The sequence below is a fragment of the Kogia breviceps genome, chromosome 4 (genome assembly GCF_026419965.1).
Source record: "Kogia breviceps isolate mKogBre1 chromosome 4, mKogBre1 haplotype 1, whole genome shotgun sequence".
Classification (NCBI taxonomy): domain Eukaryota; kingdom Metazoa; phylum Chordata; class Mammalia; order Artiodactyla; family Physeteridae; genus Kogia; species Kogia breviceps.
In genome coordinates this window covers 148577320-149154035 of record NC_081313.1, presented here as the reverse complement: position 1 = coordinate 149154035, position 576716 = coordinate 148577320, and the positions used below count along the sequence as shown (strand labels likewise).

Below are 576716 nucleotides of genomic sequence, written 5' to 3'. Positions count from 1 at the left end.
TGTGGGATCTTCCTGGACCGGGGCACGAACCCGTGTCCCCTGCATCGGCAGGCGGATTCTCAACCACTGCGCCACCAGGGAAGCCCTAAAATTGCATTCTTTGAGATGATCCACCCTGCAAAAAAAAACCCCCAATCCCCAAAGCAACTCTCCCTCCAAATCAAATTCGGTCTCCTTTGAAGAAATAGTTCCCAAAGTCAGTGTTTGAAATTTGTTCTGACTCCAGAGAGCTTCTTCACAGCTTTCTCTTTTCCTGTTCTCTCTGTAAACCAGTGGACCTCTAGTTTAGTCTGTATCTCCAATGAATACATTATTTACTTCCCAGCTACCTTTCACCACAACCTTCACTGTTTTTAGAACACCCTTAGGTTTAAACATTTCTCACTCTGTTGCAAATGAAATCAGTTCCTTTGGGAAGATATTTGGAGCTCTCTGTTCTGTGGTTTGCTTCTTTCTCTGTTCTCCGGTATGATTCTCCCCCCAGGAAAAATCTCTGAGCAGTGACTCTGGTGCTGGAGGTGGGAACAATGTCAGGCTTGTCTCTGAGTGACACGCTTGCATTAGGAGCTGAGTGCTCATGGGAGTGGTGGGCAACAGTCTCAGAACTTTTCTTGCCTCTCTTGGCATGGAAACTTGTTCCATGAGCTGGTTAAGGGGTGATCAGGGCCCCAGTATTGGAGTATTCTCAAGGTAGAGCATCCATCCCAGGAGTGTTGGTTGTGAAGAAGAAGGGAACCCCTACCTTTCAGCCACACTCCCCTGGAACTTATCCTTAGCAAGAAGAGGCCAAGGGCAGGATGAGAAATGTTGACTTCTGCCTCTCCCAAGAGGACAGTCCTCTGACTGGGAGGAAGGGTGAGAAGGAGCTCTGTGTTCTTGGCTGTAACAGTATGGAGTAAAGTTTCCATCTCACTGAGCTGGGAGAGGGGATGAGCATGGATTTTGGTTCAAATAATGTTTCAACTCTTTTTACTGAATTTTAGTAGATTTTCTTGAATAACTTTTAAAATTTACTCTATGCCCTTAGGACCATGTGCAGAGACTTACATTGAAAATGTAGTAATTTTCAGTAGTTGACTGGTCTGCAGAGCTTTTCACACTGTTGTGCTAGAAGTGGAACTCTCACCCGGGTGCCACTTTAATTTGTTCTCAGAAGTACCCAGAGCCTGCTGGAGCCAGGGCATGCTGATGATATGTGAGTTCAGAATTAAACCACCATTTCCTGTTGTGGTTATTTATGTGGGAAAGGATGGTGTAGGGAGAGTCTTGCGTGACAGGTGACTCACACCCATGTGCATTGTCTCCTCCCTCCCTCCCTTAGAGGGTGGGCAGGGACCAAACCTCCTTCATTCATTTCTGTCCAGATAATCCAGTCTGAGTCCTAGATCATCTTTCAGTTTGAGATCATCTCCCCTCACAGCACACAGACAGGGACAGCCCTTAACACTCTCCTCAGAGACTTCCATCTCCTGTTCAGCTCTCTCTCTCTCTCTAAACAGCTTTTGTGACAGAAATGCGTCAGGGCTGTTTGGTGTGGTAGAGAAAGAATGTGTCCAAGGTCAGAAGGTGGAGGTGTAAGCTCCTTCCCCTTCCAAGTGTGTGGCCCCGGACACCAAATAAGGTCACACAATACCCTCAATGTCCATTCATGTCACCACAAATGGCAGGATTTCCTTATTTTTAATGGCTGAATAGTATTCCTATATATATAATATATTATATATCTCATTTTCCTTTCTTAAATGAAGTGTTTTATTGAAGTGTAGTTGATGTACAATATTATGTTAGGTTCAGCTGTACAACATAGTGATTCAACAATCAAATACAGTATGGAATGATCACCACAAGTATAATAACCATGTGTCACCATGCAAAATTATTACAGTATTATCAAATATATTCCTCATGTTGTACATTACATAACTATGACTTATTTATTTTATAACTGGAATTTTTTTTTTTTTTTTTTTTTTTTTTGGTGATACGCGGGCCTCTCACTGTTGTGGCCTCTCCCGTTGCGGAGCACAGGCTCCGGACGCGCAGGCTCAGCGGCCATGGCTCACGGGCCCAGCCGCTCGGCGGCATGTGGGATCTTCCCGGACCGGGGCACGAACCCGTGTCCCCTGCATCGGCAGGCGGATTCTCAACCACTGCGCCACCAGGGAAGCCCTATAACTGGAAATTTTTATCTCTCAATCCCCTTCACCTATTTTGCCCAACCCCTACCCCCTTCCCCTCTGGTAACCACCAGTTTTCTCTTTATCTATAAGTCTGTTTCTGTTTTGTTTTGTTTGTTTCATTTTAAGTGAGATCATATGGTATTTGCTTTTCTTTTTCTTACTTATTTCACTTAGCATACCCTGTAGGTCCAACCATGTTGTTACAAATGGCAATATTTCATTTTTTTAGTGACTGAGTAGTATCCCATTGTATATATATGTACCGCATCTTCTTTATCCATTCATCTGTTGATGGACATTTAAGTTGCTTTCATATCTTGGCTATTATAAATAATGCTACTATGAACATTGAGGTGTATGTGTCTTTTCAAATTAGTGTCTTAGTTTTCTTTGAGTAAATACCCAGAAGTAGAATTGCTGGATGGTATCATAGTTCTATTTTTAATTTTTTGAGGAACTTCCATACTGTTTTTCATGGTGGCTGTACCAGTTTACATTCCCACCAACAATGCATTAGGGTTCCCCTTTCTCCAAATCCTCATCAATACTTGTTATTTGTCGTCTTTTTGATGAGAGCCATTCTGACAGGTGTGAGGTGATATCTCAATGTGGTTTTGATTTGCATTTACCTGATAATGAGTGATATGGATCATCTTGTCACGTATGTTGGCCATCTGTATGTTTTCTTTGGAGAAATGTCTATTTAGTTAATCTGCCCATTTTTTTTTTTCTTGGCCATGCTGCACAGTTTACAGGATGTCAGTTCCCCAACCAGGGATTGAACCTGGACCACAGCAGTGAAAGTCCAGAATCCTAACCACTAGCCTCTGCCCATATTTTAATTGAGTTATTTGTTTTTTGATATTAAGTTGCATACCACATTTTCTTTATCCATTCATCCATCCATGGACACTTAGGTAGTTTTCATGTCTTGTGATTGTGAATAACGCTGCAGTGAATATGGGGGTGCACATATCTCTTTGACACACTGATTTCATTTCCTTCAGCTATATACCCAGAAGTGGAATTGCTGGATCATATGGTGGTTATCTTTTTAATTTTTTGAGGAACCTCCATTCTGTTTTTCAGAGTGTCTCTACCAATTTATATTTCCAGATAGAGCACTTTCATACAGGAATGAGTGTGTCTCTGGGGGAGCAGTGCTTGCTGCTTGAATGGGCACCGGAAAGGACAGAACTGGAGAGATCTGGAGAGGGGGACTGGAGCACAGAGAGTGGGGAAACCCGGGGGTTATGTACATGTTATGTGTTGAATTGAGTCCTCCAAGAACGATATATTGAAGTCCTAACCCTTTACACCTTAGAATGTGCTCTCATTTGGAAATGGGGTCATTGCTGATGTTACTAGTTTAGTTAAGATGAGATCATACTTGAATAGGGTGGACCCCAATCCAGTATGACTAGTGTCCTTATAAGAAGAAGAGAGAGACATACACAGGAAGAACTCTATGTGAAGATGAAGACAAAGATTGGAGTGATGTATCTACAAACCAAGGATTGCTGCAGCCACCAGATGCCAAGACAGACATAGGACAGACTCTTTCTCAGAGCCTCAAGAAGGAACCAACCCTGTTGATACTATGGTTTCAGACTTCTAGTCTCCACAACTTGAGAGAATACATTTTTGTTGTTTAGGCCACCAAGTTGTTGGAACTTTGTTATGGCAGCCTTAGGAAACTAAGACAGTTACCTTCATAGTTTGAACCCAAGATGCCTTCCTGCTTCTTGCCTTCATACACCCACCACCCAGTCCAAACTTGTCCATTCATAGTCCCCACATAGACCTTTTAGTTTTGACATCTAGACTTACTCCACCATCTGGAAAACTTCCACATCTCCAACCTAACTCTCTTTCAAGTCCAGTTCAAGTCACCTACCTCACTTCAGCTCCTTGCATGTTTATGATGAGAGCCAGAAAACACTTTCTCGCCCTGTGAATTAGTCAGTGGGGAAAAGTGCTTTGAAGCCAGTAGTGAGAAACAGCAGGGGTGACATTTTCTCTTTTACTCATCTCCTCTCATGTCCTCACAACAGCTGGATCCAGAGTCTCGGCTTCTGTTGAGGAAGAGTCTCAGGGAAGCAGACTGATATGGGGCCCAGACTCCAGCCCAGACCTGCACTGTAAACTTGGTCCTCTAGGTTCTCCTTGCAGGACTGCTGCAAGTGTCACAAGATAAGGCACTATGCCCTGCACATCAGGCCCTGCAGCCCTGCTCCTTCCCACCAGATGCTCTGCCGTACATCCTTACTTTGACTCGCCCACTTCTCAGATGAACAGATGTGGGCCATGGGATGAAACCTCACTCCTAGCCCCCAAGCTGTAGCTTTTGATAAATTCCGTCTCTACCTCTTGAAAAAAAAAACTGGGACTCAGGGATGGGATCTTCATGGTTGGTCCAGTGGTTTCTTCACACATGACAACTGCCTCTTTATTTTCCCTCTAGGTCCCTGGAAGTAGGACTTCCACAGACCAAGGGCCCATGGCCCCATCTGAATCTCACTTATTCCAAGCCTCAGACTCAGACCAGTCCTGCACATCTGTGTTCCTGGCTTATGAGCTCCATGGGAAATGATGGGGGAGAGCACTGTGGCAGCAGCTGAAACTAAACCTTATTCAGATCTAGTCTTGCAGGTGCTGTTCTAGCTCCTTTGAACTCAGGTGCTCTGGCTCCAGAGTCCAGGTAAGAAAACTGTAAACTTTTATATTTTCCTTATGCCCAGGATCTTACAAAGGGCATAATAGATATTGGTGGTCCACCAGGATCCCAAAGATGAGGGGGAGCTGCATAGTTGGTCACCCTTCTCTAGGGTGGATACGGCCTATGCTCAGCCTGACTCTATCACCTCTGGGCCCTTACCTGGCTCCTTGAACTATGACCCAAGTCATTTTTCACCCATTTTACATGTTCAGGAAGAGCGGGATTTTGATGAGTTGGACAGCTGCCAGGTATATAAATGGGTACCATAAGGAGAGATTGAGTATGTTTGTGGAGCCCTTATTTCCTCCTCCACCTTCACATGACACAGATCTGTCCTTGAAAGAAATGCAAACACCATCTGGCTCTTGTCAGCAAGGGGCAGAGGCCTTGGATACTCTAAGACCCTGTTCTCCTGGAGACAAGCTGCCAGGGGTTGTGCAAGTGGTGGGTGGTCCCAGGTCAGGACTGGACAACTTGACACCATCACATCTCTTTGATAGGTGTCTACCCACATGTTATCAGGGATAGATAGAAATAAAACCCCTGCCTGAGATGATAGTCAGTGATTAAGAAACTTATTTTCCCCTACCCTGGCTTTCCTCCTCCCTGTCTTTCTCTTTATGTTGAGAAAATTGGATGCGACACCCTGTCTCAAAAGACTCTCTTCTGAAGAAAATCCTTTCTCAACAGTCTGGAGGATCAGTCCTTTCCAACATGCCCACGCTGATGAATGCACTTATTCAGTTGTATGTATTTGCCCTTGCTTTTCAGCTATTTCCATTCCTGGTCTCTATCCTGCATCTTGAGATTTTAGAGGGTAGAAACAGTATCTTCTACTTTTGTTCAGGTCAGATGTTATGGCACGGAATCTTCATGGTCTTTAGACAGCAATGTGGATAGCAAGTTTGAGATGACAGTGTGTCATCCTGTGTATCAGCCAGGAGAGGTTAGGTACTGCTGGTGTAACAAGCAACCCCAAGATGCCGGAAGCTACAACATCAAAGATGTATTCCTTGCTCACTCTATCTGAGTCAGTTGCGTTTCCTCTCCATGTCATTTTAACCTGGGACCCAGGCTGATGAAGAAGATCATATTTAAAGAATTGCTGGTTGTCATGATGGAGAAAAAAGAGAGCATGGTGATTAACACCACTGGACTGTGCAATTAAAAATGGTTAAGAAGGTAAATTTTGTTATGTGTATTTTACTACTACAGAATATGAGAGAGAGAGAGAGAGAGAATGGAAAACTATTACACACTAGCAAGTCATATGACCTGCCATCAATGAGACAGGGGAGTATAATCTACCCCAGGGAGGGTCCGTGAACCTCTGGAAATATTAGTACATTCTCCCAGACCCTACTTGGATGCAAGAGCAAGCTTTTGGCTATCTATTCCTCTCAGAATTGGGGAAGGGGGGGCAGCTGCAAGGTAGAGTGAGGCTTCTCTGGCTCTCCTGATGTTGATGGCAATTAGTGGTGGGGACGATGGGCATTAGAGGGAATCAGAAGACCTAAATAGCTCTCTTTCAGCATCAGCCAAGTTTTGTATCTTCTCTGAGCCTCAGATTCCTCATCTGAAAAAGAGGAGATTGGACTAGACGAGCGCTAAGTCTGTGTTGGCTGCAGCTGATTGCAACTATGTGAAGAGCCAAGATCTGTCAGGGGAATGATTCATGGTTTGCCCTGATGTAGCAGAGTATAGTGTGAAATAGCAGGAACTCTTCTCCAGGCCCTCACCAGCACATGACCCTAAAGTCTCCACCTGTTTTCATATCTTGGCTTACTTTTCCCCCAGCTTGCCACTAATTCCCTCTTCTTTATTCTCTGCTTCCTCAAAATCTGTTTGTATCCCTCCTTAGAGAAATTCTACTCTCCCATGGCAGGGAGAGTGTCTCACAGTTTTCTGGTTCACGCACTCATGTCTTATCTTCCCAACTGTCTATAACCTTCTTGAAGTTTACATCTAAGTTTTGTACTATTTTTCTTGAGCTCCTTCTACCCTGCTTCTTCTTCTTCTACCCACGTCCTACCATATCTTTCACAGAGCTGGACTCAATTACAGTTTTTAAAGCACCAACTATGGTTTGCATACATTACCTCATTTTGTTCTCATAACATTACCCTAAGGAAGATATTATTTCCCTCATGATAACATCCGACTCATAGCTCTTTTGTCAATCCAGTGAAACGTAAACTATTTAGTGCCATGTTTGGTATGTAGTGAATGATCAATAAGTAGCAGCTACTGCTATTATTGTTACTACACTGATGAAAACATTGAGGTTTGGAAAGGCCAAATCATGAGCTCCTATTGCACAGTTATGGACTGAGTTTGAATTCAGATTCTTTTGATTCCAAATCCAGTGACTTTATTTCTGTTCTAGCCCTCCTGGGTATATGTTGGATCGACCTTCCCCACTCTGTGCAAGGTAGTATGACCATGAATCCTTGCTTTGGTAAGAGGTGACATTTGTCACACTCTGCTGCCCCCGTGAAGCATGGACATTCAGTTCTCAGAATCAAAGGAGAAAGCATTAGTGATGGGCTCACTGTAGGGCTCAAGTAACATGAACACTGATGTCTGTGTGTTTATTGTTTCAGGAAGCTTTTCCATCTCCTCATCAATGGCAGTCTCTCCTGTCATTATCATCACGGGGCACACATCAAACCATTCACAGCTCTGGTTCTCCACAGTTTACAAAGCACTTTGTCAGCCATGTACTGTCTCTTCGCTCTGCCCAAGCCTCCTGCAAAGCGTGTGCTTCTCCCTGCACAGTGCCGCTGGGTGCTGCTGCCTGGCCAGGTGAGGGGGTGTGCCTCAGGCTATGATCAGGGAGTGAGAACAGGCCCCTGCCTCTGCCTCTCAGGGCCTGGGCCACACACTGTGTCCCTCTGTATCCACCTCATGGCATACTGCTGTGTGCTGGCCTGGATCAGTCTCTCCTGGAGGCGGGAGATGGGAGCCCCTCTCTCTTAGAAACTTCCAAGCCGGAAGTCCATAGTGACAGGTGAGGCTTCACATGTGCAAGTCCCTGGGGCTGCGGGGAACTCAGCTGCTCTGATTCACAGTGGTGTGAATGCAGATCTCAAGTTGCTCCCAAGAGCAGTTTTGGTGGGAAGAGAGAGGTTAGAGAGCTTCCATGGATGGGTACCCATGTGGGTGCAGCCAGCAGGAAGGGTTGTATTTGGGTGCCGACTATGGGGAGCATAAACTGGAGGCCCTAGAGACAGGTTGTTTGACTCCACGATGATACCCCTTCTGGCTGAGCCTTCTCTTACAGATGGGTGCCTGGAATTTTCTTCCCCTGTTAGATTGTAGCTTGTGCTCACTTTGGACACAGCTGTCCTCACCTTAATCTTCCAGGCTGGAAGCCCTGGCAGGCTACATGGGTACCCACTTCCCAGTGTGAGTAACTGGCCAGCATGGGGATTATTGCTCCTCAACTAAGTCTGAGCTCATGTCAGAAATGTGGGGCCGAAGGGGAGGTGGAGGGAGTGGGACTGAAGGTGAAGAGGGCACCACAGAGTGGGTGTGGAAACCAAGAAGGGGACAGATATGTGCTGGTCCCCTTTGGTGCTGGAGAGGAGCTCTTTGATCTTCTTCCCTCATAAAGAGGTAAACCTCAACTGAAATTAAAACTGTGGGCTGGTGAGCTAGCTTGGGACTGTGTATGTCCCAGTTAAGAGGTCAGACACATTAGTAGGAGATGGAACAATTTAAGGTGACTCTGGTTTCTGGAGTGGCTGACTGGCTGGATTACAGTACCACTGCCTACAGTGGGAGAGGGAATAGGAGAATAAACAGGTTTGAGAAGCCAAGTTGAGCTTAGCTGGAGTGGTGTTGCATTTCGGTTCCCCATCAATATCCTGGTTGAGATGGAGACACCAGAATGGCACTCTGGAGAGGGAGAGTTCTGGACCTGAGGAAAAGGTGACCTTGAGTCCTCTTCAGTGGGCGGGGTGGGGGGCGGTTCTTCAGTTATTATTTATTAAAGTTTGCTTTGGACACACCTCAAAGCTCATTGGAAACCTGTAGAAAACACCATGTTTGAGAGGGGGTCCCCTGGGGGAAGGCTTAGTTTTTTTTGGCCTAATGTGTGTGTTTGTGTGATGTTAATTTTTTTCTAGCTTATGGATGTCAAACCCAGCTGAGAGCAACTTTTCCCTAAAGAACAGTTGGGAGGACTGACACTCCTCCCACCCCTCACCACTGTGACTGAGGAAGCTGTGTTTCAACCAGGGCTCTATAATCTGATTGCAGGCTGTTGCCAGGAGCTCTCTGGAGATGGTCTTCTGTATACTGAGGCCCATGAGTTTCACAGTAACTCCATCATAAATGTACAGGGAAATGCTATTAATGATTAACCTGCTCCTTTACCTGCCCTTGGCTTTTACTGTAAGCAGATGCCACCCATATGGAAATGGTGGGGGGAGGGGATGGGGGGGCCTGATGTGCTTCGTGAGATCTCCAGAGTGGCCTGAAATCTATGCGAAGGGTGGATAAAACATGTGTTGGGACCACTGTAGAATGTTCTGGGGATCCAAGCTGTGTCTGCCAGGAGCATGCAGGAGCAGGACGGGTGATGGGGGCAGCTGTGGTCTTGGGGTTGGTTTGGAGTCAGTAGCCTTGTTGCTGAGTCCTACCTCTGCCCTTCACAGCTGCAGCGAGCTCTGGAGGCCCCAAGCTGCTGCACATGGAGCAGACGGGACATGATATCTTGGATTTGATACCCCCACCCAGCTGCCTTGCTCTTTGAACTCAGATGGAACCCCAGGAAGAATACACCGTTGAGAAGTTGCTGAGTGGGAATTAGGGTTAGGGGCAAAGAGGAGAGGCAGCACTTGGGACCTGTGCACCTCTCCCCACTTGCTCTACCTAGAGAGAGAAACAAACAAAAATCCAGTGTTCCACCCTCCTACCTACCCCACCCCAAGTAAGGATCGATCCTGGTTCCGAGGCTCTCTCCTCTACCCGGTCACATTGGCCATTGCCTGGGTGTGGGGCTAAGTACAGATAAGCCTTCCATTCATCCTTTCCCATCAGAACTCTGGAAGCTCGCTTCCTCCTCCCAGCCTGTCTCTTTCCAAGAAGGAAAAATTAAAGTTGTGCATCACACCTCACACCTCCTAGAGTTCATCAGTGGAGAGGATAATTGTGTTTTGTTTTGTTTTGTTTTGTTTTGCTTTGTTTTTTTTAGAGCTGTAACAGAACTTCATTCATTGGATCCTGGGCCAGACAGACCCCTCAGGGAGCTGCATGCCTCTCGGCCCTGGCCCCTTCTGTATTTGGACCCTAGTGAAATGTGCACAGTCTGCCCTCCCCGATGCCAGGGAGAGACGAACAGAATGCCGTTTCATTCTGCGATGTGGAGAGTGAAAGGGATAGGAGTAGAAATCTGGCTATCTCCCCTGTGGTTCCCAGTGGTGCTGGGGTGTCAGAGGACACATGGTCCCAAAGCCGGGTGCAAACAGACCCACACCTGGGGGTTAATTCTTATCCCAGCTGTTGGGTCAGGTTAGAAGGGAGCCTCATAAGATCATGACTGGTAGAAGTAGCTCTAAGGGCACCTGAGAGAACCTACCCCCAAAGCCTGCCCCAGAGCACAGGGGCTCCAGCTGAAAGCAAATGCTCAAGATCATTCCAAGGCCCTTGAGTTGCAAAAACACCCAAATGACACTGATGTGTGTGGCTGCAGAAGCGGGGGAAGAAGTGGGAAGGGAGCAGGGAAAGAACCTGCAAATCCCCAACAGAACAATCAGAGGCGGAGAGGGGGAGCCCCAGACGCGGGCATCTGGGTGGGCCCTGGCAAGCTGGAGGGGATCTCACAGAGAACAGTCTCAGGGCCTCGCAGAGTGACACACTCACCACCCTTGGCATCACAGGGACCCACTGGGTAAGGATAAGCTGTAAACCTGCCCCCAGCCAAGCCACAGTCTTCCAGTTTCCCATCTCCACGTCCTGGACGTATGGCTTCGAGGCTCGGCAGGACGGCCATAGGGGCAGGAGGGGCTTCAGGCTGGGACCCAGAGATCAGGTGTGAATGCTGTCCTAGCGCAGGTGGCTGCGTGGAGCGTGGAGAGGTGGGCAGGCGGGGAGGGAGTCTTCAGAGATAGACATTGAGGGTCTGCAGGATGCCCCGGCGGCACAGTGGGCAGTTGCGGTGGTAGACAGGGTGGCGCATCAGGCTCTCAGTGCAGGCCTGGCAGAGGCACAGGTGCCGACAAGGCAGAGGCACCACTGTCTTGCTCTGGTCCTGGCAGATGACGCACTTCTTCTGCTCCTCTTGCTCCTTCAGTAATTTCCATGGGTCTTGCCCAGCTACAGGCTCCTCCACATTGAGCCTCTCCTGCCCCGGGCAGCTGTCACTCTGGCCACCTCTGTATTGCCTGAGGCCCGACACATGCTATTTAATACCCATGTCACTAATCTTATGCTAACAATTAGCCTTTTTTTAAACATAGCAAGAAATCAACAATCATCTAAATATCTGTACTTGGGTTTAACAAATTACATTTCCCCAAATGCATTAACTGTAAAATGAACAAAACACTTCCATATGTTGAATTAGTCACAGCCTGATGTGTCAGCTGCCTGTGAAATACTTTAATCCTTTTCGTGCACTGAGGAGGTACGCGCAGCTTTATAGGATTACAAAGTCCACCATTGTGGGGACACCAGCACTGCTTCTAACTGCTCTAATGCCGGGAATTGATGAATAATTGTTTACCTTTTCTTCCTTTTTGTCCTACTCTTTCTTAGGGTTTGCCTAAGAAAGGAATATCACTATTCTTACTCCTCCCCATCATGCTGTAATCTTACCAGAACTTTAAAGCAGAAATGGTATCCTTCCAGCCACGTCCTTGGTCTGGGTAACTGAGCAGGCAGCTCTCACTGAGTCCTGCTGACATATGTATGTAGTTCCAGGTGATTCAAAACTACCTCTCCTGAAGTGATCTCCATTAAACATGTCAGTAAGACTTTAAAGTCCACACTGTTCTCATAAATTTTTGTTTTGTCTTGTTTTGTTTTTACAATGTGGTCTTTCCCCAGTTGTGTTCTCTTGGTGTTGACTTGGCCAGCGCTGTGTATCTAAGAGCCTGATCAAGATCAATGTGGCATGGAGACTTGACCTGCTAGCAGAGCTAAACACCATGGACTCCTCCTCAGTGTTCTGTTATAATCAGTGGGCCCTGGAGGATCCAATTTCCAGGATGTGTGGGAGTCAAAGATAAAGAAACCTGGACTAGCTAAAGTGGTAAAGACAGATTTTAATGAGTAATATACAATTTCTGTAGGGAAAAGAGTCCAGCATGAATTGAACTCAACTTTGATTTGTACAGGGGTGACAGGAAGTTTTAAAGAGAGAATGAGGGACTAGGGAAGGGGAATTGAGGGGTTCAGGGGCTTGAGCACAAACAGGGAAGTGAAAAATTACAAAAATAGTGAAGAGGGGAGAAGCCCATCTGCGTTAGCTAACTGGTACTTATAGAAGTTAGGCTCCTACCTTCCCACACAGGCTGGGAAACAGGTGTTGGCTGGAACAGTCAATACTTCTGGCAGCCTTGAGTTTTCTCAGTAGAGATTTTTAAGTTGAGGTCATCCTAGGGTTGTGACCTTGAGCCATTAGAAACTATGTTGGGGTTTTGTGCAAGTCTATATAGGCCAGGGTGAGGTCCAGTGGAGAAGAGGAGGCTGGCTAGAATTTGGTCAGGGAGAGGATCTTTGTTAGGGCATTGAATCTAGGTGAATGAGCTTTCCTTTAGGAACTTGGCTCCTTCTTCCCTGTGGAACACACTCTTGAACCCCCTCCTCCTGGTTCATTGTTTTATCTGCTTCTATTTGGTACATTTAGAGTTAGATCCTAATCTTTTCCCCTCCTCCTGCTTACACAGAAAAAGACATGTGCAGATTTTCCTCAACTTACAAGGGGTAAGTTCCAATAAACCCACTGTAGGCTGAAAATGTCATAAGTAGAACATGCATTTAATACATCTGACCTACCAAACATCATAGCTTAGCCCAACCTACCTTAAAAGTTCTCAGAACACTGGGACTTCCCTGATGGTCCAGTGGTTAGGAATCCACCTTCCAGTGCAGGGAACGCGGGTTTGATCCCTGGTGGGGGAACGAAGTTCCCACATGCTGCGGGGCAACTAAGCCTATGTGCCACAACCACTGAGCCCATGCCACAACTAGAGAGAAGCCCACGTGCTGCAAGGAAGAGTCCGTGCACTGCAAAGAAAGATCCCACATGCCACAACAAAGATACCACATGCTTCAACTAAGACCTGATGCAGCCAAATAAATAAATATTTTTAAAAAGAAGATGCGATATATATATATATATATATATATAATGGCGTACTACTCAGCCATAAAAAAAGAATAAAATTTTTTAAAAAGTTTTCAGAATACTAATATTAGCTTAAAGTTGGGTAAAATCAAAGAACACAAGATCTATTTTATAACATGTTGAATATCTCTTGTAATTTATTAAACATAGCACTGACAGTGAAAAACAGAATGGTTGTATGGGTACAGAATGGTTCTAAGTGTATTGGTTGTTTACTTTCATGACTGCATGGCTGACTGGGGTCTGTGGCTCACTGCCACTGCCCAGCATCATGAGAGAGTATAGTACCACATATTGCTAGCTCAGGAAAAGATCAAAATTAAAAATTCAAAGTATGGTTTCTACTGAATGCGTACTGCTTTTGCACCATTGTGACGTCAAAAAACCATGAGTCAAACCATTGTAAGTCTGTACTTAGCAGAAGAAGCAAAAACCCATTTCCCATGAACACTTCCTGTATCGGCTTTCTGTGGCTGCTGTAACAAATTACCATTCAGCTGTGGCTCAAAACAATGTAAATTTATTCCTCACAGTTCTGGAGGCCAGCAGTCTGAAATCAGTTTCACTGGACTGGAATCCAAGTGTTGGTAGGGTCACACCCCCTCCAGAGGCTCTGGGAGAGAATCCATCTCTTGCCTCCTCTTCTGGCTTCTCCTGATGCCTCTTCCGGCATCCCTCGGCTTGAGGCTGCATCCCTCCAATCTCTGCCTTCATGATCACATCACCTTCTCCTCTTCTCTGTGCCAAATCTCTTCCTGCCTGTATCTTATAAGGACACTTGTGATGGCAATTAGGGTCCACCCACATAACCCAGGATCCCAATGCAGGATCCTTAACTTGATCACATTTGCAAAGTCTTTGCTATCTAAGGTAACATTCTAAGGTTCCAGGGATTAGGAACTAATATCTTTGGGGCCTGTTATCCAGGCTATTACCCTTCTCTACTTGGTAAACTGGAAAGAAATGAAACATATTACCTTCCACTGGCTGAACTTTTTTCTTTGAGGGTCACTGTGAACTCATGGTCTTTCAGAGTCTTGCTTATGTATTAATATTTGCTGCTCAGATGGTCACATCATGGCCAGTGGGCCCTTGTAGGTTGGCTCCTTGGTCCTTCGTATGTGACACTGACATTTGTGAGAAAATTTCTGCTTTCTGGACGACAGAAGTAATCCCAGGGCTGTTAACTTTCCTTTCTGACACACAGAATGGCTACCTTCATGGACTCTTGCTTCCTCTGGGTCAAGCCAGCATTAGATTCAAATGCCTGGGCACTGGTGAAGGGGGTATGAATCAGGGGTGTGCGAAGCACTGCTGCTGGGGCCAAGGGGCCACTTTCAGGAGTGTCAAAGATGGAAAAGATGCAATTTTTTAAGGTTCTGCCTTCCCACTGGTTTTTCTACTGTCACATGCAATGTCACTAACACCTTACTTTTCTCGTTGCGTGAGGTCTCATCAACACTGCAGCCTTCTCTGAGCCGATGTCAGCAGTGGTCCTTGGCAGGGGCCCCTACAGAATGGCTCTTTGGCCCCTAGCCTTCTCCATTATGATAAGGCACCCCTCTTCCTGGAAAGAAAGTGAGAGCACTTCAGCAGACTTGCTCTTCCCTGACTGTAGGCTCCCAATTCTCTGTCTCTGGCCCTAGTTAGCAGAATAAGGAAATCTTGCCACTGACATATCCCCCTTTTATGTTATCATAAGGAGCAGCTTCTTCTTCACCAATGCAGCCTCTCTATTCAGTGCGCAAGGATTGAAAGGTAGCAGATGGTCCTAAGGTGTCCTGGTAAGCTGTGAATCACAGAGAGGGGAGACTACCATGACGTGAGGGTGCAGACAGCCTGGTGACGTCTGTGTGACAAGGTCCAGCTCTGCTGACTCCTCGCTTGGGAGCCTGCTCACACTGGTTGCAGACACTGCCCTCCTTGGGTGCTGTGTGGCTGGGCAGCCTATTCAGATCTGAAGGTCTCAGTCCAGGTTATAGTATAGACTATGGTTTCTTAACTACTGGCTCTGACCTGTTACTGGGTGATAAAGTCAATACAGTGGGTCTTGACGAGCTTTGACAAATAGTAATTATTGTCACTGTACAAACATGTAAACATCCCTCACTGTCAAGCTCTGTCTGAAGTGCTCTACATGTATTTCCTCATTTAATCTTCATGTCCACCCTATGAGTAGGGCTATGGTTATTTCCAGTTTTCACAAGGGGAAACTAAGGCACAGAGCCCTTAAGTCACAGAGTTAATACCTGGCAGAACTGGGATATTTATTTATTTATATTGAAATATATTTGACATATAATATTTTATAAATTTAAGAGTTACAACATTTTCATTCTATACATTGATATGATTTCTATTGTAAGGACAATTAGCACCTCTATCACATTACATAATTATCCTTTCTTTTAAGTAGTTGGAATAATTGAGTCCTGGTCTCTTAGCAAGTTTGATGATTATAATACAATATTGTTGTCTATATTCACTGTATTGCACATTGTATCTCTAGGGCTTATTTACTACTTGCAACATTTGTCCTGTCTCTTCACCCCCCAACACCCTGGTAACTACCATTTTATTCTCTGTTTTTACAAGTTAGGTTTTTAAAATTTTTACATATAAGTGATATCATACAGTATTTGTCTTTCTCTGTCTGACTTATCTCACTTAGCATAATGTGCTCAAGGTCCATCCATGTTGTTTTTGCAAATGACAGGATGTCCTCCTTTCTCATGGCTGAATAATACTCCATTATGTATATATAATATGTATATAATATCCATTATATATATAATATTTCATTACATGTTTTTTATATATATATATGTATAAAACATCTCCTTTATCCATTCATCTATTGATAGGCATTTAGGTTGTTTCCATATCTTAGCTTTTGTGAATAATGCTGCAATAAACATGGGAGTGTACATATATATTTGATATCCTGTTTTCATTTATTTTGGGTATACATCCAGAAGTGGAATCCTGGGTCACATATGATATATCTATTTTTAATTTTTTGAAGACCCTTCATATTGTTTTCCATAGTGGTTAAACTAATTTACATTCCCACTAACAGTTTATAAGGGTTCCCTTTTCTCCATGTCCTTGACAACGTATCTCTTGTCTTCTTGATGATAGCCATTCTAATAAGTGTTAGGCGGTATCTCATTGTGGTTTTGATTTGCATTTCCCTGATGCTTGGTGATGTTGAGCATATTTTCATGTGCCTGTGGCAATTTGGATGTCTTTTTAGGAAAAATGTCTATTTAGTTCTTCTGTCTATTTTTTAACTGGATTTTTTGGATTTTGAGTTGTATGAGTTCTTTATATATTTTGGATATTAACCCCTTATCCAATATATGGTTTGCAAAATTTTTCTCCAATTCTGTAGGTTATCTTTTTATTTTGTTAATGGTTTTTGTTTGCTTTTTGCTTTGCAAAAGCTCTTAAGTTTTATGTAGTCCCAATTGCTGATTTTTGCTTTTTTGTGTGTGTTTTTGGTGTCATATCCTAAAAAATCATTTCCAAAACCACTGTCCAGGAGTAGTTTTTCTTTCCCTACCTTTTCTTCTTGGAGTTTTATAGTATCAGGTTTTATGTTTAAGTTTGTAATTCATTTTGAGTTAATTTTTGTGAGTAATTTTGTAGGGTCCAATTTTATTGCTCTGCACGTGTTTATCCAGTTTTCCCAGCATTTGTTAAAGAGGCTATCCTCTCCCTATTGGATGCTTTTAGATTCCTTGTTGAGTGTTAGTTGACTGTATAAACAGGAGTTTAATTCTGGGCCCTCTATTCTGTTCCATTGGTCTATGTGTCTATTTTTGTGCCAGTACCATACTGTTTTTGTTACTGTGGCTCTGTAGTATAGTTTGAAATCAGAAAGTGTAATACCTTTGGCTTTCTTCTTTTTTCTCGGGATTGTTTTTGATATTTGGAGTTTTTTGTGGTTCCATATAAATTTTAGGACTGTTTTTTCTATTTCTGTGAGAAATGTCATTGGTTTTTTGATGGAGATTGCATTGAATCTATAGATGGATTTGGGTAGTATGGACATTTTAACAATATTAATTCTTCTGATCTATGAACACAGGATGTCTTTCCATTTGTTTGCATCTTCTTTGATTTCTTTCAGCAAGTCTTGTGGTTCTCATGTACAGATATTTCACTTCCTTGGTTAAACTTATTTTGAAGTATTTTATTGTTTTTATATTATTGTGAACAGAATAGTTTTCTTTATTTCTTTTTCAGCTATTTGATCCTTAGTGTATAGAAATGCAAATGATTTCTGTTTGTCAATTCTGTATCCTTCAACTTCAGAAGTAGAATTTGAACCCAATTGGGCTGTCCCTAGAGTCTGTGATCATAATTGCTATACTTTCTGTCCCTCAGTATAGAAAAAACAAAACAAAGCAAAGCAAAACAAAACAAAAGAGGAAATAGAATAGAGAATATTAGATTGCTTGTACTAAGGATTAAGTATTATTTTATGAAACTTATTCCAGTTGTGTTATCACTGAACTGAAGTTGAGTCTGCTCACCTAACATGGAGCAAAGCCAATCTACTGACATCAGGTTGTGGTGAAGGAAAGTACAGGGTGCCAAGCAAGGAGAATGGGTAGCTCATGCTCAAAAGACCCAAACTCTTCAATGGCTTTTAGGAAAGAGTTTTTTTTTTTTTTTTTTAACATCTTTATTGGAGTATAACTGTTTCACAATAGTGTGTTGGTTTCTCCTTTACAACAAACTGAATCAGTTATACATATATATATGTTCCCATATCTCTTCCCTCTTGCATCTCCCTCCCTCCTACCCTCCCTATCCCACCCCTCTAGGTGCACACAAACCACCTAGCTAATCTCCCTGTGCTATGCGGCTTCTTCCCACTAGCTATCTATTTTACATTTGGTAGTGTATATATGTCCATGCCACTCTCCCACTTTGTCACAGCTTCCCCTTCCCCTCCCCATATCCTCAAGTCCATGCTCGAGTAGGTCTGTGTCTTTATTCCCGTCTTACCCCTAGGTACTTCATGACCATTTTTTTTCTTAGATTCCATATATATGTGTTCGCATATGGTATTTGTTTTTCTCTTTCTGACTAACTTCACTCTGTATGACAGACTCTACGTCCATCCATCTCACTACAAATAACTCAGTTTCATTTCGTTTTATGGCTGAGGAATATTCCATTGTATATATGTGCCACATCTTCTTTATCCATTCCTCTGTTGATGGACACTTAGGTTGCTTCCATGTCCTGGCTATTGTAAATAGAGCTGCAATGAACATTTTGGTACATGACTCTTTTTGAATTATGGTTTTTTCAGGGTTTCTATCCAGTAGTGGGACTGCTGGGTCGTATGGTAATTCTATTTGTAGTTTTTTAAGGAACCTCCATACTGTTCTCCATAGTGGTTCTGTCAATTTACATTCCCACCAACAGGGCAAGAGTGTTCCCTTTTCTCCACACCCTCTCCAGCATTTATTGTTTCTAGATTTTTTGATGATGGCCATTCTGACTGGTGTGAGATGCTATCTCATTGTAGCTTTGATTTGCATTTCTCTAATGATTAATGATGTTGAGCATTCTTTCATGTGTTTGTTGGCAATCTGTATATCATCTTTGGAGAAATGTCTATTTAGGTCTCCTGCCCATTTTTGGATTGGGTTGCTTATTTTTCTGGTATTGAGCTGCATGAGCTGCTTGTAAATTTTGGAGATTAATCTGTTCTCAGTTGCTTCATTTGCAAATATTTTCTCCCATTCTGAGGGTTGTCTTTTGGCTTTTTTTTTATGGTTTCCTTTGCTGTGCAAAAGGTTTTAAGTTTCATTAGGTCCCATTTGTTTATTTTTGTTTTTATTTCCATTTCTCTAGGAGGTGGGTCAAAAAGGATCTTGCTGTGATTTATGTCATAGAGCGTTCTGCCTATGTTTTCCTCTAAGAGATTTACAGTGTCTGGCCTTATATTTAGGTCTTTAATCCATTTTGAGTTTATTTTTGTATATGGTGTTAGGAAGTGTTCTAATTTCATACTTCTACATGTACCTGTCCAGTTTACCCAGCACCACTTATTGAAGAGGCTGTCTTTTCGCCACTGTATATCCTTGCCTCCTTTATCAAAGATAAGGTGACCATATGTGTGTGGGTTTATCTCTGGGCTTTCTATCCTGTTCCATTGATCTATATCTCTGTTTTTGTGCCAGTACCATACTGCCTTGATTACTGTAGCTTTGTAGTTTAGTCTGAAGTCAGGGAGCCTGATTCCTCTGGCTCCATTTTTCATTCTCAAGATTGCTTTTGCTTTGGGTTTTTTTGTATTTCCATACAAATTGTGAAATTTTTTGTTCTAGTTCTGTGAAAACTGCCAGTGGTAGTTTGATAGGGATTGCATTGAATCTGTAGATTCCCTTGGGTAGTAGAGTCATTTTCACAATGTTGATAATTCAAATCCAAGAACATGGTATATCTCTCCATCTATTTGTATCATCTTTAATTTCTTTCATCAGTGTCTTATAATTTTCTGCACACATTCTTTTGTCTCCTTAGGTAGGTTTATTCCTAAGTATTTTATTCTTTTTGTTGCAGTGGTAAATGGGAGTGTTTCCTTAATTTCCCTTTCAGATATTTTATCATCAGTGTGTAGGAATGCAAGATATTTCTGTGCATTAATTTTTTATCCTGCTACCGTACCAAATTAATTGATAGCTCTAGTAGTTTTATAGTAGCATTTTTAGGATTCTCTATGTATAGTATGTCATCTGCAAACAGTGACAGTTTAACTTCTTCTTTTCTGATTTGGATTCCTTTTATTTCTTTTCTTCTCTGATTGCTGTGGCTAAATTATCCAAAACTATGCTGAATAAGAGTGGTGAGAGTGGGCAACCTTGTCTTGATCCTGATCTTAGTGGAAATGGTTTCAGTTTTTCACCATTGAGGATGATGTTTCCTGTGGATTTATCATATCTGGCCTTTATTATGTTGAGGAAAGTTCCCTGTATGCCTACTTTCTGGAGGGTTTTTATCATAAATGGGTGTTGAATTTTGTTGAAAGCTTTCTCTGCATCTATTGAGATGATCATATGGTTTTTCTCCTTCAATTTTTTTTTTTTTTTTTTTTTTTCGGTACGTGGGCCTCTCACTGTTGTAGCCTCTCCCATTGCAGAGCACAGGCTCCATGGCCATGGCTCACGAGCTCAGCCGCTCCACGGTACGTGGGACCTTCCCGGACCAGGGCACGAACCCATTTCCCCTGCATCGGCAGGTGGACTTTGAACCACTGCGCCACCAGGGAAGCCCTTCAATTTTTTAATATGGTGTATCACGTTGGTTGATTGGTGTATATTGAAGAATCCTTGCATTCCTGGAATAAACCCCACTTGATCATGGTGTATGATCCTTTTAATGTGCTGTTGGATTCTGTTTGCTAGTATTTTGCTGAGGATTTTTGCATCTATGTTCATCAGTGATATTGGCCTGTAGTTTTCTTTCTTTGTGACATCGTTGTCTGGATTTGGTATCAGAGTGATGGTGGCTTCATAGAATGAGTTTGGGACTGTTCCTCCCTCTGCTATATTTTGGAATAGTTTGAGAAGGATAGGTGTTAGCTCTTCTCTAAATGTTTGATAGAATTCGCCTGTGAAGCCATTTGGTCCTGGGCTTTTGTTTGTTGGAAGATTTTTTATCACAGTTTCAATTTCAGTGCTTGTGATTGGTCTGTTTACATTTTCTATTTTTTCCTGGTTCTGGCTCAGAAGGTTTTGCTTTTCTAAGAATTTATCCATTTTTTCCAAGTTGTCCATTTTATGGGCATATAGTTGCTTGCAGTAGTGTCTCATGACTCTTTGTATTTCTGCAGTGTCAGTTGTTACTTCTCCTTTCTCATTTCTAATTGTATTGAATTCTCTTAGCTTTTGCATGTCTGTAAAAGTTTTTATTTCTCTTTCGAGAATGAATGGAGATCCTTGCTGGGTAAAGTAATTTTGGTTGTAGGTTTTCCCTTTCATCAGTTTAAATATGTCCTGCCACACCCTTCTGGCTTGCAGAGTTTCTGTGAAAGATCAGCTGTTAACCTCATGGGGATTATCTTGTATATTATTTGTTGCCCTTCCCTTGCAGCTTTAATATTTTTTTCTTTTTATTTAATTGTTGATAATTTGATTAATATGTATCTTGGAGTGTTTCTCCTTGGATTTATCCTGTATGGGGTTCTCTGAGCTTCCTGGACTTGATTGATTATTTCCTTTCCCATATTAGGGAAGTTTTCAACTATAACCTCTTCAAATATTTTCTCAGTCCCTTTCTTTTTCTCTTCTTTCTCTGAGACCCTTATAATTCAAATGTTGGTGCATTTAATGTTGTCCCAGAGGTCTCTGAGGCTGTCCTCATTTCTTTTCATTCTTTTTTCTTTATTCTCTTCTGCAGTCGTTTTTTTCCACTATTTTGTCTTCCAGGTCACTTATTCTTCCTTCTGCTTCAGTTACTCTCCTATTGTTTCCTTGTAGAGAATTTTTTATTTCATTTACTGTGTTGTTCATCATTGTTTGTTTGCCCTTTAGTTCTTCTAGGTCCTTGTTAAACGTTTCTTATACTTTCTCCTTTCTATTTCCAAGATTTTGGATCATCTTTACTATTATTACTCTGAGTTCATTTTCAGGTAGCCTGCCTGTTTCCTCTTCATTTGTTTGGTCTGGTTGGTTTTTACCTTGCTCCTTCATCTGCCGTGTGTTTCTCTGTCTTCTCATTTTGCTTCACTCACTGTGTTTGGGGTCTCTTTTTTGCAGTCTGCAGGTTTGTAGTTCCCATTGTTTTTGTTGCCTGCCCCCAGTGGCTAAGATTTGTTCAGTGGTTTGTGTAGGCTTCTGGGTGGAGGGGACTGGTGCCTGTGTTCTGGTGGATGAAGCTGGATCTTGCCTTTCTGGTGGGCAAAACCACATCCAGTGGTGTGTTTTGGGGTGTCTCTGATCTTATGATTTTAGACAGTGTCTCTGCTAATGGTTGGGTTGTGTTCCTGTGTTCCTGTCTTGCTAGTTGTTTGGCTTCTTCATGTATGCTTTAGGTACACATCTGTTCATAACTATTATATCTTCCTGATGGATTGATACTTTTATCATTATAAAAGTCCCCGTATATCTCCAGCAATATCTTTTCATTTTAAATCCTTTTTGTCCAATATTAGTAGAGCCACACTCCAACTTATGGTTGCTATTTGCATTATATATATATATATATATATGTATATACAATTTCAGAGATTTTTTACATGGTTATATATTTAATAATGCTCATCAGTTATGCTTATTTCGTTGGGGAGGGGATCCACAGGGCTTCTAATGTTGACATGACTGAAGTGGAACCCAGTTTTTAAAATGTGCGTTTTCTTTTGTCAAGGATTTTGTCTTTATTTTTCCCTTATGAACTTTTCAAATACATTTTAACTTATGAGATAGTTTTAAAAGGCTTTGTGTGATGGGTTTGCACATGCTCTGCACTAAGGTCAGTTTGCCCAATCTCAAGAACCATATTTGTACTCAGAAAATAGATTCAAATTCTGGGGACTGAAGCCTCAGAGCAGTTGGTTCTGTTAAAATAATACAATTGACACTAGACTGAATTCTGGACTTATCAGTGTCTTTCCTGAGGCACATATGGGGGAAAGACTTTGACCAAAATCACACAGCCTATGAAAAGCAGAAATAGAAACCAGCCTTATATTCCATACTTCCTTATTGCCACCAGCGTCAGTATAGGCCTTTCACTCTGTCACCCTTTAAAAACTCATTTTTTATTTCTGAAATAGCATGGTATTCCCTATAGGAGTATACCATTTGAATGAGTCACAAAGGCATGGAAACTTGTCCCTGTACCAATAAGCATATAGATGCAGACTTGTAAGCAAGATGCAGGAAATAGCCTTATGTGTTGTCTGTCTTCAGCTGCCCTTGTACTTGTTTTTTCTTCCTTTAAGCTTGCCAGTTCTTCTTAGCTCTTCACCATTCTAGCTTCTGACTTTAGGACAAACTGAATAAAAGAATGAATTGTCTGCCCACCCCCCCCCCCCCGGTTTCCCAAGCAAATATTTGAAGCTGCCATAGATTTTCTAGATTTTATGTTGAAAAGTAACAAACAAAAACAGCACTACCATCTGTCATCAGAGTGATGAGAAATGGTTGTCACACCTCTCTGAAGCAGGGCAGTCTTGCCCACTGGTGGAGGTACCTTCAGTGACAGGTTGTTGGGTGCTGTAGACCGATACATCCAGAAGGAGCCTGAGTCAACTCACTTCTGTCTTGGGTCTCACAGAGGAAGCAGAAGGAGGGAAGGAAGGTCCTGGATGATTCTTCTTTCTTCTGGGTCTACCTCTTCTCACTCCTCCCTGATTTATCTCCCTTTGTTTCCTATGAAGCCTCCAGTATTATCTCTGCTTTCCCTCCTTCCCACTCCCCAGGGAAACTCAACTCCACTGCATCCCTAGAGACACAGAATCCCATCCCTTGTTCCCTTCTGGAATCTGACCAATGCCATCACCTTGGGCTCTGGCCAGCTGCTAATGGAGACTGTCCTTTGCCCGGGGTTGCTGGTTCTGAAGAGAGGAAGAATGAGCTATGGAGTGGGGTAGGGGGTTAGCTGAGATCAGTTCAGACTCTTCAACAATGGGAAAAATGCAGGTTACCTCACTCATTGCCTAGAAAGCACAGATGAGTCTTAATTTTCTTCTCAAGACAATGTAATTCAGTCCTATATTAAGAAAGTATAGTCTCCCAGTCAGCATGACTTTGACTCTGCTCCAAATGGACACAATAACCTTGACATGGAGGATGGAGAGAAGATGGCGGAAGAGTAAGACGCGGAGATCACCTTCCTCCTCACAGATACATCAGAAATACATCTACACGTGGAACTTCTCCTATAGAACACCCACCAAACGCTGGCAGAAGACCTCAGACCTCCCAAAAGGCAAGAAGCTCCCCACGTACCTGGATAGGGCAAAAGAAAAAAGAACAAACAGAGACAAAAGAATAGGGACGGGACCTGCACCAGTGGGAGGGAGCCGTGAAGGAGGAAAGGTTCCCACACACTAGTAGCCCCTTTGCGGGCGGAGACTGCGGGTGGCGGAGGGGGAAGCTCCGGAGCCGTGGAGGAGAGCGCAGCACAGGGTGCGGAGGGCAAAGCGGGGAGATTCCCGCACAGAGGAACGATGCCGACCGGCACTCACCAGCCCGAGAGGCTTGTCTGCTCACCCGCCGGGACGGGCGGGGGCCTGGGAGCTGAGCCTCGGGCTTCGGTCGGAAGCCAGGAGAGGACTGGGGTTAGCGGCGTGAACATAGCCTGAAGCGGTTAGTGCACCACGGCTGGCCAGGAGGGAGTCTGGGAGAAGTCTGGAGCTGCCAAAGAGGCAAGAGACCTTTTCTTCCCTCTTTGTTTCCTGGTGCGCAAGGAGAGGGGATTAAGTGTCCCGCGTAAAGGACCTCCAGAAACTGGTGCGAGCCGCGGCTGTCAGCGCAGACCCCAGAGACGGGCAAGAGACGCTAAGGCTGTTGCTGCCTCCACAAAGAAGCCTGTGTGCGAGTACAGGTCACTCTCTACACCTTCCCTTCTGGGAGCCTGTGCAGCCCGCCCCTGCCAGGGTCCCGGGATCCAGGGACAACTTCCCCAGGAGAATGCACGGCACGCCTCAGGCTGATGCAACGTCACGCTGGCCTCTGCCGCCGCGGGCTCACCCTGCACTCCATGCCCCTCCCTCCCCCCGGCCTGAGCCAGAGCCCCCGAATCAGCTGCTCCTTTAACCCCGTCCTGTCTGAGCGAAGAGCAGACGCCCTCGGACGACCTCCACGCAGAGGCGGGGCCAAGTCCAAAGCTGAAGTCCAGGAGCTGTGCGAACAAAGAGGAGAGGGGGAGGTCTCTCCCAACAGCCTCAGAAGCAGCGGATTAAAGCTCCATAATCAACTTGAAGTGCCCTGCATCTGTGGAAAACCTGAATAGACAACGAATCATCCCAAGTTGAGGAGGTGGACTTTGGGAGCAAGATATATACTTTTTTTCCCCTTTTCTCTTTTTGTGAGTGTGTATGTGTGTGCTTCTGTGTGAGATTTTGTCTGTATAGCTTTGCTTTCACCATTTGTCCTAGGGTTCTGATGGTCCCTTTTTTTTTTAATTTTTAAAATTTTTCTTCTTAATAATTATTTTTTATTTTAATAACTTTATTTTGTCTTCTTCCTTCCTTCCTTCCTTCTTTCCTTCCTTCTTTCCTTCCTTCCTTCCTTCCTTTCCTTTCTATTTTTTCTCCCTTTTATTCTGAGCCGTGTGGATTAAACGCTATTGGTGCTCCACCAGGCATCAGGGCTGTGTCTCTGAGGTGGGAGAACTGACTTCAGGACACTGGTCCACAAGAGACCTCCCAGCTCCACGTAATATCAAATGGCAAAAATCTCCCAGAGATCTCCATCTCAACACCAAGACCCAGCTTCACTCAATGACCATCGAGCTATAGTGCTGGACACCCTATGCCAAACAACTAGCAACACAGGACCACAGCCCCATCCATTAACAGAGAGGCTGCCTAAAATCATAATAAGTCTACAGACACTACAAAACAACCACCAGAGGTGGACCTGTCCACCAGAAAGACAAGACCCAGCCTCACCCACCAGAACAGAGGTACTAGTCCCCCCAACAAGGAAACCTACTCAACCCACTAAACCAACCTTAGCCACTGGGGACAGCCACCAAAAACAACGGGAACTACGAACCTGCAGCCTGCAAAAAGGAGACCCCAAACACAGTAATATAAGCAAAATGAAAAGACAGAAAAACAAACAGCAGATGAAGGAGCAAGGTAAAAACCCAGCAGACCTAACAAATGAAGAGGAAATAGGCAGTCTACCTGAAAAAGAATTCAGAATAATGATAGTAAAGATGATCCAAAATCTTGGAAATAGAATAGACAAAATGCAAGAAACATTTAACAGGACCTAGAAGAACCAAAGAGGAAGCAAGAAATGATGAACAACACAATAAATGAAGTTAAAAATACTCTAGATGGGATCAATAGCAGAATAACTGAGGCAGAAGAACGGATAAGTGACCTGGAAGATAAAATAGTGGAAATAACTACTGCAGAGCAGACTAAAGAAAAAAGAATGAAAAGAACTGAGGACGGTCTCAGAGACCTCTGGGATAACATTAAAGGCACCAACATTCGAATTATAGGGGCCCCAGAAGAAGAAGAGAAAAAGAAAGGGACTGAGAAAATATTTGAAGAGATTATAGTTGAAAACTTCCATAATATGGGAAAAGAAATAGTTAATCAAGTCCAGAAAGCACACAGAGTCCCGTACAGGATAAATCCAAGGAGAAACATGCCAAGACACATATTAATCAAACTATCAAAAATTAAATACAAAGAAAACATATTAAAAGCAGCAAGGGAAAAACAAGATACAACACACAAGAGAACCCCCATAATGTTCACATCTGATCTTTCAGCAGAAACTCTGCAAGCCAGAAGGGAATGGCAGGACATATTTAAAGTGATGAAGGAGAAAAAGCTACAACCAAGATTACTCTACCCAGCAAGGAGCTCATTCAGATTTGATGGAGAAATTAAAACCTTTACAGGCAAGCAAAAGCTGAGAGAGTTCAGCAGCAGCAAACCAGCTTTACAACAAATGCTAAAGGAACTTCTCTAGGCAAGGAACACAAGAGAAGGAAAAGACCTACAAGAACAAACTCGAAACAATTAAGTAAATGGTAATAGGAACATACATATCGATAATTACCTTAAATGTAAACGGATTAAATGCTCCTACCAAAAGACACAGACTGGCTGAATGGATACAAAAAGAAGACCCATATATATGTTGTCTACAAGAGACCCACTTCAGACCTTGGGACACATACAGACTGAAAATGAGAGGATGGAAAAAGATATTCCATGTAAATAGAAATCAGAAGAAAGCTAGAGTAGCAAGTCTCATATCAGACAAAATGAACTTTAAAATAAAGACTATTACAAGAGACAAAGAAGGACACTACATAAGGATCAAGGGATTGATCCAAGAAGATATAACAATTGTAAATATTTATGCAGCCAACATAGGAGCACCTCAATACATAAAGCAAATATTAACAGCTATAAAAGGGGAAATCGACAGTAACACAATCACAGTAAGGGATTTTAATACCCCACTTTCACCAATGGATAGATCATCCAAAATGAAAATAAATAAGGAAACACAAGTTTTAAATGATACATTAAACAAGATGGACTTAATTGATATTTATAGGACATTCCATCCAAAAACAACAGAATACACTTTCTTCTGAAGTGCTCATGGAACATTCTCCAGGATAGATCTTATCTTAGGTCACAAATCTAGCCTTGGTAAATTTAAGAAAATTGAAATCATATCAAGTATCTTTTCCAACCACAATGCTATGAGACTAGATATCAATTACAGGAAAAGATCTGTAAAAAATACAAACACATGGAGGCTAAACAATACACTACTTAATAACGAAGTGATCACTGAAGAAATCAAAGAGGAAATCAAAAAATACTTAGAAACAAATGAAAATGGAGATAGGATGACACAAAACCTATGGGATGCAGCAAAAGCAGTTCTAACAGGGAAGTTTATAGCAATACAATCCTACCTTAAGAAACAGGAAACATCTCGAATAAACAAGCTAACCTTGCACCTAAAGCAATTAGAGAAAGAAGAACCAAAACACCTTCAAAGTCAGCAGAAGGAAAGAAATCATAAAGATCAGATCAGAAATAAATGAAAAAGAAATGAAGGAAATGATAGCAAAGATCAATAAAACTAAAATCTGGTTCTTTGAGAAGATAAACAAAATTGATAAACCATTAGCCAGACTCATCAAGAAAAAAGGGAGAGGACTCAAATCAATAGAATTAGAAATGAAAAAGGAGACATAACAACAGACACTGCAGAAATACAAAAGATAATTAGAGATTACTACAAGCAACTGTATGCCAATAAAATGGACAATCTGGAAGAAATGGACAAATTCTTAGAAATGCACAAGCTGCCGAGACTGAACCAGGAAGAAATAGAAAATATGAACAGACCAACCACAAGCACTGCAATTGAAACTGCCAAACAAAAGCCTAGGACCAGATGGCCTCACAGGTGAATTCTATCAAACATTTAGAGAAGAGCTAACACCTATCCTTCTCAAACTCTTCCAAAAGATAGCAGAGGGAGGAACACTCCCAAACTCATTCTATGAGGCCACCATTACCCTGATACCAAAACCAGACAAAGATGTCACAAAGAAAGAAAAGTACAGGCCAATATCACTGATGAACATAGATGCAAAAATCCTCAACAAAATACTAGCAAACAGAATCCAACAGCACATTAAAAGGATCATACACCATGATCAAGTGGAGTTTATTCCAGAAATGCAAGGATTCTTCAATATGTGCAAATCAATCAACGTGATACACCATATCAACAAACTGAATTAGAAAAACCATATGCTCATCTCAATAGATGCAGAGAAAGCTTTCAACAAAATTCAACACCCATTTATTTAAAAAAACCTTGCAGAAATTAGGCATACAGGGAACTTTCCTCAACATAATAAAGGCCAGATATGACAAACCCACAGCCAACATCATCCTCAATGGTGAAAAACTGAAACCATTTCCACTAAGATCAGGATCAAGACAAGGTTGCCCACTCTCACCACTCTTACTCAACATAGTTTTGGAAGTTCTAGCCACAGCAATCAGAGAAGAAAAAGACATAGAAGGAATCCAAATCAGAAAAGAAGTAAAGCTGTCACTGTTTGCAGATGACATAATACTATACATAGGGAATCCTAAGGAAGCTACCAGAAAACTACTAGAGCTAATCAATGAATTTGGTAAAGTTGCAGGATACAAAATTAATGCACAGAAATCTCTGGATTTCTTATACACTAATGATGAGAAATCTGAGAGTGAAATTAAGAAAACACTCCCATTTACCAATGCAACAAAAATAATAAAATATCTAGGAATAAACCGACCTAAGGAGACAAAAGACCTGTATGCAGAAAATTATAAGACACTGATGAAAGAAATTAAAGATGAAACAAATAGATGGAGAGATATACCATGTTCTTGGATTGGAAGAATCAACATTGTGAAAATGACTCTACTACCCAAAGCAATCTCTAGATACAGTGCAATCCCTATCAAACTACCACTGGCATTTTTCACAGAACTAGAACAGAAAATTTCACAATTTGTATGGAAATACAAAAGACCCTGAATAGCCAAAGCAGACTTGAGAATGAAAAATGGAGCTGGAGGAATCAGGCTTCCTGACTTCAGGCTATACTACAAAGCTACAGTAATCAAGGCAGTATGGTACTGGCACAAAAACAGAAATATAGATCAATGGAACAGGATAGAAAGCCCAGAGATAAACCCACACACATATGGTCACCTTATCTTTGATAAAGGAGGCAAGGATATACAGTGGCGAAAAGACAGCCTCTTCAATAAGTGGTGCTGGGTAAACTGGACAGGTACATGTAAAAGTATGAAATTAGAACACTTCCTAACACCATATACAAAAATAAACTCAAAATGGATTAAAGACCTAAATATAAGGCCAGACACTGTAAATCTCTTAGAGGAAAACATAGGCAGAACGCTCTATGACATAAATCACAGCAAGATCCTTTTTGACCCACCTCCTAGAGAAATGGAAATAAAAACAAAAATAAACAAATGGGACCTAATGAAACTTAAAACCTTTTGCACAGCAAAGGAAACCATAAAAAAAAAAGCCAAAAGACAACCCTCGGAAAGGGAGAAAATATTTGCAAATGAAGCAACTGACAACGGATTAATCTCCAAAATTTACAAGCAGCTCATGCAGCTCAATATCAAAAAAACGAACAACCCAATCCAAAAATGGGCAGAAGACCTAAATAGACATTTCTCCAAAGATGATATACAGATTGCCAACAAACACATGAAAGAATGCTCAACATCATTAATCATTAGAGAAATGCAAATCAAAGCTACAATGAGATAGCATCTCACACCAGTCAGAATGGCCATCATCAAAAAATCTAGAAACAATAAATGCTGGAGAGGGTGTGGAGAAAAGGGAACACTCTTGCCCTGTTGGTGGGAATGTAAATTGACAGAGCCACTATGGAGAACAGTATGGAGGTTCCTTAAAAAAACTACAAATAGAACTACCATACGACCCCGCAATCCCACTACTGGGTAGAAACCCTGAAAAAACCATAATTCAAAAAGAGTCATGTACCAAAATGTTCATTGCAGCTCTATTTACAATAGCCAGGACATGGAAGCAACCTAAGTGTCCATCAACAGAGGAATGGATAAAGAAGATGTGGCACATATATACAATGGAATATTCCTCAGCCATAAAACGAAATGAAACTGAGTTATTTGTAGTGAAGTGGATAGACCTGGAGTCTGTCATACAGAGTGAAGTAAGTCAGAAGGAGAAAAACAAATACCGTATGCTAACACATATATATGGAATCTAAGAAAAAAAGATGTCATGAAAAGACTTCGGGTAGGATGGGAATCAAACACAGACCTACTAGAGCGTGGACTTGAGGATATGGGGAGGGGGAAGGGTAAGCTGTGACGAAGTGGGAGAGTGGCATGGACATATATACACTACCAAACGTAGGATGGATAGCTAGTGGGAAGCTGCCGCATGGCACAGGGAGATCAGCTCGGTGGTTTGTGTGCACCTAGAGGGGTGGGATAGGGAGGGTAGGAGGGAGGGAGACGCAAGAGGGAAGAGATATGGGAACATATATATATGTATAACTGATTCACTTTGTTGTAAACCAGAAACTAACACACCATTGTAAAGAAATTATACTCCAATAAAGATGTAAAAACATATAAAAATAAAAAGTAACCTTGACATTGTCTGTAAGGGATATGTCTTGTTTCTGAGCCTGTGCTCACCTACCACATTCGTTAGGAATGATGAAACCAGTGACAACTTTATTGTTTCCCATTCTATTTCATTAATGAAGGGCAGTGAGTCACCATCCATTTGCTCCCAGGTATTACTAATTTTATCCTTTTATATAAGGAAATTGTGACTCATGGATAAAAGTTAACACCTGACTAGTAAATTTCAAAACTAGGTTTTGAAGTCTCATTTTCTGTCAAAAAGTCTGGTGCTCTTTGCACTTCCTCGAAGCTGTTTGTGAGAAGAACCAACATAAAATGTTGAAATGAGCTCAGAAAGGTGTGGATGTAACCTTGTGATTCTTCAATACACTGGTGTGCCTCTTTGCCAGTTCCTTCAGCAAGGCATGTTCTTCACTGAGGAACCTTTATTGCTTATGTTTTTTGTTCTATTCTGGGAGACATCGACCTCCCTCTTCTCTTGCCTGTTTCCTTCTCACCTTTTGGAGAGGTCTTCCCGCCTCAACCCTATTCTTTCCTAACTCAGTTACCATTTTGTTTCCATAACAAATCTTCAATTTGCAATTATCTTTATTTGCCTGTTTACTTAAAAAAATGTTTCCTTGTTAGTTTGTAGTTGTTATTAGCTTAAAATTTTAGGGATGGCGAGGAACTCTTATGTCTCATTAACTTTGTAACCACACTACCCAGTGTCTGGCATAGAGTAAATGCCCAAACACATATTTGTTGAATAAATGAGGACATTTAAGGTTCAATTGTCAGAGAAAGGATGGGGGGAAGGCAGCTGCCATTCTTTGTGTGTCAGCCACCATGTGAATGAGCAACCATGAACATCTCTGTCCCTTCGTTTTGATGGAGATACTGAGAATCCTAAACAGGTTACACAGCTAATGACTGGTGTAGACAGGTGTCAAACCAGGTCCATCTGTTGTTTTTTTGTCCTTTCTCACCAACCCAGTGGAAGTTCACATTAGTAGATCAGGCAGACAAACTGGTTTTATAATGTCGGATGCAATAATTCTTAAAATATATTTAGAGCCTGGAGTTTTTTGAGAGATGGTCATATTGAAAATGTCCTGAGATGATTACTGATTTGGTCCTAGACATTGATTTGTTGCCTGCCACAAAGAAAGCCCAGGAAAACTGTCAGTGACTGAGTTGATGGTAAACATAGCAAAATTTCCTTGGACCAAATTTATAATAGTGTATGCCCCGTGCAAAGAGCGCCATGTGTTTCCACTTAAACTTTATGAAAAGTTGGATATTGTGGATGCTCCTTTTCTCTCAGGTGAGGAAACTGAGACTCAGAGAACATGCAACTAATGGTACAGGCTCAATCGATTTGTAGGTGGCAGCAGCGTGCTCTGAGTTCGGGCCCCACCTTAACCCCTGCCCTATGTGACCTGGTGTGTCCCCCTAGGCTGTGGTGTCACTGGTGCAAACTCTAGGAGCAGTGACTGTAATGGGAGTAATCATTTTTTGGAGACCCTACAACATGATGGATGTATACGAAGTGTCTGTCCAAGTGATCTCTAACTCTCAGAATTACTCTTAAGGAGTGAATGGCAATGCTTTTCCCATTTGACAAAAGGGGAACTCAAGACTCAGAGGCTTACCATCTTACACAGAGCATGGACTATTCGGGAGCATGCACTATCTCTCAGGTCATGCACACTTCTCCTGCACGGTGCCTACCGTTAGGGACAGTAATTTCATTATTTTTAGCCTGTTCTCACGTTTCCAAGGTGGAGGAACAAGCCAGTCACTGAAAGCTCCCAGAAGCAAACATAGATGGAGAGCAGATGAAGCAGGGGTGGAGGTTCTCGACTGAACCCTTTGCTTAGCTCTCGGCTTGGACACCTGTTGGAGTTCCTGCTCTGGCCATCCTGCCTTGATCCTGCACACCTCTGCATGTTTATTCCAAAACAGAGTGGACTCCTCTAAGAACTCACCTCAAAGCTTTGTCTGCTAATGATCGAGATTTCCCACTGTGGTTCTGGTTCACACCCTAGGATAACTCTCCAGGATCCAAGTGAGTCCCAGATTGCCCCACAGAGCGGTCATAAGGACAGCCAGCCTTGTCCTCTTCTAAGGGGATAATGGAGCCAGGGTGACGGAGGTGTCCCCACTGTCCTTAGTTTAAGAGCAAAAGTTGGGATGTGTGTTGAGACCCTGTTTCTATTGGGTCCCTGGACTTCTTGGCTAGTCAGGAGGGTTTCCTTTAGCAGGGTGTTTTCTTATAATACCTTGTGACTGATCCCAGCCCTTGGACCCTGATAGCCCCACAGTGATGACAGAGAGATGACCCTGGAACAGGGAGGAGGAGAGCTGGGTAGATGTTCCCAAGTCTATGGGCAGAGGCTGGTCCCACATAAGCTGTGTTGGAATAGAAAGATTGTTGGCCCTGGTAACCGAAGACCTGGAAGAGAGGCCTCTCTGTGGCTCAGTCTCCTCATCTGTCAAAGGGATAATGATACTCATCTTGCCCAGGGCTTTGGGAGGGGCAGACCCAGGCCTGCTGTGAGTGGTCATGCACAGCCCAGCTCAGGGATTGCCATGCTTCTCCATGTTCAAATGCCCCCATGGCATTACTGTTAGATGACACTGGAGAAAACACAATGGAACAAGGTAAGGATTCCAGGAGGAAATCATCAGCAGGTGTTTCTTCAGTCTGGGGTTCTCTTTTTACAGATGGGGAGCTCTGGACCAGCAAGCCAGGTTAGTAAGTAACTTATGGGACATGAGGAGCAAAGTCTGTATTCAGACCCAGACCTTCCTGGGTATCTGGTGCCTTCCGAAAAGAATTAACATTGATCAGATTGATTTTCCTGTCTGTCCTTGGCTAGACACTGGAGCACACCCTCCCCGCCCTGCCGGCCGCCACCCCCCCCCCCCCCCCCCCCCCCCGCTACACACCCAGGGCTGTTATCTCAAAGGCAGCATATGTGGGCTCTTCAACTCCTCTATCCTCAGATCCTCTCCCATCCACATCCCATTGGCTGCTCCTGCTTCCACTTCCCCCACTGGGCCCTGCCAGCTGGCTATGGTGAAGACTGAATAGGATTCTGTTAGGGAGAGAACTACCTTTGTTTTGGAAATTGCTGTTGTAGTCAGACTGATGAGAGAAGAGGAAGAAAGGAGAAAACAAGAGATGACCAGAGGCTCTGCTTATAGAAATGACCCAAATTTTGCCTTCCCCATGAGACCAATGCAGACCTCTCTATTTTAAATGGAATCATGTGCCCCCTTTTCTCCCAGCATGGTTGATCCCTCACCTTTGCTCTTCTCTGTCTCTCAGTCACCACATTCTAATCTACCCTGTAATTTGCTTATTTATCACTTCATTTATGTCATGTCTCCCCCTCTAGACTACACTCCAGGAAGGCAAAGTCTCTGTCGCTTTGCTCAAATACCTCCCACATGCCTGGAGTGGGCCTGATGCATGGTGGGTCCCCCAAAAATATTGAATAAATGCATGAGTTTGGGGAAAGAGGGAGAGCTGAGCCACAGACCAGCACAGAGAGAGCAGCAATGAACGAGGAGTATTTTCAAGAGCAGGGACTCTAAGGTTTAACGGTAGGCTGGAGGTGTTGGTGTGATGCGTACCCCCAACCCCTGAATCCTCAGTTCCCCACCCATCCCGTGTGTGTGTGACAGTGTGTATGAGTGTGTGCATGTGCCTGCGTGTGTGTGAGTGAGTGTGAATATCTGAAGTGGCAGGAACGGCAGGAGGGAAGGGAACTCAAATCCACATTCAAAGCCAGGAGCACCCACAGCACAATGTGAGGGCGGGGCTGGGAGAATCCTGGGCTGACCTGAGCTCTCTCACCAACAGTGGCTGCCCAGACAGCACTGCCAGACAAACTGCCTGGGGTGTGGGAAGCTGCAGCAGCTGTACCTGTAGGCCCCTCACTGAGGTGCACAGGGCATCCTGCAGGCAGGGGCTTTGTGGTGCCTCTACCCTGTAAGGTTACACAGTGAGTTTATCTTCGTCTTGTCTGCAGGACCCTGAGACTTAGTGAAGTCCAAACACTTTCCCAAGGGGACCTGAGACCCCTCCCCGAACCACACAAACCCCATGTAACCTGATTCTGAGTTCTGACTCTGTCCCAGCTGTGTAACCTTGGGGCAAATCTGTTATGTTTCTCTTACGTGTAAATGGGCTAATCAAGGTGAGAGTTTTACCAGGTTGGCATAAGGGGTTGCTTGTGACACATTAACCGGTCATAGAACCCATCTGGTGGGTGACAGCCAACATGAGGCAGTGCCAGGGACACACCTTACTCCCTTGCACATTTTGCCAAAGGCGGGTCTTGACCAAAGTTTCTCCCAGTTCCTGGAGGCTTCAGAGAGTTGACCAATGTCACAGCTGCCTAGGGTTAAGCCACTTATATCCCTATGGTTGAGCAGGGCCCAGTCTGGCCCAGAAGCCCCTCCCTGTAGGCAGCTGTGCTTTCTGACTATGCAACCACCTGCTATATAAGGGCCCTCACACACCTTCTCCAACCTTCTGCCGGGATCCACCTTCTTCAGGGCAATCTCTGGGCCAGACAGAGAAGGTAAGGGACTGGGGCTGGGCTGGGAGACAGGACCCAGCCTGGGAGAAGCTGAAAGCAAGGGAAGGGCATTCATTGCTGGCTGGGGTCCAGAGCATTCTCCTGGCATTCTCTTGCTCCTCCAGCAGTGCCCGGGAAGGGGAAGGCTGGAGTGGAGAGATGCTGGGTTTTGCTCTGTGTGTGTGTGTGTGTGTGTGTGTGTGTGTGTGTGTGTGTGGTGCTGTGTCCTTCTCACAGCGTCTGTGAGCTCTTGCTCCTCTGTGTAAGATGAGAACAATTGAGGTAAGGCCCTCTCAGACAGCTGAAAATATCCAACAATAGGATGAATAGGAAGGACTTTGCAAAGGGGTGTACAGATGCACTTGGTCTCATTTTTCCTATGGGCCCCTGCCCTGACCCCCAGCTCACTGGCTCCTCTCTCCTGCAGAGGTTGTGCACAGGGCCCTGGGTCCCACCACCTCCAAGATCTGCCTCTCTGCTACATGTCCCTAGGTAGAGTCCTGACCTCTCTGGGCCTCCATTATTTCCCTGTGAAAATGAGGCTAATCATCAGGTCTGTACCACAGGGCTGAGGTGATTTGTGCACTTAATTGGTGTGACTGCTGTGGACTCTTTACCTTCATTTCTTGCCCTCCCATCTCCTCTTCCTTTATACCTACAAGGCTTGAGGGGCCCTTCCCAGGAGGCCCAACCCCTGAACCTCTCTCTCTACTGGTGTTCTGGGCCTGGAGTGGTGACTGGGCATTGCAGGATGCAGGGTGCAATGCACAGAACATCTGTCACAAGCTTCAAACCAAACATACTTTATTTTTCTCCTAGGATCTCTAAATATTGGGGCCATTAGATAATTGATGGGCTGTCTGTCTCCCTCCATTGGGGCAAGTTTCTCTTTCTTTTCACCGACTCTTAATCAGTTAACTAGAGGATCATAGTGTTTGTTTGTGTGTGTGTGTATGTATGTGTGTGTGTGGTGTGGTGTGTATGTGGGGGAACATGTGTATGTGGTGTGGTGATGTGAGATGCGGGCGGTGGCCTGCAACGCCGCAGTGAAAGTCGGTTGCTCCTTAGTAAGTGGCAGCTATTATGGTACAACTCGGCTTTGGACCTGGAAGGACCCTGAATGGAGTCCCACTTTTTGCCTTACAAGCTGGGTGAGCTTGGGCAGCTTCCATTATCCCTCCGTCTGCAGTTTTCTCAGCTGTGGAGTGGGCAAAAATCTTTGCAGCCTCACTGTGCCCTGGGACTTGTTCCATACTTGCACTGACCAATACAGTAGCCACCAGGCACATGTGGCCACTGAGCACTGGAACATGGCTGGTGACTGAGAAACAGTATCTTTCCTTGTTATTCCTTCAATGAATCCAAAGGTAAGTAGCCACATGTAGCTCCTGGTTACTATTCATAGTAGAAATGAGCTCATGATGAATAAGGGTTCAGTGCAGAGCCAGACATTTCCCTTCCATGCTGCTTTGATACACGGGCAAATTAAAATTCTAGGAGCTCTGATTCAGGATCTTTTTTAAAAAAATTGAAGTACAGTTGATTTACAATGCTGTGCCACTCTCTGCTGTATAGCAAAGTGACTCAGTTATACACACACTTTTAAAAAAAATATTCTTTTCACTTCATCCCAGCTGGCATGGACTTATACACACTACCAAATGTAAAACAGATAGCTAGTGGGAAGAAGACGCATAGCCCAGGGAGATCAGCTCGGTGCTTTGTGACCACCTAGAGGGGTGGGATAGGGAGGGTGGGAGGGAGACACAAGAGGGAGGGGATATGGGGATATATGTATATGTATAGCTGATTCACTTTGTTATAAAGCAGAAACTAACACAACATTGTAAAGCAATTATACTCCAATGAAGATGTTAAAAAAATATTCTTTTCCATTATGGTTTATCACAGGATATTGAATATACTTCCCTGCGCTATACAGTAGGACCTTGTTGTCTATCCATCCTATATATAATAGTTTACATCTGCTAACCCCAAACTCCCAGGATCTTAATAAATACAGCTAAACCTTAGCTATTTGATGACTTTCATGTGCAGAGATTGAAGACAGGCCAGTCAGAAGTGTGCTGGGGCTTCTGATTGAGCTCTGTAGGTTGAGTGTGTCCAGGTCTGGGGCTTTGGGAGTCAAGTGTGCTGGAGGCAGTGCGGATAGAGGCCTGAGCCAAATCCAGCTCTAACCCCTCCCAGGAGTGCAACCTCAACTTTGAGTGCTTTACTTAACCTCTCTGGGGATGGATTTCCCCTTTGAAATGAGGGTGATGCTAATAATAGTACCTGCCTGCTGGGTGGAGGAATTACATGAATTAATGCACATAAGTGTTTGGAACAAGAGTAAGTGCTCAATACGTGCCTGCTTGTTGGAGTGGCGGCGGCAGAGACAGAGCTCCTAAGTGCATCATGTGAATGTGGCAAGATACCACCTACAGGATGAACATTATGCTCTGGGACATGAGAGCCCAGCTTTCTTCTTGGACTCCCATCCTCAGTGGGGTTGGCAGTCATCTTTCTACCCCATTTTGTACCCATAGTGGCTCTGTAGGAAATACCCTGGACTGTGTTTTGTACCTGTGTGTGGATGCCTTTGCAGGCATCTAGGATTGGGAAAACCCAGACTTCTGTGTATAAGGACAGGGTGGAATCTGCATCTTGGCTCGGTGCTCCCAGCTGAGGATGCTGATTTCTTCTGTCACAAGGATGGGCTGGGTCTGTTGAAGTTTGATTGCAACCCTAGGGGCTATCACTCCCCAGCAGCCTTCGGATTCCCCAGACCGCCTTCTTTGTGTCTCTTCTGGCTTAAGGCTCTGCGGCCCCAGTCTTCGTCCTCAAGAGCCATATGTCCAACACCATGAAGGGCTTCCTCTTCGCTGGTATCATTGTCATGCTCACGGTTGCAGCTGTAGGTGAGGGAAACCACATGGCCCCCTGTCGGGATGAAGACCCCTTTTTCCACCTCCCCATGGTCTTCTCACTCTTGGTGCCCTGGGATCCCCTCATGTGACCTCTCATGTCAAGGTGTGGGCAGTGGAGGCTATGAGACCTCTCTGGGCACACTGCCCCCTGTGGTACCACTCAGTGCTGTGGGTCAAGGTTGGATCTTCCCACTGGGGAATGGTGGACAGTGGGGATAAACTGAATGGGGGTGGCTCCACCTCACAGCTTAAAGTTTGGGGGACCCCAGAGGGAAGGGATGCCATCTTGGCTATTCTTTTACCCTGAGGTGAGTACAGTGCTTTGGCCAGAGCACACGCTATATAAATGTCTCCCGAATGTTGACGATGCCGAACATCTTGTCTTCCCAGAATCCTTGAGTTGTGTGCAGTGTAATTCGTTGACAGACTCCTGTGTTGACAGAAATGCCACTGAGTGTCCCACAAATGCCAGTATCAGCTGTACCACTTTCTTGGTGAACTTTTCTCTAGGTGAGCCTGGGGGATGCTCATTATTCCCATTTCTGGAACTTGCACAGGGCAGGTGGCTGGAGGGGTTGGCCAGGAAAGCAAGGCTAAGGCTGGGCTGTGCAAGGAGAGAGGGAGTCATGAAGGCACCTCTCAGGAGAAGCAGCATGCAGGAGTCAGTAACAGTGGTAGAGCCCAGCAAGCAGACAAGCTCTGTGGCTCCTTGGAATTGCTGCCCCTGACTCAAACTTCATGCTAGACCTGTCTTAGTGAACGTGAGAAGCAGGGGCAGCTCTTAGCTAAATTACAAAGCAGGCAATTTTTTCTAGGTGTTTTCATGTTTCCATTTTCTTCCCCGCTTTCCCTCTTCTCAGTGTTCCTTCCTGTTCCAGGTCCAACACATTTTCACTCAGACTTCCTTCCAGGGTGTTCTGCTGGCATGATTGTTACCTCTCTCTCAGAGCATGTTGACTTACTTTAAACTTTTTATTATGAACTTTTCAAACATACACAAAAGCAGGAAGAAGACTATAATGAACTGGTGAAACCACCATCCTGTGTCAACAATGAACATTTTGCTATTTTTTCCCCATAATATTTTAGTTTTAAAATTTTTATAGAAATAGAGTTGATTTACAATGTTGTGTTAGTTTCAGGTGTACAGCAAAGTGATTCACGCACACACACACACACACACACACACACACACATATGAATTGTTTTCCATTTTAGGAAAATGGATTCTTTTCCATTATAGGTTATTACAAGATATTGAGTATGTTCCCTGTGCTATACAGTAGGTTCTTGTTGGTTATTTATTTTATATACAGTAGTGTGTATATTTTAATCCCAAACTCCTAATTTACCCTCTCCCCATAATATTTTAAAGCAAACCTAGAGAGCATGTTATTTCCCCTATAAACACTTCACTATTCATCTCTGATAAGAACTTTTTCCTCCTTTTTATATAACTACAATACAATTATCACACCTAAGAAAATTAGCTATAATTTTAAAATTTCTTGTAATACCCGGGCCACCTTAAAAATGTTCCAAGGGTTTCAAAGACGTATTAATAGCGGATGCATTGGAATTTGGATCCAAACAAAATCCTCACATTGCATTTTGCTATTAGGTCTATTGTGTCTAATTTGTTTAATAATAACGAATATCACTTTCTTTGCTCAATCCCATTGATTTGTTGGAGAAATGGGGCCATTTATCCTGTAGCTGTCTTATATTCTGGCTTTGATTGCTTCTTTGTGATGTCATTTCATTTGTTCCCCTACTCCTGGTAGTTCCTGTAAACTGCACTCATGCTGTTCAGTAGAACTTTCTTTAGTGATGTTAGTTAATGTCTATGTCAGTGCTGTCCTATATAGTAGCCACATGTAGCTACTGGTCACTTGAAATATGGTTAGTGTGACTGAGGACTGATTTGTAGGTGGCCACATAGAGCTAGGCCTGCCATATTGGATAGCTCTGGTCTAGAAGCTTGATTAACTTCAGGTTCAACAGCGTGTTGCACATAGACCAATCACATGTACTTGGCTATATTTAGAGATGCTAAGACTGTTTAGTGGGCTCTGGGTGTGTCAGACTGAACCACCCACTTCTAAGCTCCCCATCAGCCTTTCACCTGGAATTTAAGCTGCATCTCTGATAATGTCCTGCTAAACAAAGGAACTACCTCACGGAGAAGGATTTTTCTCTTTGCAGGAAACCCTCTCCAGGGTCCCCCAAACTGCATTGAGCTGAGGGTGTGTTTTCTGCCCTTGCCTAAAGCAGTTGCTCTTCAGGACCTTTACCCTCCCTGAACACTCTGTACCCAGGACTGACAGTCTGTGTTTGCCTTTGTGTAGGAGAAAACATCACATTGTACGAGTATAAGGCCTGTTCTGTGTATAATTGCAGCGAGGACATGGTTGAGACCTTCACAGTCCACATATCTGCTAATGAAAGCTTTCATTTTGCAAGCCAGTGTTGCCAAGGAAAGGCGTGCAATGACATCAATGACACCAAAGGTGGGTGCTTGCCACATCCTTCCTCTGTCCTCCCAGCTCCGTCCCTTCCTTCACCACCTATGGTTCTCACTCTTGGGTGGACATCTTAAGTCTAGGCACTTCAGTGCATACTTGGGTAAATTTAACAACTGACATGCAACAACTACTTGAGAAACAAATGAGGAAAACCAGCGCTACTACCATGCTTTCCCCTTTCGCAGTAAGGACAGAAATCACAGCACTCTGAGATGTGTGGGAGGGTACTAGATGCTCATTAGTAGCTTTCAAATTGTGTGGCCTCAGGACCTCTTTCAAGACTCTAAGTCTTAAAAATTATTGAGGACTCCAAATAAAGTTTGTTTCTGTGGACTATATCTATCAATATTTACTATATTAAAAATAAGGCTAAGAAATTTTAAAAATTAGTTCACTAAAAAATAATAAAACTCAATACATGTTACCATTAATAACATTTTCTTTTACATAGAAATAACTATTTTCCAAAACAAAAAATATTTAGTGGGAAGAATAGCATTGCTCCATGTTTTCTCAAAGCTCCTTAATTTCTGGTTTAATAGAATACAGCTGGGTTCTCAGATTTGCTTGTTCTCTTAGTCTGTTGCAATCTCACATGTCATGTAGCCTCTGGAAAACTCCATTGTATTTTCATGAGAGAAAGAGAGTAAAAGAAGCAAAGAACATCTTAGTATTATCATGAAAATGATTTTGACCTAGTGAACTCCCTGAAAGGGTCTCAGGGATCCCCAGGAGTCCCTGGACCACCATTTGAGAACTGTTGGCTTAGATCAAAGCCTTCTTTTTGAAGAGGAGAAAACGTGGCCATAGTCATAGAGCATGGTTTATTAATAGCAGAGCTGAGTCTCGATATAATTTTTTTTAATCCAAGTCACAATGTTAAATAATGGCCTGTGTTCATTTATTCAGAGCTAGATTTAGTCATAGTCACACACCTGTTGGCTAATGTTCAGAATAGCTGGCTACTGTTGACATTAGCTATAGGTAGGTTTTAGCTCAAAATCTTACCTTTCCCTTTCTCATCCTAACACTCTCACTGACCACAGTTCTTGAAGACTGGATGGTCTGTAAGGGCAGGTCTGTGAGGTTGTGTGCTGTAAATATTTTGGTGGGACATGGGATGGGATGACTGGTATTTTTATGGCAGGATCTGAGATTCCTGAGCATGCAGAGAGACCCTGAGAGGTCTCTCTGGCTAGCGTCTTTGTCTGCCTTTCCCCTTCCACCCAAGGCAGTACCGTGATATTTGTGATAACACTGTTCTGAGTTAATGACTCTTACTCTACCCAGATCCCCCACAGGAAGAGGTGTCCAGCAACACAGACTGCCTTGCATGTTATGGATCTAATGAAACTTCCTGTAATGAGACAATCTGGAAATGTTATAAAGAAGAAAGATGTGTCCATCTAATCGTAGAATTTAAGAATGGTATGTCATTTCCTTTTTATGGGACTTGAGTTTAAAACATGTCATGCCTTGGATCATAAATTTTGGATTAACAAAAAAAGGCCTGGAGGAGGTTAGTAGGAAGATGCAATAAGGTCAGGATGCCTTTGTGATAGTGAGGCTAATGTAGCTTTGAGCTGGTTGCTATTTCTACCACCTCAGTCCAGAGTTCATTTCTCCTGGGCTGTCGTTCTCTTGAGCCCTGTTCTCTTATGGCTTGTAATCAAGCCAGTCTCGTTTAAGGGCATCATGTCACTCCTGGCATTTATTTCTTTACCAGGGTGACTGTTCTGTAGGTATGGGTAGGTCTGACTTTTATTTCCTTTTATATGTACACTTCCCTTCTCTGCATGTCACTGAGAGGTACTGGCTTATGACAGCTTGAGTCACCTGGAAGGAAGAGTCAAACAGGGCTTTAATACCCAACCAATTGAAAAAAGAACAACAACATCAAAATAAAAAAATTCTATTTAACATTTTAGCCATGATCTATTCCCCTGTGGTGATGGTAAACAACCAATACAGCACTTCATACTTTAAAAAAAGTCATTGTAAACTTGAAAATGAACCATACTGATGATCTCTCTCAAAAAAAAATCCAACCAACTGTTCTTTTCGACAAAAGTAATTTGATATTAACCATTATGAGATACAAATTAACCATCATACAAGATAAAACCAATAAATATTATTCCTTAAATAGCCAGGCAAATATTACAGCTGAATATTTAAATAATACATTTATTAATTAGGATAAGTTAATTACTGTTAAAGGGCAACCTCCAAGTCCTATGGCTCAATGCAACATATGTTTATTTCTTGCTCATGGTGCAGTTCATTGCAGAGTCCAGGGCCCTGGGTTCCTTCCATCTTGAGGCTCTGGCCCCTACCCACTCAGGACTTGGCAGTTCTCTTCTGTATCCTTTACGTCTCTCGCCACCAGGTGGGGGAAGAGAAGGAGTGGAGAAAGCAGGAAGGTTTTTACAGGCAACTCCTAGAAGTGAGTACAACACTCCCTTCCACTTTCTGTTGGCTGGAACCCAGACCTAGCGGTGGCCCAGCAGGAAAAAAAATGAAGCTAAAATGAACAGCCAGTCAGTCTCTGCCACAATATGACTTAGATTAATGAGTTTAAGAGCACTAACATCCAGGTACAATTTGATTTCAACTTTTGTTAAATGGCAATTATAGTATCAGAAATCGATACTTAATTGCTTAATTGCTTAATTGCTTAATTGCAATTGCAGATTTCTTAGTGGGGCCAAGCATCACACTTCTGAACTTCTTTTTACTTTTAAAAATATAGACTTTATTTTTTAGAGCAGTTTTAGATTCACAGGAAAATTGAGAGGAAGATATAAAGATTTTTCCTATACCCCTTTCCCTTACACATATATAGTTTCCCACTATCAACATCACCCACCAAAAAGTACATTTGTTACCATCCATGAGCCTACACTGACACATTGTTATCAACCAGAGTCCATTAGGGGTCACTGTTTGTGATGTACCTTCTATGGGTTTCGACAAAAGTATAATGACATGTATCTACTGTTATAATATCATACACAGTATTGTAGTTTCACTGACCTAAAAATCCTCTGTACTCTGTCTATTCATCCCTAACCACTGGCAACCTCTGATTTTTTTACTCTTTCTATAGTTTTGCCTTTATCAGAATGTCTATAGTTGGAATGATATCGTTTGTAGCCTTTTCAGAGTGACTTATTTCACATAGTAATAGACATTTAAGGATCTTGATGTTTACACAGCTCTGATGTTTAATTCCAAAGGTGTGTCTGAGGGCAACAATGGCATTGAAGGACATGTTCTTTCTGCTCACCCTATTCCCAGGTGTCTGCAAATTCCCAGGCTTTGACTTAATCTGAAAGCCAGACAGATCAAAGCCATCATAATTGTAGGATTTTGTTTTTGCCCAAGCTGTATGGCACAGGGAGATCTGCTTGGTGCTTTGTGACCACCTAGAGGGGTGGGATAGGGAGGGTGGGAGGGAGGGAGATGCAAGAGGGAAGAGATATGGGAACATATGTATATGTATAGCTGATTCACTTTGTTACACAGCAGAAACTAACACACCGTTGTAGAGCAACTATACTCCAATACAGATGTTAAAAAAATACTGTAGCCATGTGCCAGGCAACACATCTTCCTAACACACTCTAATTCAACCTCCAGCACTGATATTTGCTCTAAAGCAGCAATGAATTGCTTTCTTTACTGGGATGTGGCAGTTTCCCCCTCCTTCTCAGAGCACGTATGGAGTCAGTCTTGAACTCAAATTGCAGCCCTGCCTCTAACAAGTAGCCAGTCACCTCCTCCAGCCCCTTCCTCCCCTGTGAGCTGCCCCTCCTCCAGGGCTGTTTGACTTGCAGCCTACAGAGCAATACTGGCACATAGTAAGTACTCAGTAAAAGGTAGCTGCAATCACAGTCACATCTTCTTTGCAAATTCCCTAGTCTTTTCCTAGGACCTGCACCTTAAAACAGGGTCAAACACATCACAACACAGATTTAGAGTTAAGACACAGGGGTCTCTCTGCATCCCCTCTGGCTGTTTTTCCCTCTTCTCAGGGAAAACTCAGGCAGAGAGAATTCAGGTCCAGAGAGGAGTGGGGATGGAAAGCAGAACCTAGAGGAGGGGATGTCAGGAGCAGGTCTGAAGTGCTGACTCCCTCCTGGATTGAGAGCAGAGGACTACGGAGGGTCTGAGCCTGTCCCTGGATTTCACCACCTGTCAGCTACTCAGGAAAACACTGAAGAGTTCAGTCCCAGGTCCAGCTCTACCCCTAACCTATGAGCTCAGGTTCACATCCACCTCCAGGAGCCTCAGTTTTCCTCCAGGACTGGTTGAGAGAGGGTATCTAGGCCCTCACCTCCACAGCCACTCTGCCATCACCATTTGGTGTTCTTGATCCTGGGCTCCTTCTTCCAAGCTCCTGTGTCAGGAACAGACCTGTTTCAGCTCTTGCAGGTCACTGGGGAGGAAGGACGAAGGGGCTGTGAAGTCCTTACTGTCTCTTTTGTATTCACAGAGATGAAGCTCGTGCTGCTGAAAGGCTGCTCCAATGCCAACAACTCCACCTGTGAGTTCCTGGTTACTGAAAATTGGACGGTTGGAGGAGTCACTTTCCTAAAGTTTGAGTGTGGAGACAGCTCCGATGCCTCCTCAACACCCACTCCCGCTACCCTGAGCACCACCCCTGACACTGGCTCTAAAGTCTTCTTCACACCCTTGACCCTTGCCAGCCTTCTCCTGCTGGGCTTCCTGCTCTGAGATCTGCACCCTCAAACCCTCCCCTCCCCTGTTTAACTGCTCAGTGAGTAGCAGTAGCAGTCACAGCCTTCCAAGTAATGCCCTGTGATAGCCACATTATTCTTTATTATTAAAGCGTTGGTTCACTCAATGACCAAATCTCTCCTGATATGTTCTGGGCTGGGCTTCCTTCAAGCCACTGTCCAGCACCACTTCCCAGTTACTTGCCTTTGAAATCCTTGCACCTTTGTGTGTGGGCTCTCAGGACCTCCCTGATCCCTGTCTAATTTGCTTCTGAGAAGCAGAGCCTTCCACCTTGCTGGCATCTTTTGCTTACAGCCCTGCCCTTCTGGGGATCAACATGCCACTGTCCCCATCCTCACACTCATGGGGGGCCCCAGCCATAATGCCCTGTGTTGACCCCAGCACTGATATCTGGCTCTTCAGCAATCGTACTGGCTGTAGTCTCAGGCCCACAGTGACATTGTCTAGGACACTGTCACCGCAAGAGCCAAAAGGGGTGCACAGGGGTTGCTGAAATTTGTCAGATTCCCCTGCTTAACCTCCCAGGCAGGGGCATAATGCTGTCAGTGCCCTGCTGACCAGGTGTCTCTTAGCCTTGTGCAGAATGGAACATGGCTACAGAGGCCCAGCCCCTCCTCTCAGAGAACTACTATCAAAGGCAGGGTCCTCAACTCCATAGCAGATACCCAGGGAGCAAGAAAACCATTCAATCCAATATGCACAGAAGCCCAGTTTTAGTAAATAAGGGGGGCCTTGAGCTGGACTCGGAAGAATGGGGTTTTCTGTAACAAAAACTTTGAAAGGTGTGACCCAGTGTGGGTCTTTATTGTCCAGGCTTGCTGCTGATGATTAAGACCAAAGCCACCAGAAAGGCCATCTGATGGTAGCTCATCACCACGTTCATTGTCATTTATTTATTTAAGTTTTTTATTTTGAAATAAATTTAGATTTCTCAAAGTGTTTCAAAAATAGTTCAGAGAGTTCTAGTACCCCCTTCACCCACCTTCCTCTTACATTCATATCTTACATAACCACACTGCAATTACTAAAACCAGGAAGTTAGCATTGAAACCATACTGCTAACTAACAGACCTCATTTGACTTTTGCCAGCTTTCACTAATGTCCTTTCTCTGGTCCAGGATCCAATTCTCTGAATTTAGTTGTTATGTCTCCTCAGTCTCCCACACTCTGTGACAGTTCTGGAGTCTATTTTATTGACCAGTTATTTTTCAGAAATTAGAGCATGTCTGAAGTTTTCTTATGATAAGATTGAGGCTATGTCTTTTTGGCAAGAATACCACAGAAATGATGTGTCTTGTAGCCTTGCATGAAGAGGAACATGGGTACAGATCCCCAGTGCATCTTATCAGGAGTTACATGATGTCGATATATCATATCAATTGGTGATGTTAATATTGATTGCTTGTTTAAGGTCATATCTGTCAGGTTTCTCCACTGTAAAGTTACTGTTTTTCTCCTTTGCAATTAATAATAAGTTAAGTTGTGCTGCTGTAACAAATAGATCTTACTAAAAAAAAAAACTTCGGGTTTTAATACAAGGAAAGTTGATTTCTCAGTTATTTAAACCCATATAGATGTTCCTGAAGGGGCAGCTATCCTGGGCAGCACCCCTCTGAGAGTGAGGAAGGGGTCAGACTCCTTCTATTCCATGGTTCTCCCATCCTCTGGGATTCTTTGGCTCTTAGTTAAACGTTCTGCATCCAGCTGGCTGACATGCAGAGAGTCTAGAAGACCATGCAGCATGCCCCAGGGACCAGGACTCAATTACATGGCCTGGGAGGAAGTAGTTTATCCGCATGCACCTTGCAGGATCAAGGTGCCAGGATCAGAGCCAGTATGGCTTGGTGGTAAGGGCCATGGCCTCTAGAGCCAGAGGCATACCTTCAAATTCCAGGCCTGGAACCTTGGGCAACAGATGTCATCTCTCTATGCCTCAGTTTCCCACTACTACTAGAGAGATACTGATAAGGTCTGATGCCTGTGGTTATAAAAGCTGCCAACATAGTTCCCCTTGTCAAGGAGTAAATACTAGTCTATGCAAATGACCCCAGTTTGAAAGCAGCTCTCCCCATCCTCTAGGGAGAAGGTGGACTACCAGAAAGAGTGATGTGGAAGGTGCAGCCCTGGCCCACTTCTCTCAGACCATGCTGGCCTCATTGAGGTTATAGCTGCTTCTGTGTCTCAGGATTCCCTCTCCCTTTTCATCCCCTCCCCAGATCTCCATGGCTGCTGCCACCATGACTGCATAGGCCACAGCACAGCTTGCTTACATCTTCACGTGGCTGCTGACTCCAGGCAGCCAAGGGCACCACCAGAGCTGACCTGCTCTTAGAACCTCCTGGAAGTTCCCCTGCTCAGGTTCGATGAGAAGAAGTGGTACTTTTGGGGAATTGCAAAGAGTCACACAGGAATGGAAATCAGGGCTGAGGACTGGGAATGCAGCTGGAAGGTGAGCAGGGCTAGATCCCAGGAGGTTCCACACATTGGAAAGACTTGGGCTTTAGACTGAGGGCTGAAGAGGGCCACGGCAGAGGTAAGCACAGAAGTAGGAGTAGGATTGGTTTTCCGTTCTGGGAGGTTCCAGACTGTAGGGTACAGGTAGAAAGATAGCAGAAAGACAGTACAGGGAGGGAGGTTAAATGGAGAAGTAGTAGGGACATGCCCAGAGCAAATGCTCTGTCCGGCTGCTGTAATTGAGAGTAATTCACACCATTCTATGCACTTCTATTTGCACTGTTGGCTCCTGCCTCCTCACCCAGAGTAGGGACCAGGGCAAAGCACCACTCCTGTTCAATGTCTACATTCCTTTCCTTGGCTGTCCACACTTAACTCTGGATTCCTGTCTTCTGGGCAGGGTCTAGGACTTCCCACCCAGATAAAGCACCTTGCTGCCAATTCTTCCTTAGTCCCAGCCTGGGCTCCAGCCTAAGCCCTGTGTCTGAGGAGGTCCACAGAATTCTATACTCACATTGTGCAGTTGGACAAATCATGAATCACTGATTTTCACAGCTCTTTACAGTTGGTAGAGCTCTTTTGTCCAGGTTATTTTATTTTCTTTAGAATTAGCTTCATTCATATATTGTGTGATTTACATACAGTAAAATGTATGTGTACCAACTAGTGAGTTTTGACAAATGTGCCCATGTAACCACTCCTCCAGTCAAGATATAGAAACCCTCTCCCCTCAGACCCCCAAGGTCTCCCACTCTCCTTGGAATCCACTCTACTCCAGCCCCAGGTTCCCACCTGCATCTCCACTGTCCCAAACTGGAAGTGACAGGTAGCTTTTCTGCTCATATTCCATTGAGCTGAGCTGCTATTTGGCACCACCTGGACACAAGGCTATGGCCAACATAGGCCCTGGGGAGGTCAGTTCTTCCCAGCAACATCTCCCAGTCAGAAACAGTCAGGGGACTGTTTCCATCAGGTTCCAAGCCCTTCCATTCTGCCCTCCTCCCCACACCAAACTCACTTCCTGGGCCAGGAAGACAGAAGGAGGGTGTGGGGTTCTCTTTTTTGTGGACTGGATATAGCACCTGTCGACTGAAAGAAAATGCACAACCTAAAAGCTGAGAATTATGTTTTATTGGGCAGACTTACTGAGGACTTAAGCCTGGGATACAGCCTCTCAGATCTCTCTGAGGGACTGTTCCAAAGAGACAAGGGATGTCACCTACAAATTGGCACTTGCCATCTACCTTTACAAGGATCAAATTATGAGCTGCTGCAGCTGCTGACCTTCAACATCCCCTGAAAGGAGTTCAGGGTGGAGATCAGGAATGAGGCCCTCTGTACTCTGGAAAAACTGGCAGAACAAGTCTTCAGATAGTTAGATATTTTCAAGAGACGATTTTATGAGCCCAATTCTTGCATCTCCTCATAACCAGAAAAGCACTAAAATCCTTCATAGTGACGTCTGCTCCTTGTGACTAGCAATAACTTTCATGGGACTAGCAGAAAGATTCTGCAAAAAATATGTGCTTGATTGCACGTACTTCCCCTTCACCAAAATCACATATATATTGACCTTCCCCCCACCTCTTGGGAGCAGCCTCTCAGAGCTATCTGAAATGCTGTCTCCTGGGCTATAGTCCTCATTTTGGGCCCAATAAAACTTAACTCACAACTCTCACATTGTGCATTTTTTTCAGTCAACAGGGAAGAGCCAAGATATATTGGAGTTTTTGCTGAAATAAAACTGTGTAGTGGGACATCAAAAGATTGCTGCTAATCACAAAAAACAGACATCTCAAGTTAATGATTTTGCTGCTTTTCTATGTATGGGAAGATGCAACAGTCTGGGCTCACTGAAATTATCCCTTTGATAGACACCTTAACTATCTAGGACCAGAACCCTGTTTTTCTCCTTCCTGAATTCCCCTCAAGATACACTATGGCAGGCTGAGGTGGTGGGGATGGGGAGAAGGGTGGGTGCAGTGGCTGATGGCTTTATGGTCACAACATACTTTGTTAACTGAAGTGACAGGCAATATTCTTTGTTCACACACCTCTCAGTTGAACTACGATCTGAACTAAATCTTCAAATAATTATTGATCTGAACTATGAACTGAAACAAAGCTAAAACCACTAATCACTATGAGTCTTTTCAATATCTGTTTTTAACTGGATGAGTGAATATGCCCCAGGGGACTTGAGAAGAATGCTGGTCTTGATATATTCTGCAGGGGCTTTAAGCATCCAAATGTGACTGTAGATGTGAGCATGGGAGTGAGGAAGGTTGAGAGAAGGGAGGACCCAAGCAAGATGGGCAGTGGACTCAGGACATGGTTGCTCTTATGCTGGGGAGACCAGCTACTTGGGTCAAGTAATTCCAGGGGTTCTGGTGTCCCCAAAAGTGCTCCCATCAGGGGTGGAGTCAAGATAGTGGCAGGGGAGGATGTGGAGTTCCCATCTCCCCACACCTAGGACACCTGCTGGACACTGGTGAGGGACCACCACACCCAAGGAGATGGTAGTAACCCCCGAGCAACTGGGTAGGATGAGTGGGGAGTGAGGAAGGAGAAGAAGTGGAGGCTGGACAGGACAAGCAAGCGCCCCTAAGGGGTGGCTGAGAGGGGGGAGGCGTTCCCATGTCTGGACAGGCCCTCAGGGACTTGGAGGATCATAGGGGAGTGCACCTAGCATCTCCCCTGCCCAATCAGGCCCCAGAAAGCCTGCAGGGCTCCTGGGCCAGGTCCTCCGCCCTCAGAGGCCCCTTCCAGGATGCACTGGTCCTAGGGGCATAGGAGAGAGGCGGGGGAAGAAGAGGAGAGGTGGGGGGGGCTCTCTGGGATTGGAGGATCAGGGGAGGTGCAGAGGATGTTTCCCCCACCCACTCAGGCCCAAGGAAGCCTGCTGTGCTCCTGGGCCTGGTCCTCTGCCCTCCGAGGCCCCCTCAGCTGTGGGGATCCTAAGGGTGTAGGAGAGAGGGAAGAGGGGGGAAGAGGAGGAGAGGTGGGCAGCAGGGACCATCTGGGGTCAGGGTATCAGGGAGGTGCCTTGGGCATTTCCCACACCCACTTGGCCCTGTGAAGCCTGCTGGGCTCCTGGACCTGGTCCTCTCCCCTCCAAGGCCAGAGGCACACCTGGTTCCCTCTGGCTGCATTGAGCTTAAGCCCCACCCCTCACCCCCTCAGGGTCTTTTCTGGCCCTGTGGTTCCTAAGCATAGGCCTCATCCACCAGCTAAACCCTACCCCTACTTAGGCCCCGCCTCCCCACCCCCCACAGCCAAGGCCTTTTTTCCTGCTTTTTTCTTCTTTTTCTTTTCTTTTTTTTTTTTTACTATTGTGGTTCTGTTTTACCTTCAAGTTGTTGTTTCATCTATATATATACTTTTTTATTCTTTCTAACATACATGTTTGCTTTCTAATTTAATTTTATTTCTTACTTTTGTTATTGTTCTGCTCCTTTTCTTTTTTCTTTTTTTTTGCTGCCCCATGCACCTTGTGGTATCTTGGCTTACAAGTCTGGGGTTGGGCCAGAGCTCCTGCAGTGGGAGCTCTGAGTCTGAACCACTGGACTAACTGAGAACCTCAGAGCCCAGGGAATATTCATTGGAGTGAGGTCTCCTGAGGTCCTCATCTTGGCACCAAGACCCAGCTCTACCCAACAGCCTACAAACTCCAGTGCTGGAAACCTCAGGCCAAACAACCAGCAAGACAGGGACACAATCCCACCCACCAAAAAAAAAAAAAAAAAAGAAATGACAAAAATTATGTCACAGATGAAGGAGCAAGGTAAAAACCTACAAGACCAAATAAATGAAGAGGAAATAGGCAACCTACCTGAAGAAGAATTCAGAGTAATGATGGTAAAGATGATCCATAATCTCAGAAATAGAATGGAGGCACAGCTTGAGAAATACAAGAAAAGTTTAACTAAGATCTAGAAGAACTAACAAACAGAGATGAACAACACAATAACTGAAATGAAAAATACACTAGAAGGAATCAATAACAGAATAACTGAGTCAGAAGAAAGAATACGTGAGCTGGATGACAGAATGGTGGAAATAACTGCCAAGGAGCAGAATAAAAAGAAAAGAATGAAAAGAATTGAAGACAATCACAGAGACCTCTGGGACAATACTAAACGCACCAACATTTGAATTATAGTGGTCCCAAAAGAAGAAGAGAAAAAGAAAGGGTCTGAGAAAATATTTGAAGAGATTATAGTGGAAAACTTCCCTAACATAGGAAAGGAAATAGTCACGCAATTCCAGAAAGTGCAGAGAATCCCATTCAGGATAAATCCTAGGAAAAACACAGCAAGACACATATTAATCAAACTAACAAAAATTAAATACAAAGAAAAAATATTAAAAGCAGCAAGGGAAAAGCAAAATATAACATACAAAGGAATCCTCATGAGGTTTTGAGCTGATTTTTCAGCAGAAACTCTGCAAGTCAGAAGGGAGTAGCAGGATATACTTAAAGTGATGAAAGAGAAAAATCTACAACCAAGATTATTATACCCAGCAAGGATCTCATTCAGATTTGATGGAGAAATCAAAAGCTTTTCAGACAAGCAAAAACTAAGAGAATTCAGCACCACCAAGCCAGATTTACAATAAATGCTAAAGGAACTTCTCTAGGTACAAAATGCAAGAGAGAAAAAGACCCACAAAAACAAACCCAAGCAATTAAGAAAAAGGTAATAGGAACATACATATCAATAATAACCTTGAATGTAAATGGATTAAATGCTCCAAGCAAGAGACACAGACTGGCTGAATGGATACAAAAACAAGACCCATATATATGCTGTCTACAAGAGACCCACTTCAGACCTAGAGACACATACAGACTGAAAATAAAGGGATGGAAAAAGATATTCCATGCAAATGGAAATCAGAAGAAAGCTGGAGTAGCAATACTCGTATCCAATAAAATCGACTTTAAAATAAAGACTGTTACAAGAGATAAGGAAGGACACTACATAATGATCAATGGATCAATCCAAGAAGAAGCTATAACAATTGTAAATATTTATGCACCCAACGTAGGAGCACCTCAACACATAAGGCAAATGCTAACAGGCATAAAAGGGGAAATCGACAGTAACACAATAACAGTAGGGGATTTTAACACCCCACTTATACAAATGGTCAGATCATCCAAACAGAAAATAAATAAGGAAACACAAGCTTTAAATGACATAATAGACCAGGTTGATTTAATTTATATTTATAAGACATTCCACCTGAAAGTGGCAGAATACACTTTCTTCTCAAGTGCACATGGAACATTCTCCAGGATAGATCACATCTTGGGTCACAAATAAGGTCTTGGAAAATTTAACAAAATTGAAATCCTATCAAGCGTCATTTCTGACCACAACATTATGAGATTGGAAATCAATTACAGGAAAAAAAAACTTAAAAACACAAATACATAGAGGCTAAACCGTGCACTACTAAATAACCAAGAGATCACCAAAGAAATCAACAAATAAATTTAAAAACACACAGAAACTAATGACAATGAAAAGAAGATGACCCAAAACCTAGGGGGTGCAGTGAAAGCAGTTCTAAGAGGGAAGTTTAGTTCAATCTCACCTCAAAAAACAAGAAAAAACTTAAATAATTAATCTAACCTTACAACTAAAGCAACTAGAACGAGAAGAACAAAGAAAACCCAAAATGAGTATAAGGAAAGAAATCATAAAGATCAGAGCAGAAATAAATGAAATAGAAATGAAGAAAACAATAGCAAAAATCAGTAAAACTAAAAGTTGGTTCTTTGAGAAGATAAACAAAATTGATAAACCTTTAGCCAGACTCATCAAGAATAAAAGAGAGAGGACACAGATCAATAAAATTAGAAATGAAAAAGGAGATGAGACAACTGACACCGCAGAAATACAAAGGATTATAAGAGCCTACTACATACAACTATATGCCAATAAAGTGGACAAATTCTTGAAAAGGTACAATTTTCCAAGATGGAACCAGGAAGAATTAGAAAAAATAAAAAGGCTTATCACAAGTAATGCAACAGAAACTGTAATTAAAAATCATCCAACAAACAAAAGTTCAGGACAAGATGGCTTCACAGGCGAATTCTATCAAACGTTTAGAGAATAATTAACACCTATCCTTCCCAAACTCTTCCAAAAAATTGCAGAGGGAGGAACACTGCCAAATTCATTCTATGAAGTCACCATCACCCAGATACCAAATCAGACAAAGACATCACACACAAAAAAGAAAATTACAGGCTAATATAGCTGATGAACATAGATGCAAAAATCCTCAGCAAAATACTAGCAAACAGAATCCAACAACACATTTAAAGGATCATACACCATGATCAAGTGAGATTTATCCCAGGAATGTAAGGATTCTTTAATATATGCAAATCAATCGATGTGATACACCATAGTAAAAAATTAAGGACAAAAAAATATGATCATCTCAATAGATGCAGAAAAAGCTTTTGACAAAATTCAACACCCATTTATGAAAAAAACTCTCCAGAAAATGGGCATAGAGGGAACCTACCTCGACATAATAAAGAACATATATGACAAACCCACAACAAACATCATACTCAATGGTGAAAAACTGAAAGCATTTCCTCTAAGATCAGGAATGAGACAAGGATGTCCACTCTCACCACTATTATTCAACATAGTTTTGGAATTCCAGCCATGGCAATCAGAGAAGAAAAAGAAATAAAAGGAATTCAAATTGGAAAAGAAGTAAAACTGTCACTGTTTGCAGATGACATGATACTATACATAGAGATTCCTTAAAATGTCACCAGAAAACTACTAGAGCTAATCAAAGAATTTGGTAAAGTTGCAGGATACAAAATTAATGCACAGAAATCTCTTGCATTCCTATACACTAATGATGAAAAATCTGAAGAGAAATTATGGAAACACTCCCATTTACCATTGCAAAAAAAAGAATAAAATACCTAGGACTAAACCTACTTTAGTAGGCAAAAGACTTGTACTCATACAACTATAAAACACTGATGAAAGAAATCAAAGGTGACATAAACAGATGGAGAACTATACCATGTTCTTGGATTGGAAGAATCAATATTGTTAAAATGACTATACTACCCAAAGCAATCTACAGATTCAATGCAATCCCTATCAAACTACCAATGGCAGTTTTCACACAACTAGAACAAAAACTTTTACAGTTTGTATGGAAACACAAAAGACCCCGAATAGCCAAAGCAATCTTGAGAAAGGAAAACTGAGCTGGAGGAATCAGGCTACCTGACTTCAAAGTATCCTACAAAGCTACAGCAATCAAGACTGTATGGTATTGGCACAAAAACAGAAATACAGATCACTGGTATAGGGTGGAAAGCCCGGAGATAAACCCACATACATATGGTCACATAATTTATGACAAAGGAGTCAAGAACATACAATGGAGAAAAGACAGCCTCTTCAATAAGTGGTGCTGGGAAAACTGGACAGCTACATGTAAAAGGATGAAATTAGAACATTCTCTAACACGATACACAAAAATAAACTCAAAATGGATTAAAGAGCTAAATGTAAGATCAGAAACTATAAAACTCTTAGAGGAAAACATAGGAAAAAACACTCTTTGACATGAACCCCCATAAATTATTTTTTGACCCACCTCCTAGAGTAATGAAAATAAAAACAAAAATAAACAAATGGGACCTAATGAAACTTAAAAGCTTTTGCACAGCAAAGGAAACTATAAACAAGATGAGAAGACAACTCTCAGAATGGAAGAAAATATTTGCAAATGAAGCAACAGACAAAGGATTAATCTCCTAATTATACAAACAGCTCATGGAGCTCAATAAAAAAAAAATCCAATTAAAAAATGGGCAGGGTCTTCCCTGGTGGTGCAGTGGTTGAGAGTCTGCCTGCTAATGCAGTGGACACAGGTTTGGATGCTGGTCTGGGAAGATCCCACATGCCGCAGAGCACCTCGGCCCGTGAGCCACAATTACTGAGCCTGTGTGTCTGCAGTCTGTGCTCTGCAACAAGAGAGGCCGCGATAGTGAGAGGCCCGTGCACCGCGATGAAGAGTGACCCCCACTTGCCACAACTAGAGAAAGCCCTCACACAGAAATGAAGACCCAACACAACCATAATAAATAAATAAATAAATATTTTTAAATAAATAAATAAATAAATAAATAAAATTAAAAATGGGCAGAAGACCTAAATAGACATTTCACCAAAGAAGACATACAGATGGCTAAGAGGCACATGAAAATATACTCAACATTACTAATTATTAGATAAATGTAAATCAAAACTACAATGAGGTATCACCTCACACTGGTCAGAATGGCCATAATCAAAAAATCTACAAACAATAAATGCTGGAGAAGGTATGGAGAAAAGGGAACCCTTCTGCACTGTTGGTGGGAATGTAAATTGATACAGCCACTATGGAGAACAGTATGGAGGTTCTTTAAGAAGGTAAAAATAGAACTACTATATGAATTCAGCTATCCCACTACTGGGCATATGCCCTGCGAAAACCATAATTCAAAAGGACACAGGTACCCTAATGTTCATTGCAGCACTATTTACAATAACCTGATCATGGAAACAACCTAAATGTCCATCCAACAATAGATGAATGGGTAAAGAAGGTGTGGTACATATATACAATGGAATATTACTCAGCCATAAAAAGGAACGAAATTGGGTCATTTGTAGAGATGTGTATGGACCTAGAGTCTGTAATACAGAGTGAAGTAAGCCAGAAAGAGGAAAACAAATATCATATATTAACACATATATGTGGAATCCAGAAAAATGGTACAGATAAACTTATTTGTAGGGCAGGAATAGAGACATAGATGTAGAGAACAGACATGTGGACACAGAGGGGGAAGGGGAGAGTGGGACAAATTGGGAGATTCATTTTAACATAAATACACTACCATGTGTAAAATAGATAGGTAGTAGAAACCTGCTATGTATCACAGGGAGCTCAGCTCGGTGCTCTGTGACAACTAGATGGGTGGGATCAGGGGTTGGGAGGGACGTCCAAGAGGGATGGGATATAGGTATACATATAGCAGATTCACTTCATTGTACAGCAGAAACTAACACAATATTGTAAAGGAATTTTGCTCCAGTAAAAAAAAAAAAAATGTTCAAAAAAAAAGTGCTCCCATCAGCCAAGTTACCAAGAGAAGTAAAGTCATGCACAGCATCCCAGGAAAGGGAATAGTGACCATTTGGATCTCTGATGCCAGGGTCTCACAGTGAATCATTCCCAGAAGTGGTTTTTCATTATTATTTTTTATTGAAATATAGTTGAGGTACAATATTATGTAAGTTACAGGTGTACAATGTAGTGATTCACAATTCCAAAAGGATGAGGTGGGGAGGCTTCCTTGAACATCAACCCTGAAGCTGGAGGTAGGTCCCTGACCCTGGCTTCAGAGGTGGAAGTCATATGCAGATTAATAGTGGTGGCAGGGCTTGGCTGACACAGAGAAAGCAGGGTCCCCTGCTGCCCATATTTCCCCAGGGACTGTCACAGTCTCAAATTCCAGCCACTCTCTTGGTGCTAAGAGCCACCTATTTCCCATGAACTAATTGTAATTACCATCACTTTACACCTTATTGGAGATGCTACCTAGATGTGGAGATTGTGAGGAAGTTGAACCAGATGGTAGGTGAGAAAACGAGCAAGAGTCTGTGACAGAGGTAGATATGAAGACTAAATCAGGGGATCGACGGTCCCTGGGACACATCAATAAGCCCAGGCCCCACTTCTGTGTGATTTGGCATCAACTCAATATCAGAAACCACAAGGAAGGTAACAGTGGTGATGATACGGAAGTCAAAGCTCCCTCTGAGCAGCTGGCTTTGTGTCACACTTTATTTTCAGGACGTAGGGTATTATTATAACCCTGTTGTCCAGCTGAGCAGACTGAGGCTTGCAAAGGCCAGATGCCTTACACACAGCTATCTACATAGGTCCTGGGATCGGATCAAGTTCTCCCTGACCATGAAAATTGAAAATCAAGGAAGAGCCAAGTTGAGCTGTTACTGCTTTCTTACTGACTGGGTGTGGGTGGCTGGGTTCCTGAGCAAGTCGACTTTCCTGGCTTCAGGATCCCTCAGATTCCTTCCCATCTGTGTCGTTTTAGAACGTTATATCCATGGTGAGGACTTGGGTTCAGTCATCATCCTCTTCAGGCTTCAAGGCAGGTGTGAAGGGGCAACACAGAACTTGGAAGAACTTGAGGTCTCAAGTGAGCACACTGGCCTGGGAGCCTGGACAAGGCCAAGCTTCTTCCTCAACTGAGGGGCCGGCTTGAGACCCAGTGCCCCTGCCCTGGGGCACTCAGTCCTGGTGTCAGCTAAGAGCATACTCCCAGCTGTCTTTCTTCCTGCCTTCAGCTCTTCGTTTCATTTTTGGTCTTTTTTCTTGGAGTTCACTGTGAAATTTGTGTCCCCCCAGCCCATCTCACTTGCTTCCACTTTTTCTTCCCCTCTGAACTGGACACAGGACAGAACTAAAGTTTAACTTTTTCATTTCTTCTACTGAATAGTTTCTATGGTTTCTCTGTAAATTATTTACTGTTTTATCTGGATGGATTAAGCTTTTATTTGTTTGTTTGCTTGTTTATTATTTATTTTCCTCCTGAGGGTCAGAGACCTTCTTGGCAAAAGGATTCCCTGTCCCCCCACCCAAACACCACCCCTTTTGAGACCCAAGCACACCCGGGAGCATGGAAATGGTTCAGGATGAGCTACAGAGGCTTTGTGCTCTGCTTGAGGGCCCAGGGTGCTCTTCCAGAAGAAGCCTGTCTGCACTTTGGAGGGGGCACAGTCTCCTCCAGTGAAGGACCTCCTTGGGGACTGAGGCCTCTCTTGGACCTGTCTTTTGTCCACGGCACCCCGTCTGGTCATCTTGGCTTAGTAGACACCAACCAGTTAAGAGCCGCCCACACAGAGCAGCCTATTATAAATTACTTTTCTGCAACTTTGATTTTCTCACCTCACAATATATCCTAGAAATCGCTCTGCACTTGTTCATGGGGTCTCCCCATCCTGTTTTAGGGATGCTCAGGATTCCAGAGTGTGTCTTTTTAACCTCTTCATGCTGTATGGGCATTTAGGTTGTTCCAATATTTTGAAATCACAATGTTTCAATGAATACCTTTGTGCATATGTATTTTTATATTGTTAGAGGTACATCTTCAGGGTAGATTCCTGGAAGTGAGTCAAAGAAACGTAACTGCGTATAATAGTTTTGTTAGGTTTACTGAATTCTGCTCTTGAAGAGCTGTGTTATTCTGCATTCTCACCAGCAGTTTATGAGGGGATATGTTTCACCACGGCCTCGCCAAAGAATGTGTCTTACATTTTAATGTTCACTAGTCTACAGGTGAGAAATGGTATCTCAGTGGTGTTTTAATTTGCATTTCTCTAATTATAGAGTTTGAATATTTTTTCAAATGTTTAAAGACCACTAAGATTTTATATAGATCTCACATATTTTGTCTGTTCATGTCCTTTATCTACTTTTCTAGGAAATTTTGTTTCTTTGTCTTTAAATTGTTTTTTTCATTTTGATTTAATAGGTGTAGAAATAAATTTTATAATCATATCAGGAGTATGTCTTTCACCTCTAAGTTTACAAAAGTACAGTAAATATTTTATCTCATTCAATCTTCATAAGATGATTGTGATATACAGTTAATAAAAATTCTACATTATTGTGGATTTGTGAGGATTAAATGAAAAAAGCACAATTGGTCACTAATCTGCACAACTTAACAAGCTACTAAACATTAAATAAATGCCAGTAATGGTCAATTTAATTATTATAATATTAATATTTCTAATAATCTTTTAGCAAAAGGTAAACTTTGGGAAATTAGAATATTTGTGTTTTTAACATCCCATATTATGTGACTAATTTGTTTCTATTTTTTTAAATACTGTGTTTTCCTAATCAGTTAAATGAGAACTATGGTTCTCTTTCTATAACTAATGTAGGAATAGATATATGGATAAAATCCTATAGTCAAGAACACTGCATTAACACATTTTAAAAAATTAGACATTGTAGCTAGTGCTATTAAGTACATTCACAATGTTGTGCAACCGTCACCACTATCTAATTCCAGAATACCTTCATCATCCCAGAAAGAAAGCCCACACTCATTAAGCAGTCATTGCTCATTCTCCTCCTTCCCTAGCCACTGGCAACCACAAATCTACTTTCTGTCTCTATGGAGTTGCCTATTCTGGATATTTCATATAAATGGAATCATTTACTATGTGGTCTTTTGTATCTGATTTCTTTCACTTAACATAGTGTTTTCAAGATCCATCTATGTCATAGCATGTACCTGTGCGTCATTCTTTTTTATGGCTGAATAATATTCTGTTGTCTGGTTATAACATATTTTGTCTAGCCATTCCTCTGTTAATAGACATTTGAGTTTTTGCCACCTTTTGTAACTGAGCAGGACCCTAAGAGGCTTTTCTGAGACAGACTACCACCCACCCCCGCCAAATCCTCTGCCTTCCTCTTGTTTGTAGAAAAGCTGTAGTCTCCCAGGCCTCCCCTGAGTCACCAAAGCCTGGCTCAAGAATTAAAGATTGGGGCTTCCCTGGTGGCGCAGTGGTTGAGAGTCCGCCTGCCGATGCAGGGGACACGGGTTCGTGCCCCAGTCTGGGAAGATCTCACATGCCGCGGAGCGGCTGGGCCCGTGAGCCATGGCCACTGAGCCTGTGCGTCCGGAGTCTGTGCTCCGCAATGGGAGAAGCCACAACAGTGAGAGGCTCGCGTACCACACACACACAAAAAAAAAGAATTAAAGATTGAACGGATGTGAATATGTAGTGACAAAAATAGCTGTTGGGCCAGGAGAATTGGTGACAATTTAAACAGTATATCAGCCATATGGGAGTCACAGAATCTTTAGTTTCTCCGTGAAGTACATATATAACAGTATTTGATGCACTTTCCTGACTTGTTTTTCAGATACTACAGCCCCTACCAAATGGAAGAAGTTAATTGCATGATGCCCATGAACACATAGCCCCCAGACTGCCTGGAGCCTGAGAATAGATAATGTTAATCCCTGTGACACCACCCTGTTACCCCACCATCAGCCAATCAGAGAATTGTGCATAAGCTGATCACACACCCTGAGACTCCCCTCCCTCACCTTGCCTTTAAAAATGCTTCCCTGGGGGCTTCCCTGGTGGCACAGTGGTTGGGAGTCTGCCTGCCAATGCAGGGGACACGTGTTTGAGTCCTGGTCCGGGAAGATCCCACATGCCGTGGAGCAACTAAACCTGTGCACCACAACTGCTGAGCCTGTGCTCTAGAGCCTGTGAGCCACAACTACAGAAGACTGCAACTACTGAAGCCCATGCTCTACAGCAAGAGAAGTCACTGCAGTGAGAAGCCTCAACTCTGTAATGAAGAGTGGCCCCCAATTGCCACAGCTGGGGAGGGCTCTCACACAGCAGTTAGGACCCAGTGTAGCCAAAAAAAAAAAAAACCTTCCCTGAAACCCACTGGGGAGTTCAGGTCTTTTGAGAATCAGCTGTGTGGACTACTTGTTTGGTGCCTTACAATTAATGCTGCACTTTCCTTCACCATAACCCGGTGTCAGTAGATTGGCTTAACTGTGCATGGATGAGTGGACCCAAGTTTGGTTCAGTAACACTTATGACTATCATGGCAGTGTTATTATGCACATATCAGGCACAAGTTCAAACCCCTGTTTTTAATTCTTTATGGTATATACCCACAAGGGGAATTTCTGGGTCATATGGTAATTCTATTTTTAACTTATTGAGGAACAACCAAACTGTTTTCCACAGTGACTGCACCATTTTACATTCCCACTTGAAACATGATGTTTCAACATTCTTGCCAATACTATTTTTTTTAAATTATGGTCATTCTAAGTACTAGGTATGTAGTAGTATCTCCCTGTTGTTTTGATTTGCATTTACCTAATGATTAGTGATGTTGAACATTTTTTCATGTGCTTGTTGGTTATTTATATATCTTCTTCAGAGAAATGTCTATTCAAGTCCTTTGCTCATTTTTAAATTGTGTTGTATTTTTGTTGTTCAGTTGTAAAAGTTCTTTATTTATTCTAGCTATTAGATCCTTAACCAGATATGTGATTTACAAATATTTTCTGCCATTCTGTGGGTTGTCTTTTCACTCTCTTGATACTGTCCATTGATGCACAAAAGTGTTTAACTTTGATAAAGTCCAATTCATCACCTTTTCCTTTTGTTGTTAGTGCCTTTTTGTCATATTTAAGAAACCATTGCCAAGGTCATGAAAATTTACCCCTATGTTTTCGTCTAAGAGTTTAATAGTTTTATCTCTTATATTTAGGTTTCTGATATATTTTGAGTTAATTTGTGTATAAGGTGTGAGGTAGGCGTCCAACTTCATTCTTTTGTTTGGGTTATACAGTGATCCCAGAACCATTTGTTGAAGAGACTATTCTTTCCTCATTAAATAGCCATGTCAAAAACCAAGTGACTATAGTTTATGGGCATATTTCTGGACTCTCAATTCTAATCCATTGATCTATATGTCTATCCTTATGCCACTACCATATTGTTTTGATGTGTAGTAAGTGGCAATAAGTAATAGCTTTGTAGAAAGTTTTGAAATTAGATAGTGTGTGAGCCTCCAACTTTTTTTTTTCCAAGACTTCTTTGGCTATTTGACTCTCTTACTACTTCAGATGAATTTTAGTATTGGATTTTCCATTTTTGAAAAAAAAGGCTGTTGGGATTTTGATAAGAATTGCACTGAATGTGTATATCACTTTGGGTCTTAGTGCTATCTTATATTGTTTTCCAGTTCATGAACATGGAATGTATTTCCATTTATTAGGCCTTCTTTAATTTCTTTCAGTGATATTTTGTAGTTTTCAGTGTGCAAGTCTTATTCCTCCTTGCCTAATTTATTCCTAGGTTTTTTGTTTTTTGTTTTTTGGTGTTTGTTTTTGCGGTACACATGCCTCTCACTGTCACGGCCTCTTCCGTTGCAGAGCACAGGCTCCAGATGTGCAGGCCCAGCAGCCATGGCTCACGGGGCCAGCTGCTCCGCGGCATGCGGGATCCTCCCAGACCGGGCCACATACCCACATCCCCTGCATCAGCCTGCAGACTCTCAACTACTGTGCCACCAGGGAAACCCTATTCGTAGGTTTTTAAAATAATTAATTAATATTGAAAAATAGTTGAGTTATAATATTATATTAGTTTCATGTGTACAATATAGTGATTCAAAATTTTTATAGATTATACTCTATTTAAAATTTTTGTAAAATATTGCTTATATTCCCTATGCTTGACAATATATATCCTTGTTGTTTATTTATTTTATACATAGTAGTTTGTACCTTTTAGTCCTCTATCCTTTTCATGCCCCTTTCATCCTCCTTCTCCCCACTAGTAACACTAGTTTGTTCTCTATATCTGTGGGTCTGTTTCTGTTTAGTTATATTCACTAGTTTGTTTTATTCTTTAGATTCCACATATAAGTGATAACATATGGTATTTGTCTTTCTCTGTCTGATTTATTTCACTAAGCATAATACCCTCCAGGTCCATCCATGTTGCAAATGGCAGAATTTCATTCTTTTTTATGGCTGAGTAGTATTTCACTGTTTATCCATTCATCTGTTGATGGATACTTAGGTTGCTTCCATATCTTGGCAATTGTAAATAATGCTGCTATGAACATTGGGATGCATGTATCTTCTCGAATTAATGTTTTTCTTTCCTTTGGATATACACCAAGTGATAGAATTGCTAGATCATATGGTAGTTCTATTCTTAGTTTTTTGAGAAATCTCCATACAGTTTTGCATAGTGGCTGCACCAATTTACATTCCCACAGTGAACTAGGGTTCCCTTTTCTCCACAGCCTTGCCAACATTTGTTATTTGTAGACTTTTTGATGATAGCCATTCTGACAGGTTTGAGGTGATACCTCAATGATGTTTTGATTTGCATTTCTCTGATGATTAGCAATGTTGAGCATTTTTTATGTGTCTATCGCCCATTTGTATGTATTCTATGGAAAAATGTCTATTCAAGTCTTCTGCCCATTTTTTTTTTTTTTTTTTTTTTTTTGCGGTATGCGGGCCTCTCACTGTTGTGGCCTCTCCCATTGCGGAGCACAGGCTCCGGACGCGCAGGCCTAGCGGCCATGGCTCACGGGCTTAGCTGCTCCACGGCATGTGGGATCTTCCCGGACCAGGGCACGAACCCGTGTCTCCTGCATCGGCAGGCGGATTCTCAACCACTGCGCCACCAGGGAAGCCCTGCCCATTTTTTATTTGGGCTTTTTTTGATATTGAGCTCTGTGAACTCTCTATATTTTGGATATTAACTCCTTATCGATCATATCATTTGCAAATATTTTCTCCTATGTGGTAGGTTTTCTTTTTGTTTTGTTGATAGTTACTTTTGCTGTGCAAATATTTTAAGTTTAATTCAGTCTCATTTGTTTTACTTTTGCTATTGTTTCTTTGCCTTAAGAGACAGATCTAAGAAAATATTTGTACAATTTATGTCAAAGAGTGTTCTGCCTATGTGTTCTTCTAGAGTTTTATAGTTTCTGGTCTTACACTTAGGCCTTTAATCCATTTTGAGTTTATTTTTTGTATATGGTATAAGAAAATGTTCTAATTTCATTCTTTGTCATGTAGCTGTCCAGTTTTCCCAGCACCACTTATTGAAGAGACTGTCTTTTCTCCATTGTATATTCTTGCCTCCTTTGTCATAGATTAACTGACCATAAGTGTGTGAATTAATTTTGGGGCTCTCTATTCTTTTCCATTGATCTATGTATCTGTTTTTGTGCCAGTATCATACTGTTTGATTACTGTAGCTTTGTAATATAGTCTGAAGTCAAGGAGTATTATATCTCCAGATCAGTTTTTCTTTCTCAAGATTGCCTTGGCTATTCATAGGTTTTTAAAACTTTTTAATGCTGTTGTAAATGGAATTGTTCTCTTAATCTCTTTTCTTTTCTTTTAGATTGCTTTCTGCTAGTGTGTAGAAATACAATTGATTTTTGTATGTTGATCTTGTATCCTGCAAATTTGCTGAATTCATTTATCAACTCTAATATTTTCTTTTAGTTTACAGTTCCTTTGAAATTTTGACATTCTCTGCCTTCAAGTTATGCTGATGGCATGGTTTTGTGTAGATTTAATTTTTTCTTTTTTTGTGTTGATTCAGGAAGATATACTAGGAGACACCTAGGTAGGTGGCCTCACTGTCTTTAGTTATACAGAAGTCTGTATTATTTTTTTAAATCAACATTATTAAATTATACTTTGCATACAGTGAAATGAGATACACAGTTCAGTGAATTTTGACACGTGTTTATAATTGTGTGATGACCACCACAATCAAGAAGTGAAATATATCCAGCACCCCAGAGGGGATCTTGATGTTCTTTCAGTCAATCATCAACCCACACAACCCTGATTTGCTTTTTGACACTATGGATTAGATTGGAGGTCTCAACCTCACACTATTGATATTTGACGCTAGATGAATCTCTGTGGTAGGGAGCTGTCTGGTTGTCTAGTGTCTTTTAGAATATTTAGCTGTATCCCTGACCTCTTCCCACTAGAAGCCAGTAGCACCCCCAGTTGTAATAACCCATAATATCTCTAGACAGTGTCACATATCTCCTGGGGGGCCAGTTGTCCCAATTGAAAACAACTGGATTAGATAGATTGGCTTGGTTTTGGTCTTTATATAAATGACATCATACATTGTGTACTGTTTTGTGTCTGGCTTCTTTTCTCAGTATAATGTTTTTGAGATTCATCCATGTTACTACATGTATCAGAGGTTCATTCATTTCATTATACAGGGGCACACAATCATTTGTTTATGGTATATTATTTTTGACTTTTGATCAGTAGCCAACACACTTGGATTTTGGGGTGTTCTGCTCCAGATTTCCCTCGAACAACATTATTGGACATGATAATTTTATGATCAAGTGTCTGCTTATGTGAGCATTTTGTTTCCCTCCAGGCAACCCTGCATTTCCATACTTACTGAGCCATCGATCTTGTTAACTTGTTGCTGCCTTTGGCACACACTCAGGGGTGTGGTCTTATTGTCCATGACACACAGTAATTTATCTTATCACATACAATCAGCGAAAGTCAGTCAGACATATGGCTGCAGTCTGAACTCTTTGCTTTGCTCTCCTTCTTGGTAGGGAGGCCAGGGACAAGACCCTAACTCTGCCTCCCTTCTCATTTGTGAGGGGCTCCCCATCCCTTGCTATTGTGGATGGACAAATAGGGAAAGGAGTGGGGTCTGTCCTTCCCACTTCTCCTCCAGCAAAATATGTATCTTTTCTGCTACCCACACTTCAGAGCATTCAAGGGATTTGGGGCTGATCAAGGAAAAAGGTGACCATGGGGAAGCAGTAACACATAAAATGTTTTATTGACAGTGGATGAATAGGGCCACATGCAAGGGGAAATTTCTCCCAGTATGAGGTTGTCCAAAGGCTTATGGCATGGGGGCCCCTATCCAGAAGGGAAGGAAGAAAAAAGAACTCCTGGGGGGAAGGGGAGCAGAGGAGGGACTTATGTGTTTAGGTGATGTCACTTAGCAACATGATGGAGAGTCTCTAGGTCAGAGGACTCTGAAGGGCCTTAGTAGCTTGGGGTCTTATAACTGCAAGACCTTATCTAAATGATGTTGGATGAAGTTTCAAGGAGGTACACAAAGGCAGTCTCTGAATGTCTAAAACTTTGCTTGTTTGGGCTATTTTTAAAATAATTAGAAATTTGAATTTCATGGTCATGGGCTTTTAAGCTATGGGTAGCAGCCTGCTGTGAAGAAATAAACAATCTAGGGGCTGATACACAGAGGCCATCTTTGGCTCATTTATATAACACACACCAAACCCTAAAGTGCTCCTTACTGGGTGCATTTGCCCTCCACTGTCTTCAGGGATTTGTTCAGTGAGACACAAAAAGATGTAGTCATCACCTTCTGCTGAGATGCCTTGGACACTTTTGTTTCCTTTGTATCCTTTGGACACTTGGTGAAAGCTGAGGTAGACAGAGGCCAAGAAAGGAGATGGGACCCAATGATGGAGAGGAAGTTCCCAGATTCTTGGTTTTAGAGACCAGTAAAAAGAACTTTGAGGAAGAGCTGTAGGGAAAAATAAAGAGTGAGAATGTGGTGCCAGATCTCCAAGACTACCCACCTAGATTCTCCATGTGGCTCTCTACCTGAGAGCTCAGCAAGCCCATTCCACAAATAGTCAGGGCCAGCTGGAAGTGCTGGGAACTTCATATTGAGACCAGCCTCCATTACTGTGGGATGAGAGCTGGTAGAGAAGTACCCCTCAGTGGGCCTAAGTCTCAGGTGGGCTTTGTTGAGTAGTAGCTGGCTCAGTAACCCACACTTTACCATGACTTTCCCTTCCCTGTGTTACTCCTGCCTTCTCCCACTGGTGTTTCCCAATGAATGCATATCAGGGTCTGCTTGTGCCATCTGTTAGAAACTCTATCATGTACTAGCTTCATAGCCTTGTAACTTCTCTAGACTCATTTATAGAATGTGAGTCACAGTAGAACCCATCTAATAGTGTTAATGTGAGGATTAAAGAAGTTAATACATGGAAGTGTTTGGAACAGTGGTTGGCATGTAACAGATGCTCAATAAATGTTAACTGTGAGAATTATTATTAATTTACCAACTTTTTGTTTCACCAAGTTAGGGCATTAAAAAACAATGACCTTTCCATTTGCCATCACCACCTATCCTCTCACATGCCTTTCCTCCTGCAATCCGTTCTGCATAGACACCCAGATCCTTCTAAAGCCTCTGGTCATCAGGGACACTCCCTTGCTCAAAACATCCCAGAGATTCAAAATAAAATCCACAGCTCCTTCCTTGGCCCATGTGGCCCTCCACTGCTGCCCACGAGTCTCTCTTAGATCACACCTTGCCTCACCCCACTCTGCCCCAGTCTTCCTGACAGCTCCAGAACACACCACGCTTGCTTCCTCCTCAGACCCTCTATACTCACAGTGCTTCTGCCAGAACATTCTTCCCCACGTGTCTGCAGGGCTCACCTCTCCATTTCTGTAGGTTGGCTCTAATGTCCCTTTCAGAGAGGCAGGGACAGAAAGGGGATTGTCCAGGGGACCCCCTCCCCCCACTTCCCTCACTCAGTTTCCTTCCCCTGCACTGGTCAACCTCCAGTGTATCAGGCATGCATTTGGTTCTGTGTTCATAGCCTGAGCTCCACTATCCCTGGGGTATGTCTGGCCCATAACAGGTAGGAGGAATGAATATTGAATGAATGGACACCTAGAGAAAAGATAGCACATTTTACTTCTCAAACTCACAGAATAAACCATGGACTTGAAACAGAGTTTGTTATTTATCCCAGGAGTGGTGCCAGTGGGTACCGGAGAACCCTGCTATTGTCACTGCCCATGGGAGAGTCTGGTGGAAGCCAAGCTTCCAGGGAGGGGGAAGGGTAAGCTGGAACGAAGTGAGAGAGTGGCATGTCTCTAGGTATTTGTTGATTTCCTCTTTGATTTCTTCAGTGATCTCTTGGTTATTTAGTAGTGTATTGTTTAGCCTCCATGTGTTTGTATTTTTTACTGTAATTGATATCTAGAGTCATAACATTGTTTTGGGGAAAGATACCTGATATGATTTCAATTTTCTTAAATTTACCAAGGCTTAATTTGTCACCCAAAATATGATCTACCCTGGCGAATGTTCCATGAGCACTTGAGAAGAAAGTGTATTCTGTTGTTTTTGGATGGAATGTCCTATAAATATCAATTAAATCTGTCTTGTTTAATGTGTCATTTAAAGCCTGTGTTTCCTTATTTATTTTCATTTTAGTTGATCTGTCCATTGGTGAAAGCGGGGTGTTAAAGTCCCCTACTCTTATTATGTTACTGTCGACTTCCCCTTTTATGACTGTTAGCATTTGCCTTATGTATTGAGGTGCTCCTATTTTGGGTGCATAAAGATTTACAATTGTTATATCTTTTTCTTGGATTGATCCCTTGATCATTATGTAGTATCCTTATTTGACTCTTGTAATAGTCTTTATTTTAAAGTCCATTTTGTCTGTTATGAGAATTGCTACTCCAGCTTTCTTTTAATTTCCATTTGTACAGAATATCTTTTTCCATCCCCTCACTTTCAGTCTGTATGTGTCCCTAGGTGTGATATGGGTCTCTTGTAGACAGCATATATACATATCTTGTTTTTGTATCCATTCAGCCAGTCTATGTCTTTTGGTTGGAGCATTTAATCCATTTACTTTTAAGGTAACTATAGATATGTATGTTCCTATTACCATTTTCTTAATTGTTTTGAATTTGTTATTATAGGTCTTTTCCTTCCCTTGTGTTTCCTGCCTAGAAAAGTTCCTTTAGCGTTTTTTGTAAGGCTGGTTTGGTGATGCTGAATTCTCCTAACTTTTGATTGTCTGTAAACATTTTAATTTCTCCGTCCTTTCTGAATGAGATCCTTACTGGGTAGAGTAATCTTGGTTGTAGGTTTTTCCCTTTCATCACTTTAAATATGTCCTGCCACTCCCTTCTGCCTTGCAGAATTTCTGCTGAAAGATTAGCAGTTAACCTTATGGGGATTCCCTTGTATGTTATTTGTTGCTTTTCCCTTGCTGCTTTCAATATTTTTTCTTTGTATTTAATGTTTGATAGTTTAATTAATATGTGTCTTGGTGTGTTTCTCCTTGGATTTATCCTGTATGGGACTCTCTGTCCTTCCTGGACTTGACTGACTATTTCCTTTCACATATTAAGGAAGTTTTCAACTATAACCTCTTCAAATATATTCTCAGTCCTTTCTCTTTCTCTTCTTCTTCTGGGACCCCTATAATTTTAATGTTGGTGTGTTTAATATTGTCCTGGAGGTCTCTGAAACTGTTCTCGATTTTTTTCTTTCTTTTTTCTATGTTCTGCATTGTGGGAATTATATCCAGTATTTTATCTTCCAGGTCACTTATCCATTCTTCTGCCTCAGTAATTCTGCTATTGATTCCTTCTAGAGAATTTTAAATTTCATTTATTTTGTTCTTCATCACTGTTTCTTTGCTCTTTAGTTCTTCTAGGTCCTTTTTAAGCATTTCTTGTACTTTCTCCATTCTATTTCCAAGATTTTGGATCATCTTTACTATCATTACTCTTTACCTTGCTCCTTCATCTGCTGTGTATTTCTCTGTGTTCTCATTTTGCTTAACTTACTGTGTTTGGGGTGTCCTTTTCACAGGCTAAAGTTTCATAATTCCTATTATTTTTGTTGTTGACCCCTAGTGGGTAAGGTTGTTTTGGTGTGTTCTGTAGGCTTCCTGGTTGAGGTGATTGGTGCCTGTGTTCTGGTGGCTGAGACTGGATCTTGTCTTTCTAGTGGGCTGGACAGTGTCTGGTGTTGTGTTTTGCAGTGTCTGTGAACTTATTATGATTTTAGCCAGCCTCTCTGCTAATGGGTGGGTTGTGTTCCTGTCTTGCAAGTTGTTTGGCATAGCGTGTCCAGCACTGGAGCTTGATAGTCGTTGATTGGAGCTGGGTCTTAGCATTGAGACAGAGATGTCTGGCAGAGCTCTCACTGATTGATATTACATGGGGTCGGGAGATCTCTGGTGGTCCAATGTCCTGAACTCGACTCTCCCACCTCAGAGGCTCAAGCCTGACACCAGGCTGGAGCACCAAGCCCCTGTCAGCCACACGGCTGGATGCAGTCAGTGGCAGCAGAAGTGGTTTCATGAGCATGGCAACGGCTCCTGTGCAGGGATGGCAGTGGCAGCAGTGGCCCATTGTATGCCTTTTGATTGAATAATTTATTCCATATACATTTAAAGTAATTATTGATAGGCCAGGACCTACTAATTCCATATAATTTGTTTCCCAGCTAATTTGTAATTCCTTTCTTTCTCTCTTATTTTGTAAATTAATGATTTTTAGAGTAGTGTGCTTTTATTCTCTTTTATTTATCTTTTGTGTATCTAATGCAGGTTTTTGCTTTGTACTTACCATGAGGCTTTCATAAAACATTTTATTGATATACAGTCTTTTTTATGCTGATAACAACTTAACTTCAATTGCATACAAAACTCTATCCTTTTATTCCTCACCCCAACAATTATGTTTGATGTCACAATATATGCAATTTTACATTGTGTATCAATTAACAGATTATTATAGTTGTAACTAAAAAAGTACTTTTTGCTTTAACCTTTATCCTATAGTTAAGTGGTTAACAAACCACCATATTACAGTATTAAAGTATTATGCATTTGACCATATAATTACTTTTACCAGTGTGCTTTATGTTTTCATCTTACTTACTAGGTTCCTTTTATTTCAACTTGAAGGATTTTCAGAATTTTTAAAAGGCTGGTTTAGTTGTTATGAACTCCCTCGTATTTTGTTTGTTTCTGAAAGTATCTCATCTTCATTTCTGAAAGACAACTTTTCTGGACAAAGTATTCTTGATTGGCAGTTTTTTCTTTTAGCACTTTAAATATATCATCTTATTCTTTCCTAATCTGCAAGTTTCTGGTGAGGAATCTGCTGGTAGCCTCATGGGGGTTTTCTTGTATGTGAGGAAATTTGTTTTTCCTGCTGCTTTGAAAATGCACTTTTTATCTTTGACTTTAGACAATTTTAAAATAATGTGTCATGTAGGAGATTATTTGGGGTTGAAATTTAGTGGTGGGGGTCTATGAGTTTCATGAACTTTGATGTCCAAATCTGTTCCTAGATTTGAGAACTTTTCAGCCATTATTGCTTTCAATAAACTTTATGTTCCTTTCTCCCTGTCTTCTCCTTCTGACACTCCAATACGCATAGGTTTCTTAGTTTAGTGATATCTCATTTTTCACTATACTTTCTTCACTCTTTTTCATTCTTTTTTTCTTTGGTCTTCTCTGAATGGATAATTTTAAATAACCTGTATTCTTCCTCATAGATTCTTTTCTCTTCTTAGTCCAATCTTTTGCTGATGTTTTCTATTGCAGATTTTATTTCATCTTTGTATTCTTCAGTTCCTGAATTACTATTTAGTTCTTTTTAATAATTCCTATCTCTCTGTTAAAGTTCTTATTTTGTTTGTGTATAATTTTCTTGATTTCATTCACTTGTCTTTCTGTGTTTTCCTGTAGATCACTTAAGTTCCTTAAAACAACTATTTTGAGTCCTTTATTGGGAAAATTACAGACCAAATCATGGATCTCCATTTCTTTCTTTTTGAATTTTTCTTGCTCCAACTCTGTGCTAGAATTTCTCTGCTGGACTCCCAGACTTCCACAAAGGCACTCTTGTCTGTGGGTATTTGTCAAAATTAGTGTTCTTTGAGAGAAGACAGTAGAAAACTTTTATTCTGCCATGGTAATGATGCCACTTCTCCTAAATTTGGGTTTGGTTTTAGAGAACATAGTGAGCCTTTTGGCTCAGAAATGCCTTAGCCGTTCTCACTGCTCACAATAGACTAAGGCTGGGTGATCAAATAAGTAAAGCCAGCACTATTTCAATGATCTCCTTTGCCATATTTTGTGTCTTGAGTCTTAAACAATAGAAATTTATTTTTGCACAATTCTGGAGGCTAGAAGTGTGAGATCAAATTCCTGATTGCAGGGTTGGTTTCTCCTGAGGCCCCTCTCCTTGGCTTGTAGATGGCCATCTTCTCCCTGTGTCTTCATATGGTGGTCCCTCTATGTGTGTCCGTGTGCTAATCTCCTCTTCTTATAAGGACATCAGTCTTGTTGGATTAGGGCCCACTTTAATGACTTCATTTTAACTTAATTATCTCTTTCAAGGCACTATCTCCAAATACAGTCACATTTTGAAGTAATGGGTATTAAGTCTTCAACATATTAATTTTTATGGGACACAACACAGCCTATAACAACTAATAACATACAATTTCCATGCTCCTATTAGTCTAGCCTCATGTTTGAAAATTTGGCCTATGAGCTGCTGAATACACTTTGTCTGTATACAACAATCAGGAAGGTTTAGAAGACTTGAAAGTTCAGAAAGTTCAAAGATTGAGGACACCAATTGGTAAAACTTCAGGTCAGAAACTGCAATTTTGAAAGAGTGCTTTGTGTTGGATTGGGAGACCACTGCTTGAGGAGAAGTTGTAGAGTGGTTGCCCATTATTTGATATTTGGAAGTATTGCAACAAATAAGTGTAGAGTCTGTGATCACTTGCTCAGACATATTTTTGGAGCCAGCAGATGGTCCACATTTTGTAGATATCAGAAGGGTGGGCTGATTCTGCATAACCTGTTCATCTTCTTCATGTCTTTAGCTGAAATATAGACTTTATGTTTAATACGGGACATTGTCTCATTAGTATTTGGGGGACTGGCAGCTATGTAAATAGTTGGCTGATTTCTAGTAAAGTCTGGCTGTCAACAAAAGAGGAAGTGCTGCAGGTTCAAAGCCCAGACAAATGCCATTTCAAATAATTCTTTTTTTTAAATTTTAAATTTATTTATTTTTTAATACAACAGGTCAAAGAATTATTTATTTTCAATTATTATTTTCAACTTGAACCTTCACAAAGGTTCAAGTTGAATTTCAATCTGTTTGGTTTTTTTTGTTTGTTTTTTGTTTTTTGTTTTTGCAGTATGCGGGCCTCTCACTGTCGTGGCCTCTCCCATTGTGGAGCACAGGCTCCGGACGCACAGGCTCAGCAGCCATAGCCCACGGGCCCAGCTGTTCCACAGCATGTGGGATCTTCCCAGACCAGGGCATGAACCCGTGTCCCCTGCATCAGCAGGCGGCCTCTCAACCACTGTGCCACCAGGGAAGCTCTCAATCTATTTTTTGAAGGTTCTGTTGAAATATTCTGAATATTATATTGACTAATGCATAGATGATTGTGACCTACCAGATGAATGAACTCTTTGTGGTTGTAGACTAAATGGTGAGCTGATGGACACAGATGAGAATTCTGGTGGCCTTGCTGACATGGCTGCTGGATTGTTGGGTTAGATGCAGGACAAAATGTCCACACCTCAGGCTGGAAAGGTAGACAGACTTGTTGAGGGTGCATGCAGTTAAACTGAGACACCAGCCAGAATGCAGCTGGTTCTATACAGTTGTGTTAATAAAATCAAATTTCCCTCCATACTATTATCACAGATGGAAGGATAACATCTACGTGCAAATATGTTGGAGCATTATGGTCAGCTGGGATATTTGGGGCTGAAGTTACTATAATGGGATTGAATCAGGGAGTTTGTTGAGGAAGGCTAGATTCTTTAACTGCCTGAGTAAAATCTAAGATAAGGTACCAAATTTGAAGCACCAGGTAGACTGAACATTCTAAAAACCTTAATGCCTTGGGGAACTTGAGCTGCTGCTGTCTGTGGTTCCTGCTAAAATCATTCACTATGGGACTGCCCACCTTGAAGTTGCCTATCAATGATGCTGCATATTCAAATCCTACTTCCTTTTTTCATTTCCTTCTTGTCCATGGTGGTCAGCATTCTGAGATTACATGTCTAGGTTGAGAAAAGTCATGTGATTGTGTAGACCATACATTTCAAAGCCAACTGTGACATATGGGTCTCCTCTACAAACAGGCTAGTTACTTTCCCAAGGGGAAGCCTGGATATTGTCATCCATAACATGCTCTTGGCTACTATAGCCACAGATGCTTCAGAACATTTTGCTCTAGGACCTATAAGACCCAAAGATCAACTTGGTGGCTTTCTGAACCATTTGGATATTGTCTGATTGGACCTAATTGCACAGTGGGTAATTCTAGGCCTCGATGGAAATAGTACTTATCTTTTCAGTCAGGCATTTTCCTCTTTACCAGTCACCTTGCTGGTACTGTGGTCAAGAATAATAGTTGGGCAAGGCTGGTCTTCCTGATGCCTCTTTCCCTCCCTCTGCTTCCACACCCCATCCCATTCTCTTTCATATGTATATATGTTAACATCTCATTTTACATCTCATTATTCCTATTGATTTTCTCTCATCTCATGAAGTTTTCCTGTTTCATAAGGTCTGTTTTCCCTGACTTCCTCAAGCCCTACCTTCCAATTCATCTTCTGACTGTGTATGAGTGTGTGAATGTGAGTGTGCATGAGTGCATGTGAGAGTATGTATTGCCTCTGCTTTCTTATATCTCTATAGAGAGAAGTCTTTCCATGCAGTACCTGAGTTCCTCTGGGTTCTGTGAGGAATAAGGTGGCACCTGCCCTTTTAGATTTTCTAGACTCTGATGAAAGGAGAGGGGAGATTTTAGATTTGTGTGTTTGCTTTGCCAGACAAAAGACCCATCTGTCAGGGGGGTAGGAGTGTGTTTACTAAGGGAATTCAGGCTGGAGGTGGTCATTGGGTAGAGCTGAACAGCTGGAGCTGAACAGTTCTGTGTTTATGACTCTCTCAGGGTAGAAGGAGACCTGGGCCACTTCTATAGTGGATGCAGCCTGGGTTCTACTTACAAAGTCAGGACCTTTAGGGAAAACCTTATTGTAAAAAGGTAACTGCAATCCCTTTCAGGAATTCAGGAAGTTGATTGTATTTTATATTTCTTTCAGAGAAATATCAATGTTTATTAAAGGAAGAAAAGGCTAAATTCAAGAAATGTGGCCCTAATGACATTTGAAAAGTTGAAATCTATCATCACATCATAGTACATGTTTCCCACATGTTTCAAGAATTAGATAGGAAGCATCAACTAATAGAAAATTGGTGTTCTTAGATCAAGAATAACAGGAGCAATCATTCACCAATATTACTGAGCAGTAACCAGGCATTAGCATCAAAGATGCTGAGAAAACAAAAGTGAACAAAGCAGATGGAAATCCCATCCCATGGAGCTTGCAGAAAGGAAGCTATTTGACTTGTCTATGTAACAATTAAAGGCATTGTATGCACAGTAAAGGAAACCGTCAATAAAACAGAAAGAAAACCCACAGAATGGGAGAAAATATTTGCAAATGAAGTGGCTGACAAGGGATTAATCTCCAAAATATACAAATAGCTCATGCATCTCAATATTAAAAAAACAAACAACCCAATCAAAAAATGGGCAGAAGATCTAAACAGACATTTCTTCAAAGAAGACATACAGATGGCCAAGAGGCACATGAAAAGCTGCTCACTCATTATTAGAGAAATGCAAATCAAAACTACGATGAGGTATCATCTCACACTGGTTAAAATGGCCATTATCAAAAAATCTACAAACAATAAATGCCGGAGAAGGTGTGGAGAAAAGGGAACCCTCTTACACTTTTGGTGGGACTGTAAATTGGTACAGCCACTATGGAGAACAGTATGGAGTTTCCTTAAAAAACTAAAAATAGAACTGCCATATGATCCAGCAATCCCACTCCTGGGCATATATCCAGAGAAAACCATAATTTGAAAGGACATATGCACCCCCAATGTTCACTGCAGCACTATTTACAATAGCCAGGACATGGAAGCAACCTAAGTGTCCATCAATGGAGGAATGGATAAAGAAGATGTGGTACATTTATAACATGGAATATTACTCAGCCATTAAAAAGAATGAAATAAAGCCATTTGCATCAACATGGTTGGACCTAGATATTGTCATACTGAGTGAAGTAAGTCAGACAGAGAAAGACAAATATCATATGATACTGTTTATATGTAAAATCTAAAAAAATGGTACAAAGGAACCTATTTACACAACAGAAATTGAGTCACAGATGTAGAAAACAAACTTATGGTTACCAAGGGGGAAAGGGGGTGGTTAAATTGGGATATTGGAATTGACATATACACACTACTGAATATAAAAGATAACTAATTAGAACCTACTGCATAGCACAGAGAACTCTATTCGGTGCTCTGTAATAACCTGTATGGGAATGGAGTCTAGAAGAGTGTGGATATATGTATATGTATGGCTCATTCACTTTGCTGTACAGCAGGAACTAACATAACATTGTAAATCAATTATATTGCAATAGAAAAATTAATTTAAAAAAGAAACTTCTTTTGGACTTCTAGCCTTCAGAACTGTAAGATAATTAATATGTATTGCTTTAAACAAAAAAACAAACAAAAAAAGTTATTGTAATAGGAAAATATTCTCCTAAATGTATTGTTTAACAATAGACTTTGAACCACATAACAGTAATATGATAAAGATCAATATCTTTATGAATTTTATACATATATATGTTTTATGTAGACTGTCATAAACTTTTAGCAAAAATGTCAAGGTGTTAATATATAAATGATCAAAGAGCTTGAAGAAATGTGAGACCTCACAGAACTTTCTTACTGCCTTGACCTGAATATTACTTGTTGATATCTGGCTTTTAGTATCTGAAGAGAACAGGCCATTGTTCAGAACCTACAGGTGAAGCCTCATATGCCTGGGTCATAAAAGGAGAGAGGTGAGAACAGCAGACAGGGGAGGATAGTGGAGACGGGGCCTTCCACAGACCACTGTTTCCAGGATGTCTCAGCTGGGTTTGGCTTTGCTTTCTGTGCTCTCTCAGCTCCTGCATCTGGCTCTAAGGGACCTGCACCCATGAGTGTCCCCATCCCAACCACTTTTCCCAGATGAGGAAGCCACAGGTTTAAAACCCGGATAGTGAATATGCCACTATCCCCACCTGTGTCAGCTCTGGTCTTCCCCGGAGGTCACCTGAGCCCAGTGCTACCTGTGGCTCATCCTGGCCTCCAGACATCCTTGGGCTTGTGGGCAGTAGACAGCAGTTCTCTCTGGGTGCCCTCCTGCTTCCTTCTTGGGGAGGGCTTTGTCAGGCCTCATGGGCCCCATGCAAGACCCACTGCTCCTCCTACCATGCTACCGAGTCCAAACTCATCCTGCTCACTGCATGACAGGTCAATAAATCAGGAGATGAGCTGTGCTGGGTCAAGGAATAATGGCTTTATTCAGAAAGCCAGCAGATCGAGAAGATGGCAGACTAATGTCCTAGAGAACCACCCCAGTTAGAATTCAGGCTTCTTTTATGCTAAAAAGGGGAAGGCAGAGTGTGGGGCGGTTGGCTGTTGCAAACTTCTTGGTGCAGGAATCCTTTGTTCTTGCAGCTGTCCACATAGGTTTTGTCACAATGTTCTTGTAAACCTTTAGCAAGACAAATGTTATTCTCTGTTCTGCAACTTTTTATCTCTATATGAATGGAAAAGTGTTATACTCTTAAAGGTCAAAGCCTTAAGAATAAGCTACCCTGTATATTTTAGGCTATAGGCAACATTCTTTTTTTTTCTTTTAATTAACTAATTTATTTTTGGCTGCGCTGGGTCTTTGTTGTTGTGGTGAGCGGGGGCTACTCTGTGTTGCAGTGTGCGGGCCTCTCATTGTGGTGGCTTCTCTGTTACAGAGCATAGGCTTGTTCTTTCCTGTTACAACCAGGCTTACCCATTCCTGGGCAGTGCCTGGGCTGGGGGAGCATCCTCATCTCCAGGGAACCTCTTCACCTGCTTCCCTCTCCTTCTTCTCTCTTACCCTCCCTCTTTGAAGATAAGGTCTGTGCCCATTCATGTTGCTTAGCATTTCAGACACAAAATAGGTGCTCAATAAAACGATAACATTAGCTGCTCAGTGAAACAGGCACCGTTTGCTCTAAATGCTGTATATATGTTAATTCATGTAAGCTTCACAACCGCCCCATGAGATAATTTCCATATTATCTTTATTTTATAATTGAGGAACTGGAGGCATAGAGAGGTTGAGTCACTAGACTAGGGTCACACAGCAGAACCAGGATGTAAACCCAGATTGCCTGACTCTGAGGTCCTTAGACCAGGAAGCAGGATGGTCTCTGATCTAGATTCTACTGTGGACTCAGGGAGTGGTGAGGGATAAGCAAGATTCACACTTGGGCCTCCCATTCTCATTCCACTCAGCACCAGCCTCATGGCCAGCAGATAGAGACAGGGCTTCTAAGGGCAAATCTCTTGGCACCAAAAGCAACAAAAGTGACAAAGCACCCTGGGTGAATCTAGAAAGCATAAAGTCAAACAGGTCCCAGGTGGTAGCCCTGGAACTCCATCCATCTATCCCCTACTGCTTGGTTGGGTTCTCTGCCATGTTGAAACTCTGATCTTTTGGCAGGTTCCAGCTGCCTCACACAGCTGGCCTCCTCTCTGGGCTCTTAACATGTTCACTTCAGCATTTTCCTCATCAAAGGATCAGATGATACCTTGGAGATCCCCCGAGACTGGAGAAAGAGAAGAAGCCAGAGAATAAAGAATGAGAGCAAGGGCAGTAATGGGAAGAAGGGCAGGCTGGTGAGGAGACATCTGAGGGCTGAGACTGTGTTTACATCTCACTTGACTATGACAATGGCTTCTCATGCATGGAGTGATGGGTCAAACCTGGCTGCCATTTGCCCTGAGGCTCAAGCTCTGGGGGCAGTGGCCATTTGTCTTTCATCACTGTGACCACACCACCCCCACGCTGCCTGACTGCACACGGTGGTCAGCAAGGGGCTTAGGGCTGGGTCCATGGGTAATTCCTCAGAGGGTCACACACTGGAGCTAAGACACCACACAGCAAGACAATACCAAGAAAAAACAAGGTGAGTTGACATCCAGTGTCCCAAGCCTCTGGTCACACCGAGCATCCTTGAGCAATTGCAGATCTAGAAACCAGGAAGGTGGACAGGATGTATGCTTCCTGCTGAACCTGTCCCTCCTCCCAGAACAATGCCCACTCACTCTGCCTGCACCTTGTGTTGTCAGAAGCCCCTTTCCTCCTTAGCTTCTGTCTCTACCTGCCCTGGGCATTTCTATCTCAAATCTTGAAGGCTTAACCAGGGTCTGGGTGCTAAGCCCCTCACTGAACCCAAAGGGTAGAATCCAGCCCAAGTGAAAATAGAGGGTCAACTCCTCTTGGTCAATCACTGACTGGGCTGGTCTCCATGCTCTGCTCCTCCCTCGACCTCTCCTCCAGCCCTCCTTCAGGGTCTAGGTTTTATTTGGAATGGGATGTAGTCACTGCCCCTGTTCCCTTCCTTAGCGCTCAGCCTTGTGGGGAATCCAGGCTTCCACTACAAACTCCGAATGAGCATCAGCCCTTGTCGGTCTCAGCTCTGACGTCCTGACAAGTCAGGTGCCTCTTGGGATGGACCACAGCACTCCCCCTGTCCCTCTGACTCAGACCACTGAGGACTTGTGGCTCGGGTGCCCGGTTCCTCTGACCAGAAGAAATCTCTCAAGATAAGAAAGACTTTATCCCAGGAAGGGGTTTCTTGGGGTTCACTGTGGGCCAGGGTCTCCCCTCCAGCTTGAGGCTCCCACAGCATGTCTGGATAAAGGGGTTGCCACCTTCTCTTCACTGGCCTTGTAAGAGAGGCCGCCCTGTGGCCATGCATCCAACTGGTCTGGTTTGGAGACTTTGACCCCTGGAGCAGTCTAGGGACCTAGTCAGGAAGCAAATGCTCCATAAGAAATGCTGACTGATCTGTGAGAGTAAAGAGAACAAACAAGGAGATACTAGTTGATGCTGGTGTCAACAGCTGTTCTCAGTAGAGTGGACTCATGTCACCCTCACACCAAACTAACCTAAGAAGTAGAGTTCGGTCTTATCCCCACTTTCCAGAGGGGGAAACTGAGGGCCAAAGAGGTGGGTGAGTGGCTCCCACATGTGTATGCTTAGCCCAGCACATGGCAGGGAGAAAAGGGAGTGGGTCCCTCTCAGAACTGTGCCCAGGAGCTGAGCTGATGGGAGGGGGTAATTTCACATGACATGGTTTTTATCTGGGACATGGTACATAACATCATTTCTGGTAACAAGAATGAGCACAGCTGACTTGAGAGAGTGGGCTCTCTGCAAGGAGGTTGGTGGGATGATTCTGAAACCAAGGGTGAGTGGGGGCCACAACTCAAAGATAGTGAACACCTGGACACTCCCATGCTTTAGGAGTTCCCCCCAGGAATGGTGTGCCCTATGGCACCCTCCCACAGTAACCACAGCCCTGAAGGGTTTGCTGAGAACCCACCCTGAGAAGCAGGACATTGGCACAGAGTCAGGTGGTCCCAGGCCTTGCTCTGTCCTCCTGGAGTTGAGAGATGGGGCCAAGGTTCTCCATCGGTGATGACAAAACTAGCTCATTTCACCCAACCATCTCTGCTTTCCTAAGCCTGGCCGGTGCTTCAAGTTCCAGGCCTCACTGTGAGCCAGGCCGATTGCGTGGCCAGCATCATTGAATGACAGCAGGTAGTTGGATTTAACTGGTGAACTTCTAATCCCAGACCACACTATAAGTTTGGTCTCCCAGCCTCACACTTTCTCTGCCAGAAATCATCCTTGTCTCCAGCACCTCAGTTGGTCAGGAATTCATAAGCAAGTAGCATTAGGAGAAAGGGAAAAGTTTGATGGGAAGAGGAAAGAAGAGAATCATAAAATGTACAGCTTTGAGCCACACCTTCTTCTTGGGCATTGGGGCAGAGCTCTGCTTTGGGAGGCAGACGGTACTTTTGCTATTTCCAGAAGTGAGGTGGCAACCGTCCATGACAGGGGGCCCAGGCAGCCTGGTGGAAGCTACGGACCCCTTCTCATGAAAACAATTAAACCACATAGGATTATTATTGTTATTATTTAACATCTTTGTTGGAGTATAATTGCTTTGCAATGGTGTGTTAGTTTCTGCTGTATAACAAAGTGAATCCACTATACATATACCTACATCCCCATGTCTCCTCCCTCTTGTGTCTGCCTCCCACCCTCCCTATCCCACCGCTCTAGGTGGTCACAAACCACCGAGCTGATCTCCCTGTGCCATGCGGCTGCTTCCCACTAGCTATCTATTTTACATTTGGTAGTGTATATAAGTCCATGCCACTCTCTCACTTCGTCCCAACTTCCCTTTCCCCTTCCCCATGTCCTCAAGTTCATACTCTACGTCTGTGTCTTTATTCCTGTCCTGCCCCTAGGTTCTTCATAACCTTTTTTATTTTTATTTTTTACATTCCATATATAACCACATAGGATTATAATTACAGTTGACCCTTGAACAACATAGGGGTTAGGGTGCTGCCTCTCCGTGCAAAAATTTGCCGACAATTTATTAGTTGGTCATCTCTATATGCGATTCCTCCCTATCCTTAGTACTTCCGTAACCACTCTTCCACATCCATGGATTCAATCAACTGCTGATCACGTAGCAAGTACTATTGAAAAAAAATCCTCACATAGGTAGACCTGTGCGGTTCAAACTCCTGCTGTTCAAGGGTCAACTGTACATTGAAATACAATTATATAACTCTACTAATGTATGGAATAGTAGCCAATATGCTTCTTTATTAATGTTTCAGACACCAGGCTCCAGCAGGGGACTGAAAAGGACATAATCTGGAAGTAGTTGATGAAGGCAAAAAATACTTTATGTCTGCAGATGTCATGTGATAGGAAAACCTCAGAAATTTCTAAGGGTGGGTGGTTTTGCTGTGGTTTGTGGACTCCATTTATGGAAGGAAAGGCTAAATTTCAGTTAGAGGATAGTGAAACTAGATGCAATCCTTCTTCCTATCCAAGCATGGGAAGACCCTGTGTTGTACCTCACAGCTCCAGAGTCTAAGACTTTGAGGGTTTCTGGGCATCTGGTCAACCAGAATGAGGTCAGAGGTCATTCTCAAAACAGGTTTCACATATATTTTTCTGTCTCTAAGACTATTTAGGTCAGCTTATGATAATTATGGAAGTCGAGACCTGGAATTCAAAGTGTGAAATAGGTTTTGTCATTTCCTGAAAACCTGCCTTCAGGAAGGAAAAGGTGGAGGAGCCCCAACTGCTCCTTGGTCCTTACACTGTGATGTTTCAGACTTTTTCTCTGGCCCCTGGGAGGACGAGTCTGAAGGTAAGTGGGGCTTGTGGCTCATGATTTCCACAAGACATGGAAGCTGAATTTCCTTCCTAAGTTGGCAAAATTCAAATGGGCTTTTGGAAAGGAGCACTGATAACACAAGTTTAGAAAGAATATCAGGATTCATCTAGCAAATCCTGGCTCTGTCATTTTTTTAGAGAACCTATGTGTCTTGAGGGATGGTAGGTAACAGATGCAGCGGGAACTGGCTCTTTGGGGGAAGGTGACTTTGGAATTGAGAAATCGGGGTCCTTGGCTAAGGGGCTATTTGTCTCAGAGTACGACAGGCTCAGACCTTAGAGTGGTTTCTGCTTCTTGGTCAAATAATCCTATTTCAGTTATGGAGTGAGCTCCAGCACCTTCCATATCCATCCAAGAAAGAAATCCCTCATGTGAATTCTTCTTAAGGAAGGAAGGCCCTTCTCCTGTGGGCCTCTTGATGACAGAGATAGCATCCTTTTCACCTTTACCTCCCCGCAAAGAGGCATATTTGGCATAAAGCGAGGACTTGACAAATTCTCACTTGTGAAACAAATGGATGAATACATGGGCAACCCTGTATAGTGCTTGGGTTGTCTGACAAGAGACCTGGACCCCATAGCCCTGACCCTTGTGCTCTCACTTGGGCCTTCTGCAGTGCCACCATGCCTCTATCTTCAACCCCGAAGAGCCTCCTCACCACCTGTGTCCTCATCACCTTGGTTTTCAGCTCTGTCGGTAAGAATAAACAAATGACCCCTTTCTCTCAAAGACTGGAAGGGTAAGGTGGCAACACAGGAGAGGAATGCCCGCTTAGGAGAGACCAGGTTCAGCTCCAAGTGCAGTGATGAACACTTCAGAGATGGAGACCCTCATTAGCATCCCAGGCCATGGGTAGCTGAGAGCGCCTGAGCCTGTGTAGAGGGTGGAGGGTTAGTATGAGTGAGACCTTATGTGGCCCTGGGGAGGAACCGTAGACTGAGTGGAGGAAGGCAAGCATCCAGTCCCACAGGGAACAGGTTTCATGGCACTTTCACTCTCAGGAATGTTTGGCTATTGGAAACATCAACTATGATTCTTGACAGGTTTCATTCCTGAATTACTTTCTGAACAATTTTAATTTCTTTTTCATAGAGAGTTACCAATGTGTAAACTGCTCTATGTATACATGTAGTACTGACCCACAGACAACTTGTGAAACGTCTCAAAGCTGCTTCAGCCTCAAGCAAGAATTGAAGATATCAGGTATGCTGTGCCAGGCCCCTGCCCATGCTGCTAGGCGTGTGGGACAGACAAGGAAGGTGTTTAGAGTGAGGGAGGTTGCTGTGTTCCCCAGCTTGATGGAGCTTCTCACTTCCCTGTGTTACAGAGTTCAAACATACTGCTTGCCACATGACGGGCTGATAAATCGGGAGACTAGGTGTTGGGCAAGGAATGGTGATTTTATTTGGAAAGCCAGCAGAAGATGGGGACTAGTGTTCCCCCAAACCATCTTACCCAAGTTAGAATTCAGGCTTCTTTTATACTAAAAGGGGGGGGGTAGTTGGTAGCTGCAAACTTCTTGGTGCCAGCCAGACTCTGGAGGGGATATGATGATCCTTTGTTCCTGCAGCTGTCCATGTACGTCTCATGACATGCTCCTGTAAACCTCCAACAAGACAAATGTTATTTTTTGTTCTGCAACTTTTTATCTCTAGGTGAATGGAAAAGTGTTTATACCTTTAAAGGTCAAGCCTGGGAGGCCTTGAGAATGGGCTATCATATATATTTCAGGCTATAGGCGACATTCTTTTACAAAAGGTGCAGAACCAGCATGACCGAACACAGGAAACAGAGCACAAAGGTTAGAGCTAAAGGAATAGATCCAATATGGAGTCAGGTTTGTTTTTCTTTGCTACTCCTGTGCATCTTCTATTTTACCTTGCTTCCTTATGTCTTGCCCTACCAGGATGGGGCTGGAAGTGTGGGGTGGGTGTGAGGTGTCAGGGAGGGAGGCTCCAGGAAAAAGGATAGGCCATCCTGGTTCATCATGAAACTCACTGGTATATGACACTCCCATTCTAACAAATGCTAATGTTACCATGTGCAAGTTCATGTGCCTGACACACAGTGAGGTCACAAAACCTGAAATGTCAGAGTTTGGGGCAGAGGAAAGTTTATTGCAGGGCTATGCAAGAGGGATGGTGGCTTGTGCTCAAAACACTTTGAACTCTAAGAAGGTTTCAGCGAAACATTTTTAAAGGCCCAGTGAGGGAGGGGTATCCATGAGGTATGTGATCAGCTCCTGTACAATTCTCTGATTGGTTGATGTTGGGGTAACAGGGTGGTTAATGTTACCCATCCTTAGGCGCCAGAATGTCTGGGGGCTCATGATCATCAAGTAATTAATTTCTTCCACTTGGTGATGGGTTTTAGTATCTGAAAAACTCGGGAAATATGTATGAGATACTATTATCTGGACATTTCCAAGAGGAGCTACAGCAGAGGATACGGGGGAGAGGTTTGTCCCAGGAAGGCCCCACAGGGTCCTGTTCGGTTACACTAATAAATCATCCCTCCATGTTTCGTTCCATGGACCAATGCAGAAAGACTCTTCTGAAGAAGTGAAAAGACTAAACACAAAGTGATTGGAGGCACAGAATTCTTTAATACTTGCTGTCCATTTGGGCATCACTGTCTCTATGGTTCAGAGGGGACATTCCCTCTGGGATTGGTTCTTTGCAGGGCAGCTCTTACAATCTTTTGAGAGAGGCTGTTCTTCAAGTTCGTGTGTCCCACTGGTCTTCTCAGTGTCACTGGGGGATAATCAAACATTTGGGTACAAGCGCCAGTGCTGCCAAGATGAGCTGTGTAACCAAGGGGAATTACAAGGTGAGTGCCAACACATCTCTACCCTCTCTCCCTTCCCAACCCTGTTCCTAATTCATTGCCTTAAGTCTCTGCCTTCCAAGTACCTTCCTGTGACATGTCTCTCTGCTTCTGAGCTGCCCAGTGATTTTGCTCACTGATTGCCTTTCCTCCCTGTGAAGGGATGGATACAAGCCCTTCTGCACAGGAGACTGAATGGCAGTTAGGTGGCTGGAACTGGTCTTGGGGATTTACTCTAAGTGTGATTCGAGGTTAAATTATTTACTTTCCCATTCCAGCTGAAAAGTTGTCTTTCCTCATCTGTTTAATTCCTCACTCCCTTAACAGTACTTTTTAGACCATAGCTTATCTTCTCTCCATTATCTGAGCACTTTTCTCCAGCCAAGGCAGAGAAGAACAGATAACATCAAACTACTAGAAGATCCTTTTGGCTACATCTTCCCACTTAATACCTACCTCCTCTGCACCCTCCATGCCATCCTAGTTGTAAATAATTTTGATTTTGGCGGGGAGGAATCCTTGAATAACCATGACTCAAGGAGAGGGGCTAATGTTTTCAGTTCTTTTTAAAACTTATTCTTTAAGATGAAAATTTTCTCTTCATTCAGTGCCTCAGAAATCCCCAAACCCCAATGGCATTAAATGTCCTGCATGCGTCAATGTGAATGACCTTTCCTGTGAACCAGTTTTACTCACCTGTACTGGTGCAGAGACAAAATGTGTCAGCATTATTGCCCAAGGTACGGATATTTTGCCAGGTGTTTTGGTGTTCATCTTCTTCAATGTTATATTGTATTAACTATCTATTGCCGTGTAACAAATTACTCCAAAACTTGGCAGCCTAAAACAAAACAATCATTTGAAAAAGGAAAAGAAGAAAGAAAAGGAAGGGGATGTGGAGGAGGAGGAAGGAGGAAAAGGAGGAAGAAGGAGAGAGGGGGGGCAAAGGTGGGTTTTTAAATAATCTAATCTCAGAAGTGACATTATCATCACTTCTGCTGTATCTTGTTGGTTGCACAGACTAACCCTGATACAACAATGGAGGAAACTACACAAGGGCGTGAATACCAGGAAATGGAAAACATTAGGGGCCATCCTAGAGGCTCAATACCATAGACAGCAAGGGCTGGTACAGGGGCAAGTGCTGGTTATCCCTTCAGGCTTTGGAGGAAGCCATCTATCAGGACAGGAGAGGAGAGGATAACACAACTGCTTCCCATAGCAGAGTCTGAGACTTGGGAACATGTCCTATCACAACCTCCTGGAATTGGACCTTGACTCTTTGGCAATGAAGAGGGTGACACTTCAGTTCTGGCTTTTCAACATCACTACCATTATTGCTATTACCAAACAACCATAATCAAACACTTAATTTTTACATGGTGTCATTCTGAAATCTGTAGAGGGATTTGTAATTTTCCTGAGTAGGATAAAAGTAAATCTTTGTGATAAAGAGCAAATGTACCATTCAGATAAGAATTGGGAGAATAACCATAGTATTGGACTGTACAGCTAGAAGGGGCGCCATCAGTTCTTTTCTGATCAACTTGTAAAAGGTTTCATGAAATTAGTGGTATTTTAGGAGATGATTAAATGATGGGAGAGAGAATGTGGTGGGAATGGAGGCAAGTTATGCCTTCCTTTTTTTGAGAAGATTTTGAACGAGGACCTAGGGCTATCAGATGAATTGGAGATGAGTGAGGAAAATGGAATGTCACAAAGGACACAAGGTAGGGCTGGGGCTTTGATAATGGGGCAGTCTCTCTACTCCAACTTGCCATGGAAAGTATAGACATGCAATGAGGTTCCACAATGCTAGCATCCCATTAAATTCATAGCCCTGGGGAGAAGGAATCTGATCCCAAGGGGGATCTGTATTTCTTCCCTTTGGTTTCCTCAAGGAGGCAAAGGTAAGGAAGAAAACAGGCACCACAGGGACATTTTAGCTGAATACATGAGTTCTGACCTCCAGCCTTTTTCCCTAGATCCACCATCTCTCCCCTAGTCAGGACACAGGGGCTCCAGTCTTAGCCATGTGTCTAAGACTGCAGGGGTCCTTCGGGGTCCTTCTTAAACTGGGAAGATGTTGGGGTCAGAGGGAAACAAGTCTTTGTCCCTGAACAGAGCTAGAGCTGTGGTTGTTGCTTCTCTCACAGAGGAAAGAAATCACAGATTCCAGGGCACTCTGACCACCCTTTTCTTCCTCAAGGAATGCAGATAGAATAGGATGTAGGTGAGGAGGTGATAAAGATGAGAGAAGACTAACTCCTGGATCTTTCTCTTGGCAGTTGGTCCTGTTCTTGCAAATCTTGCCATGGGTTGTGCTACTGTAACTGCCTGCAACTTGAAGAATACAAGTTTATGGAACAACATAAAACTCTATACATATTGTATAGAAAGCAATGGGAGACCCCAGGGGACGTCCATCACCTCATCAATCCTGACCGGTCTCTTTCTACTCAAAGTTTTGCTTTGATTTTTCAGGCCTTGCCAAGCCATTTTCCTACAAACCTGAAAAAGTTGGAGTCCTTGGACGGCTCCCCTCCCCAACATTCCCCAAACATTGCAGAATTAAAGGGTTGATACTTAAGTGTGTGGGTAATTACTTGTACTTTAGGGAAAAAAAAATCCTATTCATTCTTCTAAGGGGTTCTTTCTTCACCCAAAGTAGCACATTTCAGAGGAGGTATGAGATGACATCTATAAGAATCACTGTGATCTGACCTATGTCACTCAGTCCAAACCTTCACACACACCCAGAACACACCTCTTTCCTGACAGTCTCAATTTTTACTCCTAATCCTTAACTCCCCATTGCCCCCAACCAATGCTTTTCTTTTTAATTAATTATTTTATTTTATTTATTTATTTTTGGCTGTGTAGGGGCTTTGTTGCTAAGCGTGGGCTTTCTCTAGTTGTGGTGCACAGGCTTCTCATTGTGGTGGCTTCTCTTGTTGCAGAGCATGGGATCTAGGCACACGGGCTTCAGTAGTTGTGGCACACAGGCTCAGTAGTTGTGATTCGCAGGCTCAGTAGTTGTGGCGCACAGGCTTAGTTGCTCCGCGGCACATGGGATCTTCCCAGACCAGGGCTCGAACCCGTGTCCCCTGCATTGGCAGGCGGATTCTTTTTTTTTTCAATGGTTTTTATTTTATTTTTTTAATGATTATTTTTAACATCTTTATTGGAGTATAATTGCTTTACAATGGTGTGTTAGTTTCTGCTTTATAACAAAGTGAATCAGCTATACATATACATATATCCCCATATCCCCTCCCTCTTGTGTCTCCCTCCCATCCTCCCTATCCCACCCCTCTAGGTGGTCACAAAGCCCGGAGCTGATCGCCCTGTGCTATGCGGCTGCTTCCCACTAGCTATTTATTTTACGTTTGGTAGTGTATATATGTCCATGCCACGCTCTCATTTCATCCCAGCTTCCCCTTCCCCCTCCCCATGTCCTCAAGTCCATTCTCTATGTCTGCGTCTTTATTCCTATCCTGCCCCTAGGTTCTGCAGAACCTTTTTTTTTTTTTTTTTTTTTAATAAACTTATCTTAAGGTCAATTGTGCTTAACATCATAATCAGAGAAGTGCTGTTTGGTCACATTCACAGGTTCCGGGAATAAGGTCTGAAATCCTGGAGGCCATTTAAAAAATTCTTTGTGGCTACCAGAAATTCTGGCTTCTGGCATAATGGAATGGAGAGGTTGACAAATCCTCTCACCAAAAAGCTTCTATGAGAGCTGGATGGCGTAAAGCACGTACATACACACACACACCCCCACACACATTTCCACGCCCTGTAATTCAATCAAAAGCACATGACAAATTGATAAGTGTCTACTGGTGAAAACTCCTGAACTCTGGATAAGAATGCTGAGTCTGGGTGGTTTTTGGTTTTGTTTTTTTAATTGAAGTATAGTTGATTTACAGTGTTTCAGGTGTACAGCAAAGGGATTCAGTTATGCATATATATATATACATATTCTTTTTCAGATTCTTTTCCATTATGCATTATTATAAAATATTGAATATAGTTCCCTGTGCTGTAGAGTAGGTCCTTGTTGTTTGTCTATTTTATATATAGTATGTGTATCTGTTAATCTCAAGTTCCTAGTTTATCCCACCGCCCTCCCCCCCCTTTCCCCCTTTGGTAACCATAAGTTTGTTTTCTATGTCTGTGAAGACTGGGTCTTTGTAGCTGGGGTTGTTGCCATCCTCTCCTGTGTGCTGCTCTCCCTACCCCCAAGAAAACATTAAGTTTTACTGCCTCTGCCAGGGGAGGCTCACTTGATTTGGCGTGTAGTCAGGGTAAGTGTGATCTTGGTGGCAAAGAAACAGGGAGCTTCTGGAGCTGTTTGGGGCAAACAGTGGACTGGCAGGTGAACTGGCAGATTTAACACAGAGATCTGGGAGGTGAGATAGTCACAGGGGGCCTGAAAATTTCTCCACACATCTTGGGTTCACTGGAGGCTGTGTGCTTACACGGCAGGCACCAGAGGAATTCCAGGCCACCCTGAAACACATGGCTGATGGTGTCTGCACATGTGAAAGTCAATGCTGGGACTGATTTGAAAATAGCCTGAAGTTTGGGTGTTCTCCCTGTCCACACTCAGATCCACTGGTGGAGAGTGGAAACCTTACCTGCTCAAGGTGTTGGATACAACCTCTGTCCAATCGATGGCTGAACACTAAGCTAAGTAGACACAGGGGTGATCCCTAGGGAATCAAGCTTAAAAATAAAAACAAAATGAACAGAGCTTCCCTGGTGGCGCAGTGGTTGAGAATCCGCCTGCCGATGCAGGAGACACGGGTTCGTGCCCTGGTCCGGGAAGATCCCACATGCCGTGGAGCAACTAAGCCCATGAGCCATGGCCGCTAGGCCTGCGCGTCCGGAGCCTGTGCTCCGCAACGGGAGAGGCCACAACAGTGAGAGGCCCGCATACCGCAAAAAAAAAAAAAAAAAATGAACAGAGATATCAGTGAACACACACTACTAGAAGATGGACTTCATATTATATTTAGTCCAGCTCTTGAGACCTGGATAGAATGCACAGAGCAGATATTTGAAGACTTGAGAAATAAATAATAGCAGGTGGTGTGGGAAAGAAGACCAGAATTTAAGCTAACACTGAACTGATGATGAGTTTACCATTTTCTTCCTCTGGTATCTACTGTCATTGGGCACCAGGATACAGTAAAAATGGCACCAGGAGAAGCTCTTTAGTTCAGGCTCAAAGAACAGGTGGGGACTCCTAGCGCTCAGAGAATGTAGAAATTCCCCCTTCGTTTGTTCTTTTGTGCACCCAAGGAACACCACTGTGACAATGCAGTGGGCCCAGTGAGATCCTGCAGAAGCCAAAACCTTGGGGAAGGGAATCTGTTTTTTTCAATCTCCAGCCCTTCTGGGAGGGGAGAGGGGCTGGAAATGGACTTAATTATTAATGACCAATTATGCCTATGTAATAAAGCCTCCATAACAATCCTAATCAAAGGGGTTTGGAGAACTTCCTGGTTGGAAACATGTGGAGGTGCTGGAGAGGGCATGGAAGTGCCACATGCCTTCCCACATACCTTATCCTATGCATCTCTTCTATCTGGCTGTTTCTAACTTATATCCTTTTTTTTTTTTTTTTTTTTTGTCTTGGGACTATCTTTTTATCTATATTTTTTAGACATGGGAAAGACATAAAAGATTTGGGGAAAGCTCATTTTAAATATCTAGGATTCTGCATTTAAATCACTTTGGAAATCTCTACATTTTTGCTTCACTTTAATAGTTATTGATTCACCAGTTTAATAGTTGCCTACTTCAAAATTGTAATGATCTATAGCACAGGGACAACTTGGACTTTTGATTGGCTTGTGATATGAGAGGCAGTCTTGAGGTACTGAGCCCTTTAACCTGTGGGACCTGACAGTAAGTCCAGGTAGATAGTGTCAAAAATGACTTGAATTATAGGACACCTAGTTGGTGTCTTCAAAGAATGGGAGAATTGCTTAGTGTGGGGAAAAAAAATCACATATTTTACATCAAAACATTCAGTGAGTAGGGAGAAAACAGGAAAGTTTTCCCTTTCAACTGTATACGTGTGTTTCACTGAAATCAGATAAGGCAGCACCAAGTGTCAAGTTTTAGCTTTTCACAGCTATGCAAGGGAGTGAGTTCCAATGTTTCCGTCATTCCAGGAAAAGAGACTAAAATGGAGCAGCCAGTGAGGGAGGGGGAAAATGAGAGAAGTGGGGCGTCAGAGTAGCTGAAAGAGCCAAGTATTTCAAGCCATGGAGAGGAGTTATCAAGATAGTGTTTGTGTCCATGCCAATTCCAAGAGATCCCAGGCCTCACAAACCAGGCTAAGCTACATTAAGAGGAGGATAAAATAGTTTTGTGAAGGAAAATGATGCGAAGAATTGGGAGTGGCCTCAGAAATCTTTTCAGTGTAGCCTTGGGGAAAGAAGAGATTGAAAGATTAAAAGGTCCATATTCTCCAATGCTCAAAACGTAAACTTTGAAATCTTCATACCCTGTGAGCAAGGTCAGAGTGGCTAATATGTCCTCCTTGGAAGTTAAACATAATGCACAAATCATAACCCATTCTTTCAGATACAGCAAAGAAGGAGTAGGAGGGAAGAAGAGAGAATATTACATTCTTCATTTTACACACTGTGCTTCTCCTCTTCTAAGCCCCATGACAGAATTTAAACTTCTTGTTTAAATTCCTTTATCCAGATAGACTGTAAAATAGATTGTAATATCCACAAGGGGTCCATAGACCATGTATTTTGGCATATAGCAGGCATTTCATAAATATATGTTAAACTAAATTGAGCCTTCCTCTTTTCCCAAAACAAGAAGAGAGATAAATCTTCCTATGAGGTTAAGGGAAATAAGAATATAGATGGATATGACCATATAAATGGGGTATTGAAAGCAGATGAATTTACATTTTGAGTTAGAGTCAAGATCAGCTGTTGAGTATGAGAGGGAATTCCCCAGATGATGGGTCACAGAAAGATGGAATGCCTTGGAGAGCCCAGGGAATAAAGGACTAATGAAAGAGCTACCTATTGACTTTTATTTTGAACGTATGTGGGACTGAATATGTCAGAAATACTAGTTTCATTAGGAAGTTTCTGGGAGAGGCATCAGGTGAAAGCTTACTCTTGCCTCTATCATGTGTTACTTTGTCACAATCATTGATTTTCCCTTGCCCACAGAAACCAGTCATAACAGCCTGGTCACTGGTGTCAACAACTTAGTACTAGAGTCCTGATGAAAACAGGCAAATACAGGGCAATGTATGAGCTCCTTGACTCTCTTCTCCTCCAACATCACAGAGATAGTAGAGTATATCTAGGGAGGTGGACTTCTTCCAGTGCTGTTGCTTCCTAAGGGGTTTAAAGGTAAACCTGGACCAGAAGAGTTGCTGGTGAGTCAACCAGAACAATCAACAGTGACTTGTGTGGTGCTTTGGGGTTTATTGGCTCCCCTCTGACCTGTCTTTGAACTTGTGGAGAGTGACAAAGACTAGATCCAGTCTTTGGTCCTTTCCTCCTGCACGGTACCAGACAAAGCAGCTCATACTCCTGGGGTAACATAAGTACACAGGTTAAAAGAAAGAGACACCTGATAACTAAGAGAGAGACAACAAAGTGGACAGCATATACCATTTGACAATAATGACCAGAATAGATCATCAATCTCAGTATCTATCAAAAAAAAATGTAAGGCAAAAATATAAGGAACAAAGAAGGACACTGCACACTAGCATCATAAAACTATTAATTCAGTCTCACAATATATCAAGCAATAATAGATGGAACTGCAGGAGGAAATGAATACACTGACAAGTCTTTTTTTTTTTTTTGGCTGCACCACACGGCATGTGGGATCTTAGTTCCCCAACCAGGGATCAAACCCAGGAGCCCTAACCACTGGACCACCAGGGAATTCCCAGAATACACTGACAACTCTTGTTGAAGATTTTAATCTTAGAAACAGATGGGTCAAGCATGAAAAAATAAGCAGACATATCCAAGACATGAACAGTTAATAATCATGAACTATCAGGCATCAACAGAATATATATAATCAACAAATAGAGGGTGATCTATATTATTCAGGCTATATTTCCCACTAAAATTAAAAGTTAACAAAGCTAGATTTTTTTAATTCCCATGTATGGAAATAGATAACATATTATTAAATCCATGTAAGGGAATCACGAAAAAAAAAAAAGCTCTGCTACCAACTCAAAAAGTTTGAGAGAGATTGATAAACACTAAAAAAAAAAGGAAGGAAATAAAACCTATAAAGGCAGAAATCAGATAGACAACAAAAAATATAGTAAATAAGTAAAACTAAGGTCTTGTTCTTTGAAAAGGTTAACACTTTAAAATTTTGATTAGCAAGACTGATCAAGGAATAAAAGATGTGATGCAAATAAGCAATACACAGAATGTAAAATGGGAAATAACTATAGAAAGGTAAACCAGAGATTAAAATATGAGGGTATTATGAGTAAAATAGGTTAACAAATTTCATATCTTACACGAAGTTAATAAATTCCTAAGGAAACTATAAAATGCCAAAATTGGTTCAAGAAAAGATTTAAAATCAAAATGGTAACTAACCACAGACTTTCACTTCAAAAATTCCAACCCCATAGGGCTTTATGGGTGAATCCAAGCAAATTTCCAAAGAAGAGTTCATTGTAATCGTATTCAAGTTGTTTCAGAAAAGAGAAAAAGAACAAAACCTGTCCACCAAATTTGATAAGGCTATCGTAATCCTGATCCCAAAATCAGATAAGGCAGAAAGAAAAGAAAATTATAGGCTCATTTCACTTGTGCATAGCTGCAGAAGTCCTCAGACAAATAGTAGTTAACGGAATACAACAGTCCATTAAACCTGATAAATCATGATCACCTTTGTTTTGCCAAGGAATGTAAAGATTGTTTGACATCAGAAAAACACTATAAATGTATTTCATGGCACTAATATAAAATAGGAGAAAAATATAATATTTTAATTGTGCAGAAAAATATTTGATAATGTTTAGCATCTATTTATGATTACAAAATCTTCACAATCTTGGAATAAATGGAAACTTCCTTAACTCAGTAAAAACTTATACAATGAATGCTATATAATTAATGGGGAAACTTTAAATCAAGAACAAGATAAAGTTCCCTACTAACATTGGGATTGTTTAACACTGTATGAAGTTCCAAGCAAATGACTTAAAGAAAGAAAAATGAGAGGTTTACATGTTAAAGGAATACATAAAACTCATTGTTTTCAAATGTGCTCATTTACTAAGAAAAACCTGTCAGAATCAACCAAGAAACTGTTAGAACTAATAAGAGTATTCTACCAGGTTTGCAGACCCTAGGTAAATTTACAAAAATCATTTTTTACATACCAGTAATTACCAGTGGAAGCTATAATGGAAAATGTACAATAGCAATAAAACATCTTATATTTAACTTAACCATTTAATAATTTTTATTATGGAAAAATGGAATATGTACAAAATGGATTGAATTGTATAAAGAACTCCCATGTATCTATCAATCATCCAGCTTTAGCAGTTATCAACATATGAAAAATCTTGTTTTATCAATACCTCCACCCGTTGACATTATTTTGAAACAAATCCAATATTATACAATTTAATTTGTAAATATTTCTATTTATATCTCTAAAAAGACTTAGAAAAAAGACAACCACAATACCATTATCATATGTAAAAAATTAACAATTCCTTAATATTAAATATCCAGTCAGGTTTCATATTTCTCAACTGTCTTATAAAAGTGCTTTTACTTCATGAAAGTTTGTATGAGTCAGGATTCACATCAGGTGTACACAATGAAATTGGTTGATACAGTGCTTAAATTTCTTTTAATCTATAGGTTCCTCTCTATCTCTTTCTATTTTTTTCCCCACAACTGTGTTTGTTGAGAAAAGAGTTTTTGTCATAGATGTTCCCACAGCTCAATGATGTTGTTTAATGTTCCTCTAAATTCATGATTTGATCAAATTCAGGCTTTTTTCCTTCAATTTTGGAAGCCTCCTTCATTGGTACTATTATGTTGTTCCATCTAGAGGGACACAATATGTGGTTGCCTCTCTTTGGTACTGTAAGCTGCCACTTAAAATCATTGCCTAAATCCATTAACTCATTAGGTGTACATTTTATCACTTCTTCTTCATTTACTAGCTAGAATCCCTCATGAAGTGAAAGTTCCCTCCATTAGCTCCTTGAGTGGTTACCTAGAGGTAAACTTCATATAGGAAATACAGGTAAATGCCGGATTCCTTTTCTTCATTTTATTTCTTAATTTTCAAATTAATGAGTCAGTTCTTTAGTTTTGTTCAAATATCTTTATGAACTCATCAGCTAACTGATACCACCCCTCCATGTTATCTGCATGCCCATTTTCTGCCTTCTCCAAGCAGACCCCACATACGCAGTCACCTCCCCTGACTTGGATCTAGATCTTGAACTTAAAATTTGAACCTGATTCTCAAATCCACTTGAGAGACAAGGGATTTCATGACTTTCTCTTCCTCAAACCCAATGGAATGAAAATAAAATGAGAAATGAACTGGAGGATCCCCTAGTCCTGCCATGTGGTCAGGGCTTGGATGGGACCCCAAAATGTAGAGAGACAAAGGAGCAGGGAGGGAGCTCGGCTTCCTGGAGACTTGGGACCTGTCATCCCTCTCCACTCTCCTCTCACCAACATTCTTGCTGCTTGAGGGTCATAAGCATCAGGGAAAACCTGTAGATAAAGAATCAATGGGGTGGAATCCTTCCATCAGCATTCTCTGGCTGCGTGAGCAGAATCCTGTTATTTAATGTTCCTGGACCTCAATTGCCTCCTTGTGAGGTTGCAGCTGATGCTTACTTTAGCACTCACTTTTTGGATAAGCTGAATATATGATTTATATTGGGTCTCTTAAACCTGTGTATCCACAGATCTTAAAAATGGTATGAATGAACTTATCTACAAAACAGAAATAGAGTTACAGATGTAGAAAACAAACTTATGGTTACCAGGGGGTAAAGTGGTTGAAGGATAAATTGGGAGATTGGGATTGACATATACATTCTTCTATATATAAAATAGATAATAAGGACCTCCTGTATAGCACAGGGAACTCTACTCAATACTCTGTAATGACCTATATGGGAAAATAATCTAAAAAAGAATTGATATATATATATACACATATATATCGGACACACTTTGCTGTACACCTGAAACTAACACAACATTGTAAATCAACTATACTCCAATAAAAATTTTTTAAAAACCTGTGTCTCCACATTTCCTGGGTCAAATTTATAAACATTATTTTACTTTTGTGTAGGTCCAAATTTCACAAATCTTTCCCTTGAACAACTTTTATTGTCATTTACACACATGTAACCTTATTAATTTACTTTTTTAACAATGACTAAAATAAGGCACAATAACTAGTACTGCAGGTCCTTGCATAATATTGCTTTCCCATGGAGAAGATAGGCTTGCTGAGAGCTCAGTTGGCTGATGGATTACTAGAGGAGCCCCATTACCTTGCCCCTGGGTAGAGTAGAACATTTGTGGCTGAGGGTGGGATTGGTTCAGAATCACTACTTGTATATCAACTCACAAGCAGAGGGACACAGCCAGGACCCACTGACATGGGCAATCCATCCACACATCAGTCACCAACAGGTGTGGGCACAGGTGCATCTTCCTGGGACTGTAGCACCACCATCCCTTGACCAGGGGCCCTTCCCCAGGGCAATCTCTTCTGTCCAGTAAGCCCCTGTATGGAGATTTGGTGTGAACATCAAGGACTGTATGAGCAAGGTTTCCCCTGAGGATTCTATTGCTGTTGTCCATGGGAAAGACCCTTAATGTCAGAATTATGTTAATTCCAGAGTAAAGAAAACCTAGCTAATTCCACAGTTTTATAGAAGCTGGGGTTCAGCACTTTCTTTTTACCTGGGGCTCTTTGTGAAGTTAGAGAATTCAAGAATCAGCGGTGTACATCTGTAGAGATGAGACAGCTTATTTTGCAGGTGGGGTACAGGGCCTAGAACCCTTTAGAATCACTGTTCTAGTTGAGAGCAAGCACGTCATCTCCAAATTATCCAATCTTACTCTAGTTTAGGTACAGCTGAAGAGATTTGGCAGATGTAATCAGTGAATCAAAAGGATAATGGGGCTTCCCTGGTGGCACAGTTGTTGAGAGTCCGTCTGCTGATGCAGGGGACACGGGTTCGTGCCCCGGTCCGGGAAGATCCCACTCGCCGCGGAGTGGCTGGGCCCGTGAGCCATAGCCACTGAGACTACGCGTCCAGAGCCTGTGCTCCGCAACGGGAGAGGTCACAGCAGTGAGAGGCCCGTGTACAGAAAAAAAATAAAAATAAACTTTTTAAAAAAAGGATAATGTACTGGATTAACCTGACTCAATCACTTGTAAGATTTAAGTCCCCTCCCTACCCCCCCCCCCCCAACCTTTCAGGGGAAGATACAAGGACTCAAAGAAAACATAGGATGTGCTCAAGATCACAGAGCAAGTTGGGAGTGCTGAGGCTCAGTACTTTCATTGAAAACCAGAGCCTTGATACCCAGTCCCCACTGTGGGTGGTGGCCAGTTCCTGGGCATTGGGGCCAGTTTCTGCCCTTAGGAGCTCCAGGTCCTGAGATTGTAACTGAGCAGGACCCTATGGGTCCTTCCCAGGACAGAAACGCCCCCATGTTCTCCACCTGCCTCTTATTATCCGTAGAAAAACTTTATCCTCCTAGGCCTTCCTCAAGTTCCAAAGAATAAATTTAATCAGAAGTGAGAGAATGCAGAAAGGAAAACAGTCAATAAAACAAAATAATGGTTTAGCTATAAAAAAAAGTCAAGGACCTTTAGTTCCACCTCAAGGGCTATAGATAATTTCTAAGCCATGTCCTTTATGCTGTTTTGCAGATGCTGAAACCCGCACCAGGTGGAAGAATTTACCTGCAATATATATATATATATATTTAGGTGACATGGAAAGAATCAAGGACGACTCTGGAGCCACTACACACTGTGTTTGAGCTGATTTAAGATGGCACCACTCACTGTATATGCCTCTCCCCTGTCTTGTCATAATCTAAACTCCATAAATCTAAATCATTGGGTAGATTTGTGGATGATTCTTAGATAGTTTTGAAGATTCAAAATTAATTCTGATAAAAATTCTGAGTAAGGTCCATAGTAGCCTAGACTACATCTGAGATTCTGAGGGTAAAAATTTCTAAGCATTGTGTTGCCAGCCTTGTTGGTGACAATCTCAGCACCTTCCTTCTCTCCCATCCTCAGCTGTCCCATCTATAAATCTCCCTCACATTCTCCCTCTGCGTCCCTACTTCAGCATAAACAATTCTCTTCGAAAAACGTTCTCTTATAAAAAGAAAAGCTCTGTTCTCCCCCTCTCCTCCTCTCCCTAAACCCTTCTTTCAAATTAAGTCCTTCATAAAGTGTCCCACATGCATCTCTAGAATTTGTGACCACCCTCACCAGCTGAGGCCTGGGCTCTTCCCCTAACCCTCCACTGAAACCACCCTCTATATGACACACATAGTCCTTGAGCCAAACCCAAAGGGCTTCCCTGACCCTTAGCTCTAACTCATGGAAGGGAGGGTGGTTCATTTGTAGGAAAGTCACAAACTCTCACTTTGCCTTTGAGGACACTGGGGCCTAGAGATCCTTGGAATCAATAATGGAGTTAATCCAGTACTAATCTCTAGTTAATCGTATCCCAGTTATCCAATCAAACGTATTGTAGGTGCTGCATTAAAGGGACTTTTGCAGTTGTAATAAAAGTACTAAATTAGTTTATCTTCAGTTAATCCAAAGACAGTATACTAGGTGTGTCTGATTCAATCACACCCAAGGTATTTAATAGCTGCTAGACCTCCCAAGAGCTTCAGAGACTGCCCGAAGCAGAGAGGAGCAGATACATTTCAGGAGACCACCTAATCTCCTGAATTCCATCAAGGCAGAGAAAGTGCCGGCTCTCTTCAGCTCCTGGATTAGGCCCTGAGGCTGCAGAGAATAACTCAGAATAAAAATGGAGGTAAGTTGGAGGAAACCTGACTCCTGTGTGTTTGTGAGAATATGGCTGGGTTATTTGTCTTTCATTTTATTTCATAAGTACTTTTGCAGCCATTAAAAGGTACACCCACAACCTTCTCTGTTCTTTGCAAATATTCACTCATTTAATCCTCATAGAAAGCCTGATGGAAGGCATTATGACTACACTCATCTCACAGAGAAGGCACCAAGACACTGCATGGCAACTACCCTGAACAGGGACCCACAGTTGTAACTTCAAAGCTAGGAATGAGAAGCCGGCACTGTGGTTCCTGGGTTCATGACCTTCACAGATGTTCTGAGCTGCCACTCCCGTGCTTGATTGGATGTTTCTCACAAATTTATGGTTTTAATGGGATTATGTGTCTACTTTGATATTTCATCTTGATAGAGTATTTCTCATCTCTAGAAGTTCCATTTAGGCTGTTTATACCTTCCTATTACTCCCTATGCTACTGCTTCCTCTCTATGCTTGATCACAAGGAGTCCATTTTTAGTGGCTGCTTTAAAGTCCTTCTCTACTAATTCTGCCATCTGTGTCACTTCTGAGTCTATGGATCAAGTTTCTGCCAGTGACGAATTGTATTTCTGTTTTGTTGCATTCCAGGTAATTCTAAGTGGGAGATCCACATGTGCATTTTGGAGTGCTAGATATTCTGTGTTCCTTGAACTAATGTTGGACTTTGTCCTGGTGCAGAGAAGGTACTTCAAAACTGTTTGAGCCTTTTGAGGATTGCTTTGAATCTTTGTTAGTTGGGACCAGAACAGGCTTCTGTCTGGATAATTTGGCCGCACTACTGAGGCAATACCTTTTCTGAGCAGTCTATGTATGAAAACCTCGGATTAGGGTTCTTGTTTTCACTCTGGCTGCTGGGGACAAAGCTTCTTCTTGGTCTGAGTGACCCCAGCTATTTCCCAACCTGCTCTTTTCCAGTGGCTCTTACACAGTCCAGGCTGTTCCTGCCCACACAGGGCTCATATGTCCTTAGACAGGGGACCTCCCTGTAATCTTTAGAGTTCCCTTCATCTCTCTGTCCCTGTCTGTCTGTCTCCTGTGCAGCTTCCTTGTCCTGTACTTGCCATGGTGATACAGGATATCCAGCAGCATTCACTCCTCCAAGATCTCAGCCTGGACTCCCAGGTCCTGTTTGGATCCCTCTCCTTGCTCTAAAGTCTGGACACCCTGAGGCACTCTGTGTGGCCCTTGTGGATTCCCTTCACTTGTTTTTTTTTTCTTTCAAACCACTGTCCTATGTTCCTGTTGTCCTGTGTCTGAAAACCTTTGGTTCAATAGTTCCTCTGGCTTTCTCCTGGTTCAATGCCAGGGTGCATAAAGAAAGCACTCTGCTTTGTTTTGAAATAACTCATTTGTTAATCGTTTGCAACTAATATTCTCTGTTACTGCAGAATGTTTTCTAGATCTTTTCTTAAGATTTTTACTTTCATTGCTGTGATTGGATAATTATTTAAGCAAGCACAAGTAAGTTGTTAAGAGATTACCTACTGTGTCAATAGTCATTTTTAATTTTATTTTTCATTAGAAAGTGACATTTCAGGCTGAAATTACTAGACACCTCCAGGAAGTAGAGAAGGTAAAAGAAACCCAGGGAGAAGAACTGCCCTCAGGTAAGATGTTCTCAGTCATGTTTAATTAGAGAAAACTTTCTATCTCACCTCCTTCAGTTTCTCAGTCTGAACTGCCCATTTCAGGCCCCAGGGAGGACAGGGCTTCCTCAGAGTCCTGGGACCTCTCTGTCCCTGCCCCCAGCCCTGGTGACCGGAGGCATTGAAAGGCCCCATTGGAGGGTGGGAAGTGAAACCCTCTTCAGGAGAGCCCTCCCAGGAAGTAAATGAACCATCAAAGCCCTGTCAATATTCTCTGAAATTAACTTATGCAACTGGAATAACATCAGGCTCTCAGATGCTTCCTGACCTGTTCCAGTGACTGTGGCTTGGGCATTAGGGCTCAGATTGACGATGAATCCCTCAACATTTCATGTTAGATTTTGTCACCTCCCATTAACTGGACAGAGTCACGTTTGGACCCATCAGTGCAGAGGGAGGGTCTCTGAGAAACCCTCAAGTGTGCATGTGAGATATGCCAGAGCATATCTACATCCCTCTCTCCTTTCCAGACCAGTGTGTTAAACCTTGGAGCAACCATGAGATTAGGAGTTTCCTACAAGAATGGGAACTCCTTGAAAGTGAAGAGTTAAAGAAGAATTATCACATAGCATCAAGAATAATTGCCAGGAATCTCAAGCAAAGGGGCATAAATAAGAGCAGGAGAAAATGTCTCCAGATGCTAATAAACATGCGGGACTTATATTGGACCGTCCATGAAGCCAACCAGAGACCAAGGAGTGAACCCTTGCCATGTCCTTATGGAGAAGACCTTCACAGGATCCTAGAACACAGAAGGGAGAACAAGGACTTCTCAGGTTTGTCTCTTATATTCATCTTCATGGTTATTTAGTAAGTGGCATCAGCTGGCACAGACGTCGCACTGTCTCCTGAGAAGGGCAGCATGGTGGGACTGGTCCCTGCCCACAGGTTACCCCTGCACACAGCACAAAAGACTTGATGTTCTGAGCATCCACCTGCTCCTCTCTCCTATTTCTCCTCTGTCACCAAAACAATGAGGGACTTTACTCATGGCCTGGTTTAGAATAGACATGGCCCCCTGGCCCAGACTAAGAAATAGGCATAGATTCAGGAGGAGGGTAGGTGATGTCCTCATGATGTCATCTCTCTATGTTCTCCCTGTGCAGAAGTGGCTGATGTCCCACCACCTGAGTACCAGCTCCCTGCATGTGCCATCCCTGATTGCTTTGAGGAGCTGCTGTGGGCTCCCCTACATATGATCTACATAGAGGATCCTCAGGTACCCAGATGGGAGCCCTGGAACATGAACCTTCCACAGTCAAGTCCATGCCTGTTTCCTGCATTTATCCCCCTACACCCTGGCCCCCAGCAACAGTGGTCAACTCTCTCTGACACTGAGTCAAGATGGAGAACTTACAGCTGGAACCTGAATCCGTTTGATTCGAAGGACAGACAATGGACTAGCACAATTCTATACACTCATGACTTCTTTTTTTCCTAGCCCAATGTAATGAGGGAAAAAAATGTGAAAATAAATGACTGTGACCCTCATCCCTTTCTGCCTTGTGCTGGATGCTTGGATGGGACCCAGGATTATAGAGAGTCCAAGGGGCAGGGGAGCGCTCACTTTCCAGGTGACTTGGGACCTGTTAACCTTTCTCTCTACTCTCTCCATCCTGCTTCCTGCATGGAGGATCCTTTAACATCAGGGACAACTTAGACATTCAGAGATAGTTGTGCTCAATCCTGCCTTCATCATTTCCTAACTGTGTGATAACAGAACTTGTTTAATGCTTCTGAGCCTAAAATTCTTCCTGTTAAAATGGAACCTGGTGTTTCTTATGTCAGAAGATAGTTTTAGGATATAAACACACAAATGACAAAATCACTTGATGTTCCTTTTTTTTTAAATAAAGGAAACTTTTTATTTTGAGATCACTGTAGTTTCACATGTTGTTGTGACAGATAATACAGAGAGGTCTCAGAGAGATCCCTTGTATCCTTTACTCAGGTTTCCCTCATGGTAACATCTCAGAAAACCAAAGTACAATAACATAACTGGTATATTGACCAGATTCAGCCAAAATACTGAATCACCACAAGATTCCTCATTTTGCCCTTTTATGGTCACACACACGACCCTCCCACACTCACTCCTTAATTAACTCCTGGCAACCACTAAGATGTACTCCATTTCTATCTATCTATCTATCTATCTATCTATCATCTATATATCATTTCAAGAATTTATATAAGTGGAATCATAGAATATGTAACCTTTGGGGATTGGCTTTTTTCACTCATGATAATCTCAGGATTCATTGAGATTTCTATTGCTGAGTAGTGTTCCACTAGATGGATGGATATTGTACCACAGTTTAACCATTCACCCATTGAAGGTCATCTGGATTGTTTCTAGTTTGGAGTTATTGTAAGTAAAGCTGTTTGAAACATGCAGGTAAGGATTTTGCAACCACAAGTCTGTGTGGGATAAATGGAGTGCAACATCGATATGTATGCTAATCACATGCTTAATTTTTTTAAAGAAACTGACCATATAGTTTTCAGATAACCGTATCATTACATGCTCCCACCAACAATGTATGAATGATTTTGTTTGTTTCCTCACCATTATGTGGTGTCACAATTTATATTTTAGCAGTTCTGACAGTTCTTTAGTGAGTGGCATCAGCAGACCCAGCCCATCATAGTGTACTCTGAGCAGAGCTTAGAATGAAGGGTTTGGCCTCTGCCCATAGGTTTCCCTGCATGTCATCCCAAAGTGGTGATATCTCATTGTGGTCTCAATTTGCAGTCCCTATTGACTAACGACACTGAACATCATTTCATGTACTTATTTGTCATCTGTATATCCTCTTCAGTGATAGGTCTCTTCATGTTTTGGGTCCATTTTCTAATTGGATTGTTTTCACTCTTATGAATTGAGAGTTATTTATTCTAGTCTACTACGAGATGTGCCTTGTGCAAATATTTTCTCCTTTGTGACTTTTGTTTTTTTCCTCTGTGAAAGCTCATATGGAGAAGATGAAAAGTTTTAAATTTTGATTAGGTCAAATTTATCAATTTTCTAATGAGTGATGCTTTTGGTGTCAAACATAAGAACATTTTTCCTAGACCAAGTATTTTCTCCTATATTTTTCAAAAAGTTTTACAGTTTTATATTTAAGTCCATGATACATTTGAGTTAAATTTTCATTAAGGTGTGAGGTTAGGTCAAGTTCACTTTTGTGTGTGTTGCTATAGATGTCAGTTCCTCCAGCACCATTTTTGAAGAGATTGTCATTTCTCTTTCACTTTTGTCAAAAATTAGGTGGGCATATTTATGTGAGTCTATTAAAGGGTTCTCTACATTGTTCCATTGATATACATGTCTATCACTTTGTCAATACCACACAGCCTTGATTACTTAGCTATATAATGAGTTATGAAATCCTGTAAATTGATGCTTTCCACTTTAATCTTTGATTTTCAAATATTGAACCAGTCTTACATCCCTGAAATACACCACTTGTTCATCATACAATTCTTTTTACATATCGCTGATTTTAATTTAACAATATTTTGTTAGTGATTTCTGCATTAATATTCAAGAGGGATGCTATTTTGGAGTTTTCTTTTGTTGTACTGTCTTTGTCTGGTTTGAGGATCAAGGTATACTAGTTATATAAAATGAATTGGCAAGTGTTCCCTCCTGTTTTATTTTCTAGAAGATATTGTGTAGAACTGATGTTAAGTCTTTAAATGCTTGATGGAACTCTTCAATGAAACCATCTGAGCCTGGAGATTGATTGATTTCTTTCATCTTTTGAAATGTTAAAATAGTTTTTTCAGTTTCTTTAATAGTATAGGGGTATTTAAATGATCTATTTCATATTAGGTGATTTGTGGTAGTCTGTGTATTTTTTAGGAATTGGTCTATTTCCTCTAAGTTGTCAAGTTTTATGTGTATACAATCATTCACAGTGTTCCATTGTTTCCTTTTTGCTATCTACAGGACCCGTAGTCATGTCTGTTCTTTCATTCCTGCTATTGATAATTTGTCTTGTCCCTTTTTCTTAGTCTTGCTCAAGGTTTGTCTACTTGATCATTTCAAAGAATCAGTTATCTGTTTCATTGACTTTTCTCTATTCTGTTTACAATTTTATTTCTTCTCCTATTATTATTCCCTTCCTTCTGCTTCCTTTGTGTTTAGTTTGCTATTCTTATTCTAGATTCTTCACATGCTAGATTAGATTATTATTTAAAGACTTTTCCTTTTTTCTAATAAATGAACTTCATACCATAAATTTTATTTTCACCACTGCTTTCACTGTGTCCCATGAATTTTAATATGTTGTATTTTTTATTTCAATTTTTAAAAAATTTCTCTTTAGACTTGTTTTTTGACCCATGGGTTATTTAGAAATGTGTTATTGAGTTTCTAAGAGCTGGAGATATTTATGTTGTCATTGTGTTATTTGATTCTATTAAGACCAGAGAACATACTCCATATGATTCAATTTTTAAAATTTGTTGAGGCTTGTTTTATGGCCCAGGAGAGGGTCTCTCTTGCTATATGTTCTGTGGGCACTTGAAAAAAAAGTATATCCTGATGCTGAATGAAGTATTTTATAAATGTTGATAAAGATCCTATTGTTTGATAAGGTTGTTGAGTTCTATTTCCTTGCAGATTTTCTGCCTAGTTATTCTGAGTTCTAATTATTAAGAGGGATGTCAAAGTGTTCATCTGCATTTGTGATTTGTCTATTTCTCCTTTCAGTTTCTACAAGTGTTTTGCTTCCTACATTTTACAGTTCTGTGCCTTGGTATATACACATTTAGGATTGCTATGCCTTCTTGTTGGATTAACGTTTTTATTTTATATAATTTCCCTGTGTCTCAAAATATTTTCTTGTTCTTAAGTCTACCTTATCTGATACTAGTTTCTCCACTCTTGCTTTCTTGGATTAACATTTGCATCTTTTTCCACCCTTGTACTTTCAATCTACCTATATTATTACATTTGAAGTGAGTTTCTAGTAGACAGCATATATATGGATCATGTTTTTAAATCCACTCTGTCAAACTATCTTTAATTGGTTTGTTTAGACCATTTACATTTAATGGAATTATTGTTAGGACTAAAGCCTGCCATCTTAGTTTTCATGTGTTTGTTCTCTCTATTTTTGTTTCTGTTTTCTTTTTACTACTTTCCTGTGGGCTACTTGAACACATTTTTAGAATGTCATTTCCATTTATTTATAGTTTTTGAGTGTATTTCTCTCTTTATCTTTTTAGTTGTACTAGTATTATGTAATATACACAACTTTTCATAGTCTACTGGAGTCACTTTACTTGTTTGAGTGAGGTTTAAAACTTCTCATTTTTGTCCATTTACCCTCTCCTACTTGTAATATAATTATCTTAAAATGTTTTCTTTACATATATTAGGATCATGTCAGACAGTGTTATAATGTTCACTTCAATCATAATTTTAGAAAACTCAAACCAGAAGAAAGCCTATTGTATTTATCCTCATTTCATTCTCATGAAAGTAAATGTACAGGTTCTCATTATGTCTTTGTTGGCATAAGTGGGAGTGCAGACATGGTTTTTTTTCTGTATTTGGAGGACTGGAACAGTCATTGTATAAAAGTTTTTCTATCTGGAAATCCTGCTCGTCCTTAGTCTTTTGACTAAAATAAAAAGACTTTGTTGGGGATTTTCTTTGGTGTTCATCCATTAGTATTTCTGGGTTGCCAACTTCTTTAGCTCCAACACTGGGATATATGAGGCAAAAAGAAAACCCATAGGGAAGACAATTGTAGCTGTATGACAGGAGGAGTCTTAGGAGAGTCTGGTGTCATTGAAAACAAAGTTTATAATAGCATAGTAGCAGTACAAGTGGGGAAGGTGCACTAGGAGAATTGTCCTACTCAGTTGATTCTTTCTGAATGTTGTGTGTGTTTCTGTATGCAAACAGATATCCATACATCCACACATATTTACATAAATGATAGATATGTCATAAATTCATATTACTATTTCCATATCAAATTCAGAGCTACAAGGTATCTATATCATGCCTGCATCTCTTTTTTTTCCTCTAGTGGCTCTATTCCTGGAATTCATAGGGTCCAGAATGCTTTAATGCCTTCAATTATTTCTGTGGACGCTGACTTCACTTACCATTGGACTCAGCAAAGCTCCTCTCAATTCCACCTCTTCCCAAATTGTTCTGTGACTTTCCAGTGACCACCTTGTGGCTGTTTTGGGGTCACTTCTTCCCTTTTCTAAAGTTCCCCAGACAATCCATTGTTTCCCTCTAGTTTCTTCTTCATAGGCCGTGATACAATGCAGGTATTGTGACTGTTAGTGATATGTCCTCATCTACTTGTAGTCTGGGGCTTGTGTGTTGCCTTGTCATCTAGTTTTATTGTAAATGGTGGCCATGCCTGGTAGGTTTTACTTTCTGGTTGCTCTGGCTCTTTTTATGTGACCCTGCTGCCATCTTCCCTGGATCCTCCTCTATATAGTGTTCATTTACATTAATATTATCATCAGCTTCTTTTGTATGTTGGAGGACCATTTTTCCTTGTCATCTTTCTGATCAAATCTTTGCCCATTTTTCTATTAGGTTGTTAGCTTTTTTTCTTCTTAACTTTAAAAAATACTCCAATATTTGGAAGATCAGCCATTTTTGAAAAATGAATTGAAAATATTTTTTCTCAGTCTATTTCTTGACTTTTGACTTTACTTATGGGTAGTTTTTGCTATTCCTAAATAAATTATCTTTATGCAGTTGAGATTATCAGTGTTTCTGTCTGAGCTTTTAAAGTATTTCACTATTCTTTTTTTTTTCTTTTTTTGCGGTACGTGGGCCTTTCACCGCTGCGGCCTCTCCCGTTGCGGAGCACAGGTTCCGGACGCACAGGCTCAGTGACCATGGCTCATGGGCCCAGCCGCTCCGCGGCACGTGGGATCCTCCCGGACCCGGCCACGAACCCGCGTCCCCCACATCGGCAGGCGACTCCCAACCACTGCGCCACCAGGGAAGCCCCACTATTTATTTTAAACAAGAACGACCACAACACCTGTCACACCTAACAGAAATTGAGAGTATGTCCTTCTTTTGTTCAAATATCAAGTCAATGATCAAATTTTCCTCTGTCTCATAAACAGGTTTCATTTTGTTTTTACATCTTGCCTGTGTGAACCAGAATCCAAAGAATGTTCATATGCTGTAGTTGACATATCCCTTAACCTTCTTTTAACCTATAGGATTCCCTTCAGTAATGGACACAGAAATATTAATACATATTATTATTATTATTTATATTATATTATTATATATATTAAATTTATATAATAATAATTATTAATATTATTATTAAATAATCACAGTTATGATTAAATTAGTAGGAAAAGGTCAGAGTGGGATAGACTGAAGAATATGTTTAGAATAAACTCACTATTGAAAAATGTGAGTAGGAGAGCTGTGACCAAAAATGTCAGTACCATTTTCAATTGTTATAGAGGCCATCGACCAACTTACATATACTGCATACCAGCTGTGAATGAGCCACTGAACCCAGAATGATGAGAAGACAAAAGACATCTAAGCCCTGATTCCTGCTAAGACCCTAAAAATCCAGTGGGGTAAATGACATTAAACATTGAACAGTTCTACAGTACTTCAAGAATTAAACATTTTAAGACCAGGTTAAAAATGTTTAAAATTAAACATTTTAAACATGAATGTCCATAGATCACTGGACCATCTGTCATTTTAGATCATACTTTAGTTTTTTCTGGATGTAGACACTATAAGTTCTTTGGAAACAAGAAAATCTAGCCTAAATTCTAATCAGGTAGTCATACCACCTGAGCAAAATAAGTGGTCCATTCAATTGGCCTGCATACTACAGTAACTTCTATTCAATAAGTGCTCTTGGAACAACCTCCCCATGACTTGCACTGGTTAGGTGATGAGAATCCCACCAAGTAATTTTGTAGATATCAACAAACTAATTCTAAAGTGTATGAGGAGTGACAACAACTTTATGGCAGTGTAACACATTCATCCTTTTTGTTCCCCCTAATAAACAAGTAATTCGACATCTGTCTGCAAAGGAACATGCTCCTTTGGGAATTATGGAATCCAGCACCATATGCCAAGGAACCCAGAAAGAGTCTTGCCCACCTGTGCATCCAATAATTGGCAGACAGAACTGAGTACAAGCTGCAGAACCAGTGGAGTCAGAAAACACCTCAACCACTCTCATTCACAGTTGGGAAAAATTTGGAGAATGTTGACTTGGGAAGATACCTATGGATGAGTGAGGCTTTGTGGAAGTCCAGCCTTACTGAAGGGATATTCTAGCACAATATGGAGCAAAACATGTATAAGTATATTATACATTTGTATGTGTATATATACATATACATAAATATATATATATTTGAATGCAATATTTATATATATATTTGAATGCAATGGAGAGGGTAAAAATGAGCTTTGCCAGTAAAAGGGAGAACTTACTATAAGCCAGGCAATCTTCTATGCTTTTTACATTTATTTACTCACCAACTCTAAATAGAATGATTTGAAGTTGGCACTCTTATTATCCCTGACTTACAGAAAAGGACACTGAGGCAGATGTATGTTAAGTAAGTCATCATATTCTAGGAGTAGAACTAATTTTGAAACCCAGGAAATAGGGCTTAGAGTCTTTGCCCTTCACTGCTGATACTGCCTCTAATTCCAATGACAGGAAAAATAAATCACAACCCAACTACTGATTCTTCTCAAGACACAAGTTCTTAAGCTCCTGCTAAAACCTTAAAGGCCCCAAATAGACTCCATGAATAACCATTTCATAGTATTTATATGCAGAATACTTATCTACTCTTTATCTCAAAGACACACTTCACTGATTTGATCATTCTTGAAGTAATTTTAAAGTATCTGAGTAGATAAGTAATGTATGAGATGATAAAATATTACTAAAGCAATATGCACATAAAGTTAATCTCTCCCCCCACCCTCTCTCTCCCTCTGTCTCTGTCTGTCTGTCTGCCTGTGTGTCTCTCTCTTTCAGATAGGCCTGGTACAAAAGAATTTTTTTTTCTTCCAAAATACTATATACTGCTTGAGGGGAAAAAAATCATAAAATTTTACAACGGATAATACAACCTGGATGCAATAATTCACATATATGTTCAGAAACCTCTATTAAATTGCAATTCCAAGAACATATCACATTCAAAGCAAATTATGTTTGAGGACACAAACCACAAGTCTTACAGGCAGTTACAGTGGAGTAGATTGAAAACATCTTGGGCTACAGTCCCAATCTCCCCTGTCACAATCCCTTAGCCAACAAGATACATCATAAGATCTTAGAAAGCTCACTAACGTTTGCATAGTTTTCTTATCTAAAATGATAATAGTCAAACTACTTTACAGATATGTTTTAAAATTTTATTAATATGAAAGAAAGTTGGTAAATATAAAAGTTTATATGTATGTTGCATAAAACTTATATGACATACAAATGGAATGGGAAAATAAGCCCATGAGACTAGGCAGGAAAATTCTGAAGGAAAAAAAAAAGTCTAATGAGGAGAAATTATCCTTAACATATATCCAAACATACACTAAAAATATAATAACTAAAACATGACCATTGACAAGGCATTTGGGGTTGGGGAGTGTGGATCCCTAAATTACTCCATTCACCAAAACTAATTACAAATCAAATACTTAAAAACATTAAAAAATACAGCCACTATAAGAAAGCATGATCATTGTTCAACACACCTTTCTCTCTCTTTCTCTCTCTTTTTTCCTCATCATCTTGGATTTAGGTAGATCTCGCTAGGCAAGTTGCAATTTTTGAAAGCTATGATGCAAAATATAAATAAATTTGATTCCATATTGTTTTTCAAATCTATACTATAGAAAGATGACTAACAAAGTCTAAAGAATAATGTCAGTACTAGAGAAATTCAACATGAAAATTGAAAGGCTACCTTGTTTAATATTTTTTCAAAAATGGCAAGAAAAGGTGTAACAAAATAAAAGAAGGTAATGCTGAAGAGCAGTTCACAGAAAAACAATTATTTACAACAATGTGACTTAAAAACATCAGAATTGTTCTCACTGATGATTGAGTATATAAAATTAAAATGTAAAGATAAAGATATTTGCTTTTTTAGATATGTAAGTATTTAAAGGTATGATATATACAGATCTTGGAAAAGTGTGGGGAAATGAGCCCATTAATTTTTCATAGGAATTTAAATTGGTATCGTATCTTCGACAGGATCTTTGAAAAGATAACTAATTGCAAATAACATATATTTTGAAATTCTTCATGTTATTTTAACAAAAGAAACATCTATCTTCCATAAAATTACATGTTTAAGTTATGTGTTTAAATTACATGGTTTTTTTTGACCCATTAATTCTGCATATTGAACTATTTCCTGCATTTATTATTGTACAACATGTAATATAAATCCTCCATAATCTTCATTATAGCATTGATTGAAATGGATAATACTCAGAAACAATATATATGTTCAAAGATATTGAAATGATTTTATAAACGATTTCATAAATATGCCTTATGAGCTGGAAACAAACAGTGACTAAATGAAAATAGTATATGTTACGTGGCTTCACTTGGAAAATTTTCCCAAAATCTTATTAATTTCAAACAAGGAGAAGGCAAAATATAATATATAGTGAGATTTTATGTAGTGTGATAAAAACGTGATAACCCATGTTTTTGGTCACAGAATCTCTCTCTATATGAATACTTATATTAAAATAGAAACAATATCTAGAAGTATATAGACTGAACTGTCAAAAAGACTCATTTCTAGAGCATGAGATGGAGTTTAAGGGAGACTTTAATGTTTACCTATCCTTTGTTTGTAAAATAGTAATCAATAATCATGAGTCATTAAGAAATTAGAAAAGAATACATATACATGTATGCATATAAGATAATATTTAGGAAATTTCCCTATGAAGGATTTTCTGTCTTTAAAAAAAATCTTTTATATCTTTTTAATTTTGTTATTCCTTCTTTACAAAAATCATTGCCTCATCCCCCTTAAGATTTTTTTTGCAGGGGGGGTAATTATCAAACTGAAAGGGAGAAAAGTAGGAAGAAAGACAGGAAGTTAGGAAGGAAAAAAAGACTGAAAGGAATTTTCAGTCTCCATAATAACACCAGTGTTTTAAAACAAACTGCTGCACAATTTCACAGTCTTAAAACTGTAAATCCCATGAAATACGAGAAAATTGAGAATGAGGAGCTGAAAATGAGCCAAATGCAGTGAAAGGGCGTGAGTCTGGTTTTCAAAAGAACTGGAGTTCCAATCTCCTGACTCGTTTTCACAACTTTGATGTGGAGGTGAGAACGGCTTCTTCATGGGGAAGGTTTGAGACAATTGAAAGAAAACGTTCTTGCTAATAACTCACAGCTTGCCAGGTTTTAACCAAGGTGTTGCCCCTTTTCTCCTCTTGGAACAAGACTGGAGCACTTGTCTTAACCACTGGGGATCTGGGACAGAATGCCCTCAAGCCATGCTTCTAGTACACACCTCTATCCATGGAAGAAACCTGTCTCTCAGATGGGATACAGTGTACCTTCACTTTCTAAACGGCTCTGCGAAGGGACAAATAGCTTCTCCCCTTAAATTAAAACTTTGGAAGGAATATAATCAGTTTTCTTTCCTCTGTTTGAGGTCCTTCTCAGCATACTGTTCCAGTATTAACAGTCTCCCCACCCTTTCCACTTCTCCACCTGCAGTTTACACTTCATAAGTACCTTCTATAGCCCCTGTGAAAATCTTCATGTTTAATTTAATTGGGTACTTGTTCTTGCACACAATGAATTTTACTGTATGTCATGTGGATCTGTCATCACTCTCTTGGTGAGGGGAGAGATCAGGCAATAACCATTCTTTCATCTTATACACATGGGCACAGCTTGGAAGCTCAAAGAATGAACAATTAGGGACTTCCCTGGTGGTCCAGTGGTAAAGAATCTGCCTGCAATGCAGGGGACATAGGTTCGATCCCTGGTTGGGGAACTGGGATCCCACATGCCACAGGGCAGCTAGGCCTGCACACCACAACTACCGAGCTCGTGCACCTCAACTAGAGCCCGCATGCCACAAACTGCAGAGCCCACGCGCCCTGGAGCCTGCGTGCCACAACTAGAGAGAAGCCTGCACGCTGCAACTAAAGAGAAACCCATGCACCACAATGAAGAGCTCGTGCGCCCCAACAAAAGATCCTGCATGCCTCAACGAAGATCCCGCGTGCCACAACTAAGACCTGACACAGCCAAAAATAAATTAATTAAATAAATAATAAATAAATCTTTTTTAAAAAAGAATGAACAATTAATTGCTTAATGTGGTAGTACAAGTCTTCTCAGCCTTGGGGAAACACTTCCTCTTCATTGCTCAAAGTTAGAAAAACTGAAAGGCGGTAACAAGTGCTAAACTGGAGAGATCTGAGCTCTCCCCACACACGTGGGCAATGACTCATGGAAAGGTCAGAAAATGAATCCAATGACTGACAACTCACAGTTTTTCAGATATGATTTTGCATGAGTTGGAGACAGCAGAGCAGATCACCTGCATGAAGACTATTGATTTGTAAAACATTTAATTTGTGTATTTAGGAAAGTGTGTGCTAACAGTGTACCAAAAGGTAAACTTTATTTTCCCTGTAGACACTGGTCAAGGTGTGAGCACTGTTGCCCCCAAATGCACCATTCCACCTCAGGAATGCCCACACTCAAACAACAAATCAAAGAAATTATTTTGCATTGGTAAATTTATTGCCCTCTTGTGATTAAAATATGAGTTTTATGTATGTATTTGTCTATAAATTTGTGTCTTGGTATATCAGTCATATCCATAAACTTTCCAAGAGCAAGGAGGATGTTTCTCATTTTCTATTTCTTTGATGCATTTCCTATTTTTTTTAAACTTAACAAAGCAACAAAGAAGTGCAGACTTATGAGTAGAGCTCCCTTTTTGGAGGTTCTGAGACCCAGTTTCCAACATGGGGGATGGGGAGGGTCCCCACACCAACAAACCATGGACAGCAGCAGTGTGTCTAAGAGTACAACTCAATTCTGACACTAACTACCCAGAGGAAGTATCAGATTCCAACGTTTAAGTGTTCAGTCCTATAAGATTTCCTCAACCCCCTAACCACTTCAGAAGCCAGTTGCAAGCCCAAGCTGTCACCTGTGCTTCTGACCAATTGGCTACAGACTGGAGGTTCCATCAATCTCCTACTTGGACTTCAGATTCCAGCCACAAGTCCAGGTTGTTACCTGTGCTTCTGAGCAACTGGCTATAAATTAGAAGTTCCCATGACCCCCTCCTCAGGTTAGATTAATTTGTTAGAGTGACCCATAGAACATGGAAAAACATTTTACTTACTAGACCACCAGTAATTTTTTTTTTCGGTACGCGGGCCTCTCCCGTTGCGGAGCACAGGCTCCGGACGTGCAGGCTCAGCGGCCATGGTTCACGGGCCCAGCCGCTCCGCGGCATGTGGGATCTTCCCGGACCAGGGCACAAACCTGTGTCCCCTGCATCGGCAGGTGGACTCTCAACCACTGCGCCACCAGGGAAGTCCCCACCAGTATATTTTAAAAGGATATAACTCAGGAACAGCCAGGTGAAAGATGTGCATAGGGCAAGGCATGTTGGAAGGGCATTCTCCCTGTATCTCTATGTGTTCACTGATCCGGAAGCTCTCCCAGTCCTGTCCTTTTGGGGTTTTATGGAGGCTTCATTCATAGATATGATTGATTGATTACATCATTGTCTATTGGCTATTGATTCAACCTCTATCCCCTCTCCCCTCCCCAGAGGTCTAGAGGTGACACTGAAAATTCCAACCCTCTAATCACATGGTTGTCCATCGGCAACAGTCCCCATCCTTAGGTGCTTTCCAAACTCACCTTGTTAATATAACAAAAGACATCTTTATCACTCTCAACACTTAGGAAATTCAAAGGGTTTGGGAGCTGTGAGCCAGGAACTCTGTATGAAGACCAACATATGTGAGAAATATATGTTTGGTCATCTGAATGACCAAACATATATTTCTTACACGTCGCAATATCACAGCTCCTAAATCCAGAAATCTACTCACCATGGCATACTTGTATGCCACCAGCTATCATTAAAAATCAAATGTCAAAATGTGTGGATCTAATGAGAGGATTTCCGTGGGATTGTGTGATCTCTTCTTCCCTCCTGTGTGCACACAGGTGGTCCAGCCAGGTGCAATTCCAGATGCAGGAGGAAATGAAGGCACTTCTCCTGGTCTTGGCCCATTCCTCTATAAATGAAAGGCACCATGATATTTGTGCAGAGGAGCATATGGCAATGACAGTAAAATGCAGCTCTCCTGAGGAAAGACTGAGAGAGACCCTGATGGTGGTCTGGGTTTCTCAACAGCCCCAAGCTCTGGTGAAACTTCTAAACCCACAGGGTCATTGGCACATACACTGAGGTGTGCTGTAGGTATACATCACAGCAAACTCTATAATCTCCCATAGGGTCCAGACAGAAAATGAGACCCATGAAAATTTGTCCCTTGATATGGAAAGAATTTATTACTTCATGTAAGTAAAATCAAGGATTCAATCCATTTTTGTTCTATAAACATAAATACTGATGGATCATTTGCTTCCTTCCTCTGTTCCCAAGAATTATTATGTAACTAAAAAACAACTGAGGTATAATCAGTCCCATCGCACTTGGAAAGAATCACTTTTTTTTCCCCTTAGACCTACTGAAAATGGGGCAGAAGTATTCAGACATTGTTTTATCAAGAATTTTATGTAGGGGCTTCCCTGGTGGCGCAGTGGTTGAGAGTCTGCCTGCCGATGCAGGGGACACGGGTTCGTGCCCCGGTCCGGGAAGATCCCGCATGCTGCGGAGCGGCTGGGCCCGTGAGCCATGGCCGCTGGGCCTGCGCGTCCGGAGCCTGCGCTCCGCAATGGGAGAGGCCACAACAGTGAGAGGCCCGCGTACCACACACACACACAAAAAAGAATTTTATGTATGAAAAAGAAAGAATCCATTGTCCTAGATAGTTGAAAAATTGTTTAGGTGCATTGATCAACTGAAAGTTTATTACTAATTTAAGAAACTGACAGGGAGAACAATTTTGCTTTATTTAGTTATTTATTTAGTTATTTAGGATTTATACTTTAGTTTCAAAACCTAACTAGGGGGAAATTGAGCAAGTATCATGAACTCCTAATTTATTAGACTGTGTATATATGACTGTGTTTTTAATGCTCTTACAGAGGCATGTCAAGGCTGAAACAGAAAACTAATAATAATAGATAAATGAATACAAATTGAGTCCCTGCAATCAGCCATGCAATATCAGAGAAAATCAGGCTAGCTTGAATCAATTGGCTAAGAGATTTATCAAAATAATTATTGGGTTCTTTGGAATACACACAGTTACAGAGTCAAGGAGTAAAGGAGTAAAAATTTACCATATAGGTAAATGTTTAGAACTTGTAGATTTGTAGAATATGTTTTTTTATACAGACATATATACATGTATGTGTTTATATGTCGACCACCTCCATCCTTCCCTGTTATAATAAAAGAGTAAATCCACAGAAGACCCCAGAAGCACACAGAAAACATGCATGGAGGGGTTGGTTCTTGGAGAGCAGACAGATTTAATAAATCCCAGTGTTCCCAGTTTCTCTGCCCTTTGGGACAATAAGTGTCAAATCACCGCTGTAAATTAGCTCAGTTCCTTCTGCTTGCTGATGAAGCTATTTTACTTCCTGTTCCCAGCCAGCCCCACATATCACCCTCCTCCTAGTTCCCTTCCTTCAGGGCCTTTCCATCATGCTAGGATAACTAGTTTAGTTAGTTAATACGCTTGACAAATCAGTCACATGATTGGGTGGTGGGGAAAATAATCAAATTAGTTATTTGAATAAGTCAGCCAGTCTTTTGGTAAACTATAAACATAGCTCTGGAGAGTTACAGCTTCGGAGAAACTAATGTTTGAGAATGACTTTTTAATCATTCTTTATGATTTTAGTCATTCTTTATAATGATTTGTGCTGGAAAAAAGTCCAGCTGTAACAGAGGAATGCCTGGCAGAAGGGGAGCAATGGTGGGGAGAGCAGACCAAAGACATCCTGTAGGGAGAGGAGGTAGCTCTACCTTGCAGTTAAGATGAAGAGGGGTTCATAAAGTATGAAAGAGTCAATTTCTATAAAATTTTTATTCCATAGTTTTATATAACGTTCCCCACATTCTTAGTGAGTATGAGAATTTGTGTATGGAGTGCATACAAGGCAATGTATGAGTCAAAGGTGTCATATTGTCACAGGGAATCAAAGCTACAGGAGGCTCAGTGGAACCATGCCTGGGCACAACAATTCATCATGTCACGAGAATCATTACCTCTATTCAGTTTCCTCTATTCAAATTTAGCCTTCTATTCAAATTTCCTCTACACTTAAGCATTGATTTTACTCATTTAGAACTTGACATTAAGCTTTATGTCAGTGGTTGTCTAGTGATAAATTAATAATAATAATACCACTATATTACATTTCACAAAATATTTTCAGACCCAGAATTTAATTCTGTCCACCAAAAGTTAATCATTTATTTATTCAACAAATATGCATTGATTGATAACCACGTACAAACCAGTTCTTGAGGTGTTTGAGATATGTCAGATATATCAATACCAATAGACAATGATCCCTCCCCTCAGGATGCTCACATTCTATCCAGAAAAGGCAAAAGCAAAAATAAATAAATAAATAAATAAAAATAAACCCAATAAATAGGATAACAATAAAATATATTAGAAGCTGATAAGTACTATATTGAAGAAAAGAGCCTCCATTGGGCCCGGTGAAGGGGAGTGGGAGGGTAAGCTCTGGGTGGGTTCTGGGGTAGGTCAGGTTGTATGGTTCTCACTGAGAAGCTGGATTTGAGCAGGCTTAAAGAAAGAAAGGGAATGAATTAAAGAGGCATCTGGGAAAAGGAAATTGCAGGTAGAAGGCACAGCTGGGAGAAAGACCCAACAGTAGGAAGTGCCTGGTGGTATAAACCCAGCCAGGAGGCCAGAATAGATGGAGAAGAATAAAAGGGGAAGTAAGGGGAGGGAGTCAGAATCAGAGTAGGAACTTGTGCTCAGATCTTCTAGGGTCTGAGGGTTTGTTGTAAAGATTTTGGCTATAGCTATAAGTTGAATGGAAGGTAACTGCAATGGTACTACAATCTTGGGTGCTAAAAGGATCAGCCTGGCTGCCGCATTGAGAAAGGACAGAAGGGGCCGAGGTAAAGCCAGGATTATTATTAGGAAACTAATGTAATAACCCAGAGGGAGAGAATGGATGTTAAGATGATGGTTATAGTAGCAGAGTGGTTAGGTTAGCTCTGGCCGAACTCTAGATATATGCTGAAGGTAGAGCCAACAGGGCTTACTGATGGGCTAGATATGAGAAAGTAAAATCAAGAAAGGAGTTAGCCAGATTGTTGGCCTGAGTAACTGAAAAAATGGAGTCTTTATCCACTGGAAAAATTCTGTGTATTGTGTATGAGTGTGTGTGTGTGTGTGTGTGTGTGTGTGTGTGTGTGTGTGTGTGTGTGTATGGAATTGGGAAGGGAAGGAGTAGGGATTATAATAGGAGATGCACAAAGCTTTGTGAAACTTGGAATGCAAGGGATGAAGAAAGATTTAAGTTGGTTTAGTAACTAACATACATCATGGTAAGATGCACATTGAGATAATAGGATTAAAGGGTGGCAGTGGAGACTAGGATGCCAGCTTTCTTGGTACGGAGGAGGCATTCTTGGGATTCCCTTTTCACCCCTTGAAGAGGGTAGCAGGCCTGAGGCCATGAGGCTTCCTTGTCCTGGTGAATGGGTGGAGCCCCCAGGGGTGACATGATCTTAGATCAGTGACCCTGTCCCTCTTGAGCCCTATGGGGAAGGGGCTCTATTGCTCTGAGTGTATGTTCTCTGTCATTACTCCTGTCATAATTGCTGGGCTTATAGTGACATGAACACTCAGGTGTTACAATAAGTTGCCATGCCTCATTTAAGTCCTGATGATGGGGTAGCATGAACTGAGACCCACTACATGAGCCAGTTTCTACTTAGTTCATGAATAGAAAAGGCCTAGAGAATTCATGGTACATAAAATATCAACAAGAGGTATGTAAGGGTACATTATTATTACCTCTGTTTCCAAAAGAGACAAAGAGGGGAATTGTTTGTTCATGATCAAACATACATGTATCAAATATGAATATACAGAAATCTTTGTTTAATACAAGTCCTCTTCAATAAAATATGTAGAGCCATCTGGAAATACAGTTTGATAAAATTTTGCTATTTCTAAAATTATTATACTCCATAATGTTCCTCCAAATGTAAAAAGTCTGAAAAGAAATATATTTTAAAAGCATAGAAGGAAAACTATATTAGTAATGTTATTGCAAAGTATGTGAAAGATTTTAGTCAAAGAAATCTCTCTAGATGAGAAAAGCTCCTTAAAAGTAAAGGTAGAGGGCTTCCCTGGTGGCGCAGTGGTTGAGAATTTGCCTGCCAATGCAGGGGACACGGGTTCGAGCCCTGGTATGGGAAGATCCCATATGCCGCGGAGCAACTAGGCCCTTAAGCCACAACCACTGAACCTGCGCGTCTGGAGCCTGTGCTCCGCAACAAGAGAGGCTGCGACAGTGAGAGGCCTGCGCACCACGATGAAGAGTGGCCCCCACTCGCCACAACTAGAGAAAGCCCTCGCACGGAAACGAAGACCCAACACAGCCAAAAATAAATAAATAAATTAATTTTTAAAAAAGAGTTAAAGTAGAGGATTAAAGTCTTGGTGGATTATTATCAGGATAAGGTTATCTAAATTTTCTATTAATTAATAATTATTTAGCATTTAAGCATTTTAGCATTTGATTAGCAATTATTTTTAGACAGATATAGAGAAAGATGGTAGCAGAGTTAGCTTTCAATAATTTTTAAGAATTTTGTTGGAAATGTACAGAATATACTTTTAAAATAAGTCAATTATTATTATCATTTAATCATTCTGGTCATTTTTACATTGTATTTAAGTAGTAAAGTTGAATTTAAACCAATCATATAAATCACAACCTTACTTATTTCCCAAAACGTTGGGAGGTCAATATCTTTGTTCCATGTACAGGAATCATAATAAGTAGCTGATACTGAGAGAGAGAGGTTGCTTGTTTGAAGTCTTACAACTAGTAAATGACTAGGTCAAAGAACTAGTTGAATTAGAATTCTGAGAAATTTCTACTCTAAAAATGTATCGATGTTGTACACTTGAAAGTAACACAATATTGTAAATCAACTATGCTTCAATTTTTAAAAATGTATCCAAAGATAAAGGAAAAAGTTGTAAGGGATAAGGCATGGGGCTCAGTGATATTAGAATCAGAGGAATGAATTTCATCATTCTCAAAAATTGACCCCTGAGTGAAGAGGATTTAAAGAGTAATTGAATAGTCACAGGAATCATGAATATATAAAAGAATGGTTCTAAATATATTACTCTAGAAGGAAATGGAAGGTTAAACAATAAGAGGTATAAAGCAAGAAAAGAAGTAAGAAGCAATAAAGAGCAAAAGTGAGAGAGACAGAGACAGAAAGATGCAGAGGTAGAGAGACAGAGAAAGAGGAGAGAATAAGAGAAGGAAAATAAGGAGGATGAAAAAGAATTACGGAGCTGATGCTAGAACAATATTGGACTATTCTGAACCAATTTAAGAATTGCCATTTCGAATTCTTAATATCTGGAAGATTGGAATGAAGAGATATTAAAAGGAATGAGACATTAAAATAAATGCATAGATATCTTTGCTTAATACGAGGTCCATTCATTTGAAGAAAACACATCAAGAAAGTATGTGGAGCCATTTGGGAAAAGAGTGGTAAAACTGCTCCATTTCTAAAATTACTATTCTATACAATCTTTGTCCAAACACAAATGTTTTATATTTTCTCTTTTGCCCCTATGGGAAAATGTCCATTGTGACAAGGAATGAAGTGCTGACCTAAATGGGGACATCTGTTGAGCCTTCACATATGTATACCCTCCATTCTACTCCAGGAAACTTTGCTAGGCTTGGGGTGTATCTTAGCAACAGAATTTTAGGAAGGATTGTCTCTAATGTTAGAAGCAGAGTGAAAATGACCTCTGGATGCTCAATTTTCTAACTTAACTCCACTTCTGTCATAGGTGGTAAGATAAGAGGAGTTGTGTCACAAATGAAAAAATAAGGTCGAAGAAAACCAGAGAAAAGGTGATTGAACGTGTAAATATAAGACCCATTTGTGATGTTGTAAAAGGAGATTTCACCTGCTTCATAGTCCAAGAAAATCCCAATGCAGCGAGGCCGTTCCAGGTGGAGGAGAGGAACTGATGGAGAGGCAAGGACCATGTACTCACTCCCTTTCAGTAGCCACATGGCCCAGACCCCGTTCTCAGGAGATGGCGTGGTTTCCCCCTTTCTTGACACTGAGTCTTGACAGACACCTAACCCCCATTCTGCTCTTTCTCCCACCATGACTTCCCAGTAATGCCTCCCTGATGAGAAGTTCTGCAAACCCAGGATACAAGGCCATGTGTCAAATCGCTCAGGGTTGTTGGGGACATTCCTCCATAGTTCTCCATCCTGCACACTGCGCAGGTCAGCAGTCAAGAGGAGGCTAGGATGTGCTGTGGTGGGATCCAGTTTTATGTCAACTGCAGAAAGAATTTTGTGGAACATGTAAAAGAACAGAAAAGACTGGTGAAAACTTAGGAAGCCATGATATTGAGAACTGTCACGCCATTCCTCATTCTCCCTCTAATAACTTCTGGAGATAACAAAATATGTATTTCACCTTGCAGGTCAATGAGTATATGCTTTATTGCTTTTGAGTGTATTCCACTGCTATGTCTGCATAATCCAGGACTCATTACTGCCCCAATTCAAACATAACCATTGATTATAAGACAAACCATGTGCATAACGATTTAGATTCCTTTTATCTCTATCCAGAGCACTTTGGAAGATCTTTGGTGCTCTTTGGAAGATCTGCATTTAAAATAAAATTTACAACTCCCTTGGGATTTTTTTCTCCTCAAAGCCTATAGGAAAAATTCATTGGTATAAAACCCACCACTTTCAAAGCTATGTTACTATGGTAGGAAGAATTCTAAGATGAGCCTCATGACCTTCAGACCCTGGTGGTACTCTCATGATTCTGTTATATTATGTGACAAGAGGGAGATTATCTGAGTGGGTCTAATAAAATCACCTTTTAAAATCAGAGAGGTGTCTTTGGCTATAAGGCTGCCACCAGAAGTGAAAATCAGAGAGATTTGGATTTGATGTGTCATTGCTGCCTTTGAAGATGGAGTGGGCCACAGCTGAGGAGAAGGGTGAGTGACCTCCAACTGATAACCAGCAAGGAGATAGACATCTCAGTCCCACAACTGCAAGGAACTTCTTTACGTCAAAAACTGAATAAGCTTGCAAGTGGACTCTTCCCTGGACCTTTTAGAGAAGCCCAGCCCGGACAACACCTTGAGTTTTGATCTTATGAAACCTCAAGCAGAGATGCCAGCTGATCCCATGTGGTTATTTGATCTGAAGTACTGTGAGCCAATAAAGGGATGTGGTTTGGGGTAGCTAAATTTGTGGTAATTTGCTATACAGCAATAGAAAACTACTACTGATACTGTGAAGTCCCAGTGAAATTGATATGAAATTTTATTTGTACATATAATTAATAAATACATCTACAAATGAAATGACCTCAGTGAAGAAGGGAGGATGTAAAATATTCAGTGTCTTTTTTTTTGGTAAATATTCAAAAATAGTAAATTTCATTAATCATATTTTAAGTTTTAATATACTAATAACAAATACTCATATGCTGACTGTTATTCTTATTTGTCTCTAAACCACTTCTAGCTATCTTTTATTGATACTCAAACCTGAATGGGTCACATAAGTAGTACATCATCTATACTATCCCATGGAACCACCCTCAGGGGTGCCACTATCATCCTCATATTGTAGATGAGGAGACTCAGAGTCCAAGAAATTATGTGATTTTCCCAAATTATATGATTTTCCTGTCATAAATAATGGGAATTGAAAAGTGGGTCTCCGTGGAATTGTTAGGCCTATTTAACAGATGTTATGTCATCATGCATCATTCCCACTCCAGCACACTTATTTGCTCTATTTATAAGAAAATAAATCTGTGAAATAGTTGTTAATACATCTATCTCCAGTTCCTCTCCCTACCTCTTCTTTCTTAAACTCAGTTGCTCACCAAGATAGAATAATATCTTAAGCAAACTATTCCTTCTTCTCAGTGCCCCAAGCATTGATAAATGATCAGTCTTTAAAGTTCACCTTAAATGACTTTCCTGTAGCACTCAACACTGTTGAGAATCCTTTTGTCCTGGGAAACTTCACTTCTCTTTCCCAAAGACACCAGTCATCATGCTTTCCCTCCCTCTCCACTGGCCTCCCCCTTCTTGGTCTCCTTTGCTGTTTTCTCCTCTTCTCCTCCATCACTGCTATTCAAGAAGCCAATGGTCTCAGGACTGGGACCTCTTGCCTCTTTCTCAGATCACTTCTGATGTGTTCTGGGGCTGGCAGGCACATTGCATTAATTAAATTCCATTCATATGCTTACTAGTTCCAAATATATATATCTAGCCTAGACTTTTCTCCTGGAACTCCATATTTGTAAACTCATCTGTGTACCTAACATCAACATTTGGATATTTAACATTCATCACAGCATTGATGTGTCTAAAACCCATTTCCCTTTTTCTGCCTCGCCTGCAGTTTTAGCTGTCAATGTAAACAGCAATTTCATTACCCAATTCTGGAGATTTAAACCTTGGAATCATTCACGACTTTTTTCCTTCTCTGACACCTCATATCTCATCCAACAGCAGATCTTGCCAACTTTGCCTTAAAAATACCAAGATTCTGTCCATTTCTCTGCACCTCCAATACTACTACCCTTGTCCAATGGACAATCGTCTCTGATTGAATTATTACAAAGGATCCTAACTGGCTTTCCCACATCAAGACTTTCCCCTCTGTAATTTATTCTCAATAAAGCACACAGAGTGATCACCACAAAACATTAATCCAATCATCCTATTCCTCCATTTACAACTTTTAACTGATGTTCTTTTTCACTTGGAGGTAAAGTATTGCTCACAGTGGCCTGCCTGTTGGGTCCTGTGCTACTTGGACTTTTCTTGGCCTCCCCAGCTCTCCTCTCACTCACTCCACCACAGCCGCACAGAACTCCTCATAGCTCCTGGAATGCATCTTCCATACTTCCATCTCAGGCCTTGGCACTCATTTCTGATTCCTGGAATGCTTTCCTCCAGATCAGATATTTGCTGAGTTATCCCGTACTCAGTGACGTCTTCCTTGATGATCAAATTCCAAATTAGATGCCCTAACCCCAGAACTTCTGGCCACTCTTAATTTATTCTTTTTTTCAATATTCTGTATCATCTTCTAACATTCTGTGTATTTTGCATAATTTAAGCAAATATATGCAACATGAAGCTGTAGATTTGTAAGTTGATATTACTGTTCAATTTTATATTCTAATGTCTAGAAGAGTAGCTGTCATAAAATATACAATATTTGTGGAATTGATTAGTTAATTCAGTAAAAATAAGTGGGAATATGGAGACACTGATTATGAGAGTGTAGTAACTTGCAACATTTCATGCAGTTAGTACATATTACTTTGCCCATCAGAACATTGATTAAATCATTGAACAGTACTGATAAGATAGGTTTTCTCATCATGGGACAAAGTGGTTTCCCTGTAAGTAATAAAGCCACTATTTAACCACTGTCTGCTTTCATTACTTGGTATAAATTGAATATAAAAAAGAAATTAAAAGTATTGAACCGTTACTGTTTTAAAAAACAACATAATAGGACCAAACAAACTAATTATAACACCACAGAGCCTACACAGAGAGTACTTAAATATAATTGACTGAATATTTTTTGCTTTATTAACTATCTAATTTAAGAAATTCATCAAATTGCCAGATAATAAAATAATCCAAACCTTATATTATTTGATACACTGCAATGCTTTCATATATTGATGATTTTTTTGTTTTCAAATATGTTTCATTCTGTCCTCCAAACAATACAATTTTTTATAAACAAGGAAATGGAGATTGATTAGAACTAATGTTACTTATATCACAGCTAATATCATTTTCAAGCCCCATTCTAACCAAATGTAGCTTATAGGGGTGTCAGTGACTCTGATATTCTTTCAGACTATTCACAAGTATTCCAACATTCTTTTTTTTTTTTTTTATTCTGAACACGGTGCTCTCTCCCTTCCTCCCTTATAGTTTGGCATAAACGTGTGACTCACTTCTATCAATAAAATCTTCAGGAAAGCGATGTGTGCCACTTCAGAGGACTGCATGATTCATCATAATCTTGCCCTTTTCCATGGCTACCAGCAACAAGAAAGAGGTGGGGCTCTGTCTGCACGGGTTCCCAGAGTGAGATTATATGACATTAAAGCCTCCACAATCTAGTAATCAACCTAAAACATGATCTTGAAATAAAACCTTTGTGATTTTAGCCACTAAACTTTGGGTTCTGTTTATTACTATAGTCTAACTGGTACAGTAACAAATTGCAACAAGAGCCAAATTCCAGGTGTCATAGTTCCTCAAGCTCTAAAATGCAGCCTACCTTGGAACTTTCTCAACATTTCCCTCATCCCAGGGATGCGACACATTGTCTTCAGCTCCATGGGGATGGTCTCCGGATCCAGCCGTGTGACACTCTTACTTCTGAGAAGAACGCAGAACCCACAGTTCTCAGTAGGGTTATCCACCAACCTCCCCAGTCTCTCCCAACCCATTCTTTGATTCAGAAAGTAAACATACCGGCTCAAGACTCCTCCCGCACCCTGAAAGTGAAAGAGAAACACAAGTAGGTGTGATTTAGACCTCTGAACTGCTTTTGACAGACTGGGGACACACCATGAACATCTCTTTAGGGATTATTGGAAATCATTAACTATTAAGGTAAAACTATAAGAGACATGACTCTCTCTTAATAAAAGCTAATTTTGACAGGGCATAAAAACAGGGAAATGATTAGCTTTACTTTTCATCGGAATGACAGGCCTTGTTTTTGGCCGTTGCAGGTGAAATATAGCTTACTGGTACTGAGATAGAAAGGGAAAAGAGGATATAAAAATGAAACTAAATTATTTGAGAATATATTCTCCTTAAGATTTATATTATAAGACATTTTAACATTTCTTCAGTGCTAATAAATGATAACTTTATATACATTGTGTTTTGAGAAATGGTAAGATGAGACAATGAATATTATCGAAAATGCCAGAGTTCTTGTGTTTATTTACTGTCTGAAATTTAGAAAATTTATTCCTTTCTGACAGTTTGCTCACTAGGAAGTGGGCATAGCAATACTAATAAAAATAATAATAACAATAACACAAGGTTTCTTTTTGTTTTTTGCGCAGGCTCAGTAGTGTGGCTCACGGGCCCAGCCACTCCGCGGGATCCTCCCGGACCGGGGCACGAACTCGTGTCCTCTGCATTGGCAGGTGGACTCTCAACCACTTGCGCCACCAGGGAAGCCCACAAGTTTTACTGATATATAGATATATTGAAGACAAAATGGGACAAATTAAATAAAAATGTTTTGTAAATGCATTCATTTAATGACCCCCCCACTCTGTAACCAGTGCTATTTATCACAGTACTTGTATGAGGATAGGAATTACTTAGTTCAGAAATCCCTAAATGAGGCACTGGGGATGAGATACAATGAAGCGTGCACAGAAAATTTCTATTGCAATGAGTTCTATCATGATAGCCTGCATCCAGCAACAACGATGACTTTCTCAATTCACTTGGGATTTAATGCCTTCAAGGAGGATTAAAAGGAAATATTTCCTTTTCCCTGTTATTTGTCTCTTTGCTCTATAATCTCAAATATATCGTGAGCAAGCTGCATGGAGCCCAGGTAATCTCTCCCTACCACACCTGGAATAGTCATGAAATATGGGCTAGAAAATTAGCATTTGTCTTAAAAGTTAACATGTAAATTTCAAGGTGGACAATTTAAAATATTACTCATACTTTTGGCTATTGACATTTAAATGGGTTAACAAGACTTCTTTGGATTGGTCATCACTGAAATACAGCAATATCATCATTGACCGATTTTGAGGTTATAGATTGTCCTTTTTCTGTTTAATCATATGTAAATAATTAAATTGATTTTAGTTTTAAAAATATTTAAGTTTTGTCTTTAGTATGAACTATTTTATATTATTCTCTAGGGTTCCTTCAGATTCGGATGCTAGGATTAAGAATCAAGATGCTTTCCAAGTAAATTCTAGGGTGCCCTTTTCCTAAAGATCATAAATGCTTAAGCTGTTTGTCTCTGAAAGCTGCTATCTGTCCCCTTGTTCTCAGGTCAGCCCATCCCTCCCCTCCCAGGCACCCAGTCCCACCTCCAGCAGACCCAGGGCTGGGCGCTGGCACCTCTCCTCCAGCTCCTCTGCCAGACCCTTCAAGGCCCTGCTCTGCTGAACCAGACGGTTCTTGCTCTCCCGCAGTCTCTGCAGGGTGGCTCGCTCCTCCTCCTCCAGTCTTCTAAGCTGCACTTGCTCCTCCAGGGCTAGTAAGCCACGATACTTTTCAAACTCCAACCTGACGCGTTGCCTCTGCGTTTCCACTTTCTCCTAGAGTGACACAGTGCATCAAATGATCAGCAGTTGGGGCAGAGCATTTGGCTTCCACCTTCACGGATGGGATGACGAAGCTGGAGAAGGCAATGTCTGGAGTGATCTCATCTTCATAACTCTATGAACGGACCCACTGCATTTTAACAACATGCAGAAGCCAGAGACTACTCATGAGAAGTGGCCTGCTAGAGTTTTCAAACTTAGAGTTTGAGAAATACTGTTGGATTTGGGATCCCATTTCCATGGACTTGAGGACAAGGCACTTTCATATTCAAGTTTCAGTAACCATATATAAAATGGGAGAAAAGAAGTGTCTGGGAATTAGAATTAAATATCAAACTGTTGGGCACAGTGACTGACATAGAGTAGTTGCTCAATAGAAGTTAAAGTTTACTATTAGTCACTGGAATGAGAACTGTGTGGAAATGACTGAATTATGAAGAGAGATTAGAGAGACCTGGATTTGTAAATGTGAATAAGAAAACGTTTAGAGATTAGAAAATATTCCTCAATAATGTGGTAATCATGAAACTATAAGGCTAACATTCTCTGCAGAGCCAAGAAAGAAATAAGCTATTCTCAGGCCACTTATTGCAAAGGTTCAGGGAATTCATCTTGATTTCTACCCAAATCTCACCTCTATAATTGTTTAATAGACCTAAGGAACACATTTTGATACAGCATTAATATATCTAAATTTTATTCTCTGGAGACTGGTATGTGGAAAAGTAGCTTTAAACTAAGAATAAGAGGCAAATTGCCGTCCCATAGTCTCTTCACATTTTGAATTCTCTGGTCCATTATTAAACATTATACCATTTTGGTTCAATTTAAGAACACAAGCTAGTGCCTTTAAAAGAATTCTAATAACGGTTTTCCTCAAATTTCATAAGACTCAACTCTTTCCTCCAATTTCCTATTTCTACCTCCTTCTGCCACCTTCTAAACAACTAGATTCATATAATTCTGATCTCTTTAAAGTCAACCAACTGTGAATTCCATATTCTGATCTGAAAGGTACAACTCATTGAATTTCTCCCCCATTCTCCACGTTGGAGGTTGTGCTATTGAGGAGTGGTGCTAATAACTCAGTCATTGAAAAAAAGTGGAATTATATTTGGATCATGAGAGATGACATGGTCCAGAAGGGTTTTAGTTGCAATTCACTGTTCTCTCATATCATCCTTTTGAGTACTACAATTATATCTACAGATACAGAAAGGCTAACTCTAAATTCACAGAATTTAGAGTTTATTTTATTAAGCCCATGCTTTGCTTTTGGCTCATATAGATACATTCACAAAGGTAAAAATCATGCTAGTTTATTTGGCCTAGGACAAGGATCTTAGAATCATCTCTACTTTAGAACAATCAGTGGAGGGTTCAAAAAATGAAGGAACCCATATCTCAGATATGGAATTTCTGATTTTGTCAGGTCAGGATTAAAAACAATTGACTTGGATTGTTAGCATAAAAAGAATAAAAAGTATCAATAAACATCACTATCAATGAACTTTACATATAATATACATAACTATGGGAAAAGATAAGACTTATCACAGAAGTAAAGTATAGCAAAAATAATCTTTATGAAAATATTGTCAGAAAACAGAGCACAAGACAAAATTTTTGAGAAAAGAAGAAAAAAGAATTATAAAAATAAAAGGGTTCCTTGGAGAAGGACAGAGAAGATAAATATTCTATAAAATAGATTCTATATATATTATAATACATATTATATAAATAAAAACACCTATGTAATTTCTATATACAGCTTCTCAATATTGACCCTATTGACATTAGATCAGGTGATTCTTTGCTGTGATTTTTTGGGGTGAGAGGTGACTGTCCTGTGCATTATAGGGTGTCTAGCAGCATTTCTGGCCTCTACACATGAGATGCTAGTAGAGCACCCACCCTCTCCCAGTTGTGACAACCAAAAACATCTACAGATATTACAAAATATCTCTTGGAAGGCAACACTGCGCCAGGTTCAGAATCACTCTGTGTATGTTTGTGTGTGCATATGTGTGTATGTATAAATAGGTAAGAGAAAAAAAGAGCTCATGAGGGGCTTCCCTGGTGGTGTAGTGGTTAAGAATCCACCTGCCAATGCAGGAGACATGGGTTTGAGCCCTGGTCCGGGAAGATCTCACATGCCGTGGAGCAACTAAGCCCATGCACCGCAACTACTGAGCCTGTGCTCTAGAGTCCACGAGTCACAACTACTGAGCCCGTGTGCCACAACTACGGAGGCCTGCATGCCTAGAGCCCATGCTCCACAACAAGAGAAGCCACCTCAATAAGAAGCCCGCACACTGCAACAAAGAGTAGCCCCCACTCGCCACAACTAGAGTAAGCCTGTGCACAGCAACGAAGACCCAATGCAGCCATAAATAAATAAATCAATAAGAGAGCTGATGAGGTATAAAAAAGAGAAAAAATATTTATGGATGAATGAAAAAGACTGAAAATTCAGACTGTCTTTCTATATGTAAGATGATGACAATTCACCTGTATTTCATATATATAAGTGATGTGAAATATTTATTATTTCATTCATTTAACAAATATATATTTTTTAAACTAGTACTGACAGTACAAAACTCTGTTCTAGGTGATGCAGTGAGTTAAGATGAGCAAAATCAAGTGAGTGAGTAAGATCAAGATCAGTAAAGTTTATTTACAACTTGGATTGGGGTAATATTAACAGAGATAAAAAGAACACAACTGTACAATATAATTTGAGGGGATGAGGTGATCCAGGGTGAAACTGAGATTTTTTTCTTGAGTACCCATGTAGATGGAACAAAAGTGCTGGAGTGCTGGTGGCAGAATGATTTAGTGACCCAAATTTGGATCCTTCAAATAGGCTAGCCTCCTGAACCCCAATATTCTCTCACCTTCCAAATAACAGTTTTCTTTCCCACACTGGCCTCCTGAGTCAAGGCTTCCTCCATCTCTTTCCTCACATGTTCCTGGGCCATCTGGAGCTTTACCTGTTTGAGAAGATACGCTGCAGCCGTTACAGATACCCTCATTCAGTACTTAATATTGACTGGGTATGGGGGGAAATACGAAGATCAGCTAAAACAGGCCCTAGAAAACATATAAAAATGTTCAACCTCATTAATAACAGTTAAACATAAATATGTTTTTAAATGTTGATGCCAGATGGAATCACAGGCGTATCTAAAAGTGTGTTCAATGTATTTTAAATAGTAAAACTGTAATTAACCAAAGTGTTAAAAATATGGGGGTAAGAAAATTTTATTTTCACAGGATGGAATTAAAATAAGGCATTGGGGCTTCCCTGGCGGCGCAGTGGTTGAGAATCTGCCTGCCGATGCAGGGGACACGGGTTCGTCCCCCAGTTCGGGAAGATCCCACATGCCGCGGAGCGGCTGGGCCAGTGAGCCCGTGAGCCGTGGCCGCTGAGCCTGCGCGTCCGGAGCCTGTGCGCCGCAACGGGAGAGGCCACAACAGTGAGAGGCCCGCGTACCGCAAAAAAAATAAAAAATAAAAAATAATAAATAAATAAATAAAATAAGGCATTGCAGAATATTTAATGACAAGAAATACAAGTATAAAGAAAATTAAAATAAGTATACTTCATGCAACTTTGCACCAAGTTTGAAAAATAAAAATGCTTATGATGAATATATAAAAACTAGGCAGAAACCAATGAAAATATATTCAATAAACAAAATCTCATATACTAATTCTTGGTTGAAAAGTGATGCTATTCCTTATATCTATATATTTCAACTGCTTATAGTTATTTATTACTTTATAATCAGAAGTGTATTTATTATATTTGGCAGAAGAAAACTTGTAAGTTAATATTTACTAAATGAAAAAGAAATACAGAATGTCATAAATCTTACAAGGGGTAGAAAAATAATTTAATGAAAAGTAAATCTCTTTCAACCCTAGGACCCCTGCTAGAGGTAAACACATGTATTTTATTTACAGAGAACACACACAAAGATAGACACATACACACATTTTGAAACTCTTATCAAAGTCATTCAATAAGTCTCAGAAAAACAAAAACAAAACCAAAAACTAGCAAACAAAAAACGAAATTCTTCCCAAAGTCATTGAACAAGTCCTACACATCAATGTTGTTCTTTTTAAAAGATAATATTCTAAGGGAGAGCACATAAAATAGCAGTAGAATCCATGTAGGAATTTAAAAAGATGAAGAAACTAGCAATTTTTTTAGGGCTTGGAAGGAATAGAATACTTCAACACTTATGGACAAAAGAAATTGTAAGCAAAAGCAAGGAGGTAAAAACCTGTGGCATGTTTAGGGACAACAGTGATTAGGCTAGTTTTCCTGGATCGAATGATTGGTTTAGACAAGAGCTATAGTAAGAAAACTTAGGGCCTTAGAATGTCTTGATTGATAGGCTAAGGAGTTTAGAAAATATTTATTTGGTATTTAGTTGAAGAGCTTCTGAAATAGAGAAAAATTCCTTAGAAATATGACATTATCCATGCAATATATAGTACCTTATGGATTAAAAGAAAAAAAGGCAGGAATATATTTCAAAAGTCTAGCTAGAAAGTAGCTAGAGACTGAATTTTGCAGAAGACCACCAAAATCAAGAAGAAACACTAAGAAAGATATTTCTTGGTAGGTCCAGAGGGAAGTTGAGGGAAAAAAATCACAAACCTTGATTTAGAACAATCAAAGTTAAAATAATAATAATTATTATTATTACTAATTATTTTATTATTATAAATTATAATACATAATATAAATATGTAAATTATACATTATTAATAATAATTTGTTAATTTAATTAATAATTATTATTATTTTAGAAAGTTGATATTTGCACTTTATTTCATTGTGATAGTACTTCAGGTAAAGGTCGGTAAATTAAAGATGACTTTAACCCCCTTTGTGCTAGCAGCCTTTCCAGATAATGAGAATTTAAATGTGTTCAGAATATGTCCAAACATTTTTGATGAGCACTATCAGGGAGAATCTTATTCATAGGGTTTCACAGATGCCACTTTTGTGGGCCAGGTACTCCAATACGAGTCACCTTTTCATTGAGGATGTTCCCATCATAAGTCCACAATCTGTGTTGACTAGAGAAGGGCCTGTGTGCTTAGCTACTGGATTTCTACTTCAGAGTAACATGCATTGGCAGGCTTTAAAGGTGATTAGAGCCCTGTCCCCATCCAGACACTATTCTTAGCAAATGTTCAAACATGAAGGTTGCTTTATGCACCCCAATGTTCACTGCAGCACTTTTACAATAGCTAAGACATGGAAATAACGTAAATGTCCATTGACAGATGGATGGATAAAGAAGATGCGGTACACATATACAATGGGATATTAGCCATAAAAAAGAATGAAACAATGCCATTTACAGCAACATGGATGGGCCTAGAGATGATCATACTAAGTGAAGTAAGTCAGACGGAGAAAGACAAATATCATATGATATCACTTATATGTGGAATCTAAAAAAATGATACAAACGAACGTATTTACAAAACAGAAATAGGCTCAGACTTCAAAACAAATTTATGGTTATCAAAGTGGAAAAGTGGGGGGGGAGGGATACATTAGGAGTTTGAGATTAACACATACACACTACTACATATAAAACAGATAATCAACAAGGACCTGCTGCATAGCACAGGGAACACTACTCAGTATTCTATAATAACCTATATTGGAGAATAATCTGAAAAAGAATCGATATATGTATATATATAACTGAATCACTTTGCTGTACACCTGCAACTAACACAACATTGTGAATAAATCATACTCCAATATAAAATATTTTTTTTTAAATGAAGGTTGTTTTGGTGACAATATTAATTAACATAGAGATAAATACTATGCAGAAGCAAGACATTATACAAATGATAGTTATTAGGAAGTGTTTCCAATAACTATGTGCACCTGTAACTAATAGCCCATTGGACAACACAGCCCTCTACACCAGAGCTCTAGCTGTGGAACCCAGATTATCAACATCAGGAAAATTAAGACCAGCATGCAATTAAATGTCCAGGGAGAAATTCATGGGAGAGGAGGGCAACCTAAAATAATGGTATGTCTGAGCTCCTGAACAGGGGTCCCAAAAGGTGGGGTGTACGCGGAGCAAAGGCATGGAGACCTCAAGGTGAATGTGAGCCAGGAGGGTGGTTGGTGCAGAGGGCACAGGTCATTCAGATCAGGTGGTAGCCTTTGGCTCTGTCCCTAGCAAGGCACTCTTCACACCTCTGACTCAGTGGGCTCCTCTGTTACAGATCAGCATTTCCAGACCCAGGAATCGTGGCCCTCCACGTGCCGTGGTAACACCTCTCACCTGGTAGCTCCTGGCGGCCTCCTGCAGCGGTGTTGTGTGGTGGCTCCTGTGCTCTGGGGTGGTGTCACAGACCCAGCACAGAGCCTCCTGGTCTTCCTCACAGAAGCGGCTCAGCTCCTCGCCGTGCCTCACACACAGGCGCGCCCCCGAGGGCCCCGCGCCGAGCCCCAGCTGCCGCACGCTGTCCACCAGGCTGGCCAGCTGCCTGTTGGGACGGAAGCTCTCCAGCCTGAAGGGACCCCGGCACTGCGGACAGGCATAGAGGCCGCTCTGTGCACTGTCGGACTTCTCGCAGAACTCGGAGATGCATCTGAGGCAGAAGCTGTGGCCGCAGTCCACGCTGACCGGTTTCTGCAGGAAATCCAGGCACACTGGGCACCTGGCCTCCTCGCACAGCCGCTCCCCGGGCCCCCCAGAGGCCATAGCCGGCCGGGCCTCGCCTGGCCCTGCTGATAGCAGAGCTGCCTTCCCCAGCTGCCTGCGCTATCTCCCCTGGTGGTCTGGCACAGAAGGGAGGAACCCCACAGCCTCATGAGAAGCAGACCCAAGATGGGTTTTATCCGCTGGCTACAGTCCAAATGAGCTACTCCCAGGGAAAAGTTGTAACTCAGGCACCCTCAACCACAAGGATAAAATTAACATTCTAGTTAACCTAGGCTCCTAGGAAACTGATCATTTCTAACGGAATCCCTCATAAGTATACCTTATTGGAACCCGAATTCTCATGTTTTCACTGTCAGTAAATTTGGAGAACTGCTTAGCTCCTTCCTTCCATTATTTTCTAAACTACCCCATGACCTTCTTATCCTTATACAGCATAATGATTTCTTAAAGTTTTGGGGTTTTTTTCCAAACTTTATTTTTTCTACCTCCTGTTAATTAGCCCATGATAAAAAATTTAGGTAGATGGGTTGATAGGGAGATCCAAAAAAAAAATGTGTGTATAATAATGATGGGTCTATAGCCCAACAACAATGCAAAGCATTTAAATAAATACCTGGCCCAGTTCAGAGAGTCCTATAATGACTGCACACATGTTGTGATTGTTGCAAAGCATATCTCGGAGGTGGCAAAGCTGTAGGTTAAGGCATTGGTTAGAAGAAATAATTCAAACATATGTGGCACCTGTGAGGTGGTGAAGGCTGAGAAAGATATAGGAGAAGAGAGATGATTTGACAGAAAGGATGTGATCCCTACTTGGGATGAATATGGTGAGGTCATTAGGTCAGCCAGAAAGTAGACAAATGTGGAAAGTGTCTGTCATCTGAACCAAATGTAATTTTCATTTTGTTGAGTTTGAAGCAATGATGGGCATGCCTGTAACAAATCCTTCAATCCTTCAATATGTGTTCCTCAGCACAAACTGCAAGTCTCGGACACAAGGGTCAGCAAAAGACAAATGACCCAGCTCTCACGGGAACCTTTAGATGCATCAGGAGAACTCATACAACTAGAAACTAACACCTGGGAGAAAGGACACTCACCAGTGCTGCAAGAATACAGCAGGGCTTTGAACTAGCCTGTGGGGTTGGAGTTTGGCCCTTGGGAGTCTCTAAGTTAATAACTGAAGGGTGACTACAGGCTGAGCATAGGAAGGGGACTCTGTCAAGCAGAACAGTCAGAGGGCACAGGGTACACAAGATGAACTGCTGCTGGAGGGAGCAGGATGCGCCCCAGGACATGAGGCAGCCAGGCAGCCTGGTATGTGTGCAAGGGGAGGATGAGTGGCAGTAGATAAGGTCCCAGTGAGAGGCAGGGACAGATGACTCAGGTCCTTGCAGCTCCTGTGTGGTTTGTGGGCCCTTATTCTAAGGCCCAGGGCTTGGCCTGGAGCTTTGGTGGAGGGCAGGGTCTAAAGGGTTTTGAAGTTGTCTACCTAAAGGTTAGGTGGATAATTAAAACAGAGAGATTCTTTGAGAACAAGAAGAGACAGTTATGAGCAGAACATCGAAGATGTGAATTTAGAAAAGAAAGGAAAAGGGCAAAAGTCTCAACAATAGAAAAGCAGACCCTGGTCCCAGGCTGAAGACTGTGCCACTTGCTAGATAAGGGGCTTTAGACAAGTTTCTGTACCGAACTTCCTTTAAAATATGAGGACATTGTTAGTGCCACTCCTGCAGGGCTGTTCAGAGGATTGAATAAACTAATAGATGTCACACATTTGATACAGGTTCTGGCATGTAGTAAGTATTTATATTTAATTAAAGAAGAGAAGAAATAGCAAAATAAATCGATAATTAGAATGTAAGCAGGAGACTTTTATTTTTTCCTATTTTCTTCAATATTATATCCCTAGTAACTTGAAGAGTAACTGACACATAAGACACCCAATGAATACTGGTTGAATAAATGAGTGTGGGAATGAATGAACAGAATCAGTACAGTTTATCCTAGAAGCTAATGGAGGGTAAAATTTCAGTGACTATATTATGTCAAATGTGAGATCCATATTTTTCTACATTTTACATGTATGATTTTGACTTATATTGCTGTGACTCTCGAAGATGCTAGAACACATTTTTATGTTATTTGGAGACATAATAAAGCAACATATTGCTCAAATGTATGGAGGAATTAATAGCTCAGCTCACTTGAATGCAGATTTCCTAGTGCCTAAAAGGCTAAGGGAAGGTCACTGGATGTGGGGGTCAAAGTGGTTTTCAGGAGGGTGAGATGAAGTGGGTGAGTTGACATTAGATGGCACTTCTTCCCTGACTGGTTCTAGGGTCACTGAATTTAAGCTCGGCTTTGTCTCTAGCATTGGGAGGCTAGGAATGACCTCTGTACCATTGTTCTTAAAAAAACAAATTTTCCTTACAGTGCATTTGTGCAGGTAAGTAGTGGACTGGATTATAAGTAGATGTCAATGTATTTACAAATGTTATGTGAAATGCCTTCCCAAGTACTTTCTTGTTTAAGAGGATTGGTCTAAATTAAATTTGTGTTTTCTCATGATCATTCTTCTGAGGTGAATGAAACACATCTTAATCACATTTTGGTGCACCCACTCTTGGATCCTTACCCTGACTCCTTTCTCCGATTCATTTGCAGATTGCATAGTTCTAAATCTTTTAGTCAATATCCTCACCCCTCGCCATCATCCTTCTCTAATACTCCACTTCATGTGTGTTCTGCCTTCTCTGACAATACAGGGTTCTCCTCCTCTGACCATTCCTCCCTGCTCACCTTTCCTAACCACTTTGACATGGTGGCTTTGGGCTCCTGAACCATCTCTCCAGGACATTCTTATTTTCTTTCCTAGCCCGAGTCTTTTTCAACAAGGTTCTCAGATCTTTTGACCACACCTTTGCCTCAGCTTCGGGAATTTATCGTCTCCTAGCCCCAAGCTCAGCCTACTCTGTAATGAAAACAAACAAAAAAACCAGCCAGCACAAACCTCAAAAGCAACTGACACAGCACTTTCCTTCCTGCTTGTGGTTTTTAAAAGGATCCCTATTGGTTGTTTATTTTTTTCTCAGTTTTTCCTCTTTTTTATTGTTTTTTAATTGAAGTATGGTTGGTTTACAGTGCTGTGTTAGTTTCTGGTGTACAGCAAAGTGATTCAGTTATACATACATATGTGTGTCTATATATGTATATGTATATACATATGTATTCTTTTTTATATTATTTTGCATTATGGTTTATTACAGGATATTGAATATAGTTCCCTGTGCTATACAGTAAGACATTGTTTATCTATTTTATATATAGTAGTTTGTATCTGCCAACCCCAAACTCCGAATTTTTTCCATCTTTCCCCTTGGATAACAATAAGTTTATCTATGTCTGTGAGTCTATTTCTGTTCATTTGTATCATTTTTTATTTTTATTTTTTTGTGGTATACGGGCCTCTCACTGTTGTGGCCTCTCCCGTTGCGGAGCACAGGCTCTGGACGCGCAGGCTCAGCAGCCATGGCTCACGGGCCCAGCCACTCCGTGGCATGTGGGATCCTCCCGGACCGGGGCACGAACCCGTGTCTCCTGCATCGGCAGGCGGACTCTCAATCACTGCGCCACCAGGGAAGCCCTGTATCATATTTTAGATTCTACGTATAAGTGATATCATATGGTATTTGTTTTTCTCTGTCTGACTTACTTAGCCTGATAATTTCTAGGTCCATCCATGTTGCTATAAATGGCATTATTTCATTCTTTTTTATGGCTGAGTAGTATTCCATTATCTGTTGGTTTTCATTTCAGCAGTTGTATCCTGCATTTTTATTGTTCCTTTTCCCCTAAGTCTATATTGATAATTCACTGAGCTTAAGGTTGTCTAGCTTAAGGTTGCATCTAGAACACAATATAATATCTTAAAGCATTAGGCTTTAGAATTTAATGTTCTGGTAATTCCTGAATTTTAACAAATCTCTCTATTGTCAAATAACACATCTAAATTGACTGGTGAATTAGTAAAACTAATATCTTAAATAAAAAACATTTAAAGGATGATAATGCTTGCCTTTGATTAAATGAAACTACTCTAATATTCAGATGTATGTGAAAAATAACTAGTAGATCAATTATTCTAAAGATATAGACCTCTCTGTGTATGCATGTATAAAAATGTAAAATATTTTCTTATTAAAAAGTAGGCTGCTAGATATGTGGCATCATCACCATTTTCATCATCATTATGCAAAGTGAGCAGGTACAGGAAAGTTTCATCATAATCACTACTTAAAGCTTGACTTCAAATACCTTTATGATCTTCTATCAGTATCAAATATTCTAGGCCACTGAACTTGATAAGATTCAGTTATGGCAGAATGTCATATGTCTTCTTGTCAGGGTCCGTACTTTTCCTTGACTTTTTACTGGTGACAGCGATTGCAGGAAAAAGACAGCCTCACTGGCATGGAAGAGGGCAGAGATAAACATGTAGAGTAAGTTTATCAACAAAAGTTTAGAATGAAAGTTCTTCCCCACAAGTGCCATTTGCACTAGTGTTTTATTTCACAGAATTTCTGATATCAGCTATAACATTTCTTCTAGTAGAAACTTGTGGCACCTGATCTGATGGGGGAAACTGACACATTTTTCAGAATTCAAGAAAAGTACTACTTCTCTTACGTAGAGAATTTGCAAGCTTCATCAAGGCAACTTCCACCTAACCTCACATGATTTTGCACCAGCCGTGAGTTCCTGGTATTTATTATCCCCCTAAATAAACACCAACGTCCTCCTCGGTAAATACATTCTGTGAATGGAAACGTTCTCTTTCTGCTTTCCATCTGCCTTCATTCTTGTCCATGTTTTCCTGTATTCCCTTATTCCCCCTTCCTCCCTTCCATGCTTTCTCCTTCACTCCTTTCCTTCTTAATTTTCTCTCAAGTCTCCCAGCATCCCTTACATGTCTCTTGATCCTCTCTTCTAAGAAACATGCATCATGAAATATTATATAAGAAATGAAGATAATATCATATATACCTGATAATAATAGAGTACCTGGACAAAGTAAACCTATTGATTAATGAAGGTATCAGATCATGAGAAATTGGAAAATAAGGAAAAACTGAAGTCAGTTTCCCTGGGAAGCAGCCCCTGATATGGAGATTTGCCTTCAGGTGTTTATTGGGGAGTGCTCTAAGATTAATCCCTGTGGAGGGGTAAATGAAGGTGAATTGGGCAAAGGGGGAAGCTAAGCTACAACACTGAAAATTTAACCAATCCAATAGTCAGGTCTGGATCTGGGATGGCTCTTCAGAGGGATCCCAAACTGAGGCTTGAAGAATGGACATTTTGCCCTCCAACGACCAGCTGTTGGGAACCAACTGTTCTCAAGTAGGGGCAAAAACTTGTTCCCTCATGTAAAGCATTCTTTTCGGTCAAAGAAAATTCCTGGAGAACAGGCATCAGCTGAGACCTGTCAGTTACCAGCATTTCCAGCAGCTGGAGGAATGGATGCTTCAGTTCTGGGAACCTAGGTGTGGATAGGCACTATAGCATCCACTGAAGCAAGAAAAAAATAAAAGTAAAAGGAAAACAAAGCAAACAAACAAAAAAACCCCAACCAAACAAAAACTTTCACTGTTAACACCATAAAAAATGAAACCACACAATTCTAGTGGCTAGAATTAATGAAAAAATTAAAAGAAAAATTAATTAATTAAAAATTAAAAGAAAAATTATAACTGTATATTTGTATAGCTTTTGGTTCCATTCTATGGAGTCTACTAAAAATATCCAGTGCTAAGTATCTGTTACTCTTGAATGAACTCTCAAGACATTCCTGAGAATATTGGCCACCATTTTCAGATGCTCAATTGCATCACTTATTTTCTTTGATTCAATATGATCAATGTGACTTTAATCTGGGGAAAACCTATATTAGATTCTGAAAGAGTTAAGGAACACATCATAGGTAGCCTCTAGAATCTCAGAATATAGTAGAAGTTGTTAGATTCACAAGACGTATTCACAAAGCAAAATGATGATTGGAATAGTGGGAGGTTGATCCACAGCACTGCGTAATCAGTAGAGAAGGTGCTTAAACAACAGAACAGATAACACTTCAGTTGAATCAAGTTGATAGCTTGATTTAGTATCTAGTGAAATAGCAAGGCACTTAATGTAGCAAAAATATTATTGAGGATATTATATAGTATAGAGGATGATACAGCTTAATAAGTTAACTTGAACGTGAGCAATGTAAATTATTTTTAATGGATTGCACAAGCCACTATGTGTTTATAAACAGACAAATTCAATTTAGAATCTAATGGGCTACAAAAAATAATCTGATCCTCTAAATAGCCTTTGCTTTGGGTGACCCCATAGTGAGGATCAGGATTAAAACACTAGCATATATTTGTTATTAATTTGGGAAGAGAAGGCATGTGGTCAAATAGATGTTAAGCAATTGAATGGCTCTTCCTGAACACCTATGGAGAACTCCTATGGCTTGACCATGTCTGTTCTTGCCACTCTTTGCTCAGATTCTGATTGGGAAATCTTGTGTCAAAAATTTTTCAAAAAATTGTGAAAAATCTTACCTACTTTCAGATCAGATCAGATCTTTCAATTTATTAGGAACTTAGGAACTCTTTTAATATCTTCAAAAATGATAAGACTTCTATATTCTCCATATTTTGTGGATCTCATTCGTGCTCTATGACCAACAGGATAAACATCAATCAGCTCTTTAAAAAATGTGATAACTGCTCTATTTAGGCTACATTTATGACAGATTCAAATCAGTGATGGGGTGAACCATAATTGTCACATGCAGTTTGGATCTATAAAGCTACCCATTCTATTTTGTTTAACGGCTAAATAATTACAAGGACATCTTCAAAAATTTGAAGTAGTTTTACTTATAATAATATTGGCAATGGGATTGTGAAGCTATTCTATTTTAGTATAGTCAAACAAGGAATTACATTAAGAGTTGTAGGAAGGAAGATTTTTGTAATAAGAAGAAAAAAGAAACAAGCACACATGATCAAAGAAGGTAGAAAGAAATCCTATCTTAAATTCCAACTGGAAATATTAATGAGAATGTATAATAACTGTTATCTTCAAAAACACATATTTCCTAGTTTCATTAACTGAAAAGCTTAAAAGCAAAGACAATCTAGTAGCAGTAGGGGAGAAAAAAATAAACATACACACGCACATACACACACATAACAGTGCAGATTAAAATCTCAAAATTCCATCTAATCCTTCATAAAAAATAAACAAAAGAAATTTGCACAAACACAAAAAATGGCCAATTCCATGTCTGAGGAAGGGAAGTGCAGAACGAGCCTGGGATGTCTTGTTATATAGCTGGTAAGGAGCTGTCAAAGGCAATGGAATTGAGGCAGGAGGTAGATGCCCCCCCCCGCCCAGGGTAAGCAATTGGAGATTCATTCCCTGTGGACTAATACTCTGAGATGAGAATAGCAGGACAACTGAGAGAGGAGGCTGGGCCCTGCCCAGATAGAAGATAAGAGACGACATATTTCTTATTCTCGAAGTCAAGGAAACCTTCCCCAAAAGAAAGCTCCTTGGAGGTCAAAAAGGGAGGGGACGCCCCCCCCATAGTAAGTGATGCCAACTACCCATAGGCCTCTTTGGTGGAATCCATCTGGGCTGAGAGATGCACACACACAGAGAAGGATCCTGAGCTATACCAAATACGGACTCTGAACCAAGCAAATCAAACTTATTGGCCAAAGGAAACCTGGAAGAAATGCCCCATATAAGTGATTTAAACCACCATGAGGGTGAAACTCTCTCTCTGAGTCTGCCCATGTGTCTATCCACACATACTCTACTCTTTTTTTTCCTCCTAATACACACTTTACTTGTTTCACTACTTTCTGTCTTTGTGGGAATTCTTTCCTGCAAAGACAAAGGACCAGGGCCTTGTCACTGACCACTGGTCTAGTGGCTAGGATTTGGTGCTCTTACTGCTGAGACAAGACCTCAGTCTCTGGTCGGGAACTGAAACCCTGCTTCAAGCCGCTGCAGTCTGAGGCCACCTGAGATCAGAATCATGTTTAAAAAATATATAAATACTACTGGAAAAATACTGGACAATTTGAGCATCAAAATAAATATTGAAATAACTAAATATATTAGATGTCCATAAATTCATAATGATACTAAAAATGTGAGGTAGAAAAAAGATATCTTACTGGATGTTCCTTTGATATAAGCTCATTAGTCAGAAAATTTATTATTAAAGGAAATACTAGAAATATAGAGTAAATATAGAACTAAAAGGTCAAAATCTAGAAAACTGAACTATTAGGGTATTAAGTAACAGCCAATTTTTTATATATTGCATTTACAAATAGAGACATAATTTGTGATTTGATAACAGAATTTATAGTGGATTGAGAAAGGAGGATTCCACATTACTGAGAACTTAGATGAGGAAATGGGGGCAGACAGCAGATAGTGTATGCAAAGTTTTCTTGCAGCTTGTGAGGGGGATTGCAAAGCTATCCAGAGGATTCAAAAAAATGTCACACAACGGAATATTGCCTTGTTTTGTTCTGTGATGTTTTTCAATTAAGTTTAGAAAGCTTAAGTGTGTTGAAATGCTGATGGGACAGAGCCAGTAGAGAACACGATACTAGAATAAAGAAATAAAGTTGATGTGGCAGCAAAGCCCCTGAGGAGGCAGAAGGAAACTTGTCCAAGAATACCCATGGAAAAAGTAGTGACCCCTTTTATGAAGGCAGGATGTAATACAAGGTACAGACACAGAAACACATGTAATTTGAAAGAACGTAAATGAGAAGAAATCCCTACCTCTTGTACTTCTGTTCATTCTTTTCCCTGTGAAACAGGAGATAAAAATCAATCTTAGGGAGTGCTTCCCTGGTGGCGTAGTGGTTGAGAGCCCGCCTGCCGATGCAGGGGACACGGGTTTGTGCCCCAGTCCAGGAAGATCCCACATGCCGCAGAGTGGCTGGGCCCGTGAGCCATGGCCGCTGGGCCTGAGCGTCCGGAGCCTGTGCTCCACAATGGGAGAGGCCACAGCAGTGAGAGGCCTACATACCACAAAATAAAAAAAAAATCAATCAGGGAATAAACAGACAATGACGGGGGGACTGTTTGTGGACAGTGGTGAAAACCTAGAACTTCTGTTAGGGGGATGTTTTAGAGGTAACAGGAGCATAAAGATTACAGGGCACACTGAGAGCCCAACCGGAGTAGGAGATCATATATGGGAGTAGCAACAGTCTTTTCTACTGTGTGATTTTTTTCCTGTGTTGCTTACCCAGGTAGAGGAGTCAAGAAGACTATGACTCAAGTGCAATCCAGAGCAACATCATACGTTAGGCAGACAGCTGATTTCTGTCTATGAAATCTATAATACATATGGTGAGAGGTCACATATGAATAAAATCTGGGAGTGGACAGGTCTGAGTGTGTTTGTTGAGTGAGTAGAAGCTGCCAAATGAGACAAGAGTGAGGATGGGTGACTTTGTATCTGCCTTCAGATACTGACACATACATTTGGTGTGAGTCCAATAGCTTCAGTAGCTCTACCTACATTTCTTGTATCTCTGTCAGACTTGGGGGCACAAAAAGTTTTTCTTCAATTCCTCTTCAAAATGAAGGAAAGGAAATTTTCTCATTTTTGTGGGAAACGAGTATGAAAATTGAAAGAAATTAACTATATTGGGCACTGCAGTATTTGCATTTTTTAATCACAGTAAGAGACACTTCTGATGATATTTGACTCCCCAGAGGGCACCAGGAAACGTAACAATGATGAGAAGATACATATCTTCATGTGTGTCTCACCTATATGTATACACACAGATTTCTGCATACAAACATGTGCCATGGTGATATATCTTGAAGAACAGGAGGAGGCAGTCTTGGAAGAGATTTAGATAGAGAAGTTTTGCTCTTTAGGTAGAGAGAGTTGTCATACATGGTAGTAACAAAAACTACCAGCATTTATGGAACATTGAGGTACTCAGTGTTTGATAAGAGTAGAAAATCTGGAGTGACAAAAAGCCCTTTAAAATTGCCTTGCAAGTAACAAACCACTATTATACGTAAGTATAAATAATTTAAAGATAAAGACATTTCTTTGGCTAGCAGGAGGATCATCTCTCAGTTACCTTCAGCTCCAATCAAACAAATCAAGATAACAAGCCATCCTTAATTATTTCTTCAAGACTGTGATGAAAATTGCAAAGTCTAGGAAATTGTCCTTCAAAGAGCTGTGTATCCTGTAGAACATTTAAATTTTTGGACAGATGCTTCCTGGACATTTTTGTCTTTTCTATGTGCATCTTATCTCTCATGGTTTTATTCCACAAGGCTTATTGTATTTGTATCTATAATACCTTTTAAACTCATCTCTTCTCAATTCTCCTTGTCCAGGACACTAAGCCTTTCATTATTTCTACTGGACTGTTGTTATATTTTGCTCAGTCAGATAGAATGAGTGCAGCTATGTATAAAAAAGAGCATCCAAATAAAGATGGGTAAAATATAAAAAAGTATTTAATACCTTCATTCGGGGAAGTTTTCATGGTATGTTAATTTAGAGTCTCAAAATTGAACCTTCATAGTTGGCATTTCTGGGATTTTTTTTGCTTTCTTTCATATTGGCACATATCTTGGCATCACCTCAAATATTGTACTGTATGTTCATGGACAGAAAGTCTCAATATTGCCAAAATGTAGTTCCCAATTTGCTCTATAGAGTCAATGTAATCCCAATAAAAATTCCAGCAAGTAATTTTGTGGATATCAATAACTATTTTTTAAAGACTATATAGAGAAGCAAAAGACAGAGAGTAGTCAACACAATATTGAAGAAGAACACTGTTAGGGGACTGACACTACCAAACTTCAAGTCTTATTGTAAAACTACAGTAATCAAGACAGTGTGGTATTGGTGAAAGAGTAGGTAAATTGGTCAGTGGGATAGAATGGAGAGCACAGAAAGAAACTCATATAAATAAAACCAGCTGATCTTTGACAAAGGAGCAAAGACAATACAATGGAGCAAAGATAGTCTTTTCAACAACTAATACTGGAACAACTGGACATCAACATGAAAATAAAATGAATCTAGACACAAGCCTTCAAAAATTAAATCATAATGAGTCAAAGCCGTAAATTTGAAAGCAAAATCATAAAACTTTTAGAAGTTAACATAAGAGAAAATAGGATACCTTGGACAAACCAATGACTGTCTAGATACAATACCTAAGAAATGATACTGAAAGAAATAATTGATGAACTTCATTAAAATTAAAATTTCTGCTCTGCAAAAGACACTTTCAAGATAATTAGAAGACAAGCTGAAGCCTGAGGAAAAATATTTGCAAAAAACATACCTGAAAAAGGATTATAATGCAAAATATAAAAGGAATCTTAAAACACAACAATAAGAGACTGAACAACTTGATTTAAAATGGACAAAAGTCCTGAACAGACACTTCACTGGAGAAGATACACAGATGTCAAATAAGCATATGAGAAGATGCTTCACATTATATATCATTAGAACACTGCAACTTAAAAGAGCAATAAGATACCACTACATGCCTATTAAAATGGCCAAAATTCCAAACATCAACAACCTCAAGTGCTGATGAGGATATGAACTAATAGGAATTCTCATTTACTGTTGGTGAGAATGCAAAGATGGTACAGCCACTTTGGAAGACAGCTTGGCAGTTTCTTATAAAACTAAAGATACCCTTACTATACAATACAGCAATCACTTTCCTTGGTACTTACCCAAAGGAGTTGAAAAATTAAGTCCTGCACACATGTTTATACCAGCTTTAGTCATAAGTACCAAAACTGGGAAGCAACCAAGATATTCTTCAGTAGGTGAAGGGATAAACAAACTGGGATGCATCCAGACAATGGAATATTGTTCAGTGCTAAAAGGAAAAGAATACTATTAAGAAAAGAGATGGCCCTGCGAACATGGCACTGCGAGTGGCGCGGAGCGTGCGGGCTGCGGTCTGCAGCCTGTGAGCCATCTCTGCGCCCAATGTGCCCTGCTCGCCGCAGTCCTGGGGACTGCGGGCGGGCGCCGTCCGGGCGCTGCGCACCGGCCCCGCTCTGCTGTCGGGTCGTAAATTCACAGACAAACATGAATGGGTAACAACAGAAAATGGTGTTGGAACAGCGGGAATCAGCAATTTTGCACAGGAAGCTTTGGGAGATGTTGTTTACTGTAGTCTGCCTGAAGTTGGGACAAAATTGAACAAACAAGAGGAATTTGGTGCTTTGGAAAGTGTGAAAGCTGCTAGTGAACTCTATTCTCCTCTATCAGGAGAAGTAACTGAAATTAATGAAGCTCTAGCAGAAAATCCAGGACTTGTCAACAAATCTTGTTATGAAGATGGCTGGCTGATCAAGATGACACTCAGTAACCCTTCAGAACTAGATGAACTAATGAGTGAAGAAGCATATGAGAAATACATAAAATCTATTGAGGAGTGAAAATAGAACCCCTAAATAAACTAGTTTGAAACAACTTAATCTAGTATAGTTGTCTTAAATTAGTGGTGGATAGATTTTTTAAAAGCAACTTTTAGCAAAAGAAACTACTTGCAACAATGTTGCCTGAAGAAAATACCCCTTAACTTTCTAATGATTTCATATAAACACTATGCATCTTTTTCACAACACCTTGTGATTTTTAGGCTAGTCTCCAGAATTCTCAGAATTCCTGAAATTATCTGTGGTAAAACTAGTTATAAAAATTATGTAATTCAAGGATAACATTGTTATCTTAATAATATTGTAACTTGCTTACAGCCATCCCTGGATTTGGGCAAAATACTCAATGAACTTGCCACTGGAAATAAATGACAGTGGAGAAAAGTTTATTAGTTGTATGGTGTCCAGTGAAGAACATTACTATTTTAATTTTGCAATATACTGTGTTTGCTGGTGCTATTTTTATACAGTGAAGCAACAGCCTTGCAGGAAAATAAGAAACAGTTTAATAATAAAATATTCAACTTCTTAAAAAAAAAAGAGAGATGGAGGAACATTAGATGTATACTATTAAGTGAAAGAAACCAATCTGAAAAGGCTCTTACTGTATGATTCCAACTACATGACATTATGGAAAAGGAAAACTCATGGAGATAGTAAAATGACCAGTGGCTTCCAGGGTTAGGAGGAGGGAAGTATGAATAGATGAATGACAGAGGATATTTTAGGGCAATGAAATTATATTCTATGATACCATCAAGGTGGATTCATGTCATTATACATTTGTCAAAACGTATAATATGCACAACATCAAGAGTAAACCTTAATTAAAGTGTGGACTTTGGATGACAGTCATGGTCATTGTAGGTTCATGTTTGTAACAGATGTATCACTCTGATGGGGGATGTTGATAATGGGGGAGGCTATGCTTGTGGAGGAGAAGGAAGTATATAAGAACTCTGTAGTTTCTGCTCCATTTTGCTCTGAACCTTTAACTGCTCTAAAAAAATCTATTAAAAAAACACTTAGAGATGATTGAAGAGGAAAACACAATATACCAAAACTTATGGGATAAGTTTAAGTCATTGTTAACAAGAAAATATATAGCTGTGAATGAATACACTAAAAAAGAAGAATCTCATTTCAATAGCCTAATTTTACACCTTGAAGAAATAAAATTTTTTTTAAAAAATCAAATAAACCCAAAGATAGCAGAAATAAAGGAAATAATAAAGTTTAGAGTGGAGATAAATAAAATGAGAATCAACGAAACAATAGAATCAACAAATATTTAAAATCAGAAATGAAAGTGGAGATTTAGTACTAAATTTACAGAAACAAATGGGATTATAATAGATTACTATGAACAAAAAGCTATCCCAACAATTTAGATAACCTAGATGCAATGGACAAGTTCTTGGAAATACACAAATTCTGAAAACTGACTCAAGGTGAAATGTAAAATATCAACAGAACATTAATAAGAGATTGGATCAGTATTCAATCCCCTGGTGGAGGATGTTGATAATGGGGGAGGTTCCCAATTAAAATAAAAAGCCCAAGGAAAGATTGATTCACTGGTGACAACTATCAAACATTTAAAGAAGAATTAACACCAATTCTTCACAAAAAGTTCTACAACATTAAAGAGGAGGAAAAAATTCCTAACTCATTCTATTAGGCCAAATTAATTCTGATATCAAGGACAAGTAAAGACAAGGAAAAAAAAACATAGACCATTATTCCTGATGATTACAGATGCAACAAAAGAATAGCAAACTGAAACCAACAGCACACTAAAAAGATTACACGTCATGACCAAATGCGATGTATCCTACACATGCAAGGATGTTTTGACTAAAAAAATCAGTCAAGGTAAGGTATTATATTAATCGAACTAGTGAAATAAATACGTTCTAAATTGACATTGAAAAGCATGTAACAATATTCAATGCCCTTTTGTGATATAAACACTTAGAAAACGAAGACTATAATGGGTCTTTTTCAACATAGTAACATCATAAAGACTACATATTGAAAAAGAAATAACTAACATTACACTCAATGATGAAAATTGAAAGCTTTTCCCCTAAGATCAGGAACAAAATATGGATGTTCACTTTTGATACTTTTATTCAATGTAGTATTGGAAATATCAATACTAGTCAGAGCAATTGAACAAGCAAACAAATAAACAAAGGCAGCCAAATTGAAAAGGGAGATGGAAAACTATCTAAACCTGCAGATATTAACTGATATAGAGAAAATCCCAAATAGTACATTAAAAAGTTACTAGAGTTAATAAACAAATTCAGCAAATGTGTATGGTACAAGAATCAGATATAAAAATTGGTTGTGTTACTATACATCAGCAGTGAATGATCTGGAAAGGAAACTGCATGGCTAATTTTATGTGTCAGCTTATCCGGGCCATGGTGCAAAGCTATGTGGCCAAACATTATTCTGATGTTTCTATGAGGGTGTTTTTGGATGTTAATCTTTAATTTTTAAATCAGTGGACTTGGGAAAAAGCAGATTTTTTTCTATAATATGAATGGGCCTTAGGCAATCCTTTGAAGGTGTGGATCAATCAAAAGACTAATGTCTCCTGAGAAAGAGAGAAATCAGCCAGCAGAAGGTCTTCCAACATCAACTACAGCATCAACTCTTCCTGAGTCTCAGCCTGCAAGTCTATCCTGCTCTGGGTTTATCCTATTTTGGGTTTAGATATTTGGACTTTGATTATCTATCTATCATCTAATGCTGTTGTATTAGATGTATAAGTCCTATAGGCAGGCTGTATCAGTACCACTATTTTTCTGAAGTGGAAAATAGTAGTTAGGTAATATGTCAAAAATTTCTCAGGTAAGAAGTGGTAGAGGAGGAGCTTCAAGATGGCGGAAGAGTAAAACACGGAGATCACCTTCCTCCCCACAGATACATCAGAAATACATCTACATGTGGAACTGCTCCTACAGAACACCCATTGAATGCTAGCAGAAGACCTCAGACCTCCCAAAAGGCAAGAAACTCCCCATGTACCCGGGTACGGCAAAAAAAAAAAAAAAGAAAAAACAGAGACAAAAGAATAGGGGACGGGACCTGCACCAGTGGGAGGGAACTGTGAAGAAGGAAAGGTTTCCACACACTAGAAGCCTCTTTGCGAGTGGAGACTGCGGGTGGCAGAGGGGGAAGCTTCAGAGCCACGGAGGAGACCGCAGCCAACAGGGTGCGGAGGGCAAAGCGGGGAGATTCCCACACAGAGGATCGGTGCCGACCAGCACTCACCAGCCGAAGAGGCTTGTCTGCTCACCCGCCGGGGTGGGCGGGGGCCAGGAGCTGAGGCTCGGGCTTTGGTCGGAAGCCGGGAGAGGACTGGGGTTGGCGGCGTGAACACAGCCTGAAGGGGTTAGTGCACCACGGCTAGCCGGGAGGGAGTCCGGGAGAAGTCTGGAACTGCGGAAGAGACAAGGGACTTTTTCTTGCCTCTTTGTTTCCTGGTGCGCGAGGAGAGGGGATTAAGAGCGCCGCTTAAAGGAGCTCCAGAAACGGGCGTGAGCCGCGGCTATCAGCACGGACCCCAGAGACGGGCATGAGATGCTAAGGCTGCTGCTGCCACAACCAAGAAGCCTGTGTGTGAGCACAGGTCACTGTCCCCACCTCCCCTCCCGGGAGCCTGTGCAGCCCGCCACTGCCGTGGTCCCGGGATCCAGGGACAGCTTCCCCAGGAGAACGCACGGCGTGCCTCAGGCTGGTGCAACGTCACGCCAGCCTCTGCCGCCGCGGGCTCGCCTCGCATCTGTGCCCCTCCCTCCCCCCGGCCTGTGCAAGAGCCCACGAATCGGCTGCTCCTTTAACCCCGTCCTGTCTGAGAGAAGAAGAGACGCCCTCAGGCGACCTACACGCAGAGGGGGGACTAAATCCAAAGCGGAACGCCGGGAGCTGTGCGAACAAAGAAAAGAAAGTGAAATCTCTCCCAGCAGCCTCAGGAGCAGTGGATTAAATCTCCACAATCAACTTGATGTACGCTGCATCTGTGGAAAACCTGGATAGACAACGAATCATCCCAAATTGAGGAGGTGGACTTTGGGAGCAAAGACATATGTATATATTTTCCCTTTTTCTCTTTTTGTGAGTGTGTATGTGTATGCTTTTGTGTGTGATTTTGTCTGTATAGCTTTGCTTTTACCATTTGTCCTAGGGTTCTGTCCTTTTTAAAAAAAAATTTTTTCTTAATAATTTTTTATTTTAATGACTATTTTATTTTATTTTACATTATTTTATTTTATCTTCTTTCTTTCATTCGATTTTTTTCTCCCTTTTATTCTGAACTGTGTGAATGAAAGGCTCTTGGTGCTCCATCCAGGCATCAGGGCTGTGCCTCTGAGGTGGGAGAGCCAAGTTCAAGACACGGGTCCACAAAAGACCTATCAGCTCCACGTAATATCAAATGGCAAAGATCTACCAGAGATCTTCATCTCAACGCCAAGGCTCAGCTTCACTGAATGACCAACAAGCTACAGTGCTGGACACCCTATGCCAAACAACTAGCAAGACAGGAACACAACCCCACCCATTAGCAGAGAGGCTATCTAAAATCATAATAAGGCCACAGACACCCCAAAACACACCACCAGATGTGGACCTGCCCACCTGAAAGACAAGATCCAGCCTCATCCACCAGAACACAGGCACTAGTCCCCTCAACCAGGAAGCCTACACAACCCAGTGAACCAACCTTAGCCACTGGGGACAGACACCAAAATCAGCAGGAACTATGACCCTGCAGCCTGTGAAAAGGAGACACTAAACACAGTAAGTTAAGCAAAATGAGAAGACAGAAAAACACACAGCAGATGAAGGAGCAAGGCAAAAACACACCAGACCAAACAATGAAGAGGAAATAGGCAGTGTACCTGAAAAAGAATTCAGAATAATGATAGTAAAGATGACCCCAAATCTTAGAAGTAGAATAGAGAAAATACAAGAAACGTTTAACAAGGACCTAGAAGAACTAAAGAGCAAACAGTGATGAACAACAAAATAAAGGAAATTAAAAATTCTCTTCAAGGGATCAATAGCAGAATAACTGAGGCAGAAGAATTGATAAGTGACCTGGAAGATAAAATAGTGGAAATAACTACTGCAGAGCAGAAGAAAGAAAAAAGAATGAAAAGAACTGAGGACAGTCTCAGAGACCTCTAGGACAACATTAAACACACCAACATTAGAATTATAGGGGTCCCAGAAGAAGAAGAAGAAAAAGAAAGGGACTGAGAAAATATTTGAAGAGATTATAGTTGAAAACTTCCCTAATATGGGAAAGGAAATAGTTAATCAAGTCTAGGAAGCACAGAGAGTCCCATACAGGATAAACCCAAGGATAAACATGCCAAGACACATAATAATCAAACTATCAAAAATTAAATACAAAGAAAAAATACTAAAAGCAGCAAGGGAAAACCAACAAATAACACACAAGGGAATCCCCATAAGATTAACAGCTGATCTTTCAGCAGAAACTCTGCAGGCCAGAAGGGAGTGGCAGGACATACTTAAAGTGATGAAGGAGAAAAACCTACAACCAAGATTACCCTACCCAGCAAGGATCTCATTCAGATTTGATGGAGACATTAAAACCTTTACAGATAAGCAAAAGCTAAGAAAATTCAGCACCACCAAACCAGCTTTACAACGAATGTTAAAGGAACTTCTCTAGGCAGGAAACACAAGAGAAGGAAAAGACCTACAATAAAAAACCCAAAACAATTAAGCAAATAGTAATAGAAACATACATATCGATAATTACCTTGAATGTAAATGGATTAAATACTCCAACCAAAAGACATAGACTGGCTGAATGGTTACAAAAACATGACCTGTATATATGCTGACTACAAGAGACCCATTTCACACCTAGGGACACATACAGACCGAAAGTGAGGGGATGGAAAAAAATATTCCATGCAAAAGGAAATCAAAAGAAAGCTGGAGTAGCAAGTCGCATACCAGACAAAATAGATTTTAAAATAAAGACTATTTCAAGAGAAAAAGAAGGACACTACATACTGATCAAGAGATTGATCCAAGAAGAAGATATAACAATTGTAAATATTTATGCACCCAACATAGGAGTACCTCAATACATAAAGCAAATACTAACAGCCATAAAAGGGGAAATCAACAGTAACACAATCATAGTAGGGGACTTTAACACCCCAATTTCACCAATGAAGAGATCATCCAAAATGAAAATAAATAAGGAAATACAAGCTTTAAATGATACATTAAACAAGATGGACTTAACTGATATTTATAGGACATTCCATACAAAAACAACAGAATACACATTCTTCTCAAGTGCTCATGGAACATTCTCCAGGATAGATCATATCTTGCCTCACAAATCAATCCTTGGTAAATTTACGTAAACTGAAATCGTATCAAGTATCTTTTCCGACCACAACTTTTTGAGACTAGATATCAATTACAGGAAAAAATCTGTAAAAAATACAAACACAGGAAGGCTAAACAATACACTACTTAATAACCAAGAGATCACTTAAGAAATCAAAGACGAAATCAAAAAATACCCACAAACCAATGACAATGAAAACACGATGACTCAAAACCTATGGGATGCATCAAAAGCAGTTCTAAGAGGGAAGTTTATAGCAATACAATCCTACCTTAAGAAACAAGAAACATCTCAAATACACAACCTAACCTTACACCTAAAACAATTAGAGAAGGAAGAACAAAAAACACCCAAAGTAAGCAGAGGGAAAGAAATCATAAAGATCAGATCAGAAATAAATGAAAAAGAAATGAAGGAAATGATAGCAAAGATCAATAAAACTAAAAGCTAGTTCTTTGAGAAGATAAATAAAATTGATAAACCATTAGCCAGACTCATCAAGAAAAAAAGAGAGAAGACTCAAATCAATAGAATTAGAAATGAAAAAGGAGAAGTAACAATTGACACTGAAGAAATAGAAAGGATCATGAGAGATTACTACAAGCAACTCTATGCCAATAAAATGGACAACCTGGAAGAAATGGACAAATTCTTAGAAATGCACAAGCTTCCAAAACGGAACCAGGAAGAAACAGAAAATATGAACAGACCAATCACAAGCACTGAAATTGAAACTGTGATTAAAATCTTCCAAAAGGGCTTCCCCTGGTGGTGCAGTGGTTGAGAGTCCACCTGCAGATGCAGGGGACACAGGTTCGTGCCCCGGTCCGGGAAGATCCCACATGCTACAGAGCGACTGGGCCTGTAAGCCATGGCCGCTGAGCCTGCGCATCCGGAGCCTGTGTTCTGCAGTGGGAGAGGCCACAACAGTGAGAGGCCCGCGTATCGCAAAAAAAAAAAAAAAAAGGATGGTTTTATTAATGTCATAGGTTTCTAGGGAAGGTCTACTCAATAACTAAGTCTAGTTTCAGTTACAAATAAATTATAATGTAACTTTGAATAAATTAAGCTCATCATAAAGGAAGGATACTGATAGTTGCTACTACCCCTTCACTGAGGGGCTCTTGTAAAACACTAAATAAAGTAACAGAGGTGTATATGCGTGCATATATTTTCAATGATATTTGTACACATTTAAAAAGACCTCTACAGAATGCATTCTAAAACTCTTGAAGCTGTGTGTCCCTAGTTCCCAGGTCTCTCATTAAAACTACTTACATGAACAAAATCGTATCTATTAGGAGAGCTATCAGAGTGCTCCAAATACTACTTCTTGCACTACCTGTCCCAACCCGTTGCCTTCCTCTTCCCATTAGTCCTCAATTTAGAAACCCCGGAAATGTGTTCATTAATTTATGAACATATTTCTTCATTCAGCCAAGAAAACTGATTGATCCCTTCCCAAATTGCAGGCACCATTCTTCACTATGTTTCATAGGCATGTTCAGGAAACACAGCAGTGATGAACACAGATGAATAAACCCTCTCGAGCTGAGGGGGGAGACAAAAGTCAAGAAGCCAATATAAAATCATAAGTATACATATGTAAATAGAAATTAAATAAATGGATAGAATAACTAGTATATCAGGGAAGTGCTGGAGAAAAACAGCAAGCAGGGAAGGGAGATGGAGATTGTTAGCTGGTAGGAGGAGGCTGCGATCTGAAACGAAGTGATCCATGAGGGCTTTCTGGGGAAGATAAAATGTAAGCGGGAACTTCAGGTTGTGAGAGGGAGCAAGGAGCGCATGCACCTGGGAAGTGAAGAGTCCAAGCAGAGGGAACAGGCAGACGGAAAGGCAATGAGGAAAGGGTGGGCTTGGAGGATCCAAGCAGCAGAAAGGATGTCAGAGTGTGGAAAACACAGCGAGCAAAGTGGAGAGGAGAAGGAAATAGTCAGAGAGCAAACAGAGGTCCAGATTTCTAGGGCTGTGGAGGCACTTTGAGGACTTTGCTTTTTCTGTGAAGAAGCCATTGAAGAGATGTGAGTGACATGAACTGACTTATGTTTTAACAGGATCTCTCTGGATGCCATGTTGATTAGAGACTGTAGGAGAATAAGGACCAGCCCCAGAAGACCAATAGTTGAATCAAAGAAGTGATTACTCAAAAATGCGCTTCCTCCTCAGTGAGGACGCAGAGCAGGGATCCGCACATAATGGCCACAAATCATATCAGGCGCTCAGCCTGGATCTGTGGGACTGTGAGCTAATAATGGTTCTCATGCTTAGAAAGCTTGTTGAAGAAGAAAGAGGACGAGAAGTTACAGAAACTGTATATGGCTCACAAAGCCTAAGATATTTAAAATCCAGAAAATGCTTTCCAACACCTGATGTAAAGCATGTGGCTGGTAGGAGGCGCTCAACAAAATTCGGAAGAGGAATACGAGTCAATTAGTGCCTGAAAACATTGTAAAGTGATAGGTGTCAAGAAACATTTATGCCGAAGACGGCTTAAAGATGGCGGAAGAGTAAGACGCGGAGATCTCCTTCCTCCTCACAGAGACATCAGAAATACATCTACACGTGGAGCTTCTCCTGTAGAGCACCCACCGAACGCTGGCAGAGGACCTCGGACCTCCAAAAAGGCAAGAAACTCCCCACATATCTGGGTAGGGCAAAAGAAAAAAGAATAAACAGGGACAAAAGAATAGGGACGGAACCTACGCCAGTGGGAGGGAGCCGTGAAGGAGGAAAGACTCCCACACACTAGAGGCCCCTTCGCGGGCGGAGACTGCGGGCGCCGGAGGGGGAGGCTCCGGAGCCGCGGAGGACAGCTCAGCCACAGGGGTGCGGAGGGCAAAGTGGAGAGATTCCCGCAGAGGATCGGTGCCGACCGGCACTCACCAGCCCGAGAGGCTTGTCTGCTCGCCCGCCGGGGCGGGCGGGGCCGGGAGCTGAGGCTCGGGCTTCAGTCGGATCCCGGGGAAAGGTCTGGAGTTGGCAGAGTGAAGACAGCTTGAAGGGGGCTAGTGCGCCACGGCTGGCCGGGAGGGAGTTCGGGAGAAGTCTGGAGCTGCCGAAGAGGCAAGAGACCTTTTCTTCCCTCTTTGCTGCCTGGGCGCGAGGAGAGGGGATTAAGCGCCCCGCTTAACGAAGCCCCAGAAAAGGGCGTGGAGCTGCCGAAGAAACAAGAGACTATTTCTTGCCTCTTTGCTTCCTCGGGTGTGAGGAGAGGGGATTAAGAGCACCATGTAAAGGAGCTCCAGAAACGGGCACGAGCCGCGGCTGTCAGCACGGACAGTAGAGACGGGTGTGGGACGCTAAGGTTGCTGCTCCCGCCAACAAGAGGCCTGTGTGTGAGCACAGGTCACTCTCCACACCGCCCCTCCCGGGAGCCCGTGCAGCCCGCCACTGCCGGGGTCCTGGGATCCAGGGACAGCTTCCCCGGGAGAACGCACGGCGCACCTTGGGCCTGTGCAGCGTCACGTTGGCCTCTGACGTCGCGGACTCGCCCCGCCCCCGTGCCACTCCCTCCCCCCAGCCTGAGTGAGCTGGAGCCCCCGAATCAACTGCTCCTTTAACATCGTCCTGTCTGAGTGAAGGGCAGTCGCCCTCGGACAACCTACACGCAGAGGCGGGACCAAGTCCAAAGCTGAACCCCAGGAGCTGTGCGAACAGAGAGGAGAGGGGGAGGTCTCTCCCAGCAGCCTCAGAAGCGGCGGATTAAAGCTCCACAATCAACTTGAAGTGCCCTGCATCTGTGGAAAACCTGAATAGACAACGAATCATCCCAAGTTGAGGAGGTGGACTTTGGGAGCAAGATATACTATTATTTCCCCCTTTTTTTTCTTTTTGTGGGTGTGTATATGTGTGCTGCTGTGTGAGATTTTGTCTGTATAGCTTTGCTTGCACCATTTGTCCTAGGGTTAGACCGACCCATTTTTCTGTTTTTTTTTTTTTTTTTGTTGTTGTTGTTGTTGTTGTTGTTGTTGTTTTTTAAAGGAAATTTTTCTTCTTAATAATTATTTTTTATTTTAATAACTATACTTTATACTACTCTGTCTTCTCCCTTTCTTTCTTCCTTTCTTCTTTCCTTTCTTCCCTCCTTCCCTCCTTTCTTCCTTCCTTCCTCCTTCTTTCCTCCCTTCCTCTCTTCCTTCCTCCCTTTCTTCCTCTGCACCTTCCTTCCTTGCTTTCTTGCTTCCTTCCTTCATTTCTTCCTTCCTTTCTTCCTTCCTTCCCTCCCTCCCTCCTTCCTTCCTTTTCTTTCCTCTCTATTTATTCTACCTTTTATTTTGAGCCGTGTGGATTAAAGGTTCTTGGCGCCCCAGACAGGCACCAGGGCGGTGTCCCTGAGGTGGGAGAACCAACCTCAAGACACTAGTCCACAAGAGACCTCCGAGCTCCACGTAATATCAGACGGCGAAAATCTCCCAGAGACCTCCATCTCAACACCAAGACCCAGCTTCACTCAAGGACCAGCAAAGAACAGTGCTGGACACCCTATCCCCAACAAAGAGTAAGACAGGTCTACAGCCCCATCCATTAGCAGAGAGACTGCCTAAAATCATAATAAGGTTACCAACATCCCCAAACACACCACCAGACGAGGACCTGCCCACCAGAAAGACAAGATCCAGCCTCATCCACCAGAACAGAGGCACTAGTCCCCCCAACCAGGGAATCTACTCAACCCACTGAACCAACCTTAGCCACTGGGGACAGCCACCAAAAACAACAGGAACTACGAACCTGCAGCGTGCAAAAAGGAGACCTCAAACACAGTAAGATAAGCGAAATGAGAAGACAGAAAAACACACAACAGATGAAGGAGCAAGATAAAAACACACCAGATCTAACAGATGAAGAGGTAATAGCCAATCTACCTGAAAGAGAATTTAGAATAATGATGGTGAAGATGATGCAAAATCTTGGAAATAGAATAGACAATTTGCAAGAAACAGTTAACAGGGACCTAGAAGAAATAAAGAGGAAGCAAGCAACGATGAGCAACACAATAAATGAAATTAAAAATACTCTAGATGGGATCAATAGCAGAATAACTGAGGCAGAAGGACGGATAAGTGACCTGGAAGATAAAATAGTGGAAATAACTACTGCAGAGCAGAAGAAAGAAAAAAGAATGAAAAGAACTGAGGACAGTCTCAGAGACCTCTGGGACAACATTAAACGCACCAACATTCGAATTATAGGGGTCCCAGAAGAAGAAGAGAAAAAGAAAGGGACTGAGAAAATATTTGAAGAGATTATAGTTGAAAATTTCCCTAATATAGGAAAGGAAATAGTCAATCAAGTCCAGGAAGCACAGAGAGTTCCATACAGGATAAACCCAAAGAGAAACACGCCAAGACACATAATAATCAAACTGTAAAAAATTAAATACAAAGAAAACATATTAAGAGCAGCAAGGGAAAAACAACAAATAACACACAAGGGAATCCCCTTAAGATTAACATCTGATCTTTCAGCAGAAACTCTACAAGCCAGAAGGGAGTGGCAGGACATATTTAAAGTGATGAAGGAAAAAAACCTACAACCAAGATTACTCTACCCAGCAAGGATCTCATTCAGATTTGATGGAGAAATTAAAACCTTTACAGACAAGCAAAAGCTGAGAGAGTTCAGCACCACCAAACCAGCTCTACAACAAATCCTAAAGGAACTTCTCTAGGCAAGAAACACAAGAGAAGGAAAAGACCTACAAGAACAACCCGAAACAATTAAGTAAATGGTAATAGGAACATACATATCGATAATTACCTTAAATGTAAATGGATTAAATGCTCCCACCAAAAGACACAGACTGGCTGAATGGATACAAAAACAAGACCCATATATATGCTGTCTACAAGAGACCCACTTCAGACCTAGGGACACATACAGACTGAAAGTAAGGGGATGGAAAAAGATATTCCATGCAAATGGAAATCAGAAGAAAGCTGGAGTAGCAATTCTCATATCAGACAAAATAGACTTTAAAATAAAGACTATTACAAGAGACAAAGAAGGACACTACATAATGATCAAGGGATCGATCCATGAAGAAGATATAACAATTGTAAATATTTATGCACCCAACATAGGAGCACCTCAATACATAAGGCAAATACTAACAGCCTTAAAAGGGGAAATCGACAGTAACACAATTATAATGGGGGACTTTAACACCCCACTTTCACCAATGGACAGATCATCCAAAATGAAAATAAATAAGGAAACACAAGCTTTAAATGATACATTACACAAGATGGACTTAATTGATATTTATAGGACATTCCATCCAAAAACAACAGAATACACATTTTTCTCAAGTGCTCATGGAACATTCTCCAGGATTGATCATATATTGGGTCACAAATCTAGCCTTGGCAAATTTAAGAAAATTGAGATCGTATCAAGTATCTTTTCCGACCACAACGCTATGAGACTAGATATCAATTATAGGAAAAGATCTGTAAAAAATACAAACACATGGAGGCTAAACAATACACTACTTAATAACGAAGTGATCACTGAAGAAATCAAAGAGGAAATCAAAAAATACTTAGAAACAAATGACAATGGAGACACAACGACCCAAAACCTATGGGATACAGCAAAAGCAGTTCTAAGAGGCAAGTTTATAGCAATACAATCATACCTTAAGAAACAGGAAACATCTCGAATAAACAACCTAACTTTGCACTTAAAGCAATTAGAGAAAGAAGAACAAAAAACCCCCAAATTTAGCAGAAGGAAAGAAATCATAAAGATCAGATCAGAAATAAATGAAAAAGAAGTGAAGGAAACAATAGCAAAGATCAATAAAAGTAAAAGCTTGTTCTTTGAGAAGATAAATAAAATTGATAAACCATTAGCCAGACTCATCAAGAATAAAAGGGAGAAGACTCAAATCAATAGAATTAGAAATGAAAAAGGAGATATAACAACTGACACTGCAGAAATACAAAAGATTATTAGAGATTACTACAAGCAACTGTATGCCAATAAAATGGACAACCTGGAAGAAATGGACAAATTCTTAGAAATGCACAGCCTGCCGAGACTGAACCAGGAAGAAATAGAAAATATGAACAGACCAATCACAAGCACTGAAATTGAAACTGTGATTAAAAATCTTCCAGCAAACAAAAGCCCAGGACCAGATGGCTTCACAGGCGAATTCTATCAAACATTTAGAGAAGAGCTAACACCTATCCTTCTCAAACTCTTCCAACAGATAGCAGAGGGAGGAACACTCCCAAACTCATTCTATGAGGCCAACATCACCCTGATACCAAAACCAGACAAAGACGTCACAAAGAAAGAAAACTACAGGCCAATATCACTGATGAACATAGATGCAAAAATCCTCAACAAAATATTAGCAAACAGAATCCAACAGCACATTAAAAGGATCATACACCATGATCAAGTGGGGTTTATTCCAGGAATGCAAGGATTCTTCAATATACGCAAATCAATCAATGTGATACACCATATCAACAAACTGAAGGAGAAAAACCATATGATCATCTCAATAGATGCAGAGAAAGCTTTTGACAAAATTCAACACTCATTTATGATAAAAACCTTGCAGAAAGTAGGCATACAGGGAACTTTCCTCAACATAATAAAGGCCATATATGACAAACCCACAGCTAGCATCGTTCTCAATGGTGAAAAACTGAAACCATTTCCACTAAGATCAGGAACAAGACAAGGTTGCCCACTCTCACCACTCTTATTCAACATAGTTTTGGAAGTTCTAGCCACAGCAATCAGAGAAGAAAAAGAAATAAAAGGAATCCAAATAGGAAAAGAAGAAGTAAAGCTGTCACTGTTTGCAGATGACATGATACTATACATAGAGAATCCTAAGGATGCTACCAGAAAACTACTAGAGGTAATCAATGAATTTGGTAAAGTAGCAGGATACAAAATTAATGCACAGAAATCTCTGGCATTCTTATACACTAATGATGAAAAATCTGAGAGTGAAATTAAGAAAACACTCCCATTTACCACTGCAACAAAAAGAATAAAATATCTAGGAATAAACCTACCTAAGGAGACAAAAGACTTGTATGCAGAAAACTATAAGACACTGATGAAAGAAATTAAAGATGATACAAATAGGTGGAGAAATATACCATGTTCTTGGATTGGAAGAATCAACATTGTGAAAATGACTATACTACCCAAAGCAATCTACCGATTCAATGCAATCCCTATCAAATTACCACTGGCATTTTTTACAGAACTAGAACAAAAAATTTCACAATTTGTATGGAAACACAAAAGACCCCGAATAGCCAAAGCAATCTTGAGAACGAGAAATGGAGCTGGAGGAATTAGGCTCCCTGACTTCAGACTCTACTACAAGGCTACAGTAATCAAGACAATATGGTACTGGCACAAAAACAGAAATATAGATCAATGGAACAGGATAGAGAGCCCAGAGATAAACCCACACACATATGGTCACCTTATCTTTGATAAAGGAGGGAAGGATATACAGTGGAGAAAAGACAGCCTCTTCAATAAGTGGTGCTGGGAAAACTGGACAGCTACATGTAAAAGTATGAAATTAGAACAATCCCTAACACCACACACAAAAATAAACTCAAAATGGGTTAAAGACCTAAATGTAAGGCCAGACACTATCAAACTCTTAGAGGAAAACATAGGCAGAACACTATACGACATAAATCACAGCAAGATCCTTTTTGACCCATCTCCTAGAGAAATGGAAATAAAAACACAAATAAACAAATGGGACCTAATGAAACTTAAAAGCTTTTGCACAGCAAAGGATACCATAAACAAGACCAAAAGACAACCCTCAGAATGGGAGAAAATATTTGCAAATGAAGCAACTGACAAAGGATTAATTTCCAAAATTTATAAGCAACTCATGCAGCTCAATAACAAAAAAACAAACAACCCAATCCAAAAATGGGCAGAAGAACTAAATAGACATTTCTCCAAAGAAGATATACAGATTGCTAACAAACACATGAAAGAATGCTCAACCTCATTAATCATTAGAGAAATGCAAATCAAAACTACAATGAGATATCATCTCACACCGGTCAGATTGGCCATCATCAAAAACTCTAGAAACAATAAATGCTGGAGAGGGTGTGGAGAAAAGGGAACCCTCTTGCACTGCTGGTGGGAATGTAAATTGATACAGCCGCTATGGAGAACAGTATGGTGGTTCCTTAAAAAACTACAAATAGAACTACCATACGACCCAGCAATCCCACTACTGGGAATATACCCTGAGAAAACCATAATTCAGAAAGACTCATGCACCAAAATGTTCATTGCAGCTCTATTTACAATAGCCAGGACATGGAAGCAACCTAAGTGTCCATCAACAGATGAATGGATAAAGAAGATGTGGCACATATAGTCAATGGAATATTACTCAGCCATAAAAAGAAATGAAACTGAGTTATTTATAATGAGGTGGATGGACCTGGAGTCTGTCATACAGAGTGAAATAAGTCAGAAGGAGAAAAACAAATACCGTATGCTAACACATATATATGGACTCTAAGGGAAAAAAATGTCATGAAGAGATTAGTGGTAGGACGGGAATAAAACACAGCCTTAGTCGAGCATGGACTTGAGGATATGGGGAGGGGGAGGGGTGGGCTGTGACAAAGTGGGGGAGTGGCAGGGACATATATACACTATCAAATGTAAATTAGATAGCTGGTGGGAAGCTGCTGCATAGCACAGGGAGATCACCTCTGTGCTTTGTGACCGCCTGGGGGGTTGGGATAGGGAGGGTGGGAGAGAGGGTGATGCAAGAGGGAGGAGATGTGGGAGCATGTGTGTATGTATAACTGATTTAGTTTGTTGTAGAGGGAAAACTAACACACTATTGTAAAACAATTATACTACAATAAAGATGTTAAAAAAAAAAGAATTAGTGAAATAAAATTGTGTTAAAATCCAAAAAAAAAAAAAAAAGAAACATTTATGCCTTCAACATTAACCTTCACAAATGATGCCATTTCCATTGAGCTTTTGAAAAATATATTCTGGCTTTCAAAACAATAAACCAGAAGGCATTTCCTCACATAAGCAAGGTCATAAACAACTGTCACGTAAAGTTGAAATAGCAACAAATCAAATAATAACAAAAACATTTTTATACATTTTTAAACCTTACAAAGGTTTATTTCATGTTCATTATCTAATTTAATCCTCAAATCAACGCCATGAGATAGTTATTACTTTCCCATTAGAAACAACCACATAGTAAATCCTTAGTGATTGCTCAAGAAAAGCTGAAATCTGGAGTGTTACATCTATTAATGCCCAGGTTGGGTTTTTCCCATGGGAACATTGGATTCTAAAATCAACAGGGATTTTCAGATCCAGATGGCAGGCTAGGAAACATCTTTACTTTCTGTTCCTCCTGAAACCATATTGAAATAAAACTGTAGAAATACCAAAATTAATCAACCAATAAAAGCCAAGGGCTTCCCTGGTGGCGCAGTGGTTGAGAATCCGCCTGCCGACGCAGGGGACACGGGTTCGTGCCCCGGTCCGGGAAGATCCCACATGCCGCGGAGCGGCTGGGCCCGTGAGCCACGGCAGCTGAGCCTGCGCGTCTGGAGCCTGTGCTCCGCAACGGGAGAGGCCACAACAGTGAGAGGCCCACGTACCACCAAAAAAAAAAAAAAAAAAAAAAAAAAAAAAAAGCCAAGACACTTTGGAAGTCATCAACCACAGAAAGATGTCAACACACTTCGACAAGGCAAACAGTGAAATGGAGGAGCCATGAATAAAATAATGAAGAAAAGACTACCCTAAGTAAGGTCTGCACAAAGCCAGTCAGCTTTTGCTGAGCTCTGGTTATAGTAAAGGGCAGAGGAAAGAAGAGGGGCTGAAAACAAGGAGAAAAAAGTCATTTTAGGAAAAAAAGTTCATTTAATGAGCTCCAGGCAACACTCAGCCTGCTGCCATACTAACTCGTGAATTACAATGCATTGTTGGTAAGCAAGACAAGAAAACAGGGAACAAACAAAACAAACAAAAATCAAGACACTGTTTCTTACTGAACTCTTCCCAAATGAGATCAAGGAATGATGGTTCAATGCCACAGCTGTAAATCATTTCTGCTCTTGGGGAGCTTAGAAAGGGCTTAGAATATTTACCCTTTCTTTTCAGACAGAATTTAGGTCTGAGCAAAAGCTTTTGTGGCCTCCAACCCTACAGTTTATTGGGGATGGAAGTCCAAATTTGCTGTGACATACCATAAAAAGAATCTCATGAACAGAGGGTCACACTAATTTTGGAATATATGAATTATGCCCAGTGTTACTTTAAATAGATTTTAAACAAAAATATATAAATACATTTTTGCTCATCTATATGATTCTGGGTTCTGAAACTTCTACATGTCACATGTGTGATATATAACACACAATGTCAGCCCCAGGAGGCAGAAAACACTCCAGTGAAGCAAGGCAAAGAAATGAGTTTTATTTATTTATTTATTTATTTTTTTGCGGTATGCGGGCGGGCCTCTCACTGCTGTGGCCTCTCCCGTCGCAGAGCACAGGCTCCGGACATGCAGGCTCAGCGGCCATGGCTCACGGGCTTAGTCGCTCCGCGGCATGTGGGATCTTCCCGGACCAGGGCACGAACCCGAGTCTCCTGCATCGGCAGGCGGATTCTCAACCACTGCGCCACCAGGGAAGCCCAAGAAATGAGTTTTAAACAAGGTAAAGTGCTGTGTAGACCAGGATTGTTCAATTCTTTCCTGTCATGCTGAAGCTTCCAGCTCCTGAATAACAACACATGTTTCCCTTGTCCTAGACACCCAAGAGTACGTCTCCTCTCTTGGGCATAAGAATTTCTAGAGTTACATATGTGTAGTCAAGGGTGGACCCAGCTGGCAGACTCACAATGACCAAATTGTGTTGATCGTACTTTAAACTTTCATAGCTCGACGCTCAAGTTGCAATAAATGATATATTTGCTTTCTAGACATGAAGGAGATGCCTTACTGGATATACTCCAGGAAGGCCAGAGAAACTGGTTTCTAATCCAAATGGAAAAATTCACTGGTGAATTTCTTTCAGGATACCCCATGATTTATCTAGAATATAATCTTTACATATCTGGATCCTTCAAACTAGACAAAAGGAAAATCCTAGCTTCAATCCTCACTTAGAAATGTGGAATGGTGCTATGCTCACAACTGGTGGTCCCTGACCTGTATCTTCTGAGATTAGAACCCAGTGTGATGGATAACCAAGTCATGCATTGAACAAAAGAAGACCTCCTACAGGGCAGTGTAGCTGTTCCTTACAGGTATGGCACTTAGGGCTAAGTACCATAAGGACTACAAGAAAAAAAGGAAAACAAGTAACACATGAAGCATATATGATAAGGAGGCACCACAGTCCAGAGCACGAGCTCTGGAATCACACAGGCTTGGTTTGAATCCCGGCTAAGCCACTACCATCTGTATACCCTGAAGAACAGTCGAAGGTTTAAATGTTGTTTTACCAAATGTCAAAAAAGAAGTGAAGAAAGAACCTATCTGCCAGGAAGGGACATCGTGGGGTGCAGCATGCAGTCAGGTCAGGCTCTGCATCCCCTGCTCAGAAACCTTCACCGCCTGGCTCATGGTGATGCTGTTAGCTGAGCAGCCCTGGAGGAGGTGCTCCAGTCTCCAGGCCTCGCAGAGAAGCTGGGGAGGTCCCCGGAGGAGGCTGGCCACACCCTGGCAACTCTGGGTGCCTCCTGCCCTCAGCTCTGAGCAGGCTCTACTCTCTGGCCCCGTGGTGGGGAACGGCTGGCCGATACATACGCAGGGCTGAGGGGCCTGCAGATCTGGTGCCCAGGCAGGGTGAGCTCTGGACGAGAAGGCTTCCACAGTCCCCAACAGTCTCTGCACGGTGGCCCGTCCGGTGCTAAACACCTGCCACCCACAGCGAGAAGTCCCAGCCGCTAGAAAGTCCAGAAGGGGCCCCGCCCTTTGCCCTTGGGCCGGGGTTTCTCCAGGGGCTGGGTTTGCATGTGCTCCCCCACCCCCGCCTCACCCCCTGCCCCGCCCACCCTTTCTCTGTGATGCGTACAATGGACATGTCACAGAGCCAGGCTGAGCCTTCCAGTGTCCAGTGCGTGCTGGATCTTGAGAAGAGTTAGAAGCTAGGGAGAAGCTCTTCCACTTTTACTCTCTGCTCTCAGATCAGGCAGGCAGCAGCTCTGATATGGAAGCGATGGACACCACACCTCCTTCCCAGGCTATTATTTTCCATTCCGCTCCTGTTTTCCCCAGCACCCCATTTATGGCTTTGGCGGGCACCGATGCCTCAGCAGGCAGCATCTCTGACCCCGAACCTATGGACACCACACCTCCTTCCCAGGCTTTTATTTTCCATTCCGCTCCTGTTTTCCCCAGCACCCCATTGACGGCTTCGGCGGGCACTGATGCCTCAGCAGGCAGCACCTCTGACCCCGAACCTATGGACACCACACCTCCTTCCCAGGCTTTTATTTTCCATTCCGCTCCTGTTTTCCCCAGCACCCCATTTACGGCTTTGGCGGGCACCGATGCCTCAGCAGGCAGCACCTCTGACCCCGAACCTATGGACACCACACCTCCTTCCCAGGCTTTTATTTTCCATTCCGCTCCTGTTTTCCCCAGCACCCCATTGACAGCTTTGGCGGGCACCAATGCCTCAGCAGGCAGCACCTCTGACCCCGAACCTATGGACACCACACCTCCTTCCCAGGCTTTTATTTTCCATTCCACTCCTGTTTTCCCCAGCACCCCATTTACAGCTTTGGCGGGCACCGATGCCTCAGCAGGCAGCACCTCTGACCCCGAACCTATGGACACCACACCTCCTTCCCAGGCTTTCATTTTCCATTCCACTCCTGTTTTCCCCAGCACCCCATTTACGGCTTAGGCCGGCACCGGTGCCTCAGCAGGCAGCACCTCTGACAGCAAAGCTATGGGCACCACACCTCCTTCCCAGGCTGTCATTTGCCAGTCTGCCCCGTCTCCAAGGAGAACCACTACCCATTTCACACCGCTGTTCCAAGATATGAGAACACACCACCCAGTGGTAGCAATGCCTCAGCCCATGCCTCGACTCATTTACCTGCAACACCGGACAACAGATAGACCAACACTTCAAAGTTATGACAGAAAGTTGAGTAAGTTATACACTTGCAACTTCATTGATTATTATTAACGAGCACAACTGTAGTGCTTAGACTGTAACAAGTACTATTCTAAGTGCTTAGCAAATATTAACTCACTTGCCTCATAATGGCAACCTTATAGGTAGGTACTATTCATAATATTCACCTTTTTGGGGGGAAACTGAGGCCCAGACAGGCTGAATAGCTTGCTTAATGCCACACAGTAAGTTGGTGGCAAAAACCCAGGATTAAAACCAGACCGTCTAGACTTTCATCACTTTGCGGTGTCCCCTTCTTATAAGTTGTGGTTAGGGAAGGGACTAAATTGACAAGACTCTGAACTAAAAGGAGAAGGGAGAAATGAGAAAGTGAGTGATCCTAGAAACTAGAGAAGATTTAGCCTCAACGGTATTTAGTTCAATGGTATTATTCAGTCTACTACAAGGGAGATACTATTATCTTTCTCAGATGCAGGAAATGAAGTTTAAGGAAGAATTTGTCTTAGGTCTACAACTGCCAGAGTAGAGATTTAAATTCTGCCAGTGAGACTTTAGGACACACTCTAAACAACTTTAATCTGTGTCCTTAACTACTGCATAATCCTTGGTTAAGAGTCACACTTAGGTATCAAGACCCAATTGAATACAACACTATGTACTGTCTCCTCTTTCACTTTATTTGCCTGGTGTGTTCATGAATCTTGCCAGGAGCAGAAGAGTTCAGAAAATGGTTATGCACGTTTGCTAACAGAAAGCATTTACTGTTTGATGTGCACGGAATAACGGAAGGCTTTTTAAAATAAAATATGCCACCAAGTAGTCAAGTGTCACGACAGAGCTAGCCCCGTGGGAGTCATGAGGAGACTAAAATTATCTCCAGTTGTGCAGGTAAGAAAAGTTTAACTAAAGGCAGGTGTAGTTGAGCCAAGCCCTACAGCACAGAAGTAGGAATTTGGATATGCACGAATGGGACAAAAGACATTTGAGGCATGGGAAACAGTTTAATGCAGAACGGATGAGAAATATGCATTAGACCTATTCTACATCAACTGGCTTATTAACTCAGTAAATCAGATTTAGTCAGTCAAAGTAGCTTGAGCTGATTACTTATCCAGGGGATAGCTGTTCAGAGTAATTTTTGTCATAGAACAGGAAATAAAATTGTTGAACTACAGCTTTAGGCTTGCTAAGTGAAATAGATTGCTCTAGATGATTTTCAAGTGACTTACTTGGTACTATTCACAAAATTGGGGGTTAACAATTGCTTAAGAAAACAAAGAGAATTGATTTGAAATAGTACTTGAAGGAGTTACTGTGTAAAGTATCTGTTCAGTAGCTCATAGTAAATGGATGTTTATAATCTCCATTGGACAACCAACTACCTTTTTGCAAGTGGTAATGTGAATTGCTGTTGCATACACTATAGTAATGACCACCTATCTAATTTGCTGTCCAAACCAGAAATCTTCTAACAATACTGGTCTCCTAATAAAAATAAGCACGGAGGTAACACACACTGGGTGTCTCCCATGTGCCTGTGCATGCATCTATATCTCACTGAACCCCCAGAACAGCCCCCAAGAGAGGGACTCCGAGTGTCCCCATGCTGCTGGTGGAGAAACAGGCACAGGAAGGTTCAATAGTCTATCTAGCTGAGATCACACAGAGGGTGGGAGAGCCCATTTTTAAACCATCTGCCTCCAATTCCAGGTGCCAGGAGCCAGACTCAGCCTACAGCTCTCTTCTGCTCGTCTGGAGGTGAAACCATGTGTCATGATTAGTCAAATCCTGTCTTCACTCATCAAAGTAGCTTGAACACTTGCACGTCCTCCAAGTAGCATGTAGCATAAGCAATAAGATGTTTGCCCCAGTATTGTCCAGGAACTTGGAATCAGCTCTGCCTAGTTAGGCTGAGCCTGTTAAGACTGGAGAGGACCACCGATCTTCCCCCTGGGCAAGTGCCTTTTGACCTCCTGCCATCAGAGGGCCGAAAACTCCAGCCAGAGAATGTGCTGAGCCCTGTTGCCTAGTTACGCCAGCTCAGAACGATGATGAGCACACCTTTTTCCAATCACCTTTCCTCATGCTCCCCATGCCTCATACTGCCCTGCCTCTTTATTCTTTGTCCCATAGATACCCCAAGCCCCTTGCCTTTGGGGAGGCGGATTTGAGACCTATTCTCACGTCACTTCCTCACTTGGCTGCCTCGTGAATAAAGCTCCTCTTTGCTGCAAACCTCAGCATCTCAGTATTTTGGCTTGCTGTGCCTCAGACAAAATGGTTGGGAGCAGTGGTAAAGGTCCCTTGCCTGTGAAGGAAACTGGTTACTAGTGGTCATGCTGCTGATGTTTTCTCCTCCCGGGGGGGCAGACGTCCTGCTATTCCGGAAAGGGAGGAAGGCAGGAGCTGGACCCTTGCTCTCAGTGTCACCGTCACGTAGGAGCTCGTTAGAAGCACAGAATCCAGGCCCCACCCAGAACTACTGAATAACAGCCTGCATTTAACAAAATCCACGAGAGGCATACCCATATTCAAGTTGGAGAGGCTCCAAAGCTGGAGTCCAAGGAGCTCACCCCTAGGGTCATCCCCTCCTCTGCAGCCAATGAAAACCAAGCAGAGATTCATCCCGAGTGTACTCTGCCTCAGTCACTTGGATATCACGTGAGCTCATTTAATCCTCCCCAGAACCTGCAAATGAGACTGAGGGTCAGAGTGGTCAAGCACCCAAGGTTCCATAAAAGAACATGACCAAGGCTCACTGGAGCCCAGACCTCCAAAGAAGGCCCTCGGGCACAGCATGGCACCACAGCAGCCCAAACCGTGGGCCTGGAGGGTAGGACATGGTCCCCATGCACAGTTCACACCATTCGACAGATGCCCACAGCAGACCACAAGGCAATATGAGAAGTAAGTTCTGATTGTGGAATGTCTGAATTTTGAGATTTAAAGAAAATCTCTGTTTTGGGGGGCTGGTTAAAACAGTTCTACAAAGGAGTAAAGAGAAGGAATCTCAAGGCCCCTTCTGGACTTAGAATTTAATGCCTATTTATTGAGAACCTCTCCGTGCATTTGCTCAGTCCTACGTCAAGACGAACGTCTCTGAGCCCTAGAAGCTTAGGTTCTAAAAAGGCCACAGAAATGGGTGAGACCTAAAAAAATGCGAGAACAATGCAACGGCCTTAATCAGACTGTCTTTGCTTTGCTTTGCTTATAAGTCACTGACTTTAAACTGAATATGGTGTCATGTCTTTATTTTTCTTGAAGTTTTTTTTTAAAGATTTTCTTCCATGGTAAGACTTTTATATTGTATTTTTCTTAAAGTGGAGTGTGGTACATTTACCCTCCAACAGATGATTGCTTATAACTCACCTCGCTTTATTAAGTATACCGCTAGAGGCTTCTATGCCCCTACTAAGAAAAATGCATTTTCAGGCCCATTCAAACCAATGAAAATCCAAGTTTTCAGAGCACAAGGTAATGAAAATTCTCTCCATCGGCATCTTTTACTACTTTTAATCTGTTGACAGACCCTAAGTGTCTCAGAGGAAAGGTACTGTAGCGGGAATTGTCATCGTTAACAGCATTCCATACAGGTAACTCTTGACTGTTCCAATTTCCCCCAAATTTGGACACATTTACTCCCTCTATAACATCTCTAGGGTGTGCGAAAGAAAAAAAAGAGGCCTGTACAATTTATGTCTCAAAATATACACATAAATATTTTGCACATACAAACAGGGAAACCTTATAAATAATGGATGGGGAGCGATGTAATGTGGATAATGGAACTACTCATTTCGAAAGAGAACACTGTCACCAAGTGTCCCCTCACCAAAACTGACTGGGAATTTTTAGGGGCCGCCAAAGCAGAGGTGGAGATTTATAGGAACCTGGGATGTTTGAAAAATGGTTTTGTACGACCTCCTTGAGGAAGGCACCAAGCACCATCCAAAATTGCAAAAATGGCTCCAGGTTGACTCCTTGTGTCCTCACTCTTTGCAATGTGACATTCCAACTTCTCCCATCAAGAGGCAGAGTTGATTTCTCCACCCTTGAAGTTAGGTGATGTGCCATGGCCAATAGAAAGCAGCAGAAACAATGGTGGACCAGTTCAGAGCCAGGTCCCTCTGGGCTTCTACTCTCCCTCTCGGAGCCCTGCTGCCCCCGTGAGTACAAGCCCCAGTTACTAGCTGGGGCCTAAGAGGCATGTGGCCCAGTCAGGCCCCAGCTGCCCCCACAGGTGTAGCAGCAATTCCAGCCATGATAAGCAGGGTTGTGAGGAAGAATTAAGAGCATAAGCCTATGCTATCATCTATAAACCACTCTGTCAACCTATGACATTATTTTTCAAAAGCATTTTCGTTATTTTGAATCCCTGCCTGGACATATTGAAAACAGCACTTCAATGACTGTTGGAGAGCAAAGGATGCAACCTGAAATTGAGAGTCAAAGATATTAGTTTATCCAGATTCAAAAATTTGTATAAATTACTAGAAAATCATCTGAAGAAAAATAGACACGAATGAAAAAACAGTCCAAAGAACACGGGTGAAGAAACATGTGCATTTAACACCAACTAGTACATCAAAGATGTAATGGAAAGTATATGTTTGGTTCTCTGTATAATGCTGTATAATTTTCATCACAAAAGCATTACTTGATTTGTACATACTTGGAAGCAAACAAAGCATTAAGATTATCTGCTGGGGTGCAAACTGGCCCCTATACACAGAGGACAACGAGAGACTGAAGAAAGAGGCAGCCCACTCCAGACTAGTCAGTGGCAGTTTCAACAAGCAAGGGAGCCTGCTTACAAAGCTTGCCTTGGTCAGCTGAAAGACAAACAGATCTCAGCACCCACGCACCAGAATCTTGAGTTTACACAGAGATCTTAACAGGGTTCAGTCACATATACTGTCCACATGGTCTCAAGAACACGTTCCTCTCTCAAGGCTGAGTTTTTGAAAAGGGTTCCCACTGTGGGAACGGTGGGCAGAATGTATATTCCAAGGTCGGGGGAGGGGGTGAGGAGTCTCTGATTGCCCGGGTCCAGCTCTCGGGTCAACCGGCGGTTATGCCCTCTCAGTGGCGTCCTCTGACATTTCAGCAAGGAAGGACGCCAGAAAAAGAGAGCCTAGGGCAGAAACCACTCAACTTCTTGTCACGAATGCCAGGGCAACCCAAGCAAGTGGATATACAAGCCTACGTAGGGCCTGGAAGTAGGAAGCATTGGGGGACTACACCTGGGCCGGTACTGACTTCCCTCCCCAAAGGGACAAGGAGAGCAGAAACCTGGATGGAGTCAAGAGAGAGAACCAAGAAAGGCAAGGCTGGATATGGAGCAACATGTGGATTCAGGAGCATGTGTCTCACAACTGCCAGGGCTCTGCACACCAGCTGCATCCCCGTTCTCCTTGACCCTCATTGGTATAATTAACTCAGGGTGGGCTCATTCCGGCTGCCAAGTCATTTCCACCTGTCCATGGAGTTGACAGTTACTTGCTCACAGTGAACCAACCTCCCTGGACCTAACAGCTACCGCAGGAGGCGGTAGTGCAGAGCAAGGTGACGACAACGACCAGATGCGAAGGAGGAAGAGACGCTCATTGGACCGACTGGGGGGGTTGATGGTGTGGGGTTAAGTCTGCAGAGCTAAAGGGGCCAGATGTAGAAAAGGGAAGGGGAATTGTGAGGATATAGTCAAGCCCCATCGTATGGATATTTCATCCATATGTTGTATACAAATTCCATTAAATTTGCTCTGAATGAAAAAGAGAGAAGAAAGTTATCCTTTCAACCGTGTCAGTGACTTCATTTACCATCTCATTGGATGAGCTCAGAGCCCAGGGTCAGAGGGAAATGGGAGCTGTGAGTCTGCCATCTCTCAGGAAGTCTCAGGCCTCAGAGCCAAACTACCTCACCTTTCGCACTTTGCAAGCAACGTTACTCCTAAGTGCGAGTCACCCTCTTCATCGGGTTCTCCAAGAAACAGCAATCTCTCCCAATGAGAGAGGAAAAATGGGCTACTTTGGCTTTTTGAGGCACAATATGTAGTTCTCCAAAATGGTACCTGCCTGGGGGGGTTTTCTAGAAAATTAACCGTCAGTAGTGATTTGTTTGTCTTCACATAACGTACCCAGATGTGCTGAGAAAGAAGAAAGGACGAACGAATCAAGGGCAGCTGATCCAAGGAGGCAAGGGGCAACTTCCACAGCCTACGTGGAAAGCTAGAGAAAGGGAACGTCCAGCTGGTGGGAGCTGAAGACAGAGGCCAGTCCTCCTTGGGCTCGGGATGCCACCCTCTCTTCCTACATCTTCACGCTCTCCTTCTCTGTTGGCCCCTCCCAGCCAGAGTTAAAGAGCCACAAGGAAATGCCCTCCTCCACTCTATTCTCCTGTCCTTCTATCCACCCCTCCCTTCTTTCCCTTTGCCATCAATTTCTTGACTTGCCCCCCATTGCTCCCCTCCCATCTACACTGCGATCTGGTTTCTGCCCCACTACTCTCATGAAACGAATCTCCTTGAAGCCCCCAATGATTTCTCCGTTGACAAGTCCAGGGGACTACTTCTCAATCCTTATCTATGTGACCGCCAAGCCAAGTTATATCTTTATTTTATTCTATTCTATTTTATTTTATTTTTTTGCGGTACGCGGGCCCCCCACTGCTGCGCCCTCTCCCATTGCGGAGCACAGGCTCCGGACGTGCAGGCTCAGCAGCCATGGTTCCCGGGCCCAGTCCCTCCGCGGCATGTGGGATCTTCCCGGACCGGGGCACGAACCCGTGTTCCCTGCATCAGCAGGCGGACTCTCAACCACTGCGCTGCCAGGGAAGCCCCCGACTTATATGTTAAACAACGTCTCTGTCTTGAAAATCTCTTCCCTTGGCTTCTGCGCCATCCAACCCTCCTGACCGTTTTCTGTCTCTTGGCACCCTCCCAGTCTCTTGTTGAGCTGATCTTCCTTGGGGTATTTCTCAGGGCTCTGTATTAGGCTCTCTGCTCTTCATCCTCTATGCCATCTCCCTCAAGGACCTCATCCTCTCCCCTAGTTTCCATCACCAGCTAAGTCTGTCTCCATCCAAGACCACTCTCTGCACCTTTCAATCTATATATGACTTCCTGTTAAACGTCTCCATTTAAATGTCTCATAAGGCACCTCAAATCCAACACGTCCATATTACTGAATGTCCACTCAGAAAAACAGCCCGTGACAGGTAATTCAATACGACAAATTTCACATGGTGTTGAAAAAGCTAAAAGGCCAAATGGGGGCTTCCCTGGTGGTGCAGTGGTTGAGAGTCCGCCTGCCAATGCAGGGCACACGGGTTCGTGCCCCGGTTCGGGAGGATCCCACATGCCGCGGATCGGCTGGGCCCGTGAGCCATGGCAGCTGAGCCTGCATGTCCGGAGCCTGTGCTCCGTCCGCAACGGGAGAAGCCACGACAGTGAGGCCCGCCTACCACAAGAAAAATTTAAAAAATAAATAAATAAAAGGCCAAATGGGATGGTGAGACATCCCAGAGTCACAGCAGAGGAAACCACGCCCACCCCACTGCTCGGCTGGGGGGCAAAGAAGGAAGTGGTGTTGCCACAGCTGCCAGGCAGGAGCTGGCAGCCCAGAGGGAGGGGCTGCCTGGTGGGGCAGCCACTCAGAGCACAGCGGCCACCAGCCCTGCTGCGGCTGCCCCAACAGAGAGCGGAGGGCGGAGGGCGAGGGAAAATACGTTGGCTTCTCCCATCGCCCTGCCCTCCAACCTCCGGCCAATGCTCTCCATTGGCTGAACCTACTTGGAAAAGAGCTGGTGAGGAAATCTGGGCGATGGGGTTTGCAGGATCAGCCCTGTGACACGGAGCAGAGCAGTGGACAGGCAGGGAGCCGGCCTGAGGCAAACAGGTAAAGGGCAGCGCAGTGCCCACTTCTCCTACCTCTCCTGTCCCACTGAGGGGAACCACCTTCATACGCGACCTTTCTCTTCCCTCATCTCCCGCATCTACCCATCCCTCCTCTAAGTAGCGCATCCATTCCTCTCTCTCCCTCACAGCCACGGCCATCACTCACTCTCGTTACTGCAGCAGGGCACCGCTCTGCCTTCTCCTGTCTCCAGCCCCCCTCTTCGAATCAGTCACTACACTCCAGCCACAAGGAGTTTTCTCCAATGCGTATCTGACGTCACTCTGCAGCTTCAAGTCCTACAATGGCTGGCCCCTTGTGCTTAGGATCCAGTCCACATTCCATGGCAGGACTTCATCGCGTCTCCAGTCTCCCCTCCCCTGACATACTCCTCCACCCTCCATATTCCCACATCCTGAACCTCAGGCCCCTGAATTTCCTGGGGCACCTATCAAGTCAGGGCCTTCACACGTGCTATTCTGTCTTCACAGAGCCCTCCCCTATCCTCCACCTCTTCTGGCTTAACCCCTCTCATGTTGGCCTCAATGGCAGTGCTTCTACGAAGACTTCCCTGGTCCTCCTCACCTGTGTTCCCTTGCACCCAACACTTTCCCCGGTGCTAGGGTTATCAGATTTAACAAATACACCGTGCAAGTTTAACCGGGTGTCCTGTATTTTATCTGCAACCCTACCTGATAGGCACTTGTCCCAGAGTAGGACAACTGCATGTTGGCATTTGAATTTCCCTACTAGGCTCCAAATCGCTTAAGGACAATGATCTTGCCAATACGATTCCCCATTTCGCTAACTAGGTAAGGTTGGATGAATGGATCAGTGACTTGCGGATGGGAGTTTTTACTTGAAATCTTATACAAGTAGACTTCAGCCCTAAACAGGAGAGATGCTTAAGAGACTAAAAGGAGGCTAACGACAATGACTCACCCAAGTGGCGGCTCCTCGGTTAGTTCTGGGCCAGCCTCTCAGGGTGTAAGAGAAGAACCTGGAGGTGGAAACGGTACACTAAAGGGAAATGACCAGAAGGTATGACTGGAAATGCTTACTTAAAGCTTTCAGCCTGCACAAAGCTAACAGACTAACTTCAGCTGGTTTGGGGATGGCTCTAGCTCAGTTCTGAGTCCTTCACACAGCTGGAAAGTTTATGCTCCTGCTGCTGGGGTTAAAACAGTGGAGAAGGCCAGAAGCGTGGTGCCCAGGACCATCGTCCTCGTTTTACCTTGCAATGGTTTTGCAATAGAAAGCTCAAATCTCGCTATTTTCAGACCCGGGACCCCAGGGCAAGTAAGGAACAAATATGAAACGGTGAGAAAGGTGGAAGAAAAGCAAATTAGAGCACACCATCTAAAGAGGCAGCCTCTACTGGCTGCAGACAAACCTCCATGCTGAAATGCAGGCCCACATTTTCTCCCCCTTCAAGAAAAGACAGGAATCAAGATGTTAACGCTTCACCTCATGATTTTTGTTTTAACGTGCCCATTAAGTCAATAAGTATTACATGGTTCAAAAAGAGCACAACTATACGTTTATTACTCCGTGTGGGCTTCCAACACTGTACCGTGGAATCAACATGTGTCTCCAGGCTGAGATTCCCCTCAACCTGCAAACCTCAGGCAGATGCTGATTCAAATCCCAGAAGCCTCGAGATGAAAATCACCATCTGAGATGCTCTGCGGAGTCTAGGGAAGCATTTGCTAATTTGCTCTGGGGCGAAATCTTCTATCAATATCAATCAGGCATGAATGCAGATAATTTTCCCATGCTATCAATATAGCCATCTATATGTTTAGTCAACATTTATTGAATATCGCATAGGGACGGTTTGGTGGTCAGTAAGTAGTGGAAAGAGGCCCGGAAAAAAAGGGGGTACACTCAGGCTTGAAATCCAGCAGGTACGTGCCTCTGCTGCCATACCAGTTATTGATATACTTATCTACGACTTCCATCCTAGTTGGTTAACAGTCTCCGCCCCAGCCCTAACCCTGTGGGCCTCAGACCCCAGCAGTGGGCCACTCATCTGTGGCCACCTACAGCGAGCTGCTGCTTTCCTGCAGTCATCCTCTTTTGGCCACTTGTAATTTTGCCCTCTTTAGGGGACCATACTAGTTGTTCAATATTTTGAGCATCACACACCAACTCTCCTAAGAGAGAGTAAAGTGATAAATGTTCCCCCAAATGCTCACGTGGCCTTTGTCTCTCCCTAACCTCTTTTCTTGATTAACTCCTGCTCAACCATTCAGATCTCAACTCAAATGTCACTTCCCATTCCGCTGTCTGGACTGTGTCTCCCTGACATTTACTCTCACAGCTCTGTTCTTTCACTTCGTATCTTGTATCCATTTGCTTATTTGTTTGTCTGCCTCCCTGATGAAGCTGTAAGCTCCATAAAGGCCACAAAAAGCAGAACTTATTTGGCAAGCTGCACAGGCTCCTATATGGTTTAGGTGGGACTGGCCAGCTACCCAGCTCCAAGGATGGGTCCTGTTGTATTCCAGCCAGTTAGCATGTCCCTTCCTCCGGGTCCTACTCATGGGCACAGGGACGAGCACCTGACCTAAGGCACCCCAAGCAGAGTGAGGCTGGACACTCTGGCGAGGAAAGCAGAGCTACAGACCTGTTCTGAAGAGGCAATGTCACCAATGTGGTTATCCTGAAGCATGACACGAAGGAGGACAAAGACGCCAAGTCCTAGAAAGGAGGCTCCAAAGAATACACACCATGGGCCTCTGGAGTAAACCAGATCTGGGCTGGCCCTTGTCTTTGGACTGTTCAGTTACATCAACCAATAATTTTTGTTTGTTTGTTTGTTCACTTTAGCCAGTTGGGACCAAGGTTTCTATCTATTGTGACCAACAAAATCCTAACTGATATGTCTTGCCCCTGTATGCACAAGAACCTTGCTCATGGAAGACACCATATCTTGAACAATATGACAATGGGAGAACTGGAGATGGCTTAATGGGGGAGGCGACTGGGTAACATCAGCTGGAGCCTTAATTTGAACATAGTTCTTTAGAAAATATGTTAGACTGCCTAGATTTAAATTCATTCGAAATTCAGAAGTATTTTCCCCAGTGTCTTTTACAGCAGAATTGCTCCTATCCGAGGTTATTAACCTGCTCACCTGTCATTTCCTAAGAACTCCTAAAGATTTCTGCTTCAACCCCTGGACTTTCAACCTAAAGAACCTATGGTTTTAAACTGGAGGAAGGGAACAGGAAAGAATGATTCAGCCTCTAGCCGCTTTTTATTCTGCTGGATAAGATCATTATTTATTTTTCCCCCAGAATGACTTGTAACTTCCTACATTTCTTACGTCTCAACTTCAAGTTTCATTTCTTGGGATGCCTACAGCTTTTCACCTGGCTAGATGGAAGCCAAGATTTTACTTTTCTCTTGGGGCCTATTCTCCTGGGCTAGAGTCATTAGAAGCAACTTTCACTTTAGATTGTTATAGATATATATCACATCTTTTAAAGCATCATCAGGCTATGTGGTTCACGATCTGGTTATTAGATTAAAGGTCTGTGTGGCCAAAGGGCTGTACTTCTACAACTCTTGAGAAATCAACAACCTTGACTAGACAGGGAAGGAAAAGTCTGCAAGTTGGTCCCTATATCCCGATCAGGGGATTCTTTTCCTCCTTCCCTGATTCAACAAAAAGCACACTTGCCCCTACTGTTCACATTCTCAAAATATGTTTGTTACTCTCAGAGCTCCTGGAATATATGTCCTCCAACAGTTGCCTTTTGTCAATGAACTGTGCTGCACACCTCTGCTGCTTATATTTTAGGATTATTTTTTCCTTCGGGAGAAAGAAGAGTGGCTTGTTAAAACTACTAGTTGGAAGTAAGCATTAAGAATCACTTCACCTTCTTCATCAAATAAATCCACCTGAATTACTGGTTCTATGAACCAGATATGTAAGTCAAAAGTTTGATGAAGAACAGAATACTCTGAGTGTCAAACTATCTCTCCATAAATTACTTATTAACTACAAAGGGACAAATAATAACTTGACAGTGGAGAAAGTTCGTGGGCACCACCTTAACCAAGATGCTAATGAGACAGAGGGCCATCAGGTGGCTCCTGTAAGGATGCACAGAGAGACACACTGTCACCTCTGTGGACCCCCATCCAAAGCACATCACATGAAACATCCATGAGGAAACAGTGGACAAACCCAGACCAAGGATCATTCTACACAACAACCAGCCTATACTCGTCACAAACTCTCAATAATAGGAAGAACAAAGAGGCTGAAGAATTACTTCATACTTAGACCAAAGTGACATGAGAACTAAGTGCAGCGCATGATTGTAGACTGGTTCCTGGCCTGAAAAAAATAGCCATTAAGGGTGTTACTGGAATAAGTGGCAAAATTTGAATATGGACGGTACATCAGTCAACAGTATCAATGTTAAATTTCTGACTTAGACCACTGTGCTGTGGTTTGGTAAGAAAATTTTGTTTCATTTAGGAAGTAATCACTTCCTAATGAAGTGAAAAGGGAAAAGGGCACAATGTCTCCTTACCCTTAAGGGGTTCAGGAGAAAAAAAAAACATGTATATATGGAGAGACAGTGAATGCCAAAGCAAATAAAGCTAAATAGTAATAATTGGTGAATCTAGGTAAAGCACATAGAACAGTTCTTTGTACTAATCTTGCAACTTTTCTTTAAGTTTGAAAATATATCTATAACTATATGTCTACATCTATATAGATACATAAAATCAACACACACCATTCAAAATAAAATGCGTCAACCTAAAATCCAGCCTATTCTTCAGGTATTGTTGGCAATCGGAAGAGAAACAAAGGCTAGGATACCAAAAGGGATTGGGTCAGTAGATTCATTCATTAGGAGGACCCTGAGTACATTTCTACTAACTTAAATTATGCTTTCATTGGAATAAAACATTTTGGACTGCCTTCAACTTAGTGCCAATTACTTACACATTTAAACACTCAAAGTGTGAACTCCATACTTTTCCCCAGTGAGGCGCAAGGCTGTCAGTATTCTCGTGTGCTAACAATTAAGCAAGGCCAATTTCTATAACCTAACTATAGGACTTCTGGGTACGTAAACTTTTCTCAGATGCCCAGTTCCCTATTTTCTTAGAAAATCCAATTTGCTCTGGGATTTCAAACACCACAGGCTCTTGTTTTTGTCACAACAAATGAACTATTTTATTCTTTAGATTCTTAAAAAGAAATGCAATGAATCTTTGCTCACTGCTAGTTTTTCTAGCTCTCTCCCAATATCTCTTTGATCAAGCTTTTCCACCCACTCTGGAATAATCCAGGGGTAATTAGAACTTCTTACCTCCTTTATCCCAAAAGGAGCCAATTCATCACAAACTGTCATGGATTCTGATTCTAAATTACCAAGAGCACAATTTCTAACAGAGGCAGGGAATCTTCTTTGCAATTAAAGTGATTGATTTCTTTGCAGACACAGTAGCATTTCACTTTTTAGTTCTGTTCATTCGGATCAAATGTGAGAAAATTCTTCCTCATTTTATTTTCCTTCCAAACAACACGATACAACAAACATTAATCCCAGAGTGATACAAGACCAGACCTGCAAGGGACTTAGGCAGAGCTGGACAACTATCAATGGGTCTTGTCCATTTTACGGGGTCTCAGTGGCTCCTTAAGCTCTAAAGGGGAAAAAAGGGACTAATTATTTGTTACATCACATAGTTCACCTAAGGGCTTGCCAAACCTTCCAGCATCTGCTAAGTTGTGATGAGACAGCATTAGATGTTTAGGTAAACATAGACTAGCACGGAACAGAACAATTTTGTTTCTTGTGCAGGCAAAGAACAGAGCCACAGTGCTGGGGATGAAGCGGTGTGTGGAGGTAAACATAAGCAACGTAGGAGCAAATCTGTTCTTTCTCACTTAGGTGGTAGGATCATGATTATGTGTTGTCACATTGTGAAAGACAAAAATAGTCAAAAGCAGTTTGGGAGAAGGAGGTGGATACTGCGGAGGCTCTAAAGGAACGGGAGGCCACCAAGGCTTACACAGATCTCCTAAGGCCGGAAAGACCCCTGTCTGTCCACTTTGCTTTTACTCTTAAAGACTGGCCAGGGCTTCCCTAGTGGCGCAGTGGTTGAGAATCCGCCTGCCGATGCAGGGGACATGGGTTCGTGCCCCGGTCCGGGAAGATCCCACATGCCGCGGAGTGGCTGGGCCCGTGAGCCATGGCCGCTGAGCCTGCACGTCCAGAGCCTCTGCTCCGCAATGGGAGAAGCCACAACAGTGAGAGGCCCGCGTACCACAAAAAAAAAAAAAAAAAAAAAAAAAAAAAAAAAAAAAAAGACTGGCCAGTTGTGGCTCCCGCAGCCTGTTGACCTGGGGCCTGCATCCTTATCTCCCCTTCCCCTCTCTCCACGTGGTCAGCAGACTGGCGTCCATTCACTCACTTGAGACATACAAAGGTCATGGTTTTCGCTCCAGAGTACCTTCCAGCGATCCGTGCTCCAGACAACAGTGACTATCCTTTGTCCTGGTGTGAATGCAGTGGCTCACCGTTTTCCAAACATTTTCGCACATATGTAAAGAAGAGTATGGGAGCCCTCCATGATTTTAAATTTTAGTAAAAAATGAAATTACATAGTAAGCTTTTGAAAAATTAAAACATCCACGTATGTGAGATTGTACCTCTGCCTTTACTGCAGGCTGTTTGTGAAGTGCAGGAATCCCTGCCTTTCCATTCATTAAACAAACAGTAGTTGAGCAGTTTCGGGCAAGGCAGGGTGCCAGGTGATGGAGGTGGAGAAACAGGGCTTAGTCCTTGCTCTGATGGGGAAGGCACGTAAGCAGACACCCTCGGTACAGGAAAACACAGAATGAAGGTGCTGTGATGAGATAAACGGGTCACGCTTATAAGAACAAAGGAAAAGAGCATCCTTCCAATGCAGGAGACACAAACAAGGGCAGGAGGTTGGCAGGTGTCTTGAAGGAACGTCAGTCTTGCTGAGTCGGGGCAGGAACTCCAGGCTTACCCGACGTAGCATGGGCATATATGCACGCCACATTCCAAGAACGAGAAACACAAGAAAGAAGAAGCCAGACCAGACACCACAAAGCTGTGACTGTTAGGCTCAGAAGTCTGGGCTTTTTTATGCACCAAGGAGGAGCACGAAGGGGAAGTGACCGTCCAACGGGCTGTGCTGGTCGGGGCAGGGAGGGCCAGAGGAGGCTGCTGACATGATCCACGGAGCGCTGACAGAGCTGGCTGTGGCAACGGGAATGGAAATAAGCGGAGATTCAAGAGACTTGGGGCCGGTACAAACCACAGGGACTTGTGACCATCAGATGAATGGATGAGGAAGGAGGCAAAATAGACTCTGAGCACTATTATATGTGAACACTTGGATGGCGTCCATGGACTGTCCGGCTTTTGCTGTTGAAACATTTACTGTGTTTAAACAGTCACATCCTGCACTGAGCCCTTGTTTTCAGCTTTCAAACATCCCCGAGATAAGTCAGGGAGTTATTTCAATCCTCCTTTTTAGAGATGAGAGAACCAAGACTGGCAAGGTTGAGCCCTAAGCAAGAAACGCAACTAACCCAACCAATTGGTGCAGAACTCCGACGAAAGATCAGTATAGTCCTCATTACACAATACAACGAAACACGAAGACAGCTCAAAACTGTCCTAGCGGCATGTTTCCAGTCTAAGTGGGACAAAGTTCATACAACTTTATACCGTGAGCTGTGTTGTAAGGTGGTTTGTGGACAATGTCCATTCCAAAAGCCAACGGAAAGCTACCAGTATGCTGAATCATTAAAACCATGGATGTACAGGATTCAAGTCTTACACCTTTCTGAACAAACTACCCTTCACAGACGCTATTTTTAGACTCACATTTTCCCAACATAAAGTTCATAAAAGAACAATCTGTCTAAAAAGCATGTAAAGAAATTCACTGACTAAGGTTTAGATGTTTTAGGACTTTAATGTCCTTCACAGGGTCAACATAAAACACTGACAATAGGGCTTCCCTGGTGGCGCAGTGGTTGAGAATCCGCCTGCCGATGCAGGAGACACGGGTTCGTGCCCTGGTCCGGGAAGATCCCACATGCCGCGGAGCAACTAAGCCCGTGAGCCATGGCCGCTGAGCCTGTGCGTCCGGAGCCTGTGCTCCGCAACGGGAGAGGCCACAACAGTGAGAGGCCCGCATACCGCAAAAAAAAAAAAAAAAAAAAAAAAAAAAAAAAAAAAAAAAAAAAAAAAAAAAAACACTGACAATGGATAAACAATAGGGGAAAAGACTCTTCAGCAAACATCTTCCCGAACTCAGGGCATCACTGGTCAAACACAAGAAAGAGAACAGTCACGTGAACAAACAGTAAGGGAGTTTAACATAGATTTTTAGTTTAACAGCATAGCTGAAAAATGAAGAACCAACCAACCAACCAACCAACCGTTCTTCTACCCACTGAAAGGAAAGTAAAGGCGAATCAGGGAGCTTCCAAATCTGGTGAAGCAGCTTAAAACGCCAGAGGGGAGGGGGAAGGGGAGGCACACGACTGTTGAGAACGTAACACTCTAATGCACAAGGTCAAGGATCCTGACAAATTCTCAAAGTCTCAACATATACCAACAAGAACCATATTATTAGAAATATAAAGGCACAGAGATATAAATGCATAGAGATATAAACTACATGGTATGAAAAACAGACCTTGCTATATAAACATATAGTAAGTCACTTTTATCGCTTTATGAGAATAACCATATAAAGAAAGAAACCAGAAGACCCCACTGCTGTCATCTTGCAAAGGATCAGAATTCAGCACCTAGAGGGCCCCACCCACCCTCCATGCTGTGTGTCTGTGTGTCTCTATAAACAATAACCTGCAATTTGCATATAATTAAACCCACAGGCGGCTCTGAATATGAGACCTACGCAGAAAAAGTAGAAGCAAAGACAACTGCAGGAAGAATTTGGTAGAAAAGCAAGAAAAGATTTCTTTTTTTTTTTGCGATACGTGGCCCTCTCACTGTTGTGGCCTCTCCCACTGCGGAGCACCGGCCCTGACGTGCAGGCTCAGCGGCCACGGCCCACAGGCCTAGCCGCTCCGCGACATATGGGATCGCCGGACCAGGGCACGAACCCATGTCCCCTGAATCGGCAGGCAGACTCCCAACCGCTGCGCCACCAGGGAAGCCCCAAGAGAAGTTTTTTTAAAAGCTTCCAGTTCAAGTCATAATTAAGGTTAAGTTTCAACAGCTTGGCATAGCTGTGTATGTTTTGCTGTTCTCTGAAAAACGAAGAAAATCTATCATAAGCATGTTCATTCGAGAAAAATACTGTGTGTGTTTAGGTTTTTTAGTCATGCCCAAGTGACTTTCAATTTTGTACACTGTTCAAGGGCAGAGTGTATATTGGTTAGCATGTGCTCATAGCTGGTGCATCTCCAAAAAATGCTTCACAAAGGCTGCCAGCTTCTGGACATCTTCGATGGTGACAGCGTTATGCAGAGAGGCCCAAATGCCTCCCACGGACCCAGAAGAACCACCGATGCAGCCGCTAAGAGGAGGAGCACCGGGTTGAGCATCACGACGACCCTCCTTCCCGTCAACAGCTCCTGCGAGGGTCGCAGCACCTGACACCACCGAGTCCAACCTCCCACCTGAAAGCCAACGCAGGTGGCCAGGAGCATCACACATCTCAGTCATTAGAAAATTCCTTCCTAACGCTCACAGGTAACCTAGGTTAGCTCAAGTCTTCGATGAGCCTGCCGTGCAGGGGGCAGGGAGCGGGCAGCTATTCTCATGCGTGAGAACATACATCTTCCATGGGGCTTACAGAATTAACTACTCTCTCTGATGTTCAGGGGAGCAACAGTGTCTGTTCTTACACTGAACTGGCTTCTGCCAGCTGCACCAGACATGGGATGGCACCCTTTGTACTGTCAGAGCAGAGATTTTCAAAGGTAATTCTGACCAAAGCTCCTAGAAAGTGTGGCCACGCCATGCTCTCGGCCATGGAACCGTGCTAAGGGGTCTGTAAGCAGCAGCAGGAGAACCCCCGTAACAAATGGTCTTTCCCAACGAGTTACAGTACCTGCTACTCCAGGATGGGAAGCCTCCTAGATGTGTTTCCTTCAGCGTCTGGAAACTAAACCAGTTCTCTGACAAGCTTCTGGATGGGACGTGTACTCACCAACTATGCCCTTTCAGGGAGATCATATTGAGTTCAAGAGCTTTGTCGAGAAATCTTTTTTCTAAAGGATCATCTCCTTTGGTGTTGTCAATGCGAAATGGAATATTCATCTTGCTTCTATTCTGGGGCACCACTGGACATCTGAAAAACATGTTTTTTGTTCCAGCTTTTTTTCTGTAATGTGCAACTGCCATTAATAAAGCAACAGATAAGTTTCAAAAACCATTTTCAGATGCAAACAAGAGATTAAAAAAAAGATCTGTGCCAGGACATTTATAATTTACATAGGGAGACCACTCTTGCATATGGAACAGTGAGCTAACATTCTCGTATTCGAATCATACTTAATTTCCAAGAGCCTCAGTTTCCTCATCTGAATATTGGGAATCATAATAATATCTCCATTTCATACTAGTTATGACAATTCAGTGCTACAACATAAATGAAGCTTCCAACCCATGGCAGTCACACAGCAATGTGAATGACCCTTTCTCTCCAAGGATGCAGAGAAAAACAATAAGTTGGTCCGAATAGTGGCTGTAAAATATAAAAATAACAAGCAGCGTCTTTCAAAGCACTTAAAACACTGTATTGTCCCAAGCTGTGTGACCTTGAACAGGTGACTCAATCTCTCTGTTGTGCCTCTCTGATGTGAGGACTAAATGGCCACAAATTCTCTGCAGCCCTCCCAGCAAGAGGTGGGGCCTAGTGCTCCACACCTTTTGAATCTGGGCTGGCCTTGCGGACTCGCCTTGACCAAGAGACTGCAACAGGAGTGATGCTGTGCAACTTCCAAGCTGAGGCCTCAAGGGGCATGCAGCTCCTCTACCTACCCTCTGAAAATATCACTGCCATGTAAGCAAGCCCGAGCTAGCCTGCTGGAAATAACAGGCCCAACCCACAGCCAGCACCAGCTGCCAGACAGATGAGGGGGGCCATTTAGACTCTAGGTGGATCACCAGATGACTTTGGTTGAATAAGTGATATCAGATGAGACCAGCAGCAGAAACCACCCCACTAAGCCCAGCCCCACCTGCTGACTGAAAACAATCCTGAGCACAAGAAATGGCTGTGGTTTTCAGTCACTGTCTTGAAGTGTTCTGTGATGCAAAAGTAGATAACTGATAGAATTTAGAACAGTGTCTGGAACACATTCAGTGCTATGTACATATCTATTGAAGTCCATAAATCTGTCTCTTTATTCTCCGCACCTTGCACAGGGCTCATACAGACTCTCAAAAATGAATGGGTCACGTTTCTCCTCAGATACGTTTGTATTGGACTTCAGATTCTCATTTGGAAAGTAAGCAAGCCAAAATTATCTTCCACTGACAAGCAAAGGAGACAAACAGAAGAAGAGCTGGCATGCTATTCTGGATTACAGGGAAAATATGTAATAACTCTGTCCATTTTCTCAAACACATCCTGTCATTATTCCACTTCTACAGGGTGGGATTCATTAAAAATAAACAAGACAGAAAAGCAGTGTGAGGAAGCCCCCATTCAAAGCTATGCTCGCCCCTCAGGGCACACATATAATTCCTGTTAAAGTTAATAGGAGTCAAGTGCACGTGGACAGATAGAAGAGACACAAGCAGGGAAACCAACTATCTGGTAATAGGCTTTGAGCCTGAATTCTGGGCCCCCCTTGGCACAGCTAGTAGGTATCCTGGTTGACATTTACATTAAAAATGTAGTGTCTACCCTCTTTGATATTCTGCTGCCTCAGGCACCCCAGGTGACAGTCCAATGATAGAGCTGGAGCAGCTAAAAGGACACGTGATTTAAGGGGAAAACATATTACAAGGGGGAAGAATTAGGAACCTGCATTTACAAAGAATCTGTATTTACAGTCATCCCCCCCACATTTACCCATCCTACTGTGAACGTAGGTGGTACCATGACAGCAACAACGTCATAACAACTAGAAATTGAAGATTAACTTTGCACGGTGCCCGAGAGCGTCCCTGGTGTGGGGCTGAGGGAAGAAAACGATGAAGGGGAATCAGCTGCTCACAACCTGGCAAAACGGCTGTGGAGGGAATTCAAATGCCACACGACAAGCGCTGTGGAAGCACAGAGCTGAGCAAGTAACTCTGCCACACAGAAGGCTGAAGGTTTCAGAGGAAGGGAGGTGGGAGGGGCAGGACAGGGGGAGACGAAGGAAGGGCATCTGGCAGAGAGCTGTCTCTGCCAAGGCACGGGGCACCCCAGCAAGTTCTCTGCAGCACCTGGGGTGCTGGGTGCCTGGCTGGGGGCAGGACTGCAGACCGCAGAGGACCCTGCAGACACGCTCTCCTGGGAACTGGATCGATGGGATCAACGAGGAGCATGCAGGTCTGCACAACAAGGAGCTCTGTGTTTTCGAAAAAGCACTACGACCGACATAGGGGCTGGAGGTGGGGACACTGGGGGAGAGGCCTGCTAGAAAGCTCCCACAAAGAACTTCTAGGTCCACAGAATCAGGGCTCGTGACCAAGACAGGGACGCTGGGGAGTTTCAAGCATGGGCAGTAAATGCAAATGTCAATAGGGACCCAAGGGTCATAGAAATGAGTATAACAGGCCCAACATGACAGACTCAGCACAAACTCCCTATGTTACCTGGTAACTGTGAGGGCCTGTTCTTTACTCCCACAGAGAAACAGAGTCTCCCTTTTACTTAAAACATATGGCCCTCCCAGTGTGTTTCTCCCACTTTCAGAGACACGGGGATTATGAAATAAGACACCTGCAGTTAAGTCATCTTCCCATGTTCCACTAAGGGGTCCAATTGTGTGTATTAAACCCTGTGAGCCACACGGAGCACCGCAGTGGGCTGTGCTGGGCCACCGCTCCCAGGCGTTATCACCAAATCCCAGAGTGTGGGCAGGGCCTGTGGCCTGAATGAGTTGGGGGCAGGGAGAAGGTGCCAGGCTGACAGCGCCAGCACGGGGCCGGGTGGGCGTGGAAGCAGCGGGTAATCCTGGGACTGTAAAGCTTCCAGGACAGAGTCTGAGCAGCGCTGCCCAGGGAGTCTATGATGGAAGCTGATGAGGATGGTTGTGACCGAAAAAGCAGTACCACAGTCAGTCACAGAAATTTAGGAAATCCTGAATTAACAGGGCTACAAGGGTTTCTTGACTCAACTTCCTAGAGCGTCTCAAGAGCTCTGGTGAATCGTGAACTCCCAAGAGGATAATTCATATAGGAACACAGTTTTCCCCAATTGCATGTGGCTGAAAAACCCACTGCATCTCTGGGATGAGTATTCTAGAATGCCCACTGAGAAACCCCGGGACTTCCCAAGGTATCAGAGGGGTGTGTGTGAGGGGAAAGGCTCCACCTCAGCAGGAAACAGCAGCTCACAAAGGTGGTGAGGGTTTAGAGGGCGCAAGAAAACCGCAGGCGGTTGGCAGCGGATGACAAGATGCTACTTTCAGTGGTGTCTGCTGCAAAAGACAAACCAGAAACAAGAAAGGGCGCGGAGAGTGCATCCTGAGGTGAGAGAAGCCCACAAAAGAGTCACTAGGACTCTCCTGACTGCCTAAATTTTTACATAAAAATTTAACTCTAAATTTGCACACGATTAGGAAAACTAGACTAAAAATACAAACATCTATTCCCTTCCATAGAGGTGGTTGCCATTAACAGTCTTTTGTGCACTTTCAGGTTCAGATACACAAATGTGTACACATGCATATATGTGTGTTTCAATATGTACATATATACATATATAGTATTTACAAATACAAACACTGTGGGTTTCTAAGTGGAATAATAGACATGTCCTTTTCTACACCTGCTCTTTTCCCTTTGGACCTGATGACGTATCAGGCCATCTTCCCAGTCTGCTCACAGGCCTTCCCCGAGCTCTACACACACGTTCCTCCCCACCACGGATGGATCCTCATTTCCTTCATCAGACCCCTCCCGAAGGACACCCAGGTTGTCGCTAGAGTTTCCCCATTACGTAAGTCTCCCTCATCGGACTTGCGGGTGCCTGATTTGATGCACGCTTCTGTGCAAGGCAGAGTACTGGCAGAGGGCAGGTGCCTAGAAGTAAAAGTCTTGGTGAAAGAGCAAGAGAGTTTTGAACTTTGATGGATGCTGCAAGCCTCGCTCCAAATTTGAACACATTTGTTATACTTAACATACACAAAGTGTGTTTAGTCCCTCGTCTACACCAGATGTTATCAGTCTTTAGAATTTCTGCCCATCAGAGGGAAGAAAATCCCATGGTTTTAACCTGCATTTCCTAAAGAAGTTGGCCCCTCTTCATTTGTGTAGTAGCCAGCTGTGTTTCTTCTGAGTGGTTTGCTCATACAGTTAGAAACCACCCCCTGCCTTTATAAAATTTGGTTATCCTTTTTCATTTATTGGTGGGTTCTTCTCTGTATCAACAGTCACCATTATATGTTAATACACTACCAAACTTTTGTGTCTGTCATTTTGTTTTGTTTATGTCTCGAACTAACTGTAGAAAACTTTTAAATTTTCATGTAATTAAATATCGTTCAGTTTATGGCCTCTGAGTTTTATGGCTTCCTTAGGAAGGCTTCTGTACTCCCTACACTTACACAGAAATTCTCTCCTGTATTTTGTATTTGCTTCTTGCATTTAGCTGCATTTGCATCTTTTCGACTGACTAGAATTTGTGTATGCTGTGATGTCAATATCTAATTTCTGTTTAAATGAATTAGCAATGCTTCAATCAGTCAATTAGACAAAAAGTCAAGTTAGACTTTAAAATTGTCTAAGTTAAAATACAATTCTCAAGTAAACAGGGACCAGTTTCTGGACTTTTCCACCGATCTGTCTTTCCCTCTGCCAGTGGCTTTATATGTTGATGGGTAATAGGATAATATTATATTTTATTAATGTTAACATGTATGTTTAAAATATTTCATCTATCCTTTTGCACTGACTTTTTCAGGTGAACACTGAACTGACTTCTAGATATTTACTAATTTTTGTGACTATTATGAATGGGATCTTTCCTCGTTTTTTATTGTTATTTCTGGCTTATGGGAAAGTAGCTGACTTTACATATTTAGACACAACTGATCACAATTCTGAACATGATCATTTCTAGTTTTTCCACTGATTCGTATATTTGGGAAAAAAATCCCATCATTATCATCTGTGATTTTTGTTGTTTCTTTAGTAAATAAAGCCTCTGGAACCAGCCCCCGCCAACTCTCCGCATGTTCTTATCCTGCCTGATCCACTTCCCCACTGTACCTGACCCTAATCTGTCTGCGCTGCTGTACAACACTGTCTGTTCACAGGGCTCTGATGACAAGAAAAGTTATTCATATCTGTAAAGCGCCAAGGGCTCTGCCTGCTTTATTTTATTTTGGGGTTGTCACTAGACACATCACATGCTTCCCTCTCTTTCACAAGGCCTGCACCCCACGTGAAAGGGAGAAAAGGTGACCTAATATCTTGATATGGATTTTGTCACTTCAAGAGCTTTATCATAGTAGAATTAATATCTAATACATATTAAACACTATGTGTCAGGAACCTCCTAGGTGCGTTCCATAAGAACCACAAATAATACTGACAGCTAACCATTCAGGAAATAATTAAACGTTGAGGCATAACAATTAAGGCTGTTTTAATTTTAGCCCACCGGACATATAAGGGGTATATGTTCTAGTAGCATTAAAAAAAAAGAAAGAGTTGCCAATTCTAAGAGTAGCTTTTCCTTTTCGACCACTTCCCAAAATTATAGTTCTCTTTTTCTGTCTAGCAGCTTTGGATGGTTCCTTCACCGATGGAGAACTTATCCACTGGTACTGAGAGAGAAATGATAAATATGCCATTTAAGTTACAGGTAATTGAGGAGGGTTTGATCTTCACTGCAAATTAAGACATTTTAAGTTAATAAAAGGTCTTCAATCTGCATTTCTGGGAAGCTAAATTAAAGCATCACACACCATTTTCAAAAACAGAAAAGCCATTTCATTTGAATAAAAACTTAGTTTTAAGATGGCAGGAAGTACCTTGATAATTTTCTTTTAAGAAGGAAAGAAAAACAAGCCATTAAAGAGAAATTCTTCCGAGAGAATTAAAACATGTTATATAGCTCTGACTTGGCACTCCTTCCATTCTGCAGACCTTTTTACATAACTGCTTTCATCACAGAATGATTTAAAGTCAAATAAATTGAAATTAGAGTAATTATTTCCCAATGAGTGGCTATTTCCATTTAAAACAAAAAGCCAACTATTATTGCTTTTCTCATAAAATTAAATATGGAATCTACATTATGCAATTGTACACTTATTTCCTCCTTTGTGTATTCTAGTTTCTTCCTCAGAAACCTAAGATGACATACTGCAGACTGCCCACAGTGGGTAAGATTTTGGCAGGAGCAAAGGTCAACTTTAAACATTTTGCATCTAAAATGGCTTTGGATACCTTTGGATAGAAAGTAGAGTCTGAGCACTGTCCAGACACTTAGATACCTAAAGGGCATCTAAGAGAGCAAACCAAAGTCCTGATATTCCCGCAAAAGCTGCTCCTCCCATCGGCCCCCTTCTTCTAAGTGATACCACCCAGTTGCACACATAATCATCAACAACTTGTCTCCGTGTTACTATTTCCTTCATACCCCACATCCAGTCTGTTGGCAAGCCTTGTTAGCTACACCCTCAAAACACAACCTGAATTCAAGCGCTTTTCACTTGCTCCAAACTTCCAACCGAAGCTAAGCCAGAAACATCTCTTATCTGGACCACTGTGATAGTCTCCCAACTGGTCTCCCTGTTTCTCTTCTTTATCCCCCCAAGTCCATTCTCTCTACCAGCTCACCTTATTCAGATACTATTTGGATCATGCCTTTTTCCAGTTCAATACCCACTACTCATTTAGAATAATCCAAATCTGTACTCTGGCCTTCGAGACGTTATAAGATCAGACCCCTGGCTAGCACCCTGACCTCATGTCATACCACACTCTTCTTCACTCAGTCCTCTGGCCATGTCGGCCTCCTTGCTTCTCCTGAAATAATCCACCCACCCACATGCCTGCACACTCACGGCCTCCTTGTCCTGGAATGTGCTTACCCCGGATCTTCCGTGGCTTGCTCCTCTCTTCATTCAGGTCTCCGTGCAAGTGCCACTTCTCCAGTGACGCTGTCCCCTAACAGACCTATCCAATGGAGTCCTACCCACCCCCCCTCACTCTCCTTACATTAAGATATTTAGGCACTTCCTACTATCTCAAATTATGTTACTTATCTGTTTATTCATTGCCATCTGAACTCCTTCACTAGGATGTAAGCTCCATGAGGGCAAGACTTTTGTCTGTCTGGTTCACTGCTTTAGCCCTAGTGCCTAAACCTGTATCTGGCACACAGAAGATATTAAAAAAAATTACCTGTGAATCTGACAAATGAACAAAGTACTCCTTGCAAGAATTCAGAGGTTGCACAGGAAAGAAATAATGCTCTCGGTGGAAGCAGGCTTAGTATCTAGGGTCACCTCTATTCAGAGTAGAGATAAGAAGAATTTACAAGTATAATTCACTTTAATCAGTACATCATCTGCTAAAAACATAAGGGAAGTGCAAAACTAGAAAAGTACAGTTGAAGCTTCAACAACATGGGTTTGTACCTCGCGGGTCCATTGACACACGGATGTTTTTTCAATAAATATGTACTATCGTCCTACACGATCCAAGGTTGGTTGAATCCACAGATGTGGAACCACTGACTATAAACTTCTACCCAGATTTTCAACTGCGTAGGGGTCGGCACCCCAAACCCCATGTTGTTCAAGGGCCAACTGTATATGATGAGGAACGTTGAACACAGTAAGTTTTAAAAACTGTCAATACGTGAACAAATCTTTTTGTTTTGCTATGTATTAATCAATTTAAAAACAGTGACCACATACCAACAGGTGGATTTTTTCTTATTACCAGAACAAGCAGAGTTCTGTTGGTTTCAAGGGCCTTTAGTAAAGCCTTTGCTCCTTCACTGGTGAGGCCACAGTGTTGCAGGTCAAGTGCTTTTGATGGAAGACAAAAGGTCACTGGCTAACTCTACAGATTTAACATATAGACAACTCTCAGTTTCTCACGTGTGGAAGAGTCCTGCACAACACAAGTCATGGCAGGCTTGTAATTTGGGGTATGGAAAAACAACAGAAACCTATACGCACACACATAATGCATAATCCAATTTAAAAACCTCTTCTTGGATGTGCAATGATAACCCTGGCTTTAGTACCAATAAATCACCCAACATAGTTTACAATTACAGAACTGTATACAGAAGAACTGTATATAACCTATGAGCAAAAAGCATCACAAAATGAATCTCAGCTCATAATTAGCAAGGGCGGCAGTGGCATGTAAACCTCACGAGTAAAAACTGGTGGAGGTCAGAGATGCACGGCATTCTTTGGATCATGATCTTCAGCTCTAAATCACACTTGAAACTACTTAAAAGGGGAAAACAAAATAGAAGAAATGTAATAAGTGTTACTTTCAGAGTAAAAAAGACAAGTCTAAGAGGATACAAATAATAACAAATTCAAACAATGTGTGAACAGACAATACATACTAAAAACCTATCATGAAAGCATGATGGTCAAGAACTCTCTCCATAGGGCTTCCGTGGTGGCGCAGTGGTTGAGAGTCTGCCTGCCGATGCAGGGGACACGGGTTCGTGCCCCGGTCCGGGAGAGGCCACAACAGTGAGAGGCCCGCGTACCGCAAAAAAAAAAAAAAAAAAAAAAGAACTCTCTCCATAAAAAGTCAGACAAAAACCAGAAAAACTGATCATGAGTTCTAGTCGTTCTGGGGCTGAACAAACTACTCATTTATACCAAAGGGATCATCACCAAAGCACAGGTAGTTAAAACTATTACATGAAAGAAAACTATGGTGAGTCTTTTTTTTAAGTGTTGTGCGGATCATCACATTAAAGTAACTGGAGTCTTTCAACACCCCCATGACACACAGAAATAGCAAGTCAGACATACGGATCTGACAGGATATGATACAAGCCTTACAAGCTCTCACTACAGAAGAATGGACACACGCTCTAATTAACCAAATAGCCAGATTAATACAAACAGCCAGTAAACCTCACCAGTAAATCAAATGAATACAAAATAAAACAAAATGTGGTTATTCTCCTATCAGATTAAGCCGAGATTCTGTACGAAGAGCCTTGAAATCATGTCTATACCCTTTTGATCCAACAGCTCTCTTTCTAAGAATTTAACCAAAAGAAATAGTCAGAGATATAGGTAAGGATATATATCAGAGTACTATTTGTAAGTGAAAAACTCGACAAAGCTTATATACAAGAATGGATAAGCTATGTGCACTGTGGCATACTCACATAATGGAATACTGAACAATCGCAAAAAACGATGCAGGAGATGCAAATTTACTGACTTGCCAAAATGCTCATACTAAATTAACTGAAAAAAGTTATAAAATTGGGAGTAATCCTACTGGCACAGAAAATGGAGAGGTACTCACTTTTGTAGTTTTACATTTTTTTACAAGTGCTACAAGCCAGTGTTTGTGAGAGGCAGGCTTCACGTCCACTGTTGGGGTGGACTACAAACTGGCATAGCATTTCTGGATGGTAACTCGGCGATGTGTATCAAAAGTCTTACAAGTATGTCACACTCAGGTCATTCTAGTTCCTTACTCTGCAGAAGTAATCCCGATGGACACAGAGACGTATATACAACGTATTCACAACGTTGCTGACAGGGAAAAGCAAACTGTCTAAATCTAATGGCAAAGAACTGATTAAACTATGGGACATCAATATGATGGAATACTACATGATACATCATTAAATGAAAAAAGCAGGAATATGAAATAGCAAGAATACTACAATTTTGTTTTTGTTATCCCCAAGTGGACAAAATATATTCATAGAAAAAAAAGACTGAACGTATACACACCAAAATGAACAGTGATTATGTCTGGGTATTAAGATTATAGGTAATTGTTCTCTTGTAACTCTGCATTTTCTATAAAGAATATATGCAACTCACAGACAAAGTTTACGAGCAAAATAAAACCTAACGGAAAAATGAGGCTTTAAAAAAATCCTATCACAACAGTATCATGCCAAATGCTAAGCATATATCATATTAAAAATTCAATAGTTTCAATTTTAGAATTGACCTCCAAGCCACAAATCCTCACTAAGAGATTCCGCAAAAGCACTTGCACCCAGGTCACCAATGAGCGTGTTGTAGTTCAGAGTGACGTGCCTCAAACTAGCCATACAGTCAAGATCAGATCTCCTGGAAGGAAAACTCTCAGCCCAGGTGTCTGCATGCCTTCTGGTGGTCTGATACGTCACAGATTTCACGGGATGAAATTAAGATGCATGAATAAGGAAACAGGGTGTGCCTACTGAGTATGGCTTATTACGTCAGAGATTTACACACACACACATATCAAGCATATATGGCGGGGGAATCAAGCTGAGAAATTAAACAGTCAGTTCTGTTTTATGAGTCCAGTGACCCAGATTCTAGTCCGTCAGTGATTAGATTCCAGCCACTGGATGACATGTTTCTGAACAGTTATGTAAAGCTGGACAACTCAATGACAGTCTAGGAATTATCTTCCCTAACTTCTAAGTCAGGGAATTGGTCCTAAATTCTATGACTGCTGAGGCTCTAAATGTCATCATTCTGTCCTCCAATGGTCTCCAAACACTGGACTGGGTAGGGTAACCCATAAGAAAACTTTTTAATATGCATCTTATTTATTAACAAATTATATACACCAAGTTCTATACATATAATGTATGTACATTATAAACCACACAGATAGTTTTAAAATGATACAAAGGCAAATAGGTTCTAATATTTTCTTTTCCTAAATCTAAGGCATTATTTTAATATTATTTTAAAATATTTATTTATTTATTTGGCTGTGCCGGATCTCCAGTTGCGGCATGCCAGATCTTTTAGTTGTGGCATGCGGGCTCTTAGTTACGGCATGCGTGTGGGATCTAGTTCCTCTGAGCAGGGATCGAACCTGGGCCTCCTGCATTGGGAGTGCAGAGTCTTAACTGTTGGACCACCAGGGAAGTCCAAGGCATTATTTTAAAAACTGTGTTACAAAACGGATCTCACGTGCTACCTAGGGTATGCACACAGACTTTAGAGGCCTGGACTATGCACAGCCAGTTTGATGTGCCTTGGGAAAAATAATGGTTTCACATTTCACCACAAGTCTTGTCTTAAAGACATTCAATTCTTTATATTCATAAAATAAATTTTGGTAATAGAGAACACTGACTTTAAATGAAAAAACCTTATCACATTCTTGAGAAAATAAAGGACTCAAAGTGCCTTTGACACTCTAAAACGAAAATTATGAGTGTCATTTTTCTATTAACAGTAACTTCTAAAAGCTCCAAGCAAAAATAACAGCAATCACTTACAAATTAGTGATTGCTAATAACAGCAATCAATGACTGTAATTAATGCTGTAATAAATCAAAAACTATTTATACAAATTAGTTCATTTAAACCTTATAATGAGGCACAGAGTTTAAGTGATTGGTTCATGGTCACTAGCTATGAAATGGGAGAAAGGGAACTGGAACCTAGGCCATTTGGCTTCGGCACCCGTGCTCTTGACTGTTTTCAATCCCAGGGGTCAACGGACTTGCCCTCTATAGGATCAAAGAATTTTTCAATTTTTAAAATCTAAATTTAAACATTTCCAGCTTTGTGGGCTATACAGTTTCTGTTGCAACTACGCAACCCCACTGGCGTAGGGTGAAGGTAGCCATAGCTACCATGTAAACAACGGGTGCCACTATGTTCCAAAAACAGTTTTTTTACCAGGTGACAGGCTGGATCTGGCCCACCAGCCATAGTTCAGCCATCCCTGATCTGCACCATCAAACTATTAAAAAGGCTTCATGTCAAATTATTAAATAACTTTAGGCCTAAATACAGTCATTATAACCACTGTAAAGTTGTTAAGGCATTATTTTTAAAACTATATTTACAAATTGCTGATGTAGTGATTTTTATTAGCTTATAAACTACAGCAGCTGGTAAACACTTGATTCATTTAAGTCTTGAAGACTAGAATGGCATAATTTTTCACAGTATCACAATCAACGTTTTCAGTAAATAAAAATACATAAAAATATTATGAGGTATTATATATTAAATCTCTTATTTCTAAAATTAAGTGGACTATCTTTACTAAATGGTAGAATCCCAAACTGAAAACTGGTCATATTCTTTCAACAAAATGAAAGCTGCACTCACATGTGTCAAAAGACAAAAATTAACTTCCATCTGTATCAATATATTAATGTGCTTCAATCACATATGTTTTCATGAAAGTTCAAACATAAAAAAATCACCTTTAAGTTCTTGGCCATGTGATCTGCTCCCTGCCATGTCACATTACACCCCATGAAGTTTACTGTCTTCAAAGAGATAGAGTTCTTTACATCTTTGCAAATAACTAAAAGGGAAAAACACACACACACACACAATAAGATGAAGAGCCTATACATTTGTCAATCTTGACTTATTTGCTTTTCTTGAGTCTATTGGAGGTTTATAGACACATTCATAAAATCATTAACTACAGTCTTCCCAAATAGGTAACTGATGAACAGATGCATTCTAAAATTGTCAGTAACAAAGTGTTATTCCAGTTAACAGCAGCAGTTTAATTGTATTTAGATATTAAACCTGAATACACTGAATACTGCAAACTTTATTCCCAACCACTCAGTAAAACACTACATACCTTTTGAGACATAGGAAAAAAAAAGAAAAACATAAAAATCTGAAGAGTCTTCCTATTTCCATTTCCAATGATACTTCCCAATCTTGATGATCAATCAGTGATTTAAATGTCAACTATAAACCCAGTATTTTATCAGCTGCTATGCAGTATACTAGAGCCACAGAAGAGAGAGGACCTCAAACCCTCTGCTCCCTCAAATTGAAAGGCAGGCTTCCTGACCCCTCCAGACCACTACGGGACACAGGGAACACACACTAATGTTTCAGGACTCCAACTAACAGTCACCTGCTTTGTGATTACTTCCATGACACACCCCCACTAACACCACTGAGTTTGCTGCTCTTACGGGACATGACATATATTTCCTATTTTAACACATACCACAGTGTGTTATAATTATGATTGCAGATACATGTTCTAACAATTTAAAGATCACGATGACATTTTTGCTCTTTACATCTTGCTATTTCCCTTCCCATAACATTTCCTGAAGAGAAACATTAAAATACAGACAAACAGGGCTTCCCTGGTGGCGCAGTGGTTGAGAATCCGCCTGCCGATGCAGGGGACACAGGTTTGTGTCCCGGTCTGGGAAGATCCCACATGCCGTGGAGCGGCTGGGCCTGTGAGCCATGGCCACTGAGCCTGCGCGTCCGGAGCCTGTGCTCCGCAGTGGGAGAGGCCACAACAGTGAGAGGCCCGCATACCGAAAAACAAAACAAAACAAACAAACAAACAAAAATACAGAGAAACACAAAATACAGAAAATATACAAAATATGTGGTTTGTGGCTTAACAGAAACTTAAGTAAATCAGTTGTGACAGTAGCCAGCATGACAAACTTCCATGGTACAGAGGAGAATGGACCAAGGTTTGAGCAGGCACAGGAGACACTCCAGGCATGAACAACACCAAGAAAAGGTACACAGGAAGTAACGTGCTTTGTAGGAAATCATGAGGCCAGTCTAATGAGAAGGGACTTAAACAAGACTGAAACTCACTTTCTAAACCTGCATCTCCAAGTGGGCAATTCGCAAGACACAGGTCCACCAAAGTGGCTGATTTATTCAATCCCTTTAATGGGGAGAACAAGTTTAAAATTTTATTGCTATAGTTTGCCCCAAAAGCAACTATCAAATGTTGGCAGGACACAATGAAGGCTTACCTTTGTTAACATAGTTAAGTCTCTCTCTCTCACAACTAGCCATGTAGCTCCACGTTCCTTAGCGCACCGACGCACTTACTCAGAATTTAAGAGCTTTACACAACTAGAAGGTCACATCTTTACTTCTTATCGCAGGAACATGACTTCTGTAAACTTTATTTCTGTCACAACCTAAACCAAAATTATTGTAAAATGAGTGATTTAAACCATATATTTTATCACCATTAAAAAGCATATAAATTAAAAAGAAGCATCTGCTCTGTGCTAAGGATTGGAAACGACTCCTGCCCTTAAACCTTCATTAAGGAGATGTATAAACTCAAAATTTCAATCACATGAGATAAAGTACCATAACCTTTATGCACAGAGGTTCCTATGGAGGCAAAAATTTATATCTAAGGGACGGCTTCATGATAACCCTGAAGTACAATGTAGAAAGATGAGACCATGCAGAGTTGGAGTACAAGGTACATTAACTGCACAGGGAGCATCTGTGCAAAGACACTCAAGGCTGACACCTGCTGGGCACAGTAAATACTGCAGGTGGCGATGACTTAAAGGCCAGGGGTCCAACTGTGAGAACAGACAGAAAGGAAAATAGAGATGCTGGCCTAAGCAAGCCTGGGAGACAGCATGGACTGTATCCCACAGGTGATGAGGCCTGGGGCTACCAATGGCTGAGTAAGGGTGCCTCCGCTGATTAGAAAAAGGCACCCCGCTGCTGAAGGACTGATTAGATAAAGGGAGTGATCACAAAAAGCTCCCCTTCCTCAGGGTCAAAGAGCCCCAGGAGGCTTAGAAGAGCACAGTTCAGACTACAGGCCTCTGTGCAGAGCACACGCTGGGCGGCTAGTATGCACTAACTCTGTGTGGGCAAGCCATTAGCAGCATTATTTTAAGCGTATCTTCTTACGTTAGAAGATCACTCAACCTGAGTAGGCAGATGAACTCAGAGGAACTGAGCCCAGGGGCCGTGAAACCACCCAGGAGCTTCTGCCATAGTCCAGGCAAAATGTAATATGGATGAAGAAGCAAATTTAGGAGGAGGCCAAAATCCACAAGCTAGACTCACTGGATGAAAAACATAAAGTTCAGTGAAGGACCTCTGAAGAGAATGGGCTCTGCAATCAACTTTTCTTACATTCAATATAAAATATTAGGCAAAATTAAGTACCGTGGCCTTTCAGGTCCCTTCCAGCTCTAATTTCTTTTAATTTCTAACTTATTTCTCTGGTTAAGTAAAGTCCCTTCAGAGGTACAGAACAGTTCCTACACCTGAATGGGATGCAAAGAATAATCTGACTTCTCTTCACCAGGGGATGAGTTGAACTGTCCTTGCAGAAGAGATAACAGATGGTATCTGTTATCTGGGTGTGAACAGATGTTACGTAGGATCTGGGTGTGAACCCCAGATCCTAGAAAAGGGCCAGGCACACGACAAGTATTCAGCTTTCTGAAAACAAATGAACCATCATTTTCTCTCCTCAATCTTCACACCCTTCCTCTGCTGGCTACTTTCTCTCAACTTATAAACATCCTCAAATATACTCACTTAAAAAACTCTCAGACCTATGATTCTTTGTATCATCTTGTGGGTAACCTACGAATCTCACATGCCTTCAAACACCTGTCCTCGCAAAAAGCCCAGATCTGAACCTTGGGCCCAGACCCATCTATGAGGGCCCTCTAAAGCACGGAAGATGGAGTAAGATCCTCTCCCCACCCCCAATCCCTTCCTACTGAGCTCTGTATCGCACAAAAAGATGCAGCTGTGAACTGTCACCCACGTTTGCTGCCCTTCCTTTTCCAGCTGGTCACCAGGCCCCACCCATTCTCTCTCGGATCTCCAAAATCCAGTCCATCCTTTTATAACTTAAGGGGACCCTTAGATTACAATTCACCCTGCACCCAATCAACTGCCTTCCACATGGAGGTCCGAGTGTGTTCTAAACCAGAAGTCCATCTCATTGTTCTTTAGGGTTTCCCACAGCCTTCAGGATAAACATCCAAACTTCCGACAGGACAGCCAAGGCCCCTTTCTGTTGGGCCCCACTAGGTTTCCAGTATCAACTCTCATTTCTTTCCCAAGCCCTGAGTTCCAGTCCAGTACATTAGTTTTGCCATATTTTCTTATATTTCTCAACCTTTGACACACTGCTCCCTCCTGCCACCCCAGGAGGTTCTACTCTCCTTAGAAAGGATGCCACCTCCTCCAAGAAGCCTAACCTGAACTTTCCCTTTTAGGATTCTGTGCTCTGCAAAGGGGAAAGGTGGGGAGGGGGATAAATTAGGAGTTTGGGATTAACATATACACACGGCTATATATAAAATAGGTAATCAGCAAGGGCTAACTGCATAGCACTGGGAACTCTACTCCATATCCTGTAATAACCTGCACGGGAAAAGAATCTGAAAAAGAATGGATATATGTATAACTGAAAAACTTTGCTGTACACCTAAAACTAACACAATATTGTAAATCAACTACACCCCAATGTAAAATAAAAATTAAATTAAAAAACAAAATGATTCTGTGCTCTGCAACACCAGAACTCACTTCTTCCAGGGCACTGACTACTATGCTTGTGTCTACCTGCTGCCCAGTAGAAGGGGAGATTACCTAGGGCAGAAGCATCGTCTCCAGCAGCCCTTGGTTCTGACAACTCAGTCAAGTGCCAGGATACTTTACACACATAACCTGCTTAATTAATTCTAAGAACACACAGAAAGAGTGGCTTTTAATGTCACTTTACAAGTGTGGGGATTGCAGTTCAAAAGTAACCTGCCCAGGCCACAGAGAGCATAAGCCCTGGAATTCAAACACTAAGCTGCCTTCACACTGGTGCTCTTTCTACTATATGATACGACTATTGAAAAAAAGATTTTTTTCCCTGAGCCCTGTTTTAATGGAAAGGGAATGAAGCTGGGATATATCCATTTCCTAATCGCTTTGGTCTGTACCAGACAAAGTCATTCAACAGACCAGGTAACATCTGTGGAACAATTAACGATGCTCCAAACTGTGCGAAGTGTTCTACATTGTAGAGCCTACAAGCATGAACACAGTGCATCCCTGTAACCGCCACAGAGACTGGGTCCTGTTCAGCCCATGCTACAGATGAGAACACTGAGACCTAGAAGCCTTAAGGCACTCGGCCGGCCGGGGTCACCGAGCTGGCAGGAGTCCTAGGCCGCACGCCCCGTCTAGTGCACGCACACCCGGGCACTGGGCACCGGTTCGAGTGCCCACCCTTCACCTTGCACCATCTAAAACCCCGCTCCGCAGCGCCCACACGAGAGCCCCTGGAAGCGGGAACTACAAACCTGTCTCGCCAAGCCGTGGCTGGAAGAAGCTCTGGATACAGATCAAGGGCAGACGGTGCCCAGGAGCGACGCCCAGTCCACCCCGCGGAGGCGGTCGGCTTTAAGTCCAGCAGGCCCTCCCGCAGGCAAGTGCACAGGGCGAGCAGAGACAGCGAGTCCTGCAGCTCGCACAGGTCCTCACAGCGCGAGAAGAGGTCCGCCGCGCACTTCCGGCGCACCTTCACCGAGTGGTCATGGCCCGAGCGCGGCCTCGGGGACGCTGGCTGCGGACACGATGCCCACACCCGCCTGGGGGCCCCGGCTCGCCTCCCGGCCCCACGGGTGCCCACTGCCCGGCGGCTGCGGCCCCGCAGCGTGCGCAGGACCCGCGTCGCAGCCAGGCGACACAGGGCCACGGGCCGCAGCTATGCCAGCCCCTCCATGCCACGGCGCAGCGCAGGCCCATGGCGCCAGCCTCATCGCCCGACGTGCGCGCGTGGGGCTGCGTTCAAACCGGCGGGCGGCCCCGTGGGGGCGGGGCTCGTGGACGTCTGCACGCTCGCCCTGCGTCTGCACGCAACCCCGCCTCCCATGGGGACCCGGCCTGAGGAGCAGGGGCGTGAGCTTTGAGACTAGGGCGGCCCGAAAGGTAGGCGATGTGGAGAATTTGGGGTTTCCAAAAAGTGTTTGCTGACTGATCCAAAGAAAAGTGAGACATGGTTGTATCAATGCATTTTAAAAGTAGTAAAACTCCCCATAAGTGTCTGTGCTCACCCCGCCCAGGAGAGAGCGTGCACTCCGTGAGGGACACATGAAAGGCTGAATGAACGTCTGCCTGTGGTCCCTTACCTGGTGCACGAGTGTGTGAATTTCTGCGGAGAGCTCTTAATTTCTGTAGTTTCTGCTGACTTGACACGGTGGTTGGCAAGTGGTGACTTACTCCATGCATTCAGGACATGATCGTGGTTACTAATAATCACTTTGTTCTCTCTGCGCATGTCTGTGACTTAATATTTTCTTTTTGTAAAGACACCAGTCATATTGGACTAGAGCCCACACGTTTGACCTCATTTTACCTCAATTACCTATTTAAGGGCCTTATCTCCAAATACAGTCATATTAGGAGGTATTGGGGGTTAAGACTTCCACATATGAACTTGAGCAGGACACAATTCAGCTGACACTAGAAGGTGAGAGTACTTTAGCAAGTAAGTAACTATTTTTTAAAGTGAGTTGCTTAAAGATATGAATTTACTCAAGAAGAACAAGAAGAAATTACATAACACTGTACATTATACAAAGATATTAAATTAATTATAATGACATCCCGTGGGATCCGCATTAAGTTAGACTAAGCAAGATGAAGCAACTTATCCAGAATTGTATAGTTAGTACTTTCCAGAATTTAAACCAGGTATTTTCCCAGTTCCATTCTCACATTATATTTTCATTTCATTATTTGAAATGAATCTTGAGTCTTCATTTTGCTTAGTTTCTGAAGTTATATGGGGACAGAATGGAGTTGGATATTTTCAGTGACATTCACACATGGGGAAGGAAATTGAGTCCAGAAGCTTCCGCGATGTTTCCATGGAGAATGCTAACAACAGAACCAGAAACACCGTTATCCTTTTGGTTCAGTCATGTTTCATAACACACTCCAAGAATTAATTTTAAGAGGCCGGATGTTTTCCAAACTTTCACCAAAGGGCTTTTGTGGGGTCCTCGAGTAATATCTAAGAGACTTCTTACTTTCACATTCCAAGCCACTTAAGACCACGAGTTCTGATTGTTCTTTGTGAGAAAATCAAGTGACAATCATAGCTCGTAATTTAGGATTGTTTCTTCAGGGCCCAGGCAAAACCTAATACACAGTAATAATCATTGTTAATTGTATCTTTGACAATGATCAGTCGGGTATCAAAGAGGTGTATAAATCGGGAGAAATTATGAATCAAAGAGAAATATAGGCCACAGATATTTAATTAATGCTCAATTATTTATGAGTTTAACTTTGGTTAAGCTAATTTTCCTTCCTCTAGACAATTTCCAATTCATCTCCACAAAGAGACCAGAATAATCACCTTCCAATACAAGATTTATTCTGTTCCTTTAATTAAGAGCCTACAGTAACTTCTACATTCACTTCACGAAGTTTTGCTAGGAGAGAAAAGGAGCCATTATATTTTGTCTTGAATTAGATATGCCACCATACTTGACTTAGCTCATCTTACCGGAAGCACTTTGAGGGCAGATCCTACAGTCCTGTCTTACATCCTCTACAGAATCAAGCCAAGGGAATCACACATAGTTACAGCTGGAAAAACACTTGTTCTGGGTTGATATTTTTAGCCTTTGCCACCAAGACTTTATCACCAAGACCTATCTTTACAGTCTCTAAACAGAAGACCTTCTTGCCTTCCGTTTTCATATTGACTAGGAATGTAAAGGGAAGAACTGAGAAGTAGCCTTAGTCTGCTAGCAGCCAGCCCAGATAAGTCATCTGTGGAGATACTGTTTCTTTCAAAAGATATAAACATAAGAGGAAGTCCTAGAGTTTGTAACAACTGTGCAAAATACAATTCCATGAAAACCTAGAAATCCAGATGCAGATCAGTAACATATTGGTTAAATAAGCTGTTATGTTCATGCAATGGACAAGTGTACAGACATTAAGAAGAACGAAATACTTTTCTATGACATTCTCTTTTCACTGAACTCATCAGTGCCGCAAAAACGATGTTACATAATAGTTTTTCTTTAACATTATATCAGGCATCTTCATCTTGTCCTGCATTTATTGCCAGTGTTACTAAAGTTTATCATTTACCTCTTTCTCTTTTAGATATATAATTTCTTCTTACTGTGGAAGCATTCGTCAATCCCTATTTTACTATTTCTTTTAAATTAGAAATGAATATTGAATTTTATAAAATATCTTTGGGGGATGGATATTTCAAGTGATTGTACAGTTTTGTTCTCTTTTGACCTTGTTATATGGTAAATTATAATTTGTTATTTTATATTATGCTATTTATTATATATGGTATTATGTTTACTAATTACATTTATTATATTATAATTCCATTATAATTAAGGTAGCATTTTCCCTCAGATAGACAAAACAACCAGTGGAATAGGAAGCATCTTAAAATTAGATGCAAGAGCATAAGGGATTTGAGATGAAAGTAAAATTGACATTTTGGATCAGTAGCAAAACTTATTCAACAAAAGTGGGAAAATATGGCTATCATTAACAAATTCTAGATATAGCAACTAGTTGAAAGTAAAAAACATAATGGAACTAAAAGTATCAGAAACCTGGGAGACTTGACATGAATTATTCATGACGAACACCTTTCTAAGATACCAAGAGAAAAGGACACATTTAATTATATAAGAATTAAAATTTTCCTCATGGCACAATGCACTACAAAGGTCAGAAAACAAGCAACAGAAATTGGGAAATATATTTAGAAATGGATATGCTTTCTTGACAACTTTTGGGAGAAGCACATGTTTCTTTGTCCTTTAACCTGTTATGTGGGTATTAATGTATAACGTAAGTGCATGGTTCCTTTCCTTTAACCTGTCACGTGAGATTTAATCTGTATGGTAAGCGCATGGTTCCTTTCCTTTCATCTGTAATGTGAGTGTCAACGTGAGGCACTGTTTCCAAGCACAGACTTTGGATGTTTCTGTACTGGTCCCATCACTGACCATCCACAAAAACTTACAAATGTTGCTTTACTTTCCTGGGGGTTAGAGTCTTAGCTAAGAAATGGAAGCTAAATAGAACTTTCCCCCAGGGATGATAGAAGGTTTAAAGGAGTAAATATGTAAGAGACTTAGCACAGTGCCTAGTACAAGAGAGATCAATGTAAGTACTTATCAATTTTTCAAAGAGACAGATGAAAGAAATAAAATGTGGTGATTTCAATCTATTGATATATATTCTTGACATTAAATTGCGTTTTCATTCTTTGGATGACCTAACTTGCTCATGCTTTTTCTTACTCTAGTGAACTTGGGTAGCTAAAATCATAGTTTAAAATTTTTGCTTTTATATTTACAAGTAACTTTGACCTGTAAATTTCTTTTTCCTTACAGTCCTAATGTATTTTCAGTATTAGGATTATATAGACTTCATAAGATGAATAAAGGAGCATTCTTCCTTTGCTACTCTCTAGAAGTTTTTCTTTTTTAATACTGATGTTATCTGTTTAATAGTAGTTTGATAGAACTCCCCACCCAAACGATCTGGGTGGGTCTGGTATTTTCTTGGTGAAAAATTGTCAACTACTGACTTTATTTCTTTACTGGTGAAAGAACTCCAGCTATGTATTTCCTCTTGTGGCAGTTTTGGTAAACTTTAGGAGCTAGGAAATTGTCCACTTTACAGAAATGTTCAAATTTACTGGCATTTCATATCTTCTCTGTTTGTATTCTCTGCTAGAACATCGTCCTGATTCTTTCTGTGTATTATTTACTTTTGTTTTTGTTTTGCTTAATCAAAGTGTGTTTTGAAAATCTTTTCAAAGAATATTCTTTTGACTTACTAAATCACCTCAATTTTACACTTTTTTCTGTTTTATTAAGTTCTGCTCATATCTTTATTATCTAGTTTATCTATGTTCTCAGGGTTTATTGTTTGGCTCTTCTGATGTCAATTAAAACACTTGGTTATTAATTTTAAGAAATCGTTTTAGTTATAAATAGTTGAACTTTTTGAAGACTCCAGCTTAGTTGTAAGTATCTATGGGTCGGCACCTCCACATTGTTGCTGGCCTAAGCCTTAGTGCACCCTATAGCAATGTATATATTGACATTTTTCCCCCTGGACTTTCTGTGTTTTGCTACTTGTCACTTTTCTTTGGAGAGAAGCCCTGTGAAATAGCCTTTAGTTATTTTACAGCCAATAAGTGTTTAAAATATGTGTATTTTTTAAAGATAAATCGACTTATATAATTAGGCAGAAAATCTGATTTGCCATATTTTTAAAAACAGCATAATTTCACTCTTCTCCATGATTAATCTGCTGTTTTACACAACCTTTGAGTTTTTAGCTTTATCAATGACATGTACTTTACAAATGTTTTAAAGAGCCTACCCACTCTTTTAAAACATCCTGTTCATTGTTTCAGTTCTATTATTGTGTCTATTTTCTGCCTTGCAACTGATAATTCCAACATTGAATGGATGGCCTTGGGAATCTAACTCTGGTATTGATTGTTTTTGCTGATTCTCTCCCATTGTAGCTGATTTCTTCATTATTGTGTAAATTTAGATCATAAGCTCAGCTTGAGCTCAACTTTATCTGTGGGAAGCTATAGGCCCGGGTTGAAGGTCTCCCTCTGCAGAGAGTGTTTAGTTCTGTGTTTGGGATACCACCGATCTGGGAGCATTTTACGGTAATTTCTTACCTTCTGTTCGCAAGACCACAGATAACTTTGCATCCCAAACACTGTGAACACATATCTGGGGTTCAGAATTCTCAAGATTTCCTACCTGTTTCCTACCCAGAGCGGAGGCCAAGAGAATTTGGTCTTAGTCTCCCTTTGCAAGCAGATATATATATATTTTTTTACTGGCACACCCTTTCATTAAAGGTGAAGCTGGGGATAGATAGGCTTAGTTCTAACTTCCCATCTAGTAGGGATGGAGACTTACCTCCTGCCTCCCATGTGGTCATGGACACTTTAACAAGAAGTCTCTATGTCAGGGCAGGTGTGTCATTAAACTATGGCCTGTATTCCAAATCCAGACAGCTGCCTATTTTTTATGGCCTATGAGCTATGAATAATGTTCACATTTTAACTGGTAATATTTTAACTGGTTACTTAAGTACCTAAATAATTTCCTCAATTTTGACTCTTTGGTCCACAAAGCCTAAAATATTTGCTATTTCGCTCCATAAAAACAGGATTTCCAGCTTCTGTTGTAAGCTATCAAGATCTACAATCCACTCCTAATATAGCTAGAACTCTGACACATGTACTCCCCTTCTTCCAGCGGTCCTGGAAATTTCTGCTGCACACTTCAAAAATCACACATGCACTTAAAAATAAGTTGTGTACATTTAACCTAGCATACCTAACCCTTTTCTTTTAGGAGAGTTTTTCAAGTAATCTTGCCCACCATATTCTTCAGAGCTTCATTAATAATGGCAAAAAATGGAAACAACTAAACATTCAACAAATGGGAATTGTTCATAACAATTATAGAAGCACATACAGTAGAAAACTATAAACTGTTATTGAAACAGTGAGACATAACTAGTTTTATTCCTCGAGAATTATGTTTATTTAGGTCTCTTTTGTTTAAATAAGAATATTTCTGTGTATGTATGTATATAATCATGTATTTATATACACATACATTATTTACATGATATATTTATATTAATATGTGAAATACATACCTATACACATACCTTTTATTTATATTTGTATACATACACAGGAATATAATTATCTATATCATATATTTATATACATTGAACTGAAAACTGGTAGTATACATATATATTGTGTATAAATGTGTGTATATGTGCATGTGTAGAAAAACAGGTTGAGAGATATGTAAGCATGATTTAGACAGGTTCAAGATTTTAAAAGTCGTTATGTGTAGGTAGTGAGATTATGGCCCATTTGATTTAAAACATTGCATATTTTTACATCAACTGTTAGGAACAGATTCCTACGTAAATAAAATTATAAATAGTTATACATACTTGTATGTGTAATGTATAATTAAAATATATATACTTTTATGTAAGTATTATATTTATATTATTAATATACTTGTCTTATAATAATACATTATATATTGTGTTATATAGAATACATTAAATATAACACATTATATCAGATAATTATATATTTCTATGTTATGATAGAATTGTTTTATCATCTATTACATGATATATCATAATATTGTGAACATATTAAATACATTGCATTAGTCATATATTTTGTGTACAATATATGCTATGGAAAATACATGTTAATATAATACATAATGGTTATACATTAATTTAAACAGTAATATATTACATGTATACAGCAACATAATATTTAATATTGGTATATATATTATAGTTAATATATACATAGCTAATGCTCTTTAAAGCCATATGCAACAAAAAGTAGAATGGGACCAGGAGTATGGCCAAAGCAAATTCTAAAAATATTAGATTATTTATATTCATTTATATGTCATTTTCCTGGAACTTGCATCTGGCTATTAGAGAGCACACACAGCAAAATCACGATAAAGTACCCAGGAGGACACGGGATCCTTTATTTACTGGGACCTTAAAGGAAACACAGTGCTATTCAGTCCCCCATCAAAGAGCGAAGAGCAAATCTTGAAGCACCCAGTAAAAGCCAATTCAAACACAAAGGCTTTTCCACTTAAACTTGAAAAAGTTAAGTTCCCAAGAGACCCCCTACATCAAGCACCGAAGCTCATTTGGCAGTAAAAACAATAACATTCAGGGAACAACAAGAAATCTAAAACAATAGTTGTTTTAACAACAACAACAAAAAATCCAGCAGCTAATTAGTGTCTTTCCTGTTTGAAAGAAGGGGGTGGGAAGTGGACAGAAGACCTGATAGGAAAGATAAAAAGAAGAGGAAAAGGAAAGTAAAAGTTTCCAGTTTGACAATCAAGGTGTCTTCTGCATCCGTTTCATCCCAAGACCACCAAGTCAACGTGGAGGCTTTTTCCTCCTTCCCTTTTCATGAGACTGATCATAACCAGCACAGCAGATTCCTTCGAATTAAGGGATGCTGTTGCCTACATGTGTGAATGTGCTGTGAGTAAAGTACTGAAGTAGAGGACACCTAAATGGAAACGGCCTCATGAATGTCCATGTGGCTGAGCAGGAAGGTAACCTGTCATAGATGTGCTAAAGAAGAAGAGCTGGGTTTTAGTTTATTTACTTTTCCCTGGACTCTGTTGAATGACTGTCATCTACAAGTTCAGGCTACTTTTTGCTGAGGATTGATGCACTGGGAGAGCTGAGAGAAAACTGAATAGTAGAACTGTCTTTTTCTGGGCCAGTTCACCTTACTTTCCCAAACTCGAAGTCTTTCCCTATTTCTTTCTCCTTTTTATTGTAGTAAAATGAACATAACATAAAATTTACCATTTTGATCATTTTACAATTCACTGGACAATTCAGTGGAATTTAGTACCGTCACAATGCTGTGAAACTGTCACCACTGCCTAGTTGCAACACATTTTCATCACCCCAAAAGGAAACCTACACCCATTTTAAGCAGTCATTCCCTATTTCCCTCTCTTCCAAACCCCTGGCAAACACTCATGTATAATATTTTTCGTTGTGTATGGATTTGCCACTGCTGGACATTTCGTATAAACGGAACCATACAATATGTGGCCTTTCATGTCTGATTTCTTTCACTTGCATCCATGATGTAACATGTATCAGTAATCCATTCACTTTTATGGCTGAATTCCCTGATCCTGTTTTCTTCATACTGTTTGAATACAAACTTGAAAATATGTTGAGGCTGAAGCTCTGTTTTAATGGCACATCTATGAGGCCAATTCATTTAAAGAAGGTGAAAATGGAGATATTGTTGTGAAATGATCATTGTTGAGAAGCCTCAGCTAATTTGATAATGAAAATTTGGGAAATGTTGCAAAAATTATTTGCTTTATATTAAAAACCTTTTAAACAAGGATTCAGGAGATTGTCTTTTTCTTGCAGGTAACTTAAATGAGGCAGAAGAAAATAACTGCCCTTTAAAACAGATTTTGAAAGGATTCTATTTATTCTTAATAGACGAATGAGAGTACAGGTGGTTCATATCCAATATGGACTCCCTGTCCAAACACTGTTTATCGTTCTAGCCACCACTATCGAATTATATTTCTTGAGAGTAAGGCAGCTGAATTCCTGCATACTACTTTTAAAAATTCATCTATGAAATCCATTAATACAGTATCAACAAGAGATGTTCATGTTTTCAGTGCAGTTCAAATATCAGGTATAAAGAACCCCCCAGTAAGGAAAAGAATCCTATATCTCTTGCCAGAATGTGGTCAGCTCTGGGGTGCTTTGCTAGCTGAAAGACACTTTTATTGTGAACAGAATAGAGGTTGTTTAAGAGGGATGAGAGGCAAAATCTTTTAAGTACTTGTTTGTGTTAAAAACAGTGCTAGGCTATCTCATACTCTATAAAAGTGAAGGCTCACCATTTTACATATGTGAAAAGCGAAGTTAAAAGCGTTTTAGTAACTTACTAAAAGGCACGCAACGACTAAATTCAAGCAAGAATTCAATCCCAAATCTGTCACACTGAAGGTTGAGCTAATATTGACATTAATAAAAATAGCTCTAAATTAAAAGTTCAGAGGTATTTTTTAATTTCACACTCTTTCACTAACCCTCTTTGGAGATAAATCATTTCATTTATATGGGCCTTAGTTTTCACAACTATAATAGTTGGAAGTGTGACTAGGTGACCTCTATGTAGTCTTCCAATTCTAAAATGTTCCCTTAATTTGGATTCCTACAATAATTGCCATTGCAATGCATGCATGCTGCCACCAAGTAGCAGTAGAGAGTACTAGTTCCTTTTTTAAACCTAGTGGGGAGTGCATTTTGACCTCAGACTTATCTGTGAATAGTACAACCTGTTAATAGAACTATAAAATAACAAAATAATATGGTAATATTCCCTGTAAAACAGAAGCTTTACACGGTGTCTATGAATCGTATCAGAATCACCTGTAGGTTTTTAAACATAGAGGAAATCCAGATCCCACTGAATGAGGATTTTCAGAGATGGGACTTGGGTTTCTGGAATTTGGGGCTCCCATCATTTGTATATTTTATTTTATTTTATTTTTTCCTATGTACAACATTTGTCACATCCTCTTTTTTTAAATTGATTTGTGTGTGTGTCACATCCTCTTGAATCTTTAGCTATTTCTGTTTGTTTTAAAAGTTTCAAATATTCCATAATCTTCACCTACTTTTCATAAGGCATTATCTGTTATGTTTATTCACTCTTGTGCTTCTCCTAGTTAAAACTTCTTTTTTTTCTGGGGGCCCTGCCTTATGGCTTGCAGGGTCTTAGTTCCCTGACCGGGGATTGAACCCCAGGCCCCCAGCAGTGAAAGCACCAAGTCCTAACCACTGGACCACCATGGAATTCCCAAGACTTCTTTTTTAAATGACTTTTTCCCCCACTCTAATTCATTCCTGGGATCAGTTTCATGTGGGAACATTAAACCAACCTTGCATTACTAGAAGAAAGCCACTTTGATTGTGATATATTACTGTTTTACATACATACCATGGATACTGTTTGTGCTTTTGTTTACAAATTTTGCATGCATGTTCAAAGGAGAAACTGGCCTATGATTCTCTTCTTGTAATATTTTTACTTTTGATCTGAAGCTTATGTTGGCCTTATAAAAATTTTGAGCAATATATTATTTTCTGTTTCCTGGAAGGGTTTTACCTAAGATTACTAATATTTCTTCCCTAAATATTTGGAAGAATTTACTTGGAAAGCCATTTATCCCTGGAAATCATTTTCTGAAAAGGTACTTAATTATACAAACAACTTTTGGAGTAGATATAGAAGTTTTTAGATATTTCTTTTCTTGGTTTAGTCTTGTTAGGTTGCCTGTTTTAAGAATTTGTAATTTTGGATGAATTTTCAAATTTATAAATATAAAAGTATAATTTTAACAGCTTTATTGGGATGTAATTTACATACCATAATTTAACCCTTTAATGAATACAATTCAGTGGTTCTTAGTGTAAGCACTAAAAGACGTGTGTAACCATCACAACAATCCAACTTTAGATTTCTGTCCCCCCACAAAGAAACCCATTACACATTAACAATGTGTTTTCATTCTCTCAACCCTCTCAGCTCTAGGCAACCACTAATCTCCTTTCTGTCTCTACAGATTTGCTCGTATGGGCATTTCATATAAATGGGACCATACAATATGTGATCTTTTGAGAATGGCTGCTTTTCTTTACATAATGCTTTCATGGTTCATCCATGTTGTAACATGGATCAATATTTCATTCCTTTTATAGCTGAATGCTATTCTATTGTACGGATATTCCACATTTTGTTTATTCATTTTTCAGATTGACATTTGAATTTTTTCCACCTCTTTTTTAGAAATATGCTTCTACGAACATTCACATACAAGCTTTTGTGCAGACATAAGTTTTTATTTCTCTTAGGTATATATTTAGTAGTGGAACTGCTGGGTCATAGGGTAACTCTATGTTTAACACCTGTAAGAACTGTCGAGCTGTTTTGTAAAATGGCCGCACATTAGGTCAAATGGCTCAGACTGTATTTTCTATCCAAAGGTATCCAAAGCTACTTTAGATGCAAAATGTTTCAAGTTGACCTTTGCTGCTGCCCAAATCGTAGCCACTGTGGGCAGTCTGCAAGATGGCATCTTAGGTTTCTGAGGAAGAAATTTGAATACACAAAGGGGGAAATAAGTGTACAGTTGCATAATGTAGATTTCATATTTAATTTTAAGGGAAAAGCAATAATTACTTGGCTTTGGGTTTTAAATGGAAATAGCCACTCATTGGGAAATAATTACTCTAATTTCAATTTATTTACTTGAAATCATTCTGTGATGAAAGCAGTTATGAAAAAAGGTCTCCAAAATGGAAGGAGTGCCAAGTCAGAGGTATATAACATGTTTTAATTCTCTCAGAAGAATTTCTCTTTAATGACTTGATTTTCTTTCTTCTTAAAAGAAAATTATTAAGGTACTTTCTGCCATCTTAAAACTAAGTTTTTATTCAAATGAAATGGCTTTTCTGTTTCTGAAAATGGTGTGTGATGCTTTAATGTAGGCTTCCCAGAAATGCAGATTGAAGACCTTTTATTAACTTAAAATATCTTTATTTTGAATGAAGATCAAACCCTCCTCAATTACCTGTGACTAAAATGGGATATTTATCATTTCTCTCTCAGTACCAGTGGATATCTTCTCCATCGGTGAAGGAACCATCCAAAGCTGCTAGACACAAAAAAAACCATAATTTTGGAAAGTGGTCGCAAAGGAAAAACTACTATTAGAATTGGTAACTCTTTCTTTTCCTTAATGCTACTAGAACTTATACCCCTTATATTTTCCATTGTGCTCAAATTAAAACAGCCTTAATGGTTATTCCTTAACGGTTAGCTGTCAATATTATTTGTGGTTCTTATGGAACGCACCTAGGAGGTTCCTGACACATAGTGTTTAATATGTATTAGATATTAATTTTACTGTGATAAAGTTCTTGAAGTGACAAAATCCATATCCAGATATGAGGTCACCTTTTCTCCCTTTCACGTGGGGTGCAGGCCTTGGGAAAGAGAGGGAAGCATATGATGTGTCTAGTGACAACCCCAAAATAAAATAAAGCAGGCAGAGCCCTTGGCGCTTTACAGATATGAATAGCTTTTCTTGTCATCAGAGCCCTGTGAACAGACAGTGTTGTACAGCAGCGCAGACAGATTAGGGTCAGGTACAGCAGGGAAGTGGATCAGGCAGGATAAGAACATGAGGAGAGTCGGCGGGGGCTGGTTCCAGAGGCTTTATTTACTAAAGAAACAACAAAAATCATAGATGATAATGATGGTTTTTTTTCAGAAATATACGTATCAGTGGAAAAACTAGAAATGATCATGTTCAGAATTGTGATCAGTTGTGTCTAAATATGTAAAAGTCAGTTACTTTCCCATAAGCCAGAAATAAAAATAAAAAACAAGGAAAGATCCCATTCGTAATAGTCACAAAAATTAGTAAATATCTAGAAGTCAGTTCAGTGTTCACCTGAAAAAGTCAGTGCAAAAGGATAGATGAAATATTTTAAACATACATGTTAACATTAATAAAATATAATATTATCCTATTATCCATCAACATATAAAGCCACTGGCACTGGCAGAGGGAAAGACAGATCGGTGGAAAAGTCCAGAAACTGGTCCCTGTTTACTTGAGAATTGTATTTTAACTTAGACAATTTTAAAGTCTAACTTGACTTTTTGTCTAATTGACTGATTGAAGCATTGCTAATTCATTTAAACAGAAATTAGATATTTGCTTCACAGCATACACAAATTCTAGTCAGTCGAAAAGATGCAAATGCAGCTAAATGCAAGAAGCAAATACACAATACAGGAGAGAATTTCTGTGTAAGTGTAGGGAGTACAGAAGCCTTCCTAAGTAAGCCATAAAACTCGGAAGCCATAAACTAAAAGGTATTTAATTACATGAAAATGTAAAACTTTTCTACAGTTCAAGACATAAACAAAACAAAATGACAGACACAAAAGTTTGGTAGTGTATTAACATATAAAGGTGACTGTTGATACAGAGAAGAACCCACCAATAAATGAAAAAGGATAACCAAATTTTATAAAGGCAGGGGGTGGTTTCTAACTGTATGAGCAAACAAGTCAGAAGAAACACAGCTGGCTACTAGACAGATGAAGAGGGGCCAACTTCTTTAGGAAATGCAGGTTAAAACTGTGGGATTTTCTTCCCTCTGATGGGCAGAAATTCTAAAGACTGATAACATCTGGTGTAGACGAGGGACCAAACACACTTTGAGTATGTTAAGTATAACAAATGTGTTCAAATTTGGAGCGAGGCTTGCAGCATCCATCAAAGTTCAAAACTCTCTTGCTCTTTGACCAAAGACTTTTACTGCTAGGCACCTGCCCTCTGCCAGTACTCTGCCTTGCACAGAGCGTGCATCAAACAGGCACCCGCAAGTCCAATGAGGGAGACTTACGTAATGGGGAAACTCTAGCGACAACCTGGGTGTCCTTCGGGAGGGGTCTGATGAAGGAAATGAGGATCCATCCGTGGTGGGGAGGAACGTGTGTGTGGAGCTCGGGGAAGGCCTGTGAGCAGACTGGGAAGATGGCCTGATACGTCATCAGGTCCAAAGGAAAAAGAGCAGGTGTAGAAAAGGACATGTCTCTTATTCCACTTAGAAACCCACAGTGTATTTGTAAATACTATATATGTATATATGTACATATTGAAACACGCATATATACATGTGTACACATTTGTGTATCTGATCCTGAAAATGCACAAAAGACTGTTAATGGCAACCACCTCTATGGAAGGGAATAGATCTTTGTATTTTTAGTCTAGTTTTCCTAATCGTGTGCAAATTTAGACTTAATTTTTTATGTAAAAAATTAGGCAGTCAGGAGAGGCCTCGTGACTCTTTTGTGGGCTTCTCTCACCTCAGGATGCACTCTCCGCGCCCTTTCTTGTTTCTGGTTTGTCTTTTGCAGCAGACACCACTGAAAGGAGCGTCTTGTCATCCCTTGCCAACCGCCTGCGGTTTTCTTGCGCCCTCTAAACCCTCACCACCTTTGTGAGCTGCTGTTTCCTGCTGAGGTGGTGCCTTTCCCCTCACACACACCCCTCTGGTACCTAGGGAAGTCCCGGGGTTTCTCAGTGGGCATTCTAGAATACTCATCCCAGAGATGCAGTGGGTTTTTCAGCCACATGCATTTGGGGAAAACTGTGTTCCTATATGAATTATCCTCTTGGGAGTTCACGATTCACCAGATCACTTGAGATGCTCTAGGAAGTTGAGTCAAGAAATCCTTGTAGCCCTGTTAATTCAGGATTTCCTAAATTTCTATGACTGACTGTGGTACTGCTTTTTCGGTCACAACCATCCTCATCAGCTTCCATCATAGACTCCCTGGGCAGCGCTGCTCAGACTCTGTCCTGGAAGCTTTATAGTCCCAGGATTACCCGCTGCTTCCACGCCCAGCCGGCCCCGTGCTGGCGTGCTGGCGCTCTGTCAGCCTGGCACCTTCTCCCTGCCCCCAACTCGTTCAGGCCACAGGCCCTGCCCCCGCTCTGGGATTTGGTGATAACACCTAGGATCGGTGGCCCAGCACAGCCCACGGCAGTGCTCCGTGTGGCTCACAGGGTTCAATACACACAATTGGATCCCTTAGTGGAACATGGGAAGATGATTTAAATGCAGGTGTCTTATTTCATAATCCCCGTGTCTCTGAAAGTGGGAAAAACACACTGGGAGGGCCATATGTTTTAAGTAAAAGGGAGACTCTGTTTCTCTGTGGGAGTAAAGAACGGGCCCTCACAGTTAACAGGTAACATAGGGAGTTTGTGCTGAGTCTGTCGTGTTGGGCCTGTTATACTCATTTCTATGACCCTTGGGTCCCTGTTGACATTTGCATTTACTGCCCATGCTTGAAACTCCCCACCGTCCCTGTCTTGGTCATGAGCCCTGATTCTGTGGACCTAGAAGTTCTTTGTGGGAGCTTTCTAGCAGGCCTCTCCCCCAGGGTCCCCACCTCCAGCCCCTATGTCGGGCATAGTGCTTTTTCGAAAACACAGAGCTCCTTGTTGTGCAGACCTGCATGCTCCTCGTTGATCCCATCGATCCAGTTCCCAGGAGAGCGTGTCTGCAGGGTCCTCTGCGGTCTGCAGTCCTGCCCCCAGCCAGGCACCCAGCACCCCAGGTGCTGCAGAGAACTTGCTGGGGTGCCCCGTGCCTTGGCAGAGACAGCTCTCTGCCAGATGCCCTTCCTTCGTCTCCCCCTGTCCTGCCCCTCCCACCTCCCTTCCTCTGAAACCTTCAGCCTTCTGTGTGGCAGAGTTACTTGCTCAGCTCTGTGCTTCCACAGCGCTTGTCGTGTGGCCTTTGAATTCCCTCCACAGCCGTTTTGCCAGGTTGTGAGCAGCTGATTCCCCTTCATCGTTTTCTTCCTTCCCTCAGCCCCACACCAGGGACGCTCTCGGGCACCGTGCAAATTTAATCTTCAATTTCTAGTTGTTATGACATTGTTGCTGTCATGGTACCACCTACGTTCACAGTAGGATGGGTAAATGTGGGGGGCATGACTGTAAATACAGATTCTTTGTAAATGCAGGTTCCTAATTCTTCCCCCTTGTAATATGTTTTCCCCTTAAATCACGTGTCATTTTAGCTGCTCCAGCTCTATCATTGGACCTGGGGAGCCTGAGGCAGCAGAATATCAAAGAGGGTAGACACTAAATGTTTAATGTAAATGTCAACCAGGATACCTACTAGCTGTGCAATAGGTACTAGCTGGGCCCAGAATTCAGGTTCAAAGCCTATTACCAGATAGTTGGTTTCCCTGCTTGTGTCTCTTCTGTCTGTTGACGTGCACTTGACTCCTATTAACTTTCACAGGAATTATGTGTGTGCCCTGAGGGGCGAGCATAGCTTTCAATGGGGGCTTCCTCACACTGTTTTTCTTTCTTGTTTACTTTTAATGACTCCCACCCTGTAGAAGTGGAAGAATGACGGGATGTGTTTGAGAAAATGGACAGAGTTATTACATATTTTCCCTGTAATCCAGAATAGCATGCCAGCTCTTCTTTTGTTTGTCTCCTTTGGTTGTCAGTGGAAGATAATTTTGGCTTGCTTACTTTCCAAATGAGAATCTGAAGTCCAATACAAACGTATCTGAGGAGAAACATGACCCATTCATTTTTGAGAGTCTGTATGAGCCCTGTGCAAGGTGCGGAGAATAAAGAGACAGATTTATTGACTTCAATAGATATGTACATAGCACGGAATGTGTTCCAGACACTGTTCTAAATTCTATCAGTTATCTACTTTTGCATCACAGAACACTTCAAGACAGTGACTGAAAACCACAGCCATTTCTTGTGCTCAGGATTGTTTTCAGTCAGCAGGTGGGGCTGGGCTTAGTGGGGTGGTTTCTGCTGCTGGTCTCATCTGATATCACTTATTCAACCAAAGTCATCTGGTGATCCACCTAGAGTCTAAATGGCCCCCCTCATCTGTCTGGCAGCTGGTGCTGGCTGTGGGTTGGGCCTGTTATTTCCAGCAGGCTAGCTCGGGCTTGCTTACATGGCAGTGATATTTTCAGAGGGTAGGTAGAGGAGCTGCATGCCCCTTGAGGCCTCAGCTTGGAAGTTGCACAGCATCACTCCTGTTGCAGTCTCTTGGTCAAGGCGAGTCCGCAAGGCCAGCCCAGATTCAAAAGGTGTGGAGCACTAGGCCCCACCTCTTGCTGGGAGGGCTGCAGAGAATTTGTGGCCATTTAGTCCTCACATCAGAGAGGCACAACAGAGAGATTGAGTCACCTGTTCAAGGTCACACAGCTCGGGACAATACAGTGTTTTAAGTGCTTTGAAAGACGCTACTCGTTATTTTTATATTTTACAGCCACTATTCGGACCAACTTATTGTTTTTCTCTGCATCCTTGGAGAGAAAGGGTCATTCACATTGCTGTGTGACTGCCATGGGTTGGAAGCTTCATTTATGTTGTAGCACTGAATTGTCATAACTAGTATGAAATGGAGATATTATTATGATTCCCAATATTCAGATGAGGAAACTGAGGCTCTTGGAAATTAAGTATGAGTCGAATAAGAGAATGTTAGCTCACTGTTCCATATGCAAGAGTGGTCTCCCTATGTAAATTATAAATGTCCTGGCACAGACCTTTTTTTTAATCTCTTGTTTGCATCTGGAAAATGGTTTTTAAAACTTTTCTGTTGCTTTGTTAATGGCAGTTGCACATTACAGAAAAAAAGCTGGAACAAAAAACATGTTTTTCAGATGTCCAGTGGCGCCCCAGAATAGAAGCAAGATGAATATTCCATTTCGCATTGGCAACACCAAAGGAGATGATTCCTTAGAAAGAAGATTTCTCGACAAAGCTCTTGAACTCAATATGATCTCCCTGAAAGGGCATAGTTGGTGAGTACACGTCCCATCCAGAAGCTTGTCAGAGAACTGGTTTAGTTTTCAGACGCTGAAGGAAACACATGTAGGAGGCTGCCCATCCTGGAGTAGCAGGTACTGTAACTCGTTGGGAAAGACCATTTGTTACGGGGGTTCTCCTGCTGCTGCTTACAGACCCCTTAGCACGGTTCCACGGCCGAGACCATGGGGGGGGCCACACCTTCTAGGAACTTTGGTCAGAATTACCTTTGAAAATCTCTGCTCTGACAGCACAAAGGGTGCCACCCATGTCTGGTGCAGCTGGCAGAAGCCTGTTCAGTGTAAGAACAGAAACTGTTGCTCCCCTGAACATCAGAGAGAGTAGTTAATTCTGTAAGCTCCATGGAAGATGTATGTTCTCACGCATGAGAATAGCTGCCCACTCCCTGCCCCCTGCACGGCAGGCTCATCGAAGACTTGAGCTAACCTAGGTTACCTGTGAGCGTTAGGAAGGAATTTTCTAATGACTGAGATGTGTGATGCTCCTGGCCACCTGCGTTGGCTTTCAGGTGGGAGGTTGGACACGGTGGTGTCAGGTGCTGCGACCCTCGCAGGAGCTGTTGACGGGAAGGAGGGTCGTCGTGATGCTCAACCCGGTGCTCCTGCTCTTAGCGGCTGCATCGGTGGTTCTTCTGGGTCCGTGGGAGGCATTCGGGCCTCTCTGCATAACGCTGTCACCATCGAAGATGTCCAGAAGCTGGCAGCCTTTGTGAAGCATTTTTTGGAGATGCACCAGCTATGAGCACATGCTAACCAATATACACTCTGCCCTTGAACAGTGTACAAAATTGAAAGTCACTTGGGCATGGCTAAAAAACCTAAACACACACAGTATTTTTCTCGAATGAACATGCTTATGATAGATTTTCTTCGTTTTTCAGAAAACAGCAGAACATCCACAGCTATGCCAAGCTGTTGAAACTTAACCTTAATTCTGACTTGAACTGGAAGTTTTTCAAAAATCTTCTCTTGGGGCTTCCCTGGTGGCGCATCGGTTGGGAGTCCACCTGCCGATTCAGGGGAAACGCGTTCGTGCCCCGGTCCGGGGATCCCTTATGCCGCGGAGCGGCTAGGCCTGTGGGCCATGGCCGCTGAGCCTGCACGTCGGGGCCTGTGCTCCGCAGTGGGAGAGGCCACAACAGTGAGAGGGCCACGTATCACAAAAAAAAGAGAAATCTTTTCTTGCTTTTCTACCAAATTCTAGCTGCTGTTGTCTTTGCTTCTACTTTATCTGCCTAGATCTCATATTCAGAGCCACCTGTGGGTTTAATTATATGCCCATTGCAGGTTATTGTGGGGCCCTCTAGGTGCTGAATTCTGATCCTTTGCAAGATGACAGCAGTGGGGTCTTCTGGTTTCTTTCCTTATATGGTTATTCTCATAAAGCGATAAAAGTGACTTACTATATGTTTATGTAGCAAGGTCTGTTTTTAATACCATGTAGTTTATATCTCTATGCATTTATATCTCTGTGCCTTTATATTTCTAATAATACGGTTCTTGTTGGTATATGTTGAGACTTTGAGAATTTGTCAGGATCCTTGACCTTGTGCATTAGAGTGTTACGTTCTCAACAGCTGTGTGCCTCCCCTTCCCCCTCCCCTCTCGCGTTTTAAGCTGCTTCACCAGATTTGGAATCTCCCTGATTCGCCTTTACTTTCCTTTCAGTGGGTAGAAGAACGGTTGGTTGGTTGGTTGGTTGGTTGGTTGGTTCTTCATTTTTCAGCTATGCTCTTAAACTAAAAATCTCTGTTTAACTCCCTTACTGTTTGTTCACGTGACTGTTCTCTTTCTGGTGTTTGACCAGTGATGCCGTGAGTTCGGGAAGATCTTTGCTGAAGAGTCTTTTCCCCTATTGTTCATCCATTGTCAGTGTTTTATGTTGACCGTGTGAAGGACATTAAAGTCCTAAAACATGTAAACCTTTGTCAATGAATTTCTTTACATGCTTTTTAGACAGATTGTTCTCTTATGAACTTTAGGTTGGGAAAACTTGAGTCTAAATATAGCGTCTGTGAAGGGTATTTTGTTCAGAAAGGTGTAAGACTTGAATCCTGTATATCCATATTTTTAAAGATTCAGCATACTGGTTGGTAGCTTTCCGTTGGCTTTTGGAATGGACATTGTCTACCAACCACCTTACAACACAGCTCACGGTATAAAGGTCTATGAACTTTGTCCCACTTAGGCTGGAAACATGCCGCTAGGACAGTTTTGAGCTGTCTTCGTGTTTCGTTGTATTGTGTAATGAGGACTATACTGATCTTTCGTCCCAGCTCTGCACCAATTGGTTGGGTTAGTTGGGTTTCCTGCTTAGGGCTCAACCTTGCCAGTCTTGGTTCTCTCATCTCTAAAAAGGAGGATTGAAATAACTCCCTGACTTATCTCGGGGATGTTTGAAAGCTGAAAACAAGGGCTCAGTGCAGGATGTGACTGTTTAAACACAGTAAATGTTTCAACAGCAAAAGCCGGACAGTCCATGGACGCCATCCAAGTGTTCACATATAATAGTGCTCAGAGTCTATTTTGCCTCCTTCCTCATCCATTCATCTGATGGTCACAAGTCCCTGTGGTTTGTACCGGCCCCAAGTCTCTTGAATCTCCACTTATATCCATTCCCGTTGCCACAGCCAGCTCTGTCAGCGCTCCGCGGATCATGTCAGCAGCCTCCTCTGCCCCTCCCTGCCCCGACCAGCACAGCCCGTTGGACGGTCACTTCCCCTTCGTGCTCCTCCTTGGTGCGTAAAAAAGCCCAGACTTCTGAGCCTAACAGTCACAGCTTTGTGGTGTCTGGTCTGGCTTCTTCTTTCTTGTGTTTCTCGTTCTTGGAATGTGGCGTGCATATATGCCCATGCTACGTCGGGTAAGCCTGGAGTTCCTGTCCCGGCTCAGCAAGACTGACGTTCCTTCAAGACACCTGCCAACCTCCTGACCTTGTTTGTGTCTCCTGCGTTGGAAGGATGCTCTTTTCCTTTGTTCTTATAAGCGTGACCCGTTTATCTCATCACAGCACCTTCATTCTGTGTTTTCCTGTACCGAGGGTGTCTGCTTACGTGCCTTCCCCATCAGAGCAAGGACTAAGCCCTGTTTCTCCACCTCCATCACCTGGCACCCTGCCTTGCCCTTAGAAGGTGCTCAACTACTGTCTGTTTAATGAATGGAAAGGCAGGGCTTCCTGAATTTCACAAACAGCCTGCAGTAAAGGCAGAGGTACAATCTCACATACGTGGATGTTTTAATTTTTCAAAAGCTTACTATGTAATTTCATTTTTTACTAAAATTTAAAATCTTGGAGGGCTCCCAGACTCTTCTTTACATATGTGCGAAAGTGTTTGGAAAACGGTGAGCCACTGCATTCACACCAGGACAAAGGAGAGTCACTGTTGTCTGGAGCACGGATCGCTGGAAGGTACTCATGGAGCGAAAACCTTGACCTTTGTATGTCTCAAGTGAGTGAACGGACGCCAGTCTGCTGACCACGTGGAGAGAGGGGAAGGGGAGATAAGGATGCAGGCCCCAGATCAACAGGCTGCGGGAGCCACAACTGGCCAGTCTTTAAGATGAAAAGCAAAGTGGACAGACAGGTGTTTTTCCGGCCTTGGGAGATCTGTGTCAGCCTTGGTGGCCTCACGTTCCTTTAGAGCCTCCAGAGTGTCCTCCTCCTTCTCCCAAACTGTTTTTGACTATTTTTGTCTTTCACAATGTGTCAGCACATAATCATGTTCCTACCACCGAAGTGAGAAAGAACAGATTTGCTCCCACGTTGCTTATGTTTACCTCCACACACCGCTTCATCCCCAGCACTGTGGCTCTGTTCTTTGCCTGCACAAGAAACAAAATTGTTCTGTTCCGTGCTAGTCTATGTTTACCTAAACATCTAATGCTGTCTTGTCACAACTTAGCAGATGCTGGAAGGTTTGGCAAGCCCTTAGGTGAACTATGTGATGTAACAAATAATTAGTCCCTTTTTTCCCCTTTAGAGCTTAAGGAGCCGCTGAGACCCCATAAAATGGACAAGACCCATTGATAGATGTCTAGCTCTGCCTAAGGCCCTTGCAGGTCTGGTCTTGTATCACTCTGGGATTAATGTTTGTTGTATCGTGTTCTTTGGAAGGAAAATAAAATGAGGAAGAATTTTCTCACATTTGATCCGAATGAACAGAACTAAAAAGTGAAATGCTACTGCATCTGAGAAGAAGTCAATCACTTTAATTGCAAAGAAGATTCCCTGCCTCTGTTAGAAATTGCGCTCTTGGTAATTTAGAATCAGAATCCATGACAGTTTGTGATGAATTGGCTCCTTTTGGGCTAAAGAAGGTAAGAAGTTCTGATTACCCCTGGATTATTCCAGAGTGGGTAAAAAAAAGTAAAAAGTAAAACTAACAAAAAACATTTCCTATTATAAATAACAATGGAATTTAGTACGCTGTTATACCTTCAGACCTTCTGTAGGACATGCTGTTCTTTGCTGTTCCACTGGAGGCAGGATTCACAGTTTTTCTAAAGGGTACAGATCACTATGCCTGATACTGTGAGCAAATGCTATACTTGAGCTCCACTCTTGTCTCTCTCAGGCTTTTTTTGGTATTGTGTAACATGTAAATACATACTGTCAACCTCCAGCATGATACCAGGCACATAATAGAAACCCAATAAATGTTTCACTGTGAGTGGAATATAAGTTGATAGAATATTTTCGAAGGTTGATTAGGCAGATTAGATTGATTGAAAATCTTTCAATATATATATATTTTTTGGTGGTACGCGGGCGTCTCATTGTTGTGGCCTCTCCCGTCGCGGAGCACAGGCTCTGGACGCGCAGGCTCAGAGGCCATGGCTCACGGGTCTAGCTGCTCCGCGGTATGTGGGATCTTCCCAGACAGGGGCACGAACCCATGTCCCCTGCATCGGCAGGCGGACTCTCAACCACTGTGCCAGGGAAGTCCCTGAAAACAGGGAAGTCCCTGAAATATTTCAATATTTTAAGTTTTCATCTCTTTCATTCCAGAAATTCTATGTCTAGAAATTTATATATAGCTATATACATTTATAAAGAGGTTCACATTGCAGCCTTTCTGTAACAGAGGAAAAAACGAGAAAAACCCCGAACTGAAAACAACTAAAAGTCCATCAGTATTGCACTGGCCATGTAAATTATGTAATGTGACACAGCTATTAAACAGAAAAGAATGGATGTACGCACAAATTGGGAAAATCACTATCCAAGGGAGATTGTAGACTATGTATAGTATGCTGCTCTTCTATAAAATACAGGCTATCTATTACGTAGAAATACTTACATACAAGATGCAACAAGTGTGCACGTAAGCACCTGGGAAATATCTGAAAGAACCACACAAGAAACTGGGAGAGTGGAACAACTTTCCATGTCCTTTTTCATGGGTATTCGGAAGGGTACACACCCGAACTAATGGGCCTCTGCTGCCATCGTCCGGTTAAGGGGGGAATTGCAGGCGTCCGAGTCCTCTTTAGTAATCAAGCGTCTGAGTCGGCCGGCGTGATGACGTCATCTCGACGGGCGGTGGCGCATGCGCAGTAGAAGGAGGTCCGCGAGGTACGCGGGCTTCAACCTAGGCGCCTGTGGTTCGGTTCCTTTGCTGACACTGGGGGCGCCGGGTTGACGACTTAGGCACTCTTGGTGTTGGGTGGGCGGCATGTTGAGGGTCACATGAGCCAGTGGCATCATGCCCGAGGGCGCTGGGGTCAGGGTCGCGGCTTTTCCGGACGTTCGTCGGCCAAGAGGAAAGAACGCACATCCCGGAAAGGTAATACACTTGGCCCCTGGGCGTTGCGGGTGGAACTCAGAGCCCCTGGGCCTGGGCTTTGTCTTTTCTCTCCCCTGTCACTGTTGCCCCGCGCGCTGACCCGTCCGCGCTGTGCTAGAGGATATTGGTCGTCTCCCGGCTCAGTTCACAGTAGCTGAAAGCGACGGTGTGTGATGTTCTGATTTCCCCCCATCGTTTTAAAAGGGAGGCTCTAGTCATTGCTCCTCGGGTAACATGCAGAGGGACTGCTTTTGAAGATGGGACTGTCAGTGTTGGGGACACTCCTTAATTACCAAAATAGAACCCCCTCAATTCCTCAAGCTGTGTTGTTTTGGCACAGAAAATGTGAGTAAGAGGAACTGGAAGTAAGTTTGAGCGAAAAAACGCGCCGGTACCGCCGAATTTTCCATCGAAACAGTTGATCTGTGTTGTCTCTAGGAATTATAAAGGGCGTACTGTTGCTTCCTAACCGGTGTCATTTGAGAGATCTACCTCTGTACGTTCAAATGATTAATTTGGAGACTTTGCTCATGTGTGCAGTAAACCCTTTAATTCCCTAAGACCTTCCTTTCCTCCATGTCATACCCCATAAAGCCCGCTTCAGTTTATCTCCTGAATTTCTTTTGAATCTGTCAACTCTTCCTCAACATCTAATACTGAACTTGCCTGTCGGTTGCAATTAGGTCTTAACTAGCGTCCATATTTCTTGTTTCCTTCCAGTCCATTCTTCACACAAGAAACCTTAACAGCAAGTTGGAGCATTGCTCATAACCATCGCTCCAAAACATTGTTTTGAGAATAGAAAACCAACTGTTGGCCTTCAAGTCTCTGCGTGGTCTAGAATCCTCTCTGCTTTTCTAGCCCCATCTTGTGCCACTTTTGTCCTCACTTTCTATGCTTCAGACACACTGAATTAACCTTAGTTCTAACTCATCTTACAGAAGTCAGTTCAGATATTAGTTTTCACTGTGAATCCTAGCATTAAAGAATTTTGTTATTAGGTTTTGTATGAGGACTAAAAATAAACTGGGAAGTGGAAGAATTGAGTTTAAACTATTTCAGTCAACACGCGTGTATTCATGATACCTTAGTAGTCAACAGCGGGCTAGGTTTTATCAGGGATACAGAAGTTCTGGGCGTCTCTGGTTTTAGATATCCCTTATTTGTTGAGACCTTTGCCTTGTTCAGTTGCCTTTTATCTGTTTTCAAGACGGGAAAACAGGAACAAGGGAAGTATAGGTTATTACTGGGGGGGGGGGTTGAATAAGTGGAGCAGCACAATGCAAAGCAGAAAGAGGAGAGAGACCTAGTATAGAGGGATATGATTTCCATTTTCAAGGAGCGTTTATCCTATGCAGGGAGACAGCCTAAGATAAAGTTTGCCTAACAAAAACTATATTATTAGGTGTAAAGACTATCTCCCAGTTGGACAGTGGATGCCCTGGGACTCGTTGCATTGCTTTCAAAGTTCCTTTAAAAAAGGTAAGTGAAAGTTAATACCGTATGCTTCCAGAAATCTGAATTCACCATATAGACCCTGGCTCTCAACCCTGTCGTAGTCCATTTTCCCTTTTTATAGCAAATACTTTTTAATACCTCCTTTAGTATCCAGAAATGGAATTCATAGATAAATACAGCCTACTTTTGTATTTAGTGTAAAAAAAAACCCAATGGAATGCCCTAACTATAAATAAAGAAGAAAATACTTTATAAGAAAGTAATATGTATCTCAGTATGTAAATGTTTGGGGATGACTATACTAGAAATAAAGAAATAGTCAGGTACTTGTACCATGAATGCAATAAACTATGGACTTTGATTGATAATGACGTGTCAGTGTTGGTTCACGAATTCTAAGAAATGAAGCACACTGGTATGGCACGTCGATAATGGGGAAGGCTGTGTGGGGTGAAGGAGAGAGGGTATAAGTGGGAACTGTGTGCTTTTTACTCAGTTTTGCTGTGAATCTCAAAGTGCTCTAAAAGTAGTCTACTAATTTAAAAAGAAAAGTGTGTTGCTGGCACTTGAATAACCAAACAGATCAATGGAACAGAGTACATAAATAAGGCAAATACATAAAAGAATATTTAGCAGTGAAAGCCATCCTTCATATAGGTAGATATTCAAGAAGTGTTTATGTGTCTATTTACAGGCACTCTGCTTGGAGCTGGCGATACAGTGGTAGGCAAAATTGATGTGGTCCCTGCCTTCTGGGAGTTTACAGTCTGGTTAGGAGACCAACATGAAATAAACAAACATAGAAGTAAATGTCTAGAAGTGAGCTTATTTTCTTGTGTCTAATCTCTCTGGAAGAAAGGATTGTAATATCGCTTGTAAATTCCAGAGGAGGAAACTTTACTTTGAATCTCATATGTTAGCATCACAGGGTTTGAATAAATGGATAATATAATAAAGGATTTTAAACACATGTTCTTTCTTATTTTATTCTTTCTGACAGAGTTTTGAAATGAATCTTGCTCCAGAATGTTTTTCCCGCTTGGATCTTTTTTAACAAACACCAAGAACAGAATGAAGAACTTGGGCTGATTATTGACTTAACATATACTCGCCGCTATTATAAGCCAGAGGTAAATGGAACCCGTAATTGAAAATGACCTTCTTTCTGATACTGTAATAATTCATAGTAATTCAGTACTTATCATCTTATGCTAAGGTGAATCCTGTTCTTCTTTCATGGGTTCAAAACAGGAAGCTAGTGGTTTCCTTAAATACACATTTCTAATTCCTGTTTCAAAATGAGATGAAAGATATGAATTGAACTATCGTATTTGGCAGTAGACTCTAGATGTGCTTAAGAAATTCTATAAGCTTCCATGTTCTATATTTTGAAAATGAAGTAAATTTTAGTAAGAATAGTAGTAGCCTGAAAGGAAAGAAAGGTATGTCCATTATGTCTTTAGCACTTATTTTCAGCAGTAGCCTGAGCATGTTTAAGCATCACAGTAAAAGACAATTGTTCTCTAAGTTTTATGCTTTCTTTTCCTAATACCTTCTGATACAGTACAGAAACCCATATATTCTCTTGGCCCATGTAGGACATACCAGTGCAAAGGAATTATCCTTCTTCTGACCTGTTCCATGGCCTTGGGAGACAGTAACACCTAATGTTTGTTAATATTTGTATAGCAGTTTGCCATTTAGAAAGTTGTTTCATATCCACTGACTTAGCTAATCTTCACAAGAATCCTTTGCTGTTGAAGTGGAAGTAGTACTGATATCTCCTACTGAGTGCTTACTCTGCACTAAGCTCAGAGGATAGACAACTACAATTACTAATTTTACAGACGACGAAACTGACTCTCAGAAAAGGAAGAATTGAAATTTCAACTCAGTTATTCCTCTATTTTTATTGTGGTAAAATATACGTAAATCCTATTTATTTTAACCATTTATAAATATGCAGTTCAGTGGCATTAACTACAGTCACAGTGTTGTGTAACCATCACCACTGTGTATAACCAAAACTTTTACATCATCCTCAACAAAAACTTTGTAACCATCAAACAGTAAGCACCCCGTTTTTCCTCCCACCAGCCCTTGGTAACCTCTATTCCATTTTCTGTCTCTATGAATTTGCCTGTTCTAGGTACCTCGTGTAAGTGGAATCTACAATATTTGTCCTTCTATGTCTGGCTTATTTCACTAAATCTAGTGTCTTCAAGGTTCATCCATCTTATAGCATGGAACAAAACGCCATTCCTTTTTTGGCATAATAAATCCCACTGTGTGTATAATGTAGTTTGTTATTCATTGGTTGATTGACACTTGGGTTGTTGCCACCGTGTAATTATTGTGAATCAGGCTGCTATGATCATTGGTGTACAGATATTTGTTCAAATCCCTGCTTTCAGTTCTCTTAGATATGCAGTGTAGGTAGTAGCAGAGTTGTTGTATCATATGGTAGCTCTACGTTCAACCTTTGAGCCGCTTCCAAACTGTTTTCTACAGGGTCATCTTGTTTTTAAACAATGATCACAAATTTTAAACATCTACAAAAGTATACAAAATACTGTGAATGTTCCTTGTATACCCATGAACTCATCCAGCTTTAATATTTACCAACTGATGGCTGTCACATTTTATCTATACCCCCACCTGTTTCACCCTATTCCATAGTATCTTGAAGCAGCTCCAAGACAACATGTAATTACACCTATACATTTTTGGTATGTATATTTAAAATATAGGACTTGTATTCCTTAATATCATTTTTAATATTACATACCCAGTGAGTGCTCAAATTTGCAGTTGTCTCCTAAATGTCATAAAAAGTTGTTTTTAAGAATTTTGAATTAGATCCAAATAAGGTCCTCACTTTGCCGTTGATTGTTAGGTCTCTGAGGTCTTAGTTAATCTATAGGTTCTCCCTCCATGTCTCTCTCACTTTTTTTTTCCTCCTTGAATTTATCTTTAAAGAAACCAGGTAATTTGTCCCATCTAGATTTGTTGATTACATTCCATGTGTTGTTAACATAACCTTCCATCCTTTTATTTTCTGTAAATTGGTTGTTGATCAGAATGAAGCTTGCATGTTTTGTTCTGGCAAGACAGTTTCATAGGTGGTGATGTGTTCTTCCATGGAGACATATAATTGTCTCTTTCTGTGATATTAGCAGTCACAGATGATTCATACCTCCATCCATTCATTCAGTTGAGGCTTCAAAAACTGGTGAATTCTGTTGTTCTTTTTTCACTTATTAGCTGGGTATATTTCTATCAGGAGAAGATTCCGTTCATCAACTACTTGGTTGCCCAGTTGTAGAGGCATAATTCCCTCTTTTTTTTTTCCAGTACGCAGGCCTCTCACCGTGGTGGCCCCTCCCGTTGCGGAGCACAGGCTCCCGACGCGCAGGCTCAGAGGCCATGGCTCACGGGGTCTAGTCGTTCCGCGGCATGTGGGATCTTCCCGGACCGGGGCACGAACCCGTGTCCCCTGCATCAGCAGGTGGACTCTCAACCACTGCACCACCAGGGAAGCCCTCTTCTTTTATTTAGCAGTTTTCAAAATAATGAGTTGATTGACAAATATCCTCCAGTGGTGACCAATCTTTTTAAATGTATTTATTCATATCACCGTGGACTCCATTACAGTTATTATTCTGAATGAGGCCCTGTTTTTGGCTAGTTGGAGCTTCTCAGTGACTGCTGAGTCCTTTTGATATGACATCAGTTGTTTCTAGACTTTTTCAGTGGTCAGAGCTGGGAGATATGTATGTTTGTTATTAATATAAAATATGTCATAGGTACATACTGCTACTTTCCATTTAAATTCAGAACTACAGAATTTTCACTTATCCTTTTGTGTCTTATATTGATAGTCAACTGTCTCCCACCCCGAGAATACCAGTTCTCAACAATGCCTGAAATTTGCTCTATTTCCTATTTCGAATCCAAGTTCTTCTGACTCTATTCTACTATTCTACTTTAATCACAGCCGCTTTGTGGCCCTTGAAATATAAGATAGAACATAAATGTAGGTGGAACTGTTTATATCCTTTTGAGTTACATGTGCATTCATTCACATAGATTTGCTTTTCCTTTTGCATGCCTAGTAACTGTCCATTCTGCAGTTTTAATGAAAATCAAGTGATACTTACTGGTTAAAGCAGCTTTGGAAAAAATGGCTCTCATCAGAATGACTGACATACTAAGTTTAATGTACTCTCTTGGTTTATATTCTGCCTTCTCTAATTAAATTTTTATTCTTTCCTGACAAATGAAGTAATACATATTTTCATGGTTTTGCCTTATAGGACTTACCAGAAACTATTCGTTATTTAAGAATTTGTACAATTGGGCTTCAGGTGCCAGATGATGACACTATTTTTAAATTCCCATGTGCTGTTAATGGGTTTTTGAAAGAAAATAAAGATAATGGTGAGTTGTTTCTGTTTTTTTTTCCTTTACCTGAACTTTGGTATGCATTTTGAGTGGGGTTGGGGATTTTTAACATTTTTAATAGTTCTGACATTAGGCCTGTTGTGTTTAGTAACATTAAGGTGGAAATGTCTGAAGGTGCTGATAGGGTATGGTGTTTTTCCTGTTTATGGTCACAAACAACTTAGTTTAGTTTGGAAGGTGATTTGTGTGAGAAGTATGAACTGAAGTAGCTTACTTACTCTTTTTAAAAAATTTGAATGGAAAATACATAAAAAGATAAAAATGTTCTTTTGTCTTATTTATTGGTTGAGATGTGGAAGAAAAGGTTAAGCCTCTCAGGTTCTTAGCGTATATAAAAGAGAAAAGAAAAAGCAAAGGTTCGGCGTGGGACACATCCCTAGAAGCAAAACAAAAGAGAGTGGACCAGAAGAGTGGCTTCGTTATCATATGTGTTTAAGATATTTTTGCTGCTTTTACCCTTTGGGTGCAAGTGAGGGAGAACACTGCCACCTCTTGTACGTATCTTCAGACAGGAAGAGCTGCAAAGGCTGGTGTTTTCTTGTTTCTGCTTTAAGATCTACTCTGTTGTTAGTAGGTCTTAATAGCGTCTGAATTGTAAGGATCCGCCTGCCTTTTTCTAGCATCTAACTGTCAGAAGGAACATGGTATTTGCCGTGTTTTCAGACTGAGGAACCTTTCGTCTGTGGAACACCAGTGACCCACAGGAGAAGGTGTTCATCTTGTCCTCTTTCTAAATTTAGGCTGAGGAGTGTGCACTTTATTAAATAAACCTGACAGACAGTACATATTCCGTGTATTTATAAAATGATGCACATATATACATAAAACAGGGAGTAGGGGAGAAGGAATAGAGACGGAGGTGGGAAGATAGGGGATAGGAGTTGAGAGAGAGAAGGAGACACTGGAATTTCAAGATAAATTTTCATTCTGTAACCTGGTTGCTTAATGCAGGTACTAGCTCTTAAACATCTTTAGACCTATACACAGATCTTCCCTGTACTTTAGCTTTAAAACTTGAGAGGCTTGTCCTTGCCTGTGATAACCAGGGTGTCAAGAAAGGAGGCAAATTATCTGATTTGTGTAAACTGTAGTCACAGAAATGTTACCCCTTAGGATGTTAGGGTACAGCTGCTGGACTTCTTACTTCCTCCAGGCTCCTTTGTGTGTGTTCTGTCTGTTCCGCGTGGGCTAGAAGATCCTTACGAGTGCCTGAGAACACGTTTGTAAACCTTGATTGTTCACATGTTATACCAAGTGTAGTCCATTGCATATGCTGACTCGTGTGTGGGTCTTCTGCATGCAGTGGGCTAACTTCACCATGCTCTCTGCCATTGCAGTCTCAGGACCTTAGTTATGATCCGTTGGTGGTTTCCTCTGCTCTAAGCCCCTCCCACAGATGCCAGCCTCACTGATAATGAGGAGGAGACTCTACTATCCACTCCCTAGAATTGGTAGAGACTCAGAAAATAAATTGTTTTAGTAAACACCGAGAGCCTTATAGGTTTGTTGTTAGGGCACGTGGATACAGAGGTGACTAGAAGTCTTTGTTCAGTAGCAACTTGCAGTTATCTACAAAGGTAAACATGTAGTGACTATAAATGGGTTACTTATCATAAAAGAATCAAGTGCAGCAGGAAAATAGAGGAAAAATCGAGGAAGGCCTTACCGAGGAGACATCATTTGAGCTGGGCTTGGGGGAAGAGGATTTTGCCTGAATGAGGAAAGGACAACCCAGGTATTGGGAACAGGTACAGAAGGCACAGGGCTTGAACTTGTGCTCTGGAGGGGCAGCCTCTGGTTTGACTAGAGGGTAGTGTGAAAGGGCAAAGAATTCATACATTCATTTTCAGCAAATATTTGTATAACACCTTCTAAGTTGAAGGCACTGTTCTAGGAAGTAGGAAAGTAGGAAAAGAACAAAGTTCTTTCCCTTACGTACTTTACGTTCTAGTGGGGGTGGGGGAGAGAGATAAATAAATAAGTAAATATATGGAGTGTCAAGTGGTGCTAAATTCATTGGAAAATAACAAAACGGGAGGAAGAGGTGAGGGCATGTGGTAGGTGATCAGGGACACCTGTTTTATAGACAGACTTATTGGTGTCCACTGTACCCATGGTTTAAACAGGACTGGCTACCTCATCTGCAGGTGAGTTGCCAGCCCCAAGAGGCAGACCATGTTTAAATTGTTCTGTTTCCAATAGAAATGTAAGCTAACGTAAGCTGAATGCAAAAAATAGAGTCAGAGAAATGTATGAAGTGGAAGGCAATTTTGCGCCCTACTCAGAGGTGACCACCAGTAATAATTTAGCACATATTTTTTCAGATGTAAAAATGCAGATGTAAGCATATACGATATTCCCTTGGTATCTGCAGGAGGATTGGTTTTAGGACTCCCCATGGATACCAAAATCCTCGGATGCTCACCTCCCGTATGTAAAATGGTGTAGTATAATTGGCCTTCCATATCTGCAGGATATGGAACCGTTGGATATACAGAACTGACTGTACATGTGATTCAATGGTATAGTATTCAGACATTTTGGTTTATAATTTAATATATGGTGGACATCTTCCTAGGAAAATATTTGGAGACATCATTCTTATTTATTTATTATTATTTTTCCCTCCAAATTTGCTTTATGTAGTTGGATATAAATTAATGAACAGTTAAATGTCAAATCTTTAAGTGCTTATGACATACTAAATTCTTGTATAATGAACTTATGAAGAACCCTTCAAGAGACTTGTGTTTTGGGGGCTTCCCTGGTGGCGCAGTGGTTGAGAATCCGCCTGCCGATGCAGGAGACACGGGTTCGTGCCCTGGTCCGGGAAGATCCCACATGCCGCGGCGCAACTGAGCCCGTGAGCCATGGCCGCTGGGCCTGTGCGTCCGGAGCCTGTGCTCCGCAACGGGAGAGGCCACAACAGTGAGAGGCCCGCATACCGCAAAAAAAAAAAAAAAAAAAAAAAAAAAAAAAAAAAAGAGACTTGTGTTTTGTATGTAAGAAAGTGTTAAGAGTCAAATATTCAACTCAATATAAAATAATAAGAAACACTTCTGATTAGTTAGGTTGAGATTGCTTCTCCGTGTAGTAATGAATGATTTTTTTAGCTGTAGTATCACTGAGCTGAACAAATATGTCACCTTCGAGTACATAAGGAAAAATACACACATGCTAAATGGGTAAAACATTACAACTCCATCTTTCCTAGACCATCTCTACTTCTAACACTTCAGAAGCTTAGAGATTCAGAGTGTTCTTACCTTAATTGCAAGAAAAATATAAAGGAGAAATTCCTTCTTTTTTGAGATCACAACTGTGAAGTCGTGATAATACAAATTCTGCATTTGTGTGTAAAACATGAAACACATTTATCTTAATTCTCCCTGCTTAGAATTGTCAGTCAACTAGCAGGACTTTCCTTCCAAGAAACAGAGACTGAGATGTGTTGTATATGACTTCAGTAAGCTCAGCACTACAATAAGAAGACATGCAGTATCCTTTTGCTGTGGTTCAAGACAGCAGGGAAGGAGGTCACAGGAAAGAATAAGTCAAAATTGTTACAACTGAGAAACTTTTCTCAGTTTAACCATGGTGCCTCTTTCATTTTTACATAAGCATGGTGGCATAATTCAAGCTCAATAAATCAGAATTCTTAATGTTGAAAATTTACCTTGACTTTTAATTATCACCATATTAACAACCAAAATGATTAGATGAAACACATAAGAAAGGGTAATGTTAAACCCGTTTACTAGAGTTAGTTTCTGGACACAGTAACTCATTTTTTCATGAGAAGAGGGACAATGAATCTCAGTTTGCTTACAAGGTAGGAGATCACTTTGAATTCTGCCTTTCTTAACTGCCAGTAGATATCGCACTTGTAACAGGTTATAAATAAACTGGTTTTCAAGCACAGAGCCAGCTCCAACAGTAAGAGAACACTATTTAAGAAGACCTAAGGCAATGAATTCCATTTCCAATGGAAAAAAAGAATCAAATGGTCTTGGACAAACAATTCTGAATGGTTTACTTTAACAGTTCCTTAGTAGTTCTTCCTTGCTCATAGAACTTTATGATTTTTTGAGGAGTGAAGCATTCAGCTTTAGTGGATAAATCCTTGTTAGGCTGAGACAATCATTATCCTATCCCTCTTTGCCATGAATTGTCTTATGAATGGTCATATCAATTTGTTTTGGCAAATGAGTAATTAGGGGAAGGCTGTTATTGTGCTTATGAGAATGATATTTTTCTCTGAAAAAAGATAAATAATATGCATTTGGAAAATGAGTATTCAGACTCTTTTTCTGCTCCCTCCTTGTTTTGTGAGAATATGATTCTTGGTTTTACAGCAGCCATCTTGTGACCCTGAGATGATCATATGCCAATAATGGCAAATGGTAGATTAGAAAGAACCAGCAAAGACAGAAAACAGCAACCTCAATAGTAACAACAATCACAGCCAAAGAACAATGGGACCTTAACTTGTGGAGTTCCTATAAAGTAAAAAATAAATGCTCTATGTTTATTCTAAAAAAAAGAACTATGCAAACAAGCTTAAAACTAGTTTTTTTGTGCCAGTGTTATAAAATGTAGCTTTAAATAAAACCTTGACCCAAATGCCAGTAACTTCAGAAAAGAATTTGGGTAGGGGGAAGAAGAAAGTTATCTCACTTAGGAAAAACAACCACTATCTTTATCCTAATCTTCCACACACGAGTGAAACATATGTAGCTGCTGTAACACTTTACACAATTCCTATGTACTGGAGCAATAACAAGATCTAAATACAATTATATTTTTAAACACTGGGTGAAGACTTTACATAAAAATAGCATCCTACTTTTCCCCCTAAATTTCTAAAAGATCACATACTTTTCCCCAACATCTGCAGCTGTTCAGGAGTTTTTAGGACAGTTTCATGCATGATCTTAATTCCCAGTCCCTGGCTCTTTGGGCTCAACGACAAAAGATCAAAACCACCAAAAATGATGGTTCACTTGAAGTCGGGTGAGAGACACTGGCTCAGTTAGTCTCGTAGGACAGAAGCAGTGCTGCATCAACTGTCTCCATGCAGGAGGGGCATGTGAAGGCTCTCATCAGCCAGTCACCTGTACAGCCCAGGTGATCTGCATACACAGCAGTAATCAAATTGGGTTTGCATAAACAAAGTCCATCATACAGATCCCACACTCCCAGATCTTTTTAAAAAATATTTGTTTTATTTAATTAATTAATTTATTTGTTTGCACCGTGTCTTACTTGCAGCCGGTGGGCTCCTTAGTTGTGGCATGCAAACTCTTAGTTGCGGCATGCCTGTGGGATTTAGTTTCCTGACCAGGGAATGAACCCGGGCCCCCTGCTTGGGAGTGTGGAGTCTTTACCCACTGCACCACCAGGGAAGTCCCCCGGATCCTTTCTTCTGATCCATTTCTTCCAGGGTCATAAACTCCTTCAGGCTGATGCTGTATGAGGTGTATTCTTTGAGCTATCCTAATTTGTTCCTCTCAGCTGAGTGGCTAGGCATGTCTGGCTAGGTGTTGGATGATAGACCAAAACTGGAACTTGATCCAGATATGGCAGCAGTGGCTCCTGATCCAGCTCCGTCCCCTTGCCAAAGCTAGCCCAGTCAGACTGAGACTTGTGAGGCATGGAGATGTGATCCGAAGTGGGGGAATTAACGCAGTTCCCCATCTTCCGGGGCTTGAGTGTGTGATCTGTTGTGTGCTGTTTTGACAGTCTTCCAACCTCATTCTTTTTTAAAAATAATTAATTAACTAATTAATTTTATTTATTTATTTTTGAATTTTTAAAACTTATTTATTTTTTATACAGCAGGTTCTTTTTTTTGCGGTATGCGGGCCTCTCACTGTTGTGGCCTGTCCCGTTGCAGAGCACAGGCTCCAGACGCGCACGCTCAGCGGCCATTGCTCACGGGCCCAGCTGCTCCACGGCATGCGGGATCTTCCCGGACCGGGGCACGAACCCGTGTCCTCTGCATCGGCAGGCGGATTCTCAACCACTGCGCCACCAGAGAAGCCCCAGGTTCTTATTAGTTATCTATTTTATACATATTAGTGTATATATGTCAATCCCAATCTTCCATTTCATCTCACCACCACCGACCCCCTTCCTGCCCCACTTTCCCCCCTTGGTGTCCATACGTTTGTTCTCTACATCTGTGTCTCTTTTCTGCCTTGCAAACCTGTTCACCTGTACCATTTTTCTAGATTCCACATATATGCATTAATATACAATATTTGTTTTTCTCTTTCTGACTTACTTCACTCTGTATGACAGTCTCTTGGTCCATCCACGTCTCTACAAATGACCCAATTTCGTTCATTTTTTTTTTGTGCTATGCGGGCCTCTCACTGTTGTGGCCTGTCCCGTTGCGGAGCACAGGCTTCGGACGCACAGACTCAGCGGCCATGGCTCACAGGCCCAGCCGCTCTGTGCATCAGGGATCCTCCCAGACTGGGGCACGAACCCGTGTCCCCTGCATCGGCAGGCGGATTCTCAACCACTGCGCCACCAGGGAAGCCCCAATTTCGTTCTTTTTTTATCGCTGAGTAATATTCCATTGTGTATATGTACCACATCTTCTTTGTCCTTTCCTCTGTCGATGGGCATTTAGGTTGCTTCCATGACCTAGCTATTGTGAATAGTGCTGCAATGAACATTGGGGTGCATGTGTCTTTTTGAATTATGGTTTTCTCTGGGTATATGCCCAGTAGTGGGATTGCTGGATCATATGGTAATTCTATTTTTAGTTTTTAAGTAACCTCCATACTGTTCTCCATAGTGGCTGTATCAGTTTACATTCCCACCAGCAGTGCAAGAGGGTTCCCTTTCCTCACACCCTCTCCAACATTTGTTGTTTGTAGATTTTCTGATGATGCCCATTCTAACCGGTGTGAGGTGATACCTTGTTGTAGTTTTGATTTGCATTACTTTAATAATGAGTGATGTTGAGCAGCTTTTCATGTGCCTCTTGGCCATCTGTACGTCTTCTTTGGAGAAATGTCTATTTAGGTCTTCTGCCCATTTTTTGATTGGGTTGTTTGTTTTTTTAATAGTGAGCTGCATGACCTATTTATATATTTGGGAGATTAATCCTTTGTTGATTCATTTGCAAATATTTTCTCCTATTCTGAGGGTTGTCTTTTGGTCTGGTTTATAGTTTCCTCTGCTGTGCAAAAGCTTTTAAGTTTCATTAGGTCTCATTTGTTTATTTTTTTAAGGCTGCATTGTTCCTTTGCTTATTGATGAACATATAAAAGTCAGAAGTTTTTGATGTTATAAAACGTCCAAGTAATGAATATTCCTGTGTGAACATCTTTGAATATATATGCTTTGTCTCAGTTAACTTCACTCAGAATTGGACTTCTGCATCAAAGTGTTTATGCCCTTATGCTTTTTGTGGATGTTGCTACACTGTACCAATTTATGGTTGTTCATGCAGGAAATACTTATTGAGCATCTGTTATGTTAAGCACTGTGCTGGGTGCTAGCAAAACGACTTGTGAAATTTTGTGAGTGAAGAGACTTGATCTGCCCTTTGTGAATTCTAACAGTGCAGAGAGGGAATAGATAGTCAAGAATCATACTCTGCATGTCGAATTACAACTCTGACAAGTGCCAAGGAGAGGGACATGCTACCATGAGAGCATATTTTAGGGAGCATTTGATCTCATCATGGAGTTTAGAGAAGGTTTATTCAGGGATGTTTCAGCTGATATCTGAAGGATGAGTCGGTATTAACCAGATAGGGATGTTGGGGAGAGATTTCTGAGCATAAGGAATAGCACAAGACCCTATAAGAGGAAAGCATATGCTGTGTGGGAGGAACTGGCCGGGAAGGTGGGGCTGTTGGGGGAGCATGTCATGATGATGGAGCTGCAAGTGTGGGTAGGAGCTCGATCGTGCAGGCTTATGTTTAAGGTTTCAGACTTTAAGAGGAATAGAAAACCATTGAACTTTCTTGTGGAAGGTGAGTGTGTGGAACATACCCAATTGCACTTTCAACCTGTCGTTTTGCTACCGAGTGGAGAATACACTGCGGGGAGAAAGAGTGGAAGCGAGGAAACAAGTTAGGAGACTTTTGTAGAAATTGGGCATAATGGTGGCTTGGAGCAGGGTGTGGTGGTCATTTTGGTGGAAAGATGTGGACAGATGCTAGAGGTATGGAGGCAGTATCACTGTTAGCACTGGTGGTGGGTTGACGGTGAGGGTGAGGGAGAAATAGCTGTCAGTGACGGTGATTCCTAAGCTTCTGGCTCCTGTGGTTGGTTAGATAGGGTTTTTTAGATATGATGTTAATCTTGATCCTAATTTGTCTTTTGTTATTTGTTGGTTCGTGATGAATACTCTGTCATATTAAGTCTCCTGTTTTGAGTGTACAAAGCATTTTGACTGAAACTGACTGTTGTATGTTATCAGATAACTTTTTAACATCTGCCAGTTTGGTCCTGTATTTTATTCTCTTTCATTTATTAATTAAATTGTTGTATTAATGTAAATAATTATATTAATAGATTGTCTAAAGTTGCATTATCCTTGCATCCTTGGAATAAAGCCTTTTTGTAGTCATGGTATATATCATTGTTTAATAATTATTGATTAGATGTGCTGATATTTTCTTAGGATTTTTATATCTATATTTGTAAAGCGAAATTGGACCATTTTTGCAAAAACTTGATTTTCTTTTCTTTTTATTTACAAATGGCTTGAATTTTGTTGTTTTGTAGGTATTTGATTGATGTAGAAGGCATGTGGCCAGATGATGCAATTGAATGTAAGTATCAGGGTTGTCACTACTTTTCCCTTTTTATAAAATATGAAGGTAGAAGTGTAGGGGAATTTCTCAAATTTTGGAAAAAGAGAAAAGTTTGTAATTCATTTGTCCTCACATAGCATAACCTTTTACCAAAAGTTGATAAAGGAATGTATCTGGAAATAGCGAGATATAACAGCCTGAATAATTAGTCAGTGGACTTCAGCTTTTTTTCTTTTTTAAATTTTTAAAATTAATTTACTGAGTTTTGATATTATATCTACTGCACCACCAAGGAAGTCCCTTTTTCTTTCTTCCTTCCTTCCTTCTTTTCTTTCAAGCTCCAAGTCATTTAAAATACATGACTTCTTACTAAAAATCTCCAGTTCATATGACCAAGGGATTTATAACTTCTCCTTTAAAAGATTTATTCCTGGGACTTCCCTGGTAGTCCAGTGCTTCAGACTCTGCACTTCCAGTGCAGCAGGCGTGGGTTCAATCCCTAGTTGGGGAGCTAAGATCCCACATGCTGTGCAGCCAAAGAATTTTTTTTAAAAAGTTATATTCCTGTATTATTGAATTTAGTGGTTTAGGTTTTGTTTGAACATTTAGAAGATATCAATTTATTTACCAGGAACAAACAAAACATCATGTAAAATAGTTTTCCAGAAAGTATTTCCATCATTCTCTTCTTCCCTTTCTCGTGCAGACTGGTGTTTTATCCTGACAAGCTCTGCGTCATTCCATAAGAAAGCTGCTCTTCTTTTGGTTTCACAAGAGATGGTGAACAGTGGTAAAATATCCAGTTTACCTAAGTTTCTAGAGTACACTTCAGGGAGCAAATGATGGGGTGGGATGTTGGGGCAGAGTGAGAGCTACAGATTCTGGTGAGACTGAGAGTCAGTCACAAAAATTCCTGGGCTGTGGTGAAGGGAGAACAAATATAAATCAAGTTCCTGCTGGTGGACAGGAAGCCACAGTGAAGAAGAATGGTGTGTAGCTGGGCTGTGTAATTGGGCCCATAAGTGCTGTGTCTTCTGATGGTAATTATGAACAGAAACCAAATAATAATTACTGCTAACATGTAGGTGACCCATCCTTGAGAGCTGAGGCAGAGAGAAGGAGAGACGGCATTATACCTTGTCTCTGGTTCATTGAGTTTCCCAGGCTGATTTGTGACCAATCTTGGGTGAAATCATAACTACATCATTTTTGCTAAGGTGGTCAGCTTCCGTGGGGTCCTTTCTCTGCACTCTGTCCAATGATAAAGCCCACTGGTTTGTGCCTCCTGGAAAACAGTTATTCCAAAACAGTATAACTGAAGCATTGATGGAACAGCCGTGAAGAACGTGTTTCCACATGGCCTCATACCTCCGTTTCAAAGTGCTTTAAAACTTTTTTCATCCAAAAATCAATAACAGGAAAGGATTGGGATTAAATCCCGTACAGACGTAGTGAAAGAAAAAAGAGAATAAGGAGCAGAATAGCATCTCTTCAGACAATAAAATCAAGTTGGAAAAGACAGGTCCACAAACCAGATCAAAACTGTAACCTGTTATTTCACAGTGGGCTTTTAAAAGATGTTAGGAAAAAGAATGCAAAAGTTGAAAGAACATGGATTGAGGAGGGAATGGGAAGTTATTGTTTAATGGCTATAGAGTCTCTGTTGGGGATGGTGAAAAAGTTCTGCAAATGGTAAATGCTGATAAATACAACCTATGGGTGTTTGGTTTTAGTTGATCTTCTTCCATGTAAGGGTTTGGAGAGATTCAGAGATTATGCGGCTGCCTCCATCTTTCTGAGGTCCTGCTCAATCTTTTTTGACATAATTATTTTGAATTTGGAGAGTGGTGATGTTTGCACAGCACTGTGAATGTATTTAATGGCACTGAATTGTATACTTGAAAATGGTTGAAATACTACATTTTGTTTTATGTGTATTTTACCATAATAAAAAAAGATGAAAGAACAGCATAAACCAGAATTAGGTGAGATGATAGAACTCAGGACAGAATTCAAAGTAAAAGAAAAATAATTCAGAAATGAAGACTACATTTATAATAATACATAGTGGGTACTTCCCGGGTTGTCCAGTGGTTAAAAATCTGTCTTCCAGTGTAGGGAATACATGTTGGATCCCTGGTTGGGAAACTGACATCCCACATGCTGCAGGGCAAGTAAGCCTGCACGCCGCAACTACTGAGCCCACGTGCTCTGGAGCCCACGCGCCACAACTAGAGAGCCCACGAGGCACAGGGAAGACCCCATGCACTGCAACGAAGAGCCTGCGTGCTGCACCTAATACCTGACACCACAAAAACTAAACAAATAAATTAATTAAATAAATTAAATAAAATAATACGAGTGAATGAACATAATGGATAATGCCTTAAGAGAAACAAACAAGAAAAGGAAAAAAAATTTTAATCAAAAAGAAGATAAAAAGAATTTTATAGAAATGGCAAACATAAAACAGGCAAAAATAGGACAGCTCTGAAAAGAGTAATATAAATAGGTGTAAGAATCTATTATACCATAAAAGTGACATTTAAAATCAGTGGGACAGATTAGTCAATCAATTGTGATACATACATGTTGGGGTATAAATATTTCTCTGGAAGGATCCACAGCACGACAAAAGCAGATGTCTCTGAGGAGGGAAACGTGTGGCTGGGGAAAGTGGGAAAAAGGGTGACTTTTCATTGAATTGTCTTGTGTATGTACCTTTTCTAATGTTCTGTCATGTGAATCTGTTACCTCTGAAGTTCGCTGAGTTCAAACCCCAGTTCCCCAAATTGCTAGCTCTTAATCCTGGGCAAACTCTTCACACTCTCCAAGCCTCTTTATCTGTGAAATAAGGTCAGTAACTTAGCCTGGTGCTGCCTGGCACAGAATAAACTCTCAATAAATGGAGTTTATTAGTGAAAAACCCCAAATGCCCATCAGTGCAGGAATGGATTTTTTAAATGGGGTGTATATGTGAAATATACAGTCATTAAAAGGAATGAAGTACTGACACGTGCTACGACATGGACGAACTTGAAAACATTATGTTAAGGGAAAGAAGCCAAACACAGTGGTCATATGTGTATTATTTCATGAAATGTCCAGAAAAGGCAAAACCGTAGTGACAGAAAGCAAATGAATGGTTGCAGGGACTGAAGGAGGATGGGATGAAGAGGGCCTGCTGATGGTTACGGGGGCTTGTTTTTCCGGTGATGAAAACGTGATGGGTTAGATGACGCTGATGGTTGCATAGGCTTGTGAATGTACGAACTGACACTGAATTTGCAGTTTCAGAAGGTGAATTTTATGGCATGTGAATGACATCTCAGAAAAATAATTTTGAAAATGAAAATTGCCAGATTTCCCATAGTCACTATCCACTGTCTCCATCTCTCCCTTCTCCCCACTGCATTCCTTTTGACGCCCACCCCTGCCACTCTCTCCCACCCTCACTCCCTCGAGCTGCCCCACAAGGCCTCCCAGGGAGCCCCTGAAGCGCTGGGCGCCTGCGTCCTGTGGCTGTTGGAGCGGCTGCCCAGTGTGTGTGCCCCCACCACTCTCACCCGTGAGAGTGGCCGCTTCCCTCGCATTCTTCTCATGCGTTTCAGCTGATGGTGATGTTTACAGAAGGCAGCATGTGCCCTGGTCCATGGAGGAAGCCCCTCAACTTAATATTTAGGCCCGTCCAGAAGTTTAATCTCATCCACCAGTAACCTCAGGATGCTGTGCTCTGAAAGCCAGGTTGGCCACCTGCGGGCACTTGCAAATACTGAGGACTTCGGAGGCATTTGGGCCTCCAATTGAGGCCTTGTACCTCCACATGCGATGTGACCTCAGCCCTCTGCTGCACCTCTCTAAGTGAAGTGGCACAGGAATACTGACCTTGTCTGTTGTTGCCAGGATTAACTGAGTAGTGCATTGGCTGCCCTGGTGCTTAGGTGTTGAGTACATGGTGATGTACATACCAGGCCCTACTGGTGGGCCTCCTGATGCAGCAGTTCCCTTGGCTCTGCCCCTGTCGTCAGCTGCCCCTAGGATAACTCGGAGCCCGAGCCACTTCTCTGGTAGATTTCCCTATTCCCCCACTATGGTCACACCTGCATAAGGCAACTCAAACCTTTCAGAGATGTGTCCTGAACCTCTTCTTTTCATAAATACCTATCTGGTGGTTGTGAGACTTAAGGCCAACCTCCCCAAGAGACTTTTTCTGTTTCTGCTAGGAAACCTAGACTCATCTTCTGTCATCTTCAACTCTACTCAAATTTTGTTCTTTCAACCCTGACCTCTGACACTGCTTACTTCTGCCATTTCATCCTCACTCCTGCTTCCTTTCATAAATCCATAAATCTCTTTTGGCCTTCCTACCCCTGGGCCAACTTCCTTCCTCTTTCCTCAGTTTTTACCCCTTGCCTCCCGTTTCCTTCCTTCTCCCATCCAACTTTCAGTCCTTCCTTTCACATGCAGACTTTGATTCTAACCCCATCAAAAACATACACGTCACAGTTAGCAGCATCTCAAAATTCAAAAGGTTTATTACTCATCTATTAATTCTATTACATTTATTTCTTCAGTTTTATTGTTTTTAAATATATCAAAATAAATAGAGAAATTTATACCTATCTTATCTATATATGGAAGAACAGCTGGTACCCAAGGTGTCACCAACAATCCTAGCAGCTCTTACTGTACGTATCCGTAGTAGTCAGCAATTTCCATTTCTTTTTCCCTCTCAATGAAAAACGTCAGTTTCCCCAGAGAGATGTATTTGGCAGCATTCTCACGTTCTTGTTGAGCCGCCTCTTCATGGCCACCCGCTCTGGCCTCTGCTCTTGTTCGATGGGCGTTGACATTACTGGCTCAGGAACATTGGGTTGCCTCCACTGAATTTGGTGCTTCCTGAAGTCTTGGAATAGAAATGGGGTTTGGAGCTCCAGTGAGGACTGGTGCTTAGTCAGAGCAGGGGGAAGAGGCTCCTGCTGGAGAGAAGTGGAAGGTGAAGTTTTGTACGGTGCAGGCCTCGGAGCAGCAGACGGACGGACACTAGGCTGGGTATGGTCGGTCCAACCCGGTTGGGTTGGGTTGGTCGCAGTTGGCTGAGCTGGTTTGGCGGGACCTGGCAAAGAGGCAGGAGGTGGCTGGGGTGAACTCACTGCAGCAGGTTGAGCTGGGTTAGTAGCAGCAGGCTGGGCACGGTCAGCCACAGCAGGCCGATGTGAGGCCAGAGACTGTGGCCTCCGAGGAGCAGGTCGAGCTTGAGGCTTGTCCCAGGCAGAAAAAGGCAGAGGCATCCAGTTGACCTTCCCAGGAGGAGGCAGCTCATACTGGGATGGAGATGGACACTCTTTTTCAGCACTGCTGTCTGGTTTCTGGGCTTGGCCTTGAGTTTTCTCAGGACCCTGACCCTCACGTGGGGTATGCCGCCATGGCTGGATCGCTGGGGGTGGCTGGCGGTCTTTAGGGTTGATTGAATTTCCCAAGACCCGACAGGAAGAGAGCCCAGTTTTCTTATCATTCTTCTTCCCCAGTGCATGAAAAACCGTCACAGACTCCAGCATGCGCGTGGCTAGGGACGTTCGAGGCTTTTTAAAGCTCTCTTGTGTAAGCTCAGTTTGGTGTTTCTTTCGCTTTGTCTTGGGAATTATTGGCTTCTCTTCTGCCTTGACTTTGTTCCCTGACTTTTTATTCTCTAATGTAACAGATAAGGAAAAAAAACACGCTTTGTGAGACAGTCAGTGATTTGTCCAAAGTCACACAGATAGTAAATGTCAAAATCAAAACTGAACTTAGGTCTCCAGACTTCTAGTTCAATACTTTCCCTCATTATTCCATGCTATTTTGAATCCACTACTAAATGTAGGGGCAAAATAAATGTAATGAAAAACTTTCAAAAGTTTCTTTTCTTACCTGACATGGTCAGAGAAGAAGAGGAAACATCAACTGCAGATACAAGGGATGAGGAGACAACACTAGAGGATGTCTGAGTGGCTGCAGCTGAACGGCGCATGTGTCCAGTACAAAGGTCACTGGTTACTGGTCACTGGTCACTTGTGACGATCCAAATTTATTTACAAACAACTCCACGGAAACCCCAAGACTCTAACAAGTGGTAGTAGGTTTGGTAGGAGAGGGATGTCACAAAGCATGCGGTTTAAAGGTATGAGATAGCCAATAGGGAGGTCCGATCCCCAACAGGAAGGCAGGATTGGGTGAAGAGAGTGTAGGAGAGCTATAACAACACCTAAATTTCTGAGCTCCGGGGCGGAAATCCTAGAAGACAAATATACCTCCCCCAGGCTCTTAACATTAGGGAAATCATTGCAACATTTCTTACAGACGTTCATTGATATAATTAACAGTTACTTATATTCCACAGAGTATTATATTTTATGTATCATATACTTATATATATATATATATATATCATTAATATCCTTAGGAAGGAAAGAGCCATCAACTTTGAACTATTACAGTTGTTCTGAAATCATATCTGTCTAATTAGTGAACTTAGAGCAGTTTTTCAGGAGCAAAAGTAGGGATGAAGACGCTCTTTCTGTAACTTGGTTAAAGAGTAGGGTGAAGTTTGTTGAGTGTACCTTGTGGAGAATGTTGTGGTCCAAGGCTCTTTTAGTTTCATCCCCTTGACTCCTACCTTCCTTGGGCTGGGCTAGGCTGGGCCCGGTGGGACTTGCGACTTACATTTCTCTTCTGCTTTCTTTTTTTTTTTTTCATTATGGGCATTGTTTCTAGGACAAGCCTAGATCTTGCATTCTTACCTTCATGGATGTTACTTCCTGTCAACTTCCAGCAGCAGGAGTCTTCTTTTCAGTGCTTGATGCTTCACAAAATACACTCAGCCCGTTGGAAGCAAATACCAGAGAGCAAGGAAACAGAGCTGGTTGCAAACCTTTCCTCTTCCAGCCTTTGGTTGCAATTCTTTTGCCCATAATTTGCTACCTCCAGTTCCTTGGGCCACACAAGTATCCTGCCATCCAGCTCTTTTATGTGTGAGAGACATTCTAAATACTGTCCCTTTTTCTTTGCACAGAAGTATATACAGTGTGGCAGTTACTGTAATCTCCTACCCCTTGCAAACAGCCACTCTAGAATCTCAGACCTCTAGGATTCTCCATCTTGCATGCTTGGGTGCAAGGCCAAACAAAATGAAGAGGAGAATAATTAGAGAAAGAAGAGGACATTCGTGGAGAATTGGGAGCAGGTAAGGTGAAAGGGCACAGGAGAAAAGAGATTCATGTAGATTTTTTGTTTTCTGTGGGAAACAAGTTGACACACTTGGCCTCATTTTGTATTACCAGAACAGACAGTTATAGATATATTTAAGTAGCTTGATAGTGCAGCAACTGCCGTGAATTCTGTACACTAAGGAGAACAGTCTTACATATATTTTTCATTTTGTTTTATGTCATATTACCTTATTGATAGCATTCACTGGGATGTTTGTAAAATACAGATTTTTCTAAATGCTCTGGTTTTGTCTACAGGGTTATTTCCTTGTCATATTTTTAAGCACTCCAACATTGTAAGACATATTGCATGTTTTTCTCTTGACGATGGCTTATCTTGACGCATCATGAACTAACTTGACCTGTTGAATTTTGTGGAGAAACTTTAAACAGGGTCTGTGAAAAAGGCATCGTGGTGAGTCGCATTATGCACCCAAGCGTAAGGAGCTGATATGTGCCATCAGCCCAACTTGGCCTGGATTGCCTCTGTTTTAGTTGCCCTGGTTAGTGCTTTTCTCCCTCACCACGCTTGTGACTGTGATAGTGTCAGTAAGGGCTGAGTTGCTAATGATTTATATGTGAGGTAAGCTGGTTTGAGGGAGGAAATCTATGGATGTAGTCATTTTCCTTGGTGGTCAGCTTTCAGGGGTGCAAAGATTGATCTTTCTGGGGACTTTTCCAGTACCAGGAAGATATCCCATAGATGGGACCTCCAAAGACACACATTTAATTTTTAGGCCTGTTTTTCCTATTATGAGATATGAGTTTTTTCCCTGATGGGGATGATGCTTCTCTGAGAAGAAATTGTGAAAGGTGTTGTAGTATAGAGATGTGGCTTAAGCTTTTAAGTTTTTCTCAGGGTTTTCCCCCTAAGCTTCCTACTTCAGAAGGCCTATTTACATGATACTACTATGTGACCTGAGGCTAACAACTTACTAAATACCTGCAAGCCAGATCAGTGTCTCTTTTCTCTATATTTCCATGGACATCAAGGGACCCATAGCTACTGCAGGTTAGGGTGGGTGGTGTGAGATTGGGGCAAGTGTGGTATGACAAATTTTGGTATCACTCAAATGTTTGCCTATTAAAATATCCAGTTCCAACATTCAATTCGATGTAGGCAAACCCTTAGTTAGGCTTTCCTTGGTTCCAAGCCTATGTAACCTATTTTCTCTCCCTAGTTCCAGCCATTTAACTTTAGCTTGCAGGCTCAGCCTCATCTTAACCTCTAAAAGAATCTTACATGTAGGAGGAAGAAACTAAACAGCTCTATTTCAACACTTAGGAACATCAAGCTCTGCCCTGACCTAAACCTTTATTCTTATAGTTAGGGTATTGTCTTGTCCGGTATACCCACTTTCTGCATTTTGAACCCATCAAGTTAACCGAGACCTGGCTTGGTGTAACATAGCCAGTTCATCTACCCCTGAGGCTGTCCTTAATTCTTCCCATTGTCACATTTTGATTTAATTAAATACTGGAATCCCTCAAACCCTTGCATGTGTCCTGATGCCATATCAGATACTGGTCGATTTTGTTAGTGTCAAAAACTTAGCTGTCTGATTCTCCAAATATGCCTTCCTCCTATATTTTCCATCCCAGCATACTACATACCCATGAAGGCATTGTTATATCTCATGTTGGACCCACTCCCATCCAGAGGCCTACTCTATGCTAGTTCCCATACTTTCTGGAAACCTTGTTATGGCCAGGTCTGGATTTTTTTGTGCTCCCACCCAAAGCCTGTATCTTTTAGCAAGCTGGAACTATAAGACCAACACAGATTTTCTAGTTTCTGATAGATTTATGTCACAATTTGTACATTGTCATTTGTGTAGATATTTGTATCATTTGTACTTTTTGACCATTACATGCCTATTGGATATTTTTCATAAATTGCAAAAGAATATTATATGACTTAGCACCAACTTGAATGTGCCTAATTGTAAGTTTGTAAACTTTGTTGAGCTAGCATGTATCTTTTCTTTATCCAAATAGTAATTTACTAATATTGTCCCATTTGTAATTATGTGGAAGTTTTCAGAATTGTAAATAAATGCTTGTGGATTGAAACTTGGTTAGACTATGACTGTCCCAGATACACTAAAGCTAGTGATCTTTTTACTCATTCATTCATTCATTCAATAATTGTGACATTCCTGACTCCGTTTACCCAGCTCAAATGGTTGTGAAGGTTACTAACCGTGTATGTAAGATACTTTCAGAAATTAGAAACTAAAAAGTAAAACTAACAGAAAACATTTCCTATTACAAATAACAATGGAATTTAGTATGCTATTATACCTTCAGACCTACTGTAGGACATGCTGTTCTTTGCTGTTCCATTTGAGGCAGGATTCACAGTTTTTCTAACGGGTACAGATCACTATGCCTGATACTGTGAGCAAATGTTATACTTGAGCTCCACTCTTATCTCTCTCAGGCTTTTTTTGGTATTGTGTAAAATGTAAATACATACTGTCAACCTCCAGCATACCAGGCACATAATGGAAACCCAATAAATGTTTCACTGTGAGTGGAGTATAAGTTGATAGAATATTTTCGAAGGTTGATTAGGCAGATTAGATTGATTGAAAATCTTTCAATATTTTTTACTTTTTTTTTCTTTTCTTTTTTTGTGGTATGCGGGCCTCTCACTGTTGTGGCCTCTCCCGTCGCGGAGCACAGGTTCCGGACGCACAGGCTCAGTGGCCATGGCTCACGGACCCAGCCGATCCACGGCATGTGGGATGTTCCCGGACCGGGGCACGAACCCATGTCCCCTGCATCAGCAGGCGGAGTCTCAAACCCTGCGCCACCAGGGATGTCCCTACATTTATGAATTTTAAATGTGTTACATTTGTCTTGCAGAGGTCTTCTAGAATGCAGAGCCTGAGGCAAGGATTAAAATGCTGGTATTTTGGGGGGGTTGTATGTAAGAACAGAGTTGTGAGGGTGAGGAACAGGCTTCACAATGAGACAAAAAGACACACAGGTTGTTTGGTATATATGTTCACTCAGCAAGCTGGACTTTCTTTGGGAGGCTTGAAAGGAAAAACCATTCCTGAGAGTAATCCACAGAAGGGAGAAAGAAGCGGGAATTTGCTGCCAGGCTTCCTCCTGTCTTACACATTTCATTAATCAATCAAGGCTCCTTCCATGGGAGACAACTCCTCTACACTTCTGTTCATCATCTCACCCTTTTCTAGCAGCTCAGAAAGCCAGAGTTGTGGCCTGATATGTAGCATTTCCTCCAACTCTAACATGGAGGGATGGCTGAGAATGGAGAGGGCTTGGTATGGAGGCCCGGAGTTTCACCTGGGCTCTAGTCAGCTTAGAGAGTGCTAATTAGGTTTGCTGGCAAAGGCAAAACAGGGGAGTGTGGTCCAGGGGGCAGATGGCACCTTCAGGGAGGGGGAGGAGGTTGAGGGAATCTGAGACCATTCTTAGAAGCTGTGTTTCCCATAACAGGAGCTATGAATGAAATAAATGCTAAATAGTGATACACGGTACCTTGTAGAAAAAGGAGTAATTCAGTAGGGGGTAGGGTTGGGAGAGAAGGCTTTACTGAGGAGAGGGGGCTTCAAGAATGATTTGTGCACAGAGGCTATAGGAGAGCCATTGTAGCCAAGGGAACAACCTGAAAGACAAAGATACTGCGGCATAAACATGTATAATGTTGTGGTCAAGAAATGGCCGGCACACTGAAGCATGGAGTGGAACACGGCAGAGGCTTTGAAAACTCAGCTGGGAGTCAGATCACACAGGGCCCTGACAAGGAGTTGGAAATGGATTCTGAAGGCCGTAAGCCATTAAAGGTTTCCAACAGGGGAATAACATTAATGAGCTTGTTTTAGGACATAATTCTGGGGCAGTGGTTAGAATTACATTAGAAAGGTGGTTCAGACAGGATCTAGATAGGGCCTACCTCCAGAGCAGGAGTGTGTGTAGTTGATTTTGTGGGTCCAAATCATGACTTAGGGCACTGAATGGCCTGCACTCCTGGGACATGATGCATAAAAATCAAGCTTACCAGACTGAGGTTAAACCCAAAACCAATTTAATTGGCAAAGTCTCATTACACTGGCTAGACTGAACTCATGCCTATATCTCTACGCTTTACTCAAACCCTACCAAGAAGATAAGACACCTAAACATTAAGAACACAAGAGAATGGGAGGGATGATGAATGGTAGACACACACACACACACACATACAAACACACACACAAACACACACACAGAGAGAGAGAGAGAGAGAGAGAGAGCAATAAAAATGTCAAAGATATTAACTCTCAGGATGGAGAAAAATAAAACCTCATTGTGTGCAGCAAGGGGAAACTAAACAAAAAGTCAAGGTGACTGAGCACCTTACTACAAGTCTACCATACACTTCCATCAGCCCTGAGTGCCTCAATCTTAAGTACTAAATGACAGGCAAAGATCACCAGATATTTCAAGATCACATCTAAAAGGAGAGAAAGGCATCAACAAACAGGACAACACAAAAACAGCTGACAGGGAACAAAAGAAACCTAAAAATTGATAACTTTAGAGAGAGAGAAGATAATGCGTTCATTAAAAAAAAATAAAAAATGAAATGCCTGGGAAAAAACATTGCGAAAAGAAGAGCTAGCTCTTGGGGATTAAAAACATATAGCAGGGGACCTCCCTGGTGGCAAGTGGTTAAGAATCCGCCTGCCAATGCAGGAGACATGGGTTTGAGCTCTGGTCCGTGAAGATCCCACATGCCGTGGAGCAACTAAGCCCGTGCACCACAACTATTGAGCCTGCGCTCTAGAGCCCATGAGCCACAACTACTGAGGCCCATGGGCCACAACTACTGAGGCCCTCGTGCCCTAGAGCCCGTGCTCAGCAACAAGAGAAGCCACCACAATGAGAAGCCCACGTGGTGCAATGAGGAGGAGCCCCCGCTCCCTGCAACTAGAGAAAGCCCGCGTGCAGCAACAAAGACCCAATGCAGCCAACATTAAATAAATACATAAATTTATTTTAAAAAATATATAGAAGAAATATGTATATAATATCTAGCAGAAAACCTAAATAATCAACAGAAGGGTGGAAATCTGAGAAAATTTTTGTGATTTAAAAAAAGAAAGGAAAGATTAAAACTGGAAAATAAAAGAAAAAATATAATTAACTTAGAGGTACATTTCAGAAAATCCAATAGTCCACAAGTAGAAGTTCCCCAAAAAGAAAATAGAAAAGATAAAGCGAAAAGAAAATTTCCCAGAACTGATGCACATAGCCTGCCAGACTGGAAGACCTCACTTAGTATCTAGCATTATGAATTTAAAAAATACCCACACTAAGTCATATCATGAACTTTCAGGACACCTGAAACAGAGATCCTAAAGTTGCAGAAAGAAAAATTACAGGTCACAAATAAAAGTTCTGCAATCGGAATAGCACAAGGCTTCAAACGGCAACAATGAACTCTGGAAAACAATGAATAAATGCATTTTAAAGTGCTTACCTACAATTGTACAGTCTATCAAACTACTAGTGCAGTGGAAGAATAAAATAAACCCGTTTCAGACATGCAAAAGCCTCAAAAATTTACATCCCATTAATCCTTGGGAAACCATGGAAGGATATGCTCCACCAAACAGGGAAGTAAACCATGAACGCAGCCGCTGTGGATCCAGGACACAGAAGAGGGGCATAAGAAAGGAGCAGGGTGAAGGCAAAGAGAAATCTCAGGGCAAGAGCTACGGGTCAGGTGTAGAAAACAACCGACGTGCCTGTCACATGTTGAACTGTGCTCCTGCGGAAGTCATATGTTGAAGTTATCCTAACCACCTGGACTTCAGAATGTGACCGTACTTGGAGATGGCATCTTTAAAGAGGTAAGTTTAGATGAGGTCATTAGGGTGGGCACTAATCCACTATGACTGGTATCCTTATAAGGAAAGGAAATCTGCACGTAGACACAGAGGGAAGACCATGTGAAGACCAAGGGAGAAGGTGGCCATTTACAAGCCAAGGAGAGAGGCCTCAGAAGAAACCAGCCCTGCCAACACCTTGATCTTGGACTTCTGGCCTCCAGTACTGTGAGAAAATAAACATCTGTTATGTAAGCCATCCAGTCTGTGGTACTTTTTTATGGCAGCCCTGGCAAACTAAAAACAGTGCCCAACCTAGAACAGGTCAAGAACAAGTCCAATCAATCCAGGAAAGATTTCAAACAAAAAAGCATCTGATGTATTTACCCTATCCACACTGAGAAATGTGACAGTGGTGTTAGAGGTTTGGAGGATGATTAGTGATAGGTTCAGAGGAAAAGACGCAAACAAAACTGAAGGGGACAAAACGGTGTAAAGAATGGAGACATACTCATACACGATGGTTCAGAGGTGAATGATACTTACCTAGCAAATAACATAAACTTAGAATACTGATTTCACCAAAAGTTGGGAAATAACTATCCTGAAAAGATGAGGGGAACAGAAGTGTGTACGTGGACAGATGATGGGAAAGAGCTAAATTCTCATCTTCCACAGTAGGAAGTCAATAGATAGTATCAGAAACTGAAAAATCAAGACGTGGTAATATAAGCCTAGTATTTAAATATGGAGGCAAATATTAGAAAATAATGCTAAAATACTTAAAGTGGTTGCCTTTGGGTAGAAAATAATGCAAAACTACTTAAAGTGATTGCCCTGGGGAGTGACAAGCAGGGGATAGGGCAGGGGTGCTGATGGGAAGACTACTCTTTTTCACAGAAATCTCGGTAGAACTATTTGAATTTTAAACTGTTGGGTTGGCCCAAAAGTTCGTTTGGGTTTTCCGTAGCATCCTGCGGAAAAACCCAAACAAACTTTTGGGCCAACCCAATACTTAACCTGTGTTTTTTTTAAATAAAAATAAAAAATTTAAAAGCTTACACAGACCACTAAAGACCTTTCACAAAGGTTTCTCGTCCCTTTAGCCAGAGGACTTTCAGTGGTGTGACGTGAGCAGAAGCCAGAAACACAGTGTGCTGAAGAGCAAATGAGACACGAGATGGCAAACGGAGACTGGTTTTCAATAAGCTGTGTTGATAAATGAAATGGGATGGGGACAGAGAGGACAACACGATCAAAGAAGGTTTTCAAAGGTGGCAGTGCTTAAGGTGACACTTGTGCTGGCAAAGTCCTCCTCAGAAACTGCGTGCCAAGGAACTCCTTAAAACTATTCGATTAGCTGGACTCCCATGCCTGTCCCTGGTGGCGCTTTTTTTTTTTTTTGCCTCACCAGTTGTCTTGCTGCTCCACTATCTTTCCAAGGGAGAGTTCACGATGTATGTGAAGGAACAATTCCACAGAGCAGCCTTCTGGCAAGAAGAACTCTTGTATCTCTGTTAAATGTGGCGGGCAGAAAAAAACTTTCTGAGCCACCACCTAGATGAAAGGTAGCAACCTGACTGAGCCCATCAGACACAGACCAGGGAGTAGCTGAGTTAGAGCACTTCCTCAGGGTCAGGTTCCGCAAGATGTTCATTTATAACACAGAACAGAGAAAACAACTATCATATGCAGTATCAGACTTTCCATGATACAACGCTTCAAAATCAGAGACTCAAACAATGAAGCCAACTTGCCCAAGTATTCATCAAATATTTACCAAGGCTTATGATGTCATGACAGTTAGACCCTTTCTTGAGCAAACAAAGGTTTCTGGCTTCCTCTGCAGCTAAAAATAATGAACAGCTCCCACGTGATCCAGGTGTGTGTTCCAGAGGTAAACTAGCAGAAGGGGCAACTTAGAAAAAGTCAAGGTCAAGGCACCATTCCGCTGTGAGAGGCAAGTGGAGAAAGACTGCAGCAGGTTACGTTCACCAAAGAAGCAACAACACGAGGAGCCATGCAGGTCTCCCCAGATATTCCAGGCTTCAAATGTCGCACCCTATTCTGTTCATCAAGCAACCTTTATAGTCTACAGAAGTTTTCAAGTTTTCTGAGTAGCTCCACCCAGTTGGTAACAATTACCCTGCCAGGTAAATTACCCAGCATTGAGCATTTACGTTTGTCAATTGGTCTCTCCTGCTCAATTGACAATCAATCCCTAAAAGTTTATCCAGTGTTAGATGGCATATCTGACAATTCAGTGAAAGGAAATTGGTCAAATCCAACAATAGGCTGCCAAAAGAAAGAAACAAATGTCTAATCACAAAACTACTACAACTAATTACAAATAGTGATTAGGTTCTAAAGAGATTATCTCCTAGGTAGATTTTAATAGAAATCTTGAACAGTTTTTTTGGGAGGGGTGAAGATACCCTGATGATTGGGTAAAGCAGAACATGACAAAAACACTAAAAATTTTCTGCACACACAACACTAACATTACAAGTCTATTCAGAAGGAAATACACCAGAAGAGGAAGATAGAATTTTTAAAAATAATTTACAAGGGATGCCCTTTATTACTTTTTATCAGTTCTAAAATATCATCCTCCTTTAAAAAAATTTAAGACCGGAATGACAGATTATTTCCTTCACTGTTGGAAATACTGCAAATTTATCAGCGGAGCTAAGTATCAATATAAATTTTCCTTAAGCTCGAACACATAAGGGAGCACTAAAATAGATTATAAACCTCATTTGACCTGATCTTATAAAAAGTCACTCTGGCTGTCTTCAGTCCTGTTCTGTCTCTAGATAGATTTCCACAGTAGGCTTGTGTCACTTGGTCCGTCTATAAGAGGTCGGATAGGGTAGTCTGTAGTAACCGCCAGGATACCACCTTCTGTTCTCAGCTGCTTGACTGGCATTTGGCTTTACATTCCAAGAGTACCTCCTGTGTAAACGGTCCTCTCCGTGGGGACCAGGAGGAGAAAAATGGCCTCTCTGGTAAATGTTCTGATTCTGTGAAAATTTTCTTAAACAAAAGTAATACACCATTATTTGTTTTAATCAATATACATAATAAGCTTTATAAAATTATACATAGATACTCTGGTTCTACTGTTTTCTACCTGTGTGATTTTAGCAGATAAAATTGCTTAATTTTGGATTTTGTAGTTCTTTATAAAATAGAGCTAATAATACCTTCCATCTTCATGGATTGTTTTGAAGGTAAATTAAGATGCTATACTTCAGTTACCCACCACAATGCCTCGGCACACTGTAGGTTCCCAGAAGCCTTTCCACCTTTCCCTATAGAGATAAATGCGCATACTATTCTAATCAGATACATTCTCTCCAAGTGTGGCAAGGTTGACAGGAAACAGAATAAGCTATTTATTTTTGAAACCAGGAGCCTACTTTCACTTTGTAACTAAATACATATATAAATTAATTATAACATGTAGAAATTCTAACCATGGCACATGCAACAAACTTGGAAAGTTAAAATTTAATTGTCTCAAAAGCAACATCAGTAAATCTAATATAATCATACAAAAGAAAATTTGGAAATCTGAGAAAAGTAAACACCCCCCAAAACCCCTCAATCCCACTTAATCTAAGTAAACTGGTTAATATTTACTTTTGGTCTTTTTCCCCCTAGCATCTTTTTTAGACTGCTGAATCATAACCTATTATTTTCACTTATCATAAGTAAGCTATCACTTTCAATGGCTTTATAAAATATCATACTATGGATATGATAATTTACTTAGCTATTCTTCATCGTTAGAAATGCAAACTGCTACCAATTTTTCCACTACTGTAAAAAATGCTGGGATTAACATCCCAGAACATATACAACTGTATCCGAAGCCCCTAGTCCAGGGTCTGATACATAGTAGGGAGTTTGAGGAATGTGCTGAATGATTAAATGCATGTAGATTTTTCCATATTTTTAAGTATTTCTGTAACCTCATGGCAGAATTACTAGGTATGAACATTTTTATGGCTATTACAGTTATGTTTCAAAAGGGCTATATCATTTTTCAGTGCCCCTGGCAACACAAGCAACACCTTTTTGAAATGTTTACATCTGCTAAAAATGCCAAACATCTTTTTGAAAACTGAAAGTTTACAATGTGCTAAAGTACTTTATTAACTCATGTAATAATCAACAACAATCCCAAGGTATATGTTATTAACATTTTACTTATAATATTATTAACATTTCCATCTAACTGGTAAGAAAATAGGAATTTAGAGATCTTACTCAAGATCACGTACAGGGTGAACAGCAGAGCCAGGATGCACACCCAGGTCCAGCCGGACAATCAATACACTGGACTACCTTGTCAAACACTTGCTAAATTAACAGCCAAATAGCAAACACTGTTGTTGTTTTAATTGTATTGAGGTTTTTCCTGTTTCCCAAGTAAAAGTATGTTTGTGATTTATGTGTTCAACCCCTTTGCAAGTTTCTCTACTGGAATTTTACCATTTTCCCTATAATTTGTATTTACTCTTTAAATAAAGCAACCTTCTTTATTCTGAAGACTATACCACTATTAATGCAGCCTAAGAATGTAAGATCCTTTCTGACACTCACATCAAATTATTGGTTTAAACTAAGTTTAAGAATCAATGAAAATTTCTAAGTCCTCTTCCCAACTGCCTCTGAAAAATCACCTATTCCCCCTCCTATACTTGATTTTCCAGCCCTAAATGCAAACTATGGAACATACAATACCTCCTGGTTGACACTGATCAGCAAGAAAACATCAGTTCTTCACAGTATAATGTGTTTGCGCTAATTTATAGTATTAATTTCTATTTCAATTCTAGAAAAAGGGAAAGCAGAGATACCTTTCTGATTGCTGCAAATCTTGGGTCTGGGTATGGAAATGCCGAGATGTTAGGTAACCTGGGGTCCGAGGTAGGTTATACTTCGGTCCTTGGTTAACAGACTTATTAGCTGTGTGAACTGGTTCCATCATGTGCTCTGAGTCTTCAAAGCCACTTGTTCTGGATACACTGGAATCCCGATTCCTCAAACAGCATGTTTCCACAAAATATTACTGGTCTGCAAATTCAGTAGCCAATTTAGGACTATATTTTGGCCCGTGAAAATAACAATTCCATCCGCCCCCCCATTCCTGTTTGTTTAGGTTTCCTCGAGCAAGTAAACAAGGTACAAGAAGAAGGGATATGTGCAACTTAAATGATATAAGAATAGATCTTCCTAACCACAAATATCACATATAATATGCAACTTACTTTCTGATGGGACCATTCTGAAGGTCTTCAATGAAGTTTTGTCTTTCTAAGCAATGTCCACGGCTCCTATTGAATACTGAGGAGTGGATGAACTGTTAGAATAACTGTACAAAGAGCAAATCTTTCCCAGAGAGAGCAGTTCAAAGCTGAAATCCAGGGACTTCCCTGGTGGCACAGTGGTTAAGAATCCGCCTGCCAGGGGGCTTCCCTGGTGGCGCAGTGGTTGAGAGTCTGCCTGCAGATGCAGGGGATACGGGTTCGTGCCCCGGTCCGGGAAGATCCCACATGCCGACGAGCGGCTGGGCCCATGAGCCATGGCCGCTAAGCCTGCGTGTCCGGAGCCTGTGTTCCACAATGGGAGAAGCCACAACAGTGAGAGGCCCGCGTACCAGAAAAAAAAAAAAAAAAAAAAAAAACAGAAAAAAAACCCTGGGGAATATTAAGAGACCTAAAGGGAAGTAAAATTTTGAAACTTCACTTGAAGTAATAAAACACTGATTCCAGTAGGCTATGATAAGTTACATATGTATAGTGTAATGCCAAAAGCAAGCACTAAGAAAACTATGCAAACAGCATACACAAATGATTATAAATAAATTAAATTAAAATGGACTTACTAAAAAATGTTTAAGTCACCCACAAGAAGGCAAAATAAGAGAAAGACAGGATTGAGAAACTAAGGTAAAAGACAAAACAAAAAATAAAATGGTAGACCTAATCTTTAACATAGCAATAATTACATTACTGTAAATGATCCAAATAACCAACTCAAAGACAGAGATTGGAAGAGTAGATTAAAAAATCAGAAGCATGTTGCAACTATATACTGTCTATAAGAAGCTTACTTTAAACATCATGATATAGGTAGTTCAAAGTAAAAGGATGAAAATGATATATCATGTGAACGTTAATCAGAAAAAGCAGGAGTGGCTATATTGATATCAGATAAAGTAGATTTCAGAGCAAAGGAAATTATTGGGGGCAGAGGGTCATTACATAAAGATAACAGGAATAATCCACCTAGATGACCTAGTGATACTAAATGTGTGTGCACCAAACAACAGAACTTCAAAATACATGAAGCAAACACTGAAAAAGGTAAAAGGAGAAAATTTTAAATCCACAATTATTATTTGACACTTCAACACAGCAATTTATAGAACTATCAGAGAGAAAAATCAGCAAGGATATGGAAAAAATGAAAACATTGTCAATCAGCAGGATATAACTGATGTTTGAAGAACACACTCAATAAGAACAGAATACATATTCAAGTGTCCGTGGAACAGTCACTCATATACCATATACTGGGCGATAAAAAAACATGAGTAGATTTAAAAGAATTAAAATCATAGAGAGTATGTTCTCTAGCCATAATGGAATCAGACTACAAATCAGTAACAGAAAGACAACAGGAAAATCTTCAATCACATGAAAGCTAAACATCACAATTCCACATAGCTCCTGGGTGAAAAAGACAGCATCAAGGAAAAATTATTTAATGCATAGAATAAAAGAAAATGGAGATATAACAGATCAAAGTTTGTGGAATGAAGTGAAAGCAATGCTGAAAGAGGAGTCTATAGCACTAAATTGGGAAAGGAAATATTTCAAAGCAATAATCTAATTTTCTATATTAAAATAGTATAAAAGGAAGAGGAAAAACACTCAACAAGCAGAAAGAAGGAAATAATAAAGATGAGACAGAAATCCATGAAACTGAAAACATCGAAATAGAGGGGAAAATCAGTGAAACAAAAGGCTGGTTCTTTGAAATAAACAATCTAATCAATAAACATCTAGCAAGACTGATAAAGATAAAAAGAGAGATGGCACAAATCACATATATCAGAAATGCAACCAGGGATACCATGACATATCCTGCAGGTTAATAAGGGACAAGTTATTATGAACAAGTCTACACTATATATTCAAAAATGTAGATGAAATGGACCAATGCTTCTACACCCCAAACTACCAAAACTCAGCCAAGATGAAATAGATAATCTCAATTTTCCTGTAACCATTTGAAACACTGATTTTTCATTTAAAAACTCCCAAAAGAGATCACCTCTGTGCTTTGTGACCACCTAGAGGGGTGGGATAGGGAGGGTGATGCAAGAGGGAAGAGATATGGGAACATATGTATATGTATAACTGATTCACTTTGTTGTAAAGGAAAAACTAACACACTATTGTAAAACAGTTATACTCCAATAAAGATGTTTAAAAAAAACTCCCAAAGAAATATTCAGGCTTAGATGTTTCACTTTTACCCAAGACTTAAAGAATTAACACCAATTTTACATGAGTAGATAAAAGACAGAAGTAGAGGGAACAGTTCCTAATTAATTTTATGAAGCCAGTATTACCTTGATACCAAAACCAGACAGGGATAGTATAGAAAGAAGAAAACTACGGACCAATATTTTTTATGAATTGGCTGCAAAAATCCTCAGCCAAATATTAGTAAATTAAATCCAGAAATATATAAAGAGAATAATATACCATGATCAAGTGGTATTTATTCCAGTTATGCAAAGTTGGTTAAGTATTTGAAAATCAAACAGTGTAATCCACCATATCCTATAGATTAAGGGGGAAAAGTCATGTGAGCCTATCCATTAATGCAGAGAAAGCATTTGACAAACTCCAATCCCATTCATGATTTTAAAGAAAGAAGAAAAAAAACTCCAAGCAAACTAGGAATAGTTTGAAACTCATAGAGATGACCTACAAACAACCTATACCAACATGATATTTAACTGTGAAAGACTGAATGCTTTCTCTGTCAGATCAGAAACAAGGCACCGATATCTGCTCTCACCACTTTTATTAAATATATTACTGGAGGGTCTAGTAAGAAAATAAAGCAAAAATAAATAAATAAATACATAAATTTAAAAGTTAAAGTTTTAAAAAGTTTATTTAAAAGAAAAAAGGACTATTCCTACTATGTAAAATAGGAAGGAATATATCCTACTGAATGTTGAATAGTAATATATCCTATTATATTGATTAAGGAAGAGTAAAAATGTCTCTATCTGAAGATGAGATGAAAATCTAAATGGAGAAAATGCCAAAGAAAACACAAAAAGCTTGAGAAATAATATTAGTTTGTCAATGTTTTAGAGTACAAAATCAACAGAATTTTATCAAATTATATATTAATAACAAATGTGTAGAAGCTTAAATAAAAATATGTGATGCCATTTACAATTGACCTAAATAAATACTTAAATAATAAGCCCAATAAGACATTTATAGGACCTGTATACTGAAAATTACAAAATGCTGATGAAGAAAAATTGAAAAGTCCCAAACAAATAGGGAGACATACCTTGTTCATGGATTAGAAAACACAACGTAATGAAGATGTCAATTCTCCCCAAGTTAAGAGGCTTAACACAATTACTCTTTAAATGCCCTCAAGGTTTCTGTGGATATAGACAAGCTTATTCTAAGATTTATATAGTAAGAAGAGGCTGAAGAATAGCTAAAACAATTTGTAAAGGAAGATTAAAATGGGAGGAATTAACCTACCCAATTTCAAGATTTTGCAGTAATGATGGAGGGTAGATACATAGATCAATGGAATGGAATAGAGAACCCAGAAATAGACTGACATAAATACATTTAACTTGTTTTTGACAGCAGTGCAAAAGCTATCAAGAAAGAATAGACTTTTCAAAAAATGGTACTGAAACAGTTGGATATCCCTCAACAAAAACAAACAAACAAAAAATGAACCTTAACCTAAACCTCCACACCTTACACAACAACTAAATCAAAGTGGATCATAATCGTAAATGTAAAAGCAGGACATTTTTAGGGAAAAAAAGGAGAAAATCTTTGGCATCTAGAACTAGGTGAATAATTCTTAGACTTGACACGGAAAGTATGATCAATAAAAGCAAAAACTGATAAACTGGATCTCATCAAAATGAGTTAAAAATGCTTCCTAGAAGATCCTTTTAAGTGGATGAAAACTCAAATTACACAGTGGGAAAACATATTTGAAAATCCCATATGAGACAAATGACTTGTATACAAAGTCATTTGTCATATACATATATGTCATATACAAAGAACTCTCCAAACAACTTAAAAACATCCAACTAGAAAATAGGCAGAAGACAGGAACAGACATTTCATGGAAGAGAATATACACATGGCAAAGAAGCACATGAAAAGATGTTCAACATCATTAGCCATTAGGGAAATGCAAATTAAGACCATAATGACATATCAGAGAATAACTAAAATTAAAGTATAGTGACAATATCAAATGCTGGCGAGTACGTAGAAAAATTACATCACTGGTGGAAAAATAAAATGGTTTAGCCACTCTGAGAAACAGCTTGACAGTCTCTTTTCATCCTAAAAGTAGATTCACCCTACAACGCAGTAATTGTACTCTTGAGCATTTATCCAAAAGAAACAAAAACTTAATAAAGTTCCCACAGAAACTTACATAGAAATGTTCCTAGCAGTTTTATTTTTAATAGCCAAAAACTGGCAACTACCCAAATGTCTTTCAATGGATGAATGTGGAAACAATTTGTGATATGATAAAATCTTACGATAGAATACTACCGAGCAACAAAAAGGAACAAATTATTAATATAGGCAAAAATTGAAATGAACTTCAAGGGAATGATGCCGAGGGAAAAATTTTAAAGGCCAATCTCCGAAGATTAAGTAATTGATGATTATGTTTACTTATTATTCTTAAAATAACAAAACTGTGGCGATGGAGAACAGATAAGAAGTTGCCAAGGCTTAGAGATGGGGGTAGAAGGTACAGTGGGGGAACTTTGTGAGGTTTTTGTGGTCCCAGGACAAATAATACAGCAATCTTGGTTTTAATCCCTAAAGATTTTTAAAAGCAATTCCTAATAAGAGGTGTCCAGATATTTAGCAATGGCAGCAGATCAGAGGTATAGCTCCCCAACATGACAACTTCAAAAGGGATCCTACGAATTCAATGCAGATGTTGATTTTAAAAAGGCCAGTCACAATACTTAAATGGTATATATCTTAACGCTATTATTCTAAGTATCCAGCTATACCAGAAGGACTAGCAGGATTTTCTGTACATTCAATCTTATTTAAGACAGTAAATCTTATAATAAGACAGTGAAAAAAAGAAAAAGAAAACAACACAAACCTCAGCTACTGTTGGATACTCTCACAGGAAGATGAGGTGAAAATATGTAGCAGCGGCTCAAAAGCTTAAGCGGTGGCCCCTAAATTTGGCTGCACATTAGAATCATCTGAAGCACTTTTTACAAACCCTCACACCGACGGTTGGTCATCCTAGACCAATAAAATCATTTTAAATCTCCCCAGACGACGCCAATGTCTAGCCAGAACTGAGAACCAGCGGACTAAGCAGAAGGGGATGTTTCCACAAAGATTTCTTAACAATAAGTCCTTTCACCCAATCAGATTTACCTCCCCACAAAAGGGCAAAGAAGGCTAGATGTTGTCCATCCTTGCTTAGCTTTAATTAGCACTTGTGACTTGCCCAAAACCTAGATCGTGTTTCCCCTAAATTTCATGTTATTGCCTAAGTTTTTCAAACCCAGGGCTAAGGGCTTTGCCGGGATGAGATTTTAAGTGCTCACACAGGGGAAGTCCCTGGCAAACCAGGACAGCGGTCACTCTACATTGACATGTAAAGCATCCTCCATAACCCTGCCAGTGCTCCCAGATACTAGTCTGTGCCAACCAGTGGAGCAAAGGCGTTCTCCGTTACTACCACGGCACATGCTGCTGGACTTGCCTTGGCTGGTCCCGATCTTTTCCAGGCGCCGCTCCCCTTCCCCTGCTGGTGGACGCTTTGGCCAGCTGACAATGCAGATATGTCCAAACTTTAAGGTGAAGAAAAATCATCTGGAGGGCCTGTTATAACAGAGATCACTGAGCCCCACCAGAGTTGCTGATTCCATACGGCTGGGACAGGGCCCTACAACTGGAATATCGAACACATTATCAGGGGACGCTGCTAAAGCTGGTCAGGTTGTCACCGAATGCAGGTTCGTGTGTCTGAAGCACAGGGAGGCCCAACATACCTAAAGGTTGGAGTGTGGAGCAGAGACAGGTTTGTTGCAGGATCGAGCAAGGAGAGGGGTTGGCCCGTGTTCCAAAAAACCCTGAAATCGCCAAAGGATTTCAGCAAAGGATTTTTAAAGGCCAGGTGAGGGAGGGACGTCCCAGGGAATGTGATTACCTCGTGCACAATCCTCTGACTGGTTGATGTTGAGGCCACAGGGCAGGTAACATTATCCATCCTTAGGTGCCAGAAGGTCTGGGGGCTACGTGCTCATGATCATCAAGGAGTTAATTTCTTCCATTCGGTGGTGGTTTTTAGCATCTGAAAACCCAAGAAATATGCCTGAGATACTATTGTCTGAGTACTTCAGAGAGGAACTACAGCAGAGGAGATGGGGGATGGGTCTGTCCTAGGAAGGCCCCATAGGGTACTGCTTGCTTACAAGGGGACCATACTTTGAGAACCACTGCTCTACTGGCTTGGAATGTTAAGAAAGTAACGGAAGAATCCCTTCCCAGATCTAGATTCTAGTATCGCCAGCTATTTTGGTGGGGGGAAGGGTAAGTTTTGTCCTTGCTTGGACTTCTTGTTCATTTATATCGAAGCCTATTTGAGGCAGTGCGCTCGGCGGTCCTGCACAGCTGTCTTTTGCTTCAACGGTGTTTGCAATGAACAGACCCAGGGACGCTCCTTGCTCCAGCCCCCGACCACCCTCCTACCTTTCTTCCAGTCGCAACCTTTAGAATCAGCCACTCACCTATGCTCAGCCTCCAGGACAGGCCAGCACCGTTTTGTGAGCTTAAATCCTTGTCACTGATCAACCACAAGTTCCCAGCTTCCTCAGAATTATTCCATCGAGGTGGAGGCCGCCGTCCACCGCCTGTTCAGCCTGCATCTGTGGACACTTACCTCTCTCTGAGCTTCTGTTTCGACAGCAGCAATGGGACTCTGGACAGTGTGGGCCACATTTGGCGCCAACTGGCTGAGGAGGAGTGCGAGGGCGCCCAGCGCCTCTTGAAAATGCAAAACCAGTGATGCGGCCGCGCCCTCTTCCAGGATGCGCAGAAGCCTTCTCAACATGAGCGGGGTAGAACCCAGGACGCTGTGGAAGCCGCCATTCTTAGGGAGAAGAACCTGAACCAGGCACTATGGGATCTGCGCGCCCTGGGCTCTGCCCGCGCGGACTCCCACCTCTGTGACTTCCTGGAGAGCCGCTTCCTGGAGGAGCAGGTGAAACTCATCAAGAAGATGGGCGACCACCTACCTGACCAAGCTCCGCAGGCTGGCTGGTCCGCAGGTTGTGCTGGGCGAGCATCTCTTTGAAAGGCTCACCCTCGAGCACAAACAGGAGTCTCTGAAGTCCAGCGGCCTCTGAGGAGCCCCTCTGGCGTCAGAGCTTCCGCCTGAAGCCCCGCTCTGCAGCCACGAAGCAGCTTTGTAACCGCCCTGGAGCCCTCTCCCAAGCCTTGGACCAAATGGAAACAATAAAGCTTTTTGCAGAAGAAAAAAAAAGCCTATTTGAAACACAAACAGAATTAGGAGAAAAAAAGAAATATATATATATATATGTATATACACACATATATATTCACGTTCTCTTAACATATGAATTGCCCCACTTTATCTGTGTGAAATCAGTTTGTTCCCCTCATTGGGCTGGTTCTCAAGCTTTGCTGCTCATTTGAATTCCCTAAAGAGCTTTTAAGAAAAACATTGGCGTCTGGGTCCCAGCCCCAGAGATTTTGATTCAGGAGGTGTAGGGAGGAGCCTGGCACGGGGAGGTCTCAGAGGCCCCCAGGTGATTCTAATGTGCAGCAACTTTGTGAACCACCTCTTGACTTCAAGCCAGCTAGCGATCAGATATTAAATCTAAGACACATGGGCTAGTGCGTGAGCTCCTGAGCTCCGTGGCTAGGTGTATTTCATTTTCTTCTTCCTGGAAGATTCGTGCCAGGGAAAATGATTGATAGTTGTAGTACTTCTCTGAAATGGATTGAAATTTCCAATTAGCGTGAACAGGGGAGGGTGAGTGGGTGAATGCAATAAGGTGTATCATTTACGTATTGCCCTATGTGTATGGCTAGAAGCTTTTGCAACTGAGGTCTGCCCTGCTTTTCATGCTAATGGTAATGCTTGTCCTCCTAATGCAGCTGTAAACTTTCTAAGCCCATAGGTAGACAGCATCACAAAATATTTACCCCTCCCCACTGGCCCACTCTCAAGCTTCACTCTCCTTCCCTAATTCACAAATGTACATCAATGCGCTTGAGACCAATATCAACATATTGACCTTCAATTCTTCTACTTTGCAGCTTCCCTCTTATCAGGAGATGTCAGCATTTCGTGCAAGGACAAATGCTTGCCTCTTGGTGACTAATGTAGACAATGCCTCCAAGAGGCAAATAGCCCTTAGGGAGGGGGAAAAAGTCTTTCAAAAAGTTGACGCCCAGAGGAGGCATTTTCAGTCATCTCAGCTTAGAGGTCAAATATCCAAAATTTTTTTTTAAAGGTTAAAAAGAAGAAGAAGAAGAAAGCAAGGAAGAAAAGAAGGAAACAATTTTCTTATCTCATAGTAAAAAGGCAGTTTTCCTTAAAAAAAAGACTTAAGCCTTAAATTCTCTTTCCTAATCAAAATGTGCTTTTCCTTCTTTAGACCATTCCTCTTATATCCTGTATTATTCATGATGTTTAATTCTTGAAATAGCACGTGGCTGAAAACAGAAGCTCACGTCTTGTCCACTATGAATTAAATCTTTTCCTAGGACCCGTCTACAATGTACAATTTGGGGTCTGCCAACATAAGTATTTTCTCTGAAATAAGTTACAGCATTTTGCCTTTGCAATATATAGTGATACAATATATTGTTAACACAATATAGTTAATATAGTCAGTATAGTCAGTACAACTATAACGCACGTGATATGATGCCGCTTTGGTGATTTTCTTCATCCATGTAATTCTGAAATTTGACAGTATAGTTTTCATTTTCTAATGAGCTGAGTATTACCTTTGCAAGGATAGAAAAATAAAATAAATTCATAATGTTGTTGTGTGGTTTGTCCCTGGGGTGGATTACCATAATGGGGGGATATATGAGCCTTTCCCCAAGTCATTAAGAAACCTCCAGCGAGCAGCCCCTTGTCCTCTCCAGGGAGTGGGGGGAAAGGATCTTTAATCATCATAATCCTGGGAGGAGAAATCTCAGAAATAAGACATCTGCTTCTGTGCCTTGTTGTTTTGCAGAATAGCAATGATTGCTTTAGCAGCTTCTATTGCCGTATGTGTACAATAAGTAGATGAACATGAAACTGAATGAACACATAACAGAAGGATAAACCCACCCAGCTTAACAAATCCACTCTCTCACCTGCTGTGCCCTGAAACATGAAAGAATCACGGGATCATAAGGATTAATAAAATAACAGTCTCTGTTAACCAAATTGACAGGAGGTATAAGGATCATTTGTCTGATTTGGGAACAACAGCTTAACTGCTTAATTCTTTTTTTTAAGGGCAAATCATTCATGTATTGTTTAAAGATTGCAAGAGAACATCTGAATTTCGGGAGCACAATTTAAATGTTTTACTTTTTTGATAAAGCAGAGTATAATAGAAAAAACAATTAGTTTCCAGTAATATCTATATCACTATGCAGAATTAAGTCTACCACAGACATGTTACCTGGAAACAAAACCCTGTTACAATAAGCAAAGCTTCAACCAGAGCGGCTACTTTTCGGGACAGGGGAAAGGTTCATCCCTATAGGAGGATGATGTGCTGTGTAAAATGGCTGCAAGGTCACAGCCTTGAGGGCATTGGAAGCCTATTATCCTATTCCACATTAAGTAGTTTGGTGAACTTCAAATGTCCGTTCATCTGCAACCAAGCTGGCAACCTTTAACTGATATTTCAAGCAGGTAAAAAATAAATTAAAAGAAATCCCTACAACTGATGTTCCTTGATTTACACTGTTAAATGGTTCATTAACATGTAATTCTGTTTAAGAATTACATTTGAGACTCCTTGCTCAGATTTTGGTTCACAGTACAAATCTTTCAGAGATTCAAGTTTTTATTAATCAATAATTTGTCAGCTAGGATACATTCAGGCAACAGCTGCAACTACAGAACAGGTGCACTGCCTCAGCGCCTTGAAAAGATATAATCTTGCGCACTACTAGCAGAAAAAGTATCGGTTACCAGACAGCATATGTGCAGTACAGCAAGACAAAAACATATATTCATATGTTGGCTTGTTTAAGCCTCAAGCCCTCGATCTTTGTTGAAATACAATAATTTCATTCCTATGGTTTTCAATACCAAAAACTCAACCTCCAGGAGGGCTAAAGTCTAATTTGTACTCCAAACCAAGTAGCAGTGCAGTTTGCTACTACTGAGGCTGAATCCATAAAGACTTCAAGACCACGTCCAGAAGACAAGTTATTATATATAATACCCTAAAAGTTCTGAAACATAATTATCATATACATAGCTGGTCCTTCAGAGCTTTTTACCTATAACATGTTTTTTGGTGCCAGTTATTTAATGTACTGGAGATAACTGTGACTTACCGATCAAATAGTTGAATACTTATACTTACTTGGGATTTCATTTCTGCTGAAAGACAAAGGAAGAACAGGACTCACTTAAAAAAGACAAACTTTAGAAATGAAAGTAAAAATCTTACCACACACTGTCACTTTTGGAGGCAGCATAGAGGGGCAGTCAACGGTAAAACACTGGTGAAACAGGTCAAAACTCTAGGCCCAAAATCCATTATTATTATCATCGGTGACAGTACCACCACTGCGCCCTTCATAATTACTCATCACTCCTAAGATTCTTCACTTGGCACCACACGTTGTGTTTAAGAGAAACACTCTGGGAGGTTTTGAATCAGACTTGTGTTTTTGTTAGCCAAGTTACAGGACAATTTTTAGCGTGGGGAGAAGGGAAGAAGGAAACGGACCAGAAAAAGAATTTAAGCCATCATCTAGAAACCAACAGAGCACCGATAGTTCCAAACATTATGTCAGACACTAAAATCACTGATCTAGGCTCAAGTGGTTTATAAAACCTATAAAAAGACTACACCAGCAAAGTCCCCATTTATCTGTAGAGCTCAGAAACTAAAACAAGGAATATTTTAGCTTAAAACCTTATCTCAAGAGAATCATATACACTTCACATGAAGAAAAATACCTGAAACCAAACATTTTTAAAAGCTCCAATACCCAAAATATAAGAAAAAAAAAATAATTCAGAAGACTCAATCAATCTCTGATAATCACAAACGGCTGGGCAATCTCTATCTCCCTTCCACACTTACCATCCATCCCATGGAATACCAAGGGAGATGAGACCTCCCAGACTTACGCAACAGCTGGCTGCTGCAAAGTTCTCTGGAGACTCCTTGTGGAATAGCAGCTTCGCATCTCTTGTGTCTCTCCCTATCATGATCATGCAGGAAGCAAGGCTGGCTGTGCTATTTCTTATCATTGTCTGTCACCCATGTGCAACATGGGTCTTGCACAGAGAAGTAAAAAGTTGTACAGAGAAGTAAAAAGTAGTTCCCTTTACCCCGGAACGTTGAGGCTGACGTACAGGGGTAATTCTCCCATGCACACAGTCATTACTTAGGCCGACTCAGTGACTTCAACAGGCTTCATCATGTGATCAGGTTTGTTGCCAGCTGCATAATGCTCCCACATCTGTAGATAGAGCTGCTCTAGTTCCATTGTGTATTGTTTGGTGTTGAACAGAGGGCTAGATATTCTCTGCTTCCAGAATTTGCCACGAATTTTCTTCAGGTATTCTAGGTCAGTTCCCAGTTTCACAGCTATGTCTTCATAGTCTTGTCTATTTTTAGCAATAAGCTCAGGACAGCCTAAACAAATGAGCTGGGAAGCTGCAACTCGGGAAGCGAGAGTCTCTCCTGGCATAGTCACCATGGGTGTCCCTGCCCAAAGCACATCCATCCCTGTGGTGTGTCCATTACAGAGTGGAGTGTCCAAGCAGACATCAGCCAGCTGGCCTCTGCGAACATGTTCCTCTTTAGGAGCAACAGGTGAAAAGATGATACGGTTCTGGGGAAGGCCCAGATTTTGTGCGTACCGTTGAATATTAGGTTCTCCTACTGCTGGAAAACGCAACAGCCACAGTACACTATTGGGAACACGCTTCAGAATGCTTGCCCACATCTGCAAAGTAGGTGGGTCAATTTTATATAACTGATTAAAGTTACAGTACACAATGGCATCTTCCGGTAACCCGTACTGAGAACGTGTGGTTACAATAATGGTACGGGGAACCTCCTCTCCAGTGGCAGCCTTATTGTTGATCTGGGGAGTTGCCAGTCCATTGCTAATACTGAATCCATTAATTGTTATCTGAATTTGTCCTCTGTTAATCATATCAATAACTGCTTCTGCAATAGAATTCATAGAAATGACAGGCATATTAAGAGCCGTATTACTGCTGTCTGTGTTGTCTTCTCCATCAGGACATTTCATCTTGACTACTTTCACATCTGGTAGACTATCCAGAAATGCTTTGAGGTCGATGCCATTCAGCACAATCCGATTGTCATAAATGTGCCCATTGGACTTAAAATCGATGACCGCTTTTTTCTTCAGGTGAGGGAACATATTAGCGTGATCACCAATAAAGAAAGTACGGGGCATATAAGCCAGTTTCTCAGAATACTGCTCAGCAACTTCAGCAGGTGAAGTTTCCTGATCAGTGATGATATAATCCATGAAAAGCGCGCCACTGGTCCCAGGGTACCCCAGCCACATTGCCTGAATAGGAGCTGGCCTGAGAGCAAAGAGTTCATTTCGAGCACCCCTGGTATAACCATTCATATTTACAAGGATGTGTATACCATCTTGATGGATGCGATCAGCTGCTTTTCCATCGCATGGAATCTGAGAAAGATCAATGAAATGATGGGCTTCTGACATCACCTTCACTCGGAAGTTTGTGCCATCATCTGGGCTCAGGGCATAACAGAATACCTCAAATTTGTCAGAGTTGTGCATGCCTGGAATAGACTGCATAAGATGAGAAGTAGGATGATTCCCAAAGTCAGAACTCACGTATCCTACACGCAGTCGGCCACCACTGAGCCGCAAGTCTTTTGGATGTTCATACGGTGGTTTGTGAAGGACATTTATATTATCCAAGCAGGCGTTCCCATGCCTCTCAGCAATAGCCTTTCTGAAGCCATGAGAAAGAGGATACAGCATACTATGATGAGGTTGCACGGAAGGCAACCTGTTCTTCTCTAACTGGTCAGCCACAATGCCGACCAACTTCTTCATTCGCTCATCATAGTCTGTCCAATCACAGACAAGCTGCAGGCAATGAGCCAAATTACAATAAGCGTCAGGTAAATCAGGTTGAAGCTTCAGAGCGGTGCGATAAGAAGCAATTGCTTCTGGAATATTCCATGAATCCTTGTGAATGGCAGCCAGATTGCTGTGGGCATCCACAAATGCAGGGTTAATCTGAATGGCACGAATATAACACTGCAAGGCTCCCTGGACATCCTGCATCTCCATTAGAGTGTTTCCCATATTATAGTAGGCCTCAGAAAAGGTAGGACTGATTCGAATAGCCTCCTGATAATGCATCAGAGCTTCCTGCAGTTGTCCCTGCTGCTTCAATACACTTGCTAAATTTGAATGGGCAACAGCAAACTCTGGGAAGACTTCTAAGGCTTTATGATACAAGCGAAGTGCCTCTTCAATGTTTCCCTGTTCTCTTTTGATATTGGCTAGGTTATTCAGAGAGTCTGCATGGGTGGGGCACAGCCCGAGAGCTGCATTATAACAATCTTCTGCTTCGGCACCACTGCCCTTCTCTTTGAGAGCGTTGGCTAGGTTGCAGTAAGCATCAGGGAAATGGGGTTGCAATTCAATAGCTCGCCTGTAGGTGTCTATTGCCAGATCTATCAGGCCTTGCTCATAGTATGCATAAGCCAGGTTGCCATGTACCCCTGCATGATTTGGGCTCAAGCTTAGAGCAAAAAGGTAAGCTGCCACAGCTCTGTCAAAAATCCGTGCCTCTTTGAAGACATTTCCTAAATTGATATAAGCATCCAGAAAATGGGGGTCAAGGGTGACAGCCTTTTCAAAGTGATGAATTGCAAGCCAAATCTCCCCTTGTGCATTGAAAACACAGCCAAGATTACTCCAAGTTACTGCAAAGTTCGGTTGCGTCTCAATTGCTTTCAGATAACATGCCTTGGCTTCTTCCAAGCGACCCAGGGCTTTGAGCAGGTTCCCCAGGTCACTGAGAACACAGTACAAATCAGGATTGCACTGAAGAGCAGAGACGTAAGCTTGTGCTGCCCCTTCCAAGTCACCTGCTGCTACCAAAGCGGCTGCCAGGTTAATATAACCATCGATGAAATCTGGCTTGAGATGCACTGCATACCGGTAATGCTCAATTGCTTCCTGCAACTGCCTTCCTTCTCTGTACACATTCCCCAAATTCGAATAGGCTTCTGCCAGAAGAGGGTTCTGTTTGATTGCCAGAGTACTAAAGTGGGCAGATCTGTCCAGACTTCGACACTGGAAGTGTATAGATGAAAGTAATAAAAGTACATCAGTATTGTCTGGCTCTTGTCTCCAGAGCTGCATGCAGTATCTCTCAGCTGCCTCAAAATCTCCCGCCTGATATTCTCGATGTGCCAACTCAGCTAACCCTTGGAAGGTTAGTTTCCTTGGCTCTGTGCTGTCGGCCACGTTGCCCATGGAAGACGCCATCTGGAGCTTCTGGAGGGAGAGAGAAAAGGGGATCACTGAGTCCCGCTGCCGCCACTACTGGCAAGAGTGTTTCTAGAGGGAGCAAATACGAGGGCAGCAGCCATACCACTGCTTTGACAGGCTTAAGCAGCGGCAACAGTTACAGGCACCGAACCTTAGGAACTCTGGTTAGCCATCTACCTCTCACGGTCTTGAAATCTTAATTCTTAACCCTGCCTTCTTCCACCATATTTTCTCCTATTCAGGGAATAAAAATTACCTATACACTTGCCTTAGAAGAAATCAAAAGTCAGTAGTAGTCCAAACACTTTTTAAAATTGTGTTTTCTGTCCAGTTGGAAATGAAATAGATGATTGAATTTTCTTCATCATTCATATAGTCAATGTGGAAAACATTAGGGCCGTGAATTTCAATACAGTAAGATCAAAAATTTTAAATTGGCCTTCCCAAACCAGTAATAAGTAACCGATATTGTATATAATGCTAAAATCTTAGAGACTGAGCTTGATATTTATAAACTTGTGAAAACATTAGCTAATTTCTCCTCATATTTCTCATGCCTCAAACCTGAGTATTACTTTTTTAAAAATAAATTTATTTACTTTCTTGTGTGTGATACGCAGGCCTCTCACCACTGTGGCCTCTCCCGTTGCGGAGCACAGGCTGCGGACGCACAGGCTCATCGGCCATGGCTCATGGGCCCAGCCACTCCGCGGCATGTGGGATCTTCCCGTACCGGGGCATGAACCCGTGTCCCCTGCGTCGACAGGCGGACTCTCAACCACTGAGCCACCAGGGAAGCCCCTATTTATTTACTTTTATTTTGTCTGCGTTGGGTCTTCAGTGCTGCGTGCGGCTTTTCTCTAGTTGCGGTGAGCGGGGGCTACTCTTTGTTGCGGTGCATGGGCTTCTCATTACAGTAGCTTCTATTATTGTTCCACAACTCTATGGGTTGCTTTTTAGGTCCTATGAAGAACCCTAGAAATTAGTTCATGTAATTATAGGTTTTTGCAAAATTGTCAGAAGTGAGATATTTTAACTTCCATCAGGTAAGACCAGCGTCTCTTTCTTTGCCAATCTTTCTTCTATCATATTCAGCTACGTTGGATCATATTGGAATGGCCACAGGCTTTTTTGAAATCTAGCTAAAGAGATGTTTTAAGTGAGGCTATTATGTGATTTTCAGACACCACCATATGTCATTGACTATATACTATCCCATTACAGGAATAACTTCCAGTACTCTTACTGACTACTCGACTGACTTAACTAGCGCAAGACACAGAAGCATAAGGACAAAAACCACCTTACAGTACAGCCATGTCTTGCACTTCACAGCTCTGAAAGCATGTGCATTTGAAGAAAAAAAAAAGAACTGAAAAGTATAAAACCAGAAGCTTTTCTGTGGAAAATTATTTCAATCATTAGGCATGTGAAAGAGAAGTCAAAGATTCAGTTCTCATCAATGCTCCGTCAAAACGGAAATTTTCTTCTGTCAAGAATATACTCCAGGGGCTTCCCTGGTGGCACAGTGGTTAAGAAGTCGCCTGCCAATGCAGGGGACACGGGTTCGAGCCCTGGTCCGGGAAGATCCCACATGCCGCGGAGCAACTAAGCCCGTGCGCCACAACTACAGAGCCTGCGCTCTAGAGCCCGTGAGCCACAACTACTGAGCCTGTGAGCCACAATTACTGAAGCCTGAATGCCTAGAGCGCGTGCTCTTCAACAAGAGAAGCCACCTCAGTGAGAAGCCTGTGCACCACAACAAAGACTAGCCCCCACTCACTGCAACTAGAGAAAGCCCGCACACAGCAACCAAGATCCAACACAGCCATAAATAATTAAATAAATAAAAGAATAGACTCCATCAGTAATGTGTGTAATGGAATGGTGTGAATGAGTATTTTATCAGAATTCCTGTAATGCACAAACCTATAGCAGTACTGAAATCAGTAATGCATTTATAATAGTAAATATTTATGAGGAAGTAGTCCATAGAGATTTTCTCAAAGTTAACAATGAAAATTAATGTGACATTATCAATAATAAATTGTGAAGCTGAAATAAACTTTTCTAAACTATTAATAACTAAGAGAAAATTCTAATCAACCATGTTAAAAGTAATCTATGTCTATAAACTACAAAGTTTATTTCTTAAAATTTTATTTCTAAAATACATAAATTGTCATATGAGGAGGCAGTAAAAGAATTTATAGCTAAAAGAGTGGGGAAAAGTTTTATACAGACACATCTGGCAGTAGTTAACTTTTTTTTGTTTTGTGCGGTACGCGGGCCTCTCACTGTTGTGGCCTCTCCCGTTGCAGAGCACAGGCTCCAGATGCGCAGGCTCAGCGGCCACGGCTCACGGGCCCAGCCGCTCCGCAGCCTGTGGGATCTTCCCAGACTGGGAACCCGTGTCCCCTGCATCGGCAGGCGGACTCTTAACCACTGCGCCACCAGGGAAGCCCAGTAGTTAATTTTTAAATGTCATTTTTCTAGATTTTGTGACACCTATAGTATTGATATTTGAATGCATTAAAAAAATTGTACTTTGAAGATTTGTTACTTCCAGGTAAAATAAAATATTTTGAAGCAAAACAACGTTTCCACTGAGAAAAACAAAAAATGCCAAATAAAATAGACAGCCTTCAATCAAAAAGTTCTAGACATACCAAGAGATAGAATCATATGACAAAAATTTTAAGAAAAGAACAGATAATACAAAAATATTTATATAAGATACTGTGTATCTTTATCAGGAAAAGTCTTTATCAAGAAAAAACTTTAAAACCATCAGAAATAATATTATATTTTATTTACTTGTGTATTTTATTTATATATAGACATTTATATATTTATATAAAGAACTTAAAGATAAAGCCCTAGTTAAGGCAGTGACAATAGCAGTAGCAGTGGGAGTGAAAAGAAATGCTTATATTCAAGCATATTTTGTCAGTAAAAGTCCAAGATCAAATGTCTGACTGCACACATGGGATGGATAGACAGAGTGGGAAAAATCAAAGTTAACTACAGAGGTTCTAGCGAACATGGGGTTGCCATCACCCAACCCAAGGGGTTGCGATCATCCTCAAGGTCGAGGAGACTCAAAGGGAAGGTCATGCATGGTCAGAGGAAAAGTTAATTGGTGGGAAAATAAGACTCCCGGTCTCTCTATCTCTTTCTACCAGTTTTTTAAACATCTTTATTGGAGTATAATTGCTTTACAATGGTGTGATAGTTTCTGCTTTATAACAAAGTAAATCAGTTATACGTATACATATGTCCCCTTATCTCTTCCCTCTTGCATCTCCCCCCCTCCCACCCTCCCCATCCCACCCCTCTAGGTGGTCACAAAGCACCCAGCTGATCTCCCCATGCTATGCGGCTGCTTCCCACTAGCTATCTATTCCTTACACCAGTTTTGTTTTTCTGCTCATATACATAGCAGCATTTCATTCAAGAGGAAAGTCATTGATCTGACTGGTCAAATTAAAAAACACAGTTCAAGGCACATTTACAGTGGTTAGTAATTTAGAATTACTAACCACAATTTAGAAAGTCATGTTCCCAGTTTCCCTCTTCCTACACCGTGGAACACATTGACCATTTCTCCAAAGTTTCCACTCCATAGAGCGGACCAGAGATGACATTAGCCCAGAACTGAGAGCTTGGCACGAGATGGTGTCAGCCCCACCTAGAGCTCTGGCATAATTTATAACCCAACCCAGCTCTACACACAGCTCTGCATGGAATCTTGGGACTAAACTCAGCCATAATAATGTGATTCTGTTTTGCATTTGGTTTTCTTCCTTGCTTCACTTTCCCTGGCCACTCTGACAAACAAACTGTCAGGCATTCCTGGGCCACTCACTAACTTTATTCCATTTAATGTCATCCAGATTCCCAAGAAAATTACTAACATTAAGGAGGGAAATTGGGAACATGGTGAGTTTCAGATGCCTGAAATATACAGGTAATTGAATCCAGTTAAGTAGCAAATTATTTGGATCTCTAATATGCCAGTAGAACAGCAGACTAAGCTCAATTCAATGTACTCTTACTGGAGACCCATGTAAACTCTGGGTGAATTTTGAAAAAGTGAAAAGCACATAGCTGAGATTAAAAGAAAGAAAGGAACACCTGCATGTTTCAGAAAGTAACAGAGAACTTAAATCTAGAGAAATAAGAGCGGACTGATGTCTATGGGTTCTGTTCCTTAGTATAGGCCTTATGTAAATAGGGGCTGGAGCTAGAAATCTCACATTACCTTGAGGCCAGGAATTTAGACTCAGGAAGGAACAATATTGAGAAGTTGGTACAGATATCCTACAGAAAGTTCATGAGGAACTGCTTAGTCCATTAAGAGGGCCAAGGGAGGTGGTGAGGAAGACTGATATCTCTTTAAACCCTTCAGGTACAGAAAACATCAACACCTCTGAAAAGTAGGCCTGTCCTTCCCAGAGTTGTGATGGCCAGCTTGTCACTAACCTGTAGGGCCCTGTATGGATCAGAAACTGCAAGGAGAGTAATTCAAAGAAAAACAGATGCAGGATGGCTGTGGCAATAAATCCAAGGACCCTATCAGAAAGAAAATTAAAACCACTCTGAAGGGAAATTTTAACAAACCAGAGCAGATAGTATCCTAACCAGAATAGAATAATAATTCTGAGGAAGTTACTTGAGTTATTTAAGTAATAGTCAATGCATTTCCATGGCCAGGCCCTTTTGAAGAATTCTAAAACATATACAAACAATTCATTTACATCTTATATATCCCACCATCCAGAGCAAAATTCACTTCTGAACTGTACTGGTGGAAACCGGGCAGCACTATGGAGAAAATAAAAAGGTGTTTACCATCAAAAAACGTGAAGGGAAGAAAGATAATGTCTAATTTTTAATTATCCTGTGGTTTATTTAAATCTTTTGGAAACCCAAAATAGAGAAAACCTAGGAGGAAACGAAGATTTACATATTTAGAGGTTTATCAACTCATCTATCAAAGCTTTATTAATCTCTTCTTTGAATAACATTCCCGAGAGGTATAAATGTGTCCAGTGATAGGGTTGAATAAGCCTGAGAGAATTTCAATTGTTTCCTATTCTTGGTCAGCTATTAAGACCTTTCAGGAGCATCTTGATTTTCATGGCATCATCCAACAAAAAGCAGGATAGTTTACAGAAAGTCCTGGTCCACTTTTTGGCGTGCTTCTGTGTTTATGTTTTTGTTTTTTTCACATTGGGCGGTTCCATTAGGCTACCTATTGCAGACTCCCCCATTCACGTATGCATTCATTCAAACAATATTTACTGAGTTGAGATATTTAATTAACACTCAATAAATGATGCTTAGATGAATGAATGCGCTTTTTATCAAAGTAAGTGTTAAGTACTGAGAAAAATTACAGAATGTATGATCCCAGACCCACAAAAGCTTATAACTGTGTTGAGGATATAACATATGCTGAGGAAATAAGTAATATATCATATTGGACAGTTTCTAAGTTCAAAAATGAGTTCTTATAAATAATCAGAGCCTAAGGAGGACAAAGAAGGGACAGTTCATTATGGGTTGAATCTATCAATAAATGTACCTTTCAGATGAGATTTGAGATTGACCTTAAAGAAAGAAGAGGACTCAGATATAGGAACAGAGCACAAAAAAGGCATGGTGATAGCATGTGCATAGATAGTGTGGCCAACATTTATGTTCTTCATTAAAGATAGTCAGAGATAACCCAAACGTAACTGTTTCCATGGGTCCATTCTCAGTATCCAAACAAAACGGCAAATCCTATCTTAGCAAAACTACTGAAAAACACAGTCTTTAACAAAGAGATTGTGAAGGAAAGGGGGAGAGAAAGGCTTGCATCCCACACCACACAACAAAACTTATTTAATTATTTGTTTAATTTTCTCCCTCTAAAAATTTCCTCTCCCTCTCTCTGTACGTCTCTCTTCTCCCACGTCTGGCCACACTCTACCAGCCATCTTTCCAGATCTTTCCAGAACTCTCTATCCTAGTTTCATTATGCCACATTTTAAACATCTCACAGGTCTCCAGGATGAATCCCCATCACTTATTCCACAAAGACAAACAAAGGACACTTCTCAGGATCACGTTTCTTTGAAGGAAGAGGTCATGAGGAGTGATTATAAATAATATAAGGTGGAGAGCAGTGAAGTAAAATACCATTTTTCTTCTTAGAATGTGAATACAGGGAACTTTGGGAAACTAGAAAATCTAGCAAGGATTCATTGATAATTATTTATTTTCAATGAATGAAATAAAATGTAATAATACAGCTAAACTCTGACAGGTGAACTTTTTCAAAAGGTGCTTTCACACCTTCACTATTGGGATGTGTTTGATAAACACATCTTTCCTTCTTTACTTTCTTCTTTCTTTGCAGATACTGGCACCAAACTTTCAAACAATACGAACCTTCCCATAAGTCCCTTGCCAGGCAAGATTAAGGTAAAACAATCCAAACAGATTTTTGAAGAAGATAACTGGTTGAAAGCACAGGAAAAGTGTTGGGTTTCTCTTTTCATCAGTCACATGAAGAGTAATGTGGGAACTGGTTTAAAAAGTCTCTCTCCATGAGGGGCTAAGGTTAAGATTAGAACTTCTGAGGGCAGAAGAGCAAAACAACCACAACAATCCACATATTTTCAAGAGCTGCCCTTTGGATGTGAGGGATTCATTTTTCCCACTATTTTTTCAGCAACCCAACTGGTGTCTTTATTAAATGATATAAGAGAATACAGTGTGGCCAAGAAGACTTAGATTTCCTTAGCCCCAAGTCAGATATTCTCAATTGACTGTCCACTCAAATTAAAAAGAGAGGGCTTCCCTGGTGGTGCACTGGTTGAGAGTCTGCCTGCCGACGCAGAGGACATGGGTTTGTGTCCTGGTCCAGGAAGATCCCACATGCCGTGGAGCGGCTGGACCCGTGAGCTGTGGCCACTGAGCCTGTGCGTCTGGAGCCTGTGCTCTGCCACAGGAGAGGCCACAACATCGAGAGGCCCATGTAACGCAAAAAACCCAAAAAAAACCACCAAAATCAAAACAGATAAAAAACAAATTAAAAAGAGAGATTTACAAGAGGAAACTGGATACAACTGAGTGTACTTTTATTTCAACCTTTACCTGAATTTTTTGTTTAGTTTTCAATTCTTCGCTGAAGTGCCTACATTAATATGTTTTTAAGAACATTGCCTTAAGTTGAAGTATTCATTCAGTATATTCATTTACTATAATTTAGAAAAGCCAAATGATTTAGGCAAATTCATTTCTATATTGCCACAGCAGTGTATTGTGAACTAAATGACACCTGGCAGTTCTTTACTTAGATACTAACTCAATTAGAAGGTAGAACAAGGATACCTACCCATTCAGGGAAGGAAAGGTCACTTAGCCTGTGTAGCTGTCTTAGGTCTCTTATCATCACAGTAACAAATGGAAGACTGAAAACCATATGATCATCTCAATAGATGCAGAAAATGCTTTTGAAAAAAAATTCCATATCCATTCATGGTAAAAACTCTCCAGAAAGTGGGCATAGAGGGAACATACCGCAACATAATAAAGGCCATATATGATAAGCCCATAGCTAACATACTCAATGGTGAAAAGCTGAAAGCATTTCCCCTAAGATCAGGAACAAGTCAAGGATGCCCACTCTCACCACTTTTTTTTTTTTTTTTCACCACCACTTTTATTGAACGTAGCTTTGGAAGTCCTAGCCACAGGAATCAGACAAAAATAAATAAATAAGTTAAAGGACTCCAAAATGAAAAGGAAAAAGTAAAACTGTCACTGTTTGCAGATGGCATGATACATAAAAATCCTAAAGACACCATCAAAAAACTATTAGAGCTCAAAAACGAACTTGGTAAATTTGCAGGATACAAAATTAATATATAGAAATCTACTGTATTTCTATACACTAACGGTGAACTATCAGAAAGAGAAATTAAGGAAACAATCCCATTTACAATTGCATGCAGAAGAATAAAATACATAAGAATAAACCTGGCTAAGGAGGTAAAAGACCTGTACCCAGGAAACTATACGACACTGATAAAAGAAATTAAAGATGACACTAACAGCTGGAAAGATATACCATGGTCACAGATTGGAAGAATTAATATTGTTAAAATAACCATCATACCCAAGGAAATCTATGGATTCAATGCAGTCTGTATCAAAATATCAAGGGCATTTTCCACAGACCTAGAACAAATAATTTTAAACTTTGTATGGAAACACAAAAGATCCTGAATAGCTAAAACAGTCTTGAGAAAGAAGAACACAACTGGAGGAATCATGCTCCCTGGCTTCAGACTGTGCTACAAACCTACAGTAATCAAAACAGTATGGTACTGGCACAAAAACATTGATCACTGGAACAGAATAGAGAGCCCAGGAAGAAACCCATGCACTTATGGTCAATGAATCTATGACAAAGGAGGCAAGAATATGCAATGCAGAAAAGTCTGGGCTTCCTTAGGGATGGTTTCATCAATTAATTTGTTTTCTTCAATGGACCATACTTTCCATGTCTTTGTATACCTTGTGATTTTTTTGGTTGAAAATTTGCCTTTCAAATATTATAATGTGGTGTCTATGGAAATCAGATTCTCCCACTTTCCCAGGGTTTTCTGGGCTTTTGATTGTTGAAGTCTGTAGTAGTCTGTTTGTTTAGAGACCTTTCCAAACTATTTTTGCAATGATTGAATTCCTTATCGTATGTAGGCACTGAAGTCTCTGTTCCTTTCGTTCATGCTTAGCTAATGTTTTGACAGAGATTTCCTTGAATTCCTGCACCTAAAACAAACAAAAACAAATATACACAAGCACATCCACATGCACACTCAAAGGCACACACCTCTTCCCATTGTGCAGATTGCTGGATCACTTCTTCAACATTTAGCTGACCTGCATTGAGTTCAGGGCTCAGCCCATGGTAAAAGCTTAGAGACTCCTCTGGTGTTTTCAGAACATGCCTCTTATCTTGAGTATGCATGTGGCTTTCTTAATCTCTCTGGACACATGTGTACTTTTTGTATGTTCTAATTTCCCAAAGAATCTCCCCCAACTTTTGCTCCTGGATCTTATGTGGTCTATTGTATTTCAATGCACGGTCTTCTGCCCCAGCCATCTGTGCTTTGTTAGTTCACCTTGCACTTTTTTTGAGCAATGACCGCTGCTTTTCCAGACTGTGTTCCAAGTTAGGTAAGACAGAGATAAGCATCTTGTGTCAGTCCTTCAGGTAGCTCCCAGACAGGTGAGAACAGATACACATAATAATCTGAGAGTACAGTCTCTTCTGCTCCCTCCGGAAGCAGGATTGAGGGTCCCATACTAGGAATGGTCTGCTGCTATTTTAAGACTGTCATTGCATTAAGACTCCACCACTTTAAGACCATCACTACACTAACAGTGGATGGGGCAAGGGAAAATAAAAATGCCACAAAGCTTTCCTGCCATTTTCAAATTGCCTCTTCCCTGGTTCAGTATGTGTTTGGTTACTTGAAATCTTTGGCTGATTTCAGGACAAAGAGAAACTCAAAGAACCCCACAACAAGAAACAGTATCATCACACTCTCAGAAGCCAAAAGACAGAGAAAGAATCTTTTCTCCCAGAGGAGAAAGAAAAAGGAAATTTGTTGCAAAACAGGGATCCTCAAAAAGATTAATAGCTAATTTCCTATCTGAAACCACAGAAGCAAAAGGCCAGACATATTAAAGTGCTGAAAGAAAAAAGCTGTCCACCAAGAATTGTATATTTGGTCAAACTGGTTTCAAAACTTAGGGAGAAATTAACATATTCCCGGATGAACAGAAGCTGAGGACGGTTGTTTTACAACTTCCTACCACTGCCCTAGGAGAAATGCTCAATTGAACCTTCAGGTTGAAATGAAAGGACATTAGACAGCAACTCGAAGCTGTATAAAGAAATAGAAATCTCCAGTAAAGATAAATACATGGGCAAACACTAAAGCCAGTATTGTGTTACTGGCTTGTAACTCTACTTTTTATTTCTTACATGACTGAGAAAACAAATACATAAAATAATCATAAACCCATGTTATTGGGCTCACAAAGTATAAAGGTGTATTTTTTGACAACAATAACGTAAAGAGGAGAAATGGAACTGTAGGGCAACAGAGTTTCTGTGTGCTATTGAAATTGGTTTCAATTCAAATTATATTGTTCTAACTTTAGAATGGTAAATGTAGTCTTCTTGATAACCACAAAGAAAATATCAATAGACTATATGCAAAAAGAAATGAAAAGGGAATCAAGAGTTCACTACAAGAAAATCGGCTAAGCACAGAAGAAGTCGGTCATGGAGTAAATGAGGGGAAAAAAATGCATATGACATACAGAAAACAAGCAGGAAACAGAAAGATTTAAGTTCATCCTCATCAGTAATTTTTGAAAAAGTAAGTGGATTAAGCTCTCCAATAAAAAGATAAACATTGGCAGAAAGGAGTTTAAAAACAACCATAATCCAAGTATATGCTGTCCACAAAAAACTCGCTTGATTTCTAAAGACACAAGTTGGTTGAAAGTTAAAGCATAGAATAAAATATCCCATGCCAATAGTAACAAAAAAGAAAGAAAGAAAGAGAGAGAGAGAAAGGAAAGAAGGAAGGAAGGAAGGAAGGAAGACAGATCGGGGATGGCTATGTTAATATCACACAAAAGAAACTTTAAATCAAAAACTATCACAAGAGGATAAGGAGGCCACTGTACGTTGATAACAAGTTCAATCTATCAAGAAGATATAACAACTATAAACATATATGTACCAAACAACCCCCAAATATGTGAAGCAAACATTGACAGAATTGAAGGAAGAACTAGATAGCTCTAAAATAATAGTTGGAGATCAATACCTTGCTTTCAATAATGGATAACACATCTAGACAGAAGATCAGTAGAGAGGTAGGGGGACTGAATAACACATTTAACCAACTAAACCTAACAGCCATATATAGATCACTCCACTCAACAGCAGAAGAATACACATTTTTCTCAAGTACACATGGAACATTCTCCAGGATAGACCATATGTTAGGCCACAATACAAGTACCAATACATTTTTAAGAAATGGAAATCATACAAAGTATCTTCTTTAGCCACAGTGAAATGAAGGTAGAAATCAATAACAGAACCATTGGTAGCCATTTCCCATCATGCCTGCCACACATGATATAAAGCAATAAAGGAAAAAACATAATTCACCATTTAGAGAAGTGGGAAAGAGGACATACCATTGACACAGAGTGTGTGCTGTTTCCTGTTGTCAGGGATAGAAATAAATTAGCATCGTTTATTCATTAGTGTGTTAATTCCTTGGTCAATCATTGGGCAGCTGGTGTTTCTGCCTGATGGGAAGATTTCCTATACTCAGTGTTGAGTGGAGCCAACCTTGAAAGAGACATTTAAAAGCATTATACTGTGATGGGCTTTGCAGTACCCTTCCTCCTATACCAGTATTTAGGCTGGGGTATTTCCATGGAGTGTGTACAATCGTAGGCCCCAGGTCACCAAAATTTAGTTTGATTCCTTTTGTTAATACATTCCCTCAGTACTTTGTCTTTTGTATCCTTTTGCATTTACTTCATTCTGTAGTATCACTGCGAAAGAGCTTTGTTTCCTGTTCAGATGCCAAAAAGTGGATATCAATACCTCCTGAGTTTTACACATCAGAGATCAGTTTTAGATATCAGGGACAGAGACAGCAACTATTTCCAATGACTTTGAGGCATACATTGACCATGTGATTAACATGTTGAGTGTTGAAATGTGTGTCAAGCTCATTATACTTGCTCTAAAATGTTTCAAACTGCAAAGATTTAAAAATCTTTATCTTTGAATAGTTTTCCTGTGCTGTCCCTTTGCATCAGACTGTTAATGTGCAGTCTGGCAACTTCAAATAATGTGGCTTTGTAACCAATTATTTATAGATTGTTTTATCCACAGAGAATCTTTTTTTAGATAAATTTATTTATTTTTGGCTGTGTTGGGTCTTTGGTGCTGCACACGGGCTTTCTCTAGTTGGGGCGAGCAGGGGTTACTCTTCGTGGTGGTGTGCAGGCTCCTCATTGCTGTGGCTTCTCTTGTTGTGGAGCATGGGCTCTCGGCACTGGGGCTTCAGTACTTGTGGCACGCGGGCTTCAGTAGTTGTGGCTCATGGGCCCTAGAGCACAGGCTCAGTAGTTGTGGCACACACGCTTAGTTGCTCCATGGCATGTGGGATCTTCCCGGACCAGGGCTTGAACCCATGTCCCCTGCACTGGCAGGCGGATTCCCAACCACTGTGCCACCAGGGAAGTCCCTACACAGAGAATCTTAAAGTCAAAACATACAACTCGATTAACTACACTTCCTCCTGTTCACATTTCGCTCATCTTTTCTTCATCTTCTGTCTATGTTTCCTTGGCCCTGTTTATATTATGCACTTTTCCCATTATATTTGATTGTGTGTATTCTGGTGAGTTACCACAATGCTGTATGAGACACGGTAGGATAGAAATGCATTGAAGTCATCCATATATATGTAGTTTGCTTGAGTGCAGTGTTTTTTGTTTTCTGTACTGAATTCATTAGCATGGGTCAGTATGAAATTTAGCGTAGGTCAATATGTAATTTGTAAACTAATAGAGTCTTAAAAGTGAGGAATTAAGTCTTTTAAATTTAATTATTTATTGTAAAGAGCACAATAGCATACATAAACAGATGCCTAATGAAAACTTGTATTCTAATTTGGAACTCTCATGAACACCTATTTTTTTGTTCATCTAATGGTATGATAGTAGGCCATTTGATTATTTTTATTGTTATGGCTTTAACTTTAGAACAAGGAAATATTCATAAATTTTAAAAAGTATTTTTCTTTATTTGATGGGGGTGGGATACTGGAGAAATGAAAGGTCAAACACCTAGTGAGGAATCCATAGTTGTCTATACATTGTGTACTTTTATTTCAATAACTGATTTAAAATTCCTAAAAGGATGCTATAATAAGTTATTATGCCATTTTACAGACTGAATTAAGTGAATTTCAGGGAGGTATGAAACTTGCCTAAAGCTATCCAGCAGCCAAGTGGCAGAAGTGAGAATTAAATCCAAGTACACCTATCGCCAAAGTTTCTGCTCATCTCTTTACACCACCCACTTTTTTTTTTAAACATCTTTATTGCAGTATAATTGTTTTACAATAGTGTGTTAGTTTTTCCTTTACAACAAAGTGAATCAGTTATACATATACGTATGTTCCCATATCTCTTCCCTCTTGCATCACCCTCTCTCCCACCCTCCCTATCCCACCCCTCTAGGTGGTCACAAAGCACAGAGGTGATCTCCCTGTGCTATGCGGCAGCTTCCCACTAGCTATCTAATTTACATTTGATAGTGTATATATGTCCCTGCCACTCTCTCAGTTGGTCACAGCCCACCCTTCCCCCTCCCCATATCCTCAAGTCTATGCTCTAGTAAGTCTTACACCACCCACTTTTAATAGCCAATGCTTTCCTGCTTACAAATATGACTGAGGTTTCCAGACAGTCAGCATTGCTTTTTAATCAGACAGAAAAATTACTGTTGATTCTCTAAAGGCATATTCCTTTTCCATTAAGTGACTTTAGTTGTTGAAATAATACTTTCAGGCAGTAGTAATCATACAGTTGGAGTCTAAGAACAGACCTCAGGGATATGTCTAGCAGTCAGTAAAGACCAACTGGGCTCACTGATGATATTTACGGTCATTTCCTCTAGACTAACATAATCTCATTAATAAGACCCCAATAATTCACAGTACTGCCCTTGCCTGATTGTTTGTTCTTCTCCATCTATCACTCTCTCTTTCCCCATATTATGATTATTTTTGACAATTTTTGGTGAATTAAATTCAGGGATTAGTATTCAGGAGTACTAGTCACAAAAGCAGAGAATCCTAGCTCACACCAAAGGAAGAAAATAGAGAAAAAGTATAAATTATATAAATATACACACATCCACACATGTACCAACTATAGGTTGCACTCTCCAAAATCTATTCAGTATCTGCACATTTATTGTATATTAGCAGTAAGACTAGAGATGAGCGTAACGTTCTGTTTACAACATACAGAAAACAGACCCAAATATGGAAATTACTAGCAATGAGAATGGGGAAGAAAGACTATAACAAGGAATGTAGATGATATTTTTGTTTCCTAGCTATGATGCCAAATATTGAACTTTCAACTTGAGACAAGGAGGCCATAGAAAGTTGTATTTGTTTCCTAGAGCTGCCATGACAAAGTACCAGAGACTGAGGAGGTTAAACAACAGAAATTTACTTACTCACAGGTCTAGAGGCTAGTAGACACCTGAGATAAGGTGTCAACAGGATTGATTTCTTCTGAGCTCTCTCTTCTTGGTTTGTAGTTGCCATGTTTTCCTTTTGTCTTCACATGCTCTTCTCTCTGTGCATGGCTGTGTCCTAATATTGTCTTTTTATAAGGACACCAGTCATATTGGATTAGCGCCCACCCATTTGGCCTCATTTTCTTTCAATTCCCTATTGAAGGGCCTTATCTCCAAATACAGTCCTATTACGAGGTATTGGGGGTTAAGACTTCCACATATTTACTTGAGCAGGACACAATTCAGCTGATAATAGAAGAGTAATTTAAGCAAGTAAGTAACTATTGTTTACGGTGAGTTGCTTAAGGAAATGAATTTACTCAAGAGAAACAAGAAGACATTACATAACACTGTACGTTATACAAAGATATTAAATTAATCTTCATAACATCCTTTGAGATGGGCATTAAATTAGACTAAGCAAGATTAAGCAACTTATCCAGAACTGTATAGTTGGTACTTTCCAGAATTTAAACCAGGTATTTTCCCAGTTCCATTCTATGTTATATATTCATTTTATTATTTGAAATGAATTTTGAGTGTTCATTTTGCTTAGTTTCTGAAGTTATATGGGGATAGAATGGAGTTGGATATTTTCAGTGACATTCACACATGGGGAAGGAAATTGAGTCCAGAAGCTTCAGCAATGTTTCCATGGAGAATGCTAACAACAGAGCCCGAAACACCGTCATTCTTTTGGTTCAGTGATCTTTCCTAAAGCACTACAAGAATCAATTTTAAGAAGACTGATGTTTTCCAAACTTTCACCAGTGGGCTCTGTAGGGTCCTCTAACAATATCTAAGAGACTAACTAGTTTCACATTCCAAGCCACTTAAGACAAGGAGTTCTGATTGTTCTCTGTGAGGAAATCAAGTGACAACCATAGCTGGTAATTTAGGATAGTTTCTGCAGGGCCCAGGCAAAACCTAATACACAGCAATAATCATTGTTAACTGAATCTTTGACAACGATTAATCAGGTATCAAAGAGGTCTACAAATTGGGAGAAATTATGATCAAAGAAAAACAGAGACCACAGATACTTAATTAATGCTCAATTATTTACAAGTTTCACTTTGGTTAACCTAATTTTCCTTCTTCTAGACAATTTCCAATTCATCTCCACAAAGAGACCAGAATAATCACCTTCCAATACAATATTTACTGTGATCCTTTAATTAAAAGCACACAGTGACTTCTACATTCACTCCACCAAGTTTTGCTAGGAGAGAAAAGGAGCCATTATATTTTGTCTTGAATTAGATACGGCTCCACAGTTGACTTAGCTCATCCTACTGGAAGCACTTTGACGGCAGATTCTACAGTCTTGTCTTACATCCTCTACGGAATCAAGCTAAGGGAATCACGCATAGTTACAGCTGGAAAAACACTTGTTCTGGGTTGATACTTTTAGCCTTTACCACCAAGACTGTATCACCAAGATCTATCTTTACAGTATCTGAACAGGAGACCTTCTTGCCTTCCGTTTTCATATTGACTAGGAAGGTAAAGGGAAGAACTGAGAAGTACCCAAAGTCAGCTAGCAGCCAGCACAGATGAATCATCTGTGGAGATATTGTTTCTTTCAAAAGATATAAACATAAGAGGAAGTCCTAGTGTTTGAAACAATTGTGCATAATAAAATTCCATGAAAACCTAGAAATCCAGATGCAGATCAGTAACATATTGGTTAAATAAGCTGTTATGTTCATGCAATGGACAAGTGTACAGACATTAAGAAGAACGAGATACTCTTTCCTATGAGATTCTCTTTTCACTGAACTCATCAGTGCTGCAAAAACAATGTTACATAATAGTTTTTCTTTAACATTATATCAGGCATCTTCATCTTGTCCTGCATTTATTGCCAGTGTTACTAAAGTTTATCATTTACCTCTTTCTCTTTTAGACATATAATTTCTTCTTATTTTGGAAGCATTCACCAATCCCTATTTTACTCTTTCTTTTAAATTACCAATGAATATTGAATTTTATAAAATATCTTTTGGGGGATATTTCAAGTGATTGTACAGTTCTGCTCTCCTTTGACCTCGTGATATGGTAAATTGTATTTTGTTATTTTATATTATGTAATTTATTATATATTGTATTATGTTTACTAATTACATTTATTATAATTACATTATAGTTAAGGTAGCATTTTGTTTCAGATAGACAAAACAACCAGTGGAATAGGAAGCATCTTAAAATTAGATGCAAGAGCATAACGGAATTGGGATTAAAATAAAATTCACATTTTGGATCAGTAGCAAAAATTATTCAACACAAGTGGGAAGATATGGCTATGATTACTAACTTCTAGATAGAGCAACTAGTTAAAAGTTAAAAAATAATGAAACTGTAAAAGTATCAGAAACCTGGGAGACTTGAAATAAATTATTCATGAGGAATACCTTTCTAAGATATAAAGAGGGGCTTCCCTGGTGGCGCAGTGGTTGAGAGTCCGCCTGCCGATGCAGGGGATGCGGGTTCGTGCCCCAGTCCAGGAAGATCCCACATGCCTCGGAGCGGCTGGGCCCGGAAGCCATGGCCGCTGAGCCTGCGCCTCCGGAGCCTGTGCTCCGCAACGAGAGCGGCCCGCGTACCACAAAATAAATAAATAAAAAGATACAAAGAAAAAAGGATACATTTAATTATATAACAATTAAATTTTTCCTCATGGCAAAATGCACTACAAAGGTCAGAAAACAAGCAAAAGAAATTGGGAAATATATTTACAAATGGATATGCTTTCTTGACAACTTTTTAGAGAAGCATATGTTTCTTTGTCCTTTAACCTGTTACGTGGATATTAATCTATAATACAAGTGCATGGTTCCTTTCCTTTCACCTGTCATGTGAGATTTAATCTATATGGCAAGTGCATGGTTCCTTTCCTTTCATCTGTAATGTGAGTGTCAACATGGGGCACTGTTTCCAAGCATAGACTTTGGATGTTCCTGTACTGGTCCCATCACTGACCATCCACAAAAACTTACAAATGTTGCTTTACTTTCCTGGGGGTTAGAGTCTTAGCTAAGAAATGGAAGCTAAATAGAACTTTCCCCCAGGGATGATAGAAGGTTTAAAGGAGTAAATATGTAAGTGACTTAGCTCAGTGCCTAGTACAAGAGAGGTCAATATAAGTACTTATCAATCTTTTAAAGAGACAGATGAAGGAAATAAAATGTGGTCATTTCAATCTATTCATATATATTCTTGACATTAAACTATCTTTTCATTCATTGCATGACCTAACTTGCTCATGCTTTTTCTTACTCTAGTGAACTTGGGTAGCTAATATCATAGTCTAAAATTTTTGCTTTTATATTTACAAGTAAATTTGACCTGTAAATTTCTTTTTCCTTACAGTCCTAATGTATTTTCAGTATTAGGATTATATAGGCTTCATAAGATGAATAAAGGAGCATTCTTCCTTCGCTACTCTCTAGAAGTTTTTCTTTGTTATTAGTGATGTTATCTGTTTAATAGAAGTTTGATAGAATTCACCTCCCAAATGATCAGGCTGGGTCTGGTATTTTCTGGGTGAAAGACTGTAAACTATTGACTTAATTGCTTTACTGGTGAAAGAACTCCAGCTATAAATTTCCTCTTGTGGCAGTTTTGGTAAACTTTAGGAGCTAGGAAATTGTCCACTTTACAGAAATGTTCAAATTTACTGGCATTTCATAGATTTTCTGTTTGTACTCTCTGCTATCACATTTTCCTGATTCTTTCTGCATATTATTTACTTATGCTTTGTTTTGCTTAATCAAAGTGTTTTTAAAATCTTTTCAAAGACTATTCTTTTGACTTACTAAATCACCTCAATTTTATACTCTTTTCTGTTGTATTAAGTTCTGCTCATATCTTTATTATCTATTTTTCTTTGTTCTCAGGGTTTATTGTTTTGCTATTGTGATGTCAATTGAAGCCCTTGGTTACTCATTTTAAGAAATCTTTTTAGTTATAAATAGTTGAACCTTTTTGAAAATGTCAGCTTAGTTGTAAGTATCTAAGGGTCAGCTCCTCCCCATTGTTGCTGGCCGAAGGCTTAGTTCACCCTATAGCAATGTATCTATTGACATTTTTCCCCTAGAATTTCTGTGTTTTGCTACTTCTCCCTTTTCTTTGGAGAGAAGCCCTTTGAAATACCCTTAACTTATTTTACAGCCAATAAGACTTCAAAATAATGTGTTTTTTAAGATAAATGTACTTATATAATTAGGCAGAAAATCTAATCTACCATATATTAAAAAACAGCACTCCTCTCCATGATTAATCTGCTGTATTACACGACCTTCGATCCTTGTTCCTTGTTTCAGTTCTAGTTGTATGTATATTTTCTGACTTGCACCTGATGATTCCAACATCTGATGGATGGCCTTGGGAATCTAATTCTGGTATTGATTGCTTTTGCTGATTCTCTCCCATTGTAGCTGATTTCTTCATTATTGTGTACATTTAGATCATGAGCTCACCTTGAGCTAAACTTTATCTGTGGGAACGTTATAGGCCTGTGTTGAAGGTCTACCTCTCCAGAAAGGGTTTAGTTTTGTGTTTGGAATACCACTGATTTGGCAGCATTTTAAGTTAACTTCTTAGCTTTCGCTCACAAGATCGCAAATAAATTTGCAACCCAAACACTGTGAACACAGATCTGGGGTTCAGAATTCTCAAGATTTCCTACCTGTTTCCTACCCAGAGCGGAGGCCAAGAGAATTTGGTCTTAGTCTCCCTTTGCAAGCAGATATTTTTTCTCCCAGCACACCCTTTCATTAAAGGTGAAGCTAGGGATAGATAGGCTTAGTTCTAACTTCCCATCTAGTAGGGATGGAGTCTTATCTCCTGCCTCCCATGTGGTCATGGCCATTTAAAAACAAGTCTCTGTGTCAGGTGTGTCATTAAACTATGGCCTGTATTCCAAATCCAGACAGCTGCCTATTTTTTATGGCCTATGAGCTATGAATTATTTTCACATTTTAACTGGTAACATTTTAAATGGTTACCTAAGTACTTAAATAATATCCTCAATTTTGCCTCTTGGGTCCACACAGCCTAAAATATTTGCCATTGGGCTCCATAAAAACAGGATTTTCAGCTTCTGTTGTAAGCTATCAAGATCTTCAATCCACTCTTAATATAGCTAGAACTCTCACACATGTACCACCCTTCTTTCATGGGTCCTGGAAATTTCTACTGCACACTTCAAAAATCAACCACACACTTAAAAATATGTTGTGTACATTTAACCTCGCATACCTAACCCTTTTCTTTTAGGAGAGTTTTTCAAGTAATCTTGACCACCGTATTCTTCAGAGCTTCATTAATAATGGCAAAAAAATAAAACAACTTAACATTCAACAAATGGGAATTGTTCATAACAATTATAGAAGCACATACAGTAGAAAACTATAAACTGTTATTGAAACAGTGAGACATAACTAGTTTTATTCTCAGAGAACTATGTTTATTTAGGTCCCTTTTGTTTATATAAGTATATTTCTGTGTATGTATGTATATAGTCATGTATTTATTTACACATACATTATATGTATGATATATTTATATAAACATATGAAATACATACCTATACACATACCTCTGATTTATATTTGTATACATACACAGGAATACAATTATATATATTATATATTTATATACATTGAACTGAAAACTGGTAGTATACATATATATCGTGTATAAATGTGTGTATATATGCATGTGTAGAAAAGCAGGTTGAGAGATATGTAAGCATGAGTTAGACAGGGTTCAAGATTATAAAAGTAGTTATGTGTAGGTAGTGAGGTTAAGGCCCATTTGATTGAAAATATTGCAGGGGTGCGAGAAGATGGCGGAAGAGTAAGACGTGGAGATCACTTTCCTCCTCACAGATAAATCAGAAATACATCTACACGTGGAACTTCTCCTATAGAACACCCACCGAACGCTGGCAGAAGACCTCAGACCTCCCAAAAGGCAAGAAACTCTCCACCTACCTGGGTAGGGCAAAAGAAAAAAAGAACAAACAGAGACAAAGAATAGGGACGGGACCTGCACCAGTGGGAGGGAGCCGTGAAGGAGGAAAGGTTTCCACACACTAGAAGCCCCTTTGCGGGCGGAGACTGCGGGTGGCTGAGGGGGAAGCTCCGGAGCCGCGGAGGAGAGCGCAGCACAGGGTGCGGAGGGCAAAGCGGGGAGATTCCCGCACAGAGGATCGATGCCGACCGGCACTCACCAGCCCGAGAGACTTGTCTGCTCACCCGCCGGGGCGGGCAGGGGCAGGGAGATGAGCCTCGGGCTTCAGTCGGATCCCAGGGAAAGGTCTGGAGTTGGCAGAGTGAAAACAGCCTGAAGGGGTTAGTGCGCCACGGCTGGCCGGGAGGGAGTCCGGTTGAAGTCTGGAGCTGCCGAAGAGACAAGAAATCTTTTCTTCCCTCTTTGCTTCCTGGGGCGCAAGGAGAGGGGTTTAAGCGCGCCTGTTAAAGGAGCTCCAGAAACTGGCGCGGAGCTACCAAAGAGAAAAGAGACTTTTTCTTGCCTCTTTGTTTCCTGGTGCGAGAGAGGAGAGGGGATTAAGGGCACCGCGTAAAGGAGCTCCAGAAACGGGCGCGAGCCGCGGCTGTCGGCACGGACAACAGAGACGGGTGTGGGAGCTAGGGTTGCTGATGCCGCCACCAAGAGGCCTGTGTGCGAGCACAGGTCACTCTCCACACCACCCCTCCCGGGAGCCCGTGCAGCCCGCCACTGCGAGGGTCCCGGGATCCAGGGACAGCTTCCCCGGGAGGACGCGCGGCGCGCCTCGGGCCGGTGCAGCGTCACGCCGGTCTCTGCCGCCGCGGGCTCGCCCCGCATCCGTGCCCCTCCCTCCCCCCCGGCCTGTGCCAGAGCCCCCGAATCAGCTGCTCCTTTAACCCCGTCCTGTCTAAGCGAAGGGCAGACGCCCTCGGACGACCTACGGGCAGAGGCGGGGCCACGTCCAAAGCTGAACCCCAGGAGCTGTGCGAACACAGAGGAGAGGGGGAGGTCTCTCCCAGCAGCCTCAGAAGCAGCGGATAAAACTCCACAATCAACTTGAAGTGCCCTGCATCTGTGGAAAACCTGAATAGACAGCGAAATAGCCCACGTTGAGGAGGTGGACTTTGGGAGCAAGATATACTATTATTTTCCCCTTTTTTTCTTTTTGTGAGTGTGTATGTGTGTGCTGCTGTGTGAGATTTTGTCCGTATAGCTTTGCTTTCACCATTTGTCCTAGGGTTAAACCGACCTGTTTTTTTTTTTTTAATAGAAATTTTTCTTCATAATAAGTATTTTTTATTTTAATAACTATATTTTATCCTACTTTATTTTGTCTTCTTCCTGTCTTGCTTCCTTTCTTCCCTCCTTTCTCCCTTCCTTCCTCCCTTCCTTCCTCCCTTCCTTTCTCTCTTCCTCCCTTTCTTCCTCTCTTCCTTCCTTTCTTGCTTTCTTCCTTTCTCCCTTCCTTCCTTTCTTCCTTCCTCCCTTCCTTTCTTTCTTCCCTCCTTTCTTCCTTCCTTCCTTTCTTTCTTTCCTTTCTATTTTTTCTCCCTTTTATTTTGAGCCATGTGGATTAAAGGCTCTTGGTGCTCCAGGCAGGCATCAGGGCTGTGTCTCTGAAGTGGGAGAACCAACCTCAGAACACTGGTCCACAAGAGACCTTCCAGCTCCACGCAATGTCAAATGGCGAAAATCTCCCAGAGATCTCCATCTCAACACCAAGACCAAGCTTCACTCAAGGACCAGCAACGAACAGTGCTGGACACCCTATGCCCAACAAAAAGCAAGACAAGACTACAGCCCCATCCGTTAGCAGAGAGGCTGCCTAAAATCATAATAAGGCTACCAATATCCCGAAACACACCAACAGACGTGGACCTGTCCACCAGAAAGACAAGATCCAGCCTCATTCACCAGAACAGATGCACTAGTCCCCCCCAACCAGGAAACCTACTCAACCCACTGAACCAACCTTAGCCACTGGGGACAGCCACCAAAAACAATGGGAACTACGAGCCTGCAGCCTGCAAAAAGGAGACCCCAAACACAGTAAGATAAGCAAAATGAGAAGACAGAAAAACACACAGCAGATGAAGGAGCAAGGTAAAAACCCAGCAGACCTAACGAATGAAGAGGAAATATGCAGTCTACCTGAAAAAGAATTCAGAATAATGATAGTAAAGACGATCCAAAATCTTGGAAATAGAATAGACAAATTTCAAGAAACATTTAACAAGGACCTAGAAGAAATAAAGAGGAAGCAAGCAATGATGAGCAACCCAATAAATGAAATTAAAAATACTCTAGATGGGATCAATAGCAGAATAACTGAGGCAGAAGAATGGATAAGTGACCTGGAAGATAAAATAGTGGAAATAACTACTGCATGGCAGAATAAAGAAAAAAGAATGAAAAGAACTGAGGAGAGTCTCAGAGACCTCTTGGACAACATTAAATGCACCAACATTCGAATTATAGGGGTCCCAGAAGAAGAAGAGAGAAAGAAAGGGACTGAGAAAATATTTGAAGAGATTATAGTTGAAAACTTCCCTAGTATAGGAAAGGATATAGTCAATCAAGTCCAGGAAGCACAGAGAGTCCCATACAGGATAAACCCAAGGATAAACACGCCAAGACACATAATAATCAAACTGTCAAAATTTAAATACAAAGAAAACATATAAAAAGCAGCAAGGGAAAAACAACAAATAACACACAAGGGAATCCCCATAAGGTTAACGTCTGATCTTTCAGCAGAAACTCTACAAGCCAGAAGGGAGTGGCAGGACATATTTAAAGTGATGAAGGAAAAAAAAAAACTGCAACCAAGATTACTCTACCCAGCAAGAATCTCATTCAGATTTGATGGAGAAATTAAAACCTTAACAAACAAGCAAAAGCTGAGAGAGTTCAGCACCACCAAACCGCTTTACAGCAAATGCTAAAGGAACTTCTCTAGGCAACAAACACAAGAGAAGGAAAAGACCCAAAAAAATAAAGAAAATGGGAATAGGAACATACATATCGATAATTACCTTAAGTGTAAATGGATTAAATGCTCCCACCAAAAGATACAGAGTGGCTGCATGGATACAAGAACAAGACTCATATATATGCTGTCTACAAGAGACCCACTTCAAACCTAGGGACACATACAGACTGAAAGTGAGGGGATGGAAAAAGATATTCCATGCAAATGGAAATCAAAAGAAAGCTGGAGTAGCAATTCTCATATCAGACAAAATAGACTTTAAAATAAAAACCATTACAAGAGACAAAGAAGGACACTACATAATGATCAAGGGATTGATCCATGAAGAAGATATAACAATTGTAACTATTTATGCACCCAACATAGGAGCACCTCAATAGATAAGGCAAATACTAACAGCCATAAAAGGGGAAATCGACAGTAACACAATCATAGTAGGGGACTTTAACACCCCACTGTCACCAATGGACAGATCATCCAAAATGAAAATAAATAAGGAAACACAAGCTTTAAATGATACATTACACAAGATGGACTTAATTGATATTTATAGGACATAGCATCCCAAAACAACAGAATACACATTTCTCTCAAGTGCTCATGGAACATTCTCCAGGATAGATCATGTATTGGGTCACAAAGCTAGCCTTGGTAAATTTAAGAAAACTGAAATCGTATCAAGTATATTTTCCGACCACAATGCTATGAGACTAGATATCAATTAAGGGAAAAGATCTGTAAAAAATACAAACACATGGAGGCTAAACAGTACACTACTTAATAACGAAGTGATCACTGAAGAAATCAAAGAGGAAATCAAAAATACTTAGAAACAAATGACAATGGAGACACGACAACCCAAAACCTATGGGATACAGCAAAAGCAGTTCTAAGGGAAGTTTATAGCAATACAATCCTACCTTAAGAAACAGGAAACATCTCGAATAAACAACCTAACTTTGCACCTAAAGCAATTAGAGAAGGAAGAACAAAAAAACCCCAATTTAGCAGAAGGAAAGAAATCAGAACGATCAGATCAGAAATAAATAAAAAAGAAATGAAGGAAACAATAGCAAAGATCAATAAAAGTAAAAGCTGGTTCTTTGAGAAGATAAATAAAATTGATAAACCATTAGCCAGACTCATCAAGAAAAAAAGGGAGAAGACTCAAATGAATAGAATTAGAAATGAAAAAGGAGATGTAACAACTGACACTGCAGAAATACAAAACAGTGTTAGAGATTACTACAAGCAACCGTATGCCAATAAAATGGATAACCTGGAAGAAATGGACAAATTCTTAGAAATGTACGAGCTGCCGAGACTGAACCAGGAAGAAATAGAAAATATGAACAGACCAATCAGAAGCTCTGAAATTGAAACTGTGATTAAAAATCTTCCAACAAACAAAAGCCCAGGACCACATGGCTTCACAAGTGAATTCTCTCAAACACATAGAGAAGAGCTAACAGCTATCCTTCTCACACTCTTCCAAAAGATAGCAGAGGGAGGAACACTCCCAAACTCATTCTATGAGGCCACCATCAGCCTGATACCAAAACCAGACAAACACGTCACAAAGAAAGAAAACTACAGGCCAATATCACTGATGAACGTAGATGCAAAAATCCTCAACAAAATACTAGCAAACAGAATCCAACAGCACAGTAAAAGGATCATACACCATGATCAAGTGGGGTTTATTCCAGGAATGCAAGGATTCTTCAATATATGCAAATCAATCAACGTGATACACCATATCAACAAACTGAAGGAGAAAAACCAAATGATCATCTCAATAGATGCAGAGAAAGCTTTTGACAAAATTCAACACCCATTTATGATAAAAAAACCTGCAGAAAGTAGGCATACAGGGAACTTTCCTCAACATAATAAAGGCCATATATGACAAACCCACAGCCAGCATTGTTCTCAATGGTGAAAAACTGAAACCATTTCCACTAAGATCAGGAACAAGACAAGGTTGCCCACTCTCACCACTCTTATTCAACCTAGTTTTGCAAGTTCGAGCCACAGCAATCAGAGAAAATAAAGAAATAAAAGGAATCCAAATAGGAAAAGAAGAAGTAAAGCTGTCACTGTTTGCAGATACCATGATATTATTCATAGAGAATACTAAGGATGCTACCAGTAAAGTACTAGAGCTAATCAATGAATTTGGTAAAGTAGCAGGATACAAAATTAATGCACAGAAATCTCTGGCATTCTTATACACTAATGATGTACATCTGAGAGTGAAATTAAGAAAACACTCCCATTTACCATTGCAACAAAGGGAATAAAATATCTAGGAATAAACCTACCTAAGGAGACAAAAGACTTGTATGCAGAAAACTATAAGACACTGATGAAAGAAATTAAAGATGATACAAATAGGTGGAGAAATATACCATGTTCTTGGATTGGAAGAATCAACATTGTGAAAATGACTCTACTACCCAAAGCAATCTACAGATTCAATGCAATCCCTATCAAATTACCACTGGCATTTTTTACAGAACTAGAACAAAAAATTTCACAGTTTGTATGGAAACACAAAAGACCCCAAATTGCCAAAGCAATCTTGAGAACGAAAAATGGAGCTGGAGGAATCAGGATCCCTGAGTTCAGACTAGACTACAAGGCTACAATAATCAAGACAGTATGGTACTAGCACAAAAACAGAGATATAGATCAACGTAACAGGATAGAAAGCCCAGAGATAAACCCACACACATATGGTCACCTTATCTTTGATAAAGGATGGAAGGATATACAGTGGAGAAAAGACAGCCTCTTCAATAAGTGGTGCTGGGAAAACTGGACAGGTACCTGTAGAAGTATGAATTTAGAACACTCCCTAACACCATACACAAAAATAAATGCAAAATGCGTTAAAGACCTAAATGTAAGGCCAGACACTATCAAACTCTTAGAGGAAAACATAGGCAGAACACTCTATGACATAAATCACAGCAAGATCCTTTTTGACCCATCTCCTAGAGAAATGGAAATAAAAACAAAAATAAACAAATGGCACCTAATGAAACTTAAAAGCTTTTGCACAGCAAAAGATACCATAAACAAGACCAAAAGACAACCCTCAGAATGGGAGAAAATATTTGCAAATGAAGCAACTGACAAAAGATTAATATCCAAAATTTATAAGCAACTCATGCAGCTCAATAACAACAAAAAAACAAACAACCCAATCCAAAAATGGGCAGAACTAAATAGACATTTCTCCGAAGAAGATATACAGCTTGCCAACAAACACATGAAAGAATGCTCAACATCATTAATCATTAGAGAAATGCAAATCAAAACTACAATGAGGTATCATCTCACACCAGTCAGAATGGCCATCATGAAAAACTCTAGAAAAAATAAATGCTGGAGAGGGTGTGGAGAAAAGGGAACACTCTTGCACTGCTGGTGGGAATGTACACTGATACAGCCACTATGGAGAACAGTATGGAGGTTCCTTAAAAAACTACAAATAGAACAACCATACGACCCCGCAATCCCACTACTGGGCATATACCCTGAGAAAACCATAATTCAAAAAGCGTCATGTACCAAAATGTTCATTGCAGCTCTATTTACGATAGCGAGGACATGGAAGCAACCTAAGTGTCCATCAACAGATGAATGGATAAAGATGTGGCACATATATACAATGGAATATTACTCAGCCATAAAAAGAAATGAATCTGAGTTATTTATAATGAGTTGGATAGACCTGGAGTCTGTCATACAGAGTGAAGTCAGAAGGAGAAAAACAAATACCGTATGCTAACACATATATATGGAATCTAAGAAAAAAAGTGTCATGAAGAGATTAGTGATAGGACTGGAATAAAACACAGACCTACTAGAGCATGGATTTGAGGATATGGGGAGGGGAAAGGGTAAGCTGTGACGAAGTGAGAGAGTGGCATGGACATATACCCAGTACCAAATGTAAATTAGATAGCTAGTGGGAAGCTGCCACATAGCACAGGGAGTTCACCTCTGTGCTTTGTGACCACCTAGAGGGGTGGGATAGGGAGGGTGGGAGGGAGGGTGACGCAAGAGGGAAGAGATATGGGAACATATGTATATGTATAACTGATTCACTTTGTTGTAAAGGAGAAACTAACACACCATTGTAAAACAGTTATACTCCAATAAAGATGTTAAAAAAATAAATAAAGTTGGACAACTCAAAAAAAAGAAAATATGGCATATTTTTACATCAGTTGTTAAGATGAACAGATTCCTACGTAAATATAATTATAAATAGCTATACATACTCGTATGTGTAATGTATCATTAAAATATATATAGTTTTATATATGTTATTATATTTATATTACATAATACAATTGTCTTATACTAATACATTATATATTGTGTTACATAGAATATATTAACTAGTGTAGTATATCAGACAATAATTATTATATATTTATATATTATGATAGAATTGTTTTATAATCAATATTACAGGATATATCATATTAATATTATAAACATATTAATCATATAATTACATTTCATTACTCAAAATTTTGTATATAATATATGCTAGACAAAAATATATATTAATATAATACATAATTGTTATACATTAATATATATATTAGTATATTACCTTTATACATCATTATAATATTTAATATTGGTATATTCATATTATATTTAATATATACATAGCTAGTGCGCTTTAAAGCCATCTGCTACAAGTACAATAAGACCAAGAGTATGGCAAAAGAAAATTCTAAAAATATTAGATTGCTTATATTCATTTATATGTCATTTTCCTGGAATCTGCATCTGGCTATTAGAGAGCACACACAGCAAAATCAACAAAAAGTGCCCAGGAGGACATGGGATCCTTTATTTATTGCAACCTCAAAGGAAACACAGTGCTCTTCAGTCCCCCATCAAAGAGCCAAGAGCAAACCTTGAAGCACTCAGTAAAAGCCAATTCAAACAAAAAAGACTATCCTCTTAAACTTGAAAAAGTTAAGTTCCCAAGATACCCCCTACATCAACCACCGAAGCTCATTTGGCAGTAAAAACAATAATGTTCACCAAACAACCAGAAACCCAAAGCAATAGTTGTTTTACCAAAAACAAAAAACTGCATCTGATTAGTGTCTTTCCTGTTGGAAAGAAGGGGGTGGGAAGTGGGCAGAAGACCTGAGAGGAAAGATAAAAAGAAAAGGAAAAGGAAAATAAAAGTTTCCAGTTTGACACTCAAGCTGTCTTCTGCATCCATTTCGTCAAGACCACCAAGTCAATGTGGAAGCTTTTTCCTCTTTCCCTTTTCTTTTCATGAGACTGATCACAACCAGCACAGCAGATTCCATCGAATTAAGGGATGCTGTTGCCTACGTGTGTGAATGTGCTGTGAGTAAAGTACTGAAGTAGAGGACACCTAAATGGAAACGTCCTCATGAATGTCCATGTGGCTGAGCAGGAAGGTAACCTGTCATAGATGTGCTAAAGAAGAAGAGCTGGGTTTGTTTATTTACTTTTCCCTGGACTCTGTTGAATGACTGTCATCTACAAGTTCAGGCTACTTTATGCTGAGGATTAATGCACTGGGAGAGCTGAGAGAAAACTGAATAGTAGAGCTGTCTTCTTCTGGACCAGTTCACCTTACTTTCCCAAACTCGAAGTCTTTCCCTAACTCTTTCTCCTTTTTATTGGAGTAAAATGAACATAACACAAAAGTCACCATTTTGATCATTTTACAATTCACTGTACCATTCAGGGGAAGTTAGTACTGTCACGATGCTGTGAAACTGTCACCACTGCCTAGCTGCAACACATTTTCATCACCCCAAGGAGGAAACATACACCCATTTTAAGGAGTCATTCCCTGTTTCCCTCTGTTCCAAACCCCTGGCAAACACTAATGTATAATATTTTTCGTTGTGTATGGATTTGCCACTGCTGGACATTTTGTATAAATGGAACCATACAATGTGAAGCCTTTCGTGCCAACTTCTTTCACTTAGTTGCATCCATGATGTAGCATGTATCAGTAATCCATTCACTTTTATGGCTGAATTCCCTGATCCTGTTTTCTTCATACTGTTTGAATACAAAATTTAAAATATGTTGAGGGCTTTCCTGGTGGCGCAGTGGTTGAGAGTCTGCCTGCCGATGCAGGGGACACGGGTTCCTGTCCCGGCCCGGGAAGGTCCCACATGCTGCGGAGCGGCTGGGCCCGTGAGCCATGGCCGCTGAGCCTGCGCCTCCGGAGCCTGTGCTCCGCAACGGGAGAGGCCACAACAGTGAGAGGCCCGCGTACCGCAAAAAAAAAAAAAAAAAAAAAAAAAGTGTTGAGAGTGAAGCTCTGTTTTAATGGCACATCTATGAGGCCAATTCATTTAAAGAAGGTGAAAATGGAGATATTGTTGTGAAACGATAATCGTTGAGAAGCCTCAGCCAATTGGATTATGAAAAGTTTGGGAAATGTTGCAAAAAATTATCTGCTTTATCTTAAAAGCCTTTTAAACAAGGATTCAGGAGACTGTCTTTTTCTTGCAGGTAACTTCAATGAGTCAGAAGGAAATAACTGCCCTTTAAAAGAGATTTTGAAAGGATTCTATTTATTCTTAATAGACGAATGGGAGTACAGGTAGATCACATCCAATATGGACTCCCTGTCCAAACACTGTTTATCATTCTAGCCACCCCTATCGAATTATATTTCTTGAGAGTAAGGCAGCTGAATTCCTGCATACTACTTTTTAAAATTCATCTATGAAATCCATTAATACAGTATCAACAAGAGATGTTCATGTTTTCAGTGCAGTTCAAATATCAGGTATAAAGAACCCCCAGTAAGAAAAAGAATCCTATATCTCTTGGGCGAATGTGGTCAGCTCTGGGGTGCTTTGCTAGCTGAAAGACACTTTCATTGTAAGAGGATAGAGGCTGTTTAAGAGGAATGAGAGCCCCCAAATTTTAACTACATGTATCTGTTAAGAACAGTTCTAGGTTATATCATATTCTATATCAGTCAAGGCTCACCATTTTACATATGTGAAAAGCGAAGTTAAAAGTGTTTGAGTAGGGCTTCCCTGGTGGCGCAGTGGTTCAGAATCTGCCTGCCAGTGCGGGGGACACGGGTTTGAGCCCTAGTCCAGGAAGATCCCACATGCCACGGAGCAACTAAGATCATGTGCCACAACTACTGAGCCTGTGCTCTAGAGTCCATGAACCACAACTACTGAAGTCCACACACCTAGACCCTGTGCTCAGCAACAAAGAGAAGCCACCACAATGAGAAGCCCGCGCACCGTAACAAAGAGTAGCCCCCACTCACCCCAACTAGAGAAAGCCCGCGCCTAGCAAGGACGAGGCACGCAGCCAAAAATAAATAAATCTATTTTTTTAAAAAGTGTTTTAGGAACTTACTAAAAGGCACGTAATCAGTAAATCTGAGCAAGAATTCAGTCCCAAATCTGTCACACTGAAGTTTAAGCTAATACTTGAGATTAATAAAAACAGCACTAAATTAAAAGTTCAGAGATTTTTTTATTTCAGACTCTTTCACTAACGCTCTTTGGAGATAAATCATTTCATTTATATGGGCCTTAGTTTTCACAACTATAATAGTTGGAAGCTTGACTAGGTGATCTGTATGTAGTCTTCCAATTCTAAAATCTTCCACTAATTTGGATTCCTACAATAATTGCCCTTGCAATACATGCATGCTGCCACCAAGTAGCAGTAGAGACTATTAGTTCCTTTTTTATCCCTAGTGGGGAGTGCATTTTGACATCAGACATATCCATCAATAGTACAACCTGTTAATAGAACTATAAAATAACAAAATAATCTGGTATTATTTCCTGTAAAGCAGAAGCTTTACATTGTCTGTGAATCGTATCAGAATCACCAGTGGGTTTGTTTTGTTGTTTTTTAACATCTTTATTGGAGTATAATTGCTTTACAATGATGTGTTAAGTTTCTGCTTTAAAACACCTGTAGGTTTTTAAACATAGAGGAAATCTAGCACCCATTGAATGAGAATCTTCAGAGACAGGACATGGGCATCTGGACTTTTGGGGTCCCATCATCTGTATATTTTATTTTATTTTATATTTTTCCTACGTACAATATTTGTCACATCCTCTTGAATCTTTAAAACTTTCTTTTTGTTTTAAAATTTTAGAATATTCCGTCATTTTCACCTACTTTTCATAAGGTGTTATCTGTTATGCTTATTCGATCTTGTGCTTCTCCTGGTTAAAACTTCTTTTTTACTTTTTGTTTGTTTTCGGGGCTCTGCCTCATGACTTGCAGGATCTTAGTTCCCTGACCGGGAATTGGATCCCAGGGCCCCAGCAGTGAAAGCGCCAAGTTCTAACCACTGGACCAGCAGGGAATTCCCAAGACTTCTGTTCTAAATGACTTTTTCTTCCAATCTAATTCATTCTTGGGATCAGCTTCATGTTTGAATATTAAACCAACCTTGCATTACAAGAATAAAACTACTATGATTGTGATATATGATTGTTTTACATATCATGGATACAGTTTGTGCTTCTGTTTACACATTTTGTATGCATGTTCAAAAGAGAAACTGGCCTGTGATTCTATTCTTGTAATATTCTTTTTAGTTTTGATCTGAAGCTTATGTTGGCCTTATAAATATTTTGAGCAATATATACTTTTCTGTTTCCTGGAAGATTTTTATGTAAGATTACCAATATTTCTTCCCTAAATATTTGGAAGAATTTATTGGAAAGCCATTTATCCCTGGAAATCATTTTCTGTAAAGGTACCTAATTGTACAAACAACTTTTGGAGTAGATATAGGTTTTTTAGATATTTTCTCTTTCTTGGGTTAGTCTTGTTAGCTTGCATTTTTAAAGAATTTGTCATTTTGGATGAATTTTCAAATTTATAAATATAAAATCATCATAATTTTAACCGCTTTATTGGGATGTAATTTACATACCATAATTTCAACACTCTAATGTATACAATTCAGTGGGTCTCAGTGTAACCACTAAAAGACTTGTGTAACCATCACAACAATCCAATTTTAGATTTCTGTCCCCTCACAAAAATCCCATTACACATTAACAAGGTTTTTTCATTCTCCTCAACCCTCTCAGCTCTAGGCAACCACTAATCTACTTCCTGTCTCTACGATTTGCTACTCATTTACATTTAGTTTTTATTATTGATATGGTAGGATTTATTTATGTCTATCATTTTACCTTTGGTTTTCTACGTCTCATGTTTTTGTTTTTTTGTTATTGTTGTTCCTCCATTTTCCTTTTATAGTAAGTAGATATTTTCTACTGTCACATGTAATTCCTTTAATGATTTTTAACCACATTGCTTGAGTAATGGCTGCGCTAGGGCTTATGTAACACATCTCAGAATCTCTTCAGATTTTTACTAGCTTCATTTCAGTGAGAAACAGAAACTGTACTTTTAGAGAGCTGTATGCCTTCCCCTCTTTTTTGTTTTCCATTACATTTATACATGTTACATACTTTACAACATATTATCATAATGATTACTTCTCACAAGCTTATTTTTTAAAGGAGCTTAGAGAAGAAAGTAGAGCAAATAAATATTTTTGAGTTTGTTGGGTTAATCTATTTACCAACTCTGGTTCTCTTCCTTTCTTCCTGCGGATTCAGCTTATGATCTACTGTCATTTTTATTCTAATACAGCTTTGTTCTCACTGCCTTCTTTCTGCCATATCATCAAATATATGATATTTCTTTATGTTATACACAGAACAATCCAAATATAGTCATATTGTTTATGCACTTACTTTTTAACTTAGTTAAGCGAAGAAAGGAGAAGAAATTTGAAATTACATTACCTTTTATAATTCCCTACACAACTGCTCTAGTCAGCATTCTTTTTTTTGTTTTTATGGCTTGAGTTACTGTCTGCTATCATTTGAAGAACTTCCACTAGTATTGCTTGTGAAGCCCGTCTGCTAACAATGAATTCACTCAGTTTCTGTTTCTGTTTCTGTGTTATGGTACAGTATTGATGATAAGTTGTGGAGTGGTAGGAAAAACTAAAATGCGATGTACTGTATGATGTATGTTTTACTGAAGTGGCTTGGTCAAATTATAACGATTTATGATAGAAATCACATAAAGCAAGCATCACAATTCTCCAGGAATGTTCTGTAGAATGCTAATGTTAATGATGAATATGTGAATCCCAAATCTTTCATTTGTATTGACCTTATCTCATTAATTCTTCTCCCAACAATACCATAACTAGCGTTGAGTTCTAAAGTGTACCTTCCTCTTTTCCCATAGAAATGGTCCCACAAATTCAAAAAGTTCTCAAAGGTGAAAACGGGCACACAACGTTTATCACGTTTGCAAATGCCAATGAAAATGCTCAGGTAACACTATCCAAAATGCAATATTCTTCTGTGAGAGCACCCAACTTTAAACAAATACACATATTCTCAATACAGCTTAGATCTGTGACATGTTTTGGCCAATGAAGTGTGAGAAGACATGATGGCCTTAAATGAGCAGCAGAGGCCTTAAATGGGCTGGTGCGGTTGGAGTCACCACTTATGTTTCAGTGAACTTTGTGAGAAGACAGGGCCTGGGAGCTGCGGCCTCACACTTGGGCTCCAGAAGCAGATGTGTGTGACAGACCTCAAACTGACCCACAACACGGAGCAGAACCAGCCATCTAGAGGTCTAAAAGACAGCCACTGCAGCTAGCCCATAGGTCCAAGAAAAATAAACTCTTGTTTATGTAACTGAGTTTAGTGCAAGTTGTTCCAAAGCATTATCACAGCAAGAGCTGACTAACACAACATCCTCCAAATCATTGCTATGTAAATGGCTGCCACCATGCCTACATGTCAGGCAATTGTGTACTCAAATGGTGAGAATTCTTGAACTCTCGGTGCCTCTCCAACACAATGTACATGGGTAAATTTCCACAAATAAGTTCACTAATATACCACAAAGATCTCCCTAAACTTTTATTAAATGTAATGCAAAGTTCTTTCTTTTCATTTTCTGCTTCTACATCGTTAAAATGCTTTTTATCAATGTAAAACGGCTCTTGAAGTTTGGCTTTTGTCGTTAGAGTCTTCTGAACCCCTTTGATCTTCAGCTGCTAGGCTGTAAGATTTCAATCAGCAAATGCCCCAAGGAGAAAAGCTGCACCAAATGTCAAACTTGCGTCTGTGTTTCCCTTCTCTCCAGAACTTGGCCCACATGTCTTGGTGTCTCTCTAACATTCAGATGCCAGCAAACAGATGTTTTCTTACTTTATCAGGTTTTCTAAAATTTCTTTAGACTTCACCTGATCTTATATTATTATTCAACTATCATCTCAATTACCCCTAGGAAGAAAATTTACAATTTTTAGAGAAAAGGGAACCCTGGTACACTGTTGGTAGGAATGTAAACTGGTGCAGCTGCTGTGGAAAACAGTATGGAGGGTTCCTAAAAAACTAAAAATAGAACTAGCACATGACCTTCCAACTCCACTCCTGGGTATAAATCCAAAAAGAACAAAAACATGTGTTTTCAAAAACATGTATTTGAAAAGATACATGCACCCCAATGTTCAGATCCTCAGCATTTACAATTACCAAGATATGGAAGCAACCTAAGTGTCATCAAGAGGTGAATGGATAAAGAAGATGCGGTACATATAACCAATGGCATACTACTCAGCCTTAACAAAGAACGAAATTTTGCCATTTGCAGCGACATAGATGGACTTGGAGGGCATTCTGGTAAGTTAAATGAGTCAAACAAAAACAAACACTGTAGGGTATCACCTATATATGGAATCTAAAAAATACAACAATCTACCGAATATAACAAAAAAGGAGAGTCACAGACACAGAGAACAAACTAATGGTTGCCAGTGCGGAGGGGGAGGAGGGGGCAATACAGGGGTGGGGAAGTGAGAGATGTAAACTACTGGGTGTACGATAGGCTCAACGATGTATTGTACAACACAGGGAATAGAGCCAAAATTTTGTAATAACTATAAATATAAAATAACCTTTTAAAAGTATATAAAATATTTTTTAAAAAGAAATCATATTGAAAATTGGAAACAATTTAAATGTCCATCAACAGGAAAATGCACATATAAATTATTGTATTTCCCTACATGGGAATCCTACATAGTGAGGAAAGTACATGAACTAGACAGACCTTTACGTGTCAGCATGGATGAACCTAGCAAACATAACACTAAAAAAGCAAGTCACAAGAGAAAACATAGTAGAATACTATATGTGGTTTAAGAATACTTAAACATGTAGCCTAAATAGAAAGACATCCATGGCAGTGATGGAGTCCAAGTTCAGAAGAGTGGTTGCCCAGGGTCAGCTGGGGAGTGGCTGTGTTTGGGAAAGTGGGTACAGCAGGCTGTTCAACAGGAATGGTAATGGTTCACTTCACACCCTGGCTGGAGGACGGAGGAGTGTCTGCAATGTGATAATGTGAGCACGCTGCATGTAAAAGCCATTGCTGACCACATCTAGGGGATCTGATGTGCAGGAGATGGTAGTGGGTGGACGCATCCAGAAGGTGGTGGTAGAAGAGGTATGTTGTACACGTAACGCCTAAGGCCTGACCAGAGGATGACCACTGTTCTAGAAACTGGACACAAATCCAACTTCTTCGGCCAATGTTAACAGACAAACTGAGGCATATTTTAAATTTTAACACTTTATGTGCATAAAAATAGATTCAATTCAGGCATCACCAAAGCAGAAGTGGTGAGGAGCTCTCCAGCCACAGGAGCTGCAGGCATTTTTCTTTTAAAAGCGCAGAAGCAAAGCAAGGAAATGACTGACTTGCTATAGCTTTCAAGCCTAGTTGGTGGTTTGTGACTGGTTGTCCTCAGCGGTGATCGTCACCCTGAGGCGTTGACAGCCTTAGATGTTGGTTGGTTTACCTAGGCGGCCGCATCACTAGAGCCACCACAGGCTAAGGGCCTCCTTGCAGGGTTAATTTACTAACACCAATTGTCTGAGTCCTTCCTCTTACTCAGTCACTTCACTTCCTATGCCTCAGTTTCTCTTCTGTAAAGTGGATATTCAGTAGTAAATTATCTGTGGCGGTGTCAGTAGAAAACCAAGTGATTATTAGTAACCACGATCATGTCCTGAATGCAGGAAACACGTCACCATTTGCCAACCACCGTGTCAAGTCAGCAGAAACTACAGAAATTAAGAGCTCACCGCAGAAATTCACGCAGCCTTGCACCAGGTAACGGACCACAGGCAGACGTTCACTCAGCCTTTCCTGTGTCCCTCCCGGAGTGCAAGTTCTCTCCTGGGCGGGGCGAGTACAGACACTTACCGGGAGTTTACTTTTCAAATGCGTTGATACAACCAGGTCTCACTTTTGTGTGGATGAGTCAGCAAACGCTTTTTGGAAACCCCAAATTCTCCACACCTCCGTCCTTTCGCGCTGCCCTAGTCTCGAAAATCCCGCACCTGCTCCTCAGTCCAAGTCACCGTGGGAGGCGGGGCTGCGTACGGACGCACGGCGAGCGGACAGACGTCCTCGAGCACGCTGGCTTAAACCCCCGCCACGCGGCGCGGAGGTCGTTGATGTCGGCGCCAACAGCAGGCCACGCGGGGTCGCGGGAGCGCGGCATGGAGGGGCTGGTCTAGCTGGTGCCCGTGGCCCAATGCCTTCTGGCTGCGACGCGGGTCCTGCGCACGCTGTGGGGCCGCAGCCGCCGGGCGGTGGGCGCACGAGGGGCCGGGAGGTGAGTCGGGGCCCCCAGGCAGGTGTGGGTATCGTGTCCGTAGCCAGCGTCCCCGAGGCCGCTCTCGGGCCATGATCACTAGGTGAAGCCGCGCTGGGACAGCGCGGCCAACCTCTTCTCGCGCTGTGAGGACCTGTGCGCGCTGCAGGACTCGCTGCCTCTGCCCGCCTTGCGCGCTTCCCTGCAGGAGGGCCTGCTGCAGTTAACGCCGACCGCCTCCGCGGGGTGGACTGGGTGCCGCTCCTGAGCACCCTCTGCCCCTGATATGTCTCCAGAGCTTCTTACTGCCACGGCTTGGCGAGACAGGTTTGTACTTCCTGCTTCCAGGGGCCTTCGTGTGGGCGCTGCGAATTGGTGTTTTAGATGGTACCAGATAGAGAGTGGGCACTCGAATTGGTGCCTAGTGCCCGGGTGTGCGTGCACTAGACGGTGCGTTCGGCCTAGGACTCCTGCCAGCTCGGTGACCTCGGCCTAGTGCCTTAAGGCTTCTAGGTCTCAGTGTTCTCATCTGTAGCATGGGCTTAACAGGACCCAGTCTCTGTGGCGGTTACAGGGATGCACTGTGTTCATGCTTCTAGACTCTACAATGTAGAACACTTAGCACAGTTTGGAGCATCGTTCATTGTGGCACAGATGTTACCTGGTCTGTTGAATGATTTTGCTTGGTACACACCAAAGCGATTAGGAAATGGATATATCCCAGCTCCATTTCCTTTCCATTAAAACAGGGCTTAGGGAAAAAAAGTCTTTTTTCAATAGTTGTATCATATAGTGCAAAGAGCACCGGTGTGAAGACAGCTTAGGGTTTGAATTCCAGGGCTTATGCTGTCTGTGGCCTGGGCAGGTTTCTTTTGCACTACAATCCCCACACTTGTAAAATGATATTAATAAGCACTCTTTCTGTGGGTTCTTAGAGTTAATTAAGCAGGTTATGTTTGTAAAGTATTCGGGCACTTGAATGAGTTGTCAGAACCAAGGGCTGCTGGAGGCGATGCTTCTGCCCTAGGTAATCTTCCCTTCTACTTCCCTTCTACTGGGTGGCAGGTAAACACAATCACAGTAGTCCGTGCTCTGGAAGAAGTGAGTTCTGGTGCTACAGAGCACAGAGTCTCTTTTTTCTTTAATTTAATTTTTATTTTATATTGGAGTATACTTGATTGACAATATTGTATTAGTTTCAGGTGTACAGCAAAGTGATTCAGTTATACATGTATCTATTTCTTTTCAGACTCTTTTTCCCATACAGTTTGTTACAGGATATGGAGTAGAGTTCCCTGTGCTATGAAGTAGGTCCTTGTTGATTATCTATTTTATATGTAGTCGTGTATATATGTTAATGCCAAACTCCTAATTTATCCCCCCCATCTTTCCCCTTTGCAGAGCAGAGACTCTTGGAAGGGAAAGTTCAGGGTAGGTTTCTTGAAGGAGGTGCCATCCTTTCTAAGGATATGTAGAAGCTCCTGGGGTGGCAGGAGAGAGCAGTGTGTGTTAAAGTTTCAGAAATATAAGCAAATGTGGGAAAACTAATGTACAGGACTGAAACGCAGGGTTTGGGAAAGAAATGAGAGTTGATCCTGGAAACGTAGTGGGGCCCAACACAAAGGGGCCTTGTTTGTCCTGTCAGAAGTTTGGATGTTTATGCTGAAAGCTGTGGGAAACACCAAAGAACAGTGAAATGGAATTCTGGCTTAGAGGCTCACTTGGACCTCCATGTGGAAGGCAGTTGATGGGGTGCCGGGTGAATTGTAATCCAAGGGTCCCACTTAAGTTATAACAGGTGGGACTGGATTTTGCAGATCTGAGAGAGAATGGGTGAGGCCTGGTGACCAGTTAGAACAGGGAGGGCAGCAAGCGTGGGTGACAGTTTACTGCTGCATCTTTTTGAGAGATACAGAGCACAGTAGAAAGGGGTTGGGGGTGGCGAGAGGATCTTACTTCATCTTCAGTGCTTTAGAGGGGCCTGGTAGACAGGTCTGGGCCCAAGGTACAGATCTGGGCTTTCTGGGAGGACAGGTGTTTGAAGGCATGGTAGAGACTTAGTTTATCCACAAGAAGATCCAAAGCAATATAGGTCTGAGAGTTTTTTAAGTGGGTATATTTGAGGATGTTTATAAGCTGACAGAAAGTAGCCAGCAGAGAAAGGGTGTGAAGATCTAGGAGAGGAAATGATTATTCATTTGTTTTCAAAAATCTGAATACTTATCGTGTGCCTGGCCCTTTTCTAGGATCTGGGGTTCACACCACCTGTTATCTCTTCTTCCAGGACAGTTCAATTCATCCCCTGGTGAAGAGGAGTCAGATTATTCTTTGCATCCCATTCAGGTGTAAGAACTGTTCTGTACCTCTGATGGGACTAACCAGGGTAATAAGTTAGAAATCAAAAGAAATTAGAGCTGGAAGGGACCTTAAAGGCCACTGTACTTAATTTTGCCTAATATTTTACACTGAATGTAAGAAATATTTATTGTAGAGCCCATTCTCTTTAGAGTTCCTTCACTGAACTTTCTTTTTGTCTTGCATATCCAGTGGGTCTATCTTGTAAAATTTGGCCTCCTCCTAAATTTGTTTCTTCATCCATATTACATTTTGCCCAGACTATGGCAGAAACTCCTGGGTGGTTTTGCGGCCCCTGGGCTCAGTTCCTCTAAGTTCATCTGCCTACTCGAGTTAAGTAAAATCCTAAGATAAAAAGATATGCCTAAAATAATGCTGCAAATGGCTTGCCCACAGAGTTAGTGCATACTAGCCGCCCAGCGTGTGCTCTGCACAGAGGCGTGTAGTCTGAACTGTGTTCGGCCAAGCCTCATAGGGCTCTTTGCCCTGAGGAAGGGGAGCTTTTTGTGATCACTCCCTTTATCTAATCAGTCCTTCAGCAGCGGGGTGCCTTTTTCTAATCAGCGGAGGCACCCTTACTCAGCCAGTGGTAGCCCCAGTCCTCATCACCTGTGAGACACAGTCCATGCTCTCTCCCAGGCTTGCTTAGGCCAGCATCTCTATTTTCCTTTCTGTCTGTTCTCACAGTTGGACCCCTGGCCTTTAAGTCTTCGCCACCTGCAGTATTTACTGGGCCCAGCAGGTGTCAGCCTTGAGTGTCTTTGTACAGATGCTCCCTGAGCAGTTAATGCACTTTGTACTCCAACTCTGCATGGTCTCATCTTTCTACATTGTACTTCGGGGTTATCATGAAGCCGTCACTTAGATATAACTTTTTGCCTCCATAGGAACCTCTGTGCATAAAGGTTATGTTTCTTTATCTCATGTGATTGAAATTTTGAGTTTATACATCTCCCTCCTTAATGAAGGCTTTAAGGACAGGAGTCATTTCCAATCCTTAGCACAGAGCAGATGCTTCTTTTTAATTTATATGCTTTTTAATGATGATAAAATATATGGTTTAAATCACTCATTTTACAATAATTTTGGTTTAGGTTGTGACAGAAATAAAGTTTACAGAAGTCATGTTCCTGCGATAAGAAATAAAGATGTGACCTTCTAGTTGTGTAAAGCTCTTAAATGCTGAGTTAAGTGCGTCGGTGCGCTAAGGAACGTGGAGCTAAATGGGCTAGTTGTGAGAGAGAGAGACTTAACTATGTTAACAAAGGTAAGCCTTCATTGTGTCCTGCCAACATTTGATAGTTGCTTTTGGGGCAAACTATAGCAATACAATTTTAAACTTGTTCTCCCCATTAAAGGGATTGAATAAATCGGCCACTTTGGTGCACATGTGTCCTTCGAATCGTCCACTTGGAGATGGAGTTTTTTTTTTTTTTTTTAAAACATCTATATTGGAGTATAACTGTTTTACAATAGTGCGCTAGTTTTTCCTTTGCAACAAAGTGAATCAGTTATACATATACATATGTTCCCATATCTCTTCCCTCTTGCATCACCCTCCCTCCCACCCTCCCTATCCCACCCCTCTAGGTGGTCACAAAACACAGAGGTGATCTCCTTGTGCTATGCGGCAGCTTCCCACCAGCTATCTAATTTACATTTGGCAGTGTGTATATGTCCCTGCCACTCTCTCACATCGTCACAGCTTACCCTTCCCACTCCCCTATCCTCAAGTCCATGCTCTAGTAGGTCTATGTTTTATTCCCGTCCTACCACTAATCTCTCCATGACATTTTTTTTCTTAGATTCCACATATATGTGTTAGCATACGGTATTTGTTTTTCTCCTTCTGACTTACTTCACTCTGTATGACAGACTCCAGGTCTGTCCACCTCATCAGTTTCATTTCTTTTTATGGCTGAGTAATATTCCATTGTATATATGTGTCACATCTTCTTTATCCATTCATCTGTTGATGGAAACTTAGGTTGCTTCCATGTCCTGGCTATCGTAAATAGAGCTGCAATGAACATTTTGGTACATGACTCTTTTTGAATTATGGTTTTCTCAGGGTATATGCCTAGTAGTGGGAATGTGGGGTCATATGGTAGTTCTATTTGTAGTTTTTTAAGGAACCTCCATACTGTTCTCCATAGTGGCTGTATCAATTTACATTCCCACCAGCAGTGCAAGAGTGTTCCCTTTTCTCCACACCCTCTCCAGCATTTATTGTTTCTAGAGTTTTTGATGATGGCCAATCTGACCAGTGTGAGGTGATATCTCATTGTAGTTTTGATTTGCATTTCTCTAATGATTAATGATGTTGAGCATTCTTTCATGTTTGTTGTCAATCTGTATATCTTCTTTTAGAAATGTCTATTTAGTTCTTCTGCCCATTTTTGGATTGGATTGTTTGTTTTTTTGTTATTGAGCTGCCTGAGTTGCTTATAAATTTTGGATATTAATCCTTTGTCCGTTGCTTCATTTGCAAATATTTTCTCCCATTCTGAGGGTTGTCTTTTGGTCTTGTTTATGGTATCTTTTGCTGTGCAAAAGCTTTTAAGTTTCATTAGGTGCCATTTGTTTATTTTTGTTTTTATTTCCATTTCTCTAGGAGATGTGTCAAAGAGGATCTTGCTGTGATTTATGTCATAGAGTGTTCTGCCTATGTTTTCCTCTAAGAGTTTGATAGTGTCTGGCCTTACATTTAGGTCTTTAACCCATTTTGAGTTTATTTTTGTGTGTGGTGTTAGGGAGTGTTCTAATTTCATACTTTTACAGGTAGCTGTCCAGTTTTCCCAGCACCACTTATTGAAGAGGCCGTCTTTTCTCCACTGTATATCCTTCCCTCCTTTATCAAAGATAAGGTGACCATATGTGTGTGGGTTTATCTCTGGGCTTTCTGTCCTGTTCCATTGATCTATATTTCTGTTTTTGTGCCAGTACCATACTGTCTTGATTACTGTAGCCTTGTAGTCTAGTCTGAAGTCAGGGAGCCTGATTCCTCCAGCTCCGTTTTTCGTTCTCAAGATTGCTTTGCCTATTCGGGGTCTTTTGTGTTTCCATACAAATTGTGAAATTTTTTGTTCTAGTTCTGTAAAGAATGCCAGTGGTAATTTGATACGGATTGCATTGAATCTGTAGATTGCTTTGGGTAGTAGAGTCATTTTCACAATGTTGATTCTTCCAATCCAAGAACATGGTATATTTCTCCACCTATTTGTATCATCTTTAATTTCTTTCATCAGTGTCTTATAGTTTTCTGCATACAAGTCTTTTGTCTCCTTAGGTAGGTTTATTCCTAGATATTTTATTCTTTTTGTTGTGATGGTAAATGGGAGTGTTTTCTTAATTTCACTCTCAGATTTTTCATCATTAGTGTATAAGAATGCCAGAGATTTCTGTGCATTAATTTTGTATCCTGCAACTTTACCAAATTCATTGATTAGCTCTAGTAGTTTTCTGGTAGTATCCTTAGGATTCTCTATGTATAGTATCATGTCATCTGCAAACAGTGACAGCTTTACTTCTTCTTTTCCTATTTGGATTCCTTTTATTTCTTTTTCTTCTCTGATTGCTGTGGCTAGAACTTGCAAAACTAGGTTGAATAAGAGTGGTGAGAGTGGGCAACCTTGTCTTGTTCCTGATCTTAGTGGAAATGGTTTCAGTTTTTCACCATTGAGAACAATGCTGGCTGTCGGTTTGTCATATATGGCCTTTATTATGTTGAGGCAAGTTCCCTGTATGCCTACTTTCTGCAGGGTTTTTATCATAAATGAGTGTTGAATTTTGTCAAAAACTTTCTCTGCATCTATTGAGATGATCATATGGTTTTTCTCCTTCAGTTTGTTGATATGGTCTATCACATTGATTGATTTGCGTATATTGAAGAATCCTTGCATTCCTGGAATAAACCCCACTTGATCATGGTGTATGATCCTTTTAATGTGCTGTTGGATTCTGTTTGCTAGTATTTTGTTGAGGATTTTTGGATCTATGTTCATCAGTGATATTGGCCTATAGTTTTCTTTCTTTGTGACGTGTTTGTCTGGTTTTGGTATCAGGGTGATGGTGGCCTCATAGAATGAGTTTGTGAGTGTTCCTTCCTCTGCTATCTTTTGGAAGAGTGTGAGAAGGATAGCTGTTAGCTCTTCTCTAAATGTTTGATAGAATTCGCCTGTGAAGCCATCTGGTCCTGGCCTTTTGTTTGTTGGAAGATTTTTAATTACAATTTCAATTTCAGTTCTTGTGATTGGTCTGTTCATATTTTCTATTTCTTCCTGGTTCAGTCTCGGCAGCTTGTGCATTTCTAAGAATTTGTCCATTTCTTTCAGGTTGTTCATTTTATTGGCATACAGTTGCTTGTAGTAATCTCTAATAATCATTTGTATTTCTGCAGTGTCAGTTGTTACATCTCCTTTTCCATTTCTAATTCTATTGATTTGAGTCTTCTCCCTTTTTTTCTTGATGAGTCTGGCTAATGGTTTATCAATTTTATTTATCTTCTCAAAGAACCAGCTTTTACTTTTATTGATCTTTGCTATTGTTTCCTTCATTTCTTTTTCATTTATTTCTGATCTGATCTTTATGATTTCTTTCCTTCTGCTAAATTTGGGGGTTTTTTGTTCTTCTTTCTCTAATTCTTTTAGTGGAAACTTAGGTTGTTTATTCGAGATGTTTCCCTTTTCTTAAGGTATGATTGTATTGCTATAAACTTCCCTCTTAGAACTGCTTTTGCTGTATCCCATAGGTTTTGGGTCATCGTATCTCCATTGTCATTTGTTTCTAAGTATTTTTTGATTCCCTCTTTGATTTCTTCAGTGATCACTTCACTATTAAGTAGTGTATTGTTTAGCCTCCATGTCTTTGTATTTTTTACAGATCTTTTCCCGTAATTGATATCTAATCTCATAGCATTGTGGTCAGAAAAGATATTTGATATGATTTCAATTTTCTTAAATTTGCCATGGCTAGATTTGTGACCCAATATATGATCGATCCTGGAGAATGTTCCATGAGCACTTGAGAGAAATGTGTATTCTGTTGTTTTTGGATGGAATGTCCTATAAATATCAATTAGGTCCATCTTGTGTAATGTATCATTTAAAGCTTGTGTTTCCTTATTTATTTTCAGTTTGGATGATCTGTCCATTGGTGACAGTGGGGTGTTAAAGTCCCCTACTATGATTGTGTTACTGTCGATTTCCCCTTTTAAGGTTGTTAGTATTTGCCTTATGTATTGAGGTGCTCCTATGTTGGGTGCATAAATATTTACAATTGTTATATCTTCTTCATGGATCGATCCCTTGATCATTATGTAGTGTCCTTCTTTGTCTCTTGTAATAGTTTTTATTTTAAAGTCTATTTTGTCTGATATGAGAATTGCTACTCCAGCTTTCTTCTGATTTCCATTTGCATGGAATATCTTTTTCCATCCCCTTACTTTCAGTCTGTATGTTTCCCTAGGTTTGAAGTGGGTGTCTTGTAGACAGCATATATATGGGTCTTGTTTTTGTATCCATTCATCCAGTCTGTGTCTTTTGGTGGGAGCATTTAATCTATTTACATTTAAGGTAGTTATCGATATGTATGTTCCTATTACCATTTACTTAATTGTTTCGGGTTGTTCTTGTAGGTCTTTCCCTTCTCTTGTGTTTCTTGCCTAGAGAAGTTCCTTTAGCATTTGTTGTAGAGCTGGTTTGGTGGTGCTGAACTCTCTCAGCTTTTGCTTGTCTGTAAAGGTTTTAATTTCTCCATCAAATCTGAATGAGATCCTTGCTGGGTAGAGTAATCTTGGTTGTAGGTTTTTTTCCTTCATCACTTTAAATATGTCCTGCCACTCCCTTCTGGCTTGTAGGGTTTCTGCTGAAAGATCAGACGTTAACCTTATGGGGATTCCCTTGTGTGTTATTTGTTGTTTTTCCCTTGCTGCTTTTAATATGTTTTCTTTGTATTTAATTTTTGACAGTTTGATTATTATGTGTCTTGGCGTGTTTATCCTTGGGTTTATCCTGTATGGGACTCTCTGTGCTTCCTGGACTTGATTGACTATTTCCTTTCCTATACTAGGGAAGTTTTCAACTATAATCTCTTCAAATATTTTCTCAGTCCCTTTCTTTCTCTCTTCTTCTTCTGGGACCCCTATAATTCGAATGTTGGTGCGTTTAATGTTGTCCCAGAGGTCTCTGAGACTCTCCTCAGTTCTTTTCATTCTTTTTTCTTTACTCTGCCGTGCAGTAGTTATTTCCACTATTTTATCTTCCAGGTCACTTATCCGTCCTTCTGCCTCAGTTATTCTGCTATTGATCCCATCTAGAGTATTTTTAATTTCATTTATTGTGTTGCTCATCATTGCTTGCTTCCTCTTTATTTCATCTAGGTCCTTGTTAACTGTTTCTTGAAATTTGTCTATTCTATTTCCACGATTTTGAATCATTTTTACTATCATTATTCTGAATTCTTTTTCAGGTAGACTGCCTATTTCCTCTGCATTTGTTAGGACTGGTGGGTTTTTATCTTGCTCCTTCATCTGCTGTGTGTTTTTCTGTCTTCTCATTTTGCTTATCTTACTGTGTTTGGGGTCTCCTTTTTGCAGACTGCAGGTTCATAGTTCCCGTTGTTTTTGGTGGCTGTCCCCAGTGGCTAAGGTTGGTTCAGTGGGTTGAGTAGGTTTCCTGGTTGGGGGGACTAGTGGCTCTGTTCTGGTGAATGAGCCTGGATCTTGTCTTTTTGCTGGGCAGGTCCACGTCTGGTGGTGTGTTTGGGGATGTTGGTAGCCTTATTATGATTTTAGGCAGCCTCTCTGCTAAGGGATGGGGCTGTAGACCTGTCTTGCTCTTTGTTGGGGATAGGGTGCCCAGCAGTGTTCATTGCTGGTCCTTGAGTGAAGCTGGGTATTGGTGTTGAGATGGAGGTCTCTGGGAGATTTTCGCCGTTTGACATTGCGTGGAGCTGGGAGGTCTCTTGGGGACCAGTGTCCTGAAGTTGGTTCTCCCACCTCAGAGACACAGCCCTGGTGCCTGGCTGGGGCGCCAAGAGCCTTTAATCCACACGGCTCAAAATAAAAGGGAGAAAAAATAGAAAGGAAAGAAGGAAGGAAGGAAGGAGGGAGGGAGGGAGGGAAGGGAGGAAGGAAGAAAGGAAGGGAGGAAGGAAGTAAGGTAATAATGAAGGAAGAAAGCAAGAAAGGAAGGAAGGAAGGAGGAGAGGAAGAAAGGGAGGAAGGAAGAAAGGAAGGAAGGGAAGAAGGAAGGAAGAAAGGGAAGGAGGGATGGAAGGAAGAAAGAAAGGGAGAAGACAAAATAAAGTAGGATAAAGTATAGTTATTAAAATAAAAAATAATTATTAAGAAGAAAAATTTCTATTAAAAAAACTCAGAAAAACGGGTCAGTCTAACCCTAGGACAAATGGTGAAAGCAAAGCTATACAGACAAAATCTCACACAGCAGCACACCCATACACACTCACAGAAAGAAAAAAGGGTAAAATAATAGTATATCTTGCTCCCAAAGTCCACCTCCTCAACTTGGGATGATTCGTTGTCTATTCAGGTTTTCCACAGATGCAGGGCACTTCAAGTTGATTGTGGCGCTTTAATCCGCTGCTTCTGAGGCTGCTGGGAGAGACCTCCCCCTCTCCTCTTTGTTCACACAGCTCCTGGGGTTCAGCTTTGGACTTGGCCCCGCCTCTGCGTGTAGGTCGTCCGAGGGCATCTGCCCTTTGCTCAGACAGGACGGGGTTAAAGGAGCAGCCGATTGGGGGGCTCCGGCTCACTCAGGCAGGGGGGAGGGAGGGGCACAGATGCGGGGCGAGCCTGTGACGTCAGAGGCCGGCGTGACGCTGCACCGGCCCGAGGCCCGCCGTGCGTTCTCCTGGGGAAGCTGTCCCTGGATTCCGCGACCCTGGAAGTGGCGGGCTGCACGGGCTCCCGGGAGGGGCGGTGTGGAGAGTGACCTGTGCTCACACACAGGCCTCTTGTTGGCGGGAGCAGCAACCTTAGCGTCCCACACCCGTCTCTACTGTCCGTGCTGACAGCCGCGGCTCGTGCCCGTTTCTGGAGCTCCTTTACATGGTGCTCTTAATCCCCTCTCCTCACACCCGAGGAAGCAAAGAGGCAAGAAATAGTCTCTTGTTTCTTCGGCAGCTCCACGCCCTTTTCTGGGGCTTCGTTAAGCGGGGCGCTTAATCCCCTCTCCTCGCGCCCAGGAAGCAAAGAGGGAAGAAAAGGTCTCTTGCCTCTTCAGAAGCTCCACACTTCAACCGGACTCCCTCCCGGCCAGCCGTGGCGCACTAACCCCTTCAGGCTGTTTTCACTCTGCCAACTCCAGACCTTTCCCTTGGATCCGACTGAAGCCCGAGCCTCAGCTCCCGGCCCCTGCCCGCTCCGGCGGGGTAGCAGACAAGCCTCTCGGGCTGGTGAGTGCCCGTCAGCACCGATCTGCTGCGGTAATCTCCCCGCTTTGCCCTCCGCACCCTGTGGCTGCGCTCTCCTCCGCGGCTCCGGAGCTTCCTCCTCCGCCACCCGCAGTCTCCGCCCACAAAGGGGCTTCTAGTGTGTGGGAATCTTTCCTCCTTCATGGCTCCCTCCCACTGGTGTAGGTCCCGTGCCTATTCTTTGTCTCTGTTTATTCTTTTTTCTTTTGCCCTACCCAGGTAGGTGGGGAGTTTCTTGCCTTTTGGGAGGTCTGAGGTCTTCCGCCAGTGTTCGGTGTGTGTTCTATAGGAGAAGTTCCACGTGTAGATGTATTTCTGTTGTCTCTGTGAGGAGGAAGGAGATCGCCGCGTCTTACTCTTCCGCCATCTTTAAGCCATCTCCGAGATGGAGGTTTAGAAATTGAGTTTCAGTCTTGTTTAAGTCTCTTCTCATCAGACTGGTCTCGTGATTTCCTACACACCACGTTACTTCCTGTGTACCTTTTCTTGGTGTTGTTCATGCCTGGAGTGTCTCCTGTGCCTGCTCAAATCTTGATCCATTCTCCTTTGTATCGTGGAAGTTTGTCATGCTGGCTACTGTCAGAACTGATTTTACTTAAGTTTCTTGTTAAGCCACAAACCACACATTTTGTATATTTTCTGTTTTATGTGTTTGTCTGTATTTTTTGTTTGTTTGTTTTGTTTTGTTTTTCGGTAAGCGAGCCTCTCACTGTTGTGGCCTCTCCCGTTGCGGAGCACAGACTCCGGACGCGCAGGCTTAGTGACCATGGCTCACGGGCCCAGCCGCTCCGCGGCATGTGGGATCTTCCCGGACCGGGACCCGAACCTGTGTCCCCTGCATGGGCAGGCGGATTCTCAACCACTGCGCCACCAGGGAAGCCCTGTTTGTCTGTATTTTAATGTTTCTCTTCAAGAAATATTATGGGAAGGGAAATAGCAAGATGTAAAGAGCAAAAAAGTCATCGTGATCTTTAAATTGTTAGAACATGTATCTGCAATCATAATTATAACGCACTGTGGTATGTGTTAAAATAGGAAATATATGTCACGTCCCATAAGAGCAGCAAACTCAGTGGTGTTAGTGGGGGTGTGTCATGGAAGTAATCACAAAGCAGGTGACTGTTAGTTGGAGTCCTGAAACATTAGTGTGTGTTCCCTGTGTCCAGTAGTGGTCTGGAGGGGTCAGGAAGCCTGCCTTTCAATTTGAGGGAGCATAGGGTTTGAGGTCCTCTCTCTTCTATGGCTCTAGTATACTGCATAGCAGCTAATAAAATACTGGCTTTATAATTGACATTTAAATCGCTGATTGATCATCAAGATTGGGAAGTGTCATTGGAAATGAAAATAGGAAGAGTCTTAAGATTTTTAGGTTTTTCTTTTTTTTCCTATGTCTCAAAAGGTATGTAGTATTTTACTGAGTGGTTGGGAATACAGTTTGCAGTATTCAGTGTATTCAGTTTTAGTATCTAAATACAATTAAACTGCTGCTGTTAACTGGAGTAACACTTTGTTACTGGCAAGTTTTAGAATGCATCTGTTCATCAGTTACCTGTTTGGGAAGACTGCAGTTAATGATTTTAAGAATGTGGCTATAAACCTCCAATTGACTCAAGAAAAGCAAATGAGTCAAGATTGACAAATGTATATTGTGTGTGTGTGTGTGTGTTTCCCTTTTAGTTATTTGTCAAGGTGTAAAGAACTCTATCTCTCTGAAGACAGTAAACTTCATGGGGTGTAATGTGACATGGCAGGGAGCAGATCACATGGCCAAGATCTTAAAGGTGAGTTTTTTTATGTTTGAACTTTCATGAAAACATATGTGATTGACGCACATTAATATATTGATACAGATGGCAGTTAATTTTTGTCTTTTGACACATGTGAGTGCAGCTTTCATTTTGTTGAAAGTATATGACCACTTTTCAGTTTGGGATTCTACCATTTAGTAAAGATAGTCCACTTAATTTTAGAAATAAGAGATTTAATATATAATACCTCATAATATTTTTATGTATTTTTATTTACTGAAAACGTTGATTGTGATACTGTGAAAAATTATGCCATTCTAGTCTTCAAGACTTAAATGAATCAAGTGTTTACCAGCTGCTGTAGTTTATAAGCTAATAAAAATCACTACATCAGCAATTTTTAAATATAGTTTTAAAAATAATGCCTTAACAACTTTACAGTGGTTATAATGACTGTATTTAGGCCTAAAGTTATTTAATAATTTGACATGAAGCCTTTTTAATAGTTTGATGGTGCAGATCAGGGATGGGCAAACTATGGCTGGTGGGCCAGATCCAGCCCGTCGCCTGGTAGAGAAAGTGTTTTTGGAACGTAGTCACATCCATTGTTTAGAAAGTGTTTTTGGAACATAGTTGCACCCATTGTTTACATGGTAGCTATGGCTACTATCACCCTATGCCAGTGGGGTTGAGTAGTTGCAACAGAAACTGTATAGCCCACAAAGCTGGAAATGTTTAAATTTAGATTTTAAAAATTGAAAAATTCTTTGATCCTATAGAGGGCAAGTCCAGTGACCCCTGGGATTGAAAACAGTCAAGAACACAGGTGCCAAAGCCAAATGGCCTAGGTTCCAGTTCCCTTTCTCCCATTTCATAGCTAGTGACCATGAACCAGTCACTTAACCTCTGTGCCTCATTATGAGGTTGAAATGAACTAATTTGTATAAATAGTTTTTGATTTATTACAGTAATTAATTACAGTCATTGATTGCTGTTATTAGCAATCACTAATTTGTAAGTGATTGCTGTTATTTTTGCTTGGAGCTTTTAGAAGTTACTGTTAATAGAAAAATGACACTCATAATTTTCGTTTTAGAGTGTCAAAGGCACTTTGAGTCCATTATTTTCTCAAGAATGTGATAAGACTTTTTTCACTTAAACTCAGTGTTCCCTAATACCAAAATTTATTTTATGAATATAAAGAATTGAATGTCTTTAAGACAAGACTTGTGGTGAAATGTGAAACCATTATTTTCCCAAGGCACATCAAACTGCCTGTGCATAGTCCAGGCCTCTAAAGTCTGTGTGCATACCCTAGGTAGCATGTGAGATCCGTTTTGTAATACAGTTTTTAAAATAATGCCTTGGACTTCCCTGGTGGTCCAACAGTTAAGGCTCTGCGCTCCCAGTGCAGGGGGCCCGTGTTTGATCCCTGCTCAAGGAACTGGATCCTACATGCATGCCATAACTAAGAGCCCGCATGCCACAAATAAAAGATCTGGCATGCCGCAACTAAAGATCCGACACAGCCAAATAAATAAATAAATAAATATTTAATAATAATAATAATAAAATAATGTCTTAGATTTAGGAAAAGAAAATATTAGAACTTATTTTCCTTTGTATCATTTTAAAAATATCTGTGTGGTTTATAATATACATACATTATATGTATAGAACTTCGTGTATATAATTTGTTAATAAATAAGATGCATATTAAAAAGTTTTCTTATGGGTTACCCTACCCAGTCAGGTGTTTGGAGACCATTGGAGGACAGAATGATGACATTTAGAGCCTCAGCAATCATAGAATTTAGGACCCATTCCCTGACTTAGAAGCTAAGGAAAATAATTCCTAGACTGTCATTGAGTTGTCCAGCTTTACATAACTGTTCAGAAACAGGTCATCCAGTGGCTGGAATCTAATCACTGACGGACTAGAATCTGGGTCACTGGACTCGTAAACCAGAATGACTTTTTAATTTCTCAGCTTGATTCCCCTGCCATATATGCTTGATATGTGTGTGTGTGTGAATCTCTGATGTAATAAGCCATACTCAGTAGGCACACCCTGTTTCCTTATTCAAGCATCTTAATTTCATCCCGTGAAATCTGTGAAGTATCAGACCACCAGAAGGCATGCAGACACCTGGGCTGAGAGTTTTCCTTCCAGGAGATGTGATCTTGACTATATGGCTGGTTTGAGGTGCATCACTCTGAACTAAGACACGCTCATGGGTGACCTGGGTGCAAGTGCTTTTGCGGAATCTCTTAGTGAGGATTTGTGGCTTGGAGGTCAATTCTAAAATTGAAACTATTGAACTTTTAATATGATATATGCTTAGCTTTTGGCATGATACTGTTTTGATAGGATTTTTTTTGTAAAGCCTCATTTTTCTGATAGGTTTTATTTTGCTTGTAAACTGTCTCTATGAGTTGCATATATTCTTTTTTTAACATCTTTATTAGACTCTAATTGCTTTACAATGGTGTGTTAGTTTCTGCTTTATAATAAAGTGAATCAGTTATACATATACATATGATCCCATATCTCTTCCCTCTTGCATCACCTTCTTTCCCACCCTCCCTATCCCAGCCCTCTAGGTGGTCACAAAGCACAGAGGTGATCTCCCTGTGCTATGCGGCAGCTTCCCACTAGCGATCTAATTTACATTTGATAGTGTATATATGTTCATGCCACTCTCTCACTTTGTCACAGCTTACCCTTCCACCTCCCCATATCCTGAAGTCCATGCTCTATTGGGTCTGTGTTTTATTCCCCTCCTACCACTAGTCTCTTCATGACATTTTTTTTCTTAGATTCCGTATATGTGTTAGCATATATGGAATCTAAGAAAAAAAATGTTTTTCTCCTTCTGGCTTACTTCACTTTGTATGACAGACTCCAGGTCCATCCACCTCATTAAAAATAACTCAGTTTCATTTCTTTTTATGGCTGAGTAATATTCCATTGCATATATGTGCCACATCTTTATCCATTCATCTCTTGATGGACACTTAGGTTGCTTCCATCTCCTGGCTATGGAAAATAGAGCTGCAATGAACATTTTGGTACATGATTCTTTTTTTTTTTTTTTTCGGTACGTTGGCCTCTCACTGCTGTGGCCTCTCCCATTGCAGAGCACAGGCTCCAGACGCGCAGGCTCAGTGGCCATGGCTCCCGAGCCTAGCCGCTCCATGGCATGTGGGATCTTCCCGGACCGGGGCACGAACTCGTGTCCCCTGCATCGGCAGGCGGACTCTCAACCACTGCACCACCAGGGAAGCCCTCTTCTTTTATTTAACAGTTTTCAAAATAATGAGTTGATTCACAAATATCCTCCAGTGGTGACCAATTTTTAAAAATTTATTTATTCATATCACCGTGGACTCCGTTACAGTTATTATTCTAAATGAGGCCCTGTTTTTGGCTAGTTGGAGCTTCTCAGTGACTCCTGAGTCCTTTTGATATGACATCAGTTGTTTTTAGACTTTTTCAGTGGTCAGAGCTGGGAGATATGTATGTTTGTTTTCAATATAAAATATGTCATAGGTTCGTACTGCTACTTTCCATTTAAATTCAGAACTACAGAATTTTTACTTATCCTTTTCTGTCTTCTATTGATAGTCTACTTTCTCCCACCCCGAGAATACCAGTTCTCAACAATGCCTGAAATTTGCTCTATTTCCTAATTTGAATCCAAGTTCTTCAGACTCTATTCTACTATTCTACTTAAATCACAGCCGCTTTGTGGCCCTTGAAATATAAGATAGAACATAAGTGTAGGTAGAACTGTTTATATCCTTTTGAGTTACATGTGCATTCATTCACATAGATTTGCTTTTCCTTTTGCATGCCTAGTAACTGTGATTTTTCTGCAGTTTCAATGAAAATCAAGTGATACTTACTGGTTAAAGCAGCTTTGGAAAAAATGGCTCTCATCAGAATGACTGACATACTAAGTTTAATGTACTCTCTTGGTTTCTATTCTGCCTTCTCTGATTAAATTTTTATTCTTTCCTGACAAATGAAGTAATACATATTTTCATGGTTTTGCCTTATAGGACTTACCAGAAACTATTCGTTATTTAAGAATTTGTACAATTGGGCATCAGGTGCCAGATGATGACACTATTTTTAAATTCCCATGTGCTGTTAATGGGTTTTTGAAAGAAAATAAAGATAATGGTGAGTTGTTTCTGTTATTTTTTTCCTTTACCTGAACTTTGGTATGCATTTTGAGTGGGGTTGGGGATTTTTAACATTTTTAAGAGTTCTGACATTAGGCCTGTTGTGTTTGGTAACATTAAGGTGGAAATGTCTGAAGGTGCTGATAGGGTATGGTGTTTTTCCTGTTTATGGTCACAAACAACTTAGTTTAGTTTGGAAGGTGATTTGTGTGAGAAGTATGAACTGAAGTAGCTTACTTACCTCTTTTTAAAAAATTTGAATGGAAAATACATAAAAAGATAAAAATGTTCTTTTGTCCTATTTATTGGTTGAGATGTGGAAGAAAAGCTTAAGCCTCTCAGGTTCTTAGCGTATATAAAAGAGAAAAGAAAAAGCAAAGGTTCAGCGTGGGACACATCCCGAGAAGCAAAACAAAAGAGAGTGGACCAGAAGAGTGGCTTTGTTATCATATGTGTTTAAGATATTTTTGCTGCTTTTACCCTTTGGGTGCAAGTGAGGGAGAACACTGCCACCTCTTGTACGTATCTTCAGACAGGAAGAGCTTCAAAGGCTAAGGTTTTCTTGTTTCTGCTTTAAGATCTACTCTGTTGATAGTGGGTCTTAATACTGTCTGAATTGTAAGGATCCGCCTGCCTTTTTCTAGCATCTAACTGTCAGAAGGAACATGGTATTTGCTGTGTTTTAAGACTGAGGAATCTTTCGTCTTTGGAACACCAGTGACCCACAGGAGAAGGTGTTTATCTTGTCCTCTTTCTAAATTTAGGCTGAGGAGTGTGCACTTTATTAAATAAACCTGACAGAGAGTAAATATTCCGTGTATATATAAAATGATGCACATATATACATAAAACAGGGAGTAGGGGAGAAGGAATAGAGATGGAGCTGGGAAGATAGGGGATAGGAGGTGAGAGAGAGAAGGAGAGACTGGAATTTCAAGATAAATTTTCATTCTATAACCTGGATGCTTAATGCAGGTACTAGCTCTTAAACATCTTAAGACCTATACACAGATCTTCCCTGTACTTTAGCTTTAAAACTTGAGAGGCTTGTCCTTGCCCGTGATAAGCAGGGTGTCAAGAAAGGAGGCAAATTATCTGATTTGTGTAAACTGTAGTCACAGAAATGTTACCCCTTAAGATGTTACGGTGCAGCTGCTGGCCCTCTCACTTCCTCCAGGCTCCTTTGTGTGTGTTCTGTCTGTTCCGCGTGGGCTAGAAGATCCTTACGAGTGCATGAGAACACATTTGTAAACCTTGATTGTGCACATGTTATACCAAGTGTAGTCCATTGCATATGCTGACTCGTGTGTGGGTGTTCTGCATGCAGTGGGCTAACTTCACCATGCTCTCTGCCATTGCAGTCTCAGGACCTTAGTTATGATCCGTTGGTGGTTTTCTCTGCTCTAAGCCCCGCCCACAGATGCCAGGCTCACTGATAAAGAGGAGGAGACTATACTATCCACTCCCTAGTTTGGCAGAGACTCAGAAAATAAATTGTTTTAGTAAACACCGAGAGGCTTATAGGTTTGTTGTTACGGCACGGGGATACAGAGGTGACTAGAAGTCTGTGTTCAGTAGCAACTTACAGTTATCTACAAAGGTAAACATGTAGTGACTATAAAGTGGGTTAATTATAATAAAAGGATCAAGTGCAGCAGGAAAATAGAGGAAAAATCGAGGAAGGCCTGACCGAGGAGACATCATTTGAGCTGGGCTTGGGGGAAGACGATTTTGCCTGAATGAGGAAAGGACAGCCCAGGTATTGGGAAAAGGGACTAAAGGCACAGGGCTTGAACTTGTGCTCTGGAGGGGCAGCCTCTGCTGTGACTAGAGTGTAGTGTGAAAGGGCAAAGAATTCATACATTCATTTTCAGCAAATATTTGTATAACACCTTCTAAGTTGAAGGCACTGTTCTAGGAAGTAGGAAAAGAACAAAGTTCTTGCCCTTAAGTACTTTACGTTCTAGTGGGGGAGAGAGATAAATAAATAAGTAAATATATGGAGTGTCAAGTGGTGCTAAATTCATTGGAAAATAACACAACATGATGAAGCGGTGAGGGAATGTGGTAGGTGATCAGGGACACCTGTTTTATAGACAGACTTATGGGTGTCCACTGTACCCATGGTTTAAACAGGACTGGCTACCTCATCTGCAGGTGAGTTGCCAACCCCAAGAGGCAGACCATGTTTAAATTGTTCTGTTTCCAATAGTAATGCAAGCTAATGTAAGCTGAATGCAAAAACTGCAGTCAGAGAAATGTATGAAGTGGAAGGCAATTTTGCTTCCTACTCAGAGGTTGCCACCAGTCATAATTTAGCACATATGTTTTCAGACGTAAAAATGCAGATGTAAGCATATACGATGCTCCTTTGTTATCTGCAGCGGGATTGGTTTTAGGACTCCCCATGGATGCCAAAATCCTCAGATGCTCATTTTACCATATGTAAAATGGTGTAGTATAATTGTCCTTCCATATCTGCAGGATATGGAACCGTTGGATATACAGAACTGACTGTACATGTGATTGAATGGTATAGTATTCAGACATTTTGGTTTATAATTTAATATATGGTGGACAGCTTCCTAGGAAAATATTTGGAGATGTCATTATTTATTTATTATTATTTTTCCCTCCAAATTTGCTTTATGTAGTTGGATATAAATTAGTGAACAAAAATTTCAACAAGATACATGTAAGAATTTAATAGAACCAGATATTCTAATTCTATGAGTTTTTCTCAAACTCATCATGGGGTCATAAGAAAATTAACCAACATGCATACTACTACAATTAAATGTCAAATGTTTAAGCTTATGACATACTAAATTCTTATATAATGAACTTATGAAGAACCCTTCAAGAGACTTGTGTTTTGTATGTAGAAAAGTGTTGAGTTAAATATTCAACTCAATATAAAATAATAAGAAACACTTCTGATTTGTTAGGTTGAGATTGCTTCTCCTTGTAGTAATGAGTGATTTTTTTAGCTACTGTAGTATCACTGAGCTGAACAAATATGTCACCTTCGAGTACATAAGGAAAAATACACACATGCTAAATGGGTAAAACATTACAACTCCATCTTTCCTAGAGCATCTCTACTTCTAACACTTCAGAAGCTTCGAGATTCGGAGTGTTCTTACCTTAATTGCAAGAAAAATATAAAGGAGAAATTCCTTCTTTTTTGAGATCACAACTGTGAAGTCGTGATTATACAAATTCTGCATTTGTGTGTAAAACATGAAACACATTTATCTTAATTCTCCCTGCTTAGAATTGTCAGTCAACTAGCAGGACTTTCCTTCCAAGAAACAGAGACTGAGATGTGTTGTATATGACTTCAGTAACCTCAGCACTACAATAAGAAGACATGCAGTATCCTTTTGCTGTGGTTCAAGACAACAGGGAAGGAGGTCACAGGAAAGAATAAGTCAAAATTGTTACAACTGAGAAACTTTTCTCAGTTTAACCATGGTGCCTCTTTCATTTTTACATAAGCATGGTGGCATAATTCAAGCTCAATAAATCAGAATTCTTAATGTTGAAAATTTACCTTGACTTTTAATTATCACCATATTAACAACCAAAATGATTAGATGAAACACATAAGAATGGGTAATGTTAAACCCATTTACTAGAGTTAGTTTCTGGACACAGTAACTCATTTTTTAATGAGAAGAGGGACAATGAATCTCGGTTTGCTTACAAGCTAGGAGATCACTTTGAATTCTGCCTTTCTTAACTGCCAGTAGATATCGCACTTGTAACAGGTTATAAATGAACTGGTTATCAAGCACAGAGCCAGCCCCAACAGTAAGAGAACACTATTTAAGAAGACCTAAGGCAATGAATTCCATTTCCAATGGAAAAAAAGAATCATATGGTCTTGGACAAACAATTCTGAATGGTTTACTTAACAGTTCCTTAGTAGTTCTTCCTTGCTCATAGAACTTTATGATTTTTTGAGGAGTGAAGCATTCAGCTTTAGTGGATAAATCCTTGTTAGGCTGAGACAATCATTATTCTATCCCTCTTTGCCATGAATTGTCTTATGAATGGTCATATCAATCTGTTTTGGCAAATGAGTAATTAGGGGAAGGCTGTTATTGTGCTTATGAGAATGATATTTTTCTCTGAAAAAAGAAAAATAATATGCATTAGGTAAATCAGCATTTGGGCTCTTTTTCTGCTCCCTCCTTGTTTTGTGAGAATATGATTCTTGGCTTTACAGCAGCCATCTTGTGACCCTGAGATGATCATATGCCAATAATGGCAAATGGTAGATTAGAAAGAACCAGCAAAGACAGAAAACAGCAACCTCAATAGTAACAACAATCACCGCCAAAGAACAATGGGACCTTAACTTGTGGAGTTCCTATAAAGTAAAAAATAAATGCTATATGTTTATTTTTAAAAAAAAAAGAAGTATGCAAACAAGCTTAAAACTAGTTTTTTTGTGCCAGTGTTGTAAACTGTAGCTTTAAATAAAACCTTGACCCAAATGCCAGTAACTTCAGAAAAGAATTTGGGTAGGGGGAAGAAGAAAGTTATCTCACTTAGGAAAAACAACCACTATCTTTATCCTAATCTTCGACACACAAGTGAAATATATGTAGCTGCTGTAACACTTACACAATTCCTATGTACTGGAGCAATAACAAGATCTAAATACAATTATATTTTTAAACACTGGGTGATGGCTTTACATAAAAATAGCATCCTACTTTTCCCCCTAAATTTCTAAAAGATCACGTACTTATCCCCAACATCTGCAGCCGTTCAGGAATTTTTAGGAAACTTTCATGCATGATCTTAATTCCCAATCCGTGGCTCCTTGGGCTCAACGACAAAAGATCAAAACCACCACAAATGATGGTTCACTTGAAGTCAGGTGAGAGACACTGGCTCAGTTGGTCTCGTAGGACAGAAGCAGTGGTGCATCAACTGTCTCCATGCAGGAGGGGCACGTGAAGGGTCTCATCAGCCAGTCACCTGTACAGCCCAGGTGATCTGCATACACAGCAGTAATCAAATTGGGTTTGCATAAACAAAGTCCATCATACAGATCCCACACTCCCAGATCTTTTAAAAAAATATTTGTTTAATTAATTTATTGGTTTGCACCGTGTCTTACTTGCAGCCGGTGGGCTCCTTAGTTGTGGCATGCAAACTCTTAGTTGCGGCATGCCTGTGGGATCTAGTTCCCTGACCAGGGAATGAACCCGGGCCCCCTGCTTGGGAGTGTGGAGTCTTTACCCACTGCACCACCAGGGAAGTCCCCCGGATCCTTTCTTCTGATCCATTTCTTCCAGGGTCATAAACTCCTTCAGGCTGATGCTGTTTGAGGCCTATTCTTTGAGCTATCCTAATTTGTTCCTCTCAGCTGAGTGGCTGGGCATGTCTGGCTAGGTGTTGGATGATAGACCCAAACTGGAACTTGATCCAGATGTGGCAGCAGCGGCTCCTGATCCAGCTCCGTCCCCTTGCCAAAGCTAGCCCAGTCAGACTGAGACTTGTGAGGCATGGAGATGTGATCCGAAGTGGGGGAATTAAGGCAGTTCCCCATCTTCCGGGGCTTGAGTGTGTGATCTGTTGTGTGCTGTTTTGACAGTCTTCCAACCTCATTCTTTTTTAAAAAATAATTAATTAATTTTATTGATTTATTATTGAAATTTTAAAACTTATTTATTTTTTATACAGCAGGTTCTTATTAGTTATCTATTTTATACATATTAGTGTATATATGTCAATCCCAATCTTCCATTTCATCTCACCACCACCGACCCCCTTCCTGCCCCACTTTCCCCCCTTGGTGTCCATACGTTTGTTCTCTACATCTGAGTCTCTTTTCTGCCTTGCAAACCGGTTCACCTGTACCATTTTTCTAGATTCCACATATATGCATTAATATACAATATTTTTTTCTCTTTCTGACTTACTTCACTCTGTATGACAGTCTCTATGTCCATCCACGTCTCTACAAATGACCCAATTTCATTCTCTTTTTTTTGTGGTACGCGGGCCTCTCACTGTTGTGGCCTGTCCCGTTGCGGAGCACAGGCTCCGGACGCACAGACTCAGCGGCCATGGCTCACAGGCCCAGCTGCTCTGTGCATCAGGGATCCTCCCAGACTGGGGCACGAACCTGTGTCCCCTGCATCGGCAGGCGGATTCTCAACCACTGCACCACCAGGGAAGCCCCAATTTCGTTCTTTTTTATCGCTGAGTAATATTCCATTGTGTATATGTACCACATCTTCTTTGTCCTTTCATCTGTCGATGGGCATTTAGGTTGCTTCCATGACCTAGCTATTGTGAATAGTGCTGCAATGAACATTGGGCTGCATATGTCTTTTTGAATTATGGTTTTCTCTGGGTATATGCCCAGTAGTGGGATTGCTGGATCATATGGTAATTCTATTTTTAGATTTTAAGGAACCTCCATACTGTTCTCCATAGTGGCTGTATCAGTTTACATTCCCACCAGCAGTGCAAGAGGGTTCCCTTTCCTCACACCCTCTCCAGCATTTGTTGTTTGTAGATTTTCTGATGATGCCCATTCTAACCGGTGTGAGTTGATACCTCATTATAGTTTTGATTTGCATTACTTTAATAATGAGTGATGTTGAGCAGCTTTTCATGTGCCTCTTGGCCATCTGTATGTCTTCTTTGGAGAAATGTCTAGTTAGGTCTTCTGCCCATTTTTTTATTGGGTTGTTTGTTTTTTTAATAGTGAGATGCATGACCTATTTATATATTTGGGAGATTAATCCTTTGTTGATTCATTTGCAAATATTTTCTCCCATTCTGAGGGTTGTCTTGTGGTCTTGTTCATAGTTTCCTCTGCTGTGCAAAAGCTTTTAAGTTTCATTAGGTCTCATTTGATTATTTTTTAAGGCTGTATTGTTCCTTTGCTTATTGATGAACATATAAAAGTCAGAAGTTTTTGATATTATAAAACGTCAAAGTAGTGAACATTCCTGTGTGAACATCTTTGAGTATATATGCTTTGTCTCAGTTAACTTCACTCAGAATTGGACTTCTGCATCAAAGAGTTTATGCCCTTATGCCTTTTGTGGATGTTGCTACACTGTACCAATTTATGGTTGTTCATGCAGGAAATACTTATTGAGCATCTGTTATGTTAAGCACTGTGCTGGGTGCTAGCAAAACGACTTGTGAAATTTTGTGAGTGAAGAGACTTGACCTGCCCTTTGTGAATTCTAACAGTGCAGAGAGGGAATAGATAGTCAAGAATCATACTCTGCATGTCGAATTACAACTCTGACAAGTGCCAAGGAGAGGGACATGGTACCATGAGAGCATATTTTAGGGAGCATTTGATCTCATCATGGAGTTTAGAGAAGGTTTATTCAGGGATGTTTCAGCTGATATCTGAAGGATGAGTCGGTATTAACCAGATAGGGACGTTGTGGAGAGATTTCTGAGCATAAGGAATAGCACAAGACCCTATAAGAGGAAAGCATATGCTGTGTGGGAGGAACTGGCCGGGAAGGTGGGGCTGTTGGGGGAGCATGTCATGATGATGGAGCTGCAAGTGTGGGTAGGAGCTCGATCGTGCAGGCTTATGTTTAAGGTTTCAGACTTTAAGAGGAATAGAAAACCATTGAACTTTCTTGTGGAAGGTGAGTGTGTGGAACATACCCAATTGCACTTTCAACCTGTCATTTTGCTACCGAGTGGAGAATACACTGCGGGGAGAAAGAGTGGAAGCGAGGAAACAAGTTAGGAGACTTTTGTAGAAATTGGGCATAATGGTGGCTTGGAGCAGGGTGTGGTGGTCATTTTGGTGGAAAGATGTGGACAGATGCTAGAGGTATGTAGGCAGTATCACTGTTAGCACTGGTGGTGGGTTGACGGTGAGGGTGAGGGAGAAATAGCTGTCAGTGACGGTGATTCCTAAGCTTCTGGCTCCTATGGTTGGTTAGATAGGGTTTTTTAGATATGCTGTTAATCTTGATCCTAATTTGTCTTTTGTTATTTGTTGGTTCGTGATGGATACTCTGTCATATTAAGTCTCCTGTTTTGAGTGTACAAAGCATTTTGACTGAAACTGACTGTTGTATGTTATCAGATAACTTTTAAACATCTGCCAGTTTGGTCCTGTATTTTATTCTCTTTCATTTATTAATTAAATTGTTGTATTAATGTAAATAATTATATTAATAGATTTTCTAAAGTTGCATTATCCTTGCAACCTTGGAATAAAGCCTTTTTGTAGTCATGGTATATATCATTCTTTAATAATTATTGATTAGATGTGCTGATATTTTCTTAGGATTTTTATATCTATATTTGTAAAGCGAAATTGGACCATTTTTGCAAAAACTTGATTTTCTTTTCTTTTTATTTACAAATCACTTGAATTTTGTTGTTTTGTAGATATTTGATTGATGTAGAAGGCATGTGGCCAGATGATGCAATTGAATGTAAGTATCGGGGTTGTCACTACTTTTCCCTTTTTATAAAATATGAAGGTAGGGCTTCCCTGGTGGCGCAGTGGTTGAGAATCCGCCTGCCGATGCAGGAGACACGGGTTCGTGCCCTGGTCCGGGAAGATCCCACATGCCGCGGAGCAACTAAGCCCGTGAGCCATGGCCGCTAGGCCTGCGCGTCCGGAGCCTGTGCTCCGCAACGGGAGAGGCCACAACAGTGAGAGGCCCGCGTACCGCAAAAAAAAAATAAAATAAAATAAAATAAAATAAAATATGAAGGTAGAACTGTAGGAGAATTTCTCAAATTTTGGAAAAAGAGAAAAGTTTGTAATTCATTTGTCCTGACATAGCATAACCTTTTACCAAAAGTTTATAAAGGAATGTATCTGGAAATAGCGAGATATAACAGCCTGAATAATTAGTCAGTGGATTTCAGCTTGTTTTTCTTTCATAAATTTTTAAAATTAATTTACTGAGTTTTGATATTATATCCACTGCACCACCAAGGAAGTCCCGTTTTCTTTCTTCCTTCCTTTCTTTCAAGCTGCAAGTCATTTTAAATACATGACTTCTTACTAAAAGTCTCCAGTTCCTATAACCAAGGGATTTATAACTTCTCCTTTAAAAGATTTATTCCTGGGACTTCCCTGGTGGTCCAGTGGTTCAGACTCTGAACTTCCAGTGCAGCAGGCGTGGGTTCAATCCCTAGTTGGGGAGCTAAGGTCCCACTTGCTGTGCAGCCAAAGAAGTTTTTTTAAAAAGTTATATTCCTGTATTATTGAATTTAGTGGTTTAGGTTTTGTTTGAATATTTAGAAGATTTCAATTTATTTACCAGGAACAAACAAAACATCATGTAAAAATAGTTTTCCAGAAAGTATTTCCATCATTCTCTTCTTCCCTTTCTTGTGCAGACTGGTGTTTTATCTTTACAAGTTCTGCGTCGTTCCATAAGAAAGCTGCTCTTCTTCTGGTTTCATAAGAGATGGTGAACAATGGTAAAATATCCAGTTTACCTAAATTTCTAGAGTACACTTCAGGGAGCAAATGATGGGTTGGGATGTTGGGACAGAGTGAGAGCTACAGATTCTGGTGAGACTGAGAGTCAGTCACAAAAATTCCTGGGCTGTGGTGAAGGGAGAACAAATATAAATCAAGTTCCTGCTGGTGGACAGGAAGCCAAAGTGAAGAAGAATGGTGTGTAGCTGGGCTGTGTAATTGGGCCCATAAGTGCTGTGTCTTCTGATGGTAATTATGAACAGAAACCAAATAATAATTCCTAATAACATGTAGGTGACCAATCCTTGAGAGCTGAGGCAGAGAGAAGGAGAGACGGCATTATACCTTGTCTCTGGTTCATTGAGTTTCCCAGGCTGATTTGTGACCAATCTTGGGTGAAATCCTAACTAAATCATTTTTGCTAAGGTGATCAGCTTTCATGGGGTCCTTTCTCTGCACTCTGTCCAATGAAAAAGCCCACTGATGAAACAGCCATGAAGAACGTGTTTCCTCATGGCCTCGCACCTCCATTTCAAAGTGCTTTAAAACTTCTTTTCATCCAAAAATCAATGACAGAAAAGGATTGAGATCAAATCCCGTACAGACGTAGTGAAAGAAAAAAGAGAATAAGGAGAAGAATAGCATCTCTTCAGACAATAAAATCAAGTTGGAAAAGACAGATCCACAAACCAGATCAAAACTGTAACCTGTTATTTCACAGTGGGCTTTTAAAAGATGTTAGGAAAAAGAATGCAAAAGTTGAAAGAACATGGATCGAGGAGGGAATGGGAAGTTATTGTTTAATGGCTATAGAGTCTCTGTTGGGGATGGTGAAAAAGTTCTGGAAATGGTAAATGCTGATAAATGCCACCTATGGGTGTTTGGTTTTAGTTGATCTTCTTCCATGTCAGGGTTTGGAGAGATTCAGAGACTGTGCGGCTGCCTCCATCTTTCTGAGGTCCTGCTCAATCTTTTTTGACATAATTATTTTGAATTTGGAGAGTGGTGATGTTTGCACAGCATTGTGAATGTATTTAATGTCACTGAATTGTATACTTGAAAATGGTTGAAATACTATATTTTGTTTTATGTGTATTTTACCATAATAAAAAAAAGATGAAAGAACAGCATAAACCAGAATTAGGTAAGATGATGGAACTCAGGACAGAATTCAAAATAAAAGAAAAAAATTTCAGAAATGAAGACTACATTTAAAATAATACAAGAGTGGGTACTTCCCTGGTTGTCCAGTGGTTAAAAATCTGTCTTCCAGTGCAGGGAATACACGTTCGATCCCTGGTTGGGGAACTGACATCCCACATGCTGCAGGGCAAGTAAGCCCGCACGCCGCAACTACTGAGCCCACGTGCTCTGGAGCCCACGCGCCACAACTAGAGAGCCCACGAGGCACAGGGAAGACCCCATGCACTGCAACGAAGAGCCTGCGTGCTGCACCTAATACCTGACACCACAAAAACTAAACAAATAAATTAAATAAAATAATACGAGTGAATGAACATAATGGATAATGCCTTAAGAGAAACAAACAAGAAAAGGAAAAAAAATTAATCAAAAAGAAGATAAAAAGAATTTTAGAGAAATGGCAAACATAAAACAGGCAAAAATAGGACAGCTCTGAAAAGAGGTGTAAGAATCTATTATACCATAAAAGTGACATTTAAAATCAGTGGGACAGATTAGTCAATCAATTGTGATACATACATGTTGGGGTATAAATATTTCTCTGGAAGGATCCACAGCACGACAAAAGCAGATGTCTCTGAGGAGGGAAACGTGTGGCTGGGGAAAGTGGGAAAAAGGGTGACTTTTCATTGAATTGTCTTGTGTACCTTTTCTAATGTTCTGTCATGTGAATCTGTTACCTCTGAAGTTCGCTGAGTTCAAACCCCAGTTCCCCAAATTGCTAGCTCTTAATCCTGGGCAAACTCTTCACACTCTCCAAGCCTCTTTATCTGTGAAATAAGGTCAGTAACTTAGCCTGGTGCTGCCTGGCACAGAATAAACTCTCAATAAATGGAGTTTATTAGGGAAAAAACCCTAAATGCCCATCAGTGCAGGAATGGATTTTTTAAATGGGGTGTATATGTGAAATATACAGTCATTAAAAGGAATGAAGTACTGACACATGCTACGACATGGACGAACTTGAAAACATTATGTTAAGGGAAAGAAGCCAAACACAGTGGTCATATGTGTATTATTTCATGAAATGTCCAGAAAAGGCAAAACCGTAGTGACAGAAAGCAAATGAATGTTTGCAGGGACTGAAGGAGGAGGGGGTGAAGAGGGCCTGCTGATGGTTACGGGGGCTTGTTTTTCCGGTGATGAAAACATGATGGGTTAGATGACGCTGATGGTTGCATAGGCTTGTGAATGTACGAACTGACACTGAATTTGCAGTTTCAGAAGGTGAATTTTATGGCATGTGAATGACATGTCAGAAAAATAATTTTGAAAATGAAAATTGCCAGATTTCCCATAGTCACTATCCACTGTCTCCATCTCTCCCTTCTCCCCACTGCATTCCTTTTGACGCCCACCCCTGCCGCTCTCTCCCACCCTCACTCCCTCGAGCTGCCCCACGAGGCCTCTCAGGGAGCCCCTGAAGCGCTGGGCGCCTGCGTCCTGTGGCTGTTGGAGCGGCTGCCCAGTGTGTGTGCCCCCACCACTCTCACCCGTGAGAGTGGCCGCTTCCCTCGCATTTTTCTCGTGCGTTTCAGCCGCGGGTGATGTTTACAGAAGGCAGCATGTGCCGTGGTCCATGGAGGAAGTCCCTCAAGTTCATATTTAGGCCCGTCCAGAAGTTTGATTTCATCCTCCAGTAACCTCAGGATGCTGTGCTCTGAAAGCCAGGTTGGCCACCTGCGGGCACTTGCAAATACTGAGGACTTCGGAGGCATTTGGGCCTCCAATTGAGGCCTTGTACCTCCACATGCGATGTGACCTCAGCCTCTGCTGCACCTCTCTAAGTGAAGTGGCACAGGAATAATGACCTTGCCTGTTGTTGCCAGGATTAACTGAGTAGTGCATTGGCTGCCCTGGTGCTTAGGTGTTGAGTACATGGTGATGTACATACCAGGCCCTACTGGTGGGCCTCCTGATGCAGCAGTTCCCTTGGCTCTGCCCCTGTCGTCAGCTGCCCCTAGGATAACTCGGAGCCCGAGCCACTTCTCTGGTAGATTTCCCTATTCCCCCACTATGGTCACACCTGCATAAGGCAACTCAAACCTTTCAGAGATCTGTCCTGAACCTCTTCTTTTCGTACATACCTATCTGGTGGTTGTGAGACTTAAGGCCAACCTCCCCAAGAGACTTTTTCTGTTTCTCCTAGGAAACCTAGACTCATCTTCTGTCATCTTCAACTCTACTCAAATTTTGTTCTTTCAACCCTGACCTCTGACCCTGCTTTTTACTTCTGCCATTTCATCCTCACTCCTGCTTCCTTTCATAAATCCATAAATCTCTTTTGGCCTTCCTAGCCCTGGGCCAAGTTCCTTCCTCTTTCCTCAGTTTTCACCCCTTTCCTCCCATTTCCTTCCTTCTCCCATCCAACTTTCAGTCCTTCCTTTCACATGCAGACTTTGATTCCAGCCCCATCAAAACAAAACCATGTCACAGTTGGCAGCATCTCAAAATTCAAAAGGTTTATTACTCATCTATTAATCCTATTACATTTATTTCTTCAGTTTAATTGTTTTTAAATATATCAAAATAAATAGAGAAATTTATACCTATCTTAACTATATATGGAAGAACAGCTGGTACCCAAGGTGGCACCAACTGTCCTAGCAGCTCTTACACTACGTATCCGTAGTAGTCAGCAATTTCCATTTCTTTTTCCCTCTCAGTGAAAAACGTCAGTTTCCCCAGAGAGGTGTATTTGGCAGCATTCTCACGTTCTTGTTGAGCCGCCTCTTCATGGCCTCCCGCTCTGGCCTCTGCTCTTGTTCGATGGGCTTTGACATTACTGGCTCAGGAACATTGGGTTGCCTCCATTGAATTTGGTGCTTCCTGAAGTCTTGGAATAGAAATGGGGTTTGGAGCTCCGGTGGGGACTGGCGCTTAGAGCAGGGGGAACAGGCTCCCGCTGGAGAGAAGTGCAAGGTGAAGTTTTGTACGGTGCAGGCCTCGGAGCAGCAGACGGACGGACTCTAGGCTGGGTATGGTCGGTCCAACCTGCTTGGGTTGGGTTGGTCGCAGTTGGCTGAGCTGGTTTGGCGGGACCTGGCAAAGAGGCAGGAGGTGGCTGGGGTGAACTCACTGCAGCAGGTTGAGCTGGGTTAGTAGAAGCAGGCTGGGCACGGTCAGCCACAGCAGGCTGATGTGAGGCCAGAGACTGTGGCCTCCGAGGAGCAGGTCGAGCTTGAGGCTTGTCCCAGGCAGAAAAAGGCAGAGGCATCCAGTTGACCTTCCCAGGAGGAGGCAGCTCATACTGGGATGGAGATGGACACTCTTTTTCAGCACTGCTGTCTGGTTTCTGGGCTTGGCCTTGAGTTTTCTCAGGACCCTGACCCTCACGTGGGGTATGCCGCCATGGCTGGATCGCTGGGGGTGGCTGGCGGTCTTTAGGGTTGATTGAATTTCCCAAGACCCGACAGGAAGAGAGCCCAGTTTTCTTATCATTCTTCTTCCCCAGTGCGTGAAAAACTGTCACAGACTCCAGCATGCGCATGCCTAGGGAGGTTCGAGGCTTTTTTTTTTTTTTTTTTTTGCCATATGCGGGCTTCTCACTGTTGTGGCCTCTCCCGTTGGGGAGCGCAGGCTCCGGACGCGCTGGCTCAGCGGCCTTGGCTCACAAGCCCAGCCGCTCCCCGGCATGTGGGATTTCCCCGGACCAGGGCACGAACCCGTGTCCCCTGCATCGGCAGGCGGGTTCTCAACCACTGCGCCACCAGGGAAGCCCTTCGAGGCTTTTTAAAGCTCTCTTGGGTAAGCTCAGTTTGGTGTTTCTTTCGCTTCGTCTTGGGAATTGTTGGCTTCTCTTCTGCCTTGACTTTGTTCCCTGACTTTTTATTCTCTAATGTAACAGATAAGGAAAAAAACACGCTTTGTGAGACAGTCAGTGATTTGTCCAAAGTCACACAGATAGTAAATGTCAAAGTAAAACTGAACTGAGGTCTCCGGAATTCTAGTTCAATAGTGTCCCTCATTATTTCATGCTACTTTGAATCTACTACTAAATTTAGGGGCAAAATAAATCTCATGAAAAACTTTAAAAAGTTTCTTTTCTTGGGCTTCCCTGGAGGCGCAGTGGTTGAGAGTCTGCCTGCCGATGCAGGGGACACGGGTTCGTGCCCTGGTCCGGGAAGATCCCACATGCCGCGGAGCAACTAAGCCCGTGAGCCATGGCCACTGGGCCTGCGCGTCCGGAGCCTGTGCTCCGCACGGGAGAGGCCACAACAGTGAGAGGTCCGTGTACCACACACACACAAAAAAGTTTCTTTTCTTACCTGCCATGGTCAGAGAAGAAGAGGAAACATCAACTTCAGATACAAGAGATGAGGAGACAACACTAGAGGATGTCTGAGTGGCTGCAGCTGAACGGCACATGTGTCCAGTCCAAAGGTCACTGGTTACTGGTCACTGGTCACCTGTGATGATGCAAATTTGTTTACAAACAACTCCATGGAAACCCCAAGACTCTACCAAGTGGTAGTAGGTTAGGTAGGAGAATGATGTCACAAAGCAGGCAGTTTACAGGTATGAGATAGCCAATAGGGAGGTCCGATCCCCAACAGGAAGGTGGGATTGGGTGAAGAGAGTGTAGGAGAGCTAAAAAAACACCTAAATTTCTGAGCTCCGGGTAGGAAATCCTAGAAGACAGATTTACCTTCCCCAGGCTCTCACATTAGGGAAATCATTGCAACATTTCTTACAGATGTTCATTAATATAATTAACTAACAGTTACAGAGGGAGAGACAGAGGGAGAGGGAGATGGAGGGAAAGTGAGAAGGAGGGAAAGTGATGGAGGGAGGTAGAGGGTGAGGGAGAGAAGGAGGAGAGAGGGAGAGGGAGGGAGGAAGAGACCTCTCTCTCCCTCTCTCCCCCTCCCTCTCCCTCTCCCTCTCCCTCTCTCACTCTCCCTTGTCTCTGCCTCTCCCTCCATCTCTCCCTCTCTTGGAGGTAGTGAGGGAGATGGAGAGATGGAGGGAGATGGAGGGAGGGAAAGGGAAAGAGGGAGGGAGAGATGGAGGGAGGGAGAGTCATCTTTCGCTCCCTCCCTCTATCCCTCTCTCCCTCTCCCTCCTCTCTCTTCCTCTCCCTATCCCCCTCTCCCTCCACCTCCTTCCCTCTCTAAAGAGGGAAGGAGGTGGAGGGAGAGGGAGAGAGGGAGGGAGGGAGGGAGAGACGTCTTTTGCTCCCTCTATCTATCCCTCTCTCCCTCTCCCCCTCCCTCTATCCCTCTCCCTCTCCCTCCACCTCCTTCCCTCTATGGAGAGGGAAGGAGGTGGAGGGAGAGGGAGAGAGAGTAGGAGAGGGAGGGGGAGAGGGAAAGGGAACAAAATAGAGGGAGAGCAGAACAGGGAAAGAGGGACAGGGAAACAGGGACAGGGAGAGAGTGACATGGAGAGAAGGAAAGGGAAGAGGGAGAGGGAAAGAGGGAGAAGAAAGAGGGAAAGGGAGAGGGACATGGAGAGGGAGAGGCAAGAGGGAGAGGGAGAGAGAAAGAGAGGGAGAGGGAGAGGGAAGTGGGAGAGAAAAGAGGGAGAGACAGAGGGAGAGACAGAGAGGTAGGGGGAGGGAGAGGGAGAGGCAGAGAGGGACAGGGAGCCAGGGAGGGAGAGACGGAGGAGAGGAAGCAGGGAGAAAAGAGAGAAAGAACACACCATCTACATTTCTATCAAATGACACCCGGGATCCTTACACAACCAGAAGAAAATAACACAGCGAGGCACTTTCTCAGCTGGAACTGGAACTGCACACAGGGCCAAACACCACCAGGCTAGCCACACATGTCCAGCTGCGCCCCATCCCCGTGAGTCCGGTCACCAGGGCTCTGAGTGTCTGCTCCTGGGAGCTGGGGTTCACCCGCTTGCCCAGGAGGCCGGGCCAAGACAGCAGGGCCCTGGGCTGGACACAAAGGGGGAAAAGCATCCCCACAGGACAGCTTGTGGGAGCAGATTCAGCTGCCAGATTCTGGAGGCCCGGGATCACCCTGTGGCCCATGAAACCCAGGAGGCACGAGCGTCTTGCATCGTGATTCCTGTCCGTTGGACTGTAACGTTTATGTAGGGAATCTTGGAAACAGTGGTAACAAGACTGAATTCGAATGAGCTTTAGGCTATTATGGACCACTCTGCAGTGTGTGCGTTGCTAAAAACCCTCCCAGCTTCGCACTTGTTGAATGTGAAGATCCCCGAGATGCAGCCGATGTTGTCCAAGACCGTTGAATTAGGTCACAAGTCCCCTCTGTGATTGCTGTACATGAATACATAGCTCTTTGGAATATTTTTTGGAAATTGAGATGATCAATATACCAATGTCCTGCCAGATTAAGAGTAACTTGTAGAGCTGAATTTTGCGTTACTGTGCAATATTTTTTTTTCATGCTGTCATTTGTAATATGTTTTGTGAGAATCCTTGGGATGAAAGTTTTGGTTCTAAAAGAAAAAAAGAAAAGAATCCACCTGCCAATGCAGGGGACACGGGTTCAAGCCCTGGTCCGGGAAGATCCCATGTGCCGCAGATCAACTAAGCCCGTGGGCCACAACTACTGAGCCTGCGCTCTAGATCCTGGGAGCCACAACTACTGAGCCCCCATGTCACAACTACAGAAGCCCACACGTCTAGAGTCCGTGCTCTGAAACAAAAGAAGCCGCCCTAATGAGAAGCATGTGCCCACAACGAAGAGGAGCCCCCGCTCGCCACAACTAGAGAAAGCCCGCGTGCAGCAACGAAAACTGAACGCAGCAAAAAAAAAAAAAAAAAAAAAAAAAAAAAGACGATACTGGCCAGGTGATCACGAGTAAAATCGTTTGTCACAAGTCCCATTGATGGTGTGTATCCTTGATGTGACCTGAGGAGAATGGTATTTTTATCTCTGTCTGAATCTTCCACCCCAAACCCCATAACTCCAGACCAACCATAAGAAAAACATCATAAAATAAATAGACAAACAAATTGAGGGACCAAATACCTGACCAGTCCTCCTCCAAACTTTCAAGGTATCAAAACCCAGGCTCATCTGAGAAATGTCATAGCCCAGAGAAGACTGGGAGAGAAAAAAGATGTTAGGGGAAAACTAGGGAAATTCTAATAAGGTGTGGACTTTAGTTAATAATAATGTATCCATCTTGATTCCTTAGTTGGATAAACATGTCGTACTAACGTACTAACATGTTGGAAATAGGGGTACTGGGTCGGGGTCCACGGCACTCTGTACACTCTGTACAGATCTGTGCAACTTCTTTGTGACTCTAAGCTATTCTAAAATTAAGCGAGTACTAAACAGAGATAAGAAAGTGATTTCCCTTATTTGAACACGCCTGAGTTTCTTTTCATGGTCACATTTTTGCTCTCTGGATGTGTCTTGGAATCAGTAGCAAAGGAGAGTTGCCAGCCCCTGGGAAGATGTGGCTGGTTTGCAGGTGGCTTGCTCTGGAGCTGCAGACCACGGTGGGAAGTCTGCAGCCCTGGGCTGCACTTAGAACCATGGGAGGGGATGGGCCAGCTCAGTTAGGGACGGAACCTATAAATAAACCTTTTTTTCTTTTCCATTATGGCTTATCACAGGGTATTGAATAGAGTTCCCTGTGCTAGACAGTAGGACCTTGTAGTTTATCCATCCTATATTTAATACTTTGCACCTGCTAACCCCAAACTCCCAATCCAACCCTCCCTCACTCTTTCTCCCCCTTGGCAACCACAAGTCTGTTCTCTATGTCTGTGAGTCTGTTTTTGTTTCATAGACGAGTTCATTTGTGTCGTATTTTAGATTTCACATATAAGTGAGATCATATGATATTTGTCTTTCTCTTCTGACTTACTTCACTTCGTAAGATAATATCTAGGTCCATCCACGTTGCTGCAAATAGCATTATTTCATTCTTTTTATGGCTGAATAATATTCCATTGTATATATGTACCACATCTTCTTTATCCATTCATCCATCAGTGGACACTTAAGTAGCTTCCACGTCTTGGCTATTGTAAATAGTGCTGCAATGAACATTGGGGTGCATATATCTTTTCTTTCTTTTTTCTTTCTCTTTCCCTTTCTTTCTTCTTTCTTTCCTTCTTTCTTTCTTTCTTTCTTTCTTCTTTCTTTCTTTCTTTCTTTCTTTCTTTCTTTCTTTCTTTCTTTCTTTCTTTCTTTCTTTCTTTCTTTCTTTCTTTCTTTCTTTCTCTCTCTCTCTCTCTCTCTCTCTCTCTCTCTCTCTCTCTCTCTCTCTCTCTCTCTCTCTCTCTCTCTCTCTCTCTCCCTCCCTCCCTCCCTCCCTCCCTCCCTCCCTCCCCCCCCCTCCCCCCCCCCTCTCTCTTTCTTTTTTTGTCACAAGGCATGTGGAATCTTAGTTCTCTGACCAGAGATGGAACCCATGCCCCCTGCACTGGAAACATGGAGTCGTAACCACTGGACCTCCAGGGAAATCCCAGGGGTGTATGTATATTTTTTAATTAGAGTTTTCTCCAGATCTCTGCCCAGGAGTGGAATTGCGGGACCCTATGGCAGCTGTATATGTTCTCTGCAAGTCTCACATCGATCACCTGCACTCCAATCCTTGCTCTCAACGTCATCTTCGGGGAACCCAACCTGCGACAGGGACCTTGACAAGAAGAAATGGCTGAGGGAAAAGCTACCTGCACAGGGAGGAGATAGAGGCCATCGCCCCTGGGGTGCAGTGGGGAGAGTGGGCAGAGATTTGTCATTTCACCCCCGATACTCATCTCAGCCCTCCTGGCTGCCCCACTCTAGGTCACCTCGGGATACAGAGGTGACCCGGTTCGAGTCCCTGAGTGTGCAGGAATCTAGGGGCACCAGCGGGTCTGGATACTATTAGTGCAGGGTCTCCCCCACAGCACTGGGGTTATTCGGGGCAGGTCATCCTCTGCTGGGGGCCCCTCCTGGGCACTGTGTGGGGTTCAGCAGCATCCCTGGCCCCACCCATTTTATTCCAGGGGCCCCTCCCCGCCAGTTGTGACAAGCACAGATTTTCCCCAGACATCACCGAAGAACTGGGTGAGGCGGGGGCAGGATGGCCCTGGGGAAGGACAGCTGTGTTGAAGCAACCAGCCTGGCCCAGGGCAAGGTCTGCCCCAATCCCGTCAGCACCTGCATTTAGAACTGCCCCTTCCCTCCCCATCTACCCTGCCCTGCAGTGGTCTCCGAGACATCATCCGCATGTAATAAATCACACCTCAGTTGACTGTTTGCTGCCCTCGCTAGAACGTGAGCTCTTTGAGGACAGGGATGCTGTTACATCCCCAGCACCTAGAAGAGTGTCTGCTGTGTAGTAGATGCTTCCTAAATACTTGCTGAATAAAGGAGTTGAATAAAGGGATGAGTGGAGGAATGAATGAACGTTACAATGGAAGGAGCGGAGAGGTTCCCTTTCTGGTTCTCGGGGGTTGGGAGATCAAGTGAAAGGTCCGTCCTAAATAGGCTGACCAGCGTTCTGGGGTTCCCGGGGACTGAGGGTTTCCCCAGAGTTCCAGCGCTCAAACCTGAGCGGTCCTGGGCAAACTGGGGGCGGGTGTGGGTCACCCTCTCTAAACACAGTAACAATACCAACTGCAATAGCAAGGGCCAATGACCTCTACGGTCTTGCTGACCAGGGACAGTTCTTTACCTGGCGGGGAAGGGTGGGCCGGGATTGGAATTCTGGTGATCCAGGGCGGGTGAGGGCACACCCCGGGCTTGTATAGGGGAGTCCAGGAAGGTTCTGGAGGAAGTGACAGTGACACAGGAGGGAGGGAGGAGTCTAAGGAAGGACGTCGCACAGGATAACGTGTGTCAATGGCCCTGGGCCCAAGGTCACACCTGACCAGGGCTTGCTTTTTTCTCATTTACTTTTTCCCACATGGATATGCAATTGTCCTAATGCCATTTATTGAAAAGTCCTTAATTTCCCCACTTTCTGTCATATCAAGTGCTCATATATCTGTTTCTGGACCTTTATGCTTTATACCATAGAGCTATGCATCCCATCCTTGCACCACTAGGGCTGTTTCATCACTATAACTTTATTTTTTATTCATTTATTCTTGGGGCCATGCTGTGCGGCATGTGGGATCTTATCTCCCTGACCAGGGATGGAACCCACGCCCCCTGCAGTGGGAGCTTGGAGTCTTAATCACTGGACCTCCAGGGAAGTCCCCAGGGCTTGCTGTGACATCCATCGAATGGTGGCGGGTGGGAGCAGCTGTCTGTGAGCCATCCTGTGTAGAAATGCAGGGTGGAGGGGAGGACAGCTGGATCTGGATCGGGAGGGGAAGAGGTGGAGGAGGGAGAGAGGGAGGGCGGGTGAGAGACAGTTTCCAGAGACAGTAGCTCTGGCCATGTCCTAGGGCACGAACGCTGAAAATAGCTCCTAGTGCCGGGAGCCTTGGAGCGGGAGACTGGGAGCCAGGGTGACTGGCTCTCCTCCCTGGTGTGTGTGTGTGTGGGGTGGCTCTGGGCTTCTCAGGCTGGGAATGGGGTGCACAGAGCAGGGACCCTTCTCTCTGGGACCTCGCGGGCCATCCTTAGCTCACAAAGCTGAGCCACTCCTGGCCCGACGAGTGGGGGGCTTATCCTCCCTGTCCCCTGGGTCATACCCCCTCACACACAGCTTCCCCTTGTGTGCTCCCAGGAACCAAGAGGATCTGTTTTTTAAAGATTTGGGGGAGGGGGTAAGCATACAAACAAGAGCAGAATGGATACTTTTTCAGAATGTGAATGGCTCTGTGTAACCCCACCTCCACCAGGGTAACCAGTCCTGACCTCTAGCACCCTTGACGAGTCAGCCTTGGTCTGGGCTTGCGGACCCACAGAAGCTTCCTCATCCCCTCTTTCAGACCCCGTCTCTCCTTCAGTGTTTTTGTGAGAAGCACCCGGGGAAGTGGGACTGCTAGGCTGTACCGTTGCTAGAACTCCACCTGGGCTCCACCAGGCTCCAGCCCCCTGCCCTGTGCACCTCTCTGACCCTGAGGCACCTCAACTGGTAGGAGCGGCATCACCTTCCCTCCCTGGACTTGTGACACTTAAGGGAGACACCGAAAGGACAAGCGTTTGGCTCCCTGACTGGCAAAGAGCAGGTGCTCAATTGTCATAAGTGTCCGTATCAGTGAGGGTTCCCCAGACAAACAGAATCCATAGGGTGTGTGTGTGTATACACACACACACACGTGTATATATGCAGTATGCATACACACACATACACATATAGTGTATACAATACACACATATATACACATGTATAATGCATAGTTTGTATATATACAGTATGTATACACACATAATATATACAATACACACATACATATACACCATACGTACACACATATAAAATGCATAGTTTGTATATATACAGGATGCACACATACATATAACATGCAATATACACACCTAGGTACATATATATCATACACATATACACATACAAATTTATTTAGGTGTGTATATACATACACTATACATATATACACATATAATATACGCAATACATGCATGTACATACATATAGACACATTCACATCTATATATAAAAGCATATAGCATAAAAATGTACATGTACTGTATATATAACTTCATCATATATATACATACATATATATAAGATATATACACATACATATATACAATATATACCCACACATACACACCTATATGGAAATATGCGCCTGTACATACACATTTAAATACATACGCAAGTGTGTATATATATAGTACATAATATATACATATAATACCTATACGACATATGCACATACAGGTATACAACATATAAACACACCTATATATAAATATACACTGTATACATACATATATACAGTGTATATATACTGTATATATTCACACACCCATATATCAATATATGGGTGTGTGTATATATACAGCATGTTCACATTTATAATATGTATACTATATATAGATACACATACATACATGTATACAATATATACACACAAATATATAGGCTTGTATGCATACTGTATATAGTACTTACACATATACTACAAACGCATGCACATATAAACATGTGTATACATATATAACATGTATACACATATACAGATTAATAGGCTTGTATATATTCAGTATTTTTACATATATAATTTCGTTTTAAGGAGTTGACTCATGTGACCTTGAGGCAGGCAAGTCAGGGCAGGACTCTGGGCTGGAGACACAGGGAAGAGCTGATGTCCCAAGCCCACTGGAGGAACAGCACCCTCTTCCTATGGAACCTCATTTTTCTCTCCCGTCCTTCACCTGATGGACGAGGCCCACCTACGCTGAGACATTGACAATCTCCTTTTCGCAAAGAGGACCAATTTCAGTGTGAATCTCTTCTGAAAAATACCTTCCTGGCCACATCTGGAATAATGTTTGTGGTTGCCGGGGCCCCACGCAGTGCACACGAGATTAACCATCGCCGTGCTGATGATGACACTTTATTTTCTCCCTTGACCATTGTCACTACTATTCCAATTAAAATGGCAGTGCCATGAGGGCAGGGCATTTCCTTTTTTGCCAGTACTGAGCGTCCAGGGTCTGGTGCCTAGCACAGGCTAAATACACGGCATTTTTGTGAACAGACGCCGGGATTCCGGCTGTCATATTTAATGAGGAATTATAGTCTTATTTTGGGGCCGGGGGCGGGGTCACGGTACGTCAAGGGCGGGAGTCGAACCCGCCACTCCAGGCCCCGAGGGGTCTCGGGCCGGTGGGGGTGGCCGGGGGCAGCCGAAGACGTGCGTGCGTGCGTGAGAGCGGGCGAGTCCACGGGGCGGGGCACGCGCGCCGCGAGTGGTTCATCCTGGCCCCCGGCTCATTGTGCTCGCCTCACGCCGGCCCGAGTTCGCGGCAGCGCTGGAGGCCCCGGGCCTGTTACCACAAAGAGGGAGCCGGGGGCCGGACGGGAGCGCGGCGGTGGCGGCGGCGGCTAAGGCCCAGGCCAGGCCCCCTCCCCTCAGCCTCCCGCCCGCCCGCCCTTCTGCCCCGCCTCCGCCGGCGGCGCCGCGGCCCTCTTCCTACCGCCAGACTAGCACGGTGCGGGGGCCGCGCGCGAAGACATGGCAGAGAAGCTGGAGCTGAGGCTGTAGTCGCCCGTGGCGACCGAGCCCGCCATCTGCCCGTGACCACTGCCGGTGTACGTAAGTGCCGCCCGTCCCCTCCTCCGGGACCCCCGCCCCTCTTCCCCCACGGCACGCGCTGAGCCCACCGAGAAACGGAGCGAGTCAAGTCGCCAGAACCTCTTTGGAGCCCCCCTTCCTGCCCCGCCGTGGTTCTCCGCGGCCGCTTGCAGCCCCCGCGTGCAGGGTGGGCAGAGGGGAGCCGGCGCCGGCCGGGGGCGCGAACTCGGCCGTGGGGACCCCCCGCTTCCGAGGGCCGCCCGAGCCTGGCTCTGGTTGGCTCTGCAGGCCTGGGGACCCTGGTCCTGGACTGCCGGCGGGGTGACCCTTCTGTACTTTATGATCTGACATGTAGGCTTTGTTTTTCCTGGTAGTTTATTCTTGGCGCTGTCAACGTGCTTAGTTTTTTTTTTTTTTTTTTTTTTTTTTTTTTTTTTTAATTTTTGAGGACACGCTTTCCTCCCTCTCTCCAGTTTTTTGTGTTTTTGTTTTGTTTTAGTTAGGCATTTTGTCCCTGTGATCTTGAGTGGCCTTTGGAAAATGACATGCCAAACGGAAATTTACACAGGCGTCCGGTGATTCCAGAAATGCAGGGTGTCCGGCCAGGTGGGCACCGGCCTCTCGTCTCCGGTGGCGGCGTGGTGCGCGTGTTCTTGTCTCAGGGTTTACGCTTGGGCCCCGCAGCCCACCTTCGGGAGGGAAAGCGCAGCGGGCGCCTTGGGCCGGCGCCTTTGTGGCGCCCTTTGGTGCGCTTGGCCTGCAGGGGACCGGCCTCCAGGGGACCCGGCGGGGAAGCCCGCGCGACCCGCCCCTCGCGCGGGCTCCGTGTGTGTTAGTTTGTGGAAACTGTGTCGCAGCCGTGGGCGGGGTCGGGACGCTGGGACCGCCTGGGAGCCGATGTTGACTCCGGGCCCGGGTTCTCCGCACTTATCTGAGGTCCGGGGGTTTCCAGCCCGCCACTGCGCACTGGCGCGTTCTATTTTGCTCTTCCTGTGCCCGGAGGCCCGGCTGAGCCTGGGCTCTGGCTGTTCTGGTTGGGTAACTCCGGGTGGCCCGGGTGGGCGGCCTGAGCAGTGGGCAGGGCGCGGAGACATCCCAGGGGAGGGAAACTGAAAGTGGGGAGAACCTTCAGAACTCCAGCTGATCCACTTGCCTCGCCTCCCCGCCCCTCTTACTGCACTTGTCATGTATGGGTTGGCTGGCCGGCGCATTTTTCAAAATGTAATCATTTGTTTATCCTTCGTAGCCGTGAAGCATAGTTCACTTGTTCACAGTTGTAGCAGTTTTGACAGATGATCGTCGTCAGGTGGCAGAGCAATCCTGTCATCCCATTTGCTGCCCTTTGGCGCCAGCTTGTCTCTAGCCTCTTGGCCGCTAATCTCCTCTCTGTCCCTAAGGTTTTGGCTTTTCCAGAAAGTCAGGTAAAGGGAACAACAGCACGTAGCTTTTTGATTCTGGCTGCTTTGGCTCAGCAAAACCTATGCGAGATTCATGCCTGGTTGGTTTGTTGTTGTTGTTGTTGTTTTAAGTATTTATTTATTTAGTTATTTACTTGGCTGTGCCGGGTCTTAGTTGCGGCACATGGGATCTTCATTGCCGTGTGCAGTATCTTTTAATTGCGGTGTGCGGGATCTAGTTCCCTGAGCAGGGATGGACCCCGGGCCCCCTGCATTGGGAGCGCAGAGTCTTAGCCACTGGACCACCAGGGAAGTCCATCATCCCTGTTGTTGCAGGTATGAGACGCCACTCACTTTTCTGGCTGTGTTGTATTCCATTTTCTGTTTGTCCATTCGCCTGCGGGTGGCAGGACTTGTGGGATGTTTCCAGTTTTGAGGGGATCAGGAATCAAGCTGCTGTAAACATCCCAGGGCAGGTTTCCATGTGAACTTGGGTTTTACCTCACTTGAGAAAATACTCAGGAGTGGGACTGGGGTCTGTGCTAAGTGTATGTTTAACAACCCTTGTGCATCTTAGAAATTGGTTATTTTTCAGTAGTGGAAGAGCTTAGAAATGGTGTGAAGTAGGGATCAAAGTTCATACTTTTGCGTATGGCTATCTAGACACAATATCCATGTCCTACATGCTTCCAGCAGCATTTCTCAAGAAGACTATCCTTTCTCCTCAAAATTGGCTTTGCAGCTCTGTTGAAAAATCAATTGTCCTTATATGTGTGGATATGTTTCTGGGATCTACATTCTATTTGATTGACTTCTTATATCTGACTCTTGGTTATAATATATTCTTTCACTGATTTCTTTTCACTTGCTCATGTAAATAGTCTCCCAGTAATATAGCCTTACCATTTTACTGGACATACCTAGGTATACCTGAAATGCATTTGATAAATCGATGGAACTTGCACTCAAACTAGGGTTACTGTCCAAAAACACTGAAAATATTGAGGTGTAAACACGATGTCTTCTATAGCCTGCCTGCCTCAACCAAGTGTATGTTAACACACCCCCACGAGGTATTTTGCATGTGTATGGCACTGTTGAGTCTGGGGAGTATGAGAGTGGTATGTCCTGTCTATCCCAAAAGATGATCATAGGACACAAAGGAAACATTAAGGAAATAGATAGGAAGAGTCAAATGCCAAATGTTCAAATATTTCTCATGTGTTTTTAATATTTACATTGAGATAAATAAGCAAATTATTGTAAAATAAAATACAAAAATTTAGAGAATATTTCAAAATGCTCTTTCTGGCCAGATGAACAAGATACTAGGAATAAATAGAGGAATTTTCTGGAACCAGCTTGTCTTTCCATTTTTTTAATCACTATTGAGTGATGGGGTTGTGTTTTATTCAGTCTATTGTACATGTGGTTGTGAATAAGATGGAACTCCTCTCAAAAAGAGAAATGAGCACAGATTATATGTTGTCAGCTTTTCTAAAACATTTTTTCACGTTCTGACTCATTTTTCTTTGTATTGGCATTTCAAGGGATTTTGATTTTTAATTTGACTCTTAAGAAACCTTGATAACTTCAGTGAAATCCCATGAAGATAATATAAAAAACTGCAATGGAAAATGAAAAGATGATAATAGCAACCAGCACTGTGATATTTCTTGTCAGTGTTCTTTAGAATTTAGAATAGTAACAAATCCCATATTAATTTGACTTCTTGAACTTTGGCCTTTACTTTGGTGGAAGAAGTTCCTTTCACTTTGCTTATTATCTGTTTGCAATTAAAAACAATTTATGGGCTTCCCTGGTGGCGCAGTGGTTGAGAATCTGCCTGCCGATGCAGGGGACACGGGTTTGTGCCCCAGTCTGGGAAGATCCCACATGCCGCGGAGCACCTGGGCCCGTGAGCCATGGCCGCTGAGCCTGTGCATCCGGAGCCTGTACTCCGTGCAATGGGAGAGGCCACAACAGTGAGAGGCCCGTGTACCACAAAAAACAAACAAACAAAAAAAACCAATTTATGACCATACTTTGATATGATCATCTTAGAGTTGTATCGAGGGAGGATAGTTATGCAAATACCTATATATCTGTGGGTTCAAGGAAGTTTAAAGGCTTGATATTTGAATCCTGTGGAATGTGGCCTCCTTTCCCAGAGGGAAATGAACATATGTATGTACTTAATGTAGTTTAAAATAAAGCAACACCTGTTCGTAGAGGCATCTTCTATTCCAGGCATGTTTAGGTATAGGGAAGGGGAACAAGAGCTATAAAACATAATTCTTGTCTATAAGGAGTTTACAGTTTAGGGGGGCTGAGGGCACTCCATGAGTCAACGAGGATCAGCCTGATGCAGGTGGCTACAAGGTCACCTTTGGATAAACTCGGCTTTAGGAAAGACCAGCCTACTCTTACTCTGTTAAACTCTTTAATGCGGTGTCCAATAAACCTGAATATCAAGCACAAATGCCACTTTAGAAATGTTTCCAGGGGGGCTAACAGCCAACAAGTTAATATGATTCCTCCACACTTGACACAACTCACCAGAGGTCTTGAATTCGGTGAGCATATGGACCTCCTTTAAGAAAGATCACCATTTAAACTTGGAATGCTAAGTTCTAAGAGAATGAAGTAAGTAATAAGTGATATTCAGGTTCAGAGGTGGAAGAGAAAAGAGGTCTCACCTTGAGTAGAACATTTTGTTGGATTCTCCAAAGTGGCAAACAATAAGGAGAACACTAACTAACTAAGACTCTGAATAAGTTGAGAAATAAGATGAAAGCCTAAGATGAGGGTCAAAATGTCCCCTAGATTTAAGGATACACTTAGGTTGAAAGGGAAACTATTGAAAAAGATGTAGAAAATGCTAAATATTTCACAAAATATTTATTAGAACAAAAATCTATTAGAATAAACCAACTTAGCAAAGTTTGTTTGCAGAATATGAAAGAAACATACACGCATCACTTGCATTTCTGTACATTAACAATGAACAATCCAGAAAAGAAATTAGGAGAACAATTCCATTACAAAACCATCAAAAAGAATAAAATACTTAGGGATAAGCTTAACCAAACACATGAAAGACTTGTACACTGAAAACTACAGCATTATTGACAGAAATTAAGGAAGACATAAAGAAATGGAGAGACATCCATGTTCATGAACTATTGTTAAAATGTCCATTTTACACAAAGCTATCTACAGATTTAATGCAATGCCTATCAAAATCCCCTAGTTTTGCAGAAATAGAAGAAACTACTCCAAAATTGATATGTAACCACGAAGGATCCTCAATAACCAAAGCAAACTTGAAGACCTCACACTTCCTTTTGAAATGAAGTTTTCTTGTTATTGTGGGTTAAAAATCCAAAGTCCTAAGTGTCCATAGATTATCCTCCTAAATTTATATTTAAATTTAAATTTATATTTAAAGCTCTGTCATTCTCAATGACAGGGCTTGCAGGGCCTGAGTGGCATTGAGGGCTCCTTCAATATCTGTAGCATGGACTCCTGTCACTGACATGCTGTGGGTATCTCACAGCCTTGGCTGTTTTACCAGTTTACCAAGTCCAGGATGAACCATGCTCAGAAAGGGCCCCATGCTTGCTTGGTTTCATGCTCTGCTATTGCTGTCTTGACATTCTTAATGATTTTATCTTTGAACTTATGTTTTGTAAGTAAAGTTTACGGGACAATAAAATATACCCATGAGCAGAGGAGACATGTGCAATATGTGTGTGTCTACCACAATTCCTGCTGCCCTATTCACATCTAGTTTTCACCCTGCTTACAGTGTGCTTTCCATGACATGCTTATCTGATACCCATTTGGAGTCTTACTGAGTTCCACCAGAATTCTGTGCTACTGGTCACATCGAAGAGTAAGTCAAGGTGTTAACAGCTCTGGAGGCCATGCTTTCCATTTGAATCTGAACTTACTTCTAACAGAAAGAAAGTAGTTGTTTTTTAAGAAACAAGAATGTCCAAGGAATCTGATCATATCCTTGCTTACTCGTTTTACTTCCCAATATTAGCCAAACACTTCTGCTGAAAAAGATGACATATATGAAAAAGAGAAGACACAACAACCCACAGAACCCATTTAGGGCTCACCCCCATCTAGTATGATGTCATCTTATCTCGATTGTATCTGAAAAAAGAATTTACTTGGGCACATTCACAGGTTCCAGGTGAACATGAATGTGGGGAGGACACTATGTACCCCAGTGCAAATACTTTCAACAACACTTTTTCTTTGCAGTTTCAACAAGAGGCACTCTATTTTCATTTTGCACTGGAGCCCACACATTATGTCACTTCTGACTGTTAGAGCCCGTGTTGGAAAATGGGGCTTCACGACATAGCCAAGTGAGTCTGTCAACTGAATGCTAGAATTATCCAGACTTACCCACTTTGTTGCAGCAAGTTGGTTCCAGGCAAACCCATGTGAGAGGGGCGTGTCCACAGTGGAGCAGAGAACTTTTGTCTCTCTACCACCAGACTCACTCCGAAGATGAAGGAAAGAAGAGCTTAGCAAAGCATGGCCAGTTATTCTTCCCAACTTTGCCCGTCAAGTCGGTCACCTCACCTAGCCAGTGTCAGTGAATATAAGAGCAGGGAGGTTAAAAGTTATACTAATCAAATTCCCTTCACATGGTGGTACCATTAGGAATGAGAAGGGAAATTGTCACTAGTGGTCCCCTGTTTTTTTCAATCTCTTAACCCACTCAACGATGCCTTTAAGCCTGTAATTAACGGAATATGGCTCTCCCTTCAGGAAAAACAGACCTTTACCAGGACAGTCCTGCTCACACTTTTATGGGGCTACTCACTTGAGTGGCCTCCTGGAACTGCTGGTGGACGACTTCGAGCTTCATCCCAAAAGTCTCTGATATGGGTGAGAAGTTGCTTTAATTTAAATTAACTCCAAGGCTACTCATATCCAATGACCAGAAACAACTTTTTGTTCTACCAGCCATCCACATCACAGCTAACCAGAGACATCTGATGAGGTTAAATGAAAAACTAAGATTAAATACATAAAAGCATCCAGTAATACAATTCAGAAATCATAGAAATGTTGCAAATTTAAAAGTACACCTTTGCCAGTATCAAATTCTTCACAGAGAAATTAAAAGGGCATACATTAAACGCTCTTATGAATTAAGGTCCCGAAGTATTAAAACCCAAGCTTGAAATCAAGTGTCCTTGTTACTGTGGGTTGAAAATCCAAAGTCCTAAATGTCCATAAACCATCCTCCCAAAGGTACATTTTGTTCATGCTCAGTGACAGGGCTTTCATTGCCTGAATGGGACTGAGGGCTCCTTCAGTATCTGTAGCTTGCACTTCCGTCACTGACACGGGTGTGGGTCTCGCAGGGCCTTGGCTGTTTTATCAGTTTATCAAGTCTCTCATGAACCATGCTTTTAAAGAGTCTAAAGAGTTACTAAGATACAATCTGATTTTACAGCACTATCCCCAAAATTTAAAAACAATATCAAAAGAAAGCCAATCCCCCACTCCTAGAAGAGTGAAACTAGGCACATTTTTGTTCCCAGAATCCAGTACAGAATTTGACCAAAGAACATAGAAGAAACGCAATGGCATTTGGGACAAAGATAAAGTCTCTTTGGTTTTAGCCTCACTAGGATGTTCATTAGTTTATGCCATTTAACTGCAATTTCTGACCTGTGAACTTCGAACCAGGAGGAATCTTTTAGCCTGACGTTGGTTTGTCACTATGAATTTGCCACGTGCAGGCCCAGCCCTGAGCATCTGTCACACATGGACTCTTGAGTTATCCTTCCTCTGTGATGACCCTGTGGTTCACACTGCAGTACTGAACTGATTATGGGTTCAGTCGAGTGACATTACACCTCCAGTTCTGATGCGTAGATTTGACAGCCGTATGCCGCCATAGCCATTTTCACTGCCTCCTGCTACGGACCTGCATAGACCAAAGGCAGCTGCCTTTAAGAGAACCTTGCTTTCTCCAACATAACTGACAAATCCAGTGTCAGCTTGGGTCCACATGTAAAGGGAGTCACTTGAGCCTACGGTAGACCATATGTGTCAATGCCGACAAGTTCTAGAAAACGTTTTCCTTACAATTGAGTCTTTGTCTCAGTCAAGCCTGCTTGGGAAAAACTGTACCTGAAGAGTAAGGCAAGGTGGACGGCTGCCTGAGACTTTCCTACCCTGTGAACTCCTGCACACTCTCAAGTCAAGTGCCAGGTAAAGGCTCTGTATACTAAAGACCCTCCAGGTCCCTTATTCATTCCGCTCCACGTATCGCTTGGTCACCTGCAACTCCCTAACGCCCTTTTCTGTCAGACCTTTACTTAAGTGGCTCGAAAGAAACACCCACTCTCCCACGCCATAAGCTGCAGCCATCAGCCAAAATCAAAGTATCGTATGGCTGGTGTAGTGGGTTGGATGGTGGCCCCCCAAAGAATATATCCATGTCCTAATCCTTGACTGTTACCTCATTTGAAAATAAAGGTTTTGCAAATGTTATTAAGGACCTTGAGATGGGATTTCCATCCTATATTATCTGGATGGGTCCCAAACAGACTGACAATTGTCCTCATTATACAAGCAGGGCAGAGGGACACGTGAGACAGACAGAAGAGAACATACAGACACAGAACGGGGGATGTGAGGACAGAGACAAACACTGAGTGAGGCAGCCTCAAGCCGAGGAAGCTGGCAACCACCAGAAGCCGAGAGAGGCACGCGACAGAATCTCCCCTAGAGCATCTGTAGGGAGAGCAGCCTTGCTGACACCTTGATATCACACATCTGGCCTCTACAACTGTGAGATAGCAAATTTCTATTGTGTTAAGCCTCCAAGTTTATTAGTCTCCCAGCAAGCACGGGACACTTATACAGCAGGCATTAAACCTTTTCTAGGCTTCAGCAGTTTACTGCACAACCCTAAATATTTTCAAATAGTCAGAGGTCTCAACATCCCACCATACATTAAAGACCAGGGCACTAGACTACCTTCCTTAGCAGTACCAAAATATTTTCCACATGGACACTTTCCTCTCCAAAATGTCTGCTCCTTTCTTTTTATTTCTCAGTGCTCCCAGGTAATGCACCAAATGTTAGGGTATTCTAATGACCTTCCAGCAAGTACAATGCCTTAATTCCATTTGGTTTGGAATAAATTAGGAAATAAGAGAAAAGAGAAAAGAGGGAGGGCCGAATATTCCCGTTACTGCTGATAACCCTGGCTTGAGAATCCAGTTTGAATGAAACGATCACATAACTGAACCCCAGAATTGGGCAGACTTACTAACTAGTAACACACAGAGTGAGAGAAACAGAAGACACTCACTCACACTCTCAAGGGAGAGGACAGAATTAGTCAAGGCAAGCATGCTCACTGAATTCTTTTCAAGCTTTCTATATAAGTCACTTGATCATCCTGGGGCAGAGTCAGTAAAGAAGCAGGGCTGAGATGACCCTAGCAGCTCTCTTGACAGGACTGAAACATCAGGAGCAGGAAAGGAACATTCCCTCACTCCCCACCACCACCACCGCCAGCAGTAAAAAGTGATCATCCACATGGACAATGTAAAAGAAATCAGAAACTACGCTAACTCTGATTCACTCTTCGTATACCCACAGCTAATCAGGAGCCTTGTGCAAAAGCATCTTGAGTAGTTGCTAATAAAACTCTTTAGAAGCAGACCCCTCCGCATGCCTCAAAGGGAAGATGCAGACCTGTATGCTTCAGGATTTTCTCACCAAAACCCCACACAATTTCTGTACTACTCCAGCCACGTATGGCCTAGCCCTACCCTCATACCTGTTTTTCTTGGTTTAGTAATAAAGAAACACAGGTGGAAATAAAGAAGAGATATCAGGTAGAAAGCTATAATAGTGGGGAAAATAATATAAGTGAAGTCAAATACCACCACCATTTACTAGTAGTGAACTTTCAGCACCAACATTAATATTTTTTCCTGTTCTCTCTGTAAATAATAACTAATATGTATATAACAATTTTCAATTTAATCAAATCTCATTTTTATAACTAACTACTTCCTAACAAGTAACACGCTAAGGCAACATCAATAGATGATAAAAGGTAGTCCCTGGCCCCAAGGAACGTTGCCCAGGGGAAAACAGAGTTATGTAAAAATACAAATACAATACAGTGTAGCGAGTGCAACAATCAGGCATGCAGGAGTGCAAGGGTAGCAAAAAGGAGCGTGCAGTCACAACACTAAAAAGAAGACTGCACAGAAGACATAATACGTACATTGAGTTTTGAAAAATGAAGTGCGTTTCCCAGGTGCCCCATAGGGAGAAAGGAATTCTTGGAGGAGGGAAAAGGATAAATGAAGGCACTGAATTGTTCATAGAATCGAGAAGTGAAGTAGGCAATGGCAGGAGAAATGATTGGACACAGGCATCATGAATACTAGTGTGTCTGCATTTTAGCAAGTCCATTCTAAAGGAAACTTTGAGGATCAACTCGGGGGTGGGGGGCCGTGGGGGGACAGAACTAGTCACTCCTGCCAGAAACACTGGAACCACTTTCTACCAAGCCACCAAATAAAACGACTTCAAAGGCAACATGGTATCCCAGGAAGGGCTTGATTTTTTGTTTGTTTGTTTTTAGTTCATTAGGCCTCACTTAAAATTCTGATTCCACAATGCACTTGCTTTGGGATCTTGAACAACACTCATAACCTCTGCAAGTTTCAGTACCGTAAGTTTATGTGATTACCTTCATCTGTAATATCCCTGCGCTGCAATCTTAATGGAAATTCAAGTTCAGGTCAAAGACAAGTTTCTCTGTGACTTCTCCTCTGAATTGATTCAAAAGCCGTTCTCTCCTGTCCTCATTTGGCTTCTCTAATGGAATCTCATAAGAACTTCTATGACCTCTTTGGTTTTTTGTTGTTGTGGTTGTCTGTTGGTTGTTTTTTAATTGAAGTATGGTTGATTTACAACGTTGGGTTACTTTCAGGTGTACAGCACAGTGATTCCCTTTACACATTCTTTTCCCTTCTAAGTTATTACCAAATATTGAGTAGAGTTCGCTGTGCCATAGAGGAGATCCTTGCTGTATCTATTCTATGCCTTCTTTGAATGACATAGCACTTGTTGTCTGTATCATTTGTATGTCTGTGGTTGCTTTGTGACTGAAAATGAAATGTTTCTATTTGTTCATGTCCTGGCCCTTCCTTAAAAATATGTTCATTTATCTATTTCATATTCATTGACTGCATCTTAGACACGGTGTTAACTTCTGCTTCTAGATGTTAGTAAAATATACACCTTCCTGCTCAAAAGGTCACAGTATTTGTGGGAAAACAAAAAAATGCACAACCTATGTCTCAAAGAGCTTTGTACTTCCCAAAGACAACACACCTAGTAGGTACAATAAATACACGTATCATACGTAAATGTATAAATAGTTAATGGGATTAAAAACTAGAGATAACTGCTTTTCGATTCTGAGGAAATGATGATTATATTTCACCAGGAGCTCAATACCACTCTGAGAATGAGGGCTTCACCCCCATCCTGACTCAATGCATCGCTTTCCTATATAAAAATACACAAGTCTGTACATACGCTCTAGCAAAAGGCTTATCTGGCATGAATTTCAGATAGCAAGAAGAAAAATTCAAGAGGTTCAGAGAAGCATCCAGAAGCTCACATGATTACCTGGCACTAATGCAACTTGCTTGACAGGAAAATAGAGCTGGAAATCTCACCAAATTAGATGATCTTTGAAGAATTTCAAAACCTCTTGCTATTCACTGGAAATCCTAGAAGAACAGCTTCTTTTAAATGTACTGATAATATGCTTTACAGCTTAATATTCAGCAGCCTATGTTTTGGCTAAGTCAGCTTCAGGAAAGAAGGAAACTTGTCGTTTAGCTCCATTTACTTTGGAACCTCTGGTTCCAAACATCTACTTCTGTGCTCAGTCATCATCTGTAAAATGGAAGCAACTCTAAAAAAACATAGTTACAGAGATGTTGCACAGTTTCATGTGTCATTGTCTTCATTTGTTTCACAATACCAATAACATCTAAGCTACTACTGAAAGAGTGCTATGTTATTTGGGGTCATCTAGTGCAGCTCTGTCAAAGTAAAGCAAAGGAAAGGGGTCTAGAATAACTATAATTTTCCCAAGGGGACACAATTATTTTACGGTAAATCTGGGACAAGAACCCTGATCTCTTTGATCCCATTCCATTGTTCTTTCATTGGGTTCTGAACAAGCCAGAGAAATCAAGAGAAATAAAACTCCTATGGGCTATGTCCCTGGTACAGGACTTGGCAAGATTGGAATTGGAGCACTACATATTAAGAGGTATCTGGGAAATTCTTCCAACTAATTGAGATATACAGACCAGGTACATAGAAAACAGTACATTTTCTGAAGATGATTCTGTGGCATGAACAGAACTGGTAACCGAAGGGGTGTGTGTGCTGGAGTTCCAAACAGGATGGGTGAATTCTTGTTTTCTGGCACCTTGAAGACTCCACCCCAATATGCACATTAAAATAAAATTAACATTTGAACTGTATCATATTTAATCCTGCATGCTCGTGTAAGTCAACAAAATATTCTATATATCACTTAAGTTGTCACTTACTTTTTAACTAGATTTTTAACTTCTAAAAGTCTTTTCAAACACAAAACAGAGGTTGCAAAATGGTATATGGGAAGCTGCAGAGATGAAATAAACGTATTTCATTCAGCATAAAGATGAATATCCAAACAACTTCTTCAGAGCCGAAAGTGTCCAAATCCACTGTCTTCAGTTTGTAGTCAAGGCTTCCGAAAAAATATGCTAATGGATTCCTAATTACCCAAATGCCCCGTATCTGTTTCACTAAGTATCATTATATATCATGGAAAGTTTTCTGAGTGACAGAGAAAGACATCCTGGCTGAACATCCCCCTGCCCGTGACTCAGAGATGATGGTCTTCAAGCTACCTTGAAGGCGTTGGAGCCCACTTTATCCATTACTAATAGTAATGGAGGAAAACACTTAATATTCTGTTTGCTCTGTAGTTGTTAAATCACTTCTTCCCTTCATTAAAATGGATGGCCCATGGGCTTCCCTGGTGGCGCAGTGGTTGCGAGTCCGCCTGCCGATGCAGGGGACGCAGGTTCGTGCCCCGGTCCGGGAGGATCCCACATGCCGCGGAGAGGCTGGGCCCGTGGGCTGTGGCCGCTGAATCTGCGCGTCCGGAGCCTGTGCTCCGCAACGGGAGAGGCCACAACAGTGAGAGGCCCAAGGATGGCCCATAATTGAGTCAGTTTCCATAATTGGAAACTGAACAAATTTTGTTGGTTTTATTAATGTCATAGGTTTCTAGGGAGGGTCTACTCAATAACTAAGTCTAGTTTCAGTTACAAATAAATTATAATGTAACTTTGAATAAATTAAGCTCATCATAAAGGAAGGATACTGATAGTTGCTACTACCCCTTCACTGAGGGGCTCTTGTAAAACACTAAATAAAGTAACAGAGGTGTATATGCGTGCATATATTTTCAATGATATTTGTACACATTTAAAAAGACCTCTACAGAATGCATTCTAAAACTCTTGAAGCTGTGTGACCCTAGTTCCCAGGTCTCTCATTAAAACTACTTACATGAACAAAATCGTATCTATTAGGAGAGCTATCAGAGTGCTCCAAATACTACTTCTTGCACTACCTGTGCCAACCCGTTGCCTTCCTCTTCCCATTAGTCCTCAATTTAGAAACCCCGGAAATGTGTTCATTAATTTATGAACATATTTCTTCATTCAGCCAAGAAAACTGATTGATCCCTTCCCAAATTGCAGGCACTATTCTTCAGTATGTTTCATAGGCATGTTCAGGAAACACAGCAGTGATGAACACAGATGAATAAACCCTCTCGAGCTGAGGGGGGAGACAAAAGTCAAGAAGCCAATATAAAATCATAAGTATACATATGTAAATAGAAATTAAATAAATGGATAGAATAACTAGTATATCAGGGAAGTGCTGGAGAAAAACAGCAAGCAGGGAAGGGAGATGGAGATTGTTAGCTGGTAGGAGGAGGCTGCGATCTGAAACGAAGTGATCCATGAGGGCTTTCTGGGGAAGATAAAATGTAAGCGGGAACTTCAGGTTGTGAGAGGGGGCAAGGAGCGCATGCACCTGGGAAGTGAAGAGTCCAAGCAGAGGGAACAGGCAGACGGAAAGGCAATGAGGAAAGGGTGGGCTTGGAGGATCCAAGCAGCAGAAAGGATGTCAGAGTGTGGAAAACACAGCGAGCAAAGTGGAGAGGAGAAGGAAATAGTCAGAGAGGAAACAGAGGTCCAGATTTCTAGGGCTGTGGAGGCACTTTGAGGACTTTGCTTTTTCTGTGAAGAAGCCATTGAAGAGATGTGAGTGACATGAACTGACTTATGTTTTAACAGGATCTCTCTGGATGCCATGTTGATTAGAGACTGTAGGAGAATAAGGACAAGCCCCAGAAGACCAATAGTTGGATCAAAGAAGTGATTACTCAAAAATGCGCTTCCTCCTCAGTGAGGACGCAGAGCAGGGATCCGCACATAATGGCCACAAATCACATCAGGCGCTCAGCCTGGATCTGTGGGACTGTGAGCTAATAATGGTTCTCACGCTTAGAAAGCTTGTTGAAGAAGAAAGAGGACGAGAAGTTACAGAAACTGTATATGGCTCACAAAGCCTAAGATATTTAAAATCCAGAAAATGCTTTCCAACACCTGATGTAAAGCATGTGGCTGGTAGGAGGCGCTCAACAAAATTCGGAAGAGGAATACATGAGTCAATTAGTGCCTGAAAACATTGTAAAGTGATAGGTGTCAAGAAACATTTATGCCTTCAACATTAACCTTCACAAATGATGCCATTTCCATTGAGCTTTTAAAAAATATATTCTGGCTTTCAAAACAATAAACCAGAAGGCATTTCCTCACATAAGCAAGGTCATAAACAACTGTCACGTAAAGTTGAAATAGCAACAAATCAAATAATAACAAAAACATTTTTATACATTTTTAAACCTTACAAAGGTTTATTTCATGTTCATTATCTAATTTAATCCTCAAATCAACGCCATGAGATAGTTATTACTTTCCCATTAGAAACAACCACATAGTAAATCCTTAGTGATTGCTCAAGAAAAGCTGAAATCTGGAGTGTTACATCTATTAATGCCCAGGTTGGGTTTTTCCCATGGGAACATTGGATTCTAAAATCAACAGGGATTTTCAGATCCAGATGGCAGGCTAGGAAACATCTTTACTTTCTGTTCCTCCTGAAACCATATTGAAATAAAACTGTAGAAATACCAAAATTAATCAACCAATAAAAGCCAAGGGCTTCCCTGGTGGCGCAGTGGTTGAGAATCCGCCTGCCGACGCAGGGGACACGGGTTCGTGCCCCGGTCCGGGAAGATCCCACATGCCGCGGAGCGGCTGGGCCCGTGAGCCACGGCAGCTGAGCCTGCGCGTCTGGAGCCTGTGCTCCGCAACGGGAGAGGCCACAACAGTGAGAGGCCCACGTACCACCAAAAAAAAAAAAAAAAAAAAAAAAAAAAAAAAGCCAAGACACTTTGGAAGTCATCAACCACAGAAAGATGTCAACACACTTCGACAAGGCAAACAGTGAAATGGAGGAGCCATGAATAAAATAATGAAGAAAAGACTACCCTAAGTAAGGTCTGCACAAAGCCAGTCAGCTTTTGCTGAGCTCTGGTTATAGTAAAGGGCAGAGGAAAGAAGAGGGGCTGAAAACAAGGAGAAAAAAGTCATTTTAGGAAAAAAAGTTCATTTAATGAGCTCCAGGCAACACTCAGCCTGCTGCCATACTAACTCGTGAATTACAATGCATTGTTGGTAAGCAAGACAAGAAAACAGGGAACAAACAAAAATCAAGACACTGTTTCTTACTGAACTCTTCCCAAATGAGATCAAGGAATGATGGTTCAATGCCACAGCTGTAAATCATTTCTGCTCTTGGGGAGCTTAGAAAGGGCTTAGAATATTTACCCTTTCTTTTCAGACAGAATTTAGGTCTGAGCAAAAGCTTTTGTGGCCTCCAACCCCACAGTTTATTGGGGATGGAAGTCCAAATTTGCTGTGACATACCATAAAAAGAATCTCATCAACAGAGGGTCACACTAATTTTGGAATATATGAATTATGCCCAGTGTTACTTTAAATAGATTTTAAACAAAAATATATAAATACATTTTTGCTCATCTATATGATTCCGGGTTCTGAAACTTCTACATGTCACATGTGTGATATATAACACACAATGTCAGCCCCAGGAGGCAGAAAACACTCCAGTGAAGCAAGGCAAAGAAATGAGTTTTAAACAAGGTAAAGTGCTGTATAGACCAGGATTGTTCAATTCTTTCCTGTCATGCTGAAGCTTCCAGCTCCTGAATAACAACACGTTTCCCTTGTCCTAGACACCCAAGAGTACGTCTCCTCTCTTGGGCATAAGAATTTCTAGAGTTACATATGTGTAGTCAAGGGTGGACCCAGCTGGCAGACTCACAATGACCAAATTGTGTTGATCGTACTTTAAACTTTCATAGCTCGACGCTCAAGTTGCAATAAATGATATATTTGCTTTCTAGACATGAATGAGATGCCTTACTGGATATACTCCAGGAAGGCCAGAGAAACTGGTTTCTAATCCAAACGGAAAAATTCACTGGTGAATTTCTTTCAGGATAGCCCATGATTTATCTAGAATATAATCTTTACATATCTGGATCCTTCAAACTAGACAAAGGGAAAATCCTAGCTTCAATCCTCACTTAGAAATGTGGAATGGTGCTATGCTCACAACTGGTGGTCCCTGACCTGTATCTTCTGAGATTAGAACCCAGTGTGATGGATAACCAAGTCATGCATTGAACAAAAGAAGACCTCCTACAGGGCAGTGTAGCTGTTCCTTACAGGTATGGCACTTAGGGCTAAGTACCATAAGGACTACAAGAAAAAAAGGAAAACAAGTAACACATGAAGCATATATGATAAGGAGGCACCACAGTCCAGAGCACGAGCTCTGGAATCACACAGGCTTGGTTCGAATCCCGGCTAAGCCACTACCATCTGTATACCCTGAAGAACAGTCGAAGGTTTAAATGTTGTTTTACCAAATTTCAAAAAAGAAGTGAAGAAATAACCTATTTGCCAGGAAGGGACATCGTGGGGTGCTGCATCCAGTCAGGTCAGGCTCTGCATCCCCTGCTCAGAAACCTTCACCGCCTGGCTCATGGTGATGCTGGCAGCTGAGCAGCCCTGGAGGAGGTGCTCCAGTCTCCAGGCCTCGCAGAGAAGCTGGGGAGGTCCCCGGAGGAGGCTGGCCACACCCTGGCAACTCTGGGTGCCTCCTGCCCTCAGCTCTGAGCAGGCTCTAGTCCCTGGCCCCGTGGTGGGGAATGGCTGGCCGATACATACGCAGGGCTGAGGGGCCTGCAGATCTGGTGCCCAGGCAGGGTGAGCTCTGGACGAGAAGGCTTCCACAGTCCCCAACAGTCTCTGCACGGTGGCCCGTCCGGTGCTAAACACCTGCCACCCACAGCGAGAAGTCCCAGACGCTAGAAAGTCCAGAAGGGGCCCCGCCCTTTGCCCTTGGGCCGGGGTTTCTCCAGGGGCTGGGTTTGCATGTGCTCCCCCACCCCCGCCTCACGCCCTGCCCCGCCCACCCTTTCTCTGTGATGCGTACAATGGACATGTCACAGAGCCAGGCTGAGCCTTCCAGTGTCCAGTGCGTGCTGGATCTTGAGAAGAGTTAGAAGCTAGGGAGAAGCTCTTCCACTTTTACTCTCTGCTCTCAGATCAGGCAGGCAGCAGCTCTGATATGGAAGCGATGGACACCACACCTCCTTCCCAGGCTTTTATTTTCCATTCCGCTCCTGTTTTCCCCAGCACCCCATTTACGGCTTTGGCGGGCACCGATGCCTCAGCAGGCAGCACCTCTGACCCCGAACCTATGGACACCACACCTCCTTCCCAGGCTTTTATTTTCCATTCCGCTCCTGTTTTCCCCAGCACCCCATTTATGGCTTTGGCGGGCACCGATGCCTCAGCAGGCAGCACCTCTGACCCCGAACCTATGGACACCACACCTCCTTCCCAGGCTTTTATTTTCCATTCCGCTCCTGTTTTCCCCAGCACCCCATTTACGGCTTCGGCGGGCACCGATGCCTCAGCAGGCAGCACCTCTGACCCCGAACCTATGGACACCACACCTCCTTCCCAGGCTTTTATTTTCCATTCCACTCCTGTTTTCCCCAGCATCCCATTTATGGCTTAGGCCGGCACCGGTGCCTCAGCAGGCAGCACCTCTGACAGCAAAGCTATGGGCACCACACCTCCTTCCCAGGCTGTCATTTGCCAGTCTGCCCCGTCTCCAAGGAGAACCACTACCCATTTCACACCGCTGTTCCAAGATATGAGAACACACCACCCAGTGGTAGCAATGCCTCAGCCCATGCCTCGACTCATTTACCTGCAACACCGGACAACAGATAGACCAACACTTCAAAGTTATGACAGAAAGTTGAGTAAGTTATACACTTGCAACTTCATTGATTATTATTAACGAGCACAACTGTAGTGCTTAGACTGTAACAAGTACTATTCTAAGTGCTTAGCAAATATTAACTCACTTGCCTCATAATGGCAACCTTATAGGTAGGTACTATTCATAATATTCACCTTTTTGGGGGGAAACTGAGGCCCAGACAGGCTGAATAGCTTGCTTAATGCCACACAGTAAGTTGGTGGCAAAAACCCAGGATTAAAACCAGACCGTCTAGACTTTCATCACTTTGCGGTGTCCCCTTCTTATAAGTTGTGGTTAGGGAAGGGACTAAATTGACAAGACTCTGAACTAAAAGGAGAAGGGAGAAATGAGAAAGTGAGTGATCCTAGAAACTAGAGAAGATTTAGCCTCAACGGTATTTAGTTCAATGGTATTATTCAGTCTACTACAAGGGAGATACTATTATCTTTCTCAGATGCAGGAAATGAAGTTTAAGGAAGAATTTGTCTTAGGTCTACAACTGCCAGAGTAGAGATTTAAATTCTGCCAGTGAGACTTTAGGACACACTCTAAACAACTTTAATCTGTGTCCTTAACTACTGCATAATACTTGGTTAAGAGTCACACTTAGGTATCAAGACCCAATTGAATACAACACTATGTACTGTCTCCTCTTTCACTTTATTTGCCTGGTGTGTTCATGAATCTTGCCAGGAGCAGAAGAGTTCAGAAAATGGTTATGCACGTTTGCTAACAGAAAGCATTTACTGTTTGATGTGCACGGAATAACGGAAGGCTTTTTAAAATAAAATATGCCACCAAGTAGTCAAGTGTCACGACAGAGCTAGCCCCGTGGGAGTCATGAGGAGACTAAAATTATCTCCAGTTGTGCAGGTAAGAAAAGTTTAACTAAAGGCAGGTGTAGTTGAGCCAAGCCCTACAGCACAGAAGTAGGAATTTGGATATGCACGAATGGGACAAAAGACATTTGAGGCATGGGAAACAGTTTAATGCAGAATGGATGAGAAATATGCATTAGACCTATTCTACATCAACTGGCTTATTAACTCAGTAAATCAGATTTAGTCAGTCAAAGTAGCTTGAGCTGATTACTTATCCAGGGGATAGCTGTTCAGAGTAATTTTTGTCATAGAACAGGAAATAAAATTGTTGAACTACAGCTTTAGGCTTGCTAAGTGAAATAGATTGCTCTAGATGATTTTCAAGTGACTTACTTGGTACTATTCACAAAATTGGGGGTTAACAATTGCTTAAGAAAACAAAGAGAATTGATTTGAAATAGTACTTGAAGGAGTTACTGTGTAAAGTATCTGTTCAGTAGCTCATGGTAAATGGATGTTTATAATCTCCATTGGACAACCAACTACCTTTTTGCAAGTGGTAATGTGAATTGCTGTTGCATACACTATAGTAATGACCACCTATCTAATTTGCTGTCCAAACCAGAAATCTTCTAACAATACTGGTCTCCTAATAAAAATAAGCACGGAGGTAACACACACTGGGTGTCTCCCATGTGCCTGTGCATGCATCTATATCTCACTGAACAGCCCCCAAGAGAGGGACTCCGAGTGTCCCCATGCTGCTGGTGGAGAAACAGGCACAGGAAGGTTCAATAGTCTATCTAGCTGAGATCACACAGAGGGTGGGAGAGCCCGTTTTTAAACCATCTGCCTCCAATTCCAGGTGCCAGGAGCCAGACTCAGCCTACAGCTCTCTTCTGCTCGTCTGGAGGTGAAACCATGTGTCATGATTAGTCAAATCCTGTCTTCACTCATCAAAGGAGCTTGAACACTTGCACGTCCTCCAAGTAGCATGTAGCATAAGCAATAAGATGTTTGCCCCAGTATTGTCCAGGAACTTGGAATCAGCTCTGCCTAGTTAGGCTGAGCCTGTTAAGACTGGAGAGGACCACCGATCTTCCCCCTGGGCAAGTGCCTTTTGACCTCCTGCCATCAGAGGGCCGAAAACTCCAGCCAGAGAATGTGCTGAGCCCTGTTGCCTAGTTACGCCAGCTCAGAACGATGATGAGCACACCTTTTTCCAATCACCTTTCCTCATGCTCCCCATGCCTCATGCTGCCCTGCCTCTTTATTCTTTGTCCCATAGATACCCCAAGCCCCTTGCCTTTGGGGAGGCGGATTTGAGACCTATTCTCACGTCACTTCCTCACTTGGCTGCCTCGTGAATAAAGCTCCTCTTTGCTGCAAACCTCAGCATCTCAGTATTTTGGCTTGCTGTGCCTCAGACAAAATGGTTGGGAGCAGTGGTAAAGGTCCCTTGCCTGCGAAGGAAACTGGTTACTAGTGGTCACGGTGCCGATGTTTTCTCCTCCCGGGGGAGCAGACGTCCTGCTATTCCGGAAAGGGAGGAAGGCAGGAGCTGTACCCTTGCTCTCAGTGTCACCGTCACGTAGGAGCTCGTTAGAAGCACAGAATCCAGGCCCCACCCAGAACTACTGAATAACAGCCTGTATTTAACAAAATCCACGAGAGGCATACCCATATTCAAGTTGGAGAGGCTCCAAAGCTGGAGTCCAAGGAGCTCACCCCTAGGGTCATCCCCTCCTCTGCAGCCAATGAAAACCAAGCAGAGATTCATCCCGAGTGTACTCTGCCTCAGTCACTTGGATATCACGTGAGCTCATTTAATCCTCCCCAGAACCTGCAAATGAGACTGAGGGTCAGAGTGGTCGAGCACCCAAGGTTCCATAAAAGAACATGACCAAGGCTCACTGGAGCCCAGACCTCCAAAGAAGAAGGCCCTTGGGCACAGCATGGCACCACAGCAGCCCAAACCGTGGGCCTGGAGGGTAGGCCATGGTCCCCATGCACAGTTCACACCATTCGACAGATGCCCACAGCAGACCACAAGGCAATATGAGAAGTAAGTTCTGATTGTGGAATGTCTGAATTTTGAGATTTAAAGAAAATCTCTGTTTTGGGGGGCTGGTTAAAACAGTTCTACAAAGGAGTAAAGAGAAGGAATCTCAAGGCCCCTTCTGGACTTAGAATTTAATGCCTATTTATTGAGAACCTCTCCGTGCATTTGCTCAGTCCTATGTCAAGACGAACGTCTCTGAGCCCTAGAAGCTTAGGTTCTAAAAAGGCCACAGAAATGGGTGAGACCTAAAAAAATGCGAGAACAATGCAACGGCCTTAATCAGACTGTCTTTGCTTTGCTTTGCTTATAAGTCACTGACTTTAAACTGAATATGGTGTCATGTCTTTATTTTTCTTGAAGTTTTTTTTTTAAAGATTTTCTTCCATGGTAAGACTTTTATATTGTATTTTTCTTAAAGTGGAGTGTGGTACATTTACCCTCCAACAGATGATTGCTTATAACTCACCTCGCTTTATTAAGTATACCGCTAGAGGCTTCTATGCCCCTACTAAGAAAAATGCATTTTCAGGCCCATTCAAACCAATGAAAATCCAAGTTTTCAGAGCACAAGGTAATGAAAATTCTCTCCATCGGCATCTTTTACTACTTTTAATCTGTTGACAGACCCTAAGTGTCTCAGAGGAAAGGTACTGTAGCGGGAATTGTCATCGTGAACAGCATTCCATACAGGTAACTCTTGATTGTTCCAATTTCCCCCAAATTTGGACACATTTACTCCCTCTATAACATCTCTAGGGTGTGCAAAAGAAAAAAAAGAGGCCTGTACAATTTATGTCTCAAAATATACACATAAATATTTTGCACATACAAACAGGGAAACCTTATAAATAATGGATGGGGAGCAATGTAATGTCGATAACGGAACTACTCATTTCGAAAGAGAACACTGTCACCAAGTGTCCCCTCACCAAAACTGACTGGGAATTTTTAGGGGCCGCCAAAGCAGAGGTGGAGATTTATAGGAACCTGGGATGTTTGAAAAATGGTTTTGTACGACCTCCTTGAGGAAGGCACCAAGCACCATCCAAAATTGCAAAAGTGGCTCCAGGTTGACTCCTTGTGTCCTCACTCTTTGCAATGTGACATTCCAACTTCTCCCATCAAGAGGCAGAGTTGATTTCCCCACCCTTGAAGTTAGGTGATGTGCCATGGCCAATAGAAAGCAGCAGAAACAATGGTGGACCAGTTCAGAGCCAGGTCCCTCTGGGCTTCTACTCTCCCTCTCGGAGCCCTGCTGCCCCCGTGAGTACAAGCCCCAGTTACTAGCTGGGGCCTAAGAGGCATGTGGCCCAGTCAGGCCCCAGCTGCCCCCACAGGTGTAGCAGCAATTCCAGCCATGATAAGCAGGGTTGTGAGGAAGAATTAAGAGCATAAGCCTATGCTATCATCTATAAACCACTCTGTCAACCTATGACATTATTTTTCAAAAGCATTTTCGTTATTTTGAATCCCTGCCTGGACATATTGAAAACAGCGCTTCAATGACTGTTGGAGAGCAAAGGATGCAACCTGAAATTGAGAGTCAAAGATATTAGTTTATCCAGATTCACAAATTTGTATAAATTAGTAGAAAATCATCTGAAGAAAAATAGACACGAATGAAAAAAACAGTCCAAAGAACACGGGTGAAGAAACATGTGCATGTAACACCAACTAGTACATCAAAGATGTAATGGAAAGTATATGTTTGGTTCTCTGTATAATGCTGTATAATTTTCATCACAAAAGCATTACTTGATTTGTACATACTTGGAAGCAAATAAAGCATTAAGATTATCTGCTGGGGTGCAACCTGGCCCCTATACACAGAGGACAACGAGAGACTGAAGAAAGAGGCAGCCCACTCCAGACTAGTCAGTGGCAGTTTCAACAAGCAAGGGAACCTGCTCACAAAGCTTGCCTTGGTCAGCTGAAAGACAAACAGCTCTCAGCACCCACGCGCCAGAATCTTGAGTTTACACAGAGACCTTAACAGGGTTCAGTCACATATGCTGTCCACATGGTCTCAAGAACACGTTCCTCTCTCAAGGCTGAGTTTTTGAAAAGGGTTCCCACTGTGGGAACGGTGGGCAGAATGTATATTCCAAGGTCGGGGGAGGGGGTGAGGAGTCTCTGATTGCCCGGGTCCAGCTCTCGGGTCAACCGGCGGTTATGCCCTCTCAGTGGCGTCCTCTGACATTTCAGCAAGGAAGGACGCCAGAAAAAGAGAGCCTAGGGCAGAAACCACTCAACTTCTTGTCACGAATGCCAGGGCAACCCAAGCAAGTGGATATACAAGCCTACGTAGGGCCTGGAAGTAGGAAGCATTGGGGGACTACACCTGGGCCGGTACTGACCTCCCTCCCCAAAGGGACAAGGAGAGCAGAAACCTGGATAGAGTCAAGAGAGAGAACCAAGAAAGGCAAGGCTGGATATGGAGCAACATGTGGATTCAGGAGCATGTGTCTCACAACTGCCGGGGCTCTGCACACCAGCTGCATCCCCGTTCTCCTTGACCCTCATTGGTATAATTAACTCAGGGTGGGCTCATTCCGGCTGCCAAGTCACTTCCACCTGTCCATGGAGTTGACGGTTACTTGCTCACAGTGAACCAACCTCCCTGGACCTAACAGCTACCGCAGGAGGCGGTAGTGGAGAGCAAGGTGACGACAACGACCAGATGCGAAGGAGGAAGAGACGCTCAGTGGACCGACTGGGGGGGGTTGATGGTGTGGGGTTAAGTCTGCAGAGCTAAAGGGGCCAGATGTAGAAAAGGGAAGGGGAATTGTGAGGATATAGTCAAGCCCCATCGTATGGATATTTCATCCATATGTTGTATACAAATTCCATTAAATTTGCTCTGAATGAAAAAGAGAGAAGAAAGTTATCCTTTCAACCGTGTCAGTGACTTTATTTACCATCTCATTGGATGAGCTCAGAGCCCAGGGTCAGAGGGAAATGGGAGCTGTGAGTCTGCCATCTCTCAGGAAGTCTCAGGCCTCAGAGCCAAACTACCTCACCTTTTGCACTTTGCAAGCAACGTTACTCCTAAGTGCGAGTCACCCTCTTCATCGGGTTCTCCAAGAAACAGCAATCTCTCCCAATGGGAGAGGAAAAATGGGCTACTTTGGCTTTTTGAGGCACAATATGTAGTTCTCCAAAATGGTACCTGCCTGGGGGGGTTTTCAAGAAAATTAACCATCAGTAGTGATTTGTTTGTCTTCACATAACGTACCCAGATGTGCTGAGAAAGAAGAAAGGACAAACGAATCAAGGGCAGCTGATCCAAGGAGGCAAGGGGCAACTTCCACAGCCTACGTGGAAAGCTAGAGAAAGGGAACGTCCAGCTGGTGGGAGCTGAAGACAGAGGCCAGTCCTCCTTGGGCTCGGGATGCCAGCCTCTCTTCCTACATCTTCACGCTCTCCTTCTCTGTTGGCCCCTCCCAGCGAGAGTTAAAGAGCCACAAGGAAATGCCCTCCTCCACTCTATTCTCCTGTCCTTCTATCCACCCCTCCCTTCTTTCCCTTTGCCATCAATTTCTTGACTTGCCCCCCATTGCTCCCCTCCCATCTACACTGCGATCTGGTTTCTGCCCCACTACTCTCATGAAACGGATCTCCTTGAAGCCCCCAATGATTTCTCCATTGACAAGTCCAGGGGACTACTTCTCAATCCTTATCTATGTGACCGCCAAGCTGAGTTATATCTTTATTTTATTCTATTCTATTTTATTTTATTTTTTTTGCGGTATGCGGGCCCCTCACTGCTGCGCCCTCTCCCGTTGCGGAGCACAGGCTCCGGACGTGCAGGCTCAGCAGCCATGGCTCCCGGGCCCAGTCCCTCCGCGGCATGTGGGATCGTCCCGGACCGGGACACGAACCCGTGTCCCCTGCATCGGCAGGCGGACTCTCAACCACTGCGCTGCCAGGGAAGCCCCCGACTTATATCTTAAACAACGTCTCTGTCTTGAAAATCTCTTCCCTTGGCTTCTGCGCCATCCAACCCTCCTGACCGTTTTCTGTCTCTTGGCACCCTCCCAGTCTCTTGTTGAGCTGATCTTCCTTGGGGTATTTCTCAGGGCTCTGTATTAGGCTCTCTGCTCTTCATCCTCTATGCCATCTCCCTCAAGGACCTCATCCTCTCCCCTAGTTTCCATCACCAGCTAAGTCTGTCTCCATCCAAGACCACTCTCTGCACCTTTCAATCTATATATGACTTCCTGTTAAACGTCTCCATTTAAATGTCTCATAAGGCACCTCAAATCCAACACGTCCATATTACTGAATGTCCACTCAGAAAAACAGCCCGTGACAGGTAGTTCAATACGACAAATTCCACATGGTGATGCAAAAGCTAGAAGGCCAAATGGGGGCTTCCCTGGTGGTGCAGTGGTTGAGAGTCCGCCTGCCAATGCAGGGCACACGGGTTCGTGCCCCGGTTCGGGAGGATCCCACATGCCGCGGATCGGCTGGGCCCGTGAGCCATGGCAGCTGAGCCTGCGCGTCCGGAGCCTGTGCTCCGCCACGGGAGAAGCCACGACAGTGAGGCCCGCCTACCGCAAGAAAAATTTTAAAAAAAATAAAGGCCAAATGGGATGGTGAGACATCCCAGAGTCACAGCAGAGGAAACCATGCCCACCCCACTGCTGGGCTGGGGGGCAAAGAAGGAAGTGGTGTTGCCACAGCTGCCAGGCAGGAGCTGGCAGCCCAGAGGGAGGGGCTGCCTGGTGGGGCAGCCACTCAGAGCACAGCGGCCACCAGCCCTGCTGCGGCTGCCCGAACAGAGAGTGGAGGGCGGAGGGCGAGGGAAAATACGTTGGCTTCTCCCATCGCCCTGCCCTCCAACCTCCGGCCAATGCTCTCCATTGGCTGAACCTACTTGGAAAAGAGCTGGTGAGGAAATCTGGGAGATGGGGTTTGCAGGATCAGCCCTGTGACACGGAGCAGAGCAGTGGACAGGCAGGGAGCCGGCCTGAGGCAAACAGGTAAAGGGCAGCGCAGTGCCCACTTCTCCTACCTCTCCTGTCCCACTGAGGGGAACCACCTTCATACACGACCTTTCTCTTCCCTCATCTCCCGCATCTACCCATCCCTCCTCTAAGTAGCGCATCCATTCCTCTCTCTCCCTCACAGCCACGGCCATCACTCACTCTCGTTACTGCAGCAGGGCACCGCTCTGCCTTCTCCTGTCTCCAGCCCCCCTCTTCGAACCAGTCACTACACTCCAGCCACAAGGAGTTTTCTCCAATGCGCACCTGACGTCACTCTGCCGCTTCAAGTCCTACAATGGCTGGCCCCTTGTGCTTAGGATCCAGTCCACATTCCATGGCAGGACTTCATCGCGTCTCCAGTCTCCCCTCCCCTGACATACTCCTCCACCCTCCATATTCCCACATCCTGAACCTCAGGCCCCTGAATTTCCTGGGGCACCTATCAAGTCAGGGCCTTCACACGTGCTATTCTGTCTTCACAGAGCCCTCCCCTATCCTCCACCTCTTCTGGCTTAACCCCTCTCATGTTGGCCTCAATGGCAGTGCTTCTACGAAGACTTCCCTGGTCCTCCTCACCTGTGTTCCCTTGCACCCAACACTTTCCCCGGTGCTAGGGTTATCAGATTTAACAAATACACCGTGCAAGTTTAACCGGGTGTCCTGTATTTTATCTGCAACCCTACCTGATAGGCACTTGTCCCAGAGTAGGACAACTGCATGTTGGCATTTGAATTTCCCTACTAGGCTCCAAATCGCTTAAGGACAATGATCTTGCCAATACGATTCCCCATTTCGCTAACTAACTAGGTAAGGTTGGATGAATGGATCAGTGACTTGCGGATGGGAGTTTTTACTTGAAATCTTATACAACTAGACTTCAGCCCTAAACAGGAGAGATGCTTAAGAGACTAAAAGGAGGCTAACGACAATGACTCAGCCAAGTGGCGGCTCCTCGGTTAGTTCTGGGCCAGGCTCTCAGGGTGTAAGAGAAGAACCTGGAGGTGGAAACGGTACACTAAAGGGAAATGACCAGAAGGTATGACCGGAAATGCTTACTTAAAGCTTTCAGCCTGCACAAAGCTAACAGACTAACTTCAGCTGGTTTGGGGATGGCTCTAGCTCAGTTCTGAGTCCTTCACACAGCTGGAAAGTTTATGCTCCTGCTGCTGGGGTTAAAACTGTGGAGAAGGCCAGGAGCGTGGTGCCCAGGACCATCGTCCTCGTTTTACCTTGCAATGGTTTTCCAATAGAAAGCTCAAATCTCGCTATTTTCAGAACCGGGACCCAAGGGCAAGTAAGGAACAAATATGAAAACGGTGAGAAAGGTGGAAGAAAAGCAAATTAGAGCACACCATCTAAAGAGGCAGCCTCTACTGGCTGCAGACAAACCTCCATGCTGAAATGCAGGCCCACATTTTCTCCCCCTTCAAAAAAAGACAGGAATCAAGATGTTAACGCTTCACCTCATGAGTTTTGTTTTAACGTGCCCATTAAGTCAATAAGTATTACATGGTTCAAAAAGAGCACAACTATACGTTTATTACTCCGTGTGGGCTTCCAACACTGTACCGTGGAATCAACATGTGTCTCCAGGCTGAGATTCCCCTCAACCTGCAAACCTCAGGCAGATGCTGATTCAAATCCCAGAAGCCTCGAGTTGAAAATCACCATCTGAGATGCTCTGCGGAGTCTAGGGAAGCATTTGCTAATTTGCTCTGGGGCGAAATCTTCTATCAATATCAATCAGGCATGAATGCAGATAATTTTCCCATGCTATCAATATAGCCATCTATATGTTTAGTCAACATTTATTGAATATCGCATAGGGACGGTTTGGTGGTCAGTAAGTAGTGGAAAGAGGCCCGGAAAAAAAGGGGGTACACTCAGGCTTGAAATCCAGCAGGTACGTGCCTCTGCTGCCATACCAGTTATTGATATACTTATCTACGACTTCCATCCTAGTTGGTTAACAGTCTCCGCCCCAGCCCTAACCCTGTGGGCCTCAGACCCCAGCAGTGGGCCACTCATCTGTGGCCACCTACAGCGAGCTGCTGCTTTCCTGCAGTCATCCTCTTTTGGCCACTTGTAATTTTGCCCTCTTTAGGGGACCATACTAGTTGTTCAATATTTTGAGCATCACACACCAACTCTCCTAAGAGAGAGTAAAGTGATAAATGTTCCCCCAAATGCTCATGTGGCCTTTGTCTCTCCCTAACCTCTTTTCTTGATTAACTCCTGCTCAACCATTCAGATCTCAACTCAAATGTCACTTCCCATTCCGCTGTCTGGACTGTGTCTCCCTGACATTTACTCTCACAGCTCTGTTCTTTCACTTCGTATCTTGTATCCATTTGCTTATTTGTTTGTCTGCCTCCCTGATGAAGCTGTAAGCTCCATAAAGGCCACAAAAAGCAGAACTTATTTGGCAAGCTGCACAGGCTCCTATATGGTTTAGGTGGGACTGGCCAGCTACCCAGCTCCAAGGATGGGTCCTGTTGTATTCCAGCCAGTTAGCATGTCCCTTCCTCCGGGTCCTACTCATGGGCACAGGGACGAGCACCTGACCTAAGGCAGCCCAAGCAGAGTGAGGCTGGACACTCTGGCGAGGAAAGCAGAGCTACAGACCTGTTCTGAAGAGGCAATGTCACCAATGTGGTTATCCTGAAGCATGACACGAAGGAGGACAAAGACGCCGAGTCCTAGAAAGGAGGCTCCAAAGAATACACACCATGGGCCTCTGGAGTAAACCAGATCTGGGCTGGCCCTTGTCTTTGGACTGTTCAGTTACATCAACCAATAATTTTTGGTTGTTTGTTTGTTCACTTTAGCCAGTTGGGACCAAGGTTTCTATCTATTGTGACCAACAAAATCCTAACTGATATGTCTTGCCCCTGTATGCACAAGAACCTTGCTCATGGAAGATACCATATCTTGAACAATACGACATTGGGAGAACTGGAGATGGCTTAATGGGGGAGGCGACTGGGTAACATCAGCTGGAGCCTTAATTTGAACATAGTTCTTTAGAAAATATGTTAGACTGCCTAGATTTAAATCCATTAGAAATTCAGAAGTATTTTCCCCAGTGTGTTTTACAGCAGAATTGCTCCTACCCGAGGTTATTAACCTGCTCACCTGTCATTTCCTAAGAACTCCTAAAGATTTCTGCTTCAACCCCTGGACTTTCAACCTAAAGAACCTATGGTTTTAAACTGGAGGAAGGGAACAGGAAAGAATGATTCAGCCTCTAGCCGCTTTTTATTCTGCTGGATAAGATCATTATTTTTTTTTCCCCCAGAATGACTTGTAACTTCCTACATTTCTTACGTTTCAACTTCAAGTTTCATTTCTTGGCATGCCTACAGCTTTTCACCTGGCTAGATGGAAGCCAAGATTTTACTTTTCTCTTGGGGCCTATTCTGCTGGGCTAGAGTCATTAGAAGCAACTTTCACTTTAGATTGTTATAGATATATATCACATCTTTTAAAGCATCATCAGGCTATGTGGTTCACGATCTGGTTATTAGATTAAAGGTCTGTGTGGCCAAAGGGCTGTCCTTCTACAACTCTTGAGAAATCAACAACCTTGACTAGACAGGGAAGGAAAAGTCTGCAAGTTGGTCCCTATATCCCGATCAGGGGATTCTTTTCCTCCTTCCCTGATTCACCAAAAAGCACACTTGCCCCTACTGTTCACATTCTCAAAATATGTTTGTTACTCTCAGAGCTCCTGGAATATATGTCCTCCAACAGTTGCCTTTTGTCAATGAACTGTGCTGCACACCTCTGCTGCTTATATTTTAGGATTTTTTTTTCCTTCGGGAGAAAGAAGAGTGGCTTGTTAAAACTACTAGTGGGAAGTAAGCATTAAGAATCACTTCACCTTCTTCATCAAATAAATCCACCTGAATTACTGGTTCTATGAACCAGACATGTAAGTCAAAAGTTTGATGAAGAACAGAATACTTTGAGTCTCAAACTATCTCTCCATAAATTACTTATTAACTACAAAGGGACAAATAATAACTTGACAGTGGAGAAAGTTCGTGGGCACCACCTTAACCAAGATGCTAATGAGACAGATGGCCATCAGGTGGCTCCTGTAAGGATGCACAGAGAGACACACTGTCACCTCTGTGGACCCCCATCCAAAGCACATCACATGAAACATCCATGAGGAAACAGTGGACAAACCCAGACCAAGGATCATTCTACACAACAACCAGCCTATACTCGTCACAAACTCTCAATAATAGGAAGAACAAAGAGGCTGAAGAATTACTTCATACTTAGACCAAAGTGACATGAGAACTGAGTGCAGCGCATGATTGTAGACTGGTTCCTGGCCTGAAAAAATTAGCCATTAAGGGTGTTACTGGAATAAGTGGCAAAATTTGAATATGGACGGTACATCAGTCAACAGTATCAATGTTAAATTTCTGACTTAGACCACTGTGCTGTGGTTTGGTAAGAAAATTTTGTTTCATTTAGGAAGTAATCACTATTTCCAGGGAAAAGGGCACAATGTCTCCTTACCCTTAAGGGGTTCAGGAGAAAAAAAAAACATGTATATATGGAGAGACAGTGAATGCCAAAGCAAATAAAGCTAAATAGTAATAATTGGTGAATCTAGGTAAAGCACATACAACAGTTCTTTGTACTAATCTTGCAACTTTTCTTTAAGTTTGAAAATATATAAGTATATATCTACATCTATATAGATACATAAAATCAACACACACCATTCAAAATAAAATGCGTCAACCTAAAATCCAGCCTATTCTTCAGGTATTGTTGGCAATCGGAAGAGAAACAAAGGCTAGGATACCAAAAGGGATTGGGTCAGTAGATTCATTCATTAGGAGGACCCTGAGTACATTTCTACTAACTTAAATTATGCTTTCATTTGAATAAAACATTTTGGACTGCCTTCAACTTAGTGCCAATTACTTACACATTTAAACACTCAAAGTGTGAACTCCATACTTTTCCCCAAGTGAGGTGCAAGGCGGTCAGTATTCTCGTGTGCTAACAATTAAGCAAGGCCAATTTCTATAACCTAACTATAGGACTTCTGGGTACGTAAACTTTTCTCAGATGCCCAGTTCCCTATTTTCTTAGAAAATCCAATTTGCTCTGGGATTTCAAACACCACAGGCTCTTGTTTTTGTCACAACAAATGAACTATTTTATTCTTTAGATTCTTAAAAAGAAATGCAATGAATCTTTGCTCACTGCTAGCTTTTCTAGCTCTCTCCCAATATCTCTTTGATCAAGCTTTTCCACCCACTCTGGAATAATCCAGGGGTAATTAGAACTTCTTACCTCCTTTAGCCCAAAAGGAGCCAATTCATCACAAACTGTCATGGATTCTGATTCTAAGTTACCAAGAGCACAATTTCTAACAGAGGCAGGGAATCTTCTTTGCAATTAAAGTGATTGATTTCTTTGCAGACACAGTAGCATTTCACTTTTTAGTTCTGTTCATTCGGATCAAATGTGAGAAAATTCTTCCTCATTTTATTTTCCTTCCAAAGAACACGATACAACAAACATTAATCCCAGAGTGATACAAGGCCAGACCTGCAAGGGACTTAGGCAGAGCTGGACAACTATCAATGGGTCTTGTCCATTTTACGGGGTCTCAGTGGCTCCTTAAGCTCTAAAGGGGAAAAAAGGGACTAATTATTTGTTACATCACATAGTTCACCTAAGGGCTTGCCAAACCTTCCAGCATCTGCTAAGTTGTGACGAGACAGCATTAGATGTTTAGGTAAACATAGACTAGCGCGGAACAGAACAATTTTGTTTCTTGTGCAGGCAAAGAACAGAGCCACAGTGCTGGGGATGAAGCAGTGTGTGGAGGTAAACATAAGCAACGTGGGAGCAAATATGTTCTTTCTCACTTAGGTGGTAGGATCATGATTATGTGTTGTCACATTGTGAAAGACAAAAATAGTCAAAAGCAGTTTGGGAGAAGGAGGAGGACACTGCGGAGGCTCTAAAGGAACGTGAAGCCACCAAGGCTTACACAGATCTCCCAAGGCCGGAAAGACCCCTGTCTGTCCACTTTGCTTTTACTCTTAAAGACTGGCCAGGGCTTCCCTGGTGGCGCAGCGGTTGAGAATCCGCCTGCCGATGCAGGGGACACGGGTTCGTGCCCCGGTCCGGGAAGATCCCACATGCCGCGGAGTGGCTGGGCCCGTGAGCCATGGCCGCTGAGCCTGCGCGTCCGGAGCCTCTGCTCCGCAACGGGAGAAGCCACAACAGTGAGAGGCCCGCGTACCACAAAAAAAAAAAAAAAAAAAAAAAATAGACTGGCCAGTTGTGGCTCCCGCAGCCTGTTGACCTGGGGCCTGCATCCTTATCTCCCCTTCCCCTCTCTCCACGTGGTCAGCAGACTGGCGTCCATTCACTCACTTGAGACATACAAAGGTCAAGGTTTTCGCTCCATGAGTACCTTCCAGCGATCTGTGCTCCAGACAACAGTGACTCTCCTTTGTCCTGGTGTGAATGCAGTAGCTCACCGTTTTCCAAACACTTTCACACATATGTAAAGAAGAGTCTGGGAGCCCTCCAAGATTTTAAATTTTAGTAAAAAATGAAATTACATAGTAAGCTTTTGAAAAATTAAAACATCCACGTATGTGAGATTGTACCTCTGCCTTTACTGCAGGCTGTTTGTGAAGTGCAGGAAGCCCTGCCTTTCCATTCATTAAACAAACAGTAGTTGAGCAGTTTCGGGCAAGGCAGGGTGCCAGGTGATGGAGGTGGAGAAACAGGGCTTAGTCCTTGCTCTGATGGGGAAGGCACGTAAGCAGACACCCTCGGCACAGGAAAACACAGAATGAAGGTGCTGTGATGAGATAAACGGGTCACGCTTATAAGAACAAAGGAAAAGAGCATCCTTCCAATGCAGGAGATACAAACAAGGGCAGGAGGTTGGCAGGTGTCTTGAAGGAACGTCAGTCTTGCTGAGTCGGGGCAGGAACTCCAGGCTTACCCGACGTAGCATGGGCATATATGCACGCCACATTCCAAGAACGAGAAACACAAGAAAGAAGAAGCCAGACCAGACACCACAAAGCTGTGACTGTTAGGCTCAGAAGTCTGGGCTTTTTTACGCACCAAGGAGGAGCACGAAGGGGAAGTGACCGTCCAACGGGCTGTGCTGGTCGGGGCAGGGAGGGCCAGAGGAGGCTGCTGACATGATCCGCGGAGCGCTGACAGAGCTGGCTGTGGCAACGGGAATGGAAATAAGCGGAGATTCAAGAGACTTGGGGCCGGTACAAACCACAGGGACTTGTGACCATCAGATGAATGGATGAGGAAGGAGGCAAAATAGACTCTGAGCACTATTATATGTGAACACTTGGATGGCGTCCATGGACTGTCCGGCTTTTGCTGTTGAAACATTTACTGTGTTTAAACAGTCACATCCTGCACTGAGCCCTTGTTTTCAGCTTTCAAACATCCCCGAGATAAGTCAGGGAGTTATTTTAATCCTCCTTTTTAGAGATGAGAGAACCAAGACTGGCAAGGTTGAGCCCTAAGCAGGAAACCCAACTAACCCAACCAATTGGTGCAGAGCTGGGACGAAAGATCAGTATAGTCCTCATTACACAATACAACGAAACACGAAGACAGCTCAAAACTGTCCTAGCGGCATGTTTCCAGCCTAAGTGGGACAAAGTTTATACAACTTTATACCGTGAGCTGTGTTGTAAGGTGGTTTGTTGACAATGTCCATTCGAAAAGCCAACGGAAAGCTACCAGTATGCTGAATCATTAAAACCATGGATGGACAGGATTCAAGTCTTACACCTTTCTGAAGAAACTACCCTTCACAGACGCTATTTCTAGACTCACGTTTTCCCAACATAAAGTTCATAAAAGAACAATCTGTCTAAAAAGCATGTAAAGAAATTAACTGACTAAGGTTTAGATGTTTTAGGACTTTAATGTCCTTCACAGGATCAACATAAAACACTGACAATGGATGAACAATAGGGGAAAAGACTCTTCAGCAAAGATCTTCCCGAACTCAGGGCATCACTGGTCAAACACAAGAAAGGGAACAGTCACATGAACAAACAGTAAGGGAGTTTAACAGAGATTTTTAGTTTAACAGCATAGCTGAAAAACGAAGAACCAACCAACCAACCAACCAACCAACCGTTCTTCTACCCACTGAAAGGAAAGTAAAGGCGAATCAGGGAGCTTCCAAATCTGGTGAAGCAGCTTAAAACGCGAGAGGGGAGGGGGAAGGGGAGGCACACGACTGTTGAGAACGTAACACTCTAATGCACAAGGTCAAGGATCCTGACAAATTCTCAAAGTCTCAACATATACCAACAAGAACCGTATTATTAGAAATATAAAGGCACAGAGATATAAATGCATAGAGATATAAACTACATGGTATTAAAAACAGACCTTGCTATATAAACATATAGTAAGTCACTTTTATCGCTTTATGAGAATAACCATATAAAGAAAGAAACCAGAAGACCCCACTGCTGTCATCTTGCAAAGGATCAGAATTCAGCACCTAGAGGGCCCCACCCACCCTCCATGCTGTGTGTCTGTATGTCTCTATAAACAATAACCTGCAATTTGCATATAATTAAACCCACAGGCGGCTCTGAATATGAGACCTACGCAGAAAAAGTAGAAGCAAAGACAACTGCAGCTAGAATTTGGTAGAAAAGCAAGAAAAGATTTTTTTTTTTTTTTTTGCGATACGTGGCCCTCTCACTGTTGTGGCCTCTCCCACTGCGGAGCACAGGCCCCGACGTGCAGGCTCAGCGGCCATGGCCCACAGGCCTAGGCGCTCCGCGACATATGGGATCGCCGGACCAGGGCACGAACCCCTGTCCCCTGAATCGGCAGGCAGACTCCCAACCGCTGCGCCACCAGGGAAGCCCCAAAAGAAGTTTTTTTAAAAGCTTCCAGTTCAAGTCATAATTAAGGTTAAGTTTCAACAGCTTGGCATAGCTGTGGATGTTTTGCTGTTCTCTGAAAAACGAAGAAAATCTATCATAAGCATGTTCGTTCGAGAAAAATACTGTGTGTGTTTAGGTTTTTTAGCCATGCCCAAGTGACTTTCAATTTTGTACACTGTTCAAGGGCAGAGTGTATATTGGTTAGCATGTGCTCATAGCTGGTGCATCTCCAAAAACTGCTTCACAAAGGCTGCCAGCTTCTGGACATCTTCGATGGTGACAGCGTTATGCAGAGAGGCCCGAATGCCTCCCACGGACCCAGAAGAACCACCGATGCAGCCGTTAAGAGCAGGAGCACTGGGTTGAGCATCACGACGACCCTCCTTCCCGGCAACAGCTCCTGCGAGGGTCGCAGCACCTGACACCACCGTGTCCAACCTCCCACCTGAAAGCCAACGCAGGTGCCCAGGAGCATCACACATCTCAGTCATTAGAAAATTCCTTCCTAACGCTCACAGGTAACCTAGGTTAGCTCAAGCCTTCGATGAGCCTGCCGTGCAGGGGGCAGGGAGCGGGCAGCTATTCTCATGTGTGAGAACATACATCTTCCATGGGGCTCACAGAATTAACTACTCTCTCTGATGTTCAGGGGAGCAACAGTGTCTGTTCTTACACTGAACACGCTTCTGCCAGCTGCACCAGAGATGGGATGGCACCCTTTGTGCTGTCAGAGCAGAGATTTTCAAAGGTAATTCTGACCAAAGCTCCTAGAAAGTGTGGCCACGCCATGCTCTCGGCCATGGAACCGTATTAAGGGGTCTGTAAGCAGAAGCAGGAGAACCCCCGTAACAAATGGTCTTTCCCAACGAGTTACAGTACCTGCTACTCCAGGATGGGCAGCCTCCTAGATGTGTTTCCTTCAGCGTCTGGAAACTAAACCAGTTCTCTGACAAGCTTCTGGATGGGACGTGTACTCACCACCCATGCCCTTTCAGGGAGATCATATTGAGTTCAAGAGCTTTGTCGAGAAATCTTTTTTCTAAAGAATCATCTCTTTTGGTGTTGCCAATGCGAAATGGAATATTCATCTTGCTTCTATTCTGGGGCGCCACTGGACATCTGAAAAACATGTTTTTTGTTCCAGCTTTTTTTCTGTAATGTGCAACTGCCATTAATAAAGCAACAGAAAAGTTTTAAAAACCATTTTAAGATGCAAACAAGAGATTAAAAAAAAGATCTGTGCCAGGACATTTATAATTTACATAGGGAGACCACTCTTGCATATGAAACAGTGAGCTAACATTCTCGTATTCGACTCATACTTAATTTCCAACAGCCTCAGTTTCCTCATCTGAATATTGGGAATCATAATAGTATCTCCATTTCATACTAGTTATGACAACTCAGTGCTACAACATATATGAAGCTTCCAACCCCAGGCACTCACACAGCAATGTGAATGACCCTTTCTCTCCAAGGCTGCAGAGAAAAACAATAAGTTGCTCCAAATAGTGGCTGTAAAATATAAAAATAACGAGCAGCGTCTTTCAAAGCACTTAAAACACTGTATTGTCCCAAGCTGTGTGACCTTGAACAGGTGACTCAATCTCTCTGTTGTGCCTCTCTGATGTGAGGACTAAATGGTCACAAATTCTCTGCAGCCCTCCCAGCAAGAGGTGGGGCTTAGTGCTCCACACCTTTTGAATCTGGGCTGGCCTTGCGGACTCGCCTTGACCAAGAGACTGCAACAGGAGTGATGCTGTGCAACTTCCAAGCTGAGGCCTCAAGGGGCATGCAGCTCCTCTACCTGCCCTCTGAAAATATCACTGCCATGTAAGCAAGCCCGAGCTAGCCTGCTGGAAATAACAGGCCCAGCCCACAGCCAGCACCAGCTGCCAGACAGATGAGGGGGGGCATTTAGACTCTAGGTGGATCACCTAGGTGGATCACACGACTTTGGTTGAAAAAGTGATCTCAGATGAGACCAGCAGCAGAAACCACCCCACTAAGCCCAGCCCCACCTGCTGACTGAAAACAATCCTGAGCACAAGAAATGGCTGTGGTTTTCAGTCACTGTCTTGAACTGTTCTGTGATCCAAAAGTAGATAACTGATAGAATTTAGAACAGTGTCTGGAACACATTCAATGCTATGTATGTATCTATTGAAGCCAATAAATCTGTCTCTTTATTCTCCACACCTTGCAAAGGCCTCATACAGACTCTCAAAAATGAATGGGTCACGTTTCTCCTCGGATACGTTTGTATTGGACTTCAGATTCTCATTTGGAAAGTAAGCAAGCCAAAATTATCTTCCACTGACAACCAAAGGAGACAAACAGAAGAAGAGCTGGCATGCTATTCTGGATTACAGGGAAAATATGTAATAACTCTCTCCATTTTCTCAAACACATCCTGTCATTCTTCCACTTCCACAGGGTGGGATTCATTAAAAATAAAAAAGACAGAAAAGCAGTGTGAGGAAGCCCCCATTCAAAGCTATGCTCGCCCCTCAGGGCACACACATAATTCCTGTTAAAGTTAATAGGAGTCAAGTGCACGGCAACAGACAGAAGAGACACAAGCAGGGAAACCAACTATCTGCTAATAGGCTTTGAGCCTGAATTCTGGGCCCCCCTTGGCACAGCTAGTAGGTATCCTGGTTGAAATTTACATTAAAAATTTAGTGTCTACACTCTTTGATATTCTGCTGCCTCAGGCACCCCGGGTGACAGTCCAATGATAGAGCTGGAGCAGCTAAAAGGACACGTGATTTAAGGGGAAAACATATTACAAGGGGGAAGAATTAGGAACCTGCATTTACAAAGAATCTGTATTTACAGTCATCCCCCACACATTTACCCATCCTACTGTGAACGTAGGTGGTACCATGACAGCAACAACGTCATAACAACTAGAAATTGAAGATTAAATTTGCACGGTGCCCGAGAGCGTCCCTGGTGTGGGGCTGAGGGAAGAAAACGATGAAGGGGAATCAGCTGCTCACAACCTGGCAAAACGGCTGTGGAGGGAATTCAAATGCCACACGACAAGCGCTGTGGAAGCACAGAGCTGAGCAAGTAACTCTGCCACACAGAAGGCTGAAGGTTTCAGAGGAAGGGAGGTGGGAGGGGCAGGACAGGGGGAGACGAAGGAAGGGCATCTGGCAGAGAGCTGTCTCTGCCAAGGCACAGGGGACCCCAGCAAGTTCTCTGCAGCACCTGGGGTGCTGGGTGCCTGGCTGGGGGCACGACTGCAGACCGCAGAGGGCCCTGCAGACACGCTCTCCTGGGAACTGGATCGATGGGATTAACGAGGAGCATGCAGGTCTGCACAACAAGGAGCTCTGTGTTTTCGAAAAAGCACTACGACCGCCATAGGTGCTGGAGGTTGGGACACTGGGGGAGAAGCCTGCTAGAAAGCTCCCACAAAGAACTTCTAGGTCCACAGAATCAGGGCTCCTAACCAAGACAGGGACGCTGGGGAGTTTCAAGCATGGGCAGTAAATGCAAATGTCAATAGGGACCCAAGGGTCATAGAAATGAATATAACAGGCCCAATACGACAGACTCAACACAAACTCCCTATGTTACCTGGTAACTGTGAGGGCCTGTTCTTTACTCCCACAGAGAAACAGAGTCTCCCTTTTACTTAAAACATATGGCCCTCCCAGTGTGTTTCTCCCACTTTCAGAGACACGGGGATTATGAAATAAGACACCTGCAGTTAAGTCATCTTCCCATGTTCCACTAAGGGGTCCAATTGTGTGTATTAAACCCTGTGAGCCACACGGAGCACTGCCGTGGGCTGTGCTGGGCCACCGCTCCCAGGCGTTATCACCAAATCCCAGAGCGGGGGCAGGGCCTGTGGCCTGAATGAGTTGGGGGCAGGGAGAAGGTGCCAGGCTGACAGAGCACCAGCACGGGGCCGGGTGGGCGTGGAAGCAGCGGGTAATCCTGGGACTGTAAAGCTTCCAGGACAGAGTCTGAGCAGCGCTGCCCAGGGAGTCTATGATGGAAGCTGATGAGGATGGTTGTGACCGAAAAAGCAGTACCACAGTCAGTCACAGAAATTTAGGAAATCCTGAATTAACAGGGCTACAAGGGTTTCTTGAGTCAACTTCCTAGACCGTCTCAAGAGCTCTGGTGAATCGTGGACTCCCAAGAGGATAATTCATATAGGAACACAGTTTACCCCAAATGCATGTGGCTGAAAAACCCACTGCATCTCTGGGATGAGTATTCTAGAATGCCCACTGAGAAACCCCGGGACTTCCCAAGGTACCAGAGGGGTGTGTGTGAGGGGAAAGGCACCACCTCAGCAGGAAACAGCAGCTCACAAAGGTGGTGAGGGTTTAGAGGGCGCAAGAAAACCGCAGGCGGTTCGCAAGGGATGACAAGATGCTCCTTTCAGTGGTGTCTGCTGCAAAAGACAAACCAGAAACAAGAAAGGGCACGGAGAGTGCATCCTGAGGTGAGAGAAGCCCACAAAAGAGTCACCAGGCCTCTCCTGACTGCCTAATTTTTTACATAAAAAATTAAGTCTAAATTTGCACACGATTAGGAAAACTAGACTAAAAATACAAAGATCTATTCCCTTCCATAGAGGTGGTTGCCATTAACAGTCTTTTGTGCATTTTCAGGATCAGATACACAAATGTGTACACATGTATATATGCGTGTTTCAATATGTACATATATACATATATAGTATTTACAAATACACTGTGGGTTTCTAAGTGGAATAAGAGACATGTCCTTTTCTACACCTGCTCTTTTCCCTTTGGACCTGATGACGTATCAGGCCATCTTCCCAGTCTGCTCACAGGCCTTCCCCGAGCTCCACACACACGTTCCTCCCTACCACGTATGGATCCTCATTTCCTTCATCAGACCCCTCCCGAAGGACATCCAGGTTGTCACTAGAGTTTCCCCATTACGTAAGTCTCCCTCATCGGACTTGCGGGTGCCTGTTTGATGCACGCTTCTGTGCAAGGCAGAGTACTGGCAGAGGGCAGGTGCCTAGCAGTAAAAGTCTTTGGTCAAAGAGCAAGAGAGTTTTGAACTTTGATGGATGCTGCAAGCCTCGCTCCAAATTTGAACACATTTGTTATACTTAACATACGCAAAGTGTGTTTAGTCCCTTGTCTACACCAGATATTATCAGTCTTTAGAATTTCTGCCCATCAGAGGGAAGAAAATCCCATGGTTTTAACCTGCATTTCCTAAAGAAGTTGGCCCCTCTTCATTTGTGTAGTAGCCAGTTGTGTTTCTTCTGAGTGGTTTGCTCATACAGTTAGAAACCACCCACTGCCTTTATAAAATTTGGTTATCCTTTTTCATTTATTGGTGGGTTCTTCTCTCTATCAACAGTCACCTTTATATGTTAATACACTACCAAACTTCTGTTTCTGTCGCTTTGTTTTATGTCTTGAACTGTAGAAAAGTTTTAAATTTTCATGTAATTAAATATCTTTCAGTTTATGGCCTCTGAGTTTTATGGCTTACTTAGGAAGGCTTCTGTACTCCCTACACTTACACAGAAATTCTCTCCTGTATTGTGTATTTGCTTCTTGCATTTAGCTGCATTTGCATCTTTTCGACTGACTAGAATTTGTGTATGCTGTGATGCCAATATCTAATTTCTGTTTAAATGAATTAGCAATGCTTCAATCAGTCAATTAGACAAAAAGTCAAGTTAGACTTTAAAATTGTCTAAGTTAAAATACAATTCTCAAGTAAACAGGGACCAGTTTCTGGAGTTTTCCACCGATCTGTCTTTCCCTCTGCCAGTGGCTTTATATGTTGATGGATAATAGGATAATATTATATTTTGTTAATGTTAACATGTATGTTTAAAATATTTCATGTATCCTTTTGCACTGACTTTTTCAGGTGAACACTCAACTGACTTCTAGATATTTACTAATTTTTGTGACTATTACGAATGGGATCTTTCCTTGTTTTCTATTGTTAGTTCTGGCTTACGGGAAAGTAACTGACTTTTACATATTTAGACACAACTCATCACAATTCTGAACATGATCATTTCTAGTTTTTCCACTGATTCGTATATTTGGAAAAAAAAAACCATCATTATCATCTGTGATTTTTGTTCTTTCTTTAGTAAATAAAGCCTCTGGAACCAGCCCCCGCCAACTCTCCGCATGTTCTTATCCTGCCTGATCCACTTCCCTGCTGTACCTGACCCTAATCTGTCTGCGCTGCTGTACAACACTGTCTGTTCACAGGGCTCTGATGACAAGAAAAGCTATTCATATCTGTAAAGCGCCAAGGGCTCTGCCTGCTTTATTTTATTTTGGGGTTGTCACTAGACACATCACATGCTTCCCTCTCTTTCACAAGGCCTGCACCCCACGTGAAAGGGAGAAAAGGTGACCTCATATCTGGATATGGATTTTGTCACTTCACGAGCTTTATCATAGTAAAATTAATATCTAATACATATTAAACACTATGTGTCAGGAACCTCCTAGGTGCATTCCATAAGAACCACAAATAATACTGACAGCCAACCATTCAGGAAATAATTAAACGTTGAGGCATAACAATTAATGCTGTTTTAATTTTAGCCCACCGGACATATAAGGGGTATAAGTTCTAGTACCATTAAAAAAAAAGAAAGAGTTGCCAATTCTAAGAGTAGCTTTTCCTTTTCGACCACTTCCCAAAATTATAGTTCTCTTTTTCTGTCTAGCAGCTTTGGATGGTTCCTTCACCGATGGAGAACTTATCCATTGGTACTGAGAGAGAAATGATAAATATGCCATTTAAGTTACAGGTAATTGAGGAGGATTTGATCTTCACGGCAAATTAAGATATTTTAAGTTAATAAAAGGTCTTCAATCTGCATTTCTGGGAAGCTAAATTAAAGCATCACACACCATTTTCAAAAACAGAAAAGCCATTTCATTTGAATAAAAACTTAGTTTTAAGATGGCTGATCCACCAGCCGTGGTGCACTAAAGACCACCTAGAGGGATGGGATAGGGAGGGTGGGAGGGAGGGTGACACAAGAGGGAAGAGATATGGGAACATATGTATATGTATAACTGATTCACTTTGTTGTAAAGGAGAAACTAACACACTATTGTAAAACAGTTATACTCAAATAAAGATGTTATTAAAAATAAAAAAAAAATAAAAACATAAGATGGCAGAAAGTACCTTGATAATTTTCTTTTAAGAAGGAAAGGAAAACAAGCCATTAAAGAGAAATTCTTGGGCTTCCCTGGTGGCGCAGTGGTTGAGAGTCCGCCTGCCAATGCACGGGACACGGGCTCGTGCCCCAGTCCGGGAAGATCCCACATGCCACGGAGCAGCTAGGCCCGTGGCCCATGGCCACTGAGCCTGCGCGTCCAGAGCCGGTGCTCTGCAATGGGAGAGGCCACAACAGCGAGAGGCCAGCGTATCGCAAAAAATAAAATAAAATAAAATAAAACCAACAAAGAGAAATTCTTCTGAGAGAATTAAAACATGTTATATACCTCTGACTTGACACTCCTTCCATTCTGCAGACCTTTTTTCATAACTGCTTTCATCACAGAATGATTTAAAGTCAAATAAATCGAAATTAGAGTAATTATTTCCCAATGAGTGGCTATTTCCATTTAAAACCAAAAGCCAACTAATTATTGATTTCCCCATAAAATTAAATATGGAATCTACATTATGCAATTGTACACTTATTTCCTTTGTGTATTCTAGTTTCTTCCTCAGAAACCTAAGATGACATACTGCAGACTGCCCACAGTGGTTACGATTTTGGCAGGAGCAAAGTTCAACTTTAAACATTTTGCATCTAAAGTGGCTTTGGATACCTTTGGATAGAAAGTAGAGTCTGAGCACTGTCCAGACACTTAGATAACTAAAGTGCATCTAAGATAGCAAACCAAAGTTCTGATATTCCCGCAAAAGCTGCTCCTCCCATCGGCCCCCTTCTTCTAAGTGATACCACCCAGTTGCACACATAATCATCAATGACTTGTCTCCGTGTTACTATTTCCTTCATACCCCACATCCAATCTATCGGCAAGCCTTGTTAGCTATACCCTCAAAACACAACCTGAATTCAAGCGCTTTTCACTTGCTCCAAACTTCCAACCGAAGCTAAGCCAGAAACATCTCTTATCTGGACCACTGTGATAGTCTCCCAACTGGTCTCCCTGTTTCTCTTCTTTATCCCCCCAAGTCCATTCTCTCTACCAGCTCACCTTATTCAGATACTATTTGGATCATGCCTTTTTCCAGTTCAATACCCACTACTCATTTAGAATAATCCAAATCTGTACTCTGGCCTTCGAGACGTTATAAGATCAGACCCCTGGCTAGCACCCTGACCTCATGTCATACCACACTCTTCTTCACTCAGTCCTCTGGCCATGTCGGCCTCCTTGCTTCTCCTGAAATAATCCACCCACCCACATGCCTGCACACTCACGGCCTCCTTGTCCTGGAATGTGCTTACCCCGGATCTTCCGTGGCTTGCTCCTCTCTTCATTCAGGTCTCCGTGCAAGTGCCACTTCTCCAGTGACGCTGTCCCCTAACAGACCTATCCAATGGAGTCCTACCCGACCCTCCTCACTCTCCTTACATTAAGATATTTAGGCACTTCCTACTATCTCAAATTATGTTACTTATCTGTTTATTGATTGCCATCTGAACTGCTTCACTAGGATGTAAGCTCCATGAGGGCAAGACTTTTGTCTGTCTGGTTCACTGCTTTAGCCCTAGTGCCTTAACCTGTATCTGGCACACAGAAGATATTAAAAAAAATTACCTGTGAATCTGACAAATGAACAAAGTACTCCTTGCAAGAATTCAGAGGTTGCACAGGAAAGAAATAATGCTCTTGGTGGAAGCAGGCTTAGTATCTATGGTCACCTCTATTCAGAGTAGAGATAAGAATTTACAAGTATAATTCACTTTAATTACAACATCATCTGCTAAAAACATAAGGGAAGTGCAACACTAGAAAAGTACAGTTGAAACTTGAACAACATGGGTTTGTACCTCGCGGGTCCATTGACACGTGGATGTTTTTTTCAATAAATATGTACTATCGTCCTTCACGATCCAAGGTTGGTTGAATCCACAGATGCGGAACCACTGACTATAAACTTCTACCCAGATTTTCAACTGCGTAGGGGTCGGCACCCCTAACCCCATGTTGTTCAAGGGCCAACTGTATATGATGAGGAAAGTTGAACACAGTAAGTTTTAAAAACTGTCAATACGTGAACAAATTCTTTTTGTTTTGCTATGTGTTAATCAATTTTAAAAAGTGACCACATACCAACAGGTGGATTTTTTCTTATTACCAGAACGAGCAGAGTTCTATTGGTTTCAAGGGCCTTTAGTAAAGCCTTTGCTCCTTCACTGGTGAGGCCACAGTGCTGCAGGTCAAGTGCTTTTGATGAAAGACAAAAGGTCACTTGCTAACTCTACAGATTTAACATATAGACAACTCTCAGTTTCTCACGTGTGGAAGAGTCCTGCACAACACAAGTCATGGCAGGCTTGTAATTTGGGGTATGGAAAAACAACAGAAACCTATACGCACACACATAATGCATAATCCAATTTAAAAACCTCTTCTTGGATGTGCAATGATAACCCTGGCTTTAGTACCAATAAATCACCCAACATAGTTTACAATTACAGAACTGTATAACTGTATACAGAAGAAGAACTGTATATAACCTATGAGCAAAAAGCATCACAAAATGAATCTCAGTTCATAATTAGCAAGGGCAGCAGTGGCATGTAAACCTCACGAGCAAAAACTGGTGGAGGTCAGAGATGCACGCCATTCTTTGGATCATGATCTTCAGCTCTAAATCACACTTGAAACTACTTAAAAGGGGAAAACAAAATAGAAGAAATGTAATAAGTGTTAGTTTTAGAGCAAAAAAGACAAGTCTAAGAGGATACAAATAATAACAAATTCAAACAATGTGTGAACAGACAATCCATACTAAAAACCTATCATGAAAGCATGATGGTCAAGAATTCTCTCCATAAAAAGTCACACAAAAGCCAGAAAAACTGATCATGAATTCTAGTCGTTCTGGGGCTGAACAACCTACTCATTTAAACCAAAGGGATCATCACCAAAGCACAGGTATTTAAAACTATTCCATGAAAGGAAACTATGGTGAGTCTTTTTTTAAGTGTTGTGTGGACCATCACGTTAAAGTAACTGGAGTCTTTCAACACCCCCATGACACACAGAAATAGCAAGTCAGACATACGGATCTGACAGGATATGATACAAGCCTTACACGCTCTCACTACAGAAGAATGGACACACGCTCTAATTAACCAAATAGCCAGATTAATACAAACAGCCAGTAAACCTCACCAGTAAATCAAATGAATACAAAATAAAACAAAATGTGGTTATTCTCCTATCAGATTAAGCCAAGATTCTGTACGAAGAGCCTTGAAATAATGTCTATACCCTTTTGATCCAATAGCTCTCTTTCTAAGAATTTAACCAAAATAAATAGTCAGAGATATAGGTAAGGATATATATCAGAGTACTATTTGTAAGTGAAAAACTCGACAAAGCTTATATACAAGAATGGATAAGCTATGTGCACTGTGGCATACTCACATAATGGAATACTGAACAATCGCAAAAAACGATGCAGGAGATGCAAATTTACTGACTTGCCAAAATGCTCATACTAAATTAACTGAAAAGAGTTATAAAATTGGGAGTAATCCTACTGGCACAGAAAATGGAGAGGTACTCACTTTTGTAGTTTTACATTTTTTTACAAGTGCTACAAGCCAGTGTTTGTGAGAGGCAGGCTTCACGTCCACTGTTGGGGTGGACTACAAACTGGCATAGCATTTCTGGATGGTAACTCGGTGATGTGTATCAAAAGTCTTACAAGTATGTCACACTCCGGTCATTCCACTTCTAGTTCCTTACTCTACAGAAGTAATCCCGATGGACACAGAGACGTATATACAACGTATTCACAATGTTTCTGACAGGGAAAAGCAAACTGTCTAAATCGAATGGCAAAGAACTGATTAAACTATGGGACATCAATATGATGGAATACTACATGATACATCATTAAATGAAAAAAGCAGGAATATGAAATAGCAAGTATACTACAATTTTATTTTTGTTATCCCCAAGTGGACAAAATATATTCATAGAAAAAAAAGACTGAAAGTATACCCACCAAAATGAACAGTGATTATGTCTGGGTATTAAGATTATAGGTAATTGTTCTCTTGTAACTCTGCATTTTCTATAAAGAATATATGCAACTCATAGACAAAGTTTACGAGCAAAATAAAACCTAACGGAAAAATGAGGCTTTAAAAAAATCCTATCACAACAGTATCATGCCAAAAGCTAAGCATATATCATATTAAAAATTCAATAGTTTCAATTTTAGAATTGACCTCCAAGCCACAAATCCTCACTAAGAGATTCCGCAAAAGCACTTGCACCCAGGTCACCAATGAGGTGTTGTAGTTCAGAGTGACCTGCCTCAAACTAGCCATACAGTCAAGATCAGATCTCCTGGAAGGAAAACTCTCAGCCCAGGTGTCTGCATGCCTTCTGGTGGTCTGATACTTCACAGATTTCACGGGATGAAATTAAGATGCTTGAATAAGGAAACAGGGTGTGCCTACTGAGTATGGCTTATTACATCAGAGATTCACTCACACACACATATCAAGCATATATGGCAGGGGAATCAAGCTGAGAAATTAAACAGTCATTCTGGTTTACGAGTCCAGTGACCCAGATTCTAGTCCGTCAGTGATTAGATTCCAGCCACTGGATGACCTGTTTCTGAACAGTTATGTAAAGCTGGACAACTCAATGACAGTCTAGGAATTATTTTCCTTAGCTTCTAAATCAGGGAATGGGTCCTAAATTCTATGATTGCTGAGGCTCTAAATGTCATCATTCTGTCCTCCAATGGTCTCCAAACACCTGACTGGGTAGGGTAACCCATAAGAAAACTTTTTAAGATGCATCTTATTTATTAACAAATTATATACACGAAGTTCTATACATATAATGTATGTACATTATACACCACACAGATAGTTTTAAAATGATACAAAGGCAAATAGGTTCTAATATTTTCTTTTCCTAAATCCAAGGCATTATTTTATTATTATTTTTAAATATTTATTTATTTATTTGGCTGTGCCGGATCTTCAGTTGCGACATGCCAGATCTTTTAGTTGTGGCATGCGGGCTCTTAGTTACGGCATGCGTGTGGGATCCAGTTCCTTGAGCAGGGATCGAACCTGGGACCCCTGCATTGGGAGCGCAGTGTCTTAACTGTTGGACCGCTAGGGAAGTCCAAGGCATTATTTTTAAAAGTGTATCATAAAATGGATCTCACGTGCTACCTAGGGTATGCACACAGACTTTAGAGGCCTGGACTATGCACAGCAAGTTTGATGTGCCTTGGGAAAATAATGGTTTCACATTTCACCACAAGTCTTGTCTTAAAGACATTCAATTCTTTATATTCATAAAATAAATTTTGGTAATAGGTAACAGTGACTTTAAATGAAAAAAGTCTTATTACATTCTTGAAAAAATAAAGGACTCAAAGTGCCTTTGACACTCTACGACGAAAATCATGAGTGTCATTTTTCTATTAATAATAACTTCTAAAAGCTCCAAGCAAAAATAACAGCAATCACTTACAAATTAGTGATTGCTAATAACAGCAATCAATTACAAACTATTTATACAAATTAGTTCATTTCAACCTCATAATGAGGCACAGAGGTTAAGTGATTGGTTCATGGTCACTAGCTATGAAATGGAAGAAAGGGAATTGGAACCTAGGCCTTTGGCTTCGGCACCCGTGTTCTTGACTGTTTTCAATCCCAGGGGTCAATGGACTTGCCCTCTATAGGATCAAAGAATTTTTCAATTTTTAAAATCTAAATTTAAACATTTCCAGCTTTGTGGGCTATACAGTTTCTGTTGCAACTACGCAACCCCACTGGCGTAGCGTGAAGGTAGCCATAGCTACCATGTAAACAACGGGTGCCACTATGTTCCAAAAACAGTTTCTTTACCAGGTGACGGGCTGGATCTGGCCCACCAGCCATAGTTCACCCATCCCTGATCTGCACCATCAAACTATTAAAAAGGCTTCGTGTCAAATTATTAAATAACTTTAGGCCTAAATACAGTCATTATAACCACTGTTAAGTTGTTAAGGCATTATTTTAAAAACTATATTTACAAATTGCTGATGTAGTGATTTTTATTAGCTTATAAACTACAGCAGCTGGTAAACACTTGATTCATTTAAGTCTTGAAGACTAGAATGGCATAATTTTTCACAGTATCACAATCAACGTTTTCAGTAAATAAAAATACATAAAAATATTATGAGGTATTATATATTAAATCTCTTATTTCTAAAATTAAGTGGACTATCTTTACTAAATGGTAGAATCCCAAACTGAAAACTGGTCATATTCTTTCAACAAAATGAAAGCTGCACTCACATGTGTCAAAAGACAAAAATTAACTGCCATCTGTATCAATATATTAATGTGCGTCAATCACATATGTTTTCATGAAAGTTCAAACATAAAAAAAAATCACCTTTAAGATCTTGGCCATGTGATCCGCTCCCTGCCATGTCACATTACACCCCATGAAGTTTACTGTCTTCAGAGAGATAGAGTTCTTTACACCTTGCCAAATAACTAAAAGGGAAACACACACACACACACACACACACACACAATATACATTTGTCAATCTTGACTCATTTGCTTTTCTTGAGTCAATCGGAGGTTTATAGCCACATTCTTAAAATCATTAACTACAGTCTTCCCAAACAAGTAACTGATGAACACATGCATTCTAAAACTTGTCAGTAACAAAGTATTATTCCAGTTAACAGCAGCAGTTTAATTGTATTTAGATACTAAAACTGAATACACTGAATACTGCAAACTGTATTCCCAACCACTCAGTAAAATACTACATACCTTTTGAGACATAGGAAAAAAAGAAATACCTAAAACTCTTATTAAGATTCTTCCTATTTTCATTTCCAATGATACTTCCCAATCTTGATGACCAATCAGCGATTTAAATGTCAATTATAAACCCAGTATTTTATTAGCTGCTATGCAGTATACTAGAGCCATAGAGGAGAGAGGACCTCAAACCCTATGCTCCCTCAAATTGAAAGGCAGGCTTCCTGACCCCTCCAGACCACTACTGGACACAGGGAACACACACTAATGTTTCAGGACTCCAACTAACAGTCACCTGCTTTGTGATTACTTCCATGACACCCCCACTAACATCACTGAGTTTGCTGCTCTTATGGACGTGACATATATTTCCTATTTTAACACATACCACAGTGTGTTATAATTATGATTGCAGATACATGTTCTAACAATTTAAAGATCACGATGACTTTTTTGCTCTTTACATCTTGCTATTTCCCTTCCCATAATATTTCTTGAAGAGAAACATTAAAATACAGACAAACAGGGCTTCCCTGGTGGCGCAGTGGTTGAGAATCCGCCTGCCGATGCAGGGGACACAGGTTCGTGTCCCGGTCTGGGAAGATCCCACATGCCGCGGAGCGGCTGGGCCCGTGAGCCATGGTCACTAAGCCTGCGCGTCCGGAGTCTGTGCTCCGCAACGGGAGAGGCCACGACAGTGAGAGGCCCACGTACCGAAAAACAAAACAAAACAAACAAACAAAAAATACAGACAAGCACAAAAAACAGAAAATATACAAAATGTGTGGTTTGTGGCTTAACAAGAAACTTAAGTAAAATCAGTTCTGACAGTAGCCAGCATGACAAACTTCCACGGTACAAAGGAGATTGGATCAAGATTTGAGCAGGCACAGGAGACACTCCAGGCATGAACAACACCAAGAAAAGGTACACAGGAAGTAACGTGGTGTGTAGAAAATCACGAGACCAGTCTGATGAGAAGAGACTTAAACAAGACTGAAACTCAATTTCTAAACCTCCATCTCGGAGATGGCTTAAAGATGGCGGAAGAGTAAGACGCGGCGATCTCCTTCCTCCTCACAGAGACAACAGAAATACATCTACACGTGGAACTTCTCCTATAGAACACACACCGAACACTGGTAGAAGACCTCAGATCTCCCAAAAGGCAAGAAACTCCCCACCTACCTGGGTAGGACAAAAGAAAAAAAGAACAAACAGAGACAAAGAATAGGCACGGGACCTACACCAGTGGGAGGGAGCCGTGAAGGAGGAAAGATTCCCACACACTAGAAGCCCCTTTGCGGGCGGAGACTGCGGGTGGCGGAGGGGGAAGCTCCGGAGCCGCGGAGGAGAGCGCAGCCACAGGGTGCGGAGGGCAAAGCGGAGAGATTCCCGCAGCAGATCGGTGCTGACGGGCACTCACCAGCCCGAGAGGCTTGTCTGCTTCCCCGCCGGAGCGGGCGGGGGCTGGGAGCTGAGGCTTGGGCTTCAGTCGGATCCCAGGGAAAGGTCTGGAATTGGCAGAGTGAAAAGAGCCTGAAGGGGTTAGTGCGCCACGGCTGGCCGGGAGGGAGTCCGGTTGAAGTGTGGAGCTTCCGAAGAGGCAAGAGACCTTTTCTTCCCTCTTTGCTTCCTGGGCGCGAGGAGAGGGGATTAAGCGCCCCGCTTAAAGGAGCCCCAGAAAAGGGTGCGGAGCTGCCGAAGAAACAAGAGACTTTTTCTTGCCTCTTTGCTTCCTCGGGCGCGAAGAGAGGGGATTAGGAGCACCGTGTAAAGGAGCTCCAGAAACGGGCACGAGCCGCGGCTGTCAGCACGGACAGTAGAGACGGGTGTGGGACGCTAAGGTTGCTGCTCCCGCCAACAAGAGGCCTGTGTGTGAGCACAGGTCACTCTCCACACCGCCCCTCCCGGGAGCCCGTGCAGCCCGCCACTTCCGGGATCCCGGAATCCAGGGACAGCTTCCCCAGGAGAACGCACGGCGGGCCTCGGGCCGGTGCAGCGTCACGCCGGCCTCTGACGTCACAGGCTCGCCCCGTATCTGTGCCCCTCCCTCCCCCCTGCCTGAGTGAGCCGGAGCCCCCCAATCAGCTGCTCCTTTAACCCCGTCCTGTCTGAGCAAAGGGCAGATGCCCTCGGACGACCTACACGCAGAGGCGGGGCCAAGTCCAAAGCTGAACCCCAGGAGCTGTGTGAACAAAGAGGAGAGGGGGAGGTCTCTCCCAGCAGCCTCAGAAGCAGCGGATTAAAGCGCCACAATCAACTTGAAGTGCCCTGCATCTGTGGAAAACCTGAATAGACAACGAATCATCCCAAGTTGAGGAGGTGGACTTTGGGAGCAAGATATACTATTATTTTACACTTTTTTCTTTCTGTGAATGTGTATGGGTGTGCTGCTGTGTGAGATTTTGTCTGTATAGCTTTGCTCTCACCATTTGTCCTAGGGTTAGACTGACCCGTTTTTCTGTTTTTTATTAATAGAAATTTTTCTTCTTAATAATTATTTTTTATTTTAATAACTATACTTTATCCTACTTTGTCTTCTCCCTTTCTTTCTTCCTTTCTTCCTTCCTTTCATCCCTCCTTCCCTTTCTTCCTTCCTTCCTCCCTTCCTTCCTCTCTTCCTTCCTCCCTTTCTTCCTCTCCTCCTTCCTTCGTTTCTTGCTTTCTTCCTTCCTTCATTATTACCTTACTTCCTTCCTCCCTTCCTTTCTTCCTTCCTCCCTTCCCTCCCTCCCTCCTTCCTTCCTTCCTTCTTTCCTTTCTATTTTGACTCCCTTTTATTTTGAGCCGTGTGGATTAAAGGCTCTTGGTGCCCCAGCCAAGCACCAGGGCTGTGTCTCTGAAGTGGGAGAACCAACTTCAGGACACTGGTCCACAAGAGACCTCCCAGCTCCACGCAATGTCAAACGGTGAAAATCTCCCAGAGATCTCCATCTCAACACCAATACCCAGCTTCACTCAAAGACCAGCAACGAACACTGCTGGGCACCCCATCCCCAGCAAAGAGCAGGACAGGTCTACAGCCCCATCCCTTAGCAGAGAGGCTGCCTAAAATCATAATAAGGCTACCAACATCCCCAAACACACCACCAGACGTGGACCTGCCCACCAAAAAGACAAGATCCAGCCTCATCCACCAGAACAGAGCCACTAGTCCCCCCAACCAGGAAACCTACTCAACCCACTGAACCAACGTTCGCCACTGGGGACAGCCACCAAAAACAACGGGAACTATGAACCTGCAGTCTGCAAAAAGGAGACCCCAAACACAGTAAGATAAGCAAAATGTGAAGACAGAAAAACACACAGCAGATGAAGGAGCAAGATAAAAACCCACCAGTCCTAACAAATGCAGAGGAAATAGGCAGTCTACCTGAAAAAGAATTCAGAATAATGATAGTAAAAATGATTCAAAATCGTGGAAATACAATAGACAAATTTCAAGAAACAGTTAACAAGGACCTAGATGAAATAAAGAGGAAGCAAGCAATGATGAGCAACACAATAAATGGAATGAAAAATACTCTATCTAGATGGGATCAATAGCAGAATAACTGAGGCAGAAGGACGGATAAGTGACCTGGAAGATAAAACAGTGGAAATAACTACTGCACGGCAGAGTAAAGAAAAAAGAATGAAAAGAACTGAGGAGAGTCTCAGAGACCTCTGGGACAACATTAAACGCACCAACATTCGAATTATAGGGGTCCCAGAAGAAGAAGAGAGAAAGAAAGGGACTGAGAAAATATTTGAAGAGATTATAGTTGAAAACTTCCCTAGTATAGGAAAGGAAATAGTCAATCAAGTCCAGGAAGTGCAGAGAGTCCCATACAGGATAAACCCAAGGATAAACATGCCAAGACACATAATAATCAAACTTTCAAAAATTAAGTACATAGAAAACATATTAAAAGCAGCAAGGGAAAAACAACAAATAACACACAAGGGAATCCCCATAAGGTTAACATCTGATCTTTCAGCAGAAACTCTACAAGCCAGAAGGGAGTTGTAGGACATATTTAAAGTGATGAAGGAAAAAAAAAACCTACAAGCAAGATTACTCTACCCAGCAAGGATCTCATTCAGATTTGATGGAGAAATTAAAACCTTTACAGACAAGCAAAAGCTGAGAGAGTTCAGCACCACCAAACCAGCTCTACAACAAATGCTAAAGGAACTTCTCTAGGCAAGAAACACAAGAGAAGGGAAAGACCTACAAGAACAACCCGAAACAATTAAGTAATTGGTAACAGGAACATACATATCAATAACTACCTTAAATGTAAATGGATTAAATGCTCCCACCAAAAGACACAGACTGGATGAATGGATATAAAAACAAGACCCATATATATGCTGTCTACAAGAGAACCACTTCAAACCTAGGGACACATACAAACTGAAAGTAAGGGGATGGAAAAAGATATTCCATGCAAATGGAAATCAGAAGAAAGCTGGAGTAGCAATTCTCATATCAGACAAAATAGACTTTAAAATAAAAACTATTACAAGAGACAAAGAAGGACACTACATAATGATCAAGGGATCAATCCATGAAGAAGATATAACAATTGTAACTATTTATGCACCGAACATAGGAGCACCTCAATACATAAGGCAAATACTAACAACCTTAACAGGGGAAATCGACACTAACACAATCATAGTAGGGGACTTTAACACCCCACTGTCACCAATGGACAGATCATCCAAAATGAAAATAAATAAGGAAACACAAGCTTTAAATGATACATTACACAAGATGGACCTAATTGATATTTATAGGACATTCCATCCAAAAACAACAGAATACACATTTTTCTCAAGTGCTCATGGAACATTCTCCAGGATCGATCATATATTGGGTCACAAATCTAGCCTTGGCAAATTTAAGAAAATTGAAATCGTATCAAGTATCTTTTCCGACCACAATGCTATGAGACTAGATATCAATTACAGGAAAAGATCTGTAAAAAATACAAACACATGGAGGCTAAACAATACACTACTTAATAACGAAGTGATCACTGAAGAAATCAAAGAGGAAATCAAAAAATACTTAGAAACAAATGACAATGGAGACACGACGACCCAAAACCTATGGGATACAGCAAAAGCAGTTCTAAGAGGGAAGTTTATAGCAATATAATCATACCTTAAGAAACAGGAAACATCTCGAATAAACAACCTAACTTTGCACTTAAAGCAATTAGAGAAAGAAGAACAAAAAAACCCCAAATTTAGCAGAAGGAAAGAAACCATAAAGATCAGATCAGAAATAAATGAAAAAGAAGTGAAGGAAACAATAGCAAAGATCAATCAAACTAAAAGCTGGTTCTTTGAGAAGATAAATAAAATTGATAAACCATTAGCCAGACTCATCAAGAAAAAAAGGGAGAAGACTCAAATCAATAGAATTAGAAATGAAAAAGGAGATGTAACAACTTACACTGGAGAAATACAAAAGATTATAGAGATTACTACAAGCAACTCTATGCCAATAAAAAGGAAAACATGGAAGAAATGGACACATTCTTAGAAATGTACAACCTGCCGAGACTGAACCAGGAAGAAATAGAAAATATGAACAGACCAATCACAAGCACTGAAATTAAAACTGTGATTAAAAATCTTCCAACAAACAAAAGCCCAGGACCAGATGGCTTCACAGGCGAATTCTATCAAACATTTAGAGAAGAGCTAACACCTATCCTTCTCAAACTCTTCCAAAAGATAGCAGAGGAAGGAACACTCCCAAACTCATTCTATGAGGCCACCATCACCCTGATACCAAAACCAGACAAAGACATCACAAAGAAAGAAAACTACAGGCCAATATCACTGATGAACATAGATGCAAAAATCCTCAACAAAATACTAGCAAACAGAATCCAACAGCACATTAAAAGGATCATACACCATGATCAAGTGGGGTTTATTCCAGGAATGCAAGGATTCTTCAATATACGCAAATCAATCAACATGATACACCATATCAACAAACTGAAGGAGAAAAACCATATGATCATCTCAATAGATGCAGAGAAAGCTTTTGACAAAATTCAACACTCATTTATGATAAAAACCCTGCAGAAAGTAGGCATACAGGGAACTTGCCTCAACATAATAAAGGCCATATATGACAAACCCACAGCTAGCATCGTTCTCAATGGTGAAAAACTGAAACCATTTCCACTAAGATCAGGAACAAGACAAGGTTGCCCACTCTCACCACTCTTATTCAACCTAGTTTTGGAAGTTCTAGCCACAGCAATTAGAGAAGAAAAAGAAATAAAAGGAATCCAAATAGGAAAAGAAGAAGTAAAGCTGTCACTGTTTGCAGATGACATGATACTATACATAGAGAATCCTAAGGATGCTACCAGAAAACTACTAGAGCTAATCAATGAATTTGGTAAAGTTGCAGGATACAAAATTAATGCACAGAAATCTCTGGCATTCTTATACGCTAATGATGAAAAATCTGAGAGTGAAATTAAGAAAACACTCCCATTTACCATTGCAACAAAAAGAATAAAATATCTAGGAATAAACCTACCTAAGGAGACAAAAGACTTGTATGCAGAAAACTATAAGACACTGATGAAAGAAATTAAAGATGATACAAATAGGTGGAGAAATATACCATGTTCTTGGATTGGAAGAATCAACATTGTGAAAATGACTATACTACCCAAAGCAATCTACAGCTTCAATGCAATCCCTATCAAATTACCACTGGCATTTTTTACAGAACTAGAACAAAGAATTTCACAATTTGTATGGAAACACAAAAGACCCCGAATAGCCAAAGCAATCTTGAGAACGAAAAATGGAGATGGAGGAATCAGGATCCCTGACTTCAGACTAGACTACAAGGCCACAGTAATCAAGACAGTATGATACTGGCACAAAAACAGAAATATAGATCAATGGAAAAGGATAGAAAGCCCAGAGATAAACCCCCACACATATGGTCGCCTTATCTTTGATAAAGGAGGCAAGAATATACATTGGAGAAAAGACAGCCTCTTCAATAAGTGGTGCTGGGAAAACTGGACAGCTACCTCTAGAAGTATGAAATTAGAACACTCCCTAACACCATACACAAAAATAAACTCAAAATGGGTAAAGACCTAAATGTAAGGCCAGACACTATCAAACTCTTAGAGGAAAACATAGGCAGAACACTCTATGATATCAATCACAGCAAGATCCTTTTTGACCCATCTCCTAGAGAAATGGAAATAAAAACAAAAATAAACAAATGGGATCTAATGAAACTTAAAAGCTTTTGCACAGCAAAGGATACCATAAACAAGACCAAAAGACAACCCTCAGAATGGGAGAAAATATTTGCAAATGAAGCAACTGACAAAGGATTAATATCCAAAATTTATAAGCAACTCATGCAGCTCAATAACAAAAAAACAAACAGCCCAATCCAAAAATGGGCAGAAGAACTACATAGACATTTCTCCAAAGAAGATATACAGATAGCCAACAAACACATGAAAGAATGCTCAACATCATTAATCATTAGAGAAATGCAAATCAAAACTACAATGAGATATCATCTCACACCGGCCAGACTGGCCATCATCAAAAACTGTAGAAACAATAAATGCTGGAGAGGGTGTGGAGAAAAGGGAACACTCTTGCACTGCTGGTGGGAATGTAAAATGATACAGCCACTATGGAGAACAGTATGGAGGTTCCTTAAAAAACTACAAATAGAACTATCATATGACCCAGCAATCCCACTACTGGACATATACCCTGAGAAAACCATAATTCAAAAAGAGTCATGTACCAAAATGTTTATTGCAGCTCTATTTACGATAGCCAGGACATGGAAGCAAACTAAGTGTCCATCAACAGATGAATGGATAAGGAAGATGTGGCACATATATACAATGGAATATTACTCAGCCATAAAAAGAAATGAAACTGAGTTATTTGTAATGAGGTGGATAGACCTGGAATCTGTCATACAGAGTGAAGTAAGTCAGAAGGATAAAAACAAATACTGTATGCTAACACATATATATGGAATCTAAAAAAAAAATGTCATGAAGAGATTAGTGGTAGGATGGGAATAAAACACAGACCTACTAGAGCATGGACTTGAGGATATGGGGAGGGGGAAGGGTAAGCGGTGACGATGTGAGAGAGTGGCAGGGACATATACACACTACCAAATGTAAATTAGATAGCTAGTGGGAAGCTGCAGCATAGCACAGGGAGTTCACCTCTGTACTTAGTGACCACCTAGAGGGGTGGGATAGGGAGGGTGGGAGGGAGGGTGACAAAAGAGGGAAGAGTTATGGGAACATATGTATACGTATAACTGATTCACTTTGTTGTAAAAGAGAAACTAACACACTATTGTAAAACAGTTATACTCAAATAAAGATGTTAAAAAAAAAAAATCCAGACCTGGCCATAACAAGGTTTCCAGAAAGTATGGGAACTAGCATAGAGTAGGCCTCTGGATGGGAGTGGGTCCAACATGAGATATAACAATGCCTGCATGGGTATGTAGTATGCTGGGATGGAAAATATAGGAGGAAGGCATATTTGGAGAATCAGACAGCTAAGTATTTGACACTAACAAAATCGACCAGTATCTGATACGGCATCAGGACACATGCAAGGGTTTGAGGGATTCCAGTATTTAATTAAATCAAAATGTGACAATGGGAAGAATTAAGGACAGCCTCAGGGGTAGATGAACTGGCTATGTTACACCAAGCCAGGTCTCGGTTAACTTGATGGGTTCAAAATGCAGAAAGTGGGTATACCGGACAAGACAATACCCTAACTATAAGAATAAAGGTTTAGGTCAGGGTAGAGCTTGATGTTCCTAAGTGTTGAAATAGAGCTCTTTAGTTTCTTCCTCCTACATGTAAGATTCTTTTAGAGGTTAAGATGAGGCTGAGCCTGCAAGCTAAAGTTAAATGGCTGGAACTAGGGAGAGAAAATAGGTTACATAGGCTTGGAACCAAGGAAAGCCTAACTAAGGGTTTGCCTACATCGAATTGAATGTTGGAACTGAATATTTTAATAGGCAAACATTTGAGTGATACCAAAATTTGTCATACCACACTTGCCCCAATCTCACACCACCCACCCTAACCTGCAGTAGCTATGGGTCCCTTGATGTCCATGGAAATATAGAGAAAAGAGACACTGATCTGGCTTGCAGGTATTTAGTAAGTTGTTAGCCTCAGGTCACATAGTAGTATCATGTAAACAGGCCTTCTGAAGTAGGAAGCTTAGGGGGAAAACCCTGAGAAAAACTTAAAAGCTTAAGCCACATCTCTATACTACAACACCTTTCACAATTTCTTCTCAGATAAGCATCATCCCCATCAGGGAAAAAACTCATATCTCATAATAGGAAAAACAGGCCTAAAAATTAAATGTGTGTCTTTGGAGGTCCCATCTATGGGATATCTTCCTGGTACTGGAAAAGTCCCCAGAAAGATCAATCTTTGCACCCCTGAAAGCTGACCACCAAGGAAAATGACTAGATCCATAGATTTCCTCCCTCAAACCAGCTTACCTCACATATAAATCATTAGCAACTCAGCCCTTACTGACATTATCACAGTCACAAGCGTGGTGAGGGAGAAAAGCACTAACCAGGGCAACTAAAACAGAGGGAATCCAGGCCAAGTTGGGCTGATGGCACATATCAGCTCCTTACGCTTGGGTGCATAATGCGACTCACCACAATGCCTTTTTCACAGACCCTCTTTAAAGTTTCTCCACAAAATCCAACAGGTCAAGTTAGTTCATGATACGTCAAGATAAACCATCGTCAAGAGAAAAACATGCAGTATGTCTTACAATGTTGGAGTCCTTAAAAATATGACAAGGAAATAACCCTGTAGACAAAACCAGAGCATTTAGAAATATCTGTATTTTACAAACATACCAGTGAATGCTATAAATAAGGTAATATGACATAAAACAAAATGAAAAAATATATGTAAGACTGTTCTCTTTAGTGTACAGAATTCACGGCAGTTGCTGCACTATTGAGCTACTTAAATATATCTATAACTGTCTGTTCTGGTAATACAAAATGAGGCCAAAGTGTGTCAACTTGTTTCCCACAGAAAAAAAATCTACATGAATCTCTTTTCTCCTGTGCCCTTTCACCTTACCTGCTCCCAATTCTCCACGAATGTCCTCTTCTTTCTCTAATTATTCTCCTCTTCATTTTGTTTGGCCTTGCACCCAAGCATGCAAGACGGAGAATCCTAGAGGTCTGAGATTCTAGAGTGGCTGTTTGTAAGGGGTAGGAGATTACAGTAACTGCCACACTGTATATACTTCTGTGCAAAGAAAAAGGGACAGTATTTAGAATGTCTCTCACACATAAAAGAGCTGGATGGCAGGATACTTGTGTGGCCCAAGGAACTGGAGGTAGCAAATTATGGGCAAAAGAATTGCAACCAAAGGCTGGAAGAGGAAAGGTTTGCAACCAGCTATGTTTCCTTGCTCTCTGGTATTTGCTTCCAACGGGCTGAGTGTATTTTGTGAAGCATCAAGCATTGAAAAGAAGACTCCTGCTGCTGGAAGTTGACAGGAAGTAACATCCATGAAGGTAAGAATGCAAGATCTAGGCTTGTCCTAGAAACAATGCCCATAATGAAAAAAAAAAAAAAAAAGAAAGCAGAAGAGAAATGTAAGTCGCAAGTCCCACCGGGCCCAGCCTAGCCCAGCCCAAGGAAGGTAGGAGTCAAGGAGATGAAACTAAAAGAGCCTTGGACCACCACATTCTCCACAAGGTACACTCAACAAACTTCACCCTACTCTTTAACCAAGTTACAGAAAGAGCTTCTTCATCCCTACTTTTGCTCCTTAAAAACTGCTCTAAGTTCACTAATTAGACAGATATGATTTCAGAACAACTGTAATAGTTCAAAGTTGATGGCTCTTTCCTTCCTAAGGATATTAATGATATATATATATATATATATATATCTAAGTATATGATACATAAAATATAATACTCTGTAGAATATAAGTAACTGTTAATTATATCAATGAACGTCTGTAAGAAATGTTGCAATGATTTCCCTAATGTTAAGAGCCTGGGGGAGGTAAATTTGTCTTCTAGGATTTCCTCCCTGGAGCTCAGAAATTTAGGTGTTGTTATAGCTCTCCTACACTCTCTTCACCCAATCCTGCCTTCCTGTTGGGGATCGGACCTCCCTATTGGCTATCTCATACCTGTAAACTGCCTGCTTTGTGACATCCCTCTCCTACCAAACCTACTACCACTTGTTAGAGTATTGGGGTTTCCGTGGAGTTGTTTGTAAATAAATTTGGATCATCACAAGTGACCAGTGACCAGTTACCAGTGACCTTTGTACTGGACACATGCGCTGTTCAGCTGCAGCCACTCAGACATCCTCTAGTGTTGTCTCCTCATCTCTTGTATCTGCAGTTGATGTTTCCTCTTCTTCTCTGACCATGTCAGGTGAGAAAAGAAACTTTTGAAAGTTTTTCATTACATTTATTTTGCCCCTACATTTAGTAGTGGATTCAAAATACCATGGAATAATGAGGGAACATATTGAACTAGAAGTCTGGAGACCGAAGTTCAGTTTTGATTTTGACATTTACTATCTGTGTGACTTTGGACAAATCACTGACTGTCTCACAAAGCGTGTTTTTTTTCCTTATCTGTTACATTAGAGAATAAAAAGTCAGGGAACAAAGTCAAGGCAGAAGAGAAGCCAACAATTCCCAAGACGAAGCAAAAGAAACACCAAACTGAGCTTACCCAAGAGAGCTTTAAAAAGCCTCGAACGTCCCTAGCCACGCGCATGCTGGAGTCTGTGACGGTTTTTCACGCACTGGGGAAGAAGAATGATAAGAAAACTGGGCTCTCTTCCTGTCGGGTCTTGGGAAATTCAATCAACCCTAAAGACCGCCAGCCACCCCCAGCGATCCAGCCATGGCGGCATACCCCACGTGAGGGTCAGGGTCCTGAGAAAACTCAAGGCCAAGCCCAGAAACCAGACAGCAGTGCTGAAAAAGAGTGTCCATCTCCATCCCAGTATGAGCTGCCTCCTCCTGGGAAGGTCAACTGGATGCCTCTGCCTTTTTCTGCCTGGGACAAGCCTCAAGCTCGACCTGCTCCTCGGAGGCCACAGTCTCTGGCCTCACATCGGCCTGCTGTGGCTGACCGTGCCCAGCCTGCTGCTACTAACCCAGCTCAACCTGCTGCAGTGAGTTCACCCCAGCCACCTCCTGCCTCTTTGCCAGGTCCCGCCAAACCAGCTCAGCCAACTGCGACCAACCCAACCCAACCGGGTTGGACCGACCATACCCAGCCTAGTGTCCGTCCGTCTGCTGCTCCGAGGCCTGCACCGAACAAAACTTCACCTTCCACTTCTCTTCAGCGGGAGCCTGTTCCCCCTGCTCTGACTAAGCGCCAGTCCCCAACGGAGCTCCAAACCCCATTTCTATTCCAAGACTTCAGGAAGCGCCAAATTCAATGGAGGCAACCCAATGTTCCTGAGCCAGTAATGTCAACGCCCATCGAACAAGAGCAGAGGCCAGAGCGGGAGGCCATGAAGAGGTGGCTCAACAAGAACGTGAGAATGCTGCCAAATACAACTCTCTGGGGAAACTGACATTTTTCATTGAGAAGGAAAAAGAAATGGAAATTGCTGACTACGACGGATACGTACAGTAAGAGCTGCTAGGATTGTTGGTGCCACCTTGGGTACCAGCTGTTCTTCCATATATAGATAAGATAGGTATAAATTTCTCTATTTATTCTGATATATTTAAAAACAATTAAACTGAAGAAATAAATGTAATAGAATTAATAGATGAGTAATAAACCTTTTGAATTTTGAGATGCTGCTAACTGTGACGTGTATGTTTTTGATGGGGTTGGAATCAAAGTCTGCATGTGAAAGGAAGGACTGAAAGTTGGATGGGAGAAGGAAGGAAAGGGGAGGAAAGGGGTAAAAAGTGAGGAAAGAGGAAGGAACTTGGCCCAGGGCTAGGAAGGCCAAAAGAGATTTATGGATTTATGAAAGGAAGCAGGAGTGAGGATGAAATGGCAGAAGTAAAAAGCAAGGTCAGAGGTCAGGGTTGAAAGAACAAAATTTGAGTAGAGTTGAAGATGACAGAAGATGAGTCTAGGTTTCCTAGGAGAAACAGAAAAAGTCTCTTGGGGAGGTTGGCCTTAAGTCTCACAACCACCAGATAGGTATTTATGAAAAGAAGAGGTTCAGGACACATCTCTGAAAGGTTTGAGTTGCCTTATGCAGGTGTGACCATAGTGGGGGAATAGGGAAATCTACCAGAGAAGTGGCTCGGGCTCCGAGTTATCCTAGGGGCAGCTGACGACAGGGGCAGAGCCAAGGGAACTGCTGCATCAGGAGGCCCACCAGTAGGGCCTGGTATGTACATCACCATGTACTCAACACCTAAGCACCAGGGCAGCCAATGCACTACTCAGTTAATCCTGGCAACAACAGGCAAGGTCAGTATTCCTGTGCCACTTCACTAAGAGAGGTGCAGCAGAGGGCTGAGGTCACATCGCATGTGGAGGTACAAGGCCTCAGTTGGAGGCCCAAATGCCTCCGAAGTCCTCAGTATTTGCAAGTGCCCGCAGGTGGCCAACCTGGCTTTCAGAGCACAGCATCCTGAGGTTACTGATGGATGAGATTAAACTTCTGGACGGGCCTAAATATTAAGTTGAGGGGCTTCCTCCATGGACCAGGGCACGTGCTGCCTTCTGTGAACATCACCATCAGCTGAAACGCACGAGAAAAATGCGAGGGAAGCGGCCACTCTCACGGGTGAGAGTGGTGGGGACACACACACTGGGCAGCCGCTCCAACAGCCACAGGACGCAGGCGCCCAGCGCTTCAGGGGCTCCCTGGGAGGCCTCGTGGGGCAGCTCGAGGGACTGAGGATGGGAGAGAGCGGCAGCGGTGGGCGTCAAAAGGAATGCAGTGGGGAGAAGGGAGAGATGGAGACAGTGGATAGGAACTATGGGAAATCTGGCAATTTTCATTTTTAAAATTATTTTTCTGAGATGTCATTCACATGCCATAAAATTCACCTCCTGAAACTGCAAATTCAGTGTCATTTCGTACATTCACAAGCCTATGCAACCATCAGCGTCATCTAACCCATCACGTTTTCATCACCGGAAAAACAAGCCCCCGTAACCATCAGCAGGCCCTCTTCATCCCCTCCTCCTTCAGTCCCTGCAACCATTCATTTGCTTTCTGTCACTATGGTTTTGCATTTTCTGGACATTTCATGAAATAATACACATATGACCTCTGTGTTTGGCTTCTTTCCCTTAACATAATGTTTTCAAGTTCGTCCATGTCGTAGCATGTGTCAGTACTTCATTCCTTTTCATGACTGTATATTTCACATATACACCCCATTTAAAAAATCCATTCCTGCACTGATGGGCATTTGGGGTTTTTCACTAATACACTCCATTTATTGAGAGTTTATTCTGTGCCAGGCAGCACCAGGCTAAGTTACTGACCTTATTTCACAGATAAAGAGGCTTGGAGAGTGTGAAGAGTTTGCCCAGGATTAAGAGCTAGCAATTTGGGGAACTGGGGTTTGAACTCAGCGAACTTCAGAGGTAACAGATTCACATGACAGAACATTAGAAAAGGTACATACACAAGACAATTCAATGAAAAGTCACCCTTTTTCCCACTTTCCCCAGCCACACGTTTCCCTCCTCAGAGACATCTGCTTTTGTCGTGCTGTGGATCCTTCCAGAGAAATATTTATACCCCAACATGTATGTATCACAATTGATTGACTAATCTGTCCCACTGATTTTAAATGTCACTTTTATGGTATAATAGATTCTTGCACCTATTTATATTACTCTTTTCAGAGCTGTCCTATTTTTGCCTGTTTTATGTTTGCCATTTCTCTAAAATTCTTTTTATCTTCTTCTTGATTAATTTTTTTTCCTTTTCTTGTTTGTTTCTCTTAAGGCATTATCCATTATGTTCATTCACTCGTATTATTTTATTTAATTTATTTAATTAATTTATTTGTTTAGTTTTTGTGGTGTCAGGTAATAGGTGCAGCACGCAGGCTCTTAGTTGCAGTGCATGGGGTCTTCCCTGTGCCTCGTGGGCTCTCTAGTTGTGGCGCGTGGGCTCCAGAGCACGTGGGCTCAGTAGTTACGGCGTGTGGGCTTACTTGCCCTGCAGCATGTGGGATGTCAGTTCCCCAACCAGGGATCCAACATGTATTCCCTGCACTGGAAGACAGATTTTTAACCACTGGACAACCAGGGAAGTACCCACTCTTGTATTATTTTAAATGTAGTCTTCATTTCTGAATTATTTTTCTTTTATTTTGAATTCTGTCCTGAGTTCTATCATCTTACCTAATTCTGGTTTATGCTGTTCTTTCATCTTTTTTTATTATGGTAAAATACACATAAAAGAAAATGTAGTATTTCAACCATTTTCAAGTATACAATTCACTGACATTAAATACATTCACAATGCTGTGCAAACATCACCACTCTCCAAATTCAAAATAATTATGTCAGAAAAGATTGAGCAGGACCTCAGAAAGATGGAGGCAGCTGCACAGTCTCTGAATCTTTCCAAACCCTGACATGGAAGAAGATCAACTATAACCAAACACCCAAAGGTGGCATTTATCAGCATTTACCATTTCCAGAACTTTTTCACCATCCCCAACAGAGACTCTATAGCCATTAAACAATAACTTCCCATTCCCTCCTCAATCCATGTTCTTTCAACTTTTGCATTCTTTTTCCTAACATCTTTTAAAAGCCCACTGTGAAATACCAGGTTACAGTTTTGATCTGGTTTGTGGACCTGTCTTTTCCAACTTGATTTTATTGTCTGAAGAGATGCTATTCTGCTCCTTATTCTCTTTTTTCTTTCACTACGTCTGTACGGGATTTGATCCCAATCCTTTTCTGTGATTGATTTTTGGATGAAAAGAAGTTTTAAAGCAATTTGAAATGGAGGTGCGAGGCCATGTGGAAACACGTTCTTTTTGTGTGTGTGTGTGTCCTCTCCCGTTGCGGAGCACAGGCTCTGGACACGCAGGCGCAGCGGCCACGGCTCACGGGCCCAGCCGCTCCGCGGCACGTGGGATCTTCCCAGACTGGGGCACGAACCCACGCCCCCCGCATCGGCAGGAGGACTCTCAACCAGTGCGCCACCAGGGAAGCCCCGAAACACGTTATTCATGGCTGTTTCATCAGTGGGCTTTTTCATTGGACAGAGTGCAGAGAAAGGACCCCATGAAAGCTGATCACCTTAGCAAAAATGATTTAGTTAGGATTTCACCCAAGATTGGTCACAAATCAGCCTGGGAAACTCAATGAACCAGAGACGAGGTGTAATGCCGTCTCTCCTTCTCTCTGCCTCAGCTCTCAAGGATGGGTCACCTACATGTTAGCAGTAATTATTATTTGGTTTCTGTTCATAATTACCATCAGAAGACACAGTACTTATGGGCCCAATTACACAGCCCAGCTACACACCATTCTTCTTTACTTTGGCTTCCTGTCCACCAGCAGGAACTTGATTTATATTTGTTCTCCCTTCACCACAGCCCAGGAATTTTTGTGACTGACTCTCAGTCTCACCAGAATCTGTAGCTCTCACTCAGCCCCAACATCCCACCCCATCATTTGCTCCCTGAAGTGTACGCAAGAAATTTAGGTAAACTGGATATTTTACCATTGTTCACCATCTCTTATGAAACCAGAAGAAGAGCAGCTTTCTTATGGAACGACGCAGAACTTGTAAAGATAAAACACCAGTCTGCACGAGAAAGGGAAGAAGAGAATGATGGAAATACTTTCTGGAAAACTATTTTTACATGATGTTTTGTTTGTTCCTGGTAAATAAATTGAAATCTTCTAAATATTCAAACAAAACCTAAACCACTAAATTCAATAATACAGGAATATAACTTTTTAAAAAAACTTCTTTGGCTGCACAGCATGTGGGACCTTAGCTCCCCAACTAGGGATTGAACCCACGCCTGCTGCACTGGAAGTGCAGAGTCTGAACCACTGGACCACCAGAGAAGTCCCAGGAATAAATCTTTTAAAGGAGAAGTTATAAATCCCTTGGTTATATGAACTGGAGATTTTTAGTAAGAAGTCATGTATTTTAAATGACTTGGAGCTTTAAAGAAAGGAAGGAAGGAAGGAAGAAAGAAAAAGGGACTTCCTTGGTGGTGCAGTGGATATAATATCAAAACTCAGTAAATTAATTTAAAAAATTTAAGAAAGAAAAACAAGCTGAAATCCACTGACTAATTATTCAGGCTGTTATATCTCGCTATTTCTAGATACATTCCTTTATAAACTTTTGGTAAAAGGTTATGCTATGTGAGGACAAATGAATTACAAACTTTTCTCTTTTTCCAAAATTTGAGAAATTCCCCTACACTTCTACCTTCATATTTTATAAAAAGGGGAAAGTAGTGACAACCCTGATACTTACATTCAATTGCATCATCTGGCCACATGCCTTCTACATCAATCAAATATCTACAAAACAACAAAATTCAAGTCATTTGTAAATAAAAAGAAAAGAAAATCAAGTTTTTGCAAAAATGGTCCAATTTCGCTTTACAAATATAGATATAAAAATCCTAAGAAAATATCAGCACATCTAATCAATAATTATTAAACAATGATATATACCATGACTACAAAAAGGCTTTATTCCAAGGATGCAAGGATAATGCAACTTTAGAAAATCTATTAATATAATTATTTACATTAATACAACAATTTAATTAATAAATGAAAGAGAATAAAATACAGGACCAAACTGGCAGATGTTAAAAAGTTATCTGATAACATACAACAGTCAGTTTCAGTCAAAATGCTTTGTACACTCAAAACAGGAGACTTAATATGACAGAGTATTTATCACGAACCAACAAATAACAAAAGACAAATTAGGATCAAGATTAACATCATATCTAAAAAACCCTAGCTAACCAACCATAGGAGCCAGAAGCTTAGGAATCACCGTCACTGACAGCTATTTCTCCCTCACCCTCACCGTCAACCCACAACCAGTGCTAACAGTGATACTGCCTACATACCTCTAGCATCTGTCCACATCTTTCCACCAAAATGACCACCACACCCTGGTCCAAGCCACCATTATGCCCAATTTCTACAAAAGTCTCCTAACTTGTATCCTCGCTTCCACTCTTTCTCCCCGCAGTGTATTCTCCACTCGGTAGCAAAACGATAGGTTGAAAGTACAATTGGGTATGTTCCACACACTCACCTTCCACAAGAAAGTTCAATGGTTTTCTATTCCTCTTAAAGTCTGAAACCTTAAACATAAGCCTGCACGATCGAGCTCCTACCCACACTTGCAGCTCCATCATCATGACATGCTCCCCCAACAGCCCCACCATCCCGGCCAGTTCCTCCCACACAGCATATGCTTTCCTCTTATAGGGTCTTGTGCTATTCCTTATGCTCAGAAATCTCTCCACAACGTCCCTATCTGGTTAATACCGACTCATCCTTCAGATATCAGCTGAAACATCCCTGAATAAACCTTCTCTAAACTCCATGATGAGATCAAATGCTCCCTAAAATATGCTCTCATGGTACCATGTCCCTCTCCTTGGCACTTGTCAGAGTTGTAATTCGACATGCAGAGTATGATTATTGACTATCTATTCCCTCTCTGCACTGTTAGAATTCACAAAGGGCAGGTCAAGTCTCTTCACTCACAGAATTTCACAAGTCGTTTTGCTAGCACCCAGCACAGTGCTTAAACATAACAGATGCTCAATAAGTATTTCCTGCATGAACAACCATAAATTGGTACAGTGTATCAACATCCACAAAAAGCATAAGGGCATAAACTCTTTGATGCAGAAGTTCAATTCTGAGTGAAGTTAACTGAGACAAAGCATATATATTCAAAGATGTTCACACAGGAATGTTCACTACTTGGACGTTTTATAATATCAAAAACTTCTGACTTTTATATGCTCATCAATAACCAAAGGAACAATGCAGCCTTATAAAATAAACAAATGAGACCTAATGAAACTTAAAAGCTTTTGCACAGCAGAGGAAACTATGAACAAGACCACAAGACAACCCTCAGAATGGGAGAAAATATTTGCAAATGAATCAACAAAGGATTAATCTCCCAAATATATAAATAGGTCATGCAGCTCTCTATTAAAAAAACAAACAACCCAATCAAAAAATGGGCAGAAGACCTAAATAGACATTTCTCCAAAGAAGACATACAGATGGCCAAGAGGCACATGAATAGCTGCTCAAAATCACTCAGTATTAAAGTAATGCAAATCAAAAATACAATGAGGTATCACCTCACACCGGTTAGAATGGGCATCATCAGAAAATCTACAAACAACAAATGCTGGTGAGGGTGTGAGGAAAGGGAACCCTCTTGCACTGCTGGTGGGAATGTAAACTGATACAGCCACTATGGAGAACAGTATGGAGGTTCCTTAAAAACTAAAAATAGAATTACCATATGATCCAGCAATCCCACTACTGGGCATATACCCAGAGAAAACCATAATTCAAAAAGACATATGCAGCCCAATCTTCATTGCAGCACTATTCACAATAGCTAGGTCATGCAAGCAACCTAATGCCCATCGACAGATGAAAGGACAAAGAAGATGTGGTACATATACACAATGGAATATTACTCAGCGATAAAAAAGAACGAAATTGGGGCTTCCCTGGTGGTGCAGTGGTTGAGAATCCGCCTGCCGATGCAGGGGACACGGGTTCGTGCCCCAGTCTGGGAGGATCCCTGATGCACAGAGCGGCTGGGCCTGTGAGCCATGGCCGCTGAGTCTGTGCGTGCGGAGCCTGTGCTCCGCAATGGAACAGGCCACAACAGTGAGAGGCCCGCATATCACAAAAAAAAAAAGAATGAAATTGGGTCATTTGTAGAGACGTGGATGGACCTAGAGACTGTCATACAGAGTGAAGTAAGTCAGAAAGAGAAAAACAAATATTGTATATTAATGCATATATGTGGAATCTAGAAAAATGGTACAGGTTAACCGGTTTGCAAGGCAGAAAAGAGACACAGATGTAGAGAACAAACGTATGGACACCAAGGGGGGAAAGTGGGGCAGGGCGGGGGTCGGTGGTGGTGAGATGAAATGGGCGATTGGGATTGACATATATACACTAATATGTATAAAATAGCTAACTAATAAGAACCTGCTGTATGAAAAATAAATAAGTTTTAAAATTTCAATAATAAATAAATAAAATTAATTAATTAATTAATTATTTTAAAAGAATGAGGTTGGAAGACTGTCAAAACAGCACACAACAGATCACACACTCAAGCCCTGGAAGATGGGGAACTGCCTTAATTCCCCCATTTCGGATCACATCTCCATGCCTCACAAGTCTCAGTCTGACTGGGCTAGCTTTGGCAAGGGGACGGAGCTGGATCAGGAGCCGCTGCTGCCATATCTGGATCAAGTTCCAGTTTGGGTCTATCATCCAACACCTAGCCAGCCATGCCTAGCCACTCAGCTGAGAGGAACAAATTAGGATAGCTCAAAGAATAGGCCTCATACGGCATCAGCCTGAAGGAGTTTATGACCCTGGAAGAAATGGATCAAAAGAAAGGATCCGGGGGACTTCCCTGGTGGTGCAGGGGGTAAAGACTCCACACTCCCAAGCAGGGGGCCCGGGTTCATTCCCTGGTCAGGGAACTAGATCCCACAGGCATGCCGCAACTAAGAGTTGGCATGCCGCAACTAAGAGTTTGCATGCCACAACTAAGGAGCCCACCGGCTGCAAGTAAGACACGGTGCAAACCAATAAATTAATTAATTAAATAAAACAAATATTTTTTTAAAAAGATCTGGGAGTGTGGGATCTGTATGATAGACTTTGTTTATGCAAACCCAATTTGATTACTGCTGTGTATGCAGATCACCTGGAATGTACAGGTGACTGGCTGATGAGACCCTTCACGTGCCCCTCCTGCATGGAGACAGTTGATGCAGCACTGCTTCTGTCCTACGAGACTAACTGAGCCAGTGTCTCTCACCTGACTTCAAGTGAACCATCATTTGTGGTGGTTTTGATCTTTTGTCGTTGAGCCCAAGGAGCCACGGATTGGGAATTAAGATCATGCGTGAAAGTTTCCTAAAAATTCCTGAACGGCTGCAGATGTTGGGGAAAAGTATGTGATCTTTTAGAAATTTAGGGGGAAAAGTAGGATGCTATTTTTATGTAAAGCCTTCACCCAGTGTTTAAAAATATAATTGTATTTAGATCTTGTTATTGCTCCAGTACATAGGAATTGTGTAAGGTGTTACAGCAGCTACATATGTTTCACTTGTGTGTCGAAGATTAGGATAAAGATAGTGGTTGTTTTTCCTAAGTAAGATAACTTTCTTCTTCCCCCTACCCAAATTCTCTTCTGAAGTTACTGGCATTTGGGTCAAGGTTTTATTTAAAGCTACATTTTACAACACTGGCACAAAAAAACTAGTTTTATGCTTGTTTGCATAGTTCTTTTTTTTTAGAATAAATATAGAGCATTTATTTTTTACTTTATAGGAACTCCACAAGTTAAGGTCCCATTGTTCTTTGGCTGTGATTGTTGTTACTATTGAGGTTACTGTTTTCTGTCTTTGCTGGTTCTTTCTAATCTACCATTTGCCATTATTGGCATATGATCATCTCAGGGTCACAAAATGGCTGCTGTAAAACCAAGAATCATATTCTCACAAAACAAGGAGTGAGCAGAAAAAGAGCCCAAATGCTCATTTTCCAAATGCATATTATTTATCTTTTTTTCAGAGAAAAATATCATTCTCATAAGAACAATAACAGCCTTCCCCTAATTACTGATTTGCCAAAACAGATTGATATGACCATTCATAAGACAACTCATAGCAAAGAGGGATAGGATAATGATTGTCTCAGCCTAACAAGGATTTATCCACTAAAGCTGAATGCTTCACTCCTCAAAAAATCATAAAGTTCTATGAGCAAGGAAGAACTACTAAGGAACTGTTAAGTCAACCATTCAGAATTGTTTGTCCAAGACCATATGATTCTTTTTTTCCGTTGGAAATGGAATTCATTGCCTTAGGTCTTCTTAAATAGTATTCTCTTACTGTTGGGGCTGGCTCTGTGCTTGAAAACCAGTTTATTTATAACCTGTTACAAGTGCGATATCTACGGGCAGTTAAGAAAGGCAGAATTCAAAGTGATCTCCTAGCTTGTAAGCAAACCGAGATTCTTTGTCCCTCTTCTCATGAAAAAAATGAGTTAATGTGTCCAGAAACTAACTCTAGGAAACGGGTTTAACAGTACCCTTTCTTATGTGTTTCATCTAATCATTTTGGTTGTTAATATGGTGATAATTAAAAGTCAAGGTAAATTTTCCACATTAAGAATTCTGATTTATTGAGCTTGAAGTATGCCACCATGCTTATGTAAAAATGAAAGAGGCACCATGGTTAAACTGAGAAAAGTTTCTCAGTTGTAACAATTTTGACTTATTCTTTCCTGTGACCTCCTTCCCTGTTGTCTTGAACCACAGCAAAAGGATACTGCATGTCTTCTTATTGTAGTGCTGAGCTTACTGAAGTCATATACAACACATCTCAGTCTCTGTTTCTTGGAAGGAAAGTCCTGCTAGTTGACTGACAATTCTATGCAGGGAGAATTGAGATAAATGTGTTTCACCTTTTGCACACAAATGCAGAATTTGTATCATCACAACTTCACAGTTGTGATCTCAAAAAAGAAGGAATTTCTCCTTTATATTTTTCTTGCAATTAAGGTAAGAACACTCTGAATCTCTAAGCTTCTGAAGTGTTAGAAGTAGAGATGGTCTAGGAAAGATGGAGTTGTAATGTTTTACCCATTTAGCATGTGTTTATTTTTCCTTATGTACTCGAAGGTGACATATTTGTTCAGCTCAGTGATACTACAGTAGCTAAAAAATCATTCATTACTACAAGGAGAAGCAATCTCAACCTAACAAATCAGAAGTGTTTCTGATTATTTTATATTGAGTTGAATATTTGACTCTTAACACACTTCTACATACAAAACACAAGTCTCTTGAAGGGTTCTTCATAAGTGCATTATACAAGAATTTAGTATGTCATAAGCACTTAAAGATTTGACATTTAACTGTAGTAGTATGCATGTTGGTTAATTTTCTTACGACCCCATGATGAGTTTGAGAAAACCTGAAAGAATTAGAGTATCTGGTTCTATTAAATTGTTACATGTATCTTGCTGAAATATTTGTTCATTAATTTATATCCAACTACATAAAGCAAATTTGGAGGGAAAAATAATAATAAATAAATAACAATGACGTCTCTAAATATTTTCCTAGGAAGATGTCCACCATATATTAAATCATAAACCAAAATGACTGAATACTATACCATTCAATCAAATGTACAGTCAATTCTGTATATCCAACGGTTCCATATCCTGCAGATATGGAAGGACAAGTATACTACACCATTCTACATACAGGACTTGAGCATCCAAGGATTTTGGTATCCATGGGGAGTCCTAAAACCAATCCTCCTGCAGATACCAAGGGAATATCGTATATGATTACATCTGCATTTTTATATCTGAAACAATATGTGCTAAATTATTACTGATGGGAACCTCTGAGTAGGGCGCAAAATTGCCTTCCACTTCATACATTTCTCTGACTTCAGTTTTTGCATTCAGCTTACATTAGCTTACATTTCTATTGGAAACAGAACAATTTAAACATGGTCTGCCTCTTGGGGTTGGCAACTCACCTGCAGATGAGGTAGCCAGTCCTGTTTAAACCATGGGTACAGTGGACACCCATAAGTCTGTCTATAAAACAGGTGTCCCTGATCACCTACCACATTCCCTCACCGCTTCATCATGTTGTGTTATTTTCCAATGAATTAGCACCACTTGACACTCCATATATTTACTTATTTATTTATCTCTCTCCCCGACTAGAACGTAAAGTACGTAAGGGCAAGAACTTTGTTCTTTTCCTACTTCCTAGAACAGTGCCTTCAACTTAGAAGGTGTTATACAAATATTTGCTGACAATGAATGTATGAACTCTTTGCCCTTTCGCACTACACTCTAGTCACACCAGAGGCTGCCCCTCCAGAGCACAAGTTCAAGCCCTGTGCCTTTTGTACCTGTTCCCAATACCTGGGTTGTCCTTTCCTCATGCCGGCAAAATCCTCTTCCCCCAAACCCAGCTCAAATGATGTCCCCTCTGTCAGGCCTTCCTCAATTTTTCCTCTATATTCCTGCTGCACTTGATTCTTTTATTATAAGTAACCCACTTATAGTCACTACATGTGTACCTTCCTAGATAACTGTAAATTGCTACTGAACAAAGACTTCTAGTCACCTCTGTATCCCTGTGCCCTAACAACAAACCTATAAGCCTCTCGGTGTTTACTAAAACAATTTATTTTCGGAGTCTCAAACAAACTAGGGAGTGGATAGTAGAGTCTCCTCCTTATTATCAGTGAGCCTGGCATCTGTGGGAGGGGCTTAGAGCAGAGGAAACCACCAACGGATCATAACTAAGGTCCTGAGACTGCAATGGCAGAGAGCATGGTGAAGTTAGCCCACTGCATGCACAACACCCACACACGAGTCAGCATATGCAATGGACTACACTTGGTATAACATGTGAACAATCAAGGTTTACAAATGTGTTCTCATGCACTTGTAAGGATCTTCTAGCCCACGCGGAACAGACAGAACACACACAAAGGAGCCTAGAGGAAGTAAGAAGGCCGGCAGCTGCACCCTAACATCTTAAGGGGTAACATTTCTGTGACTACAGTTTAAACAAATCAGATCATTTGCCTCCTTTGTACACACCCTGCTTATCACGGGCAAGGACAAGCATCTCAAGTTTTAAAGCTAAAGTACAGGGAAGATCTGTGTATAGGTCTTAAGATGTTTAAGAGCTAGTACCTGCATTAAGCATCCAGGTTATAGAATGAAAATTTATCTTGAAATTCCAGTCTCTCCTTCTCTCTCTCACCTCCTATCCCCTATCTTCCCAGCTCCATCTCTATTCCTTCTCCCCTACTCCCTGTTTTATGTATATAGGTGCATCATTTTATATATACATGGAATATGTACTGTCTGTCAGGTTTATTTAATAAAGTGCACACTCCTCAGGCTAAATTTAGAAAGAGGACAAGATGAACACCTTCTCCTGTGGGTCACTGGTGTTCCACAGACGAAAGGTTCCTCAGTCTGAAAACACGGCAAATACCATGTTCCTTCTGACAGTTAGATGCTAGAAAAAGGCAGGCGGATCCTTACAATTCAGACGCTATTAAGACCTACTAACAACAGAGTAGATCTTAAAGCAGAAACAAGAAAACACCAGCCTTTGCAGCTCTTCCTGTCTGAAGATACGTACAAGAGGTGGCAGTGTTCTCCCTCACTTGCACCCAAAGGGTAAAAGCAGCAAAAATATCTTAAACAAATATGATAACGAAGCCACTCTTCTGGTCCACTCTCTTTTGTTTTGCTTCTAGGGATGTGTCCCACTCTGAACGTTTGCTTTTTCTTTTCTCTTTTATATACGCTAAGAACCTGAGAGGCTTAACCTTTTCTTCCACATCTCAACCAATAAATAGCACAAAAGAACATTTTTATCTTTTTATGTATTTTCCATTCAAATTTTTTTAAAAGAGGTAAGTAAGCTACTTGAGTTCATATTTCTCACAAAAATCACTTTCCAAACTAAACGAAATTGTTTGTGACCATAAGCAGGAAAAACACCATACCCTATCAGCACCATCAGACATTTCCACCTTAATGTTACCAAACACAACAGGCCTAATGTCAGAACTATTAAAAATTTTAAAAATCCCCAACCCCACTCAAAATGCATACCAAAGTTCAGGTAAAGGAAAAAAAAAACAGAAACAACTCACCATTATCTTTATTTTCTTTCACAAACCCATTAGCAGCACATGGGAATTTAAAAATAGTCTCATCATCTGGCACCTGATGCCCAATTGTACAAATTCTTAAATAACGAATAGTTTCTGCTAAGTCCTATAAGGCAAAACCATGAAAATATGTATTACTTCATTCATCAGGAAAGAATAAAAAATTAATCAGAGAAGGCAGAATATAAACCAGGAGAGTACATTAAACTTAGTATGTCAGTCATTCTGATGAGAGCCATTTTTTCCAAAGCTGCTTTAACCAGTAAGTATCACCTGATTTTCATTAAAACTGCAGAATGGACAGTTACTAGGCATGCAAAAGGAAAAGCAAATCTATGTGAATGAATGCACATGTGACTCAAAAGGATATAAACAGTTCTACCTACATTTATGTTCTATCTTACATTTCAAGGGCCACAAAGTGGCTGTGATTTAAGTAGAATAGTAGAATAGAGTCAGAAGAACTTGGATTCAAATTAGGAAATAGAGCAAATTTCAGGCATTGTTGAGAACTGGTATTCTCGGGGTGGGAGGAAGAAGACTATCAATAGAAGACAGAAAAGGATAAGTGAGAATTCTGTAGTTCTGAAGTTAAATGGAAAGTAGCAGTATGAACCTATGACATATTTTATATTTAAAACAAACATACATATCTCCCAGCTCTGACCACTGAAAAAGTCTACAAACAACTGATGTCATATCAAAAGACTCAGGAGTCACTGAGAAGCTCCAACTGGCCAAAGATAGGACCTCCATTAGAATAATAACTGTAATGGAGTCTACAGTGATATGAATAAATAAATTTTAAAAAACTGGTCACCACTGGAGGATATTAGTGAATCAATTATTTTGAAAACTGTTAAATAAAAGAAGAGGGCTTCCCTGGCGGTGCAGTGGTTGAGAGTCCGCCTGCTGATGCAGGGGACACGGGTTCGTGCCCCTGTCCGGGGAGATCCCACATGCCGCGGAGCGGCTAGGCCCGTGAGCCATGGCCGCTGAGCCTGCGTGTCCGGAGCCTGTGCTCCACAACGGGAGGGACCACAAGTGAGAGGCCCACGTACCGGAAAAAAAAAAAGAAGAGAATCATGCCTCTACAACTGGGCAACCAAGTAGTTAATGAACGGAATCTTCTCCTGATAGAAATATACCCAGCTAATAAGTGAAAAAAGAACAACAGAATTCACCAGTTTTTGAAGCCTCAACTGAATTAATGGATGGAGGTATGAGTCATCAGTGACTGCTAATATCACAGAAAGAGACAATTATATGTCTCCATGGAAGAACACATCATCACCTATGAAACTGTCTTGCCAAAACAAAACATGCAAGCTTCATTCTGATCAACGACCAATTTACAGGAAATAAAGGGATGGAAGGTTATGTTAACAACACATGGAGTGTAATCATCAAAATCTAGATGGGACAAATTACCTGGTTTCTTTACAAATAAAATTCAAGGAGGAAAAAAAATAGTGAGAGAGACATGGAGGGAGAACCTCTAGATTAACTAAGACCTCAGAGACCTAACAATCAACGGCAAAGTGTGGACCTTATTTGGATCTAATTCAAAATTCTTAAAAACATTTTTTTGTGACATTTAGGAGACAACTGCAAATTTGAGCACTCACTGGGTATTTAATACTAAAAAATTATATTAAGGAATACAAGTCCTATATTTTTTTAACATCTTTATTTGAGTATAACTGTTTTACAATAGGCTGTTAGTTTCTCCTTTACAACAAAGTGAATCAGTTATACATATACATATGTTCCCATAACTCTTCCCTCTTGTGTCACCCTCCCTCCCACCCTCCCTATCCCACCCCTCTAGGTGGTCACAAAGCACAGAGGTGAACTCCCTGTGCTATGCTGCAGCTTCCCACTAGCTATCTAATTTACATTTGGTAGTGTGTATATGTCCCTGCCACTCTCTCACATCGTCACAGCTTACCCTTCCCCCTCCCCAGATCCTCAAGTCCATGCTCTAGTAGGTCTGTGTTTTCCTATATTTTAAATATACATACCAAAAACGTATAGGTGTATTTACATGTTGTCTCGGAGCTGCTTCAAGATACTATGGAATAAGGTGAAACAGGTGGGGATATAGATAAAATGTGACAGCCATCAGTTGGTAAATATTGAAGCTGGATGAGTTCATGCGTATACAAGGAACACTCAAAGTATTTTGTGTACTTTCGTATATGTTTAAAATTTGTGATAATTGTTTAAAAACAAGACGACACTGTAGAAAGGTTTGGCAGTTTCTCAAAGGTTAAATGTACAGCTACCATATGATCCAACAACTCTGCTACTACCTACACTGCACATCTAAGAGAACTGAAAGCAGGGATTTGAACAAATATTTGTACACCAATGATCACAGCAGCATGATTCACAACAGCTACAAGGTGGAAACAACCCAAGTGTCAATCAACCAATGAATAACAAACTACGTTATATACACAGTGGGATTTATTAAGCCCCAAAAGGAATGGCATTTTGTTCCATGCTATAACATGGATAAACCTTGAAAACACTAGGTTTAGTGAAATAAGCCAGACAAAGAAGGAGAAATATTGTAGATTCCACTTACATGAGGTACCTAGAATAGGCAAATTCACAGAGACAGAAAACAGAATAGAGGTTACTAAAGGCTGGTGGGAGGGAAAATGGGGTGGTTACTGTTTGATGGTTACAGAGTTTTTGTTGAGGATGATGTAAAAGTTTTGGTTATACACAGTGGTGATGGTTACACAACACTGTGACTGTACTTAATGCCACTGAACTGCATATTTATAAATGGTTAAAAAAAATAGGATTTACGTATATTTTACCACAATAAAAAAAGAGGAATAACTGAGTTGAAATTTCAATTCTTCCTTTTCCAAGAGTCCGTTTCATCGTCTGCAAAATTAGTAATTGTAGTTGTCTATCCTCTGAGCTTAGTGCAGAGTAAGCACTCAGTAGGAGATATCAGGACTACTTCCACTTCAACAGCAAAGGATTCTTGTGAAGATTAGCTAAGTCTATGGATATGAAACAACTTTCTAAATGGCAAACTGCTATACAAATATTAACAAACATTAAGTGTTACTCTCTCCCAAGGCCATGGAACAGGTCAGAAGAAGGATAATTCCTTTGCACTGGCATGTCCTACATGGGCCAAGAGAATATATGGGTTTCTGTACGATATCAGAAGGTATTAGGAAAAGAAAGCATAAAAGTTAGAGAACAATTGTCTTTTACCATGATGCTTAAACATGCTCAGGGAACTGCTGAAAGAAAGTGCTAAAGCCATAATGGACATACCATTCTTTCCTTTCAGGCTACTACTATTCTTACTAAAAGTTTACTTCATTTTCAAAATATAGAACATGGAAGCTTATAGAAATTCTTAAGCATATCTAGAGCGTACTGCCAAATACTACAGTTCAATTCATATCTTTCATCTCATTTTGAAACAGGAATTAGAAATGTGTATTTAAGAAACCACTAGCTTCCCTTTTTGAACCCATGAAAGAAGGCCAGAATTCACCTTACCATAAGATGATAAGCACTGAAATACTATGAATTATTACAGTATCAGAAAGAAGGTCATTTTCAATTACGGGTTCCATTTACCTCTGGCTTATAATAGCGGCGAGTATATGTTAAGTCAGCCCAAGTTCTTCATTCTATTCTTGGAGTTTGTTAAAAAAAGATCCAAGGGAGAAAAACATTCTTCTGGAGCAAGATTCTTTTCAAAACTCTGTCAGAAAGAATAAAGTAAGAAAGAACATGTGTTTAAAATCCTTTATTATATTATCCATTTATTCAAACCCTGTGATGCTAACAAATGAGATTCAAAGTAAAGTTTCCTGCTCTGGAATTTACAAGCGGTATTTCAATCCTTTCCCCTAGAGAGATTAGACAAAAGAAAATAAGCCCACTTCTAGACATTTACTTCTATGTTTGTTTATTTCATGTTGGTCTCCTAACCAGACTGTAAACTCCCAGAAGGCAGGGACCACATCAATTTTGCCTACCACTGTATCGCCAGCTCCAAGCAGAGTGCCTGTAAATAGACACATAAATACTTCCTGAATATCTACCTATATGAAGGATGGCTTTCACTGCTAAATATTCTGTTACGTATTTGCCTTATTTATGTACTATGTTCCATTGATCTGTTTGGTTATTCAAGTGCCAGCGACACACTTTTCTTTTTAAATTAGTAGACTACTTTTAGAGCAGTTTGAGATTCACAGCAAAACTGAGTAAAAAGTACACAGTTCCCACTTATACCCTCTCTCCTTCACCCCACACAGCCTTCCCCATTATCGACGTGCCATACCAGTGTGCTTCATTTCTTAGAATTCGTGAACCAACACAGACACATCATTATCAATCAAAGTCCATAGTTTATTGCATTCATAGTACAAGTAACTGACTATTTCTTTATTTCTAGTATAGTCATCCCCAAACATTTACATACTGAGATACACATTACTTTCTTATAAAGTATTTTCTTCTTTATTTATAGTTAGGGCATTCCATTAGGTTTTTATTTACACTAAATACAAAAGTAGGCTGTATTTATCTATGAATTCCATTTCTGGATAGTAAAGGAGGTATTAAAAAGTATTTGCTATAAAAAGGGAAAATGGACTACGACAGGGTTGAGAGCCAGGGCTCTATATGGTGAATTCAGATTTCTGGAAGCATACGGTATTAACTTTCACTTACCTTTTTTAAAGGAACTTTGAAAGCAATGCAACGAGTCCCAGGCATCCGCTGTCCCACTGGGAGATACTCTTTCCACCTAATAATATATTGTTTGTTAGGCAAATTTTATCTTAGGCTGTCTCCCTGCATAGGATAAACGCTCCTTGAAAATGGAAATCATATCCCTCTATACTAGGTCTCTCTCCTCTTTCTGCTTTGCATTTTGCTGCTCCACTTATTCAACCCCCCCCCCAGTAATAACCTATACTTCCCTTGTTCCTGTTTTCCCGTCTTGACAACAGATAAAAGGCAACTAAACAATGCAAAGGTCTCAACAAATGAGGGATATCTAAAACCAGAGACGCCCAGAACTTCTGTATCCCTGATAAAACCTAGCCCGATGTTGACTACTAAGGTATCAGGAATACACGCGTGTTGACTGAAATAGTTTAAACTCAATTCTTCCACTTCCCAGTTTATTTTTAGTCCTCATACAAAACCTGATAACAAAATTCCTTAAGGCTAGGATTCACAGTGAAAACTAATATCTGAACTGACTTCTGTAAGATGAGTTAGAACTAAGGTTAATTCAGTGTGTCTGAAGCATAGAAAGTGAGGACAAAAGTGGCACAAGATGGGGCTAGAGAAGCAGAGAGGATTCTAGACCACGCAGAGACTTGAAGGCCAACAGTTGGTTTTCTATTCTCAAAACAATGTTTTGGAGCGATGGTTATGAGCAATGCTCCAACTTGCTGTTAAGGTTTCTTGTGTGAAGAATGGACTGGAAGGAAACAAGAAATATGGACGCTAGTTAGGACCTAATTGCAACCGACAGGCAAGTTCAGTATTAGATGTTGAGGAAGAGTTGACAGATTCAAAAGAAATTCAGGAGATAAACTGAAGCGGGCTTTATGGGGTATGACATGGAGGAAAGGAAGGTCTTAGGGAATTAAAGGGTTTACTGCACACATGAGCAAAGTCTCCAAATTAATCATTTGAACGTACAGAGGTAGATCTCTCAAATGACACCGGTTAGGAAGCAACAGTACGCCCTTTATAATTCCTAGAGACAACACAGATCAACTGTTTCGATGGAAAATTCGGCGGTACCGGTGCGTTTTTTCACTCAAACTTACTTCCAGTTCCTCTTACTCACATTTTCTGTGCCAAAACAACACAGCTTGAGGAATTGAAGGGGATTCTATTTTGGTAATTAAGGAGTGTCCCTAACACTGACAGTCCCATCTTCAAAAGCAGTCCCTCTGCATGTTACCCGAGGAGCAATGGCCAGAGCCTCCCTTTTAAAACGATGGGGGGAAATCAGAACATCACACACCGTCGCTTTCAGCTACTGTGAACTGAGCCGGGAGACGACCAATATCCTCTAGCACAGCGCGGACGGGGCAGCGCGCGGGGCAACAGTGACAGGAGAGAGAAAAGACAAAGCCCAGGCCCAGGGGCTCTGAGCTCCACCCGCAACGCCCAGGGGCCAAGTGTATTACCTTTCCGGGATGTGCGTTCTTTCCTCTTGGCCGACGAACATCCGGAAAAGCCGCGAACCTGACCCCAGCGCCCTCGGGCATGATGCCACTGGCTCATGTGACCCTCAACATGCCGCCCACCCAACACCAAGAGTGCCTAAGTCGTCAACCCGGCGCCCCCAGTGTCAGCACAAGGAACCGAACCACAGGCGACTAGGTTGAAGCCCGCGTACCTCGCGGACCTCCTTCTACTGCGCATGCGCCACCGTCCGTCGAGATGACGTCATCACGCCGGCCGACTCAGACGCTTGATTAGTAAAGAGGACTCGGACGCCTGCAATTCCGGCCTTAACCGGACGATGGCAGCAGAGGCCCATTAGTTCGTGTGTGTACCCTTCCGAATTCCCATGATAAAGGACATGGAAAGTTGTTCCACTCTCCCAGTTTCTTGTGTGGTTCTTTCAGATATTTCCCAAGTGCTTACGTTCACACTTGTTGTATCTTGTATGTAAATATTTCTACGTAATGGATAGCCTGTATTTTATAGAAGAGCAGCATACTATACCTAGTCTACAATCTCTCTTGGATAGTGATTTTCCCAATTTGTGCGTACATCCATTCTCTTCTGTTTAATAGCTGCGTCACATTACATAATTTACATGGCCAGTGCAATACTGATGGACTTTTAGTTGTTTTCAGTTCGGGGTTTTTTTCGTTTTTTTCTCTGTTACAGAAAGGCTGCAATGTGAACCTCTTTATAAATGTATATAGCTATATATAAATTTCTAGACAAAGAATTTCTGGAATGAAAGAGATGAAAACTTAAAATATTGAAATATTTCAGGGACTTCCCTGTTTTCAGGGACTTCCCTGGCACAGTGGTTCAGAGTCCGCCTGCCGATGCAGGGGACATGGGTTCGTGCCCCTGTCTGGGAAGATCCCACATACCGCGGAGCAGCTAGACCCGTGAGCCATGGCCTCTGAGCCTGCGCGTCCAGAGCCTGTGCTCCGCGACGGGAGAGGCCACAACAATGAGACGCCCGCGTACCACCAAAAAATATATATATATTGAAAGATTTTCAATCAATCTAATCTGCCTAATCAACCTTCGAAAATATTCTATCAACTTATACTCCACTCACAGTGAAACATTTATTGGGTTTCTATTATGTGCCTGGTATCATGCTGGAGGTTGACAGTATGTATTTACATGTTACACAATACCAAACAAAGCCTGAGAGAGACAAGAATGGAGCTCAAGTATAGCATTTGCTCACAGTATCAGGCATAGTGATCTGTACCCGTTAGAAAAACTGTGAATCCTGCCTCAAGTGGAACAGCAAAGAACAGCATGTCCTACAGTAGGTCTGAAGGTGTAATAGCATACTAAATTCCATTGTTATTTATAATAGGAAATGTTTTTTGTTAGTTTTACTTTTTACTTTTTTTTACCCACTCTGGAATAATCCAGGGGTAATTAGAACTTCTTACCTTCTTTAGCCCAAAAGGAGCCAATTCATCACAAACTGTCATGGATTCTGATTCTAAATTATCAAGAGCGCAATTTCTAACAGAGGCAGGGAATCTTCTTTGCAATTAAAGTGATTGACTTCTTCTCAGATGCAGTAGTATTTCACTTTTTAGTTCTGTTCATTCGGATCAAATGTGAGAAAATTCTTCCTCATTTTATTTTCCTTCCAAAGAACACGATACAACAAACATTAATCCCAGAGTGATACAAGGCCAGACCTGCAAGGGACTTAGGCAGAGCTAGACATCTATCAATGGGTCTTGTCCATTTTACGGGGTCTCAGCGGCTCCTTAAGCTCTAAAGGGGAAAAAAGGGACTAATTATTTGTTACATCACATAGTTCACCTAAGGGCTTGCCAAACCTTCCAGCATCTGCTAAGTTGTGACGAGACAGCATTAGATGTTTAGGTAAACATAGACTAGCACGGAACAGAACAATTTTGTTTCTTGTGCAGGCAAAGAACAGAGCCACAGTGCTGGGGATGAAGCGGTGTGTGGAGGTAAACATAAGCAACGTGGGAGCAAATCTGTTCTTTCTCACTTCGGTGGTAGGAACATGATTATGTGCTGTCACATTGTGAAAGACAAAAATAGTCAAAAGCAGTTTGGGAGAAGGAGGAGGACACTGCGGAGGCTCTAAAGGAACGTGAGGCCACCAAGGCTGACACAGATCTCCCAAGGCCGGAAAGACACCTGTCTGTCCACTTTGCTATTCATCTTAAAGACTGGCCAGTTGTGGCTCCCACAGCCTGTTGACCTGGGGCCTGCATCCTTATCTCCCCTTCCCCTCTCTCCACGTGGTCAGCAGACTGGCGTCCGTTCACTCACTTGAGACATACAAAGGTCAAGGTTTTCACTCCATGAGTACCTCCCAGCTATCCGTGCTCCAGACAACAGTGACTATCCTTTGTCCGGGTGTGAATGCAGTGGCTCACCGTTTTCCAAACACTTTCGCACATATGTAAAGAAGAGTCTGGGAGCCCTCCAAGATTTTAAATTTTAGTAAAAAATGAAATTACATAGTAAGCTTTTGAAAAATTAAAACATCCATGTATGTGAGATTGTACCTCTGCCTTTACTGCAGGCTGTTTGTGAAATTCAGGAAGCCCTGCCTTTCCATTCATTAAACAGACAGAAGTTGAGCACCTTCTAAGCGCAAGGCAGGGTGCCAGGTGATGGAGGTGGAGAAACAGGGCTTAGTCCTTGCTCTGATGGGGAAGGCACGTAAGCAGACACCCTCGGCACAGGAAAACACAGAATGAAGGGGCTGTGATGAGATAAACGGGTCACGCTTATAAGAACAAAGGAAAAGAGCATCCTTCCAATGCAGGAGACACAAACAAGGGCAGGAGGTTGGCAGGTGTCTTGAAGGAACGTCAGTCTTGCTGAGCCGGGACAGGATCTCCAGGCTTACCCGACGTAGCATGGGCATATATGCATGCCACATTCCAAGAACCAGAAACACAAGAAAGAAGAAGCCAGACCAGACACCACAAAGCTGTGACTGTTAGGCTCAGAAGTCTGGGCTTTTTTACGCACCAAGGAGGAGCACGAAGGGGAAGTGACCGTCCAACGGGCTGTGCTGGTCGGGGCAGGGAGGGGCAGAGGAGGCTGCTGACATGATCCGCGGAGCACTGACAGAGCTGGCTGTGGCAAGGGGAATGGAAATAAGCGGAGATTCAAGAGACTTGGGGCCGGTACAAACCACAGGGACTTGTGACCATCAGATGAATGGATGAGGAAGGAGGCAAAATAGACTCTGAGCACTATTATATGTGAACACTTGGATGGCGTCCATGGACTGTCCGGCTTTTGCTGTTGAAACATTTACTGTGTTTAAACAGTCACATCCTGCACTGAGCCCTTGTTTTCAGCTTTCAAACATCCCCGAGATAAGTCAGGGAGTTATTTCAATCCTCCTTTTTAGAGATGAGAGAACCAAGACTGGCAAGGTTGAGCCCTAAGCAGGAAACCCAACTAACCCAACCAATTGGTGCAGAGCTCGGACGAAAGATTAGTATAGTCCTCATTACACAATACAACGAAACACGAAGATAGCTCAAAACTGTCCTAGCGGCATGTTTCCAGCCTAAGTGGGACAAAGTTCATACAACTTTATACCGTGAGCTGTGTTGTAAGGTGGTTTGTGGACAATGTCCATTCCAAAAGCCAACGGAAAGCTACCAGTATGCTGAATCTTTAAAAACATGGATGGACAGGATTCAAGTCTTACACCTTTCTGAACAAAATACCCTTCACAGACACTATTTTTAGACTCAAGTTTTCCCAACATGAAGTTCGTAAAGGAACAATCTGTCTAAAAAGCATGTAAAGAAATTCACTGACTAAGGTTTAGATGTTTTAGGACTTTAATGTCCTTCACACGGTCAACATAAAACACTGACAATGGATGAACAAGAGGGTAAAAGACGCCTCAGCAAAGATCTTCCCGAACTCACAGCATCGCTGGTCAAACACCAGAAAGAGAACAATCACGTGAACAAACAGTAAGGGAATTTAACAGAGATTTTTAGTTTAACAGCATAGCTGAAAAACGAAGAACCAACCAAACAACCAACCGTCCTCTACCCACTGAAAGGAAAGTAAAGGCGAATCAGGGAGCTTCCAAATCTGGTGAAGCAGCTTAAAACGCAAGAGGGGAGGGGCAAGGGGAGGCACACAACTGTTGAGAACGTAACACTCTAATGCACAAGGCCAAGGATCCTGACAAATTCTCAAAGTCTCAACATATACCAACAAGAACCGTATTATTAGAAATATAAAGGCACAGAGATATAAATGCATAGAGATATAAACTACATGGTATTAAAAACAGACCTTGCTACATAAACATATAGTAAGTCACTTTTATCGCTTTATGAGAATAACCATATAAGGAAAGAAACCAGAAGACCCCACTGCTGTCATCTTGCAAAGGATCAGAATTCAGCACCTAGAGGGCCCCACCCACCCTCCATGCTGTGTGTCTCTATAAGCAATAACCTGCAATTTGCATATAATTAAACCCACAGGCGGCTCTGAATATGAGATCTAGGCAGAAAAAGTAGAAGCAAAGACAACAGCAGCTAGCATTTGGTAGAAAAGCAAGAAAAGATTTCTTTTTTTTTTTTTTGCGATACGTGGCCCTCTCACTGTTGTGGCCTCTCCCACTGCGGAGCACAGGCCCCGACGTGCAGGCTCAGCGGCCATGGCCCGCAGGCCTAGCCACTCCGCGGCATATGGGATCCCTGGAACTGGCTCGAACCCGTGTCCCCTGCATCGGCAGGTGGACTCCCAACCGATGCGCCACCAGGGAAGCCCCAAGAGAAGATTTTTGAAAAGCTTCCAGTTCAAGTCAGAATTAAGGTTAAATTTCAACAGCTTGGCATAGCTGTGGATATTTTGATGTTCTCTGAAAAAAGAAGAAAATCTATCATAAGCATGTCCATTCGAGAAAAATACTGTGTGTGTTTAGGTTTTTTAGCCATGCCCAAGTGACTTTCAATTTTGTACACTGTTCAAGGGCAGAGTGTATATTGGTTAGCATGTGCTCATAGCTGGTGCATCTCCAAAAAATGCTTCACAAAGGCTGCCAGCTTCTGGACATCTTCGATGGTGACAGCGTTATGCAGAGAGGCCCGAATGCCTCCCACGGACCCAGAAGAACCACCGATGCAGCCGCTAAGAGCAGGAGCACCGGGTTGAGCATCACGACGACCCTCCTTCCCGGCAACAGCTCCTGCGAGGGTCGCAGCACCTGACACCACCGTGTCCAACCTCCCACCTGAAAGCCAACGCAGGTGGCCAGGAGCATCACACATCTCAGTCATTAGAAAATTCCTTTCTAACGCTCACAGGTAACCTAGGTTAGCTCAAGTCTTCGATGAGCCTGCCGTGCAGGGGGCAGGGAGCGGGCAGCTATTCTCATGCGTGAGAACATACATCTTCCATGGGGCTCACAGAATTAACTACTCTCTCTGATGTTCAGGGGAGCAACAGTGTCTGTTCTTACACTGAACCGGCTTCTGCCAGCTGCACCAGAGATGGGATGGCACCCTTTGTGCTGTCAGAGCAGAGATTTTCAAAGGTAATTCTGACCAAAGCTCCTAGAAAGTGTGCCCCCCCATGCTCTCGGCCATGGAACCCTATTAAGGGGTCTGTAAGCAGCAGCAGGAGAACCCCCGTAACAAATGGTCTTTCCCAACGAGTTACAGTACCTGCTACTCCAGGATGGGCAGCCTCCTACATGTGTTTCCTTCAGCGTCTGAAAAGTAAACCAGTTCTCTGACAAGCTTCTGGATGGGACGTGTACTCACCAACTATGCCCTTTCAGGGAGATCATACTGAGTTCAAGAGCTTTGTCGAGAAATCTTTTTTCTAAAGGATCATCTCCTTTGGTGTTGCCAATGCGGAATGGAATATTCATCTTGCTTCTATTCTGGGGCACCACTGGACATCTGAAAAACATGTTTCTTGTTCCAGATTTTTTTCTGTAATGTGCAACTGCCATTAACAAAGTAACAGAAAAGTTTTAAAAACCATTTTCCAGATGTAAACAAGAGATTAAAAAAAAGATCTGTGGCAGGACATTTATAATTTACATAGGGAGACCATTCTTGCATATGGAACAGTGAGCTAACATTCTCTTATTCGACTCATACTTAATTTCCAAGAGCCTCAGTTTCCTCATCTGAATATTGGGAATAATAATAATATCTCCATTTTATACTAGTTATGACAATTCAATGCTACAACATATATGAAGCTTCCAACCCATGGCAGTCACACAGCAATGTGAATGACCCTTTCTCTACAAGGCTGCAGAGAAAAACAATAAGTTGGTCCGAATAGTGGCTGTAAGCTTTAAAAATAATGAGCAGCAGCTGTCAAAGCACTTAAAACACTGTATTGTCCCGAGCTGTGTGACCTTGAACAGGTTACTCAATCTCTCTGTTGTGCATCTCTTGATGTGAGGACTAAATGGCCACAAATTCTCTGCAGCCCTCCCAGCAAGAGGTGGGGCCTAGTGCTCCACACCTTTTGAATCTGGGCTGGCCTTGCGGACTTGCCTTGACCAAGAGACTGCAACAGGAGTGATGCTGTGCAACTTCCAAGCTGAGGCCTCAAGGGGCATGCAGCTCCTCTACCTGCCCTCTGAAAATATCACTGCCATGTAAGCAAGCCCGAGCTAGCCTGCCGGAAATAACAGGCCCAGCCCACAGCCAGCACCAGCTGCCAGACAGATGAGGGGGGCCATTTAGACTCTAGGTGGATCACCAGATGACTTTGGTTGAATAAGTGATCTCAGATGAGACCAGCAGCAGAAACCACCCCACTAAGCCCAGCCCCACCTGCTGACTGAAAACAATCCTGAGCACAAGAAATGGCTGTGGTTTTCAGTCACTGTCTTGAAGTGTTCTGTGATGCAAAAGTAGATAACTGATAGAATTTAGAACAGTGTCTGGAACACATTCAGTGCTATGTACATATCTATTGAAGTCCATAAATCTGTCTCTTTATTCTCCGCACCTTGCACAGGGCTCATACAGACTCTCAAAAATGAATGGGTCACGTTTCTCCTCAGATACGTTTGTATTGGACTTCAGATTCTCATTTGGAAAGTAAGCAAGCCAAAATTATCTTCCACTGACAACCAAAGGAGACAAACAGAAGAAGGGCTGGCATGCTCTTCTGGATTACAGGGAAAATATGTAATAACTCTGTCCATTTTCTCAAACACATCCTGTCATTCTTCCACTTCTACAGGGTGCGATTCATTAAAAGTAAACAAGACAGAAAAGCATTGTGAGGAAGCCCCCATTCAAAGCTATGCTCGCCCCTCAGGGCACACATATAATTCCTGTGAAAGTTAATAAGAGTCAAGTGCACGGCGACAGACAGAAGAGACACAAGAAGGGAAACCAACTATCTGGTAATAGGCTTTGAGCCTGAATTCTGGGGCCCCTTTGCACAGCTAGTAGGTATCCTGGTTGACATTTACATTAAAAATGTAGTGTCTACCCTCTTTGATATTCTGCTGCCTCAGGCACCCCAGGTGACAGTCCAATGATAGAGCTGGAGCAGCTAAAAGGACACGTGATTTAAGGGGAAAACATATTACAAGGGGGAAGAATTAGGAACCTGCATTTACAAAGAATCTGTATTTACAGTCATCCCCCACACATTTACCCATCCTACTGTGAACGTAGGTGGTACCATGACAGCAACAACGTCATAACAACTAGAAATTGAAGATTAACTTTGCACGGTGCCCGAGAGCGTCCCTGGTGTGGGGCTGAGGGAAGAAAACGATGAAGGGGAATCAGCTGCTCACAACCTGGCAAAACGGCTGTGGAGGGAATTCAAATGCCACACGACAAGCGCTGTGGAAGCACAGAGCTGAGCAAGTAACTCTGCCACACAGAAGGCTGAAGGTTTCAGAGGAAGGGAGGTGGGAGGGGCAGGACAGGGGGAGACGAAGGAAGGGCATCTGGCAGAGAGCTGTCTCTGCCAAGGCACAGGGGACCCCAGCAAGTTCTCTGCAGCACCTGAAGTGCTGGGTGCCTGGCTGGGGGCACGACTGCAGACCGCAGAGGGCCCTGCAGACACGCTCTCCTGGGAACTGGATCGATCGGATCAACGAGGAGCATGCAGGTCTGCACAACAAGGAGCTCTGTGTTTTCGAAAAACCACTACGACCGACATAGGGGCTGGAGGTGGGGACACTGGGGGAGAGGCCTGCTAGAAAGCTCCCACAAAGAACTTCTAGGTCCACAGAATCAGGGCTCGTGACCAAGACAGGGACGCTGGGGAGTTTCAAGCATGGGCAGTAAATGCAAATGTCAATAGGGACCCAAGGGTCATAGAAATGAGTATAACAGGCCCAACACGACAGACTCAGCACAAACTCCCTATGTTACCTGGTAACTGTGAGGGCCTGTTCTTTACTCCCACAGAGAAACAGAGTCTCCCTTTTACTTAAAACATATGGCCCTCCCAGTGTGTTTTTCCCACTTTCAGAGACACGGGGATTATGAAATAAGACATCTGCAGTTAAGTCATCTTCCCATGTTCCACTAAGGGGTCCAATTGTGTGTATTGAACCCTGTGAGCCACACGGAGCACTGCCGTGGGCTGTGCTGGGCCACCGCTCCCAGGCGTTATCACCAAATCCCAGAGCGGGGGCAGGGCCTGTGGCCTGAATGAGTTGGGGGCAGGGAGAAGGTGCCAGGCTGACAGAGCGCCAGCACGGGGCCGGGTGGGCGTGGAAGCAACGGGTAATCCTGGGACTATAAAGCTTCCAGGACAGAGTCTGAGCAGCGCTGCCCAGGGAGTCTATGATGGAAGCTGATGAGGATGGTTGTGACCGAAAAAGCAGTACCACAGTCAGTCTCAGAAATTTAGAAAATCCTGAATTAACAGGCCTACAAGGGTTTCTTTACTCAACTTCCTAGAGCGTCTCAAGAGCTCTGGTGAATCGTGGACTCCCAAGAGGATAATTCATACAGGAACACAGTTTACCCCAAATGCATGTGGCTGAAAAACCCACTGCATCTCTGGGATGAGTATTCTAGAATGCCCACTGAGAAACCCCGGGACTTCCCAAGGTACCAGAGGGGTGTGTGTGAGGGGAAAGGCACCACCTCAGCAGGAAACAGCAGCTCACAAAGGTGGTGAGGGTTTAGAGGGCGCAAGAAAACCGCAGGCGGTTCGCAAGGGATGACAAGATGCTCCTTTCAGTGGTGTCTGCTGCAAAAGACAAACCAGAAACAAGAAAGGGCACGGAGAGTGCATCCTGAGGTGAGAGAAGCCCACAAAAGAGTCACCAGGCCTCTCCTGACTGCCTAATTTTTTACATAAAAAATTAAGTCTAAATTTGCACACGATTAGGAAAACTAGACTAAAAATACAAAGATCTATTCCCTTCCATTGAGGTGGTTGCCATTAATAGTCTTTTGTGCATTTTCAGGATCAGATACACAAATGTGTACACATGTATATATGCATGTTTCAATATGTACATATATACATATATAGTATTTACAAATACAAACACTGTGGGTTTCTAAGTGGAATAATAGACATGTCCTTTTCTACACCTGCTCTTTTCCCTTTGGACCTGATGACGTATCAGGTCATCTTCCCAGCCTGCTCACAGGCCTTCCCCGAGCTCCACACACACGTTCCTCCCTACCACGGATGGATCCTCATTTCCTTCATCAGACCCCTCCCGAAGGACATCCAGGTTGTCGCTAGAGTTTCCCCATTACGTAAGTCTCCCTCATCGGACTTGCGGGTGCCTGTTTGATGCACGCTCTGTGCAAGGCAGAGTACTGGCAGAGGGCAGGTGCCTAGAAGTAAAAGTCTTTGGTCAAAGAGCAAGAGAGTTTTGAACTTTGATGGATGCTACAAGCCTCGCTCCAAATTTGAACACATTTGTTATACTTAACATACGCAAAGTGTGTTTGGTCCCTCGTCTACACCAGATGTTATCAGTCTTTAGAATTTCTGCCCATCAGAGGGAAGAAAACCCCATGGTTTTAACCTGCATTTCCTAAAGAATTTGGCCCCTCTTCATCTGTCTAGTAGCCAGCTGTGTTTCTTCTGAGTGGTTTGCTCATACAGTTAGAAACCACCCACTGCCTTTATAAAATTTGGTTATCCTTTTTCATTTATTGGTGGGTTCTTCTCTCTATCAACAGTCACCTTTATATGTTAATACACTACCAAACTTTTGTGTCTGTCATTTTGTTTTGTTTATGTCTTGAACTGTAGAAAAGTTTTACATTTTCATGTAATTAAATATCTTTCAGTTTATGGCCTCTGAGTTTTATGGCTTACTTAGGAAGGCTTCTCTACTACCTACAGTTAGACAGAAATTCTCTCCTGTATTGTGTATTTGCTTATTGCATTTAGCTGCATTTGCATCTTTTCAACTGACTAGAATTTGTGTATGCTGTGATGCCAATATCTAATTTCTGTTTAAATGAATTAGCAATGCTTCAATCAGTCACTTAGACAAAAAGTCAAGTTAGAGTTTAAAATTGTCTAAGTTAAAATACAATTCTCAAGTAAACAGGGACCAGTTTCTGGACTTTTCCACCGATCTGTCTTTCCCTCTGCCAGTGCCAGTGGCTTTATATGTTGATGGATCATATGTTAACATTATATTTTATTAATGTTAACATGTATGTTTAAAATATTTCATCTATCCTTTTGCACTGACTTTTTCAGGTGAACACTGAACTGACTTCTAGATATTTACTAATTTTTGTGACTATTACGAATGGGATCTTTCCTTGTTTTCTATTGTTATTTCTGGCTTACGGGAAAGTAACTGACTTTTACATATTTAGACACAACTCATCACAATTCTGAACATGATCATTTCTAGTTTTTCCACTGATTCGTATATTTGGAAAAAAAAACATCATTATCATCTGTGATATTTGTTGTTTCTTTAGTAAATAAAGCCTCTGGAACCAGCCCCCGCCAACTCTCCGCATGTTCTTATCCTGCCTGATCCACTTCCCTGCTGTACCTGACCCTAATCTGTCTGCGCTGCTGTACAACACTGTCTGTTCACAGGGCTCTGATGACAAGAAAAGCTATTCATATCTGTAAAGCGCCAAGGGCTCTGCCTGCTTTATTTTATTTTGGGGTTGTCACTAGACACATCACATGCTTCCCTCTCTTTCACAAGGCCTGCACCCCACGTGAAAGGGAGAAAAGGTGACCTCATATCTGGATATGGATTTTGTCACTTCACGAGCTTTATCATAGTAAAATTAATATCTAATACATATTAAATACTATGTGTCAGGAACATTCTAGGTGCATTCCATAAGAACCACAAATAATACTGACAGCTAACCATTCAGGAAATAATTAAACGTTGAGGCATAATAATTAAGGATGTTTTAATTTTAGCCCACCGGACATATAAGGGGTATAAGTTCTAGTAGCATTAAAAAAAAAGAAAGAGTTGCCAATTCTAAGAGTAGCTTTTCCTTTTCGACCACCTCCCAAAATTATAGTTCTCTTTTTCTGTCTAGCAGCTTTGGATGGTTCCTTCACCGATGGAGAACTTATCCATTGGTACTGAGAGAGAAATGATAAATATGCCATTTAAGTTACAGGTAATTGAGGAGGGTTTGATCTTCACTGCAAATTAAGATATTTTAAGTTAATAAAAGGTCTTCAATCTGCATTTCTGGGAAGCTAAATTAAAGCATCACACACCATTTTCAAAAACAGAAAAGCCATTTCATTTGAATAAAAACTTAGTTTTAAGATGGCAGATCCACCAGACGTGGTTCACTAAAGACCACCTAGAGGGGTGGGATAGGGAGGGTGGGAGGGAGGGTGACACAAGAGGGAAGAGATATGGGAACATATGTATATGTATAACTGATTCACTTTGTTGTAAAGGAGAAACTAACACACTATTGTAAAACAGTTATACTCAAATAAAGATGTTATTAAAAATAAAAATAAAAATAAAAACATAAGATGGCAGAAAGTACCTTGATAATTTTCTTTTAGGAAGGAAAGAAAAAAAAGCCATTAAAGAGAAATTCTTGGGCTTCCCTGGTGGCGCAGTGGTTGAGAGTCCGCCTGCCAATGCACGGGACACGGTCTCGTGCCCCGGTCCAGGAAGATCCCACATGCCACGGAGCAGCTAGGCCCGTGGCCCATGGCCACTGAGCCTGCGTGTCCAGAGCCGGTGCTCTGCAATGGGAGAGGCCACAACAGTGAGAGGCCCGCGTACCGCAAAAAAAAAAAAAAAGAATATATGCAACTCGTAGAGAAAGTTTACGAGCAAAATAAAACCTATCAGAAAAATAAGGCTTTAAAAAAATCCTATCACAACAGTATCATGCCAAAAGCTAAGCATATATCATATTAAAAATTCAATAGTTTCAATTTTAGAATTTACCTCCAAGCCACAAATCCTCACTAAGAGATTCCGCAAAAGCACTTGCACCCAGGTCACCAATGAGCGTCTTGTAGTTCAGAGTGATGCTCCTCAAACCAGCCATACAGTCAAGATCAGATCTCCTGGAAGGAAGACTCTCAGCCCAGGTGTCTGCATGCCTTCTGGTGGTCTGATACTTCACAGATTTCACGGGATGAAATTAAGATGCTTGAATAAGGAAACAGGGTGTGCCTACTGAGTATGGCTTATTACATCAGAGATTCACTCACACACACATATCAAGCATATATGGCAGGGGAATCAAGCTGAGAAATTAAAAAGTCATTCTGGTTTACGAGTCCAGTGACCCAGATTCTAGTCCGTCAGTGATTAGATTCCAGCCACTGGATGACCTGTTTCTGAACAGTTATGTAAAGCTGGACAACTCAATGACAGTCTAGGAATTATTTTCCTTAGCTTCTAAGTCAGGGAATGGGTCCTAAATTCTATGATTGCTGAGGCTCTAAATGTCATCATTCTGTCCTCCAATGGTCTCCAAACACCTGACTGGGTAGGGTAACCCATAAGAAAACTTTTTAAGATGCATCTTATTTATTAACAAATTATATACACAAAGTTCTATACATATAATGTATGTACATTATACACCACACAGATAGTTTTAAAATGATACAAAGGCAAATAGGTTCTAATATTTTCTTTTCCTAAATCCAAGGCATTATTTTATTATTATTTTAAAATATTTATTTATTTATTTGGCTGTGCCGGATCTTCAGTTGCGACATGCCAGATCTTTTAGTTGTGGCATGCGGGCTCTTAGTTACGGCATGCGTGTGGGATCCAGTTCCTTGAGCAGGGATCGAACCTGGGCCCCCTACATTGGGAGCGCAGTGTCTTAACTGTTGGACCGCTACGGAAGTCCAAGGCATTATTTTAAAAAGTGTATTATAAAATGGATCTCACGTGCTACCTAGGGTATGCACACAGACTTTAGAGGCCTGGACTATGCACAGCAAGTTTGATGTGCCTTGGGAAAATAATGGTTTCACATTTCACCACAAGTCTTGTCTTAAAGACATTCAATTCTTTATATTCATAAAATAAATTTTGGTAATAGGGAACAGTGACTTTAAATGAAAAAAGTCTTATTACATTCTTGAAAAAATAAAGGACTCAAAGTGCCTTTGACACTCTACGACGAAAATCATGAGTGTCATTTTTCTATTAATAATAACTTCTAAAAGCTCCAAGCAAAAATAACAGCAATCACTTACAAATTAGTGATTGCTAATAACAGCAATCAATTACAAACTATTTACACAAATTAGTTCATTTAAACCTCATAATGAGGCACAGAGGTTAAGTGATTGGTTCATGGTCACTAGCTATGAAATGGGAGAAAGGGAATTGGAACCTAGGCCATTTGGCTTCGGCACCTGTGTTCTTGACTGTTTTCAATCCCAGGGGTCAACGGACTTGCCCTCTATAGGATCAAAGAATTTTTCAATTTTTAAAATCTAAATTTAATCATTTCCAGCTTTGTGGGCTATACAGTTTCTGTTGCAACTACTCAACCCCACTGGCGTAGGGTGAACGTAGCCATAGCTACCATGTAAACAATGGGTGCAACTATGTTCCAAAAACACTTTCTAAACAATGGATGCGACTACGTTCCAAAAACACTTTCTCTATCAGGCGACGGGCTGGATCTGGCCCACCAGCCATACTTTGCCCATCCCTGATCTGCACCATCAAACTATTAAAAAGGCTTCGTGTCAAATTATTAAATAACTTTAGGCCTAAATACAGTCATTATAACCACTGTAAAGTTGTTAAGGCATTATTTTTAAAACTACATTTACAAATTGCTGATGTAGTGATTTTTATTAGCTTATAAACTACAGCAGCTGGTAAACACTTGATTCATTTAAGTCTTGAAGACTAGAATGGCATAATTTTTCACAGTATCACAATCAACGTTTTCAGTAAATAAAAATACATAAAAATATTATGAGGTATTATATATTAAATCTCTTATTTCTAAAATTAAGTGGACTATCTTTACTAAATGGTAGAATCCCAAACTGAAAAGTGGTCATATTCTTTCAACACAACGAAAGCTGCACTCACATGTGTCAAAAGACAAAAATTAACTTCCATCTGTATCAATATATTAATGTGCTTCATTCACATATGTTTTCATGAAAGTTCAAACATAAAAAAAATCACCTTTAAGATCTTGGCCATGTGATCTGCTCCCTGCCATGTCACATTACACCCCATGAAGTTTACTGTCTTCAGAGAGTTAGAGTTCTTTACACCTTGCCAAATAACTAAAAGGGAAAAACACACACACACACACACACAATATACATTTGTCAATCTTGACTCATTTGCTTTTCTTGAGTCTATTGGAGGTTTATAGCCACATTCTTAAAATCATTAACTGCAGTCTTCCCAAACAGGTAACTGATGAACAGATGCATTCTAAAACTTGTCAGTAACAAAGTGTTATTCCAGTTAACAGCAGCAGTTTAATTGTATTTAGATACTAAAACTGAATACACTGAATACTGCAAACTGTATTCCCAACCACTCAGTAAAATACTACATACCTTTAGAGACATAGGAAAAAAAAGAAAAATCTAAAAATCTTAAGACTCTTCCTGGGCTTCCCTGGTGGCGCAGTGGTTGAGAGTCCGCCTGCCGATGCAGGGGTCACGGGTTCGTGCCCTGGTCCGGGAAGACCCCACATGCCGCGGAGCAACTGGGCCCGTGAGCCATGGCCGCTAGGCCTGCGCGTCCGGAGCCTGTGCTCCGCAACGGGAGAGGCCACAGCAGTGAGAGGCCCGCGTACCACAAAAAAAAAAAAAAAAAAAAAAAAAGACTCTTCCTATTTTCATTTCCAATGATACTTCCCAATCTTGATGATCAATCAGCGATTTAAATGTCAATTATAAACCCAGTATTTTATTAGCTGCTATGCAGTATACTAGAGCCACAGAAGAGAGAGGACCTCAAACCCTCTGCTCCCTCAAATTGAAAGGCAGGCTTCCTGACCCCTCCAGACCACTACTGGACACAGGGAATACACACTAATGTTTCAGGACTCCAACTAACAGTCACCTGCTTTGTGATTACTTCCATGACACACCCCCACTAACACCACTGAGTTTGCTGCTCTTATGCGACGTGACATATATTTCCTATTTTAACACATACCACAGTGCGTTATAATTATGATTGCAGATACATGTTCTAACAATTTAAAGATCACGATGACTTTTTTGCTCTTTACATCTGGCTATTTCCCTTCCCATAATATTTCTTGAAGAGAAACATTAAAATACAGACAAACAGGGCTTCCCTGGTGGCGCAGTGGTTGAGAATCCGCCTGCCCATGCAGGGGACACAGGTTCGGGTCCCGGTCCGGGAAGATCCCACATGCCGCGGAGCGGCTGGGCCCGTGAGCCATGGTCACTAAGCCTGCGCGTCCGGAGTCTGTGCTCCGCAACGGGAGAGGCCACAACAGTGAGAGGCTCGCTTACCGAAAAACAAAACAAAACAAACAAACAAAAAATACAGACAAACACATAAAACAGAAAATATACAAAATGTGTGGTTTGTGGCTTAACAAGAAACTTAAGTAAAATCAGTTCTGACAGTAGCCAGCATGACAAACTTCCACGATACAAAGGAGAATGGATCAAGATTTGAGCAGGCACAGGAGACACTCCAGGCATGAACAACACCAAGAAAAGGTACACAGGAAGTAACGTGGTGTGTAGGAAATCACGAGACCAGTCTGATGAGAAGAGACTTAAACAAGACTGAAACTCAATTTCTAAACCTCCATCTCGGAGATGGCTTAAAGATGGCGGAAGAGTAAGACGCGGCGATCTCCTTCCTCCTCACAGAGACAACAGAAATACATCTACACGTGGAACTTCTCCTATAGAACACACACCGAACACTGGCGGAAGACCTCAGACCTCCCAAAAGGCAAGAAACTCCCCACCTACCTGGGTAGGGCAAAAGAAAAAAGAATAAACAGAGACAAAGAATAGGCACGGGACCTACACCAGTGGGAGGGAGCCATGAAGGAGGAAAGATTCCCACACACTAGAAGCCCCTTTGTGGGCGGAGACTGCGGGTGGCGGAGGAGGAAGCTCCGGAGCCGCGGAGGAGAGCGCAGCCACAGGGTGCGGAGGGCAAAGCGGGGAGATTACCGCAGCAGATCGGTGCTGACGGGCACTCACCAGCCCGAGAGGCTTGTCTGCTACCCCGCCGGAGCGGGCAGGGGCCGGGAGCTGAGGCTCGGGCTTCAGTCGGATCCAAGGGAAAGGTCTGGAGTTGGCAGAGTGAAAACAGCCTGAAGGGGTTAGTGCGCCACGGCTGGCCGGGAGGGAGTCCGGTTGAAGTGTGGAGCTTCTGAAGAGGCAAGAGACCTTTTCTTCCCTCTTTGCTTCCTGGGCGCGAGGAGAGGGGATTAAGCGCCCCGCTTAACGAAGCCCCAGAAAAGGGCGTGGAGCTGCCGAAGAAACAAGAGACTATTTCTTGCCTCTTTGCTTCCTCGGGTGTGAGGAGAGGGGATTAAGAGCACCATGTAAAGGAGCTCCAGAAACGGGCACGAGCCGCGGCTGTCAGCACGGACAGTAGAGACGGGTGTGGGACGCTAAGGTTGCTGCTCCCGCCAACAAGAGGCCTGTGTGTGAGCACAGGTCACTCTCCACACCGCCCCTCCCGGGAGCCCGTGCAGCCCGCCACTTCCAGGGTCGCGGAATCCAGGGACAGCTTCCCCAGGAGAACGCACGGCGGGCCTCGGGCCGGTGCAGCGTCACGCCGGCCTCTGACGTCACAGGCTCGCCCCGCATCTGTGCCCCTCCCTCCCCCCTGCCTGAGTGAGCCGGAGCCCCCCAATCGGCTGCTCCTTTAACCCCGTCCTGTCTGAGCAAAGGGCAGATGCCCTCGGACGACCTACACGCAGAGGCGGGGCCAAGTCCAAAGCTGAACCCCAGGAGCTGTGTGAACAAAGAGGAGAGGGGGAGGTCTCTCCCAGCAGCCTCAGAAGCAGCGGATTAAAGCGCCACAATCAACTTGAAGTGCCCTGCATCTGTGGAAAACCTGAATAGACAACGAATCATCCCAAGTTGAGGAGGTGGACTTTGGGAGCAAGATATACTATTATTTTACCCTTTTTTCTTTCTGTGAGTGTGTATGGGTGTGCTGCTGTGTGTGATTTTGTCTGTATAGCTTTGCTTTCACCATTTGTCCTAGGGTTAGACTGACCCGTTTTTCTGGGTTTTTTTAATAGAAATTTTTCTTCTTAATAATTATTTTTTATTTTAATAACTATACTTTATCCTACTTTATTTTGTCTTCTCCCTTTCTTTCTTCCTTCCATCCCTCCTTCCCTTTCTTCCTTCCTTCCTCCCTTCCTTCCTCTCTTCCTTCCTCCCTTTCTTGCTCTCCTCCTTCCTTCCTTCCTTTCTTGCTTTCTTCCTTCATTATTACCTTACTTCCTTCCTCCCTTCCTTTCTTCCTTCCTCCCTTCCCTCCCTCCCTCCCTCCTTCCTTCCTTCCTTCTTTCCTTTCTATTTTTTCTCCCTTTTATTTTGAGCCGTGTGGATTAAAGGCTCTTGGCGCCCCAGCCAGGCACCAGGGCTGTGTCTCTGAGGTGGGAGAACCAACTTCAGGACACTGGTCCACAAGAGACCTCCCAGCTCCACGCAATGTCAAACGGCGAAAATCTCCCAGAGACCTCCATCTCAACACCAATACCCAGCTTCACTCAAGGACCAGCAATGAACACTGCTGGGCACCCTATCCCCAACAAAGAGCAAGACAGGTCTACAGCCCCATCCCTTAGTAGAGAGGCTGCCTAAAATCATAATAAGGCTACCAACATCCCCAAACACACCACCAGACGTGGACCTGCCCACCACAAAGACAAGATCCAGGCTCATTCACCAGAACAGAGCCACTAGTCCTCCCAACCAGGAAACCTACTCAACCCACTGAACCAACCTTAGCCACTGGGGACAGCCACCAAAAACAACGGGAACTATGAACCTGCAGTCTGCAAAAAGGAGACCCCAAACACAGTAAGATAAGCAAAATGAGAAGACAGAAAAACACACAGCAGATGAAGGAGCAAGACAAAAACCCACCAGTCCTAACAAATGAAGAGGAAATAGGCAGTCTACCTGAAAAAGAATTCAGAATAATGATAGTAAAAATGATTCAATATCGTGGAAATAGAATAGACAAATTTCAAGAAACAGTTAACAAGGACCTAGATGAAATAAAGAGGAAGCAAGCAATGATGAGCAACACAATAAATGAAATGAAAAATACTCTAGATGGGATCAATAGCAGAATAACTGAGGCAGAAGGACGGATAAGTGACCTGGAAGATAAAATAGTGGAAATAACTACTGCACGGCAGAGTAAAGAAAAAAGAATGAAAAGAACTGAGGAGAGTCTCAGAGACCTCTGGGACAACATTAAACGCACCAACATTCGAATTATAGGGGTCCCAGAAGAAGAAGAGAGAAAGAAAGGGACTGAGAAAATATTTGAAGAGATTAGAGTTGAAAACTTCCCTAATATAGGAAAGGAAATAGTCAATCAAGTCCAGGAAGCACAGAGAGACCCATACAGGATAAACCCAAGGATAAACACACCAAGACACATAATAGTCAAACTGTCAAAAATTAAATACAAAGAAAACATATTAAAAGCAGCAAGGGAAAAACAACAAATAACACACAAGGGAATCCCCATAAGGTTAACGTCTGATCTTTCAGCAGAAACCCTACAAGCCAGAAGGGAGTGGCAGGACATATTTAAAGTGATGAAGGAGAAAAACCTACAAGCAAGATTACTCTACCCAGCAAGGATCTCATTCAGATTTGATGGAGAAATTAAAACCTTTACAGACAAGCAAAAGCTGAGAGAGTTCAGCACCACCAAACCAGCTCTACAACAAATGCTAAAGGAACTTCTCTAGGCAAGAAACACAAGAGAAGGGAAAGACCTACAAGAACAACCCGAAACAATTAAGTAAATGGTAATAGGAACATACATATCAATAACTACCTTAAATGTAAATGGATTAAATGCTCCCACCAAAAGACACAGACTGGATGAATGGATACAAAAACAAGACCCATATATATGCTGTCTACAAGAGACCCACTTCAGACCTAGGGACACATACAGACTGAAAGTAAGGGGATGGAAAAAGATATTCCATGCCAATGGAAATCAGAAGAAAGCTGGAGTAGCAATTCTCATATCAGACAAAATAGACTTCAAAATAAAAACTATTACAAGAGACAAAGAAGGACACTACATAATGATCAAGGGATCGATCCATGAAGAAGATATAACAATTGTAAATATTTATGCACCCAACATAGGAGCACCTCAATATATAAGGCAAATACTAACAACCTTAAAAGGGGAAATCGACACTAACACAATCATAGTAGGGGACTTTACCACCCCACTGTCACCAATGGACAGATCATCCAAAATGAAAATAAATAAGGAAACACAAGCTTTAAATGATACATTACACAAGATGGACCTAATTGATATTTATAGGACATTCCATCCAAAAACAACAGAATACACATTTTTCTCAAGTGCTCATGGAACATTCTCCAGGATCAATCATATATTGGGTCACAAATCTAGCCATGGCAAATTTAAGAAAATTGAAATCATATCAAATATCTTTTCTGACCACAATGTTATGAGACTAGATATCAATTAAGGGAAAAGATCTGTAAAAAATACAAAGACATGGAGGCTAAACAATACACTACTTAATAGTGAAGTGATCACTGAAGAAATCAAAGAGGAAATCAAAAAATACTTAGAAACAAATGACAATGGAGACACGATGACCCAAAACCTATGGGATACAGCAAAAGCAGTTCTAAGAGGGAAGTTTATAGCAATACAATCATACCTTAAGAAAAGGGAAACATCTCGAATAAACAACCTAAGTTTGCATTAAAAGAATTAGAGAAAGAAGAACAAAAAAACCCCAAATTTAGCAGAAGGAAAGAAATCATAAAGATCAGATCAGAAATAAATGAAAAAGAAATGAAGGAAACATTAGCAAAGATCAATAAAAGTAAAAGCTGGTTCTTTGAGAAGATAAATAAAATTGATAAACCATTAGCCAGACTCATCAAGAAAAAAAGGGAGAAGACTCAAATCAATAGAATTAGAAATGAAAAAGGAGATGTAACAACTGACACTGCAGAAATACAAATGATTATTAGAGATTACTACAAGCAAATGTATGCCAATAAAATGAACAACCTGAAAGAAATGGACAAATTCTTAGAAATGCACAAGCTGCCGAGACTGAACCAGGAAGAAATAGAAAATATGAACAGACCAATCACAAGAACTGAAATTGAAATTGTAATTAAAAATCTTCCAACAAACAAAAGCCCAGGACCAGATGGCTTCACAGGCGAATTCTATCAAACATTTAGAGAAGAGCTAACAGCTATCCTTCTCACACTCTTCCAAAAGATAGCAGAGGAAGGAACACTCCCAAACTCATTCTATGAGGCCACCATCACCCTGATACCAAAACCAGACAAACACGTCACAAAGAAAGAAAACTACAGGCCAATATCACTGATGAACATAGATCCAAAAATCCTCAACAAAATATTAGCAAACAGAATCCAACAGCACATTAAAAGGATCATACACCATGATCAAGTGGGGTTTATTCCAGGAATGCAAGGATTCTTCAATATACACAAATCAATCAACGTGATACACCATATCAACAAACTGAAGGAGAAAAACCATATGATCATCTCAATAGATGCAGAGAAAGTTTTTGACAAAATTCAACACTCATTTATGATAAAAACCCTGCAGAAAGTAGGCATACAGGGAACTTGCCTCAACATAATAAAGGCCATATATGACAAACCCACAGTCAGCATCGTTCTCAATGGTGAAAAACTGAAACCATTTCCACTAAGATCAGGAACAAGACAAGGTTGCCCACTCTCACCACTCTTATTCAACCTAGTTTTGGAAGTTCTAGCCACAGCAATCAGAGAAGAAAAAGAAATAAAAGTAATCCAAATAGGAAAAGAAGAAGTAAAGCTGTCACTGTTTGCAGATGACATGATACTATACATAGAGAATCCTAAGGATACTACCAGAAAACTACTAGAGCTAATCAATGAATTTGGTAAAGTTGCAGGATACAAAATTAATGCACAGAAATCTCTGGCATTCTTATACACTAAGGATAAAAAATCTGAGAGTGAAATTAAGAAAACACTCCCATTTACCATCACAACAAAAAGAATAAAATACCTAGGAATAAACCTACCTAAGGAGACAAAAGACTTGTATGCAGCAAACTATAAGACACTGATGAAAGAAATTAAAGATGATACAAATAGGTGGAGAGATATACCATGTTCTTGGATTGGAAGAATGAACATTGTGAAAATGACTATACTACCCAACGCAATCTACAGATTCAAGGCAATCCGTATCAAATTACCACTGGCATTTTTTACAGAACTAGAACAAAAAATTTCACAATCTGTATGGAAACACAAAAGACTCCGAATAGGCAAAGCAGTCTTGAGAACGAAAAATGGAGCTGGAGGAATCAGGATCCCTGACTTCAGACTAGACTACAAGGCTACAGTAATCAAGACAGTATGGTACTGGCACAAAAACAGAAATATAGATCAATGGAACAGGACAGAAAGCCCAGAGATAAACCCACACACATATGGTCACCTTATCTTTGATAAAGGATGGAAGGATATACAGTGGAGAAAAGATGGCCTCTTCAATAAGTGGTGCTGGGAAAACTGGACAGCTACCTGTAAAAGTATGAAATTAGAACACTCCCTAACACCACACACAAAAATAAACTCAAAATGCGTTAAAGACCTAAATGTAAGGCCAGACACTATCAAACTCTTAGAGGAAAACATAGGCGGAACACTCTATGACATAAATCACAGCAAGATCCTCTTTGACCCATCTCCTAGAGAAATGGAATTAAAAACAAAAATAAACAAATGGCACCTAATGAAACTTAAAACCTTTTGCACAGCAAAAGATACCATAAACAAGACCAAAAGACAACCCTCAGAATGGGAGAAAATATTTGCAAATGAAGCAACGGACAAAGGATTAATATCCAAAATTTATAAGCAACTCAGGCAGCTCAATAACAAAAAAACAAACAATCCAATCCAAAAATGGGCAGAAGAACTAAATAGACATTTCTAAAAGAAGATATACAGATTGACAACAAACATGAAAGAATGCTCAACATCATTAATCATTAGAGAAATGCAAATCAAAACTACAATGAAATATCACCTCACACCGGTCAGATTGGCCATCATCAAAAACTCTAGAAACCTTAAATGCTGGAGAGGGTGTGGAGAAAAGGGAACACTCTTGCACTGCTGGTGGGAATGTAAATTGATACAGCCACTATGGAGAACAGTATGGAGGTTCCTTAAAAAACTACAAATAGAACTACCATATGACCCCACAATCCCACTACTAGGCATATACCCTGAGAAAACCATAATTCAAAAAGAGTCATGTACCAAAATGTTCATTGCAGCTCTATTTACGATAGCCAGGACATGGAAGCAACCTAAGTTTCCATCAACAGATGAATGGATAAAGAAGATGTGACACATATATACAATGGAATATTACTCAGCCATAAAAAGAAATGAAACTGATGAGGTGGATAGACCTGGAGTCTGTCATACAGAGTGAAGTAAGTCAGAAGGAGAAAAACAAATACCGTATGCTAACACATATATGTGGAATCTAAGAAAAAAAATGTCATGGAGAGATTAGTGGTAGGACGGGAATAAAACATAGACCTACTAGAGCATGGACTTGAGGATATGGGGAGGGGGAAGGGTAAGCTGTGACGATGTGAGAGAGTGGCAGGGACATATACACACTGCCAAATGTAAATTAGATAGCTGGTGGGAAGCTGCCGCATAGCACAAGGAGATCACCTCTGTGTTTTGTGACCACCTAGAGGGGTGGGATAGGGAGGGTGGGAGGGAGGGTGATGCAAGAGGGAAGAGATATGGGAACATATGTATATGTATAACTGATTCACTTTGTTGCAAAGGAAAAACTAGCACACTATTGTAAAACAGTTATACTCCAATATAGATGTTTAAAAAAAAAAAAAAAACCTCCATCTCCAAGTGGACCATTCGAAGGACACATGTGCACCAAAGTGGCCGATTTATTCAATCCCTTTAATGGGGAGAACAAGTTTAAAATTGTATTGCTATAGTTTGCCCCAAAAGCAACTATCAAATGTTGGCAGGACACAATGAAGGCTTACCTTTGTTAACATAGTTAAGTCTCTCTCTCTCACAACTAGCCCATTTAGCTCCACGTTCCTTAGCGCACCGACGCACTTACTCAGCATTTAAGAGCTTTACACAACTAGAAGGTCACATCTTTATTTCTTATCGCAGGAACATGACTTCTGTAAACTTTATTTCTGTCACAACCTAAACCAAAATTATTGTAAAATGAGTGATTTAAATCATATATTTTATCATCATTAAAAAGCATCTAAATTTAAAAGAAGCATCTGCTCTGTGCTAAGGATTGGAAACGACTCCTGTCCTTAAAGCCTTCATTAAGGAGGGAGATGTATAAACTCAAAATTTCAATCACATGAGATAAAGAAACATAACCTTTATGTACAGAGGTTCCTATGAAGGCAAAAAGTTATATCTAAGTGACGGCTTCATGATAACCCCGAAGTACAATGTAGAAAGATGAGACCATGCAGAGTTGGAGTACAAAGTGCATTAACTGCTCAGGGAGCATCTGTACAAAGACACTCAAGGCTGACACCTGCTGGGCACAGTAAATACTGCAGGTGGCGAAGACTTAAAGGCCAGGGGTCCAACTGGGGGAACAGACAGAAAGGAAAATAGAGATGCTGGCCTAAGCAAGCCTGGGAGAGAGCATGGACTGTGTCTCACAGGTGATGAGGCCTGGGGCTACCACTGGCTGAGTAAGGGTGCCTCCGCTGATTAGAAAAAGGCACCCCGCTGCTGAAGGACTGATTAGATAAAGGGAGTGATCACAAAAAGCTCCCCTTCCTCAGGGCAAAGAGCCCTATGAGGCTTGGTCGAACACAGTTCAGACTACACGCCTCTGTGCAGAGCACACGCTGGGCGGCTAGTATGCACTAACTCTGTGTGGGCAAGCCATTAGCAGCATTATTTTAGGCATATCTTTTTATCTTAGGGTTTTACTTAACTCGAGTAGGCAGATGAACTTAGAGGAACTGAGCCCAGGGGCCGCGAAACCACCCAGGAGTTTCGGCCATAGTCTGGGCAAAATGTAATATGGATGAAGAAACAAATTTAGGAGGAGGCCAAATTTTACAAGATAGACCCACTGGATATGCAAGACAAAAAGAAAGTTCAGTGAAGGAACTCTGAAGAGAATGGGCTCTACAATAAATATTTCTTACATTCAGTGTAAAATATTAGGCAAAATTAAGTACAGTGGCCTTTAAGGTCCCTTCCAGCTCTAATTTCTTTTGATTTCTAACTTATTACCCTGGTTAGGTAAAGTCCCATCAGAGGTACAGAACAGTTCTTAACACCTGAATGGGATGCAAAGAATAATCTGACTCCTCTTCACCAGGGGATGAATTGAACTGTCCTGGAAGAAGAGATAACAGGTGCTGTGAACCCCAGATCCTAGAAAAGGGCCAGGCACACGATAAGTATTCAGATTTTTGAAAACAAATGAATAATCATTTCCTCTCCTAGATCTTCACACCCTTTCTCTGCTGGCTACTTTCTGTCAGCTTATAAACATCCTCAAATATACCCACTTAAAAAACTCTCAGACCTATATCGCTTTGGATCTTCTTGTGGATAAACTAAGTCTCTACCATGCCTTCAAACACCTGTCCTCCCAGAAAGCCCAGATCTGTACCTTGGGCCCAGACCTGTCTACCAGGCCCCTCTAAAGCACTGAAGATGAAGTAAGATCCTCTCGCCACCCCCAACCCCTTTCTACTGTGCTCTGTATCTCTCAAAAAGATGCAGCAGTAAACTGTCACCCACGCTTGCTGCCCTCCCTTTTCTAACTGGTCACCAGGCCTCACCCATTCTCTCTCAGATCTGCAAAATCCAGTCCCACCTGTTATAACTTAAGTGGGACCCTTGGATTACAATTCACCCAGCACCCCATCAACTGCCTTCCACATGGAGGTCCAAGTGAGCCTCTAAGCCAGAATTCCATTTCACTGTTCTTTGGTGTTTCCCACAGCTTTCACCATAAACATCCAAACTTCTGACAGGACAAACAAGGCCCCTTTGTGTTGGGCCCCACTACGTTTCCAGGATCAACTCTCATTTCTTTCCCAAACCCTGTGTTTCAGTCCTGTACATTAGTTTTCCCATATTTGCTTATATTTCTCAAACTTTAACACACACTGCTCTCTCCTGCCACCCCAGGAGCTTCTACATATCCTTAGAAAGGATGGCACCTCCTTCAAGAAACCTACCCTGAACTTTCCCTTCCAAGAGTCTGTGCTCTGCAAAGGGGAAAGATGGGGGGGATAAATTAGGAGTTTGGCATTAACATATATACACGACTACATATAAAATAGATAATCAACAAGGACTTACTTCATAGCACAGGGAAATCTACTCCATATCCTGTAACAAACTGTATGGGAAAAAGAGTCTGAAAAGAAATAGATACATGTATAACTGAATCACTTTGCTGTACACCTGAAACTAATACAATATTGTCAATCAAGTATACTCCAATATAAAATAAAAATTAAATTAAAGAAAAAAGAGACTCTGTGCTCTGTAGCACCAGAACTCACTTCTTCCAGAGCATGGACTACTGTGATTGTGTTTACCTGCCACCCAGTAGAAGGGAAGATTACCTAGGGCAGAAGCATCGCCTCCAGCAGCCCTTGGTTCTGACAACTCAGTCAAGTGCCAGAATACTTTACAAACATAACCTGCTTAATTAACTCTAAGAACCCACAGAAAGAGTGCTTATTAATATCATTTTACAAGTGTGGGGATTGTAGTGTGAAAGAAACCTGCCCAGGCCACAGACAGCATAAGCCCTGGAATTCAAACCCTAAGCTGCCTTCACACCGGTGCTCTTTGCACTATATGATACAACTATTGAAAAAAAGACTTTTTTTCCCTAAGCCCTGTTTTAATGGAAAGGAAATGGAGCTGGGATATATCCATTTCCTAATCGCTTTGGTGTGTACCAGGCAAAATCATTCAACAGACCAGGTAACATCTGTGCCACAATGAAAGATGCTCCAAACTGTGCTAAGTGTTCTACATTGTAGAGTCTAGAAGCATGAACACAGTGCATCCCTGTAACCGCCACAGAGACTGGGTCCTGTTAAGCCCATGCTACAGATGAGAACACTGAGACCTAGAAGCCTTAAGGCACTAGGCCGGGGTCACCGAGCTGGCAGGAGTCCTAGGCCGAATGCACCGTCTAGTGCACGCACACCCGGGCACTAGGCACCAGTTCGAGTGCCCACTCTCTATCTGGTACCATCTAAAACACCAATTCGCAGCGCCCACACGAAGGCCCCTGGAAGCGGGAAGTACAAACCTGTCTCGCCAAGCCGTGGCAGTAAGAAGCTCTGGAGACAGATCAGGGGCAGAGGGTGCTCAGGAGCGGCGCCCAGTCCACCCCGCGGAGGCGGTCGGCGTTAACTGCAGCAGGCCCTCCTGCAGGGAAGCGCGCAAGGCGGGCAGAGGCAGCGAGTCCTGCAGCGCGCACAGGTCCTCACAGCGCGAGAAGAGGTTGGCCGCGCTGTCCCAGCAAGGCTTCACCTAGTGATCATGGCCCGAGCGCGGCCTTGGGGACACTGGCTACGGACACGATGCCCACACCTGCCTGGGGGCCCCGACTCGCCTACCGGCCCCTCGTGCGCCCACCGCCCGGCGGCTGCAGCCCCACAGCGTGCGCAGGACCCGCGTCGCAGCCAGAAGGCATAGGGCCACGGGCCCCAGCTAGGCCAGCCCCTCCATGCCGCGCTCCCGCGACCCCGCGTGGCCTACTGTTGGCGCCGACATCAACGACCTCCGCGCCGCGTGGCGGGGCTTTAAGCCAGCGTGCTCGAGGACGTCTGTCCGCTCGCCGTGCGTCCGTACGCAGCCCCGCCTCCCACGGTGACTCGGACTGAGGAGCAGGTGCGGGATTTTCGAGACTAGGGCAGCGCGAAAGGACGGAGGTGTGGAGAATTTGGGGTTTCCAAAAAGCGTTTGCTGACTCATCCACACAAAAGTGAGACCTGGTTGTATCAACGCATTTGAAAAGTAAACTCCCGGTAAGTGTCTGTGCTCGCCCCGCCCAGGAGAGAACTTGCACTCCGGGAGGGACACAGGAAAGGCTGAGTGAACGTCTGCCTGTGGTCCGTTACCTGGTGCAAGGCTGTGTGAATTTCTGCGGCGAGCTCTTAATTTCTGTAGTTTCTGCTGACTTGACATGGTGGTTGGCAAATGGTGACGTGTTTCCTGCATTCAGGACATGATCGTGGTTACTAATAATCACTTTGTTTTGTACTGACACCTCCACAGATAATTTACTACTGAATATCCACTTTACAGAAGAGAAACTGAGGCATAGGAAGTGAAGTGACTGAGTAAGAGGAAGGACTCAGACAATTGGTGTTAGTAAATTAACCCTGCAAGGAGGCCCTTAGCCTGTGGTGGCTCTAGTGATGCGGCCGCCTAGGTAAACCAACCAACATCTAAGGCTGTCAACGCCTCAGGGTGACGAACACCGCTGAGGACAACCAGTCACAAACCACCAACTAGGCTTGAAAGCTATAGCAAGTCAGTCATTTCCTTGCTTTGCTTCTGCCCTTGTAAAAGAAAAATCCCTGCAGCTCCTGTGGCTGGAGAGCTCCTCACCACTTCTGCTTTGGTGATGCCTGAATTGAATCTATTTTTATGCACATAAAGTGTTAAAATTTAAAATATGCCTCAGTTTGTCTGTTAACATTGGCCGAAGAAGTTGGATTTGTGTCCAGTTTCTAGAACAGTGGTCATCCTCTGGTCAGGCCTTAGGCGTTACGTGTACAACGTACCTCTTCTACCACCACCTTCTGGATGCGTCCACCCACTACCATCTCCTGCACATCAGATCCCCTAGATGTGGTCAGCAATGGCTTTTACATGCAGCATGCTCACATTATCACATTGCAGACACTCCTCCGTCCTCCAGCCAGGGTGTGAAGTGAACCATTACCATTCCTGTTGAACAGCCTGCTGTACCCACTTTCCCAAACACAGCCACTCCCCAGCTGACCCTGGGCAACCACTCTTCTGAACTTGGACTCCATCACTGCCATGGATGTCTTTCTATTTAGGCTACATGTTTAAGTATTCTTAAACCACATATAGTATTCTACTATGTTTTCTCTTGTGACTTGCTTTTTTAGTGTTATGTTTGCTAGGTTCATCCATGCTGACACGTAAAGGTCTGTCTAGTTCATGTACTTTCCTCACTATGTAGGATTCCCATGTAGGGAAATACAATAATTTATATGTGCATTTTCCTGTTGATGGACATTTAAATTGTTTCCAATTTTCAATATGATTTCTTTTTAAAAAATATTTTATATACTTTTAAAAGGTTATTTTATATTTATAGTTATTACAAAATTTTGGCTCTATTCCCTGTGTTGTACAATACATCGTTGAGCCTATCGTACACCCAGTAGTTTACATCTCTCACTTCCCCACCCCTGTATTGCCCCCTCCTCCCCCTCCGCACTGGCAACCATTAGTTTGTTCTCTGTGTCTGTGACTCTCCTTTTTTGTTATATTCGGTAGATTGTTGTATTTTTTAGATTCCATATATAGGTGATATCCTACAGTGTTTGTTTTTGTTTGACTCATTTAACTTACCACAATGCCCTCCAAGTCCATCTATTTCGCTGCAAATGGCAAAATTTCGTTCTTTGTTAAGGCTGAGTAGTATGCCATTGGTTATATGTACCGCATCTTCTTTATCCATTCATCTCTTGATGACACTTAGGTTGCTTCCATATCTTGGTAATTGTAAATGCTGAGGATCTGAACATTGGGGTGCATGTATCTTTTCAAATACATGTTTTTGAAAACACGTGTTTTTGTTCTTTTTGGATTTATACCCAGGAGTGGAGTTGCGAGGTCATGTGCTAGTTCTATTTTTAGTTTTTTAGGAACCCTCCATACTGTTTTCCACAGCAGCTGCACCAGTTTACATTCCTACCAACAGTGTACCAGGGTTCCCTTTTCTCTAAAAATTGTAAATTTTCTTCCTAGGGGTAATTGAGATGATAGTTGAATAATAATATAAGATCAGGTGAAGTCTAAAGAAATTTTAGAAAACCTGATAAAGTAAGAAAACATCTGTTTGCTGGCATCTGAATGTTAGAGAGACACCAAGACATGTGGGCCAAGTTCTGGAGAGAAGGGAAACACAGACGCAAGTTTGACATTTGGTGCAGCTTTTCTCCTTGGGGCATTTGCTGATTGAAATCTTACAGCCTAGCAGCTGAAAAGCCAAGGGGTTCAGAAGACTCTAACGACAAAAGCCAAACGTCAAGAGCTGTTTTACATTGATAAAAAGCATTTTAACGATGTAGAAGCAGAAAATGAAAAGAAAGAACTTTGCATTACATTTAATAAAAGTTTAGGGAGATCTTTGTGGTATATTAGTGAACTTATTTGTGGAAATTTACCCATGTACATTGTGTTGGAGAGGCACCGAGAGTTCAAGAATTCTCACCATTTGAGTACACAATTGCCTTACATGTAGGCATGGTGGCAGCCATTTACATAGCCATGATTTGGAGGATGTTGTTTTAGTCAGCTCTTGCTGTGATAATGCTTTGGAACAAATTGCACTAAACTCAGTTACATAAACAAGAATTTATTTTTCTTGGACCTATGGGCTAGCTGCAGTGGCTCTCTTTTAGACCTCTAGATGGCTGGTTCTGCTCCGTGTTTTGGGTCAGTTTGAGGTCTATCACACACATCTGCTTCTGGAGCCCAAGTGTGAGGCTGCAGCTCCCAGGCCCTGTCTTCTCACAAAGTTCACTGAAACATAAGTGGTGAGTCCAACCGCACCAGCCCATTTAAGGCCTCTGCTGCTCATTTAAGGCCATCATGTCTTCTCACACTTCATTGGCCAAAACATGTCACAGATCTAAGCTGTATTTAGAATATGTGTATTTGTTTAAAGTTGGGTGCTCTCACAGAAGAATATTGCATTTTGGATAGTGTTGCCTGAGCATTTTCATTGGCATTTGCAAACGTGATAAACGTCGTGTGCCCGTTTTCACCTTTGAGAACTTTTTGAATTTGTGGGACCATTTCTATGGGAAAAGAGGAAGGTACACTTTAGAACTCAACGCTAGTTATGGTATTGTTGGGAGAAGAATTAATGAGATAAGGTCAATACAAATGAAAGATTTGGGATTCACATATTCATCATTAACATTAGCATTCTACAGAACATTCCTGGAGAATTGTGATGCTTGCTTTATGTGATTTCTATCATCAATCATTATAATTTGACCAAGCCACTTCAGTAAAACATACATCATACAGTACATCGCATTTTAGTTTTTTCCTACCACTCCACAACTTATCATCAATACTGTACCATAACACAGAAACAGAAACAGAAACTGAGTGAATTCATTGTTAGCAGACGGGCTTCACAAGCAATACTAGTGGAAGTTCTTCAAATGATAGCAGACAGTAACTCAAGCCATAAAAACAAAAAAAAAGAATGCTGACTAGAGCAGTTGTGTAGGGAATTATAAAAGATAAAGTAATTTCAAATTTCTTCTCCTTTCTTCTCTTAACTAAGTTAAAAAGTAAATGCATAAACAATATGACTATATTTGGATTGTTCTGTGTATAACATAAAGAAATATCATATATTTGATGATATGGCAGAAAGAAGGCAGTGAGAACAAAGCTGTATTAGAATAAAAATGACAGTAGATCATAAGCTGAATCCGCAGGAAGAAAGGAAGAGAACCAGAATTGGTAAATAGATTAACCCAACAAACTCAAAAATATTTATTTGCTCTACTTTCTTCTCTAAGCTCCTTTAAAAAATAAGCTTGTGAGAAGTAATCATTATGATAATATGTTGTAAAGTATGTAACATGTATAAATGGAATGGAAAACAAAAAAGAGGGGAAGGCATACAGCTCTCTAAAAGTACAGTTTCTGTTTCTCACTGAAATGAAGCTAGTAAAAATCTGAAGAGATTCTGAGATGTATTACATAAGCCCTAGCGCAGCCATTACTCAAACAATGTGGTTAAAAATCATTAAAGGAATTACATGTGACAGTAGAAAATATCTACTTACTATAAAAGGAAAATGGAGGAACAACAATAACAAAAAAACAAAAACATGAGACGTAGAAAACCAAAGGTAAAATGATAGACATAAATAAATCCTACCATATCAATAATAAAAACTAAATGTAAATGAGTCGCAAATCGTAGAGACAGGAAGTAGATTAGTGGTTGCCTAGGGCTGAGAGGGTTGAGGAGAATGAAAAAACCTTGTTAATGTGTAATGGGATTTTTGTGAGGGGACAGAAATCTAAAATTGGATTGTTGTGATGGTTACACAAGTCTTTTAGTGGTTACACTGAGAACCACTGAATTGTATACATTAGAGTGTTGAAATTATGGTATGTAAATTACATCCCAATAAAGCTGTTAAAATTATGATGATGAAAATTCATCCAAAATGACAAATTCTTTAAAAATGCAAGCTAACAAGACTAACCCAAGAAAGAGAAAATATCTAAAAAACCTATATCTACTCCAAAAGTTGTTTGTACAATTAAGTACCTTTACAGAAAATGATTTCCAGGGATAAATGGCTTTCCAATAAATTCTTCCAAATATTTAGGGAAGAAATATTGGTAATCTTACATAAAAATCTTCCAGGAAACAGAAAAGTATATATTGCTCAAAATATTTATAAGGCCAACATAAGCTTCAGATCAAAACTAAAAAGAATATTACAAGAATAGAATCACAGGCCAGTTTCTCTTTTGAACATGCATACAAAATGTGTAAACAGAAGCACAAACTGTATCCATGATATGTAAAACAATCATATATCACAATCATAGTAGTTTTATTCTTGTAATGCAAGGTTGGTTTAATGTTCAAACATGAAGCTGATCCCAAGAATGAATTAGATTGGAAGAAAAAGTCATTTAGAACAGAAGTCTTGGGAATTCCCTGCTGGTCCAGTGGTTAGAACTTGGCGCTTTCACTGCTGGGGCCCTGGGGTCCAATTCCCGGTCAGGGAACTAAGATCCTGCAAGTCATGAGGCAGGGCCCCGAAAACAAAAAAAAAAGGTAAAAAAGAAGTTTTAACCAGGAGAAGCACAAGATCGAATAAGCATAACAGATAACACCTTATGAAAAGTAGGTGAAAATGATGGATTATTCTAAAATTTTAAAACAAAAAGAAACTTTTAAAGATTCAAGAGGATGTGACAAATATTGTACATAGGAAAAATATAAAATAAAATAAAATATACAGATGATGGGAGCCCAAAAGTCCAGATGCCCATGTCCTGTCTCTGAAGATTCTCATTCAATGGGTGCTAGATTTCCTCTATGTTTAAAAACCTACAGGTGTTATAAAGCAGAAACTTAACTCATCATTATAAAGCAATTATACTCCAATAAAGATGTTAAACAACAACAACAAAACAAACCCACTGGTGATTCTGATACGACTCACAGACAATGTGAAGCTTCTGCTTTACAGGAAATAATACCAGATTATTTTGTTATTTTATAGTTCTATTAACAGGTTGTACTATTGATGGATATGTCTGATGTCAAAATGCACTCCCCACTAGGGCTAAAAAAGGAACTAATAGTCTCTACTGCTACTTGGTGGCAGCATGCATGTATTGCAAGGGCAATTATTGTAGGAATCCAAATTAGTGGAAGATTTTAGAATTGGAAGACTACATACAGATCACCTAGTCAAGCTTCCAACTATTATAGTTGTGAAAACTAAGGCCCATATAAATGAAATGATTTACCTCCAAGGAGCGTTAGTGAAAGAGTCTGAAATAAAAAAATCTCTGAACTTTTAATTTAGTGCTGTTTTTATTAATCTCAAGTATTAGCTTAAACTTCAGTGTGACAGATTTGGGACTGAATTCTTGCTCAGATTTACTGATTACGTGCCTTTTAGTAAGTTCCTAAAACACTTTTTAAAAAAAATAGATTTATTTATTTTTGGCTGCATGCCTCTTCCTTGCTAGGCGTGGGCTTTCTCTAGTTGGGGTGAGTGGGGGCTACTCTTTGTTACGGTGCGCGGGCTTCTCATTGTGGTGGCTTCTCTTTGTTGCTGAGCACAGGGTCTAGGTGTGTGGGCTTCAGTAGTTGTGGTTCATGGACTCCAGAGCACAGGCTCAGTAGTTGTGGCACATGATCTTAGTTGCTCCGTGGCATGTGGGATCTTCCTGGACTAGGGCTCAAACCCGTGTCCCCCGCACTGGCAGGCAGATTCTGAACCACTGCGCCACCAGGGAAGCCCTACTCAAACACTTTTAACTTCGCTTTTCACATATGTAAAATGGTGAGCCTTGACTGATATAGAATATGAGATAACCTAGAACTGTTCTTAACAGATACATGTAGTTAAAATTTGGGGGCTCTCATTCCTCTTAAACAGCCTCTATCCTCTTACAATGAAAGTGTCTTTCAGCTAGCAAAGCACCCCAGAGCTGACCACATTCGCTCAAGAGATATAGGATTCTTTTTCTTACCGGGGGTTCTTTATACCTGATATTTGAACTGCACTGAAAACATGAACATCTCTTGTTGATACTATATTAATGGATTTCATAGATGAATTTTTAAAAGTAGTATGCAGGAATTCAGCTGCCTTACTCTCAAGAAATATAATTCGATAGGGGTGGCTAGAATGATAAACAGTGTTTGGACAGGGAGTCCATATTGGATGTGATCTACCTGTACTCCCATTCGTCTATTAAGAATAAATAGAATCCTTTCAAAATCTCTTTTAAAGGGCAGTTATTTCCTTCTGACTCATTTAAGTTACCTGCAAGAAAAAGACAGTCTCCTGAATCCTTGTTTAAAAGGCTTTTAAGATAAAGCAGATAATTTTTTTGCAACATTTCCCAAACTTCTCATTATCCAATTGGCTGAGGCTTCTCAACGATTATCATTTCACAACAATATCTCCATTTTCACCTTCTTTAAATGAATTGGCCTCATAGATGTGCCATTAAAACAGAGCTTCACTCTCAACAGTTTTTTTTTTTTTTTTTTTTTTGTGGTACGCGGGCCTCTCACTTTTGTGGCCTCTCCCGTTGCGGAGCACAGGCTCCGGATGCGCAGGCTCAGCGGCCATGGCTCACGGGCCCAGCCGCTCCGCAGCATGTGGGATCTTCCCGGGCCGGGACAGGAACCCGTGTCCCCTGCATCGGCAGGCAGACTCTCAACCACTGCGCCACCAGGAAAGCCCTCAACATATTTTAAATTTTGTATTCAAACAGTATGAAGAAAACAGGATCAGGGAATTCAGCCATAAAAGTGAATTGATTACTGATACATGCTACATCATGGATGCAACTAAGTGAAAGAAGTTGGCACGAAAGGCTTCACATTGTATGGTTCCATTTATACAAAATGTCCAGCAGTGGCAAATCCATACACACGGAAAATATTATACATTAGTGTTTGCCAGGGGTTTGGAACAGAGGGAAACAGGGAATGACTCCTTAAAATGGGTGTATGTTTCCTCCTTGGGGTGATGAAAATGTGTTGCAGCTAGGCAGTGGTGACAGTTTCACAGCATTGTGACAGTACTAACTTCCCCTGAATGGTACAGTGAATTGTAAAATGATCAAAATGGTGACTTTTGTGTTATGTTCATTTTACTCCAATAAAAAGGAGAAAGAGTTAGGGAAAGACTTCGAGTTTGGGAAAGTAAGGTGAACTGGTCCAGAAAAAGACAGCTCTACTATTCAGTTTTCTCTCAGCTCTCCCAGTGCATTAATCCTCAGCAAAAAGTAGCCTGAACTTGTAGATGACAGTCATTCAACAGAGTCCAGGGAAAAGTAAATAAACAAACCCAGCTCTTCTTCTTTAGCACATCTATGACAGGTTACCTTCCTGCTCAGCCACATGGACATTCATGAGGACGTTTCCATTTAGGTGTCCTCTACTTCAGTACTTTACTCTCAGCCCATTCACACACGTAGGCAACAGCATCCCTTAATTCGATGGAATCTGCTGTGCTGGTTGTGATCAGTCTCATGAAAAGAAAAGGGAAAGAGGAAAAAGCCTCCACATTGACTTGGTGGTCTTGACGAAATGGATGCAGAAGACAGCTTGAGTGTCAAACTGGAAACTTTTATTTTCCTTTTCCTTTTCTTTTTATCTTTCCTCTCAGGTCTTCTGCCCACTTCCCACCCCCTTCTTTCCAACAGGAAAGACACTAATCAGATGCAGTTTTTTGTTTTTGGTAAAACAACTATTGCTTTGGGTTTCTGGTTGTTTGGTGAACATTATTGTTTTTACTGCCAAATGAGCTTCGGTGGTTGATGTAGGGGGTATCTTGGGAACTTAACTTTTTCAAGTTTAAGAGGATAGTCTTTTTTGTTTGAATTGGCTTTTACTGAGTGCTTCAAGGTTTGCTCTTGGCTCTTTGATGGGGGACTGAAGAGCACTGTGTTTCCTTTGAGCTTGCAATAAATAAAGGATCCCATGTCCTCCTGGGCACTTTTTGTTGATTTTGCTGTGTGTGCTCTCTAACAGCCAGATGCAGATTCCAGGAAAATGACATACAAATGAATATAAGTAATCTAATATTTTTAGAATTTTCTTTTGCCATACTCTTGGTCTTATTCTACTTGTAGCAGATGGCTTTAAAGAGCACTAGCTATGTATATATTAAATATAATATGAATATACCAATATTAAATATTATAATGATGTGTAAAGGTTATATACTAATATATATATTAATGTATAACAATTATGTATTATATTAATATATATTTTTGTCTAGCGTATATTATATACAAAATTTTGAGTAATGAAATGTAATTATATGATTAATATGTTTATAATATTAATATGATATATCCTGTAATATTGATTATAAAACAATTCTATCATAATATATAAATATATAATAATTATTGTCTGATATACTACACTAGTTAATATATTCTATGTAACACAATATATAATGTATTAGTATAAGACAATTGTATTATATAATATAAATATAATACATATATAAAACTATATATATTTTAATGATACATTACACATACAAGTATGTATAGCTATTTATAATTATATTTACGTAGGAATCTGTTCATCTTAACAACTGATGTAAAAATATGCCATATTTTCTTTTTTTTGAGTTGTCCAACTTTATTTATTTTTTTAACATCTTTATTGGAGTATAACTGTTTTACAATGGTGTGTTAGTTTCTCCTTTACAACAAAGTGAATCAGTTATACATATACATATGTTCCCATATCTCTTCCCTCTTGCGTCACCCTCCCTCCCACCCTCCCTATCCCACCCCTCTAGGTGGTCACAAAGCACAGAGGTGAACTCCCTGTGCTATGCGGCAGCTTCCCACTAGCTATCTAATTTACATTTGGTAGTGTATATATGTCCATGCCACTCTCTCACTTTGTCACAGCTTACCCTTTCCCCTCCCCATATCCTCAAGTCCATGCTCTAGTAGGTCTGTGTTTTATTCCCGTCCTACCACTCATCTCTTCATGACATTTTTTATTCTTTGATTCCATATATATGTGTTAGCATATGGTATTTGTTTTTCTCCTTCTGACTTACTTCACTCTGTATGACAGACTCCAGGTCTATCCACCTCATTACAAATAACTCAGTTTCATTTCTTTTTTTGGCTGAGTAATATTGCATTGTATATATGTGCCACATCTTCTTTATCCATTCATCTGTTGATGGACACTTAGGTTGCTTCCATGTCCTGGCTATTGTAAATAGAGCTGCAATGAACATTTTGGTACATGACTCTTTTTGAATTATGGTTTTCTCAGGGTATATGCCTAGTAGTGGGATTGTAGGGTCATATGGTTGTTCTATTTGTAGTTTTTTAAGGAACCTCCATACTGTTCTCCATAGTGGCTGTATCAGTGTACATTCCCACCAGCAGTGCAAGAGTGTTCCCTTTTCTCCACACCCTCTCCAGCATTTATTGTTTCTAGAGTTTTTGATGATGGCCAATCTAACCGGTGTGAGGTGATATCTCATTGTAGTTTTGATTTGCATTTCTCTAATGATTAATGATGTTGAGCATTCTTTCATGTGTTTGTTGGCAAGCTGTATATCTTCTTCGGAGAAATGTCTATTTAGTTCTGCCCATTTTTGGATTGGGTTGTTTGTTTTTTTGTTGTTATTGAGCTGCATGAGTTGCTTATAAATTTTGGATATTAATCCTTTGTCCGTTGCTTCATTTGCAAATATTTTCTCCCATTCTGAGGGTTGTCTTTTGGTCTTGTTTATGGTATCTTTTGCTGTGCAAAAGGTTTTAAGTTTCATTAGATCCCATTTGTTTATTTTTGTTTTTATTTCCATTTCTCTAGGAGATGGGTCAAAAAGGATCTTGCTGTGATTTATGTCATAGAGTGTTCTGCCTATGTTTTCCTCTAAGACTTTGATAGTGTCTGGCCTTACATTTAGGTCTTTAATGCATTTTGCGTTTATTTTTGTGTATGGTGTTAGGGAGTGTTCTAAATTCATACTTTTACAGGTACCTGTCCAGCTTTCCCAGCACCACTTATTGAAGAGGCTGTCTTTTCTCCACTGTGTATCCTTCCATCCTTTATCAAAGATAAGGCGACCATATGTGTGGGGGTTTATCTCTGGGCTTTCTATCCTGTTCCACTGATCTATATTTCTGTTTTTGTGCCAGTACCATACTGTCTTGATTACTGTAGTCCTTGTAGTCTAGTCTGAAGTCAGGGAGCCTGATTCCTCCAGCTCCATTTTTCGTTTCAAGATTGCTTTGGCTATTCAGGGTCTTTTGTGTTTCCATACAAACTGTGAAATTTTTTGTTCTAGTTCTGTAAAAAATGCCAGTGGTAATTTGATAGGGATTGCATTGAATCTGTAGATTGCTTTGGGTAGTAGAGTCATTTTCACAATGTTGATTCTTCAAATCCAAGAACATGGTATATCTCTCCACCTAATTGTATCATCTTTAATTTCTTTCATCAGTGTCTTATAATTTTCTGCATACAAGTCTTTTGTCTCCTTAGGTAGGTTTATTCCTAGATATTTTATTCTTTTTGTTGCAATGGTAAATGGGAGTGTTTTCTTAATTTCACTCTCAGATTATTCATCATTAGTGTATAAGAATGCCAGAGATTTCTGTGCATTAATTTTGTATCCTGCTACTTTACCAAATTCATTGATTAGTTCTAGTAGTTTTCTGGTAGCATCCTTAGGATTCTCTATGTATAGTATCATAATATCTGCAAACAGTGACAGCTTTACTTCTTCTTTTCCTATTTGGATTCCTTTTATTTCTTTATTTTCTCTGATTGCTGTGGCTAGAACTTCCAAAACTAGGTTGAATAAGAGTGGTGAGAGTGGGCAACCTTGTCTTGTTCCTGATTTTAGTGGAAATGGTTTCAGTTTTTCACCATTGAGAACAATGCTGGCTGTGGGTTTGTCATATATGGCCTTTATTATGTTGAGGAAAGTTCCCTCTATGCCTACTTTCTGCAGGTTTTTTATCATAAATGGGTATTGAATTTTGTCAAAAGCTTTCTCTGCATCTATTGAGATGATCATTTGGTTTTTCTCCTTCAGTTTGTTGATATGGTGTATCACGTTGATTGATTTGCATATATTGAAGAATCCTTGCATTCCTGGAATAAACCCCACTTGATCATGGTGTATGATCCTTTTACTGTGCTGTTGGATTCTGTTTGCTAATATTTTGTTGAGGATTTTTGCATCTATGTTCATCAGTGATATTGGCCTGTAGTTTTCTTTCTTTGTGACGTGTTTGTCTGGTTTTGGTATCAGGCTGATGGTGGCCTCATAGAATGAGTTTGGGAGTGTTCCTCCCTCTGCTATCTTTTGGAAGAGTGTGAGAAGGATAGCTGTTAGCTCTTCTCTATGTGTTTGAGAGAATTCACCTGTGAAGCCATGTGGTCCTGGGCTTTTGTTTGTTGGAAGATTTTTAATCACAGTTTCAATTTCAGTGCTTCTGATTGGTCTGTTCATATTTTCTATTTCTTCCTGGTTCAGTCTCGGCAGTTCATATATTTCTAAGAATTTGTCCATTTCTTCCAGGTTGTCCATTTTATTGACATACGGTTGCTTGTAGTAATCTCTAATACTCTTTTGTATTTCTGCAGTGTCAGTTGTTACATCTCCTTTTTCATTTCTAATTCTATTGATTTGAGTCTTCTCCCTTTTTTTCTTGATGAGTCTGGCTAATGGTTTATCAATTTTATTTATCTTCTCAAAGAACCAGCTTTTAGTTTGATTGATCTTTGCTATTGTTTCCTTCATTTCTTTTTTATTTATTTCTGATCTGATCGTTCTGATTTCTTTCCTTCTGCTAAATTTGGGGGTTTTTTGTTCTTCCTTCTCTAATTGCTTTAGGTGCAAAGTTAGGTTGTTTATTCGAGATGTTTCCTGTTTCTTAAGGTAGGATTGTATTGCTATAAACTTCCCTTAGAACTGCTTTTGCTGTATCCCATAGGTTTTGGGTTGTCGTGTCTCCATTGTCATTTGTTTCTAAGTATTTTTGATTTCCTCTTTGATTTCTTCAGTGATCACTTCGTTATTAAGTAGTGTATTGTTTAGCCTCCATGTGTTTGTATTTTTTACAGATCTTTTCCTTTAATTGATATCTAGTCTCATAGCATTGTGGTCGGAAAATATACTTGATATGATTTCAGTTTTCTTAAATTTACCAAGGCTAGGTTTGTGACCCAATACATGATCTATCCTGGAGAATGTTCCATGAGCACTTGAGAGAAATGTGTATTCTGTTGTTTTGGGATGCTATGTCCTATAAATATCAATTAAGTCCATCTTGTGTAATGTATCATTTAAAGCTTGTGTTTCCTTATTTATTTTCATTTTGGATGATCTGTCCATTGGTGACAGTGGGGTGTTAAAGTCCCCTACTATGATTGTGTTACTGTCGATTTCCCCTTTTATGGCTGTTAGTATTTGCCTTATATATTGAGGTGCTCCTATGTTGGGTGCATAAATATTTACAATTGTTATATCTTCTTCACGGATCGATCCCTTGATCATTATGTAGTGTCCTTCTTTGTCTCTTGTAAGGGTTTTTATTTTAAAGTCTATTTTGTCTGATATGAGAATTGCTACTCCAGCTTTCTTTTGATTTCCATTTGCATGGAATATCTTTTTCCATCCCCTCACTTTCAGTCTGTATGTGTCCCTAGGTCTAAAGTGGGTCTCTTGTAGATAGCATATATATGAGTCTTGTTCTTGTATCCATGCAGCCACTCTGTGTCTTTTGGTGGGAGCATTTAATCCATTTACATTTAAGGTAATTATCGATATGTATGTTCCTATTCCCATTTTCTTTATTTTTTTGGGTCTTTTCCTTCTCTTGTGTTTGTTGCCTAGAGAAGTTCCTTTAGCATTTGCTGTAAAGCGGTTTGGTGGTGCTGAACTCTCTCAGCTTTTGCTTGTTTGTAAAGGTTTTAATTTCTCCATCAAATCTGAATGAGATCCTTGCTGGGTAGAGTAATCTTGGTTGCAGGTTTTTTTTCATTCATCACTTTAAATATGTCCTGCAACTCCCTTCTGGCTTGTAGAGTTTCTGCTGAAAGATCAGATGTTCACCTTATGGGGCTTCCCTTGTGTGTTATTTGTTGTTTTTCCCTTGCTGCTTTTTATATGTTTTCTTTGTATTTAATTTTTGACAGTTTGATTATTATGTGTCTTGGCGTGTTTATCCTTGGTTTTATCCTGTATGGGACTCTCTGTGCTTCCTGGACTTGATTGACTATATCCTTTCCTATACTAGGGAAGTTTTCAACTATAATCTCTTCAAATATTTTCTCAGTCCCTTTCTTTCTCTCGTCTTCTTCTGGGACCCCTATAATTCGAATGTTGGTGCGTTTAATGTTGTCCCAGAGGTCTCTGAGACTCTCCTCAATTCTTTTCATTCTTTTTTCTTTACTCTGCCATGCAGTAGTTATTTCCACTATTTTATCTTCCAGGTCACTTATCCGTCCTTCTGCCTCAGTTATTCTGCTATTGATCCCATCTAGAGTATTTTTAATTTCATTTATTGAGTTGCTCATCATTGCTTGCTTCCTCTTTATTTCTTCTAGGTCCTTGTTAAATGTTTCTTGAAATTTGTCTATTCTATTTCCAAGATTTTGGATCGTCTTTACTATCATTATTCTGAATTCTTTTTTCAGGTAGACTGCGTATTTCCTCTTCATTTGTTAGGTCTGCTGGGTTTTTACCTTGCTCCTTCATCTGCTGTGTGTTTTTCTGTCTTCTCATTTTGCTTATCTTACTGTGTTTGGGGTCTCCTTTTTGCAGGCTGCAGGCTCGTAGTTCCCATTGTTTTTGGTGGCTGTCCCCAGTGGCTAAGGTTGGTTCAGTGGGTTGAGTATGTTTCCTGGTTGGGGGGGACTAGTGCCTCTGTTCTGGTGAATGAGGCTGGATCTTGTCTTTCTGGTGGACAGGTCCACATCTGTTGGTGTGTTTGGGGATATTGGTAGCCTTATTATGATTTTAGGCAGCCTCTCTGCTAACGGATGGGGCTGTAGTCTTGTCTTGCTTTTTGTTGGGCATAGGGTGTCCAGCACTGTTCGTTGCTGGTCCTTGAGTGAAGCTGGGTCTTGGTGTTGAGATGGAGATCTCTGGGAGATTTTCGCCATTTGACATTGCGTGGAGCTGGGAGGTCTCTTGTGGACCAGTGTTCTGAGGTTGGTTCTCCCACTTCAGAGACACAGCCCTGATGCCTGCCTGGAGCACCAAGAGCCTTTAATCCACATGGCTCAAAATAAAAGGGAGAAGAAATAGAAAGGAAAGAAAGAAAGGAAGGAAGGAAGAAAGGAGGGAAGAAAGAAAGGAAGGGAGGAAGGAAGAAAGGAAGGAAGGGAGAAAGGAAGAAAGCAAGAAAGGAAGGAAGAGAGGAAGAAAGGGAGGAAGAGAGGAAGGAAGGGAGGAAGAAAGGGAGGAAGGAAGGGAGGAAGGAAGGAAGAAAGGAGGGAAGAAAGGAAGCAAGACAGGAAGAAGACAAAATAAAGTAGGATAAAATATAGTTATTAAAATAAAAAATACTTATTATGAAGAAAAATTTCTATTAAAAAAAAAAAACAGGTCGGTTTAACCCTAGGACAAATGGTGAAAGCAAAGCTATACGGACAAAATCTCACACAGCAGCACACACATACACACTCACAAAAAGAAAAAAAGGGGAAAATAATAGTATATCTTGCTCCCAAAGTCCACCTCCTCAACGTGGGCTATTTCGCTGTCTATTCAGGTTTTCCACAGATGCAGGGCACTTCAAGTTGATTGTGGAGTTTTATCCGCTGCTTCTGAGGCTGCTGGGAGAGACCTCCCCCTCTCCTCTGTGTTCGCACAGCTCCTGGGGTTCAGCTTTGGACGTGGCCCCGCCTCTGCCCGTAGGTCGTCCGAGGGCGTCTGCCCTTCGCTTAGACAGGACGGGGTTAAAGGAGCAGCTGATTCGGGGGCTCTGGCACAGGCCGGGGGGGAGGGAGGGGCACGGATGCGGGGCGAGCCCGCGGCGGCAGAGACCGGCGTGACGCTGCACCGGCCCGAGGCGCGCCGCGCGTCCTCCCGGGGAAGCTGTCCCTGGATCCCGGGACCCTCGCAGTGGCGGGCTGCACGGGCTCCCGGGAGGGGTGGTGTGGAGAGTGACCTGTGCTCGCACACAGGCCTCTTGGTGGCGGCATCAGCAACCCTAGCTCCCACACCCGTCTCTGTTGTCCGTGCCGACAGCCGCGGCTCGCGCCCGTTTCTGGAGTTCCTTCACACCGTGCCCTTAATCCCCTCTCCTCTCGCACCAGGAAACAAAGAGGCAAGAAAAAGTCTCTTTTCTCTTTGGTAGCTCCGCGCCAGTTTCTGGAGCTCCTTTAAGAGGCGCGCTTAAACCCCTCTCCTTGTGCACCAGGAAGCAAAGAGGGAAGAAAAGGTCTCTTGCCTCTTCGGCAGCTCCACACTTCAACCGGACTCCCTCCCGGCCAGCCGTGGCGCACTAACCCCTTCAGGCTGTTTTCACTCTGCCAACTCCAGACCTTTCCCTGGGATCCGACTGAAGCCCGAGGCTCATCTCCCTGCCCCTGCCCGCCCCGGCGGGTGAGCAGACAAGTCTCTCGGGCTGGTGAGTGCCGGTCGGCATCGATCCTCTGTGCGGGAATCTCCCCGCTTTGCCCTCCGCACCCTGTGCTGCGCTCTCCTCCGCGGCTCCGGAGCTTCCCCCTCAGCCACCCGCAGTCTCTGCCCGCAAAGGGGCTTCTAGTGTGTGGGAATCTTTCCTCCTTCACGGCTCCCTCCCACAGGTGCAGGTCCCGTCCCTATTCTTTGTCTCTGTTTGTTCTTTTTTTCTTTTGTCCTATCCAGGTAGGTGGAGAGTTTCTTGCCTTTTGGGAGGTCTGAGGTCTTCTGCCAGCGTTCGGTGGGTGTTCTATAAGAGACGTTCCACGTGTAGATGTATTTCTGATGTATCTGTGAGGAGGAAAGTGATCTCCGCGTCTTACTCTTCCGCCATCTTCTCGCACCCCTGCAATATTTTCAATCAAATGGGCTTTAACCTCACTACCTACACATAACTACTTTTATAATCTTGAACCCTAACTCATGCTTACATATCTCTCAACCTGCTTTTCTACACATGCATATATACACACATTTATACACGATATATATGTATACTACCAGTTTTCAGTTCAATGTATATAAATATATAATATATATAATTGTATTCCTGTGTATGTATACAAATATAAATCAGAGGTATGTGTATAGGTATGTATTTCATATGTTTATATAAATATATCATACATATAATGTATGTGTAAATAAATCCATGACTATATACATACATACACAGAAATATACTTATATAAACAAAAGGGACCTAAATAAACATAGTTCTCTGAGAATAAAACTAGTTATGTCTCACTGTTTCAATAACAGTTTATAGTTTTCTACTGTATGTGCTTCTATAATTGTTATGAACAATTCCCATTTGTTGAATGTTAAGTTGTTTTATTTTTTTGCCATTATTAATGAAGCTCTGAAGAATACGGTGGTCAAGATTACTTGAAAAACTCTCCTAAAAGAAAAGGGTTAGGTATGCGAGGTTAAATGTACACAACATATTTTTAAGTGTGTGGTTGATTTTTGAAGTGTGCAGTAGAAATTTCCAGGACCCATGAAAGAAGGGTGGTACATGTGTGAGAGTTCTAGCTATATTAAGAGTGGATTGAAGATCTTGATAGCTTACAACAGAAGCTGAAAATCCTGTTTTTATGGAGCCCAATGGCAAATATTTTAGGCTGTGTGGACCCAAGAGGCAAAATTGAGGATATTATTTAAGTACTTAGGTAACCATTTAAAATGTTACCAGTTAAAATGTGAAAATAATTCATAGCTCATAGGCCATAAAAAATAGGCAGCTGTCTGGATTTGGAATACAGGCCATAGTTTAATGACACACCTGACACAGAGACTTGTTTTTAAATGGCCATGACCACATGGGAGGCAGAAGATAAGACTCCATCCCTACTAGATGGGAAGTTAGAACTAAGCCTATCTATCCCTAGCTTCACCTTTAATGAAAGGGTGTGCTGGGAGAAAAAATATCTGCTTGCAAAGAGAGACTAAGACCAAATTCTCTTGGCCTCCGCTCTGGGTAGGAAACAGGTAGGAAATCTTGAGAATTCTGAACCCCAGATCTGTGTTCACAGTGTTTGGGTTGCAAATTTATTTGCGGTCTTGTGAGCAAAAGCTAAGAAGTTAACTTAAAATGCTCCCAAATCTGTGGTATTCCAAACACAAAACTAAACCCTTTCTGGAGAGGTAGACCTTCAACACAGGCCTATAACGTTCCCACAGATAAAGTTTAGCTCAAGGTGAGCTCATGATCTAAATGTACACAATAATGAAGAAATCAGCTACAATGGGAGAGAATCAGCAAAAGCAATCAATACCAGAATTAGATTCCCAAGGCCATCCATCAGATGTTGGAATCATCAGGTGCAAGTCAGAAAATATACATACAACTAGAACTGAAACAAGGAACAAGGATCGAAGGTCGTGTAATACAGCAGATTAATCATGGAGAGGAGTGCTGTTTTTTAATATATGGTAGATTAGATTTTCTGCCTAATTATATAAGTACATTTATCTTAAAAAACACATTATTTTGAAGTCTTATTGGCTGTAAAATAAGTTAAGGGTATTTCAAAGGGCTTCTCTCCAAAGAAAAGGGAGAAGTAGCAAAACACAGAAATTCTAGGGGAAAAATGTCAATAGATACATTGCTATAGGGTGAACTAAGCCTTCGGCCAGCAACAATGGGGAGGAGCTGACCCTTAGATACTTACAACTAAGCTGACATTTTCAAAAAGGTTCAACTATTTATAACTAAAAAGATTTCTTAAAATGAGTAACCAAGGGCTTCAATTGACATCACTATAGCAAAACAATAAACCCTGACAACAAAGAAAAATAGATAATAAAGATATGAGCAGAACTTAATAAAACAGAAAAGAGTATAAAATTGAGGTGATTTAGTAAGTCAAAAGAATATTCTTTGAAAAGATTTTAAAAACACACTTTGATTAAGCAAAACAAAGCATAAGTAAATAATATGCAGAAAGAATCAGGAAAATGTGATAGCAGAGAGTACAAACAGAAAATCTATGAAATGCCAGTAAATTTGAACATTTCTGTAAAGTGGACAATTTCCTAGCTCCTAAAGTTTACCAAAACTGCCACAAGAGGAAATTTATAGCTGGAGTTCTTTCACCAGTAAAGCAATTAAGTCAATAGTTTACAGTCTTTCACCAAGAAAATACCAGACCCAGCCTGATCATTTGGGAGGTGAATTCTATCAAACTTCTATTAAACAGATAACATCACTAATAACAAAGAAAAACTTCTAGAGAGTAGCGAAGGAAGAATGCTCCTTTATTCATCTTATGAAGCCTATATAATCCTAATACTGAAAATACATTAGGACTATAAGGAAAAAGAAATTTACAGGTCAAATTTACTTGTAAATATAAAAGCAAAAATTTTAGACTATGATATTAGCTACCCAAGTTCACTAGAGTAAGAAAAAGGATGAGCAAGTTTTGTCATGCAATGAATGAAAAGATATTTTAATGTCAAGAATATATATGAATAGATTGAAATCACCACATTTTATTTCTTTCATCTGTCTCTTTAAAAGATTGATAAGTACTTATATTGACCTCTCTTGTACTAGGCACTGAGCTAAGTCACTTACATATTTACTCCTTTAAACCTTCTATCATCCCTGGGAGAAAGTTCTATTTAGCTTCCATTTCTTAGCTAAGACTCTAACCCCGAGGAAAGTAAAGCAACATTTTTAAGTTTTTGTGGATGGTCAGTGATGGGACCAGTAGAGGAACATCCAAAGTCTATGCTTGGAAACAGTGCCCCATGTTGACACTCACATTACAGATGAAAGGAAAGGAACCATGCGCTTACCATATAGATTAAATCTCACGTGACAGGTTAAAGGAAAGGAACCATGCACTTATATTATAGATTAATATCCACGTAACAGGTTAAAGGACAAAGAAACATATGCTTCTCTATAAAGTTGTCAAGAAAGCATATCCATTTCTAAATATATTTCCCAATTTCTTTTGCTTGTTTTCTGACCTTTGTAGTGCATTTTGCCATGAGGAAAAATTTAATTCTTATATAATTAAATGTATCCTTTTTTCTTTGTATCCATTTATTTATTTATTTATTTATTTTGTGGTACGCCGGCTGCTCTCGTTGCGGAGCCCAGGCTCCGGACGTGCAGGCTCAGCGGCCATGGCTTCCGGGCCCAGCCGCTCCGCGGCATGTGGGATCTTCCCAGTCTGGGGCACGAACCCGCGTCCTCTACATCAGCAGGCGGACTCTCAACCGCTTGCGCCACCAGGGAAGCCCCTCTTTATATCTTAGAAAGGTATTCTTCATGAATAATTTATTTCAAGTCTCCCAGGTTTCTGATACTTTTACAGTTTCATTATTTTTAACTTTTAACTAGTTGCTGTATCTAGAAGTTAGTAATGATTGCCGTATCTTCCCACTTTTGTTGAATAATTTTTGCTACTGATCCAAAATGTGAATTTTATTTTAATCCCAATTCCGTTATGCTCTTGCATCTAATTTTAAGATGCTTCCTATTCCACTGGTTGTTTTGTCTATCTGAAACAAAATGCTACCTTAACTATAATGTAATTATAATAAATGTAATTAGTAAACATAATACAATATATAATAAATTACATAATATAAAATAACAAAATATAATTTACCATATCACGAGGTCAAAGGAGAGCAGAACTGTACAATCACTTGAAATATCCCCCAAAAGATATTTTATAAAATTCAATATTCATTGGTAATTTAAAAGAAAGAGTAAAATAGGGATTGATGAATTCTTCCAAAATAAGAAGAAATTATATGTCTAAAAGAGAAAGAGGTAAATGATAAACTTTAGTAACACTGGCAATAAATGCAGGACAAGATGAAGATGCCTGATATAATGTTAAAGAAAAAGTATTATGTAACATTGTTTTTGCAGCACTGATGAGTTCAGTGAAAAGAGAATCTCATAGGAAAGAGTATCTCATTCTTCTTAATGTCTGTACACTTGTCCATTGCATGAACATAACAGCTTATTTAACCAATATGTTACTGATCTGCATCTGGATTTCTAGGTTTTCATGGAATTTTATTATGCACAATTGTTTCAAACACTAGGACTTCCTCTTATGTTTATATCTTTTGAAAGAAACAATATCTCCACAGATGATTCATCTGTGCTGGCTGCAAGCTGACTTTGGGTACTTCTCAGTTCTTCCCTTTACCTTCCTAGTCAATATGAAAATGGAAGGCAAGAAGGTCTCCTGTTCAGATACTGTAAAGATAGATCTTGGTGATACAGTCTTGGTGGTAAAGGCTAAAAGTATCAACCCAGAACAAGTGTTTTTCCAGCTGTAACTATGCGTTGATTCCGTAGAGGATGTAAGACAAGACTGTAGAATCTGCCGTCAAAGGGCTTCTGGTAGGATGAGCTAAGTCAACTGTGGAGGCGTATCTAATTCAAGACAAAATATAAGGTCTCCTTTTCTCTCCTAGCAAAACTTGGTGGAGTGAATGTAGAAGTCACTGTGTGCTTTTAATTAAAGGAACACAGTAAATATTGTATTGGAAGGTGATTATTCTGGTCTCTTTGTGGAGATGAATTGGAAATTGTCTAGAAGAAGGAAAATTAGGTTAACCAAAGTGAAACTTGTAAATAATTGAGCATAAATTAAATATCTGTGGTCTCTGTTTCTCTTTGATCATAATTTCTCCCAATTTGTAGACCTGTTTGATACCTGATTAATCGTTGTCAAAGATTCAGTTAACAATGATTATTGCTGTGTATTAGGTTTTGCCTGGGCCCTGCAGAAACTATCCTAAATTACCAGCTATGGTTGTCACTTGATTTCCTCACAGAGAACAATCAGAACTCCTTGTCTTAAGTGGCTTGGAATGTGAAACTAGTTAGTCTCTTAGATATTGTTAGAGGACCCTACAGAGCCCATTGGTGAAAGTTTGGAAAACATCGGGCTTCTTAAAATTGATTCTTGTAGTGCTTTAGGAAAGATCATTGAACCAAAAGAATGACGGTGTTTCTGGCTCTGTTGTTAGCATTCTCCATGGAAACATTGCTGAAGCTTCTGGACTCAATTTCCTTCCCCATGTGTGAATGTCACTGAAAATATCCAACTCCATTCTATCCCCATATAACTTCAGAAACTAAGCAAAATGAACACTCAAAATTCATTTCAAATAATAAAATGAATATATAACATAGAATGGAACTGGGAAAATACCTGGTTTAAATTCTGGAAAGTACCAACTATACAGTTCTGGACAAGTTGCTTAATCTTGCTTAGTCTAATTTAATGCCCATCTCACAGGATGTTATGATGATTAATTTAATATCTTTGTATAACGTACAGTGTCATGTAATGTCTTCTTGTTTCTCTTGAGTAAATTCATTTCCTTAAGCAACTCACTGTAAACAATAGTTACTTACTTGCTTAAATTACTCTTCTATTATCAGCTGAATTGTGTCCTGCTCAAGTAAATATGTGGAAGTCTTAACCCCCAATACCTCATAATATGACTGTATTTGGAGATAAGGCCCTTCAATAGGGAATTGAAAGAAAATGAGGCCAAATGGGTGGGCGCTAATCCAATATGACTGGTGTCCTTATAAAAAGACAATATTAGGACACAGCCATGCACAGAGAGAAGAGCATGTGAAGACAAAAGGAAAACATGGCAACTACAAACCAAGAAGAGAGAGCTCAGAAGAAATCAATCCTGTTGACACCTTATCTCAGGTGTCTACTAGCCTCTAGACCTGTGAGTAAGTAAATTTCTGTTGTTTAACCTCCTCAGTCTCTGGTACTTTGTCATGGCAGCTCTAGGAAACAAATACAACTTTCTATGGCCTCCTTGTCTCAAGTTGAAAGTTCAATATTTGGCATCATAGCTAGGAAACAAAAATATCATCTACATTCCTTGTTATAGTCTTTCTTCCCCATTCTCATTGCTAGTAATTTCCATATTTGGGTCTGTTTTCTGTATGTTGTAAACAGAACGTTACGCTCATTTCTAGTCTTACTGCTAATATACAATAAATGTGCAGATACTGAATAGATTTTGGAGAGTGCAACCTATAGTTGGTACATGTGTGGATGTGTGTATATTTATATAATTTATACTTTTTCTCTATTTTCTTCCTTTGGTGTGAGCTAGGATTCTCTGCTTTTGTGACTAGTACTCCTGAATACTAATCCCTGAATTTAATTCACCAAAAATTGTCAAAAATAATCATAATATGGGGAAAGAGAGAGTGATAGATGGAGAAGAACAAACAATCAGGCAAGGGCAGTACTGTGAATGATTAGGGTCTTATTAATGAGATTATGTTAGTCTAGAGGAAATGACTGTAAATATCATCAGTGAGCCCAGTTGGTCTTTACTGACTGCTAGACATATCCCTGAGTTCTGTTCTTAGACTCCAACTGTATGATTACTACTGCCTGAAAGTATTATTTCAACAACTAAAGTCACTTAATGGAAAAGGAATATGCCTTTAGAGAATCAACAGTAATTTTTCTGTCTGATTAAAAAGCAATGCTGACTGTCTGGAAACCTCAGTCATATTTGTAAGCAGGAAAGCATTGGCTATTAAAAGTGGGTGGTGTAAGACTTACTAGAGCATAGACTTGAGGATATGGGGAGGGGGAAGGGTGGGCTGTGACCAACTGAGAGAGTGGCAGGGACATATATACACTATCAAATGTAAATTAGATAGCTAGTGGGAAGCTGCCGCATAGCACAGGGAGATCACCTCTGTGCTTTGTGACCACCTAGAGGGGTGGGAGAGGGAGGGTGGGAGAGAGGGTGATGCAAGAGGGAAGAGATATGGGAACATATGTATATGTATAACTGATACACTTTGTTGTAAAGGAAAAACTAACACACTATTGTAAAAGAATTATACTCCAATAAAGATGTTTAAAAAAAAAAAGTGGGTGGTGTAAAGAGATGAGCAGAAACTTTGGCGATAGGTATACCTGGATTTAATTCTCACTTCTGCCACTTGGCTGCTGGATAGCTTTAGGCAAGTTTCATACCTCCCTGAAATTCACTTAATTCAATCTGTAAAATGGCATAATAACTTATTATAGCATCCTTTTAGGAATTTTAAATCAGTTATTGAAATAAAAGTACACAATGTATAGACAAGTATGGATTCCTCACTAGGTGTTTGACCTTTCATTTCTCCAGTATCCCACCCCCATCAAATAAAGAAAAATACTTTTTAAAATTTATGAATATTTCCTTGTTCTAAAGTTAAAGCCATAACAATAAAAATAATCAAATGGCCTACTATCATACCATTAGATGAACAAAAAAATAGGTGTTCATGAGAGTTCCAAATTAGAATACAAGTTTTCATTAGGCACCTGTTTATGTATGCTATTGTGCTCTTTACAATAAATAATTAAATTTAAAAGACTTAATTCCTCACTTTTAAGACTTTATTAGTTTACAAATTACATATTGACCTACGCTAAATTTCATACTGACCCATGCTAATGAATTCAGTACAGAAAACAAAAAACACTGCACTCAAGCAAACTACATATATATGGATGACTTCAATGCATTTATATCCTACCGTGTCTCATACAGCATTGTGGTAACTCACCAGAATACACACAATCAAATATAATGGGAAAAGCGCATAATATAAACAGGGCCAAGGAAACATAGACAGAAGATGAAGAAAAGATGAGCGAAATGTGAACAGGAGGAAGTGTAGTTAATCGAGTTGTATGTTTTGACTTTAAGATTCTCTGTGTAGGGACTTCCCTGGTGGCACAGTGGTTGGGAATCCGCCTGCCAGTGCAGGGGACATGGGTTCAAGCCCTGGTCCGGGAAGATCCCACATGCCATGGAGCAACTAAGCATGTGTGCCACAACTACTGAGCCTGTGCTCTAGGGCCCATGAGCCACAACTACTGAAGCCCGCGTGCCACAAGTACTGAAGCCCCAGTGCCGAGAGCCCATGCTCCGCAACAAGAGAAGCCACAGCAATGAGGAGCCTGCACACCACCACGAAGAGTAACCCCTGCTCGCCCCAACTAGAGAAAGCCCGTGTGCAGCACCAAAGACCCAACACAGCCAAAAATAAATAAATTTATCTAAAAAAAGATTCTCTGTGGATAAAACAATCTGTAAATAATTGGTTACAAAGCCACATTATTTGAAGTTGCCAGGCTGCACATTAACAGTCTGATGCAAAGGGACAGCACAGGAAAACTATTCAAAGATAAAGATTTTTAAATCTTTGCAGTTTGAAACATTTTAGAGCAAGTATAATGAGCTTGACACACATTTCAACACTCAACATGTTAATCACATGGTCAATGTATGTCTCAAAGTCATTGGAAATAGTTGCTGTCTCTGTCCCTGATATCTAAAACTGATCTCTGATGTGTAAAACTCAGGAGGTATTGATATCCACTTTTGGGCATCTGAACAGGAAACAAAGCTCTTTCGCAGTGATACTACAGAATGAAGTAAATGCAAAAGGATACAAAAGACAAAGTACTGAGGGAATGTATTAACAAAAGGAATCAAACTAAATTTTGGTGACCTGGGGCCTACGATTGTACACACTCCATGGAAATACCCCAGCCTAAATACTGGTATAGGAGAAAGGGTACTGCAAAGCCCATCACAGTATAATGCTTTTAAATGTCCCTTTCAAGGTTGGCTCCACTCAACACTGAGTATAGGAAATCTTCCCATCAGGCAGAAACACCAGCTGCCCAATGATTGACCAAGAAATTAACACACTAATGAATAAACGATGCTAATTTATTTCTATCCCTGTCAACAGGAAACAGCACACACTCTGTGTCAATGGTATGTCCTCTTTCCCACTTCTCTAAATGGTGAATTATGTTTTTTCCTTTATTGCTTTATATCATGTGTGGCAGGCATGATGGGAAATGGCTACCAATGGTTCTGTTATTGATTTCTACCTTCATTTCACTGTGGCTAAAGAAGATACTTTGTATGATTTCCATTTCTTAAAAATGTATTGGTACTTGTATTGTGGCCTAACATATGGTCTATCCTGGAGAATGTTCCATGTGTACTTGAGAAAAATGTGTATCCTTCTGTTGTTGAGTGGAGTGATCTATATATGGCTGTTAGGTTTAGTTGGTTAAATGTGTTATTCAGTCCCCCTACCTCTCTACTGATCTTCTGTCTAGATGTGTTATCCATTATAGAAAGCAAGGTATTGATCTCCAACTATTATTTTAGAGCTATCTAGTTCTTCCTTCAATTCTGTCAATGTTTGCTTCACATATTTGGGGGTTGTTTGGTACATATATGTTTATAGTTGTTATATCTTCTTGATAGATTGAACTTGTTATCAACGTACAGTGGCCTCCTTATCCTCTTGTGATAGTTTTTGATTTAAAGTTTCTTTTGTGTGATATTAACATAGCCATCCCAGATCTGTCTTCCTTCCTTCCTTCCTTCCTTCCTTGTTTCCTTTCTCTCTCTCTCTTTCTTTCTTTCTTTTTTGTTACTATTGGCATGGGATATTTTATTCTATGCTTTAACTTTCAACCAACTTGTGTCTTTAGAAATCAAGCGAGTTTTTTGTGGACAGCATATACTTGGATTATGGTTGTTTTTAAACTCCTTTCTGCCAATGTTTATCTTTTTATTGGAGAGCTTAATCCACTTACTTTTTCAAAAATTACTGACGAGGAAGAACTTAATTCTTTCTGTTTCCTGCTTGTTTTCTGTATGTCATATGCATTTTTTGCCCCTCATTTACTCCATGACCGACTTCTTCTGTGCTTAGCCGATTTTCTTGTAGTGAACTCTTGATTCCCTTTTCATTTCTTTTTGCATATCGTCTATTGATATTTTCTTTGTGGTTATCAAGAAGATTACATTTACCATTCTAAAGTTAAAACAATATAATTTGAATTGAAACCAATTTCAATAGCACACAGAAACTCTGTTGCTCTACAGTTCCATTTCTCCTCTTTACATTATTGTTGTCAAAAAATACACCTTTATACTTTGTGAGCCCAATAACATGGGTTTATGATTATTTTATGCATTTGTTTTCTCAATCATGTAAGAAATAAAAAGTAGAGTTACAAGCCAGTAACACAATACTGGCTTTAGTGTTTGCCCATGTATTTATCTTTACTGGAGATTTCTATTTCTTTATACAGCTTCGAGTTGCTGTCTAATGTCCTTTCATTTCAACCTGAAGGTTCAATTGAGCATTTCTCCTAGGGCAGTGGTAGGAAGTTGTAAAACAACCGTCCTCAGCTTCTGTTCATCCGGGAATATGTTAATTTCTCCCTAAGTTTTGAAACCAGTTTGACCAAATATAGAATTCTTGGTGGACAGCTTTTCTCTTTCAGCACTTTAATATGTCTGGCCTTTTGCTTCTGTGGTTTCAGATAGGAAATTAGCAATTAATCTTTTTGAGGATCCCTGTTTTGCAACAAATTTCCTTTTTCTTTCTCCTCTGGGAGAAAAGATTCTTTCTCTGTCTTTTGGCTTCTGAGAGTGTGATGATACTGTTTCTTGTTGTGGGGTTCTTTGAGTTTCTCTTTGTCCTGAAATCAGCCAAAGATTTCCAGTAACCAAACACATACTGAACCAGGGAAGAGGCAATTTGAAAATGGCAGGAAAGCTTTGTGGCATTTTTATTTTCCCTTGCCCCATCCACTGTTAGTGTAGTGATGGTCTTAAAGTGGTGGAGTCTTAATGCAATGACAGTCTTAAAATAGCAGCAGACCTTTCCTAGTATGGGACCCTCAATCCTGCTTCCAGAGGGAGCAGAAGAGACCGTACTCTCAGATTATTATGTGTATCTGTTCTCACCTGTCTGGGAGCTACCTGAAGGACTGACACAAGATGCTTATCTCTGTCTTACCTAACTTGGAACACAGTCTGGAAAAGCAGCGGTCATTGCTCAAAAAAAGTGCAAGGTGAACTAACAAAGCACAGATGGCTGGGGCAGAAGACTGTGCATTGAGATACAATAGACCACATAAGATCCAGGAGCAAAAGTTGGGGGAGATTCTTTGGGAAATTAGAACATACAAAAAGTACACATGTGTCCAGAGAGATTAAGAAAGCCACATGCATACTCAAGATAAGAGGCATGTTCTGAGAACACCAGAGGAGTCTCTAAGCTTTTACCATGGGCTGAGCCCTGAACTCAATGCAGGTCAGCTAAATGTTGAAGAAGTGATCCAGCAATCTGCACAATGGGAAGAGGTGTGTGCTTTTGAGTGTGCATGTGGATGTGCTTGTGTATATTTGTTTTTGTTTGTTTTAGGTGCAGGAATTCAAGGAAATCTCTGTCAAAACATTAGCTAAGCATGAACGAAAGGAACAGAGACTTCAGTGCCTACATACGATAAGGAATTCAATCATTGCAAAAATAGTTTGGAAAGGTCTCTAAACAAACAGACTACTACAGACTTCAACAATCAAAAGCCCAGAAAACCCTGGGAAAGTGGGAGAATCTGATTTCCATAGACACCACATTATAATATTTGAAAGGCAAATTTTCAACCAAAAAAATCACAAGGTATACAAAGACATGGAAAGTATGGTCCATTGAAGAAAACAAATTAATTGATGAAACCATCCCTAAGGAAGCCCAGACTTTTCTGCATTGCATATTCTTGCCTCCTTTGTCATAGATTCATTGACCATAAGTGCATGGGTTTCTTCCTGGGCTCTCTATTCTGTTCCAGTGATCAATGTTTTTGTGCCAGTACCATACTGTTTTGATTACTGTAGGTTTGTAGCACAGTCTGAAGCCAGGGAGCATGATTCCTCCAGTTGTGTTCTTCTTTCTCAAGACTGTTTTAGCTATTCAGGATCTTTTGTGTTTCCATACAAAGTTTAAAATTATTTGTTCTAGGTCTGTGGAAAATGCCCTTGATATTTTGATACAGACTGCATTGAATCCATAGATTTCCTTGGGTATGATGGTTATTTTAACAATATTAATTCTTCCAATCTGTGACCATGGTATATCTTTCCAGCTGTTAGTGTCATCTTTAATTTCTTTTATCAGTGTCGTATAGTTTCCTGGGTACAGGTCTTTTACCTCCTTAGCCAGGTTTATTCTTATGTATTTTATTCTTCTGCATGCAATTGTAAATGGGATTGTTTCCTTAATTTCTCTTTCTGATAGTTCACCATTAGTGTATAGAAATACAGTAGATTTCTATATATTAATTTTGTATCCTGCAAATTTACCAAGTTCGTTTTTGAGCTCTAATAGTTTTTTGATGGTGTCTTTAGGATTTTTATGTATCATGCCATCTGCAAACAGTGACAGTTTTACTTTTTCCTTTTCATTTTGGAGTCCTTTAATTTATTTATTTATTTTTGTCTGATTCCTGTGGCTAGGACTTCCAAAGCTACGTTCAATAAAAGTGGTGGTGGAAAAAAAAAAAAGTGGTGCGAGTGGGCATCCTTGACTTGTTCCTGATCTTAGGAGAAATGCTTTCAGCTTTTCACCATTGAGTATGTTAGCTATGGGCTTATCATATATGGCCTTTATTATGTTGAGGTATGTTCCCTCTATGCCCACTTTCTGGAGAGTTTTTACCATGAATGGATATGGAATTTTTTTTCAAAAGCATTTTCTGCATCTATTGAGATGATCATATGGTTTTCAGTCTTCAATTTGTTACTGTGATGATAAGAGACCTAAGACAGCTACACAGGCTAAGTGACCTTTCCTTCCCTGAATGGGTAGGTATCCTTGTTCTACCTTCTAATTGAGTTAGTATCTAAGTAAAGAACTGCCAGGTGTCATTTAGTTCACAATACACTGCTGTGGCAATATAGAAATGAATTTGCCTAAATCATTTGGCTTTTCTAAATTATAGTAAATGAATATACTGAATGAATACTTCAACTTAAGGCAATGTTCTTAAAAACATATTAATGTAGGCACTTCAGCGAAGAATTGAAAACTAAACAAAAAATTCAGGTAAAGGTTGAAATAAAAGTACACTCAGTTGTATCCAGTTTCCTCTTGTAAATCTCTCTTTTTAATTTGTTTTTTATCTGTTTTGATTTTGGAGTTTTTTGGTTTTTTTGCGTTACATGGGCCTCTCGATGTTGTGGCCTCTCCTGTGGCAGAGCACAGGCTCCAGACGCACAGGCTCAGTGACCATGGCTCACGGGTCCAGCCGCTCCACGGCATGTGGGATCTTCCTGGACCAGGACACAAACCCATGTCCTCTGCGTCGGCAGGCAGACTCTCAACCAGTGCACCACCAGGGAAGCCCTCTCTTTTTAATTTGAGTGGACAGTCAATTGAGAATATCTGACTTGGGGCTAAGGAAATCTAAGTCTTCTTGGCCACACTGTATTCTCTTATGTCATTTAATAAAGACACCAGTTGGGTTGCTGAAAAAATAGTGGGAAAAATGAATCCCTCACATCCAAAGGGCAGCTCTTGAAAATATGTGGATTGTTGTGGTTGTTTTGCTCTTCTGCCCTCAGAAGTTCTAATCTTAACCTTAGCCCCTCATGGAGAGAGACTTTTTAAACCAGTTCCCACATTACTCTTTATGTGACTGATGAAAAGAGAAACCCAACACTTTTCCTGTGCTTTCAACCAGTTATCTTCTTCAAAAATCTGTTTGGATTGTTTTCCCTTAATCTTGCCTGGCAAGGGACTTATGGGAAGGTTCGTATTGTTTGAAAGTTTGGTGCCAGTATCTGCAAAGAAAGAAGAAAGTAAAGAAGGAAAGATGTGTTTATCAAACACATCCCAATAGTGAAGGTGTGAAAGCACCTTTTGAAAAAGTTCACCTGTCAGAGTTTAGCTGTATTATTACATTTTCTTTCATTCATTGAAAATAAATAATTATCAGTGAATCCTTTCTAGATTTTCTAGTTTCCCAAAGTTCCCTGTATTCACATTCTAAGAGGAAAAATGGTATTTTACGTCACTGCTCTCCACCTTATATTATTTATAATCACTCCTCATGACCTCTTCCTTCAAAGAAACGTGATCCTGAGAAGTGTCCTTCGTTTGTCTTTGTGGAATAAGTGATGGGGATTCATCCTGGAGACCTGTGAGATGTTTAAAATGTGGCATAATGAAACTAGGATAGAGAGTTCTGGAAAGATCTGGAAAGATGGCTGGTAGAGTGTGGCCAGACGTGGGAGAAGAGAGACGTACAGAGAGAGGGAGAAGGAATTTTTAGAGGGAGAAAATTAAACAAATAATTAAATAAGTTTTGTTGTGTGGTGTGGGATGCAAGCCTTTCTCTCCCCCTTTCCTTCACAATCTCTTTGTTAAAGACTGTGTTTTTCAGTAGTTTTGCTAAGATAGGATTTGCCGTTTTGTTTGGATACTGAGAATGGACCCATGGAAACAGTTACGTTTGGCTTATCTCTGACTATCTTTAATGAAGAACATAAATGTTGGCCACACTATCTATGCACATGCTATCACCATGCCTTTTTTGTGCTCTGTTCCTATATCTGAGTCCTCTTCTTTCTTTAAGGTCAATCTCAAATCTCATCTGAAAGGTACATTTATTGATAGATTCAACCCATAATGAACTGTCCCTTCTTTGTCCTCCTTAGGCTCTGATTATTTGTAAGAACTCATTTTTGAACTTAGAAACTGTCCAATATGATATATTACTTATTTCCTCAGCATATGTTATATCCTCAACACAGTTATAAGCTTTTGTGGGTCTGGGATCATACATTTTGTAATTTTTCTCAGTACTTAACACCAACTTTGATAAAAACCGCATTCATTCATCTAAGCATCATTTATTGAGTGTTAATTAAATATCTCAACTCAGTAAATATTGTTTGAATGAATGCATACGAGAATGAGGGAGTCTGCAATAGGTAGCCTAATGGAACCGCCCAATGTGAAAAAAACAAAAACATAAACACAAAAGCAAGCCAAAAAGTGGACCAGGACTTTCTGTAAACTATCCTGCTTTTTGTTGGATGATGCCATGAAAATCAAGATGCTCCTGAAAGGTCTTAATAGCTGACCAAGAATAGGAAACAATTGAAATTCTCTCAGGCTTATTCAACCCTATCACTGGACACATTTATACCTCTCGGGAATGTTATTCAAATAAGAGATTAATAAAGCTTTGATAGATGACTTGATAAACCTCTAAATATGTAAATCTTCATTTCCTCCTAGGTTTTCTCTATTTTGGGTTTCCAAAAGATTTAAATAAACCACAGGATAATTAAAAATTCGACATTATCTTTCTTCCCTTCACGTTTTTTGATGGTAAACACCTTTTTATTTTCTCCATAGTGCTGCCCAGTTTCCACCAGTACAGTTCTGAAGTGAATTTTGCTCTGGATGGTGGGATATATAAGATGTAAATGAATTGTTTGTATATGTTTTAGAATTCTTCAAAAGGGCCTGCCCATGGAAATGCATTGAATATTACTTAAATAACTCAAGTAACTTCCTCAGAATTATTATTCTATTCTGGTTAGGATACTATCTGCTCTGGTTTGTTAAAATTTCCCTTCAGAGTGGTTTTAATTTTCTTTCTGATAGGGTCCTAGGATTTATTGCCACAGCCATCCTGCATCTGTTTTTCTTTGAATTACTCTCCTTGCAGTTTCTGATCCATACAGGGCCCTACAGGTTAGTGACAAGCTGGCCATCACAACTCTGGGAAGGACAGGCCTACTTTTCAGAGGTGTTGATGTTTTCTGTACCTGAAGGTTTAAAGAGATATCAGTCTTCCTCACCACCTCCCTTGGCCCTCTTAATGAACTAAGCAGTTCCTCATGAACTTTCTGTAGGATATCTGTACCAACTTCTCAATATTGTTCCTTCCTCAGTCTAAATTCCTGGCCTCAAGGTAATGTGAGATTTCTAGCTCCAGCCCCTATTTACATAAGGCCTATACTAAGGAACAGAACCCATAGACATCAGTCCGCTCTTATTTCTCTAGATTTAAGTTCTCTGTTACTTTCTGAAACATGCAGGTGTTCCTTTCTTTCTTTTAATCTCAGCTATGTGCTTTTCACTTTTTCAAAATTCACCCAGAGTTTACGTGTGTCTCCAGTAAGAGTACATTAAATTGAGCTTAGTCTGCTATTCTACTGGCATATTAGAGATCCAAATAATTTGCTACTTAACTGGATTCAATTACCTGTATATTTCAGGCATCTGAAACTCACCATGTTCCCAATTTCCCTCCTTATTGTTAGTAATTTTCTTGGGAATCTGGATGACATTAAATGGAATAAAGTTCGTGAGTGGCCCAGGAATGCCTGACAGTTTGTTTGTCAGAGTGGCCAGGGAAAGTGAAGCAAGGAAGGAAACCAAATGCAAAACAGAATCACATTATGATGGCTGAGTTTAGTCCCAAGATTCCATGCAGAGCTGTGTGTAGAGCTGGGTTGGGTTATAAATTATGCCAGAGCTCTAGGTGGGGCTGACACCATCTCGTGCCAAGCTCTCAGTTCTGGGCTAATGTCATCTCTGGTCCGCTGTATGGAGTGGAAACTTTGGAGAAATGGCCAATGTGTTCCACGGTGTAGGAAGAGGGAAACTGGGAACATGACTTTCTAAATTGTGGTTAGTAATTCTAAATTACTAACCACTGTAAATGTGCCTTAAACTGTGGTTTTTTTTTTTTTTTTTTTTTTTTTTTGCGGTACACGGGCCTCTCACCGCTGTGGCCTCTCCCGTTGTGGAGCACAGGCTCCGGACGCGCAGGCTCAGCGGCCACGGCTCACGGGCCCAGCCGCTCCGCGGCATGTTGGATCCTCCCGGACCGGGGCACGAACCCGTGTCCCCTGCATCAGCAGGCGGACTCGCAACCACTGCACCACCAGGGAAGCCCTTGAACTGTGTTTTTTAATTTGACCAGTCAGATCAATGACTTTCCTTTTGAATGAAATGCTGCTATGTATATGAGCAGGAAAACAAAACTGGTGTAAGGAATAGATAGCTAGTGGGAAGCAGCCGCATAGCATGGGGAGATCAGCTGGGTGCTTTGTGACCACCTAGAGGGGTGGGATGGGGAGGGTGGGGCGGAGGGAGATGCAAGAGAGAAGAGATATGGGGACATATGTATACGTATAACTGATTTACTTTGTTATAAAGCAGAAACTATCACACCATTGTAAAGCAATTATACTCCAATAAAGATGTTTAAAAAACTGGTAGAAAGAGATAGAGAGACTGGGAGTCTTATTTTCCCACCAATTAACTTTTCCTCTGACCATGCATGACCTTCCCTTTGAGTCTCCTAGACCTTGCGGATGATCGCAACCCCTTGGGTTGGGTGATGGCAACCCCATCTTCGCTAGAACCTCTGTAGTTAACTTTGATTTTTCCCACTCTGTCTATCCATCCCATGTGTGCAGTCAGACATTTGATCTTGGACTTTTACTGACAAAATATGCTTGAATGTAAGCATTTCTTTTCACTCCCACTGCTACTGCTATTGTCACTGCCTTAACTAGGGCTTTATCTTTAAGTTCTTTATATAAATATATAAATGTCTATATATAAATAAAATACACAAATAAATAAAATATAATATTTCTGATGGTTTTAAAGTCTTTTCTTGATAAAGACTTTTCCTGATAAAGATACACAGTATCTTATATAAATATTTTTGTATTATCTGTTCTTTTCTTAAAATTTTTGTCATATGATTCTATCTCTTGGTATGTCTAGAACTTTTTGATTGAAGGCTGTCTATTTTATTTGGCATTTTTTGTTTTTCTCAGTGGAAACGTTGTTTTGCTTCAAACTATTTTATTTTACCTGGCAGTAACAAATCTTCAAATTACAATTTTTTAAATGCTTTCAAATATCAATACTATAGGTGTCACAAAATCTAGAAAAATTACATTTAAAAATTAACTACCGGGCTTCCCTGGTGGCGCAGTGATTGAGAGTCCGCCTGCCGATGCAGGGGACACGGGTTCGTGCCCCAGTCTGAGAAGATCCCACAGGCTGCGGAGCGGCTGGGCCCGTGAGCCGTGGCCGCTGAGCCTGCGCATCTGGAGCCTGTGCTCTGCAACGGGAGAGGCCACAACAGTGAGAGGCCCGCGTACCGCACAAAACAAAAGAAAGTTAACTACTGCCAGATGTGTCTGTATAAAACTTTTCCCCACTCTTTTAGCTATAAATTCTTTTTTTTTTTTTTTCCTTTTTGTGATATGCAGGCCTCTCACAGTTGTGGCCTCTCCCGCCGCGGAGCACAGGCTCTGAACGCGCAGGCTCAGTGGCCGTGGCTCACGGGCCCAGCCGCTCCGCGGCATGTGGGATCTTCCCAGACCGGGGCACGAACCCGTGTCCCCTGCATCGGCAGGCGGATTCCCAACCACTGCGCCACCAGGGAAGCCCTAGCTATAAATTGTTTTACTGCCTCCTCATATGACAATTTATGTATTTTAGAAATAAAATTTTAAGAAATAAACTTTGTAGTTTATAGACATAGATTACTTTTAACATGGTTGATTAGAATTTTCTTTTAGTTATTAATAGTTTAGAAAAGTTTATTTCAGCTTCACAATTTATTATTGTTAATGTCACATTAATTTTCATTGTTAACTTTGAGAAAATCTCTATGGATTACTTCCTCATAAATATTTACTATTATAAATGCATTACTGACTTCAGTACTGCTATAGGTTTGTGCATTACAGGAATTCTGATAAAATACTCATTCACACCATTCCATTACACACATTACTGATGGAGTCTATTCTTGTATTTATTTAATTATTTATGGCTGTGTTGAATCTTGGTTTCTGTGTGCGGGCTTTCTCTAGTTGCAGTGAGTGGGGGCTACTCTTTGTTGTGGTGCACAGGCTTCTCACTGAAGTGGCTTCTCTTGTTGCAGAGCACGCGCTCTAGGCATTCAGGCTTCAGTAATTGTAGCTCACAGGCTCAGGAGTTGTGGCTCACGGGCTCTAGAGCGCAGGCTCTGTAGTTGTGGCGCACGGGCTTAGTTGCTCCGTGGCATGTGGGATCTTCCCGGACCAGGGCTCGAACCCGTGTGCCCTGCATTGGCAGGCGACTTCTTAACCACTGTGCCACCGGGGAAGCCCCTGGAGTATATTCTTGACAGAAGAAAATTTCCGTTTTGACGAAGCATTGATGAGAACTGAATCTTTGACTTCTCTTTCACATGCTTGATGATTGAAATAATTTTCCACAGAAAAGCTTCTGGTTTTATACTTTTCAGTTCTTTTTTTTTTCTTCAAATGCACATGCTTTCAGAGCTGTGAAGTGCAAGACATGGCTGTACTTTAAGGTGGTTTTTGTCCTTATGCTTCTGTGTCTTGCGCTAGTTAAGTCAGTCGAGTAGTCAGTAAGAGTACTGGAAGTTATTCCTGTAATGGGATAGTATATAGTCAATGACATATGGTGGTGTCTGAAAATCACATAAAATAGCCTCACTTAAAACATCTCCTTAGCCAGATTTCAAAAAAGCCTGTGGCCATTCCAGTATGATCCAACGTAGCTGAATATGATAGAAGAAAGATTGGCAAAGAAAGAGACGCTGGTCTTACCTGATGGAAGTTAAAATATCTCACTTCTGACAATTTTGCAAAAACCTATAATTACATGAACTAATTTCTAGGGTTCTTCATAGGACCTAAAAAGCAACCCATAGAGTTGTGGAACAATAATAGAAGCTACTGTAATGAGAAGCCCATGCACCGCAACAAAGAGTAGCCCCCGCTCACCGCAACTAGAGAAAAGCCGCACGCAGCACTGAAGACCCAACGCAGACAAAATAAAAGTAAATAAATAGGGGCTTCCCTGGTGGCTCAGTGGTTGAGAGTCCGCCTGCAGACGCAGGGGACACGGGTTCATGCCCCAGTACTGGAAGATCCCACATGCTGAGGAGTGGCTGCGCCCATGAGCCATAGCCGCTGAGCCTGTGCATCCGCAGCCTGTGCTCCGCAACGGGAGAGGCCACAGTGGTGAGAGGCCTGCGTACCACACACAAAAAAGTAAATAAATAAATTTATTTTTAAAAAAGTAATACTCAGGTTTGAGGCATGAGAAATATGAGGAGAAATTAGCTAATGTTTTCACAAGTTTATAAATATCAAGCTCAGTCTCTAAGATTTTAGCATTATATACAATATCGGTTACTTATTACTGGTTTGGGAAGGCCAATTTAAAGTTTTCTGATCTTACTGTATTGAAATTCACGGCCCTAATGTTTTCCACATTGACTATATGAATGAAGAAAATTCAATCATCTATTTCATTTCCAACTGGACAGAAAACACAATTTTAAAAAGTGTTTGGACTACTACTGACTTTTGATTTCTTCTAAGGCAAGCGTATAGGTAATTTTTATTCCCTGAATAGGAGAAAAAATGGTGGAAGAAGGCAGGGTTAAGAATTAAGATTTCAAGACCGTGAGAGGTAGATGGCCAACCAGAGTTCCTCAGGTTCGGTGCCTGTAACTGTTGCCGCTGCTTAAGCCTGTCAAAGCAGTGGTATGGCTGCTGCCCTCGTATTTGCTCCCTCTAGAAACACTCTTGCCAGTAGTGGCGGCAGCGGGACTCAGTGATCCCCTTTTCTCTCTCCCTCCAGAAGCTCCAGATGCCGTCTTCCGGGGGCAACGTGGCCGACAGCACGGAGCCAACGAAACTAACCTTCCAAGGGTTAGCTGAGTTGGCACATCGAGAATATCAGGCGGGAGATTTTGAGGCAGCTGAGAGATACTGCATGCAGCTCTGGAGACAAGAGCCAGACAATACTGATGTACTTTTATTACTTTCATCTATACACTTCCAGTGTCGAAGGCTGGACAGATCTGCCCACTTTAGTACTCTGGCAATCAAACAGAACCCTCTTCTGGCAGAAGCCTATTCGAATTTGGGGAATGTGTACAAAGAAGGAAGGCAGTTGCAGGAAGCAATTGAGCATTACCGGTATGCAGTGCATCTCAAGCCAGATTTCATCGATGGTTATATTAACCTGGCAGCCGCTTTGGTAGCAGCAGGTGACTTGGAAGGGGCAGCACAAGCTTACGTCTCTGCTCTTCAGTGCAATCCTGATTTGTACTGTGTTCTCAGTGACCTGGGGAACCTGCTCAAAGCCCTGGGTCGCTTGGAAGAAGCCAAGGCATGTTATCTGAAAGCAATTGAGACGCAACCGAACTTTGCAGTAACTTGGAGTAATCTTGGCTGTGTTTTCAATGCACAAGGGGAGATTTGGCTTGCAATTCATCACTTTGAAAAGGCTGTCACCCTTGACCCCCATTTTCTGGATGCTTATATCAATTTAGGAAATGTCTTCAAAGAGGCACGGATTTTTGACAGAGCTGTGGCAGCTTACCTTTTTGCTCTAAGCTTGAGCCCAAATCATGCAGGGGTACATGGCAACCTGGCTTATGCATACTATGAGCAAGGCCTGATAGATCTGGCAATAGACACCTACAGGCGAGCTATTGAATTGCAACCCCATTTCCCTGATGCTTACTGCAACCTAGCCAACGCTCTCAAAGAGAAGGGCAGTGGTGCCGAAGCAGAAGATTGTTATAATACAGCTCTCGGGCTGTGCCCCACCCATGCAGACTCTCTGAATAACCTAGCCAATATCAAAAGAGAACAGGGAAACATTGAAGAGGCACTTCGCTTGTATCATAAAGCCTTAGAAGTCTTCCCAGAGTTTGCTGCTGCCCATTCAAATTTAGCAAGTGTATTGAAGCAGCAGGGAGAACTGCAGGAAGCTCTGATGCATTATCAGGAGGCTATTCGAATCAGTCCTACCTTTTCTGAGGCCTACTATAATATGGGAAACACTCTAATGGAGATGCAGGATGTCCAGGGAGCCTTGCAGTGTTATATTCGTGCCATTCAGATTAACCCTGCATTTGTGGATGCCCACAGCAATCTGGCTGCCATTCACAAGGATTCATGGAATATTCCAGAAGCAATTGCTTCTTATCGCACCGCTCTGAAGCTTCAACCTGATTTACCTGACGCTTATTGTAATTTGGCTCATTGCCTGCAGCTTGTCTGTGATTGGACAGACTATGATGAGCGAATGAAGAAGTTGGTCGGCATTGTGGCTGACCAGTTAGAGAAGAACAGGTTGCCTTCCGTGCAACCTCATCATAGTATGCTGTATCCTCTTTCTCATGGCTTCAGAAAGGCTATTGCTGAGAGGCATGGGAACGCCTGCTTGGATAATATAAATGTCCTTCACAAACCACCGTATGAACATCCAAAAGACTTGCGGCTCAGTGGTGGCCGACTGCGTGTAGGATACGTGAGTTCTGACTTTGGGAATCATCCTACTTCTCATCTTATGCAGTCTATTCCAGGCATGCACAACTCTGACAAATTTGAGGTATTCTGTTATGCCCTGAGCCCAGATGATGGCACAAACTTCCGAGTGAAGGTGATGTCAGAAGCCCATCATTTCATTGATCTTTCTCAGATTCCATGCGATGGAAAAGCAGCTGATCGCATCCATCAAGATGGTATACACATCCTTGTAAATATGAATGGTTATACCAGGGGTGCTCGAAATGAACTCTTTGCTCTCAGGCCAGCTCCTATTCAGGCAATGTGGCTGGGGTACCCTGGGACTAGTGGCACGCTTTTCATGGATTATATCATCACTGATCAGGAAACTTCACCTGCTGAAGTTGCTGAGCAGTATTCTGAGAAACTGGCTTATATGCCCCGTACTTTCTTTATTGGTGATCACGCTAATATGTTCCCTCACCTGAAGAAAAAAGCGGTCATCGATTTTAAGTCCAATGGGCACATTTATGACAATCGGATTGTGCTGAATGGCATCGACCTCAAAGCATTTCTTGATAGTCTACCAGATGTGAAAGTAGTCAAGATGAAATGTCCTGATGGAGAAGACAACACAGACAGCAGTAATACGGCTCTTAATATGCCTGTCATTTCTATGAATTCTATTGCAGAAGCAGTTATTGACATGATTAACAGAGGACAAATTCAGATAACAATTAATGGATTCAGTATTAGCAATGGACTGGCAACTCCCCAGATCAACAATAAGGCTGCCACTGGAGAGGAGGTTCCCCGTACCATTATTGTAACCACACGTTCTCAGTACGGGTTACCGGAAGATGCCATTGTGTACTGTAACTTTAATCAGTTGTATAAAATTGACCCACCTACTTTGCAGATGTGGGCAAGTATTCTGAAGCGTGTTCCCAATAGTGTACTGTGGCTGTTGCGTTTTCCAGCAGTAGGAGAACCTAATATTCAATGGTATGCACAAAATATCGGCCTTCCCCAGAACCGTATCATCTTTTCACCTGTTGCTCCTAAAGAGGAACATGTTCGCAGAGGCCAGCTGGCTGATGTCTGCTTGGACACTCCACTCTGTAATGGACACACCACAGGGATGGATGTGCTTTGGGCAGGGACACCCATGGTGACTATGCCAGGAGAGACTCTCGCTTCCCGAGTTGCAGCTTCCCAGCTCACTTGTTTAGGCTGTCCTGAGCTTATTGCTAAAAATAGACAAGACTATGAAGACATAGCTGTGAAACTGGGAACTGACCTAGAATACCTGAAGAAAATTCGTGGCAAATTCTGGAAGCAGAGAATATCTAGCCCTCTGTTCAACACCAAACAATACACAATGGAACTAGAGCAGCTCTATCTACAGATGTGGGAGCATTATGCAGCTGGCAACAAACCTGATCACATGATGAAGCCTGTTGAAGTCACTGAGTCGGCCTAAATAATGACTGTGTGCATGGGAGAATTACCCCTGTACGTCAGCCTCAACGTTCTGGGGGAAAGGGAACTACTTTTTACTTCTCTGTACAACTTTTTACTTCTCTGTGCAACACCCATGTTGCACATGGGTGACAGACAATGATAAGAAATAGCACAGCCAGCCTTGCTTCCTGCATGATCATGATAGGGAGAGACACAAGAGATGCGAAGCTGCTGTTCCGCAAGGAGTCTCCAGAGAACTTTGCAGCAGCCAGCTGTTGCGTAAGTCTGGGAGGTCTCATCTCCCTTGGTCTTCCATGGGATGGATGGTAAGTGTGGAAGGGAGATAGAGATTGCCCAGCCATTTTTGATTATCAGGGATTGATTGAGTCTTCTGAGTTATTTTTTTCTTATATTTTGGGTATTGGAGCTTTTAAAAATGTTTGGTTTCAGGTATTTTTCTTCATGTGAAGTGTATATGATTCTCTTGAGATAAGGTTTTAAGCTAAAATATTCCTTGTTTTAGTTTCTGAGCTCTACAGATAAATGGGGACTTTGCTGGTGTAGTCTTTTTATAGGTTTTATAAACCACTTGAGCCTAGATCAGTGATTTTAGTGTCTGACATAATGTTTGGAACTATCGGTGCTCTGTTGGTTTCTAGATGATGGCTTAAATTCTTTTTCTGGTCCGTTTCCTTCTTCCCTTCTCCCCACGCTAAAAATTGTCCTGTAACTTGGCTAACAAAAAACCAAGTCTCATTCAAAACCTCCCAGAGTGTTTCTCTTAAACACAACGTCTGGTGCCAAATGAAGAATCTTAGGAGTGATGATTAATTATGAAGGGCACAGTCGTGGTACTGTCACCGATGATAATAATAATGGATTTGGGGCCTAGAGTTTTGACCTGTTTCACCAGTGTTTTACCGTTCACTGCCCCTGTATGCTGCCTCCAAAAGTGACAGTGTGTGATAAGATTTTTACTTTCATTTCTAAAGTTTGTTTTTTTTAAGTGAGTCCTGTTCTTCCTTTTTCTTTCAGCAGAAATGAAATCCCAAGTAAGTATAAGTATTCAACTATTTGATCGGTAAGTCACAGTTATCTCCAGTACATTAAATAACTGGCACCAAAAAACATGTTATAGGTAAAAAGCTCTGAAGAACCAGCTATGTATATGATAATTATGTTTCAGAACTTTTAGGGTATTATATATAATAACTTGTCTTCTGGACGTGGTCTTGAAGTCTTTATGGATTCAGCCTCAGTAGTAGCAAACTGCACTGCTACTTGGTTTGGAGTACAAATTAGACTTTAGCACTCCTGGAGGTTGAGTTTTTGGTATTGAAAACCATAGGAATGAAATTATTGTATTTCAACAAAGATCGAGGGCTTGAGGCTTAAACAAGCCAACATATGAATATATGTTTTTGTCTTGCTGTACTGCACATATGCTGTCTGGTAACCGATACTTTTTCTGCTAGTAGTGCGCAAGATTATGTCTTTCCAAGGCGCTGAGGCAGTGCACCTGTTCTGTAGTTGCAGCTGTTGCCTGAATGTATCCTAGCTGACAAATTATTGATGAATAAGAACTTGAATCTCTGAAAGATTTGTACTGTGAACCAAAATCTGAGCAAGGAGTCTCAAATGTAATTCTTAAACAGAATTACATGTTAATGAACCATTTAACAGTGTAAATGAAGGAACATCAGCGTAGGGATTTCTTTTAATTTATTTTTTACCTGCTTGAAATATCAGTTAAAGGTTGCCAGCTTGGTTGCAGATGAACCGACGTTTGAAGTTCACCAAACTACTTAATGTGGAATAGGATAATAGGCTTCCAACGCCCTCAAGGCTGTGACCTTGCAGCCATTTTACACAGCACATCATCCTCCTATAGGGATGAACCTTTCCCCTGGCCCGAAAAGTAGCCGCTCTGGTTGAAGCTTTGCTTATTGTAACAGGGTTTTGTTTCCAGGTAACATGTCTGTGGAAGACTTAATTCTGCATAGAGATATAGATATTACTGGAAACTAATTGTTTTTTCTATTATACTCTGCTTTATCCAAAAAGTAAAACATTTAAATTGTGCTCCCGAAATTCAGATGTTCTCTTGCAATCTTTAAACAATACATGAATGATTTGCCCTTAAAAAAAAGAATTAAGCAGTTAAGCTGTTGGTCCCAAATCAGACAAATGATCCTTATACCTCCTGTCAATATTGTTAACAGAGACTGTTATTTTATTAATCCTTATGATCCCGTGATTCTTTCATGTTTCAGGGCACAGCAGGTGAGAGAGTGGATTTGTTAAGCTGGGTGGGTTTATCCTTCTGTTATGTGTTCATTCAGTTTTATGTTCATCTACTTATTGTACACATACAGCAATAGAAGCTGCTAAAGCAATCATTGCTATTCTGCAAAACAACAAGGCACAGAAGCAGATGTCTTATTTCTGAGATTTCTCCTCCCAGGATTATGATGATTAAAGATCCTTTCCCCCCACTCCCTGGAGAGGACAAGGGGCTGCTCGCTGGAGGTTTCTTAATGACTTGGGGAAAGGCTCAGATATCCCCCCATTATGGTAATCCACCCCAGGGACAAACCACACAAGAATATTATGAATTTATTTTATTTTTCTATCCTTGCAAAGGTAATACTCAGCTCATTAGAAAATGAAAACTATACCGTCAAATTTCAGAATTACATGGATTAAGAAAATCACCAAAGCGGCATCATATCACGTGCGTTATAGTTGTACTGACTATATTGACTATATTAACTATATTGTGTTAACAATATATTGTATCACTATATATTGCAAAGGCAAAATGCTGTAACTTATTTCAGAGAAAATACTTATGTTGGCAGACCCCAAATTGTACATTGTAGACGGGTCCTAGGAAAAGATTTAATTCATAGTGGACAAGACGTGAGCTTCTGTTTTCAGCCACGTGCTATTTCAAGAATTAAACATCATGAATAATACAGGATATAAGAGGAATGGTCTAAAGAAGGAAAAGCACATTTTGATTAGGAAAGAGAATTTAAGGCTTAAGTCTTTTTTTTAAGGAAAACTGCCTTTTTACTATGAGATAAGAAAATTGTTTCCTTCTTTTCTTCCTTGCTTTCTTCTTCTTCTTCTTTTTAACCTTTAAAAAAAAATTTTGGATATTTGACCTCTAAGCTGAGATGACTGAAAATGCCTCCTCTGGGCGTCAACTTTTTGAAAGACTTTTTCCCCCTCCCTAAGGGCTATTTGCCTCTTGGAGGCATTGTCTACATTAGTCACCAAGAGGCAAGCATTTGTCCTTGCACGAAATGCTGACACCTCCTGATAAGAGGGAAGCTGCAAAGTAGAAGAATTGAAGGTCAATATGTTGATATTGGTCTCAAGCGCATTGATGTACATTTGTGAATTGGGGAAGGGGAGTGAAGCTTGAGAGTGGGCCAGTGGGGAGGGGTAAATATTTTGTGATGCTGTCTACCTATGGGCTTAGAAAGTTTACAGCTGCATTAGGATGACAAGCATTACCATTAGCATGAAAAGCAGGGCAGACCTCAGTTGCAAAAGCTTCTAGCCATACACATAGGGCAATACGTAAATGATACACCTTATTGCATTCACCCACTCACCCTCCCCTGTTCACGCTAATTGGAAATTTCAATCCATTTCAGAGAAGTACTACAACTATCAATCATTTTCCCTGGCACGAATCTTCCAGGAAGAAGAAAATGAAATACACCTAGCCACGGAGCTCACGCACTAGCCCATGTGTCTTAGATTTAATATCTGATCGCTAGCTGGCTTGAAGCCAAGAGGTGGTTCACAAAGTTGCTGCACATTAGAATCACCTGGGGGCCTCTGAGACCTCCCCGTGCCAGGCTCCTGCCTACACCTCCTGAATCAAAATCTCTGGGGCTGGGACCCAGACGCCAATGTTTTTCTTAAAAGCTCTTTAGGGAATTCAAATGAGCAGCAAAGCTTGAGAACCAGCCCAATGAGGGGAACAAACTGATTTCACACAGATAAAGTGGGGCAATTCATATGTTAAGAGAACGTGAATATATATGTGTGTATATATATATATATATTTCTTTTTTTCTCCTAATTCTGTTTGTGTTTCAAATAGGCTTTTTTTTTCTTCTGCAAAAAGCTTTATTGTTTCCATGAGGGCTCCAGGGCTGTTACAAAGCTGCCTCGTGGCTGCAGAGCGGGGCTTCAGGCGGAAGCTGTGACGCCAGAGGGGCTCCTCAGAGGCCGCTGGACTTCAGAGACTCCTGTTTGTGCTCGAGGGTGAGCCTTTCAAAGAGATGCTCGCCCAGCACAACCTGCGGACCAGCCAGCCTGCGGAGCTTGGTCAGGTAGGTGGTCGCCCATCTTCTTGATGAGTTTCACCTGCTCCTCCAGGAAGCGGCTCTCCAGGAAGTCACAGAGGTGGGAGTCCGCGCGGGCAGAGCCCAGGGCGCGCAGATCCCATAGTGCCTGGTTCAGGTTCTTCTCCCTAAGAATGGCGGCTTCCACAGCGTCCTGGGTTCTACCCCGCTCATGTTGAGAAGGCTTCTGCGCATCCTGGAAGAGGGCGCGGCCGCAGCACTGGTTTTGCATTTTCAAGAGGCGCTGGGCGCCCTCGCACTCCTCCTCAGCCAGTTGGCGCCAAATGTGGCCCACACTGTCCAGAGTCCCATTGCTGCTGTCGAAACAGAAGCTCAGAGAGAGGTAAGTGTCCACAGATACAGGCTGAACAGGCGGTGGACAGCGGCCTCCACCTCGATGGAATAATTCTGAGGAAGCTGGGAACTTGTGGTTGATCAGTGAAAAGGATTTAAGCTCACAAAACGGTGTTGGCCTGTCCTGGAGGCTGAGCATAGGTGAGTGGCTGATTCTAAAGGTTGCGACTGGAAGAAAGGTAGGAGGGTGGTCGGGGGCTGGAGCAAGGAGCGTCCCTGGGTCTGTTCATTGCAAACACCGTTGAAGCAAAAGACAGCTGTGCAGGACCGCCGAGCGCACTGCCTCAAATAGGCTTCGATATAAATGAACAAGAAGTCCAAGCAAGGACAAAACTTACCCTTCCCCCCACCAGAATAGCTGGTGATACTAGAATCTAGATCTGGGGAGGGATTCTTCCGTTACTTTCTTAACATTCCAAGCCAGTAGAGCAGTGGTTCTCAAAGTATGGTCCCCTTGTAAGCAAGCAGTACCCTATGGGGCCTTCCTAGGACAGACCCATCCCCCATCTCCTCTGCTGTAGTTCCTCTCTGAAGTACTCAGACAATAGTATCTCAGGCATATTTCTTGGGTTTTCAGATGCTAAAAACCACCACCCAATGGAAGAAATTAACTCCTTGATGATCATGAGCACGTAGCCCCCAGACCTTCTGGCACCTAAGGATGGATAATGTTACCTGCCCTGTGGCCTCAACATCAACCAGTCAGAGGATTGTGCACGAGGTAATCACATTCCCTGGGACGTCCCTCCCTCACCTGGCCTTTAAAAATGCTTTGCTGAAATCCTTTGGAGATTTCAGGGTTTTTTGGAACACGGGCCAACCCCTCTCCTTGCTCGATCCTGCAACAAACCTGTCTCTGCTCCACACTCCAACCTTTAGGTATGTTTGGCCTCCCTGTGCTTCAGACACACGAACCTGCATTCGGTGACAACCTGACCAGCTTTAGCAGCGTCCCCTGATAATGTGTTCGATATTCCAGTTGTAGGGCCCTGTCCCAGCCGTATGGAATCAGCAACTCTGGTGGGGCTCAGTGATCTCTGTTATAACAGGCCCTCCAGATGATTTTTCTTCACCTTAAAGTTTGGACATATCTGCATCGTCAGCTGGCCAAAGCGTCCACCAGCAGGGGAAGGGGAGCGGCGCCTGGAAAAGATCGGGACCAGCCAAGGCAAGTCCAGCAGCATGTGCCGTGGTAGTCACGGAGAACGCCTTTGCTCCACTGGTTGGCACAGACTAGTATCTGGGAGCACTGGCAGGGTTATGGAGGATGCTTTACATGTCAATGTAGAGTGACCGCTGTCCTGGTTTGCCAGGGACTTCCCCTGTGTGAGCACTTAAAATCTCATCCCGGCAAAGCCCTTAGCCCTGGGTTTGAAAAACTTAGGCAATAACATGAAATTTAGGGGAAACAGGATCTAGGTTTTGGGCAAGTCACAAGTGCTAATTAAAGCTAAGCAAGTATGGACAACATCTAGCCTTGTTTGCCCCTTTGTGGGGAGGTAAATCTGATTGGGTGAAAGGACTTATTGTTAAGAAATCTTTGTGGAAACATCCCCTTCTGCTTAGTCCACTGGTTCTCAGTTCTGGCTAGACATTGGCGTCGTCTGGGGAGATTTAAAATGATTTTATTGGTCTAGGATGACCAACCGTAGGTGTGAGGGTTTGTAAAAAGTGCTTCAGATGATTCTAACGTGCAGCCAAATTTAGGTGCCACCGCTTAAGCTTTTGAACCGCGGATACATATTTTCACCTCATCTTCCTGTGAGAATATCCAACAGTAGCTGAGGTTTGTGTTGTTTTCGTTTTCTTTTTTTCACTGTCTTATTGTAAGATTTACTGTCTTAAATAAGATTGAATGTACAGAAAATCCTGCTAGTCCTTCTGGTATAGCTGGATACTTAGAATAATAGCGCTAAGATATATACCATTTAACTATTGTGACTGGCCTTTGTAAAATCAACATCTGCATTGAATTAGTAGGATCCCTTTTGAAGTTGTCATGTTGGGGAGCTATACCTCTGATCTGCTGCCATTGCTAAATATCTTATTAGGAATTGCTTTTAAAAATCTTTAGGAATTAAAACCAAGATTGCTGTATTATTTGTCCTGGGACCACAAAAACCTCACAAAGTTCCCCCGCTGTACCTTCTACCCCCATCTCTAACCCTTGGCAACTTCTTATCTGTTCTCCATCGCCACAGTTTTGTTATTTTAAGAATAATAAGTAAACATAATCATCAATTACTTAATCTTCGGAGATTGGCCTTTTAAATTTTTCCCTCGGCATCATTCCCTTGAAGTTCATTTCAATTTTTGCCTATATTAATAATTTGTACCTTTTTGTTGCTCGGTAGTATTCTATCGTAAGATTTTATCATATCACAAATTGTTTCCACATTCATCCATTGAAAGACATTTGGGTAGTTGCCAGTTTTTGGCTATTAAAAATAAAACTGCTAGGAACATTTCTATGTAAGTTTCTGTGGGAACTTCATTAAGTTTTTGTTTCTTTTGGATAAATGCTCAAGAGTACAATTACTGCGTTGTAGGGTGAATCTACTTTTAGGATGAAAAGAGACTGTCAAGCTGTTTCTCAGAGTGGCTAAACCATTTTATTTTTCCACCAGTGATGTAATTTTTCTACGTACTCGCCAGCATTTGATATTGTCACTATACTTTAATTTTAGTTATTCTCTGATATGTCATTATGGTCTTAATTTGCATTTCCCTAATGGCTAATGATGTTGAACATCTTTTCATGTGCTTCTTTGCCATGTGTATATTCTCTTCCATGAAATGTCTGTTCCTTTCTTCTGCCTATTTTCTAGTTGGATGTTTTTAAGTTGTTTGGAGAGTTCTTTGTATATGACATATATGTATATGACAAATGACTTTGTATACAAGTCATTTGTCTCATATGGGATTTTCAAATATGTTTTCCCACTGTGTTATTTGAGTTTTCATCCACTTAAAAGGATCTTCTAGGAAGCATTTTTAACTCATTTTGATGAGATCCAATTTATCAGTTTTTGCTTTTATTGATCATACTTTCCGTGTCAAGTCTAAGAATTATTCACCTAGTTCTAGATGCCAAAGATTTTCTCCTTTTTCTCCCTAAAAATGTCCTGCTTTTACATTTACGATTATGATCCACTTTGATTTAGTTGTTGTGTAAGGTGTGGAGGTTTAGGTTAAGGTTCATTTTTTGTTTGTTTGTTTTTGTTGAGGGATATCCAACTGTTTCAGTACCATTTTTTGAAAAGTCTATTCTTTCTTGATAGCTTTTGCACTGCTGTCAAAAACAAGTTAAATGTATTTATGTCAGTCTATTTCTGGGTTCTCTATTCCATTCCATTGATCTATGTATCTACCCTCCATCATTACTGCAAAATCTTGAAATTGGGTAGGTTAATTCTTCCCATTTTAATCTTCCTTTACAAATTGTTTTAGCTATTCTTCAGCCTCTTCTTACTATATAAATCTTAGAATAAGCTTGTCTATATCCACAGAAACCTTGAGGGCATTTAAAGAGTAATTGTGTTAAGCCTCTTAACTTGGGGAGAATTGACATCTTCATTATGTTGTGTTTTCTAATCCATGAACAAGGTATGTCTCCCTATTTGTTTGGGACTTTTCAATTTTTCTTCATCAGCATTTTGTAATTTTCAGTATACAGGTCCTATAAATGTCTTATTGGGCTTATATTTAAGTATTTATTTAGGTCAGTTGTAAATGGCATCACATATTTTTATTTAAGCTTCTACACATGTGTTATTAATATATAATTTGATAAAATTGTGTTGATTTTGTACTCTTAAAACATTTACAAACTAATATTATTTCTCAAGCTTTTTGTGTTTTCCTTGGCATTTTCTCCATTTAGATTTTCATCTCATCTTCAGATAGAGACAGTTTTACTTTTCCTTAATCAATATAATAGGATATATTACTATTCAACATTCAGTAGGATATATTCCTTCCTATTCTACATAGTAGGAATAGTCCTTTTTTCTTTTAAATAAACTTTTTAAAACTTTAACTTTTAAATTTATGTATTTATTTATTTTTGCTTTATTCTCTTACTAGACCCTCCAGTAATATATTTAATAAAAGTGGTGAGAGCAGATATCGGTGCCTTGTTTCTGATCTGACAGAGAAAGCATTCAGTCTTTCACAGTTAAATATAATGTTGGTATAGGTTGTTTGTAGATCATCTCTATGAGTTTCAAACTATTCCTAGTTTGCTTGGAGTTTTTTTTCTTCTTTCTTTAAAATCATGAATGGGATTGGAGTTTGTCAAATGCTTTCTCTGCATTAATGGATAGGCTCACATGACTTTTCCCCCTTAATCTATAGGATATGGTGGATTACACTGTTTGATTTTCAAATACTTAACCAACTTTGCATAACTGGAATAAATACCACTTGATCATGGTATATTATTCTCTTTATATATTTCTGGATTTAATTTACTAATATTTGGATGAGGATTTTTGCAGCCAATTCATAAAAAATATTGGTCTGTAGTTTTCTTCTTTCTATACTATCCCTGTCTGGTTTTGGTATCAAGGTAATACTGGCTTCATAAAATTAATTAGGAACTGTTCCCTCTACTTCTGTCTTTTATCTACTCATGTAAAATTGGTGTTAATTCTTTAAGTCTTGGGTAAAAGTGAAACATCTAAGCCTGAATATATCTTTTGGGAGTTTTTTTTTTTAAACATCTTTATTGGAGTATAACTGTTTTACAATAGTGTGTTAATTTTTCCTTTACAACAAAGTGAATCAGTTATACATATACATATGTTCCCATATCTCTTCCCTCTTGCATCACCCTCTCTCCCACCCTCCCTATCCCACCCCTCTAGGTGCTCACAAAGCACAGAGGTGATCTCTTTTGGGAGTTTTTAAATGAAAAATCAGTGTTTCAAATGGTTACAGGAAAATTGAGATTATCTATTTCATCTTGGCTGAGTTTTGGTAGTTTGGGGTGTAGAAGCATTGGTCCATTTCATCTACATTATTCAATATATAGTGTAGACTTGTTCATAATAACTTGTCCCTTATTAACCTGCGGGATATGTCATGGTATCCCTGGTTGCATTTCTGATATATGTGATTTGTGCCATCTCTCTTTTTATCTTTATCAGTCTTACTAGATGTTTATTGATTAGATTGTTTATTTCAAAGAACCAGCCTTTTGTTTCACTGATTTTCCCCTCTATTTTGATGTTTTTCAGTTTCATGGATTTCTGTCTCATCTTTATTATTTCCTTCTTTCTGCTTATTTAGTGTTTTTCCTCTTCCTTTTATACTATTTTAATAGAGAAAATTAGATTATTGCTTTGAAATATTTCCTTTCCCAATTTAGTGCTATAGCCTCCTCTTTCAGCATTGCTTTCACTTCATTCCACAAACTTTGATCTGTTATATCTCCATTTTCTTTTATTCTATGCATTAAATAATTTTTCCTTGATGCTGTCTTTTTCACCCAGGAGCTATGTGGAATTGTGATGTTTAGCTTTCATGTGATTGAAGATTTTCCTGTTGTCTTTCTGTTACTGATTTGTAGTCTGATTCCATTATGGCTAGAGAACATACTCTCTCTGATTTTAATTCTTTTAAATCTACTCATGTTTTTTATCGCCCAGTATATGGTATATGAGTGACTGTTCCACGGACACTTGAATATGTATTCTGTTCTTATTGAGTGTGTTCTTCAAACATCAGTTATATCCTGCTGATTGACAATGTTTTCATTTTTTCCATATCCTTGCTGATTTTTCTCTGATAGTTCTATAAATTGCTGTGTTGAAGTCTCAAATAATAATTGTGGATTTAAAATTTTCTCCTTTTACCTTTTTCAGTGTTTGCTTCATGTATTTTGAAGTTCTGTTGTTTGGTGCACACACATTTAGTATCACTAGGTCATCTAGGTGGATTATTCCTGTGATCTTTATGTAATGACCCTCTGCCCCGAATAATTTCCTTTGCTCTGAAATCTACTTTATCTGATATCAATATAGCCATTCCTGCTTTTTCTGATTAACGTTCACATGATATATCATTTTCATCCTTTTACTTTGAACTACCTATATCATGATGTTTAAAGTAAGCTTCTTATAGACAGTATATAGTTGCAACATGCTTGTGATTTTTTAATCTACTCTTCCAATCTCTTTGATATGGTTATTTGGATCATTTACAGTTAATGTAATTATTGCTATGTTAAAGATTAGGTCTACCATTTTATTTTTTGTTTTGTCTTTTACCTTAGTTTCTCAATCCTGTCTTTCTCTTATTTTGCCTTCTTGTGGGTGGCTTAAACATTTTTTAGTAAGTCCATTTTAATTTAATTTATTTATAATCATTTGTGTATGCTGTTTGCATAGTTTTCTTAGTGCTTGCTTTTGGCATTACACTATACATATGTAACTTACCATAGCCTACTGGAATCAGTGTTTTATTACTTCAAGTGAAGTTTCAAAATTTTACTTCCCTTTAGGTCTCTTAATATTCCCCAGGGGTTTTTTTTCTGTTTTTTTTTTTTTTTTTTTTTTTTTTTCTGGTACGCTGGCCTCTCACTGTGCTCCCATTGTGGAGCACAGGCTCCAGACACGCAGGCTTAGCGGCCATGGCTCATGGGCCCAGCTGCTCGCCGGCATGTGGGATCTTCCCGGACCGGGGCACGAACCCGTATCCCCTGCATCTGCAGGCAGACTCTCAACCACTGCGCCACCAGGGGAGCCCCCTGGCAGGCGGATTCTTAACCACTGCGCCACCAGGGAAGTCCCTGGATTTCAGCTTTGAACTGCTCTCTCTGGGAAAGATTTGCTCTTTGTACAGTTATTCTAACAGTTCATCCACTCCTCAGTATTCAATAGGAGCCGTGGACATCGCTTAGAAAGACAAAACTTCATTGAAGACCTTCAGAATGGTCCCATCAGAAAGTAAGTTGCATATTATATGTGATCTTTGTGGTTAGGAAGATCTATTCTTATATCATTTAAGTTGCACATATCCCTTCTTCTTGTACCTTGCTCGAGGAAACCTAAACAAATAGGAATGGGCGGGCGGATGGAATTGTTATTTTCACGGGCCAAAATATAGTCCTAAATTGGCTACTGAATTTGCAGACCAGTAATATTTTGTGGAAACATGCTGTTTGAGGAATCGGGATTCCAGTGTATCCAGAGCAAGTGGTTTTGAAGACTCAGAGCACATGATGGAACCAGTTCACACAGCTAATAAGTCTGTTAACCAAGGACCGAGGTATAACCTACCTCGGACGCCAGGTTACCTAACATCTCAGCATTTCCATACCCAGACCCAAGATTTGCAGCAATCAGAAAGGTATCTCTGCTTTCCCTTTTTCTAGAATTGAAATAGAAATTAATACTATAAATTAGCGCAAACACATTATACTGTGAAGAACTGATGTTTTCTTGCTGATCAGTGTCAACCAGGAGGTATTGTATGTTCCATAGTTTGCATTTAGGGCTGGAAAATCAAGTATAGGAGGGGGAATAGGTGATTTTTCAGAGGCAGTTGGGAAGAGGACTTAGAAATTTTCATTGATTCTTAAACTTAGTTTAAACCAATAATTTGATGTGAGTGTCAGAAAGGATCTTACATTCTTAGGCTGCATTAATAGTGGTATAGTCTTCAGAATAAAGAAGGTTGCTTTATTTAAAGAGTAAATACAAATTATAGGGAAAATGGTAAAATTCCAGTAGAGAAACTTGCAAAGGGGTTGAACACATAAATCACAAACATACTTTTACTTGGGAAACAGGAAAAACCTCAATACAATTAAAACAACAACAGTGTTTGCTATTTGGCTGTTAATTTAGCAAGTGTTTGACAAGGTAGTCCAGTGTATTGATTGTCCGGCTGGACCTGGGTGTGCATCCTGGCTCTGCTGTTCACCCTGTACGTAGTCTTGAGTAAGATCTCTAAATTCCTATTTTCTTACCAGTTAGATGGAAATGTTAATAATATTATAAGTAAAATTTTAATAACATATACCTTGGGATTATTGTTGATTATTACATGAGTTAATAAAGTACTTTAGCATATTGTAAACTTTCAGTTTTCAAAAAGATGTTTGGCATTTTTAGCAGATGTAAACATTTCAAAAAGGTGTTGCTTATGTTGCCAGGGGCACTGAAAAATGATATAGCCCTTTTGAAACATAACTGTAATAGCCATAAAAATGTTCATACCTAGTAATTCTGCCATGAGGTTACAGAAATACTTAAAAATATGGAAAAATCTACATGCGTTTAATCATTCAGCACATTCCTCAAACTCCCTACTATGTATCAGACCCTGGACTAGGTGCTTCGGATACAGTTGTATATGTTCTGGGATGTTAATCCCAGCATTTTTTACAGTAGTGGAAAAATTGGTAGCAGTTTGCATTTCTAATGATGAAGAATAGCTAAGTAAATTATTATATCCATACTATGATATTTTATAAAACCATTGAAAGTGATAGCTTACTTATGATAAGTGAAAATAATAGGTTATGATTCAGCAGTCTAAAAAAGATGCTAGGGGGAAAAAGACCAAAAGTAAATATTAACCAGTTTACTTAGATTAAGTGGGAATGAGGGGTTTTGGGGGGTGTTTACTTTTCTCAGATTTCCAAATTTTCTTTTGTATGATTATATTAGATTTACTGATGTTGCTTTTGAAACAATTAAATTTTAACTTTCCAAGTTTGTTGCATGTGCCATGGTTAGAATTTCTACATGTTATAATTAATTTATATATGTATTTAGTTACAAAGTGAAAGTAGGCTCCTGGTTTCAAAAATAAATAGCTTATTCTGTTTCCTGTCAACCTTGCCACACTTGGAGAGAATGTATCTGATTAGAATAGTATGTGCATTTATCTCTATAGGGAAAGGTGGAAAGGCTTCTGGGAACCTACAGTGTGCCGAGGCATTGTGGTGGGTAACTGAAGTATAGCATCTTAATTTACCTTCAAAACAATCCATGAAGATGGAAGGTATTATTAGCTCTATTTTATAAAGAACTACAAAATCCAAAATTAAGCAATTTTATCTGCTAAAATCACACAGGTAGAAAACAGTAGAACCAGAGTATCTATGTATAATTTTATAAAACTTATTATGTATATTGATGAAAACGAATAATGGTGTATTCCTTTTGTTTAAGAAAATTTTCACAGAATCAGAACATTTACCAGAGAGGCCATGTTCCTCCTCCTGGTCCCCACGGATAGGACCGTTTACACAGGAGGTACTCTTGGAATGTAAAGCCAAATGCCAGTCAAGCAGCTGAGAACAGAAGGTGGTATCCTGACGGTTACTACAGACTACCCTATCCGACCTCTTATAGACGGACCAAGTGACACAAGCCTACCGTGGAAACCTATCTAGAGACAGAACAGGACTGAAGACAGCCAGAGTGACTTTTTATAAGATCAGGTCAAATGAGGTTTATAATCTCTTTTAGTGCTCCCTTATGTGTTCGAGCTTAAGGAAAACTTATATTGATACTTAGCTCCGCTGATAAATTTGCAGTATTTACAACAGTGAAGGAAATAATCTGTCATTCCGGTCTTAAATTTTTTTAAAGGAGGATGATATTTTAGAACTGATAAAAAGTGATAAAGGGCATCCCTTGTAAATTATTTTTAAAAATTCTATCTTCCTCTTCTGGTGTATTTCCTTCTGAATAGACTTGTAATGTTAGTGTGTGTGTGTGTGTGTGTGTGTGTGTGTGTGTGTGTGTGTGTGTGTGTGTGTGTGTGTGTGTGCGTGCAGAAAATTTTTAGTATTTTTGTCACGTTCTGTTACTACCCAATCATCAGGGTATCTTCACCCCTCCCAAAAAAACTGTTCAAGATTTCTATTAAAATCTACCTAGGAGATAATCTCTTTAGAACCTAATCACTATTTGTAATTAGTTGTAGTAGTTTTGTGATTAGACATTTGTTTCTTTCTTTTGGCAGCCTATTGTTGGATTTGACCAATTTCCTTTCACTGAGTTGTCAGATATGCCATCTAACACTGGATAAACTTTTAGGGATTGATTGTCAATTGAGGAGAGACCAATTGACAAACGTAAATGCTCAATGCTGGGTAATTTACCTGGCAGGGTAATTGTTATGAACTGGGTGGAGCTACTCAGAAAACTTGAAAACTTCTGTAGACTATAAAGGTTGCTTGATGAACAGAATAGGGTGCGACATTTGAAGCCTGGAATATCTGGGGAGACCTGCATGGCTCCTCGTGTTGTTGCTTCTTTGGTGAACGTAACCTTCTGCAGTCTTTCTCCACTTGCCTCTCACAGCGGAATGATGCCTTGACCTTGACTTTTTCTAAGTTGCCCCTTCTGCTAGTTTACCTCTGGAACACACAGCTGGATCACGTGGGAGCTGTTCATTATTTTTAGTTGCAGAGGAAGCCAGAAACCTTTGTTTGCTCAAGAAAGGGTCTAACTGTCATGACATCATAAGCCTTGGTAAATATTTGATGAATACTTGGGCAAGTTGGCTTCATTGTTTGAGTCTCTGATTTTGAAGCGTTGTATCATGGAAAGTCTGATACTGCATATGATACTTGTTTTCTCTGTTCTGTGTTATAAATGAACATCCTGCGGAACCTGACCCTGAGGAAGTGCTCTAACTCAGCTACTCCCTGGTCTGTGTCTGATGAGCTCAGTCAGGTTGCTACCTCTCATCTAGGTGGTGGCTCAGAAAGTGTTTTTCTGCCCGCCACATTTAACAGAGATACAAGAGTTCTTCTTGCCAGAAGGCTGCGCTGTGGAATTGTTCCTTCACATACATCGTGAACTCTCCCTTGGAAAGATACTGGAGCAGCAAGACAACTGGTGAGGCAAAAAAAAAAAAAGTGCCACCAGGGACAGGCATGGGAGTCCAGCTAATCGAATAGTTTTAAGGAGTTCCTTGGCAAGCAGTTTCTGAGGAGGACTTTGCCAGCACAAGTGTCACCTTAAGCACTGCCACCTTTGAAAACCTTCTTTGATCGTGTTGTCCTCTCTGTCCCCATCCCATTTCATTTATCAACACAGCTTATTGAAAACCAGTCTCTGTTTGCCATCTCGTGTCTCATTTGCTCTTCAGCACACTGTGTTTCTGGCTTCTGCTCACGTCACACCACTGAAAGTCCTCTGGCTAAAGGGACGAGCAACCTTTGTGAAAGGTCTTTAGTGGTCTGTCTAAGCTTTTAAATTTTTTATTTTTATTAAAAAAAAAACACAGGTTAAGTATTGGGTTGGCCCAAAAGTTTGTTTGGGTTTTTCCGCAGGATGCTACGGAAAACCCAAACGAACTTTTGGGCCAACCCAATAGTTTAAAATTCAAATAGTTCTACCGAGATTTCTGTGAAAAAGAGTAGTCTTCCCATCAGCACCCCTGCCCTATCCCCTGATTGTCACTCCCCAGGGCAATCACTTTAAGTAGTTTTGCATTATTTTCTACCCAAAGGCAACCACTTTAAGTATTTTAGCATTATTTTCTAATATTTGCCTCCATATTTAAACACTAGGCTTATATTACCACGTCTTGATTTCTCAGTTTCTGATACTATCTATTGACTTCCTACTGTGGAAGATGAGAATTTAGCTCTTTCCCATCATCTGTCCACGTACACACTTCTGTTCCCCTCATCTTTTCAGGATAGTTATTTCCCAACTTTTGGTGAAATCAGTATTCTAAGTTTATGTTATTTGCTAGGTAAGTATCATTCACCTCTGAACCATCGTGTACGAGTATGTCTCCATTCTTTACACCGTTTTCAGTTTTGTTTGCGTCTTTTCCTCTGAACCTATCACTAATTCATCCTCCAAACCTCTAACACCACTGTCACATTTCTCAGTGTGGACAGGGTAAACACATCAGATTCTTTTCTGTTTGAAATCTTTCCTGGATTGATTGGACTTGTTCTTGACCTGTTCTAGGTTGGGCACTGTTTTTAGTTTGCCAGGGCTGCCATAAAAAAGTACCACAGACTGGGTGGCTTACATAACAGATGTTTATTTTCTCACAGTACTGGAGGCCAGAAGTCCAAGATCAAGGTGTTGGCAGGGCTGGTTTCTTCTGAGGCCTCTCTCCTTGGCTTGTAAATGGCCATCTTCTCCCTTGGTCTTCACATGGTCTTCCCTCTGTGTCTACGTGCAGATTTCCTTTCCTTATAAGGATACCAGTCATAGTGGATTAGTGCCCACCCTAATGACCTCATCTAAACTTACCTCTTTAAAGATGCCATCTCCAAGTACGGTCACATTCTGAAGTCCAGGTGGTTAGGATAACTTCAACATATGACTTCTGCAGGAGCACAGCTCAACATGTGACAGGCACGTCGGTGGTTTTCTACACCTGAGCCGTAGCTCTTGCCCTGAGATTTCTCTTTGCCTTCACCCTGCTCCTTTCTTATGCCCCTCTTCTGTGTCCTGGATCCACAGCGGCTGCGTTCATGGTTTACTTCCCTGTTTGGTGGAGCATATCCTTCCATGGTTTCCCAAGGATTAATGGGATGTAAATTTTTGAGGCTTTTGCATGTCTGAAATGGGTTTATTTTATTCTTCCACTGCACTAGTAGTTTGATAGACTGAACAATTGTAGGTAAGCACTTTAAAATGCATTTATTCATTGTTTTCCAGAGTTCATTGTTGCTGTTTGAAGCCTTGTGCTATTCCGATTGCAGAACTTTTATTTGTGACCTGTAATTTTTCTTTCTGCAACTTTAGGATCTTTGTTTCAGGTGTCCTGAAAGTTCATGATATGACTTAGCGTGGGTATTTTTTAAATTCATAATGCTAGATACTAAGTGAGGTCTTCCAGTCTGGCAGGCTATGTGCATCAGTTCTGGGAAATTTTCTTTTCGCTTTATCTTTTCTATTTTCTTTTTGGGGAACTTCTACTGGTGGACTATTGGATTTTCTGAAATGTACCTCTAAGTTAAGTATATTTTTTTTTCTTTTATTTTCCAGTTTTAATCTTTCCTTTTTTTTAAATCAGAAGAATTTTCTCAGCTTTATTTCCACCCTTCTGTTGATTGTTTAGGTTTTCTGCTACATATTATATACATATTTCTTCTGCTATATATTTTTTAAAATAAATTTATTTATTTAGTTAATTTTGGCTGCATTGGGTCTTTGTTGCTGCACGCAGGCTTTCTCTAGTTGCAGGGAGCGGGGGCTCCTCCTCGTTGCACCACGTGGGCTTCTCATTGTGGTGGCTTCTCTTGTTGCCGAGCATGGGCTGTAGGGCACGAGGGCCTCAGTAGTTGTGGCCCATGGGCTCAGTAGTTGTGGCTCGTGGGCTCTAGAGCGCAGGCTCAGTAGTTGTGGTGCACGGGCTTAGTTGCTCCACAGCATGTGGGATCTTCCCGGACCAGAGCTCAAACCCATGTCTCCTGCATTGGCAGGCGGATTCTTAACCACTGTTCCACCAGGGAAGCCCCCTGCTATACGTTTTTAATCTCCAAGAGCTAGCTCTTCTTTTCTGAATGTTTTTTTCCCAGGCATTTCATTCTTTTATTGTTTTAAATGAATGCATTATCTTGTCTCTCTCTAAAGTTATCAATTTTTAAGTTTCTTTTGTTCCCTGTCAGCTGTTTTTGTGTTGTCCTGTTTGTTGATGCCTTTCTCTCCTTTTAGATGTGATCTTGAAATATCTGGTGATCTTTGCCTGTCATTTAGTACTTAAGATTGAGGCACTCAGGGCTTCCCTGGTGGCGCAGTGGTTGAGAGTCTGCCTGCTGATGCAGGAGACAGAGGTTCGTGCCCGGGTCCGGGAAGATCCCACATGCCGCGGAGCGGCTAAGCCCGTGAGCCATGGCCGCTGGGCCTGCGCGTCCGGAGCCTGTGCTCCGCAACGGGAGAGGCCACAACAGTGAGAGGCCCACATACTGCAAAAAAAAAAAAAAAAAAAAAAGATTGAGGCACTCAGGGCTGATGGAAGTGTATGGTAGACTTGTAGTAAGGTGCTCAGTCACCTTGACTTTTTTGTTTAGTTTCCCCTTGCTGCACACAATGAGGTTTTATTTTTCTCCATTCTGAGAGTTAATATCTTTGACATTTTTATTGCGCTCTCTCTCTCTCTCTCTCTCTCTGTGTGTGTGTTTGTGTGTGTGTTTGTATGTGTGTGTGTGTGTGTCTACCATTCATCATCCCTCCCATTCTCTTGTGTTCTTAATGTTTAGGTGTCTTATTTTCTTGGTAGGGTTTGAGTAAAGCGTAGAGATATAGGCATGAGTTCAGTCTAGCCAGTGTAATGAGACTTTGCCAATTAAATTGGTTTTGGGTTTAACCTCAGTCTGGTAAGCTTGATTTTTATGCATCATGTCCCAGGAGTGTAGGCCATTCAGTGCCCTAAGTCATGATTTGGACCCACAAAATCAACTACAAACACTCCTGCTCTGGAGGTAGGCCCTATCTAGATCCTGTCTGAACCACCTTTCTAATGTAATTCTAACAACTGCCCCAGAATTATGTCCTAAAACAAGCTCATTAATGTTATTCCCCTCTTGGAAATCTTTAATGGCTTACGGCCTTCAGAATCCCTTTCCAACTCCTTGTCAGGGCCCTGTGTGATCTGACTCCCAGCTGAGTTTTCAAAGCCTCTGCCGTGTTCCACTCCATGCTTCAGTGTGCCGGCCATTTCTTGACCACAACATTATACATGTTTATGCCGCAGTATCTTTCTCTTTCAGGTTGTTCCCTTGGCTACAATGGCTCTCCTATGGCCTCTGTGCACAAATCATTCTTGAAGCCCCCTCTCCTCAGTAAAGCCTTCTCTCCCAACCCTACCCCCCTACTGAATTACTCCTTTTTCTACAAGGTACCGTGTATCACTATTTAGCATTTATTTCATTTATAGCTCCTGTTATGGGAAACACAGCTTCTAAGAATGGTCTCAGATTCCCTCAACCTCCTCCCCCTCTCTGAAGGTGCCATCTGCCCCCTGGACCACACTCCCCTGTTTTGCCTTTGCCAGCAAACCTAATTAGCACTCTCTGAGCTGACTAGAGCCCAGGTGAAACTCCGGGCCTCCATACCAAGCCCTCTCCATTCTCAGCCATCCCTCCATGTTAGAGTTGGAGGAGATGCTACATATCAGGCCACAACTCTGGCTTTCTGAGCTGCTAGAGAAGGGTGAGATGATGAACAGAAGTGTAGAGCAGTTGTCTCCCATGGAAGGAGCCTTGATTGATTAATGAAATGCATAAGACAGGAGGAAGCCTGGCAGCAAATTCCTGCTTCTTTCTCCCTTCTGTGGATTACTCTCAGGAATGGTTTTTCCTTTCAAGCCTCCCAAAGAAAGTCCAGCTTGCTGAGTGAACATATATACCAAACAACCTGTGTGTCTTTTTGTGTCATTGTGAAGCCTGTTCCTCACCCTCACAACTCTGTTTTTACATACAACCCCCCCCAAAATACCAGCATTTTAATCCTTGCCTCAGGCTCTGCATTCTAGAAGACCTCTGCAAGACAAATGTAACACATTTAAAATTCATAAATGTAGGGACATCCCTGGTGGCGCAGGGTTTGAGACTCCGCCTGCTGATGCAGGGGACATGGGTTCGTGCCCCGGTCTGGGAACATCCCACATGCCGTGGATCGGCTGGGCCCGTGAGCCATGGCCACTGAGCCTGTGCATCCGGAACCTGTGCTCCGCGACGGGAGAGGCCACAACAGTGAGAGGCCCGCATACCACAAAAAAAGAAAAGAAAAAAAAAGTAAAAAATATTGAAAGATTTTCAATCAATCTAATCTGCCTAATCAACCTTCGAAAATATTCTATCAACTTATACTCCACTCACAGTGAAACATTTATTGGGTTTCCATTATGTGCCTGGTATCATGCTGGAGGTTGACAGTATGTATTTACATTTTACACAATACCAAAAAAAGCCTGAGAGAGATAAGAGTGGAGCTCAAGTATAACATTTGCTCACAGTATCAGGCATAGTGATCTGTACCCGTTAGAAAAACTGTGAATCCTGCCTCAAATGGAACAGCAAAGAACAGCATGTCCTACAGTAGGGTCTGAATGTATAATAGCATACTAAATTCCATTGTTATTTATAATAGGAAATGTTTTTTGTTAGTTTTACTTTTTAGTTTCTAATTTCTGAAAGTATCTTACATACACGGTTAGTAACCTTCACAACCATTTGAGCTGGGTAAACGGAGTCAGGAAGGTCACAATTATTCAATGAGTGAATGAATGAGTAAGAAGGTCACTAGCTTCAACGTATCTGGGACAGTCATCGTCTAACCAAGTTTCAATCCACAAGCATTTATTTACAATTCTGAAAACTTCCACATAATTACAAATGGGACAATATTAGTAAATTACTATTTGGATAAAGAAAAGATACATGCTAGCTCAACAGAGTTTACAAACTTACAATTAGGCACATTCAATTTGGTGCTAAGTCATATAATATTCTTTTGCAATTTATGAAAAATATCCAATAGGCATGTAATGGCCAAAAAGTACAAATGATACAAATATCTACACAAATGACAATGTACAAATTGTGACATAAATCTATCAGAAACTAGAAAATCTGTGTTGGTCTTATAGTTCCAGCTTGCTAAAAGATACAGGCTTTGGGTGGGAACACAAAAAAATCCAGACCTGGCCATAACAAGGTTTCCAGAAAGTATGGGAACTAGCATAGAGTAGGCCTCTGGATGGGAGTGGGTCCAACATGAGATATAACAATGCCTTCATGGGTATGTAGTATGCTGGGATGGAAAATATAGGAGGAAGGCATATTTGGAGAATCAGACAGCTAAGTATTTGACACTAACAAAATCGACCAGTATCTGATACCGCATCAGGAAACATGCAAGGGTTTGAGGGATTCCAGTATTTAATTAAATCAAAATGGGACAATGGGAAGAATTAAGGACAGCCTCAGGGGTAGATGAACTGGCTATGTTACACCAAGCCAGGTCTCGGTTAAGTTGATGGGTTTAAAATGCAGAAAGTGGGTATACCGGACAAGACAATACCCTAACTATAAGAATAAAGGTTTAGGTCAGGGTAGAGCTTGATGTTCCTAAGTGTTGAAATAGAGCTCTTTAGTTTCTTCCTCCTACATGTAAGATTCTTTTAGAGGTTAAGATGAGGCTGAGCCTGCAAGCTAAAGTTAAATGGCTGGAACTAGGGAGAGAAAATAGGTTACATAGGCTTGGAACCAAGGAAAGCCTAACTAAGGGTTTGCCTACATCGAATTGAATGTTGGAACTGAGTATTTTAATAGGCAAACATTTGAGTGATACCAAAATTTGTCATACCACACTTGCCCCAATCTCACACCACCCACCCTAACCTGCAGTAGCTATGGGTCCCTTGATGTCCATGGAAATATAGAGAAAAGAGACACTGATCTGGCTTGCAGGTATTTAGTAAGTTGTTAGCCTCAGGTCACATAGTAGTATCATGTAAACAGGCCTTCTGAAGTAGGAAGCTTAGGGGAAAAATCCTGAGAAAAACTTAAAAGCTTAAGCCACATCTCTATACTACAATACCTTTCACAATTTCTTCTCAGAGAAGCATCATCCCCATCAGGGAAAAAACTCATATCTCATAATAGGAAAAACAGGCCTAAAAATTAAATATGTGTCTTTGGAGGTCCCATCTATGGGATATCTTCCTGGTACTGGAAAAGTCCCCAGAAAGATCGATCTTTGCACCCCTGAAAGCTGACCACCAAGGAAAATGACTAGATCCATAGATTTCCTCCCTCAAACCAGCTTACCTCACATATAAATCATTAGCAACTCAGCCCTTACTGACATTATCACAGTCACAAGCGTGGTGAGGGAGAAAAGCACTAACCAGGGCAACTAAAACAGAGGCAATCCAGGCCAAGTTGGGCTGATGGCACATATCAGCTCCTTACGCTTGGGTGCATAATGCGACTCACCACAATGCCTTTTTCACAGACCCTCTTTACAGTTTCTCCACAAAATCCAACAGGTCAAGTTAGTTCATGATGCTTCAAGATAAACCATTGTCAAGAGAAAAACATGCAATATGTCTTACAATGTGGGAGTCCTTAAAAATATGACAAGGAAATAACCCTGTAGACAAAACCAGAGCATTTAGAAAAATCTGTATTTTATAAACATTCCAGTGAATGCTATAAATAAGGTAATATGACATAAAACAAAATGAAAAATATATGTAAGACTGTTCTCTTTAGTGTACAGAATTCACGGCAGTTGCTGCACTATCGAGCTACTTAAATATATCTATAACTGTCTGTTCTGGTAATACAAAATGAGGCCAAAGTGTGCAACTTGTTTCCCACAGAAAACAAAAAATCTACACGAATCTCTTTTCTCCTGTGCCTTTTCACCTTACCTGCTCCCAATTCTCCACGAATGTCCTCTTCTTTCTCTAATTATTCTCCTCTTCATTTTGCTTGGCCTTGCACCCAAGCATGCAAGATGGAGAATCCTAGAGGTCTGAGATTCTAGAGTGGCTGTTTGCAAGGGGTAGGATATTACAGTAACTGCCACACTGTATATACTTCTGTGCAAAGAAAAAGGGACAGTATTTAGAATGTCTCTCACACATAAAAGAGCTGGATGGCAGGATACTTGTGTGGCCCAAGGAACTGGAGGTAGCAAATTATGGGCAAAAGAATTGCAACCAAAGGCTGGAAGAGGAAAGGTTTGCAACCAGCTCTGTTTCCTTGCTCTCTGGTATTTGCTTCCAACGGGCTGAGTGTATTTTGTGAAGCATCAAGCACTGAGAAGAAGACTCCTGCTGCTGGAAGTTGACAGGAAGTAACATCCATGAAGGTAAGCATGCAAGATCTAGGCTTGTCCTAGAAACAATGCCCATAATGAAAAAAAAAAAAAAAAAAAAGGAAAGCAGAAGAGAAATGTAAGTCGCAAGTCCCACCGGGCCCAGCTTAGCCCAGCCCAAGGAAGGTAGGAGTCAAGGAGATGAAACTAAAAGAGCCTTGGACCACAACATTCTCCACAAGGTACACTCAACAAACTTCACCCTACTCTTTAACCAAGTTACAGAAAGAGCGTCTTCATCCCTACTTTTGCTCCTTAAAAACTGCTCTAAGTTCACTAATTAGACAGATATGATTTCAGAACAACTGTAATAGTTCAAAGTTGATGGCTCTTTCCTTCCTAAGGATATTAATGATAAATATACATATATATATATCTAAGTATATGATACATAAAATATAATACTCTGTAGAATATAAGTAACTGTTAATTATATCAATGAACGTCTGTAAGAAATGTTGCAATGATTTCCCTAATGTTAAGAGCCTGGGGGAGGTAAATTTGTCTTCTAGGATATCCTCCCCGGAGCTCAGAAATTTAGGTGTTGTTATAGCTCTCCTACACTCTCTTCACCCAATCCTGCCTTCCTGTTGGGGATCGGACCTCCCTATTGGCTATCTCATACCTGTAAACTGCCTGCTTTGTGACATCCCTCTCCTACCAAACCTACTACCACTTGGTAGAGTCTTCGGGTTTCTGTGGAGTTGTTTGTAAATAAATTTGGATCATCACAAGTGACCAGTGACCAGTAACCAGTGACCTTTGTACTGGACACATGCGCCGTTCAGCTGCAGCCACTCAGACATCCTCTAGTGTTGTCTCCTCATCCCTTGTATCTGCAGTTGATGTTTCCTCTTCTTCTCTGACCATGTCAGGTGAGAAAAGAAACTTTTGAAAGTTTTTCATTACATTTATTTTGCCCCTACATTTAGTAGTGGATTCAAAATAGCATGGAATAATGAGGGAAAGTATTGAACTAGAAGTCTGGAGACCGAAGTTCAGTTTTGATTTTGACATTTACTATCTGTGTGACGTTGGACAAATCACTGACTGTCTCACAAAGCATGTTTTTTTCCTTATCTGTTACATTAGAGAATAAAAAGTCAGGGAACAAAGTCAAGGCAGAAGAGAAGCCAACAATTCCCAAGACGAAGCGAAAGAAACACCAAACTGAGCTTATCCAAGAGAGCTTTAAAAAGCCTCGAACGTCCCTAGCCACGCGCATGCTGGAGTCTGTGACAGTTTTTCACGCACTGGGGAAGAAGAATGATAAGAACACTGGGCTCTCTTCCTGTCGGGTCTTGGGAAATTCAATCAACCCTAAAGACCGCCAGCCACCCCCAGCGATCCAGCCATGGCGGCATACCCCACGTGAGGGTCAGGGTCCTGAGAAAACTCAAGGCCAAGCCCAGAAACCAGACAGCAGTGCTGAAAAAGAGTGTCCATCTCCATCCCAGTATGAGCTGCCTCCTCCTGGGAAGGTCAACTGGATGCCTCTGCCTTTTTCTGCCTGGGACAAGCCTCAAGCTCGACCTGCTCCTCGGAGGCCACAGTCTCTGGCCTCACATCGGCCTGCTGTGGCTGACCGTGCCCAGCCTGCTGCTACTAACCCAGCTCAACCTGCTGCAGTGAGTTCACCCCAGCCACCTCCTGCCTCTTTGCCAGGTCCCGCCAAACCAGCTCAGCCAACTGCGACCAACCCAACCCAAGCGGGTTGGACCGACCATACCCAGCCTAGTGTCCGTCCGTCTGCTGCTCCGAGGCCTGCACCGAACAAAACTTCACCTTGCACTTCTCTCCAGCGGGAGCCTGTTCCCCCTGCTCTGACTAAGCGCCAGTCCCCACCGGAGCTCCAAACCCCATTTCTATTCCAAGACTTCAGGAAGCACCAAATTCAATGGAGGCAACCCAATGTTTCTGAGCCAGTAATGTCAACGCCCATCGAACAAGAGCAGAGGCCAGAGCGGGAGGCCATGAAGAGGCGGCTCAACAAGAACGTGAGAATGCTGCCAAATACACCTCTCTGGGGAAACTGACGTTTTTCACTGAGAGGGAAAAAGAAATGGAAATTGCTGACTACTACGGATACGTACAGTAAGAGCTGCTAGGATTGTTGGTGACACCTTGGGTACCACCTGTTCTTCCATATATAGATAAAGAAGATAGGTATAAATTTCTCTATTTTGATATATTTAAAAACAATAAAACTGAATAAATGTAATAGAATTAATAGATGAGTAATACATCTTTTGAATTTTGAAATGCTGCTAACTGTGGCGTGTTTTTGTTTGGACGGGTTTGCAATCAAAGTCTGCATGTGAAAGGAAGGGCTCAAAGTTGGATGGGAGAGGCAAGGAAAGGGGAAAAAATGGATAAAAACTGAGGAAAGAGGAAGGAACATGGCCCAGGGCTAGGAAGGCCAAAAGAGATTTATGGATTTATGAAAGGAAGCAGGAGTGAGGATGAAATGGCAGAAGTAAAAAGCAGGGTCAGAGGTCAGGGTTGAAAGAACAAAATTTGAGTAGAGTTGAAGATGACAGAAGATGAGTCTAGGTTTCCTAGGAGAAACAGAAAAAGTCTCTTGGGGAGGTTGGCCTTAAGTCTCACAACCACCAGATAGGTATGTATGGAAAGAAGAGGTTCAGGACACATCTCTGAAAGGTTTGAGTTGCCTTATGCAGGTGTGACCATAGTGGGGGAATAGGGAAATCTACCAGAGAAGTGGCTCGGGCTCCGAGTTATCCTAGGGGCAGCTGACGACAGGGGCAGAGCCGAGGGAACTGCTGCATCAGGAGGCCCACCAGTAGGGCCTGGTATGTACATCACCATGTACTCAACACCTAAGCACCAGGGCAGCCAATGCACTACTCAGTTAATCCTGGCAACAACAGGCAAGGTCAGTATTCCTGTGCCACTTCACTTAGAGAGGTGCAGCAGAGGGCTGAGGTCACATCGCATGTGGAGGTACAAGGCCTCAATTGGAGGCCCAAATGCCTCCGAAGTCCTCAGTATTTGCAAGTGCCCGCAGGTGGCCAACCTGGCTTTCAGAGCACAGCATCCTGAGGTTACTGGTGGATGAGATTAAACTTCTGGACGGGCCTAAATATGAACTTGAGGGGCTTCCTCCATGGACCAGGGCACGTGCTGCCTTCTGTAAACATCACCATCAGCTGAAACGCACGAGAAAAATGCGAGGGAAGCGGCCACTCTCACGGGTGAGAGTGGTGGGGGCACACACACTGGGCAGCCGCTCCAACAGCCATAGGACGCAGGCGCCCACTGTCTCAGGGGCTCCCTGTGAGGCCTCGTGGGGCAGCTCGAGGGACTGAGGATGGGAGAGAGCAGCAGGGGTGGGCGTCAAAAGGAATGTAGTGGGGAGAAGGGAGAGATGGAGACAGTGGACAGTGACTATGGGAAATCTGGCAATTTTCATTATCAAAATTATTTTTTGAGATGTCATTCACATGCCATAAAATTCACCTTCTGAAACTGCAAATTCAGTGTCATTTCGTACATTCACAAGCCTATGCAACCATCACCATCATCTAACCCATCATGTTTTCATCACCCGAAAAAGAAGCCCCCGTAACCATCAGCAGGCCCTCTTCATCCCCTCCTCCTTCAGTCCCTGCAACCATTCATTTGCTTTCTGTCACTACGGTTTTGCCTTTTCTGGACATTTCATGAAATAATACAAATGTGACCATTTTTCTGGCTTCCTTCCATTAGCATAATGTTTTCAAGTTCGTCCATGTCGTGGCATGTGTCATTACGTCATTCCTTTTTATGACTGTATAATATTTCACATATACACCACATTTAAAACGTTCATTCAGGGCTTCCCTGGTGGCGCAGTGGTTGAGAGTCCGCCTGCCGATGCAGGGGACACGGGTTCGTGCCCCGGTCCAGGAAGATCCCACCTGCCGCGGAGCGGCTGGGCCCGTCAGCCATGGCCACTGAGCCTGTGCGTCCAGAGCCTGCGCTCCGCAATGGGAGAGGCCACAGCAGTGAGAGGCCCGCGTAACAAAAAAAAAAAAAAAAAAAAAAAAAAAAAAAAAAAAAAACAACTACAACAAAAAAAAACATTCATTCATCCACTGATGGGCATTTGGGTTTTTTTCACTAATAATCTCCATTTATTGAGAGTTTACTCTGTGCCAGGCAGCACCAGGCTAAGTTACTAAGACCTTACTTCACAGATGAAAGAGGCTTGGAGAGTGTGAAGAGTTTGTTCAAGATTAACAGGTAGCAACCTGGGGAACTGGGGTTTGAACTCAGGCAAACTTCAGAGTTAATAGATGCACGTGACAGAACTTTAGAAAAGGTACACGGGAATTCAATGAAAAGTCACCCTTTTCCCCACGTTCCCCAGCCATACGTTTCCCTCCTCAGAGACATCTGCTTTTGTCGTGCTGTGGATCCTTCCAAAGAAATATTTATACCCCAGCATGTATGTAATCACAACTGATTGACTAATCTGTCCCACTAATTTTAAATGTAACTTTTATGGTATAATAGATTCTTATACCAATTTATATTACTCTTTTCAGTGCTGTCCTGACTCTTTTTTGCCTATCTTTTATCTTTGCCATTTCTCTAAAAATTTTTTTATCTTTTTTGATTAAAAAATTCCTTTTCTTCTTTGTTTCTCTTAAAGCATTATGCATTAAGTTCATTCAATCGTATTATTTTATTTAATTTATTTAATTAATTTATTTATTTTTGGCAGTGTCGAGTATTAGGTGCAGCACGCAGGCTCTTCGTTGCAGTGCATGGGGTCTTCCCTGTGCCTCGTGGGCTCTCTAGTTGTGGCGCGTGGGCTCCAGAGCACATGGGCTCAGTAGTTGCGGCGTGCGGGCTTAGTTGCCCTGCAGCATGTAGGATGTCAGTTCCCCAACCAGGGATCGAACGTGTATTCCCTGCACTGGAAGGCAGATTTTTAACCACTGGACAACCAGGGAAGTACCCACTCTTATATTATTTTAAATTTAGTCTTCATTTCTGAATTTTTTTCTTTTATTTTGAATTCTGTGCTGAGTTCTATCATCTTACCTAATTCTGGTTTATGCTGTTCTTTCATCTTTTTTTTTTATTATGGTAAAATACACATAAAACAAAATTTAGTATTTCAACCATTTTCAAGTATACAATTCAGTGCCATTAAATACATTCACAGTGCTGTGCAAACATCACCACTCTCCAAATTCAAAATAATTATGTCAAAGAAGATTGAGCAGGACCTCAGAAGGATGGAGGCAGCTGCATAGTCTCTGAATCTCTCCAATCCCTTACATGGAAGAAGATCAACTAAAACCAAACACCCATAGGTGGCATTTATCAGCATTTACCATTTCCAGAACTTTTTCGCCAACCCAAACAGCGACTCTATAGCCATTAAACAATAACTTCCCATTCCCTCCTCGATCCATGTTCTTTCAACTTTTGCATTCTTTTTCCTCACATCTTTTCAAAGGCCCCTCTGAAAGGTTACAGTTTTCATCTGGTTTGTTGACCTGTCTTTTCCAACTTGATTTTATTGTCTGAAGAGATGCTATTCTGCTCCTTATTCTCTTTTTTCTTTCACTACGTCTGTATGGGATTTGATCCCAATCCTTTTCTGTGATTGATTTTTGGATGAAAAGAAGTTTTAAAGCACTTTGAAACGGAGGTGTGAGGCCATGTGGAAACACGTTCTTCATGGCTGTTCCATCAATGCTTCAGTTATACTGTTTTGGAATAACTGTTTTCCAGGAGGCACAAACCAGTGGGCTTTATCATTGGACAGAGTGCAGAGAAAGGACCCCACGGAAGCTGACCACCTTAGCAAAAATGATGTAGTTATGATTTCACCCAAGATTGGTCACAAATCAGCCTGGGAAACTCAATGAACCAGAGACAAGGTATAATGCCGTCTCTCCTTCTCTCTGCCTCAGCTCTCAAGGATGGGTCACCTACATGTTAGCAGTAATTATTATTTGGTTTCTGTTCATAATTACCATCAGAAGACACAGCACTTATGGGCCCAATTACACAGCCCAGCTACACACCATTCTTCTTCACTGTGGCTTCCTGTCCACCAGCAGGAACTTGATTTATATTTGTTCTCCCTTCACCACAGCCCAGGAATTTTTGTGACTGACTCTCAGTCTCACCAGAATCTGTAGCTCTCACTCTGCCCCAACATCCCACCCCATCATTTGCTCCCTGAAGTGTACTCTAGAAATTTAGGTAAACTGGATAATTTACCACTGTTCACCATCTCTTATGAAACCAGAAAAAAAGCAGCTTTCTTATGGAATGATGGACAACTTGTAAAGATAAAACACCAGTCTGCACGAGAAAGGAAAGAAGAGAATGATGGAAATACCTTCTGGAAAACTATTTTTACATGATGTTTTGTTTGTTCCTGATAAATAAATGGAAATCTTCTAAACATTAAAACAAATTCTAAACCACTACATTCAATAATACAGGAATATAACTTTTTAAAAGAATATTCTTTGGCTGCACAGCATTTGGGACCTTAGCTCCCCAACTAGGGATTGAACCCAGGCCTGCTGCACTGGAAGAGCAGAGTCTGAACCACTGGACCACCAGGGAAGTCCCAGGAATAAAAGGAAAAGTTATAAATGCCTTGGTTATACGAACTGGAGATATTTAGTAAGAAGTCATGTATTTTAAATGACTCGGAGCTTTAAAGAAAGGAAGGAAGAAGGAAGGAAGGAAGGAAGGAAGGAAAGAAAGAATGAAGGAAGGCATAAAGAAAAAGGGGATTCCTTGGTGAAGTGGATATAATATCAAAAATCAGTAAATTAATTTTAAAAATGTTAAAAAGAAAAAAAATGCTGAAATCCACTGACTAATTATTCAGGCTGTTATATCTCGCTATTTCCAGATACATCCCTTTATAAACTTTTGGTAAAAGTTTATGTTATGTCAGGACAAATGGATTACAAACTTTTCTCTTTTTCCAAAATTTGAGAAATTCCCCTACACTTCTACCTTCAAATTTTATAAACAGGGAAAAGTAGTGACAACCCTTATACTTACATTCAATTACATCATCTGGTCACATGCCTTCTGTATCAATCAAATATCTACAAAACAACAAAATTCGAGTCATTTGTAAATAAAAAGAAAGGAAACTCAAGTTTTTTCAAAAAAGGTCCAATTTCTCTTAAGAAAATATCAGCACATCTAATCAATAATTATTAAAGAATGATATATACCATGACTACAAAAAGGCTTTATTCCAAGGATGCAAGGATAATGCAACTTTAGAAAATCTATTAATATATTTACATTAATACAATTTAATTAATAAATGAAAGAGAATAAAATACAGGACCAAACTGGCAGATGTTAAAAAGTTATCTGATAACATACAACACTCAGTTTTAGTCAAAATGCTTTGTACACTCAAAACAGGAGACTTAATATGACAGAGTATTCATCAAGAAGCAACAAATAACAAAAAACAAATTAGGATCAATATTAGCATCATATCTAAAAAACCCTATCTAACCAACCATAGGAGCCAGAAGCTTAGGAATCACCGTCACTGACAGCTATTTCTCCCTCATCATCATCCTCAACCCACCACCAGTGTTAACAATGATACTGCCTACATACCTCTAGCATCTGTCCACATCTTTCCACCAAAATGACCATCATACCCTGGTCCAAGCCACCATTATGCCCAATTTCTACAAAAGTCTCCTAACTTGTATCCTCGCTTCCACTCTTTCTCCCCGCAGTGTATTCTCCACTCGGTAGCAAAACGACAGGTTGAAAGTGCAATTGGGTATGTTCCACACACTCACCTTCCACAAGAAAGTTCAATGGTTTTCTATTCCTCTTAAAGTCTGAAACCTTAAACAAGCCTGCACGATCGAGCTCCTACCCACACTTGCAGCTCCATCATCATGACATGCTCCCCCAACAGCCCCACCTCCCTGGCCAGTTCCTCCCACACAGCATATGCTTTCCTCTTATAGGGTCTTGTGCTATTCCTTATGCTCAGAAATCTCTCTCAAACGTCCCTATCTGGTTAATACCTACTCATCCTTCAGACATCAGCTGAAACATCCCTGAATAAACCTTCTCTAAACTCCATGATGAGATCAAATGCTCCCTAAAATATGCTCTCATGGTACCATGTCCCTCTCCTTGGCACTTGTCAGAGTTGTAATTCGACATGCAGAGTATGATTCTTGACTATCTATTCCCTCTCTGCACTGTTAGAATTCACAAAGGGCAGGTCAAGTCTCTTCACTCACAGAATTTCACAAGTCGTTTTGCTAGCACCCAGCACAGTGCTTAAACATAACAGATGCTCAATAAGTATTTCCTGCATGAACAACCATAAATTGGTACAGTGTAGCAACATCCACAGAAGGCATAAGGGCATAAACTCTTTGATGCAGAAGTCCAATTCTGAGTGAAGTTAACTGAGACAAAGCATATATATTCAAAGATGTTCACACAGGAATGTTCATTACTTGGATGTTTTATAACATCAAAAACTTCTGACTTTTATATGTTCATCAATAAGCAAAGGAACAATGCAGCCTTAAAAAAATAAACAAATGAGACCTAATGAAACTTAAAAGCTTTTGCACAGCAGAGGAAACTATGAACAAGACCACAAGACAACCCTCAGAATGGGAGAAAATATTTGCAAATGAATCAACAAAGGATTAATCTCCCAAATATATAAATAGGTCATGCATCTCACTATTAAAAAAACAAACAACCCAATCAAAAAATGGGCAGAAGACCTAACTAGACATTTCTCCAAAGAAGACATACAGATGGCCAAGAGGCACATGAAAAGCTGCTCAACAATCACTCATTACTAAAGGAATGCAAATCAAAACTACAATGAGGTATCACCTCACACCGGTTAGAATGGGCATCGTCAGAAAATCTACAAACAACAAATGCTGGAGAGGGTGTGAGGAAAGGGAACCCTCTTGCACTGCTGGTGGGAATGTAATCTGATACAGCCACTATGGAGAACAGTATGGAGGTTACTTAAAAACTAAAAATAGAATTACCATATGATCCAGCAATCCCACTACTGGGCATATACCCAGAGAAAACCATAATTCAAAAAGACATATGCACCCCATTGTTCACTGCAGCACTATTCACAATAGCTAGGTCATGGAAGCAACCTAAATGCCCATCGACAGATGAAAGGACAAAGAAGATGTGGTACATATACACAATGGAATATTACTCAGTGGTAAAAAAGAACGAAATTGGGGCTTCCCTGGTGGCGCAGTGGTTGAGAGTCCGCCTGCCGATGCAGGGGACACGGGTTCGTGCCCCAGTCTGGGAGGATCCCTGATGCACAGAGCGGCTGGGCCCGTGAGCCATGGCCGCTGAGTCTGTGCGTCCGGAGCCTGTGCTCCGCAACGGGAGAGGCAACAACAGTGAGAGGCCCGCGTACCACAAAAAAAAAAGAATGAAATTGGGTCATTTGTAGAGATGTGGATGGACCTAGAGACTGTCATACAGAGTGAAGTAAGTCAGAAAGAGAAAAACAAATATTGTAGATTAATGCATATATGTGGAATCTAGAAAAATGTTACAGGTGAACCGGTTTGCAAGGCAGAAAAGAGACACAGATGTAGAGAACAAACGTATGGACACCAAGGGGGAAAGTGGGGCAGGGCGGGGGTCGGTGGTGGTGAGATGAAATGGGAGATTGGGATTGACATATATACACTAATATGTATAAAATAGATAACTAATAAGAACTTGCTGTATAAAAAATAAATAAGTTTTAAAAATTCAAAAATAAATAAATAAAATTAATTAGTTAATTAATTATTTTTAAAAAAGAATGAGGTTGGAAGACTGTCAAAACAGCACACAACACAAGATCACACACTCAAGCCCCGGAAGATGGGGAACTGCCTTAATTCCCCCACTTCGGATCACATCTCCATGCCTCACAAGTCTCAGTCTGACTGGGCTAGCTTTGGCAAGGGGACGGAGCTGGATCAGGAGCCGCTACTGCCATATCTGGATCAAGTTCCAGTTTGGGTCTATCATCCAACACCTAGCCAGACATGCCTAGCCACTCAACTGAGAGGAACAAATTAGGATAGCTCAAAGAATAGGCCTCAAACAGCATCAGCCTGAAGGAGTTTATGACCCTGGAAGAAATGGATCAGAAGAAAGGATCCGGGGGACTTCCCTGGTGGTGCAGTGGGTAAAGACTCCACACTCCCAAGCAGGGGCCCCGGGTTCATTCCCTGGTCAGGGAACTAGATCCCACAGGCATGCTGCAACTAAGAGTTTGCATGCCACAACTAAGGAGCCCACCGGCTGCAAGTAAGACACGGTGCAAACAAATTAATTAATCAAATAAAACAAATATTTTTTTTAAAGATCTGGGAGTGTGGGATCTTTATGATGGACTTTGTTTATGCAAACCCAATTTGATTACTGCTGTGTACGCAGATCACCTGGGCTGTACCGGTGACTGGCTGATGAGACCCTTCACGTGCCCCTCCTGCATGGAGACAGTTGATGCAGCACTGCTTCTGTCCTACGAGACTAACTGAGCCAGTGTCTCTCACCTGACTTCAAGCGAACCATCATTTTTGCTGGTTTTGATCTTTTGTCGTTGAGCCCAAAGGGCCAGGGATTGGGAATTAAGATCATGCATGAAAGTTTCCTAAAAATTCCTGAACGGCTGCAGATGTTGGGGAAAAGTATGTGATCTTTTAGAAATTTAGGGGGAAAAGTAGGATGCTATTTTTATGTAAAGCCTTCACCCAGTGTTTAAAAATATAATTGTATTTAGATCTTGTTATTGCTCCAGTACATAGGAATTGTGTAAAGTGTTACAGCAGCTACATATGTTTAACTTGTGTGTCGAAGATTAGAATAAAGATAGTGGTTGTTTTTCCTAAGTGAGATAACTTTCTTCTTCCCCCTACCCAAATTCCTTTCTGAAGTTACTGGCATTTGGGTCAAGGTTTTATTTAAAGCTACATTTTACAACACTGGCACAAAAAAACTAGTTTTATGCTTGTTTGCATACTTCTTTTTTTTGAATAAACATAGAGCATTTATTTTTTACTTTATAGGAACTCCACAAGTTAAGGTCCCATTGTTCTTTGGCTGTGATTGTTGTTACTATTGAGGTTGCTGTTTTCTGTCTTTGCTGGTTCTTTCTAATCTACCATTTGCCATTATTGGCATATGATCATCTCAGGGTCACAAGATGGCTGCTGTAAAACCAAGAATCATATTCTCACAAAACAAGGAGTGAGCAGAAAAAGAGCCCAAATTCTCATTTTCCTAATGCATATTATTTATCTTTTTTCACAGAAAAATATCATTCTCATAAGCACAATAACAGCCTTCCCCTAATTACTGATTTGCCAAAACAGATTGATATCACCATTCATAAGACAATTCATGGCAAAGAGGGATAGGATAATGATTGTCTCAGCCTAACAAGGATTTATCCACTAAAGCTGAATGCTTCACTCCTCAAAAAATCATAAAGTTCTATGAGCAAGGAAGAACTACTAAGGAACTGTTAAGTAAACCATTCAGAACTGTTTGTCCAAGACCATATGATTCTTTTTTTCCATTGGAAATGGAATTCATTGCCTTAGGTCTTCTTAAATAGTGTACTCTTACTGGTGGGGCTGGCTCTGTGCTTGAAAACCAGTTTATTTATAACCTGTTACAAGTGCGATATCTACGGGCAGTTAAGAAAGGCAGAATTCAAAGTGATCTCCTAGCTTGTAAGCAAACCGAGATTCATTGTCCCTCTTCTCATTAAAAAAATGAGTTACTGTGTCGAGAAACCACCTCTAGTAAATTGGGGTTTAACATTACCCTTTCTTATGTGTTTCATCTAATCATTTTGGTTGTTAATATGGTGATAATTAAAAGTCAAGGTAAATTTTCCACATTAAGAATTCTGATTTATTGAGCTTGAATTATGCCACCATGCTTATGTAAAAATGAAAGAGGCACCATGGTTAAACTGAGAAAAGTTTCTCAGTTGTAAGAATTTTGACTTATTCTTTCCTGTGACCTCCTTCCCTGTTGTCTTGAACCACAACAAAAGGATACTGCATGTCTTCTTATTGTAGTGCTGAGGTTACTGAAGTCATATAAAACACATCTCAGTCTCTGTTTCTTGGAAGGAAAGTCCTGCTAGTTGACTGACAATTCTAAGCAGGGAGAATTAAGATAAATGTGTTTCATGTTTTACACACAAATGCAGAATTTGTATTATCACGACTTCACAGTTGTGATCTCAAAAAAGAAGGAATTTCTCCTTTATATTTTTCTTGCAATTAAGGTAAGAACACTCTGAATCTCTAAGCTTCTGAAGTGTTAGAAGTAGAGATGGTCTAGGAATGTTTTACCCATTTAGCATGTGTGTATTTTTCCTTATGTACTCAAAGGTGACATATTTGTTCAGCTCAGTGATACTACAGTAGCTAAAAAAATCACTCATTACTACAAGGAGAAGCAATCTCAACCTAACAAATCAGAAGTGTTTCTTATTATTTTATATTCAGTTGAATATTTGACTCTTAACACTTTTCTACATACAAAACACAAGTCTCTTGAAGGGTTCTTCATAAGTTCATTATACAAGAATTTAGTATGTCATAAGCAGTTACAGATTTGACATTTAATTGTAATAGTATGCATGTTGGTTAATTTTCTTACGACCCCATGATGAGTTTGAGAAAAACTCAAAGAATTAGAATATCTGGTTCTATTAAATTGTTACATGTATCTTGCTGAAATTTTTGTTCATTAATTTATATCCAACTACATAAAGCAAATCTGGAGGGAAAAATAATAATTAATAAATAAGAATGACATCTCCAAATATTTTCCTAGGAAGCTGTCCACCATATATTAAATTATAAACCAAAATGTCTGAATACTATACCATTGAATCACATGTACAGTCAGTTCTGTATATCCAACGGTTCCATATCCTGCAGATATGGAAGGCCAATTATACTACACCATTTTACGTACGGTAAAATGAGCATCTGAGGATTTTGGCATCCATGGGGAGTCCTAAAACCAATCCCCCTGCAGATACCAAGGGACCATCATATATGCTTACATCTGCATTTTTACGTCTGAAAACATATGTGCTAAATTATGACTGGTGGCAGCCTCTGAGTAGGAGGCAAAATTGCCTTCCACTTCATACATTTCTCTGACTGCAGTTTTTGCATTCAGCTTACATTAGCTTGCATTACTATTGTAAACAGAACAATCTAAACATGGTCTGCTTCTTGGGGTTGGCAACTCACCTGCAGATGAGGTAGCCAGTCCTGTTTAAACCATGGGTACAGTGGACACCAATAAGTCTGTCTATAAAACAGGTGTCCCTGATCACCTACCACATGCCCTCACCTCTTCATCATGTTGTGTTATTTTCCAATGAATTAGCACCACTTGACACTCCATATATTTACTTATTTATTTATCTCTCTCCCCCACTAGAACGTAAAGTATGTAAGGGCAAGAACTTTGTTCTTTTCCTACTTCCTAGAACAGTGCATTCAACTTAGAAGGTGTTATACAAATATTTGCTGAAAATGAATGTATGAATTCTTTGCCCTTTCACACTACACTCTAGTCACACCAGAGGCTGCCCCTCCAGAGCACAAGTTCAAGCCCTGTGCCTTTAGTACCTTTTCCCAATACCTGGGCTGTCCTTTCCTCATTCAGGCAAAATCCTCTTCCCCCAAGCCCAGTTCAAATGATGTGTCCTCGGTCAGGCCTTCTCGATTTTTCCTCTTTATTCCTGCTGCACTTGATTCTTTTATTATAATTAACCTACTTTATAGTCACTACATGTTTACCTTCCTAGATAACTGTAAGTTGCTACTGAACAAAGACTTCTAGTCACCTCTGTATCCACGTGCCGTAACAACAAACCTATAAGCCTCTCGGTGTTTACTAAAACAATTTATTTTCCGAGTCTCTACCAATTCTAGGGAGTGGATAGTAGAGTCTCCTCCTCTTTATCAGTGAGCCTGGCATCTGTGGGAGGGGCTTAGAGCAGAGGAAACCACCAACGGATCATAACTAAGGTCCTGAGACTGCAGTGGCAGAGAGCATGGTGAAGTTAGCCCACTGCATGCAGAACACCCACACACGAGTCAGCATATGCAATGGACTACACTTGGTATAATATGTGCACAATCAAGGTTTACAAACATGTTCTCAAGCACTCGTAGGGATCTTCTAGCCCACACGGAACAGACAGAACACACACAAAGGAGCCTGGAGGAAGTGAGAGGGCCAGCAGCTGCACCCTAACATCTTAAGGGGTAACATATCTGTGACTACAGTTTACACAAATTAGATAATTTGCCTCCTTTGTAGACACCCTGCTTATCACGGGCAAGGACAAGCCTCTCAAGTTTTAAAGCTAAAGTACAGGGAAGATCTGTGAATAGGGCTTAAGATGTTTAAGAGCTAGTACCTGCATTAAGCAACCAGGTTACAGAATGAAAATTCATCTTGAAATTCCAGTCTCTCCCTCTCTATCTCACCTCCTATCTCCTATCTTCCCACCTCCATCTCTATTCCTTCTCCCCTACTCCCTGTTTTATGTATATATGTCCATCATTTTATAAATACACGGAATACTTACTGTCTGTTAGATTTATTTAATAAAGTGCTCACTCCTCAGGCTAAATTTAGAAAGAGGACAAAATGAACTTTCTCATGTGAGTCACTGGTGTTCCAAAGACGAAAGATTCCTCAGTCTCAAAACACAGCAAATACCATGTTCCTTCTGACAGTTAGATGCTAGAAAAAGGCAAGTGGGTCCTTACAATTCAGACGCTATTAAGAACCACTAACAAGAGAGTCGATCTTAAAGCGGAAACAAGAAAACACCAGCCTTTTAAGCTCTTCCTGTCTGAAGATACGTACAAGAGGTGGTAGTGTTCTCCCTCACTTGCACCCAAAGTTACAAAGCAGCAAAAATATCTTAAACGCATATGATGAGGAAGCCACTCTTCTGGTCCACTCTCTTTTGTTTTGCTTCTAGGGATCTGTCCCACTCTGAACCTTTGCTTTTTGTTTTCTCTTTAATATACGCTGAGAACCTGAGAGTCTTAACCTTTTCTTCCACCTCTCAACCAATAAATAGGACAAAAGAACATTTTAATCTTTTTTATGGATTTTCCATTCAAATGGAAAATACATACTTATCTCAAATGGAAGATATATACTTATCTCTTTTTTTAAAAAAAAAGAGATAAGTAAGCTAGTTCAGTTCATATTTCTCACAAAAATCACTTTCCAAACTAAATTAAATTGTTTGTGACCATAAACAGGAAAAACACCATACTCTATAAGCACCATCAGACATTCCCACCTTAATGTTACGAAACACAACAGGCCTAATGCCAGAACTATTAAAAATGTTAAAAATCCCCAACCCCACTCAAAATGCATACCAAAGTTCAGGTAAAGAAGAAAAAACAGAAACAACTCACCATTATCGTTATTTTCTTTCAAAAACCCATTAACAGCACATGGGAATTTAAAAATAGTGTCATCATTTGGCACCTGATGCCCAATTGCACAAATTCTTAAATAAGGACTAGTTTCTGGTAAGTCCTATAAGGCAAAACCATGCAAATATGTATTACTTCATTTGTCAGGAAAGAATAAATAATTAATCAGAGAAGGCAGAATAGAAACCAAGAGAGTACATTAAACTTAGTATGTCAGTCATTCTGATGAGAGCCATTTTTTCCAAAGCTGCTTTAACCAGTAAGTATCACCTGATTTTCATTAAAACTGCAGAATGGACAGTTACTAGGCATGCAAAAGGAAAAGCAAATCTATGTGAATGAATGCACATGGAACTCAAAAGGATATAAACAGTTCTACCCACATTTATGTTCTATCTTACATTTCAAGGGCCACAAAGCGGCTGCGATTTAAGTAGAATAGTAAAATAGAGTCAGAAGAACTTGGATTCAAATTAGGAAATAGAGCAAATTTCAGGCATTGTTGAGAACTGGTATTCTCGGGATGGGAGAAAGTAGACTATCAATAGAAGACAGAAAAGGATAAATGAAAATTCTGTAGTTCTGAATTTAAATGGAAAGTAGCAGTATGAACCTATGACATATTTTATATTAAAAACAAACACACATATCTCCCAGCTCTGACCACTGAAAAAGTCTAGAAACAACTGATGTCATATCAAAAGGAATCAGGAGTCACTGAGAAGCTCCAACTAGCCAAAAACAGGGCCTCATTCAGAATAATAACTGTAACGGAGCCCACGGTGATATGAATAAATAAATTTTAAAAAATTGGTCACCACTGGAGGATATTTGTGAATCAATTATTTTGAAAACTGTTAAATAAAAGAAGAGGGCTTCCCTGGTGGCGCAGTGGTTGAGAGTCCGCCTGCCGATGCAGGGGACACGGGTTCGTGCCGCTGTCCGGGGAGATCCCACATGCCGCGGAGCGGCTAGGCCCGTGAGCCATGGCCGCTGAGCCTGCGTGTCCGGAGCCTGTGCTCCACTACTGGAGGGACCACAAGTGAGAGGCCCACGTACCAGAAAAAAAAAAAGAAGAGAATCATGCCTCTACAACTGGGCAACCAAGTAGCTGATGAACGGAATCTTCTCCTGATAGAAATATACCCAGCTAATAAGTGAAAAAAGAACAACAGAATTCACCAGTTTTTGAAGCCTCAACTGAATTAATGGATGGAGGTATAAATCATCTGTGACTGCTAATATCACAGAAAGAGACAATTATATGTCTCCATGGAAGAACACATCACCACCTATGAAACTGTCTTGACAAAACAAAACATGCAAGCTTCATTCTGATCAATGACAAATTTACAGGAAATAAAAGGATTGAAGAATATGGTAACCACACATGAAGTGTAATTATCAAAATCTAGATGGGACAAATTACCTGGTTTCTTTAAAAATAAAATTCAAGGAAGAAAAAAAAGTGAGAGACATGGAGGGAGAACCTATAGATTAAATAAGACTTCAGAGAGCTAAAAATCAACGGCAAAGTGTGGACCTTATTTGGATCTAATTCAAAATTCTTAAAAACACTTTTTGTGACATTTAGGAGACAACTGCCAATTTGAGCACTCACTGGGTATTTAATACTAAAAAATTATACTAAGGAATACAAGTCCTATATTTTAAATATACATACCAAATATGTATAGATGTAATTACATGTTGTCTCGGAGCTGCTTCAAGATACTATGGAATAGGGTGAAACAGGTGGGGGTATAGATAAAATGTGACAGCCATCAGTTGGTAAATATTAAAGCTGGATGAGTTCATGGGTATACAAGGAACATTCACAGTATTTTGTGTACTTTCGTATATGTTTAAAATTTGTGATAATTGTTTAAAAACAAGACGACACGGTAGAAAAGTTTGGCAGTTTCTTAAAGGTTAAATGTACAGCTACCATATGATCCAACAACTCTGCTACTACCTACACTGCATATCTAACAGAACTGAAAGCAGGGATTTGAACAAATAGCTGTACACCAATGATCAGAGCAGCATGATTCACAATAGCTGCAAGGTGGAAACAACCCGTGTCAATCAACCAATGAATAACAAACTACATTATACACACAGTGGGATTTATTAAGCCCAAAAAGGAATGGCGTTTTGTTCCATGCTATAACATGGATAAACCTTGAAAACACTAGGTTTAGTGAAATAAGCCAGACATAGAAGGACAAGTATTGTAGATTCAACTTACACGAGGTACCTAGAACAGGCAAATTCATACAGACAGAAAATGGAATAGAGGTGACTAAAGGCTGGTGGGAGGGAAAATGGGGTTGTTACTGTTTGGTGGTTACAGAGTTTTTGTTGAGGATGATGAAAAAGTTTGGGTTGTAGACAGTGGTGATGGTTACACAACACTGTGACTGTATTTAATGCCACTGAACTGCATATTTATAAATGGTTAAAATAAATAGGATTTACGTATATTTTACCACAATAAAAAAAGAGGGGGCTTCCCTGGTGGCGCAGTGGTTGAGAGTCCGCCTGCCGATGCAGGGGACGCGGGTTCCTGCCCCAGTCCGGGAGGATCCCACATGCCGCGGAGCGGCTGGGCCCGTGATCCATGGCTGCTAAGCCTGAGCGTCTGGAGCCTGTGCTCCGCAACGGGAGAGGCCACAACACTGAGAGGCCCGCCTACCACAAAAATATATATATATATATAAATTTTAAAAAAATAATAAAAAAGAGGAATAACTGATTTGAAATTTCAATTCTTCCTTTTCCAAGAGTCAGTTTCATCGTCTGCAAAATTAGTAACTGTAGTTGTCTATCCTCTGAGCGTAGTGCAGAGTAAGCACTCAGTAGGAGATATCAGTACTACTTCCACTTCAACAGCAAAGGATTCTTGTGAAGATTAGCTAAGTCAGTGGATATGAAACAACTTTCTAAATGGCAAACTGCTATACAAATATTAACAAACATTAAGTGTTACTCTCTCCCAAGGCCATGGAACAGGTCAGAAGAAGGATAATTCCTTTGCACTGGCATGTCCTACATGGGCCAAGAGATTATATGGGTTTCTGTACTATATCAGAAGGTATTAGGAAAAGAAAGCATAAAACTTAGACAACAATTGTCTTTCACTGTGATGTTTAAACATGCTCAGGCTACTGCTGAAAGTAAGTGCTAAAGACATAATGGACATACCTTTCTTTCCTTTCAGGCTACTACTATTCTTACTAAAATTTACTTCATTTTCAAAATATAGAACATGGAAGCTTATAGAATTTCTTAAGCATATCTAGAGCCTACTGCCAAATACGATAGTTCAATTCATATCTTTCATCTCATTTTGAAACAGGAATTAGAAATGTGTATTTAAGGAAAACACTAGCTTCCCTTTTTGAACCCATGAAAGAAGGCCAAGATTCACCTTACCATAAGATGATAAGCACTGAAATACTATGAATTATTACAGTATCAGAAAGAAGGTCATTTTCAATTATGGGTTCCATTTACCTCTGGCTTGTAATAGCAGCGAGTATATGTTAAGTCAGCCCAAGTTCTTCACTCTATTCTTGGAGTTTGTTAAAAAAAGATCCAAGGGGGAAAAACATTCTTCTGGAGCAAGATTCTTTTCAAAACTCTGTCAGAAAGAATAAAGTAAGAACGAACATGTGTTTAAAATCCTTTATTATATTATCCATTTATTCAAACCGTGTGATGCTAACATATGAGATTCAAAGTAAAGTTTCCTCCTCTGGAATTTACAAGCGGTATTTCAATCCGTTCCCCTAGAGAGATTAGACACAAAAAAATAAGCCCACTTCTAGACATTTATTTCTATGTTTGTTTATTTCATGTTAGTCTCCAAACCAGACTGTAAACTCCCAGAAGGCAGGGACCCCATCAATTTTGCCTACCACTGTATCGCCAGCTCCAAGCAGAGTGCCTGTAAATAGACACATAAATACTTCCTGAATATCTACCTATATGAAGGATGGCTTTCACTGCTAAATATTCTTTTATGTATTTGCCTTATTTATGTACTCTGTTCCATTGATCTGTTTGGTTATTCAAGTGCCAGCAACACACTTTTCTTTTTAAATTAGTAGACTACTTTTAGAGCAGTTTGAGATTCACAGAAAACTGAGTAAAAAGTACACAGTTCCCACTTATACCCTCTCTCCTTCACCCCACACAACCTTCCCCGTTATCGACGTGCCATACCAGTGTGCTTCATTTGTTAGAATTCGTGAACCAACACTGACACGTCATTATCAATCAAAGTCCATAGTTTATTGCATTCATGGTACAAGTAACTGACTATTTCTTTATTTCTAGTATAGTCATCCCCAAACATTTACATACTGAGATACATATTACTTTCTTATAAAGTATTTTGTTCTTTATTTATAGTTAGGGCATTCCATTGGTTTTTTTTACATTAAATACAAAGTAGGCTGTATTTATCTATGAATTCCATTTCTGGATAGTAAAGGAGGTATTAAAAAGTATTTGCTATAAAAAGGGAAAATGGACTACGACAGGGTTGAGAGCCAGGGCTCTATATGGTGAATTCAGATTTCTGGAAGCATATGGTATTAAATTTCGCTTACCTATTTTAAAGGAACTTTGAAAGCAATGCAATGAGTCCCAGGGCATCCACTGTCCACCTGGGAGATAGTCTTTCCACCTAATAATATAGTTTTTGTTAGGCAAATTTTATCTTAGGCTGTCTCCCTGCATAGGATTAACGCTCCTTGAAAATGGAAATCATATCCCTCTATACTAGGTCTCTCTCCTCTTTCTGCTTTGCATTGTGCTGCTCCACTTATTCAACCCCACCTACTAATAACCTATACTTCCCTTGTTCCTGTTTTCCCATCTTGAAAACAGATAAAAGACAACTAAACAATGCAAAGGTCTCAACAAATAAGGGATATCTAAAACCAGAGACGCCCACAACTTCTGTATCCCTGATAAAACCTAGCCCGGTGTTGACTTCTAAGGTATCATGAATGCACGCGTGTTGACTGAAATAGTTTAAACTCAATTCTTCCACTTCACAGTTCATTTTTAGTCCTCATACAAAACCTGATAACAAAATTCCTTAATGCTAGGAATCACAGTGAAAACTAATATCTGAACTGACTTCTGTAAGATGGGTTAGAACTAAGGTTAATTCAGTGTGTCTGAAGCATAGAAAGTGAGGACAAAAGTGGCACAAGATGGGGCTAGAGAAGCAGAGAAGATTCTAGACCACGCAGAGACTTGAAGGCCAAGAGTTGGTTTTCTATTCTCAAAACAATGTTTTGGAGCGATGGTTATGAGCAATGCTCCAACTTGCTGTTAAGGTTTCTTGTGTGAAGAATGGACTGGAAGGAAACAAGAAATATGGACGCTAGTTAAGACCTAATTGCAACAGGCAAGTCCAGTATTAGGATGTTGAGGAAGAGTTGACAGATTCAAAAGAAATTCAGGAGATAAACTGAAGCGGGCTTTATGGGGTATGACATGGAGGAAAGGAAAGTCTTCGGGAATTAAAGGGTTTACTGCACACATGAGCAAAGTCTCAAAATTAATCTTTTGCACGTACGGAGGTAGATCTCTCAAATGACACCGGTTAGGAAGCAACAGTACGCCCTTTATAATTCCTAGAGACAACACAGATCAACTGTTTCGATGGAAAATTCGGCGGTACCGGTGCGTTTTTTCACTCAAACTTACTTCCAGTTCCTCTTACTCACATTTTCTGTGCCAAAACAACACAGCTTGAGGAATTGAAGGGGATTCTATTTTGGTAATTAAGGAGTGTCCGCAACACTGACAGTCCCATCTTCAAAAGCAGTCCCTCTGCATTTTACCCGAGGAGCAATGGCCAGAGCCTCCCGTTTAAAACGATGGGGGGAAATCAGAACATCACACACCGTCGCTTTCAGCTACTGTGAAGTGAGCCGCGAGACGACCAATACCCTCTAGCACAGCGCGGACGGGGCAGCGCGCGGGGGCAACAGTGACAGGAGAGAGAAAAGACAAAGCCCAGGCCCAGGGCCTCTGAGCTCCACCCGCAACGCCCAGGGGCCAAGTGTATTACCTTTCCGGGATGTGCTTTCCTTCCTCTTGGCTGACGAACGTCCGGAAAAGCCGCGACCCTGACCCCAGCGCCCTCGGGCATGATGCCACTGGCTCAACATGCCGCCCACCCAACACCAAGAGTGCCTAAGTCGTCAAGGCGGCGCCCCCAGTGTCAGCACAAGGACCCGAACCACAGGCGCCTAGGTACAAGCCAACGTACCTCGCGGACCTCCTTCTACTGCGCATGCGCCACCCCCGTCGAGATGACATCATCACGGCGGCCGACTCAGACGCTTGATTAGTAAAGAGAACTCGGACGCCTGCAATTCCACACTTAGCCGGACGATGGCAGCAGAGGTCCATTAGTTCGTGTGTATATCCTTCAGAATTCCCATGATAAGGGACATGGAAAGTTGTCCCACTCTCCCAGTTTCTTGTGTGGTTCTTTCAGATATTTCCCAGGTGCTTACGTTCACACTTGTTGCATCTTGTATGTAAGTATTTCTACGTAATGGATAGCCTGTATTTTATAGAAGAGCAGCATACTATACCTAGTCTACAATCTGTCTTGTATAGTGATTTTCCCAATTTGTGCGTATATCCATTCTCTTCTGTTTAATAGCTGCGTCACATTACATAATTTACATGGCCAGTGCAATACTGATGGACTTTTAGTTGTTTTCACTTCGGGGTTCTTTTGGTTTTTTCCTCTGTTACAGATAGGCTGCAATGTGAACCTCTTTAGAAATGTATATAGCTATATATAAATGTGTAGACATAGAATTTCTGGAATGAAAGAGATGCAAACTTAAAATATTGAAAGATTTCAGGGGCTTCCCTGGTGGCACAGTGGTTGAGAGTCTGCCTGCCGATGCAGGGGACATGGGTTCGTGCCCCGGTCTGGGAACATCCCACATGCCGTGGATCGGCTGGGCCCGTGAGCCATGGCTGCTGAGCCTGCGCGTCCAGAGCCTGTGCTCCGCGACGGGAGAGGCCACAACAGTGAGAGGCCCGTGTACCGCAAATAAAGAAAGAAAGAAAAAAGAAAAAAATATTGAAAGATTTTTCAATCAATCTAATCTGCCTAATCAACCTTCGAAAATATTCTATCAACTTATACTCCACTCACAGTGAAACATTTATTGGGTTTCTATTATGTGCCTGGTATCATGCTGGAGGTTGACAGTATGTATTTACATTTTACACAATACCAAAAATAACCTGAGAGAGGTAAGAGTGGAGCTCAAGTATAACATTTGCTCACAGTATCAGGCATACTGATCTGTACCCGTTAGAAAAACTGTGAATCCTGCCTCAAGTGGACAGCACAGAACAGCATGTTCTACAGTAGGTCTGAAGATATAATAGCATACTAAATTCCATTGTTATTTATAATAAGAAATGCTTTTTGTTAGTTTTACTTTTTACTTTTTTTTACCCACTCTGGAATAATCCAGGGGTAATTAGAACTTCTTACCTCCTTTAGCCCAAAAGGAGCCAATTCATCACAAACTGTCATGGATTCTGATTCTAAATTACCAAGAGCACAATTTCTAACAGAGGCAGGGAATCTTCTTTGCAATTAAAGTGATTGATTTCTTTGCAGACGCAGTAGCATTTCACTTTTTAGTTCTGTTCATTCGGATAAAATGTGAGAAAAATCTTCCTCATTTTATTTTCCTTCCAAACAACACGGTACAACAAACATTAATCCCAGAATGATACAAGGCCAGACCTGCAAGGGACTTAGGCAGAGCTGGACATCTATCAATGGGTCTTGTCCATTTTACGGGGTCTCAGCGGCTCCTTAAGCTCTAAAGGGGAAAAAAGGGACTAATTATTTGTTACATCACATAGTTCACCTAAGGGCTTGCCAAACCTTCCAGCATCTGCTAAGTTGTGACAAGACAGCATTAGATCTTTAGATAAACATAGACTAGCGCGGAACAGAACAATTTTGTTTCTTGTGCAGGCAAAGAACAGAGCCACAGTGCTGGGGATGAAGCGGTGTGTGGAGGTAAACATAAGCAACGTGGGAGCAAATCTGTTCTTTCTCACTTAGGTGGTAGGATCATGATTATGTGCTGTCACATTGTGAAAGACAAAAATAGTCAAAAGCAGTTTGGGAGAAGGAGGAGGATACTGCGGAGGCTCTAAAGGAACGTGAGGCCACAAAGGCTGACACAGATCTCCCAAGGCTGGAAAAACACCTGTCTGTCCACTTTGCTTTTCATCTTAAAGACTGGCCAGTTGTGGCTCCCGCAGCCTGTTGACCTGGGGCCTGCATCCTTATCTCCCCTTCCCCTCTCTCCACGTGGTCAGCAGACTGGCGTCCGTTCACTCACTTGAGACATACAAAGGTCAAGGTTTTCGCTCCATGAGTACCTTCCAGCAATCCGTGCTCCAGACAACAGTGACTATCCTTTGTCCTGGTGTGAATGCAGTGGCTCACCGTTTTACAAACACTTTCGCACATATGTAAAGAAGAGTCTGGGAGCCCTCCAAGATTTTAAATTTTAGTAAACAATGAAATTACATAGTAAGCTTTTGAAAAATTAAAACATCCACGTATGTGAGATTGTACCTCTGCCTTTACTGCAGGCTGTTTGTGAAATTCAGGAAGCCCTGCCTTTCCATTCATTAAACAGACAGAAGTTGAGCACCTTCTAAGGGCAAGGCAGGGTGCCAGGTGATGGAGGTGGAGAAACAGGGCTTAGTCCTTGCTCTGATGGGGAAGGCACGTAAGCAGACACCCTCGGCACAAGAAAACACAGAATGAAAGGGGCTGTGATGAGATAAACGGGTCACGCTTATAAGAACAAAGGAAAAGAGCATCCTTCCAATGCAGGAGACACAAACAAGGGCAGGAGGTTGGCAGGTGTCTTGAAGGAACGTCAGTCTTGCTGAGCCGGGACAGGATCTCCAGGCTTACCCGACGTAGCATGGGCATATATGCACGCCACATTCCAAGAACCAGAAACACAAGAAAGAAGAAGCCAGACCAGACACCACAAAGCTGTGACTGTTAGGCTCAGAAGTCTGGGCTTTTTTACGCACCAAGGAGGAGCACGAAGGGGAAGTGACCGTCCAACGGGCTGTGCTGGTCGGGGCAGGGAGGGCCAGAGGAGGCTGCTGACATGATCCGCGGAGCGCTGACAGAGCTGGCTGTGGCAACGGGAATGGAAATAAGTGGAGATTCAAGAGACTTGGGGCCGGTACAAACCACAGGGACTTGTGACCATCAGATGAATGGATGAGGAAAGAGGCAAAATAGACTCTGAGCACTATTATATGTGAACACTTGGATGGCGTCCATGGACTGTCCGGCTTTTGCTGTTGAAACATTTACTGTGTTTAAACAGTCACATCCTGCACTGAGCCCTTGTTTTCAGCTTTCAAACATCCCCGAGATAAGTCAGGGAGTTATTTCAATCCTCCTTTTTAGAGATGAGAGAACCAAGACTGGCAAGGTTGAGCCCTAAGCAGGAAACCCAACTAACCCAACCAATTGGTGCAGAGCTGGGACGAAAGATCAGTATAGTCCTCATTACACAATACAACGAAACACGAAGACAGCTCAAAACTGTCCTAGCGGCATGTTTCCAGCCTAAGTGGGACAAAGTTCATACAACTTTATACTGTGAGCTGTGTTGTAAGGTGGTTGGTAGACAATGTCCATTCCAAAAGCCCACGGAAAGCTACCAACCAGTATGCTGAATCTTTAAAAACATGGATATACAGGATTCAAGTCTTACACCTTTCTGAACAAAATACCCTTCACAGATGCTATTTTTAGACTCAAGTTTTCCCAACCTAAAGTTCATAAGAGAACAATCTGTCTAAAAAGCATGTAAAGAAATTCATTGACAAAGGTTTAGATGTTTTAGGACTTTAATGTCCTTCACACGGTCAACATAAAACACTGACAATGGATGAACAATAGGGGAAAAGACTCTTCAGCAAAGATCTTCCCGAACTCATGGCATCACTGGTCAAACACCAGAAAGAGAACAGTCACGTGAACAAACAGTAAGGGAGTTTAACAGAGATTTTTAGTTTAACAGCATAGCTGAAAAACGAAGAACCAACCAAACAACCAACCAACCAACCGTTCTTCTACCCACTGAAAGGAAAGTAAAGGCGAATCAGGGAGCTTCCAAATCTGGTGAAGCAGCTTAAAACGCGAGAGGGGAGGGGGAAGGGGAGGCACACAGCTGTTGAGAACGTAATACTCTAATGCACAAGGTCAAGGATCCTGACAAATTCTCAAAGTCTCAACATATACCAACAAGAACCGTATTATTAGAAATATAAAGGCACAGAGATATAAATGCATAGAGATATAAACTACATGGTATTAAAAACAGACCTTGCTGCATATACATATAGTAAGTCACTTTTATCGCTTTATGAGAATAACCATATAAGGAAAGAAACCAGAAGACCCCACTGCTGTCATCTTGCAAAGGATCAGAATTCAGCACCTAGAGGGCCCCACAATAACCTGCAATGGGCATATAATTAAACCCACAGGTGGCTCTGAATATAAGATCTAGGCAGAAAAAGTAGAAGCAAAGACAACAGGAGCTAGAATTTGGTAGAAAAGCAAGAAAAGATTTCTTTTTTTTTTGTGATACGTGGCCCTCTCACTGTTGTGGCCTCTCCCACTGCGGAGCACAGGCCCCGACGTGCAGGCTCAGCGGCCGTGGCCCACAGGCCTAGCCGCTCCGCGACATATGGGATCCCCGGACCGGGGCACGAACCCGTTTCCCCTGCATCAGCAGGTGGACTCCCAACCGATGCGCCACCAGGGAAGCCCCAAGAGAAGATTTTTGAAAAGCTTCCAGTTCAAGTCAGAATTAAGGTTAAGTTTCAACAGCTTGGCATAGCTGTGGATGTTCTGCTGTCTTCTGAAAAAAGAAGAAAATCTATCATAAGCATGTTCATTCGAGAAAAATACTGTGTGTGTTTAGGTTTTTTAGCCATGCCCAAGTGACTTTCAATTTTGTACACTGTTCAAGGGCAGAGTGTATATTGGTTAGCATGTGCTCATAGCTGGTGCATCTCCAAAAAATGCTTCACAAAGGCTGCCAGCTTCTGGACATCTTCGATGGTGACAGCGTTATGCAGAGAGGCCCGAATGCCTCCCACGGACCCAGAAGAACCACCGATGCAGCCGTTAAGAGCAGGAGCACCGGGTTGAGCATCACGACGACCCTCCTTCCCGTCAACAGCTCCTGCGAGGGTCGCAGCACCTGACACCACCGTGTCCAACCTCCCACCTGAAAGCCAACGCAGGTGGCCAGGAGCATCACACATCTCAGTCATTAGAAAATTCCTTTCTAACGCTCACAGGTAACCTAGGTTAGCTCAAGTCTTCGATGAGCCTGCCGTGCAGGGGGCAGGGAGCGGGCAGCTATTCTCATGCGTGAGAACATACATCTTCCATGGGGCTCACAGAATTAACTACTCTCTCTGATGTTCAGGGGAGCAACAGTGTCTGTTCTTACACTGAACCGGCTTCTGCCAGCTGCACCAGAGATGGGATGGCACCCTTTGTGCTGTCAGAGCAGAGATTTTCAAAGGTAATTCTGACCAAAGCTCCTAGAAGGTGTGGCCCCCTCATGCTCTCGGCCGTGGAACCGTGCTAAGGGGTCTGTAAGCAGCAGCAGGAGAACCCCCGTAACAAATGGTCTTTCCCAACGAGTTACAGTACCTGCTACTCCAGGATGGGCAGCCTCCTAGATGTGTTTCCTTCAGCGTCTGAAAACTAAACCAATTCTCTGACAAGCTTCTGGATGGGACGTGTACTCACCAACTATGCCCTTTCAGGGAGATCATACTGAGTTCAAGAGCTTTGTCGAGAAATCTTTTTTCTAAGGAATCATCTCCTTTGGTGTTGCCAATGCGGAATGGAATATTCATCTTGCTTCTCTTCTGGGGCGCCACTGGACATCTGGAAAACATGTGTTTTGTTCCAGCTTTTTTTCTGTAATGTGCAACTGCCATTAACAAAGCAACAGAAAAGTTTTAAAAACCATTTTCCAGATGCAAACAAGAGATTAAAAAAAAGGTCTGTGCCAGGACATTTATAATTTACATAGGGAGACCACTCTTGCATATGGAACAGTGAGCTAACATTCTCGTATTCGAATCATACTTAATTTCCAAGAGCCTCAGTTTCCTCATCTGAATATTGGGAATCATAATAATATCTCCATTTCATACTAGTTATGACAATTCAGTGCTACAACATATATGAAGCTTCCAACCCATGGCAGTCACACAGCAATGTGAATGACCCTTTCTCTACAAGGATGCAGAGAAAAACAATAAGTTGGTCCGAATAGTGGCTGTAAGATTTAAAAATAATGAGCAGCAGCTGTCAAAGCACTTAAAACACTGTATTGTCCCGAGCTGTGTGACCTTGAACAGGTGACTCAATCTCTCTGTTGTGCCTCTCTGATGTGAGGACTAAATGGCCACAAATTCTCTGCAGCCCTCCCAGCAAGAGGTGGGGCCTAGTGCTCCACACCTTTTGAATCTGGGCTGGCCTTGCGGACTCGCCTTGACCAAGAGACTGCAACAGGAGTGATGCTGTGCAACTTCCAAGCTGAGGCCTCAAGGGGCATGCAGCTCCTCTACCTGCCCTCTGAAAATATCACTGCCATGTAAGCAAGCCCAAGCTAGCCTGCTGGAAATAACAGGCCCAACCCACAGCCAGCACCAGCTGCCAGACAGATGATGGGGGGTGGGGGGCATTTAGACTCTAGGTGGATCACCAGATGACTTTGGTTGAATAAGTGATCTCAGATGAGACCAGCAGCAGAAACCACCCCACTAAGCCCAGCCCCACCTGCTGACTGAAAAGAATCCTGAGCACAAGAAATGGCTGTGGTTTTCAGTCACTGTCTTGAAGTGTTCTGTGATGCAAAAGTAGATAACTGATAGAATTTAGAACAGTGTCTGGAACACATTCAGTGCGATGTACATATCTATTGAAGTCCATAAATCTGTCTCTTTATTCTCCACACCTTGCACAGGGCTCATACAGACTCTCAAAAATGAATGGGTCACGTTTCTCCTCAGATACGTTTGTATTGGACTTCAGATTCTCATTTGGAAAGTAAGCAAGCCAAAATTATCTTCCAGTGACAACCAAAGGAGACAAACAAAAGAAGAGCTGGCATGCTATTCTGGATTACAGGGAAAATATGTAATAACTCTCTCCATTTTCTCAAACACATCCTGTCATTCTTCCACTTCTACAGGGTGGGATTCATTAAAAGTAAACAAGACAGAAAAGCAGTGTGAGGAAGCCCCCATTCAAAGCTATGCTCGCCCCTCAGGGCACACACATAATTCCTGTGAAAGTTAATAGGAGTCAAGTGCACGGCGACAGACAGAAGAGACACAAGCAAGGAAACCAACTATCTGGTAATAGGCTTTGAGCCTGAATTCTGGGCCCCCCTTGGCACAGCTAGTAGGTATCCTGGTTGACATTTACATTAAAAATGTAGTGTCTACCCTCTTTGATATTCTGCTGCCTCAGGCTCCCCAGGTGACCGTCCAATGATAGAGCTGGAGCAGCTAAAAGGACACGTGATTTAAGGGGAAAACATATTACAAGGGGGAAGAATTAGGAACCTGCATTTACAAAGAATCTGTATTTACAGTCGTCCCCCACACATTTACCCATCCTACTGTGAACGTTGGTGGTACCATGACAGCAACAATGTCATAACAACTAGAAATTGAAGATTAACTTTGCACGGTGCCCGAGAGCGTCCCTGGTGTGGGTCTGAGTGAAGGAAGAAAACGATGAAGGGGAATCAGCTGCTCACAACCTGGCAAAACGGCTGTGGACGGAATTCAAAAGCCACAGGACCAGCGCTGTGGAAGCACAGAGCTGAGCAAGTAACTCTGCCAGACAGAAGGCTGAAGGTTTCAGAGGAAGGGAGGTGGGAGGGGCAGGACAGGGGGAGACGAAGGAAGGGCATCTGGCAGAGAGCTGTCTCTGCCAAGGCACGGGGCACCCCAGCAAGTTCTCTGCAGCACCTGGGGTGCTGGGTGCCTGGCTGGGGGCACGACTGCAGACCGCAGAGGGCCCTGCAGACACGCTCTCCTGGGAACTGGATCGATCGGATCAACGAGGAGCATGCAGGTCTGCACAACAAGGAGCTCTGTGTTTTCGAAAAAGCACTACGACTGCCATAGGGGCTGGAGGTGGGAACCCTGGGGGAGAGGCCTGCTAGAAAGCTCCCACAAAGAACTTCTAGGTCCACAGAATCAGGGATCATGACCAAGACAGGGACGCTGGGGAGTTTCAAGCATGGGCAGTAAATGCAAATGTCAACAGGGACCCAAGGGTCATAGAAATGAGTATAACAGGCCCAAGACAAACTCCCTATGTTACCTGTTAACTGTGAGGGCCCGTTCTTTACTCCCACAGAGAAACAGAGTCTCCCTTTTACTTAAAACATATGGCCCTCCCAGTGTGTTTTTCCCACTTTCAGAGACACGGGGATTATGAAATAAGACACCTGCATTTAAATCATCTTCCCATGTTCCACTAAGGGCTCCAATTGTCTGTATTGAACCCTGTGAGCCACACGGAGCACCGCCGTGGGCTGTGCTGGGCCACCGCTCCCAGGTGTTATCACCAAATCCCAGAGCGGGGGCAGGGCCTGTGGCCTGAATGAGTTGGGAGCAGGGAGAAGGTGCCCAGGATGACAGAGTGCCAGCACGGGCCCGGGTGGGCGTGGAAGCAGCGGGTAATCCTGGGACTTTAAAGCTTCCAGGACAGAGTCTGAGCAGCGCTGCCCAGGGAGTCTATGATGGAAGCTGATGAGGATGGTTGTGACCGAAAAAGCAGTACCACAGTCAGTCACAGAAATTTAGGAAATCCTGAATTAACAGGGCTACAAGGGTTTCTTGACTCAACTTCCTAGAGCATCTCAAGTGCTCTGGTGAATCGTGAACTCCCAAGAGGATAATTCATATAGGAAGACAGTTTTCCCCAAATGCATGTGGCTAAAAAACCCACTGCATCTCTGGGATGAGTATTCTAGAATGCCCACTGAGAAACCCCGGGACTTCCCAAGGTAGCAGAGGGGGGTGTGTGAGGGGAAAGGCACCACCTCAGCAGGAAACAGCAGCTCACAAAGGTGGTGAGGGTTTAGAGGGCGCAAGAAAACCGCAGGTGGTTGGCAAGGGATGACAAGAAGCTCTTTTCAGTGGTGTCTGCTGCAAAAGACAAACCAGAAACAAGAAAGGGTGCGGAGAGTGCATCTTGAGGTGAGAGAAGCCCACAAAAGAGTCACAAGGCCTCTCCTGACTGCCTAATTTTTTAAATAAAAAATTAAGTCTAAATTTGCACACGATTAGGAAAACTAGACTAAAAATACAAAGATCTATTCCCTTCCATAGAGGTGGTTGCCATTAACAGTCTTTTGTGCATTTTCAGGATCAGATACACAAATGTGTACACATGTATATATGCGTGTTTCAATATGTACATATATACATATATAGTATTTACAAATACAAACACTGTGGGTTTCTAAGTGGAATAAGAGACATGTCCTTTTCTACACCTGCTCTTTCCACTTTGGACCTGATGATGTATCAGGCCATCTTCCCAGCCTGCTCTCAGGCCTTCCCCGAGCTCCACACACACGTTCCTCCCTACCACGGATGGATCCTCATTTCCTTCATCAGACCCCTCCCGAAGGACATCCAGGTTGTCGCTAGAGTTTCCCCATTACGTAAGTCTCCCACATCGGACTTGCTGGTGCCTGATTTGATGCACGCTTCTGTGCAAGGCAGAGTACTGGCAGAGGGCAGGTGCCTAGAAGTAAAAGTCTTTGGTCAAAGAGCAAGAGAGTTTTGAACTTTGATGGATGCTGCAAGCCTCGCTCCAAATTTGAACACATTTGTTATACTTAACATATGCAACATGTTTGGTCCCTTGTCTACACCAGATGTTATCAGTCTTTAGAATTTCTGCCCATCAGAGGGGAAGAAAATCCCATGGTTTTAACCTGGATTTCCTAAAGAAGTTGGCCCCTCTTCATTTGTGTAGTAGCCAGCTGTGTTTCTTCTGAGTGGTTTGCTCATACAGTTAGAAACCACCCACTGCCTTTATAAAATTTGGTTATCCTTTTTCATTTATTGGTGGGTTCTTCTCTGTATCAACAGTCACCTTTATATGTTAATACACTACCAAACTTTTGTGTCTGTCATTTTGTTTTGTTTATGTCTTGAACTGTACAAAAGTTTTACATTTTCATGTAATTAAATATCTTTCAGTTTATGGCTTCCGAGTTTTATGGCTTACTTAGGAAGCCTTCTGTACTCCCTACACTTACACAGAAATTCTCTCCTGTATTGTGTATTTGCTTCTTGCATTTAGCTGCATTTGCATCTTTTCGACTGACTAGAATTTGTGTATGCTGTGATGCCAATATCTAATTTCTGTTTAAATGAATTAGCAATGCTTCAATCAGTCAATTAGACAAAAAGTCAAGTTAGACTTTAAAATTGTCTAAGTTAAAATACAATTCTCAAGTAAACAGGGACCAGTTTCTGGACTTTTCCACTGATCTGTCTTTCCCTCTGCCAGTGCCAGTGGCTTTATATGTTGATGGATCATATGTTAACATTATATTTTATTAATGTTAACATGTATGTTTAAAATATTTCATCTATCCTTTTGCACTGACTTTTTCAGGTGAACACTGACCTGACTTCTAGATATTTACTAATTTTTGTGACTATTACGGATGGGATCTTTCCTTGTTTTTTATTTTTATTTCTGGCTTACGGGAAAGTAACTGACTTTTACATATTTAGACACAACTCATCACAATTCTGAACATGATCATTTCTAGTTTATCCACTGATTCCTGCATTTGGAAAAAAAAACAATCATTATCATGTGTGATTTTTGTTGCTTCCTCTGGAACCAGCCCCCGCCAACTCTCTGCATGTTCTTATCCTGCCTGATCCACTTCCCTGCTGTACCTGACCCTAATCTGTCTGCGCTGCTGTACAACACTGTCTGTTCACAGGACTCTGATGACAAGAAAAGCTATTCATATCTGTAAAGCGCCAAGGGGTCTGCCTGCGTTATTTTATTTTGGGGTTGTCACTAGACACATCACATGCTTCCCTCTCTTTCCCAAGGCCTGCACCCCACGTGAAAGACAGAAAAGGTGACCGCATATCTGGATATGGATTTTGTCACTTCAAGAGCTTTATCATAGTAAAATTAATATCTAATACATATTAAACACTATGTGTCAGGAGCCTCCTAGGTGCGTTCCATAAGAACCACAAATAATACTGACAGCTAACCGTTAAGGAATAACCATTAAGGCTGTTTTAATTTGAGCACAATGGAAAATATAAGGGGTATAAGTTCTAGTAGCATTAAGGAAAAGAAACAGTTACCAATTCTAATAGTAGCTTTTCCTTTGCGACCACTTTCCAAAATTATGGTTCTTTTTGTGTCTAGCAGCTTTGGATGGTTCCTTCACCGATGGAGAAGTTATCCACTGGTTCTGAGAGAGAAATGATAAATATCCCATTTTAGTCACAGGTAATTGAGGAGGGTTTGATCCTCTTTCAAAATAAAGATATTTTAAGTTAATAAAAGGTCTTCAATCTGCATTTCTGGGAAGCCTACATTAAAGCATCACACACCATTTTCAGAAACAGAAAAGCCATTTCATTTGAATAAAAACTTAGTTTTAAGATGGCAGAAAGTACCTTGATAATTTTCCTTTAAGAAGGAAAGAAAAACACAAGCCATTAAAGAGAAATTCTTCTGAGAGAATTAAAACATGTTATATACCTCTGACTTGGCACTCCTTCCAATTTGGAGACCATTTTTCATAACTGCTTTCATCACAGAATGATTTAAAGTAAAATAAATTGAAATTAGAGTAATTATTTCCCAGTGAGTGGCTATTTCCATTTAAAACCCAAAGCCAAGTAATTATTGCTTTTCCTATAAAACTAAATATGAAATCTACATTATGCAATTGTACACTTATTTCCCCCTTTGTGTATTCAAATTTCTTCCTCAGAAACCTAAGATGCCATCTTGCAGACTGCCCACAGTGGCTACGATTTGGGCAGCAGCAAAGGTCAACTTGAAACATTTTGCATCTAAAGTAGCTTTGGATACCTTTGGATAGAAAATACAGTCTGAGCCATTTGACCTAATGTGCGGCCATTTTACAAAACAGCTCAACAGTTCTTACAGGTGTTAAACATAGAGTTACCCTATGACCCAGCAATTCCACTACTAAATATATACCTAAGAGAAATAAAAACTTATGTCTGCACAAAAGCTTGTACGTGAATGTTCGTAGAAGCATATTTCTAAAAAAAAAGGTGGAAAAAATTCAAATGTCAATCTGAAAAATGAATAAACAAAATGTGGAATATCCGTACAATAGAACAGCATTCAGCTATAAAAGGAATGAAATATTGGTCCATGTTACAACATGGATGAACCATGAAAGCATTATGTAAAGAAAAGCAGCCATTCTCAAAAGATCACATATTGTATGGTCCCATTTATATGAAATGCCCATACGAGCAAATCTGTAGAGACAGAAAGGAGATTAGTGGTTGCCTAGAGCTGAGAGGGTTGAGAGAATGAAAACACATTGTTAATGTGTAATGGGTTTCTTTGTGGGGGGACAGAAATCTAAAGTTGGATTGTTGTGATGGTTACACACGTCTTTTAGTGCTTACACTAAGAACCACTGAATTGTATTCATTAAAGGGTTAAATTATGGTATGTAAATTACATCCCAATAAAGCTGTTAAAATTATACTTTTATATTTATAAATTTGAAAATTCATCCAAAATTACAAATTCTTAAAACAGGCAACCTAACAAGACTAAACCAAGAAAAGAAATATCTAAAAACTTCTATATCTACTCCAAAAGTTGTTTGTATAATTAAGTACCTTTACAGAAAATGATTTCCAGGGATAGATGGCTTTCCAAGTAAATTCTTCCAAATATTTAGGGAAGAAATATTAGTAATCTTAGGTAAAACCCTTCCAGGAAACAGAAAATAATATATTGCTCAAAATTTTTATAAGGCCAACATAAGCTTCAGATCAAAAGTAAAAATATTACAAGAAGACAATCATAGGCCAGTTTCTCTTTTGAACATGCATGCAAAATTTGTAAACAAAAGCACAAACTGTATCCATGGTATGTAAAACAGTAATATATCACAATCAAAGTGGCTTTCTTCTAGTAATGCAAGGTTGGTTTAATGTTCCCACATGAAACTGATCCCAGGAATGAATTAGAGTGGGGAAAAAAGTCATTTAAAAAAGAAGTCTTGGGAATTCCATGGTGGTCCAGTGGTTAGGACTTGGCGCTTTCACTGCTGGGGGCCTGGGGTTCAATCCCCGGTCAGGGAACTAAGACCCTGCAAGACATGAGGCAGGGCCCCCAGAAAAAAAGAAGTTTTAACTAGGAGAAGCACAAGAGTGAATAAACATAACAGACAACACCTTATGAAAAGTAGGTGAAGATTATGGAATATTTGAAACTTTTAAAACAAACAGAAATAGCTAAAGATTCAAGAGGATGTGACACACACACAAATCAATTTAAAAAAAGAGGATGTGACAAATGTTGTACATAGGCAAAAAATAAAATAAAATAAAATATACAAATGATGGGAGCCCCGAATTCCAGAAACCCAAGTCCCATCTCTGAAAATCCTCATTCAGTGGGATCTGGATTTCCTCTATGTTTAAAAACCTACAGGTGATTCTGATACGATTCATAGACACCGTGTAAAGCTTCTGCTTTACAGGGAATACTACCGTATTATTTTGTTATTTTATAGTTATATTAACAGGTTGTACTATTCACAGATAAGTCTGAGGTCAAAATGCACTCCCCACTAGGGTTAAAAAAGGAACTAGTACTCTCTACTGCTACTTGGTGGCAGCATGCATGTATTACAAGGGCAATTATTCTAGGAATCCAAATTAAGGGAACATTTTAGAATTGGAAGACTACATAGAGGTCACCTAGTCACACTTCCAACTATTATAGTTGTGAAAACTAAGGCCCATATAAATGAAATGATTTATCTCCAAAGAGGGTTAGTGAAAGAGTGCGAAATTAAAAAATACCTCTGAACTTTTAATTTAGAGCTATTTTTATTAATGTCAATATTAGCTCAACCTTCAGTGTGACAGATTTGGGATTGAATTCTTGCTTGAATTTAGTGGTTGTGTGCCTTTTAGTAAGTTACTAAAACGCTTTTAACTTCACTTTTCACATATGTAAAACGGTAAGCCTTCACTTTTATAGAGTATGAGATAGCCTAGCACTGTTTTTAACACAAACAAGTACTTAAAAGATTTTGCCACTCATCCCTCTTAAACAACCTCTATTCTGTTCACAATAAAAGTGTCTTTCAGCTAGCAAAGCACCCCAGAGCTGACCACATTCTGGCAAGAGATATAGGATTCTTTTCCTTACTGGGGGGTTCTTTATACCTGATATTTGAACTGCACTGAAAACATGAACATCTCTTGTTGATACTGTATTAATGGATTTCATAGATGAATTTTTAAAAGTAGCATGCAGGAATTCAGCTGCCTTACTCTCAAGAAATATAATTCGATAGTGGTGGCTAGAATGATAAACAGTGTTTGGACAGGGAGTCCATATTGGATATGAACTACCTGTACTCTCATTCGTCTATTAAGAATAAATAGAATCCTTTCAAAATCTGTTTTAAAGGGCAGTTATTTTCTTCTGCCTCATTTAAGTTACCTGCAAGAAAAAGACAATCTCCTGAATCCTTGTTTAAAAGGTTTTTAATATAAAGCAAATAATTTTTGCAACATTTCCCAAATTTTCATTATCAAATTAGCTGAGGCTTCTCAACAATGATCATTTCACAACAATATCTCCATTTTCACCTTCTTTAAATGAATTGGCCTCATAGATGTGCCATTAAAACAGAACTTCAGCCTCAACATATTTTCAAGTTTGTAATCAAACAGTATGAAGAAAACAGGATCAGGGAATTCAGCCATAAAAGTGAATGGATTACTGATACATGTTACATCATGGATGCAACTAAGTGAAAGAAATCAGACACGAAAGGCCACACATTGTATGGTTCCATTTATACGAAATGTCCAGCAGTGGCAAATCCATACACAACGGAAAATATTATACATGAGTGGTTGCCAGGGGTTTGGAACAGAGGGAAATAGGGAATGACTGCTTAAAATGGGTGTAGGTTTCCTTTTGGAGTGATGAAAATGTGTTGCAACTAGGCAGTGGTGACAGTTTCACAGCATTGTGACGGTACTAAATTCCACTGAATTGTACAGTGAATTGTAAAATGATCAAAATGGTAAATTTTGTGTTATGTTCATTTTACTACAATAAAAAGGAGAAAGAATTAGGGAAAGACTTCGAGTTTGGGAAAGTAAGGTGAACTGGCCCAGAAAAAGACAGCTCTACTATTCAGTTTGCTCTCAGGTCTCCCAGTGCATTAATCCTCAGCAAAAAGTAGCCTGAACTTGTAGATGACAGTCATTCAACAGAGTCCAGGGAAAAGTAAATAAACTAAAACCCAGCTCTTCTTCTTTAGCACATCTATGACAGGTTACCTTCCTGCTCAGCCACATGGACATTCATGAGGCCGTTTCCATTTAGGTGTCCTCTACTCCAATACTTTACTCAGAGCACATTCACACACGTAGGCAACAGCGTTTCTTAATTTAATGGACTCTGCAGTGCTGGTTGTGATCAGTCTCATGAAAAGGGAAGAAGGAAAAAGCCTCCAAGTTGACTTGGTGGTCTTGGGATGAAATGGATGCAGAAGACAGCTTGATTGTCAAACTGGAAACTTTTATTTTCCTTTTCCTCTTCTTTTTATCTTTCCTATCAGGTCTTCTGTCCACTTCCCACCCCCTTCTTTCAAACAGGAAAGACACTTATTAGCTGCTGGATTTTCTTGTTGTTGTTGTTAAAACAACTATTATTTTAGATTTCTTGTTGTTCGCTGAATGTTATTGTTTTTACTGCCAAATGAGCTTCGGTGCTTGATGTAGGGGGTCTCTTGGGAACTTAACTTTTTCAAGTTTAAGTGGAAAAGCCTTTGTGTTTGAATTGGCTTTTACTGGGTGCTTCAAGATTTGCTCTTAGCTCTTTGATGGGGGACTGAATAGCACTGTGTTTCCTTTAAGGTCCCAGTAAATAAAGGATCCCGTGTCCTCCTGGGCACTTTATCGTGATTTTGCTGTGTGTGCTCTCTAATAGCCAGATGCAAGTTCCAGGAAAATGACATATAAATGAATATAAATAATCTAATATTTTTAGAATCTGCTTTGGCCATACTCCTGGTCCCATTCTACTTCTTGTTGCATATGGCTTTAAAGAACATTAGCTATGTATATATTAACTATAATATATATACCAATATTAAATATTATGTCGCTGTATACATGTAATATATTACTGTTTAAATTAATGTATAACCATTATGTATTATATTAACATGTATTTTGCATAGCATATATTGTACACAAAATATATGACTAATGCAATGTATTTATATGTTTAATATGGTCACAATATTAATATGATATATCATGTAATAGATGATAAAACAATTCTATCATAACATATAAGTATATAATTATCTGATATAATGTGTTATATTTAATGTATTCTATATAACACAATATATAATGTATTATTATAAGACAAGTATATTAATAATATAAATATAGTACTTACATAAAAGTATATATATTTTTAATTATACATTACACATACAAGTATGTATAACTATTTATAATTTTATTTATATAGGAATCTGTTCATAACTGTTGATGTAAAAATATGCAATGTTTTAAATCAAATGGGCCATAATCTCACTACCTACACATAACGACTTTTAAAATCTTGAACCCTGTCTAAATCATGCTTACATATCTCTCAACCTGTTTTTCTACACATGCACATATACACACATTTATACACAATATATATGTATACTACCAGTTTTCAGTTCAATGTATATAAATATATGATATAGATAATTATATTCCTGTGTATGTATACAAGTATAAATAAAAAGTATGTGTATAGGTATGTATTTCACATATTTATATAAATATATCATATAAATAATGTATGTGTCTATAAATACATGATTATATACATACACACACAGAAATATTCTTATTTAAACAAGAGACCTAAATAAACATAATTCTCGAGGAATAAAACTAGTTATGTCTCTAAACTGTTTCAATAACAGTTTATAGTTTTATACTGTATGTGCTTCTATAATTGTTATGAACAATTCCCGTTTGTTGAATGTTAAGTTGTTTTATTTTTTTGCCATCATTAATGAAGCTCTGAAGAATACGGTGGTCAAGATTACTTGAAAAACTCTCCTAAAAGAAAAGGGTTAGGTATGCTAGGTTAAATGTACACAACTTATTTTTAAGTGCATATGTGATTTCTGAAGTGTGCAGTAGAAATTTCCAGGACCGCTGGAAGAAGGGGAGTACATGTGTGAGAGTTCTAGCTATATTAAGAGTGGATTGTAGATCTTGATAGCTTACAACAGAAGCTGCAAATCCTGTTTTTATAGAGCGAAATAGCAAATATTTTAGGCTTTGTGGACCAAAGAGTCAAAATTGAGGATATTATTTAGGTACTTAAGTAACCATTTAAAATGTTACCAGTTAAAATGTGAACATTATTCATAGCTCATAGGCCATAAAAAATAGGCAGCTGTCTGGATTTGGAATACAGGCCATAGTTTAATGACACCCCTGCCCTGACATAGAGACTTCTTGATAAAGCGTCCATGACCACATGGGAGGCAGGAGATAAGACTCCATCCCTACTAGATGGGAAGTTAGAACTAAGCCTATCTATCCCTAGCTTCACCTTTAATGAAAGGGAGTGCCAGTAAAAAAAAAAAAAAAAAAAAAAAAAATCTGCTGGCAAAGGGAGACTAAGACCAAATTCGCTTGGCCTCCGCTCTGGGTAGGAAACAGGTAGGAAATCTTGAGAATTGTGAACCCCAGATCTGTGTTCACAGTGTTTGCGATGCAAAGTTATCTGTGGTCTTGCAAACAGAAGGTAAGAAATTACCGTAAAATGCTCCCAGATCGGTGGTATCCCAAACACAGAATTAAACACTCTCTGCAGAGGGAGGCCTTCAACCCGGGCCTATAGCTTCCCACAGATAAAGTTTAGCTCAAGGTGAGTTCATGATCTAAATTTACACTATAATGAAGAAATCAGCTACAATGGGAGAGAATCAGCAAAAACAATCAATACCAGAATTAGATTCCCAAGGCCATCCATCAGATGTTGGAATTATCAGGTGCAAGGCAGAAAATAGACATAATGATAGAACTGAAACAAGGAACAGGATGTTTTAAAAGAGTGGGTAGGCTCTTTAAAACATTTGTAAAGTACATGTCATTGATAAAGCTAAAAACTCAAAGGTTGTGTAAAACAGCAGATTAATCATGGAGAAGAGTGAAATTATGCTGTTTTTAAAAATATGGCAAATCAGATTTTCTGCCTAACTATGTAAGTCGATTTATCTTTAAAAAATACACATATATTAAAGACATATTGGCTGTAAAATAACTAAAGGCTATTTCACAGGGCTTCTCTCCAAAGAAAAGTGACAAGTAGCAAAACACAGAAAGTCGAGGGGGAAAAATGTCAATATATACATTGCTGTAGGGTGCACTAAGGCTTAGGCCAGCAACAATGTGGAGGTGCCGACCCTTAGATACTTACAACTAAGCTGGAGTCTTCAAAAAGTTCAACTATTTATAACTAAAACGATTTCTTAAAATTAGTAACCAAGTGTTTTAATTGACATCAGAAGAGCCAAACAATAAACCCTGAGAACATAGATAAACTAGATAATAAAGATATGAGCAGAACTTAATAAAACAGAAAAAAGTGTAAAATTGAGGTGATTTAGTAAGTCAAAAGAATATTCTTTGAAAAGATTTTCAAAACACACTTTGATTAAGCAAAACAAAAACAAAAGTAAATAATACACAGAAAGAATCAGGACGAAGTTCTAGCAAAGAGTACAAACAGAGAAGATATGAAATGCCAGTAAATTTGAACATTTCTGTAAAGTGGACAATTTCCTAGCTCCTAAAGTTTACCAAAACTGCCACAAGACGAAATACATAGCTGGAGTTCTTTCACCAGTAAAGAAATAAAGTCAGTAGTTGACAATTTTTCACCAAGAAAATACCAGACTCACCCAGATCGTTTGGGTGGGGAGTTCTATCAAACTACTATTAAACAGATAACATCAGTATTAAAAAAGAAAAACTTCTAGAGAGTAGCAAAGGAAGAATGCTCCTTTATTCATCTTATGAAGTCTATATAATCCAAATACTGAAAACACATTAGGACTGTAAGGAAAAAGAAATTTACAGGTCAAAGTTACTTGTAAATATAAAAGCAAAAATTTTAAACTATGATTTTAGCTACCTAAGTTCACTAGAATAAGAAAAAGCATGAGCAAGTTAGGTCATCCAAAGAATGAAAACACAGTTTAATGTCAAGAATATATATCAATAGATTGAAATGACCACATTTTATTTCTTTCATCTGTCTCTTTAAAAAATTGATAAGTACTTACATTGATCTCTCTTGTACTAGGCACTGTGCTAAGTCTCTTACATATTTACTCCTTTAAACCTTCTATCATCCCTGGGGGAAAGTTCTATTTTGCTTCCATTTCTTAGCTAAGACTCTAACCCCCAGGAAAGTAAAGCAACATTTGTAAGTTTTTGTGGATGGTCAGTGATGGGACCAGTACAGGAACATCCAAAGTCTGTGCTTGGAAACAGTGCCTCACGTTGACACTCACATTACAGATGAAAGGAAAGGAACCATGCGCTTACCATACAGATTAAATCTCACATGACAGGTTAAAGGAAAGGAACCATGCACTTACGTTATAGATTAATACCCACATAACAGGTTAAAGGACAAAGAAACATGTGCTTCTCCCAAAAGTTGTCAAGAAAGCATATCCATTTCTAAATATATTTCCCAATTTCTGTTGCTTGTTTTCTGACCTTTGTAGTGCATTTTGCCATGAGGAAAATTTTAATTCTTATATAATTAAATGTGTCCTTTTCTCTTGGTATCTTAGAAAGGTGTTCGTCATGAATAATTCATGTCAAGTCTCCCAGGTTTCTGATACTTTTAGTTCCATTATGTTTTTTACTTTCAACTAGTTGCTATATCTAGAATTTGTTAATGATAGCCATATTTTCCCACTTTTGTTGAATAAGTTTTGCTACTGATCCAAAATGTCAATTTTACTTTCATCTCAAATCCCTTATGCTCTTGCATCTAATTTTAAGATGCTTCCTATTCCACTGGTTGTTTTGTCTATCTGAGGGAAAATGCTACCTTAATTATAATGGAATTATAATATAATAAATGTAATTAGTAAACATAATACCATATATAATAAATAGCATAATATAAAATAACAAATTATAATTTACCATATAACAAGGTCAAAAGAGAACAAAACTGTACAATCACTTGAAATATCCATCCCCCAAAGATATTTTATAAAATTCAATATTCATTTCTAATTTAAAAGAAATAGTAAAATAGGGATTGACGAATGCTTCCACAGTAAGAAGAAATTATATATCTAAAAGAGAAAGAGGTAAATGATAAACTTTAGTAACACTGGCAATAAATGCAGGACAAGATGAAGATGCCTGATATAATGTTAAAGAAAAACTATGATGTAACATCGTTTTTGCGGCACTGATGAGTTCAGTGAAAAGAGAATGTCATAGAAAAGTATTTCGTTCTTCTTAATGTCTGTACACTTGTCCACTGCATGAACATAACAGCTTATTTAACCAATATATTACTGATCTGCATCTGGATTTCTAGGTTTTCATGGAATTGTATTTTGCACAGTTGTTACAAACTCTAGGACTTCCTCTTATGTTTATATCTTTTGAAAGAAACAGTATCTCCACAGATGACTTATCTGGGCTGGCTGCTAGCAGACTGAGGCTACTTCTCAGTTCTTCCCTTTACATTCCTAGTCAATATGAAAACGGAAGGCAAGAAGGTCTTCTGTTTAGAGACCGTAAAGATAGGTCTTGGTGATAAAGTCTTGGTGGTAAAGGCTAAAAATATCAACCCTGAACAAGTGTTTTTCCAGCTGTAACTATGTGTGATTCCCTTGGCTTGATTCTGTAGAGGATGTAAGACAGGACTGTAGGATCTGCACTCAAAGTGCTTCCGGTAAGATGAGCTAAGTCAAGTATGGTGGCATATCTAATTCAAGACAAAATATAATGGCTCCTTTTCTCTCCTAGCAAAACTTCGTGGAGTGAATGTAGAAGTCACTGTAGGCTCTTAATTAAAGGAACAGAATAAATCTTGTATTGGAAGGTGATTATTCTGGTCTCTTTGTGGAGATGAATTGGAAATTGTCTAGAGGAAGGAAAATTAACTTAACCAAAGTTAAACTCATACATAATTGAGCATTAATTAAATATCTGTGGCCTATGTTTCTCTTTGATTCATAATTTCTCCCAATTTATACACCTCTTTGATACCCGACTGATCATTGTCAAAGATGCAATTAACAATGATTATTACTGTGTATTAGGTTTTGCCTGGGCCCTGGAGAAACCATCCTAAATTACGAGCTATGATTGTCACTTGATTTTCTCACAAAGAACAATCAGAACTCGTGGTCTTAAGTGGCTTGGAATGTGAAAGTAAGAAGTCTCTTAGATATTACTCGAGGACCCCACAAAAGCCCTTTGGTGAAAGTTTGGTAAACATTGGGCTTCTTAAAATTAATTCTTGGAGTGTGTTACGAAACATGACTGAACCAAAAGGATAACGGTGTTTCTGGTTCTGTTGTTAGCATTCTCCATGGAAACATCGCGGAAGCTTCTGGACTCAATTTCCTTCCCCATGTGTGAATGTCACTGAAAATATCCAACTCCATTCTGTCCCCATATTACTTCAGAAACTAAGCAAAATGAAGACTCAAGATTCATTTCAAATAATGAAATGAAAATATAATGTGAGAATGGAACTGGGAAAATACCTGGTTTAAATTCTGGAAAGTACTAACTATACAATTCTGGATAAGTTGCTTCATCTTGCTTAGTCTAACTTAATGCGGATCTCACGGGATGTTATGATGATTAATTTAATATCTTTGTATAACGTACCGTGTTATGTAATTTCTTCTTGAGTAAATTCATATCTTTAAGCAACTCACTTTAAAAAATAGTTACTTGCTAAAGTAATCTCACCTTCTAGTGTCAGCTGAATTGTGTCCTGCTCAAGTTCATATGTGGAAGTCTTAACCCCCAATACCTCCTAATATGACTGTATTTGGAGATAAGGCCCTTAAATAGGTAATTGAGGTAAAATGAGGTCAAACGTGTGGGCTCTAGTCCAATATGACTGGTGTCTTTACAAAAAGAAAATATTACGTCACAGACATGCACAGAGAGAACAAAGTGATTATTAGTAACCACGATCATGTCCTGAATGCATGGAGTAAGTCACCACTTGCCAACCACCGTGTCAAGTCAGCAGAAACTACAGAAATTAAGAGCTCTCCGCAGAAATTCACACACTCGTGCACCAGGTAAGGGACCACAGGCAGACTTTCATTCAGCCTTTCATGTGTCCCTCACGGAGTGCACGCTCTCTCCTGGGCGGGGTGAGCACAGACACTTATGGGGAGTTTTACTACTTTTAAAATGCATTGATACAACCATGTCTCACTTTTCTTTGGATCAGTCAGCAAACGCTTTTTGGAAACCCCAAATTCTCCACATCGCCTACCTTTTGGGCCGCCCTAGTCTCAAAAGCTCACGCCCCTGCTCCTCTGGCCAGGTCCCCATGGGAGGCGGGGTTGCGTGCAGACGCAGGGCGAGCGCGCAGACGTCCACGAGCCCCGCCCCCACGGGGCCGCCCGCCGGTTTGAACACAGCCCCGCGCGCGCACGTCGGGGGATGAGGCTGGCCCCAAGAGCCTGCGCTGCGCCGTGGCATGGAGGGGCTGGCATAGCTGCGGCCCGTGGCCCTGTGTCGCCTGGCTGCGACGCGGGTCCTACGCACGCTGCGGGGCCGCAGCCGCCGGGCAGTGGGCACCCGAGGGGCCGGGAGGCGAGCCGGGGCCCCGAGGCGGGTGTGGGCATCGTGTCCGCAGCCAGCGTCCCCGAGGCCGCGCTCGGGCCATGACCACTCGGTGAAGGTGCGCCGGAAGTGCGCGGCCGACCTCTTCTCGCGCTGTGAGGACCTGTGCGAGCTGCAGGACTCGCTGTCTCTGCTCGCCCTGTGCACTTGCCTGCGGGAGGGCCTGCTGGACTTAAAGCCGACCGCCTCCGCGGGGTGGACTGGGCGTCGCTCCTGGGCACCGTCTGCCCTTGATCTGTATCCAGAGCTTCTTCCAGCCACGGCTTGGCGAGACAGGTTTGTAGTTCCCGCTTCCAGGGGCTCTCGTGTGGGCGCTGCGGAGCGGGGTTTTAGATGGTGCAAGGTGAAGGTTGGGCACTCGAACCGGTGCCCAGTGCCCGGGTGTGCGTACACTAGACGGGGCGTGCGGCCTAGGACTCCTGCCAGCTCGGTGACCCCGGCCGGCCGAGTGCCTTAAGGCTTCTAGGTCTCAGTGTTCTCATCTGTAGCATGGGCTGAACAGGACTCAGTCTCTGTGGCAGTTACAAGGATGCACTGTGTTCATGCTTGTAGGCTCTACAATGTAGAACACTTCGCACAGTTTGGAGCATCGTTAATTGTTGCACAGATGTTACCTGGTCTGTTGAATGACTTTGTCTGGTACAGACCAAAGCGATTAGGAAATGGATATATCCAGCTTCATTCCCTTTCCATTAAAACAGGGCTCAGGGAAAAAAAATCTTTTTTTCAATAGTCGTATCATATAGTAGAAAGAGCACCAGTGTGAAGGCAGCTTAGTGTTTGAATTCCAGGGCTTATGCTCTCTGTGGCCTGGGCAGGTTACTTTTGAACTGCAATCCCCACACTTGTAAAGTGACATTAAAAGCCACTCTTTCTGTGTGTTCTTAGAATTAATTAAGCAGGTTATGTGTGTAAAGTATCCTGGCACTTGACTGAGTTGTCAGAACCAAGGGCTGCTGGAGACGATGCTTCTGCCCTAGGTAATCTCCCCTTCTACTGGGCAGCAGGTAGACACAAGCATAGTAGTCAGTGCCCTGGAAGAAGTGAGTTCTGGTGTTGCAGAGCACAGAATCATTTTGTTTTTAATTTAATTTTTATTTTACATTGGGGTGTAGTTGATTTACAATATTGTGTTAGTTTTAGGTGTACAGCAAAGTTATTCAGTTATACATATATCCATTCTTTTTCAGATTCTTTTCCCGTGCAGGTTATTACAGGATATGGAGTAGAGTTCCCAGTGCTATGCAGTTGGCCCTTGTTGATTACCTATTTTATTTTATTTTATTTTATTTATTTATTTTTTTTCTTTTCTTTTTTTTTTTTTTGTGGTATGCGGGCCTCTCACTGCTGTGGCCTCTCCCGTTGCGGAGCACAGGCTCTGGACGCGCAGGCTCAGCGGCCATGGCTCACGGGCTTAGTTGCTCTGCGGCATGTGGGATCTTCCCGGACCAGGGCACGAACCCGTGACCCCTGCATCGGCAGGCGGATTCTCAACCACTGCGCCACCAGGGAAGCCCAATTACCTATTTTATATATAGCCGTGTGTATATGTTAATCCCAAACTCCTAATTTATCTCTCCACCCCACCTTTCCCCTTGGCAGAGCACAGAATCCTAAAAGGGAAAGTTCAGGTTAGGCTTCTTGGAGGAGGTGGCATCCTTTCTAAGGAGAGTAGAACCAACTGGGGTGGCAGGAGGGAGCAGTGTGTCAAAGGTTGAGAAATATAAGAAAATATGGCAAAACTAATGTACTGGACTGGAACTCAGGGCTTGGGAAAGAAATGAGAGTTGATACTGGAAACCTAGTGGGGCCCAACAGAAAGGGGCCTTGGCTGTCCTGTCGGAAGTTTGGATGTTTATCCTGAAGGCTGTGGGAAACCCTAAAGAACAATGAGATGGACTTCTGGTTTAGAACACACTCGGACCTCCATGTGGAAGGCAGTTGATTGGGTGCAGGGTGAATTGTAATCTAAGGGTCCCCTTAAGTTATAAAAGGATGGACTGGATTTTGGAGATCCGAGAGAGAATGGGTGGGGCCTGGTGACCAGCTGGAAAAGGAAGGGCAGCAAACGTGGGTGACAGTTTACAGCTGCATCTTTTTGTGCGATACAGAGCTCAGTAGGAAGGGATTGGGGGTGGGGAGAGGATCTTACTCCATCTTCCGTGCTTTAGAGGGCCCTCATAGATGTGTCGGGGCCCAAGGTTCAGATCTGGGCTTTTTGCGAGGACAGGTGTTTGAAGGCATGCGAGATTCTTAGGTTACCCACAAGATGATACAAAGAATCATAGGTCTGAGAGTTTTTTAAGTGAGTATATTTGAGGATGTTTATAAGTTGAGAGAAAGTAGCCAGCAGAGGAAGGGTGTGAAGATTGAGGAGAGAAAATGATGGTTCATTTGTTTTCAGAAAGCTGAATACTTGTCGTGTGCCTGGCCCTTTTCTAGGATCTGGGGTTCACACCCAGATCATACGTAACATCTGTTCACACCCAGATAACAGATACCATCTGTTATCTCTTCTGCAAGGACAGTTCAACTCATCCCCTGGTGAAGAGAAGTCAGATTATTCTTTGCATCCCATTCAGGTGTAGGAACTGTTCTGTACCTCTGAAGGGACTTTACTTAACCAGAGAAATAAGTTAGAAATTAAAAGAAATTAGAGCTGGAAGGGACCTGAAAGGCCACGGTACTTAATTTTGCCTAATATTTTATGTTGAATGTAAGAAAAGTTGATTGCAGAGCCCATTCTCTTCAGAGGTCCTTCACTGAACTTTATGTTTTTCATCCAGTGAGTCTAGCTTGTGGATTTTGGCCTCCTCCTAAATTTGCTTCTTCATCCATATTACATTTTGCCTGGACTATGGCAGAAGCTCCTGGGTGGTTTCACGGCCCCTGGGCTCAGTTCCTCTGAGTTCATCTGCCTACTCAGGTTGAGTGATCTTCTAACGTAAGAAGATACGCTTAAAATAATGCTGCTAATGGCTTGCCCACACAGAGTTAGTGCATACTAGCCGCCCAGCGTGTGCTCTGCACAGAGGCCTGTAGTCTGAACTGTGCTCTGCTAAGCCTCCTGGGGCTCTTTGACCCTGAGGAAGGGGAGCTTTTTGTGATCACTCCCTTTATCTAATCAGTCCTTCAGCAGCGGGGTGCCTTTTTCTAATCAGCGGAGGCACCCTTACTCAGCCAGTGGTAGCCCCAGGCCTCATCACCTGTGGGATACAGTCCATGCTGTCTCCCAGGCTTGCTTAGGCCAGCATCTCTATTTTCCTTTCTGTCTGTTCTCACAGTTGGACCCCTGGCCTTTAAGTCATCGCCACCTGCAGTATTTACTGTGCCCAGCAGGTGTCAGCCTTGAGTGTCTTTGCACAGATGCTCCCTGTGCAGTTAATGTACCTTGTACTCCAACTCTGCATGGTCTCATCTTTCTACATTGTACTTCAGGGTTATCATAAAGCCGTCACTTAGATATAACTTTTTGCCTCCATAGGAACCTCTGTGCATAAAGGTTATGGTACTTTATCTCATGTGATTGAAATTTTGAGTTTATACATCTCCTTAATGAAGGTTTAAGGGCAGGAGTCGTTTCCAATCCTTAGCACAGAGCAGATGCTTTTTTTTTATTTAGATGCTTTTTAATGGTGATAAAATATATGGTTTAAATCACTCATTTTACAATAATTTTGGTTTAGGTTGTGACAGAAATAAAGTTTACAGAAGTCATGTTCCTGCGATAAGAAGTAAAGATGTGACCTTCTAGTTGTGTAAAGCTCTTAGATTCTGAGTAAGTGCGTCGGTGCGCTAAGGAACGTGGATCTACATGGCTAGTTGTGAGAGAGAGAGACTTAACTATGTTAACAAAGGTAAGCCTTCATTGTGTCCTGCCAACATTTGATAGTTGCTTTTGGGGCAAACTATAGCACTAAAATTTTAAACTTGTTCTCCCCATTAAAGGGATTGAATAAATCAGCCACTTTGGTGGACCTGTGTCTTGCGAATTGTCCACTTGGAGATAGAGGTTTAGAAAGTGAATTTCAGTCTTGTTTAAGTCCCTTCTCATTAGACTGGCCTCATGATTTCCTACACACCACGTTACTTCCTGTGTACCTTTTCTTGGTGTTGTTCATGCCTGGAGTGTCTCCTGTGCCTGCTCAAACGTTGGTCGATTCTCCTTTGTACCGTGGAAGTTTGTCATGCTGGCTACTGTCACAACTGATTTACTTAAGTTTCTGTTAAGCCACAAACCACACATTTTGTATATTTTCTGTTTTTTGTGTTTGTCTGTATTTTTGTTTGTTTGTTTTGTTTTGTTTTTCGGTACGCGGGCCTCTCACTGTTGTGGCCTCTCCCATTAGCGGAGCACAGGCTCCGGACGCGCAGGCCCAGCGGCCATGGCTCACGGGCCTAGTTGCTCCGCGGCATGTGGGATCCCCCCGGACCAGGGCACGAACCCGTGTCTCCTGCATTGGCAGGCGGACTCTCAACCACTGCGCCACCAGGGAAGCCCGAAAATATTGAACTTTTAATATGATATATGCTTAGCTTTTGGCATGATACTGTTGTGATAGGATTTTTTTTTGTAAAGCCTCATTTTTCTGATAGGTTTTATTTTGCTTGTAAACTGTCTCTACGAGTTGCATATATTCTTTTTTAACATCTTTATTGGACTCTAATTGCTTTACAATGGTGTGTTAGTTTCTGCTTTATAATAAAGTGAATCAGTTATACATATACATATGATCCCATATCTCTTCCCTCTTGCATCACCCTCTCTCCCACCCTCCCTATCCCAGCCCTCTAGGTGGTCACAAAGCACAGAGGTGATCTCCCTGTGCTATGCGGCAGCTTCCCACTAGCTATCTAATTTACATTTGGTAGTGTATGTATGTCCATGCCACTCTCTCACTTTGTCACAGCTTACCCTTCCACCTCCCCATATCCTCAAGTCCATGCTCTATTGGGTCTGTGTTTTATTCCCGTTCTACCACTAGTCTCTTCATGACATTTTTTTTCTTAGATTCCATATATGTGTTAGCATACGGTATTTGTTTTTCTCCTTCTGGCTTACTTCACTTTGTATGACAGACTCCAGGTCCATCCACCTCATTAAAAATAACTCAGTTTCATTTCTTTTTATGGCTGAGTAATATTCCATTGTATACATGTGCCACATCTTTATCCATTCATCTCTTGATGGACACTTAGGTTGCTTCCATGTCCTGGCTATCGTAAATAGAGCTGCAATGAACATCTTGGTACATGACTCTTTTTTTTTTTTTTTTTCGGTACCTTGGCCTCTCACTGCTGTGGCCTCTCCCGTTGCGGAGCGCAGGCTCCAGACGCGCAGGCTCAGCGGCGACGGCTCCCGAGCCTAGCCGCTCCATGGCACGTGGGATCTCCGCGGACGGGGGCACGAACTCGTGTCCCCCGCATCGGCAGGCGGACTCTCAACCACTGCACCACCAGGGAAGCTCTCTTCTTTTATTTAACAGTTTTCAAAATAATGAGTTGATTCACAAATATCCTCCAGTGATGACCAATTTTTAAAAATTTATTTATTCATATCACCGTGGACTCCGTTACAGTTATTATTCTAAATGAGGCCCTGTTTTTGGCTAGTTGGAGCTTCTCAGTGACTCCTGAGTCCTTTTGATATGACATCAGTTGTTTTTAGACTTTTTCAGTGGTCAGAGCTGGGAGATATGTATGTTTGTTATTAATATAAAATATGTCATAGGTACATACTGCT

The 576716-nt window shown here is 41.4% G+C and overlaps 4 protein-coding genes, 4 long non-coding RNA genes and 10 pseudogenes across 10 annotated transcripts; 9 read left to right on the top strand and 9 right to left on the bottom strand.

Moving 5' to 3' along the window:
- Positions 1–7468: 7468 nt before the first annotated feature.
- On the top strand, positions 7469–46925 carry LYPD8 (LY6/PLAUR domain containing 8). Its single transcript, XM_059062403.2, has 7 exons — positions 7469–7704; positions 33900–33988; positions 38584–38685; positions 39085–39204; positions 41043–41204; positions 42510–42647; positions 45718–46925. The coding sequence occupies exons 1-7, from the start codon at positions 7469–7471 to the stop codon at positions 45957–45959; spliced, it is 1089 nt and encodes a 362-aa protein (XP_058918386.1). The 3' UTR covers positions 45960–46925.
- On the bottom strand, positions 46272–75064 carry LOC131755790 (TGF-beta-activated kinase 1 and MAP3K7-binding protein 2-like; annotated as a pseudogene).
- Positions 75065–83993: 8929 nt separating this feature from the next.
- LOC131755789 (putative uncharacterized protein MSANTD5) lies at positions 83994–111039 on the top strand. Its single transcript, XM_059062402.1, has 6 exons — positions 83994–84066; positions 86119–86199; positions 86805–86936; positions 102465–102770; positions 103086–103251; positions 111036–111039. Exons 1-6 carry the CDS (start codon positions 83994–83996, stop codon positions 111037–111039), a joined length of 762 nt encoding a protein of 253 aa, XP_058918385.1.
- A 7583-nt stretch (positions 111040–118622) lies between these two features.
- Positions 118623–135669, bottom strand: TRIM58 (tripartite motif containing 58). Its single transcript, XM_059061987.2, has 6 exons — positions 135177–135669; positions 131733–131828; positions 128596–128826; positions 126992–127014; positions 126795–126895; positions 118623–122773 (listed from the first exon to the last, which is right to left on the bottom strand). The coding sequence occupies exons 1-6, from the start codon at positions 135597–135599 to the stop codon at positions 122241–122243; spliced, it is 1407 nt and encodes a 468-aa protein (XP_058917970.1). The 5' UTR covers positions 135600–135669; the 3' UTR covers positions 118623–122240.
- Positions 135670–147584: 11915 nt separating this feature from the next.
- Positions 147585–148143, top strand: LOC131755473 (glycine cleavage system H protein, mitochondrial-like). The gene is given in 1 exon segment (XM_059061995.2): positions 147585–148143. A coding segment is annotated over 1 exon segment (522 nt). The 3' UTR covers positions 148107–148143.
- A 42024-nt stretch (positions 148144–190167) lies between these two features.
- Positions 190168–204514, bottom strand: LOC131755788 (centrosomal protein of 78 kDa-like; annotated as a pseudogene).
- An 89-nt stretch (positions 204515–204603) lies between these two features.
- LOC136794089 (uncharacterized) lies at positions 204604–225128 on the top strand. The gene is made up of 4 exons (XR_010840390.1): positions 204604–204683; positions 216040–216149; positions 221674–221814; positions 222720–225128. It is a non-coding gene; the product is annotated as an uncharacterized lncRNA (long non-coding RNA).
- Positions 225129–227388: 2260 nt separating this feature from the next.
- LOC131755467 (RNA/RNP complex-1-interacting phosphatase-like) lies at positions 227389–516710 on the top strand (annotated as a pseudogene).
- On the top strand, positions 230231–243269 carry LOC136794087 (uncharacterized). Its single transcript, XR_010840385.1, has 5 exons — positions 230231–230298; positions 233399–233522; positions 239385–239594; positions 242300–242346; positions 243035–243269. It is a non-coding gene; the product is annotated as an uncharacterized lncRNA (long non-coding RNA).
- LOC131755496 (RING finger protein 11-like) lies at positions 238575–239243 on the bottom strand (annotated as a pseudogene).
- Positions 258104–266619, bottom strand: LOC131755464 (uncharacterized). Its single transcript, XR_010840389.1, has 4 exons — positions 266486–266619; positions 260698–260773; positions 260287–260503; positions 258104–258454 (listed from the first exon to the last, which is right to left on the bottom strand). It is a non-coding gene; the product is annotated as an uncharacterized lncRNA (long non-coding RNA).
- On the bottom strand, positions 272389–275526 carry LOC131755453 (UDP-N-acetylglucosamine--peptide N-acetylglucosaminyltransferase 110 kDa subunit pseudogene; annotated as a pseudogene).
- On the bottom strand, positions 334342–335001 carry LOC136794038 (RING finger protein 11 pseudogene; annotated as a pseudogene).
- LOC131755443 (UDP-N-acetylglucosamine--peptide N-acetylglucosaminyltransferase 110 kDa subunit pseudogene) lies at positions 353047–502727 on the top strand (annotated as a pseudogene).
- LOC131755521 (centrosomal protein of 78 kDa-like) lies at positions 388207–462949 on the bottom strand (annotated as a pseudogene).
- Positions 422446–423136, top strand: LOC131755500 (RING finger protein 11-like; annotated as a pseudogene).
- On the bottom strand, positions 497525–547925 carry LOC136794088 (uncharacterized). 3 transcript variants are annotated; one of them, XR_010840386.1, is made up of 5 exons: positions 547704–547921; positions 545126–545252; positions 541586–541709; positions 533106–533152; positions 497525–498157 (listed from the first exon to the last, which is right to left on the bottom strand). It is a non-coding gene; the product is annotated as an uncharacterized lncRNA (long non-coding RNA). The 3 variants fall into 3 exon arrangements; XR_010840388.1 differs by lacking the exon at positions 497525–498157 and adding an exon at positions 501476–501657; XR_010840387.1 differs by lacking the exon at positions 497525–498157 and adding an exon at positions 530675–532385 and having other exon boundaries at positions 547704–547925.
- Positions 535971–536635, top strand: LOC131755492 (RING finger protein 11-like; annotated as a pseudogene).
- Positions 547926–576716: the final 28791 nt, after the last annotated feature.

Excerpts from the sequence above, each read along its gene's own strand:
- LYPD8 (XM_059062403.2), top strand. The coding sequence starts at position 7,469 with ATGAACACTGATGTCTGTGTGTTTATTGTTTCAGGAAGCTTTTCCATC. Across the intron at positions 41,205-42,509 it reads TGACATCAATGACACCAAAG|ATCCCCCACAGGAAGAGGTG; the intron begins GTGGGTGCTTGC and ends TACTCTACCCAG. Across the intron at positions 42,648-45,717 it reads AATCGTAGAATTTAAGAATG|AGATGAAGCTCGTGCTGCTG; the intron begins GTATGTCATTTC and ends TTGTATTCACAG.
- LOC131755789 (XM_059062402.1), top strand. The coding sequence starts at position 83,994 with ATGCCTCTATCTTCAACCCCGAAGAGCCTCCTCACCACCTGTGTCCTC. Across the intron at positions 84,067-86,118 it reads CTTGGTTTTCAGCTCTGTCG|TGTCACTGGGGGATAATCAA; the intron begins GTAAGAATAAAC and ends TGGTCTTCTCAG. Across the intron at positions 86,937-102,464 it reads TGTCAGCATTATTGCCCAAG|ACCAGTGTGTTAAACCTTGG; the intron begins GTACGGATATTT and ends TCTCCTTTCCAG.
- TRIM58 (XM_059061987.2), bottom strand. The coding sequence starts at position 135,599 with ATGGCCTCTGGGGGGCCCGGGGAGCGGCTGTGCGAGGAGGCCAGGTGC. Across the intron at positions 131,829-135,176 it reads AGGCCGCCAGGAGCTACCAG|GTAAAGCTCCAGATGGCCCA; the intron begins GTGAGAGGTGTT and ends CTTCTCAAACAG. Across the intron at positions 126,896-126,991 it reads GCGGGAGGAGTCTTGAGCCG|AAGTAAGAGTGTCACACGGC; the intron begins GTATGTTTACTT and ends CGTTCTTCTCAG.